The 576716-nt window shown below is 38.8% G+C and overlaps 6 protein-coding genes and 3 pseudogenes across 17 annotated transcripts; 5 read left to right on the forward strand and 4 right to left on the reverse strand.

The window, feature by feature from the left end:
• Window positions 1-12393: 12393 nt before the first annotated feature.
• ACBD5 (acyl-CoA binding domain containing 5) lies at window positions 12394-55794 on the forward strand (the record flags this gene model as incomplete). Of its 8 annotated transcripts, none has more annotated exons than XM_080812153.1 (13): window positions 12394-12460; window positions 13724-13895; window positions 18130-18250; window positions 20689-20761; window positions 26944-27058; window positions 31075-31209; window positions 32742-32948; window positions 33919-34025; window positions 37346-37607; window positions 41841-42040; window positions 47545-47589; window positions 47918-48027; window positions 53841-55794. In XM_080812153.1, 12 exons carry the CDS (start codon window positions 13820-13822, stop codon window positions 53851-53853), a joined length of 1464 nt encoding a protein of 487 aa, XP_080668279.1. The 8 variants fall into 8 exon arrangements, with proteins under 8 accessions (XP_080668279.1, XP_080668278.1, XP_080668272.1 ...); XM_080812152.1 differs by lacking the exon at window positions 53841-55794 and adding an exon at window positions 52899-52977 and having other exon boundaries at window positions 12435-12682; XM_080812146.1 differs by lacking the exon at window positions 12394-12460 and adding an exon at window positions 13320-13540 and having other exon boundaries at window positions 32745-32948.
• Window positions 55795-65732: 9938 nt separating this feature from the next.
• LOC308348387 (small ribosomal subunit protein eS1-like) lies at window positions 65733-66516 on the reverse strand (annotated as a pseudogene). The gene has a single exon. The product of its transcript is annotated as a small ribosomal subunit protein eS1-like (transcript).
• Window positions 66517-67449: 933 nt separating this feature from the next.
• Window positions 67450-102725, reverse strand: MASTL (microtubule associated serine/threonine kinase like). Of its 2 annotated transcripts, none has more exons than XM_080812145.1 (12): window positions 102440-102725; window positions 99914-100051; window positions 92600-92739; window positions 91112-91200; window positions 86227-86333; window positions 85854-86004; window positions 82776-82948; window positions 79216-80364; window positions 77597-77735; window positions 71290-71403; window positions 71106-71207; window positions 67450-69918 (listed from the first exon to the last, which is right to left on the reverse strand). In XM_080812145.1, exons 1-12 carry the CDS (start codon window positions 102623-102625, stop codon window positions 69761-69763), a joined length of 2646 nt encoding a protein of 881 aa, XP_080668271.1. In that variant the 5' UTR covers window positions 102626-102725; the 3' UTR covers window positions 67450-69760. The 2 variants fall into 2 exon arrangements, with proteins under 2 accessions (XP_080668271.1, XP_080668270.1); XM_080812144.1 differs by having other exon boundaries at window positions 77597-77738.
• A 143-nt stretch (window positions 102726-102868) lies between these two features.
• On the forward strand, window positions 102869-150951 carry YME1L1 (YME1 like 1 ATPase). The gene is made up of 19 exons (XM_080811231.1): window positions 102869-103805; window positions 112085-112216; window positions 118965-119127; window positions 121109-121207; window positions 126147-126256; window positions 128449-128599; window positions 129010-129093; window positions 132383-132465; window positions 136977-137067; window positions 140256-140408; window positions 140966-141098; window positions 142219-142281; window positions 143299-143411; window positions 144881-145036; window positions 145600-145751; window positions 146598-146724; window positions 146817-146890; window positions 147723-147809; window positions 150466-150951. Exons 1-19 carry the CDS (start codon window positions 103773-103775, stop codon window positions 150607-150609), a joined length of 2148 nt encoding a protein of 715 aa, XP_080667357.1. The 5' UTR covers window positions 102869-103772; the 3' UTR covers window positions 150610-150951.
• A 4171-nt stretch (window positions 150952-155122) lies between these two features.
• LOC308347169 (casein kinase II subunit alpha'-like) lies at window positions 155123-162340 on the reverse strand (annotated as a pseudogene). Its single transcript has 2 exons — window positions 162219-162340; window positions 155123-156540 (listed from the first exon to the last, which is right to left on the reverse strand). The product of its transcript is annotated as a casein kinase II subunit alpha'-like (transcript).
• Window positions 162341-165974: 3634 nt separating this feature from the next.
• Window positions 165975-306567, forward strand: LOC308347642 (ankyrin repeat domain-containing protein 26-like). The gene is made up of 42 exons (XM_080811232.1): window positions 165975-166083; window positions 166241-166414; window positions 169188-169294; window positions 170761-170898; window positions 172966-173033; window positions 181679-181715; window positions 186639-186714; window positions 188976-189033; window positions 189146-189345; window positions 194382-194505; window positions 194810-194868; window positions 198363-198456; window positions 200579-200677; window positions 201295-201323; window positions 201415-201487; window positions 204319-204347; window positions 204439-204511; window positions 213923-213951; window positions 214043-214115; window positions 216937-216965; window positions 217057-217129; window positions 219777-219805; window positions 219895-219967; window positions 224308-224390; window positions 230074-230222; window positions 244470-244637; window positions 246520-246553; window positions 246973-247114; window positions 250146-250359; window positions 252193-252376; window positions 253309-253443; window positions 255221-256177; window positions 257761-257913; window positions 268805-268875; window positions 269430-269523; window positions 273020-273132; window positions 274593-274722; window positions 288759-289028; window positions 289856-290073; window positions 291294-291525; window positions 304537-304582; window positions 305675-306567. The coding sequence occupies exons 1-42, from the start codon at window positions 166009-166011 to the stop codon at window positions 305812-305814; spliced, it is 5352 nt and encodes a 1783-aa protein (XP_080667358.1). The 5' UTR covers window positions 165975-166008; the 3' UTR covers window positions 305815-306567.
• On the forward strand, window positions 182035-183048 carry LOC308347643 (RAD51-associated protein 1-like; annotated as a pseudogene). The gene has a single exon. The product of its transcript is annotated as an RAD51-associated protein 1-like (transcript).
• Window positions 306568-351938: 45371 nt separating the features above from the next.
• On the forward strand, window positions 351939-450386 carry LOC308347644 (ankyrin repeat domain-containing protein 26-like). The gene is made up of 19 exons (XM_080811233.1): window positions 351939-352241; window positions 374223-374337; window positions 374495-374668; window positions 377226-377332; window positions 378797-378934; window positions 381011-381078; window positions 389804-389886; window positions 392294-392442; window positions 405792-405959; window positions 407847-407880; window positions 408227-408368; window positions 413639-413852; window positions 415525-415708; window positions 417332-417484; window positions 433265-433534; window positions 434379-434593; window positions 435827-436058; window positions 448469-448514; window positions 449595-450386. The coding sequence occupies exons 1-19, from the start codon at window positions 352177-352179 to the stop codon at window positions 449732-449734; spliced, it is 2697 nt and encodes an 898-aa protein (XP_080667359.1). The 5' UTR covers window positions 351939-352176; the 3' UTR covers window positions 449735-450386.
• A 58680-nt stretch (window positions 450387-509066) lies between these two features.
• On the reverse strand, window positions 509067-524722 carry LOC308347170 (patched domain-containing protein 3-like; the record flags this gene model as incomplete). Its single annotated transcript, XM_080810297.1, has 4 exons — window positions 509067-510571; window positions 513657-513802; window positions 522521-522642; window positions 523583-524722. 4 exons carry the CDS (start codon window positions 524720-524722, stop codon window positions 509067-509069), a joined length of 2913 nt encoding a protein of 970 aa, XP_080666423.1.
• Window positions 524723-576716: the final 51994 nt, after the last annotated feature.

Raw genomic sequence — 576716 nt, forward strand, 5'->3', positions numbered from 1 at the left:
AACTATCTGTCCAAGTACTTGTGATTCATACAAAATCCATTCAAAGAAGTTATCCCTCATACCTTTAAGGTAATTGAGTTGAGTATGCTATCCTTTGTATTTTTTTTAAGATTATATTTATTTTTTTGACAGAAAGAGACACAGCGAGAGAGGGAACAGAAGCAGGGGGAATGGGAGAGGGAGAAGCAGGCTTCCCGCTGAGCAGGGAGCCTGATGCAGGGCTGGATCCCAGGACCCTGGAATCATGACCTGAGCCGAAGGCAGAGGCTCAACAACTGAGCCACCCAGGTGCCCCATATCCTTTGCATTTTTATTAAAAAAAAAAAAGCCTAGTTCCCCTAAAAATTATAGTTTATAATCAGGCAATATTTCTTTTTTTTTTAAAGATTTTATTTATTTGAGAGGTGGGGGGAAGGGGAACAGGGGGAGAGGTGAGGGAGAATCCCAAGCAAACTCCAGGTTGTGTGTGGAGCCCAGAGCCCGGCTCTATCCCATGATCCATGAGATCAGCCCCTGAGCCAAGACCAAGAGTTAGGACACTTAACCAACTGAGCCATCCTGACACCCCCTAATCTTGTCTTTTTTTTTTTTAATATTTTATTTATTTATTTCACAGACAGAGATTACAAGTAGGCAGAGAAGCAGGCAGAGAGAGGAGGAAGCAGGCTCCCTGCTGAGCAGAGAGCCCAACGTGGGATTCGATTCCAGGACCCTGAGATCATGACCTGAGACGAAGGCAGAGGCTTTAACCCACTGAGCCACTCAGGCGCCCCTAATCTTGTCTTTTGATAGGACGCCAGTCATACCAGATTAGGGCCATAACCTATTACCTCATTTCATCTTAATTACCTAATTAAAGGCTCTATCTAAGGGCGCCTGTGTGGGTCAGTTGTTAAGCATCTGCCTTCAGCTCAGGTCATGATCCCAAGGTCCTGGGATCAAGCCCTGCGTCAGGCTCCCTCCTCAGTGAGCCTGCTTTTCCCTCTGCCTGCGGCTCCCCCTGCTTGTGCTCTCTCTCGATCTCTGTCAAATAAACAAATAAAATCTTAAAAAATAAATAAATAAAGGCCCTATCTCCAAATACATTCACATTCTAAGATACTAGAGATTAGGATTTCAATACATGAATTTTGCAGGGGATACAATTCAGTTCCTTACATGTCATTCTAGGACTAACTGACATCCTAGGATTGTACAACCCTCCATTATTACCTCTCTTTGCTTCTTTGCAAATTAACAATACCAATCCTCAGAGAAGGAGGAGGGTGAATGGAATGCTCTGTCTCAACAGTTTAGCAAAGCCCACACAAGCCAAGAGGATTTCAGGAGAGTGAACAGATTGCAAATCTTTCTTCAAATTTTATTATAACTGGTTGTGGAAATTCTTTGATATAGAGTCATCATATTTGTAGCAGGCCAGACCTACAGGCTAGTTTTCAGGCAAATCTGATCGATTATTCCTCTAACATGGGGGGAAGATCTCCCTTAGGCACATTAAGTTAAGCCACTGCAGAATGCCAGGATTATTTTAGAGTGGAGCAAGCCGCTATCATGAAATACTTAAAAATTAGCAGTGGCTAAAAATGCAAAGTACCTGGAGTCCCGTGGGGGAAAATATAGCCTTTAAGTGCAATCTCATGTTGTTTTTTTCTTCTTTTCCGGAAGCTGTAATATTTCCAGCACAGTTTGAATGAATTAAATCACTTGTTAATTTTGGAAGCTGCTGAATCAACACAGCCTCCTCCACCTCTCATTTCCAACTTCACTAAGATGCTGCCGGCCTTTGTGACAACAGAACTGTTCCCAGAACAGTTGACCCTGCCAGCAAAAACAAATATCTCAATCTTTGAACCTAGCCTCGAACTGGCTAATCGTGGCCCTTCCCTGAATTCTGTCCTCTAACCCTTCAAATGATTTTATAAATCCCTTAATGTTGGAAACACCTAGAGTCATTTCTCTTTTCCTGACAAATGAACTAAATGATATTTAAAAGTTCTAAAGACAAATGGCAACCCATGTAAAGTCAGTATTCCTTCGATTGGGAGTTACAGAAAACAACACCCAAGGTAGCATTAAGAAAGAAAAAGACAGAAGGGATAAAGAGAAAAAGAAAAAATAAGTTCTCATTATGAAAATTCAGGCTCACTCACAGAACTCAAAACTTCAAATGCAATCAGTCCTAAGAAAATTCTAGTGCAAGCCATTGGGAAGGCCATCAGGAACCCAGGCAGTACTCACATTTAGTGCCCTGTTTCCCTGCAAAGGTTTTTTTGTTTGTTTTGTTTTTATTTATTTGACAGACAGAGATCACAAGTAGGCAGAGAGGCAGGCAGAGAGAGAGGGGGGGGAAGCAGGCTCCCTGATGAGCAGAGACTTGGGACTCGATGCAGGGCTCAATCCCAGGACCCTGGGATCATGACCTGAGCCGAAAGCAAAGGCTTTAACCCACCGAGCCACCCAGGTGCCTCTCTGCAAAGGTTTTGTTTTGTTTTTGCTACCCTTTGTAAATGGCGGAGAGCATGGCAAATTTGTGTCCCAAATTTTTCATCTCTACCATTCAAGAAGCCAATCATCCTCTCAAATCCCTCAGCTCCAAATCTACATTCCTCACAAAGAAAATCTGATTAGTCCACCTGGAATTGGCTCTTCTTTCCCGATCATCAGCTTTGGCAAGGGAGGCATGTTCAAACACATCCGCATAAGTACTTGAACACCCTGAGACTGGTGTGGGAAGTTTCCAGAGAGAGTAGATAAATAAACTACGAGTGTTAGGTGTTCACTACAAGTGGGGAAGCTTTTGCAATACGTAGCCTGGGTGCTATCTCTACGATTGTACAAATTACTCAAAGACGAGGACATCTGGGTTTCTCCCCAGGATTTGATGCCGTTCTTGTTTGTTGTCATTTGTTTGTTTAATAACTTTTCTGAGCTAGTTCTGTAATGTCTGTATTCTTTGTCATCTGTAGCCGGGGAAGTATCTACCCAGTGCCTCAGTGTCTTCTGGGCACGTGTACAACTCTGCATATATTCGTGGTATTCTGGGTTTCCAAATATATATGTTGCTGCTTTTCAAAACCTTCTGTGGATATCTCATTCTCCAGATTTTCCTTTAAAATTTGTTTTCAGTGTCTTGTTTGCCCTGTTATTGTTGCCACAGCCATTGCAATGGTAAACAATTAAAACTGGTTTTCAGCAAATACCCTGAGGATAGAATCGTTGGTGCTAAGTGAGTTCTGAATCAAGCCAAAGGTAATCCTGAGAATGGGGCTTTTCCAGGGAGCTGCCAGCAAGGTCAAATACGATAATTCTCCGCGGATCAGAGTTTTGGGGGCTTTTCCAACTTGTTCTTTCCCCCTTCCAAAGCTGCTAGGATGACGCTTTTCAAAGTACTTTGATTTTAAGAAGGTTTGTTTTCTTTTTTTTTTTTTTAATATTTTTATTTATTTATTTGGCAGACAGAGATCACAAGTAGGCAGAGAGGCAGGCAGAGAGAGAAGGAGGGGAAGCAGGCTCCTTGCTGAGCAGAGAGCCCGATGCGGGGCTCGATCCCAAGACCCTGGGATCATGACCTGAGCTGAAGGCAGAGGCTTAACCCACTGAGCCACCCAGGCGCCCCAAGAAGGTTTGTTTTCAAGGCTACTGCAGAGTTACAGAGAAAGGGATGGAAATTAGGCAAGTTCAAACACTACAAAGCTTACTGTTTTTACTGAGATTTATCTGTTTTTCAAGATTTACTATTTGGGACACCTGGGTGGCTCAGATGGTTAAGCGTCTGCCTTTGGTTTAGGTCATGATCTCAGGGTCATAGGATCGAGCCACACATTAGGCTCCCTGCTCAGTAGGGTGTCTGCTTGTCTCCCTCTCCCTCTGCTGCTCCCCCTGCTTGTGCTTGCTCTCTCTCTCTCTCTCAAATAAATAAAATCTCAAAAGAAAAAGATTTATTTATTTGAGAGAGAGTGTACACACAAGAGAGGGAAGGGCAGAGAAAGAGGGAGAGAGAGAATCTCAAGTAGATTCCCACTGAGCCCCAGCCAGGAATCCAACTGGAGGTTCAAGATCATCATGACCTGAGCCGAAATCAAGAATCCAAGGCTTAACCAACTGAGCCATCCAGGTGCCCCTCAGCTTTTTTTTTTCTTGAATCAATGCTCCTTTATTTCCATGGTTAATTTTTTTGAAGATTTTATTATTTTGGGGCACCTGGGTGGATCAGTTGGTTAGCGTCTGTCTTTGGCTCAGGACATGATCCCAGGGTTCTGGGACTGAACCCCCACATCAGGCTCCCTGTTCAGTGGGGAGCCTGCTTTTCCCTCTCCCTTTGCTGCTCCCCCTGCTTGGGCTTTGTCTTGAGCTCTCTCCCAGTATCTGTTGAATGGATAAATAAAATCTTAAAAAAAAAAAAAAAAGCAACTGCAAATACAAGAAAAATTGTAAGTGACCACACATGCCCAGGGAAAGGCTCAGAAAAGATTTGAGAAGACATTCAGTTTATACCTCAGGCTGATCCTCAGCACAGACAGCCTACAAGAAACAATAACAATAAATAAAAACAGTAACAAAAAATAGGAGATTCAAATGCCCAGTATTCAATAACAACAAAAAAATCACATAGCATACAAAAAACAGTAAATATGGCCTATGCAATGAAAAAAAACAAAAAACAATGGTAAATATCACTCATAAAGATCTAATTAATGGAGCATATACTAGAAAAAGATTTTAAAACAACTCATTTCAAAGATGCGCAAAGAACTAAGGAAGGATGTGGAGAAAGTAAAAAAAAGCACTGTGTGAACAAAATTAAAATATCGATAAATAGAAAATCTAAAAAGAAACCAAAAACAACTGATTCACATTTCCCTATCGATTAATGATGTTCAGAATCATTAATGTGCTTACTGGCCATTTGCATATCTTTTTTAAAGAAACTTCTATTCAAGCTTTTTGCCCATATTAAAATTTGATTTTTTGTTGTTGTGGAGTTGTGGGACCTAATATTTTAAGAGGAAGCACTTCAAATCAGGGGGGGAAGATGGATTATTCAATAAGCATTGGAGGGCAATTAGGTAAAATTCTATAAAAAATTTTAAAAATTGTCACAAATTTCCATGTTTTTTTTTAAAGATTTTATTTATTTATTTGTCAGAGAGAGAGTACACACAAGCAGGCAGAGAGGCAGGCAGAGGCAGCGAGAGAAGCAGGCTCCCTGCAGAGCAAGGAGCCCGATGCGGGACTCGATCCCAGGACCCTGGGATCATGACCTGAGCCGAAGGCAGCAGCCAACCAACTGAGCAGCCCAGGCATCCCTCCATGTTAGTTTTTGAAAGGGAAATGAAATATTTGAAAAAAAATGTGGACCTTTTATGCACCATAACCAGTCCCTCCACCCACAAAGGCAATCACTAGCATAAATTTATTTTCTCCTTTTATTGAAAAATAACTTTATATACTAAGTTGGTATAAACAATTTATAATTGTTTTGTGTGTTTTGTATATTCTAAAAATTTAGTTTTCACATAACATTATATTTTCAAGATTCATATAGTCTAATGTAGTTTATTCCTTTTCATTGCTATATAGTATTTCATCGCTCCTGTGTTCCACATTTCATTATGTATTCTCCATTTGAAGGTGTTTTGGGGTTGTTTCAAACTGCTTAATACTACAAATCGCTCTCTAATGAATATCCTCATATCTGTGTCCATGCAGACATGGGTGAAAGTTTTCTAGAATTTATGCTAGCAAAGGAAATTGCTTCATTATTAGGTATGTGTATTTTCATTTTTAGTAGAAAATACAAAATTGGTCTCCAGTAGGTTGTATCAGTTTACATTCTCATTAGGAGTGTATGAGATCTGGGCACCTGGGTGGCTCAGTCGGTTAAGCACCTGCCTTCAGCTCAGGTCATAATCCCAGGGTCCTGGGATCGAACCTGGCATTGGGCTCCGCTTCTCCCTGTCCTTCTGCCTGCCGCTCCCCCTGCTTGTGCTCTCTCTGTCTGTCATATGAATAAATAAAATCTTTTTTTAAAAAGTTAAAATAAAAGGACTGTATGAGAGTTCCATATATTCATATTCTCACCAGCATTTCATATTGTCAGACGTAAGATCATTAGCAGGACTGAGGAATAAAAAATGGTATTTCATTGTTGTTTTAATTTGCATTTCCCTGATTACTATAGAGCTTATCTTCCCATTTGTGTTTCTGGCCATTTATTTTTCCTCTTCTGCTATGTGCCACTCTTTTCCCTGACCCATTTTTCTATTGAGTTTTTTGTCCTTTGGTTTTAATTAACTGGAAGAATTCTTCATTCTGTACAAAAGGTTTTTTGTCTTTTACAGATTGTTTCAGTTAGAAATTCCATTTTGCTTCAAGCAATAAAATCGTACAGAAGGACAAATGTGTATATTTTTCTTGGATCAGGAGATTTTGCGCAGATCGTGCGAGGCTGGTTTAAGTGTTCATGAAGCTACCAAGGACCCAGTCTCCTCTCCTCTTTCAGTTTCTACCAACATGGTACGTGACTTTCATCATTATGGGACAAGATAGCTGCTATACTTTCACCTATTTCAACATTTCAAGAATAAGAAGGATGAAGGTAAAAGGCAAAGGATAAAAAGGGCAAAGTAGTGCTCCAGCTAAATCCTTACCCATTAAAAACCTTCACAGAAACACTGTCCCGGAGTGTCTATTATATACATCAGCCAGAATGGTGACACATGGCTACCTTTAGCTGTAGGAGAGCCCAGGACATTGAATTTGGGGCTTTTTATAATCTCCACAGAGACAAGGGAGAAGGAAGATGGATTTGGAGACTGTATCACTCAACATGTGTTGAAAGTACTCTCTCGAAATCTATAACATACTTTAATTTTATATATGTATCTTCCTGAGGTGCCTGGATGGCTCAGTGGGTTAAGCCTCTGCCTTTGGCTCAGGTCATGATCTCAGGGTCCTGGAATCGAGCCCCACACCGGGCTCTCTGCTCAGCAGGGAGCCTGCTTCCCCTTCTCTCTCTCTCTCTCTGCTTGCCTCTCCGCCTACATGTGATCTCTGTCTGTCAGATAAATAAGTAAAATCTTAAAATATATATATATATATATACACACACACACGCATATATATATGTGTGTGTATATATATATACACACACGCATATATATATGTGTGTATATATATGTGTGTGTATATGTATGTATATATATATCTTCTTCCACACCAAATTTTCCATTGGATGTAGTCAAAAGTGTTAGTATGTATTGAATGTTTATGTCTACCATAAATTCATATCTTAAAACTCTTTTCCCCAATGTTATGCTGTTTGGAGGTGGGAACTTTGGGGAGGTATTTAGGCTTAGACTAGATCATGAAGCTGGGACTCTTACTAAGATTAGCCCTGAAAAGAAGATGAAGAGACAGATCTCTCTTTTCTCTCAAGGAGCATGTATCACATCTAGGAAAAGACATGGGAGGATACAGCAAAAAGAGGCCACCTACAAGCCAGGTAGGGGTCCCTCACCAAGAACAACCCCCTGCTGGCCTGTTGATCTTGGAGTTAGACTTCAGAATTATAAGAAATAAGTAACTGTCCACCCAGTTTAGAGCATTTAGTTATTGCAACCTAAGCTAAGAGAGGTATCTGTAGTTTCTTTTTGCAATTCTATTTTGGGGGCTTAAGTAATCCTTCCTTAACACTTAATCATAAACAAGATCATTGTGCTACTCAACTTCTGGGGGCACTAATTAATATAGATTACAACATGAATGGCATCCCCTGGAGTTGTGTAATGCAGAAGCTCTGTTTTTCTTCTAATGACTTTAAAGATGCACTTTATACATTAGGTCCTTAATCTGTGCCATCGGTGTGGAATTTATTATGTGTCTATTTGAGATAAGGATCTTATTATCTTTGCTTTCTATATAGTTTTTTCTATTGCTATTTATGAAATAGTTCATACTTTCTCCAGTAATCTTTAATTCCTGTCTATCTCTGAGTCCCCTCTCCTGTCCCATTATGCTAAGTGGCTTTTCTTCAGCCAGTATCACACACTTACTAATTACTAATGATTCTTAAGTATGCTATGTGGTGGGACTGATCTTTTGTGGTAGAGACGGCCATTTGTTCACCAAGTTTTCTTCTCTGCAAATTTAGCTAGACTAGAATTTCTCAGTCTTGCTTGAGGTTAAGTGGGACCAACGACATGCTGGTGGAGAGCAGTCTTTGCCACTTCCAGACCTGGCTCCTAAAAATCTCCCTTGAGATTCTCCATGTCTTCCCTCTAACCACTTCTTCCAGCTGGATGCAGCAGATCCAGTCAAGGACTCTGAGGTCCTTTGGGATGAGGGAGCCACAAGACAGAGGATCCTGCATTCTTAGAAGACTCAGTGGAGCAGAATCTGTCCTCCCCTTGCTCTTCTGCTACTGACTATTACTGGACTGTGAAATGAATGAAAGATAAACTTTATTATGTTAAGCTTCTGAAATACTGTAGCTGTTGATTGTAGCAGTTAGCCCACCCTAACCAACATTCCATCCCATTCTTTTGGGAATCATCTTGACTGTTCTGGGCTTTTCTTTAGCTGTTTTTTTTTTTTTATATATATTTAGTTTATAAAGTTTTTCAGAGTCCTACAGGGATTATAATTGGAATTGTATTTATGGAAAATTTGGGAAGAATTTTCATCTTTATAATTTTGGATATGACTATCATATGTCTATCTATTCAGATTTTTCCTGTCCAGATAAATTTTATAGTTTTTCTCCATAAAGATATTATACATCTTCTGTTTCTAATACTTTAGAATTTATTGCTATTGTGAATATTTTTTCTATTACATTTTCTAATCTATTGCTGTTGTTTTAAATGATCATTATTGATTGATCTTATGTTCAATGACCTTGCTGAACCCTTTCTTAATTGTAATAATAGTAGTTTCCCATATATATATATACTAAAGATTTTTAAAAAATATTTTATTTATTTATTTGACAGACAGAGATCACAAGCAGGCAGAGAGGCAGGCAGAGAGAGAGAGGGGGAAGCAGGCTCCCTGCTGAGCAGAGAGTCCGATGCGGGGCTCCATCCCAGGACCCTGGAATCATGACCTGAGCCGAAGGCAGAGGCTTTAACCCACTGAGCCACCCAGGGTCCCCTATTTTAAAGATTTTATTTATTATTTGACAGAGAGAGACATAGTGAGAGAGGGAACACAAGCAGGAGTGGGAGAGTGAGAAGGAGGCCTCCCGCCGAGCAGGAAGCCAGAATCGGGGCTCCATTCCACGACCCTGGGATCACCACCCAAGCCAAAGGCAGATGCTTGATGACTGAGCCCCCCAGGTGCCCCTACTTCCCTTAAATTTTCTATGTGGACAACTTATCCATAAATAATGAAATATTTACTTTTTCTTTCCTGATTATTGTTTTTCTTTCTTGATTCTTGTATCTCATTCATTTTTCTTTAATCCTATTGCATTAGTGAAGACTGTTATATCTTCTAAAAGTTTGTAGTTTTGGGTGGCCTGCGTGGCACAGTTGGTTAAGTGCCTGACACTTGGTCATAGGCGCCCTACATTAGAATTTTTAATGATCACCTTTCTGTATATTTCTGGAATAAACTCTGGTAACTCTAAAAGTAGAAATTAGAATGGGGTGCCTGGATGGTTCAGTTGGTTAAGTCTCTGCCTTCTGCTCAGGTCATGATCTCAGGGTCCTGGGATTGAGTCCTGCCTTGGGGGGGAAAAAAAAAATCCCTGCTCAGTGGGGAGTCTGTATCTCCCTCTCCCTCCCAACTCATGCTCATTCACTCTCTCTCTCTCTCAAATAAAAAAATAAATAATAAATAAAAGTAAAAATTAGAATAGTTGTGGTGAATTTGTATTGGGTCATTATTCTTAGAGAAGCTACAACTCTATCTCCCAGAATTCCCTTCCTTGTATTGTTCTTGTATTGTTGTATTGTTCTAAATTAGGGTTGACCAGAAGAATTTAAGTGAGATTTGGCAGGTAGGAGTGAATCATCTCTGAAGGGTACCAGGCACGGAGTAGCACCTTGACCTACTTTCCTAAGTCTTAGGTCAGGCATGAATTCAGCTTCATGAAGACTGGTACCACTTTGTTCTGAAGGCCATCCGATGTTATTGACTCTAAAGGCAGCGACAGAGAACATAGGATTCAATATGTCCTCATTGGTTTCAGTTTGTCTTTGTTCTTCCCTACTTCATGTAAGTTCTTGACTATAAGACACACTGACCTATAGCAATTTTAAGCTCCCCTCCAGACACAAAGGCAATAGCTTTCCAAAGACTCTTCAGTAGCTCCCACAATTATAAAGTAATTGATATCTGATACCATATCAATCATAATGGTTGTGCTTTGTGTTCATGCAAAAGTATAGTGTCTTTACGGATTTATAAATGGCATGGCATGTATATGACCTTCGAGTGAGCCTCAGCCAACTTTTCATCCAGTATCTTGTCCCACCTTCCCTCATATGGATGGTCCCATTACATGAACAAACGCTGCTTATCACATACGGTGTGTTTTAGCTTTTTTATTTTTCCTATAATGGTTCTCTCTCACCTTCTCTGCTTGTAAATACCATCTCATTCCAGAAGAACCAGTTCAAATGTTGCTTTCTCTATGATCTTCCTTATCTCTGTCACATAGATTTAATTACTCTGTCTTGTTCCCATGGCATATATAATTTTTTTAAAAGATTTTTTTAAAGTTTATTTACTTATTTTTAAGTAGGTTCCATGCCCAACATGGGGCTCAAACTTATGACCCTGAAATCAAGAGTCACATGATCTTCTGACGGAGCCAGCCAGGCACCCCTTAAAGATTTTATTTTTTATTTATTTACTTTTTTAAAAAAAGATTTTATTTATTTGACAGAGACACAGCGAGAGAGGGAACACAAGCAGGGAGAGTGGGAGAGGAAGAAGCAGGCTTCCCACTGAACAGAGAGCCCAACGTGGGGCTCGATTCCAGGACCCTGGGATCATGACCCAAGCAGAAGGCAGACATGTAATGACTGAGCCACCCAGGTGCCCCTATTTTTAAATATTTAGATTTCTTATATGTGGTGATAGATTATGAAGGTTAAGAGCAGTATATATACAATGGAATATTATGCAGCCATCAAAAATGAAATCTTACCATTTGCAACAACGTGGATGGAACTAGAGGGTATTATGCTAAGCGAAATAAGCCAATCAGAGAAAGACAATTATCATATGCTCTCATTAATATGTAGAATTTGAGAAACAAAGCAGAGGATCACAGGGGAAGAGAAGAAAAAAATGAAAAAGAAGAAACCAGAGAGGGAGACAAACCATAAGAACTCTTTATCTCAGGAAACAAACTGAGAGTTGCTGGGGCGGGGTGTGTGTGTGTGTGTGTGTAAGGGACAGGGTGGCTGGAGGATGGAGACTGGGGAGGTATGTGTTGTGATGAGTGCTGTGCATTGTGTAAGACTGATGAATCACAGACCTGTACCCTGATAATACATTATACTTTAAAAATTAAAAAAGTATTTTTTATTTCCTTTCTCCTTACGCTATTCTTTTTTGGAAATCAGTACTACCTGCAAATGGAAATTCCACAAAAATCACTGACAGGAAATTCCTATTCATCCGTACCTAACGACCAACATACTATACATTTGCTTAATACTTGATGAAGACTTGTCAAAATGAAGACTTAGAAATAAACACCCAAGCCCTTTTATAAGTAGGCATGACTGAATAGATTGGAACTGAAATGAATATAATAATAATAAAAAAAAAACAAAGAGGAGAAGCAGCAGATATTAAAACAATAAATTCTTCCTAGTTTGAGTAAATTACAAAAACTGTTAGTTTCTTACACTTGGGCGTCAGTCTAAGATGTAAAGGAAGAGTTTTTTGGACTGACTTCTGGCTCTGCTACTTACTAAACTGTGGGACCTTGGGCCAATCAGTTACCGTGAGCCTCCATTTCCTCATTCGTACATACCCTACAGCGGTTTGGAACGTGTGTCATTCTCCTGGCAAATACCTGGCACTTAGGAAAGCGGTAGTATTTATTACCTAAACGGCGCCTGCCTTCATCCTGCCCCCAAAGCTACTAAGCAAGCAGCAGCAAAAATTAGACCCCAGTTCTCCGAGTCACACCAGGTCACATCAGGATACCTCTGAAGGCACCCAGGAGAGTCTCTTTTGCTGGAAGCGGTTGTGGCATTGTGAATTCGCCCCACGGTGCGACGCAGCGGTCAGGAGGGATTTCCGCCGCAACGGCTGGAGCGGCGGCGGTAGGGAGAAACCGAACCGGAACAGGTGGGAAGAACGCCGGCCGCCCAGGGAGGTATCCGGAAGCGCCGCGGAGGGGGTGGGGGGACTACATTTCCCACAAGTCCACGGGGCAGGGCGAGGGGCGGGCGTCGGGGACAATACCGGACGGGCCTTGCCGGGCAATGCCAAGGTAAACGCCGGCAGTGCGTCTCAGAGGGAAGAGTGACTTACAGTCTGCGCTTGAATTTCCGCTAGTAACGCTCCTAACCCACCCCGAAGTGACAAAGAGGCCCTGGCAATTCGGGGATTTCCGGGCCGCAGGACTCCATCCCAGAAACCCCTGCCTGTCCCCCTGCGGTGGGGCTGGGGGCTCTTCGAGGTGCCTGAGGTCGCGGGGCGTTATACTAGACAGGTGAAGGCCCAGGGTACCCCTTTCTAGGGTTGACAATCCGTAGTGGGTCATCAGTGCTCCCTCCCCCGAGCCCTGTGGCCTATTAAATCGGGCTGAAGCTGGGCCGTGCCCGGCTCCTCGGGGCAAGATATTTGTTAGTGGTGGCGCGGGGGAAGGTGCCCTCGCTCCCCGCGGCCCCGTCCAGGGGCGGGCAACCTTCCGACACACCGTTGGTTACTCTCAGACGTTCTTGGCTCGAGGCGGCTAAAGCTGCCAAACAATCGCGGCCCGAGCACTGCTGAACATTTTGATCCAGTACCTCAAATTCTTCCATCTACTCTTTAGGATACGGTAAAGATTGCCAGAACTCGAATGGCAGAACATAAGGTTCTCACCGAGCCTATCCTGATCTAAAGCCCTTTCTTATGTCCCATCACGTTCCTCAAACCTTAACCTAAGAGGGCAGGCGCTGTGGACCTCAGGGCCCTGTCGCAGGACCCAACCCCCCGTCCCCTGTCCCCCGTCCGGCTGCACGGACGCGGCGGTCCGGTCTGTTCAAAATGCGAGATCCCGATCCACCCGCTTCTCTGCCTGGCCTTCTTCTTTGGCCCTACCCAGGCAACCCCCAGCAGCGCGCGTCGTCGCCTCGGACGCGGGCGGGTGGGTGGAGTCCGCTGAGCGGCCGCAGTGGCGGCGGCAGCTAGTGGGTCCTTTAGTGGCTCTGGGGCGGGGCTGTGGGGAGCGCGCCTACTGACCGACGGACCCCGCCGGGATGGGGAGTGTGGCTGCTCCGCTAGGGTCCTGCGGGTGCAAGAGCGGCTCCGCGACCACGGGTGGCCGGAGCCCCTCCGTGTTGTGCTAGAGATGCTCTTCCTCTCGGTGAGTTGTTTTTCTGTGTCGGCTGGCCGGCTTCTCGGCCTAGGTCACGCCCCGGGGAGGAGGAACGAGCTGGGCCACCTCGTTCTGTGTGGCCTGGATAGGGCAGGGCGACGGGGCAATGACCAGCTGCGTGGGCCTCCTCCCTTTGGGCATGTTGATCCGCGGCTGCGCTCCATGTTCCAGTTTCATGCAGGCTCCTGGGAAAGCTGGTGCTGCTGCTGCCTGATTCCAGCCGACAGACCTTGGGACCGGGACTGGGGCCGGCGTTGGCGGCTGGAGATGGCGGACACGAGATCCGTGCACGAAACCAGGTTTGAGGCGGCGGTGAAGGTGATCCAGAGTTTGCCGAAAAATGGTAAGTGCGCCGGGCCCCCACTGGGGAAGCCTCCTGCAGAGGCCCGAGGCCCCAGTTTCCGAACCTCGCCTCCTTTAATCTTCTTTCAGCTTGTAGTCTTGCTAAATACTACCTCCTCGGTTGCTGCTTTTAAAAGGAATGTAATTGGAGGAAAGGTAAAGGGTGTTAATTACCTGCTGATCTTTCAAGCACGAGACAAATATATTACCCAGATTTTGAGCAGTGTTTATTGCTGAAAACAAAAGTCTGTTACTTAATGACTGCGGATTTGGATATGTTAAAAAACAAAACAAAACTGGGTTGGGGATGCTTGGTGCCGCATCCTCATAAAGTGTACTATTTAATATTTAAGCCTTTCAGAAACTTTCCATGTGAAGCGAGGCAAAGCAAAGAATAGCTATATTCATTTGTAAAATTATTTTTTAAATAAATACATCTATTTGTGACTTTTTTGTGTGTGCTATTCTCTTATTCTAGTGTTCTCTTTCTTATTTTTACATTGGGCCTTCCGTGCAGCTTAAGGGGAAAGTCATTCCAGTTGTTCCTTTATTTAATGTGTCATTTCTCAGGCTACCTTCAACCTTTTTATCATTGGCTTTTAGCAATTTGACCGTGATGGGTCCAGGTGTGTGGTTTTCTTCAAATTCATCCTGTTCAGCGTTTACAGAGCTTCTTGTAATTTTATGTGTTTGACCAAAGTTGGGAAGTTTAAAGCCGTTGTTCAAATTTTTTTTCTGTGGAGAGGCTTGGCAGGGGGACCTTTGATCTTTTACTTCTTATCCTTCTTCATAATATGAATTATTTTCCACAGTAAACTTGTGTTTTTTTTTTTAATGATGCTTTTAAGCACTATTACTGTGCCAGAGCATAAAACTCACTGAATGCTCACGGAATACAACGTTATTGCAGTATTTAAGATGTTCTCTGTTTTAATTAATCATGAATTGACTTGGTAATGAATATTCAACACTGTTTAATAAAAATTCATTAATTGCAGATTCAAAAGGTTTTGAAAACATATACACAAAATAGTATTCCTTTCGTAATCTCAAAGGTGGAACAAGGGAAGGACATATGAGGGGGTTGTTATTAAGAGTGAATGAACAGGGGCGCCTGAGCGGCTTAGTTGGTTAAGCGTATGCCTTTGGCTTGGGTCATGATCCCTGCATCCTGGGATCCAGCCCCAGGACGGGGTTCTCATATATTATATGAGAGGACCTTGAGGACAGATTGTACTTTATCTGGTGTCTTACTCACAGAATATATACAATATATTATCAGTTTTTGCTGTAATCTATTCTAATGTATATGTCACTCACCTTAACAAATACAGAAGTGGTCAAAAACAGATGGAGGCCTTGTTCCACTGAGCTTACACTGTGTTGCAAAAGATAGGCAGTGAGCAAACAATAAAGCAGGGAGAGTGACTGAGTCTGAGGTTCTTAATTTTATTTTTTTTTAAATTTTTTTTTTTTTTAATTTTATTTATTTATTTGACAGAGATCACAAGTAGGCAGAGAGGCAGGCAGAGAGAGAGAGGAGAAAGCAGGCTCTCCATGGAGCAGAGAGCCCGATGTGGGGCTCGATCCCAGGACCCTGGGATCATGACCTGAGCCAAAGGCAGAGGCTTTAACCCACTGAGCCACCCAGGCGCCCCTGAGGTTCTTAATTTTAAAGATGTAAGTGGCCACTTTAAACTGTGTAGAAGCTGAAAAATATGCAAAAATGATAGAGGATTTTGATTGCTTAAAGTAATCAATGTGTTCACCTTAGTGATAGAAGTAATATCTGTAAATGAAAAAAATCCAAACATCAAAAAAGTATAAAGTATAAGTATATACTTATATAAAGTATAAGTATTTCTTCTCAACTTTTAAATCTTATTTTGATTTACTGAAGATACAATGAGATGAGGCTCTTGGTGTTTTAAATTTAGTTTGTTTTATTTAAATAGGTAAGCATCTTAAAAATATTTTCTCAAAACTTTATTTCAGATCTTAAAAAAATATGTAACCATTTTAACTGTAATTTCCCCATTTTTTTTTTTACCTCTTACATAAAGGAGGACCATATTATTGAAATAATATATCTAATAGATACTCCAAAAGGAGCATATATTATATATAGATCTTTGTTACTGTGATTTTGGACTTAATTATTCAGCCTTGGCCAAACCTGAAACACCAGCTTTCAGCTTCTCTGTGTTGTAATTTTCACAACGTTTATAAACTACTCATTTTTGATTACTACACATTATCTTTTTATTATGTAATCCGTGAAGTTTTTAAAATATCTTTTTACAGTTTTAAGTTTTATTTTTATACTAATTATGGTATAAAAGTAATATACAAACACACTGAATATAAAAAATTTTAAAACACAAGTAAGCAAAAAAGGAGATAAAAATAACCTCTATGCTTACTATCTCCAGAGATATCTTCTTCAACATTTTGATGCATTTCCTTCTATTTGCTTTTTAGGTACATACTTATTTTGCAAAAATGGATTATAGTGGATATGCTATTTTTAAACTACTGTTTTTTCCCATTTTATAGTACGTTGTGAAACTTTTCTCAAGCCATTGTTTATATTTTCGTACCATATAATTTTTAAGGACTGTAGTTATAAACTATCCTGTTGTATGTATGTATCATAATTATTTAGGCAATTATTTTCTATAAAACATTTGCAGTCCAGTTTTCCCTGTTCTTAAGTATTGCAACTTATAGTACTCATGCATACAATTTGAAAAGATTTTTTAAAAGATTTTATTTATTTATTTATTTATTTGAGAGAGAGAGAGAGAGAGAGAGAGAGCATGAGCAGGGGGAGACAGAGAGGGAGAAGCAGACTCCCCACTGAACAGGTAGTCTGATGTGGGACTGGATCCCAGGACCTTGCGATCATGACCAAAGGCAGGTGCTCAACTGACTGAGCCACCCAGGAGTCCTGAGAAATCTCTTTTTTCTTGGATTAATTCTTTTTCTACCACAGCACACACTGGTTGACTTTAGCAAAACTTCTTTATTCATCAAGAAATTGAAATTTGGCCAAGAGGAGTTGAATTTCTTTTTTTAATATTTTATTGATTTATTTGAAAGAGACAGAGATAGTGAGAGGGAGAACAAGTGGGCAGGAGGGGGAGAACAAGTGGGCAGGATCCTTGCTGAGCAGGGAGACCAGGGAGCCCTGGGTCTCCATCCCAGAACACTGGGATCACAGCCCGAGCCAAAGGCTCAACTGACTGAGCTACCCAGGTGCCCCGAAGAGTTGAATTTCTTAAGATTGAAGTTTTCATAAAACAAGTTTTCATAGAACAGTTTTCATAAAACATTTAACTTTTTCATTTGTTTCATTCAGTTTGGTTTGTCACAGTCTTTGAATAAAAATACCTCATTAAAAAAAAACCTCATTAAAAAATACCTTATTATTTTAATAAAAATACCTCATTTAAAAATACCTTATTATAGTTGCATAATGCAGTTATTCTGTATTTTCATATATTGCTTTTTTAAATGACATTTGCCAGTTATTTTAGTTATACCTACAGCATATTCATTCATTTATTCTTTTATTTATTGAGCTGTGTTGGGCATTGTTATTGAAGTGTAAAAACCTCAGAGTTTTTTTGTTTTTAAGATTTTATTTGTTTATTTCAGAGAGAGAGTGAGTGAGAGAGAGCATGAGAGGGGAGAGGGTCAGAGGGAGAAGCAGACTCCCCACTAAGCAGGGAGCCCAATATGGGACTCCATCCCAGGACTCCGGAATCATGACCTGGGCTGAAGGCAGTCACCCAACCAACTGAGCCACCCAGGTGCCCCTCAGAATTTTTTTTTTTTTAATCAAAGGAGTATTGTTGGGGTGCCTGGGTGGCTCAGTCGTTGGGTGTCTGCTTTTCGGCTCAGGTGGTGGTCCCAGGGTCCTAGGATTGAGCCCCGCATTGGGCTCCCCGCTCAGTGGGGAGCCTACTTCTCCCTCTTCCACTTCCTCTGTTTATGTTCCCTTTCTCATTGTGTCTCTGTAAAATAAATAAAATCTTTAAAAAATCAATCAATCAAAGGAGTATAGCAACTAACAGAGCCATAATGTTTGTTTCTATATGACAGAAATAAATGATTATCTGAACTATTAATGAAATATTTAAAAATCACTATTAGTATAGCTAAGCTGATTTGTAACCTAATATTATTGATTGTATTCTCCAGGTGATTTGTATTTAATATGTTTCCAATAGGTTCATTTCAGCCAACAAATGAAATGATGCTCAAATTCTATAGCTTCTATAAGCAGGCAACCGAAGGACCCTGTAAACTTTCAAGGCCTGGATTCTGGGATCCTATTGGAAGATACAAATGGTAATTTCACATAGAGAACTATGAAAGGAATTTTACTTTAGTGACATAATTATCATATGACTTAATTATGTGGTTATGTATTATTCTGAGCGGAAGTGTTCTAACATGCTAGATCCAGTTTTTATCCTCCATATGCTTTTTTTTTTTTAAGATTTTTTTATTATTATTTTTTTTTATTTGACAGACAGAGATCACAAGTAGGCAGAGAGGCAGGCAGAGAGAGAGGAGGAAGCAGGCTCCCCGCTGAGCAGAGAGCCCGATGCGGGACTCGATCCCTGACCTGAGCCGAAAGCAGAGGCTTTAACCCACTGAGCCACCCAGGTTCCCCCCTCCATGTGCTTTTTTTTTTTTTTTTTTTTAATTTTTTTTTAATTTATTTATTTGTTAGAGAGAGCGAGCGAGTAAGCACAGGCAGACAGAGTGGTAGGCAGAGGCAGAGGGAGAAGCAGGCTCCCCGCCGAGCAAGGAGCCCGATGTGGGACTCGATCCCAGGACGCTGGGATCATGACCTGAGCCGAAGGCAGCTGCTTAACCAACTGAGCCACCCAGGCGTCCCCCTCCATGTGCTTTTAACACAATTTCATGCAAATAGAAAAGTCTTGGGGAAGAGAGGAAAACAATAAAACCAAAAAGTATATCAAAGAGAAAAAAAATAATTTTCAGTTAGCCTTTCCTGATGGAGTTTTTTTTCATTTACTGTAAGAAGAGAAACTCCCAAAGTCAATTAAAAAAACAATTTTCTTGCCTCTCATACCTACTAAGAAAAAATAGTGACTTTACTTGCCAAGTGACAATGTTTGCTTTGAGCATTTAGATGATAAGTAACTAGGCACATGACTAAGGGACTGCTATGCTAACTTTTTATCTAGGCTATCCTTCCTGTCACGCTGTACTTGAATAGAAATTTGATTTTTTTAAAAAGATTTTATTTATTTAATTGACAGACAGAGATCACAAGTAGGCAGAGAGGCAGGCAGAGAGGAGGAAGTGGGCTCCCCACTGAGCAGAGAGCCTGATGCGGGGACTCAATCCCAGGACCCTGGGATCATGACCCGAGCTGAAAGCAGAGGCTTTAACCCATTGAGCCACCCAGGTGCCCCAGAAATTTTGATTTTTAATATACTTAAAATCATAAAATAGCCAGAGATACCTCTGTAACGTAGACGGTACATTATGAACAGAGTATGCTAATTGGTTAAGCATGTCTTAAAAGCCACACATTTTGATGGTTCAATTTCTCTGTTTTTTTTGTGTTGTTTTTTTTTTATTCCATTTATTTATTTGAGAGAGAGACAGCATGAACAGGATGAGGGGCAGAGGGAGTCTGATGTGGAGCTCAATCCCAGGTCTCTGTGATTATGACCTGAGGTGAAGGCAAATGCCCAACCAACTGAGCCACACAGGCACCCAAAGGCTAAATTTCTTTACACTGAATTGGAAGTCCTTAAACTCCTTTGAGGATTTCTTAGTACTGTACTTTCCTCTAAGTTCTTTATGAACAGTCATAGATAATAGGTTAAATGTAATAGCAGTATGTTATTTAATCTGTTGTAAGAAAATTGATTTACTTTATGATTTTTCCTCAGAAATGACCATTGGTGGATTTAAACTGCTTCTGGAAAAAATATGTAAAAAGAAAGGTTTTCGTTTTAGGCAAAAATTTCAAAGGACTATTCTCATTATCTAGGAGGTTAAAAATGTCCTGTGCCTCACATTTTTGTTTTTTTAGAAGTAGGAAACTACTTTCATTTTTTGAGTGTGTCAGCTAGACTCTTGTTTAAATTAATGGAAACTTTTTTTTTTTAAAGATTTTATTTATTTGACAGAGAGAGAGAGAGATCACAAGTAGGCAGAGAGGCAAGCAGAGAGAGAGGGGAAGCAGGCTCCTTGCTGAGCAGAGCGCCGGAAGTGGGGCTCAATCCCAGGACCCTGGGATCATGACCTGAGCTGAAGGCAGAGGCTTTAACCCACTGAGCCACCCAGGTGCCCCCAAATTAATGGAAACTTTTAACCAAAACTTCTGTTCATTTAAAACATGGCCATGGTAGTTCATTTGATGTAGAGTTCTAAAATGTTCATTTCTGTTACTGTTCTTTATAATATAAAGTTTTTGAAGAGTTCTTAGCAAATATTTTTCAACAGTCTATAGTGTTTGCTCCACAGTGTGTATAATATAGTCTCTGTAATCTATAGTCTAAATTTTATAGATGGGCTATATAATTACTAGTTTTAAATACTGTTTAATTTGACAGTTTATTTACTCTAATACTTTTAAGATGGTATATTTAAAGTGATCCTTTGAGAGCATAATATCTTTTTGTAGGCTTTAAGAAGAGAGACTGTTTTAAATTAATGACCCTATAGCATTTTGACATAATGTTGTATTCTGGGCAATTGGAAAACGTGTCTTTTTGTTACTTGGATATTCTCATTTCTAGGGATGCTTGGAATTCATTGGGTGATATGACCAAAGAGGAAGCCATGATTGCATATGTTGAAGAAATGAAAAAGGTAAGGAAATAATTCACAGCAGAAAATGAAAATATTTCATGGGACACCTGGGTGGCTCAGTCAGTTAAGTGTCTGGTTCTTGATCTCAGTTCAGATCTTGATCTCAGGGTTATGAGATTAAAAAAAAGAAAGAAAATGAAAATATTCAGAGCAGATCTAATTTAATTTGTTATCAAGCAAATTAGCTGCTTTGTTTTAAAGAACAAAGAGATTATAATATTTTAGAATATAAAATCTAAGTTACTGAATTTATTAGGATTTTATCTGTCTCCTAAATGTTCATCTTAAGGTAAGTGTTTTTTCCTTGAGATCACATTGTAATGATGTGATTTTTTTTTCATCTTCCCTGTCTTTCTCCATAGTCAACTTCTTTAGAAAGTTGTAGAAATAGGAATTTCTTGAAATACTGAAGTCCCTTTCTCAGGAATCTGGGAAGTACCCTGGCTGTCTTGAAAACATTTCTGCTTTGGAACTTTTTATTTAGGAGAAATGGTTAACAACCCTGGCCATCAGTGTTCTCATCAAGTTTGACCCACAAATTGAGATATTCCTATCATGGGACTTCTTAGTAACAAGCATTTTTCTGTGAATGCAGAGATCTCAGAAGCCGAATAAGATAAGGATGCTTTTAATTTCTCTAGTAGTTAGTAAGGAGGGCATTCCTTTCACTAGTTCTTTTAAGTCCGTTCAAGGGATTATTTTGAGGAGCAAATTTCTGAAGAAATCTTGGATTTTAAAGAACTCTTAGTATCTTTTTATAAAGCACCATTTCTGTTTTGGAACTGGATCAGAAATTGTGAAATTTCTGAAATTTGGTAATCTTAAATAAATTATCTGTGAACATAAAGAAAATCTGTAAAAAGGAATAGTTCTTTTGCCAGATTGTTTCACAGTGTTAATTTCTAGAAGTAATTTCTGTTTGGTTAGTTGAGATTCATTTATTTTGTTTTATTTTGGTATCTCCTGTACTGTTCAAAGTTGTGCCCTTTGTTAAATTTTCGCAGTTTTTATTTAGTGGGCCTGGTTTATCTATGACAGAAGGCAGAATTTAGTCCTTTTGGCTTTGAACTATATCTGTAGCACAACAACAAAGGAGCCTTTCAAAAGCAGAGAAAATCTAAAGCCTTTTTGGTTTAGTAACTATTCCTTTTCTTCCTTTTAAATATCATTCTAATTTTTAGGACACACTTCTATCATGTAAAGTTGAATTGACCCATTAGGTGAAATTTACCCATTTCCCCTATTGATTAATTAATGATGTAGCCACAGATTAAAGTGGGAGGAGATGGGTTTAAACTATCCTGCTGCCTTTTAGCTGTCTTAAGATACTTCTGCTGTACCTGTAGATTCTATAACTACCTCTCTGAAAGACTAAGCTATTTCCATTCAGACTTTTAAAATTTCATTTTTCATCTGGTGAGTATAATAAAATTTATAGGAACCTTTTAGAGATCAATCTAAGACTGTTAGGATTGAAAATTTGATTAGTTTTTGAAAATACTTTCGGAGATTTGCCTTCTGGATATTGGCAGATAAAATTATATGCTCTTAAGTAATGACGTGGCAGCGGGTGGGAGGTACCTGACTGGCTCAGTTGGTAGAGTATGCAACTCTTGATCTCAGTGTTGTGAGTTTCAGCCCCAAGTTGGGTATTACTTAAAAATACATTTATATATTAAATAATGGTGTTTGGTAGTACATTGTCCCAAAGATTTGATTACTGAATTTGGCAAATTTTTTTTAAAGATTTTATTTACTTATTTGAGAGAGAGAGAGAGGCAGAGGGAGAGGGAGAAGCAGGCTCCTCACTGAGCAGGGTGCCTGATGCTGGGCTAGATCCTGGGATCCTGGTATCATGACCTGCGCTGAAGGCAGATATTTAACCAGTTGAGCCAGCCAGGTTCCCTGGGACTTTTTCTAATTATAGTAGTTCACTAACTGAACGATTTGTTAAATTAAATTTGTAAATATTGTTCACTGTGCTATTGCCCTTTAGAATTACTCTTTTAGTATAAATCTCATTCTGTGCTTTTGCATTCAAATGTTTAAGGAATTACCAATTTATATCTTACAATGGATAATGTTCTCTGGAAAATTGCTTTTTGTAATTCATAAACTATCCAGTAAAATATCACTGAAACAGTTGCTGGAATCAAAAATTCAAAAATTCTTTTAGAATAATTTTTTTTTAAAAAGATTTTATTTATTTATTTGACAGACGGAGATCGCAAGTAGGCAGAGAAGCAGGCAGAGAGAGAGGAGGAAGCAGGCTCCCCGCTGAGCAGAGAGCCCTACGCTGGCTCGCTGGCTCGATCCCAGGACTACAGGATCATGACCTGAGCTGAAGGCAGAGGCTTTAACCCACTGAGCCACCTAGGCGCCCCAAGAATAATTTAATAGGATTTTAGCTTTGAGGGAATAGAATAACTAATGTGGTTTGTGGGAAATAATCCATAGTTCTTTAAATAAAGTTAATTTTGATTCATAACCAAAACGGAATATAAAATTCTATTTTCTGTACACATTTTACAGGCTATCTCTTTTTTTGTTTTAAAGATTTTATTTTTAAGAATCTCTACACCCAGTGTGGGGCTCGAACTTACAACCCCAAGATTAAGCGTCGCATGTTCTACTGACTGAGCCAGCCAGCCGCCCCCAGATTTTATAGGCTTTCTTAATGAGAATTCCTGGAGAATTAACCAGAACTTGAATAATATGCATTATGTCTGTTAGATTTAAAGAGAGATCAGTGTACTCTACTCTGGCTACACATTGGAATCACTAGGGGAAACTTGTTTAAAAAAAAAAAAAAAAAAAAAAAGCCAGTATAACTCTAGACTAATTATTTCAGGATTTCTAAGAGGATGGGATAATCACTGTAGTAGAGGGAGGATTACAACAGATTCTCATAAAGGATGGAACCTTTAAGTTACCATGGCTGAGGGTCTGGTCCATAGCTCTATAAGTCCAGAACATTGGCTTTCTCTTTTTAAGACTTGACTGATGATAACCATCTCCTGGAGATGTAGAGAAAAGCCAGAATGCTAATTTTTTTTTTCCTCAGAACGCTAATTTCTTAGCTTACAGTGGGTGTTCTACTCTTCTAGTGCACAGCAGGCTCAGGATTGAGATGTAGGACACCCCTCAAAACGTCAGAGGCACTTGGGAAACTGTAAGATTGTCTATAGAACAACATAGAACACTGAGATTTGGGTGACATTAAGAGATGTGTTCGGGATGCCTGGGCGGCTTAGTCAGCTAAGCATCTGCCTTTGGCTCAGGTCATGATCTCAGGGTCCTGGAATCGAGTCCCACATCGGGCTCTCTGCTCAGCCAGGAGCCTGCTTCTCCCTCTGCCTGCTGCTCCCCCTGCTTGTGTCCTCTCTCTCTGACAAATAAATAAAATCTTTAAAAAAAAGATGTGTTCATCTGACCAAAACAAAACCAAACCAAGGAATTTAATCTTTGCTTTATAATACTGTGTATCTGTACCTTTGACAGGATGTTTTCGTCATACAGAATTGATACTTCTTACCAAGGAAATGTGCTGGAGAAACCTAGAAAAATTATTGTACTTTGGATGCTGTTTTGAGAGTCCATGTAGCTCACCAGTCTTCATTTGGATAGGTTACAGTCCACTTGACTTGATTTAGTTCACTTACACTGAAAATAAAATCTTTGGGGTTAAGGAGTAGTTACCTAGACTAGATTTACCTGGCTCTGCTTGTCTTTCTGTGTCTCTGTCTCTGCTGATGATCTTGTGTGTGTGCGTGTGTGCGCATGCGCGCACGCGCGACCACCCGCATACCATTTCTTTGATTTCTGCATTGGAGTGAAGGAGAGAATTTTGCAGAAGATCCTTCTTCTTGGGTTTTGTATTTTTAAAGTTTTTTCTTCAGAGAGTAATCTCTTAAATTCTGGGTGTATCTTGCTGTGACCATATGCGTCCCAACTGTATCGACGACTGAAATTCTAGCTTATCGAAAGAAAAATTACTCTGCTTAGATTTGCTTAGCACTGGCACACACTGCGTTTATTTATTGAGCTAGTTAGTTCTGCTCTTTGAAATCCATAATTCAGTCCATTACCTATGGGATATGAGAAACCGAAACAGATTTGAATAGCCCTACTTAAGGACAAATTAGAGAGAGAGACTTTTTGGAGTTACCTTGACATTGAGAGATAACTAAAAGAGATCTGGTTTGAAAGAGGATCAAAGGAGGTGTTAGTTGGGGTCAGTCAAGATGGAATGTATGGTTGGCTAACTAGATTCTGTTAAGTCTTTATATACGTACACTATCTCAGTACAGAATAGGGTAGAGGGTGCTGACTTGTGTTTGAATTATATCTCTGCCATGTAGTAACTGTGACTTTGGTCACATCAAAGTAAACATCACCAAAAATAAATGAATAAATAGAAAAAGAACTAAAGAAATAAATAAACATTGCCTAATCGTTTCAGTTTTTTTTTTTAAAGATTTTTATTTATTTATTTGTCAGAGAGAAAGAGAGAGTAAGCACAGGCAGACAGAGTGGCAGAGGGAGAAGCAGGCTCCCTGCGGAGCAAGGAGCCCGATGTGGGACTCGATCCCAGGATGCTGGGATCATGACCTGAGCCGAAGGCAGCCGCTTAACCAACTGAGCCACCCAGGCGTCCCTCGTTTCAGTTTTTGTGTTGAATCTAGTTCTTAGAATTATTGTTGTAATCCATATGTATTACAGATCATGTTTATATAAGCTATAAAAATACCCTCCCTAATGGCCCCAGCCTTGCAATAACAAGTACTTCCTTCTAAAAAAGACATTTTATGGTTAAAGCAATTTTTTGCCCTACTATCCATTGAGAGGAGCAGCCAGTAGATAATTTATAATGAGCTCTAAAATTATAATCACTAACACCAGTTATTTTTAGCATAGTTCATTCTGTATGATCTCTCAACACACCCACGCCTTGTTTATTAAATTCCTTGTATGTACTAGACGCTGGAAATACAGAAGTGGTCAAAAACAGATGAAGGCCTTGTTTCACTGAACTTACATTGTGTTGCAAAAGATAGGCAGTGAGCAAACAATAAAGCAGGGAGAGTGACTTGAGTCTGAGGTTCTTAATTTTAAAGATGTAAGTGGCCACTTTAAACTGTGTAGAAGCTGAAAAATATGCAAAAATGATAGGGGATTTTGATTGCTTAAAGTAATCAATGTGTTCACCTTAGAGATAGAAGTAATATCTATAAATGAAAAAAATCCAAACATCAAAAAAGTATAAAATGAAAAGTGAATCTTCCCTATTCTCTCCATTTTAATTGTTTAAGTGATAATTACTTTTAGTTCTATTTTGCAGATTGAGGAAACACATGTATGTATTTATATCTATATCTTCTCATTTAAAAAGAGAAAAAAACCAGTAATGGCATCATACTGTTACTGTTCGCTAACTACTTTTTTGCCCATAAAAAAAAATTCAGATGTTTTCCCTATCAGCACACACAAAGCTAACTTTAAATATCTGCAGAGTATGTTCTATATGGAAATATTTCCTTTTGTCTCTTACCAGTTGATGGCTACTTATTTAGTATGCCTTTTCGGTTAATTTACCTTGCTCTTTAAATTTGGTGATTCTGAATTGGCCCATAGGTGTGAAGATGTCTGAAAGTGATGACTACCTTAAAGAATAGAATAATATTACTCTAACCCCAGAATTTTCTATTGTATTTAACATTAGTGCCCTCAGTTTTTAATGCACAATTTATAGGTTATTGGGTAAAATTTCAAAAGGAGCTTATGTAAAACAGACTTCAAAATTAAGACACTTAAAAAAAAAAAGATTTTATTTATTTATTTGACAGAGAGAGGGGGAACACAAGCAGGGGAGTGGGAGAGGGAGAAACAGGCTTCCCGCCGAGCAGAGCCCGATGAGGGACTTGATCCCAGGACTCTGGGATCATGACCTGAGCCACCCAGGTGCCCCCAAGACACTTTTAAATCTTTAATATATGTGATACTTTTCTAGGGGAATATACACTTTAAGTATGTAATTAATATAGATACTTTGGAGAATATATAAAGGAATATCAAATCTCAAAAATATTATTAAATAAATTGTGAATATTATATTATTTGGTACTAGTGTAGATCAGATTAGTAGTTTATGATTTCACAAGATTTATTTCTTTTGATTACAGATTCTTGAAACGATGCCGATGACTGAGAAAGTTGAAGAGTTGCTACATGTCATAGGCCCATTTTATGAAATTGTAGAAGACAAAAAGAGTGGCAGAACTTCTGATTTAACCTCAGGTTGGACTGTCTTACCTTGTTTTTAATCCAGCAACTGATCTATCGTGCATGCATTAATATTTGTATGTCTAATTTTTTTTTTTACTTTCACATGCCAGTCCGACTGGAGAAAATCTCTAAATACTTAGAAGGTAGGAATAATGACATCCACGTAAACATTTTGTTTAAAATTTACATGCCAAAAGGGTTTTGCCCAAATTTATATAACACTCAAGAGTTTTCATTCCAAGCAAATACATTGCATAAAGTTCAAAAATATTATAAACCCTGAAGTTTTAACCCTTCAGTTATTAAAACATGACAGGTGGCTCACTGAGTATATACAAAATTGTAACAGAATTCATGATTTTATTTTGACAGATAAGACTTTCTGATTCACTTGCTGAATTACATTAACAGTGCCATGGCTGAAATAATTTTTAACGAGGATATGTTTATAGTATGGTTTAACTATATAGTGTAGCAACCTAAAACAAGAAATCAGTGAATTCACTTAGCTTGGTCTTTTTTTTAGATTTAGATTTCGTGTTCTCAGGAAAGAATTGAAAGGTTTATCTTCTACATACGAGCAGGAGTTGAATAATAGGCAAATTTCCTGGCTTTAACTGTAAACATTTGCTCTTTAATTTTTATTTTATTTTTTTAAGAAAGCAGAGTGAAATGAGCCTGTAAGAATTACTTCAAATGAAAATTATATGTTTTATTTTCTTGGCATCCCTATTTACAAGGTACCTTTTACTAATTGACAGAAATTAGAGGTTTCAGAACTGTCACCTTCCCTGAGGTCTGCAGTTTGTGTCTGCGATAGTAACTGATAGACGGCCCACCGAGGGTAACGCTCATATAACCACACCCCCCATCACTGATTTGCTTGAAGGAACCAAATTTTAACAAATAATTTTCCATATAAGTCATGCTAGTCAATGCAGAAAAAATATTAAGTATGTCCTCTGTGTGAAGCATGTTTCTAGTTCAGAAGGGAATAAATCTGGACCTGTTTTTAGTAGTATTTAAGCTGGCTGGAGGCAAATGTTTAAACAACTAATTATAAAGACAAGGAAGAGTGAATAACGATAATAAAGTCTCAGGTCCATAATCCCTAAGCTATAATTTAAAAGTTCAAAAAGCTTGATGAACTAGATACTATTTTGGCAACTCATTTGAGAGCAAAACCTTTACTTTAAGCAACCAAAATCCTCTAACATTTTTGCCCATTTTTCAGCTTATACACAGTTTTAATGTGGCCTCTTATGTCTCTAAAATCTAAGAACTGAACATGAACTAATTTAGCAATAGACCCTGACCTGAAATGACATGAGGCTATTTTAAATAAATCTTTATTCTATTTAGTGTGACTATGCATATGTTTTGCTGTAAAAACTTTATTATTGTTTTTTAGTGGGAGCTGCCTTAAACTCTGTTGAAAGTGTTACATAATGTATAGTACATTTAGTGTCTGACATTTGCAATATTAGAAAACCGGATTTTAAATCATATCTGGATTCAAGGGTAAGGGATGTGGACCTGTACCATAATTTATTTAACCTATAACATTCTAGTGGACATTTAGATTGTTTCCTCTTTTTTTTGTATTAAGTTTTTAATTTTAATTTCAGTATAGTTAACATACAGTGTTATATTTGTTTCCTCTTCTATCTTCAAAAAATGCTGCTGATGGTAACCCTGTACAAGTGTCATCTAATATATAGGAAGGTATATCTGTAAGAAATAATATTAGAAATCTAATAGCCACAGTCAAAATATATGGGTGTTTCATACTTTGCAGTCTTGACTTTTCTTTTAACAAAGAATGGTATTAAAAGTAGCCGTTTAGGCCCAGTAGGACAGATGTTATCTGTGTCATATGGGCTTCTTCATAGTATACATACATAGTAAGTTTTGAAATCTGAAAGTATGAACTCTCCAACTTTTTCCTTTTTCAAGATTGTTTTGACCATCCTGGATCCTTTGCATTTCTCTATGAATTTTAGAATCAGCTTGTCAATGTTTTGCAAAAAAGGTCACCAACATTCTAATAGCGATTGCAGTGAATTGTGGGGCATTTTGAGGAGTATTGTCATCATAACAATATTGTCTTCCAGTCCATTTATTTAGTTCTTTAATTTCTTCCATCAATGTTTTGTCATTTACAGTGTAAAATACATATACCTTCTTTTGTCAAGTATACTGCTGAGCATTTTATTCATTTTACTGCTATTATAGATTATTTTCTAATTTCATATTTGGATTGTTCATTGTTAGGTTGTAGAAATACAGTTGATTTTTGTTGATGGACGTTGTATTCTGCAGTCTCACCAAACCTTTTGTTAGTTCTAGTAGTTTTTTTGTTTTTCGTAGATTTCCTAGGATTTCATGTATACAAGAGCATGTCATTTGCAAACAGACTTTTTTACTTTTTCCTTTTCAATCTGCATGCCTTTAATTTATTTTTCTTGTTTAATTGCTGTGGCAAGAATGTCAAGTATCATATTAAATAGAGATGGCAAAAGCAGACATCTTTGTCTTCTTATTATAGGAACAAAAAAATGTTCAGTCATTTAAGATTAATTTTGATGCTCATTGTGAGTTTTTGTAGATGCCCTTTATCAGATTAAGGAAATTCTCTTGCATTTTTAATTTATTCAACATTATTATCATGAAAGTATTTTATTTTTGTCAGATGCTTTATCTGCATCTATTATGATAATCATGTGGCTTTTGCCCTTTATTCTGTTAGTTTGGTATATTACATTAACTGATTTTTGGGTGTTGAGTCGGGTTTGCTAGTAATTCTGTGTGCTTTCTACACCTCTCACAGAACTGCTGTGATGATGCTATTGCTGTGGTCAAGTAGTTTTGCTACAACCATCCATTTGATGGGGGTTTAGGAGATTCCCTGCTGCTTAGTTTTGTTGTAGATGTCCGTGAGTGGTGGGCCTTTTTGTTTCTCCGTTTTTTTGTTTGTTTGTTTTTGGTTAGTTTTTTTTTCTTGTTTTTTGTTTTTGTTAGTCTTGCTTTTTCTGGTTGTCGGGGAAAAAAACAAGGAGATTCATAAACCATGATGCTGCATGGTTCTCTAAGAGAGAGTAGAACCCAGTGGCGATGGTGGAGTTGAGTTCTTACTCTTTTGTTCCTGTTTAAGATGTATGGAGATTTTGAAATTTAATATGATCTTTAGGATGCAGGGAACCATCCAAAATGCATTTGAGTAAGTAAGAATGAGCCCAAAAGTTTATGGAGGGAGACCACTGTTCTTGACCAGTAGCCATGTAGGAGGCCTTTATTACCTTAAAGAGTGATGGAGATGTAATTCCCTGTATCTCAAAATGAGGTCCAGTAACCAACAGCATTGGCATCATGGGAAGCTTTACAGAAATGCAGAATCTTATATTACTCCAGACTTACAGATTCGGAATCTGCATTTTAACTGGATCTCCCATGCATGTTAATGTTTGAGAAGTTTTGATGTATTTACTCTCAACATATGACTGGCCAGTAGGACAATGTATGTGCCTTTTTAAGTGATTGATTGTATTAACTGATGCTTTTAAAAAAAGATAAATATAAAGCCTTAGAGGTAATAAAAGGATAAAAAATTTTTAAATGTAGTTTAATTATAATATTGGTGAGATTATTGTATTTATGTTTTCAATATGCTAGCATATAGCAACTGTCTCTTCATTTACTGTGTATAAAGAAGATCGCTCATCTCTAATTTTACTATTTTGATTGATAATTATCTTAAAAATAACATTATGTTCTGTCTTGTTTAGAAAGGATTTAAGATAGCCTTTTTGTAAACTGATTTTTTTGTTGTAAACTGATACTTGAAGAAGTTTATTTATGTAATATATGTATCCTTATAGTCAAAGAAAAGAATACAAGTAATTATATGTCAAAATTTTAAGTCTTCAAAATTATTGTAGTAGTTATTTGTAAATGACATTATTATTTGTAAACTACAGCTTTATAGTATGTTAGAGCACTAGCGATTAAGTGATCATTTCGTATTTTAGATCTTGGTAATGTTCTAACTTCTACTCCAAATGCCAAAACCGTTAATGGTAAAGCTGAAAGCAGTGATAGTGGAGCTGAATCTGAGGAAGAAGAGGCCCAAGAAGAAGTGAAAGGAGCAGAACAAAATGATAATGGTAATCTTTGGATGATGAGCTAATAATTTAACAATATGGAGTGGTTTGGGCTGATCTGGTGTTGTATGAGAATAGTGTGTATGGCGGGATGTGGGCTCTTGACCTTATAACCAAGTTCTTTGCGGGCCAGAAGTACAGGGACAGTCAGCTTCATGCATAGACAGAATAGATGGACTTGAACACTAACAAGAATAGACCGCCTCGGGATGCCTGGGTGGCTCAGTGGGTTAAAGCCTCTGCCTTCAGCTCAGGTCATGATCCCAGGGTCCTGGGATCAAGCCCCGCATCAGGCTCTCTGCTCTGCAGGGAGCCTGCTTCCTCCTCTCTCTCTGCCTGCCTCTCTGCCTGCTTGTGATCTCTGTCTGTCAAATAAATAAATAAATCTTAAAAAAAAAAAAAAAAAGAACACTTAAAAAAAAAAAAAAAAAGAATAGACCGCTTCTCTAGAGGTGATGCCTGAAACGCTGGGTTAGAAATGTACTCATTTTATGGAGGGCCTGACTGACTCAGTCAGTAGAGCATGTGACTGCAGATCTCAGAGCCCTGAGTTCAAGCCTCATGTCGAGCATAGAGTTTACTTAAACAAACAAACAAAAAGAAATGTATTTGGGGCGCCTGGGTGGCTCAGTGAGTTAAGCCTCTGCCTTTGGCTCTGGTCATGATCCCAGGGTTCTGGGATCAAGCCCCACATCGGGCTCTCTGCTCAGTGGGGAGCTTGCTTCCCCCTCTTTCTCTGCCTGCCTCTCTGCCTACTTGTGATCTCTCTCTCTCTGTCAAATAAATAAATAAAATCTTAAAAAAAAAAGAAATGTATTCATTTTAGGTATTTTTCCAAATATGACTATCCATACATTACCAAGGAGAGGAGACAGGTTAAATTCTCAAGACCTTATCAAGAATAGAATGGACTCCAGAGAATTGGATACCAGAAGAAGTTTTGATGAAGAGGGAACATTGGAGTCATGGGGTACTGCACTGGGGGGCCTTGTTAGTAAGAGTACCAGTGATGCTTGGGAAGACTATTTGAGAAAGGGGAGGCAGGAAGGCACTAAAACAAACGGCACAACTTAGTTTTACCTTTACTTTCTAGTAAGATGTGACAAATAATACCTTCTTTGAAGGATATTTTTATTGCTGTGTGGACCCCTTTGTACTGCTGGGTCTCATAGGGCAATTTGCCTATACTTGAGAGAGTGTAAAGATCTTGAGAGGTTGTTCTAGGGAAGCGTCACTGGCTCAGTTGTGAGCCAACTTGGGGTTGTGAGTTCGAGCCCCATGTTGGGTGTGGAGCCTACTTAAAATAAAATAAAATAAAATAAAATAAAATAGCTTCTAGAAAACTTCAGGGAACTGAAGTTTTGAGTGTGCTCTCAGCATACAAACCCCTTTTCAAAGAGTATTCCATCTCTGCTCCAAGTCGGAAACTGATCAAAGGGATTATGGTAGGTTGGAGAGATGATTACTTGCTATTAGAACATATATACAGAAGTTGACCTGCTGTGAACTTTATGAATGTCCCTACTTTCTTATAGTAGATAAGAAAATGATGAGGAAATCTGCAGACCATAAGAATTTGGAAATCATTGTTTCTAATGGCTATGATGAAGACAGCTCTGCTCAGGATACACAGAATGACATTCATGCCGGTTCTTCCTTGAGTGGTGGAAGTGCTGAAGAAATAAAGGCTGTAGATGAAAACTTGGAGCAAACTGGAAAAACTGCTGTCTGCATTCACCAAGGTATTGTCCCATAATAGTTATCTGTCCAGCCTCTTTCCTATGAATGGCATATTGTTTTCATTATATTAGGATGTTTAGGAGTAGCTTATTATAAGCCCCTCTTATTCAGGGGGCAGCTGGGTGGTTCAGTCAGTTGGGTGTTCGACTCTTGATCTCGGCTTGGGTCTTGATCTCAGGGTTGTGAGCCCACATCGGGCTCTTTACTGGGCATGGAGCCTACTGAAGAAAAGAAAGAAGGAAGGGGGAGAGAGAGAGAGAAGGAGGGAAAGAGAGAGGAAGGGAGGAAGGAAAGAAAAAATTCCCATAAAAAACCTCTTTTTCAATAATATTTTTAGGGATTATTAATATTATAAGGGTGAATAGCTTTGAAAGATAGTGAATTAGGGGCAACTTTTATATTTATTGAGACATTTGTTATTGTGTTTTCATATGGCATTTTAAAATAAAAATTTGAGATTTTTTTACTTTTATTCCTGATGTTTCTTTTAACCTAAACCTCTGATTATATGATGGCTTTGCTCTCCATTCAGCAAGATAAGTCATAGTCTTTTCATATCTTAGGACTCTAGAAGTGAGCCTATAGCATGTATTTGATGAATTATGAACATTGCTGCAATTCAGTTAAGAAACCAGGAAATATACTCACTGACTATAACAACTGAACTTGAATAGTTGCATACCAATTTAGGCCTCCTAACTGGTAGTCAGTTTTCTCTTACAAGGTCATTAAGTTTAGTATGATTCGATGTGGACAGTAATTGCATGATAAACTACTTTATAATCTTTTCAAATAAAAATTATCAACTAAATTTAAAGTTTTGGCAAGTTAAAAGAAAAAATATGGCTTAATAAATCAAATTTGTCTCTAGTATGAAGGTAATATAGAGCTGATAAATTTTGAGAATGGAATAAATGTATTTTTCTTCAATTAGAGAATAATAATTCTACCTGGACATTTGTTCATTTTTAGAAATAAATGATGATCATGTTGAAGATGTTTCAGGAATTCAGCATTTGACAAGTGATTCAGACAGTGAAGTGTACTGTGATTCCATGGAACAATTTGGACAAGAAGAGGTAAAAATGACATTTTTTAATTGGTAAATTTTCAAAGTGATATATCAGAATTCAGTGCATAACTTCTATTATTTATTTTTTATTATTTTTTAATTCTAATTTTTATTTTTATTAAAAAATTTTTTTGAGAGAGAGAGGACACATGTGCTAGGTAAGGGGGAGGGGCAAGCAGAGAGGGAAAGAGAGAACCTCAAGCTGACTCCACACCCAATGCAAGCCCGACGCGGGGCTCAGTCTCACCATCCTCAGATTATGACCTGAGCCAGAATCACAAGTTGGACCAATAACTGACTGAGGCACCCAGGCGCCCTGTATAAGTTCTTTTAATAGCAGAGGTACACATTCTTCATCACTTTGAACATAACCCATGAAATATTTAAGCATTTCTATTTAAATTATTTTTGTGACTTTAAAAATATATAATATTCCTGAATATTCAAAAATATTTAAATATTATAATCTGTAACATATTTGTATTTTAAATATTCTGAGGGAGGTGGGATTGGGGAGGCAGAGGGTAAACTCTTAAAACTAGTCCCTGTGTTTGAAACATTGATTGATAGTCAAGAAAAGTACGTAAGTTTCAAATAAATCTGTTCTTCACACTGACTTTTTTTTTTTTTAAGATTTTATTTATTTATTTGACAGACAGAGATCACGAGTAGGCAGAGAGGCAGGCAGAGAGAGAGGAAGGGAAGCAGGCTCCCCGCTGAGCAGGGAACCCGATGTGGGGCTCGATCCTGGGACTCCGGGATCATGACATGAGCCGAAGGCAGAGGCTTTAACCCACTGAGCTATTCAGGGGCCCCTGACTTTTTTTTAAAAGTATAATTAACATACAATACTATATTAGTTTTAAGTGTACAACATGTTGATTCAGTGGTTCTATACGTTACTTCCTTGGTGCTCACCATGATAAGTGTAGTCACCATACAACTCTATCACAATATTATTGACTCTATTTCTTATGCTATACTTTCCACCTCTGAGACTTATTTATTTTATAGCTGGAAGTTTGTACCTGTTCATCCCCTTTATCTATTTCACCCATCCCCACTACATCTACCTCCCCTTTAGCAACCACCAGTTTGTTTTCTGTATTTAAGAGTTGTTTGGCTTTTGTTTGTTTGTTTTTTAGATTCCATACATAATTGAAATCATGCAGTATTTATCTTTCTCTGTCTGACTTATTTCACTTAGCCTGATACCCTTTAGGTCCATCCATTTTGTTGAGAATGGCCAGATTTCATTCTTCTTTTATGGCCAATAGATGTTCCATTGTATATATATACATATACCATATTCTTTATCCATTCATCTTATTGGACATTTGGACTGCTTCTATATCCTGGCTTTTGTAATGCCGCCATAAAATAGAGGTGCATATATCTTTTCAAGTTAGTATGTTCCTTTTCTTTGGGTTAATACCCAGTAGTGGTATTACTGGACTGTTTGGTATTTCTATTTTTAGTTATTTAAAGAACCCCCATACTGTTTTCCATAGTAGCTACACCAATTTACGTTCCCACCAACAGTGCACCAGGGTTCTCCTTTCTCCATATCCTCACCAACACTTGTTACTCTTGTCTTTTCGATACCAGTCATTCTGATTGATGTCAGGTGTGTAGTGCTTTTTGGATACAGTAATGTTTTTATCTTGTGTTTATGTTACCTTGGTGTCTGTACTTACGTAGGGTTTATGGTGTGAAAGCATTGCATCTAATGGGTTTAAGACCTCATGCTTTCAAGGGGCTCATCTCACTTAACAAATTATTGTTTGAAAGAAAGTCAGTTTTTTATTTCACAGTTAATGTTTTCAGTTCAGTTTAAATAAGTTATATAGCTTATAGATCCCTTTCTGAAAGGTTGAAATTTTGAAAGATTGAATAATTGCTTTGTAGAAGCTAAAAATAGGAAATGATTGTAGAATAACCATTTGGTGGAATAGAGATTAGGTTGGAAATGCTGTTCTGAAACTGAAAAAGGTATTTGAGATAGGAAATATTTTTTATATGTACGTATACTGCTGACATCATTGCAAACAAGCAGACCAATACAGACCAGTATACTTGGAATTTTGTTAGGTGGATTAGATTTCCAAGATTCTTTTTAATGGTAACAAATGTTGTTTTATTAAATTTCCAATAAGCTATGTACAACTTAGAAATATTTGCCATATACACCATTCCAATATATTCCTCCCCTTGTATAATACCTTGATTTCAATTTTTTCTTCCTCTCTTGACCACTTAAATTTGGTGTCAGGAATATATCCCTAGTTACTACTCCCTTGCTTTCTGCCATCACTCACATGCTGCTGATTCTAAACCTGTTATCTCCAACCTATATCTCTGAATTCTAACTGCCCTATTTAACATCTTGCCTAAGAACCTCAATTTATATTTATCTGTAACTATACCATTGTTTCTTTCTGTTCCCCTGAAACCTCTTTGTCCTCTGTATTTCTTATCTTTGTGAGTATCACAAAACCATCTGGTCTTTTCCTTTCCCTTACTTCCCACATTCAGTCTTCAACTCCTATTGATTCTGTAATCTCAAAAGTTCTCAAATCACCCTCTGTCCTGCCACTACTCCGTTGGTACAGGCTGACATCATTACTACACCTTCGTATCATTTCGTCGAGGAAGCCTTCACTCAGCCCCAGGAGGGCACCCCTCCTGTGAGCTCCTGTAGCAAACATCCCTTGTCTATCTTTTTCGTAACACTTACCAAACTATGCTGTAATGATCTGACTTCTTTCACTCCCTTTTCAAGACTAGAAGCTGCTTGCAGACAGAGATTTTATCTCTTTCTTTATATTATCCTTAGAGTTTAGCATAGTAACTAGAATAAGAATCGACATTTTTAAAAAGTCTCTTGGATGAACACTGACCCATTAGAACAGTTCATTGCCAAAATTCCTCAATTCTTTGCTCATGGGTAAATCATTTCTGTCCCATTTCTTCCCTATATAAAAGGCAGAAGATGGGGGCGCCTGGGTGGCTCAGTGGGTTAAAGCCTCTGCCTTCGGCTCAGGTCATGATCCCAGGGTCCTGGGATTGAGCCCCGCATTGGGCTCTCTGCTCAGCGGGGAGCCTGCATCCCCCTCTCTCTCTGCCTGCCTCTCTGCCTACTTGTGATTTCTGTCTGTCAAATAAATAAACAAAATTTTAAAAAAAAAGGCAGAAGATGAATTGAGTAACTCTTTAGAAAAGTATTTCCTGTCATAACATGAAAAGTTTTATAAAAACAGTAATTCTTCTATTATCATAGAAACTTATGTTTATAGCTTTTAACTAAGTGTTGTTATAAATCTGTAGTCTTTAGACAGCTTTACGTCAAACAATGGACCACTTCGATATTACCTGGGTGGTGATCCCAATCAGCCCTTGGAAACTTCTGCTTTTCCTGAAGAAGGATCTCCTGGAAATGGCAACATTGGGGATATGCAGGTGGTAGCAGTTGAAGGAAAAGGTGAAGTAAAGCGTGGAGGAGAAGATGGCCGAAGTAACAGTGGAGCGCCACACCGCGAGAGACGGGGTGGAGAAAACGAGGAATTCTCTAATGTCCGAAGAGGGAGAGGTGTGTGTTGTTTTTTCTTCTCGCTGAGTCTCTTTATAAACTGTAGTAAAACGGGAAAAAACGGGGAAATTTCAGGTAGGAGAGACATGAGAACTATCCATTTACAAAGGGAATGTTATAAATTATCCTTACGTAACATCTGACCATTTTTCTTTACTCCTGGTTCTCTCCTTTGACTCTACGAGGCATAGTGGTTTGATCTCTGAAGGTTACGAGTTGGGGGGCAGGGAACATTCCTATTGCTACATGTTTTACACGGTTTTTTGAGGTAGCCATCTTTATGTTCTGTCACTCCCTCTTCCCCCGAACAATCCCTAACTGGTTCCTCCAGTTGCATTTCTGCTTTTATTTGCTACTGTAGGTAAAAATGAATTCTGTCTTTTCCTCATTTCCCTACTTAAATCAAACGATAGCATTTAAAGCTAACAAATCAAGTAGTAAAAAGAAAAGAACATTTAACAATACGGAGGTAAACATTAAGAATAATGGGATCAGGTAAGAGAATAGAGTTGAATGGGGAAGAAAAGTAAGTATATGTTAATTTATAATTGTTCATAGTTAGGAATGAATAGGTACTGTCAAAAAAGAGAATTAATAGAAAGACAAATACCATATGATCTCATTTGTAGAGTCTTAAAAAAAAAGACCAAGCTTAACAAAAAAAAAAAGAAGAAGACCAGGCTTATAGAGGATAGACAGATTGATGATTGCCAGAGGCAGAGGTGGGGTGGGGGGCTGTGAAATGCATCAAGGATCAAAAGGTAGGTTGCCTGGGGGGCTCAGTGGGTTAAAGCCGCTGCCTTCGGTTCAGGTCATGATCCCAGCATCCTGGGATTGAGCCCCGCATCGGGCTCTCTACTCAGCAGGGAGCCTGCTTCCTCCCTTTTCTCTCTGCCTGCCTCTCTGCCTACTTGTGATCTGTCAAATAAACAAATAAAAAATCTTTAAAAAAAAAAAAGGTAAAAACTTGCAGTTATAAAAGAAATAAGTCATAGGGATATAATGTACAGCATGGTGACTGTAATTAATCATACTGTATTGCATATTTGAAATTTGCTAAGATCGTAAATCTTAAAAGTTATCATCACAAGAAAAAAATCTGTTATTGTATGATGATAGATGTTAACTGGACTTATTGTGGTGATTATTTTGCAGTATATACAAATATTGAATCATTATGTTGTACCCTTAAAAAAAAAGGAGAATCTGTATATAATTTTATGAGGTCATAAAAAGTCGAAGGATTATCTGTGCATCTGGTTGAAAAAATCTACATAAAACAAATGGAAGACATGGGGGAAAAAAGAGAGAATTAACGGTATTAAGAAAATTATCATTTAGGGCACCTGGGTGGCTCAGTTGGTTAAGTGTCTACCTTTGGCTCAGGTCAGGGTCCTGGGGCCCTGAGATGGAGTCCATGCTCACTGGGGAGTCTGCTTCTCCCTCAAGCTCTGCCCCTCCCCTCTGCCCCCCTCCCCCCTGCTCTTACGCTTTCATGCACACACTCTCTCAAATAAGTGAATAAAGTCTTTAAAAAAAAAAGAAAATTATTGTTTAAACAATAGCCATTTACCCATGCACCAATTGTACATATTTAACAAAGAAGAGAAAGATCACAACATATTATTAGAGCCTTGGATTCAAGTCCCTTCCCTTAAGCAATTTACCAAAATTGTATGTGTGAAGGGCTTCCTATTTATAACCTGACTTCACCCCACCTATAAAATACCACAACTCTGGGCAATCACAGGGGTCCATAAAGTGCCAGACCCTGAAGTTAAACTTCATGAGCTTCGCAGTAAATCTGCCTCAGCATTGAAGAAATATTATTGAGCTGTTCTTTGTCAGGCTCTGTTCTGGGTTCCTGGGGATGCTGAAGAGAACAAGACTGTCTCTCCTTCCACAGAGCTCCTGTTCTAGTAAAGGGGAGCTGACAGTGAATAAGTAAATAATTCAGATTGGTTGCAAATGGTGATAAGTGCTCCGAAAGAAAAAAAAATGAGTAACTGGGTCGAGTGGCTGGAGGTGGAGATTACTGTAACTTGCGAATGGTCTGATTGATCCTGTCTTTGTGAGGGCTGGTTTGAAAGCTAATATAGTAAAGTGAGCAGAGATGGGAGTAATTCTCTAGGGCCTTGCATAGCCACCAACAGGCCCTCACAGAATATCTTAATCTCTTTTTTTAAAAGGTTTATTTATTTATTTGACAGAGAGAGAGATCACAAGTAGGCAGAGAGGCAGGCAAAGAGAGAGAGAGAGGGAAGCAGGCACCCTGCTGAGCAGAGAGCCCGATGTGGGACTCGATCCCAGGACCCTGAGATCATGACCTGAGCCGAAGGCAGCGGCTTAACCCACTGAGCCACCCAGGCGCCCCAGAATATCTTAATGTCTTAAGGATGCAGGAAAAAAACTAAGCCTCTGACCAGATTAACCACTTTTTTCCCCCTTGTAAATTCCATACCAATAGATGAAGTTGTCCTTTCTTGAAGAAACACTTCAAAACTTACTTCCTTTTAACGCAAGAGTAGAAGTCTTCTTGAAATGGCATCAAGCACCTCAATGTTCTCTTTGGGGTTTAACCTGGCAAACAGCCCCAGTTTCATTTCTCTAACAAGACCACTTTTACAAAAACACTGCTCGATGCGAGCTTACCTTTGGGAATCCTGCTTCTGCTCCAGGGCAACGAGATAAACAGGTTCCTATTTATTGTTTAAAACAAAACGAAACTGGGCGCCTGGGTGGCTCAGTGGGTTAAAGCCTCTGCCTTTGGCTCAGGTCATGATCCCAGGGTCCTGGGATGGAGCCCCTCATCGGGCTTTCTGCTCAGCGGGGAGCCTGCTTCCCCCTCTCTCTCTCTGCCTGCCTCTCTGCCTACTTCTGATCTCTCTCTGTCAAATAAATAAATAAAAAGTCTTAAAATAAACAAACAACAACAAAAACCTCTACAAAGTTGTCATCCTTTGACCCAGTAATTCTTCTTTTTTGATTGTCTTTTTCCTAAAGAAGTCAGTAGAAATGTGGGCAAGAATTTATGTAGAAAGGCATTCATGACAGTGTAATCTATACGCACAAAAATTTGGAATCATCCTAATTATCCAAAGTTGGATAATAATTATGTAAATTACTTCATGGTCTTATGGGGAATTAATTTATGTAGCTATTGCAGTGTTTTTGAAATAAAATTTAATGATGCAGATAAATGTTGATGATTTTTTTTTAAAAGAACCCAAAATCTTGTGTTAGGGGTAACGCCAATTCTATAAATATATGTAGAGGAAAAATAACGGGTGGTTAAATAACAAAATCTTAATAGTAGTGATAAGTAGAATTTATAACAAGAAAAATACATTAAAAACCTCTTGAGAGATTTACAATGTGATGAAATAAAAAATGACCAAAAAGGAAAACATAGCTATTTAGTGTAGCTTTTAATACTCTAAAAAAGCAGTCTTCAGGGACCCCTGGGTGGCTCAGTCAGTTAAGCGTCTGCCTTCGGCTCAGGTCATGATCCCAGGGCCGTGGGATTGAGCCCCATGTCAGGCTTCTTGCTCAGCAGAGAGCCTGCTTCTCCCTCTCCCTGCTGCTGCCCCACTTGTCCTTGCTCATGGTCTCTCTCTCTCTGACAAATAAATAAAGAAAATCTTTTAAAAAAAATGCAGTCTTCAAATTTTTTCCATCTTGTTACCTTATGAGTAAGGAATTTTTGAGAATGCACCCCAAATATGTAAATTATGTGTGAATTATATGCATTTAGTCATGTACTAGTGTACTAAGTACATTATAAAACCTTAGCAAGGAAAACTTCGGGTATATCAATATAAATAGAAGCTTATGTATCTACTATTTTGCTCCCAGTATTTTGTGTACGTCCTGATTGCTTGCACTCCGCTTTGGAGATTTAGACCTCAAAGAAATAACAGAGGAAAACGAGTAAAGTGCACTGTTGCTACTTTTATAAGAATTATTTAAGACTACCTTGAGGCTCCTGGGTGGCTCAGCTGGTTGGGCGTCTGCCTTCGGCTTGCATCATGATCCCAAGATGGATCCTGAGATGGTCCTGATAGGGAGCCCGCATCGGGCTCCCTGCTCACGGAGAACCTACTTCTCCCTCTCCTCCCTGCTCATGCTCGCTCTCTCTCCAATAGATAAATAAAATCTCTATCTCAAATAGATAAATAAAATCTTAAAAAAAATAAAAAAATAAAACTCCCTTATTTTGCTCTCTTAAAATAGGGCATAGAATGCCACACATGAGCGAAGGATCCAAGGGTCGGCAAGTAGGAAGCGGAGGTGATGGGGAACGCTGGGGCTCCGACAGAGGGTCAAGAGGCAGCCTCAATGAACAGATAGCCCTTGTCCTCATGCGCTTGCAGGAGGACATGCAGAACGTCCTTCAGAGACTTCATAAACTGGAAACGCTAACAGCTTCACAGGTGAGCTTTCGAATTTGTCTTCTTTTACTGCCGATCCTGTAAAATACCATGTAAGTATAACCTGTGTTGATCAGATTTACACAAATCAATGTAATGGAATGATTAAAAATAAAAAGGCCTGGGGCGTTTGGCTGGCTCAGTCGGTAGAGGATGCAATGCTTGATCTCTGGGTTATAAGTTCAAGTCCCAGGTAGGGCAGAGAGATTACTTAAAAAAAATAAAGTAATTTTAAAAATTAAATAAAAAGGATCTACCTTTGAAAATATTGTTTACTTAAGTAAGAGCCTGACCCAGGGGTGCCTGGCTGACTCAGTCAGTAGAGCATGTGACTCCTGATCTCAGGGTTGTAAATTTGATTCCTATGTTGGGTGTAGAGATTAGTTTAAAAAAAAATCTTGAAAAAAATAAGACTGACCTGGGACACCTGGGTGGCTCAGTCGGTTAAGCATCTGCCTTTGGCTCAGGTCTTGATCACAGAGTCCTGGGATTGAGCCCCGCATCAGGCACCCTCCTCAGCATGGAGTCTTGCTTCTTCCTCTCCCTCTGCCCCTACCTCTGCTTGTGCTCTCTCTCTCTCAAATAAATAAATAAAATCTTAAAGAAAAAAAGGATTTTATTTTCAAGTAATCTGTTCATCCAACTTGGGACTTGAACCCTCAACCCCAGCATCAAGAGACCAACACTCCAATGACTAAGCCAGCCAGAGACCTCTTATCAGCTCTTTTTCTCTTATTCTTCCGATACTAAATACCCTACTTTGCCTCCAACATGGTACTGGTAATTTTACACTCGAAAAATTTTCTATTAAGTGGCACTTAGCTTTTGGGTCAGCCTTTTTAAATTTTTTTCCCCAGATATTATTTATTCATTTGTCAGAGAGAGAGAGTGAGCAAGCAAAGCAGGGGGAGTGGCAGGCAGAGGAAGAAGCAGCCCCTATTCTATGACTTTTTTAGAGTATTTTGTAAATGTTTAATGTCTCTAATGGTATTGAAATTCTGCTAAAAATCCTTTGGATATTTTTTTCTTTAGTTTTCTTTTTTATTCTTAGCTTACATAAAGCAAATAAAAAAAAGTTGCTAACATGTTAAGGACTTTTCCCCTAAAATTTGCTAATTCATTTGGATGAATAAAAGAAATAAATTGATGATAGAACTAAAGGAAACTTAGTTCAGTACCTCTAGTTCAGCAGACAAAGAAGGTGACATTAGTGGCAGAGCCAGCTCTGTAACTAAACTTTTCAGATTTCTCATGCAGTGCACTTTCCATCACAGTAAGCTGCCCGAGGTTCATTCACTCAATAAATATATTTATACATATATATTTTTTAATAAAGATTTTTTTTATTTGGCAGGGAGATAGAGAGCACAAGTAGGCAGAGTGGCAGGCAGAGGGAGAGGGAGAAGCAGGATCTCCGCTGAGCAGGGAGCCTGATGCGGGGCTTGATCCCAGGACACTGGGATCATGACCCGAGCCAAAGGCAGACGCTTCATTGAGTGAGGAACCCAGGCGCCGCATAAATATTCGTTGAATGGGTACATACCAGATACTTTTGTAGGCAGTAGACATGTAAAGGAAAGGGGAGACAGCACTATGTGGCAGAGCTTGGAACAAACTACCTGGATTCAAATCCTGGCTCTGCTGTGTGGTCTTCAGTCAGGTTTCTTTACTTCTCTGTGCCTCAGTTTCCTTATCTATAAAATGGAAATACTAGTGATGCCTGCTTCATAATGCCTGTCTCAAAGTTCAGAAGGTGAAGTAAAATGCATAGTACAGTGCCTGGAACACTCCTGTGACATTTACATATTGTCCCACGAGATGATGACTGTGACCGTAATAGCAATGATAGTAAGCCAGCTTGGTTTTTTCTTCCCTCAGGAAGTTCACAGCCTGAGAGAGGACCTCACTTAAATAATTCTCTGTCTTCCTATTTTCTTTGCAATGGTTACAGCTATCTGGGATTTTTCCTTTCAAAAATCTTTTTAAAAATTCAGTAATCCTTACTTTAATCTAGCGATAGAATGGTGAACAGAACATCTAAATATGTGAAAGCCAGTGATACTGACAAAGGTGCATTGCGCGACGAAACTTGAATCAGACTCCTGAACATTCTTTTAGGCCCATGTCTTCTCTTCTTCCATGTACAATCCGGTTTTATCAAGAACCTTGCCTAGTCAGTTTAACCAGCTGGGCTCCATCCTCCAGCGGCTCCCTGGTCATGTCTGAGATCACTCTGGCCCGACTTCAGCAACAATCCTGTTAGGTCGGTTTAGCTAGAATCTACCTTACCCCTGATGTTTCCTATTAGGAATTTTCCATCCACTGATCCCAGCCCTACTCCCTGACATGGAATTCCCCTTGCCCATGCTGCACTGGGAGTTGAGCTTCTTCTGTCTCCTCCTACCGTAGAAGCCCCTATACCCATGAGGAAGGTCCCTTGAAGAAAGTCTTCCGTACTGTGCTTTCACACGTGTCCCTGACTTTTTTTTTTTCAACAACACGTATGGATAAATACCATCAAAGCAAAAAATCACAATGCTTCTTATACAGCTAGTCCCAATGCTACTTAGATGGAAGTAAGGGTCCTTAGAAATCTTTATTTGCCTTTCAGACCCTTTATTACTTTGAAAAAAAATCCACTAATAGTTAACATTTAATAGTTCTGACTCTACTTTAGTATTTGTTAGTAATTGCTGCTTTATTTATTCTTTTTTAAAGATTTTTTATTTATTATTTATTTGACAGACAGAGATTACAAGTAGACAGAGAGCAGGCAGAGAGGAAGGGAAGCAGGCTCCCTGCAGAGCAGAGAGCCCGATGTGGGGCTCCATTCCAGGACCCTGGGATCATGACCTGAGCCGAAGGCAGAGGCGTTAACCCACTGAGCCACCCAGGCACCCCAGTCGTTGCTGCTTTAATGAAGAATAGTGTCATCACATTGGGATTTGGTCACCTCAAATTCCATTCAAAATCACACTGACTAATGTGACCTTGGTTAAGTCATTATATACCAGGGAGCCCAGTTTTATAAATCTGTCCTTTATTCTGAAGATATACCATTAAGGTAAATTCCTGGTTCAATATTGTTATGCATTGGGGTGTCTTAAGTGGTTCAGTCAGTTGAGCATCTGACTCTTGGTTTTGGCTCAGGTCATGATCTCAGGGTTGTGGGATCGAGCCCCACATCGGACTTCCTACTGGGCTCTGTGCTCAGCGGCAATCTGCTCAGCATTCACTCTCCCTCTGCCCCTCCCCACTGCCTGCTTGCGTGTGCACACTCTCCCTTTCAAATGAATAAGTAAATCTTTAAAATACAGTGTTATGCCTACAAGGTACAATTACAACTAGTATCATAAAAGATCATTACCTTGTCTGGATTCTTTCAGCACTTGCAATTTGATTATACTCTTCTTCAACACCTTGATGGTCTGTGAGGACTAATGCAATATCTGGAGGGAACTACTTTACTTTTACCTGTAGGGTAGAGTCATCCTGGGGCCTGGGGTCCTTGAGAACATATTACTTATAATAAGGAAGTGTAAAGCCTGTCTCCCCGTCACCACTTCCTGCCTTGTTTCAGCACACAGGCCTCTGTGTTGTGCCTTGAACTCGCCCACGGGCTCCCTCCCACCCTGGGTCTTTGCACTTTATTTATTTATTTATTTTTGTTTTAAAGATTGTATTTATTTATTTAACAGAGAGAGATCACAACTAGGCAGAGCAGCAGGCAGAAAGAGAGGGGGAAGCAGGCTCCCTGCCGAGCAGAGAGCCCGATGCGGGGCTTGATCCCAGGACCCTGGGACCATGACCTGAGCCAAAGACAGAGGCTTTAACCCACTGAGCCACCCAGGCGCCCTGGTCTTTGCACTTTCTGTTCCCTCTGTACAGACGATTGTTCTCTGCACCCCCCACCCCCTTAGCCACAGAGCATACAGTTTCCTTTGCTTATGTCTTTGCTCCAGTGTTAGCAAAGCCTTCCCTGATCACTCTATTTAAAATCGCGACACTCCTCCTCCAACATGTCTCATCTCCTCTCCCTGTTTTTTTTTTCTTTTTTTCCTCCCTCCTTCTCTCCCCTCCACCGTTTTATTTTTATTTATGGCATTTATAACTACCTGATATACTATTATTATTTGTATCTCATTATTATTTGTATCTCTCTATTATAGTATAAGCTCCATTAGGGCAGCAGTTTTTGTCATTTTTGCTCCCTGTTGTGTCTCTAATGCCCAGAGTAGTAACTGGTACATAATAGATGCTGAGTAAATATTTACTGAATGAATGAACTTATTAATTTTCATACCATTTTTTTAAAAGATTTTATTTATTTATTTGACAGATAGAGATCACAAGTAGGCAGAGAGGCAGGCAGAGAGAGAGAGGAAGAAGCAGGCTCCCTGCGGAGCAGAGAGCCCAATGTGGGGCTCAATCCCAGCACCCTGGGATCATGACCTGAGCCGAAGGCAGAGGCTTTAACCCACTGAGCCACCCAGGCGCCCCAATTTTCATACCATTTTTTAGAAAAGATTTTATTTATTTATTTGACAGACAGAGATCACAAGTAGGCAGAGAGGCAGGCAGAGAGAGAGGGGGAAGCAGGCTCCCCGCTGAACAGAGAGCCCGATGCGGGCCTCGATCCCGGGACCATGAGATCATGACCTGAGCTGAAGGCAGATGCTCAACCAACTGAGTCACCCAGACACCCCTCATACCATTTCTATGAAATTATAATAAATGGAGAGTCTAGAGTAATAAATTTCCAACAATTAGTGTAAGGAAACTTGTTTTCTGGGTGAGCCAAGTTGGAATATAAGTTTCCTAAATTAATTTGAAAATTTTCTGCTTAGTTTATACATCTAATTAAAAAACCGACAGTGTTTCTCCCCTCTGAAAATGTAACTATGTGAGGTGAGGAATGTGTTAATTAACTTGATTATAGTAACCATTTCACAATGTATATATGTACCAAATCATCACATATATATGTATTAATTATAGCTCAAATTGTATCTTAATAAAGCTGGAAAAAATTTAAAAACAAACCTACAACATTAACAGTTCATTTCTCATATTTATCGTACCTCCTGTGGTATAACTTAACATGAATTTTCAAAACAGATCTTCGGATATGATTTATAATTTTCATAATAATCAAGGCTGTGGTTCTCAGATATGTTTGTAAATTGGTAATTTTTTTTAAATTAAAGAATAAGAAAAATTGACTAGGTAATTTAATAACAGTATAAAAGAAGTAATGGTTTAGATTAGTTTGAGGTTTTATTTTGATAATTTTATATAATTTTAACTATAAATATAAAATGTCAAAGGTGTTAATTTGGCTAGTAATTTAGGGACCTTGTTATTTGGCCAGTATGTGTTCCAGGACAATCAAAGCATGGTTCGCAGAATGAACTAATATTTCAGCCTTTAAAAAAATAGGAAATAGAAAAATTACTATTTTTTTCCCATTTTTGTCAAAGCTGAATCACTTTCATTTGTATTTATAGGCAAAATCATCAACATTACAGAGCAGTAATCAGCCTCCCTCACAGGTAAGAAATTCTTTTCTTAAATCTAAGTCCCAGGGTTTCAAATAACTTAAAACAAATTTAGATTATACGAGGTTCTTAAAGTATTCCAAATGAAATCTACCCTGAAGAACTTTGAAGTAAAACTATTTGCTGTGTGTTTAAGTCTAAAGTACTCCTGAAAGTCTGCTTACTGAATTATGCTCTAAGATACAGAATATCTCCCTTCTGTTTAGCAGGACTGAGGTTTGTTATTAAGTTTTCTATTTTCAAAACTAGGAAATATCTATGTTTTTATGTTTATACATGCAATGTGTAATAGACTTGTGACCAGCTTATTTTATTTTCTCAGAGACCATCTTGGTGGCCCTTTGAGATGTCTCCTGGTGCATTAACTTTTGCTATCATATGGCCTTTTATTGCCCAGTGGTTGGTGCATTTATATTATCAAAGAAGGAGAAGGTAATTTAGTTTTATAATTGACAATAGTGTGCAGAGTCTTAAAGTGTATAGCAGACAGAGCTTTTAATATCGGTGAAGAGGATAGCTCCATATGGATATTTTGTCATACTGAACATTCTGTACCAATCCTGAGACCCAAACTATCTTGGAAATGATATCTAGTGGATTTCTAGGTATCTGTTACGCTTAAAAGAAAATTAAAGTCTGATGCTTATTTTGACCCTTTGCTAACATTAAAGGATTATAGACAATGGGTAGGGAGACAAATAATGCCTGTATGCATTATTTCATTTCATTTCAGAAGATTTTTAGCCTGGTGGTTGACTATCTAGAAATAGAAATTTTTCTTTTCTTTTCTTTTTTTTTTTTTAAAGATTTTATTTATTTATTTGACATACGGAGATCACAAGTAGGCAGAGAAGCAGGCAGAGAGAGAGGAGGAAGCAGACTCCCCACTGAGCAGAGAGCCCGATGCGGGATTCCATCCCAGGACTACGGGATCATGACCTGAGCCGAAGGCAGAGGCTTTAACCCACTGAGCCACCCAGGCGCCCCTAGAAATAGAGATTTTTCTAACTTGAGGGCCAAAATTCCAGTTTGGGATGCCAGGAGATGCCTCAAATAGGTCTGAGAACATACTGGGACCCTTGAAAGAACTCTTAAGATTGTCTAGGTTAGGAATAACCTGAGGCTCAATCTCTTGGGTTCAAGAAAATCCTTAAAGCATTTTTTTGGAGACACTATGTAAACTGAATTACTTCACATGGGTGGGCATATAGACCATCGCTTAAGCCACTCCTGGCCTTACTTCCTTTTTGGTGTTTTCATCACCATTTCCCATTAAGTAACAACAGACAGGGGAGAAGAAATAGGATATTTGATCATTTTCAGTGCTGTCTAAAATATGTGCAGTCAAAACCCATTTTTAAAAATCTATAAGTTTAAATAATTATGGGTATGTTGTTCTTCTACCAAAGAACCCAGCTCCCTAGTTAACTGTTAACTGTACTTGCTACCAAAAGCCGAAACGAGGGGCGCCTGGGTGGCTCAGTGGGTTAAAGCCTCTGCCTTCGGCTCAGGTCATGATCCCAGGGTCCTGGGATCAGGCCCCGTATCGGGCTCTCCGCTCGGCGGGGAGTCTGCTTCCTCCCCTCTCTCTGCCTGCCTCTCTGCCTGCTTGTGATCTCTCTCTCTCAAATAAATAAATAAAATCTTTAAAAAAAGAAAAAAAAGCCGAAACGAGACATCTGCCCTTCTCTTCTCTGAAAAGGATAAGCAGCACACTAGTTAGTGTTAAGTGCTCCCGTGATAATATGTGATGGCAGAGAAACCAAAATGCATCGGGGTTTGGGTGAATCCTTTCAGTCTTCCTGCTTTCTGCTTACGTTAAGACAGTTTGACTTATGTTCATAAGAGAACTAAAGAAGTTCCGTGGTACATTCACGTTCTTGGAATATGCACGCCCACTTGAAAAAAACTTGAGTCGGAGTTCAGAAACAAAAACTGCTCTTACGATGTTATTTACCTCTTTTCTAAGTCATTTGTATAGATGTCATTTAAGCTGTGTGGAAGGTGGGTGTCAGGGTTCCATAAACCTTAGTCTAAGTCCTTTCTTTTCTTCGTTTCACACATTTTACATCTCCCGTGATGGTTGGGTTTAGTGATACACTGTGTTTTTTTGTTTCGTTTTAAGATTTTATTTAGCAACAGAGAGAGCATGGGGGTGGTGCAGGCAGAGGGAGAGAGAGAAGCAGGCTCTCCACTGAGCAGGGAGCCTGACATGGGGCTTGATCCCAGGACCCTGAGATCATGACCAAAGCTGAAGGCAGATGCTTAACCAACTGAGCCACCCAGGTGCCCCTCACACAGTGTTTTAAATTTTAATTTCCCTTATAAATGAAGGGAAAAAGAACTCAGCCTCAGCAGGACACAGTGGCACTAAAGTTAGGTGTTGACATATTTTGCAATGTATTTCAAAGTGCCTTTTCATGTTTCCTTTGTTGAAAGTTGAGGATTGGAGAGTAGAGGAATTTGGCACAAGACAAAAACCCTGAAGCTTACTTGGGTTAATAATTTGTCTTATGCTTAACTTTGTAATAGCTCGTCACTTTTCTAAAGACAGAAAAAGCAATGACTTTGCTTCAGCTGTCACCAGAAACTATAGTTTTTCTGTAAGCATTTTTTTAAGATCCTCCTTACTGGTAGACATCTACACCATTTCTTGTAAGTATCCCTTTCAGTTGCTTCCAGATGTCTCTGAATGGAGAAACTCTCCCTGTTTTTAATACTCTACTTTGTTATTGTTGAATCTTCATCAAGTTTTCAATGCGTTAAGTGTTTGGTCCTTCCAAATTACCAATGACTTACACTGCGCAACTGCATTCTGATGAGATAGTTGTTGTTGTTTAAGATTTGTTTATTTGAGAGAGAGAGTGCACAGAGGGGAGGGGCAGAGGGAGAAAGAGAATCTCAAGCAGACTCCCAACTGAGCACAGAGTCTGACTTGGGCCAGTTGATCCCAGACCCTGAGATCCTGACCTGAGCCAAAATCAAGTCTCTGATGCTCAACTGACTGAGCCACCCAGGTGCTCCCGATGAGATAGTGTTTTACCTATTTGTTTATATAAGTAACAAATTAACTGGGGTTGGAGGTAGAAACATTGATATGCAAATATGTTTCAGCCTTGAGGGGACTTAGACATCTTTTCATCTGAAAGTGTGTAGCAATTTTTAATCTGACAGTTACAGGAATGAAAAATAGAAAACAGTGTGTATGGTTTGGAGGAGATGGGTTCTGTGTTAGAGATGAGGAGAAAGATCCAGAAATCCAGTTAGAGTCGCAAAGGTGTGGAAAGGAGTGGGTGTGCCCTATTCATAATAGGGAACTCCCTGTGCCTCGACCTCTCAGACAGTGTCTGGCATGGAGTGGGTTCTCAGTAAACGTGTGCAGAGTGCTTGGCTGAATGCCCACTATTTGTAGGAGTTCACATTGAAGTACTATATGATACAGAAAGCTTTGTTTTATTTATTTATTTATTTATTAAAAAACATTTTTTTCCATTTTATTTAATAAATAGGCATCTGGGTACAGGCACTCTGAGAATGTTCCATATATATTTAAAATAAGCAGCTATTTGTGGTAAGCTTTTTGAAAAGATGTTTTCTTTTCCTTTTTTTTTTAAAATATTTTAATTATTTATTTGACAGAGAGAGAGATCACAAGTTGGCAGAGAGGCAGGCATAGAGGTGGGGGGTGGGGAAGCAGGCTCCCTGCTGAGCAGAGAGCCCGATGCGGGACTCGATCCCAGGACCCTGAGATCAGGACCCCAGCCGAAGGCAGAGGCCCAACCCGCTGAGCCACCCAGGCACCCCGAAAAAATGTTTTCTTTCATTAAAGTAGTGTGTGAGGTCCACTGCTTGATTTTCTTTTCTCCCCAGTATAGACAAATCTAAATTCAAAGTAAATTGCTCACAGGGTGCCTGGGTGGCTCAGTCTGTTAAGCGTCTGCCTTTGGCTCAGGTCATCACAGGGGGTCCTGGAATCGAGTGCCGCTTCAGGCTCCCTGCTCAGCAGGGAGACTGGTCTTCCTCTCCCTCTGCCTGCCACCCCCCTGCTTATGCACCCTCTCTCTCAAATAAATAAAATCTTAAAAAAAAAAAGGTATATTGCTTGCATTATCACTCTGCAGTGAATCAAGAAAAAAAAAAACAAAAAAAAGGCATTTTTTCTGAATGTGGTATGAACAGTAGTACCTGTAGACTTGTTCAGAAGTTGGCCCTGTGGAGCCTCCTGTTTTTCTGCCTCTTCGCAGGTCCCCGGCCTGACCATTCTAGTAAAATTATCCCGAGTAAAATACTAAAAGCCACCCTACTAAGTCCAAAAGACTACTCTTGAGCTATTACTTTGAAGGGAAGGATGTTTGTAACCACTTTTCTTTATCATTCTGCTAGGTCCATAAATACACATATAGATTTTTTGGAGCACTGAGCTTTCAGTAGAGAGGTTCTAGAAACAGAGTAGGTGTAGGGAGGATCTCTGCATGAACACTCTTCAGGTGGAGCTCAGGGCAGTTGGTCCTGCCTGGAAAAGTCAGGCTTCTGCTTCCGAGGCGGGGAGAGGACCTCATCAGTTCTGCTGAGCAGATCCTTGAGTGGGCAGGGCGAAAGGCATGATGTTTCCCTCTACCCTTAATCAGTTGTTTTCTGTAACTTTTCTTCTCTTATCACACCATATCCTACATTTTGCAATTTCATTTAAAAAGAAAAAAGGACACAAAGATCTCAGGAAGAGCCTTGAAAAACATTCTAAAGTTCTGAAAATACTGATGGCGATTTGTGTCTATTTCCTTATTACAGGACAAGATTGAGGGTTCAGAGAGTTGTGTGCTTTTTTGTAAATCTGCAAAGGATTTTGTTTAGTAACCTATATCACATGGGTTCTTAGTAAGTGTTGCTAACTGTTCATGCACCTTCCTGCTAACGTTTCGCTAAAGCCTCCCTCAGGGCGTTAGTCTTTGGAACCAACCCGCAATTCTGGGGGCGCCTGGGTGGCTCAGTCAGTTAAGCATCTGCCTTCAGCTCGGGTCATGATCTCAGGGTCCTGGGATCCAGCCGCAGCCCCACTTTGGGCTCTTTGCTCAGCGGGGAGTCTGCTTCTCCCTCTCCCTTTGCGCCTCCCCCCAGTTCAGGCATGCACATGCTCTCTCTCTCTCTCTTTCTCAAATAAAGAAATAAAATCTTCAAGAAAAAAAAAGGGCCACGCACAATTCTATTCTGGCTCCAGGGGCCTTTTTCCCCCCTTCATGCCTTGAGGGCTCTCTTTATGTTATGTGAAAATTGATCTGATTATTTAAAATGTCATGCCCGCCAAGGAAGTATACCTACGAGACTTTCTACAGAAGATAAAGGATGATGGTATTATCTAAAATATCACTCCCGCCAAGGAGTTGCATAAGAGCATTTCTCCTGAGGTAAGGAATGAATGTGTGTTGAGAACGTTTCAGGCGTTTTGGCATCTTGAGTTCTGGGGAGGGAAGAGAGATTTCATAGCTGTGGGACCTTTCTCAGACTTCAGATCATACATGAATTGTTTCGTCTCGTGCTAATAAGTCTACCCTTCTCTAGTCACTCATTCACTCTGCTATCAATAAAACTGTCATATTATACCTTCCAAATTGTTAATTTTTATGTCTCCCCCTGACCCCCAGGCTAACCTGAGAGCTTTTTTGAAAGTTGAGAGCCTGACTCATTTATGTTTGAATCCCCAGTGCTTGGCACGGTGCCTGGAAAGTAACAGACACAAAATATATGTTGATTTTTTTAAAAAAGATTTTTATTTACTTATTTGACAGAGAGAGAGAGTGCATAAGTAGGGGGAGCGGCAGTAAGAGGGAGAGGGAGAAACAGGCTCCCCGCTGGGCAGAGTGCCCTGTCCGGGACTTGATTCTAGGACCCTGGGATCATGACCTGAGCTGAGGGCAGACGCTTAACTAGCTGAGCCCCCTAGGAGCCCCAGTATGTGTTGATTAAATGAATAGTCTAGGTTATACATCTATCAGGCTTTTGTAATCTTACTCAGCTTTTTTGTTTCACAGCGTTTGCAAGTTATAATTCCCAAAACTCTGAATTGCATTAAACCAACTTAGAAAAGGATGAGAAGTAATTTCTTAAGGACTGTTGGGAATTTTATGGTTTGCTACTGAATGTGAATATTATTATATGTGATTGCTAAGAGAATTCTCTGGCATGGATGTGTTTTGTATTCAGGTTGCACTTATATTCATAGGACATTGGTTTTTACTTTCTTTTTAAAGAAAACTGAACTGAAGAAAATGGTATTTTACCCAAGAAGACTACTGGGCCTGAATGACCTCAGAATGAAATGGAATGTGGAACTCATGAGAAATCTCAGTTTGTGATGATTACACTTCATTTTGTCATCCAATAGTTTGGTTTGTGTACATATATACATATATATATTTTGCACTACACAAATGATAACATTTTAAGGACTAATATTGCTGATACTTGAATAATTAATCTCAACTAGGTTATAAGTAGCATACATAGATTTGCCCTACCCTTGAACTTGAAGGACATTAAATTATTAATTATTGTTTGGTAACATGTTTACCTGATTATCTCCCATAGAGAACTATAAGCTGCTTTTCCAAGGTACAGTTGTGATAATGAGATGAGATTTATAACTGGATATTTTTAATTTTCTAAATTAACTATGAGGAAGAATGCAAACCAGCCGTGAATTTCAAATGAGATTAAATCAACTTTCTATCTTAGTCACTGAATTGCCATGCCAAGGAGTAGAAAACTGCTGGAAGAATCTTCTCCACATCCAGTCTGTGGGCTGCCCCTAATCTCTCCTGGGCATTCATAGTGCTGACTTAGTGTTCAGGCATCGTTATTACAGAGTAGAGCCCTACGTACAAGGCTTACTTTTTACACATGAACACAAACTAGACATTACCTGCTGACAGGAATGATGAAGAATTGGCTTCAAGTAGGTCTGAAAGTATACTCTGAGCCTGTAGATCATTGATAAGATTTTATTCAATCATATACATTTATTCCTTTGTAATCGCTTTTCTTTAACTGAGGATATCTTGTTTCTGCTTCATAGGGTGCTTTGAAATATAAATGAAAACTTATTTATACTGTTTTTACAAAGGTCAAAAAGGAAACACATGAAAATCACTTTTCTGCAACTGGCAAACTACACAGACGGGACTCTTAACCTCCTAGTGCCTCCGTTTTTCCTTCGGGGTATAATATTTGAGATACACCTATTTCACAGGGGTGATGGAAGGATTTGCAAGCTGGCAGGCTATGTGCTTCCATATGAGTAGGGTACATCCAACTAATGTAAACTTAAATGTCCCCCCACCCCATTTAGACTAAAAAGACTGTAATTTAGATCCGTGAAGGCTTTGTTTGGAATCACTCTTCCTGTAAACCTTCCAAAACTCCACTCATTTAGATGTACCTTGTACTGTAAAGATGTCTCTCATTCAAAGGCATAGTAGCAAATAATTTTTAAGCATTCTTGGTATGTATGATGTTGGGTTAAGCATCGTGTGTTCAGAGTGTTTTCAATAAGAAAGTAATCCATCCCTAGGATAGAGGGTGGTTCTCTGTTTGCTTGAAGAAAAAAGTATAAGAATACAATTTGCTTTCCCCAGACTCTTTTTCCTTATTTTGTTTTTCATGTAACTTGGTGTTTTTTATTTTTCAATCATATCTTGATTAAAATGCATCTATCTAAAGGGATTACTAATATTTGCTTTTTAAAAACTGTTCTCTAGTTATTTAGGGAAAAAAATGAAGCAAGTAACTGAATTATATGTAAAAACAAGATATAGACCTGTGGATCAGGGATTATTTTCAAAAATTAGATTATCAATTTGGTATCAGAAAATGGTGGCTTTTCTCGTTAGTAAATAAATTAACTAAATGTAAATTAAGAATGTAAGCATTTGTGATTCATTACAGGCAGTGGGAGGTGACTAACTCCTAGGGATAACCATTTGTATCCTATTCCAAAGTCTTATTTTATAGTTTGAACAGCACTTTGCACACAGTTCTTGTATATAGAAGTAAAGATGTAATTATAGGATATAGCGTTACTGCTTTGTTTAACAAGAACCTCATTTAAAATTTTAAATTGACAGCTGGTATTTTTTTAATGATCTACTTCTTTTCTGTTTCTTTATTGTAAAACTACGTTAAAAATAAAAGGTTAATGAGAAATGTCATGGTTTTTATCGCTTGTTACTGGGAATTCATAGAGAGTAATCATGCCCTTTCACAATAGAGCCATGCTATTACATACAATTTTATAAAAGTCCAAAAGTGGGATAAAGCAGAACTCCTTTAGTCATGTGGTTGAGAGTATTATTGATCCAGTCAAAATCTTAGTTTCCATTCTTTGACCAAATGGATAGCTTCCCCCAGCCACTCAGTGCACCTGTACTCAGCCAAGGTATCTTAAATATAAACAGTTGGTCCTGGGTGGAATATTTTGAGAAGATTTGTGGTTTTTTGGTGGGTTCTTTTTTCTCTAAAGATTTTATTTATTCATTTGAGAGAAAGAGCACAAATGGGGAGTTGGGGGAGAAAGAGAAACAGACTCCCTGGAGAGCAGGGAGCCCCAGTGCGGGGCTCAGTCCCAGGACCCTGGAATCACAACCCAAGATGAAGGCAGATGCCTAACCAACTGAGCCACCCAGACACCCCTGTGTTTGTTTTTTAAAGATTTTATTCATTTATTTGATAGAGTGAGAGAGAGAGAGCATCAGCAGGGGGAGGGGGAGAAGCAGATTCTTGGGGGTCCTGGGATCACGAACTGAGCCAAATGCATATGCTTAAACCACTGAGCCACCCAGGCACCCCAGGATTTGTGTTTTTAATACAAATACATAACTCACAACTTCTACAGATGGTGGTAAAAGTGATGTTAGCTATTTGTATCATTTAAGATCCCAGCGTTCTGCAGCACGTCCTAAAAACTTAACTGCAGTGACTTGACCAAATAAGTTTTGGATTTTTTTTCCTCATATATAAGAAGTACACAGGGCACCTGGGTGGCTCAGTTGGTTAAGCATTTGACTTGGGGTCACGTCAGGATCCCTGCTCAAGGGAGAGTCTGCTTCTCCCTCTCCATCTGCCCCCTCCCTCCACTCGTGTGCTCAAGTTCTCCCTCCTCTCTCTCTCTCTCTCTCAAATAAATAAATAAATAATCGTTTAAAAAAAAAGAAAAAAGTCCAGAGGTAGGAAGCCTAGGGTTGATAAGGTGCTTTCACTGTTCAATTAGGGACACAGCTTCCTTCCATTGTCCTGTTCTGCCCTCTTCTTTGTGTGGCTCGTGTCATTCTGCTCGCCAGATGGCTGCTGCCTGTTAGGTCTGATGTCTGTTTTACAGGCAAACGAAGATCTTTACCTGACCAGGAACCAGTAACTTCTTGGAACTCTCACACAGGACACTCCCTGTCCCTATCATCGGCTAGAGCTGGTTTCCTATAGTTAAACATGCTTCTCCCCCTGCCTGCCACTCCTCCTGCTTGTTCTCTCTCTTTCTGACAAATAAATAAATAAAATCTTTTTTTTTTAAGATTTTATTTATTTATTTGTCAGAGAGAGAGAGAGAGTGAGCATAGGCAGACAGAGTGGCAGAGGGAGTGGCAGAGGGAGAAGCAGGCTCCCTGCGGAGCAAGGAGCCCGATGTGGGACTCGATCCCAGGACACCGGGATCATTACCTGAGCCGAAGGCAGCCGCTTAACCAACTGAGCCACCCAGGCGTCCCAACAAATAAAATCTTAAAAGAAAAGAAAAGAAAGTGCCAAAATGTCTTCTGGAATGGCTGTACTATTTCGTATTCCCACCAGTAATGAAAAGAGTTCTCGTTTCATGTCCTTACCAGCATTTGGTGGTGTCAGTGTTTTGGATTTAAGCCTTTCTGATGGGTGTGCTGTGGCATCTTGTGATTTTATTCTCTTTCTCTTTGAATTATAGCCTGTAAGTTTGATACTGTAGAGATTCTGGGCCATCTGTCCTTCCTTGGAGAAGGCTGAGATAATAAGGCCAACATCTGGACCTAAGAACTTAGACCCGAGTCACAGTGAATTCAAGTTAACCCTGAAAACACTACTCTTTTCTTGATACAATTTGCTTATATGGATTAATAAATTTCCCTCGTTACTTAAGGTAATTTCAGTTAGGTTTCGAACATTTGCAGCAGCCAGGGGCCTGACTACTATGGACACCTCTTGATTCTCTGGATGGATGTGGTGTGTAGGCTTTGGAGCCGCACTGTCTAGGTTAGAATTGCATGCGGTTCTGGGAAACTCACTTAAAATTTGTGTTTCGGTTTCCTCATGTATAAAACTTAGATAATAATATCATAGGGTTAATACATGTAGAGAACAGTGCTCAGGATACAGTAAGTACTTAGTAACTGATAGCTATTTTGATCATTTCACTATCAGTCCTTTTACAGAAGTAGGACAAGAAGACATAAAATCCAATTCCTGTTCACAGATTTTGAAAGTGCTATAAAAAAGATAGACACTGCAAATGTCAGTGCAAGGGTACATTTTTTTTTTTTTTTTTTTTTTTGAACAAGAGCCAGTCTTCTTCATTTATCCTCTGGATGTTATCCCTTTCCTCAAGGATTTTTACCATATTTTTCTTCCCTGGAAGCAGCTATTTTCATCACTTTTGGTTGATTTTTTTTGGAGGAGTACTTACCTCCAGGGTTCTAAATAATATTTTTGAACCTGTACTCTTTGATCCTTGTGTTAGGAATTATTTGTTTACTTCCCACCACTGAAATTGAAGATCTCATTGTTTTTCCTTCCTTTACATTCATTGCTCATGCATATCCTTTTCATTTCCCCACCTTTGAAATATAGCTTGTCAAAACTGAAGGGTCTAAGATTGTATGCTACTTGGAAGCTAGCAAGTTTGCCTGGCACAGTATTATGGATGCTATTATAACAAAGGAGGGTTTATAACACAGAGCAACGTAGCAGCGAGAGGACTGGAATCTCGGTACTGGTGCTCCCAGCCCCAGCCTCCACAGGGTGACACGGGAGGCCATATGGCACCTGCACATGCAGTGGGCGTGCTTTACAGGAGGGGAGCCCCGACTTTAGGGAACCCGAATCTTTTGTAATGGGTAGTAAGCAGGCCTGAGCTTTACTCCAGATAGAGACCTTATCTTTATTATATTAGTAACTATTCTGCATATACTGCACAAGGAGATACAATCTCTGTCTTCCAAGGCTGTTCGCCATACAAACATCTTTGAAAATACAGTCCAGAATAAAGGGCATTTCTCATGTCCTTGTTCAAAGGACATGAGAAATGCAAGAGCCATGGAGAATTTTAGTATTCGCACACATTTGTATTATAATACATTTGTACTACAATATATTTGTGTTATAATTATGGTTAGATCAGTATTTATGGTTCACATTATTAGGACCTTGTAAACATTTTTCACAGGTGAGCGATTTATTAAACTGTGATCATTTCCCCTTTCTTGCACAGCTTTTTGTTATTGTTGGAGATAATAGTCTTATTTTATTTCTATTTTAAGTAGTCTCCATGCCCAATGTGGGGCTTGAACTCATCACCATGAGACCAAGAGTCACATACTCTACTGACTGAGCCAGCCAGGTGCCCCAATAGTCTTCTTTTTTCATTTGTTTAGTTTTCTTTATATTTATCAATAATTCAAACCCCCATTCTTCCCTAGTTGTCTAACCTTCAGGTACTGAAGCTGAAAGGCTGCGCCCTATGCCTGGCATACAGCTTTTATCCCAGCCTCACACTTGACCATCATCTGTGAGGGGCCATTTTACCTCTCTCCTCTGTTGGATAGTTGGCTTCCCCTATCCATGTATTATCTTGGTTTACCATCCCATTTTGATGGAGCATGATTTCCAGAATCTTCCTGAGAAAGGGTTCACAAGAGGTAAATCTTTTGAAACTCTGTACATGTGAAAATGTCTTTATTCTTCTGTTTCTAAAGTTTGAAGACATTGCTCGGTTGACTTTTTGTTTGCAGCTGTTAACGATTAAGAAGCTTGAAGACATGTCAGATGCTTCCTTTTTTCCTCCACTCTCACACCACTACTATGCTCGCAACACTTCTGACACAAGCTGGGTGTCCTACAATTTAACTCAATTCTGACTTGTTCTCCCTGGAGGTCGTGTCAGGTCCTGCAGCGCAAGGGCTGAATCCCAGAAGACTGCCTTTCCCCTTCCCCTTTAGATGCCAGTCCCAAGTCCCAAGTTGACACCTGTGCTTCGGAGCGTTCAGCCATAAACCAGAGGTTCCTGTGACCACCTCCTCACCTTTGATTCATTTGCTAGCACAGCTCACAGCACTCAGGAAAACAGTTTACTGCTTACCAGTTTATTATGAAAGGACATGGTGAATATACAGATGGAAGAGATGCATAGAGAACTGTGGGAAGGGGTACAGACATCCCACACCCTCTCTAGACATGCTGCTCTCCCAGCAACCACCCCATCTTTGACCCAGAAGCTCTCTCGACCCTCTACTTTTGGGATTTTTATGGAGGCTTCACCACATAGCCATGACTGATTAACTCCATTCCAGCCCCTCCTCCTTCTCTGGAGAATGGGGGTGGGGCTGAAAATTCCAAGCTTCTAATCATGGCTTGGTCTTTCTGGCAACCAGTCCTCATCCAGGAGTCATCAGAACAGAAGACACTCCTGTCACCCAGGAAATTCTAAGGGATTTAGAAGCAAAAACGGGCCAAAGACCAGATACGGGAACAAAAAGTGCTCTCACTGCTCTTATCACTTATGAAATTACAAGGATTTTAAGAGCTCTGTGCCAGGAACCAGGGACAGAAGTCAACATATACATTTTCTATTATCTCACACCAGTCTTATGTCTTTCTTTTTGAATGCTTATAAGGTCCTCTGCCCCAGTGTCTGAAATTTCACCGCTATAAATTAGTATCCACAGGAAAGGTGTTTGCTACAATGATGCTGTGTAACAAATGACCTCAAAGCTCAATGGTCTATAAGCCTTTTTCTCTTACTCATGGGTCTCTGGGTAGACTGTGCCCAGGCCAGGGTCAGTCAGATTTGTCAGAGCGAGGCTTTGGTTTGATTCAGTTCTCTTCCATGTGCCTCCTCTTCCTACCTGGACCAGCATGTGTAATGTCTACTAACCTTCCATCGATCAAAGCCAAGTCATGTGGCCACGCCCAATTTTGGAGTAAATTTATTCCAGCCACTGTAGTGAGAACACTGCACTGTTACATGAGGAAGGGTGTGGAGTGGATTGGAAACAATAATGCAATCTACCTCAGTACTGTTCTTTCTTTGTGCTGGGCATTCGGCTCTCCCAGTCTGCAAATTTATGTCCTTCAGTGCTGAACATGTTCTTGGTTGGTTTTCTTAATAATTTCTTTTCCATTTCTCTGTTCATCTCTCTGGAGCTCCTATTATTTGGATATTGAACCACTAAACTAAAAAAGTACTTGAAATTTATCTTCTCTCCTATTTTCCATCTTTGTCTTTTTACTGTTCAGGAAGATTTCAACTTTGAACTTTTCTATTTAGTTTTTATTTCTACTCTCATTTTATTTAATGCTTTAAATTTTTTCTGAGTATTCTTTTCTTTATAGTATACAATAAACCATATCCTTTAAAAATCTCTCTGAGGATACTAATGATAATACTTTTCCAGTTTTCTCTGTGTGTGTAGACTCTGTTGCCTTAAATACTTTTTCTCCAAATTGTTTTGGTCTATATATTTAAAAAGACTTTCCTCAGGTATCCAGGAATCTTTGGTGGTTTGTTCATATTTGTAAGAGACTAAAAAGCTGATTGGAGGCTCTCAGTGGGGCTTAGATACAGTAGGGTTTCACTGAAGGGCTTTCTGTATAAGCTGTTTAAAGTTGGGGAACATCCGTGACACATCTTTGGATTTCTTTCTTTTTTTTTTTTTTTTTTCAGTAAGCTCTGCATCTGAGGTGGGATTCAAACTCATGACCTGGAGATCAAGAATGCTCCACTGACTGAGCCAGCCAGATGCCCCATCTTTGGATATTTTTAAAGATGTCTTGAGATGGTTAAATTCCCGAGAACACTCTACTAATCTCTTGTCTAGAGGATTAGATCCTTCCTGTCTGCATTCTGGGAGCTGACTGAGTGTTGGGGTTAGAGGGCTGGGGGTCTTTTTGTCTTTTTTTTTTTTTTTTAAGCTTTTATTTATTTGTCAGAGAGAGAGAGAAAGAGAGAGAGCACAAGCAGGGGGAACAGCAGGCAGAAGGAGAAGGAGAAGCAGGCTCGCCACAGAGCAGGGAGCCCGATGCTGGGTTCCATCCCGGGACCCTGGGCTTATGACCCGAGCTGAAGGCAGACGCTTAACTGACTGAACCACTCAGGTGTCCCACGGGCTGGGAGGTCTTGGCATTTGGTCTACGTGTTTGTTTAAAGCCCATTTTAGTGCTATTATTGTATTAGACAGACACCCAACAGAAATGGCAAATTCATCTGGGTATGTTGAGGAGAGTATAACTAAGAGCCTATTCATGAAGAAGTGGGCAGGGCATAAGGAAACCACGAGAAATAGTTTAGTACGATACCAGTTTGCTAGGGCTGCCACAACAAAGTACCATAGACAAGGGGGCTAAAGCAGTAGTAAACCAAATTTAGTAGTAAAGCAAATTTATTTTCTCACAGTCTGGAGTCTACAACTCCAAGATCATCATATGGACAGGGTGGTTTCTTTTGAGGTCTCTCTCCTTGGCTTATAGATGGCCATCTTTCCCCTGCAACTTCACACAGTCTTCCCTCTATATCTGTCCTAATCTACTTTTTTTTTTTTAAGATTTTATTTATTTATTTGACAGAGAGAGAGATCACAAGTAGGCTGAGAGGCAGGCAGAGAGAGAGGAAGGGAAGCAGGCTCCTGCTGAGCAGAGAGCCCGATGCGGGGCTCGATCCCAGGACCCTGGGATCACGACCTGAGCCGAAGGCAGAGGCTTTAACCCACTGAGCCACCCAGACACCCCCTAATCTACTTTTTCTTATAAGGATCTAGTCATTTGGTATATGGCCCACACTAATGGCCTCATTAAACTTAAGTATCTCTTTAAAAGGCCCAAAATACACTTACAGTCTGAGGTGCTGAAGGTTACGACTTCAACATTTTGGGATGACACAGATCAGATCGTGTAACAGGTACCTTGGGAGGTTGTAACAGTGGGTCTCTGTTGCTACCCCCTACGTCTCCAATGATGAGGGGAAGGGGCATTATCAGATGCCACAGACAGACTGGGACTGTGGAGACTGTTAGTTTCCAAGAGGCAGCCAGCCAACCTGGACCCACTGTGGGAATTGATATTCCCACCTCGGTTTCTTCTTTCCCTTGGATCTCCTGCGATACTCCCCAGTAGCCAAATCTAACTGGAAACCAGAGTATAGGGGAGTGAGTTGATGTAGTCAACACTGGTCAGCTTCCCAGGACACACAGCAGGCTGGAGAAGGGTGCAAGGGGATCTGGAGGGGCAAATGAAAGATCTACAGCACAGTCAGTACCCCTCCTTCTGCACATGCTTCATATCCTGTTTACCTACACAGAGGAAAAACCTAGAATATTTGGCAAGAGGGAGGGAGGGCATATTCAGAAGGGTGTGTGCAGTTGGGGAGGGGCTCTAGGATTCTGCTTCTGATATGGAATTCAAGGAATTATTTTAACCATTCCTTTTGACCCTTACTTTGAGATGTTTCTGGTCCCTACTCCTGACTGAACCTATCTGAGGACTTTTGTAGTGTAAATTGGATTTACTTTCAGCTATCTCCAAGACTCCCTGAGGATTTCATTTCCTAAGTTTTTACTACTCACCCATTTATTTTTTAAAAATTTTATTTAAATTCCAGGTAGCTAACATACAGTGTAGTATTAGTTTCTGCTGCACAAAGTAGTGATTCAACATTCCCATTCATCACCTGGTACTCATCACAGCAAGTGCCCTCCTTAACCCCCTCACCTATTTCCCCATCTCCCCATCCCCATCTCCTTTCCGCTAACCATCAGTGTGTTCTCTATAGTTAAGAGTCTGTTTCTCGGTCTCTCTCTCTATCTCCCTTTCCCCTTTGCTTGTTTGTTTTGTTTCTTAAATTCCACATATGAGTGAAATCATATGGCATTTGTCTTTGAGTTATTTCACCTAGCAAAATACTCTCTAGTTTTATCCATATCATTGCAAGTGCCAAGATCTCATTCTTTTTAACAGCTGAGTAATATTCCTACACGTGTCTGCACGCGCACACACACACACATCTTTCTCCATTCATCAATAAGTGGACACCTGAGCTGTTTCCATAATTTGGCTATTGTAAATAATGCTGCCATAAACATAGGGGTGCATTAGTCCTTTGAATTAGTATTTTGTGTTCTTTGGGTACATACCTAATAGCACAATTGCTGGATCGTGGGATAGTTCTAGTTTTAACTTTTTGAGGAACCTCTATACTGTTCTTCAGAGCTGTTGCACCAGATTGCATTCCTACCAACAGTGTAAGAGGGTTCCCCCTTCTCCACATCCTCACCAACACCTATTGTTTTTTGTGTTGTGATTTAGCCATTCTGGCAGGTGTGAGGTGACATCTCTTTGTAGTTTTGATTTGCGTTTCCCTGATGATGAATGATGTTGACCATCTTTTCATGTGTCTGTTGGCCATCTGGATGTCTTCTTTAGAAAAATGTCTATTTGGGTCTTCTGCCCATTTTTAAATTGGATTATTTGTTTTAGGGTACTAAGTTGTATCAGTTCTTCATATATTTTGAATACTACCCTTTTATCAGATATATCATTTGCAAATATCTTTTCCCATTCGGTAGGTTGCCTTTTACTTTTGTTGATTGGTTTCTTTGCTGTGCAGGTTTTTATTATGATGCAGACCCATTAGTTTATCTTGTTTTTGTTGCCCTTGCCTCTGGGGACATATCTAGGAAAAGTTAGTACAACGGATGTCAAAGAGGATACTGCCGATGTTCTCTTCTAGGATTTGCATGGCTTCAGGTCTCACATTTAGGTCTCTGTTCCATTTTGAATTCCTTTTTTTCTAGGATGTAAGAAAGTGGTCCAGTCTCACTGTTTTGCGTGGTGCTGTCCAGTGTTCCTAACACCATTTATTGAAGAGACTGTCTTTTTCCCACTGGATATACTTTCCTGCCTTGTTGAAGATTAGTTAACCATACGATTGTGGGTTCATTTTTGGGTTTCTATTTTATTCCATTGATCTGTGTGTCCATTTTTGTGCCAGTACCAGTACATGTTTGATTGTAATATAATTTGAAGTCCAGAATCGTGATGCCTCCCACTTTGCTTTTCCTTTTCAACACTGCTTTGGCTATTTGGGGTCTCTTGTAGTTCCATTCATATTTTAAGATTGTTTGTTCTAGCTCTGTGAAAAATGCTTTTAATATTTTGATAGGGATTATATTAAATGTGTAGACCGCTTTCGGTAGTGTAGATATTTTATCAATATTTGTTCTTCTAAACCGTGAACATGGAATATCTTTCCATTTCTTTGTGTCATCTTCAAATTAATCAGTGTTTTGTAGTTTTCAGAGTGTAGGTCTTTTATCTCTTTGTTTAGGTTTATTTCTAGGTATCTTATTGTCTTTGGTGAAATTGTAAATGGAACTGATTCCTTAATTTATCTTTCTGTTGCTTCATTATCGATGTATAGAAATGCAACAGGGGGCTGGCTCCCGGGCGGCTCAGTTAGTTAAGCATCTGCCTTCAGCTCAGGTCATGATCCGGGGTCCTGGGATTGAGCCTGACCGGCTGTTCCCTGCTCAGTGGGGAGCCTGCTTTTCCCTCTCCCTCTCCCCCTGCCTGTGCTCTCTCTCTCTCAAATAAATAAAGTCTTTCAAAAAAATTCATTTTTACTGCTTTTATGTTTCCTGCCATTATACTATCACTTTTGATCTCTCCTTTCCAATCAGAGTACCCTTTAATATTTCTTGCATGGCTCGTTTAGTGGCCACAAACTCCTTTATTTTGTTTGTCTGGAAATTCTTTATCTCTCATTCTATTTTGAATGATAGCCTTGCTGGATAGAGTATTCTATTTTTTTTTTTAACATCACAAATAAGGTTTTTTATTTGTCACCATTAAATGTCTGAATTTTAAACAGATTCCTGGACTGGTGGCTCATATCCATCAGCTTGTTCAACTTGAGCACCGGTATCATCCCCAGTAGCTTTTCCAGAACTACTACCTTCATCATGAAGCTTTCCCAATTCAAACTTGGGCTTCTTCAGCATTTTTTACTTTTCTAACAAAGGCATCATGGAGTGGATAAATAGACTGACAACCTTTTTCTATATCTTTTCCAATGCTGTCTGGAATCAATTTATTGACCACTACTTTCAAGTCATTTGTCTGAACCTCTTGGGTCATGATCTCCATGATATTTTTCCCAATTTGGCGGACCTGTTGGTGCTGAGCATAACAGGTCTTCCGAATCTGATTATTGCGTTTTTTTAGTAAAACCAACACAAAACAGATGAAGTAAATAACCATCGGTAGTCTTGACATCAACATGAGCTTCAATCATGGTCTGCCATTTTTTTGACCATGGAGCACATTTTGTCCTGGGTAAGATCCATGCCATGGAAATTAGGCAGTTTTTGCCCTGAACATCCTCAGTAATTAGCTTGAATTTTCTAAATGCAACTTCATCATTCTGCAGATCAGCAAGGCTCACTTCAAAAACACGACCCTTGAGGCCATCAGATGCAATTTTGGTTCCTTGAGTTCTTATGACTAATGTTTTTCCAATGTCTCTCATATTGAACATAGCTGGTGCTTTCACCAATCTTTCTTAGAAAACAGATCAATCACTTTCTTCTTGGCTCCCTCTTTGCTGCCTTTCGTAAGGCACTTGTTCTTGCCGACTGCCATGACACTGGTCAGGATGGATAGAGTTTTCTTGACTGCAGATTTTTCTCCGTTCAGCACTGGAATATAGCACACCACTCCCTTCTGGCTTGCCAAGTGTTTTTTTGGAAAATCTCTTGCTACCCTTATGGGTTTTTCCTTGTAAGTTAATGACTTCTTTTGTTTTGTTGCTTTTAAGATTTTGCAAATTTAATTACAGTATTTTTAAAAAAGATTTTATTTATTTATGACAGAGAGAGATAGTGAGAGAGGGAACACAAGCAAGGGGCGGGGGGAGCTGGAGAGGGAGAGGGAGGCTCTCCGCTGAGCATGGAGCCCAATATGGGGCTCAATTCCCAGGACCCTGGGATCATGACCTGAGCCAAAGGCAGATGCTTAACCGACTAAGCCACCCAGGCACCCCATAATTACAGTATTCCTTGGTGTGGGCCTCCTTTTATTGATTTTTTAAAAAGATTTTATTTATTCATTTGACAGAGAAAGATATCACAAGTAGGCAGAGAGGCAGGCAGAGGGAGAGGGGGGAAGCAGGCTCCCTGCTGAGCAGAGAGCCTGATGCGGGGCTCGATCCCAGGACCCCAAGACCATGACCTGAGCTGAAGGCAGAGGCTTAACCCACTAAGCCACCCAGGCGCACCCTTTTATTGATTTTGATGGGAGTTCTCATTGCCTTCTGGATCTGGATGTCCAGATTATCTTAATCTCCTTATTAGGAGATTAAGGATAATCTCCAGATTATCGATTATCCTTAATCTCCAGATTAAGGAATTTTTCAGCTATTATTTCTTTACATTAATTTCCTGTCCCCTTTTCTCTTTTTCTTCTGGGGATCCTATAATACAATTATTATGACATTTGGTGGAGTCAGTCAAAGAGTTTCCCAACTCTATTTTCATTTTGCAGAATTCTCTCTTTTGTTCAGCTTTTTTTTTTTTTCGTTCAGCTTTTTGCTTTCCACTGCTTTGTCTTCTAGGTCATTAATTCATTCCTCTGCTTCTTCCAGCCTTTTAGAAGCACGTTTCTAATCTCAGGGATTGCACTCTTTATCTCTGATTCTTTTTTAACTTTTCTCTATGGTAAGGATCACACTGATGTCTTCTATTTTTTTCTCAAGCCCAGTGAGTGTCCTTATGACTGTTGTTTTAAATTCTAACGGGCATGTTATTTATATCTATTTCGTTTAGATCTTTGGCCATGGCCTTATCTTGTTTACATCTGGGATAAATTTCTCTGACTTCTCATTTTGTCTAAGTCACTGCCTTCTTGTCTGTGTTCTAATTTAGGTCTCCTGCTCCTGACAGTAATGGTCTTATGAAGATGTCCCATAGTGTCCACAGCCTGGTGCTTCAGGGAGTGCCTCTGGTGTGTGTTGGGTGCACTCTGCTGTTGTATTGTTTTGGCTGCTCTGTCCTTGAGGCCAGTCATCTGCAGAGGCTCTTTGCCTGCTGTGGGCAGTGTTTGGTACCTGGCTTGGATGTGGTGAGTTTTAACTAGGTGGGCTTCGGTCTGCTTCTGAAACGAGCCTCCACTGGAACTGAGGTCCTGCAAAACTCTGGTCGGGAGATGTGGTAGAGGCTGGGCTTTGTTCTGGTCTTCTGGGGGAGGGGTCCCCACAGTGGGACTCAGGCAAGCATGACTGAGAAGGGTGGCTCCACTGGAGTGCAAGGGGATGGTGCTTGGTGTAAGCAAGTTAGGTAGTCAATATTGGTGCTACAGTGCTTCCTAAGGGGGCTCTGTGTATATGCTGGGCAGGGGGGTGGGGTGGAGAGGGAAATGGCACTAGCTGGCTCCTCTGTCCCTGGAGAGGTGTCTCCATGAACTGTGCCTCTCAGGGACAGCTCCAAGGAGAGGCAGTATTCTCCCCACCATGTGCCCCGGCACTCTTCAGATGGCTCTTTTCAAGCTGTCTGCTCCCAGGGTTGTCTGCCTTCCCTCGAGGAGCAGCATAGTGCCTTTGGCTCTATCCCAGGCGATCCTGCTGACCTTGAAAACTCCAGGCTTTACGCCCTCCCAGTTGCAAGAACTCATGAAATTCGGCCACTCTTGTTTTCCAAGTGAGTGGCTATGGGGAAACCTTCTCCTTGTGCGATCTAGTGTGCTCCTCTCTCTTGCCCTTCTCCGTGACCACAGCTCCCTCCCCTCCACAGCAATCAGGATCCATTTTCTCTCCTAAACCTTGTCTCCATACTTCCTACCTTCTTCGATATGGCTTCTTCTCTCCCTTTGGTTGTGAAGTTGGTCTGTTTGTCTTCAGGTCTATTTCTGGGGTATTTAGGATGATTTGATAGTTTTGTAGTTCTATTCATGGGATAAGGCAATTTGGGGTCCTCCTACTCTGTCACCATCTTCCTTTGTCTCTGACTACTCACTCACTTACTTACCACTGGGTAACAAATTATAGTGAAGTTGAATCTTAGTATGTATATATAATTAATAGAAGGATGTTGACAGATAATATACTTGAAGTGTTACATTTATTAAGCAAAAATAAATTATTTATTTTTAAGGATCAGGTTGTTTCTTGTAATGTTGCATGTGTTTTAAACAAACTCTCTTAAGATGTAAACCATCACATGTTTTATTAAAATTGAATAAACTATTAAAATTGCTATAGCATATCACACCTAAGCTCTCCAGTACAATTTGAAGCAAATATATATTGTAAAGAAAGAACCAGAAGCAGTCAAGGCGGCAAGACTGACTTGCTGCAAGACTGTTTCATAGTAAAGTAAGCTAAAGCCTCTATCCTTTTTAATCCTCATTCCCTAAAGGAGTTACACTACCAAGTGAAGGAATTTCCCAGCTGTAGTTCTGAGGCCACAAATGCAAGCTTAAATGATTGCTCTTGAGACTTCCACTTTTGCAGGCAATCATGTCCACATAAATTACAAAAAAACCGTATGATTTTGTTATTTTAACATCAAACTGAATGGTGGACTGAAATCAACATGTGAAAGAAAGGCTCAAAGCTTGTTCCTCTTTTAACAGAGTAGTGTCATTCTAGTTTCACTGATGCATTAATTTTCATAAAGTGCAGCAACAAAATAAATAAAGTGAAAAAGGTTTTGAAGATTTATATACAACTCTGAGATTAAGATAAGTTACTGACTGTGTTCTTGCGAGACTTTTAACTCTGTGGAAGCTCATTGATTCAAGTAACATAATGATTCTTTTTCTCCCTTGGATCAATCTGCTATGAAGGAGGATATGATAGCTTATAACACAAGATTAGATTAAAAGGAAAATTTATGTGCTATAGACTAAATCCAGATACGGTCAGGTGCTGAGCATTATTTCTGGCTTCAAAATAGGAAGTATCTGTCTCACCATCTGGTTGGGGTATGAAAGGCATAGTTTGATGCTGCAGATTTTCCCAGTCCACGTCACTGAAGAGAGGATGACGTCTCAGCTCTTAGGAAAAATATAAAACAAAATAGAGTATTATGACACCATTACCTAAGTAAGTACTGCTTCACATATATGTGTTTGTCTGTCTCTCTTGCAACCATGTACTACACATTGGCACACACTTTGTCATTTTGTCTAACACTTGATACATGACAGGTGCTTGGTCTGTATTTGTCAAATGAGTGAATGAATGGTTTGCCTTATCTTTCTTCTCCGTACTCACTCCTAGATGTCATGATGTCATGGTTGTATCTCATTACCTTATGTCTCTCCCCTAGAGAGTAGGTTGTACAAGCACATGGATTTTAATCTGGTTCATCCCTAGGGTACCTCCAGCATCACAGCAACATTGCCTGGCACCTAGAAGTCACTCTATAGGATTTGTTAAATAAATAAATAAACTGTTAATCTTATTAGAGGTAACACCTAGAAGCTGATACAAGTGACAAATTACTAAATCTCATTTTTCTAAATAACTTACACCACATGGAAATGCATTTGGGGACATTAACTCCTTCTTTGTGTCTATGTATATACTTCATTACAAAAAGGATTGTAGGGCAGCTGACATTAAACCTAATTTGAATCTAAATTAAAGCCAACGAGTTCTTCTAGTTTCAAAATTGGAGTTTATGCCTGCATTGGTAAAAACTATTGAAGGGTCACAAATATACCAGATTTATCTTATTTGAGACAATCTAGCAACTGATACATTTCTTAGTCAACAGTGGTATCAGAAATGAAGCAGTAAGAAATTTCAGAAGAGAGTTTTTATTAAAAAAATATCCTGTATTGGTCAATGAATAACTTTATCAGGCTTTAAAAAACCCAAGACAAGCTTTGCGCAGTGACAGTATCATAGCCAATGAGGTTTATCCGAGGCGCGATTATTGCTAATTAAAAAAACCAAGACACTGACAAGATAAGATTGCTTTAAGGTACCTGTTTGAGATTAATAGAATTAATGAATATTAATTCAGTGAATGAATATCCTAACCTGATGTACTGAATTTTAATGCAGAATAAGGACAAATATATCAATGCATATTTAGCAGGCAAAAGTAAACTGAAGAAATTTTTAACCAATTTAGCAGTCAGATTGTTTATAGTATTGTATTAGTACTCGGTATCATTATTACCATTCATCTTAAACAAATCAAGGATAAGAGTTTATTAACACAAAACCTTACCTTTCATTCCAGCTCTCTTTGCATTATCAATAGTTAAAAGTATTTCTACTGCATTTTGAGCATTATCAGATAACTTTTCTTCACCTTCAGGCCAAGGGATATCTACAAATACAAATAGCTTGTTAATCATTGTTCAAATATTACACAGAGATAAATACATCTATCTTAATAGAAAAAGAATCACCTCTTTTCAGAATATTCTGGAATACTTGTTGTGGTGTTTCATCATTGAAAGGAGGAATTCCTGTTAGAAATTCAAATAAGCAAACTCCAAGTGCCCACCAGTCTACTGCAGGACCTGGAATTTAAGAGGGAGTAGTTGAACTTGTAAGCATTTTGTACAAATATTTCATCAACTAAAATGTTAATATATGGTTATTTGGGCACAGTCAAGGCATTCATTTCCCAAGGTTTTCTCCTAGCTCCATAAGGTGCAAAAACCCAAATTATCTTTATTTCAGTAACATGGCAATTACTTTCCTTCTCTATTCTCCAAGAAGTTTAGATTAGTAATTATCACTAAATACTGGGTGTAGCTCAGTGGGTTAAGCTGCTGCCTTCGGCCTGGATCATGATCTCAGGGTCCTGGGATCAAGCCCCGCATCGGGCTCTCTGCTAGGCAGGGAGCCTGCTTCTCCCTCCCTCTCTGCCTGCCTCTCTGCCTACTTGTGATCTCTCTCTCTGTGTCAAATAAAGAAATAAAATCCTTAAAAAAGAAAAACACAGCTAGTCAAAGAAAAGTTAAAGCTATCTTTCCTTTGTCACTCACTAATGACCTCTGATATTTTGGATTATTTACTTGTTCTAAATCCTAAAACACAACAAAGAAATACATTTAATCTAAAGATTACTCTCTAGGGACGCCTGGGTGGCTCAGTCGGTTAAGCAGCTGCCTTCGGCTCAGGTCATGATCCTAGGGTCCTGGGATGGAGCCCCACATCAGGCTCCCTGCTCAGTGGAGAGCCTGCTTCTCCCTCTCCCTCTACCTGCCACTCCCTTTGCTTGTGCTCTCTATCAAATAAATAAATAAAATATTTTTTAAGAAAAATATTACTCTCTAAAATAGAATACTTGTCAATTTCAAATGGAGGAGGATAATATTTAGATGATTTTGTACTCCACTAATTTCACATGGGTATGAGATGAAGTAGAATATTTATACTAATTGGAGGACAGCCTAGTTAACAAGGGAAAGCCTTAAAAACAGTGTTTTAATGTTTCCTTACTCCTTTCAAAAACAGAGAAGGACAAATTAGTTTAACAAAAAATATTCACTTAAACTCTGGCTCGAGGAGGTAATTAGGAGGTAAGTTTAATAAATACGTAAAACTGATTTCTAAATAAGATCTTTACTGGAAGCATCATCTATATGCAGAGAAGTTTCAATCAATTATTTTAAACATGACCTTATAATCTGTTTTATACGTTTGCTTAGTTCTACGAAAAAGTATTTCCTAAGCAAAACTTAATTTTAGTCAAAAAAATATTAACTTCAATATAAACTTAAAATAGGGATTCTAGTTTAGTAGTAAATGTGTTTGAAAATTACTCTTTAAAATCAATTTCATGGGGTGCCTGGGTGGCTCCATCAGTTAAACGTCTGCCTTTGTCTCAGGTCATGATCCCAGCAGCCCCATGTTGGGCTCCCTGCTCAGCGGGGAGTCTGCTTCTCCCTCTCCCTTTGCCCCTCTCCCCTGCTCGTGCTCTCTCTCTCTCTCAAGTAAATTTTAAAAAAATTGAATAAAAAAATAAACTGCTATCAAATCAATTTCACAAAATTTATTACTGTGGTTAAGTAACTGCCACCATTCCATTTTATTTTTTTTTTAAGATTTTATTTATTTATTTGACAGATAGAGATCACAAGTAGGCAGAGAGGCAGGTAGAGAGAGAGGGGGAAGCAGGCTCCCCGCTGAGCAGAGAGCCTGACTCGGGACTCGATCCCAGGACCCTGAGATCATGACCTGAGCCGAAGGCAGAAGCTTTAACCCACTGAGCCACCCAGGTGCCCCTACACCATTCCATTTTAAAACAAGTAGGAAAGCACTGTAGAATCTGCCATTAGGAAAACAATCGCATGCATTTAGAGTGGGTCTTCATTGCAAGCCATGTAATCCCATCTTCCCTAAGCAACATAGAATGTAAACAGTCTATACATTTCTATTTTTATAACAATCACTATAAAAAAACCACACAAACCACCTCAGTTAGTAGACCTTTTAAGGAGCACTGAGAAAGAATAGATAGTATAACCAAATAACAGAAAAGTAGGGGAGAAGTCAGGAAAAAACACCTATCTTCATTATTTTACTCAGGTTAGAAATTAGAACCCTTTTCCCAGCTCAGCCAAAATATACTCATGTCAAAAACTTCCATGATTTCTCCATGGATATGTCACACATACCCATATATTTGAGTCAAAGTCTAATAAGATCACATATGATGATAAATTGTAGTAATTATAATACATGCCATTAGCCAGAAAAACAGAACAAACTTGTTTTACACTATTGGTTTTCTAATACAAAACCCCCATCTGTAATTTTTCCATCGATACTGTTATGCCTTTCTGTTTTCTAATAATAATGGGATTAAATGAGTAGGAAAATGTAAGCCCTCTTGTTGTGCTAATTTTAATATTTTTTATTAAGCCTGTTTTTGGGGTTGCAATAAAAAGGCTGTATCTTTACGCTCTGACACTTTAAACGTTATTTTTAAAATGCTACATGCCTACACTTGTTTTCATAGAGAACATTCTCTCTGGATGTCCTCCTGCTTCGAAGACAGAATACAGTTCATTTTGTATTTCCTAAGATGAAAGGGGAAAAAATTTTTCATGCAATGTGATCTAGTTATACTTTGACCAGTTTAATTTGCTTTGCCGTATTACTTTATAGAGAAGCTCACTCACCGGAAGTCAGAAATCCTGCACAGTAAGAAAAGAGTAGTTAGGTACATTGTATTAAAATCATGAGTTCATTCTCACATCATTCACCCAACTAGATCCTAAATATTATGAGAGACACAAGGGTCACAAAGATAAATAAGAAAGAGAGCTTTCTTCAAGAAGAGAACAACCTACTCCAGGAGAGACAAAACAGATAATTTTGACACAATGTTAAGAGAAAAGAAATAAAAACAGCCTAAGAAGCCATGGGAAACTCTGGCCAAAGTTCCTAAGTAATTGGCAGTGGGGGATCAGGGAGACCATGGAGGGCTCAGAGAAGTCTTAGCTGTCCTCAGCAAGATGTTTAGAAACAGGTGAATGTAAGAAACAAAGTTGTTATAGAGACTGCCCTTGAGGCCTGCGATTTGGGAAAGAAGTATAAAGCAGTGATTTTTCTTTTTCAGTTATAAATTGCTTTGTACTGGGGCCCTTGATGGCTCAGTGGGTTAAGTGTCTGCCTCTTGATCTCAGCTCAGGTCTGGATCTCAAAGTCGTGAGTTCAAGCCCTGGTTCCAAGCTGGGTGTGGAACCTACTTAAAAAAAAATTGCTTGGGGCGCCTGGGTGGCTCAGTGGGTTAAAGCCTCTGCCTTCGGCTCAGGTCATGATCTCAGGGTCCTGGGATCGAGCCCTGCATCGGGCTCTCTGCTCAGCAGGGAGCCTGCTTCCCTTCCTCTCTCTGCCTGCCTCTCTGCCTACTGTGATCTCTGTCAAATAAATAAAATCTTTAAAAAAAAATTGCTTTGTATTATTTGTTGTTTTAAGAATGGTGTATCAAATATTTTATAGAAAATGAAAATCTTAAATCACTAGATAGCTGAGATAACTAGATGTCCCATTAAAATAGAGGCAAGATCCTAAAAAGCAAATCTTTATACTTGAAGCTTACTTTTATACTGTATCCTAAGCAGAGAAAACGTATGTTATAGGAAATGAGCTGACAAACCTGTGACTTAGCAACAGAGATGCTGTACAAAAATCAGTTAAGTGTGCAGAGGAATTTAGTTGCTTTGGTTGATAAAGGGGAATTTGAAATGTGTCTCAACACATTTAGAGATTATTAACAGTGTTTAGTGAGTGCTACCAAGGAATCCTTCTGGATTCTCTCGTCTTGAAAAATTTTCTTAAGCTTTTAGAGTGGAGACAAATATAATAACATAGGTAAAATGACATATGCTTTAAACAGTTTCTAATATAGTGACAGAGACGTGAACAACTACTTCTCCATAATTGACCACTGGATGCTCTGTGAAAAGGTAACATTTGAACTGATGATGAGATGAGAAGAAATTTGATGGGAAGAGGATTGGGTTCTGGCTTTTTTCAACTAAGGCAAAATACTTGCACAAAATAAGGAAATCCTGAAAATAAATGTGTCTAAGAAGTGGAATGGGAACATAAGACCTATAACGGATTCTTTGAATCTGCCAATGCCTCGATCGTAGACCACCCAGACTCCAGAACTATGTGTGCGAAATACATTTTTGTTCTTTATAAAAGAAATAGAGATTCCTTGAGAGACAAGGCTGGTATAAGAGCTGAGAGCCTCCGATGCCATGATCAGTAATCTGGATTTTATTTTGCAGGTAGGAAGGAGCCAACATGGTTTTCAAGGAGAGTAGAACGACTGACCACTTTATGTCTTAAAAGGGAAAATCTGGTGGCAGTGATTATAGACAATAGGATGAAGTTGATGGCCCAGGAAGAGAGCTAGTAAACTAATGAAAGGGAAAGAGGATGTTCTTACAGAGGATAGTGGCAGAGATGAAAAGATGAGAAGAAATTCTGCAGGGACAGAACCGACTGGATTTAAACGCCTGAAGGGAGGGGCAATGTCTGTGTCATCACAAAGATGACAGATTTGAGAGAGCGATCGGAGGAAGAGCAAGCTGGACCCGTCCCATTTTGACATACAGCACTGATTCACCAGTGAAATGCTGAGTAGGTGCTTTTCCAATGTGTATGCAGCCTAGAGAAAGTCAGGATTAGAGGCAGATATCTGGGGAGTATCGACAAGGGTCTGACGGCTGAAGTCATGGAAGAGATGAGATTAACCGGAAGCAGGGTAGGGAAAAAAGGGAAAGGGCAGGATCATGAAGAATCTCCATATACTGAAGAGCTAAGGAGTTGGCAACAGAGGTAAAAGGAAGGAAGGAGACTGAGAAGAGGATGGTAGATGTGACAAGAATGACAGCATTGATGACTGTTAATAAAAAAGTGCCAGTTAGGGGCGCCTGGCTGGCTCTGTTAATAGAGTGTATGACTCTTGATCTTAGGGTTGGGAGTTTGAGCCCGATGTTCAGCGTAGCGATTACTTACAAATAGAAATCTTGAAAAAAAAAAAAAGTATCAGTTAAATGATAGGGATAACAATCAGATTGCCAGGGCAAAAATAATTAGGCAAAGCAAAGAGGCAACCTTTGAGAAGTTAGGCAGTGGGGAAAAACAAGAGTGGAAGCTTATTTGCAGGCTAAAGAGAAAAGGCAGCATAGAAATAAAAATAGAAGGGGCACATGTGCACGCGCGTGCACTTTTGTGTGGGACGGGGGTGGGCTGGGGTGAAGATGAGACAGTTGGATCACCGGAAGGAGCCCCAAGAATAGGGAAGTAACTGACAAGATCAAGAAGATGACCACGTTATGGATTGAATTATGTCTGCCTGAAAAGACATGTTCAAGTCTTAACCCCGAGGTCCTCTGAGTGTGCCATTTGGAAATACGGTCCCTGCAGAGGTCACAAGGGAGTAGGGTGGGCCCCTAATCCAATATGGCTGGTGTCCTTATAAAACACAGCCACGTGACCATGGAGGCAGGGGGAATGCAACATGCTGGTTCAAGTGAGGCCCCTGCAAGCCAAGGGTTGCTCGCAAACCAGCAGAAGCTGGAAGGGCAAGGTCGCTGCCCTACACGTTTCAGAGGGAGCATGGTCCTGTCAACACCTTGGTGCCAGACTTCCGGCTTCCAGAACTGACAGGCAATCAATTCCTGTTGCTTTGAACCATTCAGTTTGTGGCACTTGATGATGTAGCCCTAGGAGACCAATCCAGTTCACTTCAGAGGGCAGGAGGGGAAAATTCTTCAGAGAGAGAAAGGGGAATAAAGAGGCTAGGTAGAAATGCCATCCTGGTCTTCTGCTGCTGCATCCCGAAGATGGCTCACTTCTGGCTTGACCCTTGTGGTGAGGGGATAAGTGAGGGCGAGCTCTAAACAGGAATGCACTGCTGCAGACTGAACAGAAGTTCCTGTTCAACTTTGTATTCCCGAGCCAAAGCTGGTGAGATGTTTTGAACTAACATAGCAGAGCTGCTGGATGGTAGGGCTGCTCAGGGTCACTGAGACTGAGCGGGGATGCAAAGGACAAATGGCTACATGTCTTCTTTTGCCACAAGAAATGCCATATTTATGAGAAAAACAGTATCACATGAGTTCCTTTTCTTTTACTCTCTACAGGTAATCCAAATACCAAAGAAATTTAGAATAATTTTACCTCAGAAGAAAACGTAGTGATAGAGAACACTTCAGAAACTCAAAGACATGGAAGACTTACCATGGGCCCTGGCCAGTAAGAGCTCAGGTGCAAGGTAGTCCGGGGTTCCAAGAATCCGCCCATCATCCATGGGGGCTGCCCCTCGCCTCACACTCTTTGGAGTTCGATATGGAGTTCCTGATTTGACCTGTTTCGGGGTCTGCTAATTTAAAAATAGTTTACAATAAATATCTTCTTTCCTCTTCCAGTGAACAGAAATGCTAAAAACAAAAGCAAAGCTAGGCTGCTGGGCATAAAAGACCTACGCAAATTCCTGATCGGTTTTGAGAACGGACTCATTACTAACATTTCGAACAGTCTTGATATCTGGTGGAATGAAATAGCTTAGATAAGACCAATTATTTCAGTAACATCTAGATATGCGAGAAAGAATGAAGAAATACGTGAGAAAAATTTCTTTCTCGATAGCATGGACTAATACGAACTTCAGAATGGTCACTAAGGGATGATGATGTGGCTTACAAATGATTGAATTATTGGGACAACACATCAGCTCGTACTAAATATAAATAACTTCTTGTGCTAATTGGTATTTAAGTTTTAAAAATATTCTGTGGTCTTACAAGGATTCTGCGAGACAAGCAGAACAGGTGTAAGCATATTCTACAGAGAGATAATAAGCAGGCTCTGAGGAAAAGGGACTTCTACGTCACTCAGTAACTTCTAAATAGAAAATCCCAACTCTTTGGACCCTAAATCAGGGTTTGTACTTTCAATTTTATGTTGCCTTTCCAAAAAAAAGGGAAAAAAATGAAACTTTGGGTTTATTAAGATAAAGGTTTAGAAAATAAAAACAATATAAGATTTGAAATATCTATTTTCCAACTATTTTCTATAAAGAAAAGAGATAATCTATGCAAGTCCTTAGAAGGGACTAACTAATGATAGAGTTAACTTTACTATTATATTTTAGAGTTGCTATTTTCAAGTGAAAATATGTCACTGTAAATATGTGATTGAAAATATGTGAAAGTCTAGGGTTCCCTGGGTGGCTCAGTCAGTCAGTTAAGTGGTTGCCTTCAGTTCAGGTCATGAACCTGGGATCCTGTGATCAAGCCCCGCATTGGGCTCCCTACTAGGTGCGGAATCTGTTCCTCCTCTCCCTCTGCCCCTCCCTGCTGCTTGTACATGCATGCGCTCTCTCAAATAAATAAATAAAATCTTAAAAAAAGAAAAGGAAAAATTTGTGCAAGTCTAGAGCGCAAATGAAGAAGGTGCTATAGTTAAAAATAATAAATTGCTACCAGCTTTACCTTTCTGCAGCAAAACCTCCAACAATCCAAAGATTCCCAACCAGCAGAACAGAAAATCTCAGATAGTCTAGGTAAGATGTAAGTACCTGGCCTTCATAGTTTATTGTCATAAAATCAACAACGAAGTGTTAGAAAGGGGTGCTTGAGCTCAGTGGGTTAAGTGTCTGCCTTCGGCTCAGGTCATGATCCCAGGGTCCTGGGATGAAGCCCCGTATCGGGCTCCCTGCTCAATGAGGAGCCTGGTTCTCCCTCTCTCCCTCCCCCTGCTTGTGTTCATTCTCTCTCTCTCTCTCTGTGTCAAATAAATAAATAAACTTAAAAAAAAAAAAAAACAAAACCAAACAGTGTTAAAAAGTTGGAACATACCTGATATGGCATATAGGATGCTCCTTTTTGATTAGGGGTTATAGCCATGGGATATGAACCGCTATAAACACAGGAAATATCCATTGCATCTAAAGAGGTAATGCTCATTTTGGATGGTTCTGAGTTATTGGACGCATTGATATGACTGTTAAAACTTCGAAAAGCTACAGCATTTCTTTTAGATAAGGTTAATGTTTTCAGCACCTCTGAAGACGGAGCTAACATTTTTTGGCTACTGTCTTGGACAGCAGGATTCTCATCACCTTTTGGCAAGGTATTTTCTTGCCAGTTGGGTGATACGGTAAGTAGGTCTTCAATGTTTGATTCTTCAAAAGAGGATTCTTTGATGCTTTTATCTGGATCCAAGGACTGCCTTTCTAATGAACTCTCCATGATAGAAATTCCAGGAAAAGATGAATCAGAGTCCATACACATACTTTTAGAAGCTCTCTCATCATCGGAACATAGAAAACTAGAACTTAGGAGGTCTTTCTTATTATTCTTGTCACAATCCTCATCCAGTTCACACAGAAGGTTTTTTGCTATCATTGGGATAGGTGATTTTTCTGGGGTCTGTGGTTTATCAGTGAAAGAATTGACCATGTTCTCCTTATCGGCACAGTCACCTTGCTGACCTCCACACACTGATAGCTTCAGGTCTTGGACTTCCATTGTTAAGCCTGTCCTTTGGTTTATATAACCATCGTTCATTTCATTTCTAGACTTATGCTCTATACAGTTTTTTTTATTCTGTATGATGGTCTGACAAGGACTAGAGTCAACTAACTCAAAAGTTCTTTTAAAACTTCTTTTCCCAAGGTGCTCTACAGTCCTATCACCAGGATCTACAGCCCACTGATCTGACTGGTGAAAACCAGACTGTGCTGTGTCAGTGGCCACATGAATATTATTTATATCCAGTACTCTTGCTTCCCAAGAAATTTCCTTGGGGAAGCATTTTTTAGCCAGGTTCACACAAGAGCTTCCAGTCTCAGGAATGGTACTGCTGTTATGAATGGGAGAAAGGGCTAACTCAAGATCCTTTTTATTGAAACCTTGGGTCTCGATGGCATTGGTTGATTTTGTACATGAAGGCTTTTCTATTATATTCCAACTCATCACTGTAGAGCCCAGTGCATTGTCACTTTCCTGAGAGGGAGGAAAAAACACTTTTTTAGTGTATAACACTGAGATTCTTGAACCTTTTAAAACCTCTGTTGACTTAGGTGGAATAAATGACCCCATAAACTACTACGCTACCTAGTCCCACTTTCCCCTGGAACAAAAGAACAATAACAGAGAATTAAAGAGCAATATAAACAATTAAAGCATGTTTTTATATATATTTTAAGTGAAACACCAGTTTAGAATTCAAATAAACTAGTCTTTAATATGTCTTTTCATTATTTAATATGTATTTGTATAATATGTATTTGATATCCTAGAATACGTATTTGATACACATTCTTTAAATAGGACAAATTAATAGGCAACATTTTCAGGCAAAATCAAAGGTAAGGCTATATTATGTATATCTCTGCTTTGCAATAGGGGTATAGATGATTCTGTTTTGAATTACAAAATGCACAGAACTTAAAATATAGTTAAAGGAAAATTATAGACAAAAATTTTGTTAATGTAAACAGGTATCACCTTGTACAAGTATAATAAAACCAAACCGATAAAGATGACGTTAAATTAATCATAATTTATAGTTAAAACCCCAAAATAACAGGAATTAAAATCCACTGTCAACAAGATGAAATGATGATGCATTAATGACAAACACTTTTCTTTCTTTTTTTTTTTAAGATTTATTTATTTATTTGACAGAAAGGGATACAGTGAGAGAGGGAACACAAGCAGGGGGACTAGGAGAGGGAAAGCAGGCTTCCCGCTGAGCAGGGAGCCCGATATGGGGTTGGATCCCAGGACGCTGGGATCATGACCTGAGCCGAAGGCAGACGCTTAACGACTGAGCCACCCAGGTGCCCCCAAAACACTTTTCTTAAAATCTGCTTGAATTCCAACTATCTGCAGGTGCATTTCTGTGATCAGAACTTTGTACAGAGTATCAAAAATTGGTGCACGGTAATCAGGATTTTTACAACATTACTCAGTAAGAGTGTGTCTTCAATAAACTCTAACCCTGCCTGTTTTTGGTATGTGAAAAATCAAACTTTGTTAACTTACTTAGTAATAATAAGGAATGCTTAGTCATGAATAACAATAACAACAATCCCTAAATTACAACTCATAGATCTGCGGACAGAGATCATCCAGGGATAACTCCAGGATTTAGAGGGTCGGGTCCATTCTCACTCCCTCATGATAACTTGAGAAGCACCACTATAATCCAATCATTGCATTCCCCCTGGATACAGAAGTAGTAAGGAGAAGGTAAGGGTGTGTATGGTTTGAAATATTACACAATATGCTTTCTTGAACAGGAAGGAGGTGAAATAACAGTATTAGGAAAGGAATTCTGTTTATCATGTAGCGTGTATTACCTGTAGAGCAGCCTATAAGAGAAGGAAAAAAGATCGAGAAACACTGCCTTGACTAAAAAAATAATCTGACCTTACTTCTAGAACACAAATACCCAACAATGAAGAAAATCATATTACTGATGGATAAGGAGTAAATACAATCCAAATTATTTACTCAAACAGAAGGTTTATTCTTTGTGTATTACCATTATTCTAACCTAACATTATTTTATCTGCACTCTATGAAGGAAACTTCATAATTTAAAACAGTTCAAGGGCGCCTGGGTGGCTCAGTGGGTTAAGCCTCTGCCTTTGGCTCAGGTCATGATCTCAGGATTCTGGGATCAAGCTCCACATTGGGCTCTCTACTCAGCAGGGAGCCTGCTTCCCCCCCTCTCTCTGCGGGCCTCTTTGCCTACTTGTGATCTCTCTCTCTGTCAAATAAATAAATAAAATCTTAAAAAAACAGTAATAATAAAAAAATAAAACTTCTGTTCCTCTCACCTGTAATACTTACCAGTTTTAATAGCTTAAAAAAGGCAAAAGCAGAATATATACTTAAGTAAAATAACTTTAAGTAACTCCATTCACTTAGCAAGCAAATGTCCTTAAAATAAATACTTTTAAAGGCACACGTACCTTACCTTGTGGTCTAAAAGTTATTTCTGATCTGAAAGAGTTATCATTCCATTAAATGAGAAACTGGAAGAATACAGTATAGAAGGAGGTAGTATAAGTTTTAAAATAATACTTAAAAAAAAAAAAAAGCACAATAAGCTAGTGCCTATGTCATGGTAGGGAATTAAAAAAAAACAAAACAAAAAACAACGACCATCTAAATGCCCTGAACCAAACGTTTTCTATCAATTTTCTTCAAGCTCACTATGTATTAATTACGAATAATTCTGTATTTGAATGTGAAATGAAATATTTAAAAATAATTTGACAGAATATACAGGCAAATAAAGACTACCTTGACTGCCATTCATGAAACAGTTTCATTTCCTTACAGAATTTACATGGAAAAGTGTAAAGCGTCTCCATTGTAAATGTGACATATGAAACTCTCACCTGGCAGTCCTTCTCCCATCTGGGACTGCTGTGGCTCTCAGACTCCACACTGGATACGAAGGTATGCGACTGGCTGCTGGCACTGGATGTAGCCAGCCTTCTCCTGGACTGCAGGAGATTAGACGTTAGGCACTTAACGGGCATCCCGGGATTGGAGGCAACTGCTTCAAGACCTGCAGGGAAGAAAAAATATTGGAGCAATGTCACATTTTTCTGAGTTCCTCACTGAGCCTGAATCTTTCCAGATAATTAGGCAAAGTCTTAAGTATAGTACATCAGAGTTCTGTCTGTGCAATCCAATCCGCAAAGACGGCTCAGATAAACACCCATACATACAAGTACTTTCATGGATGTTTAGGGAAAAAAAAAAAACCAAACCTCAACATTCACAAGTGAAAATGAGGACAAAAAAGAACTAAGTTGTAATTAGGAAGAAATCCATTATCCACTTAGAAACTCTTCTTGATAAGAGAACATTATTGATACGCTATATCCAGGTATGATATAAGATTGGAATGTGACTAAATTTACTCAGTTCAATTTGTATTTAATTAAAACCATTGCTTTAGGGGCACCTGGGTGGCGCAATCAGTTAAGGGTGTGACTCTTGGTTTCTGCTCAGGTCCTGATCTCAGGATTGTGAGATCGAGCCTCGTGTCCAGCTCCACGCTTAGCACGGAGTCTTCCTGAGACGCTCTCTTCCTCTCTCTGCCCCTCCTGCCTGTGCGCTCTCTCTTTCAAATAAAAAACATAGCTTTATTCTAATGTTGAGGTTTATGTGCTCACAAGTATGAATTATCCACATCCATAAGGGATGTTTTATACTACTGGGTAAGACATGTAACAGTGAATTGCTAACAGCAAGCTAGGACAAGAAAGCAGCAGCACCTACACAATACGTGTGTATCATATAATGATGCTAACAACTGTTGTTCCTGAACTTATGAGACAAAACACGTAATGATGCTTTTACGGAAGATCAAAATACGTGCATATATATATCTTGTTTTTTCTTTCCCTAAGGGGGTGAATACATGTCTTTAATTTCAAGTAAATTCCTACAGTTTTTTGATTTAATGAATCTTGGAACTTTAAAACTAGAAATAGAATTTCAGTGGCCATCCAGAACTACTTTTTTTGGTACATAAACTCTCTCAATGAAATTCCTGGAACTCATTGGACACTGACCTTGATATTTGACTAAACTGCTCAGCTTGCCTCCCCCTAGTAATATGGAAATTTGTTTCTACCCCAATGCCATGTGCATATTGTATATTGGCTAAAGAGTTCTTTCTGGATCAGTGATATGATCAGACCATTCCTTTCTTTGGAAATTTTGTGTGTGTGTGTGTTTGTTTTAAGATTTTATTTATTTATTTGACAGATAGAGATCATAAGCAGGGGCAGAGGGAGAGGGAGAAGCTGCTCCTTGCTGAGCAGGGAGCCCAATGCAGAATTAAATCCCAGGACCCTGGGATCATGACCTGAGCCAAAGGCAGATGCTTAACCATCTGAACAACACAGGCACCCCTCTTTGGAACTTTTGATAATTCCCTACAGCTTCTAGATTTCCTGTAATGACACTTGATCCTTGCCCATCTACTTGCTAAGCTTCCTTTTCCATTGCATATGGTTCCCATTCTCACATTACACATTTAGTCCCCACTGTCTGAAGATGGAATACTTCCAAGTGTCAGTGCCTTTGTTCATGCCTCTACCTGAATTGCCCTTTTCCAATACACTTGGACCTACTGCTATATCTTTACTGAAAACCATTCCTGATTTTCCCAGTTAGCATTTAACACTTTCTGTGTTGTATCACAGTATCCTTCTTATGATTTTATTGTAGAGGCTTGCTGTTGTTATTCCTTTACACATGTAATCAACACAGAATTACAAGCTCTTCTGAGGCAAGGACCTCTCTTACTCATCTTGATATCCACTGGGTGACCAGCACAGTGCCTTGCCCTGGTTGACTTCTGACTAGATTAAAAAAAAAAAAAAATGACTAAGGGAGATGCAATTATTTTCACTTAAGAGTAAGGCTATAAAAAAAAAAAGAGTAAGGCTATAGTAACATCTGCATATTCTGTATTTTAGTAGTTTTGTATTTATCAAAGATATCTGTGTTTTTCAGCCATTTTGATTTCCACAGAGGTGATTTTGACAGAAGAATTAAGACTCAATGACTTTGGAAGAAAGGGTCAGTGGACAGAAAATTGTAGTTGCAATCAGGACTTGGCTTACTCACTTACTAGTGTATAACTAAACATTTTCAAACATTAGTTTTCTCACTTATAAGTGAGATATCCTGGATATGTGTGGATTTGAGGACCAAACTGAAAATGAGGTAACATCTATGAAAACATGTAACACTAATTGCTCTTCAAAGCATCACTATTCACATTCCCAAGATGAAGAACATCAAGTGCAGGGAACTAACTCATCCACCACTGCTAAGTTATGAAAGGTGAAGTTAAGTGCTATCCAGATGTCCTTCCTCTTCCTCTACTACTTAACTTCTGTTTTTTATTGTGTCCTAATGAAAAATTTTATCTTTACTTCAACTATTTTATTTCAAAGTCTTTTGGAAATAATTTTATAAAGACAGACACAAAATATTATACAGATATATATATATACTCTCTATGTAAAGATCTCCATAGACCCAGTACAGTGAAACTTACCCAGTGATCATTCTAATACCAAGCTAACTGAAGGATCTCTCATTAGCTAGGGATTTTAATCTATTGACTTAAAGATCTAAGTCTTTAAGTCTTTAAGCACCAGGCTGGTTCAGTCAGTTGAGCATGTGACTCTTGATCTTGGGGTTGTAAATTCCAGGCCCATGTTAGGTATAGAGATTATTTAAAATAAAAATAAAATCTTTATTAAAAAAAAAAAAAGATTTGTAACAATCTGTGTCAAAAATGGATTTACATGAGGAAATATAGGAATGCCACAGATTGTTCAAGTATTTGTATTTCATACCCATACTAGAAATTCAAAAATTAAAAAACACTTCTTTCCTCAAAAGACACACTTAATGGAATAAACTACTTTTTCTTTTATACTCACATGAATTTAGTAGTTTGCTAGAGTAAGGAGTAGTATCCCTGTGATCTACAGACATAGGACTAACTAGTCCTTGAGAAAGCTGCGATGTTTCAGATACATGGGTTGAAAGAATATTTGCAGAGTCTTTGTTTTTTTCTGCAACTGGTGTGTACTATTAAAGAGAGAAAAACAAAAACAATGCTAAGATTTACCTCTACAAAAATACCATCTAAATACATAGACTATTATACCACCTAAGTAGATAATGTTAAAGTAACTCAAGATGCTTGATACTTAAATTTATTTTGAACATTTATTTTAAAAAAGGATTAAATTTTAAATGGCAATCATGAAAGGGCATGTTATGTGACTTTTTTTCTAATTAAGCACTTACAAATCCCAAAGAGCTGATGAGAGATAACACTTGTCCTGGGGTTCTTGAGTAGTCTTGTCTAGGTTTAGCCATGGATGGTGTTGTAAGGATATCCATCATATTGATGTCTGTGTATGGAAAGAAAAATATATGAAATTCTTCAAAAACTTCAATGTCATTGACTTACTAGTCGAAAATCATCTGTTCTGAACTTTGTCCCCCACATTATCTATAATACTGGCTTATGTAAGATGAACATATCCAGAGAAGCCACCATGCCACAGTATAAAAATACACAACCAAGCAGAAAGAGAAAGACAAATAATGTATGATCTCTATTATACATGGAATCTTAAAAAACAAAACTAAACTAAACTTACAGGTACAGAGAACAGACGGGTGGATGCCAGAAGCAAGAGTTGGGGACAGGAGAAATGGATGAAAGGGGTCAAAAAAAAAAAAAAAAGATAAATTTTTCCCTATTTAAAAAAAGCAACTGATTGAAATCATGAAACTTTGATAGAACAGAGTCTTGCTCTGGAATGAATAGAACACAGTGTAATGACCTAAATTAGGGAGTACTCAGTCACTAAACAAGAGTATTATCTAACTGGCAACAAAATAATTCTTGATAAATCAAATACTAGAAGAGGATGTGGTAAGAAAAATTAAGAAGGAATATTAGGAATATGAATTAAATTCTAACATCACAATCTATTTAAGGAATTAGTACAAATTATGGGCTCCCCTGTTAACTAACATGTGCAAGTATAGGTCAAGATAGAAATTGATACAGAATTTTTAATCAGTTTCAGTAAATAACTTTGAAAAATAATTCAACATTCACACATAAGGTACTGTTTTCTTTAGACATCAAAAATGGTGGGTGCTAGCTGGCTCAGGCAGTAGAGCATGCGACCCCTGATCTCTGGGTCATGAATTAGAGCCCTACGTGGGTATAGAGATTATGTTAAAACTTTATATATACATTTATTTATTTACTTCAAGATTTTTAAAATTTACTTGACAGAGAGAGAGAGAGAGAGAGAGACAGAGAGAATGCACAAGCAGCGGGAGTAGTATGCAGAAGGAATGGTGAGCAGGGAGCCTTCCTTATTCAAGGCTCAAACCCAGGACCCTGGGATCATGACCTGAGCCGAAGGCAGATGCCCAACTGACTGAGCCACCCGGGCGCTCCTTAAAAAATAATAAAAAAAAAATCCCACAACCCCACCCCCCACAAACAGTAGGAAAAGTGTGATATTCTATGTGGTGTCAGACTTTTTTTTTTTTAAGGATTTTATTTTATTATTATTTTTAAAGATCTTATTTATATTTTTGACAGAGGGAGAGAGAGAGCGAGAGAGGGAACACAAGCAGGGGGAATGGGAGAGGGAGAAGTAGGCCCCCGTTGAGCGGGGAGACTGATGCAGGGCTCGATCCCAGGACCTTGGAACCATGACCTGAGCTGAAGGCAGATGGCTAACGACTGAGCCACCCAGGCATCCCTAAAGATTTTATTTTTAACTAATCTCTACACTCAATGTGGGGATTGAACTCACAACCCCAGTATCAGTATCCTCCACTGTGTGGAGCCACTATGAAAAACACAATAGAAGCTCCTCAAAAAATTAAAAATAGAATCACTATATGACCCAGGAATTCCACTACCGACTATATATAGGTAAGAATTGAGAGCAGGGTCTATAAGAGAGATTTATACACTCATGTTCATTTCATAATTCACAGTAGTCAGGAGAAGCAACCCAAACGTCCACTAACACATAAATAGATTAAAAAAGTGGCATATATACATATAACGGAATGTTATTCAGCCTTTAAAAAGAAGGAAATCCTGTTACATGCTGTGATATGGATGAAACTTGAGGACATTATGCTAAGTGATATAAGTCAGTCGCAAAATGACAAATAGTCTATAATTCTACTTACATGAGGTACCTAAAGTAATCAAACTCACAGATACAGAAAAAAGAATTGTGGTTGCTGGGGCTGGGGGGAGGGGAATTTGGGATACAGCGTTTCAGTTTTGCAAGATGAAAAAGTTCCAGAGATCTGTTGCACAACAATGTAAATATAGTTAATACTACTGAACTGTATACTTTTTAAAAATGGTAAATTTTATATTATGGATTTCTTAACACTATCAAAAAAAAAGACAAAAACCAAATTCGGAATCTGTATACTTAAGACGTTGTCATATTACTATTTATATTAATACAAAGAGAGAATTATTTGGGAGGCAAATTTTATTTTATTTTAATTTTTATTATTTTTATTTTTCATGTAAGCTCAGTGTGGGGATTGAACTCATGACCCCAAGATCAAGAGTTGCGTGTTCTACCAACTGAGCCAACCAGGTTCCCTATGGGAGCCAAATTTTAAATAAATTATCAGATAGGAGAAAAATAAAATAAAAAAATATTAAACTGTTATATCACCATTACACAAAATTTATCGGATTTATGACTTTTTCAATATCTTATCTGAAACCCAGGGGGTTAGATTTGCCTCACAATTTAAAAATGTTTAGAGTTTAGAAAGGTAATGTGATGAATATACAGTGATCTTTTTAGTTTTTTTTTGTTTTTTATTGAGATATGACACACAATTTTACCTTAGTTTCTGGTGCACAACCTAGTGATTCAACAACTCTATATGTTATACCATGTTCGCCACCAGTGTAGCTACTGTCTGTCACCATACAATACTATTACAATATTATTGTCTATATTCACGATCCTGTACTTTTCATCCTCATGACTTACTCATTCCATAACTGGAATAATGTGGAATATATATCCATAACTGGAATAATTCCATAATGGAAGCCTATGTCTCCTACTCCCTTTCACCCATTTTGCCCTTTTGCCTTTTCTCTCCCACAATCATCAGTTTGTTCTCTGTATTAATGGGTCTGTCTTCACTTTTTTTGTTTGTCTGTTTTGGTTTTTAGGTTCCATGATATAAGTGAAATCATAGGGTACTTGTTTTTCTCTATGACTTTTTTCACTTAGCATAATACCCTCTAGGTCTGCCCGTGTTGTCACAAATGACAAGACCTCATTCTTTTTTATGGCTGAGTAATATCCGTGTGTGTGTGTGTGTGTGTGTGTGTGTGCACACCACATCTTCTTTATCAATTCATCTATTGATGGACACTTGGATTTCTTCCCTATCTTGGCTATTGGAAATACTGCTGTAATCAACATAAGGATGCACCTTATCTTTTCAAATTAGTACTTTTGTTTTCTTTGGGTAAATACCCAGTATACTGTATAGTAAGGAACATCTCTAGTGGCATCTCATCTAGCCACCTGTACTCAAATATTATTACTGCTGTGAAGAATCTGAGTAGTTATGTGAAATGGGACTAATAAAAACCATAAATAGCCCCCATCAGCTCAGGTCAAATTTTATCAAACTAAATGAAAATCCTTAGGTATTCAAAACTTTTGAAATGTGTACTTGCAAATAAAGAATTATAGGTGTGTATTTATTTTCAAATAATTATAATCCTGTGGTTTATAATTTATAAGCCCAATTTTGTGCTCTCCTGTTCATTTATTTCTATCTGCTACCATTTTAATAGATAATTTAATATGCTATCAAGTCGGTAAGCTCTCATAGAAACATCTCCATGTTTCTATGATAAACTTAAGTAATTTCTAGTTTCTCCCTATTAGAAACAATGCTGCTACAAAATTTTATTCATATATTTTGTTCTCTTGAACCATTTCCTTAGAAAAATTCTAAGATAGACTAACTAGGTCAAAAAGAATTAAACTCTTTTGTTTCTTTTCTTAAATTCTTAATTTTATTTATTTATTTGAGAGTGAGAGTGAGAGCAAGAGCGAGAGAGTATGACAGGGGGATGGTCAGAGGGAGAAACAGACTCCCTGCTGAGCAGGGAGCCAGACAAAGGACTCTATCCCAGGACTCTAGGATCATGATCCAAGCTGAAGGCAGTCACTTAACCAACTGAGCCACCCAGGCATCCTAAACTCTTTTGTTTCTTAAAACACATTGGTAGATAACCTTTGGAAAGTACTGTGCTAATTTACAATGTTTCCAGAAAAACTAACTATGGTTTTGCAGTCTCATTAATTTTAGATCTTCAGTTCTCTCTCCCTCTCTTTTTTTTCTTTTTTTGCCTAGTTTAACAGTGAAATGATTCATTTATTATTTTTTAAATTAGCATTTCTTTCATTACCATGAGTGAAATTAATATACTCCCATATACGTGTGTGTGAATTGTGTTCAGTTTCTTTGCCCTTGTTTATCAAGGTCTTGGTGGTGGTTCTGTCAGTTTGAATAAGTTCTGTAAGTATCACTGTTTATCATTTTATAGTTATTTTAGTCACTTTACTGATGTTTAATTGGTCAAACCAGTTTCAGTAGACACAAAGTCAGAAGAACAGAAATTCTGAATTCCTCTTTGAAGATCCAAAGAACTTTGAACGTCCTTGATGATTTAGGAATAATTATTTCCATTTCTCATTCTTTTTTTCCCCCATTTTTCTTTTTTTTTTTTAAAGATTTTATTTATTTATTGACAGGCAGAGATCACAAGTAGTCAGAAAGGCAGGCAGAGAGAGAGAGGGGGAAGCAGGCTCCCCGCCAAGCAGAGAGCCTGACACGGGCCCAATCCTAGGACCCCGAGATCACGACCCAAGCCAAAGGCAGAGGCTTAACCCACTGAGCCACCCAGGTGCCCCTTTTCTTCATTTTTCATCTTCAATTGAAAGGAAATACCATTATACCTTTCTAGTCTTTTTTGGAACAAACAATCATCAAATCTTAGCATTATAAACGAACAAAATAGTGTAAGTTAATAGCAAGTAGTTGTTGGGTTTTTAAAAACGTACTTACCTGCTATTTTTCTTACCTCTATTCAAAGTAACTTTGGAAAGGCCAAAATCTGTTAGTTTAATATGACCTTCATTAGAAATAAGCATATTGTCTGGTTTCAAATCCCTGCACATACAAAAAACAAACAATAGACAATTAAAAAAGAGCTAGTGTTGATGTAGAATTAGCAGGGGAAAACCCAGAAATTTCAGAAGACTCAAACTCTATTTATTTTCACTAAAACAAGGCACTTACTGTTGGCTTTGAGAGTGCAAAAAAGAACTCTCAAAAGTAAATTATCTTCTGCATATTTGAACCGAGAAAGTTAACCGATTTAATACTAGATTACCTTTGACATTAGTCAGTAGATAGTCCACTAAAACAAATAAACCTCATTAGATAAAATAAACCTCAGGCTACACCAAAATCATATTTACCTCTTTCATGGAGGGTAAGATTAAACCTTAATAGAGAAGAGCCACTTAGAACATGACTTCCTTTGCACTGAGTAAGACACCGCAAATCAGTTGGCATTATAAAATATAGCACTTTTTATTTAAATAAATAAATTTATTTTTTACGATTTTATATATTTGAAAGAAATAAAGAGAGAGAGAGAGAGAGAGAACAGCAGGGGGAGCAACAGGCAGAGGGAGAGGGAGAAGTAGGCTCACTGAGCAAGGAGCCCTATGTGGGGTTCGATCCCAGAATACAGATATCACGACCTGAGCCAAAGGCAGATGCTTAACAACTGAGCCACCTAGGCACTCCAAAATATAACACTTCTGTATGATGGTAAGGGGTGGAAAAAAGATTCAATATTCTTCACAACAAAATGGTGTCCCCATGTTCAAAGCAACATATTCAAAGCATAGGGAGGGGAGATGAAACAAGAATTGATGGAATTTATACATTTTTTAAAAACTTGGTGCTTTTATTTACTCTTTAAAAAAGATTTTATTTGGGCGCCTGGGTGGCTCAGTGGGTTAAGCCGCTGCCTATGGCTCAGGTCATGATCTCAGGGTCCTGGGATCGAGTCCCACATCGGGCTCTCTGCTCAGCAGGGAGCCTGCTTCCCTCTCTCTCTCTCTGCCTGCCTCTCTGCCTACTTGTGATCTCTCTCTGTCAAATAAATAAGTAAATAAAATCTTAAAAAAAAAAAGATTTTATTTATTTATGAGAGAAAGAGAGAGAGCACGAGCAGGAGGAGGGGCAGAGGGAGAGGGAGAAGCAGACTCCCCACTGAGCTGGGAGCCTGACATGGGGCTCGTTTCCAGGACCCCGGGATCATGACCTGAGCTGAAGGCAGATGCTTAACCCACCGAGATACAAAGTCACCTCAAGTTGATGGAATTTTTAAACTCACACTAGTTACTACCAAACTTTACATGGGCAAATGCTTATGCAAATATTTCAAACTCAAATATTTAATACATAATTTGATTATCTGCGGTTTTAACTAATATTTTGTAAAAGGCGAAAGATTTATACTTAACTAATAGTTTGTAGAAAAGTCAGTCTTTACCTGTGGATGATTCCATGTCTGTGAAGATAGTCTAGAGCCAAGGCTACTTCAGAAATATATTTCACGGCCATCTCTTCATCAAAATAACCATATATATGTAGGAGAGACTTGACATCACCACCAATAAGATATTCCATTACCTATCAAAAAGGAATACAAATGTTATAAAATAAAAACAATATGATTTGATTACCTTAAAAACATTTTTGGGGGCACCTGGGTGGTTCAGTGGGTTAAGTCTCTGCCTTCAGCTCAGGTCATGATCTTAGGGTCCTGGGATTGAGCCCCGCATCTGGCTCTCTGCTGAGCAGGGAGCCTGCTTCCCCCTCTTTCTGCCTGCCTCTCTGACTACTTGTGATCTCTCTCTGTCTGTCAAATAAATAAATAAAATCTTTAAAAAAAAATAAAATATATATTAAAAAAACAGGGGCGCCTGGGTGGCTCAGTGGGTTAAAGCCGCTGCCTTCGGCTCAGGTCATGATCCCAGCGTCCTGGGATCGAGCCCCGCATCGGGCTCTCTGCTCAGTGGGAGCCTGCTTCCTCCCTTCTCTCTCTGCCTGCCTCTATGCCTACTTGTGATCTGTCAAATAAATAAATAAAAATCTTTAAAAAAAAACACAAAAAACATTTTTTGAGTATTATAGTTATCTATTTTTAGCATGGCTCTGTAACAGATACATTTTCTTGATTTTACTCAGTACACATTAATACCAAGTTTGCTCATGTTGCCATATCTTTTTTTTAAATTGAATTTGAACTGCTTAATCTGAATAAAGATTCAGACTTACAGAAAGGTATAAGAACAGTCCCATGTACTCTTCATCTAGATTCACCCACTGTGAGCATTTTGCCCATTTGCTTTCTTCCTCTCCACATGTATGAATATAAAATAAATGTTTGTTAATAACATAATTATATTACATAATAAACAAAGGAACATGATTATTAGCATAAATATCTTAAATGCATGATTTTTATTCAGACTAAACAGTTTCAAAGTGTGGCAACATTAACAAATGATATTTATAGCTTTAAAGTTTTTGCTAAATAACTGGAGAATAAAGTTGAAGAGATCATGACCTGTCGCCACAAAATTCTTTATCATGTCTCTCCTAACAAGAATATTCTTATCTAACTACAGCATAATAAAATTCAAGGAATTTAACACTAATACTATTATCTAATTGATAGTCTGTATTCAAATTTCTCTGAGTATCTAAATAAACGTCCTTGATAAGACTTCTTACCACCCTGCCCTAGCCAGGACTTCCATGGCATTTAGTCATCATATCTCTTTAGTCTCCTTTAATCTGGGACAGATTTTTGCCTTGTTGAGGGGGGCAGTCTTTCCTGACATCTGATTATTTCCTCACTATTCAATTCAGGTTTGCATTTTTGGCAGGAATCCTAGGTAAGTAATGTTGACTCGTTCTCATCTGGTGATGAGACAACTACTGTCAGCATGTTCCATTACTGAGGATGTTGACTTTGATCACTTAGTTCAGGTGGTGACTTCCAGATTTCTCCAATGAAGTACTTTTTTTAACCCCCTGGTAATGAATAAGTAATGGAGGAAATATGTTGAGTGTATGTAAATAACCTGTTTCCCAACAAATTTCAAGCACTGATCTTAGCATCATGTGACCGCAGATGATTCTTGTCTGACTCCAATATTGCTAGGTGGTTGCAAAGCTCTACTATTCCTTTTACATACACTGTCATTATTCTTAAAAATCTGTATGGTTTTAAGGTATAAAATACTGCCTAGTAAGACCTTCATAAAGCAAAGTCCTTTCTTTCCTCTTTAGGTCAGTAGTTTCCCTGGTATATAGAGATTAGTCAGTTTTTGTTGATGACATCAATCATTAAAACATTTACTAAGCCCCAAGTCTGTGCTACACACTGTGCTAGCACTGGAAATATAAGCAAGAAAAAAATGTCTCTTCACCGAAAGAGTTTATAAGTCAGTAGTAGGTTAATAAATAAATAAACATACTGCATTTGAGCTCATGAGAATGTTTCTTATGTCCTCGTCAATAATAATTATTGATCCTTTTTCTCTTTGTCAATCTAAGAACAAAAGGACTTGTTTAGATGTTTATTCACTTGTAGGGAGATTTCGGATCTTTACACTTTTTCTTAAAGATTTTTTTTTCCTAAAATTTATTTAGTTGACAGACAGAGATCACAAGTAAGGAGAGAGGCAGGCAGAGAGAGTGGAAGGGAAGCAGGCTCCCTGCTGAGCAGAGAGCCCCATGTGGGGCTCGATCCCCGGACCCTGAGATAATGACCTGAGCCGAAGGCAGAGGCTTTAACCCACTGAGCCACCCAGGCGCCCCTAAGATTTTATTTTTAAGCAATCCCTACACTCAGTGTGGGGCTTGACCCCACAACCCCTAGATCAAGAATCACATGTTCCACTGACTAAGCCAGCCAGGTGCTCCTATTTTTGGTCTTTCATGTGTCTTTTGTGAATCACTTCTATTCTTTGCCCATTTTTCTACTCGGGTATTTAATTCTTTCTTATTGATGTATAAAATCTGTTTACATAGTAGTAAAATTAGACTTTTCTGTATTTTTCTGAACAATATTTTCTCCAGACTTGTTATTTGACTATGTAAATGGTATTTTGTATCAAAATGCTTTATTTTGTACTTAGTAAGACCTATATCAATTTATGATTATAAAAATATTCACATCAGTTTCCTCCTACTACCTTTTTGGGGAAAGATTTTATATTATTTATTGGTGAGAGCACATGAGAGAGAGAGTATGAACAGGGGTAGGGGAGAGGGAGAAGCAGACTCCCCCACTGAACAAGGAGCCAGATGGGGCTCAATCCCAGGACCTTGGGATCATGACCTGAGTGGAAGGTAGATGCTTAACTGACTGAGCCATCCAAATGCCCCCTTCTTCTAGTACTTTTTTTTTTTTTAAGATTTTATTTATTTACTTGAGAGACAGAGAGATCACAAGTAGGCAGAGAGGCAGGCAGAGAGAGAGGGGGAAGCAGGCCCTCTGCTGAGCAGAGAGCCTGATGCAGGGCTCCATCCCAGGAACCTGGGATCATGACCTGAGCTGAAGACAGAGGCTTAACTCACTGAGCCACCCAGGCGCCCCTCCTTCTTCTAGTACTTTTATGGATTTCCTTTTAAAAGTAGAAATCTATGATATAAAAGGGGAACAAATGACCCTAACACCATCTCAAATTTCATAACCAAGCAGAAATGATTTCAAGTGACTTCAAAAACCAGAATTTTGATACTATATCCCAAGGACAAAAAGAACAGGAAAAAAAAGTCCTAAATTGACTCTAGTAGTTTTAGTGTTAGTAAAACAATATTGATGTTGTTATTTTGAAAATTAAATACATAATGTTATAAGTTAAAGCAAACGAGGGGCACCTGGGCAGCTCAGTGGGTTAAAGCCTCTGCCTTCGGCTCAGGTCATGATCCCAGGGTCCTGGGATCGAGCCCCACATTGGCTCTCTGCTCTGCAGGGAGCCTGCTTCCTCCTCTCTCTCTGCCTGCTTCTCTGCCTACTTGTGATTGCTGTCAAATAAATAAATAAAATATTAAAAAGAAAAAGCAAACGAGTAATTACATTAATGTTTTTAGGAACCCAGATTGTCAGGGTAAAAGAATATATTGTTTCAAAATATTTTTATATGTTATATATTTTTTTAAAGATGCTGGGTAAAATTCTATGATTTCCCACTGAATTGGAAATTTCAGCATAAAGAAAAAAGAAATTTCAGCATGAACTTATGTTATATTTTTTCTTTCTATAAATATGTTATGGGGTGCTTGGGTGGCTCAGTCAGTTAAGTGGCCGACTCTCGGTTTCAGCTCAGGTCATGATCTCAGGGTCGTGAAATCGAGTTTGGTGTTGGGCTCTGTGCTGGGCATGGAGCCTGCTTAAGATTCTCTCTTTCCCTCTGCTCCAGTCCCCTCTAAAAAAAAGTTATAAAATACTTAAGTTACAGTGATGAAAAAAGTACAGCACAGGAAATATAGCCAATGACACTACAATAACTTTGGTGACAGATGGTAACTAGAGTTATTGTGGGGCTCATTTCATAATGTATAAAAATATGGAATCACTGTGATTTACACGCGAAACTAACAGGATATTGTTTTAATCCTTTAAGTCTTCTTGGTGCTCTCTAATGCCTTTACCACATACTGTTCTGTATGCTGTGTGTGATTAAATAGTCCCCTACCCTCTTTGGGAATGGAATATGTCAGTGTTTCCTTCTTTTTCTGTGAAGAGCCAGATAGTAAATATTTTAGGCTTTGCAAGCCATATGGTCTGTGTGGCAACTACTTCAATCTTCTGTTGTAGCCCAAGAGCAGTCATAGACAATAAGTAAACAAAGAATGTGGCTGTCTTCCAATAAGATGTAGTTAGTCACTGAAATTCAAATTTCATATAGTTTTCACTTATCACAAAGTATTATTCTTCCTTCAATTTTTTTCAACATTTAAAAAATGCCAAAACTATTCTCAGCTCATTGGCTGTGCAGAAAACAGTGGGCTAGATTTGGCTTACCACAGGCTTAAAAAAATGGAAAGTCAATTATTCTTATAGTATTTGGTTTTCACCTTCTTACTGCTACTCTATTTTTTTCAACACTCTCAGACAGTGAATCGTCCTATAAAAAGTAGACCCACATCTCTGGGTTTCTTAGAACCTAGGGGGTCTTCTGAAGGGCTGCCCTTAATGTTATCCTGAGGGTGAATTCCCTCAATACAAATTTGTATCTTTGCTCCAATATCCTTCCCCATAGTATTGCCAGATCTTGTCGCTTACAGAGAAGGTCATTACAACCAGCTACTACCATTCATGCTAAGCTATTCGTTGGAGTGTTGTTTATTTTATTTTATTGTTTTTTTGAGTGTTGTTTGGAATAGTCAAAGAACCCAAAGCAACTCATTAATAGGGCATTTGTTATAAAAATTATGGAATTCCTTAATAAATCCATGTAATTCTGTGTAGCCATTAGAAAGGATGAGACCACCAGTGTAGAACAATAGTATAATATGATCATAGTTCATGTACTTAAACTGTTTAAAAAAACTTTTATTGATCCTGAATTAGTCCAAATGAAAAAAAAGTGCTCACAACTGTCCTAGAAAAACTTCTTATTCTCCAAAGTTTTCTAGTCTTCCCACTAAATCTTTGAAGCCACATTTAATGTCAGTCTAAATATACTCACAGATTTACTGAAAGACTAGAAATGGATTTAACCATCAGGTACCAAAAGAGTTTTAGACTCTATTTTTATAATCTATCCTGAATTTTCAGGTGTACAGCTTGAAGCTGGATATCATATTCCATTCAGTTTCAAGCTTTTGATATAGCAAAAAGTTGAAGTGTCCCACAGTTATGTTCCACAAACTTAACAGAGAGCTTTAGCATATCAAGGATAAAGGGATTCCACTCCTGAGGGCAAATCAATTATGATGAAATGAACATTCTGTTGATAAATTACAAATTCAGGGCCAAAAAACTACATCCTAAGGCCCAACCATCTGTAGAAAACCATTTGTGCATATCGAACAGAAGCTACTGGAGACGCTAAACATTAATCCACAGACTACCTCAGGAGTCAGATCTCTACAATTTGTAGTTAAAATATTCTCACCAATTCTCGCTCCTGCAAATTCTTCATTAGAAATGAAAAACAAGCAACTCTCAAAGTCCGCATGCTCAAAACCCACCACTTCCCAATACTTGCCTTATTATACACCAAACTTTATAGTATTCCTAGTATATGTCCTTCACTTACCAAGTATTTTTAGCACTATGTGTCAGATACTATTCTACATGCTTTATATTTACCTATTAAAATTTCATAACAACCTCTGAGGTAGGTGCTATTAATATCTCCATTTCGCAGATGAGGAAACTAACATGGGATAGTTAATTTTATGTACCCATTTGGCTAATCCATAGTACTCAGAGACTAGGTGAAACATGAACCTAATTGTTGCTCTGAAGTTGTGTTTTAGATGAGATTAACATTTAGGTATACTTTTTTCTTTTTTTAAAGATTTTATTTATTTATTTGACAGACAGAGATCACAAGTAGGCAGAGAGGCAGGCAGAGAGAGAGGAAGGGAAGCAGGCTCCTGCTGAGCAGAGAGCCCGATGCGGGGCTTGATCCCAGGACCCTGGGATCATGACCTGAGCCGAAGGCAGAAGCTTTAACCCACTGAGCCACCCAGGCGCGCCATATTTAGGTATACTTTAAGTAAAAGCTAATGCCCCTCCATAATCTGGGTGGGCCCCATCCAGTCAGTTGAAAGCATTAAAAGAAAAAAAGATCAAGGCCTTGTCCTCCATACCCTCCTACCCCCACCCCACCCCAAGAAGAAGGAATTCTACTTCTACACTGCTTTCAGTCCTGACTTACAACATCAACTCTTCCCTGAGTCTACAGTCTGCTGGTTTACACAGCAAGATTACAGACTTGCCAACCATGACAATCCCATAGAACAATTCCTTAAATCCCGCCCTACACACACACACACACACACACACACACACACACACACACTCTTTCTCTCTCTCTCTCTCAGTTCTTTTTCTCCACAGAAACTTGGCCCATACGAAGTTACAGGAACTTGGCCAAAGTCATAAAGCTAGTAAGTGCAAAAGTTGTAATTCAAACCCAAGTACTCTAAACACAGAGACTGTATTCTTTTTTTTAAAAAAATATATTTTTAAAGATTTATTTATTTATTTGACATAGAGAAAGAGGGAGAGAAAGCGCACAAGCAGGGGGAGCAGCAGGCAGAGGGAGAAAGAGAAGCAGGTTCTCCACTGAGCAGGGATTATGATGCGGGGCTTGAACCCAGGACCCTGGGATCATGACCCGAGCCGAAGGCAGACGCTTAACCCACTGAGGCACCGACGCACGCCTTAAAAATTTATTTTGGGGGCACGTGGGTGGCTCAGGGGGTTATGGCTCTGCTTTCGGCTCAGGTCGTGATCTCAGGGTCCTGGGATCGAGCCCTGCATCAGGCTCTCTGCTCAGCGGGGAGCCTGCTTCCCCCTCCCTCTGCCTGTCTCTCCGCCTATTTGTGATCTCTCTCTCTGTGAAATAAATAAATAAATAATCTTAAAAAAATTATTTTTAAGTAATCTCTACACCCAATGAGGGGCTTGAATTCACAACTCTGAGATCAAGGGTTGGATGCTCTACTGGCTGAGCCAGCCAAGTGCCACCCCTACCACCTCAACTGTATTCTCAATTCAATGAATTTGGTGATTGCTAAATGATGAAAAAATGTAAAATTAATTACTTACCAAGTAGACATTGTTTGCTGACTGTAGTGAATAGTACAAATGGACAATGAAAGGACTTTTGCTTAGGGCTAAGGCATCCCTCTCAGCTTGTACCTGATGAGTCATATTTTTGTTGATCATATCTGCTTTTTTGACAACCTATGGTAGATAACATAACAATATATTCATTTTATTTTTTTATTACAAGAGCGTTCTCAGGTTTCAGAGTTGCCTTTGTGAAAGCAACCAGAGAGAGAGAGAACATAGATGTCATTGTCATCGCCCTCAGGAAACGGTCAGAAAAAGAGCTAATATGGTAAACAGAACTAAAATTTCTTCAAGAGAACTGCTTATTTTAGCATCAATTGGCATCACATCCCTTTTGAGAAGGAAAAAGTAGTAAACACATGCTCCCCTAGTGCCCTACATATTAGTAGAAAAATAGTTCCATCCTACTAGTCTTATAACAAATTCAAAGGTAGTAACGTTTCTAATAAGCCCCCAGATAATCAGGAACCTAGGCACGGATAATTAGGAGCTAATAAATTTTCTTTAACTTCTGATTCTTTGATGGATGAGAATTGAATCAGAAAGGGGAAGAATATCGGAAGTTTGTTTGCCTAGGAAAAAAACCTTAATAGTTAAAACTACTGAAAGTTAACAATCTCAAATGCAGTCTTACAGAAAATAACAAAGTACTCTTTTCAAGTTGCCAGGTAGCTGGTACAGAAGCAAAACTGTAATATAATCTACATTAAGATTGGAGCACTAAACTGAACAGTCAGTAACATTGAGATCAATTGTCAGAAAGATTAAAAGACATATTTCTTCCAGGGACTCATTAAGAGTAATAAAATCAATATTAGTGTGTATAATTAATACACTATAAATTCCAGCCTTATATACTTTCCATAAGAAAACTGAGGGAAATTGACAAAGCCAGTCTGTAACATGATTTTACCTGTCACTCCACTAGATAGGAAGCTCTGTGAAGGCATGCTTGTTTTTGTGCAACACTGGACCCTAGACCCTACACACAAAGGGGATACTCAACAAATATTCATCGAAAAAAATGAATTGGTATTTTTATTTCGACAACTGATAATGACTGATAAGGAAATAGAGTAGAAAGAAAAGCAAAAAATTGGTGGAACATATGAAGCAAGGAAGAATTAATTTCACATGGAGTGAGTTGGAAAGGTCAGGTAAGGTTTGAAGAGGAGCGAGGCGATATGCAGCTCCATCCCGGGACTCCCAGGATTCCGGGATCAAGACCTGAGCGCTCAACTGACTGAGACACTTAGGCACCCTATGATTGCTTTTCTAAGAAGTTTGGACTTTAGCTTGCAAGCCACAGCCTAAGGAGAGGATGAAAAAAGTAGCGATTCTACTTAGGGGTCTACTCCAATAGACTAGGTATGTAAATGAAGGCCTGATGAATCTCAAAAACACTGGTAAAAACAAAACCAAAACCAAAAAACTCAGATGCAAAAGACTATATGTTGTAAGATTCCATTTACATGCAGTGTAGAGAAAAGGCAAATCTGTAGAAATAGAAAGTAGATTTCTGGTATCCTGGGGCCAGGGGTGTTAAGGGGGAGGTACTGAAGACAGGCAGTAGATCTTTTTAGAGTGATGGATATATTCTAAAATTGGATTGCGGTGATAGTTACCCAAACTGTAATTTACCAAAAATTGACTTGTACTTTTAAGAAGGAGAGAGGGAGGGAAAGTGGGAGGGAGGAAGAAAAAAACAAAGAAAGAAAAAATGAAGTCCTGTATTTGGGTAGTCATGGAAGGGATGGTAAGAAGGAATATGAGATAGAATTGACAGGCCTAGCTGAGACACTGGTTATACAAATGAAGTAGAAGAAAGTTAAAATGACTCAAGTTTCTAGCCTGAACGACAGCGATGAAGGTGATTTTATTAAACGGAGAGAGGAAATACAGAAGATTCAGTGTTGAAGCCCTTAGGCAGAGAGGACTGTTCAAAGTCAGGCAAGTACAATTCCAAGATACCTGATAGATATTCACATAGCAAGGAAGGTGAAAATGCATCAGCACTCAGACTGCTGGTTTCTTTCCATTCTCACGTTCACTCAGTGCTGAAATTGAGAGTAATCCGAAACTATGGAGTGCGTGAGGACCAAGGGAGGCCAGGAGAGGCTCAAATACACTGAAAGCTCTTGAGTGCTTTCCTAATGATATATGCTGCTGCGAAGATAAAGGAGTGACATGTTCTAACATGTTTCAGTGTAGTCTTTAAATAATTGTTTCAAATTTAATGTTTCCAATTTAATCCCGGTAAAGGTCAGGATGGTAAACATGATTCAGAAATCCCGGCGTCTCCTAAGCATTGGCGGAGTGAAAGGAAGGGCGGGGCAGAGGCGAGACACCCAGCCTGCCGGCGCTCAAGTCACCCCAAGTAAGAAGTCATGTCACAACGCTTTATAGGCTCCTGCGGCCCTGGGGCCTGCCCAACTCGGAGGCAGGAAAGAGGGCCGAAGGTCCGGACTCTTTCCCTTTCTTTTCTCCCCGACTTCTTACCTTCACTGCGTACAACTTGCCGCCTTTCTGCCCGAGATACACCTTCCCAAAGGCGCCACGGCTGATGGGCTTCACTATGGTGAATTCCTCAATGGAGGGAGGTCTTGGCACTGGGATCCTATTCACGCACTCCCCTGTAGCCGCGTCTCCTTCACTCTCCTTCTCGCTTTCCGCAGTGGGCTCCATCGTAAGCCAGCCCGGACAGAAGCCTGCAGCATCAGCCAAGGCCCCTTTCCGAGCCACAACTCCCGCCAAGTGAGTTCAAAGTAAGACCCCGCCCACGCACTCCGCCGTCAGTGACGCCACCGCGCTGTGGCGCTCGCCGCGCCGAGCCCAGCGCAGCCCCGCCCCCAGCGCAGCCCCGCCCCTGTCATCTCTGGTTTGTAGGCCCGGGTGGGGACCTTGGGAAATTCTCCAACCAACCACAGACTCTTCGAGGGCGGGGACCGCGGCCCAATCACTTCATTTGTAATAACGGGGGAGGCACAGACAGTCTTTGGCCTACAAGAGAAAGGGTCTACTCGGACTAGAATCTCGATCGCAGACCTGAGGTTTCTCCTGACCTCCAATCGAGGTTGACGGGACCCTGCCCTCATCTCACTTTTGCTTTGTTTGGTTTTTACTCCTTCGCGACCTCGCACCCTGGCGGGAAATGTAAGCCAGTTCGGTCTGGCTAGTGCAAATCAGAGAATGTGGAGAAACTGGATGAGCAGGAAGCCGGTGGCTGGCCCTGTCATCCGACATACAAACACGATGTAACTTGCCGGACTGAAGCGGATTAGAACCAACAGGAAGAATTTTCGATTTATTGTGGGGAAGATAAAGAGTACCAAATTGTAGCGAAAGAGTTTATCGTACCTTACGGCCCCGTCGGAAAAGGAGAATATATTGGAAGGTTTGATAAATTCGGTGTACAAAGAAAGATTTAAGAGGGTCGATGCCGTCGCCCCTTAAGAAAGAAATACGGCCAGAGAGCTTGGGGATCCCGCACTTGTATCATTCAACGTGAACATCAGCTAGTTTAGGGGCCAGGAGACCTCAGCTGCGGCAGTAGATACGCCAGTCCAGGAAAAGGGAGGCGGCAGACGTACGCCCCCGAGCATTGCCCACCTGCCCCGGAAGTACTGGTGCGTTGGAACCTTACCTTCCGGGGCAGATTGTCTGTCGTTGCAGCAGCTGTGAGAAGGGGAAGCCATTTTCTGTTTCTAGGAAGAGTAAGGGCTAGGGGGAGAGGGGAAAAGAAAAGGAAAGAAGGGCTCAGCACCTCCCCGCCGAGCCGTGGACCGAGGGGCTCTTTCGGCAGGCTGGCGAGGTAGCTGAGAGCCCGGAGGAGATGTTTTCCCTGTCGAGTACGGTGCAGCCCCAGGTGAGTCTGGCATCGGTCCTTTTTTCCTCCCTTCTTGTCCGCGGCTGTTTGCCGTTTGCGTTTTGTAGAAGCCGTTTCTCGTTTGGGATCCTAGGAGGGAAGCGATTTACCCAAAGCGAGTCCTGAGGATTGAGAAGGGATCAGCGGCTACGCTGAGAGTAGAAGGCGGACGCTGTAGCAGAGATCGATGTGATGGAGACCTTGGTTTATCGAGTTGATAGCGTGGAATTTTTACTAGAGAATCCATTAGGCATTGTTGAGCGCCGGACATTCTGGGGTGGGGGGTGCGGAGTGAGGATGGAAACGCCTTTGCCTTAGATGTAAAGGGAGCAAGTAGTGTTTTCTATCTTATCACCTCTCCGGAGATTTACTGTAACGACCCCGATACCCAATTCTTTCTTTCCTTTTTAAATGGAATTTAACTCAAACATGTTGTAATAATTTGAGTACCACGAATGCTTGCTTTCTTGCTTGCTTTTTTTTTCTTTCTTTCGTTAAGAAAAGACTAATAAACACATTTTTAAGTTATTGACTGCTTGCGTTACTATTTTTGTTTAGCCCCTGTCCCATTTTTTTCATAAAGCAAAAGATAGGGCAGAAAAAAAAATTCCCAGGGTTCTTAATTATCTTCTTTCAGGAGTAATCACTTGTGATAATGTTTTGTCCTTGGTTCATTTAATCATCTTTTTTGGATGGCAACATTTTGATAGGTTTTTTTGTTTTGTTTTGTTTTGTTTTGTTTTGTTTTGAATTCTCAGTTTTGCAAATAAACAGGTTTTGGACATATTTAGATTTTAAAATAATTTTAACACTTTAAAGTTTCAGCGTATAATTACGTTCCTTTGTGTAACCCCACTCTCTTGGTTTTTTTTGTGGTTTGTTTTGTTTTGTTTTGTTTTTGGCTAGTACTGTCTGGATAGTTGAAAATGAAGTGATTAGTTATTTATTGAGCATCAGTAATATGCCTGTCAGATGGATAAAACAAATGTGGAATCTTGATGGACATATGAAGAAAAATGGAATGGGAGTTAGCCAGGTAAAGAGTGAATGGAAGTAAACAGTTATCCCAAGTATCTGCAAGGATATCTGCAGGTCCTGAGATAAGGAAGAGCTTAGCTGATTGGAGGAACAAAAATAAGGCCAGTGTGGCTAGAATGTAGTGATTAAATGGTGTGATGACAGAAATGAGGTGGGGGAGAAGCAGTGAGGCAAATCATAGAGGAAGTTATAATAAGGTACCTTACTTTTTTTTTTTTTTAAGATTTTGTATATGTATTTGAGAAAGAGTGAGAGAGAGCGGGGGAGGGACAGAGGAAGAGAGAGAAGCAGACACCCCCCCTAAGCAGGGAGTTGAGTAGGGAGCCTGGCCATTGGAGGCAGGGCTTGATCCAATCCAGGGCTCCATCCCAAGACCCTGGGATCATGACCTGAGCTGAAGGCAGATGCTTAACTGTCTGCCTATCCAACTGAGCCACCCAAGCACCCCTAGTAAGAAGGGACGTTGGATTTCATTTTAAGTGTATTGGGAACCATTGGATGTTTTAAAGCACAGAATGCCATGATCAGATTTACATTTTCAGTAGATCATTCTGGCTTCTGTGGAGAATTAGAGGGGCAAGAGCGGAGGTGTTTTCAGTTAAGGATGTTATTGCAGTAATCCTGGAGGGGGATAATGTACCACTAAAGTGGGGGCAATGGTTATGGAAAGAAGGGGATGAGTTAGGTTTTGTTTTTTGTTTTTGTTTTGTTTTTGTTTTTTTTTTTAGAATTTTTATTTATTTGACAGAGCACAAGCAGGTGGAGTAGCAGGTAGGAGAGAGAAGCAGGCTCCCTGCTGAGCAAGGAGCCAGATGTGGGGCGCCATCCCAGGACCCTGGGTTCATGTCCTGAGCTAAAGTCAGTCGCTTAACTAGCTGAGCCACCCAGGCACCCCTGTCCCTGTGCTTTTTTTTTTTAAACATTTTGTTTATTTGTCAGAAAGGGAGAGAGCACAAGCCAGGGTGGAGGCAGGCTCCTTGCCAAGCAAAGAGCCAGATGTGGGATCATGACCTGAGCTGAAGGCAGACACTTAACCGAATGAGCCACCCAGGCGTCCTGTGCCTTTTTTTTTTTTTTAAGATGTCTTTATATCTTTATAAAGATATATGTCTTTATATCTTTATATCTTATATATAAGATATATCTAAAATATCTTAAGATATAAATAGATACAATATCTAAAGATATTTTTAGAGATAGAGTGTACACACACACACACACGGAAGCAGAGGGAGACGGAAAGGGAGAGAATCTCAAGCAGACTCCCTGCTGGGTACAGAACCCCATACTGGGCTCCCATCTCTTGACCCTGAGATCCTGACCCGAGCAGAAATCAAGAGTTGGACACAACCTACTGAGCCATCCAGGCTCGCCTATCGTCTGTGCTTTCGTAATCTTTTTGCTGATGGAGGGTCTTGCCTCACGGTTGTTGGCTGATGACTGATTATAGTAGTGGCTGCTGAAGGTGGGAGGTGGCTGTGGCAATTTCTTAAAATAAGACAACACTGAAGTTTGCAATATTGATGGACTCTTCCTTTCATGAATGATTTGTCTGTCAGATGTGATGCTATTTGATAGCATTTGACCCACAGTAGAACTTTCATTATTGGACTGAATCATCTCAAACCCTGCGCTTTCTTATCAACTCAGTTTATGTAATATTCCAAATTTTTTGTCATTTCAGTAGCCTTCACAGCATCTTCACCAAGAGTACATTTGACCTCCAGAAACCACTTTCTTGGGGCACCTGGGTGGCTTAGTTGGTTAAGCATCTGCCTTTGGTTCAGGTCATGATCCCAGGGTCCTGGGATCGAGCCCCGCATTGGGCTTCCTGCTCAACAGGGAGCCTGCTTCTTCCTGCCTTTCTGCCTGTCCTCCCGGCTTGTGGCTTGTGTGCTCTCTCTCAATCGCATGCTCGCTCACACACACACTCTTTCTCAAGTAAATAAAATCTTAAAAAGAACCCACTTTCTTGGCTCATCCATAAGAAGCAACTCATCTGTGTTCGTGTGATCATGGAATTGCAGCGCTTCCCTCACATCTTCAGGGTCTGCTTCTAGTTCTCGCTATTTCCATCACATTTACAGTTACTTTCTCCAGTGAAGTCTTGACCCCCTCACAGTCAACCCGTGAGGTTTGGAATCCGTTTCTTCCAAACCCCGGTTAATGTTGATATTTTTACCTCTTCCTGTGAAAATGTTCTTAATGCCATCTGAAATGGTGAATCCTTTTCCAGAAGGCTTTCAGTTTACTTTGCCCAGATCCGTCAGAAGAATCACACTCTATGGCAACTGTAGTCTTTATAAAATGTATTTTTTTTTAAAGATTTTATTTACTTATTTGACAGACAGAGATCACAAGCAGGCAGAGAGGCAGGCAGAGAGAGAGGGGGGGAAGCAGGCTCCCCGCTGAGCAGAGAGCCCAATGCGGGGCTCGATCCCAGGACCCTGGGATCATGACCCGAGCCGAAGGCAGAGCTTAACCCACTGAGCCACCCAGGCACCCCCAAATGTATTTCTTAAATAATAAGACTTGAGAGTATAAATTGCTTCTGACCCATGGGCTGTAGAATGAATGTTGTGTTAGCAGACGGGAAAGCAACATTAATCTGGTTGTACTCGTCCAGTAGAGCTCTTAGGTAATCAAGGACATTGTCACTGAGCAGTAATATTTTGAAAGGAATCATTTTTTTATGAGCAGCAGGTCTGGTAGCAGGAGGCCTAGAGTATTGACTAAATCATACTCTAAATAAATGTGCTATCAACCAGGCTTTGTTTTTCCATTTATAGAGCAGAGGCAGCATAGATTTAATACTATTCTTTTTTTTTTTTAAAGAGAGAAAGTAAAAAAAAAATAATAATAATAATAAAAAATAAAGAGAGAAAGTGACTTTTTTTTTTTAAGATTTTATTTATTTGCCAGAGAGAGAGAGAGTACACACAAGCAGGCAGAGAGGCAGGCAGAGGCATCGAGAGAAGCAGGGAGCCCCATGTGGGACTCGATCCCAGCACCCTGGGATCAAGACCTGAGCTGAAGGCAGCGGCGTAACCAACTGAGCTACCCAGGCGTCCAGATTTAATACTATTCTTAAGGGCCTAGGATTTTTGGAATGGTAAATAAGCATTGTTTTCAACTTAAAATCAGCTGTAATAGTCCCTAACGAGAGAGTCAGCCTGTCTTTTGAAGCTTTGAAGCCAGGCATTGACTTCTCCTCTCTAGTTATGAAAGTTCTAGGTGGCATCTTAGACTAGAAGGCTGTTTCTTGTACACTGAAAATCTGTTTAGTGTAGTTATTCATTAGTTATCTGTGTCATCTAGATCTTCTGGATAATTTGCTTCTGCAGCTTCTTCACCTCTCTCAGCCCTCATAGATTTAATACAGTTAGGCCATTGCTCTCAATTAAGCTTTGGCTTAGGGGAATGTTGGGGTTGGTTTCATCTTCTAGCCAGACTACGAAAACTTTCAGCAAGAAGGCCTCATTTTGCTTTTTTATCATTTGTGTGTTCGCTATACTGGCACTTTTAATTTACTTCAAGAACTTTTCTTTTGCATGTACAACTTGGCAAAGTACAAGAGGCTTAGCTTTCAGGCTATCTTGGCTTTCGACATGCTTTCCTTGCCAGGCTTAATCATACTTAAATTTTGATTGGAAGTGAGAGATGTGTGACTCTTCCTTTCATTTGAACACTTAGATGCCATTGTAGGGTTATTAATTGCCCTGATTTTGATGTTGTGTCTCAGCAAATGAGGAAGCCCAAGGAGAGGGAGAGAGATGGGAAGGACCCTTGGTGGAGCAGTCAGAAGGCCCACAACAGTTACTGATTAAACTCAGTGTCTTATATAGGTGTGATTCATGGCATCCCAAAACAATTACAGTATTAACATCAAAAATCACTAATCATAGGTAACCATAACAAACACAGTAATAATAAAATAGTTTGAAATACTGTGAGAATTACCAAAATGTGACAGAGACGTGAAGTGAGCAAATGCTATTGGAAAAATGGTGCCGAAGACTTGCTTGATGCAGTGTTACCACAAATCTCCAATTTATAAAAAATGCAGTATTTGTGAAGTAAAATAAAATGAGATATGCCTGGACGGTAAGAACCCATTTAATTTATTTATTCATTCAAGAAATATTTATTTGGCATCTACCATGCATTATTGTTGCACTGGGATACAGTATGAATAAAACAAAAATAAAATCTAAAGTATGTAAGTCATGTAAGTATTGCATAAAAACATTTTGTTGCTGAAAACTAGGTTTGTCTCTTGGTGACTGTCAAGCCAAAAGATAAAGCCGAGCCAAAGAATAGGAAAAGGAAAGGTCTTGCGGCAAGTGAAGGAGAACACTAGGCCTCTTTCCCAGAGAAATGTTTCCCTGAATAACAAAATTGGGAAAATTTTATGCTAAGGGTTTGTACATATTCATGACGAGGCTTGTGGAATGGGGAATACTTAAAGTGCCTGAGTCCAGGTCAGCGTCACGGGGGGCGGCAAGGGATAGAATCATCAGTTTTCTGCCTCCAGTTGGTGAGGGCTAAAGGGATTTAGATCCTGAAAAGATAACTGGAGAAGATCAGTCTTCACTTTTGAACTCTGGGGGTTTTACCACAGATTTATTGCCCCTGACATGATTAGGCTTCTGGCCTGATAGTGGCTGTTTTACATTCTTCCCCCCCCCCCAACCCCTGCCCAAAACAGTACATTTTATGTGACATTAGACAACATTCCCCAGTTTCTCTCAGTTGTGACATGTAGATGGCGTTACATTGTTTTTGTGGTCACCCATGCTGAGCAAGGTTTTTCAATCTTCAAAACACTCGAAACTTAAAGGTTCTGCATTTCACATCAGTTCACAAGTCCAGGTGTATCTTCCCATTTATTGGAATTGGCGTAGATTCCCTTTTAGGTAGAAAGGTGGAGACGAAGCCATTTTCTTTAAAAACAGGTTTGTTCACAATTTCATTTATGCCATAAAAATCAGATGAGAGCATGTTATTAAGCTGTTTTATATTCTCTCACAAGATGGCTGGGGGGGCCTTGTGTCAAGAAAGCTATGTCTTTTTCCAGGGACACCTAACTCTGCTAACAATTTTACATTAAATAAGTACATAAATAAAGTAAAATAGAGTAGAGAAAAAAAATCCCTTGCCACATCAAACTTAGATTTTAGTGGGAGGCTGTTGTATATAATAAAAGGTAAATACTTGATCTTTGTTCCCATTTCTTGTCATGAAGCTTGGAATTTCCCATGTGGTAGGAGTGTCTTATTCCTGAGCCACCCCTTTGGATCACACCTGGATTTATGCTTATGAGGTGACTTAGGATAGGGTCTTTAGACAGCCTCAGGGCTGAGCTGGTCACCTGAAAGACCTAGTGATTAGGAGGTGGGAACTCTCAGCCCTAACTCCCCTAGCTTTTTGGAGGGGAGGACTGGCCTGGGGATTGATCTCTTTAGAAACTCTTAAAGGGTGAGATTCAGTGTAAAGATTCACCATTCAGAAGGGTGATACACTCCACATCTTGTACTCTTCTGGCTGTACCTATTCATCTGGTCCCCTTCCTTCCTTTCTTCCCTCCTTCCTTTCTTGCAAAAGATTTTAATTATTTATTTGAGAGAGCGTGAAAGAAAGAGTGATCACAGAGGGAGAGGGAGAAGCAGACTCTGCTAAGTGGAGAGCCTTATGCGGGACTCCATCCCAGAACCCTGAGATCATGACCAAAGCTGAAGGTGGATGCTTAACCGACTGAGACACCCAAGCACTTCCCTTCTTTCCTCTTCCCTTTCCTTTCCTTTCCCTCTTTCCTTTCCTTCCTTCCTTACTCCCTCCCATTTTCTCCCTACCTCCTCCCCTCCTCTTCCCTTCCCTTCCCCTCTCCCTCCCTTCCTTCCTTCCTTCCTACTTACCTACCTTTCTTCCTTCTTCCTTAATAGACTGGTAAATGTAAAGTATATTCCTTAGTTCTGTAAGCTGTTCTAGCAAATTATCAGACCTGGGGAGGAGAGTGAGGAGACCCCAGATTTATAGCTGGTAGATCAGAAGTATGAATGGCTTAGAACTTGTGACTGGTATCTGAAATTGAAACAGACTTGGGGGGCTGAGCCTTTAACTTGTGGGTTCTACACTAACACTGGGCAATTAGTTTGAGAATTGGATCATTGGACAACCAGCTGGTGTCAGAATTGGTTGAGAGAGAAACAAGAGAAACAACGTATAGATAAATAAGTAGATTATGTATAAAGTGTGTTAGATACTAGAACTGTCCAGAAGAGAACATGGGGTAGTGAAAAGGGTAAGGAATATTTTTTTAGGGGAGGGTTGTTGAAATTTTGAATAGATTAGCTAGGGAAAAGACTCAAGAGACGATGACATTTGAGTTAAGAACTAAAGTCAGAGAGCAAACTAGACAAAAGGGAATAAAACAATGCAAAGTCTTTGAGGTGAGAGCTTGCTAGGTGTTGTTCCAAGAACAGGAAGGAGGCCGGTATGGCTGAAATAGAGAGAATGAAGGAGAACATGGTGGTGGGTAAATTTGGAAAGGTAATAACCGTGGAGGGCTTTCTGTGTCATAATGCTTAGGACTTTTGCTTTTATTGTGAGTGAGAAGAGAAGCTGTTGGAGGGTTTTAAGCCAAGGAGTGATGAGATCTGACTTTGTTTTTAATAGAGCAGGTTCAGGGAGAGTAGTTAGGACGGCTATTGCAAAAATCTATGTATAGATGATGGTGACTTAGAATAGGATGAGAACAGGATGGTGCAGTGGGGAAGTTGAGAAGAGTAAAATTCTGGATATATGCTTACTTTTTTTTTTTTTTAAGTCTGAAATATTTCGTTTTGTGGTGGTATCATTTATTTAGCCCATTGTCTTAATGGTGGGCATTTCTACCTTTCACTGCTTTTTAAATGCTTTAATGAAAATTGTCATCTATACATATACAAGCACTTTTCAGATTTTTTTCCTTAGAATAAACTACTAGGAAATAGATTAATGGGGAATAAAATATATATTTTTAATACTTTGGATTCATATAGCCAGACTACTGTCCTGGAAGAATTTACCTGTTTTTTTCTTACTAGCAATAAATCTGAGTATTTATATTTTTTAATATATAGTTCTGATGCACAGTGCATGCTTAACTTTTTACAAATCCCAGATCCTGACAATAAAAAGATTTCTTTCTGTTTTAATTTTAAAAAGCACACTACTTAATTTCAACTTTGATCTTCTTTTAGGTTACAGTTCCTCTGAGTCACCTCATCAATGCCTTCCATTCACCAAAAAGCACATCTGTTTCTGTCAGTGCGTCAGCTTCGCAAAACCCCCATCGAGATGTAGTTCCTGAGCATGAGGCTGCTGGCAGTGAGGTAATAGTTTTTTACCCTGATTGTGTAAGAAACAGTGTTTTTGATTTAGTATGTTGTAAACATGTCTGAAATTTCTCTCTGTGGTTAGGCACTTGTAACAGGTCATTTCTGTCTTTAGCTTATCTCCTTTATGATTAAATATGTCTAATTCTGGCTTTATTGTACCTAAAGAAAAGTTACTTTGCTTTTTTTTTTTTTTTTTAAGATTTTATTTATTTATTTGACAGAGATCACAAGTAGGCAGAGAGGCAGGCAGGGGGTGCCGGATGGGAAGCAGGCTCTCTGCTGAGCAGAGAGCCTAATATGGGGCTCAATTCCAGGACCCTGGGATCATGACCTGAGCCAAAGGCAGAGGCTTAACCCACTGAGCCACCCAGGCACCCCTACTTTGTCTTATTCTTTAACATTTGTTAAAAATTTCATGTGGCAGTGGTGCATGGCTGGCTCAGGGGTAGTGCAGGTGACTCTTAATCCTCAGGGTTGTGAGTTTGAGCCCTATGTTGGGCATGGAGCCGACCGTGAAAAAAAAATTCACGTGGAAGTGTATTTGGTATTCACTTCCTAGATTACTAGTTGTGTGATACCATTTAGATACTTTGTATTGCTCCAGCAGTAGAAGTGAACCCACAATTAACTGACCAGAATTACCTCCCAAGTCTCAAGGAAGATAGAATAGTTAAGAAGTTCCCATCTACTGCCTTATGGGAGTGTTTAGTGTAATCGAAGTTAGATGGTACCTGAAGGTGAAATACATACACTATGAAACTACTTTCAGTGTTCCGAGGATTATAAAATTGGTGTTTCCTAGGATACAGGGAATTTGCAGCCTAAGAATCTTTGTGTTTATGAGGTTTATTAGTAAGATAGCTGCATGTAGCTCAGAATACATTTTTCATAGAAAACATTATAATTTCTAGTTAAAGTTCCTAAAAACCTCTTTAATCCATAAGTAACTTATGTTCCTGTTCCTAGTCCTGATATCAGGGGCTATGGCAAAGAACAGTAGAGGAGGAGTTGAAAAAGTGTTCACTTCTTGGGAGGGTTGGCGTCAGTCTTGGGATAAAATTTTAATTAGAAGAAAAGTTTGTCATCAGAGTCCTTAGGCTTTCCTTTTATAACATTTACCCAGTTCCTGTTGCTGCTTTCTATAGGCAGTCCATTGTCTCTCTTTTTTTTTTTAATATTATTTATTTATTTATTTGACAAAGAGAGAGAGATCACAAGTAGGCAGAGAGGCAGGCAGAGAGAGGGTGGAAGCAGGCTCCCTGCTGAACAGAGAGCCCGATGTGGGGCTCAATCCCAGGACCCTGAGACCATGACCTAAGCTGAAAGCAGAGGCTTAACCCACTGAGCCACCCAGGCGCCCCAGTCCATTGTCTTTCTACTGTGATGATAAGCCTCTCCCGAATTATAGTCCAAGAGAGCCTGCATGATGAAAATAAATGTATCAAAATTGCTGCCTATAGCAATATTGTGTTACTTTTAGGAATTTTGGAAAATACTGTATGGGTGGAAGAAATAAAATTCTCCTGTGATCCTGTTCCCCAGAGATAATGCTATTAGCATTTGTATTTACATGTCAAGTCTCTTTTTCTCTTACACTTTTTTTTTTTTTTAAGTAGGCTCCATGCTAGGCATGGAGTTCAAGCCCAGTGTGGGGCTTGAACTCATGACCATGACATTGAGACTCAAGCCAAGAGCAAAAGTTAGATGCTTAACCAACTGAGCCACCGTGGCGCCCCTGTACTTTTTAAATTTTATGATTGAATCATTCTGTATATGCTGATTTAAATTCTGCTTTGTTCATTTAATAGTCTTCATGGACTTGTTATGCTATACATTTTCTATATATGTATATATTTTTTAAAGATTTTATTTATGAGAGAGAGAAAGAGTGAGTGAGCAAGTGCACAAGCAGGGGGAGAGGGAAAGGGAGAGGGAGAATCCGACTTCCCACTGAGCAGAAAGGCTGACCCAGGACTCAATCCCAGGACCTTGGATCATGACATGACCTGAGCTGAAGGCAGATGCCTAACTGACTGGGGCACCCAGGAGTCCCCATTTCTATATTTTTAATGACTTCCAAGTGTTTATTGTATGCTATCCCATTGTTGGATATTGTTCCCAGAATTTTGTTGCTATAAACAACATCACTTTTACGGTCTGTGTTGCTAAAGACTATTTCGTTAAGTGAAATTGCTAGGTCAGGGCCTTGAAAAGTAACTAAACTCTGGAAGCCAATGTTGAGCTTTTGAGTAATGGTTTCAGATAATAGAATGGGTGTTCTTAACTTTTGATACACCCTCATTAGTCCTATTGTTTGCCTTTAGTGAGTGTTCTTTATTGCTTTACAGAACTTTTTCTTTCTCCTTAAGCATCCTGCCTCATCTCTACTCTCTACTCTAACCTCCTTTGCTATGTGGTGGCCTTGCTTTCATCAGTCAAGTCTTGCTTATCCAAATATCCATTCCACAATGTAATTTTATTTTTTATTTATTTATTTGACAGGTAGAGGTCACAAGCAGGCAGAGAGGCAGGCAGAGAGAGGGGAGGAAGCAGGCTCCCTGCTGAGCAGAGAGCCTGATGCGGGGCTGGATCCCAGGACCCTGGGATCATGACCTGAGCTGAAGGCAGAGGCCTTAACCCACTGAGCCACCCAGGCGCCCCACAATGTAATTTTAAAAACTTTCTTTCAACTTCCCTCAAAAGCTACTGACTTATTTTCCTTTTGTTTTCAGACTTCTTGAAATAGTAGTTTGAGCTTGTAACTGTACTTGCTAAACTTTTATTCTTACGCTACATCTCATCATAGTTTGGCTTACTTTGTGCCATTTTACAGACTTATTTTGCCAAAGTTGTTGATTTCCTTTATGCTTAAGTGCAGGCCTTTTTAAAAAGCCACATCTTTTTCAACTTCCCTTAGCATCTGGTCTTGCTGAAAATTTCCTACTTTCAGAATACTCCCTCTTATTGAGTGATGTTACATTGAGGATGGTTTTTCTCTTTCTGTTTTGCTGGCTTGTTTTTTTTTTGTTGATGTTGTTGCTAGCCCCTTAAATACTTGGTGTGCTTTGCATTTATCCTTGATCTGATTTTTGTTATGCATATTCTCCCAGGTCGTGTTACCCATTTTCACATATGTATGTGTGTATGTATGTATGTATGTAAATGTTTGTGTGTATGTGTGTGTATGTGTATGTATAATAGGCTGATGACTCCCAAATATATCCCCAACCCTAAATTTACTTTAAATCTTTGAAGTCACTTATTAGTGCCTTGTAAAATACCCCTCTGAAGGGGCACCTGGGTCCTGGCTGGCTCAGTGGATTAAAGCCTCTGCCTTCGGCTCAGGTCATGATCCCAGGGTCCTGGGATCAAGCCCCACATCTGGCTCTCTGCTCAGCAGGGAGCCTGCTTCCCTTCCTCTCTCTCTGCCTGCCTCTCTGCCTACTTGTGATCTCTGTCAAATAAATAAAAATCTCAAAAAAAAATAAAAAAAGAGTTAAGCATCTTGAGAAAAATGTATTTAAAAAAAAACAACCCTCTGAAGAGAATTTCAGGGACCTCAAAATTAAGATGTCCAAAGTTGGCTATTCTCACATTACATTGTATTTGAACTTGCAGTAGGTTTGGCTCTTTCTGTCAGTCTGGCTCCAACCAGGATAGAGAAACCACATAGTTATAATGCTAAAAATTAGTGTAATTTTTTTAGTTTAACATTTTTAAAACCCTGTTTTTTTAAGGGATTGGAATAGCTAGGAATTGGCTGTAATAAGTAAACTCTAAAACAGAGTACTAGCAGATTTAAGGAGTAGCTAATACTCTTAGGACTGAGATGGGGCAATGGCAGGAAGAGTTCTTCACCCACGGCTGAGGTCCTAACCTTATTGGAAGAGGGCATGGCCTTGGCTCATCGACTGGCTAAGTTGGTGGTGTCATGCTAGCTGCACTTGATGGAGATCTGTCATGCAGGGTAGCAGGGAAAGCTGTTCATGGGAATGTCTCTTACTGGAAAAGCTGCTACTTGTTTACTATAGAAGCCACTGTTTACTGTAGAAGCCAAGTTTTGGAGAAGCTGTACAAGTGGCAAGCAGATGATAGAAAAACCATGGGTGCTGCACGTAGGAGCCTGCTGAATGAGCACACCAGAACCAGACACAAAAACACTTTCCTCTTATAGCGTCTCCCGTGCTCTTTACTGACAAAGTTTACATTGTCCCAGCCGGCAAGGGAAAAAAGCTCCCCCCCCCCAAAAAAAAGAGCCCAAATCATTGTTCATGGAGCCAACAAAAAGGATGAAGAGGAGCTACAAGATAATAAATTGATAACTAGAGTGTCCATCCAGAACCCTTCTTCCTCTCAGTCCTCTGTTGATTTTTCCAAATGTCTGTTGTCCGTAATTTGTTATTTCTGTCTTTCGCTCAGGCTTGGTTCAAGCTCATACCATTTTTTCTCTTGTTCCATCAGCCTTCTTTCATCCAGTTTATTATCTTTGTCTTCTATTTTCTAGCTATAAAACAAAACTAATCAAATTAGCTATAGAATTAAATTCAGATAAGGCTCTTTACAATTTGACGTTAGCCTATCTAGTTCATTCTATCATCACTGATCTTTTCACTACTTCTGAGACATTCTAGGTGCTTTGATGATATTTTGTTTGTCCCTTACCCCAAGGTTTCTCATCATTTTGGAAGTAAGGTGTTACCTCAGTGAAGCTGTATCTGACTTTGGAAATTGGTTGTTCTCTGTTCTTTTTTTTTTTTTTTTAAGATTTTATTTATTTATTTGACAGAGAGAGATCACAAGTAGGCAGAGAGGCAGGCAGAGAGAGAGGGGGAAGCAGGCTCCCTGCTGAGCAGAGAGCCAGATGTGGGGCTTGATCCCAGGACCCTGAGATCATGACCCGAGCCGAAGGCAGAGGCTTACCCACTGAGCCACCCAGGCGCCCTCTCTTACCACTTTTTGTTTTAAATATCTCTATAATAGCAGTTATTATGTTGTATGAAATTGCTATGCTTATATGTACCTTATTTCTTCTTACATTTCAAGGACCTGACAGCCAGTAAGTAAGGGAAGTAATTTTTAGTTAAGAATCTGCATTTCCCTTTTGAAGTCTTTGCATTATAAATAGACGTTTTGGCTTCCCATTTTGAAAGACAGCTTTTGAGGGGCACCTGGGTGGCCCCTTTGGTTAAATGTCCAACTCTTGATCTCAGCTCAGGTTCTGATTTTAGGGTCATGAGTTCAAAACCTGCACTGGGGTCCATGTCAGACTCCATGCTGGGCGTGGAGCCTACTTAAAAAAATAATAATAAAGGATAACTTTTGAAAGTAGCTTTTGAGTATTATAGTGCTGTTTTCATTGTAATGATACACTTTATATTGTGTAGTTTTTAATAAAGAGCACTTTTAAGTATTTTATTTCATCATACCTTTAACTATGCTTGTCTTGGTGTTTGGATGTCAGATGAGCAACACGTGATCTTTTCCGTTGATCCATACCACCTTGTTGTGAAGTTGGCAGGGCATGTTTCATACGCATTTTACTAACGAGGCAGTTGATTCTGAGAATATGAATGACTTGTCATAAAGCTAGTAGCTGAGAAACCCCTGGACATCAGTCCAGAACTATATAATCCATGGATCTAACTTCATTCATTTATTTTTGCGTGTGTGAAATTTTTTGAATCTAACTTCACATCAGTCATCAGAAGCTGATACTTTACTTATTCTGTTTATTTTTGCTTCCTGTGCTAGAACTTCTGGCTGGCTGGGGCTAATTTTTATTTGTCTTTCATGTCTGCCTAACAGCTCTTGTGGACAAGAAAATAACTCACTTCTATCCTATTTGTAGTTAGTTTAGAACTATTTTAATGTGAGTGTATTTTCTTCCCTGGTTTTCACACATTTTTTTGAAAAATTTTTATTTATTTGACAGAGGTCACAAGTAGGTAGAGAGGCAGGCAGAGAGAGAGGAAGGGAAGCAGGCTCCCTGCTGAGCAGAAAGTCGATCCCAGGACCCTGGGATCATGACTTGAGCCGAAGGCAGAGGCTTTAACCCACTGAGCAACCCAGGCGCCCCCACACATTTTTTACTTTGTTCAATTTTCCTCTTTATTAGAAGTTAGATATGGGTAATTATAGAACCTCTCAGTTCAAAGTAGGATCTCAACAATGAGACCAGAGGAGTGAGATGTCCTTTGGTAACAGCATATTCCCCCCCCTCCTTTTTTTTAAATCAAATGTGCTTTTGTTTATGGACATTAGAGACTGAAGGAAGCTTTAAAAGTCCATAACTTAGAGGCACTATTGGGAATATATTTTTAACCTTTGTCAAACCGCATATGACTAACCTCCATAGAACTAGAACTATAAAAATATTTGCACCAGGTACACCTGGGTGGCTTAGTTGGTTAAGTGTCTGCCTTCAGCTTGGGTCACGATCCCAGGGTCTTGGGATCCCATATCGGGCTCCCTGCTCAGCGGGGAGCCTGCTTCTCCCTCTGCCTGCTGCTCCCCCTGCTTTTGCTCTGTCTTCTCTGGCAAATAAATAAATAAAGTCTTTTTAAAAATAAATATTCACACCAATTTGTTTTTTTTTTTCCAGTTTAGTTTTTAAATATTAGAAAAAAAAAGACTTAATACCTTTGTTAGATTTTTTGAATCCATAATTTTTCAACTAATAAGAACTCTTTAAGTTAAATATCTTGGTATTAATTGCTAACTTGGTTGACTCACTCTTTTACAGCCTGTACTTAATTTAAGAGACCTTGGATTATCCGAATTAAAACTTGGACAGATTGATCAACTAGTAGACAGTCTACTTCCTGGATTTTGTAAAGGCAAGCATGTTTCTTCCCATTGGCATACATCTCATGTCTCTGCACAGTCCTTCTTTGAAAATAAATATGGTAAGTTGGTGTATTTTTTGTTCCAATTTAAGTAAGCCATTGTAGTTACTAAAAATTTAACAGATAGCATTTATTTATGCTTACTGTGTGTTAGCTTCTTTCCTGAGTTCTGTTTCATTCCTTTCCTTTTTCCTTTTCTCTTTCTTTCCCTCTTTCCTTTCTTTTCCTTTTCTTAATTACCTTTCATATTGGAATAATTTTGGATTTACAGGAAAGTTGCAGAGATAGTACTGAGTTCCTGTATGTCCTTCACCTGGCTTCCTCTGATGTTAACTGCCTGCTTAAACATGGTGCATTTGTCAAAACTAAGAAAATAATATTGGTACAGTACATTTAACTAAACTATAGACTATATTTAGACTTTACCAAATGAAATTTAATCTTCCTAAATTACTGGTTTTTCCACACTAGGCTTCTTTATTTGTCCCAAGATCTACTATAGCACATTACATAGATTGTGGAATAGTGGAGTATTGTTTTAATTTTAGGTGACAAACTTTTATTGGATTCCAAGAACCATGCTAGTTTCTGAGAATACATTGAAGTAATAATCATAGTCCTTTTTTTAAAAAGAATGTATATTTTCTTATTTAAGTCTTATAACAATCTGGTGTTAAAATAAGTTGGTAGTTTGTAGAAGGGGTTTCACTTCATGAGTTTCTTTTTGGATGATGCTTAAACAATAAATGTTAGAACTTATCAAAATACTTTTTTTTTTTAACTGATGGAAGAACAGATTTAAATAATCAGTATAAGCTATAATAGCCCAGGAACATGCAAGTTTAATTCATTTTGTGATAAAGTTTTGATTAAAGTCATACTTTGTATAAACTTAATTCATTTACTAATTATTCTAATTGCTTTTATTTCATATATGGGTTGTAGTATAAGTAAAGAATTCAAGAATGAGAAAAATGAAGTTTTTGAGCTTGGGGGCATGGACTAAAAATCTGCTTCTATTTTAATGTTACAATACCTCCTTCCTGAGAGAAGTCCTCAGGCTGAATGGTTAAGGGTGAGGAGTAGACAAGGATCGAACTCATTCCTGCCACTGAGTGGCTGTGGCATTTACTTTAGTCCCCCAAACTGCTGTTTTCTCATGTGAAGCATGAGGAAAAACTCCTTATCTCACTTTGCAGGATCAAATGAAATAATCTAAATAGTTTATTTAGCCCATACTGTGCTATTCATAGTAAGTATTCAGTAGAGTAAAATTTTTGTTACTCTCATTACTGTGTAGTTTAGTAGTATTACTGTTGGTCTTCTGGTCGGCATATTTACATTTCCTTTTAAGGTTCCTTGCCAGCTGTTTTCTTGGCTTAGGCAGGCAGAGGTATTAGGACAGGATTTGTTGATTCCTAGGAAAATCCCCGCATTCTGTCTGGGGTATTGGGATAGAGGAGAACCAGTTTCTATTGGTCCTGTTTACTTCTTCCCGAGGATCACGAATGTAAAGTAGGATGGGAAGCATTGGTCTACCGTGGAAATTCGAAGGACCACCAAAGATGATGGCTTCCAGCTATGGGAGGAACTGTCTTCGAACCCAGTGACTGGAAGCTTTGAGAGGGAAAGATGACTGCTTCTGGTTTACAGTGTTAAATCACATTATTTATTAGCATTTTTGAAATGGTCCTTAGGAAGTAGCAGTTTTTTATCTCTTTGTGCTCTTTACTAAAAGTAACTTTAGGTAAACACATGTGTCTTTTACTTTGTGGTTTGAATTTAATTTCTTTGGCAGCTGTAGTCATATATCAGATAAAAAAGATAATCTGTTGGACAACTGGTAGATAGTAGTAATGCGATGAAGATCTGTAATTAGATTAGCAGTATTTTTAAAAACTCCTAAAAGCAGAGCCATATGAACAAATAAAAGGCTAAGCTCATACTTTTGCTTTCTAATATTTGATATAATTATTATATTTTGTGACTTTTTTTTTTAGCTTGGTAAATAGAAAATTTACTTTTTTCAATTTTCCTCCAGGTTACTTAGATATGTTTAGTACTTTACGTTCCTCTTGCTTATACAGACAACATTCAAGAACTCTCAAAAGTATTTGTTCAGATCTTCAGTGCTGGCCAGGTATGAAACAACAACTGCATTTATTTTGAAAAAATATAATAGATTTCTTTAACAGATTCTTATTTATCTTTCTTAATCATATTAATGTTTATAAACAGTCATTAATAACTCATAGCTCACAGTAGAACTGATAGTTATTTGGAGTCAGTTAGTTTGGGTATGTCCGATTTTTAGTTGGGAAAATATATAGTAGCTGAATTTTGAATGTGAGTGATAAGTGCTACAGTAAATCAAACTTTAGGGAATTTATCTACACCTTCAACATAATTAACTAAGCATGTTTGTTTACTTCCCCATATTCTTAAAATTTCATTTTTAAAATTGTTCCAATCAATTGCAATGACAGAAAAAAAATTTAAAGTGTAGGAAAAGTCAGGGAACAGCAGAGGGGTTTCATCAGTGGACCAGAAATTTGAGGATTTTCTAGAAGGTAAGAAATAGATGATATCACATTGATAGCAAAATCAGATATGCATGCATTTACATTTATTTAATATCAGACACTAGTGAAAGCTGTTAGGTAACAGTGATAATTGTAGATGAAAAAGACATATGTTACCTACCTTCATGTAACTTAGTGACACGAAAGAGGTGTGTGCTATTATTTCCAGTAGAAGTTAGGGAAAAAACCCATTTCCAAGTCAGTAATAGTGGATGATTCGTGAACAGTTGAACTGTAAGATTGCCAAAAGTGAGCCAGTCCCAGAATAGATACGGCATGTAACTTTTACGCCACAATTGGCAAAAGACTTGTTGGTAATAAAGGGTGTGTGTGTGTAGAGAAGACTGTCCCTGAAGATTGTGTGTGAGCATTGAGGCCAAGGAGAGAAATAATGGATTTGAATCATACACTAAATGTACCCTACTCACTCATTATAAGTCCATATTTTGTAGTATAAATGTATTTACCACCTAGCTAGTTTTGAGGAAACCTATCTGTAGTCAGTATTGATCACTGTATTCTCTTTGCAATTACTACTGGAACAGCAAGATCTTCACATGTTGAGGAAAACTTGTAGCATGAAAGAGAGGTGCCACATAGGGCACAGAGACCAGTAATGCCCTGAAGAAATGGTTAATGCAGAAGACAGAAGAATTCTTGAAGAAGGATGATATGTTTTTAAATATTCTTGGAAGACTTATAAAAACTGAGCATTCGTTAGGGAATAAGGAGAATCTTCATTTTGAGAATGTTATAACCCAGGGTCAGGTTCTCTGATCATATAATATTGAAATCAAATAACAGAAAGGATAACTTAAAAAATTCGCAATTCTATGGACATTTAAAGATACTTTTGTAAGTGTCTTGTGGCTGAAGGAAAGAGAAACACATTACAGACAGTTAGTAATGAACCACAGTGAAAATCAACATCAAAATCTTTGAGTTGAGGGCCAGCTGATGCTGAGGGCATTGTGTAATTTATTAGGAAGTAAGAAAGAAAATAAATCGATTAAACATTCATTTTGAGAATACTCGAAATAAATTAGAGAAATTAATATGTATAAAACAAATGAATACAAGAGAGTTTTACTTAGTTAAATGAAGAACAGATTTAATTTAAGAAAACAAGAAAATAGAACAGTCTAATTAAAAACACTGAGAAAATGTTAGAAGTGTTAAAAGTAAAAAAAGTGATAACAGCCACATATAGGGACGATTTAAAACTTTTAAGAGTGTGTATAAATAAAAATGTGTTGAAACAGTAATCCAAGTTATAAATGAACAACACTCACTCAAGAGATAATAACTATGAAGTTTGAAATACAATAGTGTCCCAGAGGCACTTCGGCTCAGATGGTTTTTATGGTTTATGTTCTGTTTTCCAGGACCAAAATCAAGGAAAAGGTAGAATAGGCTTTGCTGTTTATTCCACGAGATTACTGATACTAAAATGTTATTGTAGAAAAGGATATAATAGATTGCAGTTTCACCTAATAATGTAAATACAGAAATTGTAAATCTGAAAAAAGAAGTATAGAAATGTGTTTGGAAATATGAATAATGACTATGAGTGATTTAATATTAGGCAGTATGTTAATTTATGTTCATAGATTAGAAAAGAATAATACTATTTCAATGTATGAAAAAGGCAGGTGATAGATTTTGTCATACTTCCTACAAAGTTGTCAAAAACTAGAATAGGAAGTTTTAAAATTTATGAAGGAAATCTATTAGGATCTTATTAATATAGGAAATAAGATAGTAGTAGCCTGTTTTTGTTGAGTAATTTGGAAGTTTTAAACAATATAATTAAAAAGGAGTTCTAGAAGTTTAAGGAAGGGACAAAATTATGATTGTTCTTTGCTTACCAGGTAGTATGTTTCCAGAAAACTTGAAAAAATCAACTGAAAGGCTACTCTAGTATCATATAAGATAAATGCATAAAAATCAATATCTTTCTTATATTTTAGCAATAGGTTTTATTTATAGTTTCTTCCAAACCCATTTAATCTTTTATCCTCACAAGAAATATTCAACATAATGTATATACATGTATGTATATGTATACAAACATTTGTATGCATATGTGCATTTACATATATGTATACATACATGTACACACATGTATATACATTATGTTGAATATTTGTATTAATATTCAATACAAATATTGTATTGCATGTAATATATAATGTATATACGTGTGTATATGTGTATGTGTGTATATATATATATGCACCTGTGAAACTTCACAGAACGAAATAAAAGAGCTGGGTAAACTAAAATGAGAGAATACCATAATCCTCTTTGAAAGGACTCGGTACTATGATATTTTTAATTTATGCCCAAATTTATTAATTCACTCCAACCCTGTTCAAAACCCTAAACACTTGCTATGAAAACCAAGAAGTTGATTTTAAACTTGACAGTAAAATGGGGCACCTGGTTGGCTTAGTAAAACATCCATCTCTTGATCTGGGGTTGTGAGTTCAAGCCCCAATTGGGTGTAGAGATTGCTTAAAAATAAAAAAATAAAATAAAAAATAAACTTGGACATAAGAGAATTTTAATTAATTAAATTTAATTTAATTATATCTTAATTTAATCTTAAATAAGTTCCAAATAGGTAAAGGTCTGAACAAAGTTAAAAGTCAGTAGACTCTGTTTTTTTTTTTTTGTTTTTAAAGATTGTTTTATTTGGAGAGGGAGAGAGAGAGAGAGAGGAGGGGCAGAGGGAAAGGGAGAGGTAGAATCCCAAGCAGACCCCAAGCCCAGTGTGGAGCCTGATGCAGGGCTTGATCCCATAACCCCGAGACCAGGACCTGAGCCAAAACTAAGAGTTGGACAACTTAACTGATTGAGCCACCCGGGGGCTTCTCTTAAAATCGCAGTTTGGGGGTGAGGCTCTCTAGTCAATACAGTGCAGAAAACACTAAAGGTTAGAATATAGGACTATTTTAACCTTATAAGTTGCTGTATCAAAAGACAGAGACGTTAAATATTTCAGATATATGTGCCTTAAAGTTAGTATACATAACATGCATCCTTTTTTTTTTTTTTTTAGATTTTTTATTATTTGTTTATTTGACAGACAGAGATCACAAGTAAGAGAGAGAGAGGAGAAGCAGGCTCCCGCTGAGTAGCGAGCCCGATGTGGGGCTCGATCCCAGGACTCTGGGATCATGACCTGAGCCGAAGGCAGAGGATTTAACCCACTGAGCCACCCAGGCACCCCCATGCATTCTTTTTATACATGAAAATGGGAAAGGTTATGAGTGATGAATTAACTAAAGAAAATATTGAATAAAAGTAAAAGTTTTTCAAAAATTTCCCCCGTTTCTAATCTGAAATGCAAATTAAAACAAGACACTGCTTTTTGTCTATCAGATTTGTACAAATTAAAAAATTCATAGGGATGCCTGGGTGGCTCAGTTGGTTAAGCTCAGGTCGTGAACCCAGCATCCTGGGATCGAGTTCCGCATTGCACTCCTTCCTCAGTGGGGATCCAGCTTCCCCTCTGCCTGTCGCTTCCCCCTGCTTGTGCTCTTTGACAGATAAAATCTTAAAAAAATTTTTTTTAATTAAAAATTTTTATTAATCTGTATTGGAAAGGAAGTGGAGAAAAGCATACTCCTTTTTGTTGGTGGTGTACAAATCAGTAACAGCCTTTTAGAGGGCGGTTTCTTAGTGTTAAATAATTCAGACCTCATGTTTCACTTTTAAGAATTTAGTCTACATGTGCTGAAAGGTGATATGTGTAAGAATTTTAACTGAAGCATTCTTAGCAATAAGAAAACAGGAAACAACTAATGTCCATAGTAGGAAAGTAGTTGAATATTCAAATCTGATAAATTGGGAAAATATTAACAGCCATTAAATTGAAGGTAGTCTGATCTGTTCTAAAAAATGTCCACGATATATTGATTGTTCAGTGCAAGAAGATAATTGCAAAAAATTATGTATTATTTTTGTAGAAAGAGCATGTGTTTAAATACACAGAAATTTAGTCATGAAATTATATTTCAAAGCTTTTATTCTTTTATTTTTCATTTTTTTGAATTAGGCTCTATGCCCAGTGTGGAGCCCAGTGCAAGGTTGAACTCAAAACCTTGAGATCAAGACTTGAGCCGAAATCAAGAGTCGGATGCTTAACTGACTGAGCCACCCAGGCACCCCAGTCATGAAATTAACAGTGGGCACTTCTGGGAAGTGGAATTGGGGTTTGAGGAATTAGACACTGACTTTTATTTGATATTCATCAGTGGGTGTTTTTTTCTTTTCACATTTTAAAATTACCAAGAGACTATAAAGTTATTTTATAGATTCAATCCATTTTAATGACTTTAATTACCAGGGTAGTGAAGTGTCAGACAAAGAACTATGTTAAAAAGTGAGATAATAAACTTAGGATGATGGGCTTGGTGTCAGTTTTGAATCCTAGGTATTTTTCTTATAAGCATTTGCAACGAGAAGTAAATCTGATACTGTTCCGTTCAGTTTTCATACAGTCTCGGGGTTTTAAAACTTTGAAATCAAGAACTCGACGTTTACAGTCCACCTCTGAACGATTGGCAGAGACACAGCATATAGCACCATCATTTGTGAAGGTAATTAGACATTATTTTGTTGTTTGAAAAAGCAGTCATTTTAAAATTATTAAAATGAGAGCATTCAATATCTGACTTCTTTTACTGGTCAGTTGATTTTCTTTTTTTTTTTTTTTTTTAAAGATTTTATTTATTTATTTGACACAGAGAGAGAGATCACAAGTAGGCAGAGAGGCAGGCAGAGAGAGGGGGAGAAGCAAGCTCCCCGCTGAGCAGAGAGCCCGATGTGGGGCTCGATCCCAGGACCCTGAGATCATGACCCGAGCCGAAGGCAGAGGCTTAACCCTCTGAGCCACCCAGGCGCCCCATGGTCAGTTGATTTTCTGAAGGATTAATAACCTATGTAATCATTACACCTCCAACTCTCGTGAGTGTCCCAGTCATGTCTCTCCTTTGGCCTGTTAGACATCTCCTTTTGTTTTTTTTTCCCTACACACCTACCTGTGTGTTCTCTGTGTTAATGAGTAGCATTTGCCCAAGCTAGAAACCTGGTGATCAACTTTGATTTGTTCATCTTTTCTCTCATCCATTAATCACTAAGGTCCTATCTATCTAGCCTCTTAAATATTTCTTAGATCTGTCTCTTTTCATCCCCAGTTCCACTGCAGAGATAGACTGTAACAGTTTCTTGCCTAAAGGACTCTAGTAATCGTTCATTTAGTCTCTTGCCTTTATTTATTTTTTTTAAAGAATTTATTTGAGAGTGAGTGCATGGGAACGTATGCTGGTGGGAGGGGTAGGGGGAGGAAGAGAGAGAATCTCAGGCAGATTCTGCTGAGCGTGGAGCTTGACTGAACGTGGAGCTCAGCAGTGAGGCTTGATCTCATGACCTTGCTGTCATGACCTGAGTGGAGGTCGAGTTGGATGGTTAACTGACTAAGCCTCCCAGGCACCCCTTTGTCTCCTGGTTACCTTTAGTCCAGCCTCCAGACTGCCACCAACCCACCATCTGTCTAAAATGTTTTAATGTAATAATTGTATTCCCCTGCTTTCTTGTCAGTTTCCTGCTGTAGTATCATTTGGCCTCTGCCAACCATTTTTCTATTCTCATCTTTAAATATGGCACCCCCTCTGAACCTCTACTCTGCTTGTTTCTTGGCATTTAAAGTCCTGTCATACAAGATCGCTTGCTGTTCCTGACTGCTAAGGCCTGTTATTTCATGGCTCTGTCAGATTGTTTATGCTTTGTGTTCCCTGTGGTTTAGAAATCCTATTCGCTGTGATGCCTCTCTTGACTTCTGAGGTAGCATTTATTTTACCACCAGACCTAGAACCTCTTTTTTTTTTTTTTTAAGATCTTCTTTATTTGAGAGAGGGAATGCATGTGACCAGAGGAGGAGCAAGGTGGGGGAGGGAAAGACAGGGGAAAGAATTTTCGGCAGACTCCTTGCTGAGCTCAGAGCCTGATGTTGGGCTTGATCCCATGACTCTGAGATGATGACCTGACCTAAAACCAAAAGTCGAATGCTTAACTGACTGAGCCACCCAGGTGCTCCCAGACCTAGAACTTCTCTAACATAATATCAAAATGAGGGGCGCCTGGGTGGCTCAGTGTGTTAAGCCTCTGCCTTTGGCTCGGGTCATGGTCTCAGGGTCCTGGGATCAAGCCCCACATCAGGCTCTCTGCTTGGTGGGGAGCCTGCTTCCCCCTCTCTCTCTGCCTGCCTCTCTGCCTACTTATAATCTCTCTCTCTGTCAAATAATAAAAATTAAAAAAAAAAAAAGATTTCAAAAAATTAGTTATTTGTTTATCTCTCCCAAGTAGACTGAGGACATTCTTTCCGATCATTGGTTATTTATCTTTACATTTTCACAACTTATACAAGTCCAAGTTTGTAAAAGGTACTCAGTAAACATTTAATAAATTAATGAGGTTTTTCCTCAAGTAGAGATAAAGGAATGTGAACATCAAACCATTGGAACCCTGAGTCCACAGGCGACCTACTGTTTTCAGTATAATGTTCTTACAGAGTTTCTTTCTTAATCGACTGATGGAAGTGTAAGTTCCAGGGTTAGTTTCCTTGCCATTGATTAAGTAATTTATTTTTGAGTCTTAGTTGTAATTCTTCTGATGGTCAACAAAAACGAGAAATTCTAGAATTTTTGAAAGGATTTTTTTGTAAGTGATCATTATATTATTGGGCAGTGTTATCTGTATAGTAAGTCAGTACTGACCTTGTTTGTGTATTTAGGGGTTCCTGTTGCGGGACAGGGGATCAGATGTTGAGAGTTTGGACAAACTCATGAAAACCAAAAATATACCTGAAGCTCACCAAGATGCATTTAAAACTGGTTTTGCAGAGGGTTTTCTGAAAGCTCAAGCCCTAACGCAAAAAACCAATGGTAAGTTGATTAGACACCATCCATATTTGGGAATAATATCTAAAAGGAAGTCATAGTCCTACCTTTAAGTGATTACACATATTTTTTCTAACACATATGCACCTTTTCATTGGTTATATTCCATTATATTTGTAACTTAAGCTGTGTCAAAATGGAAATACCTGTTGACACTCTCCCTTTTCTCAAATGAGAACCAGAGTCAAGGACAGAAGCACAAGTGCCTTCATGAGGTTTTTGATAATAGGGTGCTGAAAGGAAATCATGGCAATTATACACAAGAATGTCAGGTTCCAAAATTGCATTTGATGGAATATGATTACCGTCAATAACCTAATTCTTGCTTTTCGTCAAGGTGTCATTTGTCATTGTTGTTATTGGATTTAAGTTTTTTTTTTCTTTTCCTCCTCCAGATTCTCTGAGACGAACTCGTCTGATTCTCTTCGTTCTGCTGCTGTTTGGCATTTATGGACTCTTAAAAAATCCATTTTTATCTGGTAAAGGCTCTTTTTATTTATCTGACTTTTTTTTTAATCTTTTAAATACTCAACTTTTTTTTCATAGTCTGCCTTAGACAGGAGAGAAGAAGCATTTCCTGTTTAGTTTTGTTTTTTTTTAAAGATTTTATTTATTTATTTGACAGAGAGAGAGATTACAAGTAGGCAGAGAGGCAGGCAGAGAGAGAGGGGAAAGCAGGCTCCCTGCTTAGCAGAGAGTGTGATGTGGGGCTCGATCCCAGGACCCTGAGACCATGACTTGAGCTGAAGGCAAAGGCTTAATCCACTGAGCCACCCAGGCACCCCAGCATTTACTGTTCTGGTGTCTAGGCCTTTCTTACCTAAGTCAACACTTCACAGATTGGGTCAATTTGAGGTGGTTTTTTGCATTGAAGTAGAAAAGTTTTAATCTGTTATGGTTACATGCCAACTGCATTATCAGGGCTCATTATATTTACATTGCTTTGTGGGTTACAGGAAAAGTTCCTTCAGACACCGTACGAATTTCAAGTTTTATTTTGAGGAAATAATATTTTGTTAATGTTCCAAGGATTATGTTAGAGCAAAATTGTTAGCTTAACTTCTGTTAATGGTTGGTTTTCCAGACTTCTAGAAAGTTACATCTGTCCAATTATAAAATTTAAAAAACATGTAGAATAATTTTATAATAGCAATACAAAGTGAAATAGTCCCCTATTTCAAAGACACACTAATAAATTTATGAAAAATTTATACATAATACATAAATATATAAAAATTTGGGGTTCTTGGGTGGCTCAGTTGGTTAAACATCTACCTTCAGTTCAGGTCATGATCTCAGGGTCCTGGGATTGAGGCGTCTGCGCCTTCCCCCACTTGTGTGCTTTCTCTCTTCCCTCTGAAATAAATAAATTCTTAAAAAAATATATGTGTATATCTATATATCTATATACATAGATACACACACACACACATATATAAATTTAGTATACAGTTAAGAATTGCCTCAAGCAGGGTGCCTGGGTGCCTCTGGGTTAAGCCTCTGCCTTCAGCTCAGGTCATGATCTCAGGGTCCTGAGATCAAGCCCCACATCGGGCTCTCTGCTCAGCAGGGAGCCTGCTTCCTGCTCTTCCTCTGCCTTCTTCTCTGCCTACTTGTGATCTCTTTCTCTGTTAAATAAAATAAAATCTTTAAAAAAAAAAAAAAGAATTGCCTCAAGCAATTCTCGTAGTTCTCCGTTTGCCAGTCTAAAATGAAGTAATAACGCCCATCCTAAGTAGTTCCTGTTGCTTTCTCAGCTATTCAGTTTTTACCTCGTGTTTTCTATGTTCTTTATGATTGGTTACCTTGAGAGAAAAAACTGATAACAATTAAAGAATAACAGTTGGTCTGGATCAGGACCTCATCTCAGAACTTGCATGTTACCCCAGATATTTAAAGTTTTTTTGTGCCATCAAACCTTAGATGAGATTTTAACATCCAGGAATATTCTTTTTTTTTTTTTCCTTAAGATTTTATTTATTTGACAGAGAGTGAGTGCAAACATGGGGAGCAGCAGGCCCAGGGAGAAGCAGGCTCCTCGTTGAGCAGGGAGCCGGATGTGGGGCTCAGTTTCAGGACCCTGAGATCATGACCTGAGCGGAAGGCAGATGCTTACCAACTGAGCCATCCAGGCGCCCCCAGAATATTCTTTTTATAGCCAGAGTCACCTTCTTTTGTCTCCTTATTTTCAAAACACAACCAGTGTAGGGACACCATATGATTGATACTGGAGGGGTGGGGTTAGTTCTGGCTATTATTTTATGTTTCTTAATTTCTTATATTAAACAAAAATATGTATCAAAATATGAAGTGCATTGCCTTATAATTTCTTATAAGGTTCAAGTGGTTTGGCTATAAATTTAATTTGCATAATTTATAAAGTCCCTCTGTGTAGATCCTTAAATAAACAATGTAGTGGGCTAAAACTGTTACTGTCCAATGTAGAGTTACGAGTTACTATATTACATTTGCTCTGCCAACTTGTGTTTCTTGGTATGTTAAGTGTTTTCAACAAAACTCTAGTTTGCTTACTGATCTTTTTTTTTTTTTTTTGCATCTAAATTTCTGTCTTAAAGACAATATTTTTGTCTTCTTCTGAGGAAATTAGAAATTGCTCTATTTACTCACTTACATCTGTTCAGTAGGGAAGTTTAACCAAAGGGGAGAGGTTTTAAGAAAGTTTTGTAATAGTTCCCTGTAGTTGATCTGAAGTATTTTACTTTCTTTCCAAGCTTTCACTATCATTCTTAATGATGTCATTACTGATATATATCTTCTGAGAGCAAGTAATAACAGTTGCTAGAGGAGGAGGCTGCATGAAAAGTGAAATAATCTCTTTTAAGGTTTAACCTTTTTAAAAAAAGAATGCTATTGCCAGTTTTTATGCTAGGTTTAAGGCAGTGTATCTCATGGTGCGCATCCCTGACCAGTTGTATCAGGATAATTTAGGGTGATTGTTAAAAATGCAAACTCTCCTGGGCCTTTTTCTAAATCTACAAACAAGAAGTTCTGGGCCATGGCCTGGGAACTTGCATTAATACATTTCTCAAGTGATTTTTATGTAGAGTTGAGTTTGAGAATGATTGGTTTAAATTTCTCTTGTTAGATATGATAGGAGAAGAGGGAAATAATTTTTCATTTTTTTTTTAAAGATTTTATTTGTTTACTTGACAGACAGAGATCACAAGTAGGCAGAGAAGCAGGCACAGAGGAGGAAGGAGGCTCCCCGATGAGCAGAGAGCCCGACGCGGGGCTCGATCCCAGGACGCTGGGATCATGACCTGAGCCGAAGGCGGAGGCTTTGACCCACTGAGCCACCCAGGGGCCCCTAATTTTTCATTTTAATTGGAAGGTGTAAAGATGTCATTTTAGGGCCACCTGGGTGGCTCAGTCGTTAAGCGTCTGCCTTTAGCTATGGTCATGATCCCACAGTCCTGGGATCGAGCCAGTATCAGATGCCCTGCTCGTCGGGAAGCCTGTTCCTCCTCTCCCATTCCCCCTGCTTGTGTTCTTTCTTTCGCAGTGTCTCTCTCTGTCAAATAAATAAATTAAATCTTTAGAAAAAAATAAAGTTGTCATTTTAATGTGAGTCATTTATTCCTTGAACATGGTCTAGAAATCTGGAAGATGTAGTTTCTTTACTTCACTATGAATTAATGTATGTAAACTTAGATATAATTTTCTGTACTTTCTTACGTCTGAATAATAAGGTGGTTGAAATTTTATAAAACCATCAAATATATAAACAATTATTTTTTTTCTCTTTAGTCCGCTTCCGGACAACAACAGGGCTTGACTCTGCAGTAGATCCCGTCCAGATGAAAAATGTCACCTTTGAACATGTTAAAGGAGTAAGTTAAAAAGTTTACCCTGCAGTCTTCAAATATTATCTAGTTATATAAGGCCAATATTTGATTTTAAAGGTATAAAATAGAAAATATATACATTGGTCTCTACCTCCAGTTCGAGGCACTAAAACTCTTGTAATTCCCTAAATGACAAGAGTACTAAGTACATCTTTGCTTCTGCAGTTTGGTCTTTGATGCTGATGTCTGACACAGGGCTTCTAAATCCCTAGGAATTTCCTGGGCGATGGCACTGTCGTTGTATGAGGCCACTCTGGTGGGCTCCTGGGTGGGGCTGGATACTAGAAAAAATGAAGCCATGATTAGAACCTTGGAAGTTTTAGCTTCACTGCGTATTCTCCAGCCCTCTTTTAGGTATTGGGACAGAAGAAATAAATCTCTGCTGTCCTTTCTAACAGAAACTAAACCATGATATTTCATATAAGGAAATAATAGAGTATGTTCAAATGTGATGAAGTCTTATGGGAAAAATATGGAGCGGCATGAAGAAGATTGGGAGTTTTGAGAGAAAGATCACAGTTTTAAATGGGGATGTTCAGTGTCTGATTGACTGAGAAGGTGACATTTGAGTGAAGATTTGAAGATGATGGAGTAAACCATGCGTGTATTTTTTTGTTTTAAGATTTTATTTTTGGGGCGCCTGGGTGGCTCAGTGGGTTAAACCTCTGCCTTCGGCTCAGGTCATGATCCCAGGGTCCTGGGATCAAGCCCCGCATTGGGCTCTCCGCTCAGCGGGAAGCCTGCTTCCTCTCTCTCTCTGCCTCCCTCTCTGCCTACTTGTAATCTCTATCAAATAAATAAGTAAAATCTTTAAAAAAAATTTTTTTTTTATTTTTAAGTAAACTCTACACCCAACATGGGGCTCAGACTTAACCCTGAGATCAAGAATCACATGCTCTACTGACTGAGCCAGCCAGGTGTGCCTAAACCATGTATGTATTTGAGCAAAGGACACTTCTAGCCAGAGGAAGAGAGAGAGAGCAAAGATCCTGAGAATTAATGTGCCTGACTTGTTTGACCAGTCAAAAGTCCACTTTAATATGGAGTAGAGTGAGAGCACCTACTCGTTCCACACTCTGTTCCCTATCTATACATAAATATTTTTCACAACCTCAACTATTAGGGAATAAAGTATCAGGAGTCACTATGATAATTTTATACCAAGTAGTCCTTCCCTTCCATTGGCAATTTAAACAGCTGTGAACCCTGTCGGAATTGCGAAAAGAGAATAATTGAGGAAGAGGTTGGTGCGGTGAGTATTTGAAAACTGATTAGTGTAGAGGGCCCTGCCCATTTTAAGATGCGCAGTCAGCCTGCTCTACATTGAACCTGTGCTGAGATTATGGTCAGCAAGGCATTCTTCCTTTCTCCCTGCAGTGTATGTACTTCAGTACTCAATAGACTACACTTCTTTTGGAATGAGTCCAATTTTGATTATGAAGCTAAAGAAGATGTATTGATAATACTAGAAAGGGCTCATCCCAAAGTTTGTAGATTATCACAAAGTTTTCTGTGCTAATCTAAACAAATACTATAATTACTGTTTAAAGTTTATATTGCTATCATCGCTATAGAATCTAAATTTATATAGACCAATGTAATTTATAACATTTACCAAAATAGGTGGGTCAGTAGGTGATACCTTTGATCAGTTTTACCGACTCTTAAAGAGCTAGTATAGGAATTTCATTTCCTTACCTAGAATTTCCGGTTATAGAGGAGTAATTTTATATATTAGTTGCCATAAAAATACTAATAAGGGCTTTTATACCTTCACTCATTGCCTTGATCCCTAAACTATATTCTCTATAGATTTTATATACCTCAGTTGGGAATTTTCTTGACACAAAATTTGGGCAGAGGAAATGTAAGTTTAGTTTTTACCCTGACCAAATGTCTTTTGGCCTTCTTTTAGTATATGGATATCTTTGAATATTTAAAAAACGTATTTTAATAGATAAAGGGCCAGATATCTTTTTTTATATGTAATTTTTTTTGGAGGTGACATTTTTTTAAAAAGATTTTATTTATTTATTTTTTGAGAGAGAGTGTGAGAGAGTGTACAAGCAGAGGGAGTGGCAGAGGGAGAGGGAGGAGCAGGCTCCCCGCTGAGCAGAAAGTCTGATGTAGGGCTTGATCCCAGGATCCTGAGATCATGACCTGAGCCGAAGATAGCCGCTTTACTGAGCCCACTAGACGCCCCCCAGATCTCTTTATAAACATAAATTTTGCAGCTTAGCATTCACACAAAACTGTACAGATCACAAATCTGTACCTTAGTAAGTTTTCACACAGTGAACTCAGTATATTATTGGCACCCAGCTCGAGAAATAAAATATTACTAGAAACTTCCTAGTGTCCCTTTCTTCCTACTGCGAGTGTATCGTTGTTCTGTCTCATAACATATATTAATTGGCCTGTGTTTGAATTTTACATAAACATAATACATGTAGTGTATATGGCTTCTTTCATTCAATGTGATGTTTATGAGATCCATCCATGTTTTTACATGAAGTTTTACTTCATTCATCCCCATTGCAGATTATTCTGTGAATCACAATATTGTGTATTCTCCATTAGGTAGACATTGGGCTGTTTCTAGTTTTGGCCTAAAGAGTGGTCTTGTGAATATTTTTTATGTTTCTTGGTGAACATATGTATGTATTTCTCCTTAGGGGTGGACAGAGCTTTACTTAGAAATGTTAACTTTACAAACATTTTATTAAGTTTTAATAATTTAATCAGTATCTTTTGAAGACCATTCTAAGCCTAATTAAAAAACTCGTTTACTCTTTAACGATTGTATACTTCCTAGAGAAAGTCCTAGAAAATGATCTAGGAATCTAAGAGAATCATGAGTTTAATTCTACATTTTCATAATGCCTTTCAGCCCAGAGATGTTTCATGTTTTAGTACACTTGTCAGGTAGTTTCTTTTTAACCCTGACCAATGTACTTGAGTTCTTTTTTTCCCCCACTGAGAACTATTTAACGTTGTCTAATACAGGGTTGCAAATTGGCTGCAAACCTATTATTACACCAGTGTAATTTAAAATAAATACGTGAAAGTACACACATAAATGTGCTTTTAATTTAAATTGATAGCTAACATTTTTAATGATGTCTGGTTTTGTTTTGTTTTCCTTGAAAATTTAAGTCTGGAACACAAGGTCTGTATTCTGTGGTAGAGCCAAGCCATGGTGGTTTCTCTTCTCTAAGGGTCTTTGCTTTCCAGTTCAGCATACTGCCACCACTATTATTTAATATCTGGTCTTCTGCACTCATCTTTGATACCATTCTGGCTCTAGATATTTTTAATTGTTAACTTCTTGTTGTATGCTAACTAATTTCTGATAGGCAGCTTTTTTTCTTTTAAGATTTTATTTATTTGAGAGAAAGTGAGCAAGAGACAGCCAAGCTGGGAGAGGAGCAGACCTCCCCACTGAGCAGGAGCCCGATGTGGGAGTCAGTCCTGGGATCCTAAAATCATGACCTGGGCCAAAGGCAGAGGCTTAACTGACTGAGCCACCTGGGCGGCCCTGATAGGCAGCTTTCTTGATCTTAAAAATCAGAGTTTTTGACGTTGAGCTAATATTCTGCATGCCATCTTTGTTGGCCAAATGGGGCTTTATTCTTGCGAGAGATCTTAATTCTACGTGATTTCTGTATTGGGGGGATTAAGTCTTTTTTTTTTTTTAGGATATTATTTATTTGAAAGAGAGATACCCAGCAAGAGAGTAAACACAAGCAGGGGGAGTGGGAGAGGGAGAAGCAGGCTTCCTGCTCGGCCCCATGCGGGGCTCGATCCCAAGATGCTGGGATCATGACCTGAGCCGAAGGCAGACGCTTAATGAATGAGCCACCCAGGCACCCTCGGATTAAATCGTTTAAACTTTTTTTTTGCTACAACCATTTGCAAAACAATATCCGTACACTATAGCTTAATTTTAGCTTAATTTTAATCCATACACTAAAGCTTAATTTTAGCTTAATTATAGTCTCCATCCTTTGACATTTTAAGGAATTAAGTCATTTACGATCTAGTCGTAATTCCTTGTAATGAAAATAATCTAATAGTTAATCACAAAGTAATGTTATAACTTAAACACACAGACTCCCTTTTCATTGATATATATTAAGCCCACATAATTTGCCCTGAAGCTTATAAACCAGGTCAAAAGTTCTGGATTTGAAACTTGTAAGTCTTTCTGTTTATGTCAAATGCCACTGACACATTTAACTAGAGTTGTGAATATAAGTCCTTGTTAACTGGGGAAACACTATTTCTCAAAAATTTAAGAAGTTAAGAATATTTTTTTGTTGAGATATTTAAGGAGACCATTCAATTGGCAGAAGGAGTTGGGTGAAAACCCTTTTGTGTATGCATTTGTAAGGGAGTCTTCTAGTTAATTTCCAGTTCAATTTATTATTTTCAAAGAGGAGGCCTTGATAATCTAATCATTATTTATAATCATTTGATAAATTGTGTCATTTTAGGTGGAAGAAGCTAAACAGGAATTACAGGAGGTTGTTGAATTCTTGAAAAATCCACAAAAATTTACTGTGCTTGGAGGTAAACTTCCAAAAGGTAAGGTCCCTTCCCTTTATCCATGACTTGACATTAAAAAAAAAAATTATAATCCATTGCTAATTTAATTTTTACCAACTTAAAAGCTTAAAGTTTAGTTCTTAATGGCTGTTTTACAAATAAGTCTTCATTCTGAACATACCATTGTATAACCTGTTTTTGAGAGGAGGGGGATTTTGAATTTTATTACAATTTCAGATTTTAAGTTGTGAGAATAGTGCAGAGAACTCTCTGTACTCTTAACCAAACTCAATAGTTTTTTAGTACTTTGTCTCATTTGCTCACTTTCTTTTTTTTTTTTTTTTTTAAGATTTTATTTATTTATTTGTCAGAGAGAGTGAGCACAGGCAGACAGAGAGGCAGGCAGAGGCAGAGGGAGAAGCAGGCTCCCTGCTGAGCAAGGAGCCCGATGTGGGACTCGATCCCAGGACGCTGGGATCATGACCTGAGCCGAAGGCAGCCGTTTAACCAACTGAGCCACCCAGGCGTCCCTCATTTGCTCACTTTCTTAAATAAATGTATTTTCAAACTGTTTAAGAGTAAATCGTAGATACCATGCTCCTTTAACCCCAAATACCTCATTATGTATCTCCTAAAGTATAAGAATATTCTATTATATAACTCCAGTATAGTTATTAAAGTCAGGAAATTTCACACGGTTCCAGAACTAATTGTGAAATTTAGTTATATGAAATTTCTGCATTTCTCTTATTAATACCATTTGTAGTGAGGTCCTCCCATCCCCCACCCCAAATCCAGGTTTAGGACTCAATCCAGGTTTATACATTTAGATTTTTCTTTAATCTTTATTTAAAAACTATTTTAGAGAAAGAGAGAGAGGGTGAGAGCAGGCAGTGGGGAGGGGCAGAGGGAGAGAGAGAATGAGAATCTTCAAGCAGGCGGATCATGACCTGAACCAGAATCAAGAGTTGCTGCCTAACTGACTGAGCCATGCAGGCACCCCTTGATTTTTCTTCAATCTGAAAAAGTTGTTTAGCCTATTTATTTATTTATTTATTTGAGAGAGAGAGAGAGAGAGAGAGTGAGCACACATGCAAGTGCAGGAGTCGGTCAGGGGGAGGACAGAGGGAGAGAATCTGAAGCAGACTGTGCACTGAGTGTAGAGCCCCATGCAGGGATCAGTCTCACCCTATCATGAGGTGAGCCGAAGTCAGATATTTAACTGATTGAGCCACCCAGGCTCCCCTCCTCATTCTGTTACTATGGGAGTGGATGTGGATCTTTCATGATCTTCAAACATACTAATTTGTGGAATAGTCCTGTTTGTCTTGGACATTTTCTCTTTTAATGACTGTTGTGATTTATAAGTAGAAATACATATTTAGTCTTAGTCCCATTTCTTGTAGGTTTATACTGATGACAGCAATAGATTTCTCTTCCATTAATGAGCCGACTTTTAGAGCACACCTAAGGTTAGCAGCTGGTTGCCAGGAGAATCAACTATGTGATAAGAGATCCAGAACTTTCCACAAATTAGTATGTATTCTTCAGTCTTTTAGGATGAAGTCCTTAACTTACGGTATTTGATGCTATCTCCAGGTAGGTAGCATCAGAATTGATTGGAATGTTAGGGTGCCCAACTGGTGTTGGAGATTTATTTTTTGGTATGAGGGAAAATCATCTGCTAGAATTGGGTACAAGGTTGTAATGACTTTGTGGTGTCCTTGGACTATATGATCATGCTATACTGTAATCACTTATATTAAACTTTTATGGTTTCCAGTGTCTTGTGGTTAAAATTAGCAGTGTGAGGGCTGGGCAAAATGTATGAAGAGGAAAGAGAGAAACATGCTTTCAGTTGTCAAATGCGTAAATCAGAGGAGTAAAAGGCATAGGAAATACAGTCAGTGATGCTGTAATAGTGTTGTATGGTGACAGAGGGTAGCTACACTTGTGAGCACAGCATAATGTTTAAACTTGTCAAATCACTATGTTGTACACCTGAAACTAATGTAACTGTGTGTCAACTATACTCAGACATTTTTAATTAAAATAATAAAATCAGCACTGTGATGATCATCTTATTATCTCAAGGCTTTGCCTACATCCATAATTATCTCTTTAGAATAAATTCTAGGTTTACTCATTTATTTTTTCATTATTCTGGATTCTAATTCTAGAAATGGAATTGGTCAGTTAAAGGTGGCACTCATATTTAAGGTTTGTTTCTAAACCGCCCACTATCTCTACTGACAATGTTCAGCAATGTATAAAAGTGTTGGTATGAATCTCTGCTAATTTAGGGTTCATTTGTTAAAATCAGTACTATAACATCAGAAAGTTTAAAGTTTAAAGTCATAGAATAGTTAAACACTTTTCTTTCTAATCACAAGGGATATTTTATAAAATTGTGGGAAAAATTCTCAGTTACAAAAATATATTCTACCATTTAAACCAGTTAAGAATGACAATAACATGGCAATACAAGGGTAGCCTTAAGGGTATTTTTCAACAACTTTCCTTTAAAAAGAGTCTTTTATGTTAAAATATAGCAAAAATACAGGGGTTTTTTTTGCCTTTTTAAATGAAAAATGAAAAGTCGTGGAGACCAGAGAAATCTGTTATTCCAACTTATGAAAAACGTACTGCTGTTAAGAAAATTTTCGAACATAGGAAAAGTTACAAAGCTGTAGACATGAACTACTTTTACCTCTACATACTTTGTTTTGTGTCACCTAAGACTAAGGACATTATCCTAAAGAGAATAATTTATCCTACCAAATAAAATGAAATACTATTTCCTTAATATCTTGTACTCTGGAATTTTTTCAAATTTTCATCAGATGTCCAAATCAAATTTTCATCAGAGTTTCTGAAATATGTTTTTTATGTAAGAACATGAAGTCAGGGGTTCATGTGTCACATTTGGTTGCTTAGTATTTTAATCTGTGTTTATGTGAATTTTATCTTACTTGTTTAATGACAAATAAGTTTATATTATGTTCCATTCTCCCAAGATATGAATGGTAGAGGGAAATTAGTTTTGAAGAAGTTCCTGAAGTGAATCATTACCAGAGACATGTTTTGCTTTGTTTCAAAATAATAGTCATGTGCTTTCAACCTCAAAACTATGTATACATTAATTAATAACTACTTGTTTCATAGGCTCACATCAGGTTTTATTTTTATTTTTTAAGTTGAGTCAGTGAATTTGTTTTCTCTTTTAGGAATACTTTTAGTTGGACCACCAGGGACAGGAAAGACGCTTCTTGCTCGAGCTGTGGCTGGAGAAGCTGATGTTCCTTTTTATTATGCTTCTGGATCAGAATTTGATGAAATGTTTGTGGGTGTGGGAGCCAGCCGTATCAGAAATCTATTTAGTACGTTTTAATGTATCTTTCATACAATACAAAATTTTGTTAATTTTAGGGGAAGAGGGATTCTTACCCTTTATTTGCTATTCGATTATGGTTGATAGCTGACCTCACCATTGTGGGGCTTTGGTTTTAGGTAATTTAATGTGTGACCTAAAACAGAACTGTACTTTCCCAAATAGAGGAGCTAGAAGTGTTAGGTGAGGTTGGGGCCTGTTGAAAAGCTGGGTTTTCTGTTGTTGTTGTCCTTTTTATCTTATTCATTAATTCAGTAGTATATAATTAAGGAATAGTTAGGCTCAGATCTGACTCTGGCTTGTACAGTCAGAAGAATGAATACTCGGTTGTTTTTATTATATATCATTTTGTATGGTACAGTTTTTTTCCTGAGGCTACTGTTCTTAAATCAGTTTTAAAAGAAAGAGATCTCATTTTATGTACTTTCTCCTTAATGAATGTCTTTTGTTGCCTTTGACAGTCTTACAGGTTTTTAATACTTACATGATTTTGCTCAAAAAACATTGATTTCATTAAACTTATTTGTATCTTTTCTCTTTTCCTAGGGGAAGCAAAAGCAAATGCTCCCTGTGTTATATTTATTGATGAATTAGATTCTGTTGGTGGGAAGCGAATTGAGTCTCCAATGCATCCATATTCAAGGCAGACTATAAATCAGCTTCTCGCTGAAATGGATGGGTAATTGAATCTTCGTCTGTCTTTGGGATATGGTAACATATTTGGGAACATTCGAGAAATAGCGGGGCATCTGGCTAAGTCAGTGGAGCATGCGGCTCTTCCTCTCGGAGTTGTGCATTTGAGCCCCACGTGGAGTATAGAGATTACTTAAAAATAAAATCTTAAAAAAAAAGAAAGAGGAAAAACATGTAGGCAACAGAGTAGTCCCTGTGCATGAAGTCAAGACAAGCTGGATTCTCTTGTATTGTGTTCTTTCCATTACTAATGGGGTGACTGAGGTATCAGCTCTTCTTAATTGGTGATCTCTATACCTTTTTTCATTGATTGTAGCATGACAGGAAAGTGAAGGTTCCTATTGAAAATACTAGTCTGGAGACGTAAAGAGTGTTGCTTGTTCCTACAGTTTGTGACTCGATTTTAGTGTTGTGGTACATTAAAAGTTTGCATCAGGGGCTCCTGAGTGGCTCAGTGGATTAAAGTCTCTGCCTTGGGCTCAGGTCATGATCTCAGGGTCCTGGGATCGAGCCCCGCATCGGGCTCTCTGCTCAGCAGGGAGCCTGCTTCCCCCTCTCTCTCTGCCCGCCTCTCGGCCTACTTGAGATATCTCTGTTAAATAAATAAATAAAATCTTAAAAAAAAAAACCAACTCTAAAAAAAATAAAAGTTTGTCTCAGTTTTTAAAATATAAAGAGCAAGAGGTGGGGTTGCTTTGATAGAAGGAAGGACTTCTTAAAACCACGTATGACCTTTTGGAACCAAACGGGAAGTCAAGGAGCAAATAATTTGAATTGTTAGCTTGAGAATAATTTTTCACAAATTAGTCGGGTTCCCTAGCCTTTTCTATCAGGTCATGTTTTCCTAAGTAGAACAAATACCATGAAAGCATGTAATCATAGATGACTTTGTGATGTATTGTTAGCAGTTTTATTAAAGTATATTGGCCTAGTAACATTTGTTCTTTTTAAAAAATGATAGAGATGTCTTATCACCTTGAGTATAAAAAGGATCAGTCCCTTTTCTTTACTGTTACTAAATTTAATGATCGTTTTGTGTAGAGCATTTCTATATGTGTATTGTTTTAATTTTCAGTGAAATGTTACTTTTCTTCTTTTTTTACTAGCTTTAAACCCAATGAAGGAGTTATCATAATAGGAGCCACAAACTTCCCAGAGGCATTAGATAAGTACGTATTAAAAGACTTTTTTTTGACAAGTACCAATACGTGCTGAAACGTAGATGAACTTTAAAAGAGAAGGAAGCCCATCACCAAACATCACATGTGATTCTGTTTATGTTAAATGTCCAGAATAAGCAAATCGGTGGCAACAGAAAGTAGATAAGTGTCTGGCAGAAGGAGGGAAGAATGGAGAGTGACTGTTGGTGGCTATGGGGTTTCTTTTTGGAGTGGGGGAATAAAAATATTCTTAAGTTAGATTGTTGGTAATTGCACAACTCTGACTATATTAAAAACCACTGGATTATCTACTTTGAAATCTGTGATGTGTGAATTAAATTTCAGTAAAGTTGTTAAAAGAATCTTCTGACAACTTTATATCACAAAAGTTTGGGGGTGCTGGAGAACATTTTAAAAATAAAATTTATTACAGTTTTGAATTTTTGATTTTGTCATAGAAGGTATTCATATTTTAATTTGAACTAATAGTTTTGTTTTTTTTAATCTTTGCCTAAGTCTGTGGTTTAACATTCTGTACTTAGAGCAGTTGTGATAGGAAGCTATCACAGTGTAGCTCTCATAATAGACTGCTGTAGAATTATTGTTCCTAGAGTGACTAGCTTGCGTGTTTTTGTTTATGAGGGTTGCCTACTATCTATCTCCTATCAACCTTTTTTCTCCCTTCTGGTTATTGAAACTGTTACTTGAGCCATGTTTTACAAGGAGTTCTCTGAATATTTATATTCAGAATTCCAGAGTAGGGTGGAATAGGTGATGGGGATTAAGGAGTGCACTTGTGATGAGCGGTGGGTGACGTGTGGAATTGTCCAGTCACTGTACTGTACACCTGAAACTAACATAGCACTGTATGTTGGCTGTCCTGGAATTAAAATAAGAAACAAAACTCCATCCAACTTCTGGTTGCCATTATCTTTCCATCTTGTCTTCAGAGTGTCAGTCCTATTTAACTTGACCTTCAGTACTCAGATTATTAATTTATATTTTCTTCTCATATTCTCCCTTTAGTGCCTTAATACGTCCTGGTCGTTTTGACATGCAAGTTACAGTTCCAAGACCAGATGTAAAAGGTCGAACAGAAATTTTGAAATGGTATCTCAATAAAATAAAGTTTGATCAGTGTAAGTCTAATTCTAGTAACAAACTTTATTATTATCTCTATGTAATGGTGATATTTCATTCCGCCCTATTTGTGGTCCTTACTTGATAAATGTCTCAGAAGACCAGTTTTTTCTATGTCCTCTTTTCTCTCCATTTGTATTTCCTTTTTAAAAACTTTATTTCTTGATAATTATATATGTAGGACATTCTGTCGTTTGAATCCCAATGCTAAAGGATGTTTTCTTGGGGCTCCTGGGTGGCCTAGTTGGTTGAGTGTTTGCCTTTGGCTCAGGTTGTGAGGGTCCTGGGATCAAGCTCCGCCATCAGGCTTCCTGCTCAGCAAGGGAGTCTTTTTGTCCCTCTCCCTCTGCTCCTGCTCATGTGCTCTTTCTCGCTCACTCTCTCAAAAAATTTTAAAAATTTAAAAATAAATCTAATTAATATTAAATAAATAATAAATTTAAAATGATTAGATATAAATAAATTATTATAAATAAAATTATTATAAATGAATAATTAGGTATAAAATAATTCAATAAATTAAACAATTAAAATAATAAATTTAGTAAATTTAATTAATTTAAAATTTTAAAATTTAAAAAATTCCTTTTTAAAAAAAAGAATGTTTTCTTGAGAGTTTTCAGATAATACTTGCAGATAAATATAAGTGTTTTTAGATGAATGTAAAATATGAAATAGTAGAAAAAGCACATAAAATATCACCACTTTGGGCCCAAAAGAGGCAAACTGTAAAACAAAACATACGAAAATATTATGGACCCACTTGAGTAATAAATGCAGCTATTAAATTAAGCTGTAGTATTTTCAAGGATAGGTGAATCGGTTTATAAAACCTGATATGTTGGGGCGCCTGGGTGGCTCGGTTAAGCGACTGCCTTCAGCTCAGGTCACGATCCTAGAGTCCCAGGATCGAGTCTCAAATCGGGCTACCAGCTCCATGGGGAGTCTGCTTCTCCCTCTGACCTTCTTCCCTCTCATGCTTTCTCTCTCTCTCTCAAATAAAAATAAATAAAATTTTAAAATTAAAAAAACCCTGATATTTCCTCTAATAAGGGAAGCTTTTATTAATGGACATATAATACTAAATACTTATGTATAAAGTATTTCAAGATGAAATTCAGAAAACAAAATGTTGTCTATGAGTATACATTCTCAGTTGTGCTTAGGCTAGTAACAGTTTAGGTCATAATTTGAAGGTTTATAAATCATGTCTGGCAACTCTGCATTTTTTTATTTTTCACAAAGTTATTTAAATTTAAGAACTTTTGTGATGTGTCGCAGTGGGATTTTAATGATCTATTTAATGGCAGTTTTGGTTTTCCTTTAGAAAAAGTAAGTTTATTTTGTAGTTACAGTGATACAAGTATTTTAAGTTCTAGTTCAGGATAGCTGTTTTCTGTTTTCTTTCGGAATATGAGTCATTTGTGAAGAGTCGTTTTGGAATTTTAATATGTGTTTATCTATGTAGCTGTGGATCCAGAAATTATAGCTCGAGGTACTGTTGGCTTTTCTGGAGCAGAGTTGGAGAATCTTGTGAACCAGGCTGCATTAAAGGCAGCTGTTGATGGAAAAGAAATGGTTACCATGAAGGAACTAGAGTTTTCCAAAGATAAAATTCTTATGGGTAGGTTTTCTCTCTCTTTTTTCTTTTCCCTGTCTTACAGTGTTCATTATGTTAGAGAATAAATTCTTTTTGAGAAAAATGTTGCAAGAAAGAAAGGTACAGGAGCAAGAAAATACTTACTCAAAAGTAGCCACACATTTGGGCCTCTTACAGAACAGATAGAGTTTATATGATTATACTGTTTGGGGGCAGGGGGTACCCTGTGTTTACTCTTAATCTGGTATTGCTGATAAAACAATAATTGTACAGATAAAAGAAAAATTTTGCTAATTTTCAGTATTTGATTTTAAATCTTGAATTGGCTTCAGAACAATTTAGCTGTGACATTTCTTGTTTAAATTTATTTTCTGGAAATAGAATTAAACTTTCCTGGCTGATAGTAAGGAGTAAGAGGACAGCTCTTACAATTTTGTTGTCAGTTGGCAAGTTATTTTGGTTTAAAATAACTTAATAACGATATTAAGTCATGTCACTCTAAGAATTACTTAAAGGCAAGTGGGTTTCATTCATCTAAATATGCCTTCCTAACGGAATAATTTTACTCAATAAATTTTTATCCTTAGGGCCTGAACGTAGAAGTGTGGAAATTGACAATAAAAACAAAACCATCACAGCATATCATGAATCTGGTCATGCTATTATTGCATATTACACTAAGGATGCAATGCCTATCAACAAAGCTACAATCATGCCAAGAGGGCCAACACTTGGACATGTAAGTATCTTGTTTTTTTTTCTTTTCTTTCAAATAACACTGTCCAAAAGCTTATGTAGGAAACTGTTGAGGAAAATAAAGAAAATTCAACTAAATTCTAAGTTTGCTGATAACTTTCTTCTTTAATGTTCTGAACCATTGTGAGATCAGAGATACTCGTGAAACTTACCTGGTAATAAATACTAATAGTTCAGATATTACATATTTACATGATGAAATTTAAGTCTGGAATGACAACATAGTATCGTTTTTAAATATGTCATTGCTTTTATCCCCTCCACAAAGAAATTAGGTTAGTGGTTCGATAGTCTTTCTAAGATTTTTCTCGCTGAGTACAAGTTTCATTTTCTTATCTTTCTTTTTTTTTTTTAAAGATTTTATTTATTTATTTGAGAGACGGAGATCACAAGTAGGCAGAGAAGCATGCAGAGAGAGAGGAGGAAGCAGGCTTACCGCTGAGCAGGACCCTGGGATCATGACCTGAGCCAAAGCAGAGGCTTTAACCCACTGAGCCACCCAGGCGCCCCTTCTTATCTTTCTAACGATAGACATTTTAAGCCTTTCTTTTTTGGCACCTGGGTACAAGTCCATCCTATTGCAGCATTATCCTATTGCAGGATTATATAGCTATGACATGTAAAATGAGCTTTTGCTTTATAAAGAATTTTTCTTCCTTTGCATAATGCCAGTTTTGTCATTAGTCGCCTGAGACCATCTCTACTAAATGTCTTTGAGCTGTCAGCATCATGACATTAAGTGCTATTGCAAGAGCCAATGATAATTCTGATTATTAATAGAAACATTTCCAACTTCGTCTGGAGTTTTTCTTTGTTTCCAATTGTCTAGGTGTCCCTCTTGCCTGAGAATGACAGATGGAATGAAACTAGAGCTCAGCTGCTTGCGCAGATGGATGTTAGTATGGGAGGAAGAGTGGCTGAGGAGCTTATATTTGGAACTGACCATATCACAACAGGTTGGCTGTAAAGAATGGCTTTAGTTCAGATTGTGCTTGCTGATATAAAAATATTTTTAAATATTGAGTCTATGTATATTTTTAAATTTTAGGTGCTTCCAGTGATTTTGATAATGCAACCAAAATTGCAAAGCGGATGGTTACCAAATTTGGAATGAGTGAAAAGGTAATAGCTAATTTTACCCCTCCCTCACGTATCGAATGATGATTTGCCAAGTGTCCCCTTATGAGACAGCATTCTTTTTTTATTCTTAAGACTTTATTTTTTTTATTGGAGACAGTGAGCATTAGAGGGTGGATGGTCAGAGGGAGAAGCAGACTCCAAACTGAGCAGGGAGCCCAGTGCAGGACTTGATCCTAGGACTCCGGGACCGTGACTGGAGCTGAAGTCAGTCTCTTAACCCACTGAGCTACCCCAGGCACCGTAGGAGAGAGGGTTCTTGTTATAAATTGGGAAAATTTACTTTTCTCCTGTTTGATTCTGAGTAGATTTGTCACAGCTCATTCTAAACTAAACATTTTTTTTTTTTTTGAGTGCTAAAGTATAGTATTCACTTTCCATTCTGGCTGCTTGGACAAAAATAGTATGTCATGAATTAAGCAAATGATAAGATATTCTGTTTCTGTTCATATGACCTAAAATTTCTGTTTGCCGAGCTTGCTTATTACTTTACCCTTCCCACGTATTTCATTCTCCTACGTTATCACTGTGGCTTCACACAGCACTTCTAATACACTGCGTTGTGGATTTCTGGATTTGGAATAGTGGCAAAGGTTTTCTAAGAAGGTACTCAGAACCATACTTAGGATTTTAAAGTTTCTCTCTTGTTCATACTTTTTAGTCTTAACACTTTCAGAAGAATGATGAAATTTGTATATTGAATTTCGTTCTTGGCCTTGATGAGTTTTCCTTAAGTATAGGGTAGTATTTCCTCTGTTAACATTTATTAGTGGTTTGGGGTGTTTCTGTTCAATTTCTTTCTTTTTGTTTGTTTTAGCTTGGAGTTATGACCTACAGTGATACTGGGAAACTGAGTCCAGAAACTCAATCTGCTATTGAACAAGAAATTAGAATCCTTCTAAGGGTAATAATTCTGTTTTTCTCTGCTTATTCATCTGTCTAGTCATTAATGTGCCTAAATAGTTAGGTGCTATCAGAAGATAATGGTTATCCCCTGTGTAGAACTGTCACTATATATAATCAAGAGAATGAGTGCACCATCGAAGCCATGATTTCAGTGTGTAGTTGGGAGCCTCTGGTCATAGACTGACTCTTTGTTTTATTCTGGCCATAGACTAGGAACAGTTAATATCAGTAATTACAAATATTCTACTTCATCTGTAAAACCATAGTGTTGTTAGAATGGGGGGATATTTGATTATTTGAGTCTTTATTAGTTTTTCACTCTGACATATATTTTATTCCACAAATATTAGTTGCTTTGTGTCTTGCTGTGTACATATGCTGAGAATGAAGCATAAAGGTCTTTGAAAATGAAAGTCTTTTTGATTGCAGGGTCCAGTACAGAATACGTGAGCATCGATTCAGTGAGATGAGTTAGTAGGTTCTGTGGAATCTCCTTAAGGCACAGCAGATGCTTGGATTAGGGCAGTGAGAGGGGAAATTGAGAAAAATGAATGCATTCAAGAGATGCTGATCTAGTGGAATCGAATGCCTTTCTGATGTTTGGGTGAGAGAGCAGCTAAATTAAATAACAAAGCTGTGTTCTCGATTTCTGGTTGGTGTGCCGTTGACTGAGAAAACACTGATGATGGCCTAAGGTGGGGAAGTGTGTAGATTATGAGCTGAGTTTTATACATATTGAATTTGAAGTGTTTTCTTTTTTTAAGGTTTCATTTGTTTATTTGAGAGAGAGCGAGAGAGCGTGAACATAAAGTGGGGTGGGTGAGGGGCAGAGGGAGAAGCAGATAACAGGAGCCTGATGTGGGGCTCGATCCCTGGACTCTGGGATCATGACCTGAGCTGAAGGCAGACGCTTAACCAAGTGAGCCGCCCAGGTGCCCCTGAATTTGAGGTGTCTTAGTGAAGATTTCAAGTTGGGAGGGATACGTGGGTCTGGTGCTTAGTGCAGAGGTTGGATATGTGTATTCCATTTGGATGTACATGAAGGCAGGTCTTGGAATGGAAAAGACTGAGCTAAATGGCAGAAAGTCTAGTGAACGAGAACTGGAATTAGGAATGTAGATGGCAGAATGAAGGATGTTGAAGTCAGGTGGTGTAAACTTCAAAGGAATCATGCTTTATAGAAGAGGGTCATAAAGTAATAGTCCGTCAGCGGTGAGGGAGCAAAGGTCTCACCTCTTTACTCTGAAATATCTGGGATAGGAGTGAATCAGTAGCTGTCAGTTGAAGGATTCGGAGTCTCCCCAGGAGGGCCAGGTTTTGATTAACTCAAGGAGGTAAAAGCTTTAAAGTCATTTAGTTTATGAAAAGTTTATATGATGAAAAGGTTTAGAAGGTGTATCAGAAGAGGAATTCTCTCTCCCTTGCCTGAATCTTCATTCTCTCTCTCCTTTTTTTTTTTTTAAACTGTTTATGTTATTTTGAGTAAATTATCTCTTCTAGTATTAGAGCATTGGAAATACTCTTTCTTTGCTCTTAATACTTTTCTGAAATGTTAAGCTTACGAGGGCGGTAGGTACTCTTTCCACTAGATGGCACACTGACATTGTTATTAAGGAAAATGATGATTAGTTAGTATACATTTTAGGTTCAAATGTATATGAAACTTAGAGATATAAAAACCTTATCATAGTCTTACATGTTACGGTGTAAGGGTTTCATTCCAATGGAGTTTTTAAAGTTAATACTAATTTATCCTTGGGCATTTGTTTCAATATTCCATGACATCTTTATAATACTTCATATGTTTTCTTTAATTTGATATTTCACTTGACCATAACAGTTTTGTTCAGAATGTCTAATGATGTTTATTTTTAATAATTGTGTTATTTTTATATGACATATGCTTCTTGGTGTTGGTAAACTCATTTTACAGTAGTATAGTTGTCACTGACTGACAGGTAAGTTGTTAGCAAATTAGAGAATAGAAAAGTAGGTCTTTTCTGGCCATTGACAGTGAATAAACTGGTGAAATCTCACAAGGCAAAAGGAGCAAACCTGCCTTTCCTTTTTAACATGTATATTGAATAGAGAAATAGATTTCTTTGTTCGAAGATCTTATTTAAAAAGCAGATAGGTATAATACATACTTACATATCTTAAAGTATAGCTGCTCAAGTAGTCCTCACTTATCCATGTGATAGATTTTGGATTAAAAATAGAACGTTTGCAAGTATGAAACTAATCTTTGAGAACCAAGCTTGCCTTATCTATCAATCACTCAATCAAGTAGGCTCCATGCTGGGTGTTTAAAAGCTCCATGCCTTAAGAGACTCTTAATCTCACAAAACAAACTGAGGGTTGCTGAGGGGAGGAGAGGGGAGGGATGGGGTGGCTGTGTTATGGGTATTGGGGAGTGTATGTGCTATGGTGAGCGCTGTGAAATGTGTAAGTGATGATTCACAGACCTGTTCCTCTGGGGCAAATAAAACATTGTGTTAATTTTTTTAAAAAAAGCTTCATGCTTTTTTATCTTTTATAAATAGAAATGAATATAGTTCATATTTTTTAAGGCATATACTTTTTTCTTTCTTATTTATAGTTTTTGCTTCTACTACGTTTTTTGCCTCTTAGATACCTGCTTTTTTTAATTTCAGGATTCATATGAACGAGCAAAACATATTTTGAAGACTCATGCAAAAGAGCATAAGAATCTAGCAGAAGCTTTACTAACCTATGAGACTTTGGATGCCAAAGAGATACAAATTGTTCTTGAGGGAAAGAAATTGGAAGTGAGATGATAACTCTTAAAGTGGATGCATTGCTGGTTTTGCTGCAGGAATATATAAGTAGCATTTCGGTAGTCTCCTTTTGCGATGCTTTTCTCCCATTCTTGCCTTGGTATCACTCAAGAGTGTGAAACACTTTGTCTCTCTTTTGTCACATTTAATCTAATTCTGGTTATTCTCATGATGACACCTATGGCAAATTATCAACCCATAGCAAATATGTTAAAGAAAATAAAGAACTATTAGGATTGGAAACAGCTTGTTTGAGAAATGTTAATCAGTTATTCAGTTGAAAATAAGTAATGATTTTATGGTTGGTTCCTCTATTAGATGTGAATAAAAATTGTGCCTTTAGCTCTTGGGAAGTACTTTTACTTGGCAACGTAAAATTATCGAAGGATTGTCTTTGTTTTTAGATAGTACCATTTATCTTTGATGAAGAAATGCTGCCATTTGGCTCAAGTGAAGCATATTTCTGCATAGGTCAGTGGAAACTTCATTAAGGTGCACTTAATTATTGTGCTCCCGATTGTCCATATATAAAATAGTTCTGTTTTTGTCTATCTAAGAGAGAATTGTAAATGTACAGATTTAATCAGAATTTAAATGATTACAACCTCTTAGAAATGCAGCTTGCATTTTTATGGTCTTTTTTTTTTTTTTTAAACATCATCATTCTTACTAATGAAATTTATTTCAGAGCAGCAAATATTTTGTTAAAAAAAAGTGAGTCACTTCAAAATCTGAATAACTATATAATTATGCTTAGTATTAAAAGAAAGATTAACCCTAAATCTCAGTCCTTTCAAAGTGAACTTTGAATTACCCTCCTGGTTATGCAAAGTCATGTTTGCTTTTCATTCAGATTTTGTGAACATGAACATGTTGTTACAGGATTTACAGATGACTTTATTTAACTGAATAGAGAATTATTTTAGAGCTCATTGTATTGGCTTTACAACCAGATTATATTCTTGAAGTGATTTTATTAAAATTACCTACAGTTTTCTAATAACTTTTAAGCTGTATATGGTCTTCATTGAAGAAGTTGATAGAGGGAGTTTGATATATATTATCTTGTCTCTTTCTTTTTTTGTAATTTAAAATTTTGATCTAATTTCAAACTTACAGAAATATTACTTGGATAATATAAGGAATCCCCGTGTACCCTTGCTCCAGATTCTTTGTCCCATTTTTTTAATTGCCCACTTCCCTTTCCCCTTTCCTCTTTCATCCTTCCCTGTCCCTCTCTCCTTCCTTCCTTCTCCCTGTGTATATACATGTCTTTGTGTGGATGCATGTTTTTATTTTTCCTAGATAGACTTCTGGGGTTGAAATTGCTGGGTCATGTAGTAATTTTCTGTTTACCTTTTTATGGACCTGATGAAATGCATCATTCTCTGTATCTTCTACAGTATATTCTTAGAGTCTTTTTGATAAAGTCATTCTGGTGTGAATGAAATAATATCTCATGGATTAACATATATTTATTTACACTAGTGATATCCTCTCCGGTTTTATTGGCCATGTGTATATTTTCTTTGGAGAAACGTCCATTCAGAGCATCCTCACCGTCACTTTTGGGTTCTTATTATGTGGTGTGAGATACCATATATTCTGAACACGAGTCCTTTTTTTTTTTTTTTTTTTTGAAGATTTTATTTATTTATCAGATAGAGATCACAAGTAGGCAGAGAGGCAGACAGAGAGAGAGGGGGAAGCAGGCTCCCTGCTGAGCAGAGAGCCCGATGCGGGGCTCGATCCCAGGACCCTGGGATCATGGCCTGAGCCGAAGGCAGAGGCTTTAACCCACTGAGCCACCCAGGCCCCCTGAGGAGGGCTATTGTAAAGAGAAGGAGCAGCAGGTGAAAGCACTGCGGTGGGGGGGTGGGTATGGGGAGGATGGGGGGTGGGGAGGTTGGGGGCAGTGAGTATACTTATATATGTGTTTACGTTTAGAGGATCCTTTATAGGTTTCAATTTGGTCCTCCGTTTTTCTTCCACACTTCTGCCCTACAGAATTCAGGCCAATTCCTGTGTGCCTGACCCCCTCCACCGTGAGGGTATAGAGCATTGTGCAGGTTCAAACCATTCCCACTCGTGTCATTCTTTCCTATAGGGAAAGTACATACTGGTAGTACACTTTTTCATGACTACAGCCAATCACTCGAAATAGGAACTTCCTATTTTCACTTGATCTTAGCCAAAAGGCCGAGAAGCGATGAACTTCCTATTTTCAACAGAAAAATGAGTGGGCATCTCTACTTCATTAAATTTTAAAGTATTTTTTATTTGTGTGCCAAACATAGGAGTTGGCACTAAATTTCATAGTGAGTTGGTGCCCAGAGAGTTGTTATAGGTATCCTCTTTGTTGCCAGACTTTTTCAACATAAGCAAATTAAGTAGCTCAGTCTCCAACCTGGGACTCAAGTGGGGACTCAAAAGCCCTCTGATGGGAAGGAGGTAGGCAAAAACTTAGCATCACCCCTCAGATCCTTGCATGTTGGGGAGCCAATGTTGGGAGACTGCCAGGGATTAATACCACTACATACTTATTTCCTTATTTGTATTTTCTGATTTTTCAACGATAAATTGTGTGTTGCTTTGCACATAGTAATTTGTTTCTAGTTAAAATAATAAAATAGCTTTAAATGTGTTTAAAGATTGGGGCGCCTGGGTGGCTCAGTCGGTTAAGTGTCTGCCTTCAGCTCAGGTCAGGATCCCAGGGTCTTGGGATTAAGCCCCATGTTGGGGTCCCTGATCAGTGGAGAGCCTGTTTCTCCTTCTTCCTCTGTCCCTCCACTATAACCCGCCCCCCCTTCCGCAATACTCTGTGTCTCACTCACTCTCGCTCTATCTCAAATAAAAATCTTAAAAAAATAAATGTGTTTAAAGATTAACAAATGAAGCGTTCGGCATTAGATAATAAAGTATAAAATATATAACTCACAAATGTAAAAATATAATTTTTTTTGCTACCAATACCAATATGATTTTATTGGAATACGGAATGTAAACAGATGTTTTCAAACAAACAATCTAACCTTATAAAAATGTATGGCATTATTAAATAGTTAATAAGGAAATCCTACGGTCTGATGTGGGTTGACACCTCGAGCTCTAGCCTAGCTTGAAGTCCCCACAGCTGTGGCATGGCTCTGCAGCTGGGGGAGGAGACTGCTTGCAAACCAGACTGGTGACAAGTCCCCAGAATGAAATCAGCCTGTTTACTTTTTAAAACAGAATCTAGCTTCCTTTGCTAACACGAAGGCTGGCACAATGGATCCGAGTCTTGACACTGGCTCCAGGAGCTCCAACTAACCCCCCAGCCCCCCCAGATGATGATTGCTCAGTCACTGGGGAACGGGCTGGCCCTGCACACACAACCCCAGTCCCTGCCCGTGAGAAGGACAGCTCTGCCATCACGCTCACATATGACCTCTTGGAGTTTCCAAATGCAGCTTACCCTGATTATAGAGGGAAATTGCTTCTCATGGGGATAAAAAGGCAAAAAGGGTGGGAGGTGGGGGAAGAGTACATTTTTCTCACTCAATAGGTCTTTTCCTAAATACATTCTAATAGGATGTTTCCCTTATTCCCCAACCTGCCTGAAGACCGACTTTCCAGCTTTCATTATGGTTATGACCCAAAAGTCTCTATTTCAGAGAGGTGCATGAAAGCAGGCACACACATAGGGATGTATGTGCTGGGAAACGGTGAGGTTTTCCTTACAAGGCTGCAAAAAGAAAAAAAAAAAGGCTACACGGAAAAAATAGCAACAAGGTTTTATGGTTAGGCAAATCAACAAAGGTTACAGTGAGCTCCAAGTTAGCACTTCGCATCAAACTTCTGATGAGACAGAGGGACCTGTTCACAGCATCACAAGATTTCAAGTGATGCCTGCTGACGGCAAAAGGGCCTCTTGTGAGTGCCTGCAGTTTGCTCTCAAATGAATACACTTAGAAGAAAACTGCAGGGGTGAGGTCCATTTCCCAGAGAGCTCATGTCATAAAAAAATACATGAATTTGTAAAAGAGCTTAAAAAAGTACTGTCACTGTTTTAATATCTCCTTTTCATAAATGAGGCTGGTGTGTCAGTATAGACTGCTGACATTTTGCTAAATCTTGAGGCTGAATCTCCCACCAAAGGAAACCCAGACCACAGTGGAATAGATAGAAGTCAGATATTCAGAGCTTGTTGACTGAACGGGTTAATTCAACAGTGGTCTCCTGTTAAATAAAGGTAAAGGGACAACAACTTCGAGTCTCTCCTCTCCCATGCATTCCAAAGGGAGCATTCCCTCAGATCCTGAACTATGGGCATCGACCTGCCGCCCCAAGGGCAGCTCCCTGTAGACTGGTACTGGGGGATTTCTTTCTTTTTGACAGTCAGTTAGGTCTTTACTCTTCTTTGCATTTAGAAGGAATGACTAGAATTTCTTTTTATCACATGGTAGTTTTCCTTCAAGATTTGGGTTTGGTTGGTCGGTTTTATTGGCAAATAAAACCGTCGCCTTCCAAGTCTTCACCCGGCTGCCGTGAGGCCACTGGAAAGCACAGCGTTGTCTGCAGGAGGCTGGGACCGATCCTTCACCACGGGGTAGAAGTCCGGGTGCTCCATGGACTCTTTGGCAGTCAGTCTCTGTTGATGGTCGTATCACAGAAGTTTGTCCAGAAGATCCAGAGCCTCGGGGCTGACGAGGTGTCTGTTCTCACTATGGATAAAGTTTTCCCAGCGTTTTCGTGAACGTTGTCCCAGGATATGGTTGAAGCGCGGATCTAGGTCTATGTGGTCTTTCTTCAGGTACCCATACAGCTCATCTGTAGCCAGAACCTTGGCAATGCGAACAAGCTGGTCATAGCTGTGCTGTCCGTGAAGGAAGGGCTCCTCTCGAAAGATCATGCTTGCTAACATACGGCCCAAACTCCACATGTCCAAGCTGCAATCGTACATCTGATCGCCCACAAGGAGCTCCGGGCCCTTGAAATATCTCGAGGCTACACGGACATTGCACTCCTGAGCAGGATGGTGAAACTGCCAGACCCCAGTCTATCAGTCGCAGCTTTTTCTGCTGGTGATCCATCATGACATTGTGAGGTTTCACATCCCTGGGCCTGATCCCCGTGCTGTGGCAGGAACCCAGCGCCTCAAGTAGCTCATACACGCAAAACCGGATATCGAAGTCTGTCAGGATCTGGTAAAGTTGCTTAAAATCTGTATTATGGATATATTCAAATACCAAAGCTGGGGTCTTTGACACAGGGTCCTTCACAGTGTCAATCCGCTTGATGATATTTGCTCCACCACGAAGGTTCTCCAGAATCTTAACCTCTCGTTTTATCTTCTTTCTCTTCACTGACTTGAGAATTTTTACAACCACTCTCTCATTGATGGTGATGTTAATGGCCTCAAATACTTCACTATACTTCCCGACCAAGTTTTCGAACCACTTGGTAATCCTCTTGATTACCCCAGCTCCGGACGTGAGCCTCCTAGTCCCAGTACTCGCGGCTCCTCAGGCCGTTCACCTTGGTGTAGACCCAGCCCTGCTGCCCGCGGCCGGGCAGGGTATGGCGGGCGGGACCGGGGGGCGCCGCGGGGCGCAGAGGGCGGCGGCGGCGGCGCGGCGGGGGACGCGGGGCGGCGGGCAGAGAAGGCGGCGGGCCGGGGGCCGCAGGAGGAGGAGGAGAAGCGCGGCGGCAGGCGGCCACGCCAGGCCGGGCCCGCGGGGGCGGGCGGGCTGGGGGCGCGGAGGCCCCGGCCGAGCCGGCTGGGCCCTGGGGCCGTCGGCTGGGCGGCGGGGCGGGCGGCGCTCGCGCTCCGCGGGGACCTCCGTTCGGCTCACGGCTCCGAGGCGGCGGCTGCGGCGGCGCCACCAGCCTGGAAAGGCGCAGCGTTGGCTGCGGCGGCGGCGGCGAAAAATATAATTATTACTGTGTTGTCTACAAAAGAATAATCGATGGAAAATAAAAATACTCTAGAAAAAATTAGCGAGGAGAACCTACCTATACATCTCAACACATACACCAAAATAAACCCTATTACTAAAAGTGTTTACTCTTTTTAACAAAACCATTAAATATTTCAGAAGAAAACATATATGAGTGGTATTACTGATGAGTGACAGATTTTTCAAACAACAGAAGTTACAAAAGAAAGTATCAATACATTTGGCCACATAAAATCTGTGACCAAATAAACTTAATATAAGTGAAAATATAGAAAAAAAGGATGAGCATGAATGATAAACATTATTTGTTTATAATAAAGGAACTAAAATTTTTTGTAAATGGTCACAGGACATAACCAGTTCACAAATTAACCATGAGTACCAGCCTTCACTCTTACCTGATCCGGACAGTAGGTTCAACATCATCTTACCTCAAGACATTTGCCCTTTAGTTCTGTCATAATTTAATCTTAATATACTCACTACCTTACAAATCATCATACTTACCTGTTATATGGATTACTTCATGCAAATACTATTAGGTACCTAGGAAACAGTCTGAAAGTCCTTGTGAAAAAATCTTCCCCATTGTTACAATTTATGTAAATCTTTTCAAAAAACAAATCAGCCTTATCCATTTAAAGAAATACTTCCCCCAAATTAGGCACAAATTCAAGATACTGCTTTTGTATCACATGTGATTGATAAAACATGTTAACAATATAATCAGTTCTAAGAGACCAAAAGCTCTGGTGGATAAAACTACACTGGGGACTTGGGATAGGCACATTGTAATATCCCAATTTTGAAAATAGTGTGTTTTCATGAAGCCTAACCAAGAGACATTCTTTTTCCTTCTATTTATTCCTCTAATAACTCTTCACATTTTATATAAGAAGATCTGAAGGTCTTTTATAACACCAAGAAGCGTTAAACTTAAGCATCTTAAAATCTAACAAAAATTTTAAAAAGTATACAAAAGGCATTAGCTTATGTGGAGAGAGGGTACAGGCAAACACGTCTGCCTAATTTCCCAAACGGGGAAAAAAAAGGTTATATAATAATCAAAGTATATGATATCAGCTGCATAAATTCTGAAGTCTGTTGTTTTCTGCTATAATAGCATGAAACATGATTTTTCCTCCAATTTTTAAAAAATTGAACCTTTGTCATAGCAGAACTAATACTGGCAATTTGCCATTCTAACTAGTGAGGGCTGTGTTTCCACATCCATGAAGATTTTACACCAGGCTTCACATTAGTTGAACCACTAATTTCTTATCATTGCTGTCATTTCATATTTTTTACAACTGATTATGGCTTTTTTAGCTAATTGTGATTATTTCAAAATAGGAAAAAAAAGTCTCTCTTTTGTTCTTCTTGAAAATCCTTTAGCAACCAAGTTCTCCAAATCCCTTTCTATTTTGTCTCATTTCCTTATTTCTGACACCTCTGCCTTTGTCATCACCTAGTTCGTAATTTCTAGGAGTTACATAGACCTAACATCTCAGGTTTAAGAACAGCTGGTCTTTAACATACTTTCAGGACTGTGAAGGGTGGCGAAATTTGGGGTGAGAGCCTAAAATCATTTCTGCAGCCCAGAAAGGATGAAACATGAAGGATAAGCTCATTGAGTGAAATGTATCCACTTAAACAGAGTAAGATGGCAGCTACAGAGAGGCTCTCACTATACATCTGTTTCCTTGAGAGTTCGTGTGATGTACACTTTTTAAAAAATATTTGATTTATTCATTTGCCAGAAAGAGCAGGAGAGCACAAGCAGGGGGAGCAGCAGGCAGAGAGTCCGATGCGGGACTCAATCCCAGGACCTGGGAATTGTGACCTGAGCCAAAGGCAAACGCTTAACTGACTGAGCCACCCAGGTGTCCCACACATTCTTTTCTTTTGGAATTTTGACCATATCTGTTTATACCCAGGACCTATTCAGGAGATGCCCATCTATTCACAAAAACATCCTGACTTATCTGATCACTTGGTAAGTTCACAGGATAATATAAGAGAAACAAGGGATCTGGAAAATGGGAGATTTTTCACTTCTTTGTAACATCAAACAATCTATTTCATTATTTTTAACTCCCCAAAATGACTGCATCTGATTACTAATGGTACAATTCAACTGCAAAATCCGTTAGAGATGTGCAGTAAACAAAACTCAGCTTTAATACTTTCTCCCTAAGGGAAAATAAGAACACGGTCACCCACTTTACATGGTCCTAACACATAATTAATGGAACTTGTGGCTTTTACTTGTGCAAACATGGTGAGTAAAGAATTTGGCAAGGATGTGATTAACTACTAGAGAAAGTCTTTTTTTTTTAAATATAGGAGAAGATATTTAATTTCATTCCATATTAAATAATGAAAATGCCAATTATAGCTCCATTGTATTATGTCTTTTAAAATCTGACATAAAAAGATCAATATTCTAAAGACTGGTTTTGGAGTATGGAGGTTCCTCAAGATGTTAAAAAATAATGACTCAATGACCCAGCAATTGCATTACTGGGTATTTACCCCTAAGATACAGATGTAGTGAGAAGAAGTAAGCTCCATGCCCAATGTGAGGCTTAAACTCATAACCCCAAGATCAAAAGTTGCATGCTCTACCAAATGAGCCAGCCAAGGGCTCCTACTTTGGTTAATTCCTTTTTAAAAAAGATTGTATTTATTTATTTATTTATTTAAAAAATTTTATTTATTTATTTGTCAGAGAGAGAGAGAGAGAGAGAGAGCGCGAGCGAGCACAGGCAGACAGAGTGGCCGGCAGAGACAGAGGGAGAAGCAGGTTCCCTGCCGAGCAAGGAGCCTGATGTGGGACTCGATTCCAGGATGCTGGGATCATGACCTGAGCTGAAGGCAGCCGCTTAACCAACTGAGCCACCCAGGTGCCCCCAAAAAGATTGTATTTATTTATTTGACAGAGAGAGGTATCACAAGTAGGCAGAGAGGCAGGCAGAGAGAGAGTGGAGGAAGCAGGCTCCCTGCTAAGCAGAGAGCCTGATAATATGGGGCTTGATCCCAGGACCCTGGGATCATGACCTGAGCCAAAGGCAGAGGCTTTAACCCACTGAGCCACCCAGGCTCTACTTTGGTTAATTCTTAAAATCATTAGCAAATGTAATAGGAATGTAATAGGAATAGCAAATGTAATAGGAATCTGGCAAGTTTGGGGGTAGCTGGTTTTGTATTAGGTGTTGTCATGGGTCTGTTCCTATTCCTGTCTGTCTGCTTCACCCACAATATCAGGTATAGTCCAGTTGTAATTACTGGATCAAGCACCACATTAAAAGGATTTTCTGTAGACTCTCAGTATACAGCCCATATGTATATATAACCCACACAGCCCATCTTGTTTGCATTTTACTTGATTTTTTTTCAACTGCATCATACCATTCTTTAATATTAGATCTTTCTGGTGAAATCTTTACCATGCAATTTGTGCCTTCCCTAAGGAGCTGCCAGCTTCTGTTAACAAAACTGTAGCTTAAAAAGTTCTTCACTCTTGGGGCGCCTGGGTGGCTCAGTGGGTTAAGGCCTCTGCCTTCAGCTCAGGTCATGATCCCAGGGTCCTGGAATCGAGTCCCACATCGGGCTCTCTGCCCAGCCGTGAGCCTGCTTCCCTTCTTCTCTCTCTGCCTACCTGTGCTCTCTGTCTGTCAAATTAAATGAAATCTTTAAAAAAAAAAATTCTTCACTCTGTTGCCAAATAAATACACAGATATCAAAACAATAACCATCTACAAATTATAAGGGAAAAATATACCATCACAGTAGAAAAACGAAAGAGCCCAGATATAAACATATCAAGAAGTATGCAAAAAAAGTATGCAGGATTTATATAAGGAAAAAGACTACCCGGAAGCTCATAAGACTTAAATTGAAAGACATAATATGTATCTAGATACATTGAAATGGAAAGACATAAGACTTAAAAAATTGAGAGACCTAACATGTATCTAGATACACTGATTCAAGATTGATTCTGTTAAGGTTAATTCTCTTAACCAAATTGCAGACAAATTCTCACTGTGAATTGTTTTTAATTTGGTATAGTGATTAAAAATTCATCTCAAATAATGTAGAGGTAAATATTGCCAAGACAATACTGAAAGAGAAGATTAAGAAAGGGGACTATGGACCTGTTATGGATTTAAAAAAAATATTTATTTATTTATTTGTTTATTTGACAGACAAGAGATCACAAGTAGACAGAGAGGCAGGTGGGGGGTGGGGAACTGGGGGTCGTGGGGGTGGGGGGAAGCAGGCTCCCTGCTAAGCAGAGAGCCTGATGCAGGGCTCAATACCAGGACCCTGGCATGTACCTGTAATGGATATTAAAACATATTTTATAAAGAGGTTAAAAATAGTACAGTACTGGGGTGCCTGGGTGGCTCAGTGGGTTAAAGCCTCTGCCTTCGCCTCAGGTCATGATCCCAGGGTCCTGGGATTGAGCCCCACATTGGGCTCTCTGCTCAGCGGGGAGCCTGCTTCCTCCTCTCTCTCTGCCTGCCTCTCTGCCTCCTTGTGATCTCTGTTTGTCAAATAAATAAATAAAATCTTTTAAAAAATTAAAAAAAATAGTACAGTACGGATACAAGAAGACTACTAGTCAATTGAACAGAATGTAAAACCCAGAAACAGGAAAAAAAAAATCTGAGAATTTAATTAACGATGAAATAGTCTTTTAAACTAGGTAAGAAAAGATGGATTATTACTATGACAAGCAAGTAACCTTTTTTTTTTTTAGTTCTTAGATGTTGGGGCACCTGTGTGACTCAGTGTGTTAAGCGTCTGATTCTTTATTTGAGCTCAGGTTATGAAGTCAGGGTCCTGAAATCATACCCGCCCCTCTGCGCTTGGGCTGGAGCCTGTTTAAGAGTCTCCTTTCTCCCCATTACCTCCCCCACCCACTCTCTCTAAAAAACAAACAAACCCAACCTTAAATCTTGCACCATGCTCCAAAATAAAGCTTAAAGATTTAATTGGGAAATAACAGCAAAAAATAAAAGTAAAGAAAATAGAAGTGTAAGGCTGGGCCTAATGGGAGGATTAAGAGGCAGGCAGAAATGCGTTTTCGTCTGAAGAACGTGCCTGGTCTTCCCCTCATAAGTTTGCACTTGATGATACATACTGCCAAAGTCTCTGACTATGAAAACAGGTTTTTTAAAAACTATTTTATTTTCTTGACAGATAGGGAGAGGGAGACAGAGACAGAGAGAGAAAGAAAAAAAAAGAAAGAAAGACAGAAAGAAATAGAGAAGCCTGCTCCCCGCTGAGCCAGGAGCCCGACCTGCTGTTCCACCCCCAGGGCCCCAGGATCCTGCCCCAGGGAAGGCAGGCGCCCAACGAACTGAGCCACCCAGGCATCCAGGCGCCCCTGAAAACGACTTTTTATTGCTGCATCTGCTCAATTCCATGGAGACCGGCTGGGACCCGGAGGGATATAGAAGAGGGATAAACTGAGGAAGAGCCTTTTTTAGGGACATTGGCTGGGGGAGGAGGCATTCAGCATCCTGAAGTTTCGTGCACTCTAGACCCAGTAGTATATAACTACTGCTTTTCCACACCGGCGACTCTAACCTCTGCAGATAATTCAGAAAGGGTCAGCCAACTCCCACTAACGTCTGAAGGGAACCCTCCCCGCGTCACAAGCAATCACTGAGATTTGAGGCGCTTGGGTCTCGCACATGCGCTTTGGGAACCTTTAATCCCGGCCCTTTATGCTCAGGCGCAGGAGCAGCGACGCGGGTTTCAGAGGTGCGCAAGCGCATTTGTGCTTGGCGTCACAGCCTGGTTACGGTTATTCTGTGCTCCGAGATTCCTAACCGCGTAGCTTTGCTTCTGTGATGTAGTGGCGAGGTCGGTTCGGCTTCTCTCTAGCGCTAGTGTTGGTGTCTAGAGGCGGCGAAAAGCCGAGCGGAAGGTGAAGTGTTGGTGAAGCCTCTAGGCTTTGCGATGAAGAAGTTTTTTGGTTTCGGGACTGGGAAGGGGCGTTCATCCCCGACCTTTCGCACCGAGCTGATGAATGGCTTGGGGGCCCCGGCTGACAAGAATGAAGAAGTCAACAAGTCGCAGCGCGGGTATAACGTCCGCGTGAAAGAGCTCAAAAAGATCCACAGAGCTGCCGTCGTGGGCAACGTAGCGAAAATGCAGCGGTTGCTACTGCTTGGGAAAGACGTGAATAAAAGAGACAAGATGAAACGGTAAGGGGACTTGGAAGCCGGCCGCCCCAGACGGCGGGGAGGAGGTGGGGGGACCGGGAGAAATGCGCACCTCCCGGGGCTCAGCCTGTGGAGCCGAGCCCTCCTGTCACCGAGGGCGCTTGGCGGTCTTCCCTCCTGAGGCCGGGCAGCATGGGGTCTCGCGCCCTGGCCGACTGTCTGAGCAACAAAACAAAATCCTCAGCTGCCTTTGGACCCGCTCATAAGTCCCCGTATAGATCACTTAACAGACAGCTTTGACGTGATTTAACCACGTTTCAATAGTGATAGAAAAGAAATGAAGTATATACAGTATTTTACTTTATTTTTTAAGATTTTATTTATTTATTTGACAGAGAGGCACAGAGAGAGGGAACACAGCATAGGGAGTGGAGGAGGGGGAAGCAGCGCCCCCTCCCTCCCAGCAGGGAGCCCGATGTGTGGCTTGATCTTAGGATCCCGAGATCACGACCTGAACCCAAGGCAGATGCTGAACGACTGAGCCACCCAGGCGCCCCCAGTATTTTATTTTATTTTTTAAAATTAATTTATTTATTTTAATAAACATATAATGTATTTTTATCCCCAGGGGTACAGATCTGTGAATCGCCAGGTTTACACATTTCACAGCACTCATCATAGCACATACCCTCCCCGAAGTCCATATCCCCACCACCCTCTGCCGTCCCCCCTCCCCCCAGCAACCCTCAGTCTGTTTTTTGAGATTGAGTCTTTTATGGTTTGTCTCCCTCCCGATCCCATCTTTTAATTTTTTCTTTTCCTACCTCCCCCCAAACCTCCCACATTGCATCTCCACTTCCTCATATCAAAGAGATCATATGATAGTTGTCTTTCTCCGATTGACTTATTTCGCGAAACGTAATACCCTCTAGTTCCATCCACATCGTCGCAAATGGCAAGATTTCATTTCTTTTGATGGCTGCATAGTATTCCATTGTGTATATATACCACATCTTCTTTATCCATTCATCTGTTGATGGACATCTAGGTTCTTTCCATTGTTTGGCTATTGTGGACATTGCTGCTATAAACATTCGGGTGAACGTGCCCCTTCGGAGCACCACGTTTGTATCTTTAGGATATATACCCAGTAGTGTAATTGCTGGGTCATAGGAGCTCTATTTTCAGTTTTTAGAGGAACCTCCACACTGTTTTCCAGAGTGGTTGCACCAGCTTGCATTCCCACCAGCAGTGTAGGAGGGTTCCCCTCTCTCCGCATCCTCTCCAGCATCTGTCGTTTCTTGACTTGTTAATTTTAGCCATTCTGACTGGTATGAGGTGGTATCTCATTGTGGTTTTGATTTGTATTTCCCCAGTATTTTATTTTTAATGGACATCTTTTTATACGATAATGTCATAAAAAAGGGTCTATTCCCATAATAGATCAACTTCTGGGCTACAAATTCTTTTGATAAAATCCAATATATAATTTATATCTGTATCCACTTTGTATGTATGTTATTTACTGACTGGCTGTCGAAGGAAATTTTGAATTGGGAAGATGGTTCTGTTCCTGATTAGGAAGACGTATTTCTCAAAATGTGTACTCTTCCTATATTTATCGACATTCCATTAAACAAATAAAATCATCTTGGTTTTAAGAATTTTGGGTTCCACCTGCTCTCTTTTATCTTTGTGAGGACATTAAGAAAATTTTTGGAATCACTGTAGTGTATACCTGAGAGTAATATAACACTGCATGTTAACTGGAATGAAAATAAAAACTTAAATTTTTATCAGTAGACAGATTTGCCCTTCCAGATATCAAAATGTATCTTAAATTTCCACAAATTACACGGTTACTAATAGCTGAAAGGACAGATGAATGAATGGGGCAGAGTAGAAAATGCCAAACACCCAAATATGGTGACATTTCATATTAGTAGGAAAAGGTGAATCATTCATAAGTGGTGGAGAAATATCTGCAATTTATTTATTTATAATAGTATTAAATACTAATATTGATAATTGGTAATTCTTGATTTTCATATGATCTATAAATCTAAATATCTAATAAATGAGAAAAATATTTCATTTATCATTTAATATAATGTATATATAAAATATATATTATAAAAATATATAATATATAATAAAATATATAATATATAAATATATATTTATGTATAAGATATATAAAATATATATTATTTAATATATAAAATATATATAAATACATAATGTATAAAAATAAAACTGTTCCCGTTTATTTGAATCCTGAGCTTCCTTTGGCTTAAAGTTTCTTGAAAATCAGAGTGAAGAATTACTTAAAAAGAATGCTTCGTTATTTTAGTCTTCTTTTCCCATAATGCTTTCAAGAACTAAAATGTATTTAAATGCCAGCCATGTGACTAGAACTGCAGTAGAACTGTTGTATGTATTTCATTTAATGTAAGGCACCATAGATTGTGTGATGCCCCACCATTTTATATACCAATAAGAAATCTTAAAAAATTCTGCCAATTATAGTTGTAAGACATTTTGAATTATAAATCACATTCTAATGTCAGAGATACTAAAAGGTAAACAAAATGACCCTCCTAGAATCATTGAAATATAGTGTTCTTGTGAATCCTTAAAACATATCTGAGAAGTAGGCATAATCGGATTACTTTACCTAATTGGAGTGTTGTCTTTGTACAATAGTAGCAATAGTAATAATTATAATAATAATATGTAACAAACTTTGCATAGATCCTCATTTAAGCATGGTGATGAGGTCTTGTGAGATAACTATTCTTTATTTTATTTTTATTAGTTTTTAGTAATCTCTATAGCCAACACGGGGCTTGAATTCATGACCCTCGAGATCAAGAGTCACATGACCTTCAAACTGAGCAGGGCAGGGGACACGAGATAACTACTTTCATCTCCATTTTGTTGAGGAGGAAATTGAGGATAAGGCTGAGCAATAACTATTAAGTGACAGAGTTAAGTAGGATTTAAGCCCAGGTTGAGCTGAATCCTGAGGTCACGCTCTACCTAGTCAGATAGCCCGCTCTTTTACTAGCATGGTGACTAATCACTAATACATATTGTACTTTCTTCAAAAGAAAACTAAATCTTTGTTTTTGAGTCGAAGGAATAAGATGCTATTTAACGTTTACAATTACATGAATTAACTGCATGTTTTGAAGAGTGCACTATAATTTCCTAAAATGTTCTTTCACTTTCCTAGGACTCCTTTGCATCTGGCCTGTACCATTGGCCATGCCGACATGGTGACTCTTCTTGTAGAGAGGAAATGCCAGCTTAACCTCTGTGATAGAGAATGTAGGACTCCTCTAATGAAGGTGTGTGGTAGCAGCTGTGTCTGCCTGAGATGGATTTGATTGAATTACGTAGAATGAAACTTTATTGCATTTAAATGTAACTAATTGGTGAAAACTGTGGCATGCTTGCTTTAAATTCCCAGAATTTACACTCTGTTTCTTGGGATACTACTGACAGGCTGTACAATGCCAGGAAGAGACATGTGTAACTATTCTTTTAGAACACGGTGCTAATCCACACCTTACGGATAACTTTGGCAATACTGCCCTCCACTATGCTGTTGCTGGTGACAACACGTCAATAGTAGAGAAGCTGATTTTATACCACGCAAATATTGAAGCAAGAAACAAGGTATGTCAACTTTATTTAAAAAGTATTTGAAATTTTAAAACATACATATAAATTTTTTTAGCGACAATACATTTATTTACATATTTATTTATATATGTAATAAATAATAAATACTGAATTCGATACATCAAGTCCTGTCACCACGGAAACAACTCCAAAGCCAGGGCAGGGAGGACTAGAGATGAATGATGGCCACAGAAAGGGCAGAGTTCTGTTTCCCAGCCACCCTTCCACCCCAGAAGGAGAATCTTCCCATTAGTGCTTGGGAGTGGATGGTGGGCTCAGAGCCCACAAAGGATTGAAGGCCTGAAAGGGAGTGAGGTGATGATGGAGGCTGGGTGCTGTGCAGGGGCTTAGGAAATGGGTGCTGCTGGGAATGGGTGGGAGACCATGACCCAGTGGGGAAACTTGAGTGAGTGCAAGTGGGAGGAGAAAGCAGCAGGTTGCAGGCCCTGGGTACTCCAGGCCCCAAGGTTCTGAAGATGAGAGCAAGGGGATCGGGTCATGACATCCTACAGGGGCGTCTACTTGTGCTCATAGCCACTCTGCCTGCCATGTGCCGCATTGGGGTCTCCCATTTCACAGAGTAGTTCCTGCTCAGCATTATGTAGGTCCTTGGGGGGGGTGGTATAGCTGTGCATGGGGAGTAGTGGAGGACCGTGCTCACTATTCCACTTGTTATTTCTTTGACGTGCATCACCTCCTACCACTGCCCTTAAGGAAGCACTGTTGGTTGACATAGATAGGGTCAATTTTTCATATGTAGAAGCTCGAGCATTCCCTGAATGAAAATATTTTGAAATAACTTAATTGTCTAAGATTTCCCTTTATTTTTATTTTTTAATTTTTTTTTCTTGAGCGTACTTTTTGGAAATACATTTTTGTAGGAACTGTAAAGAAAGGAAGCAGGAAGAAAACACATATACAGACTTGTAAGAAGAGAAGCATGTTCTTCACATAGCAAGAATTTTTATGCCTCGGCTTCTAACCCAAGTAGTACTTCTGAGTAATTTTACATGGAATATGCCTTATTCTGTTCTAAGACCATGATCTCGTTATAGAGATAGAGAAGTGATCTATGTCTCTATGATTCAGTTGATATTAACACTAATCTTTGATACATTTTCATTCTTAAATGCAGCAATTATCTACAATTGATTATAGTTACTAAGTTTTAGTTGACCCAAGTGTTGGTTTTCTTCAAGTTTTGAAAGAGGCCGGCTTTGGCTAACAGTGCTGTAAACTGTCAAGTCAGTTATTCGAAGTTTTAAGATTTCACTTTAATGAACTTTAAAAAAAAAAAAAGATTTTATGTATTTGAGAGAGAGCGTGAGAGAGAACACACATGAGTAGGGAGGAAGGGCAGAGGGAGAGGGAAAAGTAGGGGAGCCTGATGCGGGGCTGGATCCCAGGACCCCGAGAGCACGACCTGAGCCAAAGGCAGATGCTTAACTGGCTGATCCACCCAGATGCCCCAGAGCTGCTCTTTTTTTTTTTTAAAGATTTTATTTATTTATTTGACAGACAGAGATCACAAGTAGGCAGAGAGGCAGGCAGAGAGAGAGGAGGAAGCAAGCTCCCTGCAGAGCAGAGAGCCCGACGCGGGGCTTGATCCCAGGACCCCGGGAACATGACCTGAGCCGAAGGCAGCGGCTTTAACCCACTGAGCCACCCAGGCGCCCCCCCCAGAGCTGCTCTTTTAATTCAGAGTCCATCTCCTTAGTGACCCATTTGGAGCAAGAGTGCTTTATGTTGACATCTGGGATCCTGATACCATTGATAGAAGAGAATCAAGCATGTTGGTATAACCTGGAGAAAACCTTCACCTTTATTGGAAAGTTCTTGACACTGTATCCCTGAAACTCTAATTTCTTAAATGTTAATGTTTGCCACGAAAAGTATTGTCAATTGGGGATAAGCAAATTTAAACCGATTTCTTTTGTGCGAGAGATATAGTGCAGTTCTGTAATATTTCTCAAACATAGAGGATCATTGACTCTTTCTATTGAGGCACAATCCTCACCTTCCAGCAAAGTATGTGTTCTTTGGGATATAATTTGAGAAACACTACTCCAGAGATAATCATTTAGGCTGTTAACTCAGTAAAAATACTTTAAGCTTTTACAGCTATGTCTTAGAGTTTGGAGATATAGAGATAAAAAATAGTCCCTTCCCTCAGGAAGCTCTTGGTTTCGATGGGGTGCAATAAAATAAGTGGAGTATACAATGATAAATGCTGTGATAGAAGCCGAGATTCTTGGAACCAGTCAATGTTTGAAGTAAGATTTGGAGAATGACTACAGTTAATCTGTTGAAGAGGTGGAGGAGGGCTATTTAACTTAATTTATTTTATTTTTTTCAAAAATATTTATTAATTTGAGAGAGTGAGAGTGGGAGAGAGAGCATGAGCAGAGGTGTGGGGCAGAGGGAGAAGGAGAAGCTGACTCCCCACGGAGCAGGGAGCCTGACATGGTGCTGGATCCCAGGGCCCTGGGCTCATGACCTGAGCTGAAGGCAGAAGCTCAGACTGAGCCACCCAGGCCCCCTGAGGAGGGCTATTGTAAAGAGAAGGAGCAGCTGGTGAAAGCAGGGGGGTGAGGGAGGGTGGGGGGCGGTGGGGAGAATGGGGGGATGGGGAGTATGGGGGGGTTAGAGTACTTATATATGTGTTTAAGTTTAGAGGATCCTTTATAGGTTTTAAAATTCAGTATGGAAATATGTAATTTTGTAAATTATAAATTGTAAATTATAAATTGTTTTTACCCTTTTACAGTTTGAACTCACTCCTTTTTTACTTGCTGTAAATGAAAACAAACACCAAATGGTGGAATTGTTAATTGGAAAAAAAGCAGATGTACATGTGGTTGATAAGTCGAAAAGGTACAGTAGTTGTTTTTTTAAAACCTTATATTGCTCTAGGATGGTAACAGTTAAGTCAGACTAACTTAATAAGAAGAGGATTAATTTATAATTATATAGTGAAAAATGTCGACATGTCATCAGTTAGGCAGAAAGCAGTTATTCTGATGGGGCAACATGAAGAACAGTATATGGCAGAATTTATATTCCTTCATATCATTGACTGATGTGATTTGCAGTCTTTTTTTTTTCTGCCATATGATTTTATGTTAGCTAAATGGGTTTCATATTAGTTTTATTATAAAGTGTGGACTCCTTTTATTGTATGACACAATACTGAACTTCTTAACCCTTTTATAGTATTTTTTTGGAAACATCTACTTCATATATATTTTCCTTAAAAGATGCATGTTAAACATAAATAGGAGTTGTTTTATTTTTTGAATGACTCCTTGCTTTAAATTGCCTTTTTTTTTTTAAGAATACTGATGTTAGATGATCCCTAAGTGATTATTAATTAGTATTACCAGATAGTGTGGGCTTATCATCCTTTTTCATGTTCAGTATATTTTTTGTTTTGTTTTGTTTTGTTTTCATTGGTAAGCGCAGAAGGATGAAAGATAACTTTAATTGAATAGATTTTTCTTTTAGTGAGGACAAATCATAGGTTGGTGATAAAGAGAAAAGAGACGGACTTTAGATAGACACAAGACTAGGTTTAATTCCTTTCCTACTGGCTGGGTATGTGACTTTGGAAACATTACTTATCATCACCAGATACGTTCTCTGATATGAAAAGGAGGATAATATATCCTTCAAGGTTTGTTGTGTGTAAATAATATCTTATATATATAGTATTTAATTTAGTGTCTAACACATGCTTATCTTAGTATCATTAACTGCAACTATGACTCTTTTGTTACTGTTAGTGTGAATACTGTTATTTTAAGCCTGCAAATAGCTTTTTTGTTTTTTTTTATTTTTTTATTTTTAAAGATTTTATTTTTTGAGAGAGAGAGAGAGCATGAGCAGGGGAAGGGATTAGAGCAGGGAGCCAGATGTGGGGCTCAATTCCAGGACCCTAAGTTCATGACTGAGCTGAAGGCAGGCGCTTAAATGACTGAGCCATCCAGGCACCCCTGCAAATTACTTTTTATACAGACCTGTCCTCTAGAAGGCATGGAAGTACACTGAATCAGCTTAAGGAAGAAATGGGGAATTCTTTTTTAAAAGAATTTAGCATAGTTTCTTGTTCATCAAATGACTTTAAATTAGCAACTTCTACTATCATACCCAGGGGGGACAAGAGGCTTCTTTTTTGTCCTTTAATTTTAGCCATGGAGGTAATTTACAAAGATAAACACTTGAACGTGTTAATGGTCAATTCTGGACCGACAGGTAAGATATTAACCTGGTAAAGTATATGAAATTTGCTGTTTAGATAACTCTGAGTTCCTAAGGGTGAAGTTATGTCTCTGTTATTTTAGAACAGCCCTCATGCTTGCTGCAACTTTTAAATCTCCAGATGTAGTCAGGCTTCTTCTTCAGCAAGGTGTTAATACCTCTTCTCGAGATGAATGTGGATGGACGGCAGAAGACTATGCTGTTTTTAGTGGATTTGATGTGTAAGTGTGTACATTAAAATGTTAGTTATCACTAAACTGAAGTTTAAAATAATTTAACTCTTAGTTCTTATGTAGTGGTTGAGAGTTCGTAGTTTGATTTGGGCAATGTTGGGATGGCAGTGAGTTAGCCCCCATCATTTGCCAGAAACCAAGACAAAGGCTAGACTAGTTAGCAATAACAACGGGTGCGGGATTCTTTATCTCAGGACTATTGAGACCTTTGTCTTTAGGGATCTTAATTGTATCTTTTTCATTCCAAGGATAACTGTAATGCATGGGGTACAAAGAATGTTACATTTGTGTTTTTTTTTTCCTTCCTGCCTCCATCCATCCCTCCCTCTCTTCCTCTCTTCCTTTCTTTGCAGATTTTATTTATTTATTTCAGAGAGGGACAGGGTAGGGACAGAGGAAGAAGCAGATTCCCTGGTGAGCAGGGAGCCTGATGTGGGGCTCAACCCCAGTCCCCAAGACCGTGACCTGAGCTGAATGCAGATGCTTAACCGAGTGCCAAGTGAGCCACCTAGGTGCCCCAACATCCAACATCTTTTTTTTTTTTTCTTTTCCTAACTAGTTACTTGGGTCTTGAGATGTTCAGTTTAGTAGAAAACCCTATACTTTCCCTTGAGGGTTATCTCCTATACTTTCCCCCTTGAATTTTCCAGGAACCTCAGGAGTTCCCTAAGACCAAAGAGACCATCCTCTTTCGCAAGTCATTTGGAGGGAAAAAAGGACATTCTTGTCATTCCCTTGTTTTCTTTGATTCTATTGCTGCAACATTGCTGTGTAGTACCTTGGTGACTCTGTTAAGGGACTGTCTTTGGCTCAGGTCATGATCCTGGAGTCCCAGGATCGAGTCCCCCAACTGGCTCCCTGCTCAGCAGGGAGTCTGCTTCTCCCTCTGACCCTCCCCGCTCTCATGTTTTCTCTCTCCCTCTCTCATTCTCTCACTCAAATAAATAAATAAATAAATATATTTAAAAAAAGAAAGAAAACTAAAGATTTTATTTTTTGAGAGAGAGAGTGAGAGCATGAGCAGGGGAAGGGGTTAGAGCAGGGAGCCAGACATGGGGCTCAATTCCAGGACCCCAAGATCATGACTGAGCTGAAGGCAGATGCTTAAATGACTGAGCCACCCAGGCACCCCTGCAAATAACTTTTTGTACAGACCTGTCCTCTAGAAGGCAATGGTATTTTTCTGCAGTCTGGTTATGATTGACCTTTGCTCCCAGGATGCCCTTGCTGATCCACATTCCTCAGTCTTCGCGGTGACCCACGATGAGACTTCAAAGTTACAACATTTTTTAGTTTACGACATATGCTTGTATGCTCAGCTGCTATTCCAAGGCACCAGCACCCTGTTCTGGCCGCTGGGCCCCCTGGCTTTAGCCACACACACCCTTCCCTTCGCACTCAAAAGCCTTACATGAAGCCCATATGTTAGCGCAGACCTTCATAATGAAGTACCGCTTGAGGATTTTGCTTTTTTATCCTGCTAGCAGATGGCAGTTGGGACCCTTCTAAGCTGTTAGAGAGGTTCAAGTAATGCTACAGGAAGAGCCTGGACTTTCCTTTCTCCTTTGTTTCTAGGCCTATATCTCAAGCCTGCTTTAAATCCCGAGGAGCGCCTTTTCTTATGGGCTGATGAAAGGTCTCATACAGCCCTTCCCAGAGTGGTGGGCGTCACCTTTCCCGAGAGGCCATGTTTTGGGTCTAATATTTCATGAAATCCTCTTAACAACCTTGTGAAATAAGGCAGTAAGATGCCCGTTTTATAGAGGAAGACTTGGAGCCAGAGAGAAGTGGCTCGTCCAAGAGCAAATAGCTGTGGTTACAGAGTTAGGACCACTGAGTTCAAGACACGTTCCGTTATGGCAAGCTAATACTACTAATTGCTAAGTTACTACTTCATGACTGGTTCACCTTCCTTTGAAGTATATGGGGTAATTTAAGGTTTGATATTAGCTCTGATATTATTCGAAATACTCTTATGAATTGATATATTTGGTAAATGTTTTTCATATCAGTATTAAAATAGTAACATTGTTTATCACCCCTTTTTATATGTAGCAATCGCCAAATAATTGCCCAACATAGAGAAGAAAGACTTAAAAATTTTTCGCAAAATAACAATCCAGGTAAGACTTTTCAGAGTGAAGTACTTTTGGTGGTCACATAGATGAAGGCAGCGTAAGGAAGTTTTGATTATGAAAGAGCAGTGGGGGGGAAAAAAACAAACCAGTGTGTAAATTGCATAAGCTCACTTTCTTGCTTTCTTCCTTTCTTTCTTTTTCTCTCTCTCTCTCTCTTGATTTTATTTATTTATTTGACAGAGAGAGAGAGTGAGAGAGCACAGGCAGAGGGACAGGGAGAAGCAGGTTTCCCACTGAGCAGGGAGCCCAATGCTGGACTCAGTCCCAGGGTCCAGGGATCTTGACCTGAGCTGAAGGCAGATGCTTACCCAACTGAGCCACCCAGGGGCCTCTATTTTTTTTCTTTCTTTCTTTCTTTTTTTTTTATTTTTTTAAAAGATTTTATTTATTTATTTGACAGAGAGAGATCACAAGTAGGCAGAGAGGCAGGCAGAGAGAGAGAGAGAGAGGGAAGCAGGCTCCCTGCTGAGCAAAGGGCCCGATGCGGGACTTGATCCCAGGACCCTGAGATTATGACCTGAGCCAAAGGCAGTGGCTTAACCCACTAAGCCACCCAGGTGCCCCTAATTTCTTTCTTAATAGTCTAGTATTCAGAATTATTTAAGAATTTAAATACTATCATGAACAATAGGAACAAATCCATGAGAGAGACCGGACTCCAGGAATCAAACTGAGGGTTATGGAAGGGAGGGGGTGGGGGTATGGGGGAACCGGGCGATGAGTATTAAGGAGGGCACGTGTCGTGATGAGCACTGGGTGTTATATGCAGCTAATTAATCATTGAACACTACATCAGAAACTTATGATGTAGTATATGCTGGCCAACTGAACATAATTTAAAAAAAAAGGTACCTCAGTGTGAACAACAACGAAAAAGGAAGTTAATTGTAGGTAATTTAAAATATGAGACATTATTGTCTGAAAAGAAATTCATAATTTTAGTCATGACCCCTAAAATCCCTTATATCTTTGTGTAAATAAGAGAAAGAGATTTTTAAGTTAGTATGTTTTATGTTTCGTCTATAAGCATATTAAAACAACTTGAACTTGTTATGAAAATGGATCTTTTAATTTTTACAAGTGGATTACATTTAGTAAGTATTATTACATACTGATTTGTCTCATTAAAAAAGGAGCTATCCTTAAAACTGGGAACTCTATAATACCTTCCTGGTACCATAAACAAATGGCAAGCAATAAGAACTGGAAAACTTAGCTAGTATGCAGCAATACCAGTGAGACTGTTTTTTTTCTTTAAAGGTGACTGTCCGTGGTACAGAAATCAGAAAAGAAACGCCTTGAGAATCATAGGTGGTTGTATATATTGTTGTATCAATAAGATATCATCATTAACAACTTCATTTCTCATTAGTTAAAGAGAATGAGATATGTTGACTTTATTAGAACAATGTTTTCTTCTGTTCGTTGCATAATTGTCATGATACTGTAATTTTGTTAGAACACGATACTCTGTTGCCATTAGTAAAAAGATTATCATAATAAAAATTCAAATGGGGCAACTCTGAGGCTCAACAGATTATAATAAAAGCAGAAAATGGTTCACAATAACAAAAATGCTACCACTGCTCCCTAGATGTGGCACCTAGTGCATTGTACAATCTGAAATGTATGAAGAAACCTTTAACTTAGTAGACTTTTATCAAAGAAAATCTGTAGGTTGGTTTGGTTTTGCAATTTACTCATTTTCATTTGTTCACTTAGCAGATAACTATCAAGTGTCTTTTTGCTACTAAGTGTTACTCTGATGTAGAATACAAACATTCAAAAAACACAATCCCTGCCCTCCAGGAGTTTGTTATTATCATTGTCATTTTTATTATTTACTCTGTTTTTACTACTCTATTTTTATTATTTACTCTACTTTATTCCGTGCTTACTATGTGCCAGAGTCCCCTAGTGCTTATAATTATCATTGTTATGTTTTTATTGGTACTTAATATGTAAGTCGATAGTGACAAATTAGAGTTTTAGAAGAGTGGGTAGAAGTTAAGGTAAGTATGCAGACCGAGTATTAAGTTTGCCAGGTAAAGAGGCAGAAGAACCATGTTTGGCAGGAGAAACGTCTATCAAGATTACATGTTTTGCAGGGGCGCCTGGGTGGCTCAGTGGGTTAAAGCCTCTGCCTTCGGCTCAGGTCATGATCTCAGGATCCTGGGACTGAGCCCCGCATCGGGCTCTCTGCTCAGCGGGGAGCCTGCTTCCTCCTCTCTCTCTGCCTGCTTCTGCCTCTCTGCCTACTTGTGATCTGTCAAAAAAAAAAGAAAAAGATTACATGTTTTGCAGAGGAAACAGCAGTGCAGACGCTCAGATGTACGAGTGAACTTAGGAGCACTTACAAGCAGTTCAATTTTGCTGGTACAAAAAGTGTGCTATGGGAATGATTGGAATGAGTGAATACTTAGCTACGGCAAACTAATGAAAGTTTTTCAGTACCATGGAAAGGTGTAGCTCTTAGGTTGTAGACCTTGGCAAATTTATCAGGTCGAATGCTTTTAGCTGCGAATAACAGGTGACTTATAATAGTGACTAAAATGGGGCCACCTGGGTGGCTTAGTCATTTACGCATTGACTCTTAGTTTTAGCTCAGGTCACGGTCTCATGGGTCATGAGATCAAGCCCCACATCCCACTGGGCTCCGTGCTCAGCATGGAGTCTGCTTGACGATTCTCCTCCTCTGCCATTCCCCCCGTTCGTGCACTCTCTCTTGCATGCGTGCACTCTCTCTCAAATCAATAAATCTAAAAAAAGCAAACCAAACAAAACAGTGACTAAAACAGGAGGAACCAGAATTGTTTTGATGGTTCAGTGATGTCACCAGGATTCCAGTTGTCTCTTTTTAGCTTTGAGGTTGGCGGTATTTTATATTTCCTTTCCTGATTGGCTAATTAGCAACAGTTCGAGGCATATTCTCACATGATAATATCCAATTACTGGAAGGACTGTTTTTCTTTGTATGTTTCTTTTATTTTTTTAAAAGATTTTATTTATTTATTTGACAGAGAGAGACAGACAGAGAGGGAATACAAGCAGGGGGAAGCGGCAGAGGGAGAAGCAAGCCTCTTGCTGAGCAGGAGCCTGACGTGGGCCTGGATCCCAGGACTCTCGAATCATGACCCAAGCTGAAGGCTGAGGCTTAACAACCGAGCCACCCAGGCACCCCTATATGTTTCTTTAAATAGGAAGAAAACTCAGAGGCTTGCAGTAAATTTCCTGTAATATCTTATAAGCTAGGTTATATCACGTGCTTGTTCCTAAACTAGCCACTAGTAAATCAGGTACTGTGATTAGCTTAGAATAATCATTTCTCCTTTTGAAGCTGGGTTAAGGCCACCTTCTTTGTGTTTGGGACAATAAATATCCAAATAAAGTTGTGGTTCTCCAGCAAGAATGAAGACTCTGACATGGTTATTGGGGAGGGAGCCAGCAGTACTTGATGCAGGGATTCACTGGAGAATGTGAAGCAGAAGGGTAACAGATTAGATTTGAATTAGGGCCTTCTGGTTGTGGCACAAAATAGGGATCACCAAGCTTTTTCTCTAAAGGGCCAGATAGTGAATATTTTAGGCCCTGTGGTTTCTCAACTACAACTACCATTATAGTGTGAAAGCAGCCGTAGCAATACGTAGGTGAATAGCAAGAACCAACCATCTGGTTCTGTAAATAGAGTTTTATGGGAGCACAGTCACATGTGACTGGTCTGACTTGGCCTGTGGCCATAGTTTGGTTACCCCTCATGTGGAGGATAGATTGGGAAAAAACCATGTAAAGAGACTGGAAGATAAAGGACGCTTATATTTCCTTAGTCTAGTATCAGTCCATTATGAAATGTTCACTCCTCTATACTGAAAACATCAGGAGGCCCAATTAATCAATTTACAATGTTGTTCTTTTTCTAGGCCTTTTGTCTTTCTCATTTTTTTAATTTATCACTTTTTAAAAGATTTTATTTATTTGCGAGAGAGCACGAGTGGGGCAGAAGGGCAGAGGGAGAGGGAGAAGCAGACTCCCCATTGAGCAGGGAGCCTGATACAGGGCTTAATCCCAGGACTCTGAGACCATGGCTTGAGGTGAAGGCAGATGCTTAACTGACTGAGTCACCCAGGTGCCCCCTTTCTCATTTGTTTTGCTTAAAATTTTTTTATTCTTTTAAGAAATAACAATATTTGTTGGTGGCTTTTTTTTCCTTCTGGAAGTCATCAGTTAAGAGCTCATGTTTGAGTAGGGCAGTGGCAGGGGAAATATAAAGCAGAGATCGAAAAGAGGTATAGTTAATACAGTTCCATGATTATTAAATGTAGAAAGGGGAGAGAGGGGGATGCCTGGGTGGCTCAGCCATTTAGTGGCTGCCTTCAGCTCAGGTCATGATCCCAGGATCCTGGGATAAAGCCCCGCATTGGGCTCCCTGCTCCATGGGAAGCCTGCTTCTCCCTCTCCCACTCCTTCTGCTTGTGTTCCCTCTCTCACTGTGTCTCTCCCTGTCAAATAAATAAAATCTTAAAAAAAAGGGGTGCCTGGGTGGCTCAGTGGGTTAAGTATCTGCCTTCAGCTCAGGTCATAATCCCAGGGTCCTGGGATCGAGCCCCGCATTGGGTTCTCTGCTCAGCAGGTAGCCTGCTTCCCCCTCTCTCTCTGCCTGACTCTCTGCCTACTTGTGATCTCTCCCTCTCTCTGTCAAATAAATAAATAAAATCTTTAAAAAAATTAAAAAAAAAAAAGCGGGGGGGAGAGAGGAAATCTTAGAAGAGTTATACGTTTCCAGGTTGTGCACTAACATTTAAATTGGCCATGAAGAATGAGTAGGACTTTATCGGAGTGCAGTGGGAATAGGGAAGACCAGGTATTTTCTTATATGTTGAATTTGATGGAATATCCATGTAGTATATTTTCAGTAATTGGATAATTGAATACTAGGAGTTTCTAGCTGGAGATAAGAGCATCAAGTTTGGAGGTGCTGATTTGAAATAATTTGATTAGAATTATTAGGCAAAGTCATAGCTTGGACAATGATTGAGCTTGTGCATGATGGAAAAGATATAGAGACGAAGGCCAGTGAGCAAAGCCTGGGAATACCAATATATAAGGGTGGATGGAGGTGTAAGACTTAGTAGAGAAGACTGAGGAGTGGCTGGGGAAACATAGGAGAGGGATTAGAGGAAATGTTGTTGAAAAATTAAAAAAAAAATTTCAAGGAGTTATTAACTGTATCAAATAAAATCACTAAAAAAGTTGGATTTAACTTTTAAAAGCTCTCTGGTGGTAACCTTTTCAAAAGAACCATTTTTGAGTTGTGAGGTCTGTTATTTATGTGATTGGTACATTCTTTGTCCAAATATGGAAAAATAACACATCAAGTAAGGTCCTCCCTAACTTTTTTGTAACTGCAGTATCTACCTGGACAGGGTCGAGGGGAAATAGTCAAGCCTGGTGAGTAGACTGGCCAACATTTTTCCATAATTGTCAAAACCTAGGGGTCAAGTGTGAGGAAAAGTGTTGTCTTTCTTACCTGTTTCGTGTAGAGATACTTGAGCTTTTCTTCAAGTCCCTGGTACACTCTCCTGGATGAATACTAGGACAAAAATCTGGAAGCAATAGGCAGGAAGCCACTGTCAGGCCCTATCTCTGATATGGAATCATGATGCAGCTGTATTTTGACAGTTTTAAATTTTGATCAGAAATACTTTATACAGACCAGCAGTTTGGGAGAAACTGACCTCTTTTAAGTATTTTATTGCAGAAAACTAGTCTAATACCAAGGAGAAAATATAAGGTGATATGCTGAATATACTAGTTCTCACTTGCTAGGGATTCTGTGTCAGTAAAAAAAAGTCAGTACTGGACTATTTTTGTTGGTGCTGTCCCTCTCGATCCTCTTTCATTTGCCTTCTTCTGATATCTCCACTTTCACCGCTCCTTTCTGAATTTCATCTCTAAAGAAAGCGCTAAGGGAAACTGTCTTGGAGTCTATCACTATTGGAGCACATTTCTACCATATGTATATTTCCTTCTAAGGTAACAGGCTACCCCATCTCAAATGTATTTCATATTTTGTTGTTTCTTATGTTAAACTTCTTTGCCTGTACCACACTGACAGAGTTAGTGATGATGCTTGGCCAAGATTGAAAGCATTTTCTGGACTGTCGGAAATTTTTACCTGATAACAGTTTTAATGTGACATGCTTTTATATTTTTTCAGAAATTGGTAAACTGTGGCTTAACAAGAATATGTGGCCAATTAGATTGACAGGTTTTTAACCATCTGTGTATATGAGATAACTCACTTTGTTTTCCCCCAAAAGAGTCCTGTTGATCTTTAGTGATCAAATCCACTATTTTCAGGGTGGAGTGGATAACTCATCCTACATTTTGAATGTAGTATTTCTGAGTTTTTGACCAGTTTGTCAACAACTGCCTTTAATAGGTGAACTATGTTTCTAATTCTATAAGAAATTAAGAAAAAGTGGAAACAAAAAACCTCTATAATCAATAGTTGTTATTATACTGTGTATGATAGTTACATATTTTTCTATAATTATCCCAGTTACCTTGTTGATTCATAACTACAATAAAAGTGAATTAAGCCCTATTTAGTTGGAGAAAATTTATGTGACCTTTTAGTTTTTTTATTGGAACTTTTATACTGTAGAACATATTGATAATCATCAGAATTCTCTTTTTTCCTAATTAAAATACAATTGTTGCTTGTTTCACATTATTTTCTGACATTATTTCATCTATTCCTTTTATGCCTTTATTCAAATGGATCTAGAAATAACAGGAATCTCCCAGGCAAATACTAAGAAAAACAGATTCAAGGAAGGGTGTTCTGTGAAATAACCTTCTAACTGTAATCGTGTGTTAAAACATCAATCTTAATCATAAAAATTGCATATGATGCACTTGTATTAGAGGCTCCCAAAATAACACCCAGATTTGGTTATTCACTGGAAGAACTCACACGTCTCAGCATATTTGTACTCATGCGTGCGGTTTATTTTGGTGAAATGATACAAAGCAAAATCAGCAGAGAAAAGGTGCATGGAGTGAAGTCTAGAGGAAGCCAAGTGCAGGCTTCTAAGAATCCTCTGCCTATGGGTGTGCTTAATTCCTCCAGCATCAAATCATGACAACTCATGTGAGATGTTGCCTGCCAATACAAGAATCTTATAGATACTCAGTGCCTGAAGTTTTCTTTAAGTGATAATCATGTAGGCATTTTCTCCCTAGCATATATCAAAATTCCAGGTTCCCAGAAGGAAATCAAGTAATAAGTACTTGATAAATCATCTGGTTTGTACCAATACTTAGCAGTCTCAATGGATACCTTTTTTTTCCTTCACATAAATAGGCCTTATTTTTTACAGCATTTTCAAGTTCATTGCAAAATATAGCAAAAAGTACAGAGTTTCCATTTACCGCACGTTCCTCTACACGCTTAGCCTTCCTTGTTGTCAACATCCTGAACCACAGTGGTACATTGTTATATTTATATTAACTCATCTTTATCATTCACAGTCCATAATTTACATCAGGGTTCATTCTTGGTGTTGTACATTCTATGAGTTTTAACAAATGTGTGATGACATGTATCTATCATGTGGTATCACATAGAGTAGTTTCACTGCCTTAAAAGTACTCTGTGCTGTGCCTGTTCATCCCTCCCTTTGCCGCAACCCTTAACTCCTAACTTAAAAAGTTTTACTTTTACCAGAATGTCATATAGTTGCAGTCATACAGTGGATATCTTCTTGAATATTTAAAAAATTAAAATTCCGAGGTAATTGAATATAGTGATTCAAGATAATCTTTGTCCTTTGTTATGTTCATCAGTGTAGGATCTGATGACATATGCCTCACAGACTGAAAAAGTGTGATTTCTACAGACGTTTGTCACATAGTGGGGAGGGTTGAGAACAATGACATCATATCCTACTACCTAGTAATAATCATTGGTACCATTGTGGTCTAAGAGGTGGATCCAGATAGACTCTCCAGCAATGAAAGTAGGTCGTCTGAAGAGGTTATACTTTATAGAACCAGAATCACTAAAAGCTTTCATCCTTACCTTGCAATTGGAAATAAGGCCAGAGAGAGTCTGTTTGGTATGTTTTGCCATGCTGCAAAGTACAGTGGCTGTAGACCAAACTTTTTGATGAGGTGTTTCACCCCAAACTTAACAGCCCCTGCTGGAGATCTGGAGAAGTTCTGTTATGTTACAGCAAAATAAATACAGTCTTTTTAAACTGTGCCTCGTAGTGAAAGTCCTGAAGAATCCAGGAGAATCCTGACATTGTCAGTCTATGATGATGATTCTGCTAATGATACCATTTTCTGTCAGTCTCAAGGGTTTGGTTAAAATTGTGGTCATTATAAACATCCACTTTTGGGTATCAAATTCTGATGGATACCATTCTTTTCTTGCATTTGGTAAATGTAGAGGAGAAAGTAAGATTTCTTAGTGAGTTAACTGCCTACCAATAGTATAATTAATATTCACTCCAGCGTGGTTGCCAGGTATGGTCCTGAAGAATACTTTTTAACACATCATCACAGCACAAATATCCTGTATTTTTCCGTTGTTGATTTAAAATATATTTTGCTTTTTGCTTTAGTGGCGAATAAGACTTCTGAAGAAGACTCTTTAAGCAGGTAGGATTTTTATGGATTTTTTTTTTTTTTACAAATTCTGTGTTAACAAGGGAATGCAGAGAAAAGCATTTGTTGAGAGTTCTACTGTGCGCTAGGCACTATCTTATGTGCTTGACATTTATTACTTATATAGTCATTACAATAGCATCACAAAGTAGCTGTGCTGTTACAGCCTATTTTTTATTAATTAGTCAGCTGTGATTCAGGAATGTTGATTAATTGACCTATGATTCCACAGTTAAAGAGTAGCAGACCCAGAAACCACCACTGCTGCTAACAAGAGCTTGAACACTGCGAATTTTCAGTCGTGTAGGGGGCCATGGTGCCCCCTGTGAGGCATGAGAAACTAGTCAGTTACTCACAGTTTGAGAATTCTGACAGCGATGATGACTTTGTTTCGGCAACCACACCTTTGAATAAGAAGCCCAGAACAACGCCAAAGGAGTTAATGCTAGAAACAAGGAAACCTAAACCAAAGAATCTCCAGAAAGAAGATATCCCACTACGAGAGAAAACTCCGGAAAAAGGATGGCCTTAGGTGACGAACTCTACCAGCGAGACTTAGAAGTGGCGCTAGCTTTATCAGTGAAGGAACTTCCAGCGGTCACCATTGATGTGGGAGAGGCTCAAGATAGAAGCACCAAAGAAATGTGGCAGCAGCGAAATTGGGACCATGACAAAGGCTCCCCATCTCTCCGATGGCAGCGTAGCCAGTGATGATTTAGATTTGGATTAGCTTACCGAGGAAGATGATGTGTACGGTGCTCACGGGAAAGGAAAAGCAGCATCAAAAGCTGTGGTACAACAGAGGAAGATTCTTTCGGAGGGCAGTGATGGCGATAGTGCTGACGACTCTGAACCAACCAACTGGTGGAGAGTCTGAGGATGACTCTGATTTTAGGGAGAGTGAAGATGATGATGCGAACTTCACTCTGGGAAAAAAATAAAGTGGAAGAAATTAAAAAGAAAGAAGTGAAGGTAAAATCCCCAGTTGAAAAAAAGGAGAAGAAACCTAAATCCAAACGTGATACTTTGGAAGCGACTTCAAGAGACTGTGCTCCAGCTGCCCTGAAATCAGAATCTCAGCCTTCACCAAAAAAGGCTTCTCTTTCTTCAGAGGCCGCTTGGAAACCATTACAAATATGCAGGCCTTCAGCTGAAGCAGAAAACCTAAGCAGATGCCACCAGCGCTATCTGAAAGGAGCAGCAGCAGCAGCGGCGGCGGGAGCCGCTGGCAGGGGTGTCCGTTAAGTCTCCAAATCAGAGTCTCTGCCTTGGCTTGTCCGGGTTAGCACAAGTGAAACCTTTGCATCCAAATGCTGCTAGTAGCTGAGTGTGGTGGTAAACAAAGGTTTGATTAAGAGAATAAGAGTTTTACAAGTGTGTTTATATTTGAATTGTGTTTCTGTTTAAGGAAGGTATCATAATATAAAGGAATCCTTTAATGTCAAAAAAAAAAAATGAGTAGTAGACCCATGATTTGACTGTCAGCCTGCGTGACTCCCACATCCATTCTTTTGTCCCTCAGCAGCACTGGGGTTAAGATACAGATCCTAGTCAGATCAACTCAGAAAGTCAAATTTAGTTATGTGTTTACTGATTTAGAGTTTTCTTAAAAAACCAGGTTAGTCCAAGCATTTGTCCTAATATATTTGACAACTAGTGATAACTAGGGATAATTAGTGCAGTGGCAACTAGTCTCTTGTTTTTACTGTCAAAGATTTTAGGATGGCTCTCATTACCTATGGCCATAGTACATAGCTTTTACATAAGCAAGACCTAATCAGACAAGTTCTTAGATATAGAGATGTTTTCTCTCCTTGAGATGAATGATTTTTTTCGGAAGTGATGGATATGTAATCTAGGTATAGGCCATGATACGTTAATTAATTTTATCATCTATTTAGAGGATATTTCTAAATGATTCTCTGTTTACTGACTTCCCAGTCTAGTTTTCCCTTTAGGCTAGTTCCCTTGACCAGTTCCTTGAAGCTTTTTCTTTTTTTGTAGATTTTTTTCCTTTTTTCCATTGACTTTTCTATAATCTTTTCTTTTCTTTTTTTCTTTCTTCTCTGCTTTTCTTGGTGTTTCTTTTATTCCATTAATTTTTTCCCTTTCTGCCAGCTAAGTATTCTCTGTTTTTCTATAGACAAAATCAAAAGCACATAGAATTTCAGGATTTTAGGGCATCTTAGAGATGAATTAATCAAAATACCTTCTGGTACTACAACCTCTGTTTAACATCCTCACCAAGTGATTGTTTAAATGGAGAATTTGAAACACAAAAGAGATTAAAGTGACTTATTTCGATATGATAAGTGACAGAAATGAGATTTAAATTCAGGTTTTTTCCTTTTTTTCTCATCTTAAAATGTGAATGTTTTAATAATAGAAAGGTGGGGAGTGGGTCTAGTGAACACAGTGAAGGTGCCTAAGGAAGGAATTGGCAGGAGAGGCCAAGTTTCAAGAATAACAACACTGGGTTGGATAGGAATAAAAGTTTTAGAAAAGATGTTAGAATATTTGGGCTTATGATAAGCTAGATAATGATAGATTACAGATATGAAGGACACGCACGCACAGAAAGGAAATGAAAGACACAGAATATTGGGAGTTGTTTAGAGAAGCGTATTAAAATAGAGGGTTCAAGAGAATCATGAGCAGTTTTTTTGTTGGTTGGTTTAATTGAATGAACTAGCATACTTCAGGTTTTCTGTTGAGAGGTATTAAAATCATTTGAGCCACGGGGAAGGCTTTTTATAGCATATAGGAATGTGATATCATCTACTTCCACCCCAATCTTAGCTTAGATCCTCTCGAGTAATGGGGGAATGGAGATTCTGAACTACAAGATGTATGGCCCAAAGTAGCAGTCTCCTCACCCCACCTCTTTTTCTAATTCTCTGATGTCCTTCCCATGTACTTGTAGGGTTTGGTGGGCTAGGACTGGCTGTCAAATCAGTAACAGAGCTTCATTTGGGTAGTTGGTAACATGTCTACATTGAGATGATTACATGAATGACTTTCAGTTTAGCTTATCCTCCAGGAACAGGAAATGGCTCCTACTCTTGGTCATTTGATGCTGTGCTTGTTTTGGGAATCTGCTTTCATAGGCTAAAGATTTAAAAGGTTGGAGGGTACCACTGAGTCCTGCAAAAGAGTGATCTAAGAGCTCACAGAAAAAAAATATTAGGCGGTGTATAGGGAAATAGAGGCACATCTACCAGGACTCTATTTTTATAGCAGTCTCTCTTCTTGGGTATCTCAGTGCTTAGGAAGGTTTTTAAGGTCTTGCTAGTTCATGTAGACCGAAATAAGGCAGGACCTGTGTAGGGAAAAAGTTGGACCTTATAGTTTTTAACCTCTCTGGGAACAATACTCTCACTAATAACATAAATTTGTTCTTTAACATTTGTATATTTGTTTATTTTTAAAAATTGATACATAGTTGACACATAATGTTATGTTGTGTTTCAGGTGATTTAAGAACTCTAAATGTTACACCATGCCTACCACAAGTGTAGCTACTATCTCTTACTGCATGATGCTATTACAATACCCTTGACTGTATTCCCTATGCTGTACTTGTATCCCTGTGACTTACTATAACTGGGATCCTGAACCTCCCATTCCCCTTTACCCATTTTGTCCATCCCCCCACCCCCTTCCCTTCTGGTGATACAGAATTCTCTCTATTTCTGGGTCTGTTTCTGTTTATTTTTGCTTTTACTGCTCTTGCCTCAGGAGCAGTAAAAGCACAAACAAACTGTTGGGACTACATCAAAATCAAAAGCTTTTGCACAGTGAAGGAATCAATCCACACAACAAAAAGGCAACCTATGGAATAGGAGCAGATATTTGCAAATGACATAGCCAATAAAGGGTTAGTATACAAATAAAAAGAATTGATAGAACTCAGCACCCAAAACACAACCCAATTTTAAAATGATCAGAAGACACGAACAGACATTTTTCCAAAGAAAACACACAGATGACCAACAAGGCACCTAAGAAGATACTCAGCATCACTCATCATCAGGGAAATGGAAATCAAAACTACAATGAGATACCACTGCCCACCTGTCAGAATGGCTAAAATAAAAAACACAAGTAACAATGTTGGCAAGTATGTGGAGAAAAAGGAATCCTCTTGGATTATCAGTGGGAATGCAAACTAATGTAGCCACTGTGGAAACAGTACGGAGTTTCCTCCAAAAGGTAAAAACTGAACTACTCTACAATCCAGTAATCACACTATTGGGTATTTACTCCCCAAAATACAAAAATACCAATTCGAATGGATACATGTACCACTATGGTTACTACAGCATTAGTTACAATAGTCAGCCTGAGGGTCCATTGATAGATGAATGGATAAAGAAGTGGCATATATATATACAATGGAATATTCAGCCATAGAAAAGAATGAAATTTTGCCATTTGCAGTGAAATGGAGGGAACTAGAGAGTATTGTGCTAAGTGGAATTAAGTCAGAGAAAGACAAATACCATATGATTTCACTCATATGTAGAATTTAAAAACAATAGAAATGAGCAAAGAAAAAAACAACAAAAAATGAGAGACAGGCAACCAAGAAACCGACTCTTAACTATAGAGAACAAGTTGATGGTTACCAGAGGGGAGATGGGTGGGGGAACGGGTGAAATAGGAGCTAAGAGTTAAGGAATGCACTTGTAGTGATGAGCACTGGGTGATGGAATTACCAAATCATTATATTGTACACATGAAACTAATATAGCACTGTGTGTTAATGATACTGGAATTAAAAGAAAACTTAATAACAAAAACAGAGGCCGAAGTTCAATTACATCAAGAAACTTCATTCAATAAATAGATAGCTGACCTTTCACTCAATTTTTCTTTTTCATGAACTTGTTTTTGTTGTATATTTTTGCTCTAAAGTATTTCCGTTAAACCTGGTGATGATAATGCTTCGTGGCCTACATCAGATGATGAAGACTTAAGTTTGAATACGAAGGTAATGTACTCTCTTGTGAAGTTAATTTTCCTGCTCTGAATTTAGTTTTGTGTATTATTTGCTCTTAAAATTTAGCGGTGGCCTGCCTATCATCATTTTATGTTTGAAGTGGAAAGTTGGTCAGAACAAACCATTTTATAGAAATATAACAAGTTGAATTTTTTTTTTAAACTCTGTTAAATACCGAAGGTGGAAAAAATGGGCTGGAAATATGTAATGACAGGAAAGTTATATTGGGAAAAGCTTTTCCATGATGGAGGAAATATGACATTTGGTCAAGGATAAGGATTCTTACTGTGAGTTTTAAATTATCTTATCATGACTTTTCTTTCTTTTCTTTTCCTTTTTCTTTCTCTCTTTCTTTTCTTCTAACATGACTTTTATAATACTCATGCCTAAATGAATCTTTAATGGACCCAGTTATTTATTGCAGATTGTTTTTTCTTGGACATTTTTTATTTTGGTAGCATATAGTTTTACAAAAGAAGATTTTTTTTCACAATTTCTATCCCTTGTTCTACATTTAGACCAAAATAAGATTGGAAATTGTGGAAATTCAGAAATTTAAATTGCCTCTCAAAATTTATATTGCAAAGGCATTCTACTGTGTTTTCAAAATAATTCCATAGAGTATAGTTAAAACTTTTTATCTAAGTGAAGAATGCATGTTTTGACTAAAATAATAATTAACACTAGAAGCAGAGGCTTTTCATACCCATATGGTAAAATGTCTAATTTCAGAAATCTTTTATATTATAGTTTTAAAAAATATCTGCTCATAATCTTTGTATCAGATTCTAAGATTTAAACTTTCAGTCACTTTATATTTATTTATTCATGTTAAAGCTCCTGCATCATTATAAGCTATTGGATGTTAGGAAACATAATTGTGCATCTCCTGGAACACCTAGAATGAAACCTTGCCTCAAGAAGCAATTTTAATATTTTTTGAATGTGAATTAATGAGCAGACAGATGGAATTCTGTATAATGGAATGTTATAAGTAATATAATGTGCATAATATGTCATAATTAAATATAAACATTTTTAAAAATACATAATTTAAAAATTTATATTCCCTTTTCATGTTTAGGATTTATAAGTGCAAATGAATTATGTTGAGGAAATAAATAAATTAGAAAGAAGGTTACAGTATATTTTTTACTATCTTCTAATTGTGAGCTTAGAATTTTAGATAGAGAAACTGTCTTTTTTCTCCTGTATTTTTTTTTCCTGCTTTGTTGATTATTTGACCATAGAGTTGAGGGTCCATATATGGACTCTATTCTGTTCCACTGGTCTATGTGTCTTGTTCTTGTACCAGTACCATGTGTTCATCATCATTAGCCAACAGAGAGATTCAAAGCAAAAACACATTGAGATACCACCTTACACCAGTTAGAATGGCCAAAATCAACAAGACAGTAAACAACAAGTGTTGGAGAGGATGTGGAGAAAGGGGAACCTTCTTACAGTGTTGGTTGGAATGCAAGTTGGTGCAGCCACTTTGGAAAACAGTGCTACCCTTTGAGCCTGCAATTGCACTACCGGGTATTTACCCCAAAGATACAGATGTAGTGAAAAGAAGGGCCATCTCTACCCCAACGTTCATAGCAGCAATGGCCACAGTCGCCAAACTGTGGAAAGAACCAAGATGCCCTTCAGCAGACAAATGGATAAAGAAGATATGGTCCATATATGCAATGGAGTATTATGCCTCCATTAGGAAGGATGAATACCCAACTTTTGTATCAACATGGATGGGACTGGAGGAGATTATGCTGAGTGAAATAAATCAAGCAGAGAGAGTCAATTATCATATGGTTTCACTTACTTGTGGAGCACAAGGAATAACACGGAGGACATTGGGAAATGGAGAGGAGAAGTGGGTTGGGGGAAATAGGAGGAGACAAACCATGAGAGCAGTGGATTCTGAGAAACAAACTGAGGGTTGTGGAGGGGAAGGGGGTGGGGTGTTGGTTGAGCCTGGTGGTGGGTATTAAGGAGGGCATGTACTGCATGGAGCACTGGGTGTGGTGCATAAACAATGAATTTTGGAACACACACAATTCTCATAATCCTCACCCCATGAGAAAACGTAGGCTAGTAAATGGCAGAACTGAGATTTGAATCTACATTTGAATGATTCCAAAACCCATGTTCTTTGTGTAATGGTTGCTCATTTGACAATGGTGAATATTATGATTATTTTACGAAATGTGTTATTTGTAATCCTTAATACTATTAATTTTTTTTTCTAGAATACCTCAAAACCAAACTTAAGAAAACTAATGAATGTTTCTCAGCGTTTCAAGAACTGTAAGCTGTTTGAAGACTTGTGTTATTCACTGATTTTTGTCCGTTCTTATGTTAGTCAGTAATTCGAAATTACAGATATTTTCATGTACTTTTTATTTTGTTTTTTACTAAGTGGAAACAAAACTTGGCCTTGTATCACCGGGAGATAAAACTTTATTTGAGGATGATAGTTCTGATAACAAATGTGAAGATACGGTTGGCGTTCCTTCCAAACCATCAGTCGACGTCTGTGACTCTTCTCCTCCTGCTTTGCCATCACCTGATTCTATTGTAAAACCTCCTTTCACATTGTTAGGCCTTGGTCTTAGAAAGGTAAGTTGTTTCATTTTGAACTTTTTCCCTATGTTTTTTTTTATATTTCATCCTCTTGATCCTTATAATGAAAAGAATCTTAGGAAGAAATGGAAATCCTCAAGATCGTAAGAGAAAACAGTGTCATAATGGTAGAGAGGTCATTGGATTGAGATTTGTGAAGGTTGGTAGGAGTAAACAGTTCTTAGGTATGCCATTATGGGAGGAAAGAAGTAGAAAGCAACTGGAAAGAACCGCTGTAGATGGATGTGAAGATGAGGGAGGAGGTGAAGGGAAGGAATTCATTCAAGAAGGGTGAGATGAATGTAAAGCTTGCAGAGTTGAGAGAAATTATTATAAAAACACAATACAGTAGTGGGGCTACGGGAGAGCAGATTCTCTACATTATAAAATATGGTAGAAATTATTTTAAGTGCAAATTAAGAAAATGAAGTCAGGTAAAAAAAAATGCTCAGACTCCTCTGAATGACTTACAGCTTATTTCTATGAAGAAGTGGAAGAGGGGCATCTGGGTGGCTCAGTGCGTTAAGCCGCTGCCTTTGGCTCAGGTCATGATCTCAGGGTCCTGGAATCGAGCCCCGCATCGGGCTCTCTGCTCAGCAGGGAGCCTGCTTCCCTCTCTCTCTCTGCCTGCCTCTCTGCCTACTTGTGATCTGTCTGTCAAATAAATAAATAAAATCTTAAAAAAAAAAAAGTGGAAGAAAATCAACTTTTAAGTTGATAAAGTATGATATTGTATATTTAATTTAGCAAAGCTTGTGTTTATAGATAATGCAAAGTGAAATCTGTTTTAGGCCTTAATCAGATTTATTATGAATTTTGAATTTTGGCCATTATCTTTCTTGGTTTTTTTTTTAAGATTTTATTTATTTTTCTGTGTGTGTGAGAGAGAGTATAAGAGCAGGGGGAGGGGCAGAGGAGAAGCAGACTCCCTACTGAGCAGGGAGCCCGATGCAGGACTCAATCCCAGGACTCTGGGATCATGACCTGAGCTGAAGGCAGTTGCTTAACCAACTGAGCCAACCAGGTGCTCTTTCTTGTGGTTTCTAATTTATTTACTGTGTGGTATAATCTTGGTAAGTTTTAGATCTTTTTGAGAATAAAGAGAGGAGATAAGTAAACACCTTACGTAGTCTTTTCATTACTTAAAACTGAAATTTATGACTAGGTAAGTGAGATTCTTAATCTTTATCCATTAAATGAAATAAATTTTAAGCTGCAACACTCTAAAAGAAAAAATATAAAATTTTGTTTCTTTTTTTTTTTTTTAAGATTTTATTTATTTATTTGACAGACAGAGATCACAGGTAGGCAGAGAGGCAGGCGGGGGCGGGGGGGAAGCAGGCTCCCTACTTAGCAGAGAGCCTGATGTGGGGCTTGATCCCAGGACCCTGGATCATGAGCTGAGCTGAAGGCATAGGCTTTAACCCACTAAGCCGCCCAGGTGCCCCTAATATCTTGTTTCTTGATTCTGATTTATTTTTAATTGTATCTGCAATAGATACATACACACACATCAAATGAATGAACTCACAATTTATAGTTTTTTTCTAATATGAACTATTTGTCATTATAGAATCATAAGGAAGGAAAAGTTGCTAACAGTATACAGAATTATTTCTGGAAAATGATTTTTACTTTTTCAAATATCTCCAATAGTGGATATATTTTATATTATCAGGGAACTTTAGTATTCATAGCTATTAGTTTTGGGGGGTTCTTTTTAGATTTAAAAAATTTTAAGTAATCTCTCTACCCAACATGGGGCTTGAACTCACAACCCTGAGATCAAGAGTCACACCCTCTTCCCACTGAGCCATCCAGGAGCTCCCATAGTTGTTAAATTTAACACGTGGATTCTTTCATATCTGAAACTCAGAAATACTGGTGATTTGATTTTTTTTGTCCCTTTCTTCTTTCCTCATAGGAATATTGGGTCCTGCTTGATAATGACACATGTATTTGGAGACTTTAAAACCTTCAACTTGGATGATCATGATTATTTTTTAATACTAGATTCTTTCTATGGTCCTTAACTACTGATGAAATATGCCGTTCACAGTGGAATAAGAAAACCGTGTGAATTTTAAAATAGAGTTTTATATTTTTTTCATACATCATAGTAGTACTTAAAAATGCCTCAGAATTCTAAAATCCCATATTTCTCTTATATAATATAAATCTTTTAAGATTAATTTTTAAAAATGAGTATTCTTACAAAAATCTTGAATTGGTGTTTTGCAGTTAAATCTTTATTAATCTTAAAAATGGTATTCATTACAGAAATGAATCTTGCTTATGTATATATTTTTTCTAAATATTTATTTCAGAGCAAGGGAGAGAGAGAGAGAGTTGGGGGGGAGGAGGGACAGAGGGAGAGGAAGAGAGAGGGAAAGAAGCAGACTCCCTGCTGAACAGGAGCGTGATGTGGGACTCATTCTCACAAACCTGAGATCGTCACCTGAGCCGAAATCAAGGGTCAGATGCTTAACCAACTGAGCCACCCAGGTGCCCGTTAACTTGCCTACGTTAATAAAAATATATTTTCTATCCTTGAAACTAATGTTGAAGTATGTAATTGAAATATTGAATCCCATGGTTTTTCCCCCCCTGCTTTTATTTTTATTCTGAAAATTTCAAGAGTTCTGGGTAGGTTTACATTATTTAATTATATCAGGTTGGTATATTTTAGTATATCGATATTTAGTATAGATATTTCTTTTTTTTTTTTTTTTTAATTTTATTTATTTTGACAGAGAGAAATCAGAGCTAGGCAGAGAGGCAGACAGAGAGAGAGGGAAGCAGGCTCCTGCTGAGCAGAGAGCCCGATGCGGGGCTCGATCCCAGGACCCTGAGATCATGACCTGAGCCGAAGGCAGAGGCTTAAACCACTGAGCCACCCAGGCGCCCCTCTTTTTTTTTTTTTTTTAAAGATTTTTGTGTTTTTATTTGACAGAGCGAGAGATCACAAGGAGGCAGAGAGGCAGGCAGAGAGAGAGGGGGAAAGCAGGCTCCCCGCTGAGCAGAGAGCCCAATGCGGGGCTTGATCCCAGGACCCTGAGATCATGACCTGAGCTGAAGGCAGAGGCTCAACCCACTGAGCCACCCAGGCACCCGATATTTATCTTTTTAACATCATGAGTAATGTCATTTTTCCTACTCCAAATGTTTTTGTCTAGAACTTTCTTCGTAAGTCTTCTGGGTGCTTCGGGATGTCTGGGTGGCTCAGTCAGTTAAGCATCTGTCTTTGGTTCAGGTCATGATCCCAGGGTGCTGGGATTGAGTCCTGCATTGGGCTTCTTGTTCAATGGGGAGCCTGCTTCTCCCTCTGCCTGCCCCTCCCTCTACTTGTACTCTCTGTCTCTGACAAATAAATAAATAAAATCTTAAAAAAAAAAAAGTCTCCTGGGTGCTTCAAATTTGGTATGTCCCAGATTGAAGACATTGTTTCTGACCCTTTCTTCTTCCCTGACTTTTTGTAATCTGTTCTGTCATTTGTTTTTTCCATCCTTGTAGATAGCACCACCGAAACACTGAAGTAGGAAAAATCCTGGACTCCAAACTTCCCTGAAATTACTACATCCAGGGGCACTTGGGTGGCTTGCTCGGTTAAGCATCCCACTGTTGGTGTTGCTCAGGTCATGATCTCAGGGTCCTTGTATGAAGCCCCGGGTCGGGCTCCATAGTGAGTAGGGAGTCTACTTGAGGATTCTCTCTCTTCCTTTCCCTCTGCCCCTCCACCTGCATGCACACACCCTCTCCTTCTAAATATAAATAAATTTAATCTTTAGAAAAAAATCATCACATCTCTACCTCTGAAACCAATAATACATTATATGTTAATTAATTGAATTTAAATTAGTAAAAGGGGCACCTGGGTGGCTCAGTTGGTTAAGCGTCTGCCTTCAGCTCCGGGCAGGATCCTGGGGTTCTGGGCTTGAGTCCCTCGTTGGGCTCCTTGCTCAGCGAGGAGTCTGCTTCTCTCTCTGCCTGCCGCTCTTCTTGCTTGTGCTCTCTCTCTCTGACAAATAAATATAAAACCTTTAAAAAATATTAAAAAGAAAAAAATCACCACATTTAGTCACTCTCTGCATTCATTATTTTGTACCTGCTTCCCATTTTTCATATCTTAATATAATTCCCTCTCTCACCTATAATTTTGAAATCCTCTTCTGGCTTGGGTTCCTTTTTTTTTTTTTTTTTAAAGATTTTATTTATTTATTTGACAGACAGAGATCATAAGTAGGCAGAGAGGCAGGCAGAGAGAGAGGAGGAAGCAGGCTCCCTGCTGGGCAGAAAGCCTGATGCGGGGCGCGATCCCCCTCATCAGGGATCATGACCTGATGATCCCTGATCACCTGAGCCGAAGGCAGAGGCTTTAACCCACTGAGCCATCCAGATGCCCCTTGGGTTCCTTTACATTCACCTCTACATTGCTGTCAGAGCGACCTTTCTAGAATATACTTGTGGTGATGTAACTCCTCTGCTTCTTTAGGGGATACCCATTATCTGAAGGAGAAAGTTCATATTCCAGCATGACACTTGCCTTTTTTGTTTCAGTCCTGATTTTCCAATTCTATCTCTCTATCCGACTCCCAAAAATTGTGTTCCAGTTTTGCCACCTTCCGTAGCTATCGTCACTTACTGTGTTATTCCATACATCATCCTTTTGCTCATTCTACCTTTTCTAGAATGCCCTTCACACCGTCTTTGTGTAGTCTCTCTTTCAAGATACAGCCCTACCTTTGCAGCATTTCCTGAGCTTCCCATATACAACTGTTTTCCCCTTTGTGCCTTCACTGTGCTTTATTCAATTCACCTGTAGAACTAGTAAATGGTACTCTTCTGTTCTTGTTTTTGTCCATTTCTACCCGTACTAGTATATATGGCAGTCTCATTTATTTATATTTCCAGCTTCTCCCAGGATAGTGCCTATGACTTGACAGATGTATTCGTCTTTCTGAGTGAGTGAGTGAGCATGTGAATTAATGTGATGTTTTCTGAAGTTGGGTTTTTGTTTTGTGTTGTTTTTATAGGAAGGAGAGGAGCAGCCAGCAATTGGAACACAGGACGATGGTATTACTGAAAGTGTTCCACAAGAGCAAACAGTTAATGACTGTTTGACTTCTGCTGACAGGGCAGATAAAAATGATAGACATGGTAAGTTAATGAACATCTATGCATTTTTTTCTAGACTTAAATGCTAGTATAAAAAATATCAAAGTATGTAGATCAGTTATGTTACCCATTTCATTAAGATATTTTTCTTTTTCTTTTTGCTTTCTTTTAAAGTATACCGACTGCTACCAGCTTTTTCTTCCTGAAAATTCTTCAACCCTCTGAAAATCTTTACTGCTTTTACTTTTATTTTATTGAAGTATTCATGAAGGGGTATAGGCTTGTATATACGTTTAAGATTCATAATACGTGTTCTCATTAATGTATCTGTGACCATATTTTATAGTTATGCTGTCAGCATTAGGATTCGCAGAACAAAATGAAGAATCACCTTGGGATTCTGAGGTACTGTTTTATTATTATTTTAAAATAAAAGCATGGAGTGATGTTAAAACGTAAAAGGGATGCTTAGACTTTACTCTCTCATCTCTGCATTTGCCCATAAAAACTATTTCCTTATACTTTTTACCTGTAATTGATAAAATATTTATGTGCTAAATATAATAATCCAGCATAATACAGTTCTGTTAATTTACAAACTTAACCTAAGGAAAGCTGTGTAGTATTATTGCAGAAAACGGAGGCTTAGAAGTGATAAGGAATTAGCTTGTGTTTTGAAATTAAGTTATCTAAATAACCAAAGAATTACTCCAGGCCAGCTTGTGGCCAGATATATGATTCTGTGGTGTATACGGATGTGCAAAACTCCTAATGAGATCCTAATGAGAAAGAGTTTGGATTTTAGTTTTTTACAAGTTGGAACTTGAAAAGACAATGCCTGGGACTTGAAAGTGTATCTATCTATCTATCCATCTATCTATCTATATTATGTATATGCATATGTATATGTATATTTTTAAAATATTTTGTGTATTTATGTATTTGAGAGAGAGAGAGTGAGTGAGTGGGAGGGAGAGTGAGAATCTGAAGCAGACTCCAGTCTGAGCCCAGAGCTCAACTGAACCATTGCAGGACCCTGAAGCTATTATATTTGGATTGTTAAGTAGATTTACAAGGAGCATTGGGATTGTAATAAAAATTATAATAATATAATGGTATTAGTGGTATTATTACCACTGGTTTAGTGGTGTTTTGTTTATTTATTTTTTAAAAGACTTTATTTATTTATTTGAGAGAGAGAGAGCGAGAAAGGGAGCATGAGCAGGGGGAGGGGCAGAGGGCAAGGGAGAAGCAGGCTCCCCACTGTCATGTGGGGCTAGATCCCAGAAATCCCCAGGCATCCCTGGTTTAGTGGTGTTTTCAATAGGTAAAAACTATTTCGGATAGTTAAAATAGTATGCCTTGAGTATCTTTGTGGCAGCCATACTTGTAGAAACATAAGTGTAAGGTAATGATGACCTTTTCTAAGGTGACGGACTATGGAAGGAGGTAAAAAGGGCCTGGTCTCTTAGCACAAGTAGGTGCTACACAGTGCTGCAAGCACCGTGTTTGAAGTCAAAAGATATGGTAGCATCCAAGTTCTGTCACTTGGTAGCTGTGCGATCCCAGAAAAATTTGTTTAACCTGTTTGAGCGTCACAGACCTCATTCATAAAAATGGTTCTAATACCTACCTCTCAGGTATGTGTAATGAACAAATGTGAAAACACTTTGTAAACTGGTAAGGGTGCTATAGAAATACAAGACAAAAATGATCACAGCAGCATTTAGTGGTTTACTAAATATCGAGGACACTTTTTTGAAATGTGAAGATTTCTGAAGGGCAATAAAGTAAATGGCAGTAGTGTCAAGAAAAGAAGGGGAAGGTTAGAATGGGCAGGTGGGTTTCTAATTTGGGCTATGTTAAATTTCAGTGACATTGTGTAGGTATACAGTTGACCCTTGAACAAGATGGGTTTGAATTGTTTGTCCACTTACACTCAGATTTTTTTGATACAGTATAGTACTGTTAATGTATTTTCTCTTCCTTATGATTTTCTTAATAAACTTTTCTTTAGTTTTTAATGTAGGAATACAGTATATAATATATAGGACATACAAAATGTGTTAATTGACTTTACGTTATTGGTAAGGTCAGCATTAGGTTATAATTTACTCTGACCTTCCATGCTCAGTTTACAGAGTCAATGGTCAAATGAGGACTAAGACGTAGATTAGATCTAGAGATCTTATGATCTCTACTCTAGAGATCCAAGGTTTTCTATTTAAATATTTTGGTTTTTAATATACACTTTTGCTATTTTTAAGTCTAATTGCTTTTGAAGTAGGAAGTTCAATAGGAGATTAGTAAAGTTTTTGGGGAATCCAAAGTTATATGTGGATTTTGGACTGCACTGCTATCAGTGCTCTTAACCCTTGCATTGTGCAAGGGTCGATACCTAGTATAGTGACTTGGTACTTGAGACCTTCTCAGTGAGCTTGTTGTTATTATTTTTTAGAGAAAAAGAGAGAGAGCATGTGAGAGGGGTGGGGAGGGGCAGAAGAAGAGGGACAGAAAGATTCCCAAGTAGGCTTCATGCTTAGCATGGAGCCCAACATGGGGCTTAATCTCCCAACCCTGAGATCATGAACTGAACTGAAATCAACAGTCAGTTGCTTAACTGAGCCATAGAGGCACCCCTCAGTGAGATTATTTTAAGTTTTTTGACCTTAAATACATTTGTTATTGAATACCAGCTATATACCAGGCTGTACAAGTTGAGGGGTTAGGCTGTAGTGGTAGGAGCAGAAAAATAAAGAAAGAACAACCCACTGTAAGTCACTGTTAGTGGTTCATATAAAGAAAATGGAAATGTTAGGTTAGGGAATATTGGGGAAGTTTGTAGTTAGGATGGGGATGGGAATGTGAGTGGCATTTTGTTGGTCAGAAACGATCTCTCTGAGTGTGGCAAGAGCTGCCAAGTGAAGGATGAGAAGGACCAGTTGTGTGAAGGTCTTGGAGACTTTCTAGACATTCTAGACAGAACTGTGGATCACACCTGTTCATTTCACTCTAATGTCTTGGAATGACCAGGAAGCAGGAAGATCCACCCCATTGTCATAACCATTGGTATCATTGTTGTTTGTAGAAAAGGAAATGGGTATACTAAAGTAAATTAAATACTAAAAAATACTAAATACTAAATACTAAAATACTAAATACTAAATACTAAAAATACTAAATACTAAATACTAAAATAAATTAATTACCTTTTAGGTAATTAATAAATAAATGTTCTTATTATTTCCTTATGAAAGCTTGTTATACTTTTTGGAGAGTTTCATACCTATATCTAAAATTTTTTGCTATTATTTAAACATAATTTCAAGAAAAGTTTTTCTTCCTGCTTTGCCATTGCATCTAATCATTATCCTGTCAATAAAGTTTCCAAGCCTTTGTTTATCCAAATGAAGCACCAGTTACCACACTGTACTCTTTATACTCAACATGATCTACTCCAAGGTTTCTTATGTCAAGTGTCCTATTTTAACATGGAAAAAGGTTCTGCTGTTAGGAACAGTTTAAATTTGTAACAAATATACTTATTAAAGAATTTATTTAAATACATATTCTTAATATCCTTTTATCTTGGTGGGGAATGCAAAGGAGAGTTAGGTGTTTTGTTAGTTCCTGTTGAAATGTACATATAAGTCAGTGGTCTGTCCAAGAAAATATTTACTCTGGCATTTGATGTTCAGTTTACAGTCAGTGGCCAAATGAAGGTTAAACATTATACTTAATTTAGAAAGCATATGTGAGGTTTTTAAATGTTTCGGTTTTCAGTACATGCTTTTCTTATTTGTGAGTCTGATTACTATTAAAGTAGGAAATTCAGATATTTTCTTAGAAAAGGATTAGGAAATCTTTATACAACTCATTTTTGTTGTCCATTTTAACAGAGTAATTCTGAGAGTCTTCCAGAGGAATACATTGATGATTTATCTGGAAATGCAGATCAGAAAGGGACAAGTACATTAAATGAACAAGTAGAAGGTAAGAATTGTATTTTATTAGAAAGTCATTTGATAAAATATTGATGTAAAATGGGAACACGGATATATTTAAATCACCTATTGAATAGATAGGAGAAAGATTGAAAAGGAGATAAGTTGAAGTCTTATCAGGTGTCAGTAACAGGTGAAACTGAGGGTGCCACAGAGGAGCTAAATTAGTGGTTCCATTTCAAGATAAGACCAAAGGAACGTCAGGAAATAAGTGGAAAGGATCAAAAGAGTGACTGATGAGAAAGTCAAAGAATACAGGGAGTAAATGAAGAACAGTAAGCAGCTCTTAGAGTGGAAGGTGGTAAAAGAAAACAATTCTTTTATTTTTTAATTATTTTTATTTTCCTTTTAAAATTTTTTATTTTTTATTAACATACAATGTTTATTAGCTGCAGAGGTACAGGTCTGTGAATCTCCAGGTTTACACACTGCTCAGCACTCACTGTAGCACATACCCTCCGCAATGTCCATAACCCCACCAAAATAATTCTTTTAAATGAGGAGGAGACTGTTTGAAATGCAGGAATAATATCAGGTGAGCTTCCGGTACCAAAACCTGTCAGAGTAGGATACCAAAATTTTCCCGCTCTTATTGCTTTCCTCATGGTTGGGAAGACATTCAGGACTGCTGTGGTTGATGATGCAGAGCTATGTTCTAGTCAGCAATAAGTGTGTATCTTAATGGCATAAAAATGGCGGTACTTCATAAATAGTATCACTGAGTGCAAAGTAAGAGTATTGGAAAGAAGAAGGGAGGAGGGTCAGTGCGGGGGAAATCAAGGAAACTTCAGCTGTGATAAAAAGTCCATTAGAAAGCTTATGACTTCTAAGACATTTCCGGTTTCGAAGAGTTGATAGTGACGAACGTGAGGCTTACTTCTAGAGGATTAAGTTACGGTAAAGGAATGTGGTAGCAGACACAGTATGGACTAGAATTTCTCCAACTTTAGTAAATCATTGGAAACATTGCTAAAAATGCAGATTTTGAGCAGCAGGTCTAGGATTGTGCATTCTGACCTCTCAGGTGATGCCAATGTCTGTAGTCCCTGTGTCATGTGCTCTGTAGCAAGGGATTTCTATAGAGAAATCTGGAAGCGCCACTGGATAGTTCAGGACACCATGGGATCAAGGAAAAGCATTATCTTGTTTTTATTTGTGAGCAATGTTTTTAGCTAGAGGGGAGCAAGGAGATGCAGAAAGAGAGGTTATAGATGTGAGATACTAGTGCTAAATAACGAGGAAAGAATTGATGAAGATAAACCCTAATAAAAGGGGTGTAAAAGCAGAACAATCAAGCCCATAGATCCAGAAATAACTCTGTTTTAAGGATTTCTTTATTTATTTTAGGGAGAGAGAATTAGACAGTGAGTGATTAGGGGGATGGGCAAAGGCAGAGTGGGAGAGATGCCTCAAACAGGCTCACTTCTGAGCCCAGAGCCCAATGCGGGGCTCGATCCCAGGACCGTGCCATCATGACTTGAGCCGAAATCAACAGCCGGATGCCCAATCTGCTACTCCAGCCAGGCGCCCCCAGAAATTACTTTGAAGAAGAGGAATAGTGGCAGGAACAAGGGAAAAAAGAAAGGCAAGTTAGCTGAGAAGACTTGGAGTTGAGAAGGAAACTCCAGAGAATTCACTTTAGATGGCCTGAGGGTTTTTGCACTAGAACAGATTCAATCACAGCTGCTCCACAGAGAATACTGAAAGCAGATGGAGTGCTAGACATGGGGTAAATTATAGCCACGTACTTATCCTCCTCAGGTCTACTGGACATCAAAAATATATCTTAGATCGGTATTCATTATTTAAATGAGATATGGAAGCTATAGCTTTTTATTTTTTTTAACATAGGTAATTTATTGGTACTATCGCTGATTCCAAAAACCCTTTAAAAACTGACATTGTCTACCAAATCAAACTACTTTTGGAAACAAAAGAAATCATAGGTTGGTTTCCTACATGCTAAAATTGTTAGTATCAGTAAGTATGACACTGATTCTGAAATACAAAAGATTTTCAGTACCTAAGTATTCTGAGGCAATTAAATAGAATTCTTCCATTCTGATAAGTCGTATTTCCATATTGAAAGCTTATTGTACATTATTTCTTAGATGTGTTTTATATACCTTCTTGCATGAGTGGATCAAGAAACTTTAAGATGGCTAAACTAGAGGATACAAGAAATGTAGGCATACCAGTAGCCCACATGGGTATGGACAAAATGAGTACTTTTATTAACCATTATCCTACAAGTGTATATCCAAGCCAATCAATTCATAATGTTTCTCTGATGAAAACTCAATTATGCATTCAGTTGAGCTATCATTAAAAACGTGGACTGCCTAAATTACAGGACAAATGGAAGAACGTGGTTAATACTTGTAGTATAATGGTAAAAAGGATTCTGCTGTACTGCATTAAAGATGTGCTGTTGCATTCTACCATTGGCTTTCATGTTTGTCCGCTCAGGGTCATGATTTATTCCTCTCATTAAAAGTTGCTTTTCTCCCCATCAGGCAGCATGAACATTGGTATATGTGCAGTCTTCTATATCAGTTTTGCTCCTTTGAAATACCATCTGACTTTTGAAATCCTAACTGCATGTTCTGTTGAGTGTATATTTTGTATTTTTGTTCGGTACTTATAATGGGTTCATATTTCTGTCTTGTCACTGTCCTAACCCACCTTCCTATCTCTAGAAACAGAAAATGAAAACCTAATGTAATCACAGCCAGGCATGAGGATTCATCTTAGTACTAACTGCATGAATATTTAGTTGGTTTTCATATGTATATATAATTAACTATATCTCCCTTTTGCATTTTAGACTCTCTGGGAAAATATTCTTTCTTGAAGGTAAAACTTATGTTTTTATTTTGAATTTTTAGCTACAGATTGTATGAAATGTACATTACATACTAATCATATTGTTTCAATACCTCTTCAGCCTACTGTCGAGGAGAAAGATTCTGTTCCTAAGAAAGGAGGAGAAATGGAGGAAAAACAAACATCCAAATCAGGTTTTTTAAAATAGAAATATAACGATGGAAAGAAGTACATTTAAATATTTGAAATGCTCATAGTCTTCTTCTTCTGAATTATTATTATTTTTTTTGGTCAAGTTTAAGTGAAGGATTGGACATAAATAAGGTCAATGTTATTGCTGATAACCATGTTAGAACAAAAGATATTTACAAGCCTAAGAAAAAGAGCTTTTGAAAAATGTAAGCTTTAGCTCAATTCTTTTTTTTTTTTAAGATTTTTTTTTATTTATTTGATAGACAGAAATCACAAGTAGGCAGAGAAGCAGGCAGAGAGAGATGGGGAAGCAGACTCCCTGCTGAGCAGAGAGCCCGATGCGGGGCTTGATCCCAGGACCCTGAGATCATGACCTGAGCCGAAGGCAGAGGCTTTAACCCACTGAGCCACCCAAGCGCCCCTAGCTCAATTCTTTTAAAAGGAAGAGCAGACTATTTGAAATGCAGGAATAATATCAAGTGAGTTTCCGGTACCAAAACCTGTCAGAGTAGTGTGCCAAAATTTTCCCCCTCTTCCTGCTTTCCTCATGGTTGGGAAGACATTAAGGACTGACGTGACTGATTATTCAGAGCTATGTCCTAGTCAGCAATGAGTGTGTGTGTCTTAATGGCATAAAAATGGCGGTACTTCATAAATAGTATCATTGAGTGCAAAGTAAGAGAATTGGAAGGAAAAAGAGAGCAGGGTCAGTTCGGGGGAATCAAGGAAGCTTTAGCCGTGATTCACAGTCCATTAGAAAGTTTATGACTTTTAAGACATTTCCAGTTTTGAAGAATTGATAGTGATGAATGTGAGGCTTGCTTCTAGAAGGTGAAGTTAAGGTGAAGGAATGTGGCAACAGACTCAGTATGGACCAGAATTTCTCCAATTTTACTGAATCATTGGAGAACTTGTTAAAAATGCACATTGTGAGGGACGCATGGGTGGCTCAGTGCACGTTAAGCCTCTGTCTTGGGTTCAGGTCATGATCTCAGGATCCTGGATTGAGCCCTGCATCCGGCTCTCTGCTCAGCAGGGAGCCTGCTTCCCCCTCTCTCTCTGCCTGCCTCTCTGCCTACTTGTGATATCTCTCTGTCAAAGAAAGAAATAAAATCTTTAAAAAAATTTTTTTAAAAAAAATGAACATTATGAGCAGCAGGTCTGGGATCCTGCATTCTGACCTGTCAGGTGATGCGAATTTCAAAGGTTCTTGGGTCATGTGCTCTGTAGCAAGGGTGTAGACTTCCACATAGAGACATCTGGAAAGGCCACTGGATACTTCAAGACACCACAGGATCAAGGAAAACATTATTTTGTTTTTATTTGTGAGCATGTTTTTAGCTAGAGGGGAGCGAGGAGATGCAGAAAGAGAGGTTATAGATGTAAGATATCAGTGCTAAATAAAGAGGAAAGAAGTGGTGGAGACAATCCCTAACAAAAGGGGTGTAAAAGCAGAGCAATCAAGACCATAGATCCACAAATAAGTCTTTTATTAGGATTTATTTTCTTTATTTGTTTTAGGGAGCCAGAATGAGAGAGACAGAGAATGATCAGGGGGAGGGGCAAAGGCAGAGGGAGAGAGATTCCTCAAACAGGCTCGCTTCTGAGCCTGGAGCTCCATGCAGGGTTCAGTCTGAGGACCCTGCCCTCATGACCTGAGTCGAAATCAAGAACCGGATGCTCAATCCCCTATTCCATCCAGGTGCTCCGAGAAATTACTTTTTGAAGGGGCATAGTGAAGGGGGAATGAGAGAAAAGGGAAAGGCACCTTAGCTGGTAAATTTTGGAGTTGTGGAGGAAACTCAAGAGAATTCACTTTGGATGGCTTGAGGGTATTCATACTAAAGCAGACTAAATCACAGCTGCTCCACAAAGAATACTGAAAGCAGATGGAGTGCTAGACATGGGGTAAATAATAGCCACATATTCATCTTCCTCAGGTCTTTTGGACATCAAAGATACAGGTTACATTGGTATTCATTATTCAAATGAGATATGGAAGCTATGGCTCCCTTTTTTTAAGATAGGTAATTTTTTGATATGACAGCTATTTCCAAAAACCCTTGAAAGACTGACATGATCTACCAAATCAGACTACGTTTGGAAACAAAAGAAATTATAGGGTTGGTTCCCTAAATGCTAAAATTGTTTTTATCAGTACATATGACACTAATTCTGAAATGCAATTGTATTTCAGTTCCTAGGAATTCTGTGGCCATTAAATAGAATTTTTTCCATTTTGGTAGTCATACTTCCATGTTGAAAGTTTATTGTTGATTATTTCTTATATGTATTTTACGTACCTTTCTGCATGAGTAGGTCAAGAAATTTTAAGGTGGCTAAACTAGTGGATACAGGAAATGTAGGCATACCGGTAGCTCACGTGGGTATGGACAAAAATGAGTACTTTTAGTAACTGTGATCCTACAAGTGTATATCCAAGCTGATCAGTTCATAAGGCTTTGTTTGATGAAAACTCAATTATGCATTCAGTTGACTTATCATCAGCACTGAGAACTCCTACAACACAGGACAAATTGAAGCAGGTCGTATATAGAGTCTAATGGTATAAATGATTCTGCTGTACTGCTTCAAGGATGTGATGTAGCATTGTACCACTGACTTTCATGTTTGTCCACTCAGGGTCATGATTTGTTCCTCTCAGTAGAAATGGCTTTTCTGCCCAACCCACTTTCCTGTCTGCAGAAACAGATACCAAAACCTAATGTAATCTGAGCCAGGCATGAGGATTCAGCTTAGTACTAACTGCATGAATGTTTAGTTGGTTTTCATGTGTGCATATAATAAACTATGTGGCCCTTTTGCTTTTTAGATTCTCCAGGAAAGTGTTCTTACTTGAAGGTAAAACTTACATTTTTATTTTGAATTTTTAACTACTGATTGAATGAAATGCACATTATGTCTTAATTATATTGTTTCAATACCCATTCAGCCTGCTGTGGAGGGGAAAGATTTTGTTCCTAATGAACCCGGGGAAATGGAGGAAAAAGAAGCATCCAAGTCAGGTAAGTTTTACAATACAAATTTAACGGTGTAAAGAAGTCCACTAAAATATTTGAAATGCTCACAGTCTTCTTCTTCTGAAGTCTTTCTTTTCCTTTTGGCAAGCTTCAGTGAAGGTTCTGACATAAATAACATAGGTGTTATTGCTGATATCATTTTGTTTGAACAAAAGATATTTACAAGCCTAAGAAAAAGGGCTTTTTTTTTTTTTTAAATCTTAAGAGCCATGATAACAATTGTGATTTTTTTTTAAAAGATTATTTATTTATTTATTTGACAGAGAGAGAAATCACAAGTAGGCAGAGAGGCAGGCAGATAGAGAGGGAGAACTAGGCTCCCCGCCGAGCAGAGAGCCCGACGTGGGGCTCAATCCCAGGAACCCGGGACCATGACCCGAGCCGAAGGCAGAGGCTTAACCCACTGAGCCACCCAGGTGCCCCAGAAAAAGGGCTTTTAAAAAACGTAAGCTTTAGCTCAATTCTTTTAAAAGGTAGAGTAGACTATTTGAAATGCCAGAATAATATCAGGTGAGTTTCTGGTACCAAAACCTGTCGGAGTAGGATACCAAAATTTTCCCCCTCTTCCTGCTTTCCTCACAGTTAGGAAGACATTAAGGACTGACGTGGCTGATTATGAATAGCTATGTTCTAGTCATCGATAAGTGTGTTTGTCTTAATGGCAGATGAAATAGTGATACTTCATGAATAGTACCATTGAGTGCAAAGTAAGAGAAGTGGAAGGAAGAAGAGAGCAGGGTCAGTTCCGGAGAAATCAAGGAAGTTTTAGCCATTATACAGGTCCATTAGAAAGCCTACGACTTTTAAAATCTTATTTATTTATTTATGTATGTTTGTATGTATGTATTTATTTATTTTTATTAACATATAATATATTATTAGCCTGAGGGGTACAGGTCTGTGAATCGCCAGGTTTACACACTTCACAGCACTCACCATAGCATATACCCTCCCCAATGTCCATAACCCAACCACCCTCTCCCTGTTCCCCTCCCCCCGGCAACCCTCAGTTTGTTTTGTGAGATTAAGAGTCTCATATGGTTTGTCTCCCTCCCGACCCCATCTTGTTACATTTATTCTTTTCCTACACCCCCAACCCCCCCATGTTGCATCTCCACTTCCTCATATCAGACCATATGATAGATGTCTTTCTCCGACTGACTTATTTCACTAAGCATAATACCCTCTAGTTCCATCCATGTCGTTGCAAAGGGCAAGATTTCATTTCTTTTGATGGCTGCATAGTATTCCATTGTATATGTATACCTCATCTTATTTATCCATTCATCTGTTGATGGGCATCTAGGTTCTTTCCATACTTTGGCTATTGTAGATGTTGCTGCTATAAACATTCGGGTGCACGTGCCCCTTCGGATCACTGTGTTTGTATCTTTAGAGTAAATACCCAGTAGTGCGATTGCTGGGTCGTAGGGTAGCTCTATTTTCAACTTTTTGAGGAACCTCCATGCTGTTTTCCGGAGTGGTTGCACCAGCTTGCATTCCCACCAACAGTGTAGGAGGGTTCCCCTTTCTCCGCATCCTCGCCAGCATCTGTCATTTCCTGACTTGCTAATTTTAGCCATTCTGACTGGTGTGAGGTGGTATCTCATTGTGGTTTTGATTTGTATTTCCCTGACGTCGAGTGATGTGGAGCACTTTTTCATGTGTCTGTTGGCCATCTGGATGTCTTCTTTGCAGAAATGTCTGTTCATGTCCTCTGCCCATTTCTTGATTGGATTATTTGTTCTTTGGGTGTTGAGCTTGATAAGTTCTTTATAGATCTTGGATACTAGCACTTTATCTGATATGTCGTTTGCAAATATCTTCTCCCATTCTCTCAGTTGTCTTTTGGTTTTGTTAACTGTTTCCTTTGCTGTGCAAAAGCTTTTGATCTTGATGAAGTCCCAATAGTTCATTTTTGCCCTTGCTCCCCTTGCCTTTGGCGATGTTCCTAGGAAGAAGTTGCTGAGGCTGAGGTCGAAGAGGTTGCTGCCTGCGTTCTTTTCAAGGATTTGGATGGATTCCTTTCTCATATTGAGGTCCTTCATCCATTTTGAGTCTATTTTCGTGTGTGGTGTAAGGAAATGGTCCAGTTTCATTTTTCTGCATGTGGCCATCCAATTTTCCCAACACCATTTGTTGAAGAGACTGTCTTTATTCCATTGGACATTCCTTCCTGCTTTGTCGAGATTAGTTGACCATAGAGTTGAGGGTCCATTTCTGGACTCTCTATTCTGTTCCATTGATCTGTGTGTCTGTTTTTGTGCCAGTACCATACTGTCTTGATGATGACAGCTTTGTAATCGCGCTTGAGTCTGGAATTGTGATGCCACCAACTTTGGCTTTCTTTTTCAACATTCCTCTGGCTATTTGATATCTTTTCTGGTTCCATACAAATTTTAGGATTATTTGTTCCATTTCTTTGAAAAAAATGGATGGGATTTTGATAGGGATTGCATAAATGTATAGATTGCTTTAGGTAGCATAAACATTTTCACAATATTTGTTCTTCCAATCTTTTGAGTGTGGAACATTTTTCCATTTCTTTGTGTCTTTCTCAATTTCCTTCATGAGTACTTTATAGTTTTCTGAGTATAGATTCTTTGCCTCTTTGGTTAAGTTAATTCCTAGGTATCTTATGGTTTTGGGTGCAGTTGTAAATGGGATTGACTCCTTAATTTCTCTTTTTTCTGAATTGTTGTTGGTGTAAAGAAATGCAACTGATCTGTGCATTGATTTTGTATCCTGACACTTTACTGAATTCCTGTACAAGTTCTAGCAGATTTGGAATGGAGTCTTTTGGGTTTTTCACATATAATATCATATCATCTGCAAAGAGTGATAGTTTGACTTCTTTGCTGATTTGGATGCCTTTAATTTCTTTTTGTTGTCTGATTGCTGAGACTATGACTTCTAATACCATGTTGAATAGCAGTGGTGATAATGGACATCCCTGCCGTGTTCCTGACCTTAGTGGAAAAGCTCTCAGTTTTTTCCATTTGGAATGATGTTTGCGGTGGGTTTTTCATAGATGGCTTTGATGATATTGAGGTATGTGCCCTCTATCCCTACACTTTGCAGAGTTTTAATCAGGAAAGGATGCTGTACTTTGTCAATGCTTTTTCAGAGAGTTTGAGAGTTTCATATGGTTCTTGTTCTTTCTTTTATTAATGTATTGTATCACATTGATTGATTTGTAGCCCTGGAATAAATCCTACTTGGTCGTGGTGAATAATCCTTTTAATGTACTGTTGGATCCTATTGGCTAGTGTTTTGGTGAGAATTTTTGCATCTGTGTTCAACAAGGATATTGTCTGTAATTCTCTCTTTTGATGGGATCCTTGTCTGGTTTTGGGATCAAGGTAATGCTGGCCTCATAAGATGAGTTTGGAAGTTTTCCTTCCATTTCTATTTTTTGGAATAGTGTCAGGAGAATAGGAATTAATTCTTCTTTAAATGTTTGGTAGAATTCCCCGGGAAGCGGTCTGGCCCTGGGCTCTTGTTTTTTGGGAGATTTTTGATGACTTCTTCAATCTCCTTACTGGTTATGGGTCTGTTTAGGTTTTCTATTTCTTTCTGGTTCAGTTTTGATAGTTTATATGTCTCTAGGAATGCATCCATTTCTTCCAGATTGTCAAATTTGTTGGCAGAGAGTTGCTCATAATATGTTCTTAAAATTGTTTGTATTTCTTTGGTGTTGGTTGTGATCTCTCCTCTTTCATTCATGATTTTATTTATTTGGGTCCTTTCTCTTTTCTTTTGTTTAAGTCTGGCCAGGAGCTTATCAATCTTATTAATTCTTTCAAAGAACCAACTCCTAGTTTCGTTGATTTGTTCTATTGTTTTTTTGGTTTCTATTTCATTGATTTTTTTTTAGAGATAATTTTTTTTTAAAGATTTTATTTATTTATTTGATAGAGAGAGATGACAAGTAGGCAGAGAAGCAGGCAGAGAGAGAGGAGGAAGCAGGCTCCCTGCCGAGCAGAGAGCCCGATGCGGGGCTCGATCCCAGCACCCTGAGACCATGACCTGAGCCGAAGGCAGAGGCTTTAACCCACTGAGCCACCCAGGCGCCCCTCATTGATTTTTGCTCTGATCTTTATTATTTCTCTTCTGCTGGGTTTAGGCTTTCTTTGTTGTTCTTTCTCCAGCTCCTTGAAGTGTAGGGTTAGGTTGTGTATTTGAGACCTTTCTTGTTTCTTGAGAAAGGCTTGTACTGCTATATATTTTCCTCTCAGGACTGCCTTTGCTGTGTCCCACAGATTTTGAACAGTTGTGTTTTCATTATCATTTGTTTCCATGAATTTTTTCAATTCTTAATTTCCTGGTTAACCCATTCATTCTTGAGATGGATGCTCTTTAGTCTCCATGTATCTGGATTCTTTCCAAATTTCCTTTTGTGATTGAGTTCTAGCTTCAGAGTGTTGTGATCTAAAAATATGCAGGGAATGATCCCAATCTTTTGATACTGGTTGAGGCCTGATTTATGACCCTGAATGTGATCTATTCTGGAGAATGTTCCATGTACAGTAGAGAGGAATGTGTATTCTGTTGCTTTGGGATGGAATGTTCTGTATATATCTGTGATGTCTATCTGGTCCAGTGTGTCATTTAAGGCCTTTATTTCCTTGTTGATCTTTTGCTTGGGTGATCTGTCCATATCAGTGAGGGGAGTGTTAACGTCCCCTACTATTATTGTATTATTGTCAATGTGTTTCTTTGATTTTGTTATTAATTGGTTTATATAGTTGTCTGCTCCCATGTTGGGGCATAGATATTTAAAATTGTTAGATCTTCTTGTTGGACAGACCCTTTGAGTATGATATAGTGTCCTTCCTCATCTCTTATTATAGTCTTTGGCTTAAACTCTAATTGATCTGTAGTAAGGATTGCCACCCCAGCTTTCTTTTGATATCCATTAGCATAGTAAATTGTTTTCCACTCCCTCACTTAAAATCTGGAGGTGTCTTTGGGTCTAAAATGAGTTTCTTGTAGAGAGCATATTGATGGGTTTTTTTTTTTTTTTTAAATGCATTCTGATACCCTGTGTCTTTTCATTGGGGCATTTAGCCCATTTACATTCAGGGTAACTATTAAGAGACATGAATTTAGTGCCATTTTATTGTCTGTAAGGTGACTGTTACTGTATATTGTCTCTGTTCCTTTCCGATCTACTACTTTTAGGCTCTTTCTTTGCTTAGAGAACCCCTTTCAATATTTCCTGTAGAGCTGGTTTGGTGTTTACAAATTCTTTTAGTTTTTGTTTGTCCTGGAACCTTTTTATCTGTCCTTCTATTTTCAATGATAGCCTAGCTGGATATAGTATTCTTGGGTGCTGTTTTTCTCATTTAGTACTCTGAATATATCATGCCAGTTCTTTCTGGCCTGCCAGGTCCCTGTAGATAAGTCTGTTGCCAATCTAATATTTTTACCATTATATGTTACAGCGTTCTTGTCCTGGGCTGCTTTCAGGAATTTCTCTTTGTCGCTAAGACTTGTAAATTTTACTATTAGATGACGGGGTGTACCCCTATTCTTACTGATTTTGAGGGGGGGTTCTCTGTGCCTCGTGGATTTTGATGCTTGTTCCTTTTGCCATATTAGGGAAATTCTCTACAATAATTCTCTCCAATATACCTTTTGCTTCCCTCTCTCTTTCTTCTTCTGGAATCCCAATTTTTCTAATGTTGTTTCATCTTGTTATCACTTATCTCTCGAATTCTCCCCTCGTGGTCTAGTAGTTGTTTGTCTCTCTTTTGCTCAGCTTCTTTATTCTCTGCCATTTGGTCTTTTATATCACTAATTCTCTCTTCTGCCTCATTCATCCTAGCAGTAAGAGCCTCCAGTTTTGATTGTACCTCATTAATAGCTTTTTTGATTTCAACTTGGTTAGATTTTAGTTCTTTTATTTCTCCAGAAAGGGCTTTTATTTATTTCTCCAGACAGCGTTTCTCTAATGTCTTCCATGCCTTTTTCGAGCCCAGCTAGCACCTTGAGAATCGTCATTCTATACTCTAGATCTGACATACTACCAACGTCTGTATTGATTAGGTCCCTAGCCTTCGGTACTGCCTCTTGTTCTTTTTTTTGTGTGAGTTTTTCTGCCTTGTCATTTTATCCAAATAAGAATATATGAAGGAGCAAATAAAATACTAAAAGGGTGGCAAACACCCCAGTAAAATGTGCTTTAACCAAATCAGAAGAGACCCCAAATCATGGGGGAAAGAAAGGGGATAAAAAGAAGTTCAGAAAAAAAAATTTTTTTAAACGAAGAAAAATAAAATAAAAAGATAAAGAAAAAATATAAAAAAGAAAATATATTTCTGTTAGACTGGTGAATAGAACAGGGTCACCCACTTAAATTTGGGAGTATTTTGGTCTCTTAGAAGAAACTACCTCCCAAAATTTTAAAGGAGCGAAAAATATATATAAGGGAAAACACGATGAAGGGATGGAATATGACTATAAAGATGAAAATTTAAAAAAAAATTTCTATAAAAGGAGTTGATGAGATAAGTTGGTTGGGAGAATAAAGAAGAAGAAAGTGGAGAGAATTTGTTCAGGCTGGAGCCTAGAACAAAGCCCTGTTGTAGATTTAGCATATATTTTGATATTAGAAGTTATTTCCCAAATTTTTTTAGAAGAAAAAACCCTATGCATATACAAAAAATAAAGTTAGATACAATGAAGGATAAAATATGATTATAATAATGAAGGTTCAAAACAGATTTTTTTGAAAGGTATTGTTATGATAAATGTTAAAAAATGTTAAACGAGGAAAGGGTAAAAGTTAAAAATATTTAGCAGAAGGAAAAAATAAAATTAAACAAAAATTAATTTACTTTGCAAGACTAAGGAGTCATGGAGAGAAAGCCATGAATTCCATGTTTTGCTTTCTCCTCCTCTGGAATTCCACTATTCTCCTTGGTAAGTGAACTTGGTCATGGCTGGATTTCTTGCTGATCCTCTTGGGGAGGAGCTTGTTGTAGTGATTCTCAAGTGTCTTTGCCTGAGGCGGAATTGCATCGCCCTTACCAGGGGCCGGGCTAAGTAATCCCCTCGGGTTCGATTTTGGGAGCTTTTGTTCCCTGAATGTTTTCCATAGAGTTTTGGAGGACGGGAATGAAGATGGCGGCCTCCCAATCTCCAGCCCAGAGGAGCTGAGAGCTTGGGGCCCCACTCCTCAGTGTGTCCTCTGAGAAAAGTGCTCAGTCACTCCTGTCTCACCTCCGACTGCGCTCTGAGCTCACCCAACCTGTGACCAAGCGTCTCTGTCTCTGGCACAGAGCCCTGCCTGGAGTCTCCAAACCCCACAGATCCCTGCACTCTTCTAGGGGTGTCTCCCTGGATCTTGTGGGGTCCCCACTCACAGAGCAGTGGCCTTTGCCACAGATCACAATTTAACGTAACCCCGAGCTCACTCTTCGGCTCAGTTTCTGTAGCCGGCTTTGCTGCTGTAATACCTGTGAGCTCTGCGACACTCAGACACCCCTGATCCTTCTGAGACCCCGCGGGACCTGAGACCATGCTGTCCCCTCGTGGGCTTCACCCTGGTTTAGTCCCTGGAACGATGTGTCTCAGTGGAGCAGACTTTTGAAAGTCCTGATTTTGTGCTCTGTTGCTCCGCCGCTTGCCGTGAGCTGGCCCCTCCCCCCACGGTCTGTCTTCCCATCCCTTTGGATTCACTTCTCCGCAGTGTCCTTTCAGTAAGTGGTCGATTTTCTGTTTCTAGAATTGCTGCTCTTCTTCTCTTTGGTCTCCTGTTGGATTTGAGGTGTTTGGAATGGTTTGATAAGCTATCTAGCTGATCTATTGCTACCTGATGTTGTCTCGGTCTGCTACTTCTCCCCCATCTTGACTCCACCTCTATTTAGTTTTTATTTCTGAGCATGTTTTTAGCTAGAGGGGGGCAAGGAGATGCAGAAAAAGAGGTTATAGTGTGAGATACTACTGCTAAATAAAGAGGAAAGAAATGGTGGAGATAATCCCTAATAAAAGGGGTGTAAAAGCAGAAAATTAAGACCATAGATCCAGAAATACTCTGTTTTAAGGATTTCTTTCTTTCTTTATTTTATGGAGACAGAATAAGAGAGAGCGTGATTGATTGGGGGAGGGGCGAAGGGAGAGGAAGAGAGATTGCTCAAGCACACTCACTTCTGAGCTCAGAAACAGAAGTAGGGCTCAATCCGAGGACCGTGCTGTCATGACCTGAGCCGAAATTAAGAACTGGATGCCCAGTCTGCTGCTCCATCTAGGCACCCCCAGAAATTACTTTTGCAGAAGGGGGATAGTGATGGGAACAAGGAAAAAAGAAAGGCACATTAGCTGGTAAATTTTGGAGTTGTGGAGGAAACTCAAGAGAATTCATTTTAGATGACTTGAGTGTATTTGTACTAAAATAGGTTAAATCACAGCTGCTCCACAAAGAATACTGAAAGCAGATGGAGTGCTAGACATGGGGTACATCATAGCCACATATTCATCCTCCTCAGGTCTTTTGGGCATCAAAGATACAGGTTACATTGGTATTCATTATTCAAATGAGATATGGAAGGTATGGGTTCTTTTTTTTTTTTTAAAGATGTCTAATTTTTTGATATGACAGCTGTTTTCAAAAACCCTTGAAAGACTGACATGATCTACCAAATCAAACTACGTTTGGAAACACAAGAAATTATAGGGTTGGTTCCCTAAATACTAAAATTGTTATTATCAGTACATATGACACTAATTCTGAAATACAATAGTATTTCAGTTCCTAGGAATTCTGTGGCCATTAAATAGATTTTTTTCCATTTTGGTAGTCATATTTCCATGTTGAAACCTTATTGTACATTATTTCTTAGATGTGTTTTACGTATCTTTCTGCATGAGTAGGTCAAGAAACTTTAAGGTGGCTAAACTAGTGGATACAGGAATGTAGGCATACCAGTAACCCACATGGGTATGGACAAAAATGAGTACTTTTAGTAACTATTATCCTACAACTGTGTATTGAAGCTGATCAATTCATAACGCTTTCTCTGATGAAAACTCAATTGTGCGTTCAGATGAACTATCATCACAACTGTGGACTGCCTAAATTACAGGATAAATTGAAGCAGGTCGTACATACTAAGAGTCTAATGGTATAAATGATTCTGCCGTACTGCTTCAAGGATGTGATGTAGCATTGTACCACTGGCTTTCACGTTTGTCCACTCAGGGTCATGATTTGTTCCTCTCATTAGAAATTGCTCTTCTGGCCAACCCACTTTCCTGTCTGCAGAAACAGAACACCAAAACCTAATGTAATCTGAGCCAGGCATGAGGATTCAGCTTAGTACTAACTACATGAATGTTTAGTTTGCTTTCATATGTACCTATAATTAACTATATGTCTCTTTTGCTTTTTAGATTCTCCAGGAAAATGTTCTTACTTGAAGGTAAAACTTAAATTTTTATTTTGAATTTTTAACTACAGATTGCATGAAATGTTCATTATGTCTTAATCATATTGTTTCAATACCCATTCAGCCTGCTATGGATGGGAAAGATTTTGTTCCTAATGAACCCGGGGAAATGGAGGAAAAAGAAGCATCCAAGTCAGGTAAGTTTTACAATACAAATTTAACGGTGTAAAGAAGTCCAGTAAAATATTTGAAATGCTCACAGTCTTCTTATTCTGAAGTCTTTCTTTTTCTTTTAGCAGGGTTAAGTGAAGGTTCTGACATAAATAACATAGGTGTTATTGCTGATATCCATGTTTGAATAAAAGTTATTTACAAGCCTAAGAAAAAGAGCTTTTTTTTTTTTTTTAAAAGATTTTATTTATTTATTTAACAGATATCACAAGTAGGCAGAGAGGCAGGCAGAGAGAGAGAGGGGGAAGCAGGCTCCCCGCCGAGCAGAGAGCCCAATGAGGGACTCGATCCCAGGACCCCGGGATCATGACCTGAGCTGACGGCAGAGGCTTTAACCCACTGAGCCACCCAGGTGCCCCGAAAAAGAGCTTTTGAAAAACGTAAGCTTTAGCTCAATTCTTTAAAAAGGTAGAGCAGACTATTTGAAATGCCAGAATAATAGCAAGTGAGCTTCAGGTACCAAAACCTGTCGGAGTAGGATACCAAAATTTCCCCCCTCTTCCTGCTTTCCTCACAGTTGTGAAGATATTCAGGACTGCCATGGCTGATGATGCAGAGCTATGTTCTCGTCAGCGATGAGTGTGTATATAATGGCATATAAAGTGGTGGTACTTCATGAATAGTATCATTGAGTGCCAAGTAAGAGATGGGAAGGAAGAAGAGAGCAGGGTGAGTTAGGGGGAATTCAAGGAAGCCTTAGCGGTGATAAAAAGGCCATTAGAAGGTTTATGACTTTTTGGGACTCCTGGGTGGCTCAGTTGGTTAAGCGTCTGCCTTCCACTCAGGTCGTGATCAAGGATCCTGGGATCGAGTCCCATATCGGGCTCCATGCTCAGCGGGGAGCCTGCTTCTCTCTCTGCCTCTGTCTGCCACTCTGCCTGCTTGTGCACACTCTCTCTCTCTGACAAATAATTAAATAAAATCTTTTTTAAAAAAAGTAAGAGAAAGTTTATAACTTTTAAGACATTTCCAGTTTTGAAGAATTGATAGTGACGAACGTGAGGCCTGCGTCTAGATGCTTAAGGTAAAGGAGTGTGGCAGCGGACTCAGTATGGACCAGAATTTCTCCCATTTTAGTGAATCGTCAGAGACCTTGTTGAAAATGTACATTGTGAGCAGCAGGTCTGGGATTCTGCATTCTGACCTGTCAGGTGATGCGAATGTCAAAGGTCCTTGGGTCATGTGCTCCGTAGCAGAGGTGTAGACTTCCACATAGAGACACCGGGAAAGGCCCTGGATACTTCAAGACCCCATAGAATGAAGGGAAAACATTATTTTGTTTTTTATTGTGAGCATGTTTTTAGCTAGAGGGGAGTGTGGAGATGCAGAAAGAGAGGTTATAGATGTAAGATATCAGTGCTAAATAAAGAGGAAAGAAGTGGTGGACATAATCCCTAATAAAAGGGGTGTAAAAGCAGAACAATCAAGACCGTAGATCCAGAAATAACTCTGTTGTAAGTATATTTTTCTTTATTTGTTTTAGGGAGGGGGAATGTGAGACACAGTGAGTGATCAGGGCAAGGGGCAATGGGAGAGGGAGAGAGAATCCTTAAGCAGACTCGCTTCTGACCCGGAGCCGGATGTGTGGCTCTTTGTGAGGACTGTGCCATTGCCACGTGAGCCGAAATCAAGAGCCAGATGCCCAATCCGTTGCTCCATCCAGGCGCCCCCCAGGAATTACTTTGAAGAAGGGGGACAGTGACGGGAACAAGGGGAAAGGGAAAGTCACGTTAGCTGAGAAGTTTTGGAGTTGAGGAGGAAACTCAAGAGAATTCACTTTAGATGGTGTGAGGGTATTTGCACTAGAACAGATTAAATCACAGCAGCTCCACAAAGAATACTGAAAGCAGATGGAGTGCTAGACATGGGGTAAATCATAGCCACGTACTCATCCTCCTCAGGTCTTTTGGGCATCAAAGATACAGATTACATCGGTATTCATTATTCAAATGAGATACAGGAGCTGTGGCTTTCTTTTTTTTAAGATAGGTAATTTTTGGATACAATAGCTGTTTCCAAAAATTCTTGAAAGACTGACATGATCTACCAAATCAAACTACGTTTGGAATCAATAGAAATTATAGGGTTGGTTCCCTGAATGCTAAAATTGTTATAATCAGTAAGTATGACAATGACAAAAGATTTTCAGTACCTAGGATTTCTGTGGCCATTCAATAGATTTTGTTCCATATACATAGTCATATTTCCATATTTAAAGCTATTGTACATTATTTCTTAGATGTGTTTTATACACCTTCTTGCATAAGTGGATGAAGAATCTTTAAGGTGGCTAAACTAGTGGATACGGGAAATGTAGGCATACTGATAGCCCACATGGGTATGGACAAAAATGAGTACTTTTAGTAACTGTGGTCTCACAAGTGTATATCCAAACTGATCAGTTCATAAGGCTTTGTTTGATGAAAACTCAATTATGCATTCAGTTGACTTATCATCAGCACTGAGAACTCCTACAACACAGGACAAATTGAAGAAGGTCATACATACTTAGAGTCTAATGGTATATATGATTCTGCTGTACTGCCTTAAGGATGTGGTGTAGCATTCTACCATTGGCTTTCACGTTTGTCTGCTCAGGGTCATGATTTGTTCCTCTCATTAGAAATTGCTCTTCTGGCCAACCCACCTTCCTGTCTGCAGAAACAACCCCCAAACCCATTTGTAATCTGAGCCAGGCATGAGGATTCAGCTTAGTACTAAGTGCATGAGTGTTTGTTGGCTTCTATATGTACATGGAGTTCACTATATGACCCTTTTGCTTTTTAGATTCTCCAGGAAAATATTCTTACTGGAAGGTAAAACTTACATTTTTATTGTGAGGCTTTAACTACAGATTGCATGAAATGTTCATTATGTCTTAATCATATTGTTTCAATACCCATTCAGCCTGCTGTGGAGGGGAAAGATTTTATTTTTAATCAACCCGGAGACATGGAGGAAATTCAAGCATCCCAATCAGGTAAATTTTGCAATACAAATTTAACGGTGTAAAGAAGTCCACTAAAATATTTGAAATGCTCACAGTCTTCTTATTCTGAAGTCTTTTTATTTTATTTATTTATTTATTTATTTGGCAAGCTTCAGTGAAGGTTCTGACATAAATAAGGTAGATGTTATTACTGATATCCATGTTTGAACAAACGATATTTACAAGCCTATGACAAAGAGGTTTTGAAACATGTAAGCTTTAGCTCAATTTTTTTAAAAGAAAGAGCAGACTATTTAAATGCCTGAAGTGTATCCGGTGAGCTTCTGGTACTAAAACCTGTCGCGGAGTAGGATACCAAAATTTTCCCCTTCTTACTTCTTTCCTCGCTGTTGGGAAGACATTAAGGATGTTGTTGATTATGCAGAGCTATATCTAGTCAGCTATAAGAATGTGTGTCTTAATGGCATGTATACGGTGGTACTTCATAAATAGTATCATTGAGTGCAATGTAAGAGAATTGGAAGGAAGAAGAGAGCAGGGTCAGTTCAGGGGAAATCAAGGAAGCCTTAGCCATGATAAAAAGTCCATTAGAAAGTTTATGACTTTTAAGACATTTCTGGTTTTGAAAAATTGATAGTGATGAACATGAGGCTTGCTTCTAGAGGGTTAAGTTAAGGTCATGGAATGTGGCAGTGCACTCAGTATGGACCAGAATTTCTCCTATTTCAGTGAATCGTCAGAGACTTTGTTAAAAATGCACATTGTGAGCAGCAGGTCTGGGATTCTGCCTTCTGACCTGTCAGGTGATGTGAATGTCAATGGTCTTTGGGTCATGTGCTCCGTAGCAAGGGTGTAGACTTCCACATAGAGACATCTGGAATGGCCCTGGATACTTCAAGACACCATAGAGTCAAGGGAAAGCATTATTTTGTTTTTTATTGTGAGCATGTTTTTAGCTAGAGGGGAGTGTGGAGATGCAGAAAGAGAGGTTATAGATGTAAGATATCCGTGCTAAATAAAGAGGAAAGAAGTGGTGGAGACAATCCCTAATAAAAGGGGTGTAAAAGCAGAACAATCAAGACCATAGATCCAGAAATAACTCTTTTTAAAAGGATTTCTTTCTTTATTTGTTTTAGGGAGCCAGAATGAGAGTGACAGTGAGTGATCAGGGAGAGGGGCAAAGGGAGAAGGGAGAGATTTGCCTCAAGCCGATTCCCTTCTGAGTTGGATCCTGATGTGGGGCTCTATCTGAGGACCATGCCATCATGACCCGAGCTGAAATCAACAGCCGGATGCCCAATCTGCTGCTCCATCCTGGCGCCCCCAGAAATAACTTAAGAAGAAGAGGGACAGTGATGGGAACGAGGGAAGAAAGAAAGGCACGTTAGCTGGGAAATTTTGGAGTTGAGGAGGAAACTCCAGGAATTCACTTGAGATGACTTGAGGGCATTTGCACTAGAACAGATTAAATCACAGCTGCTCCACAGAGAATACTGAAAGCAGATGGAGTGCTAAACATGGGGTACATCATAGCCATGTATTCATCCTCCTCTTGTCTACTGGACATCAAAGTTATGTGTTGCATTGGTATTCATTATTTAAATGAGATTCGGAAGCTGTGGCTTTTTTTTTTTTTTTTTTAAGATAGGTAATGTATTGGTACTATCACTGATTCCAAAAACCTTTTAAAGTCTGACATGATCTTGGGTCGCCTGTGTGGCTGAGTTGGTTATGCTGCTGCCTTCGGCTCAAGACATGATCCTAGGATCCTGGGATCGTGTCCCACATGGGGCTCCTTGCTCAGTGGGGAGCCTGCTTCTCTGTCTGCCTCTATCTGCCACTCTACCTGCTTTTGGGCTCTCTCTCTCTCTCTCTGACAAATAAATAAATAAAATCTTTAAAAAAGAAAAAAAGACAAGATCTACCAAATCACAGTAGTTTTGGAAACAAAAGAAATTATAGGGTTGGTTCCCTAAATGCTAAAATTATTGTTATCAGTAAGTGTGACACTGATTCTGAAATACAAAGGATTTTCAGTACCTAAGAGTTCTGTGTCATTTAAATAGATATTTTTTCCCATTTTGGTAGTCATATTTCCATAGTGAAAGCTTACTGTACATTATTTCTTAGATGTATTTTATATAACTTCTTGAGTGAGCGGATCAAGAAACTTTAAGATGGCTAAACCAAAGGATACAACAAATGTAGGCATACCAGTAGCCCACATGGGTATGGCTTAAAATGAGTACTTTCAGTAACTATTACCCTAAAAGTGTATATCCAAGCTGATCAATTCATAACACTTTCTCTGATAACTCAATTATGTATTCAGTTAAACTATCATCAGAAGTGTGTACTGCCTAAATTATGGGAGAAATTGAAGAACATGGTAAATACTTACAGTCTAATGGTTTAAATGATTCTGTTGTACTACCCTAAGGATGTGATGTAGCATTGTACCATTGGCTTTCTCGTTTGTCCCCTCAGGGTCATGGTTTGTTCTCTCATTAGAAATTGCCTTTCTTCCCAACCTACCTTTCTGTCTCCAGAAACAGAACACCAAAACCTAATGTAATCAGAGCCAGGCACAAGGATTCAGCTTAGTACCAACTGCATGAATGTTTAGTTGGCTCTCATATTTACATATAATTAAGTATATGTCCCTTTTGTTTTTTAGATTTTCCAGGAAAATATTCGTACTTGAAGGTAAAACTTATACTTTTTTTTTGAATTTTTAACTACAGATTGTATGAAATGTACATTGTATTAATTGTGTTGTTTCAATACCCATTCAGCCCGGTGTTGAAGTAAACCATTCTCTTCCTAATAAACCAGGAGAAATGGAGGAAAAAGAAACATCCGAATCAGGTAAATTTTACAATACAAATTTAACTGTGGAAAGTAGTACAGTAAAAATATTTGAAATGCTCACAGTCTTTTTATTCTGAATTCCTTTTTTTTTTTTTTTGGCAATTTTAAGTGAAGTATTTGATATTAATAAGGTAGATGTTATTGCTGATATCCATGTTTGAACAAAAGATATTTACAAGTGTAAAAAGAAGAGATTTTAAAAATGTAAGCTTTAGCTCAAGTTTCTACTTTTATGTTTTAAATTCCTAATGTTCCCAGTTTGGAACACCTTTAATTCCTCGGGCTTCCCAGAAGTTAGTTATTAGACTCTAACGTTTTTCTGGTGTTCACAATGTTTATCCGAATTCTGAACTTTACTTAGAGTCTAGCTTCATTTGCTAACTTGTGAATTGTGTTTTAAGTTTATTTCATCTTAGTGTTGATGTTCATCATCTTAAGCCAAACAGATATTCTGATTAGCAGATTGTGTGTGTGTGTGTATGTGTCTGTGGTGTGTTTGATTACTTGAAATGCAGGAAGTAAGTAGTTATATCTTAATACTTGGTAGACATAATCTTTTAGAACAGAAATTCTGAAACTCATTGGCCTGAGGGTCCTTTTATACTTTTTAAAAGTTATTGGGAATTCCAAAGAACTTCTGTTTAAGTGCGTTCCATCTGTTGATATTTACAATAGTAGAAATTAAAACAAACATTTATAAAGAAGCAAATACGATCATGACCCACTAATCATGCAAGTTGTGATACTATCACGTATCGTATGTTCAGAAAAATTCAACATACACTAAAGAAGGGAATGAGTGAAAATGTCAAGTATCATTTATCATTGTGGTGAAAATAGTTTTGACCTCTTGGATCCTGTGAATGGATGGATCCTGGAACTCCGAGGATTCTCAGATGATGTGGGAGAACTGTTTTAAACCATGTACAGTGTTCATGGATTCAAACTGATAACGGGGCCCTTTTGATGAAATGGGCATTAAGGTTTCATTCCTGCATTTCTTACTTTTTACTTTCACTTTTCTTAAGAGGTGTAATTCAGACAATCTTGTTTTAAAAAAAGGAAAGTCTTTTTATTATATATTCATTTTCTGTTTCATGGCTTTGTAGTTTTTGGATCTAGTGTGGCCTGAGAATTGGTCTGTCTTTACATGGAAATGATTACATCCCCCAAGGCTTTCTTTTCTCATATAAACTTATGTTTGTCTAAGACTTAAAGATTTCTGAAGATATTGGTGTATTGAGGAAAGACCATCTCATTGTAATTTAAGTAGTACCATTCATTAAAAGTTTTTTAAAATGCATGTCTTTAGAATAGACAGTATGTATTTAAACATAAAATAAAGGGGCACCTGGGTGGCTCAGTGGGTTAAAGCCTCTGCCTTTGGCTCAGGTCCTGATCCCATGGTCCTGGGATCGAGCCCCGCATCGGGCTCTCTGCTCAGCTGGGAGCCTGCTTCCTCCTCTCTCTCTCCCTCCCTCTCTGCTTACTTGTGATCTCTGTCTGTCAAATAAATAAATAAATAAATAAAATCTTTAAAAAAAAAAGAATTAGGAGAAAGTAATTTCTTTTAGGCTATTTTTTAACATTCACTTGAGAGTGGGTAGCAGGATTATATTTAGAAGTTTGTGCCCAGCTGGGAATACTAGGTAGAGATTTAAAGATTGCTTATTGAAAACACAGTTTCTTAGCTTTGTTTTTATAGCTTTAAATTCACATGTATTGGTCAAATTATATTCAATGTAACTAGAAAAAGCAGCTTCCCAAACCAAATATTAAAATATTTCCTATATTCTCTATGACTTTATTTTAGAGTTGGCTTTCCCAGCAATAATGGGAATCATTGAGAATTTACTATATAGTATCATCTTCTCAACTATGTATGCATAGTCTATGTCCTTGTTTTATTATTTTTATTTTATTTTTTTAGAGAGCAAGAAAGTGGGGAGGGAGGGAGGTAAGGCAGAAGGAGAGAACCCCAAGCAGCAGGCTTCACGCTTAGCATGGGGTCTGATGTGGGGCTCGATCTCACAACCCTGAGATCATGACCTGAGCTGAAATCAAGAGTCAGACACCTCACTGAGCCACTCAGATGCCCCTTTATTATTATTATTATTATTTAAAGATTTTATTTATTTGAGAGAGATTGAGAGAAAAAGTGGGAGGAGGGGCAGAGGGAGAAGCAGACTCCCCACTGACCTGGGAGCCCGATGGAGGACTCCATCCCAGGATCCAGTCATGACCTGAGCTGAAAGCAGCCGCTTAACTGACTGAGCCACCCAGGCCACTTCATTAATTTTGATGAATAGGTGGAATATTGGTTTTAAGGAGTACTACATCATTTAAAAATAACATTCTCCTGATATACTCAGTCTACTGATTAACCATATCTAATGTGTGCTCTACTTAATGTACCAGTTAACTCAGGGCCTTTCATCAGTCATATGATCAGGTTGGTACTAATAAATTGTACAGTATTTTTTTCACCCCTGTAGTTTTATGTTCTTTCTTTACTTGTAGAATTAACAGTATATTTTTCAGAAGATTTCAATTATCTCCTAGAGAAGTGAACGCAGACAATAAATACAAAGTTATTTACCTACACAAGTAACTTGTTCCTGTTACTTCCTCATGAGCTTGGTAGATCCAAGAAGCAGGACTTTTAAAACAAAGCACCCACAGGCTCCTGTAACACAGGAAGATATGGAACAGAAAAATTATAAAATAAATACTTAAAACACTTCATGTAGAATAATTCCCACTTGATGCCTTTTATAAAGTAATGAGCAAAGTTGGTTGCTAGGGACCCAAGATTGTGTGTTTACTCATTTAATATAGATTTATTCTGTACTGGCCCTGATAATTTTATATCCTCAGTATTTCTAGAACCATTCTGTCGGTTCAGGTATGCTTCATCTTTATTTTGCATCAGTGCCTTCTCATTCATCTCCCATCTTTTATTACAATGCCCCTCAGATTCATCCCTCTCCACAGCATTTAGAGTGATGTGTGTCAAATGCAAATATGACTGTGAACCATTGTTGAAAATATGTTTGTGTTCAGGTATCTTAAAATTACATATAAAGCTTTCATAATTTTGAGTTCTGCTAAGCTCTCTAACCCTTTCTACTGTCTGCCCTTTTCTCTGGCATCTGAACTGCTTTTGATGTCTTCCTCTTTGATTCCTGTATTTTAGACAGATATTTACCCTGTTGTGTGTTTCTCTCCCTTGTCTTACTGCGGGCTTGTATACTCCTCCCATTTTCCGCCCTCTAACCCCTTTGACTCTGGCTGACCTCAGTGTTGCTGTCTCAGTTCAGGCATTATCTCTAGAAAATCCATTCCTGACACCTTTTATCTACATGCTGCTTTAAACCTGGGTGCCTAGCACTTACTGGGAACTCAGTAAATAATTACTGAGTAGAATAAAGACTTTTTACACAGAGATGATTTAAGAGATTATCCCATGCAGGGGTGCCTGGGGGGCTCAGTCAGTTGAATGTCGAACTCTTGATTTTGGCTCAGGTCATGACCTCAGAGTTGTGAGATCAAGCCCTGTGTGGGGCTCAGTGCTGGGCGTGGAGCCTGGTCAAAATTCTCTCTCCCTCTTCTCCTTCCCCCTCTCTCTCTCTTAAAAAAGAGAAAGAGAGAGATTGTCCCATACAGTCTAGTAACAAAACAAATATATATAAATAAAGAAGTAACTTACAGTTCAGGTGGTGAAAATGCACTAGAAAAATCTGTATGGTACTAACGTAGCCCCAAAGAAAGAGGTCTATTTATCTAGGGAAGGGTAGCCTTAATCAAGGATGACTTTATGTAGCAGTCTGTGTCCTATAAGATGTGAAGAAATTTGTCAAGTAGTAGAGGAAAACATTTTAGGAATGTTTACACTCATGAAGGAAATACACCTGTAGGAAGGTTGTACACTGATAAAGGCATAAAAAATACTAGTAATTTTGGAAACCATGAATATTGTTGTAGTTGAAGCTTAGGGTGTTGTTTAAGAGGTACTGTAACAAGGTAAAGAATAGTCTGTTATGATTTTATATCTTTCTGGTACATTTTAAAATTTTGTTTCTGAGTGTTTTGTTCATTGGTATTAGGTGGGTGAATTTGTGAATGATTCTTTGAGATGTTTGTATGCCTTTAACCTTGTGACATTTAGTATTTCCCAAATGGTTTGTTGAAGTTTTTGATAATGAAAAGTATTTCTTAAATATCCAGCTAAAGATTAAGTTTAATTAAAACTCTTAATTGATCAGATGTTTTCTATTTTTGTGAAGGTTATCGCTTTTATCTAACCATTCTAATTTGTCCATTTTAATTAAACATAGATTTTTCAGCGGAACTAGACTTAGAAATGACAACAGAAGAAGAGGAAGAAAGTCTTAGTGAAAGTGAAAATAAACACCTGCAGGTATATACAAATTTAAATTTAAATTTCCAATTTTGTATTGTTTTTTAACAATGTAACGTAGTTCATTGAATGTAACGTAGTTCAATTGAAATTATCTTCTGAACAGAATGTATTGAAGTCGATAGATCATAATTTAATATTTAGTTTTTGTAAAATTTCACAAGTTACCAAATTTAAATTTTGTTAGAATTTATAGTAACTTATAGTTAAACTTTATCCTTGGAATTGGACCAAAAAAAAATCCTGAATATTGTTTGCTTCTTCCATTTTTGTAAGTTTTTACATGCTAAAAAGGTAACATCAAATACTGAACCGTATGTTTAAGCAGTTGAAATTATGAGCAGTATAACAATGATGACTACTGACTTAGATTCATGTAGAAGGAGTGGTTCTTAGTGGTTCTTAATGTGCAGTTCTCAGTGGTTCAAAATGTTCAGTTCTGTATTGCCAGTCATAATGCCAAGATTAAAGATTTATTTGCCTTGTGATCTCTGTGTAGTTGACTTCAGAGAGTAGGGTCATAAAATCAACCCAATTGCCTATTGTAGAATCACACCTTCCAGGATGGGACCTTTGTATTTGGGTAATAAACAGACACTTTTTCAGTTATTTCATTTCAGTATAGGGAATCTGTAAATATTATTAACATTTTTCTTATCCACTCTCAGTGGACGTTACAATAGCTGGATGCAGGCAGATAATTTATAGTGATGTGTAACACTATCATAGTATATAATTTGAGTTAAAATCTAGGATTTTATTTTTCTTTCTGATTGATGTTTATTGATTTTGGCTCCTAATAATAAGTTTGCCTATTCTTTAGTTATTAATTTTTAAAAAAATTCTCAAATGCACTATTGGGGCTCACTGTTAAAGGTATGGTAAGATAAAATGTTTTTAAGTTTGTAACATTGAAAGTCATCTAATTCATTTTTTGGTAGGTATAACATGTAATGAATTGTTTAGTTTTAAAAAACTGGCAAAGTTAAGTTTATGGATTTGTGTTTTTCTTCTGTCTCAGGCTAGGGCAAGTTATTTTTTGCTTCTTAGTTACAATCCAGTGAGTTGGGAGCAGCTTAAGAAATTTAACAGTTAAATTTTAATTATTTTCTAATTTTTTCTTTGTCCATACTTGATTACTTAAGGATAAAGTTATTTTACAAACATGTATGCCGACAGAAAGGACATCTGAAAATGAAACACAGCAATTTAACTTTTATATCTGTCAAAAATGGCTCAAGAACCAGGAATGAATAAGGAATGTGATAGAGAGGATGATATATTTTTATATTCAGAACATCCCTCTGTTCAAAAGTGTGAGGACATGTGGACCAAACAAGACAAATTAGAGTGGAAAAATAAGTTAAAACTCATCACCAGAGAGTTAAAGCAGAAGTTTGGTGAAATTTGTGAAAAAAAAAAAAAAAAATTACTGCTTATCCTAAGGAAGAGTCACTACATGGTCACTTTAAAGAAGGAGCAAACTTAATGGAAATACCTTCTAATTTGACAAATGATAGACGTGATTGTGAGAAGAAAGATGCATTTGCAGTGCCTGTTTTTGTCACACTTAAGGCATTACCTGAACAGAAAGAGCCTAGACTTGACAATGTCGTTCTTTCTCATTCATCCTCGGATCATAGTTGCCGGTCATCTTCTGATCTTTCCTTAAGTGAAAATAAATCAGACTCTGAAAATGATAACAAATCAGACTTTGAGCATATTTTTAACAAAAATGAGAATTTTGATACTGATAGAGAAAATAAAAAAGTAAGGAACCCATGGGTTACGTTTGAAGGGAAAGAAGACCAAGAGTTTGACATGCAAATGGCAAAAAGTATAAACCAGACTAGCACTGATTGTAAATTAGACATTGGTTGTATACCTTAGTCTAGTAATCCAGGAAGCCGTTTTGATTCTTGGCTTGCCTGCTTCAGTGAGATGAGACAAAAGAGTCAAATAAAAAGGCACAATATTTCTGCTGTTACAAACACTTAGAAGAAAACAAAAGATTTATTCCAGAAGCCATTATATGCAGCTAATGACAGTACTAATAACTATAGAAGTATGGATCCCGAATTAGACAATGGGAGTTCTCCAGCATGTGGTTACAGAACATCAGAAGTGTATCTAAAGGAAGATTTACAGCAAGATGTGAAAAAGTTTAAGAATGAGATAGGCACGTTGCAGATAGAGTTCCTGTCTTTGGAACGGGAAAACGTTCAACTTCAAAAAGAGGTAGAGGTTCACTTTGAGCTGCTCTTTTGTTCTTTTCTTTATCAATGATCTGAGCCATTTTGATTTTCCAGTTATGAAAATGTTCGTGTATCAAATGGGGTTGTCTAAATATGTAATTGTGGTCAGAAATAGATTATTTCTGCTGTCTAAATGGTAGGAGTGCAGGAAAAACATTCTTATGATTTGTTTTCCTTAAGTTTCTCTGTCAGTCTCCCAAGTGGCATATGAACTGGGAAACTAATTTAGCTATGTACCATGTGACTTCATGAACCAAAAAACCTAAAAGAAAATTCCTTAAAAAGATAGTTATCTTGGGGCACCCAGGTGGCACAGTCAAGCATCTGACTCTTGTTTCTGGCGTGGGTTGTGATCTCAAGGTCGTGAGATCAAGCCCGGCCTTGGGCACTTTGCTCAGCGTGGAGTCTGCTTTAGTTTCTCTCTCCTTCTCCCTCTGCCCTTCCTCCTTATGATCTCTTTCCCAAATAAATACATTTTTTAAAAATATATAATAATTTCTAGATTTTTTCTTAAGATTAACTTATTTGAGAGAGACTGAGAGAGAGAGAGAGAGAGAGAGAGAGAGCATGTGTGTGCACATGAGAGCATGGGTCCAGGAGAGGCAGAGGGAGAGAGAAAGGGAGAAGCAGACTCTCCTGAGCAGGGAACCTGACCTGGAGCTCCATCCCAGGACCCTGGGATCATGGCCTGAGCCAAAGGCAGATGCTTAACCACTGAGCCACCCAGATGTCCCATTTCTACGGTATTTATTTTTATCTATTGGCTTAAATATAATTGCACTTACATCAACAATGAAATGGGAAAGAAACAAGGACAAGGAAAGAGGATATAAACAAATATTTCAGCTAAACCAATCTATTTATTGCTTCTTTTTATTGTTTCAGTATGTGCAATCTTCTCTGCTTCACTCACTCTTGGAACTTAGAATTCCAACACGATCACTTTGAGATATTTTTAATAACAAATATTTGTATGATCACTTTTTTTCTCCACATTTTTTTTTAAGATTTTTAAAATTTCTTTATGTAACAGAGAAGATCACAAGTAGGCAGAGAGAGAGGGGGAAGCAGGCTCCCTGCTGTGCAGAGAGCCCGATGTGGGGCGCTATCCCAGGACCCTGAGATCATGACCTGAGCTGAAGGCAGAGGCTTTAACCCACTGAGCCACCCAGGCGCCCCTCTCCACATGTTTTTAAAACAGATTCTTTTTTTAAAGCTTTTTAAAAAATTTAATTATTTGACAGAGAGATAGAAAGAGACCACAAGTAGGCAGAGTAGCAGGCAGAGGGAGAGGGAGAAACGGGCCCTCTTCTGAGTGGGGAGCCCGATGTGAGGCTCGATCCCAGGACCACTGGGATCATGACCTAAGCCAAAGGCAGCCGCTTAATAGACTGAGCCACCCATGTGCCCCTAAACAGACTCTTTTTTAAGATTTATTTATTTATTTAGAGAGAGAGCATGAGCAGGGGGAGGGGCAAAGGGGGAGAGAGAGGGAGGGAGAGAAGCAGACCTCTACTGAGCATGGAGCCTGATGCAGGACTCCATCCCATGACCCCAAGATCATGACCTAAGCCAAAATCAAGAGTCAGAGGCCCAACTGACTGAGCCACCCAGGCGCCCCCTCCACATTTTTTTCTTTTTAATCACCATTTTCACACGTTTCTGTTGAGCCAAACCTTCATATTATGTTTAATAAAGTATGGTCCATTTTGACATGTATGATTTTTATAATGTAGGTAGCATAAACCTTCAACAAACCTTCAGTATTTAACTGGAAGGGAGAAAACGACTTTTGAGGTGAATTGAATTTTAAAAAATAGAGAAAAATATAGATATATCCTTCTTTAAAAGAAAAAGTAGCTAAGCACCTCGTCCCCAATTAAGGTATTAAATTACTGTGCCAGTGTCACACTTTTAATGTATCTGATTAATTTAATGAATTTGGTAACTTATCTGATTCGGCATTCAAGAATTATATCATCTCTTTTGGTGCCATAAAATGCTAGGTAATGCCACTTTAGGAACTTTGGACAAATCATTAACCTTTTTTGGTTTTACTCCCATCATCAGTAGAAAATGGGATTGAAGTTGATAATTACTTTTATACCCTCTAGCTATAAAATTTTATGGTTACTGAATGTGGAATTTGGGGAGCATTACTCATTTCCCAAAATTCTACACTAAGAGCAGATTCACTCTGGGTTTTTTGTGTGTATGTGTTGTGGTGGACTTTGGTTCATATATTTTATTTTTTTTTTTTTTATTTTTTTTTTTTTTATTTTTTTTTTTTTTAAAGATTTTATTTATTTATTTGTCAGAGAGAGAGAGAGAGAGAGCGAGCACAGGCAGACAGAGTGGCAGAGGGAGAAGCAGGCTCCCTGCGGAGCAAGGAGCCCGATGTGGGACTCGATCCCAGGACGCCGGGATCATGACCTGAGCCGAAGGCAGCCGCTTAACCAACTGAGCCACCCAGGCGTCCCTGGTTCATATATTTTAATGAACACTGTCACTTTACTGGTAACCCTAGGAACCAAATGAAAAAAGAATTATAAGAGGCAGTTGGGGAAAAAATAGCTCGGTCCAGAAAGAGGAAAGCTTCCTGTTCCTGGAGCACCACAATGTCACAGCCTTTAAATCTGACTGTTTATGCAAAATCCAGATGGTAAAGACAGAAGACCACAAATTTTGTGTCTATGTCTTTTTATTTCTTTTTATCTGCTGATCAGATAGGGTGGGGTGGGGAATGTTAGGTAGAAAAGCAAGGATGTGAATACAAAATTAAGAAAGCCCTTTTTGAAAATTTGTAAAATTCTGCTATTTTAATTTTATTTATTTATTTATTTTGTTAGTTATTATAAAGATTTTATTTATTTGTCAAAGAGAGAGTGGGGGGGGGAGAGAGCGAGAGAGCGGGTGCACACAAGCAGGGGGAGGTACTGGCAGGAGGAGAAACAGGTCTGGACTTGATCATGACCTGAACCGAAGGTAGACACTTATCCACTGAGGTACCCATGCGTCCCAATTCCTCTCCTTTTATTGAAATAGAAATGAAGCAGAATTTATAAAAATTGCAGTTACTTGTAATGATAACCACAAAATATTTTTATCAATTAAAATTACGAAAAGCTAAGAGTCAAATGATATAATTATTGAAAAAAGTTCTGGGATGCCTGGGTGGCTCAGTTAGTTAAGAGCCTGCCTTTGGCTCGGGTCATGATCCCAGGGTCCTGGGATGGGGTCCTGCGTTGGGCTCCCTGCTCGGTAGGGAGCCTGCTTCTCCCACTGCTGGCACCTCCTCCTGCTTGTGCGCGCGCGCTCTCTGATGAGTAAATAAATAAAATCTTTAAAACATGTATAATTAATGAAAAAAGTTCTTTTTAATGAATAAACTAGTAACGATTATCCTTTGTATCAAACTTCCATTAAAGATTGACGAAACGGAGAGGCACCAGAATGATGAAATGGCAGTATTAGAAAGCGTATATGCTTCTGCTGCTGCTGGACTAATGCATCCAGTAGGGAGTGGAAAAACTGATAACAACCTATGTCCTATTACAGAAAATGAAGAATCTGATGGGTAAGCCTATAGCAATATTTTAATAGTAGGTAATTATTATTTTCCTATAAAACAAATTCTAGTTGGAGCTAACGTTCATGATTAACAAATTTTGTTTTTTAGTAAGGCTATTTCAACTTGGGTGCTAATCAGAAAAATTTAAATAATGAGATACCATTTTTTGCAGTCATAGTGATAAATATTTTATTAAAAAATTAACAACCAAAGTTAGCAAATGTGAGGAAAAGGACATTCTTATATACTGTTGTTAAATAAAATTGGTAAATCCTTTCTGAAGGGTAATTTAGCAGTGTGTTTCAAAAACTTTAAATATTCTGTCCCTTTATCCCAAGAGCTTCATTGCTAGGACTAGATCCTATAGGAAAACATGACTTGTGTAAATACACACACATTCTAAGGACATTTATTATACATTGTTATATATATAAAATATGACATATGTTAAGGATATTTATTATAGCATTATTTTCATATAAACAAGTTGGAGATAGTCTAAGTATCTGTCAATAGGGAAGTAAATTTTTACTCCTGTAAAACAATGTAGTATGTGACTGTTAGAAAAAATGAGTTTAGGTCTACAAAGTACTGATTGTTTAACAAAGTATATTTAAAGTTTTTGGTTTGATGTCATATTTTATGCAAATTTTGGAATACTTTTATTTACTTATTTATTTTTCTATCCCAGCATTTCTTTCTGTTTTTTGTTTTTTTTTTTTTAATTATGCTATGGTAGTCACCATACAGTCCATCATTAGTTTTTGATGTAGTGTTCTGTGATTCGTTGTTTGTGTAAAACACCCAGGGCTCCATGCGATACATGCCCTACTTAATACGCATCATTGCACTCCCTCAACTCCCCCACCCCACTCCCCTTTAAAACCCTCAGTTTGATTCCCAGAGTCCATAGTTTCTCATGGTTCATCTCCGCCGCTGATTTTATCCCCTTCATTTTTCCCTTTTTTCTAATGTCCTCCATGCTATACCTTATGTTCCACAAATAAGTGAAACTATGTCATAATTGTCTTTCTCTGTTTGACTTATTTCACTCAGCATAATCTCCTTCAGTTCCATCACATTGATGCAAATGTTGGTATTTATCCTTTTTGATGGCTGAGGAATATTCCATTGTATATATGGACCATATCTTCTTTATCCATTCATCTGTTGAAGGGTACTTCTGCTCCTTCCACAGTTTGGCTATTGTACACATTGTTGCTATGAACATTGGGATGCATATGGCTCTTCGTTTCACTACATCTGTATCTTTGGGGTAAATACCCAGTATTGCAATTGCTGAGTCTTAGGGTAGCTCTGTTTTTAACTTTTTGAGGAACCTCCACACTATTTTCCAAAGCTGCTGCACCAACTTGCATTCCCACCAACAGTGTAACAGGGTTCCCCTTTCTCCACATTCTCTCCAACACTTATTGTTTCCTGTCCTGTTAATTTTGACCATTCTAACTGGTGTAAGGTGGTATCTCATTGTGGTTTTGATTTGAATTTCCCTAATGGCTAATGAAGATGAACATTTTTTCATGTGTCTGTTAGCCATTTGTATGTCTTCTTTGGAGAAGTGTCTGTTCATGTCTTCTGCCCATTTTTTAATATAATTTTTTATTTTTTAATTAACATATGATGTATTATTAGCCCCAGGGGTACAGGTCTGTGAATCACCGGGTTTACACACTTTACAGCACTCACCATAGCATATACCTTCCCCAGTGTCCATAACCCAACCACCCTCTCCGTACCCCCCTCCCCCTGGCAACCCTCTGTTTGTTTTGTGAGAGTAAGAGTCTCATGATTTGTCTCCCTCCTGATCCCATCTCGTTTCATTTATTCCTTTCCTACCCCTCAAACCCTCCATGTTGCCTCTCAACTTCCTCATATCAGGGAGATCATATGATCATTGTCTTTCTCTGATTGACTTATTTCACTCAGCATAATACCCTCTAGTTCCATCCACGTCGTTGCAAAGGGCAAGATTTCATTTCTTTTGATGGCTGCATAGTAGTCCATTGTATATATATACCACATCTTATTTATCCATTCATGTGTGGATGGACATCTAGGTTCTTTCCATCGTTTGGCTATTGTGGACATTGCTGCTATAAACATTCGGGTGCACGTGCCCCTTTGGATCACTATGTTTGTATCTTTAGGGTAAATACCCCGTAGTGTGATTGCTGGGTCATAGGATAGCTCTATTTTCAACTTTTTTTTTTTTTTAAAGATTTTATTTATTTATTTGCCAGAGAAAGAGATCACAAGTAGGCAGAGAGGCAGGCAGAGAGAGAGCAGGAAGCAGGCTCCCTGCTGAGCAGAGATCCCAGGACCCTGGGACCATGACCTGAGCCGAAGGCAGAGGCTTTAACCCACTGAGCCACCCAGGCACCCTATTTTCAACTTTTCGAGGAACCTCCATGCTGTTTTCAGGAGTGGTTGCACCAGCTTGCATTCCCACCAACAGTATAGGTGGGTTCCCCTTTCTCCACATTCTCGCCAGCATCTATCATTTCCTGACTTGTTAATTTTAGCCATTCTGACTGGTGTGATGTGGTATCTCATTGTGGTTTTGATTTGTATTTCCCTGATGCTGAGTGATGTGGAGTACTTTTTCATGTGTCTGTTGTTCTGCACATTTTTTGACTTGATTATTTGTTTTTTGGGTGTGGAGTTTGGGAAGTACTTTATAGATCTTGGATACCAGCCCTTTATCTGTAGTGTCAGTTGCAAATATCTTCTCCCATTCCGTGGATTGTCTCTTTGTGTTGACTGTTTCCTTTGCTGTGCAGAAGCTTTTTATCTTGAGGAAGTCCCAAAAGTTCATTTTCACTTTTGTTTCCTTTTCCTTTGGAGACATGTTTTGAAAGAAGTTGCTGTGGCTAATGTCGAAGAGGTTACTACCTATGTGCTCCTCTAGGATTTTGATGGATTCCTGTCTCATATTGAGGTCTTTCATCCATTTAGAGTTTATCTTTGTGTATGGTGTAGGAGAATGGTCGAGTTTTGTGAAAAATAGAATACTTTTAATATCTGCTGTGTTGCGAAAGGAAGTTACCTGCTATACTGGCACTCTTATTACCAACAAAATTGCTAGTCACTAGGTTTTGGTTTTGGTTCCTAATGCATGAGTACTCAAATGTTGGGCCCTCAAATTGATCTGAATATTACCAAGAGATTTCATATGGCAACTTGTCCCATGTTCTATACAAACATTTGATTTGATCCCTGTGCTATAAACCAAGATGTCGCTAATGCGTTGAATCTTCTTCTTAAGGTAACTTGCACACGTGCTATTATCCTATCCTTCCTTTTTAAAGAGAATCTATTTCTACATGAGCCACACCAAAATTTTCAATAATGACTTCATATTATAGAATTTATGAGAATTCAGTTTACAAAATAGGAATATTTTCTGCATTCTAAACCCCTTGTACTTCTCTTACAGAATTTTATTTTGTTTTTCTTTTTTAAAGATTTTATTTATTTATTTGACAGACAGAGATCACAAGTAGGCAGAGAGGCAGGCGGAGAGAGAGAGGGAAGCAGGCGTCCCGCTGAGCAGAGAGCCGGACGCGGGGCTTGATCCCAGGACCCTGAGATCGTGACCTGAGCCGAAGGCAGAGGCCTTAACCCACTGAGCCACCCAGGCGCCCCCTCTTACAGAATTTTAATATGACTAATTATTTTGGATAGCAGAAGATATCCTAGAGTTAGATGATTTTTATCAAACTTGAAATACTGCTGTTGGAACTTAGAGTTTTTCTGTGGTCTTTCTAAGCATGAGAAAAAATGAATCAGGTTATATAATACTATATATCTAGAAAATTTTTAAGGAGTCTTTTCCTTGTATAATTTCATGAATTATTTAATGCCTTTTTTAAAAAAGATTTTATTTGTTTATATTAGAGAGAGAGTTGGGGGTGAGGTGTGGTGGTGGGGAGAGGGACAAGTGGGCTTATCCCACAACCCTGAGATCATGACCTGAGCCAAAACCAAGAGTCAGAGACTTAACGGACTAAGCCACTCAAGCGTCCCCTTGGTCTGGCACTTAAAAAAAAAACCAACATTTGGTGCTACACGTATGTAATTTAAAAAATTTCAAAATATTACAAAAATACTACTACGTCATCATTGTGTAAGGATTGAACTAAACAAGAAAATTAAGTCATCTATGATCATTCCACTTAGCTATGAAATCCTTAAAAGAACCATGTACACTTAGTGATCCTTATTTCCCTCCTATTCACCCTTGAATTCTCACTAGTAATTTTCACTCCCATTACTCCAGAATTGATTTTTCAAAGGTTACCACTGATTTTCATTTTAATAAATCTAGACATATTTTCTTAGATCTCATTTTATTTAACCTATCAGCAATATTTGACCCATTGGAAAACTCTCTTCTCCAAAATTCTATCTTCATTTAGCTTTCAGGATATCACTCACTCACCTGGTATCCCCCCTGCCTTTCTAGTCTGTGCATCTCAGCCTGATTTGCTTCTTTCTCCTCATTCTCCACCTCTTCCACATTGAAGTCGTCTAGGAATCAGTCCTTGATCTTCTTTCTCTTGACTTTTACTATCTTGTATATTCTAATGATCCTCAAGTTTGTATCTTGAGCCCACATCTCTCTGTGTAATTCCAGACCTACATATAAAACCACCTATTTGGGGGGCTCCTGGGTGGCTCAGTGGGTTAAAGCCTCCGCCTTTGGCTCAGGTCATGATCCCAGGGTCCTGGGATCGAGCCCTGTATCGGGCTCTCTGCTTCGCAGGAAGCCTGCTTCTTCCTCTCTCCCTCTCTGCTTACTTGTGATCTCTCTCTCTCTGTGTCAAATAAATAAATAATCTTTAAAAAAAACCCACCTATTTGATATTTCTTTGGGATAGTTATTGGGTATTGCAAACTTAATATGTCCAAAATTGAACTACTGATATTCTTTCTTATACCTGTCCTTCTCGTCTTTCCTAATTAAGTTAATGACAATTCTTCTAGTTGCTCAGCCAAAAAACTTGGTATCATCTTTGACTCCTGTCTTTTTCTTTTTCATACATGCCCCATCTAATCTGTCAGCCAATCTTGTCAGGTCTTCCTTCAAAATATAATCAGAAGCCAAACACATCCTCCATGACCAAGCCACTGTCATCTGTTGTCTGTATAAGTGTAATAATTAACTAATTGGTCTTCTTGTTGCTTTTTTTTTTTGTCTTTTCCTTTTCCATTAATTCTAAACACAGTGGATCTTTTAAAACATAACTCAGATTATGTCTTCCTCTGCTCAAACCCCAGTTGCCTCCCATTTCGCTCAGAGTATGTGCCAAAGTTCTTTCTAACACCTACAAGGCCTTGTATGATGTGCTCATCTCGGGTCTCTCCCTATTGCTTACCACCTCTCCTTGATTTGAACTCCTATTTTCTGTCCTTTTCACTCTGCTGAGGTACACTGAATGTTTCACTTTTTTTTTTTTTTCTCTCACTATAAACACTTTGAGCTTACCTCTCTACTTCCTGTTGACTCTGTCTGGAGTGCTTTTCCCATCAATACCCTTATGGCTTGCTTGCTCCTTGCTCCTTCCTATTTTTTTTTTTAAATTTTCCTTAAAAATTAAGGCCTTTTGGGGCGCCTGGGTGGCACAGTGGGTTGAGCCTTGCCTTCAGCTTGGGTCATGGTGCGAGGGTCCTGGGATCAAGCCCTACATCAGGCTCTCTGCTCAGCGGGGGCCTGCTTCCCCCTCTTTCTCTGCCTACTTGTGATCTCTCTCTCTCTGTCAAATAAATACATAAAATCTTTTAAAAAAAATTAAGGCTTTTCTTGGTTATCCTGATTACTCCTTTCCCTATAGCACATCAAAATTTTATTTCTCTGCTTTAGTTTTTCTTCTCTGCTACTTTCTATTTTGCCTGTGTAGTTTATTGTTTTCTTGTGTTTACTTCACTCATGAGTAGGATTTTTATCTGTTCATTGCCATGTTCTCGTTGCCTAGAAAACTTTCTAGCGTATATAGTTCTATTCAATAAATGTTTATTGAGTGAATGGGGTTTAACCTGCATGTATTGTTTTTAACATAATACTGATTCTCACTTAAACAAAAAGAAAGTTTGACATGCGTCCCTTCTGACAATTTAATCTGTCAGTTATATAAATTTTTTTTTTATTTTTGGGGGGCCCAATGTTGTGGTTACTTGCTACTTATTCTTTTACTGGTATTTATGTTAGTTTTAATTATAGTAAAATGGATCAAAGGAATCACAAACTTTATTTATATTTTGTTAAGGAAAATGAAATATGATGGTAAACTATTATAGGACTTTAACAATTCTTGCAAAAGGATTATGAGCCCTCAATATGTAAAATAAAAAGATGAAGCTGGAATTTATTGCCTGCTAGTAAGAGAGAACTATGCTGGTCAGTCTTTTCTGACAGAGCAGTCTAGTATTCTTATATAGGGTTTTGGGAAGAGTAAAGTTTAAGGTTTGGGGGGCTTTCAGAGAATTAAGTGGTTTGTCATCAACTGAAACACCATTTTAATTTGAGTGAGACGGTTGGTTGGTTGGTTGGCACTCGAGGCCTGTGTATTGGAGTGATTTTGTTCCATATTGGCTTTCTTTTAGAAAGGAGGAGCTGACATTGCTTGGTTGGTGAGTGAGGCCAGTAGGCCTCGATCAATTACACACATTTTAAACTACATATGGTGTCTTTTTGTTACTATCGCTTCATATTTGGGTTCCCCCCCCACCCTAAGTTTGAGGCGATTTTAACTAGATTTTTTTCTATTTAAAAGTTGCTTCTATCAACTGTGTTCAAAATGAAAGCTATTTCATATTCTGTAATTATAGATTTATTTTTGAAATTTAGGTCGAGAAAAATTGTTTAATAATTGCTTTAAAGAAGATCCTTCTTTATTGGATGTTAAATTTTAACTAGAATAGTTACCTGTTTAACAGTTTTAAAACAGTAATTGCTAGCTTTGTTTTTGTTTTCAGTGCTCTTAGGGGCTCATGTTCAATTACTAAATTAATAATCTCTTGTGGGAAATTTCAGTCTTTTTTTGAGTTTATGTAGCTATATGCTATTAATATTCTCTTGCATACATTTAGTCCATAAAAAAGTAATTATAATTTTGTATTAGTAAATCTAGCTTTTTATATTAGAATTAAATAGTGGGCTAAAAGTATACAAAAGTTACCAAATCATTTTCTTTAAGAAAATTAAAAAAAAATTATTTGTGAGAGAGAGAGAGTATGAGCAGGAGGGAGGGGCAAAGGGAGAGGGAGAAGCTCACTGGGGAGCCTGATTTGGAGCTTGATCCCAGGACTTGGAGATCATGACCTGAGCGGAAGGCAGACCTTATCTGACTGAGCCACCCAGGCACCCCCAAATAATTTTATTTTCAAACAAAATTAATCAGATTTTTGCTATTTTTGAGTGTGATATAATGACATATGAGTATTGTTGAATTTTGTCCAGATTTTTTGAGGTATAATTGACATAACTTTGTAAGTGTAAGGTATACCTGTATTACTTTAATATGCTTTTATATTTGAAATGATAATAGTGTTAATAACTCTGTCACCTCACATAATTATCATTTCTTTTTTAGTAACTCTTTTAGCAACTTTCAAATGTATAACAGTATTATTATTATTATTATTATTATTATTTTTTAAGATTTTATTTATTTACTTGACAGACAGAGATCACAAGGAGGCAGAGAGGCAGGCAGAGAGAGAGGGAAGCAGGCTCCCTGCTGAGCAGAGAGCCCGATGCGGGGCTTGATCCCAGGACCCTGGGATCATGACCTGAGCCGAAGGCAGAGGCTTAACCCACTGAGCCACCCAGGCCCCCTATAACAGTATTATTAACTGTAATCACCATTCTGTACATTAGATCCTCAGATCTTACTAACCTTGTAACAGGAAGTTTGTACCCTTTAGCCAATATCTACGTATTTCCCTCAGCCTCTCACCCCTGGCAACCAGAAGTCTGTAAATGTGTTTTTTTAAAGATTCCATGTGTAAGTCAGATCATAGAGTATTTGTCTTTTTGTGTGACTTCCTTCACTTAGCATAATTCCCTCAAGGTTCATTTATGTTGTCGCATATGTCAGGGTTTCCCTCTTTTTTTGTGGCTAAAAGTATTCCACTGTAAATATGTAGCACATTTTTAAATCCGTGGATCCACTGATGGGCACTTAGGTTGTTTCCGTGTCTTGGCTGTTGTAAATAATGCTGCAGTAAATGTAGAGGCGCAGATACCTCTTTGAGATACTGATTCATTTCCCTCAATGTTCCCAGAAATGGGATTACTGGATCATCTGATAGTTCTATTTTTAATTTTTTTTTTTTCTATTTTTAATTTTTTGAGGAACCTCCACACTGTTTTGCATAGTGGCTGTACCAGTTTACAGTCCTGTAACAGTGTATAAGGATTCCCTTTTCTGTACATCTTTGCCAGTGGTATCTCTTCCCTTTTTGTTGTAAGCCATTTTATCAGGTGTGAGGTGATAGATATATCATTATGGTTTTGATATGCGTTTCCCTGATGAATAGTGATGTCGAGCTCATTTTTTGGTCCTTTTGGCCATTTGAATATCTTCTGAGGAAAGCTGTCTATTAAGGTGCCTTGCCAAGTTTTTAATTAAATTATTTGTTTTGGTTTTTTTTTTTTTTTTTTGCTGTTGAATTGTATGAATTTCTTATATACTTTAGATATTAACCTTTTTTCAGATAGTGTGGTTTGCACATATTTTCTTTCATTCTGTAGGTTGCCTTTTCATTATGTTACTTGTTTCTGCTTTGTTTTTTAGATTTTATTTAAATTCAACTTAGTTAACATATATTGTATTACTAGTTTCAGGGGTAGACTTTAGTGATTCATCACCTGCATATAACACCCAGTGCTCATCACAAGTGCCCTCCCTAATGCCCACCACACAGTTAGACCATCTTCCCGTCCACCTGCCCTCCAGCAACCCTGTTTGTTTCCTCTAGTTAAGAGTCCCTTATGGTTTGCTTCCCTCTCTGTTTTTATCTTATTTTTTCCTTTCCTTCCCCTATATATTCAACGTAAATGGAACTAGAGTGTTGCTCGTTTCTTTTGCCGTGCAGAAACATTGCTTGTTCCACTGATTTTGCTTTTGTTGTTTGTACTTTTGATGTCACATCCAAAATCATTGCCAACATCAATGTCAGGGAGCTTTCCCCCTGTTTTCTTGTAGGAGTTTTATGGTTTAAGGTTATATACTTAAGTCTTTAATCCAGTTTGGGTTAATTTTTGTGAGTGGTGTAAGTTAGGGGTCCAGTTTCATTCTCTGCATGTGAATATCCAGTTTTCTCAGGATCATTTATTGAAGAGATTATCTTTTCTTCCTTGAGTGGCTCAGCTCCCTTATCAGATTTTAGTTGACTATATCCATGGGTTTATTGTCTGGTTCTTGATTCTGTTTCTTTGGGTTTTGTGTTTGTTTTTATGAACGATCATCCTGTTTTGATTACTATACCTTTGTAACAGTTCAAAAACAGGAAGTGTGATGCTTTCCAGCTTTGTTCTTTCCCAGGATTGATTTGCTTATCTGGGGTGTTTTTTGTTCTATATAAATTTTAGGATTCTTTTTCCCATTTCTCTGAAAAATGTCACTGGAATTTTGACAGGGATTGCATTGAATCTACAGATGGCTTTGAGTCATGGAATATTTGATTGATTTTTCTAATCCATAAATAATGAGATATCTTCCTATTTGTGTGTCTGATGTTTCTTTTATCAAAGTCTAATAGTTTTTAGTGTACATATCTTTCACCTCCTTGGTTAAATTTATTCCTAAGTATTTTGTTCTTTTTGATGCTTTTGTGAATGGTATTTTTAAATTTCTTTTTCAGATTTTTTTGGTTAATGTATTGAAATGTAACGGATTTGTATATGTGGATTTTGTATGCTTCATCTTTGCTAGTTCTAACAGCTTTTTGGTGGTGTCTTCAGGATTTTCTTTCTTTTTTTTTTTTAATTTATTTATTTGTTAGAGAGAGAGAGAGCGAGCACAGGCAGACGGAGTGGTAGGCAGAGGCAGAGGGAGAAGCAGGCTCCCCGCGGAGCAAGGAGCCCGATGTGGGACTCGATCCCAGAACGCTGGGATCATGACCTGAGCCAAAGGCAGCCGCTTAACCAACTGAGCCACCCAGGCGTCCCTCTTCAGGATTTTCTATATGTAAGACCCATATCCTCTGCAGACAAAGACAGTTTGATTTCTTCTTTTTCTGATCTGGATGCCTTTTATTTCTTTATCTAGTCTGATGTTGAATACGAGTGATAAAGCGGGCACCTTTGTCTTATTCTTGAACTTAGAGGAAAAACTTTCAGTGTTTTGGCACTGAGTATGATGTTAGCTGTGGGTTTTTCATATGTGGCCTTAATTATGTTCAGGTATGATACTTTGGTACCCACTTTATTGAGAGTGTTTATCATGAAAAGATGTTGAATTTTGTCAAATGCTTTTTCTGCACATATTGAGATGATCATATCATTTTTTTTTCATTCTGTTAATGTGTATCAAACTTACTGATTTGATTTGATTGATTTCTGTAGGTTAATTTTGCTCAGTAAAGTATTCTTGGTTGGCGGTTCTTTCCTCAGCATTTAAAAAAAATATTTGATTTATTTATTTAACACAGAGAAAGAGATCACAAGTAGGCAGAACAGCAGGCCGAGAGAGAGGGGGAAGCAGGCTCCCCACTGAGCAGAGAGCCCGATGTGAGGTTCAATCCCAGGATCCTGAGATCATGACCTGAGCTGAAGGCAGAGGCCCAGCCCGCTGAGCCACCCAGGCACCCCTCTCTCAGCATTTTGAATATACAATTCCATTCTTCTTCTGGCATGTAAGGTTTCTGCTGGGAAACTGCTAATAGCCTTATGAGGGTTCACTTGTAGGTGACAAGCTTCTTTTCTCTTGCTGCTTTTATGATTCTCTCTTTGATTTTGATTTTTGACAGTTTTATTATAATATGTTTTGGAGAAAATCTCTTTAAGTTGAGTTTGTTTGATGACTGAGCTTCATAAACCTGGATTCCAAATGTTTCTCTTAGTTTGAGAATTCTCACCCATGACTTCTTTAATAAGCCTTATGTCTTTTTCTCCCTCTCTCCTCCTTCTGGAACTGCAGTAATTTACATGTTGTTTCTTTTAGTGGTATCCCGTAATCACATAGGCTTTTCTCACTCATTTTCTTTATTTTTTCTTTGTTCTCCACTGATTGGATAATTTGAAAGTTTTAAAATTTGAAAATTTTAAATTCACAGGATTTTTTTGGATCCATTTTCCTCTCAGTGATTTCTTTTCTTTTCTTTCTCTTTTTTAAAAGATTTTATTTTTATTTATTTGACAGAGAGAGAAGGATCACAAGTAGGCAGAGAGGCAGGCAGAGAGAGAGGGGGAAGCAGGGAGCCTGATGCCGGGCTGGATCCAAGGACCCTGAAATCATGACGGGAGCTGAAGGCAGACACTTAACCAACTGAGCCACCCAGTTGCCCCCTGTCAGTGATTTCTATTGCTTTTTAAAATTTCATTTACTATATTATTCAGCTCCAGAGTTTTTTAGTTCTTTTTTAACTATTTGCAGCTCTTTTTAAAAAAATATATTTTATTTATTCATTTGAGAAAGAAAGCTAAAGAGATCAAGTTGCGGGAGGGACAGAGAGAGGGAGAGAGAATGTCAAGCAGACCTGGGGCTCGATCCCATGACCCTGAGGTCATGACCTTAGCTGAAACCAAGAGTCAGACACTTAACTGACTAAGCCACCCAGGTGCCCTTCCAACTCTTTATTAAACTTCTCATTTTGTTCATCTAGTATTTTTCTCATTTTATTGAACTGGCTTTTTTTTTTTTTTAAGATTTCATTTGTTTGTTTATTTATTTATTTTAGAGAGAGCATGTTTGTGAGCCAGACGAGTAGCAGAGGGAGAGGGACATGCAGACTCTGCACTGAGCATAAGCCCGATGCAGGGGTGGATCTCATGACCTTGCAATCATGACCTGAAACAAAATCAAGGGTCAGGCGCTTAACAGACTGAGCCACCCAGGCACCCCTGAATTGGCTTTTTGTGTTTTCTTGTAGCTCACTGAGTTTCCTTAAAACTGCTATTTTGAACTCTTTTTTGGATAAACTACTGATCTTCACGTATTTGAGATCAATTACTAGAAGATTATTGTGATCATTTCACGGTATCATATTTCCTTGATTTGTTATATTCTTTGAAGTTTTGCATTGCTGTCTTTGCATTTGAAGTAGTCTTTAATGACTACCTTTCCAGTGTGTCCAAACCTGATTTTTTTTGGTTTTTGGTTTTTCGTTTTTTTGCTCTGGTGGTGTGCTGGAACTTTACTGTAGGAAATCTGGTTTTCCAAAAAGGCTCTCTCTTCAATGGGTGATTATCTAAGACAGTGTTTTCCAGGGGCTCCGAGATGTGGTTGAGAGGAAGGGGCTGGAGCCAGTGTATGGGCTGTTGCTAATTCCACAGCTGGGACTGTAATGAGTGTGCCTGTTATCTGATGCATGGGTAGGCAAGAGTTTTCCTAGGTCCCTTGTTTATGGTGCTTGGTTCCACAGCTCCTACAAAGAGGTCCACAGCCATTTTGTCACCACAAAGACATTGTATTTTAATTGTATATTTATCTGACTTTGAAGCAAGGGATGTGTATTTTCTTATATATGGTTAGACTTGATAACTGTTCTGTGAACTAATAAATGAATTGAGATGGGTAGCAGAATTTCACAAAAAAATTGTTTTTTTTTATTCTTTACCAGTAAAATTATTAGAAAACATTGGCTTTTAAAAAATTTTTAAAAATTTTTAAAAAGATTTTTTAAAATTTAATTTAATTTTTTCCCAGTGCTCCAAGATTCATTGTTTATGGACCACACCCAGTGCTCCATGCAATACATGCCCTCCTTAATACCCACCACCAGGCTCAACCAACCCCCGACCCCTACCCCTCCAGAGTCCTCACTTTGTTTCTCAGAATCCACCGCTCTCATGGGTTGTCCCCCCTCTGATTTCCTCCAACTCACTTTTCTTCTCCATCTCCCAATGTCCTCCATGTTATTCCTCATGTTCCACAAGTAAGTGAAACCATATGATAATTAACTCTCTCTCCTTGACTTATTTCACTCAGCATAATCTCCTCCAGTCCTGTCCATGTTGATACAAAAGTTGGGTATTCACCCTTTTTGATGGAGGTGTAATATTCCATTGTATATATGGACCATATCTTCTTTATCCATTCGTCTGTTGAAGGGCATCTTGGCTCTTTCCACAGTTTGGCAATTGTGGGCATTGCTGCTATGAACATTGGGGTACAGATGGCCCTTCTTTTCACTACATCTGTATCTTTGGAGTAAATACCCAGTAGTGCAATTGCAGGGTCATAGGGAAGCTCTATTTTTAATTTCTTAAGGAATCTCCACACTGTTCTTTAAATTGGCTGCACCAACTTGCATTCCCAGGAACAGTGTAAGAGGGTTCCCCTTTCTCCACATCTTCTCCAACACTTATTGTTTACTGTGATGGCTAATGAAGATGAACATTTTTTCATGTGTCTGTTAGCCATTTGTATGTCTTCTTTGGAGAAGTGTCTGTTCATGTCTTCTGCCCATTTTTTGATGTGATTATCTGTTTTGTGTGTGTTTAGTTTGAGGAGTTCTTTATAGATCTTGGAAATCAGCCCTTTATCTGTAGTGTCATTTGTGAATATCTTCTCCTAATCCGTGGGTTGTCTCTTTGTTTTGTTGACTGTTTCCTTTGCTGTGCAGAAGTTTTGATCTTGATGAAGTCCCAAAAGTTCATTTTTGCTTTTGTTTCCTTTGCCTTTGGAGACCTGTCTTGAAAGAAGTTGCTGTGGCCGATGTCGAAGAGGTTACTGCCTATGTTCTCCTCTAGGATTTTGATAGATTCCTGCCTCACATTCAGGTCTTTTATCCATTTTGAGTTTATCTTTGTGTATGGTATAAGAGAATGGTTGAGTATTTATTTGAGAGAGAGAGAGAGAGAGAGAGAAAGAGAGAACACGAGAGGGGAAAAGGTCAGAGGGAGAAGCAGACTTCCCGTGGAGCTGGGAGCTTGATACGGGACTTGATCCCGGGACTCTGGGATCATGACCTGAGCCAAAGGCAGTGGCTTAAGCAACTGAGCCACCCAGGCACCCGAAAACATTGGCTTTTTAATGGATATTTTAACTGGATTTTTTAAAATAGTGATCCTGCTTTGGATACAAAGGAAGTAAGAAAAGGGGAAAAAGAAAAACAAACATCAAAAGAATCTGTGATTACACCAAGGTTTGAGAAAGCCCCTTCTCTAACTTCTCATCCACTACAAATGAATGATGACATGACTTCAAGTGGAATGGATCAGGATGAAGGAAGGTAAAATCTATAAATTCTTTATTTCCCTCTGAAGGAATTTTAACAGTGATTACTTTTTATGGAAATAAAATACTGTAGTGTAGGTACAGGCAAAGACAAATACTTAAGTATATCAGACACACTGCTTGAAAGGTTAAGATGAGGACAAGTGACTTTGACAAGGAGCAGTTTCAACAGTCACCATGGATGCTGGACTGTAATGAATAAGTATAAAGAACTCCTTAGAGAATTTTTTTTAAAGATTTATTTTTTTGACAGATGGAGATCACAAGTATGCAGAGAGGCAGGCAGAGAGAGAGGAGGGGAAGCAGGCTCCCTGCTGAGCAGAGAGCCTGATGCGGGGCTAGATCCCAGGACCCTGGGATCATGACCTGAGCCAAAAGCAGAGGCTTTAACCTACTGAGCCAGCCAGGCGCCCCTCCTTAGAGAATTTTTATGGGGAAAGGTAATAGAAAAATGGATGATAACTGAAAAAGACTATGGAGTTCAAAGGAATTTTATTTTTTAATTTTAAGATGGGAGCTTTTAGAGTATGTTTGTATGCTCCTGGAAATAATCCAATAGAGACAGACACGGTTATTTAATTTAATTTTGTTCACATTTCCAAATGTTAGAAAGCTTATTAATTGTATTACATTCGTTTAAAGATTATATAGTATTTGTCCTTAGTATTCCTATTCATGTACTTTTGTGTGAAGGAGTTGTTTATTCAGAATTCGTTCCATAGTGGAGTATTTTCATATAATTGAATATGCATATACTATCATTCATTGATTTAAGAATATACGTATAATAGTAAATATACAAACCATAGGCCATTCTGAATAGAACTAATCATTCCTTGATAATTTTAGATATTCCGTGCCTTTCACAGTATCATGAATAGCTATGGTTTTATTAGGGACTTTGAAGTGTCTGCTTATGTTAACTTAATATTTGTTTAGATTCTGGGGGAAGGGGAAAGATTTTATTTATAATTGAAAAATAAACTATTAATGTATCATAGATTATTACTTTTGGTTTATAAATTTCTAAGTTACAAAAACCATGATTCCTGTGCCAACAGTGTCATTGACACATATATAGTGTGCTCAATAAGTGTATGTTCGTGAATAAACAGTTAAATGAATATATGAATGCCCATTGATCAACTTCTTTAGAAGAAGCAAATCTTTAGTTGTTTGAAAGTAGATTTTCAATATTGCCTATGTATGAAGTCTTTTTATTTAAAAAATATGGTTAACATTCTTGAATTATTATTTACAATTATAGCTAAAATGGAATACTAGTAGATTCATTTGCTATCAGATACTTAAAAAGCACTTAAATATTACCTTCCTCACATACTGTAAAACACGTGTTTTGAAGGCACATTTCCTGGATTTGAATTCTGGGTCTACTCCCGACCACATGCACTGGCTTTGGGAAGTTACTTTTTTCTGTGCCTCATTTTCTTCCTGTGTAAAATACCTAATATAATTACCTACATTTATAAGATTGTTGTGAGGCTTAAAATACCTTTAAAGCATATAAAGTTTTCATAATAATGCATAGTATTTACACAGTAGATCCTCAAAACACTAATATCATGATTATTAAAAAAGGGTTTCTTTCATATAAGAACTTAACTTGTACTTTCCAAATCGTTTTTAGAGCCAGTAAAATCTTGTTTTTATTGAAAATGACAACAAAAAATATGGTATATTTCTTCGTATCAAATAATGCAAGTAACATTATGATTTTCCTTTGCTTTTTGTCAGTTTGATCTAAATTTAATGCTTTGTTAACATTATTAATAATATAGTTTAGATATGATTTAGATATTCTTTGTATTTTAAGTATTTAATATTTGCCTGAAAAGAATTGTTTTTCTTTTTTTTAGACCTGCAAAGAAAACATCTAGTGAAGAGAAAGAGGTAACAAAAAAAAAAAAATATATATATATATATATATGTGTGTATGTGTGTGTATGTATACATATATATACACACACACACACATATATAATTTTATTTCATTAATTTTTAAAATTTTATTTTATTATGTTATTTTGATAAATCATGTTTATCAGAAATATTATTCCATGGTAAAAAATTACTTTAGAAAAGGCATAGTGAAAAAAGAGAAAATCTGCCTTTGTTGTACAGACATTTACTTTGAAAAAGTTGTTCAGAAACACTAGTTATTGATAAAGGTTGTTTTGATAAAAATCAGTCCTTTTGAAAATACCTTTTTTTGCTCTTATAAAAAGATATGGGTATTTATCATCTCTCTACACTTAGTATATTTTATCAATATTTAGGGGACATTTTGAAGTAGTATTATTTATTTGTAGGTCAAAAAGCCAATTGATTCTATGGATGACCTTGATGACTTAACTCCATCATCTGAAACAATTTCAGAGGATTTCCACATGCCTTGCTCTAATTATATGATTTGTATGTCGCTAATTGAACAACATGGCATGGATTGTAAAGGTAAGACCATTGTGTAAATATGAAGCCTTTGTATGTACATTACTATAGTAATATGTGCCACTTCTTGTCTAGTGCTGTACCATACAACACTGATGTGTTATAGAGCTACTCATCTCAGAAATATATTTTATATGAAAATAGAGAAATGTTGAATACTCTTAGCCAAAGAGCTGTAATTTCCACTATGTTTTTCGTCATGGGAATGGCACACCTGATCTGTGTTAACTCTCCTCTTCTGTGCCTTCACCAGGCCAGGTCAGGTTACCACTACATTTGTCCTAGAATACTGAAACGACCCAGGACTGTTTTCCCTGTCATTGCACCTCCCAGAATCTTGGTCTACACTGCAACCATAGTTACCATATATTTTTAAAAATTTATATTTCATCACATGACCCCCTTGATTAAAGCTTAGCTATTACGTCTCATCGTTCTGGGGTGAAAGACCACAGTTCTCAGCTTCATCTTGGATTGTTTCATATCCTTCTGTCTCTGTCTCAGCCACTGTTATAGATATTTTTTTCTTATAATAGAGCTTTTTTCCCCCTCAACAGCTTAAGTTAGGGCAACTGCACATGTATGAAGTGTATAATTTGATAGTTTTGACATATGTATATGCATATGAAACCTTAACTGTAATTCAGGCAGGTAATAACCCTTAATTCTTGTGTCTCTTTGTACTCCCTCATTATGAAACTGCGGAATGGTTTTCTAAAGCATTTTTAGATTTTCAATTACCACCATTTCCAATTCCCACCAGCAATGTCTGAGAGTTCTGATTTCTCCCTATATATTCATGAACACTTAGTATTGTCAGTTTTTTAAATCTTAGATGTTCCGATGGGTCCGTAGTATATGTATCATTATGGTTTTAATATACATTTCCCTAATAACTTATGATGTTGAGCATATCTTCGTGGGCTTATTTGCCATCTGTATATCTTCTTTGAACTGTCCAAATCCTTTGTCATTTTTAAAAATTAGGTTTTCTTACCTGTTGAGTTTTCAGAATTCTTTGTATATTCTAGATAGAGTTCATTTATCACCTGTATTTTTTTTGCAAAGATTTTCTCCCAGTCTGTGACTTTTCATTCTCTCAGCAGTATCTTTTGAAGAGCAGTTTTTCTTTTTGATGACGTCCAGTTTATACCTTTGTTCTTTTATGGATTTTTGCTTTTGGTGTTCCTATCTGAGAAATCTTTGCCTAGCACAAGGTCAGAGGTTTTCTCTGAGATCATGAGATCATGAGATCATGACCTGAGCTGAAGGCAGACGCCCACTGACAAATCCACTCAGGTGCCCCCCTCATTTTTTCTTTGAATATTTTTTTCTAGTTCCTTTCCTCTGCCTCTTTGGGAAATTGTATATTAGCTTCTCACAGTTTTCAGATGTCAAACTTCAGTCTTTTATTTTGAGCTGTCTCATATGTGTTTATTGGAAAATCCAGTGTGTTTTTCATGTGTGATATAATTTACATCTCTGTAAGTGCTATTTAGTTTTTAAAAAATAGCTTCTATGCCTCCACTTACCTTTTTATGCTTTCTTTGGAGTTCTAGCTAAGTTAGTGACAAACAGTTTGATCCTTTCCCGTCCTGCTCTTATGAATTGTTAGGTGAATCCAGAGTAGTGTTCAGCCTAGAGCTCATAATTCCCCACCGCTGAGGCACGACCTACTTACGCTATTCATTGTGCTGCGGGTTATGAGTTTTTCCAGCATGGCTAATGGGGATAGATACTGCCCCTGGTGCCGTGTGAGCACCAGGCAGGGTTTCCTCTGCTCTTTCCAGATGGATCTTTCCCCTGGTCACAGGAGATTTCCTTACGTGCATGCATTGGTTATTACTCTTCTGTTCTCCGGGGTTCGTTCGTTCTTCTGCTTTCTCCTCGCCAGTGCTTTGACCGCTGATCTCATCTGTCTTGGTTTCACCGGACTCAGTTTCATCACCTCAACTCAGGGAGTCTGGTGGAGTCTATCTCAGTTTTTTCACCTGTGTCATGGCCTGGAAATTGTGCCAAGGCAGTGAGCTCCAGTATGTGTTAGGCTAACTTCTTGTGTTTTCAGGGATCATTGTCCTTCATTGCCTGAATTCCTTTTTCTTGAAAGTGATTTTAAAGTGTATTTTACCTGTTTTTGTTTGGCTTTTTTCAGGTAGGAAGATAAATCAGTACCTGTTACTCCATCTTGGCCAGAAGCAGATTGCAATAGAACTTTGGCACATGCTGTAGACTGTCTTTAATGCTCTCCTTCCTTCTTTGCTCACGTGTTTCCTGCTCCTCCTTCATTTCTCAGAATAGTTATCTCTTCCTACCATAGATCAAGTTATGTTATGTGATCATAGAACTCTTTTATTATAGGAACTATCTGAATTTATAATTGTTTTCTCCTTCACTAGACTTTAAGCTAAATACAAGCCAGAGATCTGCAGAGCTTAGTGTAATATCTTTTGTTTTTTTATTTATTTGAGAGATAAATATTTAATTTTACATATTTATTTATTTATTTGAGAGACAGAGTGCATAAGCTGGGGGAGGGGCAGAGGCAGGGGGAGAAGCAGACTCCCCACTGAGTAGGGAGCCCAATGTAGAGTTTGATCCCAGGACCCTGAGATCATGACCTGAGCTGAAGGCAGATGCTTAACCAACTGAGACACCCAGGCGTCCCAGTAATATATTTTATATTGAAATCATTCAATATATATTTGTTTAATGTATGAATGAGTGAATGTGAAAGCATACAGTCTTTTATATGCAAGAAGTACTCATATATATTTTATTTCTTTTTCTTTTTTAAATATTTAACTAATTTATTGGAGAGAGAGCATGACCGGGGAGTGGGAAAGAACAGAGGGGGAGGGAGGGAGGGGGGAAAGACTCACAAGCAGACTCCATGCTGAGTGGAGCCCGATGCAGGGCTCAATATGACGACTCTGGGATTATGACCTGAGATAAAACCAAGAGTCAGATGCTTAACCAGCAGAGCCACCCGGGTGCCCTATATATTTTATTTGCTTTTGTTTTTTCTCTGATGTAGATTCTGTCAGTTTATTGAAAATCCAGGATACGGTTCTTTCATATGGAAGATTAATAGAACTTAAAAAATATCACTGTGGACAACTTAAAAGAAAAAATAAAAAAATGGAAAATAAGGCTAATGGACTACAAAAGGAGCTATCAGAAACAAAAGAAATGATATCGAAGTTAGAGCTTCAAAAAGTAGAATGGGAGCAAGAACTCTGCAGTTTGAGGTATGATATCTTGGTTTTAAGGAAATACTTGAACTATTTACCTTTTTTTTTAAAAAAAAAAAGCCAGCCAGGCACCCCTTGAATTATTTGCTTTTATACTACAGATGTGTAGAAGTTTTAAAATTGCTAACTTACCTTCTGAGATTTTATAGGGAAGAAAACGTCTTTAGTATTGTGAAGTATGAGATTCTTCACAATAATACAGCAAGTTCTTAACAGTGAATACTTTTTTTTTATAAAATTTTTTTTAAAGATTTTATTTATTTATTTGACAGACAAAGATCACAAGTAGGCAGAGAGGCAGGCAGAGAGAGGAGGAAGCAGGCTCCCTGTGGAGCAGAGAGCCCGATGCGGGGCTCGATCCCAGGACCCTGGGATCATGACCTGAGCCGAAAGCAGAGGCTTTAACCCACTGAGCCACCCAGGTGCCCCAGCAGTGAATACTTTTAATAATTTAATGAATATTCCAAATAATAATTTTAATGACCATATAGAAATCCACCATGTGGAAACCTCATTATTTAAAAATTGAATTTTGGATCCCCCCCCCCATTTTCTATACTTTAATTAATGCTGTAAGAAATGTTTTTTATATAAATCTGTTTCTACATTTCTGGTTACTTGGGATCAATTCTTCAATGTATTGTTGTTTACTTAAAGTATAAAAATTTTTAAAGAAGGTCTTTGATCCTATTTTTAAATTGGTCTCAGGGAATTTTATATTAATTTATATGCCCGTCAACAGAGTATAAAATGGCCATTTTTCTCAAGACAGGAAAAATTTTATAAACTAGTTTTAAACATACGCAGTGATTAAAAAGTAAAATAGAAAATGATTACTGCTAAGTTTTTTCAGCATCTCTCTTATATGTTGATGAAATTGATTCAAAAGTGTATGCTGCAAGCACATATTACTCTTTATTATTTACTTAATACAGATCCTATGTTGTTATAAAAGGGGTTTTCAAATGATTTATTAAATGGATAATAGGGGAAACAAATAATACATTATACGTTAATTAAAAAAAAGAAAACGGATCAGGGGCACCTGGATGGCTCAGTTGGTTAAATGTCTGTCTGCCTTTGGCTCAGGTCATGATCCCAGGGTGCTGGGATTGAGTCCCCCACTGGGCTTCTTGCTCAGCGGGGAGCCTGCTTTTCCCTCTCCCTCTGCCTGCTACTCCACCTTTTTGTGTTCTATCAGATAAATAAATAAAATCTTTAAAAAAATGAAATGAATAATAATCAACAAGGTAAATTGAGAGTATTGCGGAAGAAGAAACATGAAAATCATAGGGCAACAGATATTCGACTCCCTAGCCTAGTCCTGGATCACAGTAATCTGCGGGTGTATGTTGTGTAAATGCATCTGCAGATACTGTCTTACACGGCTGTACCTGTGATGTTTTGTGAGGTAGCAATTTACTTGTAGTGAATTATAACTTCTTTATAAACAGGAACTTCTCTTTTTAAATAGTAACTAAATTATCTCTTCTAATGGAGGAGTAATTATGACTATATGGAAAAAACAATAATTTTCCATTCTTTCTTGAATAATTTCAAAATTCCTTTCCCTACAATATCTCCCAGAGATATCTCCCAGAGATATTAGTACTAAGCAGCATAATGCTTTTTCATTGCTTCTTTTCAACTATATGTACCTTTTGGAAGAGATTGAAGTGAGAAATTAAAAACATGAGCCCTAGAAAGGAAAAAAATTGAGAACATAGAAATTTCATTTGGATAATAAACTAGCATATGTGGCACCAGATCATAACATGAGCTTTTTATTGCTTACAAAACAAATTTTAAAATAAGCACATTTATTTGCAGATTTACTTTAAAACAAGAAAAAGAAAGAAGAAGAAATGCTGAAATGTTATATGAAAAGATTCAGGAGCAACTAACAAGAAAAGAAGAGCAGTATAATAAAGAAGTTGAAATGAAACAAGAACTTGAACTTAATCTTAGAACACTAGATATGGAATTGAGGACTGTAAGAAATGATTTCAATCAGGTAAGTCTTTGATAAAAGTTGCATATTTCCATCAGTATTATTTATAATATCCCTTTGATTTAATGTATATTACTTAGGTATAAAATAGATAAAAAATTTAGTTTTATACTAATAGGAACTATGATATTTATAGCTAAAATCACTAATTTATTGGAATTCTTGGCTTCTCATATAAGCCCTATGCATATTTTCTGAATGAAGGGATAGAGGGTAAATTGAGATAAATATGCATGTTGGCTTTTTTTTTTTTTTTAGATTTCATTTATTTTTAGAGAGCGAGCATGAATAGGGGAATGTGTAGAGGGGGAGGGAAAGGGAGGGATAAGAATCTCAAGCAGACTCTGAGTGCAGAGCCTGATTCAGGGTTGATCTTAAAACCTTGAGATCATGACCTGAGCTGAAACCAAGAGTAGGACACTTAACCAACTGAGCTACCCAGGCACCCAAGTTTTGGATTTTTTATATTAAAATACAGGCTAAATCACCTTGAGACTATGATTGAACTAGTTAAATGTTTTATAAAAAATTTTTATTTCACATACTATATCTACCTGTATTTTTACTCTATGAAAAATCTAGCTGTCATTTTTTTTTTAAGATTTTATTTATTTATTTGACAGAGAGAGAGATCACAAGCAGGCAGAGAGAGAGAAGGGGAAGCAGGCTCCCCACCAAGCAGAGAGCCCGATGTGGGACTCGATCGCAGGACCCCGAGATCATGACCTGAGCCGAAGGCAGCGGCTTAACCCACTGAGCCACCCAGGCGCCCTCTAGCTGTCATTTAAATTAAAATTTGAGTTACTTGTGTAGGATAAAAGTCCTTGTATTTAAAAAGGCTACTTCTTTTGAACATTTTTTTAAAGTTCGCTTAAGCTTTTGACTTTTTTTTTTTAATGGTATCAACCAAAATCCTAATGAAAATATGTCTTCAGGTTGTGGAAGAATGGAATGATACTAAGAAACAACTTTGTCGAGAACAGGATGCCAGAATATTACAAGATGGAATTCTAAACAATCACCTTTACAAACAAAAGGAGATAGAAATGGATAACAAAAGGAGTTCTGGGGTATTTTCTTTAGTTATTTTGAAGTACATGTGTGTATGTTTTGTATGTATATATATTATTTTCTGAAATTATTATTTTTTTATCCGTGTGTGTGTGTATTTTTTTCTCTGTGTGTGTGTGTGTGTGTATATATATATATTTATATATACATATATATGTATATTTATGTGTCTTTGTATATGTATATTTTATCCAGGTATATATATATATGTATATGTATATATATTTTTTAAACCAACACTGCAGATCATGGAAAGCATAGAGGATTTTTAAAGCATATATATATATGTATATATACACATATATGTATATTTAGGGGGGCATAGGGGTCAGTGGCATTTTGGGTCCAGTGGATAAAGTAATATTCTTTGACAGACAGAGATCACAAGTAGGCAGAGAGGCAGGCAGAGAGAGAGGGGGAAGCAGGCTCCCTGCTGAGCAGAGAGCCCCATGTGGGGCTCGATCCCAGGACCCTGAGATCATGACCTGAGCCGAAGGCAGAGGCTCTAACCCACTGAGCCACCCAGGCGCCCCGATAAAGTAATATTCTTAATTTAAATGCATTTGTCTGCAAGAATCAAATAGTGACATTCTTAATGTCTTCATCCAAAGGGAGAGGCTTTTATTATTTTCCATAACCATAAGCTCAAAACTGTTGCAACTAACAACATATGTTTCAGTTTTTGGCAGTTATTTCCTCACCTCTCTCAATAGTTTAGCTTAACACTTCCACTGATGAACAGGAGGAAATGTGTATAGCCTGTTCAGAGACTTTATTTTGGACGTTAGTCTCTTACTTTTGAGAAAAGTAGCAGTTTGCTCCAAGGAGTATCCTATTTCATTATAAGGTGACTTTGAAATAATCATATGCTAATGATAATTTATTGATGAATATTTTATTCCTAATAAAATAGCTTAGTGTGTTTTTCCCTATTTTGTATTTATTACCGTTTTAAACATCATGATGAGGAAAAAAATGTATTGCAGCAGCAAATAATCTCATGATTTTTCTAAGAGCTGTATAAATTTTACCTTATTTACCATTGGTGTTTTGTGTGAAATACGAGGCTTCTTTTGTCTTTATGATTTACACTGGAGAAGAGCTCCGGTTTAGTGCACGAGCACTAATAGTGGAGTTAGAAGACCTGCGGGAGGTTCTGCAGCTCACTTAATATTTTGACCCTCTCCATTCTAGAATTGTGGTAACTAAAAGAGTTCATTGGTGTATGTAGAAGTGTTTATAGTACAGGGCCTAGATTTGTCAGTTATCAGTAGATTTAACTCTTATAGCTGACTATAGAAATGTTAGAAAAGTAGAATTTCTATGGACTATTGTGAGGAAAAAGAATTTTAGGAAATTTAATCTGTCCAAATATATGCAGAGCTAAGGATTTTACTGTGGCGTACCTGTGTTAGATGTCAGACTGCAAACTTGATTCTTAGTGTAGTCAGATTTATTAATCTTTTATTTCAGGCTTTCTGGGTTTATTATAAATCAGAGAAAGACCTTTCCAATTCTGAGATTCTTAAAAATTTTGTCTTGCTTTCTTTTTTCCTTTCATGCATTCATTGTCTTCAATTAAATTTTTGAAGCTTTGGGAATTTACACTTGTATAAAGTTTGAAGTTTGGACCCAACTTTATTTTTTTCTAATTCAATATCTACTTACTGCAACCTAGTCATTGTATGAACATAGTTTATTCTTTAATTTCAGAGAAAAATCATCATAATGTCATTTTACTGTGTTCCAACTAAAAGTCTCCTTTGTTTTACTTAGATTTCTAATAGTCGTGAAAATGAAAAATATCTGTTGCATAACAAATACATGTTGGAGGATCAAATCGCTATGCTAAGACTGGAAATAGACACAATAAATAACCAGAACCAGGAGAAGGAAAGGAAATACTGTGAAGACATTGAAATTTTAAAAGAAAAGCATGTCAGTCTTCAGAAGACCATAAAACTAAATGAGGAAAGATTAACAAAAACAGAACTCCAACACAGTGGACAGATTAATGCTCTGACCATTGAGAACACAATGCTAAAGTCTAAACTGGAGAATGAACAGCAAAACAAAGAAAGACTGGATGAAAAAGTTGAATCGTACCGTGCTAGACTAGCTGCTGCTATACAGGATTATGACCAAAGTCAGATATCAAAAAGAGACCTAGAACTTGCTTTCCAGAGAGCAAAAGGCGAATGGTTTCGTGTACAGGACAAATTGAATTTTGATGTGTCTAAACTAAAAGAAGATAATGAGCTTCTTTCTCAGAACCTTTCTGAAGCTGAAAGTAAATTTAATACTCTGGAAACTGAGCTCCATCGCACAAGAGATGCTCTCAGAGAAAAGACTTTGGTTTTAGAACGTGTACAAAGAGACCTAAGTCAAACACAGTGTCAGAAAAAGGAAATTGAACATGCGTATCAAAGTGCACAAGATAAAGTGAGTAAATACATTGGGAAGCAGGAATCCTTAAAGGAGAGATTATCTCAACTACAAAGTGAAAATATGTTGCTTCAACAGCAACTAGATGATGCTCACAACAAAGCTTCCAGTAAAGAAAAGGTAGTAATTAATATCCAAGACCAGTTTCAGGATATTATAAAAAAACTTCAAGCTGAAAGTCAAAAGCAAGCTCTTGTAATAGAAGCAAGCAAGCAAGAGTTAATCAATGAACGTAATCTTTTAAGAGAAAGAATGTATGTGTATGAAAAGGAGAAAGTAGAAAGAGAAGTAAGTATCCAGAAAGATAAATATTTTTCAAGCTTCCTGAGAAAATTCAAAGTAATATTTGATTATGGATTATTGTTGTTACTATTATTATTTTAGAGAGAAAGAGTGCACCTGCACATGAATGGGAGTGGGTCAGAGTAGAGGGAGAGAGAATCCCAGGAGGGCTCCACGTTGGAGAACTCCACCTCTTGACCCCGAGATCATGACCTAAATGATTAGAGCTGAATTTTGAATCTAGTTGAATATAAAAAATATATAGACTGTAAGTCAGCATAACTTGTATCCAGCCAATAAAAGACTTGAGAAGTGCTTTAATTTGAATAAAATTGTTCTGTCTTCTATGAAAGTTTAAGAAGTTAAGTAACAAATTGTTACTAGATAGTAGGCTGATAATAATAATTTAGTCTTATACTGCTAAAATAATAATTTTAATCCTTGTCATCACATGTTAATACTATGATGAACAGATAAATGGAAATGCTCAAAATACTAAAATGAGTATTTTGAAATTGAGATTCAATTAAGTGGATTAACTTGACAGTTAGCTCCAGATTTCCCAAATGAACTGAATAAAAAGTACAGTATCTCAGTACTTCTTATACATATATACATAAGTATAAGTATATATTTATAAGTATAAATATATGTGTATATGTACATACATATATACTTTTATGCATTTATACATTTATGCAAGCTATACATGGTAGCTTTTTATACATTTTAGGTTGGCATAATTTTATTCTTATTTATATAATTTTGAATTTTTAGTCTGAAATCATGTATCCTTATGACCTTTTAATCCTTTGAAGGCACTTACTTTTCATTAAATCATAATTTGGGACAACTGTGGTGAGCTTTAGCAAAACTATATTTGGTTTAATCTTCCCACTGCTATTTATAATTTTTTAAGCAATTTTACAAATAATTTGCTCATTTCGAAGCTCAGTTACTATCATTTGGGCCTAAGTTTGTCCAACACAAAGAGAATTGTATCTCTCTAATTTATTAATTGGGCATTGGATCTCCATTTTCAGATTAATGAGGGGTGGCAGGATTCTTGTGTAGCAGAAATGGAGGTCAGGGAGAGAGGTGAAAGCCAGTCATCTAGGGTCTTGAAGGCCATTAGAATGACTTCACTTATGTTCTGAGATAGTTATCTGTTAAAAGGATTTAAGCAGAGGATTGAACATGTGAGGAACTCTGACATTAATAGAAGCCTCTAATAAAAAAGAGGGAAAACATTCATACTATAGAATTTACCAAAGTTAGTTCCACCTATATACCCATTTCTTTTTGAGACTTCAGTAAATTGGGAAGCTTTGGGAAAATTCATCCACAAGGAATGGATAGTGGGGCTGAATTAATTATCTAAGTACCATAATACTGACTAGGCAGGATAACATCTTTTTGTGTCTTTAACCAAATTCATTAAACAGCCATAATATGTACATGTTAGGAGAAGGAGATGAATTGATGTTTGTAGTGAAATTTTCCAAGTACATAGGTTAAAGTTATATATTGTTAACATAATTTAATAGTAAGATGATTTTATAAAACCAGTAACAGAAATGTCTTATTAGGTAGCTGTGAGACAACTTCAAGAAGAACTGGCTGATACCCTAAAAAAACAATCCATGTCAGAGGCTTCACTGGAGGTGACATCACGTTGTCGTATGAATTTAGAAGATGAGGTACAGGACTTAAAGAAAAAACTGGCTCAGATTAGGAATCAGGTATGTATGAAATGTCACATGTCAAGTTAATCTGTAGTTGGATAAATAATATGAAGTGTTTTAGGATGCTTATTTCCATGGACCGCTTCCTTTTGTATTTTCATTATAAATAATTTAGTATAAATTTAGTATCTTCACAATGTACTTATTTCTTAAACTTTGACTTTCATTCTGCTATTTTTGTTATACATTTTTTTTTCTTATAGTAGTTACCCTTAGGAAAGTTGAAAATTACACATCATTCCTCACAGAAATTGGAACTTTTTTCCTACTAAATAATTTCTTTAAAGATTTATTTATTTATTTGTGGTGGAGGAGGGGTGGAGAGGCAGCAAGAGATGGAGAGAATTTCAAGCAGACCCCTGCCCAGCACAGAGCCCCACGCTGGCTTGACTCCATGACCCATAAGATCATGACCTGAGCTAAAATCCTGAGTTGGATGCTTAACCTACTGAGCCACCCAGGTGTCCTAAATAATGTTTTTTGTTTTTTTTTTTAAATTTATTTATTTGTTAGAGAGAGAGCAAGCGAGCACAGGCAGACAGAGTGGTAGGCAGAGGCAGAGGGAGAAGCAGGCTCCCCGCCGAGCAAGGAGCCCGATGTGGGACTTGATCCCAGGATGCCGGGATCATGACCCGAGCCGAAGGCAGCCGCTTAACCAACTGAGCCACCCAGGCGTCCCCTAAATAATGTTTTTTAATGATACCTCTGTTACCATGATGAGCTAAGCTGTGTAAAAGCAGAAGATAATGTTTAATGAAATGTTTCAGAAAATTGTCTTATTTCTCATCTTCACCTTTTTGAATGGATACAGAATCTGTACTGATTTCAGGATAACTTGTACAGAAAAGTGATTTCACAAACCAGTTGAACTTAGGCATTGCCTTCATTTTCTTTTCCTTTTCAATATATAATAAATGTACAGAAATATTTAGATCATGTATACTATATACACCCAGAAGAGAGAATTAAGAAAATTATCTAGGTCTTGCCATTGGATTTTTTAAAAGCTTTATTGAGATAGAATGCACATTCCATACAATTTACCCATTTAATATGTGTAGTTCAATGTTTCTGAGTATATTGATAGAGTTGTACAACCATTACTGCCATCAAGTAGAACATTTATTTTTTAAGATTTTATTTATTTATTTGACAGAGATCACAAGTAGGCAGAGAGGCAGGCAGAGAGAGAGGAAGGGAAGCAGGCTCCCTGCTGAGCAGAGAGCCCGATGTGGGGCTCGATCCCAGGATCCCGGGATCATGACCTGAGCTGAAGGCAGAGTCTTTAACCCACTGAGCCACCCAGGCGCCCCTAAGTAGAACATTTTAATTACCCTGAAAAGAAGCCCTTAGTCCTTGCCCCCAGGGTCAGGCAACCACCAGTCTACTTCCCGCCTCTATAGAGTTGCCCATTCTGAATATTTCATATATAGAGAATCACACAATGTGTGGTCCTTTGTCACTAGCTTCTTTCACTTAATGTTTTTCGGGTTCATCTGTGTCATAGCATATATCAGTGCTTCATTCCTTATTATCAAACAGTACTCTACTGGGGGCTAAAACCCTTGTTCATTCATCATTTGATGCACCTTTGGGTTGTTTCCACTTTTTGGCCATTAATAATGCTGCTGTGAACATTCATTTAGTTATTGTCTGGACATCTGTTTTTATTTCCTTGCCATCACATTTTATCCTCTCAGTTAATTGGGTTGATTTCACTATCTCATTTTTTTTTTAATTAACATATGATGTATTATTTGTTTCAGGGATACAGGTCTGTGATTCATCAGTCTTACACAGTTCACAGCACTCAGCATAGCATATACCCTCCCCAATGTCCATCACCCAGCCACCCCATCCCTTGCACCTCCCTCCCCTCCAGCAACCCTCAGTTTGTTTCCTGAGATTAAGTTTGTCTCCCTCCCCGGTCCCATCTTGTTTCATTTTTTCCTTCCCTACTCCCCAAATCCCCCACATTGCCTCTCAAATTCCTCATATCAGAGAGCTCATATCATAATTGTCTTTCTCTGATTGACTTATTTCATTCAGCATAATACCCTCCCTCTAGTTCCATCCACGTCATTGCAAATGGCAAGATTTTATTTCTTTTGATGGCTGCATAGTATTCCATTGTGTATATATACCACATCTTCTTTATCCATTCATCTGTTGATGGACATCTAGGTTCTTTCCATCGTTTGGCTATTGTGGACATTGCTGCTATAAACATTTGGGTGCACGTGCCCTTCTGATCACTACATTTGTATCTTTAGGGTAAATACCCAGTAGTGCAATTGCTGGGTCATAAGGTAGCTCTATTTTCAACTTTTTGAGGAACCTCCATGCTGTTTTCCAGAGTGGCTGACCAGCTTGCATTCCCACCAACAGTGTAGGAGGGTTCCCCTTTCTTCGCATCCTTGCCAACACCTGATGTTTCCTGACTTGTTTTTTTTAGCCATTCTGACTAGTGTGAGATGGTATCTCAGTGTAGTTTTGATTTGTATTTCCTTGATGCCAAGTGATGTTGAGCACTTTTTCATCTGTCTGTCGGCCATTTGGATGTCTTCTCTGCAGAAATGTCTGTTCATGTCTTCTGCCCATTTCTTGATTGTATTATTTGTTCTTTGGGTGTTGAGTATGATAAGTTCTTTATAGATTTTGGATACTAGCCCTTTATCTGATATGTCATTTGCAAATATCTTCTCCCATTCTGTCAGTTGTGTTTTGGTTTTGTTAACTGTTTCCTTTGCTGTACAAAAGCTTTTGCTCTTGATGAAATCCCAATAGTTCATTTTTGCCCTTGCTCCCCTTGCTTTTGGGGATGTTTCTAGGAAGAAGTTTTTGCAGCTGAGGTTGAAGAGGTTGCTGCCTGTGTTCTCTTCAAAGATTTTGATGGATTCCTGTCTCACATTGAGGTCTTTCATCCATTTGGAGTCTATTTTTGTGTGTGGTATAAGAAGATGATCCAGTTTCATTCTTCTGCTTGTCACTGTCCAATTTTCCCAACACCATTTGTTGGAGAGACTGTCTTTTTTACATTGGATATTCTTTCCCACTTTGTTGAAGATTACTTGACCATAGACTTGAGGGTCCATTTCTGGGCTCTCTATTCTGTTTCATTGATCTATGTGTCTGTTTTTGTTACAGTACTAAACTGTCTTGATGATTACAGCTTTGTCATAGAGCTTGAAGTCTGGAATTGTGATGCCTCCAGTTTTGTTGTTCTTTTTCAGCATTCCTTTGGCTATTTGGGGTCTTTTCTGATTCTGTACAAATTTTAGGATTATTTGTTCCAGCTCTATGAAAACCTTGATGGTATTTGATAGGAATTGCATTAAATGTGTAGACTGTTCTGAGTACCATCGACATTTTAACAGTATCTGTTCTTCCAGTCATGACCATGTAACGTTTTTCCATTTCTTTGTGTCTTCCTTTAATTTCCTTCATGAGTATTCTATAGGTTTCTGAGTATAGCTGCTTTGTCTCCTTGGTTAGGTTTATTCCTAGGTATCTTATGGTTTTTGATGCAATTGTAAATGGGATCAACTCCTTAATTGTTCTTTCTTCTATCTTGTTGTTGGTGTATAGAAATGCAACTGATTTCTGTACATTGATTTTATATCCTGACACTTCACTGAATTCCTGTAGGCGTTTTAGCAGTTTTGGAGTAGAGTCTTTTAGGTTTTCCACATAAAGTATCGTATCATCTTCATAGAGTGAGAGTTTGACTTCTTTGCTGATTCGGGTGCTTTTTATTTCTTTTTGTTGTTTGATTTCTGAGGCTAGGACTTCTAGTACTATGTTGAATAACAGTGGTGAAAGTAGCCATCCCTGCTGTGTTCCTGACCTTAGGGGAATGATATTTTCCCCATTGAGAGTGATATTAGCAAAAAAAAAAAATAAATAAATAAAAGAGAGAATGATATTTGCTGTGGGTTTTTCATAGATAGTTTTTATGACATTGAGTTAAGTACCCTCGATCCCTACACTGTGAAGAGTTTTGATCAAGAAAGGATGCTGTACTTTGTCAAATGGTTTTTCTGCATCTATTCAGAGTATTGTATTGTTCTTGTCCTTTCTTTTATTAATGTATTGTATCACACTGATTGATTTGCAGATGTCGAACCACCCTTGCAGGCCAGGAATAAATCCCACTTGGTCATGGTGAATAATCCTTTTAATATACTGTTGGATCCTATTGGCTAGTATTTTGGTGAGAATTTTTGCATCTGTGTTCATCAGGAGTATTGGTCTCTAATTCTCCTTTTTGTCTTTGTCTTGTTTTGAGATCAAGGTAATGCTAGCCTCATAAAATGAGTTTGGAAGTTTTCCTTCCATTTCTATTTCTTGAAACAGTTTTAGGAGAATAGGTATTAATTCTTTAAATGTTTGGTAGAGCTCCCCAGGAAAGCCATCCGGCCCTGGAGTTTTGTTTGTTAGGAGATTTTTGATTACTGCTTTAATTTCCTTTCTGGTTATGGGTGTGTTCAGGTTTTCTATTTCTTCCTGGTTCAGTTTTGGTAATTTGTCTCTAGGAATGCACCCATTTCTTGCAGATAGTCTAATTTGCTGGCTTGTAGTTTCTCATAATATGTTCCTATAATTGTGCTTCCTTGGTGTTGGTTGTGATCTCTCTTCTTTCATTCATGATTTTATTAATTTGGGTCCTTTATTCTATTATCAAAGTCTGGCCAGGGGTTTATCAATCTTATTAATTCTTTCAAGGAAACAGCTCCTAGTTTAATTGATCTGTTCTATTGTTCTTTTGGTTTCTATTTCATTGATCTCTGTTTTCATCTTTATTAATTCTCTTATCCTGCTGGATTTAGGCTTTCTTTGCTGCTCTTTCTCCAAGTCCTTTAGGTGGAAGGTTAGGTTGTGTACTTGAGACCTTTCTTGTTTCTTGAGAAAAGCTTGTATTGCTCTATACTTCCCTCTTCAGGACTGCCTTTGCTGCATCCCAAAGATTTTGAACCGTTGTGTTTTCATTATCATTTGTTTCCATGAATTTTTTCAATTCTTCAATTTCCCAGTTGACCCATTCATTCTTTAGAAGGATACTGTTTAGTCTCCATGTATTTGGGTTCTTTCCAAATTTCCTCTTGTGATTGAGTTCTAGCTTCAGAGCATTGTGCTCTGAAAATATGCAGCGAATGACCCCAGTCTTTTGATACTGGTTGAGACCTGATTTATGACTCAGGATGTGATCTATTCTGGAGAATGTTCCATGTGCACTAGAGAAGAATGTGTATTCTGTTACTTTGGGATGGAATGTTCTGAATATATCTGTGATGTCCATCTGGTCCAGGGTGTCATTTAAAGCCTTTTATTTCCTTGTTGATCTTTTGCTTAGATGATCTGTCCATTTCATGGAGGGGGCGTTAAAGTCCCTTGCTATTAGTGTATTGTTGATGTGTTTCTTTGCTGCTGTTATAAATCGGCTTATATAGTTGGCTGCTCCCATGTTAGGGGTATAAATACTTACAAATGTTAGATCTTCTTGTTGTACAGACACTTTAAGTGTGATACAGTGTCCTTCCACATCTCTTATTATAGTCTTTGGCTTAAAATATAATTTGTCTGATATAGGGATTGCCACCTCAGCTTTCCTTTGATGTCCATTAGCATGGTAAATTGTTTTCCACCCCCTCACTTTAAATATGGAGGTGTGTTGGGTCTAAAATGAGTTTCTTGCAGGTAGCATATTGATGGGTCTTGTTTTTTTTTAATCCATTCTGATACCCTATGTCTTTTGATTGGAGCATGTAGCCCATTTGCATTAAGGATAAGTATTAAAAGATACGAATTTAGTGCCATTGTTTTGCCTGTAAAGTGACTATTACTGTATATTGTCTGTATTCCTTTCTGGTCTGTTACTTTTAGACTCCTCTTTACTTAGAGGACCCCTTCTAATATTTCCTATAGGTCTTTTTTGGTGTTTGCAAATTCTTTTAGTTTTTGTTTGTCCTGGGAGCTTTTTATTTCTCCTACTTTCAATGACAGCCTAGCTGGATATAGTATTCTTGGCTGCATATTTTTCTCATTTAATGCTCTGAATATATCATGCCAGTCCTTTCTGGACTGCCAGGTCTCTGTGGATAGTTGTCCTTTAAACCTAATATTTCTATTAGAATATTTCTATTCATTGTAGGTCATAGACCTCTTGTCCTAAGCCACTTTCAGGATTTTCTCTTTGTCTCTGAGACTTGTAAGTTTACTATTAGATGACGGGGTATTGACCTGTTTTTATTGATTTTGATGCAGTTTCTCTGTGCCTCCTGGATATTGATGCCTGTTTTCTTCCCCACATTAGGGATGTTCTCTGCAATAGTTTGCTCCAATATACTGTCTGCCCCTCCCCTTCTTCTTCAGGGATCCCAATTATTCTAATATTGTCTCGTCTTATGGTATCACTTATCTCTCAAATTCTCCCCTCGTGATCCCGTAGTTGTTTATCTTTCTTTTTTTTTTCCCCCCAGCTTCTTTGTTTTCCATCATTTGGTCTTCTATATCACTAATTATCTCTTCTGCCTCATTTATCCTTGCAGTCAGAGCCTCCATTTTTTTTTAAAGATTTTATTTATTTATTTGTCAGAGAGAGAGAGAGAGAGCACTGGCAGACGGAGACAGAGGGAGAAGCAGGCTCCCTGCCGAGCAAGGGGCCCGATGTGGGACTCGATCCCAGGATGATGGGATCATGACCCGAGCCAAAGGCAGCTTCCCAACCAACTGAGCCACCCAGGCGTCCCGCCTCCATTTTTTATTGTACCTTATTAATACCTTTTTTGATTGCAAGTTGGATAGAGTTTAGTTCTTTTATTTCTCCAGAAGGGGATTCTCTTTTTCAAGCCCAGCTAGTATCTTTATAATTTTCATTTTGAACTTTAGTTCCTACACCTTACTAATGTCCTGTTGATTAGGTCCCTGGCAGTCGGTATTGCCTCTTGTTCTTTTTTTTTACGTGAGTTTTTCTTCTATGTTATTTTGTGCCAGAGAAGAATAGATAAGTGAGAGAACAAAATGCTAAAAGGGCAACAATGACCCCAGAAAATGTATGCTAAACAAATCAGAAGATACCCAAAACTGGGGGAAAAATGAGGGGGGAATATATCAGGCTGGTGAATAGAACAGAGCCTTACACTTGATTTTGGGTGTATTTTGGTCTGTTAGAAGAAACTGCTTCCCAAAATTTTAAAGAAAGAACAAGTTATATATATACAAAAATAAGGGTAAATACGATGAATGGGTGGAACATGAGTATAAGCATGAAAACTTAAAAATATTTTTAAAAAGGAAATGGTAAGATGTTGCTTGAAAAAAGAAAGAAAAGAAATAAAAAAAAAACAAGGAATGTGATCCGGTAGATTTATGGTATATTTTAGTCTGTTAAAAGAAACTGTATCCCAAAATTTTAATGAAAGAAAAACACAAGGGATAGTATATGACTATAAAAATGAAATTAAAAGATTTTAAAAAGATCTTGTTAAGATAAGATGTTGGTTGAAATAGGAAAGTAGAAAAATTCCAAAAAAAAAAAAAGAAAGAAAAAGGAAGAGAAAAAATAAAGATCATTTAAAAAATTTAACTTTGAAAGAGTAGAGAATCATGGGAAAAAAGCCATGAGTTCTATGTGCTGTATGTATTCTCCTGATGCTGGAGTGTTGCAGTTCTCGTTGATCGGTAATCTTGGTCTTGGGTGGATGTTCTTGCTGATCATCTGGGGGCAGGGCCTGTTGCAGTGATTCTCAAATGTCTTTGCCTGAGGCAGAATTGTACTGCCCTTGTCAGAGGCCAGGCTGTCATCTGCTTGGGTTTGGTCTTGGTAGCTTTTGTTTCCTGAAAGCTTTCTGTGTAGCTTTGGAGGAGGAGAATGAAGATGGCAGCTTCCCAGTCTCCAGACAGAGGAGCCAAGATCTTGGGTCCCCATTCCTCATTGTGCCCTCAGAGAAAAGCAGTCAATCACTCCTGTCTCCCTGGTCTCCAAGCTCCCTAGCTTGTGACTGAGTTCCTATCTCTGGTACATGACCCCATTTGGAGTCTCCAAACCCAGTAGATTCCTGCAGTGCACTGCTGCACTTCTCCTCCTGGTGGAGGCAGGGTTGGGGGGGAGTCTTCCCAGATCTGTTGCTTGTTGGGTTTCTGTTTGAAGAGTAGTGCCCAACTGTGCCTTGAATTATGGTTCATGGCAACCCCGAGCTGAGAGTCCACTCCTCGGCTCTGTCTTTGCAGCTGGCTGCCTGCTCCAATACCTGGGAGCTCTGCCATACTCAGGCACCTCTGGTCTTTCTGTGATCCAGAGGGTCCTGAGACCACACTGTCCCTTCGAGGATTCCAACCCCCCCCCCCCATGCCTTGGGCACTGAAGCCACTTCCCTCTGTGGAGCAGACTTCTAAAAGTTCTGATTTCCTACTCTGGTGTTCTATCACTTGCTGTTAGTCGGCTGATGGGGGCTCCCTCCCACTGTGGTCTATCTTCCCAAATATACCCTCAGATTCACTTCTCCACATGTCATCCCTTCCAGAAAGTGGTCACTTTTGTGCTCATAGAATTGCTGCTTCTCTTTGATCTTCTATTGAGTTTATAGGTGTTCAGAATGGTTTGGTAACTATCTAGCTGAATTCCTGGAACCAGATGAAATTTAATTCTCCTACTCTTCTGCCATTTTGAGGCTAAAATCTTACTGCATTAAAAGTAAGACTATTTTTCTAAATATAGAGTAAAGGAAGTGCTAAAACATACTGCAACTAGACAGAAAATATTTGTCCCATACATATGTTACTGACAAGAGAGATTTACTCTCTGTTGGTAGGTAACAGCAGATTTTTCTAATGTACTAAATGTTTGCATCCTCCCCTCTCTCAGCCTTTTACTCATCCTCTCCTTTCTGTCCTTTTAGTTGCCTAATCCTACACTATTCAGACCTGACTCACTGTCTCCCATTCTCCATGAAGCTCTTTGTGACTATTCTGATTCCCACTGACCTTACTCTCTTCACACTTGACATCTAGTCTGTGCAGAACAATGTAGTTCGTTATTTTACATTGTTTTCATTTTTTAAATGAGAGATAATTTTGTCTTTCTATATACACATTTATCTAAGGGGGAAAATATGGGATATGTGTGGTACCTATCCTTGTATAAATTGGGAATGTTTTAACTTAGCAGTTTTTAGGATAAAATTAAGTACTTTATACCATATCAATAACTTGTGATTGAAAATATTGACATCACAAACTTTTATTCTAAATGTATTTTAAGCAATTGAATGTAAAATTGTGAAAGCATTTAATCTGATAGAGGAGAAGTATTCAGTCAAATGCTTGTTTCTTCTCCCCCCGCCCCCCACTATGGAAAAACAGTCTAAATTTGTCTTTCAGCATTTTGCAGCCAGAGCAGGTTTACAAATTTATAGCAGTTTACCAACTATAAAGCTCTGGAGACAGCTTTTCTTTTTAAAAGTTTGTTTGTTTGTTTATATAATTTCTACATCCCTTGTGGGGCTTGAACTCAAGACCCCAAGGTCAAGAGTTGCATGTTCTTTCAACTGAGCCAGCCAGGCACCTCTGGGGACAGCTTTTCTGATATGCCATACAACATAGCCTTAATCTATTCATCAGAGTACTTGCTAAAGCAGTGTAACATAAACAGTTACTAAGATAAACAATATAAACATGAAATGATTTGGGAACATTGATTTAGTGTCCATTAATTCCATGTCTGTTGGCTTTACCTTGCCTCTGATGGTCATGTAAATTATTTATTACTCAGCCTAGGAGGTACTATTTGCACTGTAGTCCATGAGCATTGTCCATAGAGTAGTATAGAGAGGAAGAAAGTTAAAATTATTACAAGTGGAAAAAAGTACTCTTGGCTAGGGGAATTGGTAAAAGTTTTTTGAAGTATTGAGGATATATTGTGGGTCTCATGGTCCCCATTTGCTGCCACTTCTGGTGGTATGAAGAACAATTTTGGTATAACTTGTATAAGAGACCACTTTCACTGGCCTGCCATCTGCCTAAAATATCAGGTATTATTAGAACATAGCATACAGCAACAATAATAATGCTAATTGCAGACACTTAGAATTTGTTGTATACCATGTACCCTTCTAAATAGTTCATGTATATTTTCTAATTTAATCTTCCCAATATCCCAGTATGGTAGATACTATTATTATCTTTTTTTTTTTTACAGAAGAAGAAACAGAAGAGGCAGAGAAATTTTAAGTAATTTGTTCCAGGTCATACAGTGGAGTCAGGAATTCAGATCCCAGGCGTTCTGGTTCCTACAAAAATGTTGCTTCTTATTCTATTCCATGAAATATCTGGTTGTCACTGAAAGCATCATGTTAACTTTTATAATCACCGGAATAGCCATGGTCATTCACATATGTGAATATTGAAAATTATAGTTGATGTGGTGCTTGGAATACAAAAATAGAAATGTTTACTATAAGGTTATTTCCTATCTTTCCCCTTTTGACCAATATATAAATTTGTAGGTTTATCTGATAAAATATAATTTAAAACATTAAAAATGTTACCTTTTAGTACTAGAGAAGCCAGTAAACTATTCTGTAGGGGGACTGTATGTATTTTAAGATTTTATTTATTTATTTATTTGCACGCTCAAGAGAGAGAACGAGCAGTGGGAAGGGATATAGGGAGAGAGACAGAGAGAAAGAGAGAAGCAGACTCCCTGTAAATATTTTAGGCTTTGTAGGCCATAGGTCTCTTTTGCAGCAGCTCAGCTTTGCTGTAGCCATAAATCAGTATGTAGAGGAGAGTGTGGCTATGTCCAGTAATATTTTATTTACAAAAACACCTGATGGTGATTTCTTACTAGATTGCCAGTACTTAAAAGTATTTCTTTCTTTTTTTTTTTTAGTTGCAAGATGCTCAAGAACGACATGCAGAGGCTGTAATGCGTATTGAGACGTTGAAAGATCACGTGCAAAAGTACAATTTAAAGCAGCACAGAAAATAACTTGAGTATTTATAAAACAGATCAGCGGTGTAGTATGAGAAATGTATCATTTATGATAATAAATGCATCAGTGTTAGCCTGGATAAAAATTTCAGCTTTGTGCTATTTTGAAATGCATAATTTTTGCACATTATCTTTAAATTTTACACATTAACTGTAAAACACAACCATAAAAATGACACAATTGCCAAATCTTCTACTTTTTAAATTTTTAAGAATTTATGTAGGGCCTTCAGATGTTTGTTTAGAAATTATACGGTGCTGGGACGCTTGGGTGGCTCAGTTGGTTGGGCAGCTGTCTTGGGCTCAGGTCATGATCTTGGAGTCCCAGGATCACGTTCCACATCGGGCTTCCTGTTCCATGGGGAATCTACTTCTCTCTCTGACCCTCTCCTTCTCGTTCTCTCTCTCTCTCTCTCATTCTCTCTCTCTTAAATGAATAAATAGAATCTTAAAAAAAAAGAAATTATACAGTACTTTTAAAATTTATGTGTGTGTGAGAATAATTTTAAAATATACATTTTAGGCTTGAAGTTGAAAATGCCGAGTTAAAAGATACCATCAAAAAGCAAGCGGGAAAAATTGAACAGCTTCAGGAAAACACGTTAAGTACATGTTCAGTAAGTCAGCCTCTTAATTTCTGTCCTATGGAAAAGGAATTCTTTTCTGTATTAGTAGTATATAAGAATATTTTGGGTAATATGAAAATTCTCACTGATAAACATGTTTATTATATTCATATTGTTGGTACTTGATACTAGTATAATTCCTCTTTATAGGTGAAGTTGTATAAATTCATAAATTAATAATTTTTATAGTAAGATTATAATAAAAAAGGCTGTGATAGTCTAAGGAAAGAAATATTTTATTTATTTGTCAGTGGACATTGGGTTTTGCCACGTTTTGGCTATTATTAGTAATGTTGCCATGAATTTTGGTATACAAATGTCTGAATCCCTGCTAATATTTTTCTGTATGTTTAAAAATTACCAAACTTTGAGTAATAATTTGATCTTGAATTCTGACTTTCTCTTGTAATCTAAACCCTTCAATGAGATTTGACAATGGATTACTTTAGTAATTATTGTGATTTGTAATTATAAATTTTTAATTTATTGTCTTCATCAAGAATGACTAGTAGGTCTTTATGCAAACATTTTTCTTAAAGGAATATATTTTTCTTTTTGTTGATTTTGAAAAAGAGATGCCGGTGAAAAAGTAGAAATGACTGCTCAGTCAGGGCCTTACATAGTAACATAGTGCTCCTAGCATTCCTTGTAAGTTCAGGAACTAATTTTTTTTTCATTCACTTGAGTTAATCAGCCTTTCAGAGATTTAACAATCCAATCTCAGGAAAGATTAATATGCAATCCAGGATTCCAATTTACTGATATGTAGTGAAAACTGTGTAACTATTTACCAAGCAGAACCAGATTATCACACCATTTATACCCTCCTTTGTAGGAGAGGCTACCAATGATTTAAGATGAGAAGACTGCATTGTGAGTCTTAAGTTGGAAAAATGTGGTAGATGCACGTACCATGGGTTTCTTTTAGTCACAAAAGCTGCATACTTGCGAATTTTATTCTGCAGCTATACCTCTCAAGGAAACTAGCCCATTCTGTTGACTGCTCCATTTTGTGGCCAAAGAAACATTGAAAATTATTTTTTTCTAGATTTCATATAAATTAGTCACATTTTTTACTATACTTTTCATTGAGCAAGTAAGATGACAATATGTTGATAAGTGGTCTTCTGTGAATGAGAATGCCAAGAGTTGTCCCCCTATAGTGTCATGCAGAAATGTATTAAGGAAGGTATCAAATACTGTAGAGTTTGTAAGAATATTGGTAGATAGTCTGTAGATTCCAATGGAAATGAATTATGGTTCTGACGTAAAATTATTAGGCACTTTAAGGTCTACCCTGTGAAACAAAAACTTAGCTTTCAACCTACTCAGTCCATAGTACTAACTTCCTAGAAGGTTCTTATCTCATGAATCCCCAGGCCAGAGACTACCTGGGTTAAGATATTTAATAGACACAGTTTTGAGGTGAAGAATCTGAAGAATTGGGAAGAAGAGGTAGTTCCAGGCTGACTTAAGCTTCCAAACAATATAGTCAAATATGTGTCTGAAAAGAACTTCAGAAGACTTCCATAAGATCAGGTCTCTATGGAATAGGCAATTTTTCAAAAGAAAACAAAGGCAAACAATTTATAATCACCCTTGTGAAGAACGTTTGCATCCTAAAAGAAAAGCAAGACAAAGTATAATGGTCACCAACCTAAGGGTAAGGGTGCCTCATGAGATGATAAAGTAACAATAAACTCAGTAATACCAAAAAGAATCAACATAAAATGTACAAGATTAGCTATCTAGGGGCACTTGAGTAGCTCAGTCAGTTCAGCGCCTGCTTTCAGCTCAGACCATGATCTCAGGGTCCTGGGATTGAGCCCTGCATCGGGCTCCCTCCTCAGCTGGAAGTCTGCTGCTCCCCTTCCCTCTCCTCACCCCATTTGTGCATTCTATCTCTATTTCAAATAAATATATTTTTATAATCTTTTAAAAAATTAGCTGTCTATAAAGGTAATCCACATCAGGTAATGGTTTTTGAGTGTGTGGTTAAGGTTCCTTGCCTACAAGGAACTAGAAGGAAGTACAGATGACTTCAGTAAAGGGGTTAAGGCTGGAAATGTAGATTAGAGAATCTGGTTTTGAAGTCTTGAGATTTAAACAACTCAGAGGGTTTGAAAGGAATAGCAAGGGTCAGGGACTAAATGTATGAACTTGCTGTCATTTAGAAATAAAATTGGATAATAAGTCAAACAGAGAGGGTCAGTTATCATATGGTTTCACTTACTTTTGTGGAGCATAAGGAATAACATGGAGGACATGGGGAGATGGAGAGGAGAAGGGAGTTGGGGGAAATCGGAGGGGGAGACAAACCACAAGAGACTGTGGACTCTGAGAAACAAACTGAGGGGAAGGGGTTGGAGGGTTGGTTGAGCCTGGTGGTGCATATTAAGGAGGGCACGTATTGCATGGAGCACTGAGTGTGGTGCATAAACAATGAATCTTGGAACCCTGAAAAAAAAATAAAAGTATTAAAAAAAAAAGCGCAGAGGGGGAGGGTAAGGTCATTGCTTTCAGCTGCTGCTGAGAAGTAAAGCAGGATAAGAACTTCAAAAAAAGATCCTTGATGACCCTCAAAAATTTTGAGTTTCCAGGACTGAAACTCAGATTTTAATGTAAAAGAAGAAAATAAGTGATGAAAAGATGAATCTGTGGATGAGATGACACATTAAAGAATGTTCAAGTCCAGCGAAAGGGGGGAAACAGGGTGATAGAAAAAGCTGCAAGAGTTAAGCTAAAATTTTTACATAATATCAAGAAGACGTAACTTTATTTGACGAAAAAAGTAGTTAATAGAAAAGAAGAAATTGAAATGCTTGGAGAGAATGAGAGTATCTCATCCTAAAGTCAGATGACCATCAAAACTGTAATGGGAATGCATAGGAATTTTTCAGAGATTGTCTTAAAAAGGTGTGATCTCACAAAACCTAGAGTTTCTTAAGCTATGGATGAAAAAGTTTCTAGGGCATCTTCAGAGACTAAAATGTAAATATAGCCAGTTTTTAAAAAATTTTCACTGACCCTTAGTATTAATATGGGTAAGAACCTCTGTATTGAACAAGTAAATTTTGGCAATTTAAATTCTAGAAAAAATAGTGATGAAAATGTAAAACCAGTTTAAGCTGTTTGAAGAAAGGTACTTATATTTGAAATATGTTTTTATTGGCATCAGGTTTATAAAACTACCTTATATTAAATTTAAAATTATAAATTACAAACTATATTATATAAATTTAAAATTATAAATTACAATTTGTAAAATTTATAATTTTAGTTTTTTGTAATGTAGTTTTATAAACCTTTATATAATAATAAAATTTAAAATTATAAGTTATAATTTACAAAGTTTATAAAATAAACTTGTGTTATGAACCTGTCTAAACATGTATTACTCATGAATTCATGAGAAATAATATTTTATGAAAGAAGAATGTGTACTGAGATTTTAAAAAATAATTTTCTTTAAAATTTTCTTTCAAAGTCTGACGATGAAAAGGGACAGATAAAGAAATTTATTGAGTTAAAACAATCTCTTGAATGTAGTTTGAATCAAGAAATGAAGAAAAATGGTGAATTAGAAAAAGAGATTACTAGGTAAGACTAATATTTCAGATCACTTTAACCATTAATTACTTGATTTAACTGTAATTTTACTTTATTAAAATCTAAATACAAATTCTTGCCAGAATATTACACTTAATATTTAATGATTCCTTACAGTTCCTTTAACAGTAACAACTGCATTTTTCATTGTCCACCTTGAATAGTTTCTGCAAATTAACTTTGTTCTTTGGTAATCTTTCCTTTTAATAGTGTTCTTCCCTTCAGACAAATATTTTAATGTCGAAAAACCTAGCTGTGTTATTGTTTAATTACATCAAAAGTTATCTTGGTTTAGCTTATTTTTTTTAATTTAAATTTAATTAATCAACATATAGTATATTATTGGTTTCAGAGATAGAGTTCAGTGATTCATCAGTCTTCTAGAACACCCAGTGCTAATTACATCAGGTGTCATGTCCATAATCCAGTTACCCCATCCTCCCTCCCTCCTCCCCTTCAGCAACCATCAGTTTTGTTTTCTGTGATTTAGAGTCTCTTGTGGTTTGTCTCCTGCTCTGATTTCATCTTGTTTTATTTTTCCCTGCCTTCCCCTATGCTCCTCTGTTTTGTTTCTTAAATTCTACATATGAGAGAAATCAAATGATAATTATCTTTTTCTGATTGACTTCTTTTGCTTAGCATAATACCTTAGTTCAATCCATGTCATTGCAGATGGCATGATTTTATTTTTTTTTTCTGGCTGAGTAATATTCCATTGTACATATTTATGCACCACGTCTTCTTTAGCTATTATGGACATTGCTGCTATAAACATTGGGGTGCAGATGCCTCTTTGGATCACTCTGTATCTTTGGGGTAAATCCATAGTAGTGCAATTGCCGGGTCGTTGGGTAGCTCTGTTTTCAGCTCTTTGAGGAACCACCCTACTGTTTTCCAGAGTGGCTGCACCAGCTTACATTCCCACCAACAGTGTAAGAGGGTTCTGCTTTCTCTGCATGCCTGACAACATCTGCTGTTTCCTGACTTGTTCATTTTAGCCATTCTGACAGGTGTGAGGTGATATCTCATTGGGCTTTTGATTTGTGTTTATTTCCCTGATGCCAAGTGATGCTGAGCATTTTTTCATATCTGTTGCCCATTTGTGTGCCTTCTTTAGAGAAGTGTCTGTTCGTTTCTTCTAACTGTTACTTGACTGGATTGTTTGTTCTTTGGGTGTTCAGTTTGTAAGTTCTTTGTAGATTTTGGATACTAGCCCTTTATCTGATATGTTACTTGCAAATATCTTTTTCCATTCTATAGGTCATCTTTTGGTGTTGTCAGTTGCTCCCTAAGATTATAATTTGTTTAGTATGTTCTCAAACAATGTGAGAGTGGAACAAATGAGAGATCATAATTTATAGACTTCCTTATATGATAGAACATATTATCTTTTTAAATAATAAATATTTACTCTTAAAGAACCTGACTTACTCATTCTATACTTTCCACAGATTTAAGAAACTTTTAAAAATGACAAGAAAAAAGTTAAGTGAATATGAAAATGAAGATCTCACTTTCCGTGGAGATTTAAGAACCAGTCACACTGAAACGGATATTCAGATTAACATGCTAAAACATAAGGTAATTTTTAATTAGTTTTGGGACTCCAGAATCACTTGATTTTGGGAAATAAGTTACTCAGTGCTTTGAGCAGTGAAATACAGATTTGTTCTATTAATTTTATATACTTCCTACATTTTTTTGGTAATAACTTTGAGATAAAAATGAACATAACATACATATTCAAAGAGTACCACAATCAACTTTAGAACATTTTATCACCCTAAAAAGAAACTTGTATCTTTTACCTGTCTCCCTACGCTAGTTTCCCCTTCCCTACTCTTGTTAGCCCTAGGGAACCACTACTCCACTCTCTGTCTCTATAGATTTGCCTATTTTGGAAATTTCATGTCAATGGAATCACACAATATGTGGTCCTTTGTGACTGCCTTCTTTCATTTAGCATAATATTTTTATTTCATTTCATTTCAATACCTATTTTGTAGCATGTGTCAGTACTTTATTTCTTTTTATTGCCGAATAGTATCCCACTGTATGGACGTGCCACATTTTATTTATTCATTTATTAGTTGGTGGACCTTTGTTTGTTTTTTTAAGATTTTATTATTTATTTATTTGACAGAGACAGAGACAGAGAGAGAGGGAACACAAGCAGGGGGAGCGGGAGAGGAAGAAGCAGGCTTGTTGATGAGTAGGGAGCCTGACATGGGGCTTGATCCCAGGACGCTAGGATCATGACCTGAGCTGAAGGCAGATGCTTCATGACTGAGCCACCCAGGCACCCTGGGTTGTTTTGGTTTTTGGTTATTGTTAATAATGCTATTGTGGACACACATGTACAAGTTTTTGTGTGAACATGTTTTCATTTCTCTTGCATATATATTTATAAATGGAATTGCTGGGTCATATGGTAGCTCTCTACCCCCTTTTTTTTTAACCCTTTAAGGAACTGCCACACTGTTTTCCAACATGGCTGCACCATTTTACATTTTCATTAGCAGTGTTCGAGGGTTCTCATTTTTCCTTTTTTTTTTTTTTTTGCTAATGTTTGTCATTATCTGTTGTTTTTATTATAGTCATTCTAGTGGATGTGAAATGGCGTTTTCTGGGGTTTTATTTATTCATTTGTTTCAGGATTTATTTAAATTCTAGTTAGGTAACATATTGGTGTCAGGAGTAGCATTCAGTGATTCCTCACTTACATACAACACCCAGTGCTCATCACAAGTGCCCTCCTTAATCCCCATCATTCATCTAGCCTACCCCCTACTACCTCCACTACAACACTGTTTTTTCTCTATAGTTACGAATCTTTTATGGTTTGCTCCCTTTCTCTTTTCTCCCCCTCCCCTATGTTCATCTGTTTGTTTCTTAAAATTCCACACATGAGTAAAATCTTATGGTATTTATTTTTCTCTGACTGACTTGTTTAGTTAGGTATCATATACTTGATGAGTTCCATTGATCTTGTGATTTTGATTTGCATTTTTCTTTTTTTAAGATTTTATTTATTTATTTGACAGACAGAGATCACAAGTAGGCAGAGAGGCAAGCAGAGAGAGAGGAGAAAGCAGGCTCTCCACGGGGCAGAGAGCCCCATGCGGGGCTCGATCCCAGGACCCCGGGATCATGACCTGAGCCGAAGGCAGAGGCCTTAACCCACTGAGCCACCCAGGTGCCCCTTGATTTGCATTTTTCTTAAAACTAATGATGTTAAGGGGTGGCTGGGCAGCTCAGTTGGTTAAGCATTTGACTTTAGCTCAGGTCGTGATCTCAGGGTCCTGGCATCAAGCCCTGCACTAGACTCCCTGCTCAGCTGGGGGCCTGCTTCTCCCTCTCCCTCTCCCTCTGCAGCTCCTCCTGCTTGTGTTCTCTTTCTCTGTCAAATAAATAAGATGTTTAAAAAAAAAAAAACCAAAAACTTAATTCTGTTGAGCATCTCATCTTTCTATGTGTGTTATTATCCATTTCTATATCTTCCTTAAAGAATGAATCAATTATTTTGCCAGTTTCTTTATTGGATTGTCTTTTCATTATTGTAAGAGTTATTTACATATCCTAAATACAGATCCCTTATCAGATATAAGATTTTCAAATCTTTTCTCTTACTTAGTAGCTTGCCTTTTCATTTTATTGATGGTGATGTTTAAAGCAAAGATGTTTTTAATTTTGGTGAAATATACTTAATCTTTTTTTGTCTTTTGGTGTCATATCTAAGAAACTGTTGCTGAAGCCAGTCACAAATGATACACCTATGTTTTTTTCTAAGAGTTTTACAGCTTTAGCTCTTATGTTTTGAGTTAATTTTGTATATATGCTATGAGGTAGAGGTCTAATTTTATTACTTTGCATGTGGATATCCATTTGTCCCAGTACCATTTGTTAAAAAGACTATTTTTATTCCGTTTAATTGTTTTATACCCTCATTGAATGTCAATTCACCATAATGTAGCAATTTCTTTTTAGACTGTCAATTCTAATACATTGATGTATACGTCTATCCTTATTTCACTGTCCAATCAAATTTTATGAGACATCTTCCCTAGTTGTCTTGCAAATTACCACTCACTTATGAAATAATAAAAAGTCACTGTAGTGGAACTTAACTTTACTCCTGTAGACATTTTTTCTTCTTAAAAAGGAGACTTTTACCAACTTATGCCTTGTTGACTCCATGATCTGATGAGAAGTTAGGCTCAAAAAGATAGAGTCCTGTTTCTTTTCTCCATTCGTATCTTTAGTCTCTCACTCAGTGCCTCCCATAACCATTTTCATCAAATCTTGGTTGTAGGATCTGCTGTCTACTATTTACTTCATTATGTTTTATGAACTTGTTATATAGTGTAGACTCATCCATAAATTTCACCATCTAGGAAGGAAAAGATGAACTCTGGGCCTTCAGCTTTCCTGTTTTGAAATCTTGCTAATCCAAAATTGCAACTCACAATTAGATACTCTTTTGACCCTGTTCTTGTGTATAACATTGGTGTTGATCCTGTTCTTGGCACAGATCCTACATCCTCAGAAAACACAGTTGTCTTTATCCGTCCTCTTTTAGTTTAAATAGAAAGATATGTACTTTAATTGCTCAATATATAATTAATGGAATAAATATTTATTACATTATTTCAAGAATACAGCTGTAAATTATCAGGTTTTATTTAATAGAGTTATCAAAGACAAATAGTAGATAACCAGTTTGAATTCCAAAAAAAAATTTCAAAGCCTATTTGTATGATATGGGAAAGGTTTGTGGCACAACATAAAGATGAGATGGTCTTACTTACCTCCCCACATAAACAAGCTTGGAGTAAGATAATGGAGAAGTTATATTCAATTTAAATATTGCCAAAGGTCAGTACCTTTGGTTTGCTACTGAAATGATTAAAAATTATTCCATAATGTTCTCTTTATTTCCTCACTGATGAAAGCAGAATAATGATTGAGTATTAGATTGATTAAAAAATACTCAAAGCTGCCTATTTCTTTTAGAATTTCAGTTAATGGAGATCAAGTAAAAGGTCAAATTTTGGTTATTAAACTATTTCTAGTTTTTCAGCTATTATCCTTCAAATCATGTTGTCTCTCTGCTTGTGTTTTTCTTTTCCCCTGACTTGAGGGGAAAGTCTGTAAAGGTGTTTCTGCCAGTTGTAATAATTTGTAATTGAAGGGAATCTTAGAAAAATATCTTAAGAGAAAGGAAGATGGTGGCAGAGTAAGAGGAGCCTAGGTTCACCTAATACCTGAAGACTAACAGAACAAAGTCCACTAATAGAGAGTCGAGGCCACATCAAAGAAGGTAGGAAGTACAGAGATGTGGTTTAGGAGAGAAACAGATCCTGGCTGCTGCAGAGGAGAGGGAGTTGTGGTCATGGGGAAGGGCAGGCGAGACATGAGACTGCCCAAAGAGAAGGTTTCCCTGTAGCCGCTGGCTTGGGAAGTGAGAGGAACTTAATTTCATGAGTTCTTACAATTAGGAGGGCTTAAAACCTGGAGTTCTAAAGGTCATTTGGCTTGGCTGGGATAGAGCCTGTAGGGCACTGTGCTGCTCTTGGAGAGAAGGCAGGCAAACAACCTGGGAACATACAGCATGGAAACAGTGATCTGGACAGTGTCTGGGGCATACAGTAGGGAAATTACTCAGTCTTCTCAGAGCATTTCCCTGAGAGGCAGTGTTCACAGAGACCCCTCTCTAGGAACAAAGGAACCAGCTTGTACCATTTCCGTCCAGTGCCCCTCAGCACAAGCACAGAGCCATCTGTGGGACACAGTGCAGCTCTGACACTGGCTGCCTAATCTGCTTACACCGAGCACCATCCCCTTGCACTCCAGTGGGACTGCCCTGCTCAATCATTCTTGCCTCAGTTCCACCACAGCAGGCCTTTCCCCCAGAAAATCAGCACAAGCCCCTGCCCACACCACATCTGACCAGATTCGGGAGGGCCTCAGTTCCAGTGGAGGTGGTGACAGGTCTCATTTCACAAGCACACCAGAGCACACCTAGTTAAAAGTTGCTACCTTCAGGCCAGGTACTAAACACTGCCCACAGCAGTGAGGGAGAGCCTCTGCAGATGTCTGGCCTGAAGGACAGAGCAGCCAGAACACAACAGCAGAGTGCATGCAGCACACACTAGAGATACTCCCCTAAGCATGAGACCCTGGACACTACATGGTGTCTTTTTTCGTAAGTCCATTACTTTCGGGAGCAGATGACATAGCTGGCTTTTCTAACACAGGGAAGCTGGTAGAGACTTAGATAAAATGAGAAAACAGAGGAATTTATCTCAAATGAAAGAACAGGATAAGGCCATGGGTCCAGAGATTGAAGTGAGACAGATGTAAATATCGTGCCTGATAGAGGATTTAAAGCAGTGATCATAGGGATACTCACTGGACTTGAGAAAAGAACGGACAACATCAGTGAGACCCTTACAACAGAGATAAAAGAGCTAAAAAAGAATCAGAGATGAAGAGTGGAATAAATGAGATAAGAAACACACCTAATGCAATGAACAGCAGGCTGGAAAAAACAGAGGAACAAATTAACAACTTAGAAGTCAAAGTAATGGAAAGCAATGAAGCCAAAGAAGGGAGAGAAAGAAGAATTATGCAAAATGAGACCAGACCTAGGGAACTCAGTGACTCCATCAAATGTAATAACATTCATGTTATAGGAGTCCCAGTAGAAGAAGAGAGGAAAAAGGTGTAAGAAAATTTATTTCAAGAAATAATAGAAGACTTCCGTAATCTAGGGAAGGCAACAGACATCAAGATCCAGGAGATACAAAACTATCAAAATCAACAAAAGTAGGCCAGCACCAAGATCTATTGTAATTGAATTTGCAAAATATACTGATAAAGAAAGCATGTTAAAAGCAGGAAAGCAAGTCAGTAACTTCCAGGGGAAACCCCTTAAGGCTAGCAGGAACTTTCTCCACAGAAACTTTGCAAGCCAGAAGGGAGTGGCATTATCTATTCAACGTGGTGAGTGGGAAAAATCTGTAGCCAAGAATACTCTATCCAGCAAGCCTATTACTCAGAATAGGAGAGAGAGAGTTTCCCAGATACAAACTAAAGGACTTTGTGACTACTAAACTGGCTCCACAAGAAATATTAAAGGGGACTCTTTGAGTGGAAAGAAGAGATCAAAAGTGACAGTATAAAGGCAAGAAACATGAAAGTAGCAAAAATGAACATTTATATAAAAAAACATTTATATAAAAAATAAGTTAAGGAACTCAGAAAAAAAAAAGATATAAAATATAATACCTTACCTAAAGCATGGGGAGAAGAAGAGAAAAGAATGGGCTCAAACTTAAATGACCAGGAGCTTAATATAGACCGCTATATGCAGAAGAGGTTATAAAAGACCCTTATAAAAGACATAAAATTATATCTTTGTATATTTGTATAAAATACAAATTATATATCAAAAACCACTAATAGTGGTGTCTGGGTGGCTTAGTTGGTTAAGCATCTGACTTGATCTCAGCTCAGGTCATAATCTCAGGTTGTGAGATTGAGCCCTGCACTGCACTGTATTCCAGCCATGGAGTCTGCTTAAGATTCTCTTTCCTTCTCCCCACTCCACTCGTGCCCTCTCTAAAAAGAAAACAAAACCACTGATGAACACTCAAAGAGGAGAAAGAAATCCAAATATATCACTAAAGAAAACCAGTAAAACATCGAAGACACAAAAAATGATCAGAGAACATCTCCAGAAACAACCAAAAAGCAAGTAGTAAAATGACAAATACATATCTATCAATAATTACTTTGGATATAAATGGGGTAAGTGGTCCAATCAAAAGACATAGGATGTCAGAGTGGATTAAAAAAAAAAAGAAGAAATCAGGTCTCAACCAGTATCAAAAGATTGGGATCATTCCCTGCATATTTTCAGACCACAATGCTCTGAAGCTAGAACTCAATCACAAGAGGAAATTTGGAAAGAATCCAGATACATGGAGACTAAAGTGCATCCATCTCCAGAATGAATGGGTTAACCAGGAAATTAAAGAAGAATTGAAAAAATCCATAGAAAAAATGATAATGAAAACACAACTGTTCAAAATCTGTGGGACACAGCAAAGGCAGTCCTGAGAGGAAAATATATAGCAGTACAAGCCTTTCTCAAGAAACAAGAAAGGTCTCAAATACACAACCTAACCCTACACTTAAAGGAGCTGGAGAAAGGACAACAAAGAAAGCCTAAACCCAGCAAGAGAAGAAAAATAAAGATCAGAGCAGAAATCAATGAAATAGAAACTAAAAAAACAATAGAACAAATCAACAAAACTAGGAGCTGGTTCTTTGAAAAAATTAGTAAGATTGATAAACCCCTGGCCAGACTTATCAAAAAGAAAAGAGAAAGGACCCAAATAATAAAATCATGAATGGAAAAGGAGAGATTACAACCAACACCAAAGAAATGCAAACAATTATAAGAACATACTATGAGCAACCTACACCAACAAATTTGACAATCTGGAAGAAATGGATACATTCCTAGAGACATCAAACTACCACAACTGAACCAGGAAGAAATAGAAAACCTGAACAGACCCATAACCAGTAAGGAGATTGAAACAGTCATCAAAAATCTCCAAACAAACAAAAGCCCAGGGCCAGACGGCTTCCCAGGGGAATTCTATCAAACATTTAAAGAAAAATTAATTCCTATTCTCCTGAAACTGTTCAAAAAAATAGAAATGGAAGGAAACTTCCAAACTCATTTTATGAGGCCAGCATCACCTTGATCCCAAAACCAGACAAGGATCCCATCAAAAAAGAGAATTACAGACCAATATCCTTGATGAACACAGATGCAAAAATTCTCACCAAAATACTGGCCAATAGGATCCAATAGTACATTAAAAGGATTATTCACCACGACGAAGTGGGATTTATTCCATGGCTGCAAGGTTGGTTCAACATCTGCAAATCCATCAATGTGATACAATACATTAATAAAGAAAGAATAAGAACCAAATGATACTCTCAATAGATGCTGAAAAAGCATTTGACAAAGTACAGCATCCCTTCCTGATTAAAACTCATCAAAGTGTAGGGATAGAGGGCACATACCTCAATATTACCAAAGCCATCTATGAAAAACCCAGCGATGGGCACCTGGGTGGCTCAGTGGGGTAAAGCCTCTGCCTTCGGCTCAGGTCATGATCCCAGGGTCCTGGGATTGAGCCCCGCATCGGGCTCTCTGTCCGACAGAGAGCCTGCTTCCTCCTCTCTCTCTGCCTGCCTCTCTACCTACTTGTGATGTCTCTCTGTCAAATAAATAAATAAAATCCTTAAAAAAAAAAAAAACCCACCGCAAATATCATCCTCAATGGAGAAAAACTGAAAGCTTTTCCGCTAAGGTCAGGAACACAGCAGGGATGTCCGTTATCACCACTGCTATTCAACATAGTACTAGAAGTCTTAGCCTCAGCAATCAGACAACAAAAAGAAATTAAAGGCATCCAAATCGGCGGAAAAGAAGTCAAACTATCACTCTTTGCAGATGATATGATACTATGTGGAAAACCCAAAAGACTCTACTCCAAAACTGCTAGAACTTGTACAGGAATTCAGTAAAGTGTCAGGATATAAAATCAATGCACAGAAATCAGTCGCATTTCTTTACACTAACAACAAGACAGAAGAAAAAGAAATTGAGGAGTCAGTCCCATTTACAATTGCACCCAAAACCATAAGATAGCTAGGAATAAATCTAACCAAAGAGGCGAAGAATCTATATTCAGAAAACTATGAAGTACTCATGAAAGAAATGGAGGAAGACACAAAGAAATGGAAAAATGTTCCATGCTCATGGAATGGAAGAACAAATATTGTGAAAATGTCTATTCTACCTAAAGCAATCTATGCATTTAATGCAATCCCTATCAAAATCCCATCCACTTTTTTCAAAGAAATAGAACAAATAATCCTAAAATTTGTATGGAACCAGAAAAGACCTCAAATAGCCAAAGGAATATTGAAAAAGAAAGCCAAAGTCGGTGGCATCACAATTCCAGACTTCAAGCTCTATTACAAAGCTGTTATCATCAAGACAGTATGGTACTGGCACAAAAACAGACATATATATCAATGGAACAGAATAGAGAGCCCAGAAATAGACCCTCAACTCTATGGTCAACTAATCTTCAACAAAGCAGGAAGGAATGTCCAATGGAAAAAAGACAGCCTCTTCAACAAATGGTGTTGGGAAAATTGGACAGCCACATACAGAAAAATGAAACTGGACCATTTCCTTACACCACACACGAAAATAGACTCCAAATGGATGAAAGACCTCCGTGTGGGAAAGGAATCCATCAAAATCCTTGAGGAGAAGACAGGCAGCAACCTCTTCGACCTCAGCCACAGCAACTTCTTCCTAGGAACATCGCCAAAGGCAAGGGAAGCAAGGGCAAAAATGAACTATTGGGATTTCATCAAGATCAAAAGCTTTTGCACAGCAAAGGAAACAGTTAACAAAACCAAAACACAACTGACAGAATGGGAAAAGATATTTGCAAACGACATATCAGATAAAGGGCTAGTATCCAAAATCTATAAAGAGCTCAGCAAACTCAACACCCAAAGAACAAATAATCCAATCAAGAAATGGGCAGAGGACATGAACAGACATTTCTGCAAAGAAGACATCTAGATGGCCAACAGACACATGAAAAACTGCTCCACATCACTCGACGTCAGGGAAATACAAATCAAAACAACAATGAGATACCACCTCACACCAGTCAGAATGGCTAAAATTAACAAGTCAGGAAACGACAGGTATTGGCGAGGATGCGGAGAGAGGGGAACCCTCCTACACTGTTGGACTGTAAGCTGGTGCAACCAGTCTGGAAAACAGCATGGAGGTTCCTCAAAAAGCTGAAAATAGAGCTACCCTATGACCCAGCAATTGCACTACTGGGTATTTACGTTAAAGACACAAACGTAGTGATCCGAAGGGGCACGTGCACCTGAATGTTTATAGCAGCAATGTCCACAATAGCCAAACTATGGAAAGAACCTAGATGTCCATCAACAGATGAATGGATGAAGAAGATGTGGTGTACACACACACACACACACACACACACACACACACACACACACACACAGTGGAATACTATGCAGCCATCAAAAGAAATGAAATCTTGCCATTTGCGACGGCACTGATGGAACTAGAGGGTATTATGCTTAGCAAAATAAGTCAATTGGAGAAAGACAACTATCATATGATCTCCCTGATATGAGGAAGTGGAGATGCAACTGGGGGGGTTGGAGGGTAGGGAAGGAAAAAAATGAAACAAGATGGGATTGGGAGGGAGACAAACCATAAGAGACTCTTAATCTCACAAAACAAACTGAAGGTTGCTGGGGGGAGGGGGGTCGGGAGAGGGTGGTGGGGTTATGGACATTGGGGAGGGTATGTGCTATGGTAAGTGCTGTGAAATGTGTAAACCTGACAATTCACAGACCTATACCCCTGGGGATAAAAATACATTATATGTTTATAAGAAATTTAAAAATTAATTGAAAAAGAAAAATAAATAAATAAATAAAATTTTAAAAAATAAAAATAATTAAAAGAAGAAGAAGAAGAAGAAGAAGAAGAAAAAGAAACAAGAACCATCTATAAGCCACTTGCAAGAGTTTTATTTTTGTCATAAGGACACCTGCAGATTGAAAGTCAGGGGATGGAAAAAAGATGTATCATGCAAATGGATATCAAAAGAAAGCCACAGGGGCACCTGGGTGGCTCAGTGGGTTAAGCCGCTGCCTTCGGCTCAGGTCATGATCTCAGGGTCCTGGGATCGAGTCCCCGCATCAGGCTCTCTGTTCAGCAGGGAGCCTGCTTCCCTCTCTCTCTCTCTGCCTGCCTCTCTGCCTACTTGTGGTCTCTGTCTGTCAAATAAATAAATAAAATCTTAAAAAAAAAAAGCATTTGACAAAGTGCAACATCCATTCGTGATAAAAAGTACAACATCCATTCATGATAAAAAAAAAAGTGCAACATCCATTCATGATAAAAACCCTCCACAAAGTAGGTTTAGAAGGAACATACTTCAACATAATAAAGGTCATATATAAAAAAATGCACAGGTAATGACATCCTAAATGGGGGAACACGGAAAGAAAAACTTCTTAGATCTTGCTTCTAGTTATGGGCTTCTTCTCATTAGCACTGTTTGTCATTATTAAATTAATCTTAGGGGCACCTGGGTGGCTCAGATGGTTAAGTGTCTGCCTTTGGCTCAGGTCATGATCTCCAGGTCCTGGCATTGAGTCCCATGTCAGGCTCCCAGCTCAGCAGGGAGTCTGCTTCTCCCTCTCCCTCTGCCTCTCCCCCTGCTTGTGCTCTGTCTCTCCATATCTCTCCCAAATGAATAAATTTTAAAAATTTTTTAAAAATTAATCTTAACATTTACTACTTCCCACTTTAATGGAGACCAATTTCTACTATATAAATTATGTATTTTATTAACTCTTTTTGTCATCCATTTTTCTGTCTGTTTGTTTTTTCTTAACAAACTCCCCAAAGTTTAGTGGCTTAAATAAATAACATTTATTTTGTTCACAAATCTACTGTTAGGAAAAGTGTGGCCAGGACAGCTTGTTCTCTTCCCCTAGCTTCAGGTGGGGCAGCTGAAAGTCTTGGGGCTGGAACTGTTTGAAGATTTGTTCACTCACATCTGGTGGTGTTGATGCTGGCTATTGCCTAGGGCTATAGTTGGGGCAGGCAGCCAAAACACTTACACTGGCACACTAGCCTCTTTGTGGCCTGAACTTTCTTACAAGATGGGGGGCTCAATTCCAAGGAAGCTGCCTGAGCTGCAGAGCAAGGCAGAAGCTCTGTTGTCTTTTGTAATCTAGCCTTGGAATACACAGAGCATCACATTCACCATATTCTGTTAGGAGAAAGTCACGAAGGTAGGCCCATGGTCTTTTTTTTAATGGAATGAATATTTAAAAACCTATGGACACATTTAAAAAGCAGCATGATTTACCCACCGGCCACAATTTTTTTGTATTCCTCCCACATGAAAAATACACTCACCTTCCCCCCATACCTCCCACAAATCTCAGTTCTCCTGGCATTGGGTTTAGGCTTGAGTCCAAGATCTTACCATCTTAATCAGGTACAGCAGGGATAAGGTACCTGAAGTATAGTCCCTTGAGTGCAAGTCCTCTCCATCTGAGCACTTGGGAATTAAGGAAGACAGTTCTCTACCACTCCAAATGGAACACTCTGGCAACCTGCTCAGGACTCTCCCATTGAAAGAAGATGGGAGGCACACCAGTCCACAGCAGTTTTGAAACACACCCTGAAGCATGCTGTCAGTTCTTCAGTTAGGACTTAGTCCTAACCATGGGAATGCTTCTCCATGGCTGTTTGCTTTACTCTTTGAGCTCTTGGTTCTGTCCTTTTCATAAGGAATGACCTGTGTTTGTAGCTTCTTTCTCAGCTTGCTTCCTCCTGGTGGGACTTCTAAGACTCAAAGGCCTATTTTTAGTTTGTACTATCTTGGCTTCATCCATAGGCCATGTCTTCCTGGATTTGCTTTTAACCCAGAAGCCATTTCTTTCTTTTAGCGTTATTTGACAATACAGCATGTGGAGAGGCTGTAAATGAGGAACAGATAGATGAAACCAGTAAGTCCTGGTTCCTTCATATTGAATAGTCTTTCTTTAGCTTATGTCTCCTATCAGTTTTACTTTCAAGTGGTTTGTGGCACGAGTTCCTTTTCCCTCTAGTGTCATTTTCTTCCCTTGTCTAAAAGCCTTTGCTGTAAGCCTCTTCAAGGGCCATCAGGTTTCCACTAACAGTCTCTTGGAAGCCCTTTTGGTTTTCATTCTTACTCTTCTCCACTTCACACTCTTACTCTTCTTTCAGGTTCCACCCACCTCCTCGTTCAAAGAAGGTTTAGTTTTAGTTTTTTTGTTTTTTTTTTTTTTAATGGCAGCACCCCATTTTAATATCAGTATCTGTGCCAGTTATTTATTGCTGTATAATAAACCATCTCAAAACCTAGTGGCTCAAAACAGCATTTATCTTGTTCACAAATCTTTGGACAAGGCTGAGGAAGGCCAACTCATTTCTTCTTCATTTGGCCTCACCTGGGGTGACTGGAAGCTGGGAACTAGAATCATCTAAAACCTTGTTCCTGCACATGTTTGGCTGTTGAGGCTGGCTTTGGGCTAGGTGGTTAGCTAGGGCAGTCTCAGCTGGAATATTTGCATGAAGACTCACTAGGTAGCCTGGGCTTTCCCACAACAGCTGGATTCTAAGGGTGAGGTTTCCTAGAAGAAGAAAGTCAGATGGAAGCTATATCACATTTTCTAACCTAGCCGTAAAAATCACACAGCAGTTCTGCCATATTCTGTTCACTAGGAACCAGTTACTAAGGCTAGCGCATATTAAGGGGAGGGATTGTCATGGGAGAAGTGTCAATTTATAAAACCACCACATCCACTCACCTTGTCTTTCCAATCATATCTAAAGGAAAGGAGTTCTTCCCAACTCAGCATCACTGAAACTCCAGCAAGTTTTTTGGCTGTTTTCATTGCTTAGTATATTCACTTATTTTGTGGGAAGTAACAAAGGATTATAACACTGTTGAGTTAAGGATTGGGTTTTTTTGTTTTTTTTGGGGGGGGGGTCCAAAAATATATGGATCATCTCACTAAATTTTTTTTCCCCAATAAGTTTTTTTACTGAGAGATGTGATTTCTTAACCTTGTGAATCATTTCTCCTCAGAATGCAATTGAAATTAGCATAAAACATTTGTAATTCAGAAAAAGGCTGATGGCATTAGAATCAGTATTTATAGAGTCATTAATTAGAGTCTTATTTTAAAGTCTCATTTTGGTAAGCATTTATTGGCTCAGACCTACATAAGTCAATATGATATTCCTAAAACTTCTTTAAAAATTACAGAGTACAAGGGCACCTGGGTGGCTCAGTTAAGTGCCTTTGGCTTGGGTCGTGATCCTGGGATGCTAGGATTGAGCCCCATGCTGGGCTTCCTGACCAGTGGGGAGTCTGCTTCTCCCTCTCCCTGCTCTTGCGCTCTCACTCTCTTGCTCTTTCTCCCTCTCAAATAAATAAATAAAATCTTTAAAAAAAAAATGGAGTATTAAGATGAGTGAAGGGTTAAGAGACTTTCTACTAAGAGGTGACTTACAGTTATTCTATGGAGGACAAATCTGAAACAATCATAGAAAAATAAAAGTATAAAAATCAAATACAAATGTGTGACAAAGAGGAATACAACAGAGATCGATTTTAGCAACTCCTAGTGGTTTGAATTTTGTTCTTGATTTTCTGAGTTATTTGAGGTCCCACATTCCAAGACTGTACTACAATATAGATAACATTTTGTTGAAAATGAATTTATTTTAAAATCTGAGCACCTGGCTGGAGCAGTCAGTAACGTATGTGACTCTTGATCTTGGGGTTGTGAGTTCAAGCCCCATGTTTGGTGCAGAGATTTAACATCTTTAAAAAAAAATTTGGGTCTTAGTTTTGCATTAGACTATTTTCATTCTACTTCCAAACTGTATTATTTTATTCATGCAGGTTGATGATCTTACAGCAAAACTGGAAACCGTGTCTTCAAAAAACCAGGTTCTTACTCAGGAATTATCATCTATGAAAGAAATACAGACAAAATGTGAAAAACTAGAGAAGAATAAAAAGAAGTTGGAACAACAAGTAGTGAACCTCAGAAGTCGTGTAGAAGTCAATATGGTAGAATACAGTAAAATAGAACAATATAAACGGGAGCTTGAAGAAAGAACAAGATTGAACATAGCAGAAAAATTAAAAGAAGTCGATCTATTTTTACAGGTTAATTTATTCATCTATAAAATGCTTTAATTCATTTCACTGCAAATTACATTTTGGTTATAGGCAGTGTAGAGTTTTCCTCTACTTCCTTTATAGCAATTTGGTAAATTTCTGGAAGCATTTGTTCCTTCAGTTTTCATCATCATTCACACTAAATTGATCTTTCAGAATGATTCATAGTGGAAAGTCATTTTATTTTTTAAGACCAGTTAGTATAAAACAAGGCTATTGAGAGGAAAAGAAAAAATTGTGCTTTAAAAATTTTTACCATGGGGTGCGTGGGTGGCGTCATCAGTTGCTTGTTTGGGCTCCATTCTGGGCATGCCTACATTAAAAAAAATTGTACCATACTTGGACTTTTCCTTTTTTTATATTAAATATATTATTTATTTATTTGGAAAGCACGAGTAGGGGATGGACAAGTAGAGAGAAAATTCCAGGCATACTTCATGCTGAGTACGACACGGCTTTATCCCAGGACCCTGAGATCACTATCTGAGCAGAAACCAAGAGTTAGGCACTCAGATGACTGAGTCAGCTGCGCACCCCATGTACCTCGGTTATTCTTAAGTTGATTTTCACTTCTTAAAAATTTAAATGATTTTATTATTCTTTGAATTATCAGGTTGCATGAGTTCTAACATAAGAATGAACATCATTCACATTTAATTCAGTTTCACATTGATGATAAATATTTTACATTTCAGCTTTTTTTTTCCACTTTAAAAATTGCTCTCTGAATCATTGACACAAAACTAAAAGAAAGAAATATACTGTAATTACCCAGGTTGTAACAATTTTAAAACTATGCTTTTAATTTGCTTTAGACACAAGTAGCATCTCAAGAAAGCTTAGCACAGTTAAGAGAAAATAATAATGCTTCACTAAGAAGTCAAATGGAACTCAGAATTAAAGAGCTGGAATTTGAATTATTCAAAATGAAGAGTTCTCAAGAAGATCTTACTAAAACAGAATTGGACAGATACAAGTACCTCTACCTAGAAGAAGTAATACGTCGAACGTCATTGACAAATGAACTGAACAAGTAAGTTAAAACAATCATAGGAAGTAGAGTTGGCTTATTAATTTGCCTCTAAACCATAATTTTTATGGAGCCACTTTCATGAGATCAGTAGTAAGTGAAAGCCAACTAGATACTATAATTTTGAAAAATGATGTTTGTAAATGAACTTAACTGTTGAAATGTTAGTCCAAAACAATTTGCATCTCTCTTTTTTCGGTTTTAGATTATTTTATTTTTTTCGGTTGAATATTTTCAGTTAATCTGATCTCCTAGTCTTTAAGCTAATTGTTTGAAGGTTTATAATTTAGACAGCATATTATTATAAAATTGTCAGAATTATCCAAATAGAAATGAGTTTATTAATATTTATTTATTAATGTTAGTTTATTTTTGGAAGAGTGCATCTTTAACCCAAAAGGTCAAGACGGAAAGGGCAGATTCCACCTCCAGTACCCTGTGTTATAACCTAATTGCCTCTGGAGCTCTTTCAGTTCTTTCTGATCACAACTCTGCCATCTACTTCTCCCCTAGCAGTTGTTCGTCTAAATTATTCCTCAGTGCCAAATGCTCAATTTCTTTGAGGTAATGTGTGAAGTGTGCAAGAGTGGTGAAAGCCAATGCTTGAAAAATGTCTTTGAGGGATGTTTTTTTATTTTTATTTTCCTTTAGAGATTTTACATATTTATTTGACAGAGAGAGCAAGTGAGCACAAGCAGAGGGGAGCAGCAGGCAGAGGGTGAGGGAGAAGCAGGCTTCCCGCTGAGCAGGGAGCCCAGTGTGGGGCTCAATTCCAGGACTCTGGGGTCCTGATCTGAGCTGAAGGCAGAAGGTTAACTGACTGAGCCACCCAGACCCTCCAGGATGGTTTATTTTTGCAGCTCTAAACTGGTTTACTAATTATAAGTATGTGTCATGGCATCCCCAAGAATCTTTGAAGTACAACCATTCCAGAAGGCAGCAGGTATTACCTGTTAAGCCATGGACATCACTGATAGCCATTTCTCTCCCTCCTTAATTTGAATTACTTGTCAGTTAGGAACCCTAGAAATCTATGTACTTCTTTAGAACAGTTTTAAACCTATGATTATACATAGTAGGTCTGCTCTGTCATATTTACCGTGTTGAAACACTATTTAATGGCACATTCTGTTTACTATTATGGAAACTTTAAAAAATGCAAGTAATTTAGGACTGATTTGGGGAGAAATGAAATACTAAGCATTGTTTTGTAATCTTAACAGGACTAGTGAGAGGCTGGCAGAGACCAGTACCAAACTTCTGGTGGAGAAGCAGCAGAAGCAAACTTTGCTTGACACTATTAATATGAGGCCAGCCCTAGATCTGCCTTATGGTAGAAATTTTAATAATAATAGCTCACTATTCAATAGAAATGTTGCTCTAAGAGAAAACGTGGTGATTCCTACCTCAAACTCACGGCGTTCAAGTAATGACATTGGGATTTTCTTAACCAAGGTTAGTTATATTATCTTACCTTTTTTTCCTTGGGTTTCAGATTTCTGATGTAATTTTTGTTTTTAATTTGATAAAATTCTGAGTTGCTTAGCTAACTAATACACACTAAGTAAAAGTCATAATTATTTGTGCTAATAAAGAAATGAGACAGAAATTTTGATTTTTTTTTCTTAGTTCCTGGAGCTCTTATTATTAATTATTATTAATATCCTATTATTACCTTTATTCAATAATTATAACTAAACTGACATATTTATTATTTTTATTATTTATTATTTATTATTTTTTCAAGATTTTATTTATTTTAGAGAGAGAGTGTACAAGAGGGGGAGAGAGTGTGAGACTCTCAAGCAGACTTCCTGTTGAGTGTGGAACCCTACATGGGGCCCAGTCTCACAAACCTACGATCATAACCTGAGCCGAAAACAAGAGTCAGAGACACTTGACTGAGTTACCCAGGCACCTCAAAACTGACACATTTTAAATTTCTTGAAAACCTACATCTAAATTCGATTTTAGAAAGTAAATATTATTGCTCACTAATGAAATCTATACTAAGATGCTTTGACTAATTTCCTGGTTGGCAGTGGTTCATAACAATTTTAAAGTTTGCTGTTGCCCATTTTTCCCACCCCTATGTATAAGTGAACAATAAGAATCCAAACAATCACGTATCGATAATTATTATTTAAAAGAATCCATGATAAGTCCTTTTACGAATTAAATAAAAGTGTAACGCTAAAAAGATCAATTTTTCTTTTTAAGTTGTAATTGTCATTTTCTTACCTGAGAGTACATCCTTAATTGTTTTCTTACTTGGAGCATGTTTTAAAACTTATAACACTTCTATTTCAATTTTTACAAAATGTCTTGCTGAGCAATTGTAGAGCATTTTCTAAATGACTAAATGACTATTTAAATGACTATTAAAATGACAATTTTCTAAATGACTAAATGACAAGCAAATACTGAATTCTTTTTTTAGAGAGAGAGAGAGGGAGAGAGAGAGTGTGTGCAAGCTGGCAGTGGGGGGTGAGGTGCAGAGGGTAAGCAGGCTCCATACTCAGTGCAGAGCCTGATGCAGGGCTCAGTCTCAAAGATCCTAAGATCAGATCCTAACTGACTGAGCCACCCAGGTGCCCCACAATTGGAATTTTTAAAATGAATTTCACATATATCTACCTTGCCATCACTTGAATGATTGATGACTAAGATGGGAATAATAGGGAGTCTTTAGCAGCTAGTTTCCATTGTGTATCCTTGTTATTAAAATATCCATTTCAATCAATGTACATAGGCTTATGGTTTTGAAGGTATATTCATGGTCTTACTAATGTAGACAAAAGTAGCATGGTAAATGAGGCCTCAGTCTTGTTCTTTCATTTGGTTTCCTTATTGTCTTGCTCTCTTCCCTCCTAATTTGAGAACTTTCTTTAGTGTTATGCTTGGTTGCCTTTCTTTTTCTTTTTTGTATATTATAGATTTTTGTATATTATAGATTTTGTGATCACAATGAAGTTCATATATAACATTCCATGCATATAGAAGTCTATTTTAAGTTGATGGTTACTTAAGTTCAAACACATTTTAAAAACACTACATTTTTCCACCCCACCTTGTTTTATGTATTTGATGTCTTAGTTTACATCTTTTTATTTTTTGTATCCCTTAACTAATTACTGTAGATACAGTTGTTGTTACTACTTTTGTCTTTTAACATTCATACTGGCTTTATAAAAGTGATAGATCTATTACTTTTATTGTATGTTTGCTTTTACCAATAAAACTCTTTCTTTCATAACTTTCTTATTTCTAGTTATGGCCTTGTCTGTCTGTCTGTCTTTCTTTCTTTTAATCTATTTTTGAGAGCAAGCAAGAGAGAACATAGATGGGAGGGGAGGGCCACAGAGAGAGGGAGAAGCAGACTCCCTGAGCACGGGGCCTGGTGTGGGGCTCGATCCTAGGAGGTCCCTTAATCTGTTCTCATTTTTTTTTTTAAAGATTTTATTTATTTATTTGACAGATCACAAGTAGGCAGAGAGGCAGACAGAGAGAGAGAGGGGAGGAAGCAGGCTCCCCAATGAGCAGAGAGCCCGATGCGGGACTCGATCCCAGGACCCCGAGATCATGACCTGAGCCGAAGGCAGAGGCTTTAACCCACTGAGCCACCCACGTGCCCCAATCTGTCCTCATTTTAAAAATTCTTTTATCTGTTTTTTTTTTTTTTGGCTTGGATGATTTCTGCTACCCTGTCCTGTAGATCACTGATCTGTTCGTCTGCAGCTTTTAATCTGCTGTTGATTCCCTCTGGTGTATTTTTCATTTCAGTTATTGTATTTTTCAGTTCTGATTGGTTCTTCTTTATATTTTCTCTTTGTTGAAGTTCTCACTGAATCCGTCCATTCTTCTCCCAAGTTTGCTGAGCATTTTTATGACCATTACTTTGAACTCTTTATCAGGTAGATTACTTATATCTGTTTCATTTAGTTATTTTTCTGAAGTGTTGTATTGTTCTTTCATTTGGAACATATTCCTCTATCTCCTCCTAGACTTTCTGTGTTTATTTCTGCAATTGTTCTTTTCAACTTTTTCCCTCTTTAAAGCATGTTGCTTTGAACAATGAATGTTAGGTATCAAGTCAAGGAAGAAGAAACCCTTTCTAAGTATTGTCTGATCATTTTTCTTGTTGTAACTGTGGTGGAGTAGGTGGCAGATGACATTGCTCTTCTTTTTCTGAGTTGAGAACACAGGAGTCAGGCAGTTGGAGATAAGCTTAGTAACTTTATTATTATTATTTTTTAAAGATTTTATTTATTTGACAGAAAGAGAGATCACAAGTAGGCAAAGAGGCAGGCAGAGAGAGAGGAGGAAGCAGGCTTGCCGCTAAGCAGAGAGCCCGATGTGGGGCTCGATCCCAGGACCCTGAGATCATGACCTGAGCCAAAGGCAGAGGCTTTAACCCACTGAGCCACCCAGGTGCCCCAAGCTTAGTAACTTTAATACATACTAACAAATTGGAGGATGTGGCTTAGGTATGTAGCCACAATAAACTTCCTAATACTTTACTCCAAATTAGGCACTTCCACACACAGTTGTAAATGGAAGGAACAGATGTTTGATGCCCAACCCACAAAGATGAAAGCAGACCTCAATGCATGTTACTATGGCAGGCATAGCTTTTCAAAGAAGAGATTTGGAAGCACTTAGGCACTGCTGAGTGCCTTCTCCCAAATTCACCCATTAGGTGATTCTCCTTTCCTGTCATGGAGAAGGTAGAGAAATGAAGGTTTACCTATAATTTCTGAGTGAATTTAATTTATAATTAAAGTTAATCATGTCTTTTGTACATATGAACTAATGGAGAGGCTAGATGGCAAAGAGAAATCTGTTCAGTGTTTTAAATTTTGCTATAAATAACTCACAACATAGGTAACTCATTTGTTGATTGATTTTGATAAACCAGGTTTTATTTGAAGGAAATGAATAATTCTTTCAAGGAAGAATTTCCTCAGGTTCAGGTTCTTTGGTTCAACTAACGATTTTCTCCTTCAAGTTCCCTGTCCCTTCAAGTTAAAAAAAATTGTGCTTATAAATTGAGTATATTGACTGTTACTAATAGGAGTTAAGATAACTTCTCTTCCTTTATTTTTGTTCATGACTATAAAAATTTATAGTTTAGTTAGAAAGCTGTTTTCTGCCTAATGCCTTAACTTTATTGAGCCACATGACAAAGTTTTATGTATTCATTTTCTCTGAGTTCTAGTTAAAAATGCATGTGTTTTTCCTGAATATGAGGAAGTAACTGGCATAAAAGTCTAGGCTCAGTAAGACCTAAAACACATTCCTGGCCTGCAACTAGGTGGTTTTTTGACCTCAGGCAAACTACAATCTCTCAGAGGCCTTTTTGTCTCTTATGTAAAATTAGGGACTTTGACTAAGTTAGTGACTTTTATACCTCTGGGGAAATATTTTTTTTCCAAAGAATGGAAATTAACTTTTTTTTTTAAATTAAACTGTATTATATAAGACAGAGACAAGTAGAGCTGTTTAGCTAAAAGAGAGATGAGACTACACCTGTAGACTTCCTTGTCCCTCAATCCTGCTGTGTCCCAGTGGAACCTTAGATTTCTATGAGCCATAGTTTGAAAACTAACAGTTATGAGAAAATCCTTCTAGTTAATAATTCTTTGAATTAAAATTTGCTGATACATTGCACATTGCTTTTCTGTGTATAATTTTCTTACCCTCCTAATTTTTTGATAAATGGAAAAGTATAAATAAAATTGCAAATGCGTTCTCCTTATTAGTGGACGTCAAGCTATTTCTACCATCTAAACACAGTTCTTGCCTGGAAATAAAGGTCACAGAAGTAAATATTTAGGAGAAGTTTTGGGGAAAAGATAGTAACATTACATTGGTAATTCCTTAAGTCATGTCATATAAAAAAGTGTTTTATATTTTACATAGTATTTATTAATGGTATTATAAAATTGCTTCAACAAAAGTTTCTCCCATCAAGTGGTATTGAGTTATTAGTTTTACAAGGCTGCCTAGTAATGTTGTCAGATTATTAATTTTATAAGGCCTGAATATAATGTTATTGTCAAAAAGTGTTATGATCCCTCAAAAAATTAAAAATAGAAATGCAGTACCATGTACCATTCAGTAATTACACTACTGGGTATTTATCCAAAGAAAATGAAAACACTAATTTGAAAAGTTATATACACCCCTATGTTTTTTGAAACATTGTTTACAATAACCAAAGTATGGAAGCAACCTCAGTGTCCATCAATAGATGAATAGATAAAGAAGATGTGTGATACATATACAATGAAATATTTATTCAGCTATAAAAAAGAATGGGATCTTGCCATTTGTGACAACATTGATAGACCTAGTATTATGCTAAGTGAAATAACGCAGAGAAAGGCATATACCATATGATTTCACTTCTGCATGGAATCTAAAAAACTAAACTACTAATAGCCTACTGTTAATAGTTCATTAACACAGGTTTTGTACATTACATGTATTACATACTATATTCTCACAATAAAGCTAGAGAAAAAAATGTTAATGAGAAAAACATAAGAGAAAATACACTAAAGTACGGTATCAAAAAAAGTCCATGTGTAAGTAGAGTAGACCTGCATCATTCAAACCCACATTGGTCAAGGGTCAGCTGTATATTACAAATATTCCTATCTAGAATTTTCTTACTTAGACCTTTCTCATGAAAGGTATCCTCTCACTGAATGCCCAAAATGGGGTCTAATGTAGGGTACTGAGGGTTGCCTGGGTGGCTTAGTTGGTTAAGTGACTGCCTTCAGCTTAGCTCATGATTCCTGGGTCCTGGGATAGAGCCCCACTTCAGGCTGTCTGCTAAGTGGGGAGTCAGCTACTTCCTCCGTCTCTGCCTCTTCCCCCACCCATGCTCTCTATTTCTCATTCTGTCTCAAATAAATAAGTCAATAAAATTGCTAGTATAGACATTGGGGTTCAGGTGCCCCTTTGGATCAATATATTTATATCTTTGGGGTAAATCCATAGTAGTGCAATTGCCGGGTCGTTGGGTAGCTCTATTTTCAGCTCTTTGAGGAACCACCCTACTGTTTTCCAGAGTGGCTGCACCAGCTTACATTCCCACCAACAGTGTAAGAGGGTTCTGCTTTCTCTGCATGCCTGACAACATCTGTTGTTTCCTGACTGGCTCATTTTAGCCATTCTGACAGGTGTGAGGTGATATCTCATTGTGCTTTTGTATTTATTTCCCTGATGCCAAGTGATGTTGAGCATTTTTTTCACGTCTGTTGCCCATTTGTGTGTCTTTTTTGGAGAAATGTCTGTTCATTTCTTCTACCCATTTCTTGACTGGATTGTTTGTTCTTTGGGCGTTGAGTTTGATAAGTTCTTTATAGATTTTGGATACTAGCCCCTTATCTGATATGTCAATTGCAAATACCATTTTCCATTCTGTAGGTCATCTTTTAGTGTTGTCAGTTGCTTTCTTTGCTATGCAAAACCTCTTTATCTTGATGAAGTCTTTATTTCCCTTGCCTTTGGAGACGTGTCTAGCAAGAAGTTGTTTTGGCCAAAGTCAGAGAGAATACAACCTGTGTTCTGTTCTAGGATTTTGATGGGTTCCTGTCTCACATGTAGGTCTTATATCCATTTTGAATCTTATTTTTGTGTGCGGTGTAAGAAGATGGTCCAGTTTAATTCTTCTTGCTTGTGGCTGTCCAGTTTTCCCAACACCATTTATTGGAATGACTATCTTTTGTTCCATTGGACATTCTTTCCTGCTTTGTCCCAGATTAGTTGACCATAGCGTTGAGGGTCCATTTCTGGGCTCTCTATTCTGTTCCATGGATCTATGTGTGTGTTTTTGTGCCAATACCCCATACTGTCTTGATGATGAGAGCTTTGTCATAGAGCTTGAAGTCTGGAATTGTGATGCCACCAGCTTTGGTTTTCTTTTTCAACATTCCTTTGGCCATTTGGGGTCTTGTCTGGTTCCATACAAATCTTAGGATTATTTGTACCAGCTCTGAAAAAATGTTGATGGTATTTTGAGAGGGATTGTGTTGAATGTATAGATTGCTCTGGGAAGCATAGACATTTTAACAGTATTTGTTCTTCCAATCTATGTGGATGGAAGGTTTTTCCATTTCTTTGGGTCTTCCTCAGTTTTGCTCATGAGTGTTCTATAGTTTTCAGAGTGCTGATCCCTTGCCTCTTTGGTTGGGTTTATTCCTAGGTATCTTAATGGTTTTTGGTGCAATTGGAAATGGGCTTGACTCCTTAATTTCTCTTTCTTCTATCTCATTGTCAGTGTATAGAAATGCAAATGATTTCTGTGCATTGATTTTATATCCTGCCACTTTGTTAAATTTCTGTAGGACTTCTAACAAATTTTGGGTGGAGTCTTTTGGGGTTTTCCACATAGAGTATTACATCATCTGCGAAGAGTGAGAGTTTGACTTCTTGCTGATTCAGATGCCTTTTTCTTTTTGTTGTCTGATTGCTGAGGCTAGGACTTCTAGTACTAGTTGAACAACAGTGGTGAGAGTGGCCATCCCTGCTGTGTTCCTGACCTTAGGGGTAAAAGCTCTCAGTTTTTCCCCATTGAAAATGATACTTGCTGTGGGCTTTTTGTAGATGGCTTTTATGATATTGAGGTATGTTCCCTCTATCCCTGCACCATGAAGAGTTTTTAATCAAGAAGGGATGCTGTACTTTGTCAGGTGGTTTTTCTGCATCTATTGAGAGTATCATATGGTTCTTGTCCTTTCTTTTATTAACGTATTGTGTCACACTGATTTGCGGATGTTGAACCACCCTTGCAGACCAGGAATAAATCCTACTTGGTCATGGTGAATAATCCTTTTAATGTACTGTTGGATCCTGTTGGCTAGTATCTTGGTGAGAATTTTTGCATCCATGTTCATCAGCAATATTGGTCTGTAATTCTCCTTTTTGGTGGGGTCTTTGTCTGGTTTTGGGATCAAGGTAATGCTGGCCTCATAGAAAGAGTTTGGAAGTTTTCCATCCATTTTTATTTTTTGAGACAGCTTCAGAAGAATAGGTATTAATTCCTTTTTAAATGTTTGGTCGAACTCTCCAGGGAAGCCATCTGGCCCTGGAGTTTTCTTTGTTGGGAGATTTTTGATGACTGCTTCAGTTTCCTTGCTGGTTATGGGTCTGTTCAGGTTTTTCTGTTACCATTTCTTCCAGATTGCCTAATTTGTTGGCAAATAGTTGTTCATTATACATTCTTAAAATTGTTTGTGTTTCCTTGGTGTTGGTTGTGATCTCTCTTCTTTCATTCATGATTTTATTAATTTGGGTCCTTCCTCTTTTCTTTTTGCAAAGTCTGGCCAGGGGTTTATCGATATTACTTCTTTCAAAGAGCCAGCTCCTAGTTTTGTTGCTGTGTTCTACTGTACTTTCAGTTTCTATTTCATTGATTTCTGCTCTGGTCATTATTAATTCTCTTCTCCTGCTGGATTTAGGCTTTCTTTGCTGTTGTTTCTCCAGCTCCTGTAGGTGGAAGGTTAGGTTGTGTATTTAGGACCTTTCTTGTTTCTTGAGAAAGGCTTGTATTGCTCTATACTTCCCTCTTCAGGACTGCCTTGGCTACATCCCAAAGATTTTGAACGGTTGTGTATTCATTTTCCTTTGTTTCCATGAATTCTTTTACTTGTTCATTAATTTCCTGGTTGACCCATTCATTCCTTAGTAGGATGCTCTTTAGCGTCCATGAATTTTAGTTTTTCCCAAATTTCCTCTTGTGATTGAGTTCAAGTTTCAAGGGATTGTGGTCTGGAAATATGCAGGGAATGATCTCAAACTTTTGGTACCGGTTGAGACCTGATTTGTGACCCAGTATGTGATCTCTTCTGGAGAAAGCTCCATGTGCACTGGAGAAGAATGTGTATTCTGTGGCTTTAAGATGGAATGCTCTGAATATATCTGTGAAGTCCATCTGGTCCAGTGTGTCATTGAAAGCCCTTGTGTCCTTGTTGATCTTCTGCTTAGATGATCTGTCCATTGCAGTGAGTGAGCTGTAAAAGTCCCCTACTATTTATTGTATCATGCTCGATGTGTTTCTTTAATTTTGTTATTAGTTGGCTTATGTAATTGGCTGCTCCCATGTTATGGGCATAAATCTTTTTTTTTTTTTAATTTTATTTATTTATTTGACAGAGATGACAAGTAGATGGAGAGGTAGGCAAAGAGAGAGAGGAGGAAGCAGGCTCCCTGCTTAGCAGAGAGGCCCATGTGGGGCTTGATCCCAGGACCCTGAGAACATGACCCGAGCTGAAGGCAGAGGCTTTAACCCTCTGAGCCACCCAGGCGCCCCTAGGGGCATAAATCTTGACAGTTGTTAGATCTTCTTTTTGAAGAGACCCTTTAATTATGATAGTGTCCTTCCACATCTCTTATGTCCTTCCACATCTCTTAAGCCTTTGGCTTAAAATCTAATTTGTCTAATAGAAGGATTGCCACCCCAGCTTTCTTTTGATGTCCATTAGCACGGTAAATGGTTTTCCACCCCCTCACTTTCAATCTGGAGGTGTTATTGGGTCTAAAATGAGTCTCTTGCAGACAGCATATTGATGGGTCTTGCTTTTTTATCCAATCTGATACCCTGTGTCTTTTGATTGGGGAATGTGGCCCATTTACTTTCAGGCTAGCTATCGAAAGACATGAATTGAGTGCCATTGTATTACCTGTAATGTCATTGTTTCTGTTGTCTCTATTCCTTTTTGGTCTGTGACACTTTGGGGCTCTCTCTTTGCTTAAAGGATCCCCTTTAGTATTTCTTGCAGGGCTGGTTTGGTGGTCAAAAATTTTTTAGTTTCTGTTTGTTGTGGAAACTCTTTATCTCTCCTTCTATTTTGAATGACAGCCTTGCTGGTAAAGTATTCTTGGCTGCATATTTTTCTGGTTTAGCACCCTGACTATACCATGCCAGTTCTTTCTGGCATGTTCTGAGCTGCTTTCTGGATTTTCTCTTTGTCTCTGAAATTTGCAAGCTTCACTACTATATATCAAGGTGTTGGCCTATTCTTATTGATGTTGAAGGGGGTTCTCTGTGCCTCCTGGATTTGAATGACTTTTTTCTTCCCCGGATTATGGAGGTTCTCTGCTATAATTTCTCAGATATACCTTCTGCCACACCCCCTTTCCTCTTCTTCTGGGATCCCAGTTATTCTAATATTGTTTTGCTTTATGGTATCACTTATCTCTTGAATTCTCCCCTTGTGATCCAGTAATTGTTTATCTCTCTTTTTTCCTCAACTTCTTTATTCTCTATCATTTTGGCTTCTATGTCACTACTTCTCCTTTCTATATCATTTATCCTAGCAGTTAGAGCCTCCAATTTTTTAAATTTGAAATAGCTAACATTTATTAGTTAATTATAGTTCAGTAAGTCTGTAAAAGATAAGTAGGGTTTTATTTCTCCATTACCCATTATGTACATGATGAATTTTTAAAAATTTCTATTCAATTAGCTGATATATGATATATCAGTTTCAGATATAGTGTTCAGTTAACCATCAGTTGTATATAATACCCAGTGCTCTACACATCACATACCCTCCTTCATGCCCATCACCCAATTACCCCACCCCATCCCAGCTCCTCTTCAGCAAACATCTGTTTGTTTCCTATAGTTAAGAGTCTCTCATGATTTGTCTCCCTCTTTGATTTCTTCAATTTAGTTTTCCCTCCCTTCCCCTGTGATTCTATGCACTGTTTCGTATATTCCCCATATGTATGAAACAATATGATAATTGTCTTTCTGTGATTGACTTATTTCTCTCAGTATAGTACCCTCTGTTTCCATCCACATCAATGTAAATTGTAAGAGTTCATCCTTTTTGATGGCTTTGTAATATTCCATTGTATTTATATATACACCACATCTTCTTTTTTTTATTTATTTTTTATTTTTTTATTTTAATAAACATATAATGTATTTTTATCCCCAGGGGTACAGGTCTGTGAATCGCCAGGTTTACACATTTCACAACACTCATCATAGCCCATACCCTCCCCAATGTCCATTTCCCCACCACCCTCTCCCGTCCCCCCTCCCCCCCACAACCCTCAGTCTGTTTCTTGAGATTGAGTCTTTTATGGTTTGTCTCCCTCCCAATCCCATCTTTTCATTTTTTCTTTTCCTACCTCCTCCCAACCCCCCTCTGCCTTGCATCTCCTCTTCCTCATATCAAAGAGATCATATGATAGTTGTCTTTCTCCGATTGACTTATTTCGCTAAGCATGATACCCTCTAGTTCCATCCACATCGTCGCAAATGGCAAGATTTCATGTCTTTTGATGGCTGCATAGTATTCCATTGTGTATATATACCACTTCTTCTTTATCCATTCATCTGTTGATGGACATCTAGGCTCTTTTTTTTTTTTTTAAAGATTTTATTTTATTTATTTGACAGAGAGAGAGATAGAATCACAAGTAGGCAGAGCAGCAGGCAGAGAGAGAGGGAGAAGCAGGCTCCCCGCTGAGCAGAGAGCCCGACATGGGGCTCGATCCCAGGACCCTGGGATCATGACCCGAGCTGAAGGCAGAGGCCTAACCCACTGAGCCACCCAGGTGCCCCCCAGCTAGTATTTTTATACTTGTTATCCTAAACTCTAATTCTGCCATCTTAGTTATATCCATACTGATTAGGTCACTGACAGTCAGTAGTACCTCCTGTTCTCTTATTTCAGGTAAGTTTTTCCATCTAGTCATTCTGTCTAGAGAAGAATAGAAAATGAGAGAACAAAATACTAAAATAACAACAGCCCCAGAGAAATATAATCTTAAACCAATTGGAAGAGACCAGAAACTAAAATAAATAAATAAATAAAATATTTAAAAAGAGAGACTATATCAGACAGGTGATGAGAACAGAGCAATACACTAGATTCTGGGTATATTTTGGTCTGTTTGTTAGAGGAAACTACATCCCAAAATTGTAAAGAAAGAAAAAAATATATATATGCAAAAATAAAGTTAAACACTATGAAAGGATAGAATGTAACTATAAAAATTAAAATTAAAAAAGTTTAAAAAAACCCGAGTTGATAAAATGAGAAATTGGTTGAAATGGAAAAAGAAAAAGAAAATTAAACTTGAAAGTTTAAGGAGCCATGAGTTCTATATAGTATTTTCCCCCAGCACTAGAGTTTTGCAATTCTCTGTGATTGGTTAAAGTTGATCTTAGTGGGAAGTTCTTGCTGATTTTCTGGGGGAGGGGCCTGTTACGCTAATTCTCAGTGGTCTTTGTCCTGGTGGTATTGCACTGCCCTTGCCAGGGGGCTAGGCGAAGTTAGGGCCTCCAGATTCCTCTTTGTGGTTTTCGTTCCCTGACAGTTTTCTGCACTGATTAAGAGGATTAGAATGAAAATGTGAGCCTCCCAGTGTCCAGCCCTAGAGCTGAAAGCAGGCACCCTCCATTCTTCAGTGTGCCCTCACAGAAAAGCTTTCAATCACTCTTATCTCCCTGGTTTCTGTATGCACTCTGTATACGCCCAGCCTTGAGCATTTTTATCTCAGCCATGCAACCCCCTTTGGAGTTTGGAGTTTCCAAACTTTGTAGTCTCCTGTGGAATGCGTTTATGCCGCTCCTCCAGGGGGAGGGAGGGAGGTCTTGCCCTGGCTTTTCTGCGTGTTTGGCCCCTGCTCTGAGAGCGGTTACCCAACGGGCTGGGGTTTGTGATTAATGGCAACACTGAGCTGAAAGCCCCCTCCTCTGCTCTTGGATTGCAGTTGGCTTCCCTGCTGAAACACCTGGGAACTCTCCCATACTCAGGCACCCCATTCTTTCTGTGCCCCCCGGGATCCTGAGATCAGGCAGTTCTACCTAGGATTCCGACCTACTTCACTTGGGTGCTTTTCAAGCAGGGATGTCCCTCACCGGATTAGACTTATAAAAGTTCCAGTTTGCACGCCACTGCTATATCACTTTCTGATAGGCGGTTTATGTCCCCCCTCAACAGTTTATCTTCCCATATATCACCTTGGATTCACTTCTCCATGCCACACCTCCTACCTTACAGAACGTGGTCACTTTTCTATTTGTAGAATTATAATAGTTGTTTTCTTAGATCTCAGGTTGAGTTCACAGGTGTTCAGAATGATTTGAAAGCTATCTAGCTGAATTCCAGGGACTGGATAAAACTATGGTCCCCTATGCCTCTGCCATATTCCTCTTCTTCCAGAAATTATGTATATTTAATAGACCAATATTAATTGTACTTTTTATCAGATTTATCTAAATAGCGTTACATGTGTTTCTTCTGTTACCTAAGATTAAAATAAGTAGGGATTTATTTTATTTATGTGATTATCTTTCTATTTAAGCAATCTCTAACTTAGTTTTAGTCTCTAATAGTGTTATTTTAAGTTCACATTTCATAAGCTATATATAATTCCTACAGTAATGTGTCTTGTTTAACTTGAACATTATAAATAATATTTGACTTATTTCAGATGCAGCAGGAGTTGGAAAAAAATATAACTAGAGAACTAGAAGAAGGTATGTTACCAAATTTCTGAATTAAGATGGTCATTGATTTCTGAAATAAACTATGAATGGTAAATGGCATTGCTTTCTATTGTTTGGATAATAGGTACTATATTAAAATTTTAATATATATCTAATAAAAATGTAAAACATAAATATAATGAGGAACATACTTATTCCTCATTTAGTCATTGTTTTTCAGACTTAAAAAAAAAATCTCCAAATGTCTATTTGTCTGTTATTTCAAGCTGTAATCTTCCTTCACTTCTGCCATCCCTCTGGAACTGTCAACCTGAATATGTGGGCTTTCTCAAATCCTTGTTTCTGCTAATGACATAAAAGCAAAACTTAAAAAAGAAAAGAAAAAAAAGCAGTCTTGTCTTAGGTGGTACTTAGTTAAGCAATTATAGTTCAAATAGCTGTCATTTGACAGGTGGCATTTAAACCTCCAGTCGTTGATTTTGTCATTGATTTACCTTTTGCCATTGGATAAAATTCCAAGCTCCGTACATGGAATTAAAACACCCAAGTTAGTTTGGTTCTAGCCAGATTTTTCAGCCTTCTCTATCGCTAACATTTACCCTACGCTGCTGCTTTGCTCTCGCACCTCTTCAGCGTTGACTACTTGCAATTCCACAAGTGTTGTTCCTCACTCTCTGTGTATGTTCTTTGTATATGCGTCTTCCCTCTACCTGGCACACTTCTTCCATGTCCTTCAGGTATCAGCTTACATATCCCCTCCATCAAAACGCAGACAATATTGATAGAAAATTAGGATTTTCCTTCTGTGTGTTCTTATGTTCAACTCTGAAAATTGCCTGTTTGATTTTTCAGTCTGTCGTATATGATTGTTCATGGGTGGGCTCTGTTATCATCTTGTAATGAGAAAAACAGAAGCTCTGATATTTATCCACAATAGCAATTACCTCAGTGGGCAACCACGAGCAAAATATATTTAAAAGTAATCTTGCATTTTATATTGTAGTTGTATTAGATGTTTTTCATTCTTCATAATGCTCATAAGACTTCAACTTTGTTTTTTTACTAACTTTTAGTTAAGAATGAAGTATTGTAGATAAAGACTGTAATTCTTTTTCTTTTCAGTTGCTGCTGAATTTGAATCAGGCTCATCTGGTGGGGCCACCTCTTTAGAATCTACTTTTGAAAGACATATAAATTATGACGATGTACTGAAATCATACAGAGATTTCTCACAGTTTCTGAAGAAAAAGTATACCATCTGAAAGATAAATAGTAGAAATTTATTTACTGGCTGTTTATACAACATTTTAATAGTTTCCTATTAAATGGATGATATGCAAAAATCTTTCTTGAAGGAAAATATTTTTGGATCATGTGTGTAATGAAAGTTTATATAATATTTTAAGCTATGTTTCTTGGTAGCTAAGTAACTTTTAAGCAGATTTTTTATATGGAAATCAGCATTATTGGGTTTTACATGCTTCAGGCTGCCCAAATACCAGCTTTCTAAACAGCACCCAGCCAACCAAGTTTTCATGAATACTTCAGTCATGTTAATTGATAACTTTTTGGTATTTTCTAATTTTTTTTAAGGATTTTATTTATTTGACAGAGATCACAAGTAGGCAGAGAGGCAGGCAGAGAGAGGAGGAAGCAGGCTCCCCGCCGAGCAGAGAGCTGGATGTGGGGCTTGATCCCAGGACCCTGGGATCATGACCTGAGCCGAAGGCAGAGGCTAAACCACTGAGCCACCCAGGTGCCCCGTATTTTCTAATTTTTATTACTACATATGAACCTAGAGATTTAGACAGACATTATTTTGATATATTGCTGCTAAGTTTATTGTCAATGTTTGCATGTATTCTAATTTTTATAGTATTATAACACCTATGTATAATTTTAATTTTAAATTCTGATGCATAGCTCTTCCCTCATGGTGAAATAAGATTTGCCTAAGGCTTTTCACCTTTTCTGTTTATTTTTTATTTACTTTTTGAGAACAGTCTTAAAATTAGAAGAAAAAAAAGAACTTTTACCCCAGAAGCATCTGCAAGACAATTGTTAAATTATGCCTGATTCCCATAGCATTTATATCCTATGAGTCAATACATTCCACACAACTACTGTACAACCTTGACAATCAGACAATTAATTCTAATACAGTTGACCCTTGAATAATTGCAGGAGTTAAGGGCACTGACCCTTTGCAGTCAGAAATATGTGAATAACTTTTGACTCCCCAGGCACTTGAGTACTAATAATCTGCTGTTGACCAGAAAACTTACTTGTACAAAAACAGTTAATTAACCTGTGTTTTGTATGTTATATGTATTCCATATTATATTTTTACAATAAAGTAAGCTAGAAAAGAAAATGTTATTAAAATCATAAAGAAGAGAAAATACACTGACAATACTGTCATGTATTTATTGAAAAAATCTGCATATAGCTGCACCCATTCAAACCATGTCAACTATACATTTTTTGAAGATTTTATTTATTTATTTGACAGAGAGAGAGAGACAGTGAGAGCACAAGTAGGCAGAGTGGCAGGCAGAGGGAGATGGAGAAGCGAGCTCCCTGCTGAAAACAGAGACTGATAACAGAACACCATCCCAGGACCCTGGGATCATGACGTGAGCCCAAGGCAGTTGCTTAACCGACGGAGCCACCTAAGCACTCTATACATTTTATCCTTTAATCATTTAATCCTCATGCTCTTTTTAAGTTTTGTCACTTGTCTGTAATATCCTTTACAGCAGGGAAGGTCCTGTTCAGAGCCATGTATTTAATTCCGGTGTTGTGTCTCTTAGTCTCTTTCAGTTTTGAACAGTTCCTTAGTTAGTCTTTCCCGGATTTTCATGACTTTTAATTTTTTGAAGAGTTAATTCCAGTAATGTAGAATGTCTTTCAGTGCAGGTTTTTCTTATGTTTCCTTATGATAAAATTGAGATCAGGGATGCCTGGGTGGTTCAGGTCATGATCCCAGGGTTCTGGGATTGAGTCTTGCATCGGGCTCCGAGCTCATTGGGGAGCCTGCTTCTCCCTCTGCCTGCTGCTCCCCCTGCTTGTGTTTTCTCTCTCATAATACTGAGTTTTCCAAACAGTATTTTAATTGATTAACTCTCAATGTTTAAAAAATTTCCTATAAAGATCTTGCAGATATTTTTTAGATTTATTCCCAGTTATTTGATACTTTTGATCCTATTATAAATATTATTTTTAAAAGTCAATTTCATTTCCTGTTGCTAGGTTATAGAAATAAAATTATTTTTCATATTGAGCTTAGAATCACCTGTCTTGCTAAACTATCTTATTATATTGTTTCTCACAGTTCTGGAGGCTGGGAAGTCCAAATTCAAGGCAGTGGCAGATTCAGTGTCCAGTGAGGGCCTGCTTCCTGGTTCATGGATGGTGGTCTTCCTCCTGTTTTTTCATAATGCACAGGGCCAAGGGAGCTCTCTCAGGACTCCTTTATGAGGGCACTAATCTCATTCTTGAGGGCTCCACCTTCATGAGTAATCACTTCCCAAAGTCTCCACCTCCAAATACAATTACATTGAACACTAAGATTTAACACACTAATTTGGGAGTCGGGGGGACAGAAATGTTCAGTCTATAGCAAGGCTGTTCCTTGTTCTTTGCCAGGTAGACCTCTCCCAATATGGCTTTTTACTTCATGAGGCCAGTAAGGAGAATTTCCCTGCAGAGAGGGCTCAGTCGTCTTTTAAGGATTTCACCTGCTTCAATCAGGCTTACATAGAATAATCCCTTTTTGATTAACTTGAAATTAACAATTAATTATATCTGCAAGATTCCTTTACAGTTGCCATGTTCTAATGGCTAGAGTCAAGTCACAGATCTTGGCTACACTTAAGGGAAAAGGATTATAAAAGGTGAGAACACCAAAGAGCATTTATTATGGGGTCACCGAGGGTCTTTATTTTATAATTATATTAACAGATCCCTTATACTACTGGTTTTCTAAGTTTTATCATGGATGAATGTTGAATGAATGAATGTTTATTTTGCATATATTGAGATAATTTTTTTAATAATTTGTCACTGTGGTGAATTACATTATGTGCTCATGTTAAACCAACCTTGCATTTCTCAGGTAAACTGAAGTAAGTTGTGATTTCATTCGTTTCATACATTGGTACTATTGATATGCTAATATCCTAGTGAGGATTTTCTCCTGTCCATGGATAATGTTAATACAAGGAATTTTGAATACATTTAACTCAATTTACTTGGCTTCAAACTTATGTGTATTGTTGCTTTGTGTTTTCTGTCTTGTATCCTTAAAAAATAATCGACCATTTTTATAACTTTTATATGATACTCTCAATGTTCATTTAAATTGAACTATATATTTAAGTTTTTTTCTTTTTTCTTACATCTCAGAATTTCTATTTGGGATTATGTATATACTTCATGTACATAATGTACATACTTTATGTACACACATTATATACATACTTTAAAATTTTCATAAGTGAGAACTGCCAGGTAATGAACGTCTATTTAAAAATGTCTTTAATGGGCACCTGGATGGCTCAGTTGGTTAAATGTCTGGCTTTGGCTCAGGTCATGATCCCAGGGTCCTGGAATCAAGCCCCACTTCAGGCTCACTGCTCAGCCTGGAGTTTTCTTCCACTCTGTCTACCCCTCCTCACTGCTTGTGCTCCCTCTTTCTCTCCTCTTCTCTTACTCTCTTACAAATGAATAAAAATTTTTTAAAAATAAGTAAATGTCTTTATTTCCTCTTACTCTTGATATACATTTTCACTGCATAGAGAATCCTAGGTGAATAGTTATTTTCTTTGATCATACAGAAAATGTCATTCCACTGCCCTTTGTCTTTCATATTTGCTCTTTAGAAATCAGGTGTCTACCTGTTTCTCCTTTGAACATAATCTGTTCCCCACTTTGCTCCCGTTTCCTACAATTTTTAGTTACTTTAAAGATTTTACTCATGGGGAAGAAATTTTTTTTTTTTTTGTTTACTGCAAGTATGCTCTTATGTGTCTAGATTTGGATGTCTTATTATTTATCGTAATAATGTTCCATAATTAGAATTGCATTTACAACAGCTCCAAAAACCACGACATACCTAGGAATAAACCTAACCAAAGAGGCAAAGGATCTGTACTCCAGAAACTACAGAACACTTATGAAAGAAATTGAGGAGATGAAATCACATCCTATACTCATGGATTGGAAGAATAAACATCCTTAAAATGTTTATGCTGCCCAGAGCACAATTTACACTTTCAATACAATCCCTATCAAAATACCATAGACATTTTTCGCAAAGCTAAAACAAATAATTCTAAAATCTGTGTGGAACCAGAAAAGACCCCAAATAGCCAAAGGAATCTCGAAAAAGAAAACCAAAACTGAGGCATCACAATGCCTGACTTCAATCTATATTACAAAGCCATAGTCATCAAGACAGTATGCTACTGGCACAAAAACAGACACACAGATCAATGGAACAGAATAGAGAGCCCAGAAATGGACTTTATGGTCAACTAATCTTCGACAAAGCAAGAAAGAACATCCAATGGAAAAAAGATATTTTCTTCAATAAATGGTGCTGGGAAAACTCTACAGCCACATGCAGAAGAATGAAATTAGACCATTCTCTTACACCATACACAAAGATAAAATGGATGAAAGACCTCAACATGAGACAGGAATCCACCAAAATCCTAGAGGAGAACATAGGCAGTAACCTCTTTGACACTGGCCACAACTTCTTTCAAGATGCCTCTCTAAAGGTAGGGGAAAGAGAAGCAAAATGAACTTTTGGGACTTCCACCAAGATAATAAGTTTTTGTACAGCAAAGGCAACAGTCAACAAAACTAAGAGGCAATCCACAGAATGGGAGAAGATCTTTGAAAATGATATTTTGGATAAAGGGCTGATATCCTAGATCTATAAAGAACTTCTCAAATTCAACACCCAAAAAACAAACAATCCAGTCAAGAAATGGGCAGAAGACATGAACAGACACTTCTGCAAAAAAGACATCCAAATGGCTAATAGACACATGAAAAAATATTCAACTTCACTAGCCATCAGGGAAATTCAAATCAAAACCACAATGAGATGCCACCTTACACTGGTTAGAATGACCAGAATTAACAAGATAGGAAACAAGTGTTGGTGAGGTTATGGAGAAAGGGGAATCCTCTTGTGCTGTTGGTGGAAATGCAAGCTGGTACAGCCACTCTGGAAAACAGTGTGGAGGTTCCTCAAGACGTTAAAAGTAGAGCTACCCTATGACCCAGCAATTGCACCACCAGGTCTTTACCCCAAAGATAAGGATGTAGTAAAAAGAAGGGGCACAGCACCGCAATGTTCATAGCTGCAATGTCCATAATAGCCAAACGGTGGAAGGAACCAAGACACCCTTCAACAGATGAATGGATAAAGATGTGGTTTATATATACAATGGAATATTACTCAGCCATCAGAAAGGATGAATACCCACCATTGCATTGACATGGATGGAACTGGAGGGGATTGTGCTTAGTGAAATCAGTCAGGCAGAGAAAGACAGTTACCATATGGTTTCACTCATATGTGGAACATAAAGAATAGAGTTGAGGACCACAGGGAAGGGAGGTAAAATGGAATGGGATAAAATCAGAGAGGGAGACAAACCATGAGAGACTCTGGATGCCGGGAAACAAAAGAGGGAGTAACTGGGTGATGGGTATTAAGGTGGGCATGTGTTGGGATGAGCACTGGGAGTTATGTGCAACTAATAAATCATTGAACACTACAACAAAAACTTATGGCATACTATATCCTGTCTAAGAACATAATAAATTTCATTTGGCTTTTTGAATCTGTGATTTGGTGTCTCAAAACGTATTTAGACTTTCTTATCTAAACTTCATATCTCTTAACCTCTTTTTCACGTTTCCATGGTTTTTTGGTCTGTCTCCTTATATTCTCAATTATTTCTTCTATTTTCCTTGTTAATTGTCACCTCTGATGTACCCAGGCTTCTGTCTGACCTATCCATAGGAATTTAAATTGGGGTAATTGCATTTTTAAATACATTTTCTTTGGGTCTTTAAAAAACTATTAAAATAATTAGTTTTTCATTATTTGAGAATAGGGTTTTTTAAAATTCATTAACTGAGGGTTTTCTTTTTCTTTTTTTTTTTAAGATTTTATATATTTATTTGACAGAGACACAGTGAGAGAGCGAACATAAACAGGGGGAGTGGGAGAAGGAGAAGTGGGCTCCCCGCAGAGTGCGGAGCCTGATCCAGGACTTGATCCCAGGACCCTGGGATCATGACCTGAGCTGAAGGCAGGTGCTCAACGACTGAGCCACCCAGGTGCCTGAGGATCTGCTTTTAAAAAGAAAAAAGGTTAAGGGTAGGGACCACTAAACAGACAATAGGAATGACTACATTTTTGTTCTTTTTTTTTTTTAGCTTTAAAATGTACAATGTGAAAGCCAAACACCCCACTAAAAAGGAGAACTACAGGCCAGTGTCTCTGATGAACATGACTAGCAAATCAAATCGAATAATACATTAAAAGAAGTATTCACCATGATCAAGTGGGTTTTATTCCTGTGTTGCGGGAATGGTTCAATATTCACAAATCAATATGACACACCACATTAATAAAAGGATAAGAACCATATGATCCTCTAAATGGAGGCAGAAAAAAACACTTGACAAAATACAGCATCTGTTCTTGATAAAAACCCTCAACGAAGTAGAGATAGATGGATCATACCACAATATCATAAAAGTCATATAAGAAAGACCCTCTGCTAATATCATCCTGAATTGGGAAAAATTGAGAGCTTTCCCCCTATGGTCAGGAACAAGATGGATATCCACTCTCACGAGTACTATTTAACATAGTACTGGTAGTCTTAGCCTCAGCAATCAGACAACAAAAAGAAATAAAATGCATCCAGATTGTCAAGGAAGAAATCAAGCTTTCACTGTCTGCAGATGACAGGATACCCTATGTAGAAAATCTGAAAGGATCCGCCAAAAAAACCTGCTAGAACTAATACATGAATTCAGCAGTCACAGGATATAAAATCAATATACAGAAATCTGTTGTATTTCTATATGCCAATAAAGCAGCAGAAAAAGAAATCAAGGAATTGATACCATTTGCAATTGCATAAAAAATAATTAGATACTTAGGAATAAACCTAAACAAAGAGGTAAAAGTCTGTATTCAGAAAACTACAGAACACTTATGAAAGAAATTGAAGACAAAAAGAATTGTAAAAACATTCCAGGCTCATGGATCGGAACCAATGTTGTTAAAATGTCTATGCTACCAAAAACAATCTGCACATTTAACACAATCCCTATCAAAATACCACCTGCGTTTTTCATAGAAATAGAACAAACAATCCTAAAATTCATATGAAACCACAAAAGACCTTGAGTAGCCAAAGCACTCCTGAACAAGGAAAAGCAAAGCTGGAGGCATTGTGATTCTAGATATCAAGCTATATTACAGAACTGTAGTCATCAAGACCGTATACTATTGGCACAAAAACAGGTATGTAGATCAATGGAACAGAAGAGATAACCCGGAAATGGATACACAACTACATGGTGAACTAATCTTCAATAACGCAGGAAAGAATATCCTATGGATATTCAACAAATGGTTTGGAAAAACTGGATAACATAATGCAGAAGAATGAGACTGGAGCACTTTCTTACACCGTACATGAAAGTTAATTCAAAATGGTTGAAGGACTGAAATGTGAAATAGGAAACCATCAAACTCCTGGAGGAGAACATAGGCAGGAACCTCACTGACCTTGGCCAGAGCAGCTTCTTATTAGACACATCACCAGAGGCAAGGTAAACAAAACCAAAAATGAACTATTGGGACTTCATCAAGATAAAAAGCTTGTGCACAGGAAAGGAAACAACAAAGCTAATAGGTAGCCTATGGAATGGGAGAAGATATTTGCAAATGGCATATCTGATACAGGGTTAGTATCCAGAATCTATAAGGAACTTACCAAACTCAATACCCAGAAAACAAATAATCCAGTTAAGAAATGGGAGGAAGATATGAATATACACCTTTACAAAGAAGACATCTGGATGGCTAACAGACACATGAAAAGATATTCAAGATCATTCTTCATCAGGGAATTGCAAATAAAAACCACATTGAGATACCACCTCATGCCTGCCAGAATGGCTAAAATTAACAATGGACAATATAACAGGTGTTGGCAAGGATGCGGAGAAAGGGGAAACCTCTTGCACTTTTGGTGGGAACGAAAACTGGTGCAGCTACTTTGGAAAACGGTATGGAGTTTCTTCAGAAAGCTAAAAATAGTGCTACCCTATGATCTAGCAATCGTACTACTTGTTATTTACCCAAAGGATACAAAACTGCAGATTCAAAGAGGTATAGTTCCCCTGATGTTTATAGGAGCTTTATCAACAATAGCCAAACTATGGAAAGAACCCAAATGTCCATTGCCTGATGAATGGATAGAGAAGATGTAGTATATATGTATAATGTAATATTACTCAGCCATCAAAAAGAATAAACTCTTACCATTTGCATGGATGTGGATGGAACTAGAGTGTATTATGCTAAGCAAAATAAGTCAGTCAGAAAAAGACATACCATATGATTTCACTCATATGTGGAATTTAGGAAACAAAACAGATGAACATATGGGAGGGGAAAGAAGAGAGGGAACCAAACCATAAGAGACTTTTTTTAAAAAAAAGATTTTATTTATTTATTTTGAGAGAGAGAGACAGAGCATGAGCAGGGGGGAGGAGGCAGGGGGACAAGGAGAAGCAGGCTCCCCGCTGGGTAAGGAGCCCAATGTGGGGTTCCATCCCAGGACCCTGAGATCATGACTGGAGCTGAAGGCAGTTGCTTAACCAGCTGAGCCACCCAGGTGTGCCTCAAACCATAAGAGACTCTTAACTATAGAGAACAAACACAGTGGTGATGGAAGGAGGTTCATAGAGGATGAGCTAGATGGATGGTGGGTATTAAAGAGAGCACTTGTTGTGATGAGCACTGGGTGTTTTATGTAAGTGATAAATCACTGAATTCTACTCCTGAAATCAATATTACACTGCATGTTAACTAAGTAGAATTCAAACAAAAACTCTAAAAAAAATAAAATGTGCAGTGTGACGGGTTGATATATGTATACATTTTGAAAGGATTCTCACAATCTAGTTAATTAATGCATTCTGCCCCCCACATATTTACTTACTTACTTATTTATTTAGTAAGAACAGTTGTTTTAGTTTCTTAGCAAATTTCAATTATACAACACAGAATTATCAACTATAGTCACCATGTTACACATTAGATCTTCAAACCATATTCATGTTATAACTAAAAGCTTATGTCCTCCTCTCAACCTCTACACATTTTCCCCACTCTCTAGCCTCTGCAACCACCATTCTGCTCGGTTTATATGAGTTCAACTTTAAAAAAAACTTTTGTAGGTTCCACATATACATGGTATCATGCAGTATTTATCTTTCTCTCACTTGCTTTATTTAGCATAATGTCTTCCTAGTCTATTCATGTTCTTGCAAATGGTAGGTTTTCCTTACTTCAAAGGCTAATATTCCATATACATATATATTTACTTTATCCATTCATCCATTAATGAAAACAGGCTTTTTCCTGTACCTTGGCTGTTGTGAATACTGCTGTGAACATAGGAGAATAGATATCTTTTTGAGATAATTTAATTTTCTTTGGGTACATATACCAGAAGTGGGACTCATGGATCCTATGGTAGTTCTATTTTTAATTTCTTGAGGAACCTCCATACGGTTTTCAGTGGTAACTGTACCAGTTTACATTCCCACCAACACTGAACTAGGGTTCCTTTCCTCCACATTCTCAGCAGCATTTTGTACCTCTTGGGGGGGTTTTGTTTTTTTTTTTTGTTTTTGTTTTGGTACTAGACATTCTAACAAGTATAAAGTTATTTCTCACTATCGTTTTGATTTCATTGCTCTGGTGATTAGTGATGTTGAACACATTTTCATGTATGTGTTTTTATCTTGGAAAAATGTTCAGGTCTTTTGACCAGATTTCAGTTAGGTTATCCAGCTATCTATTGAATTGCATAAGTTCCTTGTATATTTTAGATATTAACAACTTACTGATTATGGTTTGGAAATATTTCCTCCCCATTTCATAGGTTGCCTTAAAAAAATGTAATCACCCAGTGCTCATCACAAGGGCCCTCTTTAATTCCCATCACAAATTTCACCCATCTCCCCATGCACCTCCCCTCTGGTAACCATCAGATTCTTTTCTATACTTAGGAGTCTGTTTCTTGGTTTGTCTGTCTCTCTTTTTTCCCTCTTTGTTCATTTGTCTTGTTTCTTAAGTTCCAAATATGAGTAAAATCATATGGTATTTGTCTTTCTCTGACTGACTTAATTCACTTAGCCTTATACTCTCTAGGGTTTTTTTTTTTTTTTGTCTGTTTTTGTTTGTGTTTTTTTACATATATTATTTGCTTCAGGGGTACAGGTCTGTGAATCATCAGTCTTATGTAATTCACAGCACTCACCATAGCATACCCTCCCCAATGTCCATAACCAAGCTACCCTATCCCTCCCCACCACCCCCCAGCAACCCTCAATTTGTTTCCTGACATTAAGAGTCTCTTATGGTTTGTCTCCCTCCCAATCCCATCTTGTTTCATTGTTTTCCCTCCTTCCCCCCATGACCCCCCGTCCTGCCTCTCAAATTCCTTGTATCAGATAGATCATATAATAATTGTCTTTCTCTGATGGGCTAATTTTGCTCAACATAATACTCTCTAGTTCCATCCACATCATTGCAAATGGCAGGTTTTCGGGGTTTTTGATGGTTGCATAGTATTCCATTGTATATACCTCGTCTTCTTTATCCATTCATCTGTTGACGGACATCTAGTCTCTTCCTGTAGTTCGGCTATTTTGGACATTGCTGCTATAAACATTTGGGTGCATGTGCCCCCTCAGATCACTGCACTTGTGCCATTAGGGTAAATACCCAGTAGTGCGATTGCTGGGTCATAGGGTAGCTCTATTTTCAACTTTTTGAGGAACCTCCATGCTGCTTTCCAGACTGTTTGCAGCAGCTTGCATTTCCACCAACAGTGTAGGAGGGTTCCTCTTTCTCCACATCCTCACCGACATCTGTCATTTCTTGAGTTGTTAATTTTAGCCAGTCTGACTGGTGTGAGGAGGTATCTCATTGTGCTTTTGATATGTATTTCCCTGATGCTGAGTGATGTTAAAAAAAAAATTGATAAGATAAGTTGGTTGAAAAACAAAGAGGAAAGAATGTGAGCAGGCTGGAGACTAAAACAATGCCAAGCGCTAGATTTAAGGTATATTTTGATCTGTTAGAAGAAACTGTATCCCAGAAGGAAGAAAAGCCTATATGTATACAAAAAGTAAGGTTAAATACAATGAAGGGAGAGAATATGACTATAACAATGAAAATTTTAAAAAAATTTTTAAAAAGGTATTGATAAGATAAAATAGTTTAAAAAGGTTAAAAAAGGAAAGAGGAAAAACATAAAAAAATGAATAAGAAAAAAATAAAAACATTTAACTTTGCAAGACTAAAGAATCATGGGGAAAAAGCCATGAATTCTATGTGTTGCATTCCCCTAGCTCGGGAGTTCCACAGTTCTCACTGATCTGTAACATGGTCTTGGCTGGATGTTCTTGCTGATCTTCTGTGGGGGAGGCCTGTAGCCATGATTCTCAAATGTCTTTGCCGGAGGCGGAATTGCAATGCCTTTGCCAGGGGCCAAGCTAAGTAATCTGCTCACTTTTGGTCTCAGGAGATTTTGTTCCCTGAATGCTTTCTGTAAAGCTTTGGAGGGCAGGAATAAAGATGCTGGTTATCCCAATCTCTGGCTGGAGGAACCAAGAGTTCAAGGCCCCACTCCTCAGTGCGCCCTCAGAGAAAAGCAGTCAATCTCTCCCATCTCCCTGGTCTCTGGCTGCACTCCAAGTTCACCCAGCCTGTGTCTGAGTGTTTCTATCTCTGGTGCAGGGCCCTGTTTGGAGTCTCCAAACCCAGCAGATTCCTGCCATGCTGTTCCTCCCCGAAGAGGAAGGTGAATCTCCCCGGATCAGCCACTTGTGGGGTCCCTGCTCTTTGAGATCACGGTTTAAGGTAACCCCGAGCTGAGAGCCCCTCCTCGGCTCCATCTCTGCTGCCATCTTCCCTGCTCTGAAACCTGGGAGCTCTGCCACACTCAGACACCCCTGGTCTTTCTGTGACCACACTGTCCCCACGAGGGCTGTAACCCCTGCTTAGCCTCTGGAGTGAGGTCCCTCAGTGGAGTTGACTTCTAAAAGTTCTGATTTTGTGCTCTGCTTCTCCACCACTTCCTGGGAGCCAGCCCCTTCCCCCACAGTCTATCTTCCTGTGTATCACCTCGGATTCACTTCTCCATACATCCTACCTTCCAGAAAGTGGTTGCTCTTCTGTTTCTAGAATTGCTGCTCTTTTTCTCTTTGATCTCCTGTTGAGTTTGTAGGTGTTCAGAATGGCTTGATAACTATCTAGCTGAACTCCTGGGACCCGATGATATTTAGGTCTTCTCCTCCTCTGCCATCTTGCTCCTCCCTCTATACCCCCTTATATTTTCTAGTTTTAACCATGTTGCTACAAATGGCAAGATTTTGTTCTTTTTTTATGGCTGAAAAATATTCCATTGTATATATACCACATCTTCTTTATCCATTAATCTATCAATGGTCACTTGGGTTGCTTCCATATCTTGGCTGTTGTTAAGTAATTCTGCAGTAAATATAGGGATGCATGGATCACTTTGAATTAGTGTTTTTGTAATTCTCTGTTAAAAACTCAGTAGTGCAAAAACAAAAACAAGAACAACACCTCTACCCCACCCCCCAAAAAACCCAGTAGTGCAATTACTAGATTGTAGGGTATTTCTATTTTTAACTTTTTGAGGAACCTCCATACTGTTTTCTACAGTGGCTGTACCAGTTTGCATTCCCACCACCAGCATTGCAAGAGTTCCTTTTTTCCACATCCTCACCACTCCTGATATCTTGTGTTTTTTATTTTAGCCATTCTGACAGGTATGAGGTGATATCTCATTATAGTTTTGATTTGGATTTCCTTGATGATATATGATAATGAGCATCTTTTCAAATGTGTGTGTTGGCCATCTGTAACTCTTCTTTGGAAAAATGTCTGTGTCTTCTGCACATTTTAAAATTGGATTATTCATTTTGTGTGTGTTCAGTTTTATAAGTTCTTTATAGATTTTGGATTCTAATCCTTTATTAGGTATGTCAACCCTTTATCAAGTATGTTATTTGTAAATTTCTCCTATACCATAGTTTGCCATTTAGTTTTGTTAATTGTTTCTGTCACTGCACAGATGCTTTTTATTTTGATGTAGTTCCCATAGTTTTTTTTTTTTTTTTTTTTTTTTTTTTTTTTTTTTTTTTTTGCTTTTGTTTCCCTTGTTTCAGGGACCTATCTAGAAAAAAGTTGCTATAGCCAATGCCAGAGAAATTATTGTCTTTGCTCTTTTCTATGATTTTTGTGGTTTCAGGTGTCACATTTAAGTCTTTAATCCATTTTGAATTTGAATTTATTTTTGTGTATGTTGAAAGAAAGTCTAGTTTCATTCTTTTGCATGTTGCTGTCCAGTTTTCCCAACACCATTTGTTGAAAGGACTTTCCCCATTGGATATTCTTTCCTGATTTGTCAGAGATTAATTGGCCGTATAATTGTGGTTTTATTTCTGTGTTTTTTACTCCGTTCAGTTGATCTCTGTGTCTATTTTTGTACCAGTACCATACGGTTTGGATTACTACAGCTTTGAATTAACATGCGTTTCAGAATTGTGATGCCTCCAGATTTGCTTTTCTTTTTCAAGATTGGTTTAGCTATTTGAGGTCTTTTGTGATCCCATACGAATTTTAAACTTGTTTTTTCTGGTTCTGTGAAAAATACTATTGCTATTTGATAGGATTGTGTTAAATGTGTAGATTGTTTTGGGTATCAAAGGCATTTTAACAATATTTGTTCTTCCAAATCCATGAGCATGGAATGTCTTTCCATTTCTTTGTGTCTTCTTCAGTTTCTTTCATCAGTTTTTTATAGTTTTCAGAGTACAGGCCTTTCATCTCTTTGGTTTATTTCTAGGTATCTTATTATTTTCGTTGCAGTTGTAAATGGGATTTTTTTTTAAATTTCTCTTTCTGTTGCTTCTTTTTTGGTATATAGAGATACAACAGATTTTTGTGCATTAATTTTGTATCCTGTAATTTTACTGAATTTGTTTATCAGTGCTAGCAGTTTTGTGGGGAGTCTTTTTGGTTTTCTATATACAGTATCATGTCATCTCCAAATAGTGAATGTTTTACTTCTCCCTTACCAATTTGGATACCTTTTATGTTTTTGTTGTCTGATTGCTGTGGGTGGAACTTCCAGTAATATGTGGAATAAAGGTGGTGAGTGGACATCCTCGTCTTGTTTCATAGCTCGCTTTTTGCTTTTGTTGTGGTTTTCTTTGCTGCATAGAGCTTTTTATTTTTTAATTTTTTAGAAAAGATTTTATTTTTAAGTAATCTCTATACCCAAAATGGGGCTCAAACCTACAACCCCAAGATCAAGAGTTGCATGCTGTACTGACCAAGCCAGCAAGGCACACTTGCACAGTTTTTTTTGGTGTGATGCCATCCCATACATGTATTTTTCATTTGTTGCCTTTGCTTTTGGTATCAAAAAAAAAAAAAAAAAAAAAAAGAAGTCATTGCCAAGACATTAAAGAGCTTACTTCTTATATTTTCTTCCACAAATTTTGTTGTTTCAGGTCTTACCTTCAAGTCCTCAATATATTTTGAATTGATTTTTGTGTATGATGAAAGGAGTCTAGTTTTATTCTTTTGCATATGGATATACAGTTTTCCCAGCATCATTTATTGAAGAGACCATTTTCCCCTGTTTTATATTCTTGACGTTTTGTCAAAAGTTAGTTGACTTTAAGTGTATGGGTTTATTTCTAGGATCTCTTTTCTGTTCCATTTAAATGCCTGTTTTTATGACAATACTACACTGTGTGATTACTATAGCTCTCTTACTAGATATAGTTTAAAATCAGAAAGTATGATGTCGCCAGCTTTGTTCTTTCTCAGGATTGCTTTGGCTATTCACAATCTTTTCACCTCCTTAGTTAAATTTATTTCTAAGAATTTTATTGTGTTTGATGTTATTGCAAATGGATTTTTCTTTTTCAGGTAATTTGTTGTTATTGTATAGAAACACTACTGATACCAGTATGTTGATATTGTATCCTGCAACTTTCCTGAATTTGTTAATTACATCTAACAGTTTTTTGGTGGAATGTTTAGGATTTTCCAAATATAAAATCATGTCATCTGCAAATAGACAGAACTTACTTTTTCCTTTCTGATTTAGAAAACTTTTAGTTTTTTTTTTTTCTTTTTTTCTTGCCTGATTGCACTGAGTTGGTGTGGTGAGAGTGGGCATCCTTGTCTTGTTCCTGATATTAGAGGAAAAGCTATCAAGCTTTTATCATTCAGTATGAAATATGGGTGCTTATCCAGTATGGCTTTTATTATTATGTTGAGGTATGTTTCTTTATCTAATTTGTTGAGGGTGTTTATCATGAATGGATGTTGAATTCTGTCAATTGCTTTTTATGAGTCTACTGAGATTATCATATGACTTTTATCTTTTATTCTATTAAAGATGTTATTATTATTATTATTATCATGTTCTTCTTCTTCTTCTTCTTATTATTATTATTATTATTATGTTTTTTATCGATTTGTATATATTGAACCATCCCTGTATCACAAGGATAAATCCTGCCTGATCATAGTCTATGGTACTTTTATTGTGATTTGAATTTGGTTTGCTAATATTTATTGTGAATTTTTCATCTATGTTCAGAGAAGATATTGGTCTGTGGTTTTTTGTTTTTGTTTTTTTTTTGTTTTGTTTTGTTTTGTTTTTCCTTGTAGTGTCTTTATCTGGCTTTGGTATCAGGACAATACTGGCCATGTAAAATGAATTTCGGAGTGTTCCTTCCTCTTCAATTTTTTGGAAGAGTTTGATAAGGATTGATGTTAATGCTTCTTTAATGTTTGGTAGAATTCAACCAATATAATTATCTGGCGCTGGTCTTCGTGTCATTGAGAGGTTTTTGATTAATGATTCAATGTCTTTACCCATTATTGGTCTGTTCATATTTTCTATTCATGATTCAGTCTTTATAGGTTATATGTTTCTACGAATTTATATATTTCTTTTCGGTTTCCAATTATTGCCATATAATGGTTCACAGTAATCTTTTATGATATTTGTATAGTTGTGGTGTCAGTTATGTCTCCTTTTTCATTTCTGATTTTATTTGTTTTTTTCTGTTTGAGTAGAGTTAACACAATGTTCCATTAGTTTCAGGTGTACAACATAGTCATTCAATTTCTCTATACATTATGCTATGCTCACCACAAATGTCACTACCATGTTTTTTTAAGCCACTTAAAAAAGAAAAGATTATTTATTTATTTGAGAGGGAGAGAGGGCACAAGCCAGGAGGGAGGGGCAGAAGGAAAGAGGGAAGGAGACTCCCTACTGAGAAGGGAGCCCAATGCAGGTCTCAGTCCCAGGACCCTGAGCTCATGATCTGAGGCAAAGACAGATGTTTAACTGATCAAGTCACCTTGGTGCCCCTGTAGCTTCCATGTTTCACTATACAATGCTATTACAACAACATTGACTATATTCCTTATGCTGTGGCTTTTATTTCCATGACTTATTTGTTCCATAGCTAGAATCTGTATCTTCCACTCCCCTTCATACGTTTTCGCCCATCCCTTCACTCCTACTCCCCTCGCAGCCATCAGGTTATTCTCTGTATTTATAGGTCTAATTCTGCATTTTGTCTGTTTATTCATTTGAGTTTTTTAGGTCCTACATTTGTCTTTCTCAGTATGACTTAATTCACTGTGCATAATACCATCCAGGTCCATCTATTTTGTTGCATATGGCATGATCTCATCCTTCTTAAGGCTGCATAAAATTCCATTTTCTGTCTTTCTTTCTTCCTCCCTCCCTTTCTTTCTTCCTCCCTCCCTTCCTTTCTTCCTCTCTTCTTTCCTCCCTCACTCCCTCTCTTTCTTTCTTCCTTTTTTCTTTCCTTCCTTCCTTCCTTCCTTTTATCTTTCATTCTTCTTTTCTTTTCTTTCTTTCTCTCTCCCTTCCTTCCTTCCTTCCTTCCTTCCTTCCTTCCTTCCTATTATGTTGTGTTAGTCACCATAGAGTACATCATTAGTTTTTGATGTAGTGTTCGATGATTCACTGTGTATAACATCTATTGTCCTCCTTAATACCCATCACCATCCCCCTACGCACCTCTCCTCTAAAACCCTGAGTTTGTTCCATATTCTATTTCTTCCCTATCCATTTGTCTATTGATAGAAATGTAGGTTGCTTTCATATCTTGGCTATTGTCAATAGTGCTGCAATAAATATAGGGATGTATATGTCTTTTCAAAACTAGCGTTTTCATTTTCTTGGGTAAATAGTAGTGAAATTACTGGGTCATATGGTATTTCTGTTTTTAATTTTTTGTGGAACATCCATATTGTTTTCCACAGTGTCTGTAGCAGTGTGCACTCTCACCAACACTACACAAGAATTCCTTTTTTTTTCACATCCTTGCCAACACTTGTTATTTCTTGTGCTTTTGACTGTAGCAATTCTGACAAGTGTAAGATGATATGTCATTGTTATTTTGATTTGCATTTCCCTGATGATGAGTGATTTTGAGCATCTTTTCATGGTCTTTGGTCATCTGTATGTCTTCTTTGAAAAACTCTTTTTCAAGTCTTTTGCCCATTTTTTTTTTTTTTAGATTCTATTTATTTATTTGACAGACAGAGATCACAAGTAGGCAGAGAGGCAGGCATAGAGAGAGGAAGGAAGCAGGCTCCCTGCAGAGCAGAGAGCTGGATGCAGGGCTTGATCCCAGGACCTTAGGATCATGATTTGACCTGAGTGGAAGGCAGAGGCTTAACCCACTGAGCCACCCAGGTGCCCCTTATTTAGTTTTGTTAATCTTCTCTATTATATTTCTGGTCTCTGTTTTATTTATTTCTGCTCTGATATTTATTATTGCCCATTTTACCCCAACATTTATTCATTTGTTGATTTTCTGTTAGGATGGTTTATCTATTATTGAAAATAGGGTATTAAAGTCTTCCACTCTTATGGTATTGTCTGTTTCTCTCGTCAGACTTTTTTTTAAAGATTTATTTATTTTAGAAAGAGAGCATGGGGTAGGGGCAAAGGCAGAGGGGACAGGGGGTCTTAAGCAGACTCTGCATTGAGTGCAGAACATGATGCGGGGCTCCATTTCATGACCCTGATCATGACCTAAGCCAAAACCCAAATCTGGATGCTCTACCAACTGTGTCAGCCAGGCGCCCCTCTCTTCAGATCTAGTAGTATTTGCTTAATATATTTCGGTGCTCTCGTGTTGGATGCATATATATATTTATGATTGTTATATCTTCTTGATCAGTAGATTCTTGCATCATTCTATAATGGCCTTCTTTGTCTTTTGTTACTATTTTTGGCTTAAAGTCTCTTTTGTCTAATGTAAGTAAAGCTACTCCTGCTCTCTTTTGGTTTCCACTTGCATGGAATATCTTTTTCCATCCATTCACTTTTAGCGTGTGTGTATTAAAGCCGAGGTGAATCTTTTGTAGGAAGCATATATGTGGGTCTTATATATTTTATCTGTTCAGCCACTCTGTGTTTTTTTCCTGGGAGAAATCAATGCATTTTCATTTACAGTAATTATTGATAGGTAAAGACTTATGCCATTGTTTCCTAGCTGTTTTATAGTTCCCTTATACCTTTCTTCCTCTTTGACTTCCTTCCTTTCTGAATTGATGATTTTCTATAGTGGAATGCTTTAGTTCTCTTTTCCGTATCATTTGTGAATCTATCGTAGGTTTCTGCTTTTTGGTTACCATGAGACTTACAAGAAACATCTTATATGTATAGCAGTCTATTTCATACTGATAACAATTAAACTTCAATCACATATGAAAACTCTACCCTTTTACTCCCCTTTTGTATTTTTGATGTCATAGTTTACTTCTTTTTATATTGTGTATCCATTAATAAATCATCATAGCTGTAGCTTTTAATTTCATTTTATTTTTTTTCATTGTTCCAAAATTCATGGTTTATGCACCATACCCAGTGCTCCAGGCAATATGTAGCTGTAGTTATTTTTAAAAACTTTTGTCCTTTAACTGTTAAACTAGAGTTAAATGGTTAACATACCAGTGTTGTGTATACCATGTGTTTTCATGTTACTAATTATCATACATTCACTTCAGTTTCAAGTACCCCTTTCAGCATTTCTTGGAAGGCAGTTCTAGTGGTAGTGAGCTCCATCAGCTTTCGTTTTTTAAGGTAAGTCTTCATTTTGCCTTCCTTTCTGAAGGCAACTTTGCCAGGTTAAGTATTCTTGGTTGGCAGTTTCTTTCTCACAGGATTTTGAATATATCATTCCATTCTCTCCTGGCCTGCAAGGTCCCTGCTCAGAAATCTGCTGTAGCCTTATGGGGCTTACCTTGTATGAGAGAGTTTTTTTCCCTTGTTGCTTTTGAAATTCTTTCTTTGTCTTTGATTTAGTGAGTTACATTATAATGGATCTTGTAGATCATTTTGGGTTGAAATTTTGTGGTGACTTATTACCTTCATTAACTTGGATCTCCAAATCTCTCCCCCAGGTTTGGGAAGTTCTCAGCCATTATTTCTTTAACTAAGCTCTTGACCACCTTTTTTGCTCCTCCTTCTGGGACTCCAGTGATCCTTACATTGTTTTTTGTTTTGTTTTGTTTTGTTTTGATGGTGCCCCATAATTTTCATAGGTTTTCTTTATTCTTTTTCATTCTTTTTCCTTTTTGCTCCTCTATTTGGATAATTTCAGTTAATCTCTCTTTTATGTCATGATTCCTTATTCTGCTTTGTCAAGTCTGATACTGAAACTCTCTATTGAACTATTCAGTTACTGTATTCTTCAGGTCCAAAATTTCTGTTTGGTGTTTTTAAAAAATGTTTTCTCTTTCTTGAACTTCCCATATTTTTCTTGTATTGTCTTCCTGATTTTGTTGTTTATATGTGTTTTTTAATAGTTTCCTGAACATCTTTAGAACAACTGTTTTTGAATTATTTGTTGAGCAATTATTGGATCTCTATTTCTTTGGGGCCAGTTACAGGAGGTTTACTCTATTCCTTTGGTGGAGTCATGTTTTCCTAATTTTTTGTGATTCCAATAGTCTTTTGAAGTAGTCACCTGAACTTTATGGCCTGACTTGGGTAATATAAGACTTTGACCTCAAAGTGGGGGCATGCTGGGCACCAAGTGTGGGGTGTGAGTGGCATGGTTCTCTTTGGCTAAGGCCACTAGGGTCCACAGCATTGACAACACTGTTGTCCTTGGTAAGCATTCAAGGGGTCCATAGTGGCTTCAACGGCAGTTGGGGTCCTCAGTGACACTTCCAGGTACAATGGCTAGGGCCCAGGCATGTAGTGATGGTGGCCAGAGCTTGTGGTGGCATAGTTGGCTGCAGAGTCCAGCTGCAGGTGCCTGTGTCATGTCATGTGTCAGTTGGGCACATCATGCAGTGGTGGGGTCATGGCAGGCAGCAAAGGACAGGCCCAGCAACAGACTCACTATCATGCACTACTATGGCTGTTGGGTATTACCATGGGTGTACAGCAGTGTAGACGCTTGACAGGATTCAAACCTGGAATGTGTGGGTGCACAGCTGGTGGGGCTAGTGACAGAAGACAGGGCCTAGTCCAGGCCCACAAGCAATTACAGAATCCCTGGCTGTTGGTGTGCTCCCCTATGCCTCCACAATCTTACTCCAAGGCCTACACACTTCAGCAGAGGCCAGTGACAATTATCAGGCTTGTCAGGGTTGCAGCGTGCAAGTGCACAGCTATATGGGCTAGCCCCAAGTGCACACATGGTGGTGGGGTCAGCGTTGGGGGTCTATACTGGCATCTTATACTTGTGCAACTACAGAGGACTGGGCTGGCTGCTGGTGTGGTTTCCAGGCTCTTTTCACAGCCAAAGAGGGGAATTGGTGGGAAGAGACCTTACTTCCATGGAAGCTAAGTTGGCGATTGATTTCTTCACTGGCAAAACCTGCTGGGCTTCACTGCAGTGGGTCCTGCTACGTGGCTGCTATTAGTAGCTACTGTGTTTCTTCTTGTTCCTAGTCATCTCTGTATATCTCACTTTGTTGGTCTCTGGGTGGGTAAAACTGAATTGGGACCTTTGTGCAGTATCCCGAAAGCCTGGAGAACCTGGTCCCTCACTCTGCTTTTCCTTTTCTGCTAAGTGGAACTCTTTATGGCTGGGGACTCTTGGCACTGAGCAGTGCCAGCTTGAGGGGTGAGATGATGCAGGCAAAATGAAACATTCTTCTTTTCTTGTGCAATTATTCTCAAGTTTTTTTGTTTCACTGTGTTGCTAAGGTTTCTTAAGAGGACTCCTGAGCTCTTCCAGAGCCATTTTTATTCATGGAGAGCTTTCTGATTATTGATCTTTGTGAAGGGGTGGAGGTCTCCTACATCATTATTTTGGTGATGTCACTCCCACCTTTCCCAGATTTTTAAATGCACTCCAAAATTTGTGAATCATTGTGCAAGATAGTAAAGGAGGGAGAAGTCAAGCACCGTGTTTTATTGATCCCGGGTCAGCACAATTCCTTATATGACAGTCATTAAAAATTTACATTATTTACTTATCATCACTGTTATCCTTATAATTCATTTTGGAAATAAAAGTTATAACATTTTTATTATTTTCTTTACCAAGCTCTAGAAGGCCATACCACAGTCTGGGGAGTCATCAGTGCCATCGCTGTCAATCAAAGTCAGCTACTCTCATCACCAGACCATCTCAGAAGAGCAGGAGAGGCCCCTGCAGAGCATCTATTTGACTCATGTTGACCCATTAAGAGTACAGTACAAGACTTACAGCATGGGAATGTCTGCTGGAGATCCCACTAAAGTGGAGACCTTGGCAAACACCATTGGAAGAAATAAGCAACAGGGGACTCCTGCTCTGAAGGTTGGTCAGTGAAAGGCAGCAGTAGCCACACTGAATCTGCAGGGGGAATAGTAGGCCTCATTAAGCTGCACTATGTAAAGATCCTTCCACATTTGCACTATTTAGACAGTGTAAACAGCATAAAACTAAGAGGTTGAATCTGTCCATTCCAGCAAGCCTGGAGGCTTGCAGAGTCCCAAGAATTTATCAGGAGAGCTAGGGTTAACAATTTTGGTTTTGGGGGAACCAATGTTCATGTTGTCATTAGACGGTTGAAGCAGTAATCCCAGAATCTTAGGAGGCTAAATGAAACATTTCTACAGTCTATAGGTTCAAGGAAGTCCCTACAGCTCCCAATGGAAGACATGGAATTTGGATACATCCTTAATTGGCCATACTTTTATGAAAGTTTGAAAACAACTCCAATGAGTTATCTAAAATACTGGTTTGATCAAAAGAATCCTAAGACTTATTTTAAAAGTCTTCGGTTGTAGCAGAAAAGTAAAAGGGGAAAGTGCAAAGATCTGAGGTAACAAAGAAATAGAAAAAGAATCAAATATATGGATATATAGTAGAAGATGAAATTGTAAACTAGATCATACAGGGTGCTTTGTAGACTATCTTTAAAAAATTGTGTTTTAAGTATGATAGGACGTCACTCAAAGATTTTTTTTTAAAGATTTTATTTATTTATTTGAGAGAGAGAGAGATAGTGAGAGCACAAGCAGAGAGGAGATGGAGAAGCAGGGAGCCAGATGTGTGGCTCCATCCCAGGACCCTGGGATCATGATTTGAGCTGAAGTACACACTTAATTGACTGAGCCACCCTGTCGCCTGTCGTTGAAAGATTTTAAGCAATAGAGTGACATTATCTGAATTTATGTTTTCAAACTTTGCCTTTTGGAACATAAGGAGGCCAGAATGTAAATTGAAAGACCTTTTAGAAGACAATTGGAATATTCCAGGGAAGGTATGTTGATACCTGAGTCAACTAGTCAGTGCTAGATTGGACTGGGAGGCCCAGGAAAGGGGGAATCAAAGATGACTCCTAGGTTTTGGCTTGAATAGCTGAGTATGTAATGGTATCATTTGCTGAGATGGTGATGAATAGAAAGGAACATATTGAAATGGGAAAGGGAGAGAGAAAGGGAATGTTCCATTAGGGACATAGGAATTTTGAAATGTTCGATAGACAGCCAGTTGGGGGTGTTGCATAAACAGTTTGGTCCATGAGACTGGAACTTGGATGAAAGTCTGACCCGGAAATATAAGTCAGTGTCTGTATATGGTCTTCCAAGCTATGCAACTAGATGAAGTCACTTGCAGAGAGTTTGTATAGGGAAGAGGACCAGAAGTGAGCCCTGAATCCCTGAAGCCCTGAAGCCCTGAAACATTCATTGTTTCAGCAGTGGGGAAGCCAGCCAAGGAGCCAGGGAGAAATTGTCCAAAAGGGAGGAGGAAACCGGGACTATGTGGTGGCAGAAAGACAGTGGGGTCAATATTAAATACAGCTGAGGGCAAGAAAGTCCCCATTGAATCTGGTAACCAAGAGGGCAAAAGCAGTTTCCGTGGCTTGGTGCGGAAAGCTGAGGAGGGACAGGGAGATGAGGAAGAAGAGACAGTACGGTTGGAGGCAGGCCCGTGCCGCTCTCCTCTCCTTCAGGACCCTTGCAGAAGAGGGAGGGCTGGTTTACCCATACAGTGGAGGGAAGGGAATTTCAAATTATTACCTCAACTGCTTTTCTTACTAGGTGATGGAGAGATGATTCACTTTTTTAAAAAATCCATACATTGATAAGCATTGGATGGGGCTGTGTACGTGCATATACGGCATGTTGTTCATCATGCTGAGTTCGATTTAGTTTGATCAAATATTCTTTTAACTTTAAAACGTATCTTTACAGACTTCACCATGACAGTAAACATCTGTTTAGTGCCTGCTGAGATTTCTTCTAGTTCAGCTAATGTTCTAAATTGAAAATGATCATAGCCCCATCTTTTGAACTTGTTTAGCTAGTGAAGGTACAACTGTGTCATGTTCTTTATTCTCTACAACTCTCTCTGGAAGACAGTCAAGGCTTTTGTGAACTTACTCACTATCTGGTAAATGAAGACAAATCCAAACATTTGGCCACTTTGCTTTATTTTGTTTTGCTTATAATTTCAGAGATTCTATGTTAAACCCCATAACTTCATGGGAGAAATAGAGGCTCCTGGGCTAGCAGTGATACAAGTGTGAAATCAGACTCATTCCAATGTCCGGAGGCTGTAGCAGTTTCTAGGAAGTGTCAGAATTCTAATTATCCCTTGGCGTCTGGAGGTGAAAGCAGGAAGTGTGGCCCTTCCATGACACAGAGGCAGTTAGGGAATTTTCTCATTGTGTAAATAATTGGAACTTTTATAGAAAAATTTTAGAGATTAAAATTAGAGAATAGAAATCATTCACCATCCAATCACTTGAAGACAGTTGTTATTACCATTTTTGTATATTCTGTTTTGGAGCATAGGATTTTGATGCTTATTTTTAAAGCCATTGAGATCATTATATAGAGAGAGCTTTGTGTTTGATTAAGGTTTGAGGGCTTTGAGGTTATGTAGGAAGTTACAGATAATCTATCCATTTCTGTTTGTGAATCAGGAACACAATGATATTCAGACTGGTTTCTCTAGAGCCAAGCCATGAGGATTCATGTCCTTAGGAGTTTGCAGTGGCCTATTTTGTGCAGTGAGATTGTAATAATTTTTTCTTTCTAACTTCTCATGGCCCCTGGCAAACACTTAAAGTCTTAGGCAACATGAGATTTTGACTTTGGTGAGTCACTGTAATTTATGGCCACTCTGACCACAGGGAAGTGGTTGTTTTAAATGTTGGTCTTGAACTAATGGTGGGTGGTCATGGTGCCTAGCAGAGGCTGGCTTTAGAATTTGAATTACAACAGTTTATTTTGAATGACACTGGTATTTAATAGCTTTACAGGGTCTCACTGCCTGCAGACAGGGGGCCATCAGGACCTCAGTAACAAGAGCATCTGAGGCAAGGATTCACTCAAAAGGACAAGAGCATCTTGATTGGGGATAATTATTTGCTGCTTTTACAATCTGATTTTCAACCAGGTCCACAGGGCAAGAATTTAATGCAGCTAATTCATGTGTATGAGCTTGATAACTAGCTTGCAAGTAAAGGGCTTGTGCAGGTATGGGTTGGCTGCTCTCTTTTTGTGCCTTTTTTTTTTCTTTAGATTGTATTTGCTAAGATTTTATTTATTTGACAGAGGGAGAGCACAAGTAGGTGGATCAGTAGGCAGAGGGGAAGGGAGGGGGAGAAGCTGGCTCTCAGCTGAGCAGGGACTCAATCCCAGGACCCCGGGATCCTGACCTGAGCAAAAGGCAAATGCATAACTGACTGAGCCACCCCGGCACCCCAGTTAATAGTGTTTGAACTGAATTCAGAGCCAAGGGAGGAATCTATGGAGGGACTAAGCCATGGATATGCATGGTTTATAAAAGCCTTTAAGAATCATTCCCCACTTTGACATCCAGAGCCTGTAACATCTCAAACCCTAGGATGCAGATCTCCAGTAGAAATGACACAGGGAGGTGCCTGGGTGGCTCGGTGGGTTGGGCCTCTGCCTTCAGCTCAGGTCGTGATCTCGGGGTTCTGGGATCGGGTCCCGCATCGGGCTCTCTGCTCGGCGGGGAGCCTGCTTCCCCTCTCTCTCTCTGCCTGCCTCTCTGCCTGCTTGTGATCTCTCTCTGTGTGCATCAAATGGATAAATGAAATCTTTAGAGAAATGACACAGGGATTTGTCCCACAAGGCCTCTAGAGGCGCACTTCACCAAAAGCTCCTTTATTTCAGGAACTTGCTGAAAGTGGTTCTCCTGCTGAAATAGTTCTGGGGATGAACATTCCCTGGGAAGCTGGATTCACAGACCTAAGATGTTCCACAACAAGGGGCAGTCTCCATTGTGGCTCTGGACCAAAAACACCGGTTCCTGGGAGAGAGTGCAGGCCCTGTCACCATGTGGGAGCCCACACCGACGCAGAAAGATGGCCCTCAAGGGGAAGTGGAAACTGAACGGGAAGAGCTGCTTCTTAGGGTCTGATGCCAACTGCTTCCCTTGCCAGTTTAAAGGGAAAAAGAGAGAGAAAGAGAGAGATAGGAATATCTCAAATGACAATCCCTGAGAAAAGAAATGAGTGACTCCCAGCCCCTACCACATCCTCGTCCCACAAAAGTGGTAAATCTCATAGTATCAAATTTAACCTCTTTTGAGATATTCTCCCAAGGGTTTTAAAAATTGAGATATAAAAGGACTCGTTTACAAAAACCAGGCTCTGAACTATAGAGAGCGGTTACCAGAGATGGTTACCAGAGGGGAGACGGGTGGGGGGATGGGTGAAAGAGGTGAAGGGGATTAAGAGTGCACTTATAAAATAAAAAAAAAGAAAGAAAAGAAAGAGTGCACTTATCATGAGCACTGAGTAATGTACAGAAGTGTTGAATCACTATCTTATACACCTGCAACAAATTTAACACTATGTTAAGTACCCTGGAATTAAAATTTAAAAAAATAAAATGATTGAAATTAAAAATGACTGAGCCACCCAGGCACCCTGATTAAAAATGAATGAATGAATGAATGAATGAATAAATAAATAAATATATAAATAAAATTCTTGGTTTAAAAATGTACATATCAGTAATTTTTAGTATATTAACTATCACTATTGCCAGTTTACCATTAACTAAAACCAGTAACAAATTCCAAAATATTTCCATCACACCAAAAAGAAACCCCACATCTATTAGCAGTCAGTCACATTTCTCTCCACCCCACCATCTGGTAATCACTAATCTACTTTTTATCTCTACAGATTTGCCGATTCTGGATAGTTCATATAAATGGAATCACACATTGTGTAGCCTTTGTGACTGACTTCTTTCACTTCAGCATAATGTTTTCAAGGCTCATCCATATCGTGGCATGTAGCAACTCCCATTAGTTTTTAGCAGAATAATTTTTCATTGCATAGATGAGCCACATTTGTTTATCCATTCATCAGTTGATGGCATTGGATTGTTTACATTTATTTTTAGACATTTATTTATTTATTTGAGAAAGAGAGAGACAGCAGTGGGGAGGGGCAGAGGGCGAGGGGGAAGGAGAGAAGCAGACTCCCTGCTGAGCGCTTAGCCTAGCTGACCTCAGGGTAGTGAGCCTGAGACCAGGACCTTAGCTGAAAGCAAGAGTTGGGTACTCAGCTGAGCCACCCAGGCACACCTGGATTGTTTGCATTTTTTTTTTTTGGCTGTTATGCATAATGTTATGAACATTCTTTTTTTTTTTTTTCCAAAGATTTCATTTATTTATTTGAGAGAGAGAGAATGAATGAGAGAGAGAGAGAGCATGAGAGGAAAGAGGTCAGTGGAGAAGCAGACTCCCCACTGAGCAGTGAGCCCAATGTGGGACTCAATCCCGGGGTTCCAGGATCATGACCTGAGCCGAATGCAGTTGCCCAACAAACTGAGCAACCCAGGTGCCCTGCTATGGACATTCTTGTGCAATCCTAATTGGTTTTGGGGGTCATAATCATGGGCCCCAGACAAGCAACATAGGTTGACTAGTAAAGTTGAAAGAAATATTTTTCAGATACTTTTGAGTTTCTGTTATGACTTTTGACAACACTAAGTGCTGAGATTTGGAGCATAATTATGTTTGGGTTAACTATCCTAAGATTTGGGGATTATTTTATTTTTGTTAATGTGTAGGTGTGAAAAACAATTGCTGTGTAATTTTATAAGCTTTAGATCCTTCATAGTGAGGCTGCTGAGCTGTGTGGCAAGCCAACAGACACAAAATCTGAGGTCCTGAACTGCAGCCACTCTAGAGAAAGACAGTCCAGGCTGCAGCTGCTTAAAGAATGAAGACATGGAAAATTCATTTAACTGAAATTGAGCAAATGAGCAGTTGAAGAGAATGATTATTTAGACTTTAAACTGAAATTTGGGACTTTAATTTCTTGGATTCGTAATGCACAGGGACAACAGAATTTTTTCACACTTTAGCCCTTTGGGACTTCAACTAAAAGATTTTGGATTTTAATTTTTTAAGATTTATATCTTTTAATTATATCAATGGGAAATTAACAATGGGAGGAGTTTCTTATTGAATTTAGGAGTATCACGGTATGTTGATATATGATTTTTGGAATATTTTAATTTAATTTGGAATATTTGATTTCATTTTAATGTTTTAGTGCTGTTATTTAACCTCATTGCAGAAACTCTGAGAGGCTATGTTGGGCCATATAGCTGGGCAAAATTTGGAATAGGAAATAGAACAGAAGTGAACGTTCATCTTTAAATTCAGAACGGTCACTGAGATCATTCAATTAATAAACCATTCTGTCCCATTTCAGAGCCTAGAGCAAAATCTAGTTCTATTAGCAGTAAGAAAGGTCCTAGAAAGTCCCAGAGAGATCCACAAATGAGTATGGAAGGGCAGTTATTTTCTTATAACAAATATTTTCTTCATATGGTAAATGCATATTAGTTCTATGCTGATAATGCCTCATGGACTAATTTTTAGAAGATATTAAAAAAAATCAGAGACCTACATTTAGAATAAAATTTTTAAAAAACGCAGCAAAGTTAACTCTTCTATTCAAAGGTAAAGAAAAAATACAAGGAATGATGATTGTATTATCACTTACTCTTCCATCTGGGAGATGGAAAATTTCTTTTGCTGTAGTTTTTTAAGCAGTTAGATTACAGAGACATCCAAATGTGAAAAAAATAGTTCTGGATTTTCCTCTCTTAGCTGAATCACTGCTACTTCCACTGCCAGGAGTGTACAAATGGTGATTGCACTTTGGCCCTTCAGTTTTTTCTCCTTGGGCCAGAGTGGAAGATAAATTTGGCCATTCTTCCAAGTGTGGGCCTTGAGCCCTTTCCTGCCAGCATGGGAAAGAGGCTGGAAACCAGCTATGCCCTTTCTGCCCCTGACCTGTCAGCACGGCGGGTTTTCCAGAATTTTCCCACTTGCTGCTACTTTGCATACTCTTCTCTGGAAAGGGAGTCACTTTTCCATTCCTGGCATTATATCTTAATTTGGTGCAAGGTTGTGGTATAAGATTGCACCTTTTGTTTGTTTGTTTGTTTCATCATGGAAGACCTGTTCTTTACTGTTTTTATTTTTTAAGTTCATGTCATTCACTTTCAAGAGTGATTTCAAAAGGGATTTCAAGAAGGGCACCTGGGTGGCTCAGCTGGTTAAGCATCTGACTCTTGATTTTGGCTCAGGTGGTCATCGCATGGGTTGTGATCTCATGAGTTGTGGAATGGGGCCCCATGTCAGGCTCCACGCTCAGTGGGAAGTCTGCTTGAGATTCTCTCTCTCCTTCCCTCTCCTTCTGCCCCTCCTCCTGCTTGCACGCATGCTCTCTCTCTCTCTCTCTCTCTCTCTATTTATTATTAAATAAATAAATCTTTAAAGAAAGAGAGAGATTTCAAAAATTTGTGCGTATATGGCCATTTTATCCTGACTTTAGAACACTTAAAAATGTTTCAGTGTCTCCTTTAAAAAAAGTCTGGCATATTTGTTTAGTTAATGTACAGACACCATGCAAGGTTCTGAAGCAAAATGTCATATACATTAAAATCCATCTCTGGAATTTTGAAGTTAGAGAAAAATTCTGCAGAATATCCCATCTAGCTGTCTAATTCTAGTAGTGTTAGGAAGCTCATCTACTTTTTTTTTCCTTTTCAAAGATGATTAAATATTACACAGTTGGAATTTCACATTCTACCTGGCATATGGTGAGTGTTCAACAAATGTTGGCTTTTATTGTTACTACTCTTTAATTTGCTCAGCCACATGTGATCATCACACAACAATTTTACCCTATGCTTATGTAATACCTTTTTGCTCTCCTCCTCTCTCCCTGACCTGGCTCTTTCATTCTTCACTTTTTTTCTTTTCTTCTTGCTCTGGTCAGCTCCACAATCATCCTCTAAGTCTGCTACTATTTCTGTTCTCATTGTTCCTATCAATAACTCCCATCAGGCAAATAGTGCAGATTTGTATGTTTACTTAAAAAAAAAAAAAGATGTTATTTATTTATTTGAGAGAGAGAGGGCACATGAGTGGTGGGGGTTGGGCTGAGGGAGAGGGAGAAGCAGGCAGGCTCCTGGTTGAGCAGGGAGCCCAACGTGGGGCTAGATCCTAGGACCCTGAGATCATGACCTGAGCTAAAGGCAGATGCTTAACTAACTGAGCCACGCAGGCTCTCCTGTATATTTATTTTCTAGTCCTATAAAGTACAAATGTGTTTCTTCCTTTTTTTTTTTAAGAGTTTATTTATTTATTTATTTGACTGAGAAAGACAGCAAGAGCAGGAACATAAGCAGGCGAAGTGGGAGAGGGAGAAGCAGGCTTCCCAAAGAGCAGGGAGCCCGAAGAGGGGCTCCATCCCAGGACCCTGGATTCATGACCTGAGCCAAAGGCAGATGCTTAATGACTGAGCCACCTAGGCGCCCACAAACGTGTTTCTTATTGAGATATATTATTAAATTTAAACATAAACTATTTAAATTACTGTATCAACTTATACTAGGAGGTCCTATAAGTATAAATGCAGACCACCCAAATATTATTGCTTATGGGGATATCCCTTTAGTCTTCATGGACAGATGTGAAGTACCAGAATGCCTTTACTATGCAGAAGGCCTGCTTCTGCTTTCCATGGCACCATTTTGTATTCAAAGTAAGGATGCTTGTTAGTTAGCTCATGGCATTTTCCTTTAGTCTATGAGATGTGCAGCATATGGGAGGACATTTTAGCTCATGCTCATCTTATTTCTTTGGTCAATCCAGATGTTTCTGGGAAGAAAGATTTTAACACTTTTTATAGCATTACGTTTTCTGGAAGTCAACCTATACTTTCATGGACTCTTAAAAAATCCAGTCATATGTTGTTTCCAGTGCTTGGAATCATCTCTCAAAGACATTTGCTGATTACCATGTTAATGCCTAAAAAATGTTTTAGAGCTCTTTTCCATGAATGCATTACCTTAGCATTCAGAATTAAGATCTGTCTCTGATTCAAAAATCAAAGTATAATCATGGAAACTATTTTTTCAGGAAATTAGATTTTCCTGGCTGAGATAGCAATAAGTCTGACTGACAAGGAAAACTCTCCACATGAAAAATATTCTAAAGGAGGAATAAAGAGGTTTTATCTGGGAATTTCAGAACACTGAGGGAAATGGTTGTTTAAAGTGGGCCTGATTTTGGCAATGATTCTTTAATATATTGAAAAAGTGAGATAAAATTTTTATTTTTACTTCTTTGTAACCACAAGATGGCACCACTTTCCTATTTTTAAAAGTTTGACACTGCTGTTTTTCATTTTTTACATTTTTTTAAAGATTACAAGCTGTTTGGGGACATTTGGTTATAACTTTCCCTCAAATACAGGCTCATAGACTACAAGGCTAGAGTTATGGTATTAAATAAGAATTTGTAGGTGGAATAAGATTTATAATATGCATCGCATATGCATGGGATTTAAATGGTTTAAATGGTTGGAATCTCAGCCCAAGGGAAAGGAGTTTCTCTGGGGATTTTGTAAGTGAAAAAGGCAATGGGCAACTTAAACTGGGTTACACCATGAGAAGTCAGATGTAAAGTGGTCTTGGCCAGCAGTTCCCTGTCTGGTCCAAGGGTATGAGCTGGCAGAGAATATAGGCAGGAGGAGAAGGAGGGTAAGAATGTCAGCTGTGCTGAGAGTTGAACTCTCCTAGAAATGATATTTTGAAGCGAGGGGAGTGCTGACGTTGTGTTTGAGGAAGAAGGAAGAGATCAGAGGAGGAGAAGCGTACCTAAGGCCGAAGCAAAAAGTAGAAGGCAATTCCACCCACTCCTCAGCTCTGACCTAACTCTGTTAACATATCCTGGTTTAGCAAACTGTCCTGGGCCTACAAAAGACAAACGAAGGGAACCAATGGGGAACCAGCCACCTTCCTGTCATAAATGCTGTTGTAAGGCTGTTGTCTAGCTATAGTTATAAGACCTTCCTGTCCTCACCGTCCCTTCATTCCCTGTTCTCCTTCTCTTCATCAGTCCAATCCCTTTTGGTTATAGTTAGTAGAAACCCAGTGCAAAGTAGCTTAAACAAAGGGGAATTTATCCACGCATGAGACTTAAAAGTTCAAGGTTTGAATAACTTCAAACAGTTACATATAGATGTTCTACTGTTGGTTCTGTTGTTGTTGTTGCTTTTCCCCTGTTGTCTTCATCCTTCCTCACATCTGTCCGGGTTGCAGGAAAGACTGCCCCAGCAGCCCTAGACCTTCATGATTTTCATAGCCATCAATCTCAGAAGCCATTAGTTTCTCTCCCCGTATTCCTACAAAGACCCTCATTGATGGCTCTGGGTTGTGTGTCCACTTGGCATAAGAATTATATGGACCACACAAGGTGCAATAATCAAAAGAAAAGGTTTATGGACAGATTTTAAGTGTAACCCATGTCCATTATATCTTCCTAAGAAAGTATCTGGATAGTAACATGGCCCCAGGCCAATGTTCCCAATGTAGTAAGAACTAATCTACTAAGTGCAGGGAAAATGCACAGCTCATAATTATGGATAAGGACTAGATCTAAGTTTGGAGATCTTCAACCTAGGAGGAAAGTCTCTTAGAGAGAATTAAAGGTTTGATCTGTTGTTACCCTCGAGTATTTCCTGTTCTTTTTAGCCATTTACTTCTATGAGTAAGTATAATGGTGGTCAGGTTGACTCGAGAAGAATTTCTGGTCTCAGAGTCTCCTGAACTAAAATTAGTCTTTTCCCCTCACCCTCCTTCTATCCCTCCCTCTGTACCTTCCCACCCCATCATCAAATGTGACTGGATTTCCCTTGCCCCATTGTATGTAGGACTCGTTTGGAATCCTGAAATGAGACATCCAACAGAAATCTTGGGACTAAAATCTTTGTGTTCAAAGCAGGGAATTGGAGATGTTTCTTTATACTGATGTGTGGTGATATAATTATGCCAATAACGAAAGCTCTAGATGTAGTTACTTTCATTAATTTCCATCTCACAAAGGTAATAAGGGTTCTGTAGTGAGTGCCTGGGAAGATGGCTCTTGCCAAATCTGGAGAATATAAGAAAAGAAGAGTTCTTCTGGGTAAACGTTCTTGGTGCCAGGTATTAGAAGCTTTTGTAGACCTCAACAGCATACTGAGAAGTTTAATTATATACTCATATATTTTAGGCTAAGTTTATTTTATAAAGGGTCAACCCATTATATTAGCATGATGACTGTGCTTTCCTTGTGGAAAACTTGGAAACAGACTTATAATAAAATGTCCCCCGGCCCCCCCGCCATGAAAACTAGATTGTTTAGTTTGAGAGAATTGATCATAGTCTTACAATGACAGTTTCTACACTATTTTACACAGCATTCTCAGAGTATTTAACATTTACTTTGACAGCAAAGCTGTGGAAAGAAAGGTTCTGACAGTGGTTATGAATGAAAAACCAGGTAAGAAGCTTGACTTTAAGGAATAATTTGTATCCTGTTAATTGTCCTATGGGTCTTAAGGAAATGAGATAGACAATAATCCATTGTTAGTGGGCTAACGAGGCACAACATCTGAAAAGTTGGCACATATATTGGAAGTTCCTTGATGATGAATGATGTTGAACATCTTTTCAAGTACCTGTTGGCCATCTGTATGTCTTCTTTGGAAAAATGTCTATTCAGAGCCTCTACTCGTTGTAAAATCAGACTGTGTTTTGTTTTGTTTGGCTATTGAGTTGTAGAAGATCTTCTTGTATTTTTGATATCTGCTCTACTCCAAGTCTTATTTCTATGTTCCCTTTTCATTGACTGGCACCACCCTTCATTTGGACAGGTTAGTTTATCTCTCATCCCATCAACCACTGAATTTTAAAATTTTTACCTTCAAAACATCTTTTGAATTCTTCTGTCACTTTCCACCATAGTCTGAACAACATTTTTTTTAATGTGGACTACTACATTATTAGCCTTAAAAATGGCTTTCTTGTATGCAATCTGACCTTCACCCTGGCAGAATAACCTTTTCAAATATGAATCTGTTGATACCACCGCTTAGACAAGACACTTCAGAAATTCCCCTTTACGTTTAGGATAAAGACTATTTCTAAACATAAGTCATCAGTGCCTGTATGATCTGGCCTCTCCCTTAGACTCTGGCTTTCACCTGCACCACCTCCCTCACTCCTCCATGCTCCAACTTCTCTGGCCATGTTCTCTCTAGCCACAGAGTCTTCTCACATGAGGCTCCTTCTGTCTGGATCACTCTTCTACCTCTCCACTACTTACCAAGCGGACTCCTATCTTCCCACAATATAAGCTCAAGCTTCAGCTCCTCGAGTCTGCCTTCGTGGACCTGCCTTGCAGCTCTTTCTTGGCACTTATCACTGATAATTTTACATTTGCTTCTATTATTATTGTTAGCCAATAATGCCTATCTTCCCTACTGGACTCAAGCTCTACAAGGTCATGACTTATGTCTGCCAATCATTAATTCCATAGTCCCAGGCAAGAGAATGTAAGAGGAGCTCAATGAATAGTTGTTAGATGAAAGATTGCTTATATTGCTTTACGACTTACTTTTCTATCTAAAAGAAAGCGGTGTGCGGTTACTGTTAGGTTTGGGCTGCCTTGAGCATTGTTGTGAAGTGGCCAGCAGAACCTTCAGTGGCATACATGAAAGGGATGTAGCAGGCTACTGTGTATGTTCTTTCAGAGGAGGTTGTGGATAGAGGAGCCCAATTTCTCAGAAGAAATAGATGTTGTTCCCACCTTATTTCCTGTCTAGCCACGTAAAAAGCAGACTAAATGGAGCAAGTTAATTTAGCACAGTTTCAGATGAAGTCTCACACAATTCCTGGGATGGGATAGCATTATAGGAGAGTCAAGGTGGTCTGAGATTGGCTGTGGACAGTTGCAATTGGTGTTCTTCTATACACGTTGGGAAGCATGTCAAAGTTTCCAGAAGTGTTACCTGAAATAAAAATCTTGTTTGCCTTCCTAAAAACTGTTCTCACCTTTTCTGGGGATGTAGAGTCTTTATTGCATTCCAGTGTGTAACCCTAACTCATGCGCCTTGAGAAAGATAGAGTATCCAGACCCCAGCAAGAAATTCTAATGGATCTAAGCCAGCCATTGTGACCCAGTTTCCTTGTCAGTTATTGAATCTGATGCAGGCATGCCACGGCATGTGAGAGGCCTTCGTGTTCTTGGAGAAAAGGCTCTTCTCTTGTTATCAGAAGCACATGGATAAGCAGTCCCCCTCCTTCTGCTCAATGCTGTTGTGTCTGAATGGGGTCCTGAGAAGGCTGCAGCCAGCTTGTGACATGGGAACTAGTCTGCAGATGAGACACATGCTGAGCATGGCAGAGAGGCAAGGTAGAAAGTTCTGAGCTGCAGGCTAGTTCTCCAGACTCCAGCCTCCAGACTGCCACCAAGCCACCATCCATCTAAAATGTTTTAATGTAATAATTGTATTCCCCTGCTTTCTTGTCAGTTTCCTGCTGGAGTATCCATTTGGCCTCTGCAAACCATTTTTCTGTTCTCACCTTTAAATATGGCCCCCCCTCTGAACCTCTTCTCCGCTTGTTTCTTGGCATTTAAAGTCCTGTCATACAAGATCGCTTGCCATTCCTGAGTGCTAAGGCCTGTTATTTCATGGCTCTGTCAGATTGTTTATGCTTTGTGTTCCCTGTGGTTTAGAAATCCTATTCGCTGTGATGCCTCTCTTGACTTCTGAGGTAGCATTTTTTTTTACCACCAGACCTATAACCTCTTTTTTTTTTTTTTTTTTAAGATCTTCTTTATTTGAGAGAGGAAATGCATGCGACCAGAGGAGGAGCAGGGTGGGGGAGGGAAAGAGAGGGGAAAGAATCTTCGGCAGACTCCTTGCTGAGCTCAGAGCCTGATGTTGGGCTTGATCCCATGACTCTGAGATGATGACCTGACCTAAAACCAAAAGTTGAGTGCTTAACCGACTGAGCCACCTGGGTGCTCCCAGACCTAGAACTTCTAACATAATATCAAAATGATTTCAAAAAATTAGTTATTTGTTTATCTCTTCCCAGTAGACTGAAAACATTCTGATCATTGGTTATTTATCTTTACATTTTTACAACCTATACAAGTTCAAGTTTGTAAAAGGTACTCAGTAAACATTTAATAAATTAATGAGGTTTTTCCTCTAGTAGAGATAAAGGAGTGTGAACATCAAACCATTGGAACCCTGAGTCCACATGCGACCTACTGTTTTCAGTATAGTGTTCTTACAGAGAGTTTCTTTATTAATCAATGGATGGAAGTGTAAGTTCCAGAGTTAGTTTCCTTGCCATTGATTAAGTAATTTATTTTTGAGTCTTAGTGTAATTCTTCTGATGGTCAACAAAAACTAGAAATTATAGAATTTTTTGAAAGGATTTTTTTGTGAGTGATCATTATATTATTGGGCAGTGTTATCTGTATAGTAAGTCAGGACTGACCTTGTTTGTGTATTTAGGGGTTCCTGTTGCGGGACAGGGGATCAGATGTTGAGAGTTTGGACAAACTCATGAAAACCAAAAATTTACGTGAAGCTCACCAAGATGCATTTAAAACCGGTTTTGCAGAGGGTTTTCTGAAAGCTCAAGCCCTAACGCAAAGAACCAATGGTAAGTTGATTAGACACCATCCATATTTGGGAATAATATCTAAAAGGAAGTCATAGTCCTACCTTTAAGTGATTACACATATTTTTTCCAACACATATGCACCTTTTCATTGGTTATATTCCATTATATTTGTAACTTAAGCTGTGTCAAAATGGAAATACCTGTTGACACTCTCCCTTTTCTCAAATGAGAACCAGAGTCAAGGACAGAAGCATGAGTGCCTTCATGAGGTTTTTGATAATAGGGTGCTGAAAGGAAATCATGGCAATTATACACAAGAATGTCAGGTTCCAAAATTGCATTTGATGGAATATGATTACTGTCAATAACCTAATTCTTGCTTTTCATCAAGGTGTCATTTGTCATTGTTGTTATTTGATTTAAGTTTTTTTTTTTTCTTTTCCTCCTCCAGATTCTCTGAGACGAACTCGTCTGATTCTCTTCTTTCTGCTGCTGTTTGGCATTTATGGACTCTTAAAAAATCCATTTTTTCCTGGTAAAGGCTCTTTTTATTTATCTGACTTTTATTTTTAATCTTTTAAATACTCGATTATTTTTCATAGTCTGCCTTAGACAGGAGAGAAGAAGCATTTCCTGTTTTGTTTTTTAAAGATTTTATTTATTTGACAGAGAGAGAGAAAGATCATAAGTAGGCAGAGAGGCAAGCAGAGAGAGCGGGGAAAGCAGCTAAGCAGAGAGCCTGATGTGGGGCTCGATCCCAGGACCCTGAGACCATGACTTGAGCCGAAGGCAAAGGCTTAATCCACTGAGCCACCTGGGTGCCCCAGCATTTACTGTTCTGGTGTCTAGGCCTTTCTTTCCTAAGTCAACAGTTCACAGATTGGGTCAATTTGAGGTGTTTTTTTGCATTGAAGTAGAAAAGTTTTAATCTGTTATGGTTACATGCCAACTGCATTATCAGGGCTCATTATATTTACATTGCTTTGTGGGTTACAAGAAAAGTTCCTTCAGACACTGTACGAATTTCAAGTTTTATTTTGAGAAAATAATTAATATTTTGTTAATGTTCCAAGGATTATGTTATAGCAAAAATGTTAGCTTAGCTTCTGTTAATGGTTGGTTTTCCAGACTTCTAGAAAGTTACACCTGTCCAGTTATAAAATTTGAAAACATGTAGAATAATTTTATAATAACAATACAAAGTGAAATAGTCCCCTATTTCAAAGACACACTAATAAATTTATGAAAAATGTATATATAATACATAAGTATATAAAAATCTGGGGCTCCTGGGTGGCTCAGTTGGTTAAGCATCTGCCTTCAGTTCAGGTCATGATCTCAGGGTCCTGGGATCGAGGCGCCTGCACCTTCCCCCACTTGTGCGCTTTCTCTCACCCCCTCTCAAATAAATAAAATCTTTAAAAAAAATATATATATATACACACATATATAAATTTAGTATACAATTAAGAATTGCCTCAAGCGATTCTCATAGTTCTCCGTTTGCAAGTCTAAAATGAAGTAATAACGCCCATCCTAAGTAGTTCCTGTTGCTTTCTCAGCTATTCAGTTTTTACCTTGTGTTTTCTATGTTCTTTAGGATTGGTTACCTTGAGAGAAAAACGGATAACAGTTAAAGAATTACAGTTGGTCAGGGGCGCCTGGGTGGCTCAGTGGGTTAAGCCTCTGCCTTCCGCCCAGGTCATGATCTCAGGGTCCTGGGATCGCTCCGCATCGGGCTCTCTGCTCAGCGGGGAGCCTGCTTCCCCCTCTCTCTCTCTCTGCCTGCCTCTCTGCCTGCTTGTCATCTCTCTCTCTCAAATAAATAAATAAAATTAGAAAAAAAAAAAAAAAGAATAACAGTTGGTTTGGATCAGGACCTCATCCCAGAACTTGCATGTTACCCCAGATATTTTAAGGTTTTTGTATCATCAAACCTTAGATGAGATTTTAACATCCAGGAATATCCTTTTCTTTTTTTTTTTTCTTAAGATGTTATTTATTTGACAGAGAGTGAGTGCAAACATGGGGAGCAGCAGGCCCAGGGAGAAGCAGGCTCCCCGTTGAGCAGGGAGCCAGATGTGGGGCTCAGTTTCAGGACCCTGAGATCATGACCTGAGCCGAAGGCAGATGCTTAACTGACTGAGCCATCCAGGCGCCCCCAGAATATTCTTTTTATAGCCAGAGTCACCTTCTTTTGTCTCCTCATTTTCAAAACACAACCAGTGTAGGGACACCATATGATTGATACTGGAGGGGTGGGGTTAGTTCTGGCTATTATTTTATGTTTTTTAATTTCTTATATTAAACAAAAATATGTATCAAAATATGAAGTGCATTGCCTTATAATTTCTTATAAGGTTCAAGTGGTTTGGCTATAAATTTAATTTGCATAATTTATAAAGTGCCTCTGTATAAATCCTTAAATAAACAATGTAGTGGGCTAAAACTGTTAGTATCCAATGTAGAATTACTACACTACATTTACTCTTCCAACTTGTGTATTCTTGGTATGTTAAGTGTTTTCAACAAAACTCTAGTTTTGCTTACTGATTTTTTTATTTTTGCATCTAAATTTCTGTCTTAAAGACAATATTTTTGTCTTCTTCTGAGGAAATTAGAAATTGCTCTAATTACTCACTTACTTCTGTTCAGTAGGGAAGTTTAACCAAAGGGGAGAGGTTTTAAGAAAGTTTTGTGATAGTTCCCTGTAGTTGATCTGAAGTATTTTACTGTCTTTCCAAGCTTTCACTGTCATTCTTAATGATGTCATTACTGATATATATCATCTGAGGGCAAGTAATAACAGCTGCTAGAGGAGGAGGCTGCGTGAAAAGTGAAATAATCTCTTTTAAGGTTTACCCTTTTTAAAAAAAAAATGTTAGTGCCAGTTTTTATGCTAATTTTAAGGCAATGTATTTTGTGGTGTGCATCCCTGACCAGTTGTATCAGGATAATTTAGGGTGATTGTTAAAAATGCAAACTGTCCTGGGCCTTTTTCTAAAACTATAAACCAGAAATTCTGGGCCATGGCCTGGGAACTTGCATTTATACATTTCTCAAGTGATTTTTATGCAGAGTTGAGTTTGAGAATGATTGGTTTAAATTTCTCTTAGATATGATAGGGGAAGAGGGAAATAATTTTTCATTTTAAAATATTTATTTATTTGACAGAGAGAAAGATCAGAAGTAGGCAGAGAGGCAGGCAGAGTGGGAGGGGGAAGCAGGCTCCCTTTCTGAGCAGAGAGTCTGATTCTGGACTCCATCCCAGGACCCTGAGATCATGACCTGAGCCGAAGGCAGGGGCTTAACCCACTGAGCCACCCAGGTGCCCCAATTTTTTATTTTAACTGGAAGGTGTAAAAATGTTATTTTAGGGGCACCTGGGTGGCTCAGTCATTAAGCGTCTGCCTTCAGCTCAGGTCATGATCCCAGAGTTCTGGGATCGAGCCCGCATCAGACGCCCTGCTTGGCGGAAGCCTGTTCCTCTTCTCCCACTCCCCCTACTTGTGTTCTCTCTCTCGCTGTGTCTCTCTCTGCCAAATAAATAAAATCTTAAAAAAAAATGTCATTTTAATGTGAGTCATTTATTCCTTGAACATGGTCTAGGAATCTGGAAGATGTAGTTTCTTTACCTCACTATGAATTAATGTATGTAAACTTAAATATAATTTTCTGTACTTTCTTACATCTGAATAATAGGGTGGTTGAAATCTTATGAAACTATCAAATATATAAACAATTATTTTTTTTCTCTTTAGTCCGCTTCCAGACAACAACAGGGCTTGACTCTGCAGTAGATCCCGTCCAGATGAAAAATGTCACCTTTGAACATGTTAAAGGAGTAAGTTAAGTTTACCCTGCACTCTTCAAATATTATCTAATTATATAAGGCCAATATTTGATTTTAAAGGTATAAAATAGAAAATATATATATTGGTCTCTACCTCCAGTTCGAGGCACTAAAACTCTTGTAATTCCCTAAATGACAAGAGTACTAAGTGCATCTTTGCTTCTGCAGTTTGGTCTTTGATGCTGATGTCTGACACAGGGCTTCTAAATCCCTAGGAATTTCCTGGGCGATGGCACTGTCATTGTATGAGGCCACTCTGGTGGGCTCCTGGGTGGGGCTGGACACTAGATAAAACGAAGCCATGATTAGAACCTTGGAAGTTTTAGCTTCACTGTGTATTCTCCAACCCTCTTTTAGGTATTGGGACAGAAGAAATAAATCTCTGCTGTCCTTTCTAACAGAAACTAAACCATGATATTGCATATAAGGAAATAATAGAGTATGTTCAAATGTGATGAAATCTTATGGGAAAAATATGGAGCCGCGTGAAGAAGATTGGGAGTTTTGAGAGAAAGATCACAGTTTTAAATGGGGATGTTCAGTGTCTGATTGACTGAGAAGGTGACATTTGAGTGAAGATTTGAAGATGATGGAGTAAAATGCATGTGTTTTTTTTTTTTTTTAAGATTTTGTTTTTAAGTAATCTCTACACCCACCATGGGGCTCAAACTTGCAACCCTCTACACCCAACATGGGGCTCAGACTTGTAACCCTGAAATCACATGCTCTACTGACTGGCCAGCCAGGTGTGCCTAAACCATGTATGTATTTGAGCAGAGGACACTTCTAGCCAGAGGAAGAGAGAGAGCAAAGATGCTGAGAATTAATGTGCCTGACTTGTTTGCTGACCAATCAAAAGGCCACTTTAATATGGAGCAGAATGAGGGCTCTTACTCTTTCCACACTCTCTTCCTTATCTATGCATAAATATTTTTCACAGCCTCGACTATTAGGGAATAAATTATCAGGAGTCACTATGATAATTTTATACCAAGTAGTCCTTCCCTTCCCTTGGCAATTTTTTTAAAGATTTCATTTCATTATTTGACAGAGAGAGATAGCACAAGTAGGCAGAGAGGCAGACAGAGAGAGGAGGAAGCAGGCTCCCCACTGAGCAGGGAGCCCGATGCGGGGCTCGATCCCAGGACCCTGAGATCATGACCTGAGCCGAAGGCAGAGGCTTTAACCCACTGAGCCACCTAGGCACCCCTAAAAATATAATTTGTTAAAAAATATTTTATTTATTTATTTGTCAGAGAGAGAGAGAGAGCAAGCAAGTGAGCTCAAGCGGGGGGGAGAAGTAGGCTCCCTGCTGAGCTGGGAACCCAATGCGGAACTCGACCCCAGGACCCTGGGATCATGACCCAGGGTGTTCGAGAACTGGTCTCCAGCACAGCGCTGGCTGGTTATCACTTAGCAAAGCCCTAAAGTCCATGTATTTCTTTAGAGAGTCTAAATTTTATACTTTGCTTGTCCTGGGTCTCCAGAGAACTTTGTGTTTGGACCTAATAATTCCTTCAGGCTGAACCATATCAGAAACCCCTTTCCATGTGACGAGAGGCCCCTAACCTGTGAAGCAGGGACTCTATCCCACAAAAGAAGCAGAAAACATCGCATGCGCTCTGCCTTGGCGGCTCAGGTGTAGCGACATGACCCAGGCTCCGCCAATGAGAGGGACACACTGCGGTGACGTGATGGGGAGACTCCGTGGGATCCATCTGACAGGTGGAAACAGCCGCATTCAGGGTCCAGATCTGACAAGTCTTTGCAATGAGCTCAGTCATCTCTGCGGCCCCCAGAGCACCTCCCACCATTGTCTGCCCTGACCTTCCTTCCTGGAAGTTATCCTTCCCCCCTTTGTCTGTAGGTCCACTACATGTTTGTATCCTGAAATAATACCTTGTCTTGTTTTGCAGGGTGTGGACCTTCATCCAGACGGACTCATACCGCACGCGCTGTTCTGTCTTGTGGACGCTGGACGCTGTTACAGAGATTTGCCCGTATTGTCGCCTGTGGGCGCAGTGCATTGATTTTTTCCCCCAGGGTCTTATCCCACTGCATGAGCACATCCCGGTGTGTTTACCTATTCCGCTGCGGAGGGATAGCTGGGATGTGGCTAGACCTTTGCTGGTTGGTATCTCTTGCTCTATGTGGCTAAGGGAAAAAGAAAATCCTCACCTCTGGCAGAGGCTGGGAGAAATACAGGGTACATCTAAATATTGCTTGGCTTGGTTTGGTATAGGGCATAAAGAGGTTAAAAACATTGTCTCTGTCACCTTATATCTCAAAACTTTGATATCATTGTGACCAAGAAAACCAAAGCGAAGCCTAGTGAAGTGAGTGGAATTATCTGGAATTCTAACGGTTTCAAAGACATGACGACGTGGCAGCGAAGCAGAGGACGGAGCAACAAGCAGTGCCTTCAGTCACGGACATCCGAACTGTGAACTTGGAAGAACCAGCAAGGCCCACACAATTATTTACATCCATAAAACTTGAAGACATACCGGAGTGTGAAGAAGTCTAGGAAATTTCTCAGGGCAAGCAGCCTCCCGATCAAGGAATATTTGTTAGGTGTCTACTTTGCGCAAGACATTCCATTAGGTATTGTAGGAAGTACACAGATGTTTACAAGATGGAGGAAAAGATGCCCTAGACCTTAAAGAGCTTATCCATTGACTATCAGTAGATACAGGGACATGTACGCTAAGGGTCAAGTGAATGGCTGTAAGGTTTCTGCTTTACTCCTGGGTTACAAGCTCTGTGAAAGCAGGGACTGAAGCAGTTTTCTTTCTTTCTTTTTCTTTTCACCCTCCCTTCCTCCCTCCCTTCCTTCGCTTTATGTATTAACTTGAGAAAGAGCACAAGCAGGGGGAGAGTGGCAGAGGGAGAGGGAGAAGCAGACTCCCCGCTGAGCAGGGAGCCCGACTCGGGACTGGATCCCAGGACCCCGAGATCATGACCTGAGTCGAAGGCAGATGCTTAACTGACTGAGCCCCCCGGGCGCCTCAGCAATCTCTCCATTGTGTCTCCACAGTTTTGGATGAATGTGTGAATGAAGAATCTGGAATCATCAGGAAAGACTGTGGAGAAGAAACGTCTTTTTATTTATTTACTTAATTTAAATTCAATTAATTAACATATAGTGTTTTATTAGTTTCTGGGGCAGAGGTCAGTGATTCATCGGTTGCATATAACTCCCAGTGCTCACTTCATCACATGCCGTCCTTAATGCCCATCCCCCAGTTACCCCGCCCCCCCCACCTCCCCTCCAGCAACCCTCAGTTTGTTCCCTGGAGTTAAGAGTCTCATGGTTTGTGTCCCTCTCTGATTTCATCTTATTTTATTTTTCTCTCCCTTCTCCTATGATCATCTGTTTTGTTTCTTAATTTCCACATGAGTGAACTCATGTGATAATTGTCTTTCTCTAGTTGACTTATTTCGCTCAGCCTAATACCCTCTAGCTCCATCTCTGTTGTTGCAAATGGTAAGATTTCATCGTTTTTGATGGCCGAATGCTATTCCGTTGTGTATATCACATCTTCTTTATCCATTCATCTGTCCATGGACATCTGGACTCTTCCCATAGTTTGGCTATTGTGGACACTGCTGCTATAAACATTGGGGTACACGTGCCCCTTCAGATCACTACGTTTGTATCCTTTGGATAAATACCCAGTAGTGCAATTGCTGGGTCGTAGGGTAGCTCTATTTTTAGCTTTTTGAGGAACCTCCGTACTGTTTTGTAGAGTGGCTGCCCCAGCTTGCATTCCCATTACATCGCAGCGTAAGAGGTTCCCTTTCCCGAGAAGAGGGTCTCGGTGTGAATGCCAAAGGGAGTTAGCACTGACTCTGAACAGTAGGAAAGAGGATACGGAATAGGTAAAGGGGCTGGGCCTTGGCCTTGGGGATTGGAGAGAGGAAGAAGCCAGGTTGTAGCCGAGAGCTCTTCAGGGCATGAAGTGGGGACAGTGTCTGGAAGGACGGGGTCGGGCTCCAAAGTCAAGCTCTTGAAAGCCAAGTGAAGGATTTTAGTTTTATTCCACACTTCGTGAGAACAACTGCATTGCAGTGCACTGAACAGGGGAGGAAAGCGGTGTTACGGGAAGATTTGTTTTAGAGGGATGCAGAAAAGACTGTGTCAGATGGGATCCAGAGAGGACTGGGATCCCTCTCTCTACTTGGTTGGGGCTTATTTGCACAGTAGCAGTTGGAAGATGCCCAGGGCTGGTAAGAAGGGACAAGCCCTGATGCACAAGCGCTTTTCAAAGTAGCATCATATATTCTACTGTTCTTTTGGCCAAAGCAAGTCACCTGTTCAGGCCCAGATTCAAGGAGGTGGAAAATAAACCCTTCTTGATGGAAGGAGGGGCAATGCCACAAGGCAGACAGGAGAATGTATAGGAAGGGGTGAGCTTCTGGCTGTTTTTGAAGCCTCCCACCCTGGGCTAGGGGCTGAAGAAAACAGAAAGCACTAGATGCTTGGGGGTTGGGCTAGAAAGAGCAGAAATGCATCTACTTCCCGGAACACATCTAAATGCCGTAGTCTTAAAATCTGATCTGCTTACTCTAATTAACCCAGAAATTATGCAGATCATTTCAGACAAGTGTTTAACCCAGCTCTCAGAATCCGGGTGTCTAGAAAAACAGACTCAGAAACTTTGTCTTTCCGTAGTTCTTTCCGTCTCTGAGACATTTTAAGAATAAAAGTGAACATTGCATTTAAGCAGTTGGAAGCATGCCTGGTTTCTTATCAGCCTGTGGCAGCAGGGGCACTCCCTCAGAGCAAACCTGTTCTGGTCCTCCCACTACCCACAATTTACAGCCTACTGCATCACAGGCACGGTGTATGGGGTTGACACGCTTTTTGGAGACCTTAAAAACATTGTTTTTTTTTTTTTTTTTTGAGTCATGAGCAAACTTTTAACTCAAAATTGCAAGAGATACTGAAAAATCTAGATGCAGATACATCATTAAAATAATTTGAAAGCAATTTCTAGATCTTCTCACTTCCTTTGAGTTCTCAATTAGAGATGCCCCCCAAAATCGCACAGCCAGCAGCATTTAAGTGACCTCTTTATAGTGAAATAAATCCCGAAGTAAAATGATAAATACTCCTTCTGACTCAGTTTCGCGGCGAAAACAGAAAAAAGAACACTGAGGTAAAGTGGGGATGAATGACCGTGTTTGGTCTGCTAACAGGTCCCCAATATGAGCATCTGCCCAGGGCCTCCCGGGGGCGGGGACTCCACCGGCTCGGCAAGGGCCTCGCACTCAGGGCTGTCCACGCTTTCCAGGCGGGAGACGCCGTCATCGGAGCCAAGGGAGCCAGGTTTCCGGGGGTCCTTCCTGGCCTTTGACCTGCTGTGGCGGAGCGCCAGTTCCGCGGAAGACCTGCTGGCCTGCAGGCCGCGCCGGGCCACGAAGATCCCCTCCTGCCGGGAGCAACTGCACCGAGGCTGTGGCCGGCCGCCCCGTTATCCTTCAATGAGGAAGAACCCGCTCCCGCCGCCCCACCAGGATCGCGTCCCCGACCGGCTCCGGCCTCCACTTCCTCGGCGCGTGGCCCCACCGCCCCTCACCAGTAGGCCACGCCCCTCGGCGGCTGAGGAGCGCGCCTTTCTCTGACGTCAGGTCCCGCCCCGGCCCCGCCCCGCGCCCGCCCTCCGCAGCTTGAGCGGCTTCGCCTGAGGCGGCCGTTGGGGAGGCGGCTGAGGCGGCGGTTGGGGAGGCGGCTGAGGCGGCTGAGGCGGCGGCGGTGACGGGGGCTTCGGTGGCCGACCCTGCGGACGGCGGTCGGCTGTCTGTCTGCTTCCGTCCCGGAGCGGCGGGCGATGGTGCGGCGGAGCGCGCGGACGCGGGCGGCGCGGCGGCGGGCATGAGGGAGGATGGAAGGGCAGGACGAGGTGTCGGTGCGGGAGCAGCACTTCCACAGCCAAGTGCGGGATCCACGGTGAGCCGGCCCGCGCCCCGCCCCCCGCGTCCCCGCGTCCCCGCGCCCCCGCGTCCCCCGCGCCCGGCGCCCCCCCCCCCCGCCCCGCGCCCCCCGCCCTCTGCGCCCGGTGCCGCCCCGCGATCCCCGCCCCCCGCCTTCCGTGCCCGGTGTCCCCTGCCCCCCTGTCCCGCGCCCGGTGCCCCCCCCGTACCCCGCGTCCCCCCGCTCCCCTTCCCCCGCCCCGCGCTCCCTCGCGGAAGCTCAGGTGGGCGCAGTACCCGCACGGGCCGCTGGGCGCTCTTCTCGTCGCGGGGGGCGGACGCCGGCCCGGCGGACCCGCGAGCGTGCGGTGCCCAGTGGCGGGCCCGGGAGCCGAGCGTGCGCAGCCCGCCCTCTGGCCCCGCTGGCGTTGGCTCAGGACCCTGCGGGTTGGGGGGGCGGCCGGTGATGTGGGCCGCGCCCGCCGTGCTCGGGGGCCGCTCCCGGGAGCCGTCGCGCGGGGGTGCCTGTTCCGACCAGCGCTCGGCCTCGGGCACCGGTGTGTGCGCCTTCCGTCCCGCAGCGCAGCGCGGTGTGCGCGTGTCTGTGTCCCCGTGGCCGCGCGGGGACCGTGTTACGTGCGTGCGTGCGTGTGTGTGCGCGCGTACTCGTCCCCTCTTCGGACCGACGGCTCCCGCGTTCGGCCCCGCGTTCAGCCGCAGCGCCGGGAGCCGGGGAAGAAGTTCTGCTGCGGAATCGCCGCCCTCGTGTGGCTCTCGGTCTCGGGGACTGAGAATCGCCTTGCCAGGCCCTGGCTTGGAGCGAAGCGCATTCCGCGAGCGACGGCCGTGCGACGGCGGCGCGGGGGCCCGGGCTTGGGGCCTGGGGCGCGCGTGTGCGCCCCTCGCGGGCCCGTGACGGGTTCCGAGCGCTCTGCCCCGGGTGCCGCCGCGGCTCCGTGCACCCTTTCGCCAGCTCAGCGCGTGCCGTGCTCTGTTCTGGATTTCAGCCGCTGCAGGAAGCGCGTCCTCATACTTTTATTTTCTTACTTTGTTTTGCACAAAAAATTGTATATGCGCTTCCCTGATGATGAACGAATTTGGGTACCTTTTCCTATATCTATGGTCATTTGGAACGCTTTCGTGAAGCGTCTTCAAATCTTTCCCCATTTCAGATTAGTCCTGTAATCTCTTAAATACTGATTTGCAAGTTTTCTTTATGCTTTCCGAATATGGTAATTGCGTCAGGTATATGTATTGCAGGTTTTTTTTTTTTTCCACTTTGTGGATGCTTTAACACTCAACGACGTATCTTCTGATGAGAAATCCTTAATTTTCAGAGTTACTTTAACAGAAATTGTTTCACGGTCAGTCCTGGCTCTGTCCTGTTTAAGAACTCTTTGCCCGCTCCAAAATTGGGAGGACATTCTCTGTTTTCTCTAAATGCTTTACTGATTTGCTCTTCTCATTTCGATCTGCAGTTCATCTGGAATTTGTTTTTCGTGTATGTTTTGAGGTAGGAATCTTTATTTTTTCCCCCCACCTGGATGTCCAGTCCCTTTAGCACCATTTACGACCTTTGTCATGACTTAGGTAACTATAATTGTGGGGGTTAATTTTGTAATCCACGCTGTTCCATTGATCTGTTTGCTTTTTGCCTTACTTTTTAATTAATTACGGAGTCTGTCATTTGGATTGAGAAGGGGACTTGCGTTGTAGTAGCCACGAGCTTTATTACCTTGCTACTCTGGAAACAGCCTAGTTTTGGTGCTCATTTCAAAGTGCCTTAGTTCTGCCACTTGTCACCCCAGCTTTCTCCGAACCAGCACCTCTGGGTGGTGAATGCATCCTCTGCAGAAGCTGTACAGATGCGAACAAGCCCACTGGGTTTCCGGTCTTTGGCATTTTTTTCTCAGATTATTCAGAGGGAATATAAATACTTGAGTTTTCTCTAAGACGTGCTGCCAATACTTTTATTTAGCGATTTTTTGGTTTTGCCCTGTAATGCTGTAAGTTTTACGCTTTTTCTGATACAATATTCATAGCATGTGATTAACATTTTTAAGTGTACAATTCATTGGCTTTAAGTGCATTCACATCTTGTGCAACCATCCCCACTGCCCATCTCTAGAACTTTGCTGTCCTTCCAAACTGAAACGGCCCTCATGAGTCATTGACTTACCATTCCTTTCTCCATCCAGCTCTTGGCAACCACCATTGCACTTTTGTCTCTGTGCATCTGGCTCATGCAGGTATCTCATGTAAGTGGAGTCACACAGTATTTGTCCTTTCGTGTCTGGCTTATTGCATAAGGCTTTCAAGTTGCATGCATCTTGTAGCACGTGTCAGAATTTTTTTCCTTTTTAACGTTAGATGACATTCACTCGTATTGACATAGGACGTTTTGTTTATCCATTCATTCATCACTGCACATTTGGGTTGTTTCCTGGCCTTTGTAAATAGTGCTGCTATGAACATGGGTGTACAAATACCTCTTCAAGACCTTGCTTTCAGTTCTTTTAGATATATGCATACCCAGAGGTGGAATTGGTGGGACCACATAAAAAAATGCTATGTTTAATGTTTTGGGGAGCTGCCATGCTGTTTTCTGTAGTGGCTGTGCTTTTTCACAGTCCCACCAGTGGTGCTCCAGGATTCCAGTTTCTCCACCAACACGTGTTGTTTTCTGTTGTTTTAAAATACAATAGTTATTCTAATGGGTGTGCAGAGGTATCTTATTGTGGCTTTTATTTGCATCTCCCTGATGATTAGTGCTGTTGAGCACTATTTTATGTGCTTCCTGGCCATTTACATTTGTATATCTTCTTTGGAGAAATATCTGTTGAGTCCTTTGCCTGTTTTGAATTGGGTGGTTTTGTTGTTGACTTTCAGGAGTTCTCTATATATTCTGGATATTAATCCCTTATTAAATGTCAGATTTGCAAATATTTTCTCCCATTCTGTGTGTTGCCTTTTTACTCTATTGATAATGTTCTTTGTATATGTTATGTGTATTATATACTGCATTCCTACAATACAGTAGCTAGAGAAAAGAAAGTCTTACTAAAATCATAAGGGAGAGAAAATACATTTACAGTACTGTAATTTTTTTAAAAAAAGATTTTATTTATTTATTTGACAGAGAGAAACACAGCAGAAGAGGGAGCACAAACAGGGGGAGTGGGAAAGAGAGAAGCAGGCTTCCTGCCAAACAGGGAGCCCAATGTGGGGTTTGATCCTAGGACCCTATAGTACTGTATTATATTTAGGGGTGCCTGGGTGGCTCAGTTGGTTAAGCGTCTGCTCTTGGCTCAGGTCATGATCCCTTGGTCCTGGGATGGAGTCCCACATCGGACTCCCTGCTCAGCTGGCAACCTGCTTTTCCCTCTGTTGCTCCCCCTGCTTGTTCATGCTCTCTCTCTTTCTGTCAAATAAGTAAAAATCTTTAATTAAAAAAAAAAGTTGCTAGAGAAAAGAAGATCATAAGGGAGAGAAAGTCCGTTTACAGTACTACATGTATTTTTAAAAAGATTTTACTTATTTGATAGAGATATAGCGAAAGAGGGAATACAAGCAGGGGGAGTGAGGGAGGGAGAAGCAGGCTTCCTGCCAAGCTGGGAGCCTGATGTGGGGCTCAAGCTGGGAGCCTGATGTGGGTCTTGATCCTAGGACCCTGGGATCATGACCTTAAGCCGAAGGCAGACACTTCATGACGGAGCCACCCAGGTGCCTCTATAATACTCTATTATATTTAATTTAAAAAATTCACTTATAAGCGGACCTGTGCATTTCTAAGCCATATTGTTCAAGGATCAACTGTACATGGAAAAATGAGGATTGATTGTCTCCTGTTAAAATTTGCTTCTTTGAGGAGCTGAAAATTTTACCTTCAGAGGTTTTAGCCAGGAAGTGGGCTTCTGGTGGGAAAGTTGCTGGGCCATAAGAAAGAAAACTCTGGGTTGTTTAATGGTCTCCTGAGAAGACTGTGACAGTCTTGGAATAAGGAACAGACATCTGTTGTAGCAGCTGAGCATCTACCTGCTGTGAGCAGGTGGACGGTCTGATGATTCTTTAGGTTCCCTATAGCTCTTTTTCTGCTTATTTATGCTGATATATGATTGTTCTGCCCTTTAAATTTTTTGAGGTGTCAAACTGGATGGGAAGCAATAAGTTTCTTTTGATCAGATTTTGCTTGACTAAAATTTGAAATCACACAGATACAACTACATTGGAGAGATTCTTATGCCAGGATTCTTTTTTATCGATACTTTGAAAATTATTTGGCATAGTCCTGAATTTATAGAAAAGTTAGAAATACAACAAAAAAAGAGCCTTTCTGCCCCAGAACTGTTTGAGAATTTGCCAACCTGGTTCTCCATTTCCTCAGGATACTTTTGTATATAATGCCTACAAACAGTGTGTCCTCCTGTGTATCTACCATACAACCATCAAAATAATGAAATTGAGGCTGTACCACTCATGCCCCATTCAGATTTACCAGTTGTCCCAGTCATGTCCTTTGTTGCGAAAGGACCCCGTTAAGAATCACAGGCTGCGGGATGCCTGGGTGGCTCGGTTGGGTAAGCGGCTGCCTTCGGCTCAGGTCACGACCCAGGGTCTTGGGATCGAGTCCCACATCGGGCTCCCTGCGTCTCCCTCTGCCTCTGCCTGCCTCTCTGTCTGCCTGTGCTCACTCTCTCTGACAAATGAATAAATCAAATCTTAAAAAAAAAAAAAAAAAGAATCACACGCTGCTTGTAGTTGTCGGGTCCCTTTCGTTGCCTTCAGACTGAAACCCTTCTTCAGTGTTTTCTTGACTTCCCTGTCCTTGATGCTTCTGAAGACTGCAGGCCGGTTGTTCGGATTTGTGTCTTCATGCTTGGTATCAGATTATTCATTTTGTGCCTGGGGTGGGGCGGAGGTGAGGAAAGGGAGAAAGGCTGCCTGCACTTAACGCACACATACACAAATACTCTCACGTACTCTTACTCAGCCGTAAAAAGGAATAAGGTACTACAACGTGCAGGAACCTCAGAAACATCATGCTAAGTGGAAGAAGCCAGACCCGAAAGGTCGTTGAGTGTGTGATTCCATTTATGAGAAATAAACTAGTAAAGGTAAATCCATCCATGTCATATTGATGGTTACCAGGGACCAAGGGGAGGGCAGAATGGGGAACAACTCCTTAGTGAATACAAGGTTTTATTTTGGGGTGATGAAATGTTCTGGAACTAGAAAGTGGTGGTGTTTGCACAACACTGTGACTACACTAAATACCACTAGATTGTTCACTTTGAAATGGTTAATTTTATGTTATGTGAATTTCACTTAAATAAAAAAAATACTTTCAACTGAGAAGTGACTTGAATAGGGCTGATTTGATTCATAACTGAACAGTGAATTTAAATGGACCTTGCTTTACTAGGTTTGGTCATTTAAATTATTTTAAATGCCCTGGGGAAAACATCTGTAACTTTATATTGTGAATTCTTCTTGCTTCGTGGATTTAAAACTTAGGCCTATTACTTTATTTAAATTTATAGGATTAGGGGTTATAGTTTTATTTCAGACCATGACATTTATGAAAATTCTTCAGTGATTTATCATTTTTCTCTGCCTAATTTCCTGGTCTAGATAATTCACTTACCTCAAAAAGCTTCAGCAAATCACACACTGAATAAAGGGCAGATATAATTCCTTCCCAGTGAAATCCTCTAGGGATGAAGTAAGTACCTGTGAGATGTGTGCCACTCTCCTCTCTGTTTAGTCTGCGCTCCACTCTTGGTGGTACATTTCCATACATGCATTTGTGGATCAGTCACTTACGAACAGACCAGAGCACAGCACTTAGGCTTTACCCTGCAATGCATTCTGTGAAATGGTGGCTGTGCCTCGTTTCCTTCTGAGGAGGCTCAGGAGCCCTGACCTCCCCTTCTGCTTTCACCAGTTCTGCTGCCATCGCTGTTGCGGTGGGTCTGAGGGCTTTGGGTTCTCCTGGCGGGTGGTTCCTGCATCCCGTGGGTGGAGGCAGGCAGCTGGGGGAGCACTGACATTAAAGATGGGAGAGGGAGGAGGGGTGAGGGCACCTAGGAGAATCAGGACTAGTCTGTTCCCTTCCACCGCCTCCCAGTGACCCTTCCGGCTTTCACTGCTTTTTTCCCCCCTTGTGTGATAGAATGAGTGAGAATGGAAGAGGAAGGCAGATCTGGATTCAAACTCTGAACTCAAGATTAAGTTCAGGTCCGAAGAGATTGAGAAACAAACATTTGTTTTCTCTTTGTGTGAAGGAGAGCTGCCACTTACTCTGTCATGCTGTTGTGTGGATTAAGTTGCATCTGCAGAGTAATCCGGACTTGGTGCTGGGGCATTGTACGTGGGACTTCGGGGTTGCCTCTCTTCTCTCCACCATCTTTCCTTCCCTTGCCCCCTCCACCGAAGAGGAGGAAGCGGAGGAGAGTCCTGCTAACCGGGAGAAGAAAGGGAAAGGGCTTGACAGGTTCTTAAGTGCAGTGGTTGGCAGCACTCCGGGGTCTCCACAGCTGGCTCAGCACGCATGGCAAAATGGAAGGCCTGTTCCTCGGCCTCCTCACCTCCCGTTAGCCCTGCGCTTGCTTTCTCCTTTGCTCCTCTGTTCTGCTCTTCGCCTGTACCTGCTTGTGCCTCCAGATGAACTTTGCAACCAAAAACTACATTTTCTGCGAGCTACTGTTGGCTAGTTAGTTGATTTGAGAATGAAATCGGAATGCCTAACTGGTGAGACTTTTACGAGCCTTTGCAGGTGAGAGGAGGGTTTCCATTGCAGGAGGTGGTCCTAGCATGACGTATCAGAGCCCCGGGGGGGTGACCTGGTGTGGGCTCTCAGGGTCTGAGAGGAGGGAGGGAATTTTCCCTGCAGAGGGAAATCCCGGCGTGGAGTGTGAGCTTGGGGGTGATGAGGGGCACCCGCACGTGTTTAGGGGTGCTCTGTCACAGGGTGTCAGAGGTTGGGGAGGGCACCCATACAGGATGACAGAGCCCAAGTAGGCTGGTGTCCCTGGAGGGATGGCCTGGCATGGGTATCAGAAGTCAGTGGGGAGGGAGGTAGGGCAGTCCAGAATGGGGAGTCACCTAAGCAGGAGGGTGGCTCTGGATAGGGTAGGAGTGTCAGATCATTTCCAGGGGATTGGTCCATTGAAGGTGATGGGGGCCATTTGCAGTTACAGGAAGGGGAGAAAAATGAAGATGAACAGGGTTGTTGCATTGCGGTTGGACTTGCCAGTGGACGATCAGTGCGGCCTCATGGTTTTTGACACAAAGTTATCGCAGCAGATCTCGATGTAAAGGCGGGTGTAGGTAACTGTGTATATGTACCTGTATGCATAATGCGCACTTACAGTCCTTGCCCTGTCCGTTGGGAGCGTGACACCCCAGCGGCAGGGAGTATATTCAGCACCAGATCGGTATTTCTAAATACAATTTCCCACTAATAGGGACCCAGGCTCCTTGGGGGAGAAGCTGACTGCAGGGTAGGGGAGGGGAAGTTCCAGGCTCATTCTGTGCGTGTGGTACTGCCGGAGTGCAAGGAAGTGCCCCAAGAATGATGGGTACATGTCAAAAAGACCCAGAAGCCTCCGAGGGCTTTCCCACCAATCAGGGACAATCTCAGTGTCCGGAGAATGATTGTAGTGGACCCTACACAGAATAAAATAGAACAATCTTGAGTCCAAACTGATAGGAATCCATAGATGAATAATCTTTCTTGGCAAGGAACAGGCTATTTTCCCTAGTTTCAAACTTAGCTTCCCACAAAATACTTATTATTTAAAAGGGAAAAGAGTGATGTTAGAGTCAGAGAGCCCTGGCAGACACCATCCTGACCAGTGGTCATCGGAACGTGACCAGCAATGGGGCAGACAAGGTCTAGGCCACCTGGTAGCCTGCAGAGAGAAGTGTGAAGCATTGCTTCTGTGATGCTCCTGCCTTGTGGACGTGACGGACGAAGCTGGGCCAAAGCTGAGTTCCCGTTTCCCCGTCAGCCTGCCCCAGCTGCGGCCTTCTCCACCACAGGCAGTGCCCGCTCTGCCGTTCCAGTTCTCAGGCTAAAACTCAGATCGGCCTTGAGTCCTCTCTGCCCCCACCCTCAGGCAGTCCTGTGGGTTCTGTCCTCAGAATCTGCTCCGTTTCAGAAGGTGACGTTTGTGAAACGGTGCTTTAATCCGAGGGGCACTTCAGTAGGTCTGTAAGCCATGGCCACTACTGCCCTATTTCGACTTGACTCAGGGCCTTACCTTAGGGACCCCTTGCCAGCGTTGACCTGCACTGCTCCGGCCTTCTGTGAGTAGCTGTCACCCTAGGTGCCCACGGGCAGTGCGAGAGGGTGACAGCATCTTGTCCGAACATCCTGAGCCCAGTCATGGTACCTGGAATACATACAGTAGGTTCTGGAAGTGTTTTGTTGAGAGTTGGCGTCGTTGTTATGGTGACCATACATTCAGGCTTTTCTGGATCGTTGATTTCAAATACTTTACCTATTTGTCCTCATAAGCTCAGTTTTTTGTCAGATTACAGGACCCAGTTTTTGATTTGGAAACTATGGTTGGTCTTCTTGCTGGTTGTGTGGTGAGTGTCATGTGAGCTGAGAAGAGAGGGATTGACTACTGAGAGGAATGTGGAGAGTGGTGGTTCGCAGGGCAAATGACATAAAGGGGACCCTAGGGACAGAGCTGACTGTGCCCTGGAGCACAGAGCGATGAAACGCATTGAGGTTTGGTGTACAAGAAGACTGGGTACGTGGCACTGTATGTGGGAGTCTGTCGTGGCGAGAGGAGCCTTGCACACATACTGGAACAGCTGTGCAGGACCTGGAATGGTGAGCTTGTGGGTTTGATCCTGTTTTTAGCATTGGAAGGCAGAAATGGTAGTGGTTGGGGTAAGTTCCTCACTTGACTTGCAAGGACAAAACCAGAGAAGCGTGCTTCAGGCCACTGGCTGGTAGTTGCCAGAGTTGGCGGTGGACCGGGGTAGACATTGTTCCTAGTGCTTTTCCCAGGAAACGTGCCCACTCAGCTTCTAAGCCTTCTTCTGTGTCTGATTTGAGTTGTATTTTTGGTATGTATGATATGGTCTACATTTGAACTTTATCAATGATTCACTGAACAGAGAGGTTTCATGGTTGTTTTGGCTTTTAAGTAGGAAAACACTTCTTTTGGTTGCCACAAGATGGCATTGGTCTCAAAGTTACTCTAGTGGATGTTTATTTCCAGCGTTTCATATGCATTTTTTCCTTATGTCGTCTTACATTTATTTTCACGTTGTTCCTATATTGACTTTAATGGAATGGATATTAAATTAAGGTTCCATCTATAATGTTGGTGAGGTTTTCTTTTCCTTTCCCTTTTAGTCTTAAAAATTTTTTTTTAAAAAATTAGATAAAAAATTTTTGAACATTGCAGACATGTATAAGTGAGAGTGTGAAAGCCCACTCTCCTGTGGCATTGTTATATATTATGCTAGGTTGTTTTTTTTTTTTTTTTTGGTACCTCTGTTTTCCTGTGTATATAAATGCATTTTTTGGTGTGTGTGTGTGTGTGTGTGTGTGTGTGTGTGTGTAAGCATGTATTCTATTTATTGTCCATGCTTTCTCAGTTTTTGGTTTTTTACTTAATTTATTTTTGACATCTTTCTGTATTAGTATTTATTAGCAGTATCTTATTTTTAAAAATGACAAGGCAGTGTTTTAAATAGTTTAATAGTAGAATATTTAATAGTTAGATACTGTTAGCTAGTCTAATTTATTTTACCTTTACCTCTTTTAAGAGGTAGCTGACCAATGGCTTTGCTGAGTTTTTTTCCTTGAAATAACCATTTTGAATTGGTTTTTCATATTGTTTTCACAAGTATTTTTTTTTCACCTGAATCAGTTTTTGCATTGCTGTTAGGATGTATTTGCCAGTTGTTAATGAAATGCAATTGTGGAATAAATATTTAAATTTAAAAGAGGAGAGAAACTATGGCTTATTCTTTGTAAAATGTGCAAAGTACTTTGTCTTCTGTATGTGATTCTTCTAGGGCCTGCTCGTTCGAGTTACTGACCTTTTTCACAGAGTGAGGAGTTTTGGAGTATACCTAATTGAACTTGTAGTATCATACATATAACATTTGTCTCCCAACTATACGTATTTAATGAAAATCTTATGTAACTCTTTTGGATTAAAAGATTTAAGAGTTTTTGTCCTTTTTGAATTCCTACTGTATTCCTTGCTTTTTCCAGTTGCTGGTGACAATGATCTCTTCCAGGTTGTTCTTGAGCACGTTCACCCTGGCAGTTTCAGCTGGGGCTGTTCTGCTTTTACCCTTTTCAATAATCAGCAATGAAATCCTGCTTTCTTTTCCTCAAAACTACTACATTCAGTGGCTAAATGGCTCCCTGATTCATGGTCAGTATATATTGCTTAATAATGAATGTTTTCATGTTTTTCTGCACTGTATTTTTAGATTTGCCTTTTCTTAATTTCCTTCATAATTTGCATCTTCCTCCATGAGTCCTTCATAAAATCAGAAAACCAGATTTTACTTACTATTCCTGTTCTTAGTTGTGACAGCCTTTTCTGTTTTACTTAATCAAGAACCAATCTTTATACTTAATAATGATTTTGATAAGTAAGTTCTCATGTAAATATGTATCAAGAGAATTTTGGTTTATCTGGATATGTCAAAAGAACTCAACCTCCATTTAAGACCTAAAAACACTAGCCGTAGTTTTCTACTTCATTTATTTTCTCTTAGTTACTTTTTTCATTTAAGAATGTGTAATTGAAGGGGGAAAAAACTCTTTTGTTAAGTATGAACTTTAAAATTAACGTGGTTAAAAAAGTGACTTACTTGCTGTGGGCAACATGGTATATTGCTTGGAGGCCAAGTAGACCTGCATTCCAATCTTGACTCTACCATTTTCTAGAAATTTTTGATGAAGTAGGACATTTTAATTTTAATTTATAAAATATAAGATCTAATACATAGATCTTTTTTATATGTTTCATTTCCTCCCCCCTTTTATTCTTATTGAATTATGATTTCTTTATATGCGAAACATCAGCTTTTTATTAGATTTTTGTAAATATGTCCTGGTTATTTTTCTTTTTAACTTTATTTGCTTTCTTGATTGACAAAATTATTAACATTTGTATTTTGCCCAGTGTGCAGTCTTTTTTCTTCCTTTGGTTTTTCTAATTGTTCTGTGTTTAGAGGATCCTTTCCCTTCCTGAGATGTGACAAATAATCCCTTCCCCTCCCTCATTTTCTAAAGATGACTTTGTGCATAACTCTTTATCTGGAATTTATATAGATGGCTACCTTTTCTCTCACTCCTTTGTGTTTAAAGAAATGCTATGTTTGCTGTAGAATATTTGGAAAACAATATACAGTGAAGAAAATTAATGTTACCCAGAACCCTACAACTCACAGAGCTATTGGGAATACTGTGGCCTGTAGCCTTCAGTAAGGTGTATTCCTGTGGATACATAACCAGATGGAAACCTTCATGGACTCACTGATAATTTGTATTTTCCTAAATCAGCATATAAGGGGGAGGTTTCCATGCCATTAACTACTTTTCTGTGCAATTTACAGTAGTGCCTGAAGCTGTTATAAGCATGGATTGTTCCCATTTTTTTTTAACTAAAAAAGCTACATCTTTACAAATAAATATTTGTCCTTAGGATAAATTTCTGCAGTTTACTTTCCAGGTAAGCACACTTCAAAAGTTTTGAGAAGATATTTCCTGATTCCAAAAAGCTGTGTGAATTCCACTAGTGGTTTCACTTTCAGGGGTGGGATGGGGGAGGGGCTCGTCTTCCCAGAATGCATCTTCATCAACTGTGGGCGGTATTTAAAACGTGCCAATTCAAGGGGTGCCTGGGTGGCACAGTCAGTTAAGTGTCCGAGTCTTGGTTTCTGCTCAGGTCATGGTTTCAGGGTCATGAGCTTGAGCATCGGGTTCCATGCTCGGTGCGATCTACTTGGATTCTCTCTCTCTGGCCCACCCCCAAACAAATCTTTAAAACAATCATTCCAATTCAAAAACGTGAAACATTTCTCCTTGTAAATGTACATTTCTTTAATTACTAGTATGGTAGACATTTACAACATTTACAAAACATACTCGGAGGTCATTCATAGTTTTTTTTTTTTTTTAAAGGTTTTATTCATTTATTTGACAGAGAGACACACAGCGAGAGGGGGAACAGAAACAGGGGGAAGTGGAGAGGGAGAAGCAGGCTCCCCGCTGAGCAGGGAGCCCGAAGCGGGGCTTGATCCCGGGAACCTGGAATCATGACCTGAGCCGAAGGCAAACACTTAATGTCTGAGCCGCCATAGTTACTTTTTTAGTAAACTGCCTGCCTGTGTTTCCTTTGCCCATTTTTACAGTGTTTTTTCCCCCTTTTTCTTTTTTTAAATTACATTTTAATTCTTGTTTGTTAACATACAGTATGATATTAGTTTCAGGTGTACGATATAGTGATTCAGCACTCCGTACACCACCCCGTGCTCATCACGATAAGTGTACTTCTTCATCCCCATCACCTATCTCACTCATCCCCCAACCACTCCTTCCCTTCTGGTAACCACCAGTTTGTTCTCTATAGTTAAGAGTCTGTTTCCTGTGTTTCCTGGTTTGCCCCTCAACTCTTGTTCGCTTGTGCATTTGTTTTGTTTCTTAAATTCCACATATGAGTGAAATCATAGGATCTTTGTCTTTCTCTGAGTGACTTATTTCTCCTAGCATTATATTCTCACTCCATCCATGTTGTTGCAGATGGCAAGATTTCATTCCTTTTTACACCTGCTTTTTTTTTTTTTTTAAGTAATCAGTTGTTTATCAGGTTAATTGCAGACACTTTCCTCCCGTATGTCCTTTAATACTGCTTAAACTGTTTATTGACATGAAAAATTTTAACATTTTAGTTTAATCATATATTTGAATTTGGCCTTTGTGGTTTCCATTGTGCTTGAAAGTAGAAACAAATGGAGTCATGATGCTCTGAAGACCAAGTGAATTCAGCAACATTAGAACTAATTATTAAATGAATAATTTAATAATGACTTAATTTTTTGCTTAGCAATTGAAAAAAACTCAAATAAGCAAACTGAAATTGATAGAAAAAATAAATCTTCTACTGAAAAGTCCGCTGTTACTATGAAAGGCAGGAAACAACCTGGAAAGTAAAGGCTATGAATGTTTTGGTGAGTTATTTTTAGATGACTTGTTATTTGTTATTAAAAATATGTGAATTGGGGCGCCTGGGTGGCTCAGTGGGTTAAGCCTCTGCCTTCGGCTCAGGTCATGATCTCAGGGTCCTGGGATTGAGCCCCGCATCGGGCTCTCTGCTCAGCAGGGAGCCTGCTTCCCCCTCTCTCTCTGCCTCTCTGCCTACTTGTGGTCTCTGTCTGTCAAATAAATAAATAAAATCTTTAAAAAAAAAAATAAAAAATAAAAATATGTGAATAATATATAATTTAGAAAACGTTTTTTACATGTGTTGTCTAAAATGTTTGAGGAGGACTGTTTGGCATGGTTCCGCTTGGCCCTACCTTTCTGTAAAGCTGTAGGTACTATGGCACAGATGTTTTGCAGGGTTGGGCTCCAGGTGTTTTTACCAGCAGTGCAGGTGATTTCAAGCTGGGCTAACCGGTATGACAGGTCAACTGGCCTTTGTTTCCAGTTTCGCTGAGTAGAAATTGCGTGCTATACTTAATGACCTTCACATACTCTAAATCAAGGTCATTTCTTTTATTCTATTTATGGACTGGAAGTAAGAGCTACTAACACATGACATGCCATATATTTGGAGGCCTTAACTCTGGAAGTAAATATATTTGTTTTATTGGTAGTCTTTCTCATGATGATGTAAAGTGTGCATGTAAGCTCGAATATTTTGTTTATAAATTAGGGCTTAGAGCAATGATTCCCACATAGTTGATTGCCTAATAAATGTGTTGAATGAAAATGTAATAAGCAATAATTTTGAACTCCAGTAAACCACATCCTCTGAAAGTCGGGGAACTAGAGGAAGAACCTTCTAGATGATGTCACTGCTTCTAAATGTACTCTTGGGAATAGGTTTCAGGAGGCCTGGGGTGCAAGCCTCGGAAATTTTCCTTGAGGGTTTTATGACCCCTGGCTTTGTTTCTGTTAAATCTTTGGTATGTCTGTATCCTTTGCTGCATGTAGTGAATTTCATGAATCTTTAAATTCATCTTTCTCTTCTAAATTCATAGCTTTCTTTAACCTTGTCAATGACATTCGAGGGAGTGATTATTAGTCCCTAAGATTGTCTTGGGTTGAAGATTTTTCAGCCTTAGACATGCTTGCTTCTTGGCTTTTAAAAAATCATTAATGGGCTCAAATTATGGTGATACTAAGACATGCCCTGAGTCATGTCCTGTTTTCTAGACACACTCTTCCTCACCTCCATTGTGGAGGAGCAGTCCAGGTTCCACTTGGTGGTCAGGACTCCCTTCCTTGCTGGTTGAGAGGCTGGAGGACCACAGAGTGCTGGGCAGCAGTCTGAGCTTCCAGGTCCGTGGAATCACTGTTGTGTCTCCTGGTGGATGTGTTCCTCCCTTTGGAGCTAGAACCTCTAGCCTAGCAGCACTAGTTTCTAAGGTTATAGGAATAGGAGGCAGAAGGTTTGCTAGGGGTCAGTAGGGATACTAGTCAGTGCTACCACTTGCATTTCTGCCCCTTGATTCCTGGGCCTGTGAACCCTGGCTATGGGAGAAATGCCACCATGTATTGAACACAGATTCAGGGTAAATACAACTTCTTGAGTACCTTTCTTCAGCCCTGCGAGGTATTACCTCCTAGCTAGTACCATAACTGAGTCTTCAAAAGGGCATTCTGTTGAACCAGCTGCTTCAGGACGGCGGGAAACATGCATGGCCAGTGAATTCCAAGGGCATGGGCCCATTGTTGTTCTGCTGTGAGGTATTTCCTAGATCAGAAGCACTCCTGTGATGATGGTGGACAAGGCATTCTGAAAGTCCGCAGATAGTAGTTTTGGCAGCAGCTCACCTTGCGTTCAAGGTGAATCTGTACCCAGAGTAAGTGGCTGTTCCAGTAAGGACAAAATGTTGCCCTCTGCATGATGGGAGTGGCCCATTTCACTGAACCCACCACCAGGTAGCTGGCTAATCTCCCCTGGGAGTGGTGCCATAGTGAGGTCTCAGTGTTGGTTTTTGCTGCGGGCAATTAGGCACGCAGTGGTAACCGTAGCCAGATGAGTCCGATGAGTAGAGGTGCACATAGCTGAGCCCATGCCTAATCTCCACCCTGCCATCATGACCACTTTGTTTATGAGCACATTGGACCAGGACAGGGGTGCTAGGGAAAGAGGCTGACTGGTGTCCTGTCCACTTGATTATTAAACTCCTCCTTTGCCAGTGTCCTCTTTTGATGAGCAGTCACATGGGACCTGTATATCTTCACATTTTTTTCCCCATTCAGAGAGTTCTGTCTGTATACCTCTGCCCCAAATTCCCTTGCTACCAGTTTTCTAGTCATTTCTTCCTGACCATCTGGCACATCACTGGACACAACGCATGAATTCATAATCCCATGTCTGGCCATTTCTCCTCCCAAGCAAAGTGAACGGCCAGGAGCCTCGGGAGGATTTCCCTTCACTGCTGTCCTTCCGGGATGTTTCAGGGGGGCCCTAGTGCTGCGGCGTCCACTCTGGGTGCTGTTGTGCAGAACCATCTGTAAACCAGGCTGGAGTCTTCCCTCTGTCAGCTGACTGTAAGGAACTCCCTATGAGGCCCCAGGTGCAAGTTGGGGGAGAGAAGTAGTAGAGTAGGAGTGGGGACCATGGGCATTTGGGCCACTTGTTCATGTGACTTACTCGTACCTTCAGGGCCTGCTTGGGCTTGATCACGTCCGTACCACTTCTGTTGGATGGTGGAGTGCTGCTGCACGTCCGGTGTTATGACTCGGTGGGTCAGATGACAAATACCCTGTTCACGATGGGCAGCTCCAGTCACATGGTAACTTGGTGGCTCATGATGAAGTGTTCAGTCTCTTTTAAGGCCCAGTAACAGGCCAAGATCTGTTTCTTAAAAGAGACTGGTTATCTGTGCAGGGCTGTCCTTCCTGTATGTCCCAGAGGGGCAGGGGCCGTAGTGCTGTAGGGCTTTGCTCTAAAGTCCTAAGGGCCTGTGCCGTGATCTGTCTCTAGTGCCTGCCAAAGGCTCCAACCAGCATCCCTGTCTGCCATGGACACTTAAGGCACCAGTGGATTTGTGGACCCGGTGGCCTGAGGAGGGGAGCAGCTTGCACAGCAGCCTATACTTGTCGCAGAACCTTCTTTTGTTCTGGACCCCACTGTACACTGGCAGCTCTGGGCGTCACTCGGTAAATGAGCTGGAGTAACACATCCAGAGGGGTCGGTGAGGAATATGTTACCTCCAAAATCCCAAGAAGCCCGTGGACAGTTGTTCCTCTCTTGGTTGTAGGAGGAGCCCGATTCAACAGCTCATCCTTCTCCTGAGAGCTCTCCATGTGCTCCACACCACTAGACCCCTAGAACTTTGACTGACGTAGAAGGCCCCTGAATTATTCTTGGATTGATTCTCCACCTCTGACATGAAAATGTCTTACCCATAAGCCTGGATACTTGCTACTTCTCACTCACTAGATCCGGTCAGCACAATGTCATCATTAGAATAGGCCCCTGTGACATTTTGGGGAAGGGAAGGGCCATCAGAATTCCTGCACATTAAATCGTGACACAGGTCTGAAGGGTGGGAGGGCCCTGAGGGAAAACAGTGAGGGCGCTTTGCTGGCCTTGCAGCTGCGAGTAAACTTGCGGTGGGTCTTAGGGACAGAGATGGAGACAGAGGCCAGGAGTCACACACCAGGTACCAGTGTGTTAATTTACTCAAGCATTGAAACCACATCTGGAACAGCAGCTGGAACAACAGCAACAGTGGGGGGTCACCATCGAGTGAGGCTTATGGTAATCAACTGTCATTGTCCTAAGGTCTGTTCTGGGGATGTGGGAGTCACCACTTTTGTGTCTTTCTAACCCTTGATGGTGGCACTAATCTCTGCATTTCTTTCGGGGATGTGGCATGACTTTTGGTTAACTATTTTCCTAGTTAGAGGCAATTCTGGAGGCTTCCACTTGGTGTTTCCCACTGTAGGAGCCCTTACTACACAGGTCAGGGCACCAGAGTGGGAATTCTGTCAGTAGGAATTCTGTCAGGAATTCTATTCCTTGTGCATTCTGGCACTGGGCATGTGACCATAGACCGGGTTTGCAGACCCACTGGGACATCTGTGAGACCTGAGCTAATATTCCATTGACCGGCTGACCTCCATAAGCCCTTCCTCTGACTGGTGGGCCACAGTGGTGTTTTGGGTCTCCTAGATTTAGTGTCAGGTCACAGCCAGTGTTTAGTAGTCTCTGGAAAGTCTGAGGGTTTCCTTTACCCCAGTGCAGTTATATCATCCACATTCGTCAGTCATTTAACATTTTGTAAAACTTAGCAGATTTTCTTGAGTTGTTATTTGTCTTCTTGGTTAAGCCTTTTGTGAATTTATGCCAAATTCTTTGAGGTCTCAGAATATGTCTGAAATTATCTTTATCATTGCTCCAGTACTTTCACACTGAAATTGTCCAGTAAAGATTCATCGTTCAGTGAATAAAAGTTATTTATTGTGTCATTAGCAATACCTTGGTTAAAAAAAGAACTTAATTTGAAAAGAAATAGAATGACTTACCTATAAAATTGTCAGTATGGATGGTTTTGATCGCTTGTGGCTTAGTGTAAATCACATGGATTAGGCCAATATGAGTGTTGATAACGCTTTAGTGTGTTTAAAAATATTTAGTTTGAATTAAATACAGTGTCTGGATTTTGGGCACATGAATTTAAGAGGTTACATGTTAACCAAATTACGGTAGATGGCCACTTCACTTCTGTGGGCCAGAATTGAGTAATGAAAATAAATAAAATATTACTCTTAGTTCTAAATCTGTATCATGTAACAAGATGTATCTCTGTCTACAGTGAGAAAATTATTAAAACAGCTTGAAAAATGTGATGTACAAAAGTGATATCAGAGCTGGAATGAGGCAAAATGGTAATCCTGTGATTATGGGCAGTTTTAGCCCAGTGTCTGTCAGCCAGACGCAGTTGAGCTGTGTCCCATCGCTCACTTAGTGTGGGTATGACATGGCCAGCAACTATAGTTATTCTAGGATGGTACAAAGAGAGCAGAGATGACAAATTCAAATGGTAACTAAAATTTGTATTGTCACTTTTATTGTTAAAATTGGAAAAGGGTGAAAAATGGACAGAAAAAAAAGAAAGCATCAATTTGTATTCACTTTCTTTGTATCTTGTTAAAAACTTAGAAAAATACGAAATCAGTGAGTTCCACAGGTTGAAAAACTGATACACAGGGGATTTTCTTCTCTGGGTGATAGACATGTCTTGGAATGAGATGGTGACTTGTGAATGCACTAAATGCATTGAATTATTCCCTTTCAGTGGTAATTTCACGTTATGTGAGATTAAAGTTAAAAACTAAACAGGAATAAATCTTTGGAGGGTAGGAGAATAATGGTGTTCAGTTGTACCCTTAAATGGTCAGGAAATAGTTCTTCAGTTCTTTAAGGTATCCCCCCACTGGGGGTCAATTTTTGCTAAGCTGTCAATACTTACTTATGAAACAGACAGAGACACCTATTTATAACATGATTGCCTAGTTGACATTTAGTTGTTAAGAGATAGCCACCATGATCTGTGTGGGCTTCTAAGTCCATGCAACATTTGGGTCATTTTCAAGGCTGCCTGGTTTTTGCTTTCTAACAAGCTTTCTGCTTCTTTGCGTGTATGCGCGTGGCTTAGCAACCATGGGTATGTGGGTGGCTCGAACCAGCTTCAGTTTCTACTGCCTGCCTCGGGTAAATCTGGAGTTTATGTGGAGTGCTTATCCCATCCAGATGGCTCTCTGACCTCTCAGAGCTTACAGTTAAATACCTTGCTACTCTTGTTTCCCCTAAACAGCATTGCAACCTCAGGCTAGAGAACTCTGTGTGCTTAGCATGGAGGCCACGTCTTTGACTTACTCTGCCTCAGGTCAGGCAAGTCCCTTCTCTAAGTGACAAGTTTCTGGCATGGGAAGTGAGAGCACAGCACAGACTCACACAGCTCTAACCAAACTTCAGTAATCTTCATGAATAAACCCTCCTTAGTTTGTTGTAGGTCTTCAGAGTCTTTAAAATAATATTATCCAGATTTATAGCCTCGGGGCGGTGAGCCGAGTGGGGGCCCTGCCGCGCTGCCCCTCAGCGGCGAGCCGAGTGGGGGCCCCGCCGCTCTGCCCTGTCAGAGCGGCGCGCCGCCGCACTGAGATTTGAGAGGCTTGGGCCTCGCACATGCACTTTGGGCACCTTTAGTCGCTGGCCCTTTATGCGCAGGCGCAGCCACGCGGGTTTCAGAGGTGCGCAAGCGCATTTGTGCTTGGCGTCATGGTTACGGTTGTTAGGTGCTCCAAGATTCCAAACCATTGTGAGGTCGGTTTGGCTTATCTCTAGCACTGGTGCTGGTGTGTAGAAGCGGTGAAAAGCCCAGTGGAAGGTGAAGTGTTGGTGAAGCCTCTAGGCTTTGCAATGAAGAAGTTTTTTGGTTTCGGGACTGGGAAGGGGCGTCATCCGTGACCTTTCGCAGGGAAGTGATGAATGACTTGAGGGCCCCAGTTGTTAAGAAGGGAGAATTCAACGAGTCCCAGCGGGTGTATAACATCCGAATGAAAGATCTCAAAGAGATCCACAGAGTTGCCGTCATGAACAACATATTGAAAATGCAGCGGTTGCTACTGCTTGGGAAAGACGTGAATAAAAGAGACAAGAAAAAACGGTAATAGAGCTGTAAGGGCCTGCTTAGCCAGAGGGAGTCATTTTGTGAACTTAGATTGACCCTGCCCCTCCCAGAGGAACTTACTTGCAAAGCCCAGTTACAAGGGCGGGTCAGGCCAGGTGAAGACATCCAGTCAGTGGGGTGTGCATATATCTACTAGGGTAAATTGAAATTCAATTGGCCACCCCGGTGTAACCTAGCAGTTTTCTCTTTGTGTTGCAGACCTGTTGCAATCTCACTGGCCACCTGTGTATAGCCCGGCTAAACTACCTCTATAAAAGTTAGTCTGTTATTTTTAATGGACATCTTTTTATATGATAATGTTATAAAAAAAGATCTATTCCCATAATAGATCAACTTCTGGGCTACAAATTCTTTCGATAAAATCCAATATATATTTTATATCTGTGTCCACTTTGTATGTATGTTATTTACTGACTGGCTGTCGAAAGAAATTTTGAATTGGGAAGATGGTTCTGTTTGTGATTAGGAAGACATATTTCTCAAAATGTGTACTCTTCTTGTATTTATCGACATTCCATAAAGCAAATAAAATCATCATGGTTTAAAGAATTTTGGGTTACACCTGCTCTCTTTTATCATTGTGATGACATTAAGAAAATTTTTGGAATCACTATAGTGTACACCTGAAAGTAATATAACACTGCATGTTAACTGGAATTAAAATAAAAACTTAAATTTTTATAAGCAGACAAATTTACCCTTCCAGATATCAACATGTATCTTAAATTTCCACAATTTACACGGTTACTAATAGCTGAAAGGACAGATGAATGAATGGGGCAGAGTAGAAAATGCCAAACACCCAAATATGGTGACATTTCATATTAGTAGGAAAAGGTGAATCATTCATAAGTGGTGGAGAAATATCTGCTATTTATTTATTTATAGTAGTATTAAATACTAATATTGAGCATTGGTAATTCTTGATTTTAATATGATCTATAAATCTAAATATCTAATAAAATGAAGAAAATAATTTCATTTATTATTTAATATAATGTGTATAAAATATATCATATATAAATATATGATATATTTATGTATAAGATATATAAACTATTTATTTAATATATAAAAATATATAAAATACATAATCTATAAAAATAAAACTGGTCCCGTTTATTTGAATCCTGAGCTTCCTTTGGCTTAAAGTTTCTTGAAAATCAGAGTGAAGAATTACTTAAAAAGAATGCTTCGTTATTTTAGTCCTCTTTTCCCATAATGCTTTCAAGAACTAAAATGTATTTAAATGCCAACCATGTGAGTAGAACTGCAGTAGAACTGTTGTATGTATATACCACTATTTCATTTAACGTAAGGCACATTGATTGTGTGATGCCCCACCATTTTATATACCAATAAGAAATCTTAAAAAATTCTGCCAATTATAGTTGTAAGACATTTTGAATTATAAATTGCATCCCAATGTCAGAGATACTAAAAGGTGACAAAATGAGCCTCCTAGAATCATTGATATATAGTATTCCTGTGAGTATTTAAAACATATCTGAGAAGTAGGCATAATTGTATCACTTTACCTAATGGGAGAGTTGTCTTTGTACAATAGTAGCAATAGTAATAGTTATAATAATAATATGTAAGAAACTTTGCATAGATCCTCATTTAAGCATGGTGACGAGGTCTTGTGAGATAATTATTCTTTATTTTTATTAGTTTTTAGTAATCTCTATAGCCAACACGGGGCTTGAATTCATGACCCTTGAGATCAAGAGTTACATGACCTTCAAACTGAGCAGGGCAGGGGACACGAGATAACTATTTTCATCTGCATTTTGTTGAGGAGGAAATTGAGGATAAGGCTGAGTAATAACTATTAAGTGACAGAGTTAAGTAGGATTTAAACCCAGGTTGAGCTGAATCCTGAGGTCACGCTCTACCTAGTCAGATAGCCCGCTCTTTTACTAGCATGGTGACTAATCACTAATACATATTGTACTTTCGTCAAAAGAAAACTAAATCTTTGTTTTTGAGTCAAAGGAATAAGATGCTATTTAACGTTTACAATTACATGAATTAACTGCATGTTTTGAAGTAGTGCACTATAATTTCCTAAAACGTTCTTTCACTTTCCTAGGACTCCTCTCCATCTGGCCTGTACCATTGGCCATGCCGACATGGTGACTCTTCTTGTACAGAGGAAATGCCAGCTTAATCTCTGTGATAAAGAATGTAGGACTCCTCTAATGAAGGTGTGTGGTAGCAGCTGTGTCTGCCTGAGATGGATTTGATTGAATTACGTAGAATGAAACTTTATTGCATTTAAATGTAACTAATTGGTGAAAACTGTGGCATGCTTGCTTTAAATTCCCAGAATTTACACTCTGTTTCTTGGGGTACTACTGACAGGCTATACAATACCAGGAAGAGACATGTGTAACTATTCTCTTAGAACACGGTGCTAATCCACACCTTACGGATAACTTTGGCAATACTGCCCTCCACTATGCTGTTGCTGGTGACAACACGTCAATAGTAGAGAAGCTGATTTTATACCATGCAAATATTGAAGCAAGAAACAAGGTACGTCAACTTTATTGATAAAGTATTTGAAATTTTAAAACATACATATAAATTTTTTTAGCGACAAAACATTTATTTACGTATTTATTTATATATGTAATAAATAATAAATACTGAATTCGATACATCAAGTCCTATCACCACGGAAACAACTCCAAAGCCAGGGCAGGGAGAACTAGAGATCGACGATGCGCACAGAAAGGGCAGAGTTCTGTTTCCCAGCCACTCTTCCACCCCAGAAGGAGAATCTTCCCATTAGTGCTTGGGAGTGGATGGTGGGCTCAGAGCCCACAAACGATTGAGGGCCTGGAGGGGGGTGAGGTGATGATGGAGGCTGAGTGCTGTGCAGGGGCTTAGGAAATGGGTGCTGCTGGGAATGGGTGGGAGTCCATGACCCAGTGGGGTAACTTGAGTGAGTGCAAGTGGGAGGAGAAAGCAGCAGGTTGCAGGCCCTGGCCACTCCAGGCCCCAAGGTTCTGAAGATGAGAGCAGGGGGATCGGGTCATGACATCCTACAGGGGCGTCTACTTGCGCTCATAGCCACTCTGCCTGCCATGTACCGCAATGGGGTCTCCCATTTCACAGAGTAGTTCCTGCTCAGCATTGTGTAGGTCCTTGGGGGGGTATAGCTGTGCATGGGGAGTAGTGGAGGACCGCGCTCACTATTCCACTTGTTATTTCTTTGACGTGCGTCACCTCCTACCACTGCCCTTAAGGAAGCACTGTTGGTTGACATAGATAGGGTCAATTTTTCATATGTAGAAGCTCGAGCATTCCCTGAATGAAAATATTTTGAAATAACTTAATTGTCTAAGATTTCCCTTTATTTTTATTTTTTAATTTTTTTTTCTTGAGCGTACTTTTTGGAAATACATTTTTGTAGGAACTGTAAAGAAAGAAAGCAGGAAGAAAGCACATATACAGACTTGTAAGAAGAGAAGCATGTTCTTCACATAGCAAGAATTTTTATGCCTCGGCTTCTAACCCAAGTAGTACTTCTGAGTAATTTTACATGGAATATGCTTTATTCTGCTCTAAGACCATGATCTTGTTATAGAGATAGAGAAGTGATCTATGTCTCTATGATTCGGTTGATATTAACACTAATCTTTGATACATTTTCATTCTTAAATGCAGCAATTATCTACAATTGCTTATAGTTACTAAGATTTAGTTGACCCAAGTGTTGGTTTTCTTCAAGTTTTGAAAGAGGCCGGCTTTGGCTAACAGTGCTGTAAACTGTCAAGTCAGTTGTTTGAAGTTTTAAGATTTCACTTTAATGAACTTTAAAAAAAAAAAAAGATTTTATGTATTTGAGAGAGAGCGTGAGAGAGAACACACATGAGTAGGGAGGAAGGGCAGAGGGAGAGGGAAAAGTAGGGGAGCCTGATGCAGGGCTGGATCCCAGGACCCCGAGAGCACGGCCTGAGCCGAAGGCAGATGCTTAACGGGCCGATCCACCCAGATGCCCCAGAGCTGCTCTTTTAATTTAGAGTCCATCTCCTCAGTGACCCATTTGGAGCAAGAGTGCTTTATGTTGACATCTGGGATCCTGATACCATTGATAGAAGAGAATCAAGCATGTTGGTATAACCTGGAGAAAACCTTCACCTTTATTGGAAAGCTCTCGACACTGTATCCCTGAAACTCTAATTTCTCAAATGTTAGTGTTTGCCATGAAAAGTATTGTCAAATGGGGATAAGCAAATTTAAACCGATTTCTTTTGTGCGAGAGATATAGTGCAGTTCTGTAATATTTCTCAAACATAGAGGATCATTGACTCTTTCTATTGAGGCACAATCCTCACCTTCCAGCAAATTATGTGTTCTTTGGGATGTAATTTGAGAAACACTACTCCAGAGATAATCATTTAGGCTGTTAACTCAGTAAAAATACTTTAAGCTTTTACAGCTATGTCTTAGAGTTTGGAGATACAGAGATAAAAAATAGTCCCTTCCCTCAGGAAGCTCTTGGTTTCGATGGGGTGCAATAAAATAATTGGAGTATACAATGATAAATGCTGTGTTAGAAGCCGAGATTCTTGGAACCAGTCAATGTTTGAAGTAAGATTTGGAGAATGACTACAGTTAATCTGTTGAAGAGGTGGAGGAGGGCTATTTAACTTAATTTATTTTATTTTTTTCAAAAATATTTATTAAGTTGAGAGAGTGAGAGTGGGAGAGAGAGCATGAGCAGAGGTGTGGGGCAGAGGGAGAAGGAGAAGCTGACTCCCCACGGAGCAGGGAGCCTGACATGGGGCTGCATCCCAGGGCACTGGGCTCATGACCTGAGCTGAAGGCAGAAGCTCAGACTGAGCCACCCAGACCCCCTGAGGAGGGCTATTGTAAAGAGAAGGAGCAGCTGGTGAAAGCAGGGGGGTGAGGGAGGGTCGGGGGGTGGGGAGGATGGGGGGATGGGGAGGATGGGGGGGGTTAGAGTACTTATATATGTGTTTAAGTTTAGAGGATCCTTTATGGGTTTTAAAATTCAGTATGGAAATATGTAATTTTGTAAATTATAAATTGTAAATGATAAATTGTTTTTACACTTTTATAGTTGGAACTCACACCTTTTTTACTTGCTGTAAATGAAAACAAACACCAAATGGTGGAATTGTTAATTGGAAAAAAAGCAGATGTACATGTGGTTGATAAGTTGAAAAGGTACAGTAGTTGTTTTTTTTTAAACCTTATATTGTTCTAGGATGGTAACAGTTAAGTCAGACTAACTTAATAAGAAGAGGATTAATTTATAACTATATAGTGAAAAATGTCGACATGTCATCAGTTAGGCAGAAAGCAGTTATTCTGATGGGGCAACATGAAGAACAGTATACGGCAGAATTTATATTCCTTCATATCATTAACTGATGTGATTTGCAATCTTTTTTTTCTGCCATATGATTTTATGTTAGCTAAATGGGTTTCATATTAGTTTTATTATAAAGTGTGGACTCCTTTTATTGTATGACACAATACTGAACTTCTTACCCTTTTATAGTATTTTTTGGAAACTTCTACTTCATATATATTTTCCTTAAAAGATGCATATTAAACATAAATAGGAGTTGTTTTATCTTTTGAATGACTCCTTGCTTTAAATTGCCTTTTTTTTAAAAAGAATACTGATGTTAGATGATCCCTAAGTGATTATTAATTAGTATTACCAGATAGTGTGGGCTTATCATCCTTTTTCATGTTCAGTATATTTTTTGTTTTGTTTTGTTTTGTTTTCGTTGGTAAGGGTAGAAGGATGAAAGATAACTTTAATTGAATAGATTTTTCTTTTAGTGAGGACAAATCATAGGTTGGTGATAAAGAGAAAAGAGATGGACTTTAGATAGACACAAGACTAGGTTTAATTCCTTTCCTACTTGCTGGGTATGTGACTTTGGAAACATTACTTATCATCACCAGATACATTCTCTCATATGAAAAGGAAGATAATATATCCTTCAAGGGTTGTTGTGTGTAAATAATATCTTACATATATAGTATTTAATTTAGTGCCTAACACATGCTTATCTTAGTATCATTAACTGCAACTATGACTCTTTTGTTACTGTTAGTGTGAATACTGTTATTTTAAGCCTGCAAATAGCTTTTTTGTTTTTTTTTATTTTTTTATTTTTAAAGATTTTATTATTTTTTGAGAGAGAGAGAGCATGAGCAGGGGAAGGGGTTAGAGCAGGGAGCCAGATGTGGGGCTCAATTCCAGGACCCTAAGTTCATGACTGAGCTGAAGGCAGACGCTTAAATGACTGAGCCACCCAGGCACCCCTGCAAATTACTTTTTGTACAGACCTGTCCTCTAGAAGGCATGGAAGTACACTGAATCAGCTTAAGGAAGAAATGGGGAATTCTTTTTTAAAAGAATTTAGCATAGTTTCTTGTTCATCAAATGACTTTAAATTAGCAACTTCTACTCTCATACCCAGGGGGGACAAGAGGTTTCTTTTTTGTCCCTTAATTTTAGTCATGGAGGTAATTTACAAAGATAAACACTTGAACGTGTTAATGGTCAATTCTGGACCGACAGGCAAGATATTAATCTGGTAAAGTATATGAAATTTGCTGTTTAGATAACTCTGAGTTCCTAAGGGTGAAGTTATGTCTCTGTTATTTTAGAACAGCCCTCATGCTTGCTGCAACTTTTAAATCTCCAGATGTAGTCAGGCTTCTTCTTCAGCAAGGTGTTAATACCTCTTCTCGAGATGAATGTGGATGGACGGCAGAAGACTATGCTGATTTTAGTGGATTTGATGTGTAAGTGTGTACATTAAAATGTTAGTTATCACTAAACTGAAGCTTAAAATAATTTAACTCTTAGTTCTTATGTAGTGGTTGAGAGTTCGTAGTTTGATTTGGGCAATGTTGGGATGGCAGTGAGTTAGCCCCCATCATTTGCCAGAAACCAAGACAAAGGCTAGACTAGTTAGCAATAACAACGGGTGCAGGATTCTTTATCTCAGGACTATTGAGACCTTTGTCTTTAGGGATCTTAACTGTATCTGTTTCATTCCAAGGATAACTCTTATGCATGGCGTACAAAGAACGTTACATTTGTGTTTTTTTTTTCCTTCCTGCCTCCATCCCTCCCTCCCTCTCTTCCTCTCTTCCTCTCTTCCTTTCTTTGTAGATTTTATTTATTTATTTCAGAGAGGGACAGGGTAGGGACAGAGGAAGAAGCAGATTCCCTGGGGAGCAGGGAGCCTGATGTGGGGCTCAACCCCAGTCCCCCAAGACTGTGACCTGAGCTGAATGCAGATGCTTAACCAAGTGCCAAGTGAGCCACCTAGGTGCCCCAACATCCAACATCTTTTTTTTTTTTTCTTTTCCTAACTAGTTACTTGGGTCTTGAGATGTTCAGTTTAGTAGAAAACCCTATACTTTCCCTTGAGGGTTATCTCCTATACTTTCCCCCTTGAATTTTCCAGGAACCTAAGGAGTTCCCTAAGACCAAAGAGACCATCCTCTTTCGCAAGTCATTTGGAGGGAAAAAAGGACATTCTTGTCATTCCCTTGTTTCCTTTGATTCTGTTGCTGCAACATTGCTGTGTAGTACCTTGGTGACTCTGTTAAGCGACTGTCTTTGGCTCAGGTCATGATCCTGGAGTCCCAGGATCGAGTCCCCCAACTGGCTCCCTGCTCAGCAGGGAGTCTGCTTCTCCCTCTGACCCTCCCCGCTCTCATGTTTTCTCTCTCCCTCTCTCATTCTCTCACTCAAATAAATAAATAAATAAATATATTTAAAAAAAGAAAGAAAACTAAAGATTTTATTTTTTGAGAGAGAGAGTGAGAGCATGAGCAGGGGAAGGGGTTAGAGCAGGGAGCCAGACATGGGGCTCAATTCCAGGACCCCAAGATCATGACTGAGCTGAAGGCAGATGCTTAAATGACTGAGCCACCCAGGCACCCCTGCAAATAACTTTTTGTACAGACCTGTCCTCTAGAAGGCAATGGTATTTTTCTGCAGTCTGGTTATGATTGACCTTTGCTCCCAGGATGCCCTTGCTGATCCACATTCCTCAGTCTTCGCGGTGACCCACGATGAGACTTCAAAGTTACAACATTTTTTAGTTTACGACATATGCTTGTATGCTCAGCTGCTATTCCAAGGCACCAGCACCCTGTTCTGGCCGCTGGGCCCCCTGGCTTTAGCCACACACACCCTTCCCTTCGCACTCAAAAGCCTTACATGAAGCCCATATGTTAGCGCAGACCTTCATAATGAAGTACCGCTTGAGGATTTTGCTTTTTTATCCTGCTAGCAGATGGCAGTTGGGACCCTTCTAAGCTGTTAGAGAGGTTCAAGTAATGCTACAGGAAGAGCCTGGACTTTCCTTTCTCCTTTGTTTCTAGGCCTATATCTCAAGCCTGCTTTAAATCCCGAGGAGCGCCTTTTCTTATGGGCTGATGAAAGGTCTCATACAGCCCTTCCCAGAGTGGTGGGCGTCACCTTTCCCGAGAGGCCATGTTTTGGGTCTAATATTTCATGAAATCCTCTTAACAACCTTGTGAAATAAGGCAGTAAGATGCCCGTTTTATAGAGGAAGACTTGGAGCCAGAGAGAAGTGGCTCGTCCAAGAGCAAATAGCTGTGGTTACAGAGTTAGGACCACTGAGTTCAAGACACGTTCCGTTATGGCAAGCTAATACTACTAATTGCTAAGTTACTACTTCATGACTGGTTCACCTTCCTTTGAAGTATATGGGGTAATTTAAGGTTTGATATTAGCTCTGATATTATTCGAAATACTCTTATGAATTGATATATTTGGTAAATGTTTTTCATATCAGTATTAAAATAGTAACATTGTTTATCACCCCTTTTTATATGTAGCAATCGCCAAATAATTGCCCAACATAGAGAAGAAAGACTTAAAAATTTTTCGCAAAATAACAATCCAGGTAAGACTTTTCAGAGTGAAGTACTTTTGGTGGTCACATAGATGAAGGCAGCGTAAGGAAGTTTTGATTATGAAAGAGCAGTGGGGGAAAAAAAAAAAACACCCAATGTGTAAATTGCATAAGCTCACTTTCTTGCTTTCTTCCTTTCTTTCTCTTTCTCTTTCTCTCTCTCTCTCTCTCTCTCTCTCTCTCGATTTTATTTATTTATTTGACAGAGAGAGAGAGAGAGAGCACAGGCAGAGGGACAGAGAGAAGCAGGTTTCCCACTGAGCAGGGAGCCCAATGTTGGACTCAGTCCCAGGGTCCCAGGATCTTGACCTGAGCTGAAGGCAGATGCTTACCCAACTGAGCCACCCAGGGGCCTCTATTTTTTTTTTCTTTCTTAATTTCTTTCTTAATAGTCTAGTATTCAGAATTATTTAAGAATTTAAATACTGTCATGAACAATAGGAACAAATCCATGAGAGAGACCGGACTCCAGGAAACAAACTGAGGGTTATGGAAGGATGGAGTGGGGGAATGGGGGAACCGGGTGATGAGTATTAAGGAGGGCACGTGTCGTGATGAGCACTGTGTTATATGCAGCTAATTAATCATTGAACACTACATCAGAAACTTACGATGTAGTATGTGCTGGCTAACTGACCATAATTAAAAAAAAAAGGTACCTCAGTGTGAACAACAACGAAAGAGGAAGTTAATTGTAGGTAATTTAACATATGAGACATTATTGTCTGAAAAGAAATTCATTATTTTAGTCATGACCCCTAAAATCCCTTATATCTTTGTGTAAATAAGAGAGAGATTTTTAAGTTAGTATGTTTTATGTTTCCTTTATAAGCATATTAAAACAACTTGAACTTGTTATGAAAATGGATCTTTTAGTTTTTACAAGTGGATTACATTTAGTAAGTATTATTACATACTGATTGTCTCATTATAAAAGGAGCTATCCTCAAAACTGGGAACTCTATAATACCTTCCTGGTACCATAAACAAATGGCAAGCAATAAGAACTGGAAAACTTAGCTAGTATGCAGCAATACCAGTGAGACTGTTTTTTTTCTTTAAAGGTGACTGTCCGTGGTACAGAAATCAGAAAAGAAACGCCTTGAGAATCATAGGTGGTTGTATATATTGTTGTATCAATAAGATATCATTAACAATTTCATTTCTCATTAGTTAAAGAGAATGAGATATGTTGACTTTATTAGAACAATGTTTTCTTCTGTTCGTTGCATAATTGTCATGATACTGTAATTTTGTTAGAACACGACACTCTGTTGCCATTAGTAAAAAGATTATCATAATAAAAATTCAAATGGGGCAACTCTGAGGCTCAACAGATTATAACAAAAGCAGAAAAATGGTTCACAATAACAAAAATGCTACCACTGCTCCCTAGATGTGGCACCTAGTGCATTGTACAATCTGAAATGTATGAAGGAACCTTTAACTTAGTAGACTTTTATCAAAGAAAATCTGTAGGTTGGTTTGGTTTTGCAATTTATTCATTTTCATTTGTTCACTTAGCAAATAACTATCAAGTGTCTTTTAGCCACTAAGTGTTACTCTGATATAGAATACAAACATTCAAAAAACACAATCCCTTCCCTCCGGGAGTTTGTTATTATCATTGTCATTCTTATTATTTACTCTGTTTTTACTACTCTATTTTTATTATTTACTCTACTTTATTCCATGCTTACTATGTGCCAGAGTCCCCTAGTGCTTATAATTATCATTGTTATGTTTTTATTGGTACTTAATATGTAAGTCGATAGTGACAAGTTAGAGTTTTAGAAGAGTGGGTAGAATTTAAGGTAAGTACGCAGACCGAGTATTAAGTTTGCCAGGTAAAGAGGCAGAAGAACCATGTTTGGCAGGAGAAACGTCCATCAAGATGACATGTTTTGCACAGGGAACAGCAGTGCAGATGCTCAGATGTACGAGTGAACTTTGGAGCACTTACGAGCAGTTCAATTTTGCTGGTACAAAAAGTGTGCTATGGGAATGGTTGGAATGAGTGAATACTTAGCTAAGGCAAGCTAATGAAAGTTTTTCAGTACCATGGAAAGGTGTAGCTCTTAGGTTGTAGACCTTGGCAAATTTATCAGGTCGAATGATTTTAGCTGCGAATAACAGGTGACTTATAATAGTGACTAAAACGGGGCCACCTGGGTGGCTTAGTCAGTTATGCATTGACTCTTAGTTTTAGCTCAGGTCACAGTCTCATGGGTCATGAGATCAAGCCCCACATCCCACTGGGCTCCGTGCTCAGCATGGAGTCTGCTTGACGATTCTCCTCCTCTGCCATTCCCCCCGTTCGTGCACTCTCTCTTGCATGCGTGCACTCTCTCTCAAATCAATAAATCTAAAAAAAGCAAACCAAACAAAACAGTGACTAAAACAGGAGGAACCAGAATTGTTTTGATGGTTCAGTGATGTCACCAGGATTCCAGTTGTCTCTTTTTAACTTTGAGGTTGGCGGTATTTTATATTTCCTTTCCTGATTGGCTAATTAGCAACAGTTCGAGGCATATTCTCACATGACAATATTCAATGACTGGAAGGACTGTTTTTCTTTATATGTTCCTTTTATTTTTTAAAAAGATTTTATTTATTTATTTGACAGAGAGAGACAGACAGAGAGGGAATACAAGCAGGGGGAAGCGGCAGAGGGAGAAGCAGGCCTCTTGCTGAGCAGGGAGCCTGACGTGGGGCTGGATCCCAGGACCCTCGAATCATGACCCAAGCTGAAGGCTGAGGCTTAACAACCGAGCCACCCAGGCATCCCTATATGTTTCTTTAAATAGGAAGAAAACTCAGAAGCTTGCAGTAAATTTACTGTAACATCTTATAAGCTAGGTTATATCACGTGCTTGTTCCTAAACCAGCCGCTGGTAAATCAGGTACTGTGATTAGCTTAGAATAATCATTTCTCCTTTTGAAGCTGGGGTAAGGCCACCTTCTTCGTCTTTGGGACAAGAAATATCCAAATAAAGTTGTGGTTCTCCAGCAAGAATGAAGACTCTGGCATGGTTATTGGGGAGGGAGCCAGCAGTACTTGATGCAGGGATTCACTGGAGAATGTGAAGCAGAAGGGTAACAAGATTAGATTTGAATTAGGGCCTTCTGGTTGTGGCACAAAATAGGGATCACCAAGCTTTTTCTCTAAAGGGCCAGATAGTGAATATTTTAGGCCCTGTGGTTTCTCAACTACAACTACCATTATAGTGTGAAAGCAGCCGTAGCAATACGTAGGTGAATAGCAAGAACCAACCATCTGGTCCTGTAAATAAAGTTTGATGGGAGCACAGTCACATGTGACTGGTCCGACTTGGCCTGTGGCCATAGTTTGGTCACCCCTCATGTGGAGGATAGATTGGGAAAAAACCATGTAAAGAGACTGGAAGATAAAGGACGCTTATATTTCCTTAGTCTAGTATCAGTCCATTATGAAATGTTCACTCCTCTATACTGAAAACATCAGGAGGCCCAATTAATCAATTTACAATGTTGTTCTTTTTCTAGGCCTTTTGTCTTTCTCATTTTTTTAATTTATCACTTTTTAAAAGATTTTATTTATTTGCGAGAGAGCACGAGTGGGGCAGAAGGGCAGAGGGAGAGGGAGAAGCAGACTCCCCATTGAGCAGGGAGCCTGATACGGGGCTTAATCCCAGGACTCTGAGACCATGACTTGAGGTGAAGGCAGACGCTTAACTGACTGAGTCACCCAGGTGCCCCCTTTCTCATTTGTTTTGCTTAAAAAATTTTTATTCATTTAAGAAATAACAATATTAGTTGGTGGCTTTTTTTTCCTTCTGGAAGTCATCAGTTAAGAGCTCATGTTTGTGTAGGGCAGTGGCAGGGGAAATATAAAGCAGAGATAGAAAAGAGATATAGTTAATACAGTTTCATGATTATTAAATGTAGAAAGGGGAGAGAGGGGGATGCCTGGGTGGCTCAGCCATTTAGTGGCTGCCTTCAGCTCACGTCATGATCCCAGGGTCCTGGGATAAAGTCCCGCATTGGGCTCCCTGCTCCATGGGAAGCCTGCTTCTCCCTCTCCCACTCCTTCTGCTTGTGTTCCCTCTCTCACTGTGTCTCTCCCTGTCAAATAAATAAAATCTTAAAAAAAAAGGGGTGCCTGGGTGGCTCAGTGGGTTAAGTATCTGCCTTCAGCTCAGGTCATAATCCCAGGGTCCTGGGATCGAGCCCCACATCAGGCTCTCTGCTCTGCGGGGAACCTGCTTCCCCCTCTCTCTCTCTCTGCCTTCCTCTCTGCCTACTTGTGATCTCTCTGTCAAATAAGTAAATAAATAAATAAATCTTTAAAAAAAAAGAAATGCACATTGTGAGGGGCGCATGGGTGGCTCAGTGGGTTAAGCCTCTGCCTTGGGCTCGGTTCATGACCTCAGGATCCTGGGATTGAGCCCCGCATCCGGCTCTCTGCTCCGCAGGGAGCCTGCTTCCCCCTCTCTCTCTGCCTGCCTCTCTGCCTACTTGTGATCTCTCTCTGTCAAAGAGATAAATACAATCTTTCAAAAATAATGAACATTGTGAGCAGCAGGTCTGGGATCCTGCATTCTGACCTGTCCGGTGATGCAAATGTCAATGGTCCGTTGGTCATGTGCTCCATTGCAAGGGTGGAGACTTCCACATAGAGACACCTGGAAAGGCCACTGGATACTTCAAGACACCACAGGATCAAGGAAAACATTATTTTCTTTTTGTTTGTAAGCATGTTTTCAGCTAGACGGGAGAAAGGAGATGCAGAAAGAGAGGTTATAGATGTAAGATACTAGTGCTAACTAAAAAGGAAAGAAGTGGTGGAGATAATCCCTAATAAAAAGGGTGTAAAAGCAAAACAATCAAGACTATAGATCCACAAATAAGTCTTTTTTTAGGATTTTTTTTTCTTTATTTGTTTCAGGGAGCAAGATTGAGAGAGACAGAGAATGATCAGGGGGAGGGGCAAAGGCAGAGGGAGAGGTTCCTCAAACAGGCTCACTTCTGAGCCTGGAGCCTCCATGCAGGGTTCAGTCTGAAGACTCTGTCCTCATGAGCTGAGTCGAAATCAAGAGCCAGATGCTCAATCCGCCGTTCCGTCCGGGTGCTCCCAGAAATTACTTTTTGAAGGGGCATAGCGAAGGGAACAAGGGAAAAGGGAAAGGCACATTAGCTGAGAAGTCTTGGAGTTGAGAAGGAAACTCCAGAGAATTCACTTTAGATGGCTCGAGGGTATTTGCACTAGAACCACATATTCATCCTCCTCAGGTCTTTTGGACATCAAAGATACAGGTAACGTCCGTCTTCATTACTCAAGTGAGATACGGAAGTTATGGCTTTCTTTTTTTTAAGATAGGTAATTTTTTGATACGAGAGCTGTTTCCAAAAACCCTTGAAAGACTGACATGATCTACCAAATCAAACTACTTTTGGAAACTATAGAAATACAGGATTGGTTCCCTAAATGTTAAAATTTTTATTATCAGTAAGTGTGACACTAATTCTGAAATACATATTGTTTTATTTTAATAAATAGAATCTTTTTTTAAATTTTTATAAACATGTAATGTATTTTTATCCCCAGGTGGTACAGGTCTGTGAATCGCTAGGTTTACACATTTCACAGCAGTCATCATAGCACATACCCTCCCCAATGTCCATATCCCCCCTAGAATCTTTTTTAAAAAAGAATTAGGAGAAAGTAATTTCTTTTAGGCTGTTTTTAGCATTCACTTGAGAGTGGGTGGCAGTATTATATTTAGAAGTTTGTGCCCAGCTGGGGATACTAGGTAGAGGTCTAAAGATTGCTTATTGAAAACAAAGTTTCTTAACTTTATTTTTATAGCTTTAAATTCACAGGTATTGGTCCAATTATATTCAATGTAACTAGAAAAAGCAGGTTCCCAAACCAAATATTAAAATATTTCCTATATTCTCTATGACTTTATTTTAGAGTTGGCTTTCCCAGCATTAATGGGAATCATTGAGAATTTACTATATAGTATCATCTTCTCAACTATGTATGCATAGTCTATGCTCTTGTTTTATTATTTTTATTTTATTTTTTTAGAGAGCAAGAAAGTGGGGAGGGAGGGAGGTAAGGCAGAAGGAGAGGGAGGGAGAGAACCCCAAGCAGCAGGCTTCACGGTTAGCACCGGGTCTGATGTGGGGCTGGATCTCACGACCCTGAGATCATGACCTGAGATGAAATCAACAGCCAGACACTTACTTCACTGAGCCACCCAGATGCCCCTTTATTATTATTATTATTATTATTATTTGAAGATTTTATTTATTTGAGAGAGATTGAGAGAAAAAGTGGGAGGAGGGGCAGAGGGAGAAGCAGACTCCCCACTGACCTGGGAGCCCGATGGAGGACTCCATCCCAGGATCTAGTCATGACCTGAGCCGAAAGCAGCCGCTTAACTGACTGAGCCACCCAGGCGCCCCCCTTCATTAATTTTGATGAATAGGTGGAATATTGGTTTTAAGGAGTACTACACCATTTAAAAATAACATTCTCCTGATATACTCAGTCTACTGATTAACCATATCTAATGTGTGCTCTACTTAATGTACCAGTTAACTAAGGGCCTTTCATCAGTCATATGATCAGGTCGGTACTAATAAATTGTACAGTATTTTTTTCACCCCTGTAGTTTTATGTTCTTTCTTTACTTGTACAATTAAGACTATAGTTTCAAAAGATTTTCAATTATATCCTAGAGTAGTGAATGCAGACAATAAATTCAAAGTTACTTACCTTTACAAGTGACTTGTTCCTGTTACTTCCTCATGAGCTTGGTAGATCCAAGAAGCAGAACTTTTAAAACAAAGCACCCACAGGCTTCTGTAACACAGGAAGATATGGAACAGAAAAATTATAAAATAAATACATTCAACTTAAAACAGTTCATGTAGAATAATTCCCACTTGATGCCTTTTATAAAGTAATGAGCAAAATTGGTTGCTAGGGACCCAAGATTGTGTGTTTACTCATTTAATATAGATTTATTCTGTACTGGCCCTGATAATTTTATATCCTCAATATTTCTAGAACCATTCTGTCGCTTCAGGTGTGCTTCATCTTTATTTTGCATCAGTGCCTTCTCATTCATCTCCCATCTTTTATTACAATGCCCCTCAGATTCATCCCTGTCCACAGCATTTAGAGTGATGTGTCTCAAATGCAAATATGACTGTGAACCATTGTTGAAAATATGTTTGTGTCCAGGTATCTTAAAATTACATATAAGGCTTTCATAATTTTGAGTTCTGCTAAGCTCTCTAACCCTTTCTACTGTCTGCCCTTTTCTCTGGCATCTGAACTGCTTTTGATGTCTTCCTCTTTGATTCCTGTATTTTAGACAGATATTTACCCTGTTGTGTGTTTCTCTCCCTTGTCTTACTGCGGGCTTGTATGCTCCCCCCATTTTCTGCCCTCTAACCCCTTTGACTCTGGCTGACCTCAGTGTTGCTGTCTCAGTTCAGGCATTATCTCTAGAAAATCCATTCCTGACACCTTTTATCTACATGCTGCTTTAAACCTGGGTGCCTAGCACTTACTGGGAACTCAGTAAATAATTACTGAGTAGAATAAAGACTGTTTACACAGAGATGATTTAAGAGATTGTCCCATACAGGGGCCCCTGGGGGGCTCAGTCGGTTGAGTGTCCAACTCTTGATTTTGGCTCAGGTCAAGCCCCAAGTGGGGTTCAGTGCTGGGCGTGGAGCCTGGTCAAAATTCTCTCTCCCTCTTCTCCTTCCCCCCGTCTCTCTCTTAAAAAAAGAGAAAGAGAGAGATTGTCCCATACAGTCTAGTAACAAAAGGAATATGTATACATAAAGAAGTAACTTACAGTTCAGGTGGTGAAGATGCACTAGAAAAATCTGTATGGTACTAACGTAGCCCCAAAGAAAGAGATCTATTTATCTAGGGAAGGGTAGCCTTAATCAAGGATGACTTTGTGTAGCAGTCTGTGTCCTATAAGATGTGAAGAAATTTGTCAAGAAGTAGAGGAAAACATTTTAGGAATGTTTACATTCATCAGGGAAATACACCCATAGGAAGGTTGTACACTGATAAAGGCATGAAAAATACTAGTAATTTTGGAAACCATGAATAATGTTGTAGTTGAAGCTTAGGGTGACGTTTAAGAGGTACTGTAACAAGGTAAAGAATAGTCTTTTGTGGGGCGCCTGGGTGGCTCAGTGGGTTGAGCCGCTGCCTTCGGCTCAGGTCATGATCTCAGAGTCCTGGGATCGAGTCCTGCATCGGGCTCTCTGCTCGGCAGGGAGCCTGCTTCCCTCTCTCTCTCTCTCTGCCTCTGTCTGCCTCTGTCTACTGGGATCTCTCTCTGTCAAAAAATAATAAATAAAATCTTAAAAAAAAAAGAATAGTCTGTTGTGATTTTATATCTTTCTGCTGCATTTTAAAAATTTGTTTCTGATTGTTTTGTTCATTGGTGTTAGGTGGGTGAATTTGTGAATGATTCTTTGAGATGTTTGTGTGCCTTTAACCTAGTGACGTTTAGTATTTCCCAAATGGTTTGTTGAAGTTTTTGATAATGAAAAGTATTTCTTAAAGTAAATATCCAGCTAAAGATTAAGTTTAATTTAAACTCTTAATTGATAAGATGTTGTTTTCTATTTTTATGAAGGTTATAGCTTTTATCTAACCAGTCTAATTTGTCCATTTTAATAAAATATATAGATTTTTCAGCAGAACTAGACTTAGAAATGACAACAGAAAAAGAGGAAGAAAGTCTTAATGAAAGTGAAAATAAACACCTGCAGGTATATACAAATTTAAATTTAAATTTCCAATTTTATATTGTTTTCCCTGCTTTAAGAATGTAACATAGCTCAAATGAAATTATCTTCTGAACAAAATGTATTGAAGTTGATAGATTATAATTTAATATTTAGTTTTTGTAAAATTTTACAAGTTACCATATTTAAAATATTGTTAGAATTTATAGTAGCTTGTAGTTAAACTTCATCCTTGGAATTGGACCAAAAAATTCCTGAATATTGTTTGCTTCTTCCATTTTTGTAAGTTTTTACATGCTAAAAAGGTGACATCAAATACTGAACCATATGTTTAAGCAGTTGAAATTAAGAGCAGTATAACAATTATGACTACTGACTTAGATTCATGTAGAAGGAGTGGTTCTTAGTGGTTCTTAATGTGCAGTTCTCAGTGGTTCAAAATGTGCAGTTCTGTATTGTCAGTCACTAATGCCAAGATTAAAGATTTATTTTGCCTTGTGATCTCTGTGTAGTTGACTTCAGAGAGTAGGATCATAAAATCAACACAATTGCCTATTGTAGAATCAAACCTTCCAGGATGGGACCTTTGTATTTGGGTAATAAACAGGAACGTTTTCAGTTATTTCATTTCCATATAGGGAATCTGTAAATATTATTAACATTTTTCTTATCCACTCTCAGTGGACGTTACAATAGCTGGATACAGGCAGATAATTTATAGTGATGTATAACACTATCATATAATTTGAATTAAAATTTAGGAATTTATTTTTCTTTCTGATTGATGTTTATTGATTTTGGCTCCTAATAATAAGTTTGCCTATTCTCTAGTTATTAATCTTTAAAAAAATTCTCAAATGCACTATTGGGGTCACTGTTTAAGGTATGGTAAGATAAAATGGTTTTAAGTTTATAACATTGAAAATCATCTAATTCATTTTTTGGTAGATGTGACATGTAATGAATTGTTTAGTTTAAAAAAACTGACAAAGTTAAGTTTATGGATTTGTGTTTTTCTTCTGTCTCAGGCTAGGGCAAGTTATTTTCGCTTCTTAGTTACAATCCAGTGACTTGGGAGCAGCTTAACATAGATTAAGACATTTAACAGTTAAATTTTAATTATTTTCTAATTTTTTCTTTGTCCATACTTGATTACTTAAGGATAAAGTTATTTTACAAACATGTATGCCAACAGAAAGGACATCTGAAAATGAAACACAGCAATTTAACTTTTATATCTGTCAAAAATGGCTCAAGAACCAGGAATGAATAAGGAATGTGATAGAGAGGATGATAGATTTTTATATTCAGAACATCCCTCTGTTCAAAAGTGTGAGGACATGTGGACCAAACAAGACAAATTAGAGTGGAAAAATAAGTTAAAACTCATCACCAGAGAGTTAAAGCAGAAGTTTGGTGAAATTTGTGGAAAAAAAAAATTACTGCTTATCCTAACGAAGATTCACTACATGGTCACTTTAAAGAAGGAGCAAACTTAATGGAAATACCTTCTAATTTGACAAATGATAGACTTGATTGTGAGAAAAAAGATGCATTTGCATCTTTGAACAGAAAGAGTCTAGACTTGAAAATGTCGTTCTTTCTCATTCATCCTCATATCATAGTTGCCAGTCATCTTCTGATCTTTCCTTAAGTGAAAATAAATCAGACTCTGAAAATGATAACAAATCAGACTTTGAGCATATTTTTAACAAAAATGAGAGTTTTGATAGTGACATAGAAAATAAAAAAGTAAGGAACCCAGGGGTTACGTTTGAAGGGAAAGAAGACCAGGAGTTTGACATGCAAATGGCAAAAAGTATAAACCAAACTAGTTATTTTAAAGATTTTATTTACTTGTCAGAGAGAGAGTGAGAGAGAGAGAGAGAGAGAGAGACAGCATGTGCACACAAGCAGGGGGAAGTCCTGGCAGAAGAAGCAGGCCTGAACTCTGTCCCAGGACTCTGGGATCATGACCTGAGCCCAAGGCAGATACTTAGCCAACAAGGTATCCACGTGTCCCAATTCCTCTCTTTTTATTGACACAGAAATGAAGCAGAATTTATAAAAATTGCAGTTACTTGTAATGATAAGCACAAAATATTTTTATCAATTAAAATTAGGACAAACTAAGAGTCAAATGATATAATTAATGAAAAAAGTTCTGGGATGCCTGGGTGGCTCAGTTGGTTAAGAGCCTGCCTTTGGCTTGGGTCATGATCCCAGGGTCCTGGGATGGGGTCCTGCATTGGGCTCCCTGCTCAGGAGGGAGCCTGCTTCTCCCATTGCTGGCACCTCCTCCTGCTTGTGCGCTCTCTCTCTCTGATGAATAAATAAATAAAATCTTTAAAACATGTATAATTAATGAAAAAAGTTCATTTTAATGAATAAACTAGTAACGATTATCCTTCTTATCAAACTTCCATTAAAGATTGAAGAAACGGAGAAGCACCAAAATGATGAAATGGCAGTATTAGAAAGCGTATATGCTTCTGCTGCTGCTGGACTAATGCATCAAAGAGGGAGTGGAAAAACTGATAACAACCTATGTCCTATTATGGAAAATGAAGAATCTGATGGGTAAGCCTATAGCAATGCTTAAATAGTAGGTAATTATTATTTTCCTATAAAACAAATTCTAGTTGGAGCTAACATTCATGATTAACAAATTTTATGTTTTTTAGTAAGGCTATTTCATCTTGGGTGCTAATCAGAAAAATTTAAATAATGAGATACCATTTTTTGCTATCATAGTGATAAATATTTTATTAAAAAATTAACAACCAAAGTTAGCAAATGTGAAGAAAAGGGCATTCTTATACACTGTTGTTAAATAAAATTGGTAAAGCCCTTCCGAAGGGTGATTTAGCAGTGTGTTTCAAAAATTTTATATATTCTGACCTCTTATCCCAAGAACTTCATTGCTAGGACTAGATCCTATAGGAAAACATGACTTGTGTAAACACACACACACACACACACATTCTAAGGACATTTATTATACATTTATATATATATATAAAATATGACATATGTTAAGGATATTTATTATAGCATTATTTTCATATAAAAAGTTGGAGATAGTCTAAGTATCTGTCAATAGGGAAGTAAACTTTCACCCCTGTAAAACAATGTAGTACGCGACTGTTTGAAAAAATGAGTTTAGGTCTACAAGGTACTGATTGTTTAACAAAGTATATTTAAAGTTTTTGGTTTGATGTCATGTTTTATGCAAATTTTAGAATACTTTTATTTACTTATTTATTTTTCTACCCCAGCATTTCTTTTTCTTTTTCTTTTTTTTAATTACGCTATGGTAGTCACCATACAGTCCATCATTAGTTTTTGATGTAGTGTTCTGTGATTCGTTGTTTGTGTATAACACCCAGTGCTCCATGCAATACATGCCCTACTTAATACCCATCATTGGGCTCACTCAACTCCCCCACCCCATTCCCCTTTAAAACCCTCAGTTTGATTCCCAGAGTCCATAGTCTCTCATGGTTCATCTCCCCCTCTTATTTTCCCCCCTTCATTTTTCCCTTCCTTCTAATTCCTCCATGCTATTCCTTATGTTCCACAAATAAGTGAAACCATGTCATAATTGTCTTTCTCTGCTTGATTTATTTCACTCAGCATAATCTCCTTCAGTTCCATCACGTTGATGCAGATGTTGGTATTCATCCTTTTTGATGGCTGAGGAATATTCCATTGTATATATGGACCGTATCTTCTTTATCCATTCATCTGTTGAAGGTTACCTCTGCTCCTTCCACAGTTTGGCTATTGTAGACATTGCTGCTATGAACATTGGGATGCATATGGCCCTTCTTTTCACTACATCTGTATCTTTGGGGTAAATACCCAGTAATGCAATTGCTGGGTGTTAGGGTAGCTCTGCTTTAACTTTTTATATATATATAAAATATATATTATATATATATATTTAGATTTTATATATATATATTATATATATTATATATATATATATTTAGATTTTTATTTATTTATTTGACAGAGAGAGATCACAAGTAGGCAGAGAGGCAGGCAGAGAGAGAGAGAGAGGAGGAAGCAGGCTCCCTGCCGAGCAGGGAGCCCGATGCAGGACTCGATCCCAGGACCCTGAGATCATGACCTGAGCCGAAGGCAGAGGACCAACCCACTGAGCCACCCAGGCGCCCTGTTTTTAACTTTTTGAGGAACCTCCACACTATTTTCCAAAGCGACTGCACCAACTTGCATTCCCAACAGTGTAACAGGTTTCCCCTTTCTCACATTCTCTCCAACACTTGTTGTTTCCTGTCCTGTTAATTTTGGCCATTCTAACTGGTATAAGTTGGTATCTCAATGTAGTTTTGATTTGAATTTCCCTGATGGCTAATGATGATGAACATTTTTTCATGTGTCCGTTAGCCATTTGTATGTCTTCTTTGGAGAAGTGTCTGTTCATGTCTTCTCATTTTTTAATATAATTTTTTATTTTTTTATTAACATATAATGTATTATTAGCCCCAGGGGTACAGGTCTGTGAATTGCCAGGTTTACACACTTCATAGTACTCATTATAGCATATACCTTCCCCAATGTCCATAACCCAACCACTCTCTCCCTACCCCTCTCCCCCCAGCAACCATCACTTTGTTTTGTGAGATTAAGAGTCTCTTATGGTTTGTCTCCCTCCCGATCCCATCTTGTTTCATTTATTTCTTTCCTACCCCCTAAGTCCCCCATGTTGCCTCTCAACTTCCTCATATCAGGGAGATCATATGATCGTTGTCTTTCTCTGATTGACTTATTTCACTCAGCATAATACCCTCTAGTTCTATCCATGTCATCACAAATGGCAAGATTTCATTTCTTTTGATGGCTGCATACTATTCCATTATATATATATATACATATATATATATATACACACATACACACACACACACACACATATATATGTATATGTGTGTATATATATGTGTGTGTGTGTGTGTGTGTGTGTGTGTGTATATATATATATATATATACCCCGCATCATTTTTATCCATTCATCTGTTGATGGACATTGAGGTTCTTTCCATTGTTTGGCTATTGTGGACATTGCTGCTATAAACATTCAGGTGCCCATGCCCCTTCGGATCACTACATATGTATCTTTAGGGTAAATACCCCATAGTGCGATCGCTGGGTCATAAGGTAGCTCTCTTTTCCACTTTTTTGAGGAATCTCCATGCTGCTTTCCAGAGTGGTTGCACCAGCTTGCATTCCCACCAACAGTGTAGGAGGGTTCCCCTCTCTTCGCATCCTCGCCAGGATTTGTCATTTCCTGACTTGTTAATTTTAGCCATTCTGACTGGTGTGAGGTGGTATCTCATTGTGGTTTTGATCTGTATTTCCCTGATGCTGAGTGATGTGGAGCACTTTTTCATGTGTCTGTTGTTCTGCACATTTTTTGACTTGATTATTTGTTTTTTGGGTGTGAAGTTTGGGAAGTACTTTATAGATCTTGGATACCAGCCTCTTGGATATAAAGTACTTTATAGATCTTGGATACCAGCCTTTTATCTGTAGTGTCAGTTGCGAATATCTTCTCCCATTCCGTGGGTTGTCTCTTTGTTTTGTTGACTGTTTCCTTTGCTGTGCAGAAGCTTTTTATCTTGAGGAAATCCCAAAAGTTCATTTTCACTTTTGTTTCCCTTGCCTTTGGAGACATGTTTTGAAAGAAGTTGCTGTGGCTGATGTCGAAGAGGTTACTACCTATGTGCTGCTCTAGGATTTTGATGGATTCCTGTCTCACATTGAGGTCTTTCATCCATTTAGAATTTATCTTTGTGTATGGTGTAGGAGAATGGTCGAGTTTTGTGAAAAATGGAATACTTTTAAAATCTGCTGTGTTGCAAAAGGAAGTTACCTGCTATACTGGCACTCTTATTACCAACGAAATTGCTAGTCACTAGGTTTTGGTTTTGGTTCCTAATGCATGAGTGCTCAAATGTTGGACCCTCAAATTGGTCTGAGTATTACCAAGAGATTTCATATAGCAACTTGTCCCATGTTCTATACAAACATTTGATTTGATCTCTGTGCTATAAACCAAGATGTTGCTAATGCGTTGAATCTTCTTCTTAAGGTACCATGCACGCATGCTATTATCCTTCCTTTTTTAAAAAAATTAATTTATTTTATTTTTAATTTTTTAATTTATTATTATTTTTTAAATAAACATATAATGTATTTTTATCCCCAGGAGTACATGTCTGTGAATTGCCAGGTTTACACACTTCACCGCACTCACCATAGCACATACCCTCCCCAATGTCCATAACCCCACCCCCCTCTCCCTCCCCCCACCCCAGCATATTATCCTTCCTTTTTAAAGAGAATCTATTTCTACATGCGCCTCACCAAAATTTTCAATAGTGACTTCATATTATAGAATTTATGAGAATTCAGTTTACAAAATAGGAATATTTTCTACATTCTAAACCCCTTGTACTTTCCTTACAGAATTTTAATATGACTAATGATTTTGGATAGTAGAAGATATCCTAGAGTTAGATGATTTTTATCAAGCATGAAATACTGCTGTTGGAACTTAGAGTTTTTCTGTGGTCTTTCTAAGCATGAGAAAAATGATAATCAGTTTATATAATATTATATATCTAGAAAATTTTTAAGGAGTCTTTTGCTTGTATAATTTCCTGAATTATTTAATGCTTTGGTTTGGCTTTTAAAAAAGATTTTATTTGTTTATATTAGAGAGAGAGTGGGGGGGTGAGGTGCAGTGGTGGGGAGAGGGACAAGCGGGCTTGGCACTGAGAGCAGAGCCCTGTGCAGGGCTTGATCCCACAACCCTGAGATCATGGCCTGAGCCAAAACCAAGAGTCGAAGACTTAACCGGCTAAGCCACTCAGGCGTCCCCTTGGTCAGGCACATAAAAAAAAAAATTAGTGCTACATGTATGCAATTTAAAAAATTTCAAAATATTACAAAAATACTATATCATCATTGTGTAAGGATTGAACTAAACAAGAAAATTGAGTCATCTGTGATCATTCCACTTAGCTATGAAATCCTTAAAAGAACCACGTACACTCAGTGATCCTTACTTCCCTCCCATTCGCTCTTGAATTCTCACTAGTAATTTTCACTCCCATTACTCCAAAATTGATTTTTCAAAGGTTACCACTGATTTTCATTTTAATAAATCTAGACATAATTTCTTAGATCTCTTTTTTTTTTAACCTATCAGCAATATTTGACCCATTGGAAAACTCTCTTCTCCAAAATTCTGTCGTCATGTAGCTTTCAGAATATCACTCACTCACCTGGTTTCCCCCTGCCTTTCTAGTCTGTACATCTCAGCCTGATTTGCTTCTTTCTCCTCATTCTCCTGATTCTCCTTCCAGGAATCAGTCCTTGATTTTCTTTCTCTTGACTTTTACTATTTTTTTTTTTTTAATTTACTTATTTGTTAGAGAGAGAGCGAGCGAGCACAGGCAGACAGAGTGGCAGGCAGAGGCAGAGGGAGAAGCAGGCTCCCCGCGGAGCAAGTAGCCCGATGTGGGACTCGATCCCAGGACGCTGGGATCATGACCCGAGCCGAAGGCAGCTGCCCAACCAACTGAGCCACCCAGGCGTCCCATTGACTTTTACTATCTTGTCTATTCTAATGACCCTCAAGTTTGTATCTCCAGCCCACATCTCTCTGTGGAATTCCAGACTTACACATAAAACCACCTATTTGATATTTTGGGGGATAGTTATTGGGTATTGCAAACTTAACATGCCCAAAATTGAACTACTGATATTCTTTCTTATACCTGCCTTTCTTGTCTTTCCTAATTAAGTTAATGACAATTCTTCTAGTTGCTCTGCCAAAAAACTTGGTATCATCTTTGACTCCTGTCTTTTTCTTTTTCATACATGCCCCATCTAATCTGTCAGCCAATCTTGTCAGGTCTTCCTTCAAAATATAATCAGAAGCCAAACACATCCTCCATGACCAAGCCACTGTCATCTGTTGTCTGTATTGGTGTAATAATTAACTAATTGGTCTTCTTGTTTGTTTGTTCTTTTGCCTTTTCTTTTTCCATTAATTCTAAACACAGTGGATCTTTTAAAACATAAGTCAGATTATGTCTTCCTCTGCTCAAACCCCAGTTGCCTCCCATTTCGCTCAGAGTATGTGCCGAAGTTCTTTCTAACACCTACAAGGCCTTGTGTGATCTATTCATCTCAGGTCTCTCCCTATTGCTTACTACCTCTCCTTGATTTGAACTCCTATTTTCTGTCCTTTTCACTCTGCTGAGGTACACTGAATGTTTCACTTTTTTTTTTTTTTCTCACTATAAACACTTTGAGCTTACCTCTCTACTTCCTGTTGACTCTGTCTGGAGTGCTTTTCCCATCAATAATACTCTTATGGCTTGCTTGCTCCTTGCTTCTTCCTTTTTTTTTTTTTTTAAATTTAATTTTTGCTTAAAAATTAAGGCATTTCGGGGTGCCTGGGTGGCTCAGTGGGTTGAGTCTCTGCCTTCAGCTCAGGTCATGATGCGGGGGTCCTGGGATCAAGCCCTGCATCGGGCTCTCTGCTCAGTGGGGGGCCTGCTCCGCCGCCCCCCACCCCCGCCCCGCCGCCTGCCTCTCTGCCTACTTGTGATCTCTCTCTCTGTCAAATAAATAAATAAAATCTTAAAAAAAATTAAGGCCTTTCTTGGTTATCCCGATTTCTTGGTTATCCTATATTTTGGGAAATATCCTGATTTCTTGGTTATCCTATAGCACATCAAAATTTGATTTCTCTGCTTTAGTTTTTCTCCTCTACTACTGGCTATTTTGCCTGTGTAGTTTATTGTTTTTTGTGTTTACTTCACTCATGAATAGGATTTTTATCTGTTCATTGCCATGTTCTCAGTGCCTAGAAAATGTTCTAGCATATATAGTTCTATTCAATAAATGTTTATTGCGTGAATGGGGTTTAACCTGCATGTATTGTTTTTAACATAATACTGATTCTCACTTAAACAAAAGGAAAGTTTGACATGGGTCCCTTCTGACAACTTAACCTGTCAGTTGTATGCATTTTTTTTTAATTTTTGGGGGGCCCAATATTGTGGTTACTTGCTACTTATTCTTTTACTGGTATTTATGTTAGCTTTAATTATAGTAAAATGGATCAAAGGAATCACAAACTTCATTTATATTTTATTAGGGAAAATGAAATATGATTGTAAATTATTATAAGATTTTAACAATTCTTGCAAAAGGATTATGAGCCCTCAATATGTAAACTAAGAAGATGAAGCTGGAATTTATTGCCTACTAGTAAGAGAGAACTATGCTGGTCAGTCTTTTCTGACAGAGCAGTCTGCTATTCTTATATAGGGTTTTGGGAAGAGTAGAGTTTAAGGTTTGGGGGACTTTCAGAGAATTAAGTGGTTTGTCATCATCTGAAACACCATGGTAATTTGGGTGAGACTGTTGGTTGGTTGGTTGGCACTCGAGGCATGTGTATTGGAGTGATTTTGTTCCATATTGGCTTTCTTTTAGAAAGGAGGAGCTGGCATTGCCTGATTGGTGAGTGAGGCCAGTAGGCATTGATCAATTACACGCATTTAAAACTGCATATGGTGGCTTCTTGTTACTATGGCTTCCTATTCCTATTTGGGTTCCCCCCACCCTAAGTTTGAGGCGACTTTAACTAGATTTTTTCTATTTAAAAGTTGCTTCTATCAACTGTGTTCAAAATGAAAGCTATTTCATATTCTGTAATTATAGATTTATTTTTGAAATTTAGGTCGAGAGAGATTGTTCAATAATTGCTTTCAGGAAGATCCTTCTTTTTTGGATGTTAAATTTTAACTAGAATAGTTATCTGTTTAACAGTTTTAAAACAGTAATTGCTAGCTTTGTTTTTGTTTTCAGTGCTCTGAGGGGCTCATGTTCAATTCCTAAATTAATCATCTCTTGTGGGAAATTTAGTCTTTTTGTGAGTTTAGGTAGCTATATGCTAATAATATTCTCTTGCATGCATTTAGTCCATGAAAAAGTAATTATAATTTTGTATTAGTAAATCTAGCTTTTTATGTTAGGATTAAATAGTAAGGTAAAAGTATACAAAAGTTACCAAATCATTTTCTTTAAGAAAATCAAGAAGAAATTATTTGTGTGAGAGAGAGTATGAGCAGGAGGGAGGGGCAAAGGGAGAGGGCGAAGCTCAGCGGGGAGCCTGATTTGGGGTTCGATCCCAGGACCTGGAGATCATGACCTGAGCTGAAGTCAGACCTTATCCGACTGAGCCATCCAGGCACCCTCAAATAATTTTATTTTCAAACAAAATTAATCAGATTATTGCTATTTTTGACATGTGAGTATTGTTGAATTTTGTCCAGATTTTTTGAGGTCTAATTGACAGATAACTGTGTAGGTGTAAGGTATACCTGTATTACTTTAATACTCTTTTATATTGTCAAATGATAATAGTGTTAATAACTCTATCACCTCGCATAATTATCATTTCTTTTTTAGCAACTCTTTTAGTAACTTTCAAATAGGGAGCAGTATTATTAACTGTAATCACCATTCTGTACATTAGACCCTCAGATCTTACTAATCTTGTAATGGGAAGTTTGTACCCTTGAGCCAATATCTATCCATTTCCCTCAGCCTCCTACCCCTGGCAACCACAAGTCTATAAATGTGTTTTTTTCAAGATTCCATGTGTAAGATTATAGAGTATTTGTCTTTTTGGATGACTTCCTTCACTTAGCTTAATTCCCTCAAGGTTCATTCATGCTGTCGCAGATGGCAGGGTTTCCCTCTTTTTTTTGTGGCTAAAAATATTCCATGGTAAATATATACCACATTTTTTTAATTAAATTTTTTATTTATTTTCAGCGTAACAGTATTCATTGTTTTTTCACCACACCCAGTGCTCCATGCAATCTGTGCCCTCCCTAATACCCACCACCTGGTTCCCCCAACCTCACACCCCCCCGCCCCTTCAAAACCCTCAGGTTGTTTTTCAGAGTCCATAGTCTCTCATGGTTCACCTCCCCTTCCAATTTCCCTCAACTCCCTTCTCCTATATATATATACACCACATTTTTAAATCCGTGGATCCCCTGATGGGCATGTAGGTTGTTTCCATGTCTTGGCTGTTGTAAATAATGCTGCAGTAAACATAGAGGCGCAGGTACCTCTTTGAGATACTGATTCATTTCCATCAGAATGTTCCCAGAAATAGGATTACTGGATATTCTGATAGTTCTATTTTTAGTTTCTTGAGGAACCTCCACACTGTTTTGCATAGTGGCTGTACCAGTTTACAGTCCTGTGACAGTGTGTAAGGATTCCCTTTTCTGTACATCTTTGCCAGTGGTATCTCTTCCCTTTTTGTTGTAAGCCATTTTATTAGGTGTGAGGTGATAGATATATCATTATGGTTTTGATATGCATTTCCCTGATGAATAGTGATGTCGAGCCCATTTTTTGGTCCTGTTGGCCATTTGAATATCTTCTGAGGAGAGCTGTCTATTAAGATGCCTTGCCCAGTTTTTAATTGAATTATTTGGTTTTTTGCTGTTGAATTTTATGAATTTCTTATATACTTTACATATTAACCTTTTTTCAGATAGTATGGTTTGCACATATTTTCATCCATTCTGTAGGTTGCTTTTTCATTATGTTACTTGTTTCTGCTTTGTTTTTTAGATAAATTCAACTTAGTTAACATATATTGTATTACTAGTTTCAGGGGTAGACTTTAGTGATTCATCACCTGCATGTAACACCCAGTGCTCATCACAAGTGCCCTCCCTAATGCCCACCGCACAGTTAGACCATCTTCCCATCACCTCCCCTCCAGCAACCCTGTTTGTTTCCTCTAGTTAAGAGTCCCTTATGGTTTGCTTCCATCTCTGTTTTTATCTTATTTTTTCCTTTCCTTCCCCTATATATTCAACGTAAATGGAACTAGAGTGTTGCTCGTTTCTTTTGCCGTGCAGAAACATTGCTTGTTCCACCGATTCTGCTTTTGTTGCTTGTACTTTTGATGTCACATCCAAAATCATTGCCAACATCAATGTCAGGGAGCTTTCCCCCTGTTTTCTTGTAGGAGTTTTATGGTTTAAGGTTATATATTTAAGTCTTTAATCCAGTTTGGGTTAATTTTTGTGAGTGGTGTAAGTTAGGGGTCCGGTTTCATTCTCTGCATGTGAATATCCAGTTTTCTCAGGATCATTTATTGAAGAGATTATCTTTTCTTCCTTGAGTGTGCTCAGCTCCCTTATCAAATTTTAGTTGACTATATCCATGGGTTTATTGTCCGGTTCTTGATTCTGTTTCTTTGGGTTTTGTGTTGTTGTTTTTTTTTATGAATGGTCATCCTATTTTGATTATTGTACCTTTGTAACAGTTCAAAAACAGGAAGTGTGATGCTTCCAGCTTTGTTCTTTCCTGGACTGATTTGCTTATTTGGGGTGTTTTTTGTTCTATATAAATTTAAGTATTCTTTTTCCTATTTCTCTGAAAAATGTCACTGGAGTTTTGACAGGGATTGCATTGAATCTACAGATGGCTTTGAGTCACGTGGATATTTAATGTTGATTTTTCTAATCCATGAATAATGAGATATCTTCCTATTTGTGTGTCTGATGTTTCTTTTATCAAAGTCTCATAGATTTTAGTGTACATATCTTTCACCTCCTTGGTTAAGTTTATTCCTAAGTATTTTGTTCTTTTTGATGCTTTTGTTAATGGTATTTTTAAATTTCTTTTTCAGATTTTTTTGGTTAATGTATAGAAATGTAACGGATTTGTATATGTGGATATTGTATCCTTCATCTTTGCTAGTTCTAACAGCTTTTTGGTGGTGTCTTCAGGATTTTCTGTATGTAAGATCATATCCTCTGCAGACAAAGACAGTTTGATTTCTTCTTTTCTGATCTGGATGCCTTTCATTTCTTTATCTAGTCTGATGTTTAATACGAGTGGTAAGGTGGGCGCCTTTGTCTTATTCTTGAACTTAGAGGAAAAACTTTCAGTGTTTTGCCACTGAGTATGATGTTAGCTGTGGGTTTTTCATATGTGGTCTTAGTTATGTTCAGGTATGATACTTTGGTACCCACTTTATTGAGAGTGTTTATCATGAAAAGATGTTGAATTTTGTCAAATGCTTTTTCTGCACATATTGAGATGATCATGTAATTTTTTTCCCATTCTGTTAATGTGTATCAAGCTTACTGATTTGATTTGATTGATTTCTATAGGATAATTTTGCTCAATAAAGTATTCTTGGTTGGCAGTTCTTTTCTCTCAGCATTTTTTTTTTAAGCTTTTATTTATTTGACACAGAGAGAGGGATCACAAGTAGGCAGAATGGCAGGCTGAAGAGAGGGGGAAGCAGGCTCCCTACTGAGCAGACAGCCCGATGTGGGGCTCAATCCCAGGACCCTGAGATCATGACCTGAGCTGAAGGCAGAGGCTCAGCCCATTGAGCCACTCAGGTGCCCTTCCAACTCTTTATTAAACTTCTCATTTTGTTCATCTAGTATTTTTCTCATTTTATTGAACTGTTTTTTTGTTTTGTTTTGTTTTTTAAGATTTTGTTTGTTTATTTATTTATTTTAGAGAGAGCATGTGTGTGAGCCGGGCAAGTAGCAGAGGGGGAGCGACATGCAGACTCCACACTGAGCATAAGGCTGATGCTGGGCTGGATCTCATGACCTTGCGATCATGAAACAAAATCAAAGGTCAGGTGCTTAACAGACTGAGCCACCCAGGCACCCCTGAATTGGCTTTTTGTGTTTTCTTGTAGCTCACTGAGTTTACTTAAAACTGCTATTTTGAATTCTTTTTTGGATAAACTACTGATCTTCATGTGTTTGAAATCAATTACTGGAAGATTATTGTGATCATTTTGTGGTATCATATTTCCTTGACTTTTTATATTCTTTGAAGTTTTACATTGCTGTCTTTGCATTTGAAGTAGCCTTTAATGACTACCTTTCCAGTGTATCCAAACCCGATTTTGTTTTGTTTTGTTTTGTTTTTGCTCTGGTGGTGTGCTGGAACTTTACTGTAGGAAATCTAGTTTTTCTAAAAAAGCTCTTTTTTCAATGGGTGATTATCTAAGTGTTTTCCAGGGGCTCCCAGATGTGGTTGAGAGGAAGGGGCTGGAGCCAGTCTATGGGCTATTGCTGGGTCCATAGCTGGGACTGTAGTGAGTGTGCCTGTTATCTGATGCATGGGTAGGCAAGAGTTTTCCTACGTCCCTTGGTTTATGGTGCTTGGTTCCACAGCTCCTACAAAGAGGTCCACAGCTGCTTTGTCACCACAAAGACATTGTATTGTAGTTGTATATTGATCAGTCTTTGAAGCAAGGGATGTGTATTTGCTTATATATGGTTGGACTTCATAACTGTTCTGTGAACTAATAAATGAATCGAAATGGGTAGCAGAATTTTACAAAAAATTGGTTTTTTTTTAATTCTTGACCAGTGAAATTATTAGAAAACATTGGCTTTTTAAATCTTTAAAAAAATTTTTTAAAAGATTTTTTTAAATTAAATTTAATTTTTTCCCAGTGCTCCAAGATTCATTGTTTATGGACCACACCCAGTGCTCCATGCAATATGTGCCCTCCTTAATACCCACCACCAGGCTCAACCAACCCCCCACCCCCACCCCTCCAAAACCCTCAGTTTGTTTCTCAGAGTCCACCACTCTCATGGTTTGTCTCCCCCTCCGATTTCCTCCAACTCACTTTTCCTCTCCATCTCCCAATGTGCTCCATGTTATTACTTGCTCCACAAGTAAGTGAAACCATATGACAATTGACTCTCTCTGCTTGACTTATTTCACTCAGCATAATCTCCTCCAGTCCCGTCCATGTTGATACAAAAGTTGGGTATTCACCCTTTCTGATGGAGGCATAATATTCCGTTGTATATATGGACCATATCTTCTTTATCCATTCGTCTGTTGAAGGGCATCTTGGCTCTTTCTACAGTTTGGGGGTTGTGGCCGTTGCTGCTATGAACATTGGGGTACAGATGGCCCTTCTTTTCACTACATCTGTATCTTTGGGGTAAATACCCAGTAGTGCAATTGCAGGGTCAGAGGGAAGCTCTATTTTTAATTTCTTGAGGAATCTCCACACTGTTCTCCAAAGTGGCTGCACCAACTTGCATTCCCACCAACAGTGTAAGAGAGTTCCCCTTTCTCCACATCTTCTCCAACACTTGTTGTTTACTGTCTTGTTGATTTTGGCCATTCTAACTGGTATAAGGTGGTATCTCAATGTGGTTTTGGTTTGAATCTCCCTGATGGCTACTGAAGATGAACATTTTTTCATGTGTCCATTAGCCATTTGTATGTCTTCTTTGGAGAAGTGTCTGTTCATGTCTCTGCCCATTTTTTGATGTGATTTTCTGTTTTGTGTGTGTTAAGTTTGAGGAGTTCTTTATAGATCTTGGATATCAGCCTTTTGTCTGTAGTGTCATTTGCGAATATCTTCTCCCATTCCATGGGTTGTCTCTTTGTTTTGTTGACTGTTTCCTTTGCTGTGCAGAAGCTTTTTATCTTGAGGAAGTCCCAAAAAGTTCATTTTCACTTTTGTTTCCTTTGCCTTTGGAGACATGTCTTGAAAGAAGTTGCTGTGGCCGATGTCGAAGAGGTTACTGCCTATGTTCTCCTCTAGGATTTTGATAGATTCCTGCCTCACATTGAGGTCTTTTATCCATTTCGAGTTTATCTTTGTGTACGGTATAAGAGAATGGTCGAGTATTTATTTGAGAGAGAGGGATAGAGAGTAAGAAAGAGCATGAGAAGGGAGAAGACCACTGAGCCAAAGGAAGTGGCTTAACCAACTGAGCCACCCAGGCTCCCGAAAACATTAGCTTTTTAATGGATGTTTTAAATGGATTTTTTTAAAATAGTGCTCCTGCTTTGGATATAAAAGAAGTAAGGAAAGGGGATAAAGAAAAACAAACATCAAAAGAATCTGTGATTACATCAAGGTTTGAGAAAGCCCCTTCTCTAATTTCTCATCCTCTACAAATGAATGATGACAACACTTCAAGTGGAATGGATCAGGATGAAGGAAGGTAAAATCTACAAATTCTTTATTTCCTTCTGAAGGAATTTTAACAGTGATTACTTTTTATGGAAATAAAATGCTGTAGCGTAGGTACAAGTGAAGACAAGAAATACTCAAGTATATCAGACACGCTGCTTGAAAGGTTAAGATGAGGACAAGTGACTTTGACAAGGAGCAGTTTCAACAGTCACCATGGAAGCTGGACTGTAATGAATAAGTATAAAGAACTCCTTAAAGAATTTTTACAGGGAAAGGTAATAGAGAAATGGATGATATGAAAAAGAATGTGGAGTTCAAAAGAATTTTCTTTATTTTTTAATTTTAAGATGGGAGCTTTTAGAATACCTTTGTATGCTCCCGGAAATGATCCAATGGAGATAGGCATGGCTATTTTATTTAATTTTTTTCACATTTCCAAATGTTAGAAAGCTTATTGATTGTATTACATTCTTTTAAAGATGATATAGTAATTGTCCTTAGTACTCCTATTCATGTAGTTTTGTGTCAAGAAATTGTTTATTCAGAATTGGTTCCACCGTGGAGTATTCTCATATAATTGAATATGCAGATACTATCATTCATTCATTTAAAACTATACATATAATAGTAAATATACAAACCTTAGGCCATTCTGAATAGAACTAATCATTCCTTGATAATTTTTTTAGATTTTATTTATTTATTTGACAAACAGAGATCACAAGTAGGCAGAGAGGCAGGCAGAGAGAGAGACGAAGGGAAGCAGGCTCCCTGCTGAGCAGAGAGCCCGTTGTGGGGCTTGATCCCGGACCCTGGGGTCATGACCTGAGCTGAAGGCAGAGGCTTTAACCCACTGGGCCACCCAGGCATCCCCATTCCTTGATAATTTTAGATATTCAGTGCCTTTGACAGTATCATGAATAGCTATGGTTTTATTAGGGACTTTGAATTATCTGGTTATATTTACTTAATATTTGTTTAGATTCTGGGGGAAGGGGAAAGATTTTATTTATAATTGAAAAATAAACTATCAATCTATCATAGATTATTACTTTTGGTTTATAAAGTTCTAAATTACAAAGCTGAAGATTCCTGTACCAACAGTGTCATTGACACCTACATAGTATACTCAATAAGTGTCTGTTTGTGAATAAACAGTTGAATGAATAAATGAATGCCCATTGATCAACTTATTTAGAAGAAGCAAATCTTGAGTTGTTTGAAAGTAGATTTTCAATATTGCCTACATATGAAGTTTTTTATTTAAAAAAATGGTTAAGATTCATGAATTATTATTTACAATTATAGCTAAAAATGGAATACGCATAGATTCATTTGCTATCAGATTACTTAAAAACACTTAAATATTACTTTCACCATATACTGTAAAACACGTGTTTTGAAGGCACATTTCCTGGATTTGAATTCTGGGTCTACTCCTGACCACCTGTACCAGCTTTGGGAAGTTACTTTTTTCTGTGCCTCATTTTCTTCCTGTGTAAAATACCCAATATAATTACCTACGTTTATAAGATTGTTGTGAGGCTTAAAATACCCTTAAAACATGTGAAGTTTTCATAATAATGCATAGTGTTTACACAGTAGATCCTCAAAACACTAATATCATGATTATCAAAAAAGGGTTTCTTTCATATAAGAACTTAACTTGCACTTTCCAAATAGTTTTTAGAACCAGTAAAAGCTTGTTTTTATTGAAAATGATGACAAAAAATGTGGTATGTTTCTTCATGTCAAATAATGCAAGTAACGTTATGATTTTCCTTTGCTTTTTGTCAGTTTGATCTAAATTTAATGCTTTGTTAACATTATTCATAATATAGTTTAGATATGATTTAGATATTCTTTGTATGTTAAGTATTTAATGTTTGCCTGAAAATAATTGATTTTTTTTTAGATCTGCAAAGAAAACATCTAGTGACAAGGAAAAGGTAAATATATACATATAATTTTTTTCATTTATTTTTAAATTTTTATTTTATTACGTTATTTTGATAAATAATGTTTATCAGAAATATTATTCCATGATAAAAAATTACTTTAGGAAAGGCATAGTGAAAAAAGAGAAAATCTGCCTTTGTTGTACAGACATGTACGTTGAAAAAGTTGTTCAGAAACACTAGTTATTGATAAAGGTCATTTTGATAAAAATCAGTCCTTTTGAAAGTACCTTTTTTTTACTCTTGTAAAAAGATACGGGTATTTATCATCTCTCTACACTTAGTATATTTTATCAACATTTAGGGGACATTTTGAAGTAGTATTATTTATTTGTAGGTCAAAAAGCAAATTGATTTTATGGATGACTTTGATGACTTCACTCCGTCATCTGAAACAATTTCGGAGGGTTTCCTCATGCCTTGCTCTAATTATATGATTTGCATGTCGCTAATTGAACAACATGGCATGGATTGTAAAGGTAAGACCCTTGTGTAAATATGAAGCCTTTGTATGTACATTACTATAGTAATATGTGCACTTCTTGTCTAGTGCTGTACCATACAACACTGATGTGTTATAGAGCTACTCATCTCAGAAATACGTTTTATATGAAAATAGAGAAATGTTGAATACTCTTAGCCAAAGAGCTGTAATTTCCACTATGTTTTTCGTCATGGGAATGGCACACCTGATGTGTGTTAACTCTCCTCTTCTGTGCCTTCACCCAAGGTCAGGTCAGGTTACCACTACATTTGTCCTAGAATACTGAAACGACCCAGGACTGTTTTCCCTGGCATTCCACTTCCCAGAATCTTGGTCTACACTGCAACCATAGTTACCATATATTTTTAAAAATTTATATTTCATCACGTGACCCCCTTGCTTAAAGCTTAGTTATTACGTCTCATCGTTCTGGGGTGAAAAACCACAGTTCTCAGCTTCATCTTGGATTGTTTCGTATTCTTCTGTCCGTGTCTCAGCCACTGTTTTAGATATTTTTTCTTATAATAGAGGTTTTTTCCCCTCAACAGCTTAAGTTAGGGCAACTGCACATTATGAAGTGTATAATTTGATAGTTTTGACATATGTATATGCATATGAAACCTTAACTGTAATTCAGGCAGGTAATAACCCTTAAGTCTCGTGTCTCTTTGTATTCCCTCATTATGAAACTGCCGAATGGTTTTCTAAAGTAGTTGCACCATTTCCAATTCCCACTAGCAATGTGTAAGAGTTCTGATTTCTCCCTATATATTCATGAACACTTAGTATTGTCAGTTTTTTAAGTCTTAGATGTTCCGATGGGTCTGTAGTATATGTATCATTATGATTTTAATATACATTTCCCTAATAACTTATAATGTTGAGCATATCTTCGTGGGCTTATTTGCCATCTGTATATCTTCTTTGAACTGTCCAAATCCTTTGTCATTTTAAAAATTAGGTTTTCTTGGGGCACCTGGGTGGCTCAGTGGGTTAAAGCCTCTGCCTTCGGCTCAGGTCATGATACCAGGGTCCTGGGATCGGGCCCCGATATCGGGCTCTCTGCTCAGCGGGGAACCTGCTTCCTCCTCTCTCTCTGCCTGCCTCTCTGCCTACTTGTGATCTCTGTCTGTCAAACAAATAAATAAAACCTTTAAAAAAATTAGGTTTTCTTACCTGTTGAGTTTTGAGAATTCTTTGTATATTCTAGATATAGTTCCTTTATCACCTGTATTTTTTTTTTGCAAAGATTTTCTCCCAGTCTGTGACCTTTCATTCTCTCAGCAGTATCTTTTGAAGAGCAGTTTTTCTTTTTGATGAAGTCCAGTTTATACCTTTGTTCTTTTATAGATTTTTGCTTTTGGTGTTCCTATCTGAGAAATCTTTGCCTAGCACAAGGTCAGAAGTTTTCTCTCACGCTTTCATTTAGAAGTTTTGCAGTTGAATAACAAAGTTTAATAGTTTTAGGTCTTACATTTAGATCCGTGATCCATGAGATCCAGTTTGTGTTCTTTTTTTTTTTTTTTTTTAAGATTTTATTTGTTTATTTATTTATTTGACAGAGAGGGAGAGCATGAGCAGGGGGAATGGCAGGCTGAGGGAGAGGGAGAAGCAGGCTCCCTGCTGAGCAGAGAGCTGGACACAGGACTCAGTCCCAGGACCCGAGATCATGACCTGAGCCAAAGGCAGCCACTTAACTGACTGAGCCATGCAGGCACTCCCATTTTGAGTTCTTTTTTATTTATGATACAGGGTATGGATCCAGGTTCATTCTTGAACTTGGTAAGTTTACTTATTAGTTTTAGTAGCTTTTTAAAAAATTCTGTCAGATTTTTCTACATAACCAAAGTTTATCAAACTTTTTTTAACTACTATTTTACTAATTTCTTCAGGTGGAGCCAAAGGTCATCAGTTTGAGACTTTTCTTCTTTTTTAGTATATACATTCAGTGCTATAAATGTTCATGTGAGTGCTGCTACTGCAGGATTCCAGAAATTCTTAGGTGTTATATGTTCATTCCCATTCAGTTCAGAATATTTTCTAATTTCTTTTTTCCTTACTTCTTTGACCCAGGGGTTATTTAAAGATTTTATTTATTTGAGAGAGAGAGATAGAGAGTGAGAGAGAGAGAGCGAGAGCAAGCGAGTCTTAGAGCAGACTCCCCTCTAAGCAGGGAGCCCAGTGTGGGGCTTGATCTCAGGACCCTGAGATCATGACCTGAGCCGAAGGCAGACACTTAACCAACTGAGCCACCCAGGTGCTCTGACCCAGGGTTTATTTAGATGTGCGTTAATTAGTTTGCAAATATTTGAGTATTCTCCAGAGATATTTTTATTCTTGATTTCTAATTTGATTTCTTTGTGGTCACAAAACACACTCTTATGACTTCAGTTCTTTTGACTTACTCCTTTTATTAGAATTTATTTTATGACCCAGAATATAGTCTCTTTTGGTAAGTGTTCCACGGATGCTTGAGAAGAACGGTAGTGTTCAAGTCTACGATGTCCTTGCTGATTTTCTGCCTACTGAACTCTCAGACTATAATTGTGAATTTGCTTGTTTCTCTGAAGTTCTGTCAATTTTTACTTTATGTATTTTGAACCTATTAATAGATGTATAAACATTTAGGTTTATTATGCTTCCTTTAGTTGACCCTTTTATCATTATTAAATGAACTTATTTATTGCTGCTAATGTTTTTGCTTTGAAATCTATTTTGTCTGGTATTAATGTAACCGCTCAGGCTCAGCCTTCTTTTGCCAAGTGTTAGTGTGGTCTATCATATTTCTGGCCTCTTAACACATTTGTAGTTTTTACATTTAAAGTGCATTTTTTTTTATAGGTGGCAGATAGCTGGGTCTTCCTTTTTTATCCATTTTGACAGTCTGCCTTTTCATTGAGACTTTTAGACCATTTTCATTTAATGTGATTATTGATGTAGTTGATTTGAATCTGTCATCATGTTGTTTGACTTCAATTTGTCCTTTCCAATCTTCATTCCATTCTCTTCTTTTTCTGATTTCTTTTGGATTAAGCAAGTAATTTTTATGATTTAGTTTTATTTATGTGTTTATGTGTATGTATGTATTTCGCTCACTAGCTGTAACTCTTTAGTTTTGCTATTTTGGTGATTAGGGCCTAAAGTATATGACGTAAGCATCATAGTCCTCCATCTAGTAATGTTATAACACATCATATGTCGTTTAAGAAAATTATAAAGGTTTACTTTCTTTTCTTCACTCCTAGCCAGATCCTTCTGGATCTGTGGGTTTATAGTTTTCATTAAGTTTAGAAAGGTTTTGGCCATTTTTTCTTTTCTTTTTTTAAAGATTTTATTCATTTATTTGAGAGAGAGAAGGAGAGAGAGAGAGAGAGAGAGAGTGCAAGCACAAGCCAGGGGGGAGGGGCAGAAGGAGAGGGAGAAGCAGATTCCCCTCTAATTGGGGAGTCCAACACTGGGCTTGATCCTAGGACCCTGAGATCATGAGATCATGAGATCATGACCTGAGCTGAAGGCAGACGCCCACTGATGAATCCACTCAGGTGCCCCCCTCATTTTTTCTTCGAATATTTTTTTCTAGTTCCTTTCCTCTGCCTCTTTGGGAAATTGTATATTAGCTTCTCACAGTTTTCAGATGTCAAACTTCAGTCTTTTATTTTGAGCTGTCTCATATGTGTTTATTGGAAAATCCAGTGTGTTTTTCATGTGTGATATAATTTACATCTCTGTAAGTGCTATTTAGTTTTTAAAAAATAGCTTCTATGCCTCCACTTACCTTTTTATGCTTTCTTTGGAGTTCTAGCTAAGTTAGTGACAAACAGTTTGATCCTTTCCCGTCCTGCTCTTATGAATTGTTAGGTGAATCCAGAGTAGTGTTCAGCCTAGAGCTCATAATTCCCCACTGCTGAGGCACGACCTACTTACGCTATTCATTGTGCTGCGGGTTATGAGTTTTTCCAGCATGGCTAATGGGGATAGATACTGCCCCTGGTGCCGTGTGAGCACCAGGCAGGGTTTCCTCTGCTCTTTCCAGATGGATCTTTCCCCTGGTCACAGGAGATTTCCTTACGTGCATGCATTGGTTATTACTCTTCTGTTCTCCAGGGTTCGTACGTTCTTCTGCTTTCTCCTCGCCAGTGCTTTGACCGCTGATCTCATCTGTCTTGGTTTCACCGGACTCAGTTTCATCACCTCAACTCAGGGAGTCTGGTGGAGTCTATCTCAGTTTTTTCACCTGTGTCATGGCCTGGAAATTGTGCCAAGGCAGTGAGCTCCAGTATGTGTTAGGCTAACTTCTTGTGTTTTCAGGGATCATTGTCCTTCATTGCCTGAATTCCTTTTTCTTGAAAGTGATTTTAAAGTGTATTTTACCTGTTTTTGTTTGGCTTTTTTCAGGTAGGAAGATAAATCAGTACCTGTTACTCCATCTTGGCCAGAAGCAGATTGCAATAGAACTTTGGCACATGCTGTAGACTGTCTTTAATGCTCTCCTTCCTCCTTTGCTCACGTGTTTCCTGCTCCTCCTTCATTTCTCAGAACAGTTATCTCTTTCTCAGGGAAATCTTCCCTTCCTACCGTAGATCAAGTTATGTTATGTGATCATAGAACTCTTTTATTATAGGAACTATCTGAATTTCTAATTGTTTTCTCCTTCCCTAGACTTTAAGCTAAATACAAGCCAGAGATCTGCAGAGCTTAGTGTAATATCTTTTGCTTTTTAAAAAATTTTATTTATTTGAGAGACAGAGTGCATAAGCGGGGGGAGGGGCAGGGGCAGGGAGAGAAGCAGACTCCTCACTGAGTAGGGAGCCCAGTGGAGAGTTTGATCCCAGGACCCTGAGATCATGACCTGAGCTGAAGGCAGATGCTTAACCAACTGAGACACCCAGGCATCCCAGTAATATATTTCATATTGAAATCCTTCAATATATATTTGTTTAATGTATGAATGAATGAATGTGAAAGCATACAGTCCTTTATATGCAAAAGTACTCATATATTTTATTCTTTTTCTTTTTTAATATTTAATTAATTTATTTGAGAGTGAGCATGACTAGGGGTGTGGGAAAGAACAGAGGGGTAGGGAGGAAGGGTGGAAAGAATCTCAAGCAGACTCCATGATGAGTGGAGCCCAATGCAGGGCTCGATCCAACGACTCTGGGATTATGTCTGACCTGAGCTGAAACCAAGAGTTAGATGCTTAACCAGCTGAGCCACCCAGGTGCCCTATATATTTTATTTGTTTTTGTTTTTTCTCTGATGTAGATCCTGTCAGTTTATTGAAAATCCAGGAGGCGGTTCTTTCATATGAAAGCTTAATAGAACTTAAAAAATATCACTGTGGACAACTTAAAAGAGAAAATAAAAAAATGGAAAATAAGGCTAATGAACTACAAAAGGAGCTATTAGAAACAAAAGAAATGATATCGAAGTTAGAGCTTCAAAAAGTGGAATGGAAGCAAGAACTCTACCGTTTGAGGTATGATATCTTGGTTTTAAGGAAATACTTGAACTATTTACTTTTTTTTTTTTTTTTTTTTTAAGATAGGCTCCACGCCCAATATATGTGGGGCTTGAACTCACAGCCATGAGATCAAGAGTCACATGCTCTATCAGTTGAGCCAGCCAGGCACCCCTTGAATTATTTACTTTTATACTACAGATGTGTAGAAGTTTTAAAATTGCTAACTTACCTTCTGGGATTTTATAGGGAAGAAAACTTCTTTAGTATTGTGAAGTATGAGATTCTTCAAAATAATACAGCAAATTCTTAACAGCTTTTAATAATTTAATGAATATTCCAAATATAATTTTAATGATCATATAGAAATCCACCATGTGGAAACCTCATTATTTAACAAATTGAATTTTGGGTTTTTTACCCCCATTTTTCTATATTTTAATTAATGCTGTAAGCAATGTTTTTTTATATAAATCTGTTTATACATTTCTGGTTACTTGGAATAAATTCTTCAATGTACTATTGTTTACTTAAAGTATAAAAATTTTTAAAAAAGTTCTTTGATCCTATTTTTAAATTGGACCCATCAACAGGGTATAAAATGGCCATTTTTCTCGAGACAGAAAACATTTTTAAAATTAGTTTTTTTAAAACTAATTTTAGTGTGACTAAAAAGTAAAATGGAAAAGGACTACTGCTATGTTTTTTCGCATCTCTCTTATATGTTGATAAAATTAATTCAAAAGCCTATGTTGCAAGCACATATTACTCTTTATTGTTTACTTAATATAGATCCTGTGTTGTTATAAAAGGGGTTTTTAAATGATTTATTAAATGGATAGTAGGGGAAACAAATAATACATTATATGTTAATAAAAAAAAAAACTGATAAGGGGTACCTGGATGGCTCAGTTGGTTACGTGTCTGCCTTTGGCTCAGGTCATGATCCCAGGGTGCTGGGATTGAGTCCCCCATTGGGTTTCTTGCTCAGCGGGGAGCCTACTTTTCCTTCTTCCTCTGCCTGCTACTCCACCTTTTTGTGCTCTCTCTATCAAATAAATAAATAAAATCTTTAAAAAAATGAAATGAATAATAATCAATAAGGTAAATTGAGAGTATTGCAGAAGAAGAAACATAAAAATTATAGGGCAACAAATATTCGACTCCCTAGCCTGGTCCTGGATCACAGTAATCTGCAGGTGTATGTTGTGTAAATGCATCTGCAGATACTGTCTTACACGGCTGTACCTGCGATGTTTCATGAAGTAGCAATTTACTTGTAGTGGATTATAACTTTTTTATAAACAGCAACTTCTCTTTTTTAAATAGTAACTAAATTATCTCTTCTAATGGAGGAGTAATTATGACTATGTGGAAAAAAACAATAATTTTCCATTCTTTCTTGAATAATTTCAAAATTCCTTTCCCTACAATGTCTCCCACAGTTATTACTGACTAAAACTTAGTACTAAGCAGCACAATGCTTTTTCATTGCTTCTTTTCAACTATATATATATCTTTTGGAAGAGATTGAAGTGAGAAATTAAAAACATGAGCCCTAGAAAGGAAAAAAAATTGAGAATGCAGAAATTTCATTTGGATAAAAAAACAGCATATGTGGAAGCAGATCATAACATGAGCTTTTTATTGCTTACAAAACAAATTTTAAAATAAGCACATTTATTTGCAGATTTACTTTAAAACAAGAAAACAAAAACAGAGCAATTGCTGAAATGTTATATGAAAAGATTCGGGAGCAACTAACAAGAAAAGAAGAGCAGTATAAGAAAGAAGTTGAAATGAAACAAGAACTTGAACTTAATCTTAGAGCACTAGATATGGAACTGAGGACTGTAAGAAATAATTTCACTCAGGTAAGTCTTTGATAAAAATTTCATATTTCCATCACTATTATTTATAATATCCCTTTGATTTAATGTATATTACTTAGGTATAAAGTAGATAAAAATTTAGTTTTATACTAATAGGAACTATGATATTTATAGCTAAGATCATTAATTTATTGGAATTCTTGGCTTCTCATATAAACGCTATGTCTATTTTCTGAATGAAGGGATGGAGGGTAAATTGAGATAAATATGCATGTTGGCTTTTTTTTTTTTTAAGATTTTATTTATTTTTAGAGAGAGAGCATGAGTAGGGGAATGTGTAGAGGGGGAGGGAAAGGGAGGGATAAGAATCTCAAGCAACTCTGAGTGCAGAGCCTGACTCAGGGTTGATCTTAAAACCTTGAGATCATGACCTGAGCTGAAACCAAGACTAGGACACTTGTATATGTATATGTATATGTATATATACGTGTGTTTGTATATATATATATTTTCTCCATGTATATATGTATATATATTTTAAAAGCCAACACTCCAAGCATAGAGGATTTTTAAAGCATGCATATTTTGAAATTGAGATTCAATTAAGTGGGTTAACTTGACAGTTAGCTTCAGATTTCCCAAATGAACTGAATAAAAAGTACAGTATCTCAGTACTTTTTATACATATATACATAAGTATAAGTATATATTTATAAGTATAAATATATGTATATATATACATACATATATACTTTTATACATTAATACATTTATGCAAGCTATACATGGTAGCTTTTTATACATTTTAGGTTGGCATAATTTTATTCTTATTTATATAAATTTGAATTTTTAGTCTGAAATCATGTATTCTTATGACCTTTTAATCTTTTGAAGGCCCTTACTTTTCATTAAATCATAATTTGGGACGACTGTAATGAGCTTTAGCAAAACTATATTTGATTTAATCTTCCCACTGCTATTTATAATTTTTTAAGCAATTTTACAAATAATTTGCTCATTTCAAAGCTCAATTACTATCATTTGGGCATAAGTTTGTCCAACACAAAGAGAATTGTATCTCTGTAATTTATTAATTGGGCATTGGATCTCCATTTTCAGATTAATGAAGGGTGGCAGGATTCTTGTGTAGCAGGAATGGAGGTCAGGGAGAGAGGTGAAAGCCAGTCATCTAGGGTCTTGAAGGCCATTAGAATGACTTCACTTATGTTCTGAGATAGTTAACTGTTAAAAGGATTTGAGCAGAGGATTGAACCTGTGAGGAACTCCGACATTAATTGAAGCCTCTAATAAAAAAGAGGGAAAACATTTCATACTGTAGAATTTACCAAAGTTAGTTCCACCTATATAGCCATTTCTTTTTGAGACTTCAGTAGATTGGGAAGCTTTGGGAGAATTCATCCACAAGGAATGGATAGTGGGGCTGAATTAATTATCTAAGTACCATAATACTGACTAGGCAGGATAACATCTTTTTGTGTCTTTAACCAAATTCATTAAACAGCCATAATGTGTACATGTTAGGAAAAGGAGATGAATTGACGTTTGTAGTGAAATTTTCCAAGTACATAGGTTAAAGTTATATATTGTTAACATAATTTAATAGTAAGATGATTTATAAAACCAGTAACAGAAATGTCTTATTAGGTAGTTGTGAGAAAACTTCAAGAAGACCTGGCCGATACCCTAAAAAAACTATCTATGTCAGAGTCTTCACTGAACGTGACATCACGTTGTCGTATGAATTTAGAAGATGAGGCACAGGACTTAAAGAAAAAACTGGCTCAGAGTAGGAATCAGGTATGTATGAAATGTAACATGTCAAGTTAATCTGTAGTTGGTTAAATAATATGAACTGTTTTAGGATGCTTATTTCCATGGACCACTTTCTTCTGTATTTTTGTTACAATTAATTTAGTACAATTTTAGTATCTTCACAATGTACTTATTTCTTAAACTTTGACTTTCATTCTGTTATTTCTGTTATACATTTTTTTCTTATAGTAGTTACCCTTGAAAGTTGAAATTTACACATCATTCCTCACAGAAATTGGGACTTTTTCCCTACTAAATAATTTTTTTAAAGACTTATTTATTTATTTGTGGTCCGGTGAGGGGGTTGGAAAGGCAGAGGGAGACGGAGAGAATTTCAAGCAGACCCCTGCCCAGCAAGAGCCCCATGCTGGCTTGATTCCATGACCATAAGGTCATGACCTGAGCTAAAATCCTGAGTTGGCTGCTTAACCAACTGAGCCACCCAGGTGCGCTAAACAATGTTTTTTAATGATATCTCTGTTACCATGATGAGCTAAGCCATGTAAAAGCAGAAGATAATGTTTAATAGAATGTTTCAGAAAATTATCTTATTTTTCATCTTTACTTTTTTGAATGGATACAGAATCTGTACTGATTTCAGGGTAACTTGTACAGAAAAGTGATTTCACAAACCAGTTGAACTTAGTCATTTCCTTCATTTTCTTTTCCTTTTCAATATATAATAAATGCACAGAAATATTTAGATCATGTATATTATATACACCCAAAAGAGAGAATTAAGAAAATTATCTATGTCTTGCCATTGGATTTTTTTTAAAGCTTTATTGAGATATAATACACATTCCATACCTTTCACCCATTTAATATGTGTAGTTCAATGTTTCTGAGTATATTGATAGAGTTGTGCAACCATTATTGCCATCAACTAGAACATTTTAATAACCCTGAAAAGAAACCCGTAATCCTTGCCCCCAGGCTCAGGCAACCACCAGTCTACTTCCTGCCTCTATAGAGTTGCCCATTCTGAATATTTCATATATAGGGAATCACACAATGTGTGGCCCTTTGTGACTAGCTTCCTTCGCTTAATGTTTTTGGGGTTCATCTGTGTCATAGCATATATCAGTGCTCCATTCCTTATTATCAAACAGTACTCCATTGTGGGCTAAAACCCTTGTTCATTCATCATTTGATGCACCTTTGGGTTGTTTCCACTTTTTGGCCATTGATAATGCTGCTGTGAACGTTCATTTAGTTATTGTCTGGACATCTCATGTTATTTCCCTGCTATCACATTTTATCCTCTCAGTTAATTGGGTTGATTTCACCATCTCTCAGTCTTTTTTTTAAATTAACATATAATGCATTATTTCTTTCAGGGGTACAGGTCTGTGACTCATCAGTCTTACACAACTCACAGCACTCAGCATAGCATATACCCTCCCCAATGTTCATCACCCAGGCACCCCATCCCTTGCACCTCCCTCCCCTCCAGCAACCCTGTTTGTTTCCTGAGATTAAGAGTTTGTCTCCCTCCCTGGTCCCATCTTGTTTCATTTTTTCCTTCCCTACTCCCCAAACCCCCCACATTGCCTCTCAACTTGCTCATATCAGAGAGCTCATATCATAATTGTCTTTCTCTGATTGACTTATTTCGCTCAGCATAATACCCTCCCTTTAGTTCCATCCACATCATTGCAAATGGCAAGATTTCATTTCTTTTGATGGCTGCATAGTATTCCATAGTGTATATATACCACATATTCTTTATCCATTCATCTGTTGATGGACATCTAGGTTCTTTCCATCATTTGGCTATTGTAGACATTGCTGTTATAAACCTTTGGATGCATGTGCCCCTTTGGATACCTACATTGGTATCTTTAGGGTAAATACTCAGTAGTGTGGTTGCTGGTCATAGGGTAGCTCTATTTTCAATTTCTTGAGGAACCTCCATGCTGTTTTCCAGAGTGGCTGCACCAGCTGACATTCCCACCATTCCCACCATTCCCACCAGTATAGGGGGGTTCCCCTTTCTTCGCATCCTTGCCAACACCTGATGTTTCCTGACTTGTTAATTTTAGCCATTCTGACTAGTAGGAGATGGTATCTCAGTGTAGTTTTGATTTGTATGTCCTTGATGCCAAGTGATGTTGAGCACTTTTTCATCTGTCTGTTGGCCATTTGGGTGTCTTCTTTGCAGAAATGTCTGTTCATGTCTTCTGCCCATTTCCTGATTGGATTATTTGTTCTTTGGGTGTTGAGTATGATAAGTTCTTTATAGGTTTTGGATACTACCCCTTTATCTGATATGCCATTTGCAAATATCTTCTCCCATTCTGTCAGTTGTCTTTTGGTTGTGTTGACTGTTTCCTTTGCTGTGCAAAGAGCTTTTGCTCTTCATGAAGTCCCAATAGCTCATTTTTGCCCTTGCTCCCCTTGCTTTGGGGGATGTTTCTAGGAAGAAGTTGTTGCGGCTGAGGTCAAAGAGGTTGCCGTCTGTGTTCTCCTCAAGGATTTTGATGGATTCCTTTCTCACATTGAGGTCTTTCATCCATTTGGAGTCTATTTTTGTGTGTGGTATAAGAAGATGGTCCAGTTGCATTCTTCTGCTTGGGGTTGTTCAATTTTCCCGACACTATTTGTTGAAGAGACTGTCTTTTTTCCATTGGACATTCTTTCTTGCTTTGTCGAAGATTAGTTGACCATAGACTTGAGGGTCCATTTCTGGGCTCTCTATTCTGTTTCATTGATCTATGTGTCTGTTTTTGTGCCAGTACTACACTGTCTTGATGATGACAGCTTTGTCATAGAGCTTGAAGTCTGGAATTGTGATGCCTTCGGCATCAAGCCCTGCATTAGGCTCCCTGCTCAGCAGAGGGCCTACTTCTCCCTCTTCCTTTGCAGCTCCCCCTGCTTGTGTTCTCTCTGTCTGTCAAATAAACAAATAAAATGTTAAAAAAAACCCACAAAAACTTAATTATGTTGAGCATCTCATCTTTTTATGTGTGTTATTATCCATTTCTATATCTTCCTTAAAGACTGAATCAATTATTTTGCCCACTTCTTTATTGGATTGTCTTTTCATTATTGTAAGAGTTATTTGCATATCCTAAATACAGATCCCTTATCAGATATAAGATTTTCAAATCTTTTCTCTTATTCAGTAGCTTGACTTTTCACTTTATTGATGGTGACGTTTGAAGCAAAGACGTTTTTAATTTTGATGAAATATACTTAATCTTTTTTTGTCTTTTGGTGTCATATCTAAGAAACTGTTGCCAAATCCAGTCACAAATGATACACCTATGTTTTTTTCTATTTTTTTTTATAGTTTTAGCTCTTAAGTTTTGAGTTAATTCTGTATATATGCTATGAGGTAGAGGTTTAATTTTATTACTTTGCATGCGGACATCCATTTGTCCTAGTACCATTTGTTAAAAAGAGTATTCTTATTCCTTTTAACTGTTTTATACCCTCGTTGTACGTCAGTTAACCATAATGTAGCAATTTCTTTTTAGATTGTCAGTTCTAATACATTGATCTATATGTCTATCCTTATGTCACTGTCCAATCAAATTTTATGAGACATCTTCCCTAGTCGTCTTGCAAATTACCACTCACTTATGTAATAATAAAAAGTCACTGTAGGAGAACTTAACTTTACTCCTGTAGACATTTTTTGCTTCTTAAAAAGGAGACTTTTACCAACTTATGCCTTGCTGACTCCATGATGCAATGAGAAGTTAGGCTCAAAAAGCTAGAGTCCTGTTTCTTTTCTCCATTCATATCTTTAGTCTCTCACTCAGTGCCTCACATATCCATTTTCATCAAATCTTGCTTGTGGGATCTGCTATCTACTATTTACTTCATTACGTTTTATGAACTTGTTATAAAGTGTAGACTCATCCATAAATTTCACCATCTAGGAAGGAAAAGATGAACTCTGGGCCTTCAGCTTTCCTGTTTTGAAATCTTGCTAATCCAGAATTGCAACTCACAATTAGATACTCTTTTGACCTGGTTCTTGTGTATAACACTGGTATTGATCCTGTTCTTGGCACAGATCCTACGTTCTCAGAAAACACAGGTGTCTTTACCTGTCTTCTTTTAGTTTAAATAGATATGTACTTTAATAGCTCAATACGTAATTAATGGAATAAATATTTATTACATTATTTCCAGAATACAGCTATAAATTATCAGGTTTTATTTAAAGGAGTTATCAGAGACAAATAGTAGATAATCAGTTTAAATTCCAAAAAAAATTCAAAGCCTGTTTGTATGATATAGGAAAGCTTTGTGGCACAACATAAAGACGAGATGGTCTTACTTACCTCCCCACATAAACAAGCTTCGAGTAAAATAAAGGAGAAGTTATATTCAATTTAAATAATGCCAAAGGATAGTACATTTCGTTTTCTACTGAAAAGATTAAAAATGATTCCATAATGTTCTCTTTATTTCCTCACTGATGAAAGCAGAATAAAGATTGAGTATTAGATTGGTTAAAAGATACTCAAAGATGCCTATTTCTTTTAGAATTTCAGTTGATGGAGATCAGGTAAAAGGTCAAATTTTGGTTATTAAACTATTTCTAGTTTTTCAGCTATTATACTTCAAATCATGTTGTCTCTCTGCTTGAGAGTTTTTCTTTTCCCCTAGCTTGTGGGGAAATTCTGGAAAGGTGTTCCTGCCAGTTGTAATAATTTGTAATTGAAGGGAATCTTAGAAAAATATCTTAAGAGAAAGGAAGAAGGTGGCAGAGTAAGAGGAGCCTAGTTTCAACTAATCCCTGAAGACTAACAGAATAAAGTCCACTATTAGAGAGAAGAGGCCACATCAAAGAAGGTAGGAAGTACAGAGATGTGGTTTAGGAGAGAAACAGATCCTGGTGGCTGCAGAGGAGAGGGAGTCATGGTCATGGAGAAGGGCAGGAGCGAGACACGGGTCTGCACAAAGAGAACGTTTCCCTGTAGCCACTGACTACACAGGAAAGTGAGAGGAGTATAATGTCATGAGTTCTTACAACTAGGGGGACTTAAAACCTGGAATTCTAAAAGTCACTGGGTTTGGCTGGGATAGAGCCTGTAGGGCACTGTGCTGCTCTTGGAGAGAAGGCAGGCAAACCACCTGGGAACATACAGCATGGAAACAGTGATCTGAACAGTGTCTGGGGCATACAGTAGGGAAATTACTCAGTCTTCTCAGAGCATTTCCCTGAGAGGCAGTGTTCACAGAGACCCCTCTCTAGGAACAAAGGAACCAGCTTGTACCATTTCCGTCCAGTGCCCCTCAGCACAAGCACAGAGCCATCTGTGGGACACAGTGCAGCTCTGACACTGGCTGCCTAATCTGCTTACACCGAGCACCATCCCCTTGCACTCCAGTGGAACTGCCCTGCTCAATCATTCTTGCCTCAGTTCCACCACAGCAGGCCTTTCCCCCAGAAAATCAGCACAAGCCCCTGCCCACACCACATCTGACCAGATTCGGGAGGGCCTCAGTTCCAGTGGAGGTGGTGACAGGTCTCATTTCACAAGCACACCAGAGCACACCTAGTTAAAAGTTGCTACCTTCAGGCCAGGTACTAAACACTGCCCACAGCAGTGAGGGAGAGCCTCTGCAGATGTCTGGCCTGAAGGACCGAGCAGCCAGAACACAACAGCAGAGTGCATGCAGCACACACTAGAGATTCTCCCCTAAGCACGAGACCCTGGGCACTACATGACATCTTTTTTCATAAGTCCATTACTTTCGGGAGCAGATGATGTAACTGGCTTTTTTAACACAGAGAAGCTGGTAGAGACTTAGATAAAATGAGAAAACAGAGGAATTTATCTCAAATGAAAGAACAGGATAAGGCCATGCGTCCAGAGATTGAAGTGAGACAGATGTAAATATCATGCCTGATGGAGGATTTAAGGCAGTGATCATAGGGATACTCACTGGACTTGAGAAAAGAACGGACAACATCAGTGAGACCCTTACAACAGAGATAAAAGAGCTAAAAAAGAATCAGAGATGAAGAGTGGAATAAATGAGATGAGAAACACACCTAATGCAATGAACAGCAGGCTGGAAAAAACAGAGGAACAAATTAGCAACTTAGAAGTCAAAGTAATGGAAAGCAATGAAGCCAAAGAAGGGAGAGAAAGAAGAATTATGCAAAATGAGACCAGACCTAGGGAACTCAGTGACTCCATCAAATGTAATAACATTCATGTTATAGGAGTCCCAGTAGAAGAAGAGAGAAAAAAGGTGTAAGAAAAGTTGTTTCTAGAAATAATAGCAGAAAACTTCCCTAATCTAGGGAAGGCAAAAGACATCAAGATCCAGGAGACACAGAAAACTATCAAAATCAACAATAGTAGGCCAACACCAAGACCTATTGTAATTGAATTTGCAAAATATACTGATCAAGAAAACATCTTAAAAACAGGAAAGCAAGTCAGTAACTTCCAGGGGAAACCCCTTAAGGCTAGCAGGAACTTTTTCAGCAGAAACTTTGCAAGCCAGAAGGGAGTGGTATTATCTATTCAACGTGGTGAATGGGAAAAATCTGTAGCCAAGAATACTCTATCCATCAAGCCTATTACTCAGAATAGGAGAGATAGAGTTTCCCAGATTAAAAACTAAATGAGTTTGTGACTACTAAACTAGCCCCACAGGAAATATTAAAGGGGACCCTTTGAGTGGAAAGAAGAGACCAAATGTGACAGTATAAGGGCAGGAAACACAAAAGTAGAAAAAGTGAACATTTACATAAAAAATAAGTTAAGGAACTCAGGAAAAAAGGATATAAAATATAATACCTTACCTAAAGCATGGGGAGAAGAGAAAAGAATGGGCTCAAACTTAAAGACCAGCAGCTTAATATAGACTGCTATATGCAGAAGAGGTTATATACAAATTATATATCAAAAACCACTAATGGTGGTGCCTGGATGGCTTAGTTGTTTAAGCATCTGACTTGATCTCAGCTCAGGTCATAATCTCAGGGTTGTGCGATTGAGCCCTGCACTGCACTGTATTCCAGCCATGGAGTCTGCTTAAGATTCCTTTCCCTCTCCCCACTCCACTCATGCCATCTCTAAAAAGAAAACAAAACCACTGATAAACACTCAAAGAGGAGAAAGAAATCCAAATATATCACTAAAGAAAACCAGTAAAACATCGAAGACACAAAAAATGGTCAGAGAAAATCTCTAGAAACAACCACAAAGCAAGTAGTAAAATGAGAAATACATATCTATCAATAATTACTTTGGATGTAAATGGGGTAAGTGCTCTAATCAAAAGACATAGGATGTCAGAGTGGATTAAAAAAAAGAAGAAGAAGAAGAAAAAACAAGACCCGTGTATAAGCCGCTTGCAAGAGTTTTCTTTTTGTCATAAGGACACCTGCAGATTGGAAGTCAGGGGATGGAAAAAACATGTATCTTGCAAGTGGATATCAAAAGAAAGCCAGAATAGTAATACTTATGTTGGACAAAATAGAGTCTGAAAGAACGACTATAGTAAGAGACAAGAGCACTATATCATAATAAAGAGGACAGTCTGACAGGAAGAAGAACTATCTATTGTAAATATTTATGCACCCAACATGGGATCACCCAAGTACATAAAACAATTAATGACTAAAATAAAAGGACTAATTGATAATAATACAATAATACTAGGGCCCTTTAATTTTATTATATATGTTTTAAATGAAATTCATTGCTTTTATTCCTAATTGCAAAAGTATCCATGAAGACAATGTACAATTTGGATATTTTAGGAAGGAATAGAAATAATCAATAGTTTATTCTTCTAATCCAAGAGCATGGAATGGTCTTCCATCTTCTTGTGTCTTCTTCAGTTTCTTTAATGAGTGTTCTGTAGTTCCTCGAGTACAGATCCTTTACCTCTTTGGTTAGGTTTATTCCCAGGTATCTTATTGTTCTTGGTGCTATAGTAAATGGAATCGATTCTCTAATTTCCCTTTCTGTATTTTCATTGCTAATGTATAAGAAAGCCACTGATTTCTGTACATTGACTTTGTATCCTGCCACGTTACTGAATTGCTGTATGAGTTCTAGTAGTTTGGGGGTGGAGTCTTTTGGGTTTTCCATATAAAGAATCATGTCATCTGTGAAGAGAGGGAGTTTGACTTTTTCCTTGCCAATTCGGATACCTTTTATTTCTCTTTGTTGTCTGATTGCTGTTGTTAGGACTTCTAATACTATGTTGAACAAGAGTGGTGAGAGTGGGCATCCTTGTCGTGTTCCTGATCTCAACGGGAAGGCTGCAAGCTTTTTCCCATTGAGGATGATATTTGCTGTGGGTCTTTCATAGATAGATTTTATGAAGAAGAATAAACATTGTTAAAATGTCTATACTGCCTAGAGCAGTCTACTTTTAATGCCATTCCGATCAAAATTCCACCGGTAGTTTTCAAAGAGCTGGAGCAAATAATCCTAAAATTTGTATGGAATCAGAAGAGACCGCGAATCACTAAGGAAATGTTGAAAAACAAAAATAAAACTGGCGGCATCACGTTACCTGATTTCAAGCTTTACTACAAAGCTGTGATCACCAAGACAGCATGGTACTGGCATAAAAACAGACATATAGACCAGTGGAACAGAGTAGAGAGCCCAGATATGGACCCTCAAGTCTATGGTCAAATAATCTTTGACAAAACAGGAAAAAATATCCAGTGGAGAAAAGATAGTCTCTTCAATAAATGTTGCTGGGAAAACTGGACAGCTATATGTAGAAGAATGAAACTCGGCCATTCTCTTACACCGTACACAAAGATAAACTCGAAATGGATAAAAGACCTCAACGTAAGACAGGAATCCATCAGAATCCTAGAGGAGAACATAGGCAGTAACCTCTTTGATATCAGCCACAGCAACTTCTTTCAAGATATGTCTCCAAAGGTGAAGGAAACAAAAGCAAAAATGAACTTTTGGGACTTCATCAAGATCAAAAGCTTCTGCACAGCAAAGGAAACAGTCAACAAAACAAAGAGGCAACCCACGGAATGGGAGAAGATATTTGCAAATGACAGTACAGACAAAAGGTTGATATCCAGGATCTATAAAGAACTCCTCAAACTCAACACACACAAAACAGACAATCATATCAAAAAATGGGCAGAAGACATGAACAGACACTTCTCCAATGAAGACATACAAATGGCTATCAGACACATGAAAAAATGTTCATCATCACTAGCCATCAGGGAGATTCAAATTAAAACCACATTGAGATACCACCTTACACCAGTTAGAATGGCCAAAATTAGCAAGACAGGAAACAACATGTGTTGGAGAGGATGTGGAGAAAGGGGAACCCTGTTACACTGTTGGTGGGAATGCAAATTGGTGCAGCCACTTTGGAGAATAGTGTGGAGATTCCTCAAGAAATTAAAAATAGAGCTTCCCTCTGACCCTGCAATTGCACTACTGGGTATTTACCCCAAAGATACAGATGTAGTGAAAAGAAGGGCCATCTGTACCCCAATGTTTATAGCAGCAATGGCCACGGTCGCCAAACTGTGGAAAGAACCAAGATGCCCTTCAACGGATGAATGGATAACGAAGATGTGGTCCATATACACTATGGAGTATTATGCCTCCATTAGAAAGGGTGAATACCCAACTTTTGTAGCAACATGGACGGGACTGGAAGAGATTATGCTGACTGAAATAAGTCAAGCAGAGAGAGTCAAGTATCATATGGTTTCACTTATTTGTGGAACATAACAAATAACATGGAGGAAAAAGGGAGATGGAGAGGAGAAGGGAGTTGAGGGAAAATGGAAGGGGAGGTGAACTATGAGAGACTATGGACTCTGAAAAACCACCTGAGGGTTTTGAAGGGGCGGGGGGTGGGAGGTTGGGGGAACCAGGTGGTGGATATTAAGGAGGGCACGGATTGCATGGAGCACTGGGTGTGGTGAAAAAACAATGAATACAGTTACGCTGAAAAGAAATAAAAAATTAAAAAAAATAAAATGTGTAAAAAAAAGAAATAAAAAAGGAAGCAAAAAAAAAATCAATAGCTAGGAACTTTAACACACCACTTACATCAGTGGACAGATCAGAAAGTCAACAAGGAAACAGTGGCTTTATATGATGCACTGGACTAGGTGGACTAAGGAGATATATTCAAAATATTCCCTCCTTAAACAACAGAATACACATTCTGGAACATTCTGTAGAATAGATCACATATTAGGCCACAAAACAAGTCTTTCTTTTTAAATTTAATTTTATTTTTTTTCAGTGTTCCCAAATTCATTGTTTATGCACCACACCCAGTGCTCCATGTAATACGTGCCCTCCATAATACCCACAAAACCGGTCTTAATAAATACAAGAAGATTGAAGTCATACAATGCACCTCTTCTGATCATAATACTATTAAATTAGAAGTCAGCCACAGGAAACAATGTGAAAGACCACAAATACATGTTGGTTAAGTAACATTCTACTAAACAATGAATGGAGCAACAAGGAAATAAAAGAATAAATTTAAAAAAAAATACATGGAAGCAAATGAAAATGAAAACACAATTGTCCAAACTTTTGAGATACAGTAAATATGGTTCGAAGAGGGAAGTATATAGCAATACAGGCCTACCTCAAGAAATAAGAAAAATCTACAACAACCTAACCTTCACCTAAAGAAGCTAGAAAAAGAACAACAAATGAAGCCTAAAGTCAGCAGAAAGAAGGAGATAAAATAAAAATTAGAGCAGTAGTAGTAGTAGGTGGCTCAGTTGGTTAAGCAGCAGACTTAAGAGCAGACTCTTGATTTCAGCTCAGGTCATGATCTCAGAGTCCTGGGATTGAGCCCTGCTTCTGGCTCTGTGCTCAGCGGGGAGTCTACTTAAGGGTTCTCTCACTCCCTCTCCATTTGATCCTCTCCCCACTTTCTCTCTCTCTCAAATAAATTTTTTTTTAAAAATTAGAGCAGAAGTAAACACTATAGAAACTTAAAAAAGACAAAAATAGGAGAGATCAATGAAACCAGGAGCTGGTTTTTTAAAAAAAATTAATAAAACCAATAAGGCTTTAACCAGAGTTATCAGAAAGAAGAGAAGAAGGACCCAAATAATATCATAGATGAGAGAGGAGAAATAACAACCAACACCACAGAAATGCATACAATTATGAAAGAATATTATGAACAACTATATGCCAACAATTTGGACAATGTACAAGAAATGGATAAATTCCTAGAAACATATAAATTACCAGAACTGAAACAAGAATAGAAAATTTGAATAGACTGAAAACCAGCGAAGAAATTGAATCATTAATCAAAAAACTATGAACAAACACAAGTCCGGGACCAGAGGCAAATTCTATCGAGCATTTAAAGGAAGAGTTAGTACCCATTCTCAAACTATTCCAAAAAACAGAAAAGGAAGGAAAAACTCCAAATTCATTCTATGAGGCCAGTATTACGCTGATACCAAAATGAGACAAAGACACCACAAAAAGAACTCTAAGCCAGTATCTTTGGTGAACATGGATGCAAAAATCCTCAACAAAATACTCGCAAACTGAATCCAACAGTACATTAAAAAAAATCATCACCATGATCAAATGGGATTTATTCCTAGGTTATGGGGGTGTTTTAATATCAGCAAATCAATCATTGTGATACACCAAATTAATAAAAGGCTAAGAATCATCTGATCATTTCAAAAGATGTAGAAAAAGCATTTGAGGGGCACCTGGGTGGCTCAGTGGGTTAAAGCCTCTGCCTTTGGCTCAGGTCATGATTCCGGTGTCCTGGGATCTAGCCCCGCATCGGGCTCCGTGCTCGGAGGGGAGCCTGCTTCCCCCTCTCTCTCTCTGCCTGCCTCTCTGCCTACTTGTGATCTCTGTCCGTCAAATAAATAAATAAAATGTTTTAAAAAAAGCACTTGACAAAGTGCAACATCCATTCATGATAAAAAAGTACAACATCCATTCATGATAAAAACCCTCAACAAAGTAGGTTTAGAAGGAACATACTTCAACATAATAAAGATCATATATAAAAAATGCACAGGTAATGACATTCTAAATGGGGGAAAACAGAAAGAAAAACTTCTTAGATCTTGCTTCTAGTTATGGGCTTCTTCTCATTAGCACTGTTTGTCATTATTAAATTAATCTTAGGGGCACCTGGGTGGCTCAGATGGTTTGTCTGCCTTTAGCTCAGGTCATGATCTCCAGGCCCTGGGATTGAGTCCCATGTTAGGCTCCCAGCTCAGCAGGGAGTCTGCTTCTCCCTCTCCCTCTGCCTCTCCCCCTGCTTGTGCTCTGTCTCTCCATATCTCTCCCAAATGAATAAATTTTAAAAATTTTTAAAAAATTAATCTTAACATTTACTACTTCCCACTTTAATGGAGACCAATTTCTACTATATAAATTATGTATTTTATTAACTCTTTTTGTCATCCATTTTTCTGTCTGTTTGTTTTTTCTTAACAAACTCCCCAAAGTTTAGTGGCTTAAATAAATAACATTTATTTTGTTCACAAATCTACTGTTAGGAAAAGTGTGGCCAGGACAGCTTGTTCTCTTCCCCTAGCTTCAGGTGGGGCAGCTGAAAGTCTTGGGGCTGGAACTGTTTGAAGATTTGTTCACTCACATCTGGTGGTGTTGATGCTGGCTATTGCCTAGGGCTATAGTTGGGGCAGGCAGCCAAAACACTTACACTGGCACACTAGCCTCTTTGTGGCCTGAACTTTCTTACAAGATGGGGGGCTCAATTCCAAGAAAGCTGCCTGAGCTGCAGAGCAAGGCAGAAGCTCTGTTGTCTTTTGTAATCTAGCCTTGGAATACACAGAGCATCACATTCACCATATTCTGTTAGGAGAAAGTCCGAAGGTAGGCCCATGGTCTTTTTTTTAATGGAATGAATATTTAAAAACCTATGGACACATTTAAAAAGCAGCATGATTTACCCACCGGCCACAATTTTTTTGTATTCCTCCCACATGAAAAATACACTCACCTTCCCCCCATACCTCCCACAAATCTCAGTTCTCCTGGCATTGGGTTTAGGCTTGAGTCCAAGATCTTACCATCTTAATCAGGTACAGCAGGGATAAGGTACCTGAAGTATAGTCCCTTGAGTGCAAGTCCTCTCCAACTGAACACTTGGGAATTAAGGAAGACAGTTCTCTACCACTCCAAATGGAACACTCTGGTAACCTGCTCAGGACTCTCCCATTGAAAGAAGATGGGAGGCACACCAGTCCACAGCAGTTTTGAAACACACCCTGAAGCATGCTGTCAGTTCTTCAGTTAGGACTTAGTCCTAACCATGGCAATGCTTCTCCATGGCTGTTTGCTTTACTCTTTGAGCTCTTGGTTCTGTCCTTTTCATAAGGAATGACCTGTGTTTGTAGCTGCTTTTTCAGCTTGCTTCCTCCTGGTGGGACTTCTAAGACTCAAAGGCCTATTTTTAGTTTGTACTATCTTGGTCTCTTTTAGTCCAAGCTCGCAAACAGTGTTTTTGCTACTGTAATTATCTTAGTTTTTTGAATTTTCCGTGAATATGATCGGATTTCATGCCATTAGAAAAGCCATTCTCCCGGGTCTTTTTGAGATAAGCTTTTCACCTCAGGTTTCCTGTGCAGCTCTCATTTGACAATGCGTTTCAAATTCTCCTACTCTTAAGATCCTTAAAGAAATTTGAGGCACACCTTAAATCCTTCTCAAGTCTTAATAAAGGGTTTATAGTTTTGGCTTCATCCGTAGGCCATGTCTTCCTGGATTTGCTTTTAACCCAGAAGGCATTTCTTTCTTTTAGCGTTATTTGACAATACAGCATGTGGAGAGGCTGTAAATGAGGAACAGATAGATGAACCCAGTAAGTCCTGGTTCCTTCATATTGAATAGTCTTTCTTTAGCTTATCTCTCCTATCAGTTTTACTTTCAAGTGGTTTGTGGCATGAGTTCCTTTTCCCTCTAGTGTCATTTTCTTCCCTTGTCTAGAAGCCTTTGCTGTAAGCCTCTTCAGGGGCCATCAGGTTTCCACTAACAGTCTCTTGGAAGCCCTTTTGGTTTTCATTCTTAGTCTTCTCCACTTCGCACTCTTACTCTTCTTTCAGGTTCCACCCACCTCCTGGTTCAAAGAAGGTTTAGTTTTAGTTTTTTGGTTTTTTTTTTTTTTTTTAATGGCAGCACCCCATTTTAATATCAGTATCTGTGCCAGTTATTTATTGCTGTATAATAAACCATCTCAAAACCTAGTGGCTCAAAACAGCATTTATCTTGTTCACAAATCTTTGGACAAGGCTGAGGAAGGCCAACTCATTTCTTCTTCATTTGGCCTCACCTGGGGTGACTGGAAGCTGGGAACTAGAATCATCTAAAACCTTGTTCCTGCACATGTTTGGCTGTTGAGGCTGGCTTTGGGCTAGGTGGTTAGCTAGGGCAGTCTCAGCTGGAATATTTGCATGAAGACTCACTAGGTAGCCTGGGCTTTCCCACAACAGCTGGATTCTAAGGGTGAGGTTTCCTAGAAGAAGAAAGTCAGATGGAAGCTATATCACATTTTCTAACCTAGCCTTAAAAATCACACAGCAGTTCTGCCATATTCTGTTCACTAGGAACCAGTTACTAAGGCTAGCGCATATTAAGGGGAGGGATTGTCATGGGAGAAGTGTCAATTTATAAAACCACCACATCCACTCACCTTGTCTTTCCAATCATATCTAAAGGAAAGGAGTTCTTCCCAACTGGAAGAAAGTTTTTTGGTTGAAACTGAAACTCCAGCAAGTTTTTTGGCTGTTTTCATTGCTTAGCATATTCTCTTATTTTGTGGGAAGTAACAAAGGACTATAACACTGTCAAGTTAAGGAATTTTTTTTTTTTGGTCGAAAAATATATGGATCATCTCACTAAATTTTTTTCCCCACTAATTTTTTTTTTTTACTGAGAGATGTGCTTTCTTAACCTTGTGAATCATTTCTCCTCAGAATGCAATTCAAATTAGCATAAAACATTTGTAATTCAGAAAAAGGCTGATGGCATTAGAATCAGTATTTATAGATACATTAATTAGAGTCTTATTTTCAAAGTCTTATTTTGGTAAGCATTTATTGGCTCAGACCTACATAAGTCTATATGGTATTCCTAAAACTTCTTTAAAAATTATGGAGTACGAGGGCACCTGGGTGGCTCAGTTAAGTGCCTTTGGCTTGGGTCGTGATCCTGGGATGCTGGCATTGAGCCCCATGCTGGGCTTCCTGATCAGTGGGGAGTCTGTTTCTCCCTCTCCCTGCTCTTGTGCTCTCGCTCTCTTGCTCTCTCTCCCTCTCAAATAAATAAATAAAATCCTTAAAAAAATTGTGGAGTGTTAAGGTGAGGGAAGGGTTCAGACACTTTCTACTAAGACGTGACTTACAGTTATTTTATGGAGGAAAAATCTGAAACAATCATAGAAAAATAAAAATATAAGAATCAAATACAAATGTGTGGCAAAGAGGATGACAGCAGAGATTGATTTTAGCAACTCCTAGTGGTTTTAATTTTGTTCTTGATTTTCTGAGTTATTTGAGGTTCCACATTCCAAGACTGTACAATATAGATAACATTTTGTTGAAAATGAACTTATTTTAAAATTTGAGCACCTGGCTGGAGCAGTCAGTAACATATGTGACTCTTGATCTTGGGGTTGTGAGTTCAAGCCCCATGTTTGGTGCAGAGATTTAAAATCTTTAAAAAAAAATTTGGCGCCTTAGTTTTGCATTAGACTCGTTTCACTCTACATCTAAACTGTATTATTTTATTAATGCAGGTTGATGATCTTACAGCAAAACTGGAAACTATGTCTTCAAAAAACCAGGTTCTTACTCAGAAATTATCATCTATGAAAGAAATACAGATGAAATGTGAAAACCTAGAGAAGAATAAAAAGAAGTTGGAACAACAAGTAGTAAACCTCAGAAGTTGGGTAGAAGTCAACGTGGTAGAATACAGTAAAATAGAACCATATAAACAGGAGCTTGAAGAAAGGACAAGATTGACCCTAGCAGAAACATTAAAAGAAGTCAATCTATTTTTAGAGGTTAATTTATTTGTCTATAAAATGCTTTAATTCATTTCACTGCAAATTACATTTTGGTTATAGGCAGTGTAGAGTTTTCCTCTACTTCCTTTAGAGCAATTTGGTAAATTAATGGAAGCATTTGTTCCTTCCCTTTAAAAATTTCAGTTTTCATCATTATTCACACTAAATTGATCTTTCAGAATGATTCACAGTAGAAAGTTATTTTATTTTTTAAGACCAGTTAGTATAAAATAAGGCTATTGAGAGGAAAAGAAAAAATTGTGCTTTAAAAATTTTTACCATGGAGTACATGGGTGGCTCATTCGGTTGCTTGTTTGGGCTCCATTCTGGGCATGTCTGCATAAAAGAAATGGTACCATACTTGGATTATTCTTTTTTTTATATTAAGTATCTAATCTATTTATTTGGAAAGCACGAGTGGGGGATGGACAGGTAGAGAGAAAATTCCAGGCATACTTCATGCTGAGTACGACACAGGGCTTTATCCCAGGACCCTGATATCACTATCTGAGCAGAAACCAAGAGTCAGGCACTCAGATGACTGAGTCAGCCAGGCACCCCATGTACCTCAATTATTCTTAAGTTGTATTGTTCACTTTTTAAAAATTTAAATGATTTTATTATTCTTTGAATTATCAGATTGCATGAGTTCTCATGTAAGAATGAACATTATTCACATTTAATTCAGCTTCACATTAATGATAAATATTTTACATTTCAGCTTTTTTTTTTCACTTTAAAAATTGCTCTCTGAATCATTGACACAAAACTAAAAGAAAGAAATCTACTGTAATAACCCAGATTGTAACAATTTTAAAACTATGCTTTTAATTTGCTTTAGTCACAAGTAGCATTTCACGAAAGCAGAGCACAGTTAAGAGAACATAATAATGCTTCAGTAAGAAGTCAAATGGAACTCAGAATTAAAGAGCTGGAATCTGAATTATCCAAAATGAAAATTTGTCAAGATGTTACTAAAACAGGATTGGACATATACAAGCACCTTTACCTAGAAGAAGTAAAACATCGAATGTCATTGACAAATGAACTGAACAAGTAAGTTAAAACAATCATTTAAAGTAGAGTTAGCTTATGAATTTGCCTCTAAACCATAATTTTTTTGGAGCCACGTTCATGAGAACAGTAGTAAGTGAAAGCCAACTAGATACTATAATTTTGAAAAATGATGTTTGTAAATGAACTTAACTGTTGAAATGTTAGTCCAAGACAGTTTGCATTTCTCTTATTTTTGGTTTTAAATGATTTTATTTTTTTCCCTTGAGTATTTTCAGTTAATCTGATCTTCTAGTCTTTAAACTAATTGTTTGAAGGTTTATAATTTAGACAGCATATTATTATAAAATTGTCAGAATTACCCTAAATAGAAATGAGTTTATTAATATTTATTTATTAATGTTAGTTTATTTTTGGAAGAGTGCGTCTTTAACCCAAAAGGTCCAGACGGAAAGGGCAGATTCCACCTCCACTACCCTGGTATCTGTGTTATAACCTAATTGCCTCTGGAGCTGTTTCAGTTCTTTCTGATCACAACTCTGCCATCTTCTTCTCCCCTAGCAGTTGTTCGTCTAAATTATTCCTCAGTGCCAAATGCCCAATTTCTCTGAGGTAATGTGTGAAGTGTGCAAGAGTGGTGAAAGCCAATGCTTGAAAAATGTCTTTGAGGGATGTTTTTTTATTTTTATTTTCCTTTAGAGATTTTACATATCTATTTGACAGAGAGAGCAAGTGAGCACAAGCAGAGGGGAGCAGCAGGCAGAGGGTGAGGGAGAAGCAGGCTTCCCGAAGCTGAGCAGGGAGCCCAGTGTGGGGCTCAATTCCAGGACTCTGGGGTCCTGACCTGAGCTGAAGGCAGATGGTTAACTGACTGAGCCACCCAGACCCCCCAGGATGGTTTATTTTTGCAGCTCTAAACTGGTTTACTAAATATAAGTATGTGTCATGGCATCCCCAAGAATCTTTGAAGTACAACCATTCCAGAAGGCAGCAGGTATTACCTGTTAAGCCATGGACATCACCGATAGCCATTTCTCTCCCTCCTTAATTTGAATTACTTGTTAGTTAGGAACCCTAGAAATATATGTACTTCTTGAGAACAGTTTTAAACCTATAATTATACATAGTAGGTCTGCTCTGTCACATTTACCATGTTAAAACACTATTTAATGGCACATTCTGTTTACTATTATGGAAACTTAAAGAAATGCAAGTAACTTAGGACTGATTGGGGAGAGATGAAATACTAAGCACTGTGTTTTGTAATCTGAACAGGACTAGTGAGAGGCTGGCAGAGACCAGTACCAAACTTCTGGTGGAGAAGCAGCAGAAGCAAACTTTGCTTGACACTATTAATATGAGGCCAGCCCTAGATCTGCCTTATGGTAGAAATGTTAATAATAACAGTTCACTATTCAATAGAAATGTTGCTCTAAGAGAAGACGTAGTGATTCATACCTCAAACTCACGGCGTTCAAGTAATGACATCGGGCCTTTCTTGACCAAGGTTAGTTATATTAACTTTCCTTTTTTTCCTTGGGTTTCAGATTTCTGATATAATTTTGTTTTTAATTTGGTAAAATTCTGAGTTGTTTAGCTAGCCAATACATACTAAGTAAAAGTCATAATTATTTGTGCTAATAAAGAAATGAGACAGGGGCACCTGGGTGGCTCAGTGGGTTAAAGCCTCTGCCTTCAGCTCAGGTCATGATCCCAGAGTCCTGGGATCGAGCCCCACATCGGGCTCTCTGCTCAGCAGGGAGCCTGCTTCCTCCTCTCTCTCTGCCTGCCTCTCTGCTTACTTGTGATCTCCCTCTCTCTCAAATAAATAAATAAAATCTTAAAAAAAAAAAAAAAAAGAAAAAGAAATGAGACAGAAATTTTGACTTTTTTTCTTAGTTCCTGGAGCTCTTACTTTCAAGAGATACCTATTAGTACCTTTATTTGATAAATATAACAAAACTGACATATTTTATTATTTTTTCAAGATTTTATTTATTTTAGAGAGAGAGTGTACAAGAGGGGGAAAGAGTGTGAGACTCTGAAGCAGACTTCCTGCTGAGTGTGGAACCCTACATGGGGCCCAGTCTCACACCCCTAAGATCAGAACCTGAGCCGAAAACAAGAGTCAGACACTTGACTGAGTTACCCAGGTACCCCAAAATGGACACATTTTAAATTTCTTGAAAACCAACATCTAAATTCAATTTTAGAAAGTAAATATTATTGCTCACTAATGAAATCTATACTTAGATGTTTTGACTAATTTCCTGGTTGGCAATGGTTCATAACAATTTTAAAGATCGATATTACCCATTTTTCCCACCCCTATGTATAAATGAACAACAAGAATCCAAACACTTAATCACATATGGATATTTATTATTTAAAAGAATCCATGATAAGTCCTTTTTATGATTTAAATAAACTTGTAATGCTAAAGAGATTAATTTTTCTTTTTAAGTTGTAATTGTTGTCATTTTCTCACCTGAGAGTACATCCTTAATTGTTACCTTACTTGCAGCATTTTTTAAAACTTATAACACTTCTATTTCAATTTTTACAAAATGTCTTGCTGAGCAATTGTAGAGCATTTTCTAAATCGCTAAATCAAGCAAATACAGGATTCTTTTTTTTTTAGAGAGAGAGAGAGAGAGGGTGAGAGAGTGTGTGCAAGCTGGCGGTGGGGGGTGAGGTGCAGAGGGTAAGCAGGCTCCATACTCAGTACAGAGCCTGATGCAGGGCTCAGTCTCAACAATTCTGAGATCATGACCTGAACCAAAGTCAAGATCAGATCCTTAACTGACTGAGCCACCCAGGTGCCCCACAATTGGAATTTTTCAAATGAAGTTCATGTATATCTACCGTGCCATCACTTGAATGATTGATGACTAAGATGGTCTTTAAGTAGCAGCTGGTTTCCATTGTGTATCATTGTTATTAAAATATCCATTTCAATCAATGTACATCAGTTTATGGTTTTGAAAGTATATTCATGGTCTTACTAATGTAGACAAAGGTAGCATAGGCTCATGGTAAATGAGGCCTCAATCTTGTTCTTTTATTTGGTTTCCTTATTGTCTTGCTCTCTTCCCTTCTAATTTGAGGACTTTCTTTAGTGTTATGCTTGGTTGCCTTTCTTTTTCTTTTTTGTATATTATAGATTTTTGTGATCACAATGAAGTTCATATATAACATCCCATGCATATAGAAGTCTATTTTAAGTTGATGGTTACTTAAGCTTAAACACATTTTAAAAACACTACATTTTTCCACCCACCTTGTTTTATGTATTTGATGTCTTAGTTTACATCTTTTTATTTTGTGTATCCCTGAACTAATTACTGTAGATATAATTGTTGTTACTACTTTTGTCTTTTAACATTCATACTGGCTTTATAAAAGTGCTTGATCTATTACTTTTATTGTATGTTTGCTTTTACCAATAAAAATCTTTCTTTCATAATTTTCTTATTTCTAGTTATGGCCTTTTCTTTCTTTCTTCTTTCTTTCTTTCTATCTATTTTGGAGAGCAAGCGAGAGAGAACACAGATGGGAGGGGAGGGCCACAGAGAGAGGGAGAAGCAGACTCCCTGAGCATGGGGCCTGGTGTGGGGCTTGATCCTAGGAGGTCCCTTAATTAACCTGTCCTCATTTAAAAAATTCATTTATCTTTTTGTTTTTTGTCTTGGATGATTTCTGCTACCCTGTAGATCACTGATCTGTTCGTCTGCAGCTTTTAATCTGCTGTTGATTCCCTCTTGTGTATTTCTCATTTTAGTTATTGTATTTTTCAGCTCTGATTCATTCTTCTTTATATTTTCTCTTTGTTGAAGTTCTCACTGAATCCATGCATTCTTCTCCCAAGTTTGCTGAGCGTTTTTATGACCAGTACTTTGAACTCTTTATCAGATAGATCACTTATCTCTGTTTCATTTAGTTATTGTTCTGAAGTGTCGTATTGTTCTTTCATTTGGAACATATTCCTCTATCTCCTCATTTTGTCTGACTTTCTGAGTTTATTTCTGCAATTGTTCTTTTCAACTTTTTCCCTCTTTAAAGTATGTTGCTTTGAACAATGAATGTTAGGTATCAAGTCAAGGAAGAAGAAACCCTTTCTAAGTATTGTCTGATCATTTTTTTGTTGGAACTGTGGTGGAGTAGGTGGCAGATGACATTGCTCTTCTTTTTCTGAGTTGAGGACACAGGAGTCAGGCAGTTGGAGATAAGCCTAGTGACTTTAATACATACTAGCAAATTGGAGGATGTGGCTTAGGTATGTAGCCACAGCAAACTTCCTAATGCTTTATTCCAAATTAGGCACTTCCACACACAGTTGTAAATGGAAGGAAGAGGTGTTTGATGCCCAACCCACAAAGATGAAAGCAGACCTCAATTCATGTTACTATGGCAGGCATAGCTTTTCAAAGAAGAGATCTGGAAGCACATAGGCACTGCTGAGTGCCTTCTCCCAAATTCACCCACTAGGTAAATCTTTCCTGTCACGAAGAAGGTAGAGAAATGTTCTCACATGGAAATGAAGATTTACTTGTAATTTCTGAGTGAATTTAATTTATAATTAAAGTTAATTGTGTCTTTTGTACATATGAACTAATGGAGAGGCTAGATGGCAAAGAGAAATCTGTTCAGTGTTTTAAATTTTGCTATAAATAACTCACAACATAGGTAACTCATTTGTTGATTGATTTCAAGGAAGAATTTCCTCAGGTTCAGGTTCTTTGGTTCAACTAACGATTTTCTCCTTCAAGTTCCCTGTCCCTTCAAGTTAAAAAAAATTGTGCTTATAAATTGAGTATATTGACTGTTACTAATAGGAGTTAAGATAACTTCTCTTCCTTTATTTTTGTTCATGACTATAAAAATTTATAGTTTAGTTAGAAAGCTGTTTTCTGCCTAATGCCTTAACTTTATTGAGCCACATGACAAAGTTTTATGTATTCATTTTCTCTGAGTTCTAGTTAAAAATGCATGTGTTTTTCCTGAATATGAGGAAGTAACTGGCATAAAAGTCTAGGCTCAGTAAGACCTAAAACACATTCCTGGCCTGCAACTAGGTGGTTTTTTGACCTCAGGCAAACTACAATCTCTCAGAGGCCTTTTTGTCTCTTATGTAAAATTAGGGACTTTGACTAAGTTAGTGACTTTTATACCTCTGGGGAAATATTTTTTTTCCAAAGAATGGAAATTAACTTTTTTTAAAAAATTAAACTGTATTATATAAGACAGAGACAAGTAGAGCTGTTTAGCTAAAAGAGAGATGAGACTACACCTGTAGACTTCCTTGTCCCTCAATCCTGCTGTGTCCCAGTGGAACCTTAGATTTCTATGAGCCATAGTTTGAAAACTAACAGTTATGAGAAAATCCTTCTAGTTAATAATTCTTTGAATTAAAATTTGCTGATACATTGCACATTGCTTTTCTGTGTATAATTTTCTTACCCTCCTAATTTTTTGATAAATGGAGAAGTATAAATAAAATTGCAAATGCGTTCTCCTTATTAGTGGACGTCAAGCTATTTCTACCATCTAAACACAGTTCTCGCCTGGAAATAAAGGTCACAGAAGTAAATATTTAGGAGAAGTTTTGGGGAAAAGATAGTAACATTACATTGGTAATTCCTTAAGTCATGTCATATAAAAAAGTGTTTTATATTTTACATAGTATTTATTAATGGTATTATAAAATTGTTTCAACAAAAGTTTCTCCCATCAAGTGGTATTGAGTCATTAGTTTTACAAGGCTGCCTAGTAATGTTGTCAGATTATTAATTTTATAAGGCCTGAATATAATGTTATTGTCAAAAAGTGTTATGATCCCTCAAAAAATTAAAAATAGAAATGCAGTACCATGTACCATTCAGTAATTACACTACTGGGTATTTATCCAAAGAAAATGAAAACACTAATTTGAAAAGTTATATGCACCCCTATGTTTTTTGAAACATTGTTTACAATAACCAAAGTATGGAAGCAACCTCAGTGTCCATCAATAGATGAATAGATAAAGAAGATGTGTGATACATATACAATGAAATATTTATTCAGCTATAAAAAAGAATGGGATCTTGCCATTTGTGACAACATTGATAGACCTAGTATTATGCTAAGTGAAATAATGCAGAGAAAGGCATATACCATATGATTTCACTTCTGCATGGAATCTAAAAAACTAAACTACTAATAGCCTACTGGTAACTGGAAGGCTTACTGATAACATAAATAGTTCATTAACACAGGTTTTGTACATTACATGTATTACATACTATATTCTCACAATAAAGCTAGAGAAAAAAATGTTAATGAGAAAAACACAAGAGAAAATACACTAAAGTACGGTATCAAAAAAAGTCCATGTGTAAGTAGAGTAGACCTGCATCATTCAAACCCACGTTGGTCAAGGGTCAGCTGGATATTACAAATATTCCCATCTAGAATTTTCTTACTTAGACCTTTCTCATGAAAGGTATCCTCTCACTGAATGCCCAAAATGGGGTCTAATGTAGGGTACTGAGGGTTGCCTGGGTGGCTTAGTTGGTTAAGTGACTGCCTTCAGCTTAGCTCATGATTCCTGGGTCCTGGGATAGAGCCCCACTTCAGGCTGTCTGCTAAGTGGGGAGTCTGCTACTTCCTCCGTCTCTGCCTCTTCCCCCACCCATGCTCTCTATTTCTCATTCTGTCTCAAATAAGTCAATAAAATTGCTGGTATAAACATTGGGGTTCAGGTGCCCCTTTGGATCAATATATTTATATCTTTGGGGTAAATCCATAGTAGTGCAATTGCCGGGTCGTTGGGTAGCTCTATTTTCAGCTCTTTGAGGAACCACCCTACTGTTTTCCAGAGTGGCTGCACCAGCTTACATTCCCACCAACAGTGTAAGAGGGTTCTGCTTTCTCTGCATGCCTGACAACATCTGTTGTTTCCTGACTGGTTCATTTTAGCCATTCTGACAGGTGTGAGGTGATATCTCATTGTGCTTTTGTATTTATTTCCCTGATGCCAAGTGATGTTGAGCATTTTTTTCACGTCTGTTGCCCATTTGTGTGTCTTTTTTGGAGAAATGTCTGTTCATTTCTTCTACCCATTTCTTGACTGGATTGTTTGATCTTTGGGCGTTGAGTTTGATAAGTTCTTTATAGATTTTGGATACTAGCCCCTTATCTGATATGTCAATTGCAAATACCATTTTCCATTCTGTAGGTCATCTTTTAGTGTTGTCAGTTGCTTTCTTTGCTATGCAAAACCTCTTTATCTTGATGAAGTCTTTATTTCCCTTGCCTTTGGAGACGTGTCTAGCAAGAAGTTGTTTTGGCCAAAGTCAGAGAGAATACAACCTGTGTTCTGTTCTAGGATTTTGATGGGTTCCTGTCTCACATGTAGGTCTTATATCCATTTTGAATCTTATTTTTGTGTGTGGTGTAAGAAGATGGTCCAGTTTAATTCTTCTTGCTTGTGGCTGTCCAGTTTTCCCAACACCATTTATTGGAATGACTATCTTTTGTTCCATTGGACATTCTTTCCTGCTTTGTCCCAGATTAGTTGACCATAGCATTGAGGGTCCATTTCTGGGCTCTCTATTCTGTTCCATGGATCTCTGTGTGTGTTTTTGTGCCAATACCATACTGTCTTGATGATGAGAGCTTTGTCATAGAGCTTGAAGTCCGGAATTGTGATGCCACCAGCTTTGGTTTTCTTTTTCAACATTCCTTTGGCTATTTGAGGTCTTTCCTGGTTCCATACAAATCTTAGGATTATTTGTACCAGCTCTGAAAAAATGTTGATGGTATTTTGATAGGGATTGTGTTGAATGTATAGATTGCTCTGGGAAGCATAGACATTTTAACAGTATTTGTTCTTCCAATCCATGAGCATGGAAGGTTTTTTCCATTTCTTTGGGCCTTCCTCAGTTTCTCTCATAAGTGTTCTATAGTTTTCAGAGTGCTGATCCCTTGCCTCTTTGGTTGGGTTTATTCCTAGGTATCTTAATGGTTTTTGATGCAATTGTAAATGGGTTTGACTCCTTAATTTCTCTTTCTTCTATCTCATTGTTGGTGTATAGAAATGCAACTGATTTCTGTGCATTGGTTTTATATCCTGCCACTTTGCTGAATTCCTGTAGGACTTCTAACAATTTTAGGGTGGAGTCTTTTGGGTTTTCCACGTAGAGTATCACATCATCTGCAAAGAGTGAGAGTTTGACTTCTTGCTAATTTAGATGCCTTTATATCTTTTTGTTGTCTGATTGCTGAGGCTAGGACTTCTAGTACTATGTTGAGCAACAGTGGTGAGAGTAGCTATCCCTGCCGTGTTCCTGACCCAGGGGGTAAAGCTTTCAGTTTTTCCCCATTGAAAATGATACTCACTGTGGGCTTTTATGATATTGAGGTATGTTCCCTCTATCCCTCCACCATGAAGAGTGTTAATCAAGAAGGGATGTTGTACTTTGTCAGATGGTTTTTCTGCATCTATTGAGAGTATCATATGGTTCTTGTCCTTTCTTTTATTAACGTATTGTGTCACACTGATTGATTTGCAGATGTTAAACCTCCCTTGCAGACCAGGAATAAATCCCACGTGGTCATGGTGAATAATCCTTTTAATGTACTGTTGGATCCTGTTGGCTAGTGTCTTGGTGAGAATTTTTGCATCTGTATTCATCAGCAGTATTGGTCTGTAATTCTCCTTTTTGTGGAGCCTTTGTCTGGTTTTGGGATCAAGGTAATGCTGGCCTCATAGAAAGAGTTTGGAAGTTTTCCGTCCATTTTTATTTTTGGAGACAGCTTCAGAAGAATAGATGTTAATTCCTTTTTTCAATGTTTGGTCGAACTCTCCAGGGAAGCCATCTGGCCCTGGAGTTTTCTTTGTTGGGAGATTTTTGATGACTGCTTCAGTTTCCTTGCTGGTTATGGGTCTGTTCAAGTTTTTCTGTTACCATTTCTTCCAGGTTGCCTAATTTGTTGGCAAATAGCTGTTCATTATACATTCTTAAAATTGTTTGTGTTTCCTTGGTGTTGGTTGTGATCTCTCTTCTTTCATTCATGATTTTATTAATTTGGGTCCTTTCTCTTTTCTTTTTGCAAAGTCTGGCCGGGGGTTTATCGATCCTATTCCTTCTTTCAAAGAGCCAGCTCCTAGTTTTGTTGCTGTGTTCTACTGTACTTTCGGTTTGTATTTCATTGATTTCTGCTCTGGTCATTATTAATTCTCTTCTCCTGCTGGATTTAGGCTTTCTTTGCTGTTGTTTTTCCAGGTCCTTTAGGGGGAAGGTTAGGTGGTGTATTTAGGACCTTCCTTGTTTCTTGAGAAAGGCTTGTATTGCTCTATACTTCCCTCTTCGGGACTGCCTTGGCTGCATCCCAAAGATTTTGAAGGGTTGTGTTTTCATTTTCCTTTGTTTCCATGAATTCTTTTACTTGCTTCTTAATTTCCTGGTTGAGCCATTCATTCTTTAGTCGGATGCTCTTTAGCCTCCGTGTATTTGAGTTCTTCCCAAATTTCCTCTTGTGATCGAGTTCAAGTTTGAAGGGACTGTGGTCTGGAAATACGGAGGGAATGATCCCACACTTTTGGTACCGGTTGAGACCTGATTTGTGACCCAGTATGTGATCTCTTCTGGAGAAAGTTCCATGTGCCCTGGAGAAGAATATGTATTCTGCGGCTTTGGGATAGAGTGCTCTGAATACATCTGTGAAGTCTGTCTGGTCCAGTGTGTCATTCAAAGCCCTTGTGTCCTTGTTGATCTTCTGCTTAGATTATCTGTCCATTGCAGTGAGTGAAGTGTAAAAGTCCCCTACTATTTATTGTATCATGCTCGATGTGTTTCATTAATTTTGTTATTAGTTGGCTTATGTAATTGGCTGCTCCCATGTTAGAGGCATAAACCTTGACAATTGTTAGATCTTCTTTTTGGAGAGACCCTTTAATTATGACAGTGTCTTTCCAAATCTCTTACGACGGCCTTTGGCTCAAGATCTAATTTGTCTGATAGAAGGATTGCCACCCCGGTTTTCTTTTGATGTCCATTAGCATGGTAAATGGTTTTTCCACCCCCTCACTTTCAATCTGGAGGTGTCCTTGGGTCTAAAACGAGTCTCTTGCAGATAGCATATTGATGGGTCTTGCTTTTTTATCCAATGATACCCTATGTCTTTTGCTTGGGGAATGTGGCCCATTGACTTTCAGGGTAACTATCGAAAGATATGAATCGAGTGCCATTGTATTACCTGTAATGTCATTGTTTCTGTATAGTGTCTCGGTTCCATTCTAGCCTATCTCACTTTGGGGCTCTCTCTTTGCTTAAAGGATCCCCTTTAGTATTTCTTGCAGGGCTGGTTTGGTGGTCACAAATTTTTTAGTTTCTGTTTGTCCTGGAAATTCTTTATCTCCCCTTCTATTTTGAATGACAGCCTTGCTGAATAAAGTATTCTTGGCTGCATATTGTTCTGGTTTAGCACCCTGACTGTACCATGCCAGTCCTTTCTGGCATGTCCTGAGCTGCTTTCTGGATTTTTCTCTTTGTCTCTGAAATTTGCAAGCTTCACTACTATATGTCGAGGTGTTGGCCTATTCTTATTGATGTTGAAGGGGGTTCTCTCTGCCTCTTGGATTTGAATGCCTTTTTCCTTCCCCGGATTACAGAGGTTCTCTGCTATAATTTCTCAGATATACCTTCTGCCACACCTCCTTTCCTCCTCTTCTGGGATTCCAGTTATTCTAATATTGTTTTGCTTTATGGTATCACTTATGTCTTGAATTCTCCCCTCGTGATCCAATAATTGTTTATCTCTCTTTTTTCTCAACTTCTTTATTCTCCATCATTTTGTCTTCTATGTCACTACTTCTTTCTGTGTCATTTATCCTAGCAGTTAGAGCCTCCAATTTCTAAAATTTGAAATAGTTAATATTTATTAGTTAATTACAGCTCAGTAAGTCTCTAAAAGATAAGTAGTGTTTTATTTCACCATTACCCATTATGTACTTGATGAATTTTTTAAAATTTCTATTCAATTAGCTGATACATGATATATCAGTTTCAGATATAGTGTTCAGTTAACCATCAGTTGCATATAATACCCAGTGCTCTACACATCACGTGCCCTCCTTCATGCCCATCACCCAATTACCCCACCCCATCCCACCTCCTCTTCAGCAAACATCTGTTTTTTTCCTATAGTTAAGAGTCTCTCATGATTTGTCTCCCTCTTTGATTTCTTCTATTTAATGTTCCCTCCCTTCCCTTATGATTCTATGCACTGTTTCTTACATTCCCCATATGTATGAAACAATATGATAATTGTCTTTCTGTGATTGACTTATTTATCTCAGTATAGTGCCCTCCGTTTCCATCCACATCAGTGTAAATGGCAAGAGTTCATCCTTTTTGATGGCTTCATAATATTCTATTGTATTTATATATACACCACATCTTCTTTATCCATTCATCTGTTGATGGACATTTGGGCTCTTTCCACAGTTTGGCTATTGTGGAGATTGCTTCTATAAACATTGGTGTCCAGGTGCCCCTTTAGATCAGTATGTTTGCATCTTTGGGGTAAATACCTTGCAGTAGAATTCCTAGGTCATATTTTTAACTTCTTGAGGAACCTCCAAATTGTTTCCGGAGGTAGAGCCTCCATTTTTTTTTTATTGCATCTCCTTAATAACCTTTTGATTTCAACTTGGTAATATTTTTGTTCTTTTATTTCTGCGGAAAGGGATTCTCCAGTGTCTTTTGTGCTTTGTTCAAGCCCAGCTAGTATTTTTATAGTTGTTATTCCAAACTCTAATTCTGCCATCTTACTTATATCCATACTGATTAGGTCTCTGCCAGTCAGTAGTACCTCCTGTTCTCTTATTTCAGGTGAGTTTTTCCATCTAGCCATTCTGTCTAGAGAAGAATAGAAAATGAGAGAACAAAATACTAAAATAACAAAAACAACCCCAGAGAAATATAATCTTAAACCAATGAGAAGAGACCAGAAACCAAAATAAATAAATAAGTAAAAGAAAAATGTAAAAAGAGAGAGAATATAATCGGACAGGTGTTGAGAACAGAGCAATACACTAGATTCTGGGTATATTTTGGTCTGTTTGCTGGAGGGAACTACATCCCAAAATTGTAAAGAAAGAAGAAAATAACGTTAAACACTATGAAAGGATAGAATGTAACTATAAAAATTGAAATTAAAAAAGTTTAAAAAACCTGAGATGATAAAATGAGAAATTGGTTGAAATGGAAAAAGAAAAAGAAAATTAAACTTGAAAGGTTAAGGAGCCATGAGTCCTATATAGTATTTTCCCCCAGCACTAGAGTTTTTCAGTTCTCTGTGATTGGTTAAACTTGATTCTAGGGGGAAGTTGCTGCTGATTTTCTGGAGGAGGGGCCTGTTGAGCTTGAGCTGATTCTCAGAGGTATTTGCCCTGGTGGTATTGCACTGCCCTTGCGAGGGGGCCAGGCTAAGTAAGGGCTTCCAGATCCCTCTTTGTGGCTTTTGCAGTGCTTGAGAGGATTAGAATGAAAATGTGAGCCTCCCAGTGTCCAGCCCAGAGCTGAAAGCGGGCACCCTCCACTCTTCAGTGTGCCCTCACAGCAAAGCTGTCAATCACTCTTGTCTCCCTGGTTTCTGTATGCACTCTGTATACGCCCAGCCTTTGAACATTTTTATTTCAGCCATGCAACCCCCTTTGGAGTTTCCAAACTTTGCAGTCTCCTGTGGCATGCATTCATGCCGCTCCTCCAGGGGGAGGGAGGGAGGTTTTGCCCTGGATTTTCTGTGTGTTGGGCCCCTGCTCTAAGAGCCGTTACCCAATGGGATGGGGTTTGTGGTTAATGGCAACACTGAGCTGAAAGCCCCCTCCTCTGCTCTTTGATTGCAGCTGGCTTCCCTGCTGAAACACCTGGGAACTCTCCCATACTCAGGCACCCCATTCTTTCTGTGACCTCGGGGATCCTGAGATCTGGCAGTTCTACCTAGGATTCCGACCTACTTCTCCACCTGAGTGCTTTTCAAGCAGGGATGTCCCTCACCAGATTGGACTTATAAAAGTTCCAGTTTGCACGCCACTGCTATATCACTTTCTGATAAGCGGTTTATGCCCCCCACCCCACCAAGAGTTTATCTTCCCATATATCATCTTGGATTCATTTCTCCACGCCACACCTCCTACCTTGCAGAACGTGGTCACTTTTCTATTTGTAGAATTATAACAGTTCTTTTCTTAGATCTCAGGTTGAGTTCACAGGTGTTCAGAATGATTTGAAACCTCTAGCTGAATTCCAGGGACTGGACAAAACTATGGTCCCCTATGGCTCTGCCATATTCCTCTTCTTCCAGAAATTTTGTATATTTAATAGACCAATATTAATTGTACTTTTTATCAGATTTATCTAAATAGCATTACATGTATTTCTTCTGTTACCTAAGATTAAAATAAGTAGGGATTTATTTTATTTATGTGGTTATCTTTCTATTTAAGCAATCCCTAACTTACTTTTATTCTCTAATAGTGGTTTTATATGAAATTTTTAAAATTAATTTCTTTTCAGTGTAACAGGATTCATTGTTTATGCACCACACCCAGTGCTCCATGCAATTTGTGCCCTCCATAATACCCACCACCTGGGTCCCCCAACCTCCCACCCCCCGCCCCTTCAAAACCATCGGATTGTTTTTCAGAGTCTGTAGTCTCTCATGGTTCATCTCCACTTCCAATTTCCCTCAACTCCCTTCTTCTCTTGAGAGTCAATTATCATATGGTTTCAGTTATTTGTGGAGCACAACAACATGGAGGACATAATAGTGTTATTTTAAGTTCACACTTCATAAGCTATATATAATTCCTACAATAATGTCTCTTGTTTAACTTGAACATTATAAATAATATTTTACTTATTTCAGATGCAGCAGGAGTTGGAAAAAAATATAGCTAGAGGAGTAGAGGAAGGTATGTTGCCAAATTTCTGAATTAAGATGGTCATTGATTTCTGAAATAGACTATGTATGGTAAATGGCATTGCTTTCCATCGTTTGGATAATAGGTACTATGTAAAAATTTTTAATATATATCTAATAAAAATGTAAAACATAAACATAATGAGAAATATACTTATTCCTCATTTAGTCATTGTGTTTCAGACTTTAAAAAAAAAATCTCCAAATGCCTATTTATCTGTTATTTCAAGCTGTAATCTTCCTTCACTTCTGCCATCCCTCTGGAATGGTCAACCTGAATATGTGGGCTTTCTCAAATCCTTGTTTCTGCTAATGATATGCCCCCCCCCCCAAAAAAAAACAGTCTTGTCTTAGGTAATACTTAGTTAAGCAATTATAGTTCAAATAGCTGTCACTTGACAGGTGACATTTAAATCTTCAGTCATTGATTTTCTCATTGATTTACCTTTTGCCCTTGGGTAAAATTCCAAGCTCCGTACATGGAATAAAAACACCCAAATCAGTTTGGTTCTAGCCAGATTTTTCAAACTTTCTCTATCACTAACATTTACCCTACTCTGCTGCTTTGCTCTCGCACCTCTTCAGCGTCGACTCCTTGCAATTCCACAAGTGTTGTTCCTCACTCTCTGTGTATGTTCTTTGTATATGCGTCTTCCCTCTACCTGGCACACTTCTTCCCTGTCCTTCAGGTATCAACTTACATATACCCTCCACCAAAAAGCAGACAATATTGATAGAAAACTAGGATTTTCCTTCTGTGTGTTCTTATGTTCAACTCTGAAAGTTGCCTGTTTGATTTTTCAGTCTGTCGTATATGATTGTTCACGGGTGGGCTCTGTTATCATCTTGTAATGAGAAAAACAGAAGCTCTGATATTTATCCACAATAGCAATTACCTCAGTGGGCAACCACGAGCAAAATACATTTAAAAGTAATCTTGTATTTTATATTGTAGTTGTATTAGATATTTTTCATTCTTCATAACACTCATAAGGCTTCAACTTTGTTTTTTTACTAACTTTTAGTTAAGAATGAAGTATTGTAGATAAAGACTAATTTTTTTCCTTTTCAGCTTATGCTGAATTTGAATCACACTCATCTATTGGGGCCACCTCTTTAGAATCTACTTTTGAAAGACATACAAGTTATGATGATGTACTGGAATCATACAGAGATTACTCACAGTTTCTGAAGAAAAAGTATAGCATCTGAAAGATAAATAGTAAAAAATTATTTACTGGATGTTTATACAACATTTTAATTGTTTCCTATTAAATGGATGATATGTAAAAATCTTCATTAAAGGAACATCTTTTTGGATCATGTGTGTAATGAAAGTTTATATAATATTTTAAGCTATGTTTCTTGGCAGCTAATTAACTTTTAAGCAGATTTTTTATGTGGAAATCAGCATTATGGGTTTTACATGCTCCAGGCTGCCCAAATACCAGCTTTCTAAACAGCACCCAACCAACCCAAGTTTTCATGAATACTTCAGTCATGTTAATTGATAACTTTTTGGTATTTCCCAATTTTTATTACTACATATGAACCTAGAGATTTAGACAGACATTATTTTGATATATTGCTGCTAAGTTTATTGTCAATGTTTGCATGTATTCTAATTTTTATAGTGCCATAAAACCTATGTATGATTTTAGTTTTAAATACTGATTCTGGGGCACCTGGGTGGCTCAGTGGGTTGGGCCTCTGCCTTCAGCTCCGATCATGGTTTCATGATGCTGGGATCGAGCCCCACATCAGGCACTCTGCTCAGAGGGGAGCCTGCTTCCATCTCTCTCTCCATCTACCTCTCTGCCTACTTGTGATCTCTCTCTCTCTCTGTCAAATAAATAAATAAAATATTTTCAAAAAATAAAATAAATGGATAAATAAATAAATAAATACTGATTCATAGCTCTTCCCCCATGGTGAAATAAGATTTGCCTAAGGCTTTTCACCTTTTCTGTTTATTTTTTATTTACTTTTTGAGAACAGTCTTAACATTAGAAGAAAAAAAAAGAACTTTTACCCCAGAACCATTTGCAAGACAATTGTTAAATTATGCCTGATTCCCAAAGCATTTATATCCTACAAGTCAGTACATTCCACATAACTACGGTACAACCTTGACAATCAGACAATTAATTCTAATACAGTTGACTTTTGAATAATGCAGGGGTTAAGGGCACTGACCCTTCGCAGTCAAAAATATGTGAATAACTTTTGACTCCCCAAGAGTACTGTTGACCAGAAAACTTACTTGTACAAAAACAGTTAATTAACCTGTGTACTATATTTTTATGATAAAGTAAGCTAGAGAAAAGAAAATGTTATTAAAATCATAAGGAAGAGGGGGCACCTGGGTGGCTCAGTGGGTTAAAGCCTCTGCCTTTGACTCAGGTGATGATTCCAGGGTCCTGGGATCGAGCCCCACCTTGGGCTCTCTGCTCAGCAAGGAGCCTGCTTCCTCCTCTCTCTCTCTGCCTGCCTCTCTGCCTACTTGTGATCTCTCTCTCGCTCTCTGTCAAATAAATAAATAAATAAATAAAAATCTTTTAAAAAATCATAAGGGGGGTGCCTGGGTGGCTCAGTGGGTTAAACCTCTGCCTTCAGCTTAGGTCATGATCTCAGGGTCCTGGGATCGAGCCCCACATCGGGCTCTCTGCTCAGTGGGGAGCCTGCTTCTCCCTCTCTCTCTGCCTGCCTCTCTGCCTACTTGTGATCTATCAAATAAATAAATAAAATCTTTAAAAAAATCATAAGGAAGAGAAAATACACTTATAGTACTGTCATGTATTTATTGAAAAAATCTTCATATAACTGCACCCATTCAAACCATGTCAACTATACATTCTTTTTTTTTTTTTTTAAGATTTCATTTATTTACTTGACACAGAGAGACAGTGAGAGCACAAGTGGGCAGAGTGGCAGGCAGAGAGAGATGGAGAAGCAAGCTCCTTGCTGAAAACAGACACTGATACAGAACACCATCCCAGGACCCTGGGATCATGACGTGAGCCCAAGGCAGTTGCTTAACCGACTGAGCCACCTAAGCACACTGTACGTTCTATCATTTAATCATTTAGTCCTCATGCTCTTTTTAAGTTTTGTCACTTGTCTGTAATATCCTTTACAGCAAGAAAGTTCCTGTTCAGAGCCATGTATTTAATTCAGATGTTGTGTCTCTTAGTCTCTTTCAGTTTTGAACAGTTCCTTAGTCAGTCTTTCCCGGATTTTCATGACTTTTAATCTTTTGAATAGTTAATTCCAGTAATGTAGAATGTCTTTCAGTGCAGGTTTTTCTTATGTTTCCTTATGATAAAATTGAGATCAGGGATGCCTGGGTGGTTCAGGTCAATATCCCAGGGTTCTGGGATTGAGTCTCGCATTGGGCTCCGAGCTCACTGGGGAGCCTGTTTCTCCCTCTGCCTGCTGCTCCCCCTGCTTGTGTTTTCTCTCTCATAATACTGAGTTTTCCCAAACACAATTTTAATTGATTAACTCTCAATGTTTAAAAAATTTCCTATAAAGGTCTTGTGGATATTTTTTAGATTTATTCCCAGTTATTTGATACTTTTGATCCTACTATAAATATTATTTTAAAAAATCAATTTCATTTCCTGTTGCTAGGTTATAGAAATAAAATTATTTTGCATATGGAGCTTAGATTCACCTATCTTGCTAAACTATTTTATTATATTGTTTCTCCCAGTTCTGGAGGCTGGGAAGTCCAAATTCCAGGCACTGGCAGATTCAGTGTCCAGTGAGGGCCTGCTTCCTGGTTCATAGAGGGTGGTCTTCCTCCTGTTTCTTCGTACTCCGCAGGGCCATGGGAGCTCTCTCAGGACTCCTTTGTGAGGGCACTTATCCCATTCATGAGGGTTCAACCTTCATGAGTAATCACTTCCCAAAGTCTCCATCTCCAAATACAAATACATTGAACACTAGGATTTAACACACTAATTTGGGAGCCAGGGGGACAGAAATGTTCAGTCTATAGCAAGGCTGTTCCTTGTTCTTTGCCAGGTAGACCTCTCCACTGTGGCTTTTTACTTCACGAGGCCAATAAGAATTTCCCTGCAGAGAGGGCTCAGTCGTCTTTTAAGGATTTCACCTGCTTCAATCAGGCTTACATAGAATAATCTCTTTTTGATTAACTCAAAATGAACAATTAATTATACCTGCAAGGGTCCTTTACAGTTGCCATGTTCTAATGACTAGAGTCAAGTCACAGATCTTGGCTACACTTAAGGGAAAGGATTATAAAAGGTGAGAACACCAAAGAGCATTTATTATAGGGTCACCTAGGGTCTTTATTTTACAATTATATTAACAGGTCTCTTATACTACTAGTTTTCTAAGTTTTATCATGGATGAATGTTGAATGAGTGAATGTTTATTTTGCATATATTGAGATAATTTTTTTAATTTGTCAGTGTGGTGAATTACATTATGTGCCCATGTTAAGCCAACCTTGCATTTCTCGGGTAAACTGAATTAAGTTGTGATTTCATTCATTTGTTTCATATATTGCTACTATTGATATGCTAATATCATAGTGAGGATTTTCTTCTGTCCATGGATAATGTTAATACAAGGGATATTGAATACGTTTAACTCAATTTACTTGGCTTCAAACTTATGTGTATTGTTGCTTTGTGTTTTCTGTCTTGTATCTTTAAAAAATAATTGACATTTTTATAACTTTCATATCATACTCTCAATATGCATTTAAATTGAACTATATATTTAACTTTTTTCCTCTCTTCTTACATCTCCGAATTTCTATTTGGGATTATTTTTCTTCTGTTTGTTCATGTACATACTTTAAAATTTTCATGAGTGAGAACTGCCAGGTAATAAACCTCTATTTTAAAATGTCTTTATTGGGCACCTGGATGGCTCGGTTGATTAAATGTCTGGCTTTGGCTCAGGTCATGATCCCAGGGTCCTGGGATCAAACCCCACTTCAGGCTCACTGCTCAGCCTGGAGTCTTCTTTCACTCTGTCTACCCCTACCCACCACTTGTGTTCCCTCTTTCTCTCCTCTTCTCTGACTCTCTTACAAATGAATAAAAAATTTTTAAAAGTAAGTAAATGTCTTTATTTCCTATTACTCTTGATATACATTTTCACTGCATAGAGAGTCCTAGGTGAATAGTTATTTTCATTGATCATACAGAAAATGTCATTCCACTGTCCTTTGTCTTTCATAAATGCTCTTTAGAAATCAGGTGACTACCTGTTTCTCCCTTGAATATAATCTGTTCCCCACTCTGCTCCTTTTCCCCACAATTTTTGGTTACTTTAAAGATTTTAGTCATGGTGGGGGGGAACACCCTTTTTGTTTGTGTTTGTTTACTGCAGGTATACTCGTATGTGTCTAGATTTGGATGTCTTATTATTTATCTTAATAATGTTCCATAATTAGAATTGCATTTACAACAGCTCCAAAAACCACGATATACCTAGGAATAAACCTAACCAAAGAGGCAAAGGATCTGTACTCCAGAAACTACAGAACACTTATGAAAGAAATTGAGGAGATGAAATCACATCCCATACTCATGGATTGGAAGAATAAACATCCTTAAAATGTCTATGCTGCCCAGAGCACAATTTACACTTTCGATACAATCTCTATCAAAATACCATAGACATTTTTCCCAGAGCTAACACAAATAATTCTAAAACCTGTGTGGAACCAGAAAAGACCCCAAATAACCAAAGGAATGTTGAAAAAGAAAACCGAAACTGAGGCATCACAATGCCTGATTTCAAGCTATATTACAAAGCCATAGTCATCAAGACAGTATGCTACTGGCACAAAAACAGACACACAGATCAATGGAACAGAATAGAGAGCCCAGAAATGGACTCTACATTCCACTAATCTTCGACAAAGCAAGAAAGAACATCCAATGGAAAAAAGATAGTTTCTTCAATAAATGTTGCTTGGAAAACTCTACAACCACATGCAGAAGAATGAAACTAGACCACTATCTTACACCATACACAAAGATAAAATGGATGAAAGACCTCAACATGAGAGGAAGCCATCAAAATCCTAGAGGAGAACATAGGCAGTAACCTCTTTGACACTGGCCACAACTTCTTTCAAGATGCCTCCTTAAAGGTAGAGGAAACAGAAGCAAAATGAACTTTTGGGACTTCCAACAATCTAAGTTTTTACACAGCAAAGGAAACAGTCAACAAAACTAAGAGGCGATCCACAGACTAGGAGAAGATATTTGCAAATGACATTTTGGATAAAGGGCTGATATCCTAGATCTATAAAGAACTTCTCAAATTCAACACCCAAAAAACAAACAATCCAGTCAAGAAATGGGCAGAAGACATGAACAGACACGTCTGCAAAGAAGACATCCACATGGCTAACAGACACATGAAAAAATATTCAACTTCACTAGCCATCAGGGAAATTCAAATCAACACCACAAAGAGATGCCACCTTACACCGGTTAGAATGGCCAGAATTAACAAGATAGGAAACAAGTGTTGGTGAGGCTGTGGAGAAAGGGGTATCCTCTTGTGCTGTTGGTGGAAATGCAAGCTGGTACAGCCACTCTGGAAAACAGTGTGGCGTTTCCTCAAGACGTTAAAAGTAGAGCTACCCTATGACCCAAAAATTGCACTATTAGGTCTTTACCCCAAAGATAAGGATGTAGTAAAAAGAAGGAGCACAGCACCCCAATGTTCATAGCTGCAATGTCCATAATAGCCAAAGAGTGGAAGGAACCGAGATGCCCTTCAAGAGATGAATGGATAAAGAAGATGTGGTTTATATATACAATGGAATATTACTCAGCCATCAGAAAGGATGAATACCCACCATTGCATTGACATGGATGGAGCTGGAGGGGATTGTACTAAGTGAAATCAGTCAGGCAGAGAAAGACAATTACCATATGGTTTCACTCATATGTGGAACATAAAGAATAGAGTTGAGGTCCACAGGGAATGGAGGGAAAATGGAATGGGATGAAATCAGAGAGGGAGACAAACCATGAGAGACTCTGGACTCCAGGAAACAAACAAGGGAGTAACTGGGTGTTGGGTATTAAGGCGGGCACGTGTTGGGATGAGCACTGGGTGTTATATGCAACTAATAAATCATTGACCACTACAACAAAAACTTATGATGTACTATATCCTGTCTAACTACATAATAAATTTCACTTGGCTTCTATGATTTGGTATCTCAAAACATATTCAGGCTTTCTTATCTAAACTTCATATCTCTTAACCTCTTTTTCTTGTTTCCATGGTTGTTTTTTGGTCTCTCTCCTTATATTTTCAATTATTTCTTCTCTTTTCCTAGTTAATTGTCACCTCTGCCATATCCAGTCTGCTGTCTGACCTAGCCATAGGAATTTAAATTGGGGTAATTGCATTTTTAAATACATTTTCTTTGGGTCTTTAAAAAATGTATTAAAATAATTAGTTTTTCATTATTTGAGAATATGGTTTTTTTTATTCATTAACTGAGGGTTTTCTTTTTTTTTTAAGATTTTATATATTTATTTGACAGAGAGAGACACAGTGAGAGGGGGAACACAAGCAGGGGGAGTGGGAAAAGGAGAAGCGGGCTTCCCACAGAGTGGGGAGCCCGATGCGGGACTTGATCCCAGGACCCAGGGATCATGACCTGAGCTGAAGGCAGATGCTCAATGACTGAGCCACCCAGGCGCCCGAGGATCTGCTTTTAAAAAGAAATAAAGGTTAAGGCTAGGGACCACTAATCAGACAATGGGAATGACTACATTTTTGTTCTTTTTAAAAAAATGTTTAGCTGTAAAATGTACAATGTGAAAGCCAGACAGACACCCCACTAAAAAGGAGAACTACAGGCCAGTGTCTCTGATGAACATGACTAGCAAATCAAATTGAATAATACATTAAAAGAAGTATTCACCATGATCAAGTGGGTTTTATTCCTATGTTGCAGGAGTGGTTCAATATTCACAAATCAATGTGATACACCACATTAATAAAAGGATAAGAACCATATGATCCTCTAAATGGAGGCAGAAAAAACACTTGACAAAATACAGCATCTGTTCTTTTTTTTTTTTTTTAAAGATTTTATTTATTTGACAGAGAGAGAACACAAGTAGGCAGAGAGGCAGGCAGAGAGAAAGAGAGGAGGAAGCAGGCTCCCTGCCTAGCAGAGAGCCCGATGCGGGACTCGATCCCAGGACCCTGAAATCATGACCTCATGATTTCCTGAAATCATGAGCAGAAGGCAGAGGCTTAACCCACTGAGCCACCCAGGCGTCCCTACAGCATCTGTTCTTGATTAAAAGCCACAATGAAGTAGAGATAGATGGAACCTACCACAATGTCATAAAAGTTGTATAAGAAAAACCCACAGGTAATATCATCCTGAACTGGGAAAAACTGAGAGCTTTCCCCCTATGGTCAGGAACAAGATGGATATCCACTCTCACCATTACTATTACTATTACTATTTAACATAGTACTGGCAGTCTTAGCCTCAGCAATCAGACAACAAAAAGAAATAAAATGCATCCAAATTGTCAAGGAAGAAATCAAGCTTTCACTCTTTGCAGATGACATGATACTCTATGTAGAAAACCTGAAAGACTGCACCAAAAACATTGTTAGAACTAACACATGAATTCAGCAAAGTCATAGGACATAAAATCAATATACATAAATCTGTTGTATTTCTATACACCAATAATGAAGCAGCAGAAAAAGAAATCAAGGAACTGATACCACGTGCAATTGCATAAAATGTAATTAGATACTTAGGAATGAACCTAAACAAAGAGGTAAAAGGTCTGTATTCAGAAAACTACAGAACACTTATGAAAGAAATTGAAGAAGACAAAAAGAATTGGAAAAACATTCCATGCTCGTGGATTGGAACAAATGTTGTTAAAATGTCTATGCTACTAAAGCAATCTACACATTTAACCCAATTCCTATCAAAATACCACTGGTGTTTTTCACAGAACTAGAACAAACAATCCTAAAATGCATATGAAACCACAAAAGACCTTGAGTAGCGAAAGCACTCCTGAACAAGGAAAAGCAAAGGTGGAGGCATCGTGATCCTAGATATCAAGCTATATTACAGAACTGTAGTCATCAAGACCGTATCCTACTGGCACAAAAACAGATATGTAGATAATTGGAACAGAAGAGAAAACCCGGAAATGAATCCCCAACTACGTGGTCAACTAAGCTTTAATAATGCAGGAAAGAATATCCAAAGGATATTCAACAAATGGTTTGGAAAAACTGGATAACATAATGCAGAAGAATGAAACTGGAGCACTTTCTTACACCATACATAAAAGTTAATTCAAAATGGTTGAAGGACTGAAATGTGAAATAGGAAACCATCAAACTCCTGGAGGAGAACATAGGTAAGAACCTCTTCGACCTTGGCCAGAGCAGCTTCTTACTAGATGCATCACCAGAGGCAAGGTAAACAAAACCAAAAATGAACTATTGGGACTTCATCAAGATAAGAAGCTTGTGCACAGTGAAGGAAACAACAAAAGTAAAAGGCAGTCTATGGAATGGGAGAAGATATTTGCAAATGGCATATCTGATAAAGGGTTAGTATCCAGAATCTATAAGGAACTTACCAAAGTCAACACCCAGAAAACAAATAATCCAGTTAAGAAATGGGAGGAAGATATGAATAGACACCTTTACAAAGAAGACATCCGGATGGCTAACAGACACATGAAAAGATATTCAACATCATTCATCATCAGGGAAATGCAAATCAAAACCACAATGAGATACCACCTCATGCCTGCCAGAATGGCTAAAATTAACAATGGACAAAATAACAGGTGTTGGCAAGGATGTGGAGAAAGAGGAACCCCCTTGCACTTTTGGTGGGAATGAAAACTGGTGCAGCTACTCTGGAAACCAGTATGGAGTTTCCTCAGAAAGTTAAAAATAGAACTACCCTATGATCCAGCAATTGTACTACTTGTTATTTACCCAAAGATACAAAACTACAGATTCAAAGAGGTATAGTTCCCCTGATGTTTATAGCAGCTTTATCAACAATAGGCAAACTATGGAAAGAACCCAAATGTCCATCGACATGATGAATGGATAAAGAAGATGTAGTATATATGTACAATGGAATATTACTCAGCCATTAAAAAGAATAAAATCTTACCTTTTGCACGGATGTGGATGGAACTAGAGTGTATTATGCTAAGCAAAATAAGTCAGTCAGAAAAAGACAAATACCATATGATTTGACTCATATGTGGAATTTAGGAAACAAAACAGATGAACATATGGGAGGGGAAAGAAGAGAGGGAACCAAACCATAAGAGACTCTTTTTTTTTTTTTTTTAAGATTTTATTTCTTTCTTTGGGAGAGAGAGACAGAACATGAGCAGGGGGGAGGAGGGAGAGGGACAAGGAGAAGCAGGCTCCCCGCTGGGCAAGGAGCCCAATGTGGGGCTCCATCCCAGGACCCTGAGATCATGATTGGAGCTGAAGGCAGTTGCTTAAACGACTGAGCCACCCAGGTGCACCTCAAACCATAAGAGATTCTTAACTATAAAGAACAAACACAGTGGTGATGGAGGGAGGTGCGTAGGGGATGGGCTAGATGGAGGGCGGGTATTAAAGAGAGCGCTTGTTGTGATGAGCACTGGGTGTTTTATGTAAGTGATAAATCACTGAATTCTACTCCTGAAATTAATATTGCACTGCATGTTAACTAACTAGAATTCAAAAAAAAAAAAAAAAACAACAACAAACCTCTAAAAAAAAGTGTGCAGTGTGACGGGTTGATATATGTATACATTTTGAAAGGATTCTCAAAATCTAGTTAATTAATGCATTCTGCCCCCCACATATTTATTTATTTATTTATTTAGTGAGAACAGTTGTTTTAGTTTCTTAGCAAATTTCAATTATACAACACAGAATTATCAACTATAGTCACCATGTTACACATTAGATCTTCAAACCATATTCATGTTATAACTAAAAGCTTATGTCCTTCTCTCAACCTCTACACATTTTCCCCACTCTCTAGCCTCTGAAACCACCATTCTGCTCGGTTTATATGAGTTCAACTTAAAAAAAAAAAAAAACTTTTGTAGGTTCCACATATACATGGTATCATGCAGTATTTATCTTTCTCTTGCTTGCTTTATTTAGCATAATGCCTTCCAAGTCCATTCATGTTCTTGCAAATGGTAGGATTTCCTTACTTCAAAGGCTAATTTACATATATATGTGTGTGTGTGTGTGTATGTGTATATATATATTTTATTTTTATTTTTATTTATTTATTTATTTTTTTACTTTATCCACTCATCCATCAATGAAAACTGGCTTTTTCCTGTACCTTGGCTGTTGTGAACACTGCTGGGAGCATAGGAGGATAGATATCTTTTTGAGATAATTTAATTTTCTTTGGATACATATACCAGATGTGGGATTCATGGATCCTATGGTAGTTCTATTTTTAACTTCTTGAGGAACCTCCATACGGTTTTCAGTGGTATCTGTACCAGTTTACATTCTCACCAAGAGTATATTAGGGTTCCTTTCCTTCACATTCTCAGCAGCATTTGGTACTTCTTGGTTGTTTTTTTTTTTTTTTTTTCATTTGGTACTAGACATTCTAAGAAGTATAAAGTTATTTCTCACTATAGTTTTGATTTCGTTGCTCTGGTGATTAGTGATGTGGAACACATTTTCATGGATGTGTTTTTATGTCTTGGAAAAATGTTCAGGTCTTTTGACCATATTTCAATTAGGTTATCTAGCTATCTATTGAATTGCATGAGTTCCTTGTATATTTTAGATATTAATGACTTATTGATTATGGTTTGGAAATATGTTTTCCCCATTTCATAGGTTGCCTTTAAAAAAAAAAAATGTAATCACCCAGTGCTCATCACAAGGGCCCTCTTAAATTCCCATCACTGATTTCACCCATCTCCCCACCCACCTCCCATCTGGAAACCATCAGTCTCTTTACTCTAGTTAAGAGTCTGTTTCTTGGTTTGTCTGTCTCTCTTTTTTCCCCTCTTTGTTCATTTGTTTTATTTCTTAAGTCCAAATATGAGTAAAATCATATGGTATTTGTCTTTCTCTGACTGACTTATTTCACTTAGCTTTATGCTCTAGTTTTTTTGGTTTTGTTTTGTTTTACATATGATGTATTATTTGCTTCAGGGGTACAGGTCTGTGAATCATCAGTCTTACGTGATTCACAGCACTCACCATACCTCATGCCCTCCCCAATGTCCATAACCAAGCTACCCTATCCCTCCCCTCCATCCACCAGCAACCCCCAGTTTGTTTCCTGAAATTAAGAGTCTCTTATGGTTTGTCTCCCTCCCAATCCCATCTTGTTTCTTTTTTTCCCTTCCTACTCACCATGACCCCCTGCCCTGCCTCTCAAATTCCTCATATTAGATAGATCATATAATAATTGTCTTTCTCTGGTGGGCTAATTTTGCTTAACATAATACTCTCTAGTTCCATCTGCATCATCATAAATGGCAGGATTTTGGGCTTTTGATGGTTGCATAATATTCCAGTGTATATACCTCATCTTCTTTATCCATTCATCTGTTGATGGACATCTAGTCTCTTCCTGTAGTTTGGCTATTTTGGATATTGCTGCTATAAACATTTGGGTGCATGTGCCCCTTCAGATCACTGCACTTATACCTTTAGGGTAAATACCCAGTAGTGTGATTGCTGGGTCAATTTTCAACTCTATTTTCAACTTTTTGAGGAACCTCCCTGCTGTTTTCTATTTTCAACTTTTTGAGGAACCTCCCTGCTGTTTTCCAGAGTGGTTGCACCAGCTTGCATTCCCACCAACAGTGTAGGAGGGTTCTCCTTTCTCCACATCCTCACCGACAGCTGTCATTTCTTGACTCATTAATTTTAGCCATTCTGACTGGTGTGAGGTGGTATCTCATTGTGGTTTTGATTTGTATTTCCCTGATGCTGAGTGATTAAAAAAAAAGAATTGATAAGATAAGTTGGTTGAAAAAAAAAAGAGGAAAGAATGTGAGCAGGCTGGAGACTGAAACAAAGCCATGCATAGGATTTAAGGTATATTTTGATCTGTTAGAAGAAATTGTATCCCAGAAGAAAGTAAAGCCTATATGTATACAAAAAGTAAGGTTAAATACAATGAAGGGATAGACTATAACAATGAAAATTTTAAAAAAATTTTTTAAGGTATTGATAAGTTAAAATAGTTTTAAAAGTTTAAAATAGGAAAGAGGAAAAATTTTAAAAACCGAATAAGAAAAAAATAAAATTAAAAATATTTAACTTTGAAAGACTAAAGAATCATGGGGGAAAAGCCATGAATTCTACGTGTTGCATTCCTTAGCTCTGGAGTTCTGCAGTTCTCACTGATCTGTTAATGTGGCCTCGGCTGGATGTTCTTGCTGATCTTCTGGGGGAGGGGCCTGTGTGATTCTCAAATGTCTTTGCCCGAGGCGGAATTGCACTGCCTTTGCCAGGGGCCAGGCCAAGTAATCTGCACAGTTTTGTTCTCGGGAGATTTTGTTCCCTGAATGCTTTCTGTAGAGCTTTGGAGGACGGGAATAATGATGCCGGTCTCCCAATCTCTGGCTGGAGGAGCCAAGAGCTCAGGGCCCCACTCCTCAGTGCGCCCTGAGAGAAAAGCGTCAATCTCTCCCGTCTCCCTGGTCTCTGGCCACACTCCAAATTCACCCAGCCTGTGTCTGAGTGTTTCTATCTCTGGTGCAGGGCCCTGTTTGGAGTCTCCAAGCCCAGCAGATTCCTGCCATCCTGTTCTTCCCGGAAGAGGAAGGTGAGTCTCCCCGGATCAGCCACTTGTGTGGTCCCTGCTCTTTGAGATCACGGTTGAAGGTAACCCCGAGCTGAGAGCCCCTCCTCGGCTCCATCTCTGCTGCCATCTTCCCTGCTCTGAAACCTGGGAGCTCTGCCACACTCAGACACCCCTGGTCTTTCTGTAACCACACTGTTCCCGCGAGGGCTCTAACCCCTGCTTAGCCTCTGGAGAGAGGTCCCTCAGTGGAGTCGACTTCTAAAAGTTCTGATTTTGTGCTCTGCTTCTCCACCACTTCCTGGGAGCCAGCCCCTTCCCCCACAGTCTATCTTCCTGTGTATCACCTCGGATTCACTTCTCCATACATCCTACCTTCCAGAAAGTGGTTGCTCTTCTGTTCCTAGAATTGTTGCTCTTCTCTTCGATCTCCTGTTGAGTTTGTAGGTGTTCAGAATGGTTTGATAACTGTCTAGCTGAACTCCTGGGACCCGATGATAATTAGGTCTCCTCCTCCTCTGCCATCTTGCTCCTTCTCCCTCTATACACCCTTATACTCTCTAGTTTTAACCATGTTTGTTCTTTTTTTTATGGCTGAAAAATATTCCATTGTATATATACCACATGTTCTTTATCCATTTTTCTCTCAATGGTCACTTGGGTTGCTTCCATATCTTGGCTGTTGTTAAGTAATTCGGCAGTAAATATAGGGGTGCGTGGATCCCTTTGAATTAGTGTTTTTGTAATCTTTGGTTAGGAACTCAGTAGTGCAAAACCAAAAACAAGAACAACCCCCGCCACCCCCCAAAAAAAACCCCAGTAGCGCAATTACTAGATTGTCGGGTATTTCTATTTTTAACTTTTTTAGGAACTTCCATAGTGTTTTCCACAGTGGCTGTACCAGTTTGCATTCCCACCACCAACATTGCAAGAGTTCCTTTTTCTCCACATCCTCACCACTCCTGATATCTGGTGTTTTTTTATTTTAGCCATTCTGACAGGTATGAGGTGATATCTTATTGTAGTTTTGATTTGCATTTCCCTGATGATATATGATAATGAGCATCTTTTCAAATGTGTGTGTTGACCATCTGTAAGTCTTCTTTGGAAAAATGTCTGTGTCTTCTGCACATTTTAAAATTGGATTATTCATTTTGTGTGTGTTCAGCTTTGTAAGTTCTTTATAGATTTTGGATTCTAACCCTTTATTAGGTATGTCAACCCTTTATCAGGTGTGTTATTTGTAAATTTCTCCTATTCCATAGTTTACCATTTAGTTTTGTTGATTGTTTCTGTCACTGCACAGATGCTTTTTATTTTGATGTAGTTCCCATAGTTCATTTTTGCTTTTGTTTCCCTTCTTTCAGGGACCTATCCAGAAAAAAAATTGCTATAGCCAATGCCAGAGGAACTATTGTCTTTGCTCTTTTCTATGATTTTTGTGGTTTTCGGTCTCACATTTAGGTCTTTAATCCATTTTGAATTTGAATTTATTTTTGTGTATGTTGAAAGAAAGTAGTCTAATTTCATTCTTTTGCATGTTGCTGTCAGTTTTCCCAACACCATTTGTTGAAAGAACTTTTCCCCATTGGATATTCTTTCCTGATTTGTCAGAGATAATTTAATTGGCCATACAATTGTGGGTTTATGTCTGTGTTTTCTACTCTGTTCAGTTGATCTCTGTGTCTATTTTTGTGCCAGTACCATACTGTTTGGATTACTACAGCTTTGTAATATAACTTGCATTTCAGAATTGTGATGCCTCCAGATTTGCTTTTCTTTTTCTAGATTGCTTTAGCTCTTTGAGGTCTTTTGTGATCCCATACGAATTTTAAACCTGTTTGTTCTGGTTCTGTGAAAAATACTATTGTTTTTTTGATAGGATTGTGTTAAATGTGTAGATTGTTTTGGATATCAAAGGCATTTTTTTTTCAAAGGCATTTTTAACAATATTTATTCTTCTAATCCTTGAGTGTGGGATGTCTTTCCATTTCTTTGTGTCATTTTCAGTTTGTTTCTTCAGTTTTTTATAGTTTTCAGAGTACAGACCTTTCATCTCTTTGGTTTATTTCTAGGTATCTTCTTATTTTTGTTGTAGTTGTAAATGGGATTGTTTTTTAAATTTCTCTTTCTGTTGATTCATTTTTGGTATGTAGAGATACAACAGATTTTTGTGCATTAATTTTGTATCCTGCAACTTTACTGAATTTTTTTATCAGTGCTAGAAGTTTTGTGGGGAGTCTTTTTGGTTTTCTATATATAGTATCATGTCATCTCCAAATAGTGAATGTTTTACTTCTCCCTTACCAATTTGGATACCTTTTATATGTTTTTGTTGTCTGATTGCTGTGGATAGAACTTCCAGTATTATTATGTGGAATAAAGGTGGTGAATGGACATCCTTGTCTTGTTTCATAGCTTGCCTTTTGCTTTTATTGTGGTTTTCTGTGCTGCATAGAGCTTTTTCTTTTTTAAATTTTTAGAAAAGATTTTATTTTTAAGTAATCTCTACGCCCAGAATGGGGCTCAAACCTACAACCCCAAGATCAAGAGTTGCATGCTCTACTGACCAAGCCATCAAGACACCCTTGCACAGAGTTTTTTAGTGTGATGCCATCCCATACATATATTTTTCATTTGTTGCCTTTGCTTTTAGTATCCAAAAAAAAAAAAGAAAAGAAAAAAAGAAAGAAAGAAAGAAAAAGAAAAAGTCATTGCCAAGACATTAAGGAGCTTACCTCTAATATTTTCTTCCTAGAATTTTGTTGTTTCAGGTCTTACCTTCAAGTCCTCAATACTTTTTGAGTTGATTTTTGTGAATGATGAAATGAGTCTAATTTCATTCTTTTGCATATGGATATCCAGTTTTCCCAGTATCATTTATTGAAGAGACTATTTTTCCCTATTGTATATTCTTGATGTTTTGTCAAAAGTTAGTTGACTCTAAGTGTATGGGTTTATTTCTGGGATCTCTTTTCTGTTCCATTTAAATGCCCGTTTTTATGACAATACTGCACTGTGTGATTACTATAGCTCTATTACCACACATAGTTTAAAATCAGAAACTATGATGTCTCCAGCTTTGTTCTTTCTCAAGATTGCTTTGGCTATTCACAATCTTTTCATCTCCTTAGTTAAATATATTTCTAAGTATTTTATTGTGCTGGATGTTATTATAAATGGGATTTTAAATTTCTTTTTCAGATCATTTGTTGTTATTGTATAGAAACACTACTGATATCAGTATGTTGATATTGTATCCTGCAACTTTCCCGAATTCGTTAGTTACATCTAACAGTTTTTTTGGTGGAATGTTTAGGATTTTCTATATATAAAATCGTGTCATCTGCAAATAGACGGAACTTACTTTTTCCTTTCTGATTCAGAAAACTTTTTTTTTTTTTCTTGCCTGATTGCACTGAGTTGGTGTGGTGAGAGTGGGCATCCTTGTCTTGTTCCTGATCTTAGAGAAAAAGCTGTCAAGTTTTCCTCATTGAATATGATATATGGGTGCTTATCCCATATGGCTTTTATTATTATGTTGAGGTATGTTTCTTTATCTAATTTGTTGAGGGTATTTATCAGGAATGGATGTTGAATTGTGTCAATTGCTTTTTATGCATCTACTGAGATTATCATATGATTTTTATCTTTTATTCTATTAAAGATGTTATTGATTACCGATTCTTATTATTATTATGTTTTTAATTGATTTGTATGTATTGAACCATCCCTGTATCACAAGGATGAATCCTGCCTGATCATAGTGTATGGTACTTTTATTGTGATTTGAATTTGGTTTGCTAATATTTATTGAGAATTTTTCATCTATGTTCAGAGAGGATATTGGTCTGTGGTTTTTTGGTTTCGTTGTTTTGTTTTGTTTTTCCTTGTAGTGTCCTTATCTGGCTTTGGTATCAGGACAATGCTGGCCATTTAAAATGAATTTGGGAGTGTTCCTTCCTCTTCAATTTATTGGACGAGTTTGATAAGGATTGTTGTTAATGTTTCTTTAATGTTTAGTAGAATTCAACAAATATAATTATCTGGTCCTGGTCTTCTTGTCATTGAGAGGTTCTTGATTAATGATTCAATGTCTTTACTCATTATTGGTCTGTTCATATTTTCTGTTTCTTCATGATTCAGTCTTTATAGGTTATATGTTTCTACGAATTTATATATTTCTTTTTGGTTTCCAATTATTGCCATATAATGGTTCACAGTAATCTTTTATGATATTTGTATAGTTGTGGTATCAGTTGTGTCTCCTTTTTCATTTCTGATTTTATTTAATTGTTTTTTTCTCGTTGAGTAGAGTTAACACAATGATATAAGAGAAATTACTGCCTGTGTTCTTTCTAGGATTTTTATGGTTTCAGGTCTCATATCTAGGACTTTAAGCCATTCTGAGTTTATTTTTGTGTATGGTTTTAGAAAGTGGTCCATTTTTATTCTTTTATATAGCTGTCCTGTTTTCCTATATCATTTATTAAAGAGATTGTCTTTTCCCCATTTTGTAGTCTTGCCTCCTTTGTCATAGGTTAGTTGACTAATGAGTATAGGTCTATTTCAGAGCTCTCTTCTGTTCCACTGATCTGTGTGTCTATTTTTTGTGACAGTACCATAATGTTTGATTATGGAAATCTGGAATGGTGATATCTCCAGCTCTGTTTTTCTTTCTCAAAATGACTATGTCTATTTGAGGTAATTTGTGACCAAGAGAAAAAGAGAAAGGACCCAAATAAACAAAACCAGAAATGGAAGAAGAGAAGTAACAATAGATACCACAGAAATAGAAAGTATTATAAGAGAATACTGTGAAAAAATATATGCCAACAAATTGGACAAACCAGAAGAAATGGATAAAATCCTAGGAACATATTATCTTCCAAAACTGAATCAGGAAGAAATAGAAAATCATTTCTGATTTTATTTATTTGAGTCTTCTTCTCTTTCAGTCTTAGTGTAGCCAAAGTTTTGTTTAGTTTTTTATTTTTATTTTATTTTTATTTATTTGACAGAGATCACAAGCAGACAGAGAGGCAGGCAGAGAGCTGGGCGGGGGGAGCAGGCTCCCTGCCAAGCAGAGAGCCTGATGCAGGGCTCGATCCCAGGACCTTGGGATCATGATCTGAGCAGAAGGCAGAGGCTTAACCCTCTGAGCTACCCAGTCACCCCTGGTTTAGTTTTGTTAATCTTCTCTATTATTTTTCTGGTCTCTGTTTTATTATTTCTGCTCTGGTATTTATTATTGCCCATTTTACCCCAAAATTTATTCATTTGTTGATTTTCTGTCTGGATGGTTTATCTACTATGGAAAATAGGGTATTAAAGTCTTCCACTCTTATGGTTTTGTCTGTTTCTCTCTTCAGACTTTTTTTTGAAAACTTATTTATTTTAGAGAGAGAGCATGGGGTAGGGGCAAAGGCAGAGGGGACAGGGAGTCTTTTTTTTTTTTTTAATAAACATATAATGTATTATTAGCCCCAGGGGTACAGGTCTGTGAATCTCCAGGTTTACACACTTCACAGCATTCACCATAGCACATACCCTCCCCAATGTCCATAACCCCACCACCCTCTCCCTACCCCCCTCCCTCTTGCCCCCTCAGTTTGTTTTTGTGACATTAAGAGTCTCTTATGGTTTGTCTCCCTCCAGATCCCATCTTGTTTCATTTACTCTTTTCCTACCACCCAAGCCCCCCATGTTGCATCTCCATTTCCTCATATCAGGGAGATCATATGATAGTTGTCTTTCTCTGATTGACTTGACTTATTTTGCTAAGCATAATACCCTCTAGTTCCATCCACATCATCACAAATGGCAAGATTTCTTTTCTTTTGATGGCTGCATCGTAGTCCATTGTGTATATATATATATATATATATATATATATATATACACTACATCTTCTTTATCCATTCATCTGTGGATAGACATCTAGGTTCTTTCCATCGTTTGGCTATTGTGGATATTGCTGCTATAAACATTCGGGTGCACGTGCCCCTCCGATCACTACCTTTGTATCTTGAGGGTAAATACCCAGTAGTGCAATTGCTGGGTTGTAAGGTAGCTCTATTTTTAACTTTTTGAGGAACCTCCATGCTGTTTTCCAGAGTGGTTGCACCAGCTTGCATTCCCACCAGCAGTGTAGGAGGGTTCCCTTTCTCCGCATCCTCACCAGCATCTGTCATTTCTTGACTTGTTAATTTTAGCCATTCTGACTGGGGTGGGTGGTATCTCATTGTGGTTTTGATTTGTATTTCCCTGATGCCGAGTGATGTGGAGCCTTTTTTCATGTGTCTGTTGGCCATCTGGATGGCTTCTTTGCAGAAATGTCTGTTCATGTCCTCTGTCCATTTCTTGATTGGATTATTTGTTCTTTGGGTGTTGAGTTTGCTGAGCCCTTTATAGATTTTGGATACTAGCCCTTTATCTGATATGTCCTTTGCAAATAATTTCTCCCATTCTGTCAGTTGTCTTTTGGTTTTGTTTACTCTTTCCTTTGCTGTGCAAAAGCTTTTGATCTCAATGAAGTCCCAATAGTTCATTTTTGCCCTTGCTTCCCTTGCCTTTGGCGATGTTCCTAGGAAGAAGCTGCTCCAGTTGAGGTCAAAGAGGTTGCTGCCTATGTTCTCCTCAAGGATTTTGATGGATTCCTTTCTCACATTGAGGTCTTTCATCCATTTCGAGTCTATTTTCATGTGTCGTGTTAGGAAATGGTCCAGTTCCATTTTTCTGCATGTGGATGTCCAATTTTCCCAACACCATTTGTTAAAGAGGCTGTCTTTTTTCCAGTGGACATTCTTTCCTGCTTTGTTGAAGATTAGTTGACCATAGAATTGAGGGTCTATTTCTGGGCTCTCTCTTCTGTTCCATTGATCTATGTGTCTGTTTTTGTGCCAGTACCATACTGTCTTGATGATGATAGCTTTGTAATAGAGCTTAAAGTCTGGAATTGTGATACCACCAACTTTGGCTTTCTTTTTCAATATTCCTTTGGATATCTGAGGTCTTTTCTGGTTCCATATAAATTTTAGCATTATTTGTTCCATTTCTTTGAAAAAAAATGGATGGGATTTTGATAGGGATTGCATTAAATGTGTAGATTGCTTTAGGTAGAATAGACATTTTCACAATATTTGTTCTTTCAATCCATGAGCATGGAATATTTTTCCATTTCTTTGTGTGTTCCTCAATTTCTTTCATGCCTACTTTATAGTTTTCTGAGTATAGATTCTTTGCCTCTTTGGTTAGATTTATTCCTAGGTATCTTATGGTTTTGGGTGCAATTGTAAATGGGACTGACTCCTCAATTTCTCTTTCTTCTATCTTGTTGTTAGTGTAAAGAAATGCGACTGATTTCTGTGCATTGACTTTATATCCTGACACTTTACTGAATTCCTGGACAAGTTCTAGCAGTTTTGGAGTGGAGTCTTTTGGGTTTTCCACATATAGTATCATATCATCTGCAAGGAGTGATAATTTGACTTCTTCTTTGCCAATTTGGATGCCTTTAATTTCTTTTTGTTGTCTGATTGCTGAGGCTAGGACTTCTAGTACTATGTTGAACAGCAGTGGTGATAACGGACATCCTTGCCGTGTTCCTGACCTTAGCAGAAAAGCTTTCATTTTTTCTCCATTCAGAATGATATTTGCAGTGGGTTTTTCATAGATGGCTTTGATAATATTGAGGTATGTGCCTTCTATCCCTACACTTTGAAGAGTTTTGATCAGGAAGGAATGCTGCATTTTGTCAAATGCTTTTTCAGCATCTATTGAGAGTATCATATGGTTCTTATTCTTTCTTTTATTAATGTATTGTACCACATTGATGGATTTGCGGATGTTGAACCAACCTTGCAGCCCTGGAGTAAATCCCACTTGGTCGTGGTGAATAATCCTTTTAATGTACTGTTGGATCCTATTGGCCAGTATTTTGGTGAGAATTTTCGCATCTGTGTTCATCAAGGATATGGGTCTGTAATTCTCTTTTTTGGTGGGATCCTTGTCTGGTTTTGGGATCAAGGTGATGCTGGCCTCCTAGAATGAGTTTGGAAGTTTTCCTTCCATTTCTATTTTTTGGAACAGTTTCAGGAGAATAGGAATTAATTCTTCTTTAAATGTTTGGTAGAATTCCCCTGGGAAGCCATCTGGCCCTGGACTTTTGTTTGTTTGGAGATTTTTGATGACTGTTTCAATCTCCATACTGGTTATGGGTCTGTTCAGGTTTTCTATTTCTTCCTGGTTCAGTTGTGGTAGTTCATATGTCTCTAGCAATGCATCCATTTCTTCCAGATTGTCAGATTTGTGGGCATAGAGTTTCTCATAATATGTTCTTATAATTGTTTGAATTTCTTTGTTGTTGGTTGTGATCTCTCCTCTTTCATTCATGATTTCATTTATTTGGGACCTTTCTCTTTTCTTGTTGATAAGTCTGGCCAGGGGTTTATCAATCTTATTAATTCTTTCAAAGAACCAGCTCCTAGTTTCATTGATTTGTTCTATTGTTTTTTTAGTTTCTATTTCATTGATTTCTGCTCTGATCTTTATAATTTCTCTTCTCCTGCTGGGTTTAGGTTTTCTTTGTTGTTTTTTTCTCCAGCTCCTTTAGGTGTAGGGCTAGGTTGTGTATTTGAGACCTTTCTTGTTTCTTGAGAAAGGCTTGTATCGCTGTATATTTTCCTCTCAGGACTGCCTTTGCTGTGTCCCACAGATTTTGAACTGTTGTGTTTTCATTATCATTTGTTTCCTTGAATTTTTCAATTCTTCTTTATTTCCTTGTTGATTCATTCATTCTTTAGAAGGATACTGTTTAGTCTCCATGTATTTGGGTTCTTTCCAAATTTTCTCTTGTGATTGAGTTTTAGCTTAAGAGCATTGTGGTCTGAACATGTGCAGGGAATGATCCCAATCTTTTGATCCTGGTTGAGACCTGATTTATGAACCAGGATGTGATCCATTCTGGAGAATGTTCCATGTGCACTAGAGAAGAATGTGTATTCTGTTGCTTTGGGATGGAATGTTCTGAATATAGCTGTGATGTCCATCTGGTCCAGTGTGTCATTTAAGGCCTTGATTTCCTTGTTGATCTTTTGCTTAGATGGTCTGTCCATTTCAGTGAAGGGGGGTGTAAAAATTTCCTATTATTATTGTATTATTGTAATTGTGTTTCTTTGATTTTATTATTAATTGCTTTGCATAATTGGCTGCTCCCATGTTAAGGGCATAGGTATTTAAAATTGTTAGATCTTCTTGTTGGACAGACCCTTTGAGCATGATATAGTGTCCTTCCTCATCTCTTATTATAGTCTTTGGCTTAAAATCTAATTGATCTGATATAAGGTCACCCCAGCTTTGTTTTGATGTCCATTAGCATGGTAAATTGTTTTCCACCCGGGGCAGGGAGTCTTAAGCAGACTCTGCATTGAGTGCAGAACGTGATCCGGGGCTCCATCTCATGACCCTGATCATGACCTAAGCCAAATCCCAAATCTGGATGCTCTAACAACTGTGCCAGCCAGGCGCCCCTCTCTTCAGATCTAGTAGTATTTGCTTAATATATTTCAGTGCTCTCGTGTTGGATGCATACATGTATTTATGATTGTTGTACCTTCTTGATCAGTTGACTCTTGCATCATTCTATAGTGGCCTTCTTTTTCTTTTGTTACTATTTTTGACTTAAAGTCTCTTTTGTCTAATGTAAGTAAAGCTACTCCTGCTCTCTTTTGGTTTCCACCTGCATGGAATATCTTTTTCCAACCATTCACTTTTAGCCTATGTGTATTAAAGCTGAGGTGAGTCTTTTGTAGGAAGCATATATGTGGGTCTTATATATTTTATCTGTTCACCCACTCTGTGTTTTCTTCCTGGGAGAAATCAGTGCATTTTCATTTACAGTAATTATTGATAGGTAAAGATTTACTTATGCCATCTCATTGTTTCCTAGCTGTTTTATAGTTCTCTTATACCTTTCTTCCTCTTTGACTGCCTTCCATTATGAATTGATGATTTTCTGTAGTGGTAGGCTTTGATTCTCTTCCATGTATCATTTGTGAATCTATTGTAGGTTTCTGCTTTTTGGTTACCATGAGGCTTACATGAAACATCTTATATGTATAGCGGTCTATTTCATACTGATAACAATTCAACTTCAATCACATGAAAACTCTACCCTTTTACTCCCTTTTATATGTTTATATTATAAATATAAATACATATAAATAGAATATATTTTATATTATATACTATATGTTTTATATAGTATATATATTTTATATTATATACTACCCTTTTTTATTTTTGATGTCACAGTTTACTTCTTTTTATATTGCGTATCCATTAATAAATCATTGTAGGTGTAGTTTTTTATTTTATTTCACTTTTTTTCAGTGTTCCAAAATTCATTGTCTATGCCCCATACCCAGTGATCCAGGCGATATGTAGCTGTATTTTTAAAAACTTTTGTCCTTTAACTGTTAAACTAGAGTTAAATGGTTAACATGCCAGTGTTGTGTATTTTCATGTGTCTTCATGTTTCTAATTATCATCCTTTCACTTCAATTTCAAGTACTCCTTTCAGCATTTCTTGGAAGGCAGTTCTAGTGGTAGTGAGCTCCATCACCTTCCTTTTTTGGGGGAAAGTCTTCATTTTGCCTTCTTTTCTGAAGGCAATTTTGCCAGGTTAAGTATTCTTGGTTGGCAGTTTCTTTCTCACAGGATTTTGAATATATCATTCCGTTCACTCCTGGCCTGCAAGGTCCCTGCTCAGAAATCTGCTGTAGCCTTATGGGGCTTACCTTGTATGAGAGAGTTTTTTTCCCTTGTTGCTTTTGAAATTCTTTCTTTGTCTTTGATTTAGTGAGTTACATTATAATGCATCTTGTTTGAAGATCATTTTGGGTTGAAATTTTGTGGTGACGTATTACCTTCATTAACTTGGATCTCCAAATCTCTCCCCCAGGTTTGGGAAGTTCTCAGCCATTATTTCTTTAACTAAGCTCTTTACCACATTTTTCTCTCCTCCTTCTGGGACTCCAGTGATCTTTACATTGTTTTTTGTTTTGTTTTGTTTTGTTTTGTTGTGTTTTGATGGTGCCCCATAATTTTCATAAGATTTCTTTATTCTTTTTCATTCTTTTTCCTTCTTGCTCCCCTATTTGGATAATTTCAGTTAATGTCTCTTTTACATCACTGGTTCCTTATTCTGCTTTGTCAAGTCTGATATTGAAGCTCTCTATTGAACTATTCAGTTACTGTATTCTACAGGTCCAAAATTTCTGTTTGGTGTTTTTAAGAAATGTTTTCTCTTGGTTGAACTTTTTGTTTTTCTCTTGTATTGTCTTCCTGATTTTGTTAAGTTGTTTATATGCGTTTTTTTTTAAATAGTTTCCTGAACATCTTTAGAACAACTGTTTTGAATTATTTGTTGAGCAATTCTTGGATCTCCATTTCTTTGGGGCCAGTTCCTGGAGGTTTACTCTATTCCTTTGGTGGAGTCATCTTTCCCTAATTCTTTGTGATTCCAATAGCCTTTTGTAGGTCTGTGCATTTGAAGTAGTCACCTGAACTTTATGGCCTGACTTGGGTAATATAAGACTTTGACCTCAAAGTGGGGTCATGCTGGGCACCAAGTGTGGGGTGTGAGTGGCATGGTTCTCTTTGGCTAAGGCCACTAGGATCCACAGCATTGACAACACTGTTGTCCTTGATAAGCATTCAAGGGGTCCATAGTGGCTTCAACGGCAGTTGGGGTCCTCAGTGACACTTCCAGGTACAATGGCTAGGGCCCAGGCATGTAGTGATGGTGGCCAGAGCTCGTGGTGGCATACTTGGCTGCAGAGTCCAGCTGCAGGTGCCTGTGTCGTGTCATGTGTCAGTTGGGCACATCATGCAGTGGTGGGGTCATGGAAGGCAGCAAAGGACAGGCCCAGCTACAGGCTCACTGGCATGCACTACTGTGGCTGTTGGGTATTGCCATGGATGCTTAGTAGTGTGGACTGTGGACAGGATTCAAACCTGGGATGTGTGGGTGCACAGCTGGTGGGGCTAATGACAGAATACAGGGCCTAATCCAGGCCCACAAGCAATTACAGAATCCCTGGCTGTTGGTGTGCTCCCCTACATCGCCACAGTCTTACTCCAAGGCCTACACACTTCACCAGAGGCCAGTGACAATTTTCAGGCTTACCAGGCTTGCAGCATGCAAGTGCACAGCTAGATGGGTAGCCCCAAGTGCACCCATGGGGGTGGGGTCAGCGTTGGGGGTTTAGACTGGCATCTTACACCTGGGGAAAAACAGAGGCTTGAGCTGGCTGCTGGTGCAGTTCCCAGGCTCTTTTTGCAGCCAGAGAGGGGAATTAGAGGGAAGAGACTCAGACAACGGGTGTCAGCAAATGCCAATACCTGAAAGCTGGTGAAAACTGCAGGTTTTCACCTTAGTGAAATTTAGTGAAACTTACTTCCATGGAGGCTTAGTTGGTGATTGATTTCTTCACTGGCAAAACCTGCTGGGCTTCACTGTAGGGGGTCCTGCTACGTGGCTGCTATGAGTAGCTATTGTGTTTCTTTTTGTTCCTAACCATCTCTGCATATCTCACTTTTGTTGGTCTCTGGGTAGGGTAACCCTGAATTGGGACCTTTGTGCAGTATCCCGAAAGCCTGGAGAAGCTGGTCCCTCACTCTGCTTTTCCTTTTCTGGTAAGTGGAACTCTTTCTGGCTGGGGACTCTTGGCACTGAGCAGTGCCAGCTTGAGGGGTGAGATGATGCAGGCAAAATGAAACGTTCTTCTTTTCTTGTGCAATTATTCTCAAGTTTTTTTGTTTCACTGTGTTGCTAAGGTTCCTTAAGAGGACTCCAGAGCTCTTCCAGAGCCATTTTTGTTCATGGAGAGCTTTCTGATTATTGATCTTTGTGAAGGGATGGAGGTGTCCCTACATCGTTGTTTTGGTGATGTCACTCCCACCTTTCCCAGATTTTTAAATGCACTCCAAAATTTGCGAATCATTGTGCAAGATAGTAAAGGAGGGAGAAGTCAAGTACCATGTTTTATTGATCCCGGGTCAGCACAATTCCTTATATTGACAGTCATTACAAATTTATATTATTTACTTATCATCACTGTTACCCTTAGAATTAACTTGGGAAATAAAAGATATAACATTTTTATTATTTTCTTTACCAAGCTCTAGAAGGCCATACCACCGTCTGGGGAGTCATTAGTGCTATCGCTGTCAATCAAAGTCAGGTACTGTCATCACCAGACCATCTCAGAAGAGCAGGAGAGGCCCCTGCAGAGCATCTATTTGACTCATGTTGACCCCTTAAGAGTACAGGACAAGACTCACAGCATGGGAATGTCTGCTGGAGATCCCACTAAAGTGGAGACCTTGGCAAACACCATTGGAAGAAATAAGCAACAGGGGACTCCTGCTCTGAAGGTTGGTCAGTGAAAGGCAGCAGTGGCCACACTGAATCTGCAGGGGGAATAGTAGGCCTCATTAAGCTGCACTATATAGAGATCCTTCCATCGTTGCACTATTTAGATAGTGTAAACAGCATAAACACTAAGAGGTTGAATCTGTCCATTCCAGCAAGCCTGGAGGCTTGTAAAAGAGTCCCAAGAATTTATCAGGGGAGGTAGGGTTAACACTTTTGGATTTGGGGGGAACCAATGTTCATGTTGTCATTAGACGTTTGAAGCAGTAATCCCAGAATCTTAGGAGGCTAAATGAACCATTTCTACGGGCTGCAGGTTCCAGGAAGTCCCTACAGCTCCCAATGGAAGACATGGCTTATTATCTGGACCAAAGAATTTGGATACATCCTTAATTGGCCATACTTTTATGAAGGCTTGAAAACAACTCCAATAGGTTATCTAAAATATTGGTTTGATCAAAAGAATCTTAAGACTTATTTAAAACGTCTTCAGTTGTAGCACGAAAGTAAAAGGGGAAAGTGCCAAGATCTGAGGTAACAAAGAAATAGGAAAAAAATCAAATATATGGATATATAGTAGAAGACGAAATTGTAAACTAGATCATACAGGGTGCTTTGTAGACTATCTTTAAAAATGTGTGTTTTAAGTATGATAGGACATCACTGAAAGATTTTTTTTTAAGATTTTATTTATCTATTTGAGAGAGAGAGAGAGAGATAGTGAGAGCACTAGCAGAGAGGAGAGGGATTGTTTTATTTATTTATTTATTTATTTTGGCTGTTATGCACAATGTTATGAACATTTTTTTTTCAAAGATTTCATTTATTCATTTGAGAGAGAGAGAGAAGGAATGAGAGAGAGAGAGAGTATGAAAGGAAAGAGGTCAGTGGAGAAGCAGACTCCCCACCGAACAGTGAGCCTGATGCGGGACTCAATCCTGGGGTTCCAGGGTCATGACCTGAGCCAAACGCAGTCACCTAACAAACAGCTACCCAGGTGGGCTTCTATGTACATTATTGGGCAATCCTAACTGGTTTTTGGGGTCAGGATCATGGGCCCCAGACAAGCAACATAGGTTGGCCAGTAAAATTGAAAGAAATATTTTTCAGATACTTTTGAGTTTCTATTATGACTTTTGACGACACTAAGTGCTGAGATTTGGAACATAATTATGTTTGGGTTAACTATCCTAAGATTTGGGGATTGTTTTATTTTTGTTAATGTGTAGGTGTGAAAAACAATTGCTGTGTAATTTTATATGCTTTAGATCCTTCATAGTGAGGCTGCTGAGCTGTGTGGCAAGCAAACAGACACAAAATCTGAGGTCCTGAACTGCAGCCACTCTAGAGAAAGACAGTCCAGTCTGCAGCTGCTTAAAGAATGAAGACATGGGGTGCCTGGGTGGCTCAGTGGGTTAAAGCCTCCGCCTTCAGCTCAGGTCATGATCTCAGGGTCCTGGGATCGAGTCCCATATCGGGCTATCTGCTCAGCAGGGAGCCTGCTTCCCTCTCTCTATCTGCCTGCCTCTCTGCCTACTTGTGATCTCTCTCTGTGTCTCAAAAAAAATAAATAAATCTTTAATAAAAAAGAATGAAGACACAAAAAATTCATCTAACTGAAATTGAGCAGAATGAACAGTTGAGGGAAATGATTACTTAGACTTTAAACTGAAATTGGGGACTTTAATTTCTTGGATTAGTAATGCACAGGGACAGCAGAATTTTTTCACACGTTAGCCCTTTGGGACTTCAACTAAAAGATTTTGAATTTTAATTTTTTAAGATTTTTATCTTTTAATTACATCAATGGGAAATTAACAATGGGAGGGTTTTTTATTGAATTTAGGAGTATCACAGTATGTCGATATATGATATTTGGAATATTTTAAAGATTTTATTTATTTATTTGACAGAGAGAGATCACAAGTAGGCAGGAGGCAGGCAGAGAGAGAGAGAGGGAAGCAGGCTCCCTGCTGAGCAGAGAGCCTGATACGGGACTCGATCCCAGGACCCTGAGATCATGACCTGAGCCGAAGGCAGCGGCTTAACCCACTGAGCCACCCAGGCGCCCCGATATTTGGAATATTTTAATTTAATTTGGAAGATTTGATTTCATTTTAATGTTTTAGTGTTGTTATTTAACCTCACTGCAGAAACTCTGAGAGGCTATGTTGGGCAATGTAGCTGGGCAAAATTTGGAATAGGAAATAGAACAGAAGTGAACGTTCATCTTTAAATTCAGAATGGCCACTGAGATCATTCAGTTAATATACCATTCTATCCAATTTCAGACCTTAGAGCAAAATCTAATTCTATTAGCAGTAAGAAAGGTCCTAGAAAATCCCAGAGAGATCCACAAATGCATATGGAAGGGCTGTTATTTTCTTATAACAAATATTTTCTTCACTATGATAAATGCATATGAGTTCTATGCTAATAATGCCTCATGGACTGATTTTTAGAAGATATCTAAAAAAAATCAGAGACCTACATTTAGAATAAAATTTTTAAAAAATGCAGCAAAGATAACTCTTCTATTCAAAGGTAAAGGAAAAATACAAGGAATGATGATTGTATTATCACTTACTCTTCCATCTGGGAGATGGAAAATTTCTTTGCTGTAGGCTTTTTAAGCAGTTAGATGACAGAGACATTCAAATGTGAAAAAAAAAAATAGTTCTGGATTTTCCTCTCTTAGCTGAATCACTGCTACTTCCACTGCCAGGAGTGTACAAATGGTGATTGCACTTTGGCCCTTCAGTTTTTTCTCCTTGGGCCAGAGTGGAAGATAAATTTGGCCGTTCTTCCAAGTGTGGGCCTTGAGCCCTTTCCTGCCAGCATGGGAAAGAGGCTGGAAACCAGCTATGCCCTTTCTGCCCCTGACCTGTCAGCACGGCGGGTTTTCCAGAATTTTCCCACTTGCTGCTACTTTGCATACTCTTCTCTGGAAAGGGAGTCACTTTTCCATTCCTGGCATTATATCTTAATTTGGTGCAAGGTTGTGGTATAAGATTGCACCTTTTGTTTGTTTGTTTGTTTCATCATGAAAGACCTGTTCTTTACTGTTTTTATTTTTTAACTTCATGTCATTCACTTTCAAGAGTGATTTCGAAAGGGATTTCAAGAAGGGCACCTGAGTGGCTCAGCTGGTTAAGCATCTGACTCTTGATTTCGGCTCAGGTGGTCATCAGATGGGTCGTGATCTCATGGGTTGTGGAATTGGGCCCCATTTCAGGCTCCACGCTCAGTGGGAAGTCTGCTTGAGATTCTCTCTCTCCTCCCTCTCCTTCTGCCCCTCCTCCTGCTTGCACGCATGCTCTCTCTCTAAAATAAATAAATAAATCTTTAAAGAAAGAGAGATTTCAAAAATTTGTGCGTATATGGCCATTTTATCTTGACTTTAGAACTTTTAAAAATGTTTCAGTGTCTCCTTTAAAAAAAAGTCTGGCAAATTTGTTTAGTTAATGTATGGACACCATGTAAGGTTCTGAAGCAGAATGTCATATACATTAAAAGCCATCTCTGGAATTTTGAAGTTAGAGAAAAATTCTGCAAAACATCCCATCTAACCGTCTAATTCTAGTAGTGTTCTGAAGCTCACCTACTTTTTTTTTTCTTTTTCAAAGATGATAAAATATTACACAGTCAGAATTTCACATTCTACCTGGCATATGGTGAGTGTTCGACAAATGTTGGCTTTTATTGTTACTACTCTTTAATTTGCTCAGCCACATGTGATCATCACACAACAATTTTACCCTATGCTTATGTAGTACCTTTTTACTCTCCTTCTCTCTTCCCTCCCTGGCTCTTTCATTCTTCACTTTTTTTCTTTTCTTCTTGCTCTGGTCAGCTCCACAATCATCCTCTAAGTCTGCTACTATTTCTATCCTCATTGTTCTTATCAATAACTCCCATCAGGCAAATAGTGCAGATTTGTATGTTTACTTTAAAAAAAAAAAAAAGATTTTATTTATTTATTTGAGAGAGAGAAAGAGAGCACATGAGTGGTGGGGGTTGGGCTGAGGGAGAGGGAGAAGCCGGCTCCTGGTTGAGCAGGGAGCCCAGCGTGGGGCTAAATCCTAGGACCCTGAGATCATGACCTGAGCTAAAGGCAGATGCTTAACTAACTGAGCCACGCAGGCTCTCCTATACATTTACTTTCTAGTCCTATAAAGTACAAATGTGTTTCTTCCTTTTTTTTTTAAGATTTTATTTATTTATTTATTTATTTATTTGACTGAGAGAGACAGCAAGAGCAGGAACACAAGCAGGCAAAGTGGGAGAGGGAGAAGCAGGCTTCCCAAAGAGCAGGGAGCCCAAAGAGGGCCTCCATCTCAGGACCCTGGATTCATGACCTGAGCCAAAGGCAGATGCTTAATGACTGAGCCACCTAGGCGCCCACAAACATGTTGCTTATTGAGGCATATTATTAAATTTAAACATAAACTGTTTAAATTACTATATCAACTACACTAGGAGATCCTATATGTTAGTATAAATGCAGACCACCCAAATATTATTGCTTATGGGGATATCCTTTTTTTCTTCACGGACAGATGTGAAGTACCAGAATGCCTTTACTATGCAGAAGGCCTGCTTCTGCTTGGCACCATTTTGTATTCAAAGTAAGGATGCTTGTTAGTTAACTCATGGCATTTTCCTTTAGTCTATAAGATGTGAGGCCTTTGGGAGGACATTTTAGCTCATGCTCATCTTATTTCTTTGGTCAATCCAGATGTTTCTGGGAAGAAGGATTTTAACACTTTTTATAGCATTACGTTTTCTGGAAGTCAACCTATGCTTTCATGGACTCTTAAAAAATCCAGTCGTATGTTGTTTCCAGTGCTTGGAATCGTCTCTCAAAGACATTTGCTGATTACTATGGTAGTGCCTAAAAAGGTTTTAGAGCTCTTTTCTATGAATGCATTACTGTAGCATTCAGAATTAAGATCTGTCTCTGATTCAAAAATCAAAGTATAATCATGGAAACTATTTTTTCAGGAAATTAGATTTTCCTGGCTGAGATAGCAATAAGTCTGACTGACAAGGAAAACTCTCCACATGAAAAATATTCTAAAGGAGGAATAAAGAGGTTTTATCTGGGAATTTCAGAACACTGAGAGAAATGATTGCTTAAGGTGGGCCTGATTTGGGCAATGATTCTTTAATATATTGAAAAAGTGAGATAAAATTTTTATTTTTACTTCTTTGTAACCACAAGATGGCACCACTTTCCTATTTTTAAAAGTTTGACACTGCTATTTTTCATTTTTTACGTTTTTTTAAAAATTACAGCTGTTTGGGGACATTTGGTTATAACTTTCCCTCAAATACAGGCTCATAGACTATAAGGCTAGAGTTACAGTATTAAATAAGAATTTGTAGGTGGAATAAGATTTATAATATGCATCGCATATGCATGGCATTTAAATGGTTTAAATGGTTGGAATCTCAGCCCAAGGGAAAGGAGTTTCTCTGGGGGTTTTGTAAGTGAAAAGGGCAATGGGCAACTTAAACTGAGAAGTCAGATGTAAAGTGGTCTTGGCCAGCAGTTCCCTGTCTGGTCCAAGGGTATGAGCTGGCAGAGAATATAGGCAGGAGGAGAAGGAGGGTAAAAATGTCAGCTATGCTGAGAGTTGAACTCTCGTAGAAATGATATTTTGAAGTGATGGGAGTGCTGAGGTTGTGTTTGAGGAAGAAGGAAGAGATCAGAGGAGGAGAAGCATACCTAAGGCCGAAGCAAAAAGTAGAAGGCAATTCCACCCACTCCTCAGCTCTGACCTAACTCTGTTAACATATCCTGGTTTAGCAAACTGTCCTGGGCCTACAAAAGACAAACGAAGGGAACCAATGGGGAACCAGCCACCTTCCTGTCATAAATGCTGTTGTAAGGCTGTTGTCTAGCTATAGTTATAAGACCTTCCTGTCCTCACCGTCCCTTCATTCCCTGTTCTCCTTCTCTTCATCAGTCCAATCCCTTTTGGTTATAGTTAGTAGAAACCCAGTGCAAAGTAGCTTAAACAAAGGGGAATTTATCCACGCATGAGACTTAAAAGTTCAGGGTTTGAATAACTTCAAACAGTTACATATAGATGTTCCACTGTTGGTTCTGTTGTTGTTGTTGTTGTTTTTCCCCTGTTGTCTTCATCCTTCCTCACATCTGTCCGGGTTGCAGGAAAGACTGCCCCAGCAGCACTAGACCTTCATGATTTTCATAGCCATCAATCTCAGAAGCCATTAGTTTCTCTCCCAGTGTTCCTACAAAGACCCTCATTGATGGCTCTGGGTTGTGTGTCCACTTGGCATAAGAATTATATGGACCACACAAGGTGCAATAATCAAAAGAAAAGGTTTATGGACAGATTTTAAGTGTAACCCATGTCCATTATATCTTCCTAAGAAAGTATCTGGATAGTAACATGGCCCCAGGCCAATGTTCCCAATGTAGTAAGAACTGATCTACTAAGTGCAGGGAAAATGCACAGCTTATAATTATGGATAAGGACTAGATCTAAGTTTGGAGATCTTCAACCTAGGAGGAAAGTCTCTTAGAGAGAATTAAAGGTTTGATCTGTTGTTACCCTCGAGTATTTCCTGTTCTTTTTAGCCATTTACTTCTATGAGTAAGTATAATGGTGGTCAGGTTGACTCGAGAAGAATTTCTGGTCTCAGAGTCTCCTGAACTAAAATCAGTCTTTTCCCCTCACCCTCCTTCTATCCCTCCCTCTGTACCTTCCCACCCCATCATCAAATGTGACTGGATTTCCCTTGCCCCATTGTATGTAGGACTCGTTTGGAATCCTGAAATGAGACATCCAACAGAAATCTTGGGACTAAAATCTTTGTGTTCAAAGCAGGGAATTGGAGATGTTTCTTTATACTGATGTGTGGTGATATAATTATGCCAATAACAAAAGCTCTAGATGTAGTTACTTTCATTAATTTCCATCTCACAAAGGTAATAAGTGTTCTGTAGTGAGTGCCTGGGAAGATGGCTCTTGCCAAATCTGGAGAATATAAGAAAAGAAGAGTTCTTCTGGGTAAACGTTCTTGGTGCCAGGTATTAGAAGCTTTTGTAGACCTCAACAGCATACTGAGAAGTTTAATTATATACTCATATATTTTAGGCTAAGTTTATTTTATAAAGGGTCAACCCATTATATTAGCATGATGACTGTGCTTTCCTTGTGGAAAACTTGGAAACAGACTTATAATAAAATGTCCCCCTGCCCCCCCCGCCCTGAAAACTAGATTGTTTAGTTTGAGAGAATTGATCATAGTCTTACAATGACAGTTTCTACACTATTTTACACAGCATTCTCAGAGTATTTAACATTTACTTTGACAACAAAGCTGTGGAAAGAAAGGTTCTGACAGTGGTTATGAATGAAAAACCAGGTAAGAAGCTTGACTTTAAGGAATAATTTGTATCCTGTTAATTGTCCTATGGGTCTTAAGGAAATGAGATAGACAATAATCCATTGTTAGTGGGCTAACGAGGCACAACATCTGAAAAGTTGGCACGTATATTGGAAGTTCCTTGATGATGAATGATGTTGAACATCTTTTCAAGTACCTGTTGGCCATCTGTATGTCTTCTTTGGAAAAATGTCTATTCAGGGGAGGAGTCAAGATGGCGGAGAAGTAGCAGGCTGAGACGACATCGGGTAGCAGGAGATCAGCTAGATAGCTTATCTAACCATTGTGAACACCTATAAATCCAACGGGAAATCGAAGAGAAGAACAGCAACAATCCCAGAAACAGAAAATCGATCACTTTCTGAAAGGTAGGACCTGCGGAGAAGTGAATCCAAAGCGACGGGAAGATAGACCCCGGGGGGAGGGGCCGGCACCCGGCAAGCGGCGGAGCGACGGAGCACAAAATCGGGACTTTTAAAAGTCGGCTCCACTGGGAGACATCGCTCCAGAGGCTAAACTGGGGGGAAACCCAGGCGGGGTCAGCATAACCCCAGGACCCGCAGGGTCACAGAAGGACTGGGGATGTCTGAGTGCCGCAGAGCTCGCAGGTATTAGAGCGGGGAAGCCGGCTATAGCGACAAAGCCAAGGAGTGAGCTCTAAGTCCGGGGTTACCTTGTGCCGGTTGCAGGCTGGGTGGGCTCGGAGCGCGGCCGGAGGCCACGGAGACAAAAGCGACCCGGCGCTTTTCTCCAGCTCCAACAATTGACTGCTTTCCTCGAGGCGCGACCGCAAGCCAGGGAGGCGGGACTGTTGGGCGCTTTGCTCTGAGAGCGCACTGAGGAGCGGAACCCCAAGCTCTCGGCTCCTCCGGGCTGAGAGATTGGGAGGCCGCCATCTTCATTCCCGTCCTCCGGACTCTACGGAAAGCGCTCAGGGAACAAAAGCTCCCGAAAGCGAACCCGAGCGGATTACTTAGCCTGGCCCCTGGCAAGGGCGGTGCAATTCCGCCTGCGGCAAAGACACTTGAGAATCACTACAACAGGCCCCTCCCCCAGAAGATCAACAAGAAACCATCCAAAACCAACTTCAGTCACCAAGAACAGCGGAATTCCACAGCAGGAGAAAGCAAATCCTACCTGGACAAAATGACAAGGCGGAAAAACTCACCTCAAAAAAAAGAACAAGAGGCCGTACCGAAGGCTGGAGACCTAATCAATACAGACATAGGTAGCATGACAGATCTAGAGTTCAGAATGACAATTCTCAAGGTTCTAGCCGGGCTCGAAAAAGGCATAGAAGATATTAGAGAAACCCTCTCCGGAGAGATAAAAGCCCTTTCTGGAGAAATAAAAGAACTAAAATCTAACCAAGTTGAAATCAAAAAAGCTATTCATGAGGTGCAATCAAAAATGGAAGCTCTCACTGCCAGGATAAATGAGGCAGAAATGTCTATTCAGAGCCTCTACTCGTTGTAAAATCAGACTGTGTTTTGTTTTGTTTGGCTATTGAGTTGTAGAAGATCTTCTTGTATTTTTGATATCCGCTCTACTCCAAGTCCTATTTCTATGTTCCCTTTTCATTGACTGGCACCACCATTCATTTGGACAGGTTAGTTTATCTCTCATCCCATCAACCACTGAATTTTAAAATTTTTACCTTCAAAACATCTTTTGAATTCTTCTGTCACTTTCCACCATAGTCTGAACAACATTTTTTTTAATGTGGACTACTACATTATTAGCCTTAAAAATGGCTTTCTTGTATGCAATCTGACCTTCACCCTGGCAGAATAACCTTTTCAAATATGAATCTGTTGATACCACCACTTAGACAAGACACTTCAGAAATTCCCCTTTATGTTTAGGATAAAGACTATTTCTAAACATAAGTCATCAGTGCCTGTATGATCTGGCCTCTCCCTTAGACTCTGGCTTTCACCTGCACCACCTCCCTCACTCCTCCATGCTCCAACCTCTCTGGCCATGTTCTCTCTAGCCACAGAGTCTTCTCACATGAGGCTCCTTCTGTCTGGATCACTCTTCTACCTCTCCACTACTTACCAAGCGGACTCCTATCTTCCCACAATATAAGCTCAAGCTTCAGCTCCTCGAGTCTGCCTTCGTGGACCTGCCTTGCAGCTCTTTCTTGGCACTTATCACTGATAATTTTACATTTGCTTCTATTATTATTGTTAGCCAATAATGCCTATCTTCCCTACTGGACTCAAGCTCTACAAGGTCATGACTTATGTCTGCCAATCATTAATTCCATAGTCCCAGGCAAGAGAATGTAAGAGGAGCTCAATGAATAGTTGTTAGATGAAAGATTGCTTATATTGCTTTACGACTTACTTTTCTATCTAAAAGAAAGCGGTGTGCGGTTACTGTTAGGTTTGGGCTGCCTTGAGCATTGTTGTGAAGTGGCCAGCAGAACCTTCAGTGGCATACATGAAAGGGATGTAGCAGGCTACTGTGTATGTTCTTTCAGAGGAGGTTGTGGATAGAGGAGCCCAATTTCTCAGAAGAAATAGATGTTGCTCCCATCTTATTTCCTGTCTAGCCACGTAAAAAGCAGACTAAATGGAGCAAGTTAATTTAGCACAGTTTCAGATGAAGTCTCACACTATTCCTGGGATGGGATAGCATTATAGGAGAGTCAAGGTGGTCTGAGATTGGCTGTGGACAGTTGCAATTGGTGTTCTTCCATACACGTTGGGAAGCGTGTCGAAGTTTCCAGAAGTGTTTCCCGAAATAAAAATCTTGCTTGCCTACCTAAAAGCTGTTCCCACCTTTTCTCGGGATGTAGAGCCTTTATTGCATTCCAGTGTGTAACCCTAACTCATGCACCTTGAGAATGATACAGTATCCAGACCCCAGCAAGAAATTCTAGTGGATCTAAGCCAGCCATTGTGACCCAGTTCCCTTGTCAGTTATTGAATCTGATGCAGGCATGCCACTGCATGTGAGAGGCCTTCGTGTTCTTGGAGAAAAGGCTCTTCTCTTGTTATCAGAAGCACATGGATAAGCAGTCCTCCTCCTTCTGCTCAATGCTGTTGTGTCTGAATGGGGTCCTGAGAAGGCTGCAGCCAGCTTGTGACATGGGAACTAGTCTGCAGATGAGAGACATGCTGAGCATGGCAGAGAGGGAAGGTAGAAAGCTCTGAGCTGCAGGCTAGTTCTCCTCACTGATATGGCTGGGTAAGCACCGCACAATTGCCTGGACACACGCACACACACACACACACGTTTGTACGTGTGCAGCAAAGAATTTGGCAAAACATCATGTGCTTCGGTTTCCTTCTGCTGTTGCATGTATATACGTAAAAGTTATCTCCATCGTGGGGCAGAATCTTGTTGTGCTGGGTTTCAGGAATAAAAGTGAAAATTAAGCACTTTCACCAATTTCATTTACAGGTGAAAGAAAAACTGTGGAATGGAAAACACAGAAATTTCCCAGTCTCTACCACTTTTAAGAGCTTGGAGAGTACACTGGCCCCTCTTGAATAACCCAGGATCTGCTCCCTGTCTCAAGGTCGGCTGATTAGCAATCTTAATTCCAAGCGCAACTTTAATTCTCTTTTGGTATGTGACAAAGCATAGTCATGAGTTCTGGGAAATAGGATGCAGACATATTTGGGTGCCATTCACATCCTTGTCATCTTAGTATTTCTTCCATTTTAAGTTGATTCAAAAATGTATCCATTTGGTAAACTTTTGGGCACTTGCTTTGGAAATGTGAGACATGGTCCCTGCATTTAAGGAGGTGATAATTTAGTGATGTCCTGCTCATAAAATGTTTTAATTTGTAGCATTCGATTTAATGATAAGGGAGATATTGTTCTAGATAGTCTAGCCATCCTATTCTAGATATTCTAGAGGTATGTGTATATGTGTGTTTTTCATTTTCTAGTGGAGCAACCGGAAGTTAAACTGAGGTAAAACTACTTTTATCCAGGGGTGCAGCTGGAAGGACATGGAGACAGTGTGCGAATTGTGATTTTCTTGCTTGTCTGGTGGTTTTCCCTCTGCGTCAATGGCTGTGTTATGTATGAAGAATTCAGGTCTTGTTTTTGTTTTACGATAACATCCAGACCTGGAAAACAAAATAGGAATGCAGCTTTCCCTGTTTTCACAGAATTTCAGCTGAGAACAGCGGGTGATAGACTCTTCCTTGCATCCATAAAGTTCAGTGATGGCCATTTCCAACAGTCAAAAAGGAATAAAGACTTCTTGAGGTTTTCTTTGACATACATCAGGAATACATACGTATGTGAGTGCATGCGAGTCTGTGAGTGGCTTTTCCTCTCTCCTCCTCCTGGTGGAGAGACTTGCAGACTCTTGCCTTGAGAATTCTAAAGGGAGGACTTTGGCAGGAGTTAGCCATTAGCAGGGCAAGGAGGAAGGGCAGCAGAAAAACATGCCACTTGGGAAGTAAGGATATGTGATTTCATGGATCGGTGGATATTGCACAGAGGAGCTGCACTTGAGTGAACAGATGTGTCCCTCTCTGGAGGGCAGGGGACCTCAGCAGGAGTTTGTGTGGCGTGAACCACAAAAGGGATTTTAAGAGCAGTCAGCTGGAAGAGTATCTGCATTGGGGAAGGCAAAGACCCCACCAATGAGATCCAAGATAATGGACACAAGCTGACACATTTATGGTTTGAAATAAGTACCCCCGACTCGAGGAGACTCTTTACCTGTCAAAATAAATGTCACATGCACAGGAAGGAGTATGTCAAGATCTGTGTCTCATAATTGTGAATAAACATAGTACGAACCTTCGCTTTGGATTTTGCCATTTTGTCCTTGGGATTTGTTGCACAGGCCCAAAGTGGAGCTGGTCTCTGATCTTTCGGAAGTGGAACGGGGTCACTGAGCAGTAGATAAGATAATTTCTTGTTTAGTGATGGGCACTGTCTCTGCAGTCTATGGCGGGAGATGGCCAGGAGAGGAGGTGACTGAAAGGGAGGAAGGCCCTTGTGATCCTCCTTGAGTAGGACGACTACCTCTGCTCTTTTCAAAAGGCATAGACAGGGTTATCATCTCTGCATTTCTGAAGGGGTACATGGAAATCTAGGTGCCTTCAAACTTTACGTGTAAGTACACCCAACTGCTTCTCAGCACAGCTGACCCCAGAATAAATGTGGTAAAGTAAGGAGCAGCACAACGCCTCCTAAGCTGATCTTGGGTCTTCATATATGTACCCTCTGGTGCTGCCAGCCCTCAATGATTTGAAGATTCTTCCTTCGGTCAGAGGAGGACGCCTTAGCCAAATTTAGGCAAGCAGCCGTTGTTGATTAGAAGCTTCAAAATCACCTAGTCCCTCTAACCAATGGCAATGGGGACAAAGTGAAGAAAAACTAGCCTGTGAGAAGTAGAGCTCTATCCTAGAAAAAAGTCTGCTGAAAAGTTTTTGGTCTCAAAACGCTAATACAGGAGGAATCAACTAGGAGCAGAATTCATATGAAGAAAATAATGAAACTTTTTCTCAGGGAATGGGCAAAGTATTTCTCAACATTCCTGAAGTCACCTGAAACTGTAATGCATTTCACCACATTTCAGCAAGATATTAAGGAAGTGCTGTGGGGACAATGGCTTGTCTTGTACGCATTTGTCTGTTTGAGATTAAATAAGCCACCAGGAGTGTGGAAAATCTGTAAGTATTGTTGAAAAGGGTATTGAGATTATAGATTATATTTACTCATTCCTTACTGGCAAAGGAACTGTGCAACACACTAGCTTTTATTCATTTTACTACTAACAAATTTTTGGCAAAAGTCCTCGATAATTTATTTCCTTTTAAACACCAGAAAAAGTATTGAAATAAAAGTAAGCTATTGCTTATTTTTAAAGTTACCAAATTTCTGTTCTTGAAATAGTATGACCTTCACTTTTAAATGGTATAGATAACGTAGGAAATGAACTATATTTCTTGGTCAGCAATCTGAAAAATTCATAAAACCCTGTCCCCTCTTTGACTCTTGAACCGAGCAGCAGTAGCGTGCTCCCAGAATTTCTATTAGAGTTGATGAAAGACACAGGTGTGCTTTTAGAGGGAACAATATCTGGTGGCCTGTTATTTGAATAACATTATAAAAGACTGCTTTAGAGATAGAACCAGTATGGGTAGGATACAAAAACCAAGAAAAAAAGTCTGTGTTTCTTTACATGGGTGAATATTTGTGTGATTTCATTAGCTTCCTAGAGAATAGAGAGTATCTATTGAAAAAATACTTGTGGAAAGAGAAGAGTGGAAAGGAAAACCTTAAAGAATTAATATATTTGGGAATCTGTTTGCCATCCTGTGTGTGTGACAGAGAGGGAGAGAGAAAGAGAGGGAGGGAGAAAGAGACAGAAGAGAAAGAGAGAGAAATAGGAGAGAGAGAGAGAGAGGGGAAGAAAGTAAGAGGGATTGGTGACTGCTACCTCTATTGGTAATATCTATTCAAAAGCTATGCATACCTACTAAGGATGTTTTAGGCTCTACCATCTCTATGCCAAATATCTGTTTCTGCAATAAATGACTTTTAAAAAACCTCAATACCTCTATCACGGCTTGAAATTGATTCTTGGCTCAAGATTTAGTTGGCTTTAGGTTTTTATTGGTGAGCTATGTGTTTTTCCTATTAACATTTCTTTTATGATTTCCATAGCAGTTTAACACCTGGAATATCGTTTTTATTTTGGAGGAAGAAAACTTATTTATTTCATTTTATTAATTTTTTTTCAAGGTCTTCTAACATCATGACCTTGATGATTTTCCTCATTGGGTTGTTGATGATAGTTATTATTTGAATGAATTAACTGTCATATGGGCTTAGTCAACCTGAAACTTTAAGTGTGTGAGTTTTATTTTGTTGGACCAACATTATAACAGAGGATGAAAAAAAAATGGTACCCTTCTGAATCCCTGAAGGCAGGCTCTGGACATCTGACCTGCCTGTACAAAACATAATTGCTTATTTTGCCTGGAAGTACATGCCAATGCTGTTTGCTATATTTCTATGTTGCTAGATACTGGGTTTCGTATATCCCTGAAGTCAGTTTACTTCCACGTGTCTTGTTGTGTCTGATAGGCTGATTCTCCATAACTCTTTAGGGCACAGATATCACACCAGACTTGAGAAAAATGTACCTTTGGTTGGATTTTGTTGTGTCACATTATGGAATTCCTTTTTCTCTTCTACTTTCAAAAAGGTAGTATTCCATAGAACAAATTTCATGATTCCTGCATTTTGAAGATTATCCTTCAACATTCCAGAGTGTGGTGAAGATCTGGAGGGCTTGGCTCGAGTGTCCAGTGAGTGAAGACTTTTGTTACGGCAAAATAATGAGGTGTGGGCTTTTTATTGTGAAGTCTCCCTGGAATGTCAGTGCTATTTTTTTAAATTGTTTTTTTACTTACTAAAAACCTTACAGTGAACCCTTAAATCTAATACATTTGGTTGAAATAAAATACATAATTTATAATTCACTATCAGTTTCCCTGTTGATACCCAGAAGGTTGATGCTGATCCCAAGCCATTTTAGAAAAGCGAATAAAATTGTAATCATGATTGATAATGTGTAGGGGAGTTGTACTTCTTCTACCTAAATTTACTTCCCAGGTTAATGTATGTTAATATACTTATAAGAATAAACTTTCATTTCCGCCCCAGTTTTGTCATCAACTGCTGTGGCAATTTCCTGCCCTTCCCACCAACACACGTGGACACATGCACAGACAGTAACTTGCGCATACATGTACACACACACTCTTCCTCAGGGATGAGGTCTCACGTTGTCTTGCTGGACTTCTTGGTAATTGCTGTTAGGTCTCTCCCTGACAATTATCACCTCCTAACTTACTTACTTATCTTGTGTGTTTTCTTCTTCAGCTGCTAGAATGTAAATTCCATGGGGACAGAGACTTCTGTTTATTTTGCTCTTTGCTTTATGGTCTGTGCCCACAAGAATGTCTGCCACAATACAAATGCTCAAAAAAATATTTGTGAAGTCAATGAGCTCATTGCATGCCTTTAACACTAGAAAAGAGATTTATTATTACTGTTATCAAAAAGAAAGGAGTGTTGGCAACTACCTCTCATCTACCCTCCCTCTTTTAGTAGGATATTCTCTGAGTCTGTTCTTCTTATCAAGACTGAAATGCCTAACAAGATATGTGGCTACAGTGGCTCTTCCTGGATTCTGACTCTATTTGCAGTCCCTGCCCTGACTCTTGAAGAAAATCTGGTCAAAAGGATTCTGTCTCAGGGCATTGTCGATGCAGCGTAAAGATGATGAAGTCCACAATTGTTCCACTGTGATTCAGGTCAGATGCCCTCTGAGAAAATCTTGAACTTTAGAATTCTTAAAGCCTTTTTCTTTTTGGAGAAAAGAATATATTCTTTGCAATTATCTAAGCAAAAAGAGAAAATGAATGCTGACTGTCTCTACTGATGTTAGAAAAATAAGCAGTAAGATCATTTTAAATCTATAATTGCCAGAAATAATCAACTCTCCTCAGCATAGCATCAGATAACAAATATTTTATTCTGTATTATGTATGTAGTATGTGTGTATATATGTATACATAGATACATGTGTACATACATATAAAACAATAACAGATATAAGTTGTGGACTGAGTAGCAAATCAAAGTGACAATTTTAAGTGCTTGTATATTCTTCACTATAAGGATAGACATGTTATAATTTGATTATCTCTCTTTTTTTAAAAAAAATTATTTCTTTATTTCACAGACCAATCACAAGTAGGCAGAGAGGCAGGCAGAGAGAGAGAGGAGGAGGAAGCAGGCTCCCCACTGAGCAGAGAGCCTGATGAGGGGCTCAATTCCAGGACCCTGGGATCATGACCTGAGCTGAAGGCAGAGGTTTTAACCCACTGAGCCACCCAGGCACCCTATCTCTTTTTATTTTAAAGTTACTCTCAGCTGATATTTAAAAAAATGTTTATTTTTAAGTAACCTCTACAGCCAGCATGGGGCTTGAACTCACAACCCTGAGATCAAGAGTCACAACCCTGAGATCAAAAGTCACATGCTCTACTGAGCCAGCCAGGCACCCCTCTAGTTTGATACTTACATGGCCAACAAATTCTTTAACTTTAGATGCTATGAATCTATACTTTGATAAACATTGACCAACAAAGCTATACTTAAATCACCTTAAGGATCTTTCTCCATAAAGAAAAAGAAAAAAGTTGGGAGTGGGGAGAGGATGGGAATAGGGGTAAAAGTCATCTTATCTTGCAGATTTGCAGGATAAAAGGATATTATTTATAGTGGTGATGTAATTCTTTGGAATTTGAAGACAAAAATGTTATACGGAAGAACTTTTCTGAACTTTCTGCGCAACTGGCATAGTATGCATTCAGTCTCTTTTGCAACTTCCTTGAAAACCTATTTACTTTGTTAAAGCAAAGTCTTTTTGTTGTTATTTTAGAAAATTTAAGAGCCAATCAAGGGAATTATAAGATCATTTTTGTGTTATATGGCTATTAATTTATTGAGAGAGAAAAGGGATGTTCCAGATATATTGAAGTCCCATATAATTAATTTACTTCAAAGCTTACTTCAAGGAGATGAACTAGAGTGAACCCAAACTGTAAACTTAGATAGCAAAATGAATGACATAAGTAGGAAGAAAGATAGGGGACTTGTTTCCAGCTCTGATGAGATAAATGGAAGACTGTCTTCTTACTGTAAATAATGGGACAAAATGTGTTGAGCTATTATCTTCAGAAACTGGGCAATAAATAGTGGAGGACTATGATCCCTGGAAAAAAGAAAACAAATGAGGTGAACCATAGGACCCCTCTGACCTCCTTAGAGACATCTTCCAGACTGCAGCCCAGGAAGGAGATTCTAAGCAAAGCACAGCATTTTCTCCAAGTCAAGGAGACCAAGCAGAGTTTGCGGGGGGGGGGAGGGGGGGGAGGGACTGGAATATGTGAGGCTGAATGCCAGGGAGGAGGGAACTCTGGAGATATAGTGCCTCAGACATGTACTCAGGGTTCCCTTCAGTTTGTCCTCAAATCCCCAGTCACGGATGTGGACGATCAACTTCTTTGAAGTCAGGCAAAGCTTGGCCAGAGCCTATCACTAAACACTGAGCCACACATGCATGGGATAAAACTCCATGAGATGAGGCAAAACATAACTAGAGAAATAGATGCTAAAAAGTTGCTTGAGCTCATCCAGAGCTGGGGGATGTTTTGAACAGCCAGAAAGCAGAGTCCTCATTTGGCCTTTTCCGTAGAAACTCCAGAGAGTTTTGCCTCATATTATGGCAAAACCAGCCCTGGGACTAAAGACTACTCTAGACTTGCCCTAACAAGGCTTAAAAACAAGTCTTGAAAAATCAGACTGATGCATACATAACTTCCTGTCAGATCAAAGTCCAACAGTATTTAAAGGAAGCAAAGAAATCTAGTACTCAACATACATAGTCGACAAGGCCCAGCACCCAATGCAAAATTACTAGGCACACAAAGAAGGAAAATATGACTCACAACTTTGGTAGAAATCAACAAATAGCAAACAGTAGCGGGACTCAGTGATGGCTCTCAATGACCATCACCTCCTGATGGTCATGCCCTTTAGTCTTCTTGCACATTGTGTTAGCATGAGTTGCTATGGTCAGCAGAGTGCATTAGTGGTGCCCCTGTGTGACATTCTAGGCTAGGACAAAAGGACAGTTGGATCCCTTGTTCTGGAAGAAGCCAGCAGCTACACCATGAGCAGCCCCATAATGAGGCTTAGGTGGAGAGGAACTGAGACTTGCCATCTCCATGAGTTAGCCACCTTGAAAATGAATCTTCTTCCTGTTCCAGTCAAGCCTTCAGATACATGCATCCCCAGCTGACATCTGACTAAATCTCACGAGAACTGCGAGATAGTACACCCAATCAAAGCCACTCCCCAATTCCTTAACCACAGAAAATATGAAAGACAGTAAATGTGATTACTGGTTTATGCCACTGAATTTTGGGCTAATTTCTTAGGGAACAATAGAGAGTTAATATAGACATTGGTACTGCCACTCTAGTAAAACCCCCTAAATCTAGGAGTGACTTTGGGACTGAGAAAGTAGGGAAAAGCTAGAATATCTTTTTTTTTAATCTTTTTAAAAATTAATTTATTTATTTATTTTAATAAACATATAATGTATTTTTATCCCCAGGGGTACAGGTCCGTGAATCGCCAGGTTTACACATGTCACAACACTCATCATAGCACATACCCTCCCCAATGTCCATATCCCCGCCACCCTCTCCCGTCCCCCCTCCCCCCAGCAACCCTCAGTCTGTTTCTTGAGATTGAGTCTTTTATGGTTTGTCTCCCTCCCAATCCCATCTTCTTTCATTTTTTCTTTTCCTACCCCCCCAACCCTCCCACATTGCATTTCCACTTCCTCATATCAGGGAGATCATATGATAATTGTCTTTCTCCGATTGACTTATTTTGCTAAGCATAATACCCTCTAGTTCCATCCACGTCGTCGCAAATGGCAAGATTTCATTTCTTTTGATGGCTGCATAGTAGTCCATTGTATATATATACCACATCTTCTTTATCCATTCATCTGTTGATGGACATCTAGGTTCTTTCCATAGTTTGGCTATTGTGGACATTGCTGCTATAAACATTCGGGTGCACATGCCCCTTCGGAGCACCACGTTTGTATCTTTAGGATATATACCCAGTAGTGCAATTGCTGGTCATAGGGTAGCTCTATTTTCAGTTTTCTGAGGAACCTCCACACTGTTTTCCAGAGTGGTTGCACCAGTTTGCATTCCCACCAACATTGTAGGAGGGTTCCCCTCTCTCCGCATCCTCGCCAGCATCTGTCATTTCTTGACTTGTTAATTTTAGCCATTCTGTGTGTGGTGGTATCTCATTGTGGTTTTGATTTGTATTTCCCTGATGCCGAGTGATGTGGAGCCTTTTTTCATGTGTCTGTTGGCCATCTGGATGTCTTCTTTGCAGAAATGTCTGTTCATGCCCTCTGCCCATTTCTTGAATGGATTATTTGTTCTTTGGGTGTTGAGTTTGCTAAGCTCTTTATAGATTTTGGATACTAGCCCTATATCTGATATGTCACTTGCAAATATCTTCTCCCATTCTGTCAGTTGTCTTTTGGTTTTGTTAACTGTTTCCTTTGCTGTGCAAAAGCTTTTGATCTTGATGAAATCCCAATAGTTCATTTTTCCCCTTGCTTCCGTTGCCTTTGGCGATGTTCCTAGGAAGAAGTTGCTGCGATTGAGGTCAAAGAGGTTGCTGCCTGTGTTTTCCTCAAGGATTCCTTTCTCACATTGAGGTCCTTCATCCATTTTGAGTCTATTTTCGTGTGTGGTGTAAGGAAATAGTCCAATTTCATTTTTCCGCATGTGGCTCTCCAATTTTCCCAGCACCATTTGTTGAAGAGGCTGACTTTTTTCCATTGGACATTCCTTCCTGCTTTGTCGAAGATTAGTTGACCATAGAGTTGAGGGTCTATTTCTGGGCTCTCTATTCTGTTCCATTGATCTATATGTCTGTTTTTGTACCAGTACCATACTGTCTTGATGATGACAGCTTTGTAATAGAGCTTGAGGTCTGGAATTGTGATACCACCAACTTTGGCTTTCTTTTTCAATATTCCTTTCACTATTCGAGGTCTTTTCTGTTTCCATATAAATTTTAGGATTATTTGTTCTATTTCTTTGAAAAAAATGGATGGGATTTTGATAGGGATTGCATTAAATGTGTAGATTGCTTTAGGTACAATAGACATTTTCACAATATTTGTTCTTCCAATCCATGAGCATGGAACATTTTTCCATTTCTTTGGGTCTTCCTCAATTTCTTTCATGCCTACTTTATAGTTTTCTGAGTATAGATTCTTTGCCTCTTTGGTTAGGTTTATTCCTAGGTATCTTATGGTTTTGGGTGCAATTGTAAATGGGACTGACTCCTCAATTTCTCTTTCTTCTGTCTTCTTGTTAGTGTAAAGAAATGCAACTGATTTCTGTGCATTGACTTTATATCCTGACACTTTACTGAATTCCTGTACAAGTTCTAGCAGTTTTGGAGTTTTCCACATATAGTATCATATCATCTGCCAGGAGTGATAGTTTGACTTCTTCTTTGCCAATTTGGATGCCTTTAATTTCTTTTTGTTGTCTGATTGCTGAGGCTAGGACTTCTAGTACTATGTTGAACAGCAGTGGTGATAATGGACATCCTTGCCGTGTTCCTGACCTTAGCAGAAAAGCTTTCAGTTTTTCTCCATTGAGAATGATATTTGCGGTGGGTTTTTCAAAGATGGCTTTGATAATATTGAGGTATGTGCCTTCTATCCCTACACTTTGAAGAGTTTTAATCAGGAAGGGATGCTGCATTTTGTCAAATGCTTTTTCAGCATCTATTGAGAGTATCATATGGTTCTTGCACTTTCTTTTATTAATGTATTGTATCACATTGATGGATTTGTGGATGTTGAACCAACCTTGCAGCCCTGGAGTAAATCCCACTTGGTCGTGGTGAATAATCCTCTGAATGTACTGTTGGATCCTACTGGCCAGTATTTTGGTGAGAATTTTCGCATCTGTGTTCATCAAGGATATTGGTTTGTAATTCTCTTTTTTGATGGGATCCTTGTCTGGTTTTGGGATCAAGGTGATGCTGGCCTCATAGAATGAGTGTGGAAGTTTTCCTTCCATTTCTATTTTTTGGAACAGTTTCAGGAGAATAGGAATTAATTCTTCTTTAAATGTTTGGTAGAATTCCCTTGGGAAGCCATCTGGTCCTGGTCCTGGACTTTTGTTTGTTTGGAGATTTTTGATGACTGTTTCAATCTCCATACTGGTTATGGGTCTGTTCAGGTTTTCTAGTTCTTCCTGGTTCAGTTGTGGTAGTTTTTATGTCTCTAGAAATGTATCCATTTCTTCCAGATTGTCGAATTTGTTGGCGTAGAGTTTCTCATAGTATGTTCTTATAATTGTTTGTATTTCTTTGGTGTTGGTTGTGATCTCTCCTCTTTCACTCATGATTTTATTTATTTGTGTCCTTTCTCTTTTCTTTTTGATAAGTCTGGCCAGGGATTTATCAATCTTATTAATTCTTTCAAAGAACCAGCTCCTAGTTTCGTTGATTTGTTCTATTTTTTGTTTGTTTGTTTCTATTTCATTGATTTCTGCTCTGATCTTTATTATTTCTCTTCTCCTACTGGGTTTAGGCTTTCTTTGTTGTTCTTTCTCCAGCTCCTTTAGGTATAGGGTTAGGTTGTGTTTTTGAGACCTTTCTTGTTTCTTGAGAAAGGCTTGTACCACTATATATTTTCCTCTCAGGACTGCCTTTGTTGTGTCCCACAGATTTTGAACCGTTTTGTTTTCATTATCATTTGTTTCCATGAATTTTTTCAATTCTTCTTTAATTTCCTGGTTGACCCATTCACTTTTTAGAAGGATGTTGTTGAGTCTCCATGTATTTGCGTTCTTTCCAAATTTCCCCTTGTGATTGAATTCTAGCTTCAGGGCATTGTGGTCTGAAAATATGCAGGGAATGATCTCAATCTTTTGATACCTGTTGAGACCTGATTTATGATCCAGGATGTGATCTATTCTGGAGAATGTTCCATGTGCACTAGAGAAGAATGTATATTCTGTTGCTTTGGGATGGAATGTTCTGAATATATCTGTGATGTCCATCTGGTCCAGTGTGTCATTTAAGGCCTTTATTTCCTTGTTGATCTTTTGCTTAGATGATCTGTCCATTTCAGTGAGGGGAGTGTTAACGTCCCCTGCTATTACTGTATTACTGACGATGTATTTCTTTGATTTTGTTATTAATTGGTTTATATAGTTGGCTGCTCCCATGTTAGGGGCATAGATATTTAAGAGTGTTAGGTCTTCTTGTTGGACAGACCCTTTGAGTATGATATAGTGTCCTTCCTCATCTCTTATTATAGTCTTTGGCTTAAAATCTAATTGATCTGATATAAGGATTGCCACCCCAGCTTTCTTCTGATGTCCATTAGCATGGTACATTGTTTTCCAACCCCTCGCTTTAAATCTGGAGGTGTCTTCGGGTCTAAAATGAGTTTCTTGTAGGCAGCATATTGGTGGGTTTTGTTTTTTTATCCATTCTGATACCCTGTGTCTTTTGATTGGGGCATTTAGCCCATTAACATTCAGGGTAACTATTGAGAGATATGAATTTAGTGCCATTGTATTGCCTGTAAGGTGACTGTTACTGTATGTTGTCTCTGTTTCTTTCTGATCTACTCCTTTTAGGGTCTCTCTTTGGTTAGAGGACCCCTTTCAACATTTCCTGTAGAGCTGGTTTGGTGTTTGCAAATTCTTCCAGCTTTTGTTTGTCCTGGAAGCTCTTTATCTCTCCTTCTATTTTCAATGATAGCCTAGCCGGATATAGTATTCTTGGCTGCATGTTTTTCTCGTTTAGTGCTCTGAATATATCATGCCAGTTCTTTCTGGCCTGCCAGGTCTCTGTGGATAGGTCCGCTGCCAATCTAATGTTTTTACCCTTGTATGTTATAGACTTCTTTTCCCGGGCTGCTTTCAGGATTTTCTCTTTGTCACTAAGACTTGTAAATTTTACTATCAGGTGACGAGGTGTGGACCTATTTTTATTGATTTTGAGGGGCGTTCTTAGCATCTCCTGGATTTTGATGTTTGTTCCCTTTGCCATATTAGGGAAATTCTCTCCAATAATTGTCTCCAATATACCTTCTGCTCCCCTCTCTCTTTCTTCTTCTGGAATCCCAATTATTCTAATGTTGTGTCGTCTTATGGTGTCACTTATCTCTTGAATTCTCTCCTCGTGGTCCAGCATTTGTTTGTCTCTCTTTTGCTCAGCTTCTTTATTCTCTGTCATTTGCTCTTCTGTGTCACTAATTCTTTCTTCTGCCTCATTTATCCTAGCAGTAAGATCTTACATTTTTGAAGGCACCTCATTAATACCTTTTTTGATTTCAACTTGGTTAGATTTTAGTTCTTTTGTTTCTCCAGAAAGAGCTTTTAACTCTCTGGAGAGGGTTTCTCTAATATCTTCTATGCCTTTTTCAAGCCCGGCTAGAACCTTGAGAATCATCATTCTGAACTCTAGATCTGCCATATTACCAATGTCCGTATTGATTAGGTCCCCAGCCTTCGGTACTGCCTCTTGTTCTTTTTTCTGTGGTGAGTTTTTCCGCCTTGTCATTTTGTCCAGATAAGATTTGCTTTCTCCTCCTCTGGAATTCCACTGTTCTCCTTGGTGAGTGAAGTTGGTCTTGGCTGGGTTTCTTGTTGCTCTTTTGGGGGAGGGGCCTGTTGTAGTGATTCTCAAGTGTCTTTGCCGCAGGCAGAATTATGCCACCCTTGCCAGGGGTGGACTAAGTAATCTGCTCGGGTTTGCTTTCGGGAGCTTTTGTTCCCTGAGTGCTTTCCATAGAGTCCATAGCATGGGAATGAAGATGGCAGCCTCCCAATCTCCGGCCCGGAGGAGCCCAGAGCTCGGGGTCCCACTCCTCAGTGTGCCCTCAGAGAAAAGCACCCAACCGCCCCACCTCCCTGGCCTCTGGTCGTGTCTAGAGGAAAGCGCTCAATCGCTCACACTTGGAGAAAAGCGCCCAGTCGCTTCCATCTCTGTGGCCTCCAGCCACGCTCCGAGCCCACCCAGCCAGCGACTGGCACAAGGTAAGCCCGGGCTGAGAGCTCACTACTTGGCTTTGTCATGTAGCCGGCTTCCCCGCTCCAATACCTGCAAGCTCTGTGACACTCAGACACCCCCGGTCCTTCTGTGACCCCGCAGGACCTGGGGCAACGCTGACCCCGCGTGGGCTTCCCCTGGTCTAGCCTCTGGAGTGATGTCCCTCTGTGGAGCAGACTTTTAAAAGTCCCGATTTTGTGCTCCGTTGCTCCGCCGCTTGCCGGGAGCCGGCCCCTCCTCCCGGGGTCTATCTTCCCGTCGCTTTGGATTCACTTCTCCGCAGGTCCTACCTTTCAGAAAGTGATTGATTTTCTGTTTCTAGAATTGTTGCTCTTCTTCTCTTCGATCTCCCATTGGATTTGTAGGTGTTCGCAATGGTTAGATAAGCTATCTAGCTGATCTCCTGCTATCCGATGTTGTCTCAGCCTGCTACTTCTCCGCCATCTTGACTCTTCCTCAAAAGCTAGAATATCTTAAAGATTTTTTTTTTTTTATTTGACAGAGGTCACAAGTAGGCAGAGAGGCAGGCAGAGAGAGAGGAAGGGAAACAGGCTCCCTGCTGAGCAGAGAGCCCGATGCGGGGCTCGATCCCAGGACCCTGAGATCATGACCTGAGCCGAAGGCAGAGGTCTCAACCCCCTGAGCCACTCAGGCGCCCCAAAAAGCTAGAATATCTTAAGGAGACTTTTAGTGAAAGGCCAAAGACCTTGGAGCTACTACTAACAACCTTGTGGCCCTTGAGGAGGCTGCCACGGAGGTGGAAAGTGAGGAGAATATGATTGTGGAGAGTGGTGAAAAGAGAATCCCTGTTACATGGTGGCCAAAAGTTGAAAGGCATGGTCGATGGCCATGATACTGTGGAATCCTGGGAACTAGAGAAGGCCCTGAGTCAGCTGGATGATTAAACTAAGAATCTTTTAGGGCAGGATGTTGCAGGTGCCATCTGGCTTCCTTTTGCAGTTTGTTGCTCAACATAAAGAAGAGAGAGAGAAAAGTTAAAGGAAAAGTTGTTAAACACGAGGGAACTGCTAGGTTTGAAAGTGCCCCGTCTCTTCAAATAGCAGACAAGGCTAAAATTAAGAAATGGCTCTAGGAAAAGATCAAGTCCAAAAAACTGTTAGGAAAGCATGGTCTCAAGATGAAACCAGGCATGGAGCGGAGTGACGTCATCAAGATGGCAACACAATGGCTCCCAAATGCAGCCCTCCTCCCAAGAACAACTAGTGACTATCCATAGGCAAGACACCACTTGAAAATCCAGGACGTGGGGGTAGGGTTGAAGCATCCCCCTACCCCCCAGAACACAGAGACTGAAAAGGGATTGCATTAGAAGGGTAAGAAGAGCAGTTACACTCTGATGGCATCACCCATCCACAGGCAGCACCGGGATGCACTGAGAGGCACCCCTCTTCTTCCCCTCCCCTCAGGCTGATGGTTTCTCTGGTGGGAAAAATAAAAGAGCCCAAGGTGAACATCTAGCTCTCCCGGCATTGTGGGATGTTTCCTGCAGGGCCCACTTGGGTCTTGCCTCACAAGGATCATAGGGGAAATCTGTGAGGTTTGATCCCTGGGGATGGGACTGAGATGGAGGGGTTGGGGTAGAGTTTACAGCAACTGGTGCTCAGACCTTGGCTGACAGCATTCTTCTTGCAGGAGCGAGCAAGTAGGCATGGCAGCCAATGGCTCTGCCCATCTGCAGAGCTGAGCTGGTGGCCCTGTCTGGCCAGGGAGCAGCTCAGCTGGATTATGTCCACAGTAAATGAGCCATACACACCTGGGAGCCTGTTCAGTCCTTCTGCCTTGGCAGGGAAGTGAGCTCAAAGCCCTGCCTGATACTGAATACAGCCCTGTCCTGCCGGAGCAGGAAGCCTAACCAGAGTACCTGGGACACTACATAGACGATCCTACAGCCCCAATATGTAGTAGGAGCAGCTGCACAGAGAGCCCAGCCGGTAGCTCTTCTGATCTCCAGAGCCAAGCCAGGGGCCTGTTGGGTCAGCAAACTTGGTGGCAAGTTCTGCCTGATTCAGGTACCCATCCAACCAGCCATACCAGCCTCGGACCCTGTTCTGTCACTACACCCAGGCAGGGAAGCAAATTCGAAGCCTGCATACTGCAGAATAGAGCTCACAATCTTACCTAAGCAGGAATCCTAATCAGAGGACGCGAGGAGCTGTGCAGCCCAGCCTACAGGCTCTAACCCAGGAGCCAGTTCAGCAGGTCGATGAGAAGGATATGTGGTTGGAGAGAGCCAGAACGTTTTAAAATGTTTTAGCCCACTAATTTTACAACACCAGTTTTTTTTTTTTCTTCCTGTTCCTCCCCTTCCTTTCTGTTTTTTAAGAGATGTGGTTTGCCATTATCCCAGAATAATGGAATTAGGAGGTAATTTATCAGGGTTACTCACTGTGTTCAAGTCTTTTTACCTACTGGGGTCATCTTTCTCTTTAAATCTCTACCAGGTCCAACAGTCCCAAGGAACAGGGCTGACTCCCTGCTTGGCTTGCCATCAGCCTGTGCTCTGACACCCAGAACACTTCCAGAAACCCTCCTGATGCCGGTCTCCACTTAGTTTAGGGCCCCCGAAGATTTGTGACCTAGGTCCGGATGTTTGGCTTGGATCTGGCCCCTGACCCCTGCACTACACTTTCTTCTAGAGCTGCTCTGACACTTCCCTTGAGGATCCTAACCACTCTGACCCCAGTGCCCACTGATGACTGCTGACAACCCCTCTCGGGTTGACAAGAAGTCCTGGCCCCGGCCCTGCTCTGCTTCTGGTTGCAGTTTGGCTTCTGGTTCCAAACTGGCTCTCAGTTACAGGCTGGGTCCTGGGTAGTGATCAGACTCCGCTCAGGAATAGCCTTCGAGGGACTGAGGCTCATTTCTGGGAAGGTAAGGATGTTCTCAAACCTGACCGCAGGTGAGACAGCAGCTACTGGACAGATTGCCCGTCTCCACCCCACCCCACAGATTCCTGGAGAAATTCTAAGAGAGTCAGTTTGAGCTCCTGCTGCTTGTGCCCAGATCCTGGGATCTTCCTACGGTGGGGAGCAACCAGTTTGAGCAAAACTGGTTTGTGGTGTGTCTGTCCTCGCAGGAGCTAAGTTAATACAAGAAACACTTCTTAAAGGTGCATAAAATGCATACAGGTTCTACAGGACTCACAGTTTATAGGGGGAATTTGGCTTGTTCACAGACACAGATACACACACCCACACACCCACACACCCACATACAAATGAATTCCAACTGGCAGTTTTTACCCTCCAGGGGATTATCCTGCAGCATAGTTCTTAGGTAGGGCTTTTGTGAACCTGTACACCTAATTTAGTTATTTTCATTCCCTAATTACAAAATTGGTGCATACATTCTCCTTGTAAAAAGTTAGAATTACGTAAAATGAAAAATGGGTGTTCATCCTAACAAACCATTTTTTATGCATTTGCACATTTCAAAATACATGTAAGTATATGTTTTTCATAAATGTTATATACTATTTGTGTATGCAAATTTCATTTTTCATAATATATCAAAGGATCTTAACATGTCTGTGCATATGGATATCTTATTCTTTTGAGCTGTTCTCTAATCTTCCAGTGTATGAGTGAAACATAAATTAGTCATAACCCTATTGATCTATGGGTGGTTTAGAGTCTTTTCTGTTATAAGCAGAGACTGTTAAAAAGAACATTGCTGTAAATAATGCTAAGTGAATGAATGTCTTTTATTCAGAACACAAGATCCATATCTGTGAGATAATTTTCTAGAAGTAGATTTACTGGGCCAGAGGATATCCCCTTTCAAGTTTCTAGAGTGATTGATAAACTAATATGCTTAGAGTTTGTCAATTTACACCCTCAAAAGCAGTGTATGAGGTTTTGTTTTGACATAGCCTATACCAGAATGTCAGTAAATGATTTGATTTGGGTCATTGGTATCTTACTTTGGTTTTATTTTTATATTATTGCTTAGAATCATCATATTTCTTCTTTGGGTGAGCTCTCAACCATTTTTCTGGTTTACCTTTTGGACTGTTGGGATTTTCTTCTTGATTTATGAGAACCATTCATATATTAAAGAAAGGATCACTTTAACTTGTATTTTGAGTCATAAGTTCTTCCCTCCACCCACCCACCGCTGCCACCTTTGTTGGTGACCATGGCACATGTTTGTAGGTGAATTAACTAACACTTTGTTTTTATGAGTTCTAGATTTTGTGTCATAATAGACAGACTTTGTGATTGTAATTAACTACTACATAAAAAATTTAAATAACCATCTGGAATTTATTTTAGTATAGTGTAAGAGGTTAAGAATCAATGACATTGAGTGCTTGCTGTTAAGCAAAAATTGTGCTGTCTTTCCATAATATGGAATGGCAATTGAAACATGGGTGCCCACTCAAGGACTACATATTCTAGTCCCTTTGGCATACATGTGTAGCCATGTGGCCTGTAATCAAGTACAGAATATAAGCAGAAGTGATGTGTATCACCTATAGGCCAAGACCTTTAAGAAGTTCTCTGTCCTGCCATCTAGACTGAGGCAACAGAGGAACCCATTTAAATTGTGGCACTATAAGTTGGCAGGAATTTGGGTCCCTGAACTACCATGGTCGAGATAGCTACTCACTGACTAGGAAAATCTACTGTGATTGTTACATGAGTGAGAAACATTCTTCCATTGGGATAAGCCACTACAATGTTGGGCCATATTATTAAAGTGGCTAGTATGGCTTTACCAATAAAGTATCCAGTGAAGAGATAGCTGTCCCTAACCACTCGTGTCTGAGCACACTTCATTTTACTCAGTGAACACTCTGCCAACTGTCAGTGGAAGGGAAGTGTTAGTTACATAGCATTTGTAAAGGATCTGGAAGAGAGGTGATTTATCATGGGTGACTTTCAGAGTTAACCACATGTTAAAGTGAGAATTCTATTCAGTGCACCTGTGTCACCCATATCACTAGACCAGGAAGAATCTGAAAGTAAAAAGCAGAAGTATATCAAACCAATCCCGGCTTATTTTAATTCAACTATTAATAATAATAATACTTCATTTAAAATAAGACATTCAAATTTAATTTAAATTAAGTGGTATACCAGGACAGTAGTGGAAAACCAGTTTTGGCTGCTGGAGATAGAATTAACAATCACATAGAAAACTTAATAATAACCTATACTAAGCAAAATAGGCTTCGTTTATAAATATGAATGGGTAATCAAAGATTACATCTGAGGAATACACACAGAAGGAACAAGATGAGCTAATAAAATACCTGAAGTAAGTGAACAACAAATATTTGCTGATAAAGCGGACACTGAATTTAAAAATATTCAAGCATGACAGTATGTACTTTTTCCTCTTAACGGTCCAACATCAGCCAGATTTTACAAATGCTTGACTCTTTGAAAAACTACTTTGAAAATCAATCTAGTGCCCTACAATGGTATTGGACTACTTTGTGAATGAGTCCTCTATTTGTTCTTGTTGCAATTTGTTCAAAATCAGTTGTGATCTTTAATCAAGTGTTCAATGAAGGGAAGACCAAAGAAACGTAAAGCTTTGAAGCCTTTAGCAAACTGGAATTATTGAAAACAAAATGTGTGAATGGGAAGCCGTTGAATTCATCACTACAAAAGCCAGGAAGGAAATGAACAAATCAAACAAGGAGAGCTCAAACAATGTATCTGATTTAATTTTGCAATTTTATAATTGTGTTTTGTAATTTCTTAACTTGGGAGAAGAATTTTTTGATGAGCTTCCATTTGGGGGATAAATTTACATTCTTTAATGAATGGAATGAAATTGAAAAGACCTATTATTTTGCAACATCTCCAATTGTTGGCCAAATATTGAAGATAATCCGAGATAGAATTTATTTGATGAATTTTGTGTTATAAAATATTTTCTAAGAATGATAATCTCAATGAAATAAAAAGAGACAGTAGATGAACATATATTGACTGAATTATTTAAATATTTCCATACTTATTAATAACCTTCACAGAGTAGACTATTCCTGAGCTGACCAGGAATCTCACCATATGTAGACACACTTGTTTTTTCAATCAAATATGGGCTAAAGAGAAGAGTCTATTGAAGGTATCAACAAATTCAAATTTATTAATGACAAAATGCAAACTTGAAGAATATTACAATATTATGCATGAACTAAGAATAACAAGAACATATTTGTAATTAGAGTCCCAGAAAGAGAGGATAGAGACAATGTGGCAGAAAAATATTTCAAGAAGTAAAGGCTAAAATATTTCCAAATATGATAGAAAATATCAAGCTACAGGTCCTAAAAGCTCAAGATACCCAAAGAAGGTTGAATAGAAAAAAACACCACACACAACAACATCATAGTCAAATTGCTGAAAACAAGTAACAAAGGAAAGTATTAAAAGCAGCTAGTGAAAAAAAAAGACATATTCCATAGAGAAGAATGGTATAACAATGGAAACTGGATTCTAGTCAAGTAGACGATGCAAGGACATTTTTAAAGTGCTGAAAAAACCCTCTCAACCTAGAGTTGTAAATCCAGTTAAAGTATTCTTTAAAAAAAAAAATGAAGAGAAAGCAAAGGCATGATCATTTGGTCCATGATCAAAGAAGAAATCACTAGAGAAATGGGAACTTATTTTGAAAGGAATGTTAAGGAACACCCATTGTATAAAAATTTGTGGATACAGTTAAAACAGTAGTAAGAAAGATATTTATAGCATTAAATGCTTTCTTAGAAGAATAAAGGTTTAAAATCAAGCTACTACCTTAAAGAGCTGGAAAATGAAGAGAAAATTAAACTCAAAGTAGAAAACAAGAAGGAGCAAAGAGTAGAAGGCAGTGAAGCAGCAAATAGAGAAATAAAAGAAGAAATCAATAAAGTCAACAGTTGGTTCTTAGAAAAATTTAATGAAATTGATAATTCCTTGATCAAGAAATAAAAGGGATATAATACAAATTACCAATATCAAGAACTGCACAGGGGACATCGCTAGAGATATTAAAATGATAATAAGAAAATTATCCATTGTCCATTTAGCTAAAAGGGATAATTAAAACATACCAAAATGACCCAAGGAGAAAACATCTGAATGTCCTTATATTTGTTAAAGAAAGTGAATTTTAAATTAAAAAACTTTCCAGAAAAGCTCTATGCCCAGTTGACTTCACTGGTGAATTCTACTAAACATTTAAGTAAGAAATTGTATCAACTATACATCATATATTTCAGAAAATAGAAGAGGAATATTTACCAGCTCATTTCCTGAGGGAAGCATAACCCTCTTATCAAAACCTGAAGAAGGCATTATGAGAAAAGGGAAATGCAGACCAATATCCCTCATGATCACAGGAACAAATATCATTGAAAAAATGACAAAACAAAGACAGTAATATACAGTAACACTAATATGCCATGACCTAATATGAGCCATCTTAGGAATGCAAGGTTGATGAATACACTAAAAAGTCATTCAACATAAATTGTCACATTTGTAGATTAAAATAGAAAAAATGATAATCTTAATAGATGGACAAAAATTATTTGACAGAATTCAATACACATCCATGGTAAAACCTCTCAGCACACTAGAAGGAAAAGGGAACTTCCCCAATCTGATAGAAACAGCTATGACATACCTCCAGGTAATCATATTTAGTGATGAAATATTGAACATTTCAGAGTTGGGAACATGGCAATGAGGTCTGCCTTTAGTGTGTTTTCCCACATTTTACGGGATGTTTTAAGCCAGTACAATAAGTCAAGTAAGAGAGAAAGATTATATGGGAAGAAATAAAATGCCTTTATGTGTCCTTTACATAATTGCACAGATAAAAACTGCTAAAGAAACTACAAGGATCGACAAGAACTAATAAATGAACCTAACAAGGTTACACAATATAACTTAGGTATACCTAAATCAATTGTATTTTTATATAGTAGCAAAAACAAAATGGAAAAGGAATTTAAATTTACTTACAAGCCATAAAGATGAAAATTTACTTGGAAGTAAATCTACCTAAATCTATAAGGTAGTCCTGAGGAAAATTAAAGAAGACACAAATAAATGGAGAGATAAACCATGTTCATAGATTAGAAGATTCCAAATGGCTAAGATACCTATTTTCCCCAAATTAAAGTATAGATTCACTATAACTGAGTCACAAACCCAGAAAGCTTTCTGATAAATTGACAAGTGATTCTAAAATTAGTATCTAAATGCTAAGAACCAAGAATAGCCAAAATAATTTAGAAAAGAAAAAAAATGTTGGACACATTATACAACCTAATTTGACGATTTAATAGAAAGGTCCAATAATCAAGGCACTGTGGTATTGGCTTTAGGATAGACAAACAGATCAATGCACAGAAATAGAGCCACACATAAATTGTCAGCTGATTCTTTGACAGAGGTGCCAACTTAATCCTACGCTGAAAATATAGTCTTTTTACTAATGATGCTGGAAAACTGGATGATAACTATTATGGGAAGATAATGAACTTCTATCCACACTTCTCAACAAAAGATTTATGGATCACAGACCTCAATGTAAAATTAAAACTATGAGCTTTGAGAAGATATCATAGGTGGATTTTTCTGTCATCTTGGAATAGACAAAGACTTCTTAGGACACAGAAAGCATTAGTCATTAAAAAAATGATAAAATGGATTTCAAAACTTTAAAAATTTCAGTTTATCAAAATATACCATTAAGAAAATGCATACAAAGCACCAGACTGGGAGAATAAATAATAAGTTGTACTTTTACATAATAATGATAGAGGAAGTACAATGAAAATAATATTCCATTTATATTATAATTATAAAATATTTGAATTCCAGGCATAAACTTCTAACAATGAAACAAAAGGAAAAAATAATTGGAAAGTCATACCTTATGCTTGAGTGTATAGACTATAATAAAGATGACAACACTTCCTAATTTAGTAAAGATATTTTAATGTAAGACTAATTAATTTTTCTCAGGATATTTTAAATAACATCTTTAAATGGGATTTCCAAGCCAAGGAAACATGCCTTTGTTTTAAGTTTATTGACTATTTCTGATAGTGCATTTTTATCAGATTGGATTCTGGCAATCAGGAATTCTAAAATTGGTCTTTGATTTGTTAGCAGATATTCAAACAAACCTTCAAAAAAAGGTTAAGAATACCGGAATAAAAATTAGGCCTTGAGCAGCCCCAAATACCATAACAAGAAACATAATCTTAAAAAATGTCCTGAAGATGTATGCTTTAGCTGCAGATAAAACACACACCCCTATTACTGTTGAAAGTGCACTTTGTAACACTGGATAGCCTAGCAGATACAATGCCTCAATTGTTTTTTGGTTTACTGAGGGCTTAGAACTGGAAACAAATGCATAAGAAATGTGTGCAGAAAAATCGAAAGAAAACCCTATACAAATGACAAGATTAATCATGGATATGGAATCAAGATTGACATTCCAGAATCCCATGAAACCCGTTACTCCCACAATCACAGAAGCAATAGCAAAAGTTACCCACAAGGAACACAGTGGGTGAGGAATTAACAATAAGGAAACAATGAACATAGCGGTTGATGCAACAATGACATTTCTAACAGTATTTTCTAATATTGCAGTATACTGATCAAAATATATGAATGCCTGGTTATACACCATCAGGGGAATTTCGCACTTTTCAGCTTTGCTTCGTAACTGGGATAACATCGTCTTCTTATTGATTGAAGAAGAAACACCCACGGTCTGAATAAAGCCCCGGGAAGAAATGATTTCATGTGATGATGAAATGTTAATATCATACATAAAAAGTGGAAAATGTGTTAAAAAATTGGGCAAATTATTCATAAAAGTATCCTTATCACTTAAATCTTGCTGGCTCTTTTCCATATATTGCACATACTCTCGTAACCAAAACTCTGTAAGACTTTTATCTACATAGTCACTGTTTTCCAAATTTGACAGACATATTTCCAGTTTTGGCCTAACACCTTCATCCCAGTAGTTATAGGTTTCTGTAACAATAACCATAACTCTGGGACCATAATCTGAAAAATATTCTTCTTCTACATTAAAATATGGTGTGATGTAGGAATCGTCACTTGCCAAATTTCGAAGGTCTAAACCTTCCTGCACTTGGAAACACCCATAGATGCTACTTATGATGTACAAAATGTATACAAGCACTACAAAAAATTTGGACTCGGTTCTTGTGAGAAAAGGGCCAAAATAGTCTCGAAAGAACACATTCATTGGATGGACATCGGTTTCTTCTTCGTCCGGGAGAGAATCACATGGGAGACAGCAGGATCTTTTTAATGAGGAACATTTTTGGTCAGGATTTTCTGGCTTTTTCAACCAGCGTAGACAGACTCTTTCTCTTTTACCATCCAGGGCCATAAATGCCCCAAAACAGGTGATGTTATAGAAATAACAAAAGAGCAGGGTTGTTCCTGTATAGATGCAAAAGTACTGTACGGACCTGAAAGAGATCATAATCCCTGTATAGAAGGCCAGGACGTTGGTGATGGTGGTAATTGTAATCGACACTGCCACTTTGGAATAGACACTGGACAGACGCTGTTTTATGTTATCCATGAGGCTGGTCTTCTGCCAGGCAGAAATCATTATGAACATATCATCAACCCCGACACCTGTTAAAAAAAAAAAAAGAAGAAGAAGCCATCTTCATACATATTAATATCCATTAAAAATTAAATGCATAAACTCAAACCATCTTCTTTGTCCATCTCTTAAGGTCTGATTTATCTCGCCCAATCTGTGCTTTGATACTATGTTCTCTGTTGCCTCCTTTGCTTGCCTCTGAAGCCACACCAGAATTCGCCCCTTCCTTTGTAACAACTCTGGGCTTTGTATGCCTTCCTGTTATTTGTACATAGCATAGGATAGACCCGATACTCTGCTCCTAGTCTTCGTGCAGGGTGTTTTAACGATGAGTCAGGAAACCTGTTGTGGATGTTAGCTGAAGCAGGATTAGCAATGTTATCTTTGATTCCACTGGATTATCTGAGAGACCATTTTCCCTCATAAACCATTTTACACAAATGTACAGACACACTGAGCCAACATTCTGTTGCTTAAAATATAAGCTGGACTTATCTGTTCTACAGTTAGCATCTAAGTATCAATGTGGTAGGATTTGAGAGGCACCGCATAGTACACACACACACACACACACACACACACACACACACACCCCGTTTTCCTCCTAGCCTGTTTTTGATACCCAGAATGTTATCACTTAAACTTACTTTCCCAGGTTAAGGCATTATCATTAAAATGCAAGTACTCTTGAGATCAGACATGTGCACCAAAGTAAATCTCAAGAATCCCTTGCATAGGGGTGCCTGGGTGGCTCAGTGGGTTAAAGCCTCTGCCTTCGGCTCAGGTCATGACCCCAGGGTCCTGGGATCGAGACCCTAATTGGGCTGTCTGCCCAGCAGGGAGCCCGCTTCCCTTCCTCTCTCTCTCTGCCTACTTGTGATCTCTCTCTGTCAAATAAATAAAGAAAATCTTTTAAAAAAAGAATCCCTTGCATATTAATATCTACTAGGTAATCCTTTTCTATAAGGATGTTTCATGATGGGTTTGGAATAGAGAGGACAGAACATTTGAGGACTTTGAAATCACCACTGAAAACTTGGAAAGGAGGACTAGAAAGAAGAATGGGGATAGTGAGGACAGCAAGAGCATTTGCAGATAAGTTTCACCTGCCTCAAGATTTCTGCTAGAGTTGACACTACTTTCACCCATGTATATTGATACAAACTTAATGAAATAAACAAGGAAATACACAAGGTAGAATAAAATGCTGTTCTCCACTTCAATTTGGGGGTATCTTCTCTACAGGAGGGTACTAGGAATTGCAACTTTGTCTCTAATCAGATGTTCTCTGGTTATGATCAAGCAGGCCGAAGGATCTAAATTAACATAAGGCTACACAGAATGTCACAAATGCATCCTGACATCCCATGGCTAGCGGCCTTGAGGATTTCAGTTGTACTCAGTGGGACAAAAGGGAAGAATCAGAAGTACTAAGGACCAAGAATGAATTCATTGATATTTACAAGGTATTTAAAAACTAGTTTTATTTTTTTAAATTTTTTTATTTTTTAAAGATTTTATTTATTTGACAGAGAGAGATCACAAGTAGGCAGAGAGAGAGGAGGAAGCAGGCTCTCTGCCGAGCAGAGAGCCTGATGCGGGACTCGATCCCAGAACTCTGAGATCATGACCCAAGTTGAAGGCAGAGGCTTAACCCACTGAGCCACCCAGGCGCCCTAAAAACTAGTTTTATTATTTATAGAACCTTATTCAGAAATTGTCCTCGCACATTTCTTGAGTTGTTTAAATCACACACACACAGAGCCATTCACACTCCTGTGAATACACAAACTATACAATCCTGGTTTACATGAAATCAATTAGATACACCTTAACCTTGTTATTAATGGCTGTGGGGGGGTGGTGGTGAGTGACTAAGTATGGCTGTGTACTAGGAAGAGATGCCCTGACATCCAGCATACAGTTCATCCACTGTCTCCCCTGGGAAACCAAATACTACCTCTTCCAAGCTCCTTATTTTCTCAAGGAGAAACACCTTTGTTTTCTCATGCTTATTATAAAATAAATTTTTTTAAAGATTTTATTCATTTATCCGAGAGACAGAGATCACAAGTAGGCAGAGAGGCAGGCAGAGAGAAAGGAGAAAGCAGGCTCTCCACGGAGCAGAGAGCCCGACGCGGGGCTCGATCCCAGGACCCTGGGACCATGACCTGAGCCGAAGGCAGAGGCTTTAACCCACTGAGCCACACAGGCGCCCCTATAAAATAAATTCTGAAAGTATAGGAAAATATGGAGAAAAAATTTAAACAGCTGTAATTCCACCCTTCATTTTTACATATATCCATCCAGAATTTGCTCTATACAAATACACCAATACAACTATATCTTTCTGTTTTGAACACCCTGTTTCATAACAAGCATTTTTCTGGTAGTGGTTATATATCTTTTGTCTACCTTATATACCTTATAAATCTACCTCTTTCTAAGGATTGAATATGATTCACAATTTTAATATGCTACATTTGAGTTGCCCAATCCCATGCTGATAGGGAATTAAATGGTTTTCAAAACCTTCCTGTTCTAAATAATGCCAAAGTGAACATGCTTTTACTTTTTGAGCACTTGTCCAATTATTAGGACAAATTCCTAGGAAGTGGAATCAGTAAGTCAAAGACATTCCCTGTTTAATTTTTAAGTCTTTTGATTTGCAAAACTGGACTCAAAAAAGGGTGTACCAGGTTACAGTTTTCCGCTAGCAGGATGAGTGTTCATTTCCATACAACCTTCCTTCAGTCTTGCCGATATTCATTAATCTGATATGAAAACAAGGTGTCCATTTTTGTTTTAATTTGTATCCCTTGGTTAATTGAGAGGTCAATTTTTTTTCTTATTATTTCCAGTGATTCATATTTTAGATTTGGGTGTGACCCATCTGTTCATGTCCCTTGTCTGTGTTTTTCCATTTGGGGTGCTAGATTTTCTCCCTCTAAAGACACACAATTCAATTTTATTTTCTTTTTTCCTGTCACCTCATTTTGATCTATAGAACCACCCAGATATAATTATTTTGCTTAATCTAACCTAAACTCCCTCCCTTATCTACCCCACACCCTCACATATACAACATGTAACCTCCTGTTTTGTTTTACTCACCCAGAATAAGAAACGGTGAATTTGCAACTAGGATCACAAATGGCACCCCCATGTACAACATCAGGCCAAAGCCGCTCACCACTGCCAAGGCAGCAGAAATCACCCCAAAGGCTGCAGTCCACATTTTGTTACGTACGCAGTCACACCTGTAAATTTGGAAGGAAAAATCATGGGATTTGTGGTGGTAGGTTCTATACTGAAATTCCATCAGTTTGTAACATTTTTTACTTGGACACCTGTTCAGAAGGCTCTTGGGCAATAATTCCCGTACTAGTCTAGTGGAGACCTTTAATTCCCAGGCACTATCCCAGACCAAGTGGGAAAAAGGAGAGAGCGAACAGAAAAGCTATCTGAGCTTTTACAAAACTTTCTAGGTGATTCTTCTGCAGCTAAGCAAGCTACTACTCCACTGATTGGTAGTCGAGAACCACAGAGTTATACTAAAACACTCCTGATGGTTAATTCCACTCTGCTCTTCAAAGGGTATAAATGGACTACTACAGCAAAGGGAGGGCAAGACTTAGCAGAGTAAGTATCCATATCCAGTGTTCTTTTCACCCAACCCTTGACTCCAGCTCACCATAGATGCAAGCCTAAATAGCTCATGTATTTCAGAGCCAGTTCAATATGTATTTTGGTTAGCAAAATGTAGAAAGACTCCTCCTAAGACGTTTTCAGGATTTTCATCTACTGCTGAAGCGGGCTCTAGAAAAGTTGCTACTAATTGCAAAAGAATTGGAAATGTAGTCCATTTAGAATAACACAGCCTGGGCCCATTTCCCAGAAGTGGGAATATATAGACAGCATTTTAAAGTATGGGTTCAGTACTTTACCTACCCAACAGCCACAACATTATACTTTTTTAAAAGATTATCTGTTTATTTTTCAGAGAGAGAAAGCGCACAAGCAGGGGGAGTGGCAGGCAGAGGGAGAAGCAGGCTCCCTGCTGAGCAGGGAACCTGATGCGGGACTTGATCCCAGGACCCTGGGATCATGACCTGAGCTGAAGGCAGATACTTAACTGACTGAGCCTGCCAGGTGCCCACCACATTACATTTAAAAATTTTAAAATTTATATTTCACATTGTTTGTTAAGTGCTTCAAAACAAATGACTGATACTCATCTCTAGACATTTTTAGTAGGAGAGACAAACTAAGTTTGGATTGAAACCTAAGAGTCAACTATGGAAACGGAAGCATTGATTCTAATACAGTAACAACATGACTAAAGACCTTTTACTGTTGTAACAGTAAAATAGCTAAACTTTCTTATTATGAAAAAAATGTTCTGCACCATGGCTGTAGCTCACTTTCTGTCAACCCACCAGTTCTAGGAGTTAAATTCAGGGCCCTAAATCAACCACACAGACAAAATTCCAGAGCAAAAATAAGTTGCTTTGTTAGACTAAAATTTGACTATAATGAATACTTTCTTAAAACAATACTGGCTTATCTATGAAAAACCTGCAGCAAATATCATTCTCAACGGAGAAAAACTGAGAACTTTTCTGCTAAGGTCAGGAACATGGCAGAGCTGTCCACTATCACCACTGCTATTGAACATAGTACTGGAAGTCCTAGCCTTAGCAATCAGACAAAAAGAAGAAATTAAAGGCATCCAAATCAGCAAAGAAGAAGTCAAACTATCACTCTTTGCAGATGATATAATACTTTATGTGGAAAACCCAAAAGACTCCACTCCAAATCTGCTAGAACTTGTACAGGAATTTAGTAAAGTGTCAGGATACAAAATTGATGCACAGAAATCAGTTGCATTTCTATACATCAGCAACAAAACAGAAGAAAGAGAAATTAAGGAGTCGATCCCATTTATAATTGCACCCCAAACAATAAGATACCTAGGAATAAACCTAATCAAAGAGGCAAAGAATCTATACTCAGAAAACTATAAAGTACTCATGAAAGAAATTGAGGAAGGAACAAAGAAATGGAAAAATGTTTCATGTTCATGGATTGGAAGAGCAAATATTGTGAAAATGTCTAAAGCAATCGACACGTTTAATGCAATCCCTATTGGGGAATGTTGAAAAAGAAAGCCAGAGTTAGTGGCATCACAATTTCAGACTTCAAGCTCTATTACAAAGCTGTTATCATCAAGACAGTATGGTACTGACACAAAAACAGACATATAGATCAATGGAACAGAATAGAGAGCCCAGAAATAGACCCTCAACTCTATGGTCAACTAATCTTCAACAAAGCAGGAAAGAATGTCCAATGGAAAAAAGACAGCCTCTTCAACAAATGGTGTTGGGAAAATTGGACAGCCACATGCAGAAAAATTAAATTGGACCATTTCCTTACACCACACATGAAAATAGACTCAAAATGGATGAAGGACCTCAATGTGAGAAAGGAATCCATCAAAATCCTTGAGGAGAACACAGGCAGCAACCTCTTCGACCTCAGCCGCAGCAACTTGTTCCTAGGAACATCGCCAAAGGCAACGGAAGCAACGGCAAAAATGAACTATTGGGACTTCATCAAGATCAAAAGCTTTTTCACAGCAAAGGAAACAGTTAACAAAACCAAAAGACAACTGACAGAATGCGAGGAGATATTTGCAAACGACATATCAGATAAAGGGCTAGTATCCAAAATCTATAAAGAGCTTAGCAAACTCAACACCCAAAGAACAAATAATCCATTCAAGAAATGGGCAGAGGACATGAACAGACATTTCTGCAAAGAAGATATCCAGATGGCCAATAGACTCATGAAAAAGTGCTCCACATCACTCGGCATCAGGGAAATACAAACCAAAACCACAATGAGATACCACCTCACACCAGTTAGAATGGCTAAAATTAGCAAGTCAGGAAATGACAGATGCTGGTGAGGATGCGGAGAAAGGGGAACCCTCCTACACTGTTGGTGGCAATGCAAGCTGGTGCAGCTACTCTGGAAAACAGCGTGGAGGTTCCTCAAAAACTTGAAAATAGAGCTACCTTACAATCCAGTAATTGCACTACTGGATATTTACCCTAAAGATACAAATGTAGTGATCCGAAGGGGCACAGGCACCCAAATGTTTATAGCAGCAATGTCCACAATAGCCAAACGATGGAAAGAACCTAGATGTCCATCCACAGATGAATGGATAAAGAAAATGTGTGTATGTATATACAATGGAATACTATGCAGTCATCAAAAGAAATGAAATCTTGGCATTTGCGATGACATGGATGGAACTAGAAGGTATTATTGCTGAGCGAAATAAGTCAATCAGAGAAAGACAATGATCATATGATCTCCCTGATATGAGGAAGCTGAGAGGCAACGTGGGGGACTTGGCGGGTAGGAAAGAAATAAATGAAACAAGATGGGATTGGGAGGGAGACAAACCATAAGAGACTCTTAATCTCACAAAACAAACTGAGGGTTGCCGGGGGGAAGGGGGTAGGGAGAAGGTGGTGGGTTTATGGACATTGGGGAGGGTATGTGCTATGGTGAGTGCTGTTAAGGGTGTAAACCTGTCGATTCACAGACCTGTACCCCTGGTGCTAATAATACATTATATGTTAATAAAAAAAATTTAAAAATAATTTAAAAAAACAATACTGGCTTATGGCAGTTTAAAAGAAGAAGGTAACAAAGATGAACTCTGAAATCAGAAAGATTAAGGAGGATAAAAGTTACATATGACACATTTATTTCCATTCCCTCTTTCAAGTTTCCGGATTTTTTGGTATAAATTTTCCAGAGGGTGGGAGATATGATTTTAATTGCTGAGTTGACTTTCTCTCAATGACCTTTATTTTATTTTTATTATTTTTTTAAAGATTTTATTTATTTATTTGACAGATGGAGATCACAAGCAGGCAGAGAGGCAGGCAGATAGAAAGGAGGAAGCAGGTTCCCCGCTGAGCAGAGAGCCCGATGTGGGGCTTGATCCCAGGACCCTGAGATCATGACCCGAGCCGAAGGCAGAGGCTTTAACCCACTGAGCCACCCAGGGGCCCCTCAATGTCCTTTATTTTAATGTTCAATAGACCAGGGAGGAAAAAATTTGAACGTGAACACTGTAGGAGTTTGGTGGATACATGTGCAGATATTCCAGTGCCCTAGAAGGATTCGGTTTTAAGCAGTTTATGACCTCGGAGAGTCTTAGAACTTCGGATCTCCTGGGACCTAGCTCTGCAGGTCCTGACGCGACAGGTTTGTGGGGAAGCTGCAGGGTCTCAACGTCTGAATCTTTCCTCATATGATTCCAGTGCTCAGGCCGATTTGGGCATCGCTGACAGCAAGATGGCCCATCCTCTGAAGTTTTAATTCACTTAGCAGAGAAGGGCTGAACTAGAAATTACTGTCCTTAGAAAACACTCTGTATGTTTGGTGAGAGATCCTTATCTCCCTTGAAAGGTAATCATGTCTCCCATGAGTAAACAATAATTTCCAGTGTATTTGAGAAGGGAAAGATTTTCCCCAGATTGTTTCAGAAACTGATTGAATATTTGGGGTGAGTTTTGACCTTTCCAAAATGTTAGACAAGTTTGAAATAATCTGGAAGCTCAACATACCACTACTGTGCTGTAGAAGGAGGTTCAGGTTAGAGCATAAAGTTGGAAAAGTCTTACTATTGTTCTTATGACTTCACTATAAGACAATGAATATTGAACCCTAAAATGTGTTCGAGCAAGGCTTCTGTGTGAGGCAAATGCAGGTATGCAAGGAGTAGCCTTCCTGTGTAAGGATCTGAGACGAGCAGGACGGCCAATGTTTTAGGGACTGTCTAGGAGGCCCGGCCCAGAACAGAGATAAGAGATTCTCTGTGATAACAGAGAGAGAGGAGTGGGAGGTGTCTAAGAAACTTAGAAACACTCTCACAGGAGAATGGGTTTTATTTTTGATACCAGAAAAGGCATGAATTGAACCATCATGGCAACATCTTTACTTTAAGTATTTTCCTGCTCCTTTTCCTCTTCTCCTTGGGCATGCTCCAACCAGGAGCCAACTTAGCAAGATGAGAAGTAGGAAGAAAAGTGCTACAAGAGGACTGGTGAGTCCCTTTTTTCCCCATTAAGGACTGTCCCAGGCAGCACACTCTGCCTAAGAGTGCTGGCGGTGTGGGGGTTGGGGGGAACCTTAGCTTCAAATCTAGTTATTTTTTGCTTTTTTTTTTTTATTACATGATTTTGTTTTGTCTATTACATGGACATGGACATTTTAATTCAGACTGGAGGATTTTGTCTTACCTAAGAATGACCACAAAAGTCACAGGGCCTGCCTGAGTTTTCATGGGGCAGAGGAAGAACTGCTCTACCTACAAAATTAAAGAGAACAAAAATAAAGTTGCTGTATGTTTATACCTCATGAGTCCTATGTGTTCAGTATGTTGGTTACAAACACATAAAGTCTTCAAAGACACATAAATATAAATCATTTTCTAATTGCCTTTGGTACAGGATTTATTTTCTGTATTACTGTCCATAGTCATTTGTAAAGATAAGCAAGAATTGATATGAACTTGTATCTTCAGAACCAACTATCTAGTAGACAAGTTTTATCAAACCAGTTGTTGGTACCTTGTAGATTCCACACTAGTTTAACATTTTTTTTTAACTCTACTGACTTGAAAAAGACAGAATTTTGTCTTTTCCCCTCTCCACATTCTGCCTCTCTCACTTGCTCCCTCCCTCCCTCCTACACTTGCTGTTTAGTATTTTGGTTTGTTCATTTTCTAGGGCATTGTGGTCTTTCTTTCCAGAATAACAAAGTTGTGAGGTAGTTTATTGACTCTAAAGAGGTACCCATTGTAGTTAATTGACTCCCTTTGCCTACTGGGGCCTCATTTTCCTCTACCTTAAAATCTAGAGGTTGAATTATATCATTTGTTCCCAAACCAACCTACAAATGAGAATCAAGTAGACAAGTTTTTGAAATAAGATTTTCAAACTGAAGCCCCAGAGACTTGATTCAATAGAGCAAGGCCTCAGAATACGTGGGCTTAACAGTTGTCTCTGTGACTCCGCTGTGAGAATCACTGGAATGATATAACCTGTAGTGTACTTTCTACACCTAAATTCTTTTATTTGTCGATATTTTTCACATTTTAGCTTTGTGATCACAAGAGACTAAATTAACCCTAAGGCCTAGATAACAATTTTTAAGTGCTTAACAAGATAAAGCCCACATCAGAACAATGAAGATATCTAAGTCAATTAAAGATATTTTTATATAGTTAAAAGTACTAGTTCAAACTTAGAAATAAGGACTTGTTGTTTAGTTCTATCAGCATATCTGCCTCCAAATGGTCATAATTGGCAAATATGTAAGGTAAAAAAATACACCAAATCAAACAAAACTGTCCACCATTTCTTTTTCTTTTTAAGATTTTATTTATTTATTTGTTAGAGAGAGAGAGAGGGAGCACAAGCAGGGGGAGTGGCAGGCAGAGGGAGAGGGAGAAGCAGGCTTTTTTTTTTTTCCTATAAATTCAACATCTTTATTACAAAATTTATTTATTACAAAATTTATTAATAAATAAATTTATTTATATAAATAAATTTATATTTATAAATAAATAAATTTATTTATTACAGATTTATTTAATTTATTTATTTAAATTATTTATTTAAATTTACAAATAAATTTATTTATATAAATAAATTTATTACTTATTACAAAATGCCAATTGCCTTTTTCTTTTAAGAAATGGAAAAGTCAACCCTCAAATTCATATGGAATTGCAAGAATCCCTGGATACCCAAAATAATCATGAAAAAGAAGAAAAGAATTGGAGGACTGAGATTTCCAGATTTCAAAACTCACAACAAAGCTATAGCAATTAAAACAGTGTGTTGCTGGCATACCACAGACATGTAGGCTAATGGAATAGAATTGAGAGTCCACAGAAATAAACCCATATATCTACAGCCAATTGATTTTTTTAAATTTATTTATTTGATGGACAGAGATCACAAGTAGGCAGAGAGGCAGACAGCGAGAGAGGGGGAAGCAGGCTCCCCGCCGAGCAGAGAGCCCGATGTGGGGCTCGACCCCAGGACCCTGGGATCATGACCTGAGCCAAAGGCAGAGGCCTTAATCCACTGAGCCACCCAGGTGCCCCTCTACAGCCAATTGATTTTTGACAAGGATGCCAAATCCAGTCAACTGGGAAAGAACAGTCTCTTCATCACATGGTACTTGGAGAACTAGGTTTCCATATGTGCAAGAATGAAGTTAGACCTCTATTCACCCCATTCACCCCATCAACAACTTAAATATAAGAGCTAAAACCATAGAAGGTTTTCAATTCTTAGAAAGAAACAGGGCAAAGGTACATGACCTTGGACTTGTCAACAGATTCCTAGATGTAACACCAAAAGCATAAGTAGCAAAAGAAAAATGGTAAAAGATAAATTGGGTTTCTTTAAAATTAAAAGCTTTTGTGCATTAAAGACATTATCAAGAAAGTGAAGAGACCGTAGGACAGAGTGGGAGGAAATATTCATAAATCATATATCTTTTTTTGAGAAAGAAAGAGAGAGCAATCGAGCAAGAACATGAGCAGGGGAGAGGGGCAGAGAGAGAGAGAGAGAGAAAATCTTAAGTGGGCTCCATGCCCAGCACCGAGCCCGACTCAGGGCTTGATCTCACAACCCTGAGATCATGACCTGAGCTGAAACCAAGAGCTCGACGTTCAACCAACTGAGCCACCCAGATGTCCCTACAAATCTGATAAGGGTTTACTATCCAAAATACACAAAGTACTCATTAACAACAGAACTCAACAACAAAAAGACAAACAACCCAATGGAAAAAAATGGGCAAAGGACTTGCATAGATATCTCTCCAAAGAAGACAGGCAAATGGCCAATAAGCACATGAAGATACTTAACATCATTCATAATTAGGGAAATGTAAATTAAACCACACTTTGCCACTACTAAGATGGCTGTCATCAATGTTGGTGAGGATGTGTGGAAATTAGAACCCTTAAACACTGCTGGTAGGATGTAAAATGGGGTAGCCTCTGTGGCAAGTGGTTTGGCACTTCTTGAAAGAGCTAAACACAGAACTACATAACTTGCCAATTCAACTGCTAGGTATATACTGAAAACAATTGAAAACAGGAGCTCAGACAAATATTTGTATACCCGTGTTCACTGCAGCATTATTCACAATAGCCAAAAGGTGGAAACATTTCAAGTGCCCAACAACAGATAAGTGAATAAACAGCACTGTTTATATATGATGAAACATTAGTCAGGAAAAGGAATGAAGTTTTGATACATGCTACATCATAGTTGAACCTTGAAAACATTATAGTAAGTGAAATAAACCAGTCACAAAAGAACAAATATTGTATGATTTCACTTAGATGAAATCTCTAGAATAGGCAAATTCATAGAAATAGGAAGTAGATAAAGATTAACTGGGGGGCAGGGGAAGGTTGTATGTGGGTGGCTCAGTCGGTTAAGCATCTGCCTTTGGCTCAGGTCATGATCCCAGAGTCCTGGGATTGCCCTGCGTGGGGCTCCTTGTTTGGCGGGGAAGCCTGCTTCTCCCTCTCTTACTCCCCCTGCTTGTGATTCCTCTCTTACTGTCTCTGTCAAATAAATAAAATCTTAAAAAAAAAAAAAAAAGACGTTAACAGGGATTGGGATGTGGGGAGGCCATGGTGGGTTACCAGCTGAGACTTATACAAATTCTGTTTGGGGTGATAAAAAATGTTCAGAAACAGATAGTTGTGATGGTTGTACAACAGTGTGAATCTAATTAATACCACTGAATTGCACATTGAAAAATGATTGAAATGACATATTTTATATCTTTTATATGTATTTCACCACACACAACTATTTTTTAAAAGAGTTAAGCAACTAATAAAACTGTTTTACCTGTAGCATGATATGATTGCGAATAATATGATTAGAAGGTATGCCAAGTGAAACAAAGGGATCACTGTCATAGAAGTGGCTTGAAATTCTAGTTGTCTGGAAAGTGATGTAAAGTAGACCACCTGCCACAGAAAATATACCCAAGTAAATAACTTTTCATTCCAATATTTGTGTGTAAGCGACAAAAACTACTGAAACACTACAGCTTATTCATTGAAACGACATGTTAAAATTTGTGGACTATGACTTTAGAATAAAGAAGACAACATAGATTTGCTTCTTCCCACAACTCTATGGCATGGTTTCCAAAGTCTCTTGCAAAAACCCAAAGTTTAAAACTCCTGAATATACAAAATCTGAGTTCTGTATAAGACCGTGAAGTCATTAATAGCCACAGAAAAGTGTCACTTTTTCTAAATTTCATTAGGTTGTTGACTTTTACTATTTTAAGTGCATTGATATTTCAGAAAGATCTGGTATTCAAAGGCTTTTTCCAGGAGCTGTCTCACTTTACCGGGCTTATTCACAAGTATTAAAGGGCTTGCTGGCCCAACATTACCGAAAGGTTAGCATGTGCCTGGCACTGTGCTAGAACTTACGCAGAAAATGCTAAGCTAGTTCTTTTTTCATAAACACCATGAATTCTGCTTGAAGGGTTTTTTGTTGTCGTTGGGTTTTTTGTTTTTTTTTTTAAATTTCAGTGAACTCCAAACAAGTTTTAGGGAGCTTCCCCAAACAGCAAAGACTTTAACTAAAAGTAGGAATTTCAAAGACATTTGACTAGGAAACCTGATGAGCAATGTCTGTATGGAACAGACCTACCTTGAGGATGTAGAATTTGTGTTTTCCACCAACATTACTAAGGATTTAAGATTTGTGGCATCCTTTGATGTGTGAGATTAAGGACATTGGATTAAGTACCAAATAGAGTAGAGCACTCCCAGCGTCAAGGCAAGGACTCCATCAAATAATTGGGCAGCGCTACCGTTACAATCCTTGGAAAAGTGCCCTTATTCCTCCCACCTTCTCCCGGCCTCCCTCTAAGGCCCAGCCACCAGGTACCTGGATCTTCTTCAAGGCCAGACTCTTTTCGATGTTGCTAAATTGGTTCAGGAAATGGATCAGCCACATCTTGCTAAGCTCGTTGACCTCGCCATCCTCAGTCTTCAGGAAGTACAGTAGCCGCATGGCCTTGGCCCTCACGAGTAACTGGTTCTTCCCCATCCTCTTGCCTAAAAATGTTCCTCCAAGGGTCCCGGCCAGGTAGATGGGCTGGCCTGTTGGGTTGAAGATTGGGAAGGTGACGTTTCCCAGGTCGAGGTTTTTGTTCCTCTGCCAGACAGCCAGGAGCGGGTTGGAGGGAACGCAGAAATCCTCGTTCTTAGCGCACACCTGATCGTAGCTCGTCTGGGTTCCGTTTTCCTTGGTCACATACAGATCCTGTATCACAGCGTCCAGTTGACTGATTTCTTCCAGGATTTCTTGTTCCAGCAGGGAGGTGGTGTTGGAGACCGCCAGAATGCAAGCGAAATGGACGTCAGTGCTCTTCCTGGAGATGGAGAAGTGGTAAGAGTCGTTGGCGGTGAAATGTCCCTGCACAAAGCGCCGCTCAGCCTTGGCCGGGCTCCCGATGGGGGTGTACTGCTCCTCCAGGTTTTCCTCTTCATCCTTGGGTAAGTAAATCAAGCCAGTGCCCAGAACGGCCGTCAGCGCAATGGGCGCCAGCAGGAAGACCCAGGGGTGCGAGCCCACCACCCACCCCAGCCTTCCGAAGGCGCGGGAGAGGGGCGCCTCCAGGCAGTCGGTGTGGCAGCGGGGTCTCTCCCATGGCTGGTTTCCCGACCGTGACCTTGAGCGTGACCCTGACGCCGGCAGGCCCGAACGCCCCCTCGCTGACCCCGACTGGGAGTGCGACGCCCCAAGGGACTGCGTGCGCTGCCCGGAAGCCCGGTTAAGCTTGGGTTCCCGTCCTTGACGTGACTGCCAGGGCCGCTCTGACTCGGGCTTGGAGGCGGGGAGCGGCTGTGCCCGCGGGCGCGCCTCCCCCTCCGACGGCCTCCCGGAGTCCGGCCAGGGCCGGGCCTCGGCTTTCCGACTCGCCTCCCGCTGCGGCTGCCGCGGCGGCCCCGGCTCCCGCTCCGGCTTCTGGGCTGCGGACTGGGGCCCGGCCCCTGGCGCAACCTTGGAGGGACTGAGGCCCATTTCCGGGAAGGAAAGGCAACGTTCTCACTCCGGGCGGCAGGTGGGACAGCGGCCACCGGCCGGCGCGCCCCCCTCCACCGCACCCGACGGTTTCCTGGAGAAGTTCGACGGGGAGTCTGTTTGACTCCGGCCGCTCGCGCCCGAGCCTGCGGCTTCGGTGGGGAGCACGTGTTTTGACCCACGGCCCGACTGGCCCCAAATCTGCGTGTGGCGTGCCCGTGCCCTCCGGAGTCGAGTTAATACAGAAGCACTTCTTAAAGGGAAGATGCGTGCCTGTTCTACGAGGCTTACATCTTTGGGGGGAATTTGGCGCGCGCGCGCACACACACACGTTCTAGCCTTTCTGGGATCATCCAGGAACACCGTTCTTGGGTAGGGTGAGCCTGGTACACTTAATTTATTATTTTCATCAGACCGAACATAAACATTCTCCTCGTAAAAAGTTAGAAGGCAGTATGTAGAAGGAAAAATGAGTGTTTATCTTTGGTCTGTTCCACAGTTCCCAGGACGGAGGGACCCCTGTGTTCATGGCACCATTTTTAAGAAAGTCCTCACCTACCTTTTAACGTGCAGGTGACTAGAAGGCAGGCAGGTGGTGAGCGGGTCCTCGAATTAGGAAAACTGCTCGCCATGTTTTCCGTGGTTGGCAGTCACTTAGCAGTCATCGTGGTTGTGTTTTTATGTGCGGAGATACCGCGTTTTAATGAAATCTCCAGATTGTAAGAATGTCAAGTCCAAGACGTTAAGGAAGATATCTTTAACAGTATTTAAAAGGAGAAAGAAATAGGAGATATTAAGTTGGCTTTCCAGAAAGTCATTGTTTAAGGGTGACCTTAATAACTACAAGGTGGCCCCCGTTTTCTGTTCTAAAAGTTACAGTAAATGGGAGGAGGGTTCCTCTTCTTCGTCTGCTTGTTGCAAGTCCTAGTTATAGCTATATCTTGAGTTTATCATTGGTGTGGTATAAATCTAATGGCATCTGTATCACATTAGAAAAATGGGGGAACTGATTTGGGAATTCCATTTGTTAAACCATATCTATATTATGGCAAGAATGGCTCAGTTCTTGTCCTAAACATTGAGGATGAAATGTTAGAGGGAGGGTGTTCACAAGTACTCTGTAATGTGCAAAACTAGGGCCTTTTACTGCCCATCTTTATGGTAGTTCTTTAGCACAACATCAGCGTGTTTTTTTTTTTTTCATTCTCAAAACAACCCTAAACTTCTACAATTGCTCATAAATCAGCCACCGTGAAGTACTAAATTCTATAGAAAAATATGTACCTCGAGATTTGATTTTATTGAGTTTCTTCATTCTAGTTTATTAATTCTAGATTATTTAATTTCACTAATCTAGTTATGTAGATTACTAATGTTTGTGTGGGTTTAGAAGGTCAATAAAAAATATCACTAATAGTTATTCCCCACCAGTTTTTCTGTATCATTCCACAAAAGGAATTTGACATTTTTAAAATGAGCTCATCTGCTATATTTGAGTTGTGAAAGCTTTTCATATTGGTTTTGGAGCTCTAGACTATATCCAGTACAGCCAGCACATGGCCTAGAAGTCACATGGCTTAAGTGACAAGTCTCTTAAGTTGCTTCCTCTCAATTCACACAACACTCTGGCCTTTAATCTGAGAATGGTGTCTACTTTGTCAGGATTGGATTCTCCATACTTTGTAAAATGCCTTCTGGATGAGAAGGGGGTGGGTATTGGGAATTCAAGAATACAGTTTAGGACTTAAAATTTTATCTAGTCTATTTCTTATCCATCTTCAGTCTAGGTAAAATTAAACAGGCAAAGCATTACCTTTTCTTTATCTCTTATCGCTATGTGGATACCATTTCCTTCTGTTCCCCAGTCCTTTCAAGCAGCCCCCGTGTCCCATTTTTTTCTCTTGCCCCATTTCTCCTTTTGTAAGTCTCATTCTCTCAGGTTAGCCAAACTGAGTTTGGTATAAATAAAGGGCAGTTGCCCATTATTTTTTATTTTTTATTTCAAAAACATTTTTGCCCATTACTATGCATAAGATGCTTCTCTTTTAACTGTGTATTTTAGTTACTGGTTAATCTGTTTCCTGCACTTGAGTATGAGCTCCTCAGAGACAAGGAGGACGTCTTGTTTTTGTTGTTCAGAGGACACTCTCATGTTAGTCATAACTTAGGTGCTACTGCTTGTCTTTCCACAGCTCTAGAAATTATAAAATTCAAAAATGGCAGAAATAATAATGGCTGAAATGTATTCTGTAGATGCTGGAGGTCTGCTCAGATGCCTGTGTTGAAGCACCAGGTATCATTTTGCGACTTTTGCGCTGCCCTCTCTTAAGCCTTTTACCTTTTCCTTTGCTTCTTGTTGAAATTAAAACAGTAGAGCTTTCCTCCTAACTCGCATAATAATCCATCACCGAGTGTCATGAAGTCACTCAATTTTCCTTTTCTAGATTGAAATCTAAAGGTTTAAAAAATTGATTGGCCATTGAGGAGAGGCTGTAAAACTGAGAGATGAATAGTTAAGAAACTGAAAAGCGACAGCAGCAAGAACTGATCATGAATGTAGTGTTGGGGAAGAAAAAAATTTTCTTTGTGTGTGTGTGTGTGTGTGTGTGAGAGAGAAAGTGAGAGAGAGAGAAGGAACAGAAGAAGAGGGAGAGAGAATCCCAGGTACGCTCCATGCCTAGTGTGGAGCCTGACTTGGGGCTCCATCACACAACCCTGAGATCATGACCTGAGCCAAAATCAAGAGAAGACACTTAACTGGCAGAGTGACCCAGGCACCCCAAGAAACATATGGTTAAAATGCATGTACACATAATGGTAGAGTGGTAGGCTTTTATACTAATGGTCTCCAATGAATCATGGCTCCCAGCATTTATGAATTTTGTGGTTCCCTCCCACACTGGCCATGTGACTTATTTGGTCCCATGGGACATGAGCAACTGTGACACAAACAGAAGGTTGATAAGTACTTATGCATTTGGGATTTGCCTTCTTGGAAGCAAGAGAACTCAGGTCTTTATGGACTTGGGGTTCACAATGCTGATGGTAAAACTTTTTGAAGTAGTTCCTTTATCATTAAATTTCTTTTTATATAATAAGGTGAATCTCTCATTTTCTTTAGTATAGTGATGCCCCAAAACATGGCTCGGGAAATAGCAGAAGACAAGCTGGAGAATGCTTGAGAGAAAGAAAAATAGAGATTTCCTTAAAGGAATTGTTGGAATTTGGGAGAACAAATTAGAACAGGGAAGTAGCGATCTTGAAGGCCACACTCAACATACAGAAAGGAAAATACAGCAACAATAACCAGACTTGACCGGGGACTTTAAAGGGGCAGGGAATAATTAAAAATTAATAGGTTAGAGAGAGTGACTAGAGTCTTGAAAAATGGAACAGAGGAAACCGGACTAATGCTCCCAGAGGGAGCACAAATCCAGGAGATAACTGAGTAACTGCAAGTGCCCTTGGAGATTTTCCCTTGAAGAGCAGGAGAGCTAGTCAGAGTGGCTACAAAACATCTGAACAGACTTTTCAGTCTAGAACAAGGACGGTTAAATTAGACCCTTTCACATATTATTGTCAGTCTCGAAGTGATAAAGTTATTTAGGTAAAGATTTTTGTATCTCCTGAGTCCTAGGGGACCAAGAATTTCTTGAGTTAAATCTTCTCCAAAGAGAAGCACAGGAAAGAGGAGAAGTACTACAAGGAACTAGGAGGGACCAAATTGATTGACCTGGGCCGGGTGGCTACTGGGTGAGTATGAAGTTTTCCAATGGAGGCAAAGGTGGGCAAGATTCGGTAAACAGTGGGTGGTTTTGATCATTCAGTAACTCCTTGGCTTTATATTTCTGTCCTGTGGGAACCTTCCTAAAACAAAAATAGAAGACTATGTTAACAAAGCAATGTCTGAGCCCTAAACCAAGGGGAAATAATGAAGGGAGAACACTCAGTCCCACCCAACAGGGCTGCTGACAGGTTTTTGATAAGGAAAGGGATCACTGTGAGGGGCAGGATAAGATTTGTAAAATTAAGGGAACCTTCTTAAAAGAGTAGGGGAAATGTAGCCTGGAAGAGCTTTGTCATAGATCTCTACCACAGAAAACAACGTGAGAAAGGGAAGATCTTCTGCATCCCATTGAAGTCAAGTAACTTCTTAAGACTATAGAAAATCCAAAAGCCAATTAAGGTTAGTTTTTTGGGGGAGAGAACATGGCAGAAGTATTGAACCTCATTATAGGCCCCAAGGGGCATAGACTTCAGGAGCATGAAGAGCAGATTCTGTTCAGGAATCTGCTGAGAATGACTCTAAAGCTGAAATGGATGTGGGGACCCCGGGGGAAAGTGACCCTAAGACACAAATTCTAGGGCCCACATAAATTCTGCTCAAACAGGACTAGACAGAATACACACTCAATCCGGGAGTCTGTGGTCCACACGGGCAGTGGAAATGAAGCTGTTTTGGATATTTTTCAAGGAATTCTGGCATCCTAGTTAAAAGTATGGACTTTGAGGCTGATGCGCTTGGGTTCACTGCCCAGCTCAACCTCTTACTACCTGTGTGATTTTGGGCAAGTTACTTAACTTCTCTCTGTCACAATTTCCATTTGTCACATGGAGAAGATAATACCTTACTATCGGGGTTCTTAGGATTAAATTATTTAAAACATGTGAAATTATTTAAAACACATGAAATTCAATAAGGGCTAATTGTTAGAAATATTTTCATCATTGAGTGGGACTTCTTGTTTGTTTTAGTTTTATACCTTTATGGAGGTAAGGAAAGTTTGCTACAAAGTATTTTTTTCATGAATGAGTTAAATTTTCATCAAATCATGTGTGTTAATCTTTTGGGAAGAACATAGGGAGTCTCTCCTTCTACGCATGTGACAAATGGTATTATTATTGTTTTTTAATCTTGAAAAAATGCTTGAAAACCCTAAATGTCAGAATATAATGCAGTTTCATTTTATTAAAGTTTATATAGCATTAGTACATTCATGCTGAGGTGAGATTGGCCTCTAATTTTCTTTTATTGTCTAATTTGGGTAACAGTGTTATAGGAGCCTTATAAGAATAAATTTCTTTCTATTCTCTGCAGAAGTTTATATGAGATAGAAGTAACCTGTTCCCCCCACTTCTTTTTCTTTATTTTATTTTTCCATCATGGTAAGTGTACTCTTTAATACCCATCACCAGTTTCACCCATCTCCCGCCACCTCCCCTCTGGTTATCATCAGTTTGTTCTCAGAGTTAAGACTCTATTTCTAGGGGCGCCTGGGTGGCTTAGTTGTTAAGCGTCTGCCTTCAGCTCAGGTCATGATCCCAGGGTCCTGGGATTGAGCCCCGCATCGGGCTGGAAGTCTGCTTTTCCCTCTCCCACTCCCCCAGCTTGTGTTCCCTCTCTCGCTGTGTCTGTCTGTCAAATAAATAAAATCTTTAAAAAAAAAGAAAAGAAAGACTCTGTTTCCTGGTTTCTTTCTCTCTTGCTCTTTTTTTCCCTTCACTGGTTTTTGTTTCTTAAATTCCACATATGAGTGAGATCACGTGGTATTTGTCTTTCTCTGATGGACTTCTTTGGCTTTGCTTACCATTAGACTTTCTAGCTCCATCCATGTCATTGCAAATGGCAAGATTTCATTCCTTTTTATAACTGAATAATATTCCATTGTGTGTGTGTGTGTGCATGTGTGCGTGTGTGTGTGTGTGTGTGTGTGTGCATGCGTGTATGTGTGTCTGTGTATCACTTCTTTACCCATTCATCTGTCGATAGACATTGGGCTGGTTCCTTATCTTGGCTATTGTAAACAGTGCTGCAACAAGCAGGAGGGATGCATGTATCCTTCTGAATCAGTGTTTTTGTATTTTGGGAGAAATACCCAGTAGTACAATTACTGGGTCACAGGGTAGTTCTATTGTTAATTTTTTTTGAGGTGCCTCCATACTCTTTTGCACGGTGGCTGCGCCAGTTTGCATTCCCACCAACAGTGCAAGAGGTTCCTTTTTATCCACATCCTTCTTAACACTTGTTTCTTGTGTTTTTGATTTTAGCCATTCTGACAGATATGAGGTGACATCTCATTGTGGTTTGATTTGCATTTCCCTGATGATACATGATAATGAGCATCTTTTCATGTGTCTGTCTGCCATCTGGATGCCTTCTTTGGAAAAATGTCTGTTAATGTCCTCTGCCCATTTTTTAATCAGATTATTTGTTTTTTGGGATGGAGTTGTATCCTTATATATTTTTATATTTATATATCTTTATATTTATATTTTTATATTTATAGATCTTTTGTATTTATATATGTTTATCTTTATATTTATATATCTTTATTTATATATCTTTATATTTATATTTTATCTTTATATATCTTTTATATTTATATCTTTATATATTCGTATATAAAGATATTTATGTATCTTTATATATTTCAGATACTAACCCTTTATCAGATAGGTCATTTGCAAATATCTTCTCCCATTCTGTAGGTTGTCTTTTAGTTTTGTCGATTATTTCCTTTACTGTACAGAAGCTTTTTATTTGATGTTGTCCCAATAGTTTACTTTTACTCTTATTTCCCTTGCATCAGGAGACATACCTAGAAAAGTGTTGCTACAGCCAGTGTCAGAGAAGTTACTACCTGTGCTCTCTTCAAGGATTTTTATGGTCTCAGGTCTCACATTTAGGTCTTTAATCCATTTTGAGTTTATTTTTATGGATGGTGGAAAGAAGTAATACAGTTTCCTTTTTTTGTATGTAACTGTCTAGTTTTCCCAGCACCATTTATTGAAGATACTGTATTTCCTCCACTGTATATTCATTCCTCCTTTATTGAAGATTAATTCATCATATAATTATGGATTTATTTCTGAGTTTCCTACTCTATTCCGTTGATCTATGTGTCTATTTTTATGCCAGTACCATACTGTTTTAATTACTACCACTTTATAATGTAACTTGGAATCTGAAATTGTCATGCCTCAAGTTTTGTTTTCCTTTTTCAAGATTGCTTTGATTATTTGAGGTCTTTTGTGGTTCCATACAGATTTGAGGATTGTTTGTTCTAGTTCTGTGAAAAATGCTGTTGATATTTTGGTAGAGATTGCATTAAATCTGTAGATTGCTTTGGGTAGTATAGACATTATAATAATATTTTTTCTTCCAATCCATGAGCATGGAATGCCTTTTTATTTCTTTGCATCATCTTACATTTCTTTCATCAGTTGTTCGGTGTTTGTTTGTTTGTTTGTTTGCTTGTTTTTTATAATTTTCAGAGGTCTTTCACCTCTTTGGTTAAGTTTATTCTTAGAATGTGAATGGGATTGTTTTCTTAAGTTCTCCTTGAGCTGTTTCACTCTTGACTTACAGAAATGCGGCAGATTTCTGCACATTGATTTTATATCCTGCAGCTTTACTGAATTCATGTATCAGTTCTGGTAGTTTTTGGTGGAGTCTTTAGGGTTTTCTACATATCACATAAGCCCTTTATTATAGTGAGTTTATGTTCCTGTAGACCTACTCTCTAGGGAGTTTTTATCATGCATGGATGTTGTACTCTGTTGTGTGGTTTTTCTGCATCTATTGAAATGATCATATGGTTTTCATCCTTTCTCTCAACGACGTGACCCATCATGTTGATTGTTGTGGGACTATTGAACCACCTTGCATCCTGGGAATAAATCCCACTCGATTGTGCTTATGATTTTTTTTTATTAATGTACTGTTGTATTCAGTTTGTTAATATTTTGTTAAGGACTTTCGCATCTATATTCATGAGAAATCCTGGCCTGTGTTTCTCTTTTTTGTAGTGTCTTTATCTGGTTTTGGTATCAGGGTGATACCGGCTTCATTAGAATGAATTTAGAAGTTTTCCTTCCCTTCTATTTTTTGAAATAGTTTGAGAAGAATAGGTATTAACTCTGCTTTAAATGTTAGATAGAATTTGCCTGTGAAGCTGTCTGGTCCTTTTGTTTTATGGAAGTTTTTTGATTATTGATTCAATTTCACTCCTGGTAATTGGTCTGATCAAATTATCTATTTCTTCTTGTTTCAGTTTTGATTATTTTTATGTTTCTAGGAATTTATCCATTTTTTTCTAGATTGTTGAATTTGTTGTAGGTTTTCATAATACCCTGTTAAAATTCTTTGTATTTCTGTGGTGTTCATTGTTATTTCTTTCATTAGTGATTTTGTTTATTTGGTTTCTTTCTCTCTCTCTCTCTCTTTCTTTCTTTCTTTATTTTGATGAGTCTGGCTAGAGGTTTATTAATTTTGTTGACCGTTTCAAAGAATCAGCTGCTGGTTTCATTGATCTGTTCTTTTGTTCCTTTTAGTTTCTATATATTTATTTCTATTCTGATCTTTATTATTTCCTTCCTTTTGCTGGGTTTGAATTGTTTTGTCTTTCTTCTAGATCCTTTAGGTACAAGTTAGATTGTTTATTTGGGATTTTTTCCTGCTCATTGAGTCAGGCCTCTATTGCTATGAACTTCCTTCTTAGAACCACTTTTGCTGCATCCCAAAGATTTTGGATCATTGTGTTTTGATTTTCATTTTTTTCTATGTAATTTTTTATTTCTTCTTTTATTTCTTCATTGACCCACTCATTGTTTAGTAGCATGTAATTTGACCTCCATGTATTTGTGCTCTTTCCAAATTTTTTCTTGTGGTTCATTTCTAGTTTCATAGCATTGTGGTCAGAAACGACACATGGTATGACTTATATTTTTTTGAATTTGTTGAGACTTATTTTGTGGCCTAATGTGTGATCTGTTCTGGAGAATGTTCTGTGTACACTTGAAAAGAATGGGGAACCTGGGTGGCTCAGTGGGTTAAAGCCTCTGCTTTCGGCTCAGGTCATGATCCCAGGGTCCTGGGATCGAGTCCCGCATCGGGCTCTCTGCTCGACAGGGAGCCTGCTTCCTCCTCTCTCTCTGCCTGCCTCTCTGCCTACTTGTGATCTCTGTCTGTAAAATAAATAAATAAAAAAAAAATCTTAGAAAAGAATGTGGTATTCTGCTGTTTTAGGATGGAATGTTCTGAATGTCTGTTACATCCGTCTGCTCCAGTGTGTCTTTCAAAGCCACTGTTTCCTTGTTGATTTTCTGCTTGGATTATCCACCCATCGATGCATGGAGGGTGTTAAAGTCCCCTACTATTATTGTATTACTATCAATTATTTCCTTTATGTTTTTATTAATGGATTTATGTATTTGAGTGCATAAATATTTACAATTGTTATATCCTCTTGTTGGATTGTTCCCTTTATTATACAGTGTCCTTTGTCTGTTACAATCTCTGTCTTAAAGTCTGTTTTGTCTGAAAAAAAAAAAATAAAGTCTGTTTTGTCTGATTTAACTATTACTACTCTGGCTTTCTTTTGACATCCATTTGTATGATAAATGTTTCTCCATCTCCTCACTTTAAATCTGCAGGTGTTTTTTGGTCTGAATTGAGTCTTTTGTAGGCAGCATACAGCTGGGTCTCTGTCACATATGTCATTTGGTTGGAGCCTTTAGTTCATTTTTATTCAAAGGAAGTATTGATAGATACATATTGATTGCCATTTTGTTGCTTGTTTTATGGTTGCTTCTATAGATTTTCTTTGATCTTTTCCTCTCTTGCTGTCTTTCATGATTTGTTGGCTTTCTTTAGTGATATTCTTGGATTCCTTTCTCTTTATTTTTTGCATATCGATTAGTGGTTTTTGATTTGTGATTACCATTACGTTTATATATAACATCTACATCTAGCAGATTTGATGGTTGCTTAAGTTAAAACCCATTCTTTTCCCTTCTCCCTCCACATTTTAGGTATGTGGGGTCATATTCTACATCCTTTTATTTTATGAATCTCTTGACTGATTTTTACAAATGTACTTATTTTTACTGCTTTTGTGTTTTTACTTTTCATATTCTCTCTTATGGTCTTTCCTTCTCATTCAAAGAGTCGCAGATAGTATTTCTTGCAGGGCTGGTTTAGTGGTCATGGACTCCTTTAGTTTTTGTTTGTCTGGGAAATTCTTTTTTTTTTTTAAAGTAGGCTCCACACCCAGCGTGGAGTCCAATGAGGGGCTTGAACTCATAACCATGAGATTAAGACCTGAGCAGAGATCAAGAGTTGGAAGCTTAGCTGACCAAGCCACCCAGGTGCCCCTGTTTGGAAAACTCTTTGTCTCTCCTGTTCTGAATGATAGTCTTGCTGGACAGAATATTCTTAACTGCATTCTTTTTCCCTCTCAGCACTTTGAATATATCATGTCACTCCCTCTGGCCTGCAAAGTTTCTGCTGATAGCCTTATGGGGTCTTTTTAAAGATGGGGACTCTGCTTTCCTGGACCCTTTGGGCTCTCTTAAAGCTGAGCCTGCCAGTTTTTAAGATTCCAGGCTTTAAGTCCCTCTAGTTATAAGAACTCATGAAATTCGGCCTCTCTCTCTTTCAAAGGCAAATGTTTTGGGGGTTTGTCATCCCCATTTGTGGCTCCCCAATGTGAAAGTCTGTTTTTTATGCTTCTCTGCACTGCCAGCTCCCTCTCCACCATGCATGTCCACAGTTCATTTAGCTCCTAGACTTTGTCTGCTGTGACTTCACCCTTCCTAACTTTCTTCAATGTGACTTCTTCTCTTTCTTCTGTAAGTCTTAGGTCGTTTTCTGGGTGATTTGCACTGCTGTGAGTGTTACCTAGTTGCATCCGTGGGAGGAGACAAGCTTAGGACCCTCCTGCTCTGCCTTGTTCCCCACAGACCAGAAATAACCTGTTTCTTAGAAGATTGTTAAATCTCTCCTCTGACTTATCAGGGTCTAGTGCATTTAAGAGATGGACATTTTTACCAACCAATTCAATTTCTTTGACAGTATTGGGTGAATCAGGTGTTAAATTTCTTCAGCCAGCTTGATAATGTTTCTAAAAATGTGTTTGTCATTAATTTTTAAATTGCCATAACATTTTCAAACGTTTTTAAAAATTAAAAAAAAAATCTATTCTTTATCTATACTTCTGAACCCTTTTCCATTCTTAATATTAATCTGTGTCTACTCTCTTTTTTCTTTAAGAAGGCTTTTAAAGCTTTTAAAATTTACTACTCTTTTAAGAAAAGCAGGTTTTGATTTTGCAGTTTAACTCTATTTTAAAATTCTTTGATCATCATTTCTTTAATTTCTACCCTTGCTTTTATTTCCTCCTTCCAACTTTTTAAATTCTTTTTCAGATTTAAGTTGACCGCTTCTTGTATTATAATAAGTACATATAAAACTATGACTTTTCACTTACATACCGGATTAATGACCCTATAGGTTTTGATGGGTAGTGTTCTAAAGATAAATTTTCAAAAATTTATTAATTTCCTTAGAATTTGTCCTACCTTATGTCATCTTTTTACCAAGCTTTTTATCCCTACTTGCTTTTTCTACTTTTATTCTTGCTCCTTTTATTGGAGTAGTACATTTTTCTTAATTCTCATGGTTTGTTTTAAAAGTTACTCTTAAATTTTCAACACGAATCTTAGTTTTATATTTCTCCAATAAGTTCTTTCTTTTTATTTTAAGATTTTGTTTATTTGGTGGGGGAGAGAGCATGCATACAGGGGGAGGGGCAGAAGGAGAGAAAGAAGGAGAGAAGCAGACTCCTCGCTGAGTAGGGAGTCTGACTCTAGGGCTCCGGCTGACGATCCTGAAATCATGACCTGAGCTAAAACCAAGAGTTGGGCTCTTAACCAACTAAGCCACCCAAGTGCTCCTCTCCAAGAAGTTCCAAGGTTAATTATTAACTGTTCTCTTCCAGAAGCAGTGAAAATATTTGTAATTTTTTATTTCAAGTTGAAACACCCTGCTATCAGCTTTCCTAGTATTGTTATCTGGAATTTTCTGATTTTTAAACACATCCATGAAAATTACTGTTGTTATTTTTTTTCCTTTTAAGATTTATTTATTTTTATTTTAGAGAGAGAAAATCAGGTGGGGAAAGAGGCAGAGGGAGAGAAGTAATCATCAAGCAGGCTCCCTGCTGAGTGTGGCACCTGATCCCAGGACCATGAGATCATGACCTGAGCCAAAATCAAGAGTTAGATGCTTAACGAACTGAGTAACCCAGGCACCCCATACTGTGGTGGGTTTTTTTTTTTTTTTTTCACACTCAGTACTTCATTTAGCTTAGCCAAATGAACTTACTCACCATTGAATTTCCTCCTTCATTTTTTGAATCAGTTTTACGGCTGATGCATAGTCTTCAGCAGTTCCTTTACAAATGTCAGTGAGGAGTAAACTCTGATTTTTTCGTACTTGAATATATATGGAAATATCTTCCTTCTTCAGTCATTGATTATGTATAGAATTCTAGGTTTTGAGTTCTTTACTTTAGGTATGTGAAAGATAGTTTCCTGCTATCTTTTGGCATTTATTTTTGCCGATGAGAGCTTTGCTATCAACCTGATATTTTGTTGGTGCTGTTGCTGTTGTTCTTGTAGGTAATCTGTCATTGAAACAAAAAACATGGGGTGCCTGGTTGGCTCAGTTGGTGGAGCATGGGACTCTTGATCTCGGGGTTGGGAATTCAAGCCCCATGTTGGGTGTAGAGGTTGCTTAAAAATAAAATCTTGGGGGGCACCTGGGTGGCTCAGTGGGTTAAGCCTCTGCCTTCAGCTCAGGTCATGATCCCAGGGTCCTGGGATCGAGCCCTATGTCAGGCTCTCTGCTCAGCCGAGAGTCTGCTTCCCCCTCTCTCTCTGCCTGCCTCTCTGCCTGCTTGTAATCTCTCTCTCTGTTAAATAAATCTTAAAAAAAAAAAAAAGAATTTAAAAAAATAAATAAAATCTTGGGGCGCCTGGGATTCTTCTTCTTTTTTTTTTTAGATTTATTTATTTGAGAGAGATGGGGCAGAGAGGGGGCAGTGGGGAGAGGCAGAAGGAAGGGGAGAGAGAGAATCTTAGGCAGACTCTGTGTTGAGTGTGGAGCCGATGCAGGGCTCGATCTCACGACTGTGAGATCATGACCTGAGAGGAAACCAAGATGCTTAACCGGCGGAGCTACCCAGGCGCCCCTCTCAAACCTCAACTTTTATGTCATATTCCCCACCCATTCATTGTGTCGTGCTGCCTTTAGGGCTGGGTGATCAGCTTATTAACTTGCTCTTCCCTGTGTCCATTCTATCATCCAGCAGATATATTGAGTTTCACTGTAATAATAAAACATTTTTTTTTATTTTTGAGATCTAAAGTTACATTTTTATAATACCTGTTCTTTTTTCAGAGTGATGATGTTCTCTTGTGGATCATAGTTTCACTTCTATTAAAGCCTCATTTTGTTTGCTCTATTAAGCATTTTTCCCTCCAGTATTCCTTGTGATAATGAAGTTTGGTACGTGATACTGATATAATACTGATTTCCCTCCTGTATTTGGCAGTTTTGGGTTTGGGTACTGTACTTGTCAAGGTCTGTCTCCCATGATGGGGAGAAGGAACAGGATGGGTTGCTGGATGAAACATGCTAGGCATTCATACCTTTGGAGGGGACCACTTTGCTCGGCCTGAGAGACACCAGTTGCAAGGGGCAACTTAGCTATCTACACTTACTTCTCCAGCCTGGAGCGGATGCCTCAGCGACTTGCTCCTCGACAATGGGGAAGAGGGTCTCTGCAGCAGGAGGGAGGGTCTGTGCATCCAGCATCCACCTCGCAAGCATCTTCTCTGAGTTTGGAAATTGCAGATCATTCCGTTTCACAGCAGTTCTTTCCTGTGTGTTTTTGCCATGGCTTTTCCCTCAGCCAGTCCTACCTATCTGTCTCTCAGAAATGCCTCGGAACTTTTTCTACTCTCTTGCTTTCTGGCACTGTTTTAGATTTTAATTATTTCCCCCTGTCATTTATAGGGATTTGGGGTCAGAGGGAAGGTGGAAGAGTGTTTGTCTCTTCCGGTGCAGAGATAAAGAGCTTTTATCTCTGCCCTATATTGCCATGAAATATTTGGGAGGATTCGAGTTAATTTGCCAATAACTTTGGAAAAAACCCATACCTTTGCCTGAAATAATAATAGTAATAATAACTTGAGAATTAAAATAAATGACTTGATTAATAATCTAGAAATTAAAAAAAATAAAATAAACTTTACAATACCCTATTCCCCTGGGATGCCTGGGTGGCTCAGTCAGTTAAGTGTCTGCCTTTGGCTCAGTTCATGATCCCAGGGTCCTGGTTTCGAGCCTGGAGCTGGGCATCCTGTTCAGCAGAATGCCTGCTTCTCCCTCTCCCTCTGCTTCTCCCCCTGCTTGTGCTCTCTCTCTCTGTCTGTGACAAATAAATAAATAAAATCTTTAAAAATATATCCTATTCCCTTTCCGTCAATCAAGTTCACACATCATGCCATTGAATTTGTGGAAAGTTACAAAGGAAAGAATATCGGGTGTCTTGTGGTTATGGACAATGTGATAAAAAGAAATTAAAAATTTGCAGGTTCAGAGGCTGAGAGAAAAGCCAAGGAAGAATAAGATGTGTGTTCATGTATATGTTTTTATACACTTTTATTAGGATGCCTAATTTAAAGAAACATAGTTTCTGGAGAGGTGATTAAGAATGCAAAATGAGGGCGCCTGGGTGGCTCAGTGGGTTAAACCTCTGCCTTCTGCTCAGGTCATGATCCCGGGGTCCTGGGATCGAGCCCCGCATCAGGCTCCCTGCTCAGCAGGGAGCCTGCTTCCCCCTCTCTCTGGCTGCCTCTCTGCCTACTTGTGATCTCTGTCAAATAAATAAATAAAAATCTTTAAAAAAAAAAAAAAAGAATGCAAAATGACCATGAGAGAAAATGGAGTGTAAAATTTCAAAACATTTATCAGTGTGAAATTGAGTGAAATCTGGGAATTATGAAAATAGCTGGTAGATTTTTGCTCTGATTTCCATTGTTAATAGGGGCTGTATTCAAAGATTGTGGATGCGCACTGGGCTTAAATTCTTAAAAGAAGAAGCATGATTGTGTTTTCTTGGTCAGGAGAGCCCTAATTCAAATGTCTGTTTTTACAATAAGGATAGAGGTAATTCTTTGGCTATTTTATCATGAGCCTCAATGGACTCTTGGCCCAAGATTTAATTGGCTCTGGGTTCCTATTGATACTCTGCCTGTTTTTCCTATCAGCCACTTTTGTTTGTGGATTAGACTCCCCTCCCGACCCTCCGTTGTCTTTGCTTTTGGATTAAGACAGACATTTCTACTGTACATGATCACTATGCTCGTGAATTCCTTGATTTGCTAGGCATTTGGCTTTGCTCTACCTGAAGCTTGAGCTTGATGTTGTTGGGTTAACAGTATAGTAAAAAAACATAAGTCTTGGATTGTTCATCAATGCCATTTTAATGCCCTAAGAACGTTTCTGGACGTCTGGAATAGGTGTCCAAAGCAAGATCATCAATGATTTTCAGGGATACATCGTAAGTATTTCTATATATAATTCTATCTCTTTTTATGATGATGCTCAACAAATATTAAATGCATATTTGGGACCAAATATTGTAGTCCAGTTTGGAAAAAAAAAAAAACATTCCTTTTATAGACTGCCATAGAGTTCCTTTCTTTTGCAAAAGAAGGAGGAAACTCCTTCCATCCATTATCAAGATTAAAGCACACTTGGGGCATCTCTGTGGCTCAGCTGGTTGATTGTTGACTCTTGATTTCGGCTCAGGTCATGATCTCAGAGTCATGAGACGGAGCCCCTAGTTGGGTTTCGTGCTCAGCTGGCGTCTGCTTGAGATTCTGTCTCCTTCTCCCTCAGCTCCTGCCCCCGACTCATGTGAGCATTCTCTCTATCTCTCCCAGATAAATAAGTAAATCTAAAGCAAAATAAAACAAGAGCAAGCACAACAATTACTGGATACCATATGAATGTAATTGATCTTACTGGAGTGCATGGACAGGTCTAGACTCAAACACTTCAATTGTATAGTGATAATATAACAAGACTGTGAATTTCGTTTTGTTTCCTGCAACTCAAAGGATGGAATCCTTATATTTGTTAACTCCTAGAACAGATTAAATTCCTTGGGGTGCCCAGATATCTTGGTCAGTTAGGAGTCGGACTCTAGATTTTGGCTTAGGTCATGGTTCAGGGTCATGAGATTGAGTCCTACCTAAGGGCTCAGAGCTCAGTGCTGAGTCTGCTTATAATTCTCTCCCTCTAACCCGGCCCCAACCCTTCCCCTTGCTTGTACACCCATGTCCACATGTGCAGACTCTATCTCTCTCACAAAAAAAAAAAAAAAAAAAAGAGAGAGAGAGAGATTAAATTCCTAACTCTCTGTAACATAAAAATCAGTAAAAGCACATGTTGTACGATCCAAAAGCAGTTTCCTTATTACACTGTAGATGATGTGCACTCATCTTGTTGATACTTGCTGCATAAAGAGAAGAGATACCAGGATTGGGTAAGATCATTTTATCTCTTTGCTGTAATGTGTTTGTATAGTAAGGGGAATATGTGCTGTGGGTAAGCTTTAGTTTTCTCTAATTGGTTACATTCTACATCAGTTCTCTTTCTTCTCACATTCCCTGCTCCATTCTACAAAATGGGATGGAGGATTCAGGACATTCATAGTTGAATTTTTAAAATATGTTATTTTTAGCAATAAATACACCCTAGGTACTTTTTATCAAAGATGTCAAGTGATTGCATTTTACCATCAGCATACAGTTGAAGTTTTTAATTCCTGTTGTAACAATGCACTTGAACTCAAATGCTAAAGAAGGATAATCTCTGAGATGGGAATTCAGTGCTGTGACTCTTGTAAGGTGATATTGTAAACAGAACAGAACCATGTGTTCTTGTCCCTTTGGGAGTAAGTGAAGGAAAGATTACTCAGAGATCCGGCCCACATATTGATGAAACAGTCAACAGTGTATCAACTTAATGTTGCTTCCTCTTTTAACATAGTGGTTCATTGTAAACCTTATGGCAAACATTTTCAGTTTTTCTCTAACTTTGCTTTTGAATAGATCACAGTACCAAGTTATTACATTACCATGAAAAATATATCACAGGCAAGGTTTTCTTTTATGGATTAACATTTTTCCTAGGTAAGAAAGTAATGTGGGAAGTCAGCTTCACATTTTAAGAGATTTTAGTGGGTCTTCATGTTTTAGGATGTGAATATCTGATGAAGGCCACGTGACCTCTTCTCAGGGAAAATGTGTACATGTACCTATGTTCACAGTTTTGCCTGTCTTTGGGAGCTCCTGACTCCATGGGGTTCCTGACTCCGTGGGGTTTCTTTCTTTCTTTCTTTCTTTCTTTCTTTCTTTCTTTCTTTCTTTCTTTCATTCTTTCTTTTTTTTTTAAGATTTTATTTATTTAACAGAGAGAGGGATCAGAAGTAGGCAGGGAGAGAGGGGGAAGCAAGCTCCCTGCCGAGCCAAGAGCCTGACACGGGGCTCAATCCCAGGACCCCGAGATCATGACCCGAGGTGAAGGCAGAGGCTTAACCCACTGAGCCACCCAGGCGCCCCTCGTGGGGTTCATTTCTGACTTAGCAGTCTGAGAGCAGAGCAGATTCTTTTTTTTTTTTTTCCAGAACAGATTCTTTGATACTCATTTCGCCAGTACTGCAAATGGGACAGCTATGTGATCCAATTCCTATTTTTAAAAAAATTTTATTGTGTGGAATTTGCACATGCAATACTAATTGTGATACACCAGAGTCTGTAAACATTTAAAAAAGATGAAAAAATAGGGGCGCCTGACTGGCTTAGTCGGTTGAGCATCTGCTTTCAGCTCAGGTCATGATCCCAGGGTCCTGGGATTGAGTCCCACATCAGGCTCCCTGCTCGATGGGGAGCCTGTTTCTCCCTCTGCCCTTCCCCCAGCTCATGCTCTCTCTCTCTCTCTTTCTCAAATAAAATTAAAAAGAAAAAAAAGGAAGAAGAAAAAGAGAAAAAAAAAGACTAAAAAAAATCAGGCTAGAAAGCCGCTTAGTTAAACCCCTCATAATATAACCTAGGGCAAGGAGACAGGAAGTCATTTTTGTGTCATTTTTACCAATAAATCTAGCCCCTCACATTCATTTATTCAGAGGTAGCATCGTGCACCGGTCAGTGGCATGAGCTCTACAGTGAGACATCTGTGTTCACCTCCCAGCTGGGCAACATCTTGGGTGTGTAACCTGGGGGCAAGTTAAATGGGGGACAACTAGAGCACCTGCTTCTAAGGAGTGTAAGATAGTGCCAGCACTTTTACAAACTCAATAAATGCCCAATGCACAACAAAAGAACTATGCCAGGTATTTATAATACCTGAAGCGATTGTTTGGATATGCCTTCCTGAGCTCTCTTTTTGTGCCATTCGGTGAAATGGACTCAATCTAGGAAGAGTTTCTTAGGCTTTCCTGTGTTGCCATGACTGAGCCGTCTTGCCCCAGCACAGTCCCTGGGAAGGCTGGGTAGTGCGGGGGCAGATGGGTCCTCACTCTGCGGCGAGCTCCTGGAACACGGGTAACCTGCAGCGCTTTCTTTCCAGGCCTGTAGACGGAAGGTATGAAGCATTCTGCCCTTCCTTTCTGCCATTTGCAGTCTGAATTTGAAGTGATTAGATACAGGTTTTGACTCTTAAAAGAACTCAAGTCTGCCAAACAAACAAAAGATTTTGCAACAACGCTGCGAAAGCTGTTGTAAGGAATAGATTTCAGAGCTCTTAAGTTGAATTTTAGCAATTAGATATTTAGAAATAAAGGATGATCTATTTTACAGGAATAAAATAATTACAATTTTAAAGTGCTTTCCAGAGTGAAGTTCTGGAAGTGACAGCATTCAGGCACTAGTTGTGATAATGGGTAATTTCAACAACATATGGTAACGTTTATAAAAATGTGTAAGTAAATGATGAAAATAAGTTCATTAGACATTTATATTTCTGTCATGTCCTTGTGTAGGTGTTTCCTTATTCTGTAGGATCAGTGGTTCTTTGGGGGACATACCATGTAGCAGATGGAAAACATTAACTACTATTTTCCATACTTGTCAAAATGTTTGGTAATCATTACTCTAATTATATATATATATATATATATATAATTAGAGTAATGATTACCACTATATATATATATAGTATATATATATAATTAGAGTAATGATTACTATATATATATATATATATATAGTGCTAAGTCACAGTGAAGAAAATATTCATAATAAAGTGAACCACTGGTGTGAAATGAAAAATAAGCCAGACTTTAAAATGAAAATAAATATGAATTGGATCTTGAGCTGAGCAGCAATTTTAAATTAAAAGCTATACAGAAATAAAATGATAGAGATTGGATTTTGCTTTCTTGGATCTGTATGCACCATTTCTATGTATTTTTAGCATCTAAAAAGTATAGACTATAACGTAGATTTCACAAATCATATCTGAGAGGTAATAACAATTTGTCATTAACACAAATTCGTTAACCAACCCATAAAGAATATTCTGAAGCAGTCGGTCTGATTTCACTATTGGAACTAAGTCAGCTCAGACCTCCATTTTTGACAGTTATGTTTAATAGGAAAATCCTATTTTTAGGACTTTCAAAAATTTATGAATTACCGTTGACGTCTTTAACATGAGAGCTAAAGAATTTTAGAACTAATGAGGATGGGGTTCCTGGGTGGCTCAGTGGGTTAAACATCCAACTCTTTTTTTTTTTTTTTTTAAGATTTCATTTATTTATTTGACAGAGAGAGACAAAGTGAGAGAGGAAACACAAGCAGGGGGAGTGAGAGAGGGAGAAGCAGGCTTCCCGCTGAGCAGGGAGCCAGATCCCAGGACCCTGATATCCGGATCCGAGCTGAAGGCAAACGCTTAATGACAGAGCCACCCAGGTGCCCCTAAACATCCAACTCTTGATTTTGCCTCCATTTATGATCTTAGGGTTTTGAGATTAAGTCCTGCTCTGCACTGGGTATGGAGCCTGCTTAAGATTCTCTCCCTTTTTGGGGTGCCTGGGTGGTTCAGTTGGTTAAGCATCTGCCTTTGGCTCAGGTCATGATCCCAGGGTCCTGGGATTGAGCCCTGCATGGGGCTCCCTGCTCAGTGGGAAGCTGTTTCTCCTTCTCCCACTCCCCCTGCTGTGTTCCTTCTCTTGTTCTCTCTCTGTCAAATAAGTAAATAAAATCTTTAAAAAAAAAAAAAAAGACTCTTTCCCCTTCCCTGTGCCCTCCCCCAATTCCTCTCTTTCTCTTTCTCTCTCTCTCAAAAAAAAAAAAAAAAGAAAGAAACAAAAAACCAAAACCAACCAACCAAAAAGAAAACAAAACAAAAAAACTGATGAGGAGCTAGGCAGTTTTCTTGTCTACCTCTTTTATTTTATATGAAATAGGAAGTTACACGAAGAAGAGTTTAAATGGTTTATTCCTGTTAATTGAGACCCATTATTCCTACTTTGCCTCTCAATTTTTTCTGTTTATTTTTAGCAGAGGAAATTCTGCAACTCTGGTAACTTCACCTTTGTTTGCTTTTATATCATAGTTAAATAGATTATACTTCTTGGTTTGCTGACTGTGCTTTCTTTTGACTGTTCAGTAGAAATACTTGTCCTCAATCTATAACCTATTAAGCTTTCAGTGCCTATCAGAGAAATAGTTCTATCTTGATAGTTACCTTGTAATCTTCCTTTTAAAAAAAATTATTTATTTATTTACTTAGCATGATCGGGGGAGGGGCAGAAGGAGAGACAGGGAGAGAATCTCCAGCAGACTCTGCACTGAGCGTGGAGCCTACTATGGGACCTGACCCCGAAACAAGCTCATGACCTGAGCTGAAATTAAGAGCCAGACATTCACCCAACTGAGCCGCTCAGACACCCCTTAGCTGCCTTGTGATTTTATAGCACTATGTGCTGATTCACTGACAAAGAAATCAGAACTCTGTCAGGGAAATGTGAAAAAAAAATTTTTTAAAAACCGCTTAAAAAATAATTTGTTAAAGGTAAACTATAGAGTCTTATAAGGCAACTTAGCTTCTAGAAGGTCTGGGGTCTAGTTGGGCCTCAGGAAGATCTGGGACCAAGCCTTGAATGCCACCAAGATTTTTGTGGCTCATGTGTTTTTCTGTCTGCCTTGGCTTCCTTTTTTTTCCCCCCCTGGAAGTCCTAACAGGCATAAATCTAAATCTCAATAGATTGTCAATTCCAGTTCTAAGATTCTGAGAAAAAGACACTGAATGGCTTAGCCTGAGTCATGTGCCTGCTCATAGACCAACTGGCCTTGGCCAGGAAATGAATTACCACCAGAACAATCTCTTGGCTCAAGTCATCACTCTTGGACCAACCAACTGTGTCCCAAAAGTGGGGTCATAGTGCCTCCCACCATAACCATGAGTTCTGGGTAAAGGGCAATTCCTAGAAAAGGGGTGCCAGATAAATGATTGTCATGGAGGCCACTATGTGAACGAACTTGAGATACGCTCTCCATGCTTTCCCACATCACCATTCCAATCTCTTCTTTCCTCAGCCATGTTGGAATAGGTCAAAAATTTTAAACATTTAAGAACAATTTTTTAATTAAATTTTTTATTTATTTTCAGTGTAACAGTATTCATTGTTTTTTCACCACACCCAGTGCTCCATGCAATCTGTGCCCTCCCCAATACCCACCACCTGGTTTCCCCACCCTCCCACCCCCCGCCCCTTCCAAAACCCTCAGGTTGTTTTTCAGAGTCCATAGTCTCTTATGGTTCACCTCCCCTTCCAATTTAAACATTAAAACATTTTTACATTTAACATTTTTTTAATTTTATAAAATTTTATAAAATTATAAGATTTTTTAAATTTGTAATTTATAAAATTTTATAAAATTATAAAAATTTTAAAAGTTTATAAAATTTTTAAACATTTAAGAACATTTCTTTAGATTTTACCCACACATCTTTATACTGGTACCAAGATTTTTTATCGTTTTAATTGTGCTGTGGATGATACATATGAAAGATCATATGTAACAGCAATGTAAGGTAAGAAGCACAAAAATAAACATGAGCTGAGCTTAGAAAATAATGTTTACAAATGGTAGTGAAGCCGCTGTTGGGCACACTGCAGCACTCCTCCAACATCTTACTTAATCTATTAAATAAAGGTTAGTGTATTTCCCCTTTTTTGGCAGGAAGACAACAGAAGGTAGAAAAGAAATACAGGCTCTGGATTAGAATTCTGCCTTTTCCCCTTACTACATGCGTGAGCTTAGCACGTTCTTTCATTTCCCCGTGTCTCTCTCTATTCTTCATCTGTAAAATAAGATTTAAAAAGAAAATATTCCCATCTTGCAGAATTGGACAACTGTAGGAGAAGTGTAGCATTTTTTGTCATAGTAAAAAGCTGGAGGCTGGGAACAATATAATATGAATATTCGTTAACAAAGGATGATTAAACAAATCAGGAGACTCAGACAGTTGGCCGTGACGAAGCAATGGCGGTCACATAGCTGTGGCTGTAGGTGTTTCTCTAATAGAAGGCGGTGGACCTTCTACAGCATATGTGGCTGTTTCCCCGGTCCCTGTGGTTTGCAATAGTGAGGCCAGAGCTCCCTCAGGTGCATAGAGTCGGAGACAAAGAGGCTCCATGTGTTCTGGCGTCCTAATGGAGCGGAAAGATTGTTACTGAGTTTTGGCTTCCATATTTTGGCTCTTGTAAATAATGCTGCAATAAGTATAGGGGTGTATGTGTCTTTTTGAACTAGTGTTTTTGTACTCTTTGCGTATATAATCATATGGTAGGTGGGTCTGTCTTTGACATTTTGAAGACCCTCCATCTGTTTTCCACAGTGGCTGCACCAGCTTGCATTCCCACCAACAGTGCACGAGGACTCCTTTTCCTCCACAGCCTCGCCAACACTTGTTTCTTGTGTTTTTTGTTTTGTTTTGTTTTGTTTTGTTTTAGTCATTCTTAGAGGTGTGAAGTGATATTTTGTTGTGGTCTTGATTTACATTTCCCTGATGGCGACTGATGCTAAGCATCTTTTGATGTATCTGTTGGCCTTCTATACGTTTTCTTTGGAGAAATGTCTGTTCATGTCTTCTGACTGGGCTTTCTCTTGACATGAGATATCACACATGCTAGAGGATGAAACTCCATGCAGACAGCTTTATCCATTCAACTCTCTGCTGGTGGGAGTGGGAGAAGAAGTTTCTTTTTTATTTAACAGATTAAGGGAAACCAGTACTAGGCTTCATTCACCTGTGATACCTGCTTCTTCCCCTTCAAGATGGTGAGGAATGTGCTTTTCTTCCTAGATAACTGTGTACTCAGAAGGATTATATCCATTTCTCTTGCCTCCTCTCCCTCCCCAAAAGTCCTACCCCCACTTCCCCAGGACCAAGAGAAAGAATACTGCCAGATATTTGGCTACTCAAGGCTGGAAAGATGTGGCAGAGCCCTCCAACGCTCAGCCACCACTCGTACCTGGCTCTAAGCCCTCGGCTTTGGATAGTGTGAGGAGTGGGGTCTGGTCTTCTGAGCTCCTCTTGGTATCTTGGGAGACTATCTCAGGTTTAGTAAAAAATAGTGAATGTTGCTGCCATTTTTGATATGGCATTAAAAATGAAGTAACTGAACAAGCTGGCTTTTTAGTTCTACTTCTCTTGCAGTGTTAAATATGGACTCCCACATTAGAAACATATCTAAAGGAAAATAATCGAATGACACACAACATCACATCTCAATATTTTTGCACTCAAGCTAAAAAAAATAGCATAAAGTCAAACTTTGTTTCTTGGAAAGGAACTTCTTTCTGTTTTGGCGGTGGGGGGAATGCCCTTTTATGAAATTAATTAAGAATTCCTGTAATTTGCAAGAAACTGTCCTAGGTCCTCACGTGTTAGCAGTGAATGAAACACAGGAAGCCTTTTTTTTCTTTTTTTATTAATTAATTAATTTATTTTAATAAACATATAATGTATTTTTATCCCCAGGGGTACAGGTCTGTGAATCGCCAGGTTTACACATTTCACAGCACTCATCATAGCACATACCCTCCCCAATGTCCATATCCCCACCACCCTCTCCCGTCCCCCCTCCCCCCAGCAACCCTCAGTCTGTTTTTTGAGATTGAGTCTTTTATGGTTTGTCTCCCTCCCGATCCCATCTTCTTTCATTTTTTCTTTTCCTACCCCCCCAACCCCCCCACCTTGCATCTCCACTTCCTCATATCAAAGAGATCATATGATAGTTGTCTTTCTCCGATTGACTTATTTCGCTAAGCATAATGCCCTCTAGTTCCATCCACGTCGTCGCAAATGGCAAGGTTTCATTTCTTTTGATGGCTGCATAGTATTCCATTGTGTATATGTACCACATCTTCTTTATCCATTCAACTGTTGATGGACATCTAGGTTCTTTCCATAGTTTGGCTATTGTGGACATTGCTGCTATAAACATTCGGGTGCACGTGTCCCTTTGGAGCACCACGTTTGTATCTTTAGGATATATACCCAGTAGTGCAATCGCTAGGTCATAGGGTAGCTCTATTTTCAGTTTTTTGAGGAACTTCCACACTGTTTTCCAGAGTGGTTGCACCAGCTTGCATTCCCACCAACAGTGTAGGAGGGTTCCCCTCTCTTCGCATCCTCGCCAGCATCTGTCATTTCTTGACTTGTTAATTTTAGCCATTCTGACTGGTGTGAGGTGGTATCTCATTGTGGTTTTGATTTGTATTTCCCTGATGCCGAGTGACGTGGAGCAGTTTTTTTTTTTTTTGAAGATTTTATTTCTTTATTTGACAGAGAGATCACAAGTAGGCAGAGAGGCAGGCAGAGAGAGAGAGAGAAGGAAGCAGGCTCTCCGCTGAGCAGAGAGCCCGACGCGGGGCTCGACCCCAGGACCCTGAGATCATGACCCGAACTGAAGGCAGAGGCCTTAACCCGCTGAGCCACCCAGGCGCCCCACGTGGAGCAGTTTTTAATGTGTCTGTTGGCCATCTGGATGTCTTCTTTGCAGAAATGTCTCTTCATGTCCTCTGCCCATTTCCTGATTGGATTATTTGTTCTTTGGGTGTTGAGTCTCTTCATAGATTTTGGATACTAGCCCTTTATCTGATATGTCGTTTGCAAATATCTTCTCCCATTCTGTCAGTTGTCTTTTGCTTTTGTTAACTGTTTCCTTTGCTGTGCAAAAGCTTTTGATCTTGATGAAATCCCAATAGTTCATTTTTCCCCTTGCTTCTGTTGCCTTTGGCCATGTTCCTAGGAAGAAGTTGCTGCGGTTGAGGTCAAAGAGGTTGCTGCCTGCATTCTCCTCAAGGATTTTGATGGATTCCTTTCTCACATTGAGGTCCTTCATCCATTTTGAGTCTATTTTCGTGTGTGGTGTAAGGAAATAGTCCAATTTCATTTTTCCGCATGTGGCTCTCCAATTTTCCCAGCACCATTTGTTGAAGAGGCTTTTTTCCATTGGACATTCCTTCCTGCTTTGTCGAAGATTAGTTGACCATAGAGTTGAGGGTCTATTTCTGGGCTCTCTATTCTGTTCCATTGATCTATATGTCTGTTTTTGTACCAGTACCATACTGTCTTGATGATGACAGCTTTGTAATAGAGCTTGAGGTCTGGAATTGTGATACCACCAACTTTGGCTTTCTTTTTCAATATTCCTTTCACTATTCGAGGTCTTTTCTGTTTCCATATAAATTTTAGGATTATTTGTTCTATTTCTTTGAAAAAAATGGATGGGATTTTGATAGGGATTGCATTAAATGTGTAGATTGCTTTAGTTACAATAGACATTTTCACAATATTTGTTCTTCCAATCCATGAGCATGGAACATTTTTCCATTTCTTTGGGTCTTCCTCAATTTCTTTCATGCCTACTTTATAGTTTTCTGAGTATAGATTCTTTGCCTCTTTGGTTAGGTTTATTCCTAGGTATCTTATGGTTTTGGGTGCAATTGTAAATGGGACTGACTCCTCAATTTCTCTTTCTTCTGTCTTCTTGTTAGTGTAAAGAAATGCAACTGATTTCTGTGCATTGACTTTATATCCTGACACTTTACTGAATTCCTGTACAAGTTCTAGCAGTTTTGGAGTTTTCCACATATAGTATCATATCATCTGCCAGGAGTGATAGTTTGACTTCTTCTTTGCCAATTTGGATGCCTTTAATTTCTTTTTGTTGTCTGATTGCTGAGGCTAGGACTTCTAGTACTATGTTGAACAGCAGTGGTGATAATGGACATCCTTGCCGTGTTCCTGACCTTAGCAGAAAAGCTTTCAGTTTTTCTCCATTGAGAATGATATTTGCGGTGGGTTTTTCATAGATGGCTTTGATAATATTGAGGTATGTGCCTTCTATCCCTACACTTTGAAGAGTTTTAATCAGGAAGGGATGCTGCATTTTGTCAAATGCTTTTTCAGCATCTATTGAGAGTATCATATGGTTCTTGCACTTTCTTTTATTAATGTATTGTATCACATTGATGGATTTGTGGATGTTGAACCAACCTTGCAGCCCTGGAGTAAATCCCACTTGGTCGTGGTGAATAATCCTCTGAATGTACTGTTGGATCCTACTGGCCAGTATTTTGGTGAGAATTTTCGCATCTGTGTTCATCAAGGATATTGGTTTGTAATTCTCTTTTTTGATGGGATCCTTGTCTGGTTTTGGGATCAAGGTGATGCTGGCCTCATAGAATGAGTGTGGAAGTTTTCCTTCCATTTCTATTTTTTGGAACAGTTTCAGGAGAATAGGAATTAATTCTTCTTTAAATGTTTGGTAGAATTCCCTTGGGAAGCCATCTGGTCCTGGTCCTGGACTTTTGTTTGTTTGGAGATTTTTGATGACTGTTTCAATCTCCATACTGGTTATGGGTCTGTTCAGGTTTTCTAGTTCTTCCTGGTTCAGTTGTGGTAGTTTTTATGTCTCTAGAAATGTATCCATTTCTTCCAGATTGTCGAATTTGTTGGCGTAGAGTTTCTCATAGTATGTTCTTATAATTGTTTGTATTTCTTTGGTGTTGGTTGTGATCTCTCCTCTTTCACTCATGATTTTATTTATTTGTGTCCTTTCTCTTTTCTTTTTGATAAGTCTGGCCAGGGATTTATCAATCTTATTAATTCTTTCAAAGAACCAGCTCCTAGTTTCGTTGATTTGTTCTATTTTTTGTTTGTTTGTTTCTATTTCATTGATTTCTGCTCTGATCTTTATTATTTCTCTTCTCCTACTGGGTTTAGGCTTTCTTTGTTGTTCTTTCTCCAGCTCCTTTAGGTATAGGGTTAGGTTGTGTTTTTGAGACCTTTCTTGTTTCTTGAGAAAGGCTTGTACCACTATATATTTTCCTCTCAGGACTGCCTTTGTTGTGTCCCACAGATTTTGAACCGTTTTGTTTTCATTATCATTTGTTTCCATGAATTTTTTCAATTCTTCTTTAATTTCCTGGTTGACCCATTCACTTTTTAGAAGGATGTTGTTGAGTCTCCATGTATTTGCGTTCTTTCCAAATTTCCCCTTGTGATTGAATTCTAGCTTCAGGGCATTGTGGTCTGAAAATATGCAGGGAATGATCTCAATCTTTTGATACCTGTTGAGACCTGATTTATGATCCAGGATGTGATCTATTCTGGAGAATGTTCCATGTGCACTAGAGAAGAATGTATATTCTGTTGCTTTGGGATGGAATGTTCTGAATATATCTGTGATGTCCATCTGGTCCAGTGTGTCATTTAAGGCCTTTATTTCCTTGTTGATCTTTTGCTTAGATGATCTGTCCATTTCAGTGAGGGGAGTGTTAACGTCCCCTGCTATTACTGTATTACTGACGATGTATTTCTTTGATTTTGTTATTAATTGGTTTATATAGTTGGCTGCTCCCATGTTAGGGGCATAGATATTTAAGAGTGTTAGGTCTTCTTGTTGGACAGACCCTTTGAGTATGATATAGTGTCCTTCCTCATCTCTTATTATAGTCTTTGGCTTAAAATCTAATTGATCTGATATAAGGATTGCCACCCCAGCTTTCTTCTGATGTCCATTAGCATGGTACATTGTTTTCCAACCCCTCGCTTTAAATCTGGAGGTGTCTTCGGGTCTAAAATGAGTTTCTTGTAGGCAGCATATTGGTGGGTTTTGTTTTTTTATCCATTCTGATACCCTGTGTCTTTTGATTGGGGCATTTAGCCCATTAACATTCAGGGTAACTATTGAGAGATATGAATTTAGTGCCATTGTATTGCCTGTAAGGTGACTGTTACTGTATGTTGTCTCTGTTTCTTTCTGATCTACTCCTTTTAGGGTCTCTCTTTGGTTAGAGGACCCCTTTCAACATTTCCTGTAGAGCTGGTTTGGTGTTTGCAAATTCTTCCAGCTTTTGTTTGTCCTGGAAGCTTTTTATCTCTCCTTCTATTTTCAATGATAGCCTAGCCGGATATAGTATTCTTGGCTGCATGTTTTTCTCGTTTAGTGCTCTGAATATATCATGCCAGTTCTTTCTGGCCTGCCAGGTCTCTGTGGATAGGTCTGATGCCAATCTAATGTTTTTACCCTTGTATGTTACAGACTTCTTTTCCCGGGCTGCTTTCAGGATTTTCTCTTTGTCGCTAAGACTTGTAAATTTTACTATCAGGTGATGAGGTGTGGACCTATTTTTATTGATTTTGAGGGGCGTTCTTAGCGTCTCCTGGATTTTGATGTTTGTTCCCTTTGCCATATTAGGGAAATTCTCTCCAATAATTGTCTCCAATATACCTTCTGCTCCCGTCTCTCTTTCTTCTTCTTCTGGAATCCCAATTATTCTAATGTTGTGTCGTCTTATGGTGTCGCTTATCTCTCGAATTCTCTCCTCGTGGTCCAGCATTTGTTTGTCTCTCTTTTGCCCAGCTTCTTTATTCTCTGTCATTTGGTCTTCTATGTCACTAATTCTTTCTTCTGCCTCATTTATCCTAGCAGTGAGAGCTTCCATTTTTGATTGTACCTCATTAATAACTTTTTTGATTTCAACTTGGTTAGATTTTAGTTCTTTTATTTCTCCAGAAAGGGCTTTTATCTCTCCGGAGAGGGTTTCTCTAATATCTTCTATGCCTTTTTTGAGCCTGGCTAGAACCTCGAGAATCGTCATTCTGAACTCTAGATCTGTCATATTACCAAGGTCTGTATTGATTAGGTCCCCAGACTTTGGTACAGCCTCTTGTTCTTTTTTTTGTGGTGAGTTTTTTCACCTTGTCATTTTGTCCAGATAAGATTTGCTTTCTCCTCCTCTAGAATTCCACTGTTCTTGGTGAGTGGAGTTGGTCTTGGCTGGATTTCTTGTTGATCTTCTGGGGGAGGGGCCTGTTGTAGTGATTCTCAAGTGTCTTTGCCGCAGGCGGAATTGCACCGCCCTTGCCAGGGGCCGGGCTAAGTAATCCGCTCGGCTTTGCTCTCGGGAGCTTTTGTTCCCTGAGCGCTTTCCTTAGAGTCCGGAGGACGGGAATGAAGATGGCGGCCTCCCAGTCTCCGGCCCGGAGGAGCCGAGAGCTCGGGATCCCGCTCCTCAGTGCGCCCTCAGAGAAAAGCACCCAACTGCCCCACCTCCCTGGCCTGCAGTCGCGCCTGGAGGAAGGCACTCAATTGCTTGCACTTGGAGAAAAGCGCCCAGTTGCTTCCGTCTCCGTGGCCTCCGGCCGCAGTCCGAGCCCACCCAGCCTGCGACCGGCTCAAGGTAACCCTGAGCTGAGAGCTCACTCCTCGGCTTTGTCACTGTAGCCGGCTTCCCCGCTCTAATACCTGCGAGCTCTGCGACACTCAGACACCCCCGGTCCTTCTGTGACTTCACAGGACCTGGGGTTACGCTGACCCCGCGTGGGCTTCCCCCTGGTTCAGCCTCTGGAGCGATGTCCCTCCGTGGAGCAGACTTTTAAAAGTCCTGATTTTGTCCACAGGAAGCCTTTTAACACCAGAGCAAATTCCAGAAAACGAACAAATGCATAATGCTATGTATTAAGTAATTATGTAATAAGTGCTATGAAGAAAAATGAAGCAAGGTCAGGAGTCCAAGCAGTGGGGCTCCAGCTTGGCTCAACACTGGAAACACCTGGGAGCTTTTCTCTTTTAAAGATTTTATTTGTCAAGACAGAAAGGGAGAGCGTGCACAAGCAGGGGGAGCAGCAGGCAGAGGGGGAAGCACGCTCCATGCTGAGTGAGGAGTCCCATGTGGGACTCAGTCCCACGACCCTGGGATCATGACTTGAGCCAAAGGCAGACGCTTAACCGACTGAGCCATCCAGGCCTCCCAGCACCTGGGAGCTCTAAGAAATGCTAAAGCCTTCATCCCACCCGGATAGATTCTATTTTAGTTGCTCTGGAGTACAGCTTGGGCAACTGGATTTTTAAGCTCCTTAGGTAGGTCTAATGTACAACCAGAACTGAGAACCACTGGGTTAGAGAGGGACATAAATGCTCCTCTAGCTGGGTGGTCCGAGACTGCCTCTCTGACTGAGTCACATGGGAAGAGACCCAAAAGAGGACAGACTATGAGCCAAGAGCCTATCCGAAGTGCAGTCCAAGGAGATGGACCGCACAGGCCAAGTCCTGGGGTGAGTGCAGGCTTGGTGTGCTCTCGGGATGGGAAGGTTGCATGCTCGGGTGCAACCGAGTGAGCCAGCGGGAGGGTGAGACAGCATTAGGTTCTGGGGTAAGCAAGGGGCAGGTCATTTAGAGCTCTGTAGACCATGGAAGGAAGTTGGCTTTATTCTAATGGGCTGGAGAAGCCACAGCAGAGTGAAATAATTTAATCCGTCTTTTAAAAGGATTACCCTCGCAGCTCTGGGGAGAACGGGCTAAGCACCAAGTGCAAGAGGGGACGTAAGGGACCAGTTAAGAGCCTCCTGCTATAGATCAGCCCAGAAGGAACGATGGTTTAGACCAGAGTGCTGGGAGGTCAGGGAGCTGGGAAGTGATTGGATTAGGGATAATTGGGAAGGATGGACCCAAAGGAATTTGCTACTACATTGGATGCCAGATGTGACAGAAATTAAGAAGTCAGGAATAACTGCTAAGCCTTTGGCTCGAGCAGACATTTTTGGCTGGATTGGGGGTGCCACTGGCTAAGCTGGATGACACCAGAGAAACTGGTTTGTGTTGGCAGGAAAGGATGAGCAGTTTTGTTTTAGGACATATTACATTTGAGCTGAAAGGATGCTGGGATAATAAATGGTTGGGTTTTGCTTGTCGTTAATATCCTCAATGGATAAACAGTTGGTAACACTGGTCCCTTAATTTCAGAAGTTACACTATTCCGTAAATACAAGGCAGCTGCCTTCACACCACCAAGAATTGTGTTAGTGTTTATAAATACCTCCTGGAAAATATGTCTAAAAGAAATCGGAGGATTTGTGGTTTTAAGAAATTAACAATCTAGGACCAATTAGAATGTTGAAATCAAATGTCCCCAGTTTTATAATTTTCCTGAATTTTATACACTTCTGGCAAAATTAAAACATCAGTCTAATGTTAGTCTGGGGGATTTCTATAGGAATATATTCACAAGAATGGGTGAACTAAAGCCTTTCAGTTTCATGCCACTGTCTGTGTGTAAAATTAAGACACGTATGATTTTATGAGTCCTCTGTAGACTTTGTACCATCTCAGAAGATGAAAATCAAGAATTTATGTAACCTAGAAAAAATATATTTTCTTCCAGCACCACGGGTGATACCAGAGTACAATGTGTTATAAATCTTAAGAGATTTAATATTTAGTTGAGTTGTATTCAATGTCTGACTTTCCCCCCAGTATTTGGCCAATAGAACAATAAAATAATTCCCTATGATGTCAGCAGCCACATTGTGAATTTGAGTGTTTGTGAGCCGTGTTCCCCCGTGGCTCAGAAAGTCTGAATAGGACATTGGAGTCAGAATCCAAAGTGTGATATTATGACCTCTTTTCAAATGCAAATAAAATGAAGAGTCCTTCCATGTTTCTCTGGCAATACAAGCAAAAAATGAATTACATTTTTCTTTTAGAAAAAGTAAAATAGGAAAGAAAAAGCCAAAATTCCCAAGAACCTGAATGTCTTTCAGTGTAGCTCATTCCCTAGTATCTAATGATTTTGATCACTAGGTAGGCCTCCACGTTGAGAATGTACTTGGCAAAACAGATACAAAAGCCATAAAATCATCCCATGGGGACAGAAGCTGCATTTTGTAATTTCATTTGTTGTGAATTTATTTGCAACTTAACTGTAGCCATCTGGACACTAGTGACATTAAAAACATGTTTATGATGTCCCTATTTGGGTCACCTTTTCGGTAATTTGAAGGGTTTCTTCATAAATATAAGCAGCAAAAGTAACTGAGCATTAGTGAGGTCCCTACAGAGTTTTTTAGGTCCATAATGTTTCTACAGATTTCTTTTTGTGGATCTATGACATGTGTCCCCAAAGCAGAGCTTCATATATTTTTTGAGGAATAATCACACACATACACTAAGCCTGCTTCACAGAGGCTCCCAAGAGTGCTCTCTCTTGGTCCCAAAAGGTAGCTTTCAATGGTGCTGGAACTGTAAGTGGCCCTGGGAGCAGACATTCCAGGGGATCCCTAGTCTCCCTCTGCCTCAGCTCTCAGTCTTTTTTTTTTTTTTTTAAAGAATTTATTTATTTATTTGACAGAGAAAGAGAGTTCACAAGTAGGCAGAGCAACAGGCAGAGAGAGAGGGGAAAGCAGGCTCCCTCCTGAGCAGAGGGTTCGGTCCCACGACCCTGAGATCATGACCTGAGCCGAAGGCAGAGACGTAATCCACTGAGCCATCCAGGCGCCCCTCATTGTCAGTGGGTTTTTTTTGTGATCTTTTCATGGTCATGAAAAAATTTTAAGAACATGACCTATCTGACGAAAGCTGACAATGAAATCCTACTGGCACAAATTAAAAATCGGTCTTCGTTGCACTTCTGTGAGTCACACACACACACAGACATGATAGCAATGCTGACATATGCTTAACATTTACTTTGTGCTCTCCATGCATCACAAATCCTGAAAACAGCGCTATGATGTAGGCATTACTATTGGTCTCATTTTACAGATGAGGAAATGGGCCTTAGAGATTAAGGACCTTGTCTCGATCTATCCAGCCACGATGGATGGAGCGGCTGGAAATGCTATCAGGGTTCTCCAAACAGTTACAGGGATTAAACTTCCAGGAGCAACCAACACGGTCTCCCAGGCTTCTGGCCTTTTGACTAACCCAACCTAAGGCATTCAGCATCTCCTCCCCACCAGTTTTTCACGAGACCCACCACATCGCTAAGCCTTTGGGTAGAGGGTGATTAATGCCTGTCCTAAATAAACAATATCCTGGAGACTTAAGAGAACTAAAGATATTTACAGGTAGCTTCAGCCAATGGACACTATTTACCCACCTGGCGAAATCCGGTCCATGGGAGAAAGGAAAGAGCAATAATTATCCAATAAAACTCCCCTTCCTTTTCCTGAAAGTTAATTTGAAAAGGGATCCTACTTCGGGTATGTAAAAACCGTGAGTTGAAAGGGATCTCTAAAGGCAACGAACAGATCAATTCTAGCTTCTTTGTATTTTAATATGATTCTTGAACACGAATCTTTGTTTTAAGGTTTTATATCTTGTGAAGTTTCATAATAACAAAAGATGGCCGGTGTTCAGGTCTTAAGCGTCTCCAGAAGGAAAAGCCTTGTCTTGAAAGCATTTCTAGCTGAAAGCTTCAGCAAGCTCTTGGCAACAGTTTGGAATCAAGAGCAACCTTGTTCGTTCTCAAACTGTTCCACTCAAAAGTCATTTCTGCTTAAGTCCTTGCCAAGCAGTTGGGTTATCCTCGGCCCTGGTGCCTCCCAGAATTCATCTCCAGGCAAATTTGCCTTGTCGCCTCTCCCGATTAATCTGGTTCTGTGCACCTGGGCAAGGGGACCAATCCAGAGACCGTAATGCACTTAGGCAGGATTTTCCCTTTGGACTGCCAGCCTGAGTCAGGCCCAGGTGGGTGGTGATTCAAGTTGAAATGAACGTCGGCTTCGTCCAAGCTCTTGGTTTTGATCTGTAGGAAAACTTCTTTGTAATGTGTGCCAGGGGAATGTAATTTTAAAATAATAATAATAATGATAATATGCAGGGAATTGTTATATAAGAGTTAAGAGTGCTTTATGGTCCCTTGGCTGGGATGTTTTAAAAAGCTGTATTATGGGGGGGGGAAAACGTAACATGGAAGAATATTACAACCAAGGCTTTGGTATAAAACATACCCTTTTTAAAAAACTTGGAGTGTAAGTGCCCCTCTTAAAGGACGTTGAGGCCATCCTGTGACTTTTCAAGAAGTCACCCCATTTACTGCTGCTGGGGCTTTCTTGCAAATCTTGAAAGTATGAGAAGGTGATGAGTCACAAAAGCCAAAAGAAGCCTCTCATTCTTGCCCTCACCTGGCATGAGACTATATAACTAGATAATATCCTTTAAAAAGCATCTACAGGGCGCCTGGGTGGCTCAGTGGGTTAGGCCTCTGCCTTCGGCTCAGGTCATGATCTCGGGGTCCTGGGATTGAGTCCCGCATCGGGCTCTCTGCTTGGCAGGGAGCCTGCTTCCTCCTCTCTCTCTCTCTGCCTACTTGTGATATCTCTCTGTCAAATAAATAAATAAAATCTTAAAAAAAAAATAAAAAGCATCTACAAAAGGAGATCTCTTGAATTCTAAGATTGATCTACGTTTTAGGTAAACTTGCACTTCGCACAACATAGGCCCAGATTGACATTGAGGTCACTGATTTCTCTTTTGCCCTCATTTGGCTGATTTTTATCTGGAATGCCATGGATAGTTGTGAAAAATTGTGCAAGTAACTTTCACAAAAAAGTTTTAAAACGTGCGTAGTTGAAGCGATTGCTTCGGTTCCCCATGTATTAATGTTACACAGACATATCTGTTATAGCCCAATTATTTATACCCCAGTTTTTATTTCCATGGTAAATTATTTTTTATTATTAATATCTTAAAGCATAGCCAATGCTCGTTAGGTCCTGAGAACGTGTATAACCACAACCTACTTAAACTAAAATCTATTGTCATATGTGTCTAAAAATTAAAATTTATCAATCCTAAGCAATACTTTAGGTCGAGTATCCCCTGTAAAATTATTTCTGCTTTCCTGTATCTATGAAAGTTTACATAATACAAGTGAAAAAAAATTGTACTTACCTGGTGGGACCTCTGTAACTTTCCCATTAAAATACCCAAGAAGATACACAAAGGGGCGAAAACTGGAAACAGTATGGGAAAGTAAGGGGGGGTTGGTAAAAACAAAACAAAACAAACAAACAAACAAAAAACCCAAAACCCCTGCAAAGTTGAAAGACAATTGCGCTATTCTATCTCTGGGGGTGGGCTGAGTAAGGGACACATTCTGGGCTCTGTGTGCTGTGAATTCTAAACTAACGCAGCAGGGACCCCAGCAATAAAGAAAGAAGGCGGCTTTGATTTGCCTCGACGGCCTGCCCAGAACAAGGAGCTCTCTCGGACGGGAACAGCAGAGGCACTCAGCCGGCGGCCGGCTGCACCCGAGCTCCCTGCGAGCCGCGCTGCAGCGGGTCTGAGTTCCGGCCCCTCCGGCCGCTGCGCGCTTCCCCGCCGCCTGCCCCACCCCGAGGCTCCTGCCCTTCTGGGGTCGCTCAGACTCGTCAGCTCCTGCCGCATCGCAGGCAGGCGGCGTCTCAGGTTTCCGTCTAAACGGTCTGTACGGAAGAGCCGTCGTCAAGGGGAAAGAAAGGAAGAACCCCGGGGGCGGTGTCTGTAGGGGAAGGGCTCACCACTGTCACAGCGGAGCTAGAGACGGCGGCTGACCCTTGACACGGTAGGGGACAGGTCCCCACCTCCCGTGACACACCCATTAGGGCAAAGTGTTGGTGACCACGGCTTGGGGATGAACGCCGCGCTTTTAGGCTGAGTTGGTCTAAACCCACGTGTTTCTTGCTCCCAGGGCTCCTCGTCTTGTCTGCAGTCTTGCTTCTGGTGGGCGTCACGTCCCTTCAGCCTCAAAACTTGCTGCGGGCATTTCCCGCAGCGACAGTGTGCTGGCAATGAATTCTCTCAGTTTTACGCCATTTGAAAGTGTCTTTACCTTGCCTTCGGTTCTGGAGGAAAGATCTTGCTGGATATAGAATTTTAGTTTGTCAGTTCCCCTCCCCCACCCCTCCCTTTGCAGGACTTTAAAGATGCCGGCCTGGTGTTTCCTGGTTTTCATTGTTTCTGGGAGAATTCAGCCATCATTTGCATCATCATTTCTCTCTCTCTCTCTCTCCTTTTTTTTTTTTTTTTTTTTTTAGATTTTATTTATTCATTTGACAGAGAGAGAGATCACAGTAGGCGGAGAGGCAGGCAGAGAGAGGGGGGGAAGCAGGCACCCGGCTCCCCCTAGCTGAGAGCCTGATGCCGGGCTCCATCCCAGGACCCTGAGATCATGACCCCAGCCGCAGGCAGAGGCTCAACCGACTGAGCGCCCCCCCCCCCCCGACGCCCCTCGCATTATTATTTCTCTTAAAGCAATTTTTTCCCCTCTGCGAATGCTTGTAAGATTTGCTGCCCCTCTTCGGTTCTTAACAGTTTGGCTCTGTTGTGTCCAGGAGCGGTTTTCTTCATGTTTATCCTGCTCGGAGGCCCCTGAGATTCTTGAATCTGTGAGTTAATGTCATTAACCCAAGAAATTTCTCAACCATTATCTCTTCGGATTTTCCCTATGTTCTACTCTCCCTTTCCCTTGGGGACTCCATTTCATGCATGATGTTAGGTCGTTATTATTACTGTCCCACAGAACTCAGATTCTCTCTTTTTAACCTCATTCTGCCCCTCTCCACCTTTGTTTAATTTAAGTTGAATAATTTCAGTTGACTTGTCTACAAGCTCTCTGATTTCTTTTCCTCTGCTGAGTCCATTGAATGATTCTCATATCTGTTATGTTTTTATTTCTGTTTTTAATTTTTAATTATATTTATTTTAATTTTATTTTATTAATGATTTTATTTATTTATTTGAGAGAGAGAGAGAGAGAGCATGAGTGTTGCGAGGGGGCAGCGGGAGAGGGAGAAGCAGACTCCCCACTGAGCCTGATGGAGGGGGACGCTGGCCTCAATCCCAGAACCCCAGGATCGTAACCTGAGCTGAAGGCAGTTGCTTAACTGACTGAGCAACCTGGGCACCCATTCTATTTGTTTCTTTTTTATGATTTCTTTTTTATGATTTATGATTTCCTGCTCTCTCTTTTTTTCTCTCTGTTTCTTTTTTTATGATTTCTTTTTTATGATTTATGATTTCCTGCTCTCTCTGGATATTGCCCATCTATTTATGCATTATCCATTTTTTACCTACTAGGTTCTTTTACATATTTATTATAGTTATTTTAATGTCCCGGTCTGATAAGGCCACTGTCTGGGCCATCTCTGGGTTCACCTTTATTGATTGTTTCCTTTCTCAAACACAGCCCACATTTTCTTCCTTCTTTGAATGTGCCATAATTTTTGATATTAGATCAGACAATTATGTGTGAAAAAACAAGGGAAAGGAAAATAGTATTTACTCTCAGAAAGTAAATGTAGGGGCCTGAGTTAATCTAACCTTTAGTTGAACTGAGTAGGGACTTTGTTGCAGTTTTGGTAGACTCGGGTCAACACCAGCTTCAGTTTTGTTTTGTTTTGTTTTAAAGGCTTGTTTATTTGAGAGAGAGAAAGTGGGGAGGGGAGAGGAGAGAGAATCTCAGGCGGCCTCCTCACTGAGTGAGAGCCTGATGTGGGGTTTGATCACACGACCCCGAGATCATGACCTGAGCCCAAACCAAGAGTCAGATGCTAAACCAACTGTGCCACGCAGGTGCCCCTGGCTGCAGGTGTCTTGAGGACAGGACCAGCACTTTCCCTTTAGCAGGGCTTAGGTCCCTATAGATGTTTTTTTGTTGTTGTTGTCGTTATTGGGGTTTTTTGTTGTTGTTGTTTTTTGTTTGTTTGTTTGTTTCAGGGGTAGACTTTAGTGATTCATCAGTTGCATATAACACCCAGTGCTCATCATATCATGTGCCCTCCTTAATGTCCACCACCCTTTTACCCCATCTCCCCACCCATCTCCCCTTCGGTAAACCTCTGTTTCCTAGAGCTAAGAGTCTCTTATGGGTTGCCTCCCTCTTTTTTTTTTAATCTTATTTTATTTTTCTTTCTCTTTCCCTATATTTATCTGTTTTGTTTCTTAAATTCCACATGTGAGTGAAATCATGGTATTTGTCTTTCTCTGACTTATTTTGCTTAGCATCGTACCTATCTCTAGTTCCATCCATGTCGTTGCAAATAGCAGGACCTCATTCTTTCTGATGGTTGAGTAATATTCCATTATATATATTTACCACATCTCCTTTACCCATTCGTCTGTTATTGTACATCTGGGCTCTTTCCATGTTTTGGCAATTGTGGACGTTGCTGCTATAAACATGAGAGTTCATGTGTTTATGCTTTATAACCACGTCAGCATTTTTGTAAACCATGGAAGATCACTTTCTGCTTTACAGGCTAGCTGCCAAGTTTTTGGGTCAATGGGAAATTCTCTTTGCTTTTCAATTATGATCCCCACTCAGAGGGCCTCGGGAGATCTCTCTATGCTTTATCCTGATGGCCTATGCAGCGGGTTCATTGAAGGCCCCTAGAGCCCAGGGGTCTTTGTCTCAGGACTCTGCTCTCCCCCAGCTTTAGGAAGCTGCGAGCCAATGCCTCGTACTGAGTGAAACATTCAGAGAGGTTTCTCTCAGTCCTCCTTACCCACTCCCAGGCTTTGGCATGGATACCTCTATGTATTCAGTGAAAGCCCATGGGATAGAGTTGACAGGAGGGTGCAGAACTGATGGACACTGAGGAGCCTGGGTGGCTCAGTCAGTTAAGCATCTGCCTTCAGCTCAGGTCGCGATCCTGAGGTCCTGGGATTGAGCCCCACGTCAGGCTCCCTGCTCAATGGGGAGCCTGCTTTTCCCTCTCCCACTGTCCCCCAGCTCATGCGCTCTCTCGCTCTTTCTTTCTCTCACTCTCTATCTCAAATAAATTAATAAAATCTTTAAAAAAAAGATTATGGCATGCAACCAAAGTTGTCTTATAAGGAAATACAGAACCTTAATGAATATAATGGAGAAGAAGAAATGCTGATAATGAATGAAAAGTCTCCATCTAAAAAAGATAGAAGAACATAAAAATGAACCTAAACAAGGAGAAATAAGGAAATAAAGAAATTAATGAAATGTATAAGGAACAGATTGTAGAGAGGATTGAAAAAGACCAAAATGAGTCTTTAGAAAGAATTATAAACTTAATAAATTTCTGGGAACACCAAATGAAGAAAAAAAGGAAAGCCTCAATAAGCAAGAATGGAAATGAGATATATCTCAGATGTTATAGAAATAAAATAGTTTATAATCAAAACAAAACAAAATATACAAAAAAAAAAAAGACAAGCATAATGGGGATGAATTCTTAAGAAAAACAAGCAAAACCTTAAAATGACCTAAAAAAAAAAAAGCTTTAATACTCATTAAATAAATAAACAAACAAAGTTAAAGAAATGTTATCAGTAATCAAATAGCTATAAAAACCAAAACTTCAGGCCCATAGATCGATAAGGTCTACCAATCATTAAAGGAAGGAATAACACTGTTCTTGCATAAAATCTTTCAGATCATAGGAATAAGAAGAGGGAAGACTTATTTTGTGAGACTAGCATAACTTTGACATTAAAGCCTAACAAGGATAAAACAGGAAAGGACAATGACAGGCAAACTAAACTGGGTAATCTGTTCAAAAAAAAGATAACCGTTATTACGAAGTAGGGTTTATATGAAAGATGTGAACTTAATATTAGAAAGCCAATAATTTTGTAACTATATAGGGTGACAGATGTTAATTGGACTTATTGTGGTGATCATTTCACAAGGTATACAAATATTGGATCATTATTTTGTGCACCTGAAACTGTATATTATGTTACATGTTATTTATACCTTGATTTTTAAAAAGGGAAAATTGATTGACAAAGGTAATACATCCTATAATACTCTCAATAGATTCAAAGAAAGTACTTGATAAAATTCATGATCATTTATGATTGAACCCTCCAGCTATTGTGGAATAAAAGCAAAATTATTTGTAGATTACCAGAAATCCTTCCATAAACTTTGTATGTAATGGTGAGTCATTGAAGTTTCCCTTGGAGTAAAAGAAGAGACAAGAATATTCATGCCACATCTTCAATTTAACATTTTAATAGTGCTCTTAGGCAGAGCAATAAACCAAGTGAGAGACATCAAGTTTTGATGATTGGAAAGGAAGAAATGAAACTGGTATAATTCATATGTGACACATATGAATTTTTGGTAAAACAATATAATATACAGATGAAATTTTAGAGTTGTGTTTTTGGTAAAACAATATAATAAACAGATGAAATATTAGAGTTAACAAGGAAGTTGAATGAGATAGATCTATATAAAATCAGTACACAAGTTTTAATTGTGTTTCCATAAGCCAGGAAATTCTTTTTTTTGTTTTTTTAAAGATGCTCCTAGTGTTCTTTTTTAAAAAGATTTTTATTTATTTATTTTAGAAAGAGAGCAAGTAAGAGAGAGCGTGAGAGGGGACAAGGAGCTGGGAGCCCGATGCAGGACTCGATCCCAGGACTCCTGGGATCATGACCTGAGCCGAAGGCAGTTGCTTAACTAACTGATCCACCCAGGTACCCCAAACCAGGAAATTCTTAAAAATATACGATTTCCAATAACTTCAGTCAAAGTCAGTTTTCCAGGAATAGATCTGACTAAAGCTATAGAAAGGATGTATTTATAGCAAAAATAGCAAACTTAAGAGATATTCACAGATTTAAATATATGAAAAACACTGTTCACAGATTAAATCAATAATGCAAAAATTAAATTTTTCACAGATTGATTTACAGATTTAAAAAAGTCAATAACTTTTTTCAGTGAAATCTTAAGGAAAGTTCCAAAAGCTTTGTGTGTCTGTGTCTGTGAAACTTGATGAATGGATTCTAAAATGTATGCAAAAAAGAAATTTAAAATTCATATGGAATTTTAAAGGGCCGAAAGTAGCCCAGATATCCTTGAAGATGTACAAGATGCCGAGGTTTCCTCTCCTGGCTATCAAGACATTTCTAAAGCTGTAGTAGTTAAGATCGTCTGATATTAGTAATGAAACGGACAAATTAGAGAGCTCAGAGAAGGCTGTACACATACATGGACCTTGCTATATGGAGAAAGTGGTAGACTAGTAGGAAAGTTCTTAAAATAAAAGTGTTCAGGTAATGGGATGTCCATATGGAACAGAATGAAACTGAACCTCTAACCTCGTATCAGATACAAAAGTCAAAACCATTCAGATTAAGGCCAAAATGGAAAGGCAGAACTATAAAGTTTTAGAAGACAATAAGGGAGGCTCTCTTCACTGCTGCAGGAAAGGGAAGAATTTCTTAAACATGACCCCCCAAAAACCCATAAAAGAAAACACAAGTTGCATTACTTGAAATGAAGAATTTCATTTAAAAACATCATAAAGTAAGTGAAAGCACAAGCCATCGTGTATTTCAATTGTCACTGACAGAGGACTAGTATTCAGAGCATTTTGAGAACTTACACAATGTGAAAAAGATAGAGAACCCTAAAAATAGGCAAAAGACCCCAAATAGACACTTTACCAAAGGGGAGATCCAAATGCCCATAGATGTGAATAGGTGCTCAATCTCATTAGTGATGGGAAGGTGTAAAGTAACGTCATGAGATACTACTTCGGTGTTATCGAACTGGTGCTTTTCCGTTTCATTGTTTATTAGCTTGACTTGTACCTTTTAAATATCTAGACGAGGATGTGGAACTCCACTTGTTGGAAATGTTAGCTAGGATGAAGAAATGAGGACTTTTTTTTAAAGATTTATTTATTTTGGGGAGGGAGGGGCAGAGGGAGAGAGAGAGAGAATGAGAATCTCAAGCAGACTCCTGCTGAGCACAGAGCCACTTGGGGCTCGACTCCTACGACCCTGAGATCAGGACCTGAGCCAAACCAACAGTTGGACCCTTAACCGACTGGGCCACCCAGACGTCCGGATGAGGACTTTTGGATAAACAATTCTGAATTTCCAGAAAAGTTGAAGGAATGGTACCCCCAAAACATTTTTTTCCCTTGAACCATTTGGTTGCAACAAGTATGTTGCTACATGATTGAAAAAATGTTATGGTCTCACAATATACCAAGAGTTGGCAAAGATGTGGAACTACGAGAACCCATATGTAGCATAAATGAGTGTCTAAATTGGTAGAACTGCATTGGCAGATGGTTTGACACTGTAGGATAATGTTCACAATATGTCTACCCTATGATTCAGAGATTCCACTCCTAGTTATACTCGAGATATATGTACAAGAATGTTCACAGCAGTGTTGTTGATAAAATTACCCCAAACTAGGAGCTCCTGGGTGGCTCACTCAGTTAAGCCGCTGCCTTCAGGTCAGGTCCTGATCCCAGTGTCCTGGGATCTAGTCCATCATCTGGCTCCTTGCTCAGTGGGGAGCCTGCTTCTCCCTCTGCCTGCTGCTCCCCCACCCACCCACCCACCGCTTGTGCTCTCTCTCTCTGTCAAATAAATAAATAACATTTAAAAAAAAGTTATCCCAAACTGGAAACAGCGCAAAGAGTCATCATTGGCAGAAAGGATTAATGAAGTGTGGTATTTTTACAAAGTAGAATCTTAGCTAGCAATGAAATTGGATGAATTATAACTACATACAATATAGATGCAGGTTATAAACAAATTAAGAAAAAAGGCAGGACTAAACAGATCATTCCACCTAAGAAATTTAAAAACAGCCAACACTAAACACTTATTTATGGATGGAGGCTTACACAGTAAAAATATAAAGGAGAATAGGAAATGATTAGCATAAAAGTCAAGTGGGAAGTGATTAGCATAACAGTGGAGATGAGCAGAGCTCTCTCTGGGGGAAGCAGGATTTTGGGAGTGGGAAGGACTGCTGGGTGGGTGGCTGCTATGTTCGGAAATTTCTATTTTGTGACCTGTAGGATGGCTGCACTGGCATACGGTTTTTTAGCTATTTGTTCTACTATGCACATACCTTTTACATGTGGTAATATTTCACAATAAAGTGTGTGTGCAAGAGAGAGGGAGGGAGGGAGAGAGTGAGGGAGAGGGAGAGAGAGAGGAGATGGAGGGAGGGAGAGTTGATGGATTCTTGGTTTGATTTAGTGTGGTCCCAATAAACTTCTTGTTCGCTGAAGCAGGCATTTGCCAACCACGATAAATTTTTTGCTATCTTAAAAAAAATGGATTGAGGATGTGACAATAACCATGTAGTTATGAGAAGTCATTATTGTATAGTTCAAAGATAGGACTGAAATGTTACAGAGTTGGTGAGCTAAAACAAATTGGTTTCATCCAATGACATTCTTGCCTCTCTTGATCTGTGCTGAAGTTTTGTGAGTTCATAGGGACTCCTGAAATGTCTCCCCATTTTCTCCTAGAAGTAAATGATACCAGAACAGAATACTTCTGTCCAGCTGCAGCCCCTCTCATTTGGAGGAAGTGAATGAATCACATCCACTCATTCAGAGTTTTACTCTGTCCTTGAAGTTATGACTTTTCAAAGCATAGTTGTAAAAAGCAGTAACAGTATAACTGAATTGTGCTTGTAGAAGTTAAAATGTATATCTTCTTAATTCAGAGCCTATATACTGCTAGGGGAACACTGCATTCTTGGTTTTGTTCTTCACAGTTAGAAAGACAAGGTATAATTATGTAGCTATATAAAAAAAAAAAATTCTACCTTTAAATAGTACCAAGAGTTAGTTGCAAAACTTTTAGCTTCCCTGAAAACAAACAAAATGAAACCAGAATGACCTCTGTACACAAAAACACACAAAACCCTCATGGAAATGACTTCCTATAAGTGGAACAAGTAGGGCTCCACATTCTCAGAAAGAAAGAAAAAAAGGTCTGTACATTCTGTATGCAATTACGTGAGTATTCAAGTAACAGGAAGTTAAGGGAACTCAAAAAGATCCTTTCAAGGGAGAATGAATAGTTAAGAGAGTCAATGCAGGGAGTTAGTGTATGTATTCAGGTCATGACATTGCTCCTTTGGAACAAGCTGTTTTCATATGTTTTTAAAATAATCATCTGGAAGAAAAGCACATTACATCGCAGTAATATGGTTTAAATTACAGTGCCGGGGTAAAATTAGGCAAGAAAAAATTTGTTTATTATTTTATTTAAAGACTGATTTTGAAAAATCCTCCCAGGATGATTGATTATGGTATGGAAATGACTTTTTAGGAAACAAATGCTTTCCCCAAATATTTTTGTAAGGCTGGTTCTTTTTGGTATGGAGAATACCAGCCAGTTCAAATGTTGTTCTGCAGAAAGATTTCTGCCCCTTTCCTGCAGACTGCAGGCCTGGCTACAACCACGTTGTATCCCCCAGTTTTCCTTTGCGCTCCTACAACTAAGACAAATCCAGGTAACTGGAAGGAAAGGACCTTAAGGTAGTGTTGATATTTTTGTGTACTTACAGGGTACAGAACTCTGGATTGAGAGCTAGATGATCTGGATCACAGACATTTAATAGTTGAATAATTTAGAGCAAGGCACTCAAACTTTATTGGTCTGGGGATTTTTGTTTTTTTGTTTCTTGGGGGTTTTTTTGTTTTGTTTTGGTTATTTGTTTTTTTCATCTATAGCCTAGGATGAAGTTACTCATCTTGCTTACATCACTGGGTTGTTAAAAGGATCAAATAAATAACGTTTTGAAAAATTACAAGTGATGTCTAGAGTCATTTTTTTTTAAAGATTTTATTTCTTTATTTGCTAGGGAGAGAGAGAACACTAGCAGGGGGAACAGCAGGCAGAGGGAGAAGCAGAGAGCTTGACATGGGACTTGATCCTTGGACCCTGGGATCATGACCTGAGCTGAAGTCAGTCGCTTAACTGACTGAGCCACCCAAACGTCCCTGTAGAATCATCTTTACTGCACTCTAGAACAATGCTGTGCTGCTTGTTCTCCCACTCTGTGCCAGCATCCTCTGTCCTTGGCTTGGCTCTGACCTTTCTGTTGAACCTGCAGAGCCTATCATGGAGCCGGTGATAGGATGGCAGCAGTAGAGGCACAGACAATGGGAGAGGAGGAACCTAAACAGAGCAGTCCCAGCCACTCAGTTGCTCCAGGTTATTAGCTGCGCTTTGTTAGAGACCTAGCTGTGGAAAAAACACTTTCTGAAAAGTATTGCGCAATGTCAGAAATGTGTCTGAACAATTGTTTCTTCTAGCTCCAAGTTCTTTCACTCTGATCTCTAAAATTAAGATTTAGGGTTGGTATGGAGGAGGGTCTCTTACCTGGGGCAATCACCAGCTGTGCCAGAAAGAGCTCCATCCACATTACGGAATCATGAAATGAGTTGAATATGGTGGAATTTGGTTTACTAAGCGGTGCTTGAGATAGGCGGGACTGTATCAATTTCAAAATGGTAGCACTTGACAGAAAGTAATGGATGTTTTAATGGGGTTATGGGGGAGAGTGTGTAGTGACAGTGTTTTCTAGGCTTTTCTGGGGGCAGATCACAAGCTTTGCATTGATATTACAAGTGCATGTGTTATATGTCTGAACATACAATCATAGGGGTCACTTTAGAGGGAAATTTTCTCATTCTTTATGAGGGTTCACAAGCTAAGGAAGGAATACTTTAAGGTTAAAGAATGTTAATACGTGCGTAGGCATCAATAAAGTTGAAACCAGGACTAACCAGAATAACTTGCCTTACCACCAAAATGGGGTTTCTCAACAATGGTGCTTTTGACATTTTGAGCTGGATAGTTGTTGCAGGAAGCTGTCTTGTGCATTGAAGGATATTTTGCAGGATCCTTGGCCTCTGCTCACTAGGTGTTGATAGCACTTCCCGGCATTGCCAAATGACCCGTGGGGGCAAAATCACTCCAGCTGAAAATCACCACATTAAAACCACTAATTAAATTCACTGCACAAAAATATTATTTTGCTTCTGCTCTTATGAAGGAACATACTTTTCGATAATCAACAAATTTTAGTTCTCAGTAATTTCACAAATAATTTTTATGGCTTTATAATTTACAAAATATTTCTCTATACAATATTATGAAATTAAAAGAAGGAATCATTATTTATTATTTACCATATGTGATCTGGTGAAGGACTTACTTCAAATACGTTATTACATTTAGATCATGGAGTGTTTCTACGTGGGAGTCATTTCCTCCATATTATAGATGATCAACAAGCTTAGAGGTGGTAAGTGGCTTTCCCAAGAAATGTAGTCAGTCTTCTGACTTCAAGTTTTACTACTCTTTATCCCACATCACAGCTGCTAAGGAGGCACTGATCTTTTACATCCCAAGGTGAAATAGCAATTATGATCTATGTGTCAGAATTAGCTATCTCATAAGGGGCCCAAGTCCTTCTTTATAGGAGTGTCACACTTTTCTATTTGGAGTTTGACAGCCCCAAATCTGCCAAGTATCACCATTCAAAGAAAATTCAGTTCCGTGGTTTGAACTGGGCTAGTTAAAATAACCAAATCACTCACACTCTCTCTGGGTCAGTCAGTTACACTAGCTCTCTATCTGGCTGGATTGGTTTTATTACAGGGCGTGTGGGTAGCAGGATAAGTAGGGTAACAGACGTTACTGAGGATTGGGGCAAAGGAGGGTGATTTCCTTGCAGTTGATAAACAATTTGAAATTAAGTATTAGATACTTACTTTCTTTCTTACTCTCTTTCTTTTCTTTCTTTCTTTCATATATAATGTATTATTTGCCCCAGGCGTACAGATCTGTGAATCATCAGGCTTACACACTTCACAGCACTCACCATAGAACATACCCTCCCCAGTGTCCATAACCCAGCCACCCTACCCCTACCCCCCGACTCCCTAGCAACCCTCAGTTTGTTTCCTGAGATTAAGAGTCTCTTATGGTTTGTCTCCCTCCCAATCCCATCTTGTTTCATTTTTTTCCTTCCCTACCCTCCACAACCCTCTGCCCTGCCTCTCAAATTCCTCATATCAGAGAGATCATATCATAATTGTCTTTCTCTGATTGACTTATTTAGCTCTGTGTAATACCCTCTAGTTCCATCCACGTCATTGCAAATGGCAAGATTCCATTTCTTTTGATGGCTGCATAGTGTTCCATTGTGTATATATATATATATATACCAACCACATCTTCTTTATCCATTTATCTGTTGATGGACATCTAGGTTCTTTCCATAGTTTGGCTATTGTGGACATTGCTGATATAAACACTCAGGTGCATGTGCCCCTTTGGATCACTACATTTGTATCTTTAGAGTAAATACCCAGCAGTGTGGTTGCTGGGTCATAGGGTAGCTCTATTTTCAACTTTTTGAGGAACCTCCATGCTGTTTTCCAGAGTGGCTGCACCAGCTTGCATTCCCACCAACAGTGTAGGAGGGTTCCCTTTTCTTCGCATCCTTGGCAACATCTGTTGTTTCCTAATTGGTTAATTTTAGCCATTCTGACTGGTGTGAGGTGGTATCTCATTGTGGTTTTGATTTGTATTTCCCTGATGTCAAGTGATGTGGAGCACTTTTTCATGTGTCTGTTGGCCATCTGGATGTCTTCTTTGCAGAAATGTCTGTTCATGTCTTCTGCCCCTTTCCTGATTGGATTATTTGTTCTTTGGGTGTTGAGCTTGATAAGTTCTTTATAGATTTTGGATACTAGCCCTTTATCTGATATGTCATTTGCAAATATCTTCTCCCATTCTGTTAGTTGTCTTTTGGTTGTGTTGACTGTTTCGTTTGCTGTGCAAAAGCTTTTGATCTTGATGAAGTCCCAATAGTTCATTTTTGCCCTTGCTCCCCTTGCCTTTGGCGATGTTTCTAGGAAGAACTTGCTGTGGCTGAGGTCGAAGAGGTTGCTGTCTGTGTTCTCTTCAAGGATTTTGATGGATTCCTTTCTCATATTGAGGTCTTTCATCCATTTTGAGTGTGTTTTTGTGTGTGGTATAAGGGAATGGTCCAATTTCATTCTTCTGCATGTGGCTGTCCAATTTTCCCAACATCATTTGTTGAAGAGACTGGTTTTTTTCCATTGGACATTCTTTCCTGTTTTGTCACAGATTAGTTGACCATAGAGTTGAGGGTCCATTTCTGGGTTCTCTATTTTGTTCCATTGATCTATGTGTCAGTTTTTGTGCCAGTACCATACTGTCTTGATGATGATAGCTTTGTGATAGAGCTTGAAGTCTGGAATTGTGATGCCACCAACTTTGGCTTTCTTTTTCAACCTTCCTCTGGCTATTCAGGGTCTTTTCTGGTTCCATATAAGTTTTAGGATTATTTGTTCCATTTCTTTGAAAAAAAATTGATGGTATTTTGATAGGGATTGCATTAAATGTGTAGATTGCTATAGGTAGCATAGACATTTTCATAGTATTTGTTCCAATCTATGAGCAATGGAACATTTTTCCATTTCTTTGTATCTTCCTCAATTTCTTTCATGAGTCCTTTGTAGTTTTCTGAGTACAGATTTTTTGCCTCCTTGGTTAGGTTTATTCCTAGTAGATACCCCTTTTCTTAAAAGTCCATCAGTCACTACATTTCCAGAATGCACCCCATTCTTTCCGGCTTTTGCCCTGGCTCCAATCTGTAATCACACACAGCTTCATCAGTCTTTTCCCTCTAGATAACTTCATCTTTAGCTCTCCCCTAAATTAGATTCCCTCCCTTTATAGGGCAGAGCGATTAGCTCTCCACCCCCTCCTAAGATTGGGGTCCTCCCCCACCTATGAGAAGATGTGTTCATCACTCTGCTGAACAGAAGGCCATCTCCTCAAATGCTCACCCTTGTGCAGCACTTAAGGACTGGCAGGCTTTGCAATTTCTGCCTTTCCTTAGCTCCACCCCACCCCCATTCTCCCCATTCTCCTCCTCCCAAGCTCTGTGAGCAGAAGAGGTCAATATAACATTTATTTTCCCATTGATAAGAATTGTCTAGCCACCCCCATGCACATCTTGGAAGGAAGCAGTAGTCTGTTTTTTATCTTTTAAAATGCTTTCTATTGAAAAGTACACAATTCCTAAGTATACATCTCTATTAATTTTTATAGTCTGACCACACCCGTGTAACCAGCGTCCAGCACAAGACACAGAACATAACAAGCATTCCAGAAGCCTCTTTGTTCCCTCTACCAACCAGTGTAGGATTTTCTAATAACAAAGTCTGTGCCTGGTAGCATGTGCTCTGTAACCAAGAGCATTGCAGTGAGTAACTGAGTTTTATTACTGTGTTGGCATACAGTCAGAAGAAGTTCACCACATGAGCCACGATTGCTTATGTTATTGGTACACAAGTCATTGAGAATGTAGTGATGGTGTTAATATCGTGGTTCAGGGGTTCAAGAAGGGGGAGAAACCCCTCATATCCCATTCCTGGGCTTTTTCAGGGTGTTTCCTTTCCTAGATGGAGTTCTCTCCTAGACACCCAAGAAACCCCAATCTTCTTTGGGTTCTACAGATATTACCTATTCTGATAAGTGATTACAGCTCTCCCAGCAGAGTTGACACTACTGCAGGTGAAAATATTACTCTTAGAATCACCAACACTGCCACTTGCTACTGTAATGTGTCAGTACACAGGAGACCCGAAGTCATAGAATTCTCTGCCCCCAGTGGATCTCATCCCTGACAGCACATTAATATTGAAGAATTCAAACCAAACCAAACCAAACCCAAAACAAACCAAAAAAACTCCCACCAACCAGCCAAAACTACAACCCCCACCCCAACTCACATGCATCAGTTAGATCAGAATCTTTTGAGGGGTAGGGTCCAGCACTGACACTTCTCATCTTACAGAGGCTTCTGAAGGGTTGAACTTTCAACCTCTCCTTGCAGCACACCTCTATTTCACTTTTAGGCCTATCAGCAACTCTAATTACATTCTCAAGGTGATTCAAGATTTATCCCAGACTTGATTCCCTAACTACCTTTCAAACATAGGGTAGGGCATTTTTTCTTTTTTTTTTTCAACCATCGGACTTAAGTTATTGGAAACTGGCAAAACACCTCCACTACCTCCCAGTTTCCTTCCATTGGCCAGATCCGCTGGGATCCCTGTGATGAAGATCTGACCACTAGAAGCCCTTGCCAGGGGGAGCGGAGTCTACTCCAGCGCGGGAGGTGCCTTCATCTGGTGGCTTTCAGTTGGGGACACAAGGTCTCCCTTCACAGACCATGTGAATAAGTGACTCCTGAGTTTCCAAAGGCAGTTTTATTGCCACTACTCACCAGTCACTCACCAGCTACCTTCTGATGGCTTTTGTGAGTCGTGCTGGTAATGTGAGGAGGTCCAAGCTGGCAGGAAGGGTCAAGTATTCCAGAAATTTGGTTCAGCGAAAGTCTGGGGAGGAGGAGAGGGGTAGGTGTTGGCCGGACTGTAGAGGATTTCTCTTACAGGAAATAAATCAGTCCCTGTGTCCTTTCACGTCCTCATGTGCCTGCTTTTTCTGGCTCTTTCTCTCCCCCTAGGAAGTATTGTGTCCAGAAGATCTTCCTTGGAACTGTACCCGGCCTCCACCACCTGAATGATGCAATAATTGAAGGATGCTCAGTGATTGGAGAAGACATCCCAGAGGTGACTTGTCACCGAGCCTTGTTGGGGGGTGCACACTCAGATATGAAATTAGCCCCAAACATCTCTGACTCCTATTATACCCTTCTCCCTGAGTTTCAAGTAATTGGAAATTCCACCTTTTCTTTTTGCTCCCTTCTCTTCATATTGACATAAATTTTTTTTTTAAATTTATTCCCTCTTTTCAGTAGTTCTTCATATTCCTTCTTTTTTGGGGGGGGTAGGGAGGGAGGGCTGTTAAAAAGTGGTTTTATTAAAGCACAGGGACAGGGCCTGTGGGCAGAAGGAGCTTTCTCTTCATGTTCCTTCAAACCTAATATTTGAAGGGTAGGAGGATGGAGGTTATACTGAAGAGTTTGGTCCAAATTCCAGACTTCTAAGAGATGTCTTTGCTGGAAAACAAAGGGTACCCCTTAATAAACTTAAAGCACCAGTTTTGAAATTGGGTCCCAAGCTCATCCTTCCACAGTAAAACCCCTGGGGAGTCGCCAACTCTAATGGCAGTCCTAACTGATGAGACTGGCTGGATTAATGATAATCATCATCATCGTCGTCGTCGTCCTCGTCCTCATTATTGAGGATCTGTTGTTCACCAGTCACTGTATATTCATCATGTTACATGATTAACCCTTAAAGGCAGGTATAACTCATGTCATTTTACAAATGAAGAAATCAGGGCTTAAAAACTTGAATGACTTACCTCCAGTCACACAGACAGTAAGTGAATGGATGAAGCTTTGAAACCAGGTCTGGCTAATTAGACCCTTGTGGCCTTTCACAGACAACATTGATCTTCCCCATTTCCCCCTGTAAGACAAAGCTGCTAAGCCCTCTCAGGTGCCTGGTGCTCTTAGGCTAAATCTGAATTCAGAATTTCCCCCAGTTATGACCCATTTCAGGCCTGCTGTCCTCCTTCATAGTCCCATGAAGACAGCTTGTACTGTTCTCCACTTAAGGCTCTTTTTAAAAAAGAAATAGCTACCAAAGTCGGAACAGTTCCATGTTTTATGCAAAATGTCATGAGTTCATTTTTTATTCTTCTTGGAAAATACCTTTAGTTTATGAGAGCCTTTAGTTTATGAGAGCCTTCCAAAAGCAATGCCTTAACCAAGATTGATGCTGATAGTTGGGATTTTAGGCACCTTGAGAAGAGAGCTATATCTGGGAGACTTTTAGAGGTTTCTTGAATGGGTGAGTCAGGACCCTTTGGTTGGCAAGTAAGGGAAATGCAAACTCAGCCTAACTTAAGAAAAAAGACAGTTTACTAGCCAAATACCGGAAATATCAGAGAGAGAATGGTGAATACATAGTTTTATGGGATTTAGAATACAGCACTTTAAATGGACTTTAGCTATG

Source organism: Martes martes, assembly GCF_963455335.1.
Source record: "Martes martes genome assembly, chromosome: 8".
In the NCBI taxonomy this organism is placed as follows: Eukaryota; Metazoa; Chordata; class Mammalia; order Carnivora; family Mustelidae; genus Martes; species Martes martes.

Coding starts and splice junctions, on each gene's coding strand:
- MASTL (XM_080812144.1), bottom strand. CDS start 102,625: ATGGAGCCCACTGCGGAAAGCGAGAAGGAGAGTGAAGGAGACGCGGCT. Junction 80,365..82,775: donor GATGGGAGAAGGACTGCCAG/GTGAGAGTTTCA, acceptor CCTCCCTCTCAG/GAAAGTGACAATGCACTGGG. Junction 69,919..71,105: donor AAAGAGAGCTGGAATGAAAG/GTAAGGTTTTGT, acceptor ATTTTTCCTAAG/AGCTGAGACGTCATCCTCTC.
- LOC308347644 (XM_080811233.1), top strand. CDS start 352,177: ATGGAAGGGCAGGACGAGGTGTCGGTGCGGGAGCAGCACTTCCACAGC. Junction 377,333..378,796: donor GTGGTTGATAAGTTGAAAAG/GTACAGTAGTTG, acceptor CTGTTATTTTAG/AACAGCCCTCATGCTTGCTG. Junction 413,853..415,524: donor CAAGAACTCTACCGTTTGAG/GTATGATATCTT, acceptor ATTTATTTGCAG/ATTTACTTTAAAACAAGAAA.
- YME1L1 (XM_080811231.1), top strand. CDS start 103,773: ATGTTTTCCCTGTCGAGTACGGTGCAGCCCCAG. Junction 143,412..144,880: donor TAAAATAAAGTTTGATCAGT/GTAAGTCTAATT, acceptor TTATCTATGTAG/CTGTGGATCCAGAAATTATA. Junction 145,752..146,597: donor GAGGGCCAACACTTGGACAT/GTAAGTATCTTG, acceptor CCAATTGTCTAG/GTGTCCCTCTTGCCTGAGAA.
- LOC308347642 (XM_080811232.1), top strand. CDS start 166,009: ATGGTGACTCTTCTTGTAGAGAGGAAATGCCAGCTTAACCTCTGTGAT. Junction 274,723..288,758: donor TTAACATGCTAAAACATAAG/GTAATTTTTAAT, acceptor TTATTCATGCAG/GTTGATGATCTTACAGCAAA. Junction 290,074..291,293: donor TTGACAAATGAACTGAACAA/GTAAGTTAAAAC, acceptor TAATCTTAACAG/GACTAGTGAGAGGCTGGCAG.